The sequence below is a fragment of the Somniosus microcephalus genome, chromosome 3 (assembly GCF_052327205.1).
Source record: "Somniosus microcephalus isolate GS21.2 chromosome 3, FLI_Smic_1.0, whole genome shotgun sequence".
Taxonomy (NCBI): domain Eukaryota; kingdom Metazoa; phylum Chordata; class Chondrichthyes; order Squaliformes; family Somniosidae; genus Somniosus; species Somniosus microcephalus.
The window spans coordinates 326,829,630-327,406,345 of NC_140989.1; the positions used below are offsets into that span (position 1 = coordinate 326,829,630).

General features: G+C 46.3%; 2 protein-coding genes and 2 long non-coding RNA genes across 7 annotated transcripts; 2 read left to right on the plus strand and 2 right to left on the minus strand.

Moving 5' to 3' along the window:
- The first annotated feature begins 69,771 nt into the window (after nt 1-69,771).
- Nucleotides 69,772-358,749, plus strand: zswim5 (zinc finger, SWIM-type containing 5). The gene is made up of 14 exons (XM_085983115.1): nt 69,772-70,295; nt 247,715-248,071; nt 275,871-276,019; nt 278,581-278,731; nt 289,508-289,687; nt 315,187-315,363; nt 315,470-315,616; nt 322,883-323,020; nt 334,961-335,221; nt 337,403-337,538; nt 339,780-339,937; nt 352,353-352,516; nt 354,898-354,979; nt 356,090-358,749. Exons 1-14 carry the CDS (start codon nt 69,890-69,892, stop codon nt 356,950-356,952), a joined length of 3,369 nt encoding a protein of 1,122 aa, XP_085839241.1. The 5' UTR covers nt 69,772-69,889; the 3' UTR covers nt 356,953-358,749.
- LOC147122208 (uncharacterized) lies at nt 239,056-261,132 on the minus strand. The gene is made up of 3 exons (XR_015077705.1): nt 260,871-261,132; nt 244,444-244,573; nt 239,056-240,122 (listed from the first exon to the last, which is right to left on the minus strand). It is a non-coding gene; the product is annotated as an uncharacterized LOC147122208 (long non-coding RNA).
- On the minus strand, nt 354,523-382,215 carry LOC147122209 (uncharacterized). Its single transcript, XR_015077706.1, has 2 exons — nt 381,566-382,215; nt 354,523-355,970 (listed from the first exon to the last, which is right to left on the minus strand). It is a non-coding gene; the product is annotated as an uncharacterized LOC147122209 (long non-coding RNA).
- A 12,434-nt stretch (nt 382,216-394,649) lies between these two features.
- Nucleotides 394,650-407,981, plus strand: LOC147122210 (phosphoserine aminotransferase-like). 4 transcript variants are annotated; one of them, XM_085983116.1, is made up of 10 exons: nt 394,650-394,824; nt 398,142-398,214; nt 398,287-398,356; nt 399,909-400,114; nt 400,206-400,378; nt 401,641-401,787; nt 403,642-403,811; nt 406,129-406,257; nt 406,975-407,112; nt 407,362-407,981. In XM_085983116.1, the coding sequence occupies exons 1-10, from the start codon at nt 394,762-394,764 to the stop codon at nt 407,465-407,467; spliced, it is 1,275 nt and encodes a 424-aa protein (XP_085839242.1). In that variant the 5' UTR covers nt 394,650-394,761; the 3' UTR covers nt 407,468-407,981. The 4 variants fall into 4 exon arrangements, with proteins under 4 accessions (XP_085839242.1, XP_085839243.1, XP_085839244.1 ...); XM_085983117.1 differs by having other exon boundaries at nt 394,651-394,824; nt 398,142-398,202; XM_085983118.1 differs by lacking the exon at nt 401,641-401,787 and having other exon boundaries at nt 394,653-394,824.
- The last annotated feature ends 168,735 nt before the right edge of the window (nt 407,982-576,716 follow it).

Below are 576,716 nucleotides of genomic sequence, written 5' to 3' on the forward strand. Positions count from 1 at the left end.
GAGCGGCTGCATTCAGGTGCGTTCATTGCCACAAGCCATTCCCTGACAGGGGGCCTAGAAGTGTCGTTCAATAAGCCACCGACGGACGGCCCTTGGACCTTGTGGCTCCCTCCTGGGCTGGTACTCCTCCTCCTCCTCCTCCTCCTCCTCATGGTCCTCCTGCTCATCCTCCTGAGGTGGTGGTCCAACGTGAGGTGGCAGTGCCTGAGTCCTGCGGATAGCCAGGTTGTGCAGCATGCAGCAAACGACGATGAACTGGGAGACTCTATCCGGCGAATACTGTAGAGATCCGCCGGAACGATCCAGGCAGCGGAACCGTTGCTTGAGGATGCCAATCGTTTGCTCTATGATGTTCCTTGTGGCTTGATGGCTTTCGTTGTATGCCTCCTCAGCAGGGGTCCTGGGCGCGCGGAGCGGGGTCATGAGCCATGTACACAAAGGATAGCCTTTGTCCCCGATAAGCCATCCTCTTGGGGGAGGCTGTGCCTGGAACATGTCAGCCACAGTAGTCTGGCGCAGGATAAATGCATCGTGGCTGCTTCCTGGAAAGCGGGCATTGACAGCTAGGATGCACTGCCTGTGGTCACACACCAGCTGTACATTGAGGGAATGGTAGCCCTTCCGGTTGCGGTAATCCTCGGCATTGTCGATAGGTGCCCGCATAGCCACATGCGTGCAGTCAATGGCGCCCTGCACCATGGGGAAGTCGGCGATCCTCGCAAATCCGACTGCACGCTGCTCCTGCCTCTCTAGGGTCATGGGGAAGGAGATGAATTGGTGTCTCCTTGCGAAAAGGGCATCAGTGACCTGCCGGATGCAGCGATGCACGGCGAACTGGGAGATGTTCGCTATGTCCCCAGCAGCGGCTTGGAAGGAGCCGCTTGCATAAAAGTTCAGAGCCACCGTGACCTTCACTTCCACCGACAGAGACGTCCTGCACATCAGCTGTGGATGCAGATCTCTGTGAAGCAGCTGGCAGATCTCTGCAACCACCTCCCTTCTGAAGCGCAGCCTCTTAACACAATGCGCGGCAGTCATGGTGAGATAGGACACCTGCTGCTGGTATTCCCTGAGTGGGTAAGGCCTACGTTGCCGACGCCTGATGGCCCCTCTGCGTCTAGGCATGGCTGCCCCTCTCACACAGCGTCTGCGAGCCCTTCGCACATAATGCTGGAACTGAGGGTTGGAACCCCATGCAGCCCCCATAATATACTTGCAAACAGTAAAATCACAATGAGACAAATTTGCAAGCTCTGGCCAGAAGCCAAAAATACCTCTCCTATGTTGGCCCAATTCAGTAAGGTCTCTTCCTTGGTCTCTGTCCAGAAATCCGTAGCACTAAAGTCATTGCAGCAAAATGGCTGCCCTTTATAGTTCAGTCTAAGTGCCCTTTAATTAGCGCTCCCCGAGGCCCGCAGGGCCTCTGCTGCGTTCCACTTCACAGTTCTTAACAGCGCCACGCCCACATTGGGCGGGCGCCACTGAAGTTCCGGTTTGGGGCGCACAAACGCCGGCGCTAAATGTCAACTGAAGTTGGGCGTAGGCGCAGATCGGTCTGCGCCCGGGCGCTAAGTGCTTAGCGCTCGAAATCTACCCCTCTTATGGCGCTAGCGGCTGGCGAACGCAACTGAATTTCCAGGCCTTTTACTTTTAACTAACAACATGTTTTCTTTGTATTAATCTGCATTTTAACTGTAACACTTAATGAACTTATATTATCATTATCATGATCAAGGTTTTTTAACCTTGCTTTGTGTGTTCACATGAAATATGTCAATACACTAGAACTTGAAGAAAGAATAAGATAACATTACTTCCTTCTATAACAATAGTCCTTAAATTTGCTCAATGAGTCTCTCAGGAGGCTTCACGTGTCTTGAGGATTTTCTGATTGATTGTCCTTGAATCTGAGTTGTTGCCTCAGATGATTGGTTCTCAGCTGTGTGATCAGGTTGTTCAACAGTATCAGTCTCTTGACCTGTTGTGGCTGGTCCCATGAGAAGATCTCGACGATTTCTTCTCAGAACAGCACCCTCATCTGTCTGAATGGTGTATGATCTTGGTTGAACTTCACTCAGGACAGTTCCCTTCTGAGTCCATGTGTTTGTTTTGTCTTTGAACCTTATTTGGTCACCAGTGTGGAGTTCAGGTAGGTTTTGTGTTCCTCTGGGTAGGTTTGACCTTAGCCGACGTCCCATCAGGAGTTGGGCTGGTGACATACCACACTCGAGCGGCGTTGTGCGGTATACAAGCATGCTTTGGTAGAAGTCAGTTCCACTGTCTTTTGCCTTGTACATCAGTCTTTTCATTGTGTTTGCGGGCTCTCCTGGGTCAACAGCTCTGGACAACGTGTCTGCTGTATACATCAGCTTACCCGGTGTGTACGCAACATTCAGTTCATCATAGACTGTCTCTCCTTCGCTTTCCACAACGAGGACTCTCTTTACCAGGTTCAGTCTCTCACAGGCTTTTAAACCTAGTATGGCTTGCACATCCTTTGGCACCACAATTAATGCTAGCGTGTGCTCTCTGTCCTTGTGTGTTACTTTGACAATGCATCTTCCTTTCACTGGTATATCAGTACCTGGGTATCCTGTCACTTTCACTTTGATTCCATGTATCTTTGGTCTGGGTCTAATTTTCTTAAAATCAGTCTCTGATATCACATTAACTTGTGCTCCAGTATCCAATTTAAATGGAATGTGTATGTCATTCACTTTTAGTGTCAACATCCAGTCTCTTTCTTCTTTTTTTGTTTTCAGACACAACATCTACATAGAACTCCTCTATCTCGCTTTCATCTACTGTATGGACCTTGCTTTGTTGCGCTTGGTTCTTACAGCAACGGGCATAATGGTTGTTTTTGTTGCAACTATTGCATTTTTTACCATATGCTGGACACTTTTTTGGTGTATGCTGTGTACCGCATCGACTACATGTCTTTCGATTGTCCCTTTCATTTTCGTTCGCTGGCCACGCCTCTTTTTTCACATTGACGCTCTTTTTGTTAAACGGTTTGTGTCCGTTCTTACTCACTGCATCCACGTTGCAGCTACTATCACTGAACAGCTCCTTTGCCTGCAACTTCACAGTCTCTGTAGCCCTACACAGTGCTATGGCTTTTCCCAGGTCTAGATCTTGCTCTCTTAGCAGTCTTTCCCTTAGACCATTATTCGGAATACCACACACCAGTCTGTCTTTTATCAGCGAGTCTGTCAGTCCCCCAAATTCACACGATTTGCTTCTGTTTCTCAGTTCAGTCACATACTGATCAATAGTCTCACCCGTTTTCTGTACACATGTGAAAAATCTGTGCCTCTCAAATGTCACGTTACATTTAGGTATGCAGTAGGCCTCAAACTGTTCCATTATTTTATCTAGCTTCATTTTGTCTCCATTAGCAGCAAATGTGAAGTTATTATACACCTCCAGCACTTCATCACCCACGACATGTAAGAACAGTGACGATTTCCTTTTATTACTTTTCTCGTCAGCTCCGATTGCTGATAAATACAACCCCACACGTTGTTTGAATCTCCTCCAATTTTCAGCCACATTACCTGTCAACTGAAGCGTCGCCGGTGGGTGTAAACCTTCCATTTTTTCACTTCGTTAGCTATTCTCCAATGGTAAGCAATGATGTTCTCTTTTGGCTTGCTAATTTGTGGAGAGCTGATTTAACTTCAGATTTTTTCTCTTCATCTCTTTCAATCACTTCTGACACCATGTATTGATTTCTTTGTGGGTTCAATGATGAGACATTTATGAAAAAGACTGAGTTTTAATCTAAAGTCTGTTCAACTCTTTATAACAGCTTTACAGGAGACACCATGCTAGTAATCCATCTAGAACGAAACTGAAACCAAACTAAACCGCCTTGCTTGTCTCGGTCACATGCCCTCTGCTGGTCAGGCACAAGCAATCAATACATGCAAACATGCTGTTAAGGCATCATAATCGAACAGGCAAATACCATCTCTATTTGCTGATATCATTACAACTGTGACCCCTCATTCTAGACCCCCAAGCCAGGGGAAACATCCTCCCTGCAACCAGTCTGTCTAGCCCTGTCAGAATTTTATACGTTTCAATGAGATCCCCTCTCATTCTTCTAAACTCTAGTGAATACAAGCCTAGTTGACCTAATCTCTCCTCATACGACAGCCCTGCCATCCCAGGAATCAGTCTGGTGAACCTTCGCTGCACTCCCTCTATGGCAAGTATATCCTTTCTTAGGACTTATCCAGATAGTTTAAAACAATGGCCCTGATTATCATTATATAAACCAAAAGCAAATCCACCCATGTGATGACCTCCATGGGAGCATTTTCAAATGAGTGAGAGGTTTGACCTGGCAAATCACAAGATAAAAAATTTAAGAATGAATGATGAAGGCTGTTCATTCTATTTTAACTCATCCACCATAAAAAAAAGTTCCAAGTTGTGACTACTCTTTACCTGAAAAAGTTTTCTAACATCAATCCTAAATTACCTTTTACTCAGTTGAGCATGTGCCTCAATGTTCTACAGCTGCAGTTTAACTTGAAATAGTTTTCTTCATTTAGTGTTTCTTCACCTCAATTCTGGCCTCTTGTGCATCCCTGATTTTAATCGCTCTACCCTTGGTAGCCGTGCCTTCAGCCTTCAGCTGCCTGGTCCCAGGCTCTGAAATTCCCTCCTTAAGTTTCTCCACCTCTCTCCTCCTTTAAAACCTACCTCTTTGACCAAGCTTTTGGTCATCTGTCCTAATATCTCCTTATGTGGTTCGGTGTCAAATTTTGTTTGATAACACTGTGAAATGCCTTGGGACGTTTAACTACGTTAAAGGCACTATATAAATGCAAGTTGTTGTTGTTGTTGTTTTTCTTGAAAGAGAAAATAAATATCAATTGAATGAATGAATATTTTGTACTGTGTATTTCAGACAGTAGCATAGTTTTACATTCTTATTCATAGCTTGCCTAAATATAAAGTACCTTGCCTACAGAAATAATTCTTAAAAGCTAACTGAGTGCAGTGTAATTGTGAGCTATTTGTGTGAATAATTATAGTAAGTCTTCAATTTGTTTTCAACTGCAACCTGTCACGTTAATTCTCCAGCATGTTCATTGCTTTCTGTTGTGTTGCATTTGCAGCAGGTTACTATAACAATTTGGATTAAATATACAAAGATATTCACGAACACTTGTCATCAGTAGCTATCTACATATATGGCAACCTCTACATATAGCAGACTCCATATAAAGAAGACTCAGTTTATTCATTCTGATTCTCATTTGTCACTTTGACATGCTTCCATTGATACCTTCTTCCTCACATTTGCCTACTGTGTGATAATCTCCCATACCGACTTCATTCTCTGGGCAGTGCTACCTTGCCCCTCCTCTCTGTAGAGAGCACTTCATTGTGCCGTCATGCTGTCCACTTTAATCTTAAGATCTTGCTTTGTAAATGTTGTTATACGTTTCTGCGATCTCCAATTCCTGAGAAAAATTGTGTACTGCACTGATGGAATAACTAGTAACCTTGTGAGTTTACCAAGAATGACCCAGGCTTGATTACCTTTTCATGTCCTTTTTACATCAGACATTCTGGAATTTCTAATTCACTTTTGACTGGTGTGTGAATTTCAGTGCCACTGAGTTGACTCCTGTGCCAAAATCCTCTCTGTGATTAAATGTTGCTAAGGTCTGCCACCTATTGATGGGCCACAGAGACAGTGCAGTGTTGCAATATACTAGGGTAGGTTCTGTCCTTTTTCCTCTATCAGCAGTAACAATGACGGGTTGGTTCTTTTATCATCCAGGTACCTCTGCCGGAGTCTCAGAAACCTTTTTTTTCCCATTGTTTGGAGTCCACAGATGTTGTGTGAAAGCGTGACAGGTGAAATGCTGCCTTTACTGTTCAGTTCTGGATTGCCTGTAGTCTTATAATCTGTGGCAGACTCAATGTGCACCAGGCTGGATGGCCATATTCCAGGACTGGGCGGATGTAAGCTTTGTACAACCCGAGGAAAGTTCTGCAGCTGATGCTATGCTTCTTTCTGCAATTGGCTCAGCCTGGTGATGATGTGTTGTGTCCAGGACATATTCTCTTGAAAAGTTATGCGCAGAAACTTCTACTGGCTGCTGGTCTTGCTTGGGTTGTTTGCAAGCAGCTCAATCCTCATATCCTGTTTCTCGTACTAGCTTCATTTCAAGAATAGCGCACATTCTGATTTTCTGGGGTTCAGCAGAATTCACTATTGGCATGTTCATTCCTCCAGGTCATCCAGGCATCTCTGGAGTTTTTCTGAGGCTATTTCCAAGCTCATGGATGATACCCAAATGGTGATGCCATCAGCAAACTGCAAGCAAGTTCCATTCCTCTGTTTATTAGAATGTCATTGACATAAATAAAGAAAAAGAGTGGACTGAATACTGAGCCTTGGGAAACTCATGCCATTGGGAAAAACTTGGTGGACATTGCTGTGCCCACTCTAACACAAATAGTGTGCTCTGCCACAAAATTTGATATTCATCAAATTAGCTCCCTGGGGATGTTGACCTGGGAGATAGCACATCACAGTCCATTGTGCTAAGCCTTGTCAAAAGCCTTTTCCACATCCAGGAACACGGTCAATGCGCACTTTCTTGTTAAAAGCTTGAAAGATGTGCTCTGGCTGTTGTAGTAAGTTGTCACTGGTGCTTCTTCTTCTTCTCCTCCTGAACCCTGCTTGACCTGAGCAAAGAAGTCAATGCTCTCAAGGTGATATCGGAGCCAATATGTGATGACTATCTCCAGCAGCTTTCCCAGGTAATTAGTGCAATCACTGAAGTCCTGCAAGTAACAGAGAAGATACTGCACTGCCTTGGCCCAGCCAATTACTGTTGCTGAAATCTGGTTGAGGTTAAGGAGCAGCCAAGAGAAATGAGGTCACAGGCTCAGTAAGGCCCTTGACAAAATGATGGCAGTTATAGCCAAGGTCCTCACCAGGTCGTTAATGCTGGATTACTTCCTGAGGTGTTAGAAACCAGCTGTGCTCCCAATGGCCCACACACCAGACCCACACAGCAGCTTAGCGGGTGGTCGAGGGGGGTCATTCGGCCTGATTGCCTGCTTCTCTTCCGCGGCTATGTTCCCGCCCGGGTGGCCCTGGAGATGGAGCACGCGGTGTCCGCCGGCACACTTGAGACCTTCCGAGACTGGTGGGCGCCGCAGGGACTGGAGTGCATCATCACCCCGGCCAATGTAATTTTAATTTCATTTGATAAGTTTTATTTAAAGTTCTATTAAAAAAACTAGTAAACACCCCTCCCCATTGCTTGACCTGTGACAGCTGGAGCGGCCCAGGCGAAGTCCCATTAATCAATTTTCCAATTCAACATCGTTAAAGACCTGGTGGTGGACTGAGCCTGGGCATCTCCAGCTTTTTTTTTCCCCAGGTGAAGACATCTTCTCCCCCCACCAGAAGAGGAGACCCACACAGCTGGAATGGCCCACAATGCAACATTTATACCTGTTAAGTGATTGTTTAGCTTCTGATTGGCTAATCAGTTGTGTGTTATTTATGCATTTTTTTTAATGTAGCATTGTAGATTGAACTTCTGGAAAGGACATAGAGTAAATTTGGATGCTTGTGTGAGTGCATTAAAAGAAATGGGAACTTTTTCTAACTCCTATCTAACACTGACTGTGCACTGATAATAATTTCAACCCAAGAAGCTAGGTAAGCAACTGGTCTCATTCTTTTACCAATAGTTATGTGAGAGCAGCATGGATTGACTCATTCTGTAAAACTGGTTTTATATTGGTGCTCATATAGTTCAGTCTCCAGGAGGCCATTGTCTCTGAGCCAGCTCCCTGCATCAACACTACTAAATCTTTATTCCAGCAACACAACTGTAGGGCCCTGAGGCAGACAGCAAACCAGGGCCTCATCTGCATAGACCCGTCAGTCTTTCATGACCCATTCAAACCTGGCGGGAAGCGCCAGCAGGCCAGCGGGCAGGAGTGGGATTTCGGGTGGCAGGACATTGCAGCCAGGGACGCAAAGGAATGGTTCCGATGCTTAGGTAACTGGTTTGAAGGGGCCCGGAGAAGCACTCCTGGCCCACAAGGAAAAGAAAATTAACTTCTCCTTCTGGTCATCTTCTGGCCCTAGCTCCTCTTGCTACCAGGTTGGTCTGGCAGGACAGCCACGATGGCTTCCCTCGGCAGGCCTTGGGTTAAAATTGCAGTCTCGGTCCCGATGGCATCATCTGAGTCCAAACTGCATGTTTAAAGAAGCACGCTGCTGCCTTCCGGCATGTGTCCCTCTCACCTTCTCAATAGAGCAGATTAAGATTGCAACCTGTGGAAGGCAACGGGATTGGTGGGGTGGATGTTGATGCAGCCATTTTGACTGGCCACCTGTTTGGTTTCCACCAGGTGGCCAGGGTTAAAATCAGCCCTACCAAATTTTGCAAAATCGGAACTAAACTAGTGCTTCTATGAAAGTAGCTCCCCTTTCTTTTCCTCCCTTGGAGAAGTGCCTCAGCTCTGCTCAATATCTTCCCCTACAATACTGATGAAATCGGGAAGTCACTTTGTGGGTTAATATTGGGGAAGGAAGGCAATACTGGTCAAAAATGTTAAAGTTAATCATAACTTGGTAAACACAACTTCTATTAAACTTGCTGGAATTAATTTTTAATTTGGAGCTTTAATCAGGGAAAATTAATTTTGGAAAAGAATAAAGAATCCATGAGGAATTAGTAGAAATACAGCCAGATCCAACAGGGAAGAAGAGAAGAAAGTAATCACAGATTGCAGATGAAAGAATAAATCCATGCTACTCACAAGCTCATGAATCCTGTATCAAACATTTGTTGTATTTATCACTTTTTCAATCACACCTCTCTGTTACCCAATGCACAAACGATATTTTTTTGCCAATTAGATGAAAAAAGCATGCAAAACTAATTGTATTTGCATTGTTAAAAGAAAGGAAGTTGTTGCCAGAAAAGCAGAAATACATCAGACAGAGTGATGTGAAATGGGATTCAATGAAAAGCTGCATATGAAAGCTTTCTGAAAGCTCTTCTTAGGAAATAATAAATACTTGGAACAAAAGGGGACAATTAAAGCAGCTGCAAACAGTTCATGACAATTATGTTTATAAAATGTTCGACATTTAACATTAGTGATTCTTTCTCACAGTCAACTAAGGATTAAATTAGCTGTGTCAGCCATGGCTCAGTTGGTAGCACACTTGCCTCTGAGTGAGAAGGTTGTGGGTTCATAGGCCTAGAAATTCACTTGGGCGCGGGCAGCTCGCTCGCGCCCAAAAGTTAGCGCTGGGCGGGGAGGCATTAGCGCACGCCGTATATTCGTCTTCTGCGCCCCAATTCGGAAGCGGGCGCTATACCAGGGTGTGCCCGCCTCCGTTTGGGGCGCTGCAACTGAATATCGGCGCGCTAGTTGCCACAGCGCCACCCGATGCGGTGCGGCAGGCTGCGGGACTGCAGGTCTCCTCCTTCTCTTAAGGGGGAGGTGCCTGCAACGGCCGGAGCCCCGATCGCGAGTGCCGGCAAAAGAGCCCGGCACAACGGAGAAGTGCCGGGCTCCACGGAAACCAGCCAGCAATGCTGCGGGGGGGGGTGGAGGAGGCCGGGGAAGGAGGTGCGGGCAGGCGGCCGCCGAAAAAGCGGCCGGCCGCACCTTCCGCTTTAAAGCGCCCCACTATGGCAGCAGGACGGCCCCATTTTCTGGTCGCTGTTTGCGCCCGCTTCGGAGGAGGCGGCCGCAAATAAATATGGGGATCGGCGCGGTTTCGGGGCGTTACGGGCCACCGCGCACACCGATGACGTCATCGGTCCCGGCGCAGCGCTAACGGCTACCGCCGCCAATACCGCTGCACTCAATTTCCACGCTACCACCCCGCCGGTGCAAAAGACCTCTTTAGGCGCTAAGTGGGCGCAAGGCCCACTGAATTTCTAGGCCATAGTCCCACTCCAGGAACCTGAGCACAAAAATCTGGGCTGACGCTCCTGTGCAGTACTGAGGGAGTGCTACGCTGTCGGAAGTGCTGTCTTTCAGGTGAGATGTTAAACCGAGGCCCCGTCTGTCCTCTCAGCTGGACGTAAAAGATCCTCTGGCACTATTTTGATGAAGAACAGGGGAGTTATCCCCGGTGTCCTGGCCAATATTCATCCCTCAATCAACATTACCAAAAACAGATTATCTGGTCATTATCACGTTGCTGTTTGTGGGAGTTTGTTGTGTGCAAATTGGCTGCTGTATTTCCTACATTACAACAGTGACTGTACTTCATTGGCTGTAAGGTGCTTTGCGACATCCGGTGGCTGTAAAAGGCACTATATAAATGCAAGTCTTTCTTTCTTAAATGTTTTATTTTCTTTTGTTTAACCAGAACAGCATCTCTCTGCTGTTGAGCGTATAAAGTCAATGATGTCCAAGAGGGGACCAAATGTGGCCCACGAGTTTCTTTGAACCAGCCCACTAATCTCTTGTCGGTTCCCTTCTTCTTGTGCACAAAGATGACTGAACACGTTCAAGCTGCGTAAAGTTCCTGGGCCCAGAGGACTGGACAGGGCTTCTCCTTAATTGGTGGATTTCAACCAATCAGGAAGTAGCATTTACAAGTGCTTCCGGCCTGGTCATTTTAAAGAGCTGAATCGTTCCTTTCCACACCCTGTGTGTTTTTAGTGGTCCCAGCCAGATCTGTCCTGCTGCTCATGTTCCAGGGAACATCTATTGAAGTAGGGATTAGAAAGGAATATACTGGGGACCTAAAATAAAAGGGAGAGAATCAGAAGAGAGAGGAGAGAGAGCAAACAGAGAAGAGAATAATGCAGTATGAGGGGCAGAGAGAGAAGACAGGGGAGAGAAAGAGAGAAGAGGGATAGGAAAAAGAGTAGAGTGATAGGAAGACAGAGAAAAAATGAGAAGAGAGCAAAAGAACCAGGTTTTGAGGGAGGGAGGGGACGGGGCAGAGTAGGGGGCGGATGAGTATGTGAAAGGGGGATATGGGGCCTTGCATGGTCCTGCCATTTCGACTATGGGACAAGTCTTGCTTTTTTTGTAAGTGGGACTTGCAATATTGTGGAATTAAACGTGGCCCATTCACTGGTTTAGACACGTGCATCCAGCCCCCAACTCCATAAAGTTGAACATCCCTGTTCTGAGTGAAATAAGACTGAAATAAGCAGTTTGGATCCAGTTTCAGATTGGTATGCAACAACAGGACATAGTGTTTTCATTGTGGGCAGTAAATTCCACTTATTTGGTATGGTCACTCAGAGAAATTACATAGTGAAAGAGCCAAATTCCCAAATTTCAAACCTCCATTTCAGGGACACTTTATCAGGGTTATTGTTCCTTGTGTTATGCTATCCAAAATGTTCTACCCAAGCACATGAACGTATTCACATTGTATGGGCACACATGCAGGCTACTTGCCATTAAGGTTGGCCTCAATAAGGACCAAAACTTGGCTTTTGGAGCATTTATGAAACATTTTATTATAGTCAGCATCAACCTGGAATAAACCTCAACTGGTTTAGAATGCTATGAGAAAATTCAAAGATGATCCTGAAAATTAGGAGGCAGTTGAGCCTCAGAGAGAGCTTGAGAAATGTTCACGTTGTAGTATGTAGTAATCTCCTGAAACTGTGAGCTGCCAGCACAATGTAGGGGGAGCACTTGGCTCACATGATCCTCGATCTGGACTTATTTAATTAGTTTTCACTCAGGGCAGGCAGAGGGAATCATTCATACTCCAATACTGTCATCACTAACCTCACTGACTACTAATCTACATGAAAGATGTAGATTAAATGTAAATGGAAAGAATACTTCTCCTCAGTTGCTTTAATAGTAGCTAACTATTTAAACAAAAAATATTTAAAAATCCAACAGAACTAGACAAAGAAAAAGAATGATTTTAAATTTAATCATAATCCTCTGATTTGATTTTTAAAAGGGGGAATGATGGTGAAACTCTCTCTGCATGACCAGTGAACCTACTGTCTGCGTTCTTCTGCTTCTGATCTCAGCCGTGCTGTCGGGGAGAAGTGCAGATGCAGACTGAAGGCCAGGTGCTTCACCACGTGGAAGGAAAGGAAATCACCCCCAGGGGAAAATCCCTCTCCGCACCTTTTTGCAGCCTGTTCAAGAACAACATTGCCAGAGGCATAAGGCTGGATCACCTGCTTACTCTTTCAACCAAGGAAAGGTATTGGGAGCAGCTGGGAGGGGAAGGGACCTAAGGTAGGAATTTCTTTTTTAAATTCTGAAACAAATAGAGTAATTAGAAAATAATGAAGCAACTGAAAAGGTGATGAGAGTTGTGCTGTCTGAATAAGTGTGAGCACACAGCATTCAATTCACGTCACAGTTATGACAGCCCACAAATGACATTAAATCAAATTGAGTTGTTTTGGTATTTGATAATCCTTCCAGTGTATTTCTTTATAGACTAACTGGCTAAATACACAAGCCAATATTTCCATGTAATTTACAGTGCAGTGAATTTTGCTGTTTAAGTGAACAATATTTGGTACCAAGCAACTTACTTATTCAATACTAACTATATCTCACAGTATTGCTACATTTTAGAATAAGTAAGATCTTACGTGGTAAAACCTGCTTGAAGCTGTGTTTATAATCCCATGGAGACCTCAGTGAGCTCTAAAGGGTTGAAAATGATTTGGGGGAGGAAGGAATGCATTGACACAAATACATCAGTGCTCTGCTACATGTCACCCTGAGGTGATGGTTCACAGACTCACATCCATGATTTACCACATAGCAAGTTCCTAGTTTTGGCCATGACACCAGGGGAAAGCATCAAGTAGAGGGCCAGTCATTTCTCCATAGGAAGGATGTTAAAAGTGGTGATGAATTACCCTAGTTGCCCTCGCTATATCAATGAGCCACCAGTTTTGAAAGATGAATTGAAAAAATGTATTTTTGCAGATTATCTGCCTATTGTTCTCAGTTGGGGAATGGTATGTAATGCTCAGAGTGGATAGGGAGCCAAACATATCAAAGAAAATACTTAATATTTATAAAATGTATTTCTTTTCTTTATTGTTGAGGCTTGGAATCCATGGCAGTGAATATTATTTGACTATGGCAGCCCCACAGAAAGACAAAATGTATTTGTAACAAATGATACATAAATTCACCATCAATATTTTAAAATTCCAAAACAAGAAAGAAATATTTTTGAAAATCAAGTCAAGATCAACCCTCTCTCAGTGTGTAAGGGTAACAAATTACTATTTTTTTTCTAACCCTCCATTGAATGTTTCCTCATCTCAAACACCTTCCCTGCCTGAAAGAACAAGCTGGAGATCTGTTCCCAGGCTTCCAACAGTATTGCTCTATAACTGGCTGTCCAATGTTTTCTTCCTTCCTCTTTGGAAATGCTTAGTCTTCATTTGACATCTCCTGATAGTCATGTTGCATTTAGGAAATGCAACACATGGACAATTTGGGCATAAAGTCTACTATGCTGTGGTCCATCATATTGAAGGCTCAGTTTGCTGTACACTATGCCATCCATGACATAAATTTTATTTAAAATGCAACCAGTACATACCTGAAATCCTCATTATGATATTGTTTTGGAATGTTTAACACACCCTGACATTTATTCCAACAAACTGTTCCATGAGACCGCAGCAATAGTTAATGGGTATTGTCATTATACAAACTAGATTTCACAGTGTGCTAAGATATGAGTTTGCACCCACAGTTTCCGACACAGTGAGTTGCCACTCTCAGCAATGGACGGAGGGGTGCATCGTGAAGATCAAATGCTCACCTAACAGGGAGCAAGGGAAAGTGAGAGGATAAGAGTGTCCGGACTGTTTTATGCATATCCTAGTAGTTGGGTACAAAGTGACACTGGAAGAGAACAGGTAGAAGACCGATTCCTTCCTATAGCCAGGTTGTTGTAATGATATTGGTATAATTGATACTGATAAACAGGTACTTGGGGATTATTATTCAAAAGTACTTCATTGACTGTAAAGCGCTTTGGGACGTCCGGTGGTCGTGAAAGGCGCCATATAAATGCAAGCCATGTCAAGTCAAGTTGTAGCTGCTGGGTTTAAAGTAGATTACAACATATAATTAAGGACGCAAACTGGTTTGAACCTATCCTGAATTATAGATGTTTTGTGAAGGTTTGAGCAGAAATGAAGAGACCCTGAGCAGTACAGCACCTATTGACTGAGCTGTAAATTAAAAAAAAAATACAGACCATAAGTAAATAAATAAGATTAACAGGTCTCGGTCCAGCTAACAGTAGGCACGTCCCAACATGAAAGAAAAACTCTCGCAGTCTAGAATGTAGGATCAATGATTAATGAATGTAAAAGGGAGCTGTAAAAGGGAGCAGGATAAAATCGTCTATGAAATAGAGGAGGGGATAAGGGAAGAGGAGAAGCTTGTATATTTTCAGAATGCAGTAGAAAATGAAAATGATTAATGAAGTGATGCAGTAGCACCATCTGACCTAAGGGGGTGCTAAAATCACTCTTCCAGTGAAGTTTATTTGCTAGTGAGCAGAAAATTGCCATTGCAAGTTATTTTTAATGTACAAATATCCTTGTGTAGTTTCACTATTTAAATGCATGCCTGATCACAAAATAAGATCTTAAATTATGCAGCAGCTTGAAAACTAAATCCAAATTGTATTTATGCTCACTGAAAGAACATTGGATTCCTCCACAAAGGTCAACCAACCCAACCAACATGGCCACTATGATGGAGCAGCCGTCGTGGCCTGATTCCCCCCTGTCCCCAGCCTTTTTAACTCACAGAAACCAAGACCAAACAAGCTGCCTCAGTCCCCCCTGACCTGCATTGATCCCAGCACAAACATGGTCTTGCCAAGAAACCAAGCGATAATGTTGTATTTTTCTTGCAAACACTGTGCAATTAAAATGTACTATGCTTTAATAAAATTTATATGTAAATGTACACTTTCATAAATTTTATGTGAATGTACACTTAAATGCACAATAGCCTCATTATACATATATGATTGTACAATATATATGTAAATGTCTTTTCTTGATAATTGAATAAAAAGTTAAATATAAAAAAGCACATTGGAAAACCTCACCAATAATGGTGCGTACAGTCACATTGAACAGTCTTGTGCTTCTATGCCATTATTTCACAAAGAATGTGCACTTCCAACTGGCACCTTCAATTACTCCCAACTTCTTAGTGTATGTGCCCTGCCTTCAAAGCACTTCTGCAGTACTGCATCTCTCACCCTGCAGAATCAGAATAGATTTGCAACATGGATGCCAAGATATGCTGGAATTCTTTTCTCATTGAAATGAATTGGAAAGATTAGGTTTGTCTGTGTATTCGTTCACTGGATGCATAATCAAATAAAGCATATGATGAGGCAAATGGACGATGCAATTAAATGCCATTGAATGTGCACTATAAATATGTGCAAAAATGAATTTTCAAAGTTCAAATGTCAAGTAAATTAAACTATTTTCTACAAACTGGAACTTTGTTCTCTAAAGTCAAACAGTCGTCTGAGTTTGGTATTTTTTTGGAAGGTCTTCATTTTGAATTCAGAAGTAATTGGACGACAGCAGATGATTCTTGGTTCATCAAAGATCACCAATATTACCACAGCTTTACATTTCATTATTGTTGCTCCAAATCCCCTCAAGAATTGATATAAATCATTGGGGTAGAAACTGGATGGGCATAAAACAAGCCCAACAAGGGCCAATATTGAGGACCAACGTCCTGCATTCAAAGGACGCTTGAAAGCCCTGGTGGACTCCTAAAACAGACGTTAAGCCCCTTATGTATTCCAATGAGGGGCTTAGGCCGGATTTAGGCCCCCTCTACCACATTGGACATGGCAGATTGGGATTCTTCAGTGGCCGCTGTGGCCTCAACAGTGACCACCACCAAAAGATATGGGCCTAGAAATTGGATATGGCCCGAAAACGGACATTGTCATGGCCCAGCCTTGACAAAGAGTTTGACTCGAAACGTTGACTCTATTTCTCTCTCCACGGATGTTGCCTGGCCTGCTGAGTTTTTCCAGCATTTTCTGTTGTTATTTTGGATTTCCAGCATCCGCAGTATTTTGCTAGCGTACCAGTGCTATATGGCTGCACCCATTCAAAGTGGTGCAGGCAGCACGGAAAATTCGAGCTGCCTGCTCATTTACCTGATTGGAGTGCTGATCTCAGCGCTAAACGCGCTGCTGATTGGCTTACCGCTCAACAGCTGGGCCAATATCGGGTGCAGTCTAATGGCCAGTAAAGTTTGGCCTAGTTTCAGTCCACTAGATAAAGGGGAGATGCTTTGGTGCAGCAGCACCTCATTGTAATTGGAGTTGGAAGATATGGCTCAGCAGCAACATAGGGAACAAGCCAGAAGGTTCTCCAATGCAGCTCTCGAGGCATTGGTAGTGGCAGTGGAGAGAAGGTGGGGTGTCCTGTTCCCACAGGGTGGCAGGAAGCCATCAAAGCACACTTCTAGAAGGCTCTGGCAAGAGATAGCTGCATACGTCACAGCCAACAGTGTTATACCGCGGACATGGATCCAGTGCCAAAAGAAGTTTAATGACTTCACACAGCAGGTCAAGGTGAGTGAAGGCTTCAGCAAATGCCATATCCCACCATCTGCACCACAAGCCTCGCACACCGCTCAATGCATCAACCCCCCACCATTCACCAACCAACAATCTCTACCTATCACCACTCATACCTCAGAATCATAGCTTCACTTCACCCTCACAACCTTACCACTGCTGCAGCATTCACACTCACATCTCACACCTTGTACATACTGACAGCTATTCAACTATGGCAGGCACATCACCCAAACACAATGCACCACACTCACTGACACACGTTCCTTTCTCTTGCAGGCCAAGGTGGCTCACAACCGTCGTGAACAGCGACAGACGGGAAGCGGTTAAGCCGCTTTATAGGCCTTGAGCCAACTGGAGGAGAGCCTGCTCGACATCATTGGAGGGGAAGTCACTGAGGCCTTGGCAATGGGCGAAGTTGAACCTCTCTCGGATAATAATGGTATGCTCATTCCTAATCCTTCTTCTCACATTCCACTTCCCCCCCCACCCCCCATCCCACAATCTCTTCTCACTTACAAGCTGCTGGGGGAGTATGCATGGATATCTTGGTTTTCCCCCTCCCTTCAACATAACCTGACTCTTGTGCCTTTCTGCTTTCAGATGACGAAGAACTGCCACCAGCCCAGCCTGTGCAAGAAGTCATGGAGGAGACTGGTGATGAAGAAAAAGGCATACTGTCACTGCATCGGACACTCGCTCAGAAACTGGCACTGCGTGTAATTTAGAGGGTAGTATAGATGTGGGATATGCACATGGTGAGGCACCAGGCACAAGTGGGCTGCAGCAAGGCTAGGCGGAAAGGTTAGCTCGGAGGCCAGCTCCCCAGAGGGCGAGTTCATGCACATGTTCTGCTGCACACGACTCAGATGATGACGTCAATGGGGAAGCCTTCAGAAGAAGGGTGATGGGCATGTACACCGAAATCCTAGGTGTAATGGCAAGCCTGCTAGAGAGCCTTTTGTCAGTGTTAAGGAGCCTGGAGGGTCCGGCTCCAACATCGGGCAGTGCTTTGCAAAGAGCTTGGAGCCCATAATTTCCAGGCTGGAAATGATGGACAACTCCAGGCCATGATGCTGCGTGTGATGGGTGATGTTGCGGCTTCTATTGCAGCATAGGCGGAAGTGACCCAACGTCTCAGTGCTGCCGCCCAAGCTCAGACTGCTGCCATCGTGACAGGGTTTACGAGTGTCGAAAGGAGCTTGCAGGGAGTCGCAGCAGGCCAGCAATCCATCCTCCAACAGATTGCTCGGAATGCTGAGGTGCTGCCCCGGGGAGTGGCAGTGGGTCTGTGGAGCAGGAACCTGCTGTCCTCGCTCATGAGGACAGCATTCCTACTCCCACCACTGCCAGCCCGCCATTGCCCATGCTGCTGCCTGTCATTCAGCCAGCCCAGACTGCTGTCACCCATGCCTAGGTGGTGCAGTCTACAGCCGGGCCTTCTAGGTCCAGAGCTGGTCGAGATTGTCCTGCAAGGCCATCTATCGTCTCCCCCATGGAAACTCAGCAGTCTTCCATGCTGCAGCCACTGGGGGAGCACTTTGTAGGAGCACTAGCAGAGGAAAGGGCACATGAATGATGGGCACTAAGGGATTACACAAGGGTGATTAGTTGGTATTGTACTATTAATTGAATACTTATAAATTTATTCATTTTGTTTGGAATGTTTGTTTTGTGGTGGCTCTCATTTCAGCTTTGTGCCCAGGAGGACATTGTGATGTTCCATGACAAAGTGATGGTATGATGGGGATGTGGTTTTTGGGGGATGTGGTGAGCAATGGGGATCTGGGGTTTCATGCATTGGAATGAGAGGCTGATGAGGCGTTCACGAACAGCCCGTCTAGAATGGGGATTTGCTGCCTGCCTCTTCCCTTCCTCCTCATCCTCCTCCTCTTCCTCTTGCTCCTCTTCCTCCTCCTCCTCTCCCTTGTCCTCTTCCTGAGGTGGTCCCGCAATCCCAGCTGGCAAGGACTGTGCCCTCTTGATGGCCAAGTTGTGAAGCATGCAGCAGACCACCACAAAATGGGACATCCACCCCGGCGAGTACTGGTGGACTCCTCCCGTGTGATCAAGGCAGCAGAACCGATGCTTCAGCAGCCTGATGGTCTACTCAATGATGTTCCTGGTGGCAGCATGGCTCTCATTATGAGTGCTGGCCACAAGTGGTGAGGTTGCGGAGGGGAGTCAACAGCCAGGTGTAGAGCAGATAGCCCTTGTCTCCGAGCAACCACCCTCGAGTTTGACGTGATGGCTGGAAAATTGCTGGCACACTGGACTGATGCAGGATGAAGGCATCATATCTGCTGCCAGGTTAGTGGGCATTGACCATCAGGATGCGCTGGGCGTGGTCACAGAGCAACTGCACGTTAAGTGAGTGGTAGCTTTTGCGCTTACGGAAGATTTCAGGATTGGCATATGGCGCCCGCAAAGCCACGTGGGTGCAGTCGATGGGGCCTTGCGCCATGGGGAAGCCCGCTATCCTGGCAAAGCCACATGTGCGCATCTCCTTCTCTCTGTTCAGCGAGAAGGCAATCCTGGTGTAGAGAGCCTCTGTGACCTCCCGGATGCAGCGATGGACGGCAAACTGGGAGATGTTAGCTATGTCTCCTGCTGCAAACTGGAAGGATCCGCTGGTGAAAAATTGAGGGCCACGGTGAACTTGAGGGCCACTAGGAGAGTCGTGGTCGCCCTGCTCCGAGGCTGCAGGTCTGGTTGCAGGAGGTGGCAGAGTTCTGTGACCACCTCCTTGGTGAAGCGGAGCCTCCTAATACACTGCTCCTCGCTTAAGTGAATATAAGTGACTAGGTGCACAAGGCCTCCCGTTGAGAGCCGCCTCCTCCTCCCTCAGCGCGCATTTTCTCCTCTTTGCTGCCTCTGCTTCCTCTCCTGAAGATACTCGAGTGCGAGGGGGACTGCCAGTAGAGCCCCCATGACTGTGAGCAAGTGCTGTGAGCAGAAGTCTTTAAATAAAAATGAAGGCATTCTTCACTTGCACCAACACTCCCTGTCACCTTAGGACCTTGAAAGAAGTTTAGAAAGCTGCAAGAGTTGCAGAAAGCTACACAGAGCCAGTCAAACTGAAAAACAGCTGCAAGTTGTTGCTGATAATCCCTTTAAATAATGCTGTTGGAGGCTCCTTCCTGCTTGTAAATGCTTGGTCAGCTGGTCGTAATTAACACAAGCCGGTAAGTGGAGCGGCGAACTTGAAAATGGCAGATTGGGCGTCAGGTGAGCATTGAACACTCACTGACGTCACGATCTGCATAATCTACATCTCCCCAGTGAGCGCAGACATTGTCAGTGCTGCAGTCTAGCTGAAAATGGCGGCCGCCACAGGACCTGCTGACAGCAGGCGGGAGTGAGGCGGCCGCCATTTTTTTTCCAAAACTGGCCTTAACGTTCAGCGCTAACACATCTAATTTCGAGGCCATTTTAAAATTTTATTTACCAAAACATTCCTGAAGGGCCAGGAGGAGCATGAGTGCTCCCACAACTCCACAGTACTTCTGATCACTCGCCCCATTGCCAGTCAATCCTTGCCTCCCATTTCAGGTCTGAAAATGAACCTAAAGGAAATTCCAGTCCATTTTCTCCTGGAGTCTTGCTTGATTGCCGGAGAACAGTTGGAGAGGAATTTCCCAAAGGTTTCCAAAATTGGCCACAGGTTGTTTTCTCTGTTTATTTTTGCCTCTCCAAGCAGATTGTGTTGTAAAGGGGTGAGTTTACATATCTGACTGGGACAGGCTTGATGGGTCTGATGGTCTTTTCCTCTTATTTTCTCCTGTTTCTATGTAGATGTTATTGGAACAAGAAACTTCCCTGTTATTCCCCACCCCCTCCACTCCTGTAGTCTAACATGAAAGAAAAGTATTATTTTAGTGTAACATGGATGAGAATAGCCAAATTTGGTTACAATACAATTTCTTGATTGATTTTTTTTGCTTCTTCTGAAATAATTGTGCTGATCTGTATCATTTTTATGAATAAAAGCTAGCCATAACCCATGTTTGGATAGACACATTATTTGCTCATTTGACGGTGCTTTAGGTCTACAAAGTTTGGAGAGCAACTACTGCAATTTGAAGCACATCTGTCAATCTGAGTGGTTCAATTTGGAGTCCAATTGGTTTGTTCTACCAACATCAAGGATCATTCATAACTGCACACATAACTTTTTATTTAATTCATTGTGCTCATGGAAATTTGCATAAATTTTCCTTGAGTCTTGGTAACCGATTAGATTTTGCTTTTTTCTGAATGTACCAGGTTCAATCTCTGGTCTGTGCTACGTTAGTTGATATCAGCTTGGGCAACAGGTGGAACAATGCACCTCAGTGTTCCTGGGTTAGTAGGGGAAAATAATCAGTAGTGATCCCAGCCTGATCACTATGTAGTGAGTACTACCGGAAAGTGTAAATGTGTGAATGCCAGCTGCTTTATCAATGACCTTCCCTCCAACATATGGTCAGAAATGGGGATGTTCACTGATGACTGCACAGTGTTCAGCACCATTCACAACTCCTCAGATAATGAAGCAGTCCATGCCCACATGCAACAAGACCTGGACGACGTTCGGCTTGGGCTGATAAGTGGCAGGTAACATTCGCGCCACAGAAGTGCTGGGCAATGACTATCTCCAACAAGCGAGAGTCTAACCACCTCCCCTTGACATTCAACAGCATTACCATTGCCAAATCCCCCACCATCAACATCCTGGGGGCCACCATTGACCAGAAACTTAACTGGACCAGCCACATAAATACCGTGGCAAATAGAGCAGGTCAGAGGCTAGGTATTCTGCGGCGAGTGACTCACCTCCTGACTCCCCAAAGCCTTTCCACCATCTACAAGGCACAAGTAAGGAGTGTGATGGAATACTCTCCACTTGCCTGGATGAGTGCAGCTCCAACAACACTCAAGAATCTTGACACCATCCAGGACAAAGCAGCCCACTTGATTGGCACCCCATCCACCACCTTAAACATTCACTCCCTCACCACCGGTGTACCGTGGCTGCAGTGTGTACCATCTACAAGATGCACTGCAGCAACTCGCCAAGGCTTCTACGGCAGCACCTCCCAAACCCACAACCTCTTCCACCTAGCAGGATAAGGGCAGCAGGCGCATGGGAACACCACCACCTCCAAGTCACACACCATCCTGACTTAGAAGTATATCGCCTATCCTTCATCGTTGCTGGGTCAAAATCCTGGAACTCCTTACCTAACAGCACTGTGGGAGTACCTTCACCACACGGACTGCAGTGGTTCAAGTAGGTGGCTCACCACCACCTTCTCGAGGGCAATTAGGGATGGGCAATAAATGCTGGCCTTGCCAGCGACACCCAAATCCCATAAATTATTTTTTTTTTTTAAAGGATAAGATGGAGCTTGACTGTTATGTCTCTATCTTGATGGTCAAATGGTCTGCCAAAACTACAAGTCTCTGCTTACACATAAAGAATTGTCACTCAGGAGGTACCAATGGATGCCAATGCCTAGGGAACTGTACCCCAGCAGAAGTCAACACCTTCAAAGAGGAATGGAGACATTTGAGGGACAAAAAGGACTTTGCCTTCTGTATGGTAATTCCAGATTATTCAGAGGTAGATATTATCACCACAACTGCCTCACCATACTGTTTTATTGTTGCATTAGGCAATGCAGTTCCATGATGCAACCAAAAGGGCAGATGTCTCATTTGACTCTTGTGGTAGCTGAGAGAACCCGCCCCCCCCCCCCCAGATAATTGATGCTGTGGTTCAAAGGGCAAGCCCAGAGCCCTATCTACAGTCGAATGTATGCTCAAATGGCCTAGATTCAGTAGGTTATGTTTAACTGAGACACAGAGTTCCAGGTCATGATGCATAAAGGCTAATTCCATGATCCCAAGCTCTCATCAGGAAAGTGGCCCTCAAAGGGAGCTCAGGTCAGAGATAGTGCTACAACATTGTAGCCTCGATTCTCCAGCCCACTTTCTTTGTGAACATCACTCGCTGCTGGGAATGCAGGATTACGGGATTCATTCTACAAGGACATCTTATGGAAGACTGACATCTCTGTAATGTTTACTCAGAATGGATGAAGTGGACCTAATATTGGACTGTACGGAGTTCAGGGTCTAGGAATGCATTTTCTGTACAATTTACAATATACTGTACTGTACCATCTCTAGGTTGATATTGATTTGTTTAACCCTGATGTTGCTGACTGGGACATGCAAGGCAGAGTTTATTTGAATTTTCTACTTTTGGTTCGAGCTTTCTACTCTATGGACAGCTTTTCAGCCATGTTTGGCAAATGTTTGTCCCAATGTGGTTTAGATATATTTACGAAGCCAGGAATACGATTGTCAAGATGAGAAGCTACAGTCGATGGGACTCCTCAAATTGAAGGGAACTTGGTCGCCTAATAAAGGGATCGGTGCTATACTACGGTTATATTTGGGAAGCAACAAAACAATTTCTGTCCAATAGAGCTAATAAAGCATAATGGTGATGATATATTTCCAAGCCGTACTACCAGAGTTTGTTTGAAAGACAATGTCAGCTCTCTTCATCCCTGAATCACCAGCTATTTATTTTCTTGTTGAACTGATCTTAGCTAAGGGACTGTCCACTTTACATACTTTCACCACATGTACCCATCTCCTCTACATGCTTTGGCATAAGTATGGCAGTGGTGACATGAAAGTGTGCTAGAAGTGGACTGGGGGAACAAACTGATGACCGGGGGTCCAAATTCAGATCACCAATAATGCTCTTTTAAACCACAAAAATGTTTCAATAAGTTCTGTTAAACGACGAGCCTTTGAGGGATGTAATTTGAAACTTTCCATTTACTTTTACACTGTGTTTACTTCATACAGGAATTGTTCCTAAAACTGTACTCTACTACATATTATGTCATGTTCTGAGGAGTTGGAAGTCAACATAACATTAGGCACATTTACATTACATCTGAATTTTGAAAATGCAAAACCAAACCAACCTCTCTGTACCAGTTTCCTGTATTTATATAATAAAATATAAACAGAAAATTGTGGAAACACTCAGCAGGTCAGGCAGCATCTGTGGAGAGAGAAACGGAGTTAGTGGGCCGGATATTCCGATGGCTACACTCGTAGGTGTAATGTATATACCTTTAAGGGGGGAACTACTTTTTACAGCTCATGTATACTGTAGTACCGGCAGTGACCACACCTGTATATAGCACTGAATAGTAATCTGTACAGGCAGTTCCAGTGTGAGCCACATTGAGTAAACACCTGTTGTACCGTTTCTCCTGCAGTCTGTGTCTTATTATACACGGGCACAACATTGGCGACAAGGCAAGTTCGAACCGACCTGCAACTCTGCATCACCTCCCGGGGATTCGTTCCTGGAGATCAGTGGATTGGAGGTCAAGGCCAGAGACTCGGGCGTCGACCACGGGCAACCGCCCAGTCATCCAGCAGAGACTCGAGAATTGCGGGGGAGGCTGTCGAGAGCCAGGCTTGGCTTTCCAGTCGAGGTGGTCCAGCGAAACGGGCTGGCAACAGGTAGTGCGCAGACCCTTCCCGGACAGCGGCTGGCTAGAGCCCGACTGAGCGGCACAGCAAAGGGCCGAGCAGCGTCGACGGGGGAGAGAGAGAGAGAGGGCAGAGCGCACAGGGTGCAGCCGGTGTTCAGGGGCCGAGCAGCGTCGAAGAGAGGGAGAGAGAGACGCACAGAAACGCGCGAGGCGCCGCCATTGCCACGAGGACCGCCGAGAGCGGCGTTGGCAGCAGCGCAGGAGAAGCACGCAAAACCTACAGGGCGCCGCCATTGCCACGAGAACCGCCGGGAGCGGCGTTGGCAGCAGCGGGGGAGGAAGGAAAGCGCGGGAGACGCCATTTTAAGCCATTGGGAGACGCCATTTTAAACCACACCCAAAATGCCGAAGAGTGGCAGTATCACCGCATTTGACAATGAAGTCGAAGGTTGGACTACATATGTCGAACGAATAGAGGTGTACTGCAAGGCAAATGAGGTGTCAGATGACAAGAAAGCGTCAGTATTGTTAAATTTAATGGGTGCAAAGACATATGGTTTATTACGAAATCTAGTAACCCCAACGAAGCCAATGGAAAAGAGTTTTGAAGACATAGTAACGATACTACAGGGACATTTAAACCCCACACCGCTGCTGATAGCAGAAAGATTCCAGTTTCACAAACGGAACCAGCATAAGGATGAAAGCAATGCTGATTATTTAACAGAACTGTGCAAACTATCGAAACACTGCCAGTTTGGAGCGGGACTGGCAGATACCTTAAGGGACAAGTTTGTGTGTGGGCTTCAAAGTGAAGGAACCCAGAAACAGCTTTTATCTGAAAAGGACCTTACGCTGGAAAAGGCTTTCAGCATTGCGGTATCATATGAAGCAGCAGCACGGGGCGCTGCAGAGATACAACAGAGACCGCAAGAATATGCACAAACGAAATGTCATATGGAACAGAGAAGTGCTATCGCTGCGACAGAACAACACACGACCAGAATGATTGCTGGTTCAAAGACAAAGTGTGCAGACAGTGTGGAAAAGTAGGACACATAGCACGAGTCTGCAGGTCGGGAAAGAAAACCAGCAATAAGAAACCTACCAAAGGAAAGTACAAGAAGGTACATAAGATGACGGAGAGTAGTTCAGACGAACAAAAGAGTGATAACGACTCCGAAAGCAGGGAACTGAGTTGTCTGAAACTACATAATGTGATCACAACAGAGGATCACCGAACCATTTGGGTCACTCTCAAGATAGCAGGACTCCAGGTAAAGATGGAATTGGACACAGGATCATAAACCGACAGGACTACGAGCAGCTATTCTCACACATACCCTTGAGAGACACAAAAATTATTTTGAAGACGTACACGGGGCAAAAAGTCTACCCCAAAGGAAAAATAAGGGTGATCGTTATATATAACGGTAAGGAAACACCAAAACTAGACCTGTATGTATTGCAAGATGGAGGACCACCATTACTGGGACGTGAATGGATCCGGAAAATACAACTGGATTGGCATTCCATACAGGCACTGACTGTGGCTGACAAAAAGGATGACGACGTCACACCTGGGCGACTGTCAAAGATCGTAACTGACGCGAAAGAAGTGTTCCAGCAAGGACTCGGAACACTAAAAGGCATGACAGCGACGATTAAAATTGAAGAAAATGCAAGCCCAAAATTTTTTAAGGCCAGACCGGTACCTTATGCGATCCGCCCAGCCGTCGAAGCAGAGCTGCAGAGTCTGGAACGTTCAGGTGTACTGTCCAAGGTAGACTGGAGTGAGTGGGCTACACCCATCGTCCCTGTGATGAAAAAGTCGTTGAGCAGCACGCCTGGGGAACCAAGGAAGGTTCGCATCTGTGGGGACTTTAAGGTAACAGTGAACCCTGTTAAGTCTGTGTGTTCTAGTTGTAATTACTAACACAGACTACAAGATTAAAGTTCAACAGGTCTTTACTGGTTGGAGGTCAGGACTATACTAAAATACAATATTACTACACAGTGCTTATATACCGGTGGTCACCACCGGTATTACGTATACAGCAGCCGGAGAAAGTAGTACATCTCTTAAGGTGGAACAGGCTTAAGTTCTCTTAAGGTGGAACAGGTTACATACACCACAATCCTCCCTTTTTAGCTTAACAGTCATATCCTCATTTAACATAACATAATAACATATATAACTTCAGGTATAAACAGTTCAAAGGTTCAGTCTCTCAGGAGGCCTTCTGATTCGGTTTGGATAACGCCTTTCAGTGGTCTCTGATTCCTGTTGCTGAGGTGACTCCTCTAGTTGGTCTCCCATGCATTGGGTGTTATCATCCTCAGGTACATTCCCTGCCGAGGTAGATGCTTCAGGTTCATTAACGTCTTCCACAGTTGTCTCTGTCGCAACCATGGGTTCGACCCTTGCTCTCGATTCTACCAGTTGATCCGCATGACGCCTTATCACATTGTTACCAATATCTACTGTGTACATCAGAGGTCCTTGTCTGGCCCGAATTGTTCCGGACTGCCATTTTTCGTTTCCATAGCCCCTTGCCAACACTGGTTGTCCTACGTCGAAACTTCGAGTGGTCTTGTTATTAATATGCCGGAACTGTTTGTTTTCCACTTCCCTCCGCACATTTGGTTTTAACAAGTCCAACCTGGACCGCAACCTCCTGTTATAAAACATCATGGCAGGACTTTGGTTAGTCACTGCATGAGCGGCGTTTCGATATGCCATTAGGAAATTGTCCACCTTGTGCTGTAGCGGAATCTGATCATCGTTCATGGCCTTTATTGCCTTCTTGAATGTTTGGACAAATCTCTCAGCCAACCCGTTTGTTGCCGGATGATATGGGGCAGAGGTATAATGTTTCACCCCATTCTTCTTTAAGAATTTTTGGAATTCTTCCGACACGAACTGTGGTCCGTTGTCCGAACAGATCTGTTCTGGCAATCCGTTCCTTGCGAATATTGTTCTTAACACCGCAATTGTCTTTTCTGAAGTAGTGGTATTCATCTTGATCACTTCTGGCCATTTGGAATGTGCGTCCACCGCAATTAGGAACATGGAGTCCATGAATGGACCAGCAAAGTCAATATGTACGCGTTGCCATGGGGCTGAAGGCCATTCCCATGGGTGTAGTGGTGCGATCGGAGGTGCATTTTGCACTTTTTGGCACCCAGCGCAGCTTTTCGTCAACTCCTCTATCTGTTGGTCAATACCCGGCCACCATACATAAGCCCTAGCAAGACTTTTCATCTTAACTCCCCCCAGATGACCTTCATGCAGTTCTTTTAGAACTCTTTCCCTTAACTTGGGAGGAATAATCACTCTTGTCCCGTACATCAAAGTACCATGGCAGACGGACAGCTGGTCTCGCCTTGCCGAGAATGCCGGTAACAGAGGATCACCACGTGTTGGCCATCCTTTCACTGTCACCTCGTAGACTCTGGACAGTGTCGGGTCGTTCCTGGTTTCTCTTTCAATACTTGCATTGGTGACTGGTAAACACTCGATGATGGTCGAATGAAATAACTCAACAGGGTCAACTTTCGTCGTTTCTTCTTCTTCAGGTAGTGGCAGGCGCGACAGCCCATCAGCATTGCCATGCTGCTTCGTACCTTTGAATTCTATTTGATATTGATGTGCCCCTAGGAAAAGGGACCATCTCTGGAGACGCTGTGCTGTCATCACTGAAACACCCTTCTTAGGGTTAAAAATGGATACCAACGGCTGATGGTCTGTCAGAAGTGTGAATTTTTGGCCCTGCAGGTAATGATTAAACTTCTTCACTCCCCATACAAGGCTGAGAGCCTCCCTATCGATCTGCGCATAGTTGCGCTCAGCGGAGGTCAATGATCTGGATGCAAACGCGACTGGCCTTTCCGTGCCATTTGGCAACTTGTGTGAGAGTACTGCCCCAATACCATATGGAGAAGCATCACAAGCCAACCGAATAGGCAGTGTCGGGTTGAAGTGAGCCAACACTTCCTCTGAGGTGATCAATTCTTTGCTTTTGCGAAATGCCTTCTTACAGTTTTCGCTCCATTCCCATGGCACCCCCTTCTGTAAAAGAGCGTTTAGCGGGTGCAGTACCGTGGATAGATTTGGTAGAAATTTATGGTAATAGTTAATCAATCCTAGAAACGACCTCAACTGAGAGACATTATCCGGAGCGGGAGCCTTTACAACTGCCTCTATCTTGTCAGGAGACTTATGAAGCCCCTCCCGGTCAATGACATGACCACAGTACGAGATCCGCTTCTGGAAGAACTCATATTTCTGCCGATTAACTCTAAGTCCATACTCTTTCAGTCTGTTGAGCACCAGTTCCAAGTTTGCGAGGTGTTCTTCATCACCATCACCTGTAATCAGAATATCATCCAGGTAACATTGTGTGCCTGGAATTCCCTGTAATACCTGCTCCATGGCCCTCTGCCAAATTGCTGGAGCCGATGCCACTCCAAAAACCAGCCTATTGTACCGGTACAAACCTCGATGCGTGTTGATCGTGAGGTATTGGCGTGACTCTTCTTCAACCTCCATCTGCAAGTACGCCTGCGCCAGGTCTATCTTGGTGAAGTGTTTCCCGCCAGACAACGAAGCAAAAATATCCTCAATCCGCGGAAGCGGATACTGCACCGTGTGAAGCACCGGATTAACGGTGATTTTGAAATCTCCACAGATGCGAACCTTCCCTGGTTCTCCTGGCTTGTTGCTCGAAGGACGTTTCATAACGGGAACAATGGGCATAGCCCACTCACTCCAATCTACCTTAGACAGTACACCTGAACGTTCTAGCGCTTCCAGTTCCGCTTCTACAGTAGGTCGTATTGCATAGGGTACCGGTCTGGCTTTAAAAAATTTTGGGTGTGCATGTTCATCAATCTTGATGTTTGCCGTAATTCCTCTCAGTGTTCCCAGTCCCTGCTGGAACACCTCTTTAGCATCATCCAATATTTTGGACAATCGTTTAGGTTTGACATCTGTTTCCCCAGAATCTACCGTTACTGCCTTCAAGGAGTGCCAGTCCATATTCATTTTCCTAATCCACTCCCATCCCAGTAGTGGTGGACCTCCTTCAGGTAGCACATATAAGTCCATTACTTGGCTTTCTTCGCCCTTGTGGACCACTTTTACCTCTATCTTTCCGATGGGGTACACTCTTTGCCCCGTGTATGTTTTCAATATAATCTCCGTATCCCGTAAGGGAATATGTTGGAATAACCTTTTGTAATCTTTCTTATTCATGACCGTCAATGCCGATCCAGTGTCCAATTCCATCTTTACTTGGACTCCTGCTATCTGAAGGGTGACCCAAATTGTCTGGAGATCTGCATCCTTACCAACGTTGTGCACTCTTAAGCTACCCAGTTCATTACTGCTAGCGTCTGAATCGGACTTCTGTTCGGTCGAACTGTTCTTTGTCACCTTGTGTACCTTTATGTATTTTCCTTGCGGTGACTTTTTGTTGCTGGTCTTCTTTCCTGACCGGCATACTTTAGCTATGTGGCCAAGCCTGCCACACGTTCTGCATTCTTGGTTTTTAAACCAACACTGGTTCTGATCGTGCGTTGTCTTTCCACAACGATAACATTTTACAGTACTCAAACCCAATTTATTTGTACTGAGTTCCGGTGACCGTAGCTGCATTACTGCCGTGCCTCTCGCTGCGGCTTCGTGTGCTGCTGCCATAGTGACCGCTTTCTCAAGCGTCAGCTCATTCTCCTCGAGCAGTCGCTTTTGTGTATCTTCTTTTAATAAACCACACACAAATTTATCTCGTAGCGCCTCTGTCAGTCTCGTTCCAAACTGACAGTATTTTGCTAGCTTACGCAATTCCATTAAATATTCAGCATTGCTTTCATCCTTCAGCTGCCTTCTGCTGTAAAATTTAAATCGTTCCGCTAGCATCAGCGGCGTGGGGTTTAGATGATTTTTCAGGACAGTAACAATCTCCTCGAACGTCTTATCCGCCGGTTCATCTGGTGATAAAAGGTGTTTCAATTGCCCGTATGTCTTCGCACCCATTAAGTTTAATAATGTTAGTGCTTTCTCTTCATCTGGAATTTTATTTGCTTTACAATAATTTTGTATGCGTTCTACATACATGGCCCAATCTTCGATGTCGCTATCAAAGGTATTAATGTTCCCATGTTTAGGCATCGTTGCAATTTAATTTATTTTAATCTTTATCCAAGATGGCGGCTTCCCGCTCTTGTCTTCGTCCTCCGCCTACAAAATGGCGGTTTTCCCGCGCTTGGCGGTCTTCACCCGTCCCCCGACGCTGTCTCCGCTTCACCGCGGCTCTCGCGCCTTCAGTTGCCCCAGACGCTGCGCCTTTTTAGCCCGAATGCGGCCCGGCCCTTATCACCAGCCGCGATCGATGCCCCCGCGCTGCGCCTTTCGGCCCGAATGCGGCCCGGCCCTTATCTCCAGTCGCGATCGATCTCACCGCCCTTATTCCTCCGTCTTCCCTCCCCGTCTGTACAGCCAACGCGGCCTACTTTCTGGTCGCGTCGCTGCCCGGCTTACCCACCACCGAGGAAGAAAGAAGATAGCTGACAGCCGCTGATGGAGGCTTCGAGTTCAGGATGTCTTCTGCACTCTGGTTTCTCGATGTCTGCCGCGCGCCGTGTCTTCCAGCAGGGTGATGAGGGTGGAAGCCTCTCTTCGACGTCCGTTCTGTGGACGAAGCCGCCGTGGATATAAACTGCTGCAGGGTAAGAATCGGACTCGTCGCCACTGTTAAGTCTGTGTGTTCTAGTTGTAATTACTAACACAGACTACAAGATTAAAGTTCAACAGGTCTTTACTGGTTGGAGGTCAGGACTATACTAAAATACAATATTACTACACAGTGCTTATATACCGGTGGTCACCACCGGTATTACGTATACAGCAGCCAGAGAAAGTAGTACATCTCTTAAGGTGGAACAGGCTTAAGTTCTCTTAAGGTGGAACAGGTTACATACACCACAAACCCGGTCCTTCACACCGTACAATATCCACTTCCGCGGATTGAAGATATTTTCACCTCGCTATCTGGAGGGAAACGCTTCACTAAGATTGATCTGGCCCAGGCGTATCTGCAAATGGAGGTACAAGAAGCATCAAAAAAATACCTCACAATCAACACCCATAAAGGTCTCTACCAATACAACCGGCTGGTATTCGGGGTAGCATCAGCTCCGGCTATTTGGCAGAGGGCAATGGAACAAGTCCTGCAAGGGATCCCAGGGACCCAGTGTTATTTGGACGACATCCTGGTCACGGGCGAAAATGACAGTGATCACCTTGCCAACCTGGAGCAGGTGCTCACTAGATTGCAGGAATATAGGCTCCGAGCTAACCGCCCCAAATGCGAGTTTTTTAGAAAACAGATCTCGTATTGTGGCCACGTTATCGATAAAGAGGGGTTACATAAGTCCCCAGAGCAGATTGAGGCAGTAGTCAAGGCTCCAGCACCGGAAAATGTGTCACAACTGAGGTCGTTCCTCGGGCTGGTAAACTACTACCATAAGTTCTTGCCAAATTTGTCTACAATACTACACCCACTGAACAACCTACTGCAACCTGGGGTGCCATAGAAGTGGAGTGACGAATGTAGACGAGCTTTCCAGAAGAGCAAAACACTAATCACATCGAAAGAGGTATTGGCCCATTACAACCCAGCATTACCAATTCGGTTGTCATGTGATGCGTCACCCTACGGCATTGGAGCAATGCTGTCGCACAAATTCTCAGACGGCTCAGAGAGGCCAATAGCCTTTGCGTCACGATCACTAACCTCAGCCGAGCGTAACTACGCCCAGATTGACAGGGAGGCCCTCAGCCTAGTGTGGGGAGTGAAAAAGTTCAATCACTATCTGCACGGGCAGAAATTCACCTTGCTGACTGATCACCAGCCTCTTGTCTCCATTTTTAATCCAAAGAAGGGCGTTCCGGTGATGACTGCGCAACGACTACAAAGATGGTCACTTTTTCTAGGGGCGCACCACTATGAGATTGAATATAAGGGCACGAAACAGCATGGAAATGCTGATGGGCTATCACGCCTGCCACTGCCTGCTGCGGAGGAAGCACCAGCAGTAGATCCTGTCAAAATATTCCATTTGACTATAGTTGAATACCTCCCGGTAACTAACGCTTGTATCGAAAAGGAAACCCGAAATGACCCAACACTGTCTCGGGTATATGATTTGACGGTGAAGGGATGGCCAGCACATGGCGACTCACTGCTGCCAGCATTCTCGACAAGGAGAGAACAGCTGTCAGTGTGCCGGGGGACCTTGATGTGTGGATCCCGAGTGGTAATTCCACCCAAGTTAAGGGATAAAGTGCTCAATGAGCTTCATGAGGGTCATCTGGGAGGGGTAAAAATGAAAAGCCTAGCCAGGGCTTATGTGTGGTGGCCGGGAATCGATAAACAAATCGAGGACCCACGGTGGCATAGTGGTTAGCACTGTTGCCTCACAGCGCCGGAGACCCGGGTTCGAATCCGGCCTCGGGTGACTGTCTGTGTGGAGTTTGCACATTCTCCCCGTGTTTGCGTGGGTTTCCTCCGGGTGCTCCGGTTTCCTCCCACAGTCGAAAGATGTGCGGGCTAGGTTGATTGGCTATGATAAATTGACCCTTAGTGTTAGGGGGATTAAATACACGGGGATAGGGTGGGATATGTGTTGATGTAGGGGTTACGGGGATCGGGTGGGATATGTGTCGGTGCAGGCTCGATGGGCTGAAATGGCCTCTATCTGCACTGTGGGGTTTCTGTGATTCTGTGACCTGACCAAGAGCTGCTCAGGATGCCAGAAAGTCCAAAATGCACCTGTAGTGTCCAAGTATAAATAATACATGGACTGCAGGAGAACAATAATAACAGGTATTTACTGAACAGAGGGTAACAAGACTGAAATACAGAAGCCTGCTATGGCTTTATATACAGGGGTGGTCACTGCCGGTACTGCAGTATAGAATCAGTTCTTCTCTTAAAGGTACATACACAACAATTCCTCCCCTTTTAGATAAACAGTACATAACATTCATTTAACAACTAAATAATAAATAATAAATAATTGGGCAGCACGGTGGCATAGTGGTTAGCATTGTTGCCTCACAGCGCCAGGGACCCGGGTTCGAATCCGGCCTCGGGTGACTGTCTGTGTGGAGTTTGCACATTCTCCCCGTGTTTGCGTGGGTTTTCTCCGGGTGCTCCGGTTTCCTCCCACAGTCCAAAGATGTGCGGGTTAGGTTCATTGGCTATGATAAATTGACCCTTAGTGTTAGGGGGATTACATACGTGGGGTTACGGGGATCGGGGGGGATATGTGTCGGTGCAGGCTCGATGGGCTGAAATGGCCTCTATCTGCACTGTGGGGTTTCTGTGATTTCTGTGAATAACTAATTACAATTACAATTTTCTCTGTGCTATATACATCAACTGAAATAATCATTTATAAGTTCAGTCTTTGAGGAGGCTTCCTGATCCTGACTGGATAGCGCCTTTCTCGAGTATCCTGTTCTTGCGGCGGAGTTGATTCTGGCTCATTGTCATTGGTTGGTTCGTCAGCTTCCAATACCACTGCTTCTGAGGTAGACGCAATCTGTACTTCGGGTTGATTACCAGGTGCACCTGCTCGTGGTATGGGTTTGGCTTGTTCCTGTGACTCTAGAATCTGGTCAGCATGGCGTCTCACGATGCTCTCTCCAATGTCCACTGTGTACATTAGTGGTCCCTGCTGTGTGCATATCATTCCTGGCTGCCATTTTTCTGTTCGGTAGTCGCGGGCCAAGACTGGTTGCCCTATCTTGAAGCTCCTGGTTGGCTTCTCATTTATGTGCTGGAATTGCTTATCCTCAACATCTCGTCTTATGTTTAGTTTGAGCAAATCCAGGTGACATCTTAGCCTTCAGTTGAAGAACATTATGGCTGGAACTTGGTTGGTGACTGCATGTGTCGCATTCCGGTAAGCAAACAAGAAATTATCCACCTTGTGTTGTAGTGGTATGTCGTCATTATGCATTGCCTTTATGGCCTTTTTAAAGGTCTGAACAAAACTCTCAGCCAATCCATTTGTGGCTGGATGATATGGGGCAGATGTGTAATGCTTCACCCCATTATTCCTCAGAAACCTCCGGAGATCCTCTGACACAAACTGTGGCCCATTGTCAGAGCAAATCTGTTCTGGCAAGCCATTCCTGGCGAAGATGATCCGTAGGACTGCAATAGTTTTCTCCGTGGTGGTGGAGGACATTTTGATGACCTCTGGCCATTTCGAATGGGCGTCCACAGCGATTAGGAACATTGAGTCCATAAATGGACCAGCAAAATCAATGTGTACCCGTTGCCATGGAGATGAGGGCCACTCCCATGGATGTAGTGGGGCCTGTGGTGGAGCATTTTGGACCTTCTGGCATCCTGTGCATCTCTTGGTCATATCCTCGATTTCTTTATCGATTCCCGGCCACCACACAAACGCCCTGGCTAGGCTCTTCATTTTTACCCCTCCCAGATGACCCTCATGAAGCTCATTGAGCACTGTTTCTCTCAACTTGGGTGGAATTACCACTCGGGATCAACACATCAAGGTCCCCCGGCACACTGACAGCTGTTCTCTCCTTGGCGAGAATGCTGGCAACAGTGAGTCGCCATGTGCTGGCCATCCCTTCACCGTCAAATCATAGACCCGAGAGAGTGTCGGGTCATTTCGGGTTTCCTTCTCTATACTTGAGTTTGTAACAGGTAGACATTTGACTATGGTCGCATGGAATATCTCAACAGGGTCCACTGCAGGTGCTTCCTCTACCGTAGGCAACGGTAGGCGTGACAGCCCATCAGCGTTTCCATGCTGTTTCGTACCCTTGTACTCTATGTCGTACTGATGTGCCCCTAGAAAAAGTGACCATCTTTGCAGCCGTTGCGCCGTCATCACCGGAACGCCCTTCTTTGGGTTAAAAATGGAGACCAGGGGCTGATGATCAGTCAGTAGGGTGAATTTCTACCCGTGCAGATAGTGATTGAACTTTTTCACCCCCCACACCAGGCTGAGGGCCTCCCTGTCAATCTGGGCGTAGTTACGCTCGGCTGAGGTTAACGAGCGCGACGCAAAGGCTCTTGGCCTCTCTGAACCGTCAGGAAATTTGTGTGACAGTACCGCTCCGATGCCGTAGGGAGACGCATCACATGCTAACCGAATCGGTAGTGTTGGATTGTAGTGGGCCAATACTTCTTTTGAAGTGATTAGGCATTTACATTTCTGAAAGGCACGCTTACACTCATCACTCCATTTCCATGTTACTCCAGTTTGCAGTAGGGCGTTCAGTGGGTGCAGAATTGTAGATAAATTCGGCAAGAACTTATGGTAGTAGTTCACCAACCTGAGGAACGACCTCAGTTGCAACACATTTTCCGGTGCTGGAGCCTTGACTACAGCCTCAATCTTGTACGGCGACTTATGCAACCCTTCCTCATCAATCATGTGGCCACAATACGAGATTTGTCTCCTGAAGAACTCGCATTTGGGGCGGTTGGCTCTTAGCCCATATTCCTGTAATCTCATGAGCACCTGCTCCAGGTTGGCAAGGTGTTCACTGTCATTTTCGCCCGTAACCAGGATGTCGTCCAAATAACACTGGGTCCCCGGGATCCCTTGCAGGACTTGTTCCATCGCCCTCTGCCAAATAGTTGGGGCTGATGCTACCCCGAATACCAGTCGATTGTACTGGTAAAGGCCTTTGTGAGTGTTTATCCTGAGGTATTTCCTAGACGCTTCTTCCACCTCCATTTGTAGATACGCTTGGGCCAGATCAATCTTTGTAAAGTGTTTCCCTCCAGATAGTGAGGCGAAAATATCTTCTATCCATGGAAGTGGATATTGTACTGTGTGCAGGACTGGGTTCACAGTTACCTTGAAGTCCCCACAGATGCGAACCTTCTTTGGTTCCCCAGGCGTGCTGCTCAATGATTTCTTCATTACAGGAACGATGGGTGTGGCCCACTCGCACCAGTCCACCTTGGACAGCACACCCGAACGCTCCAGACTCTCCAGCTCTGCTTCAACGGCTGGGTGGATCGCATAAGGTACCGGTCTGGCCTTAAAAATTTTGGGGTTTGCGTTATCTTCGATTTTTATCGTTGCCGTTACTCCTTTTAGAGTCCCAAGTCCTTGTTGGAACACCTCTTTCGCGTCAGTTAGAATTTTTGACAGTCGTCCAGGTGTGACGTCATCATCCTTTTTATCAGTCACAGTTAGCGCCTGAATGGAATGCCAATCCAATTGTATTTTTTGGATCCATTCACGTCCCAATAATGGTGGTCCTCCATCTGGTAGTATATATAGGTACAGTTTCTGTGTTTCCTTGCCGTTGTATTCAACTGGCACCCTTATTTTTCCTCTGGTGTAGACTTTTTGCCCCGTGTATGTCTTCAATACAATGGACATGTCCTTCAAGGGTATGTGTGAGAATAGCCGCTCATAGTCTCGTCGATTCATGACAGTTAGGGCTGATCCTGTGTCCAATTCCATCTTTACTGGGGACCCTGCTATCATGAGGGTGACCCAAATGGTTCAGTGATCCTCCTTTGCGATCACGTTGTGTAACTTTAGACAGCTTAGTCTCCTGCTCCCGGAGTCCTTATCACTCTCCTGATCTTCCGAACTACTGTCTGTCAATTTCTTTACTTTCTTGTACTTTTCCTTAGTAGTTCTTGTAGTGTTGGTTTTCTTTCCCGACCTGCAGACTCTTGCTATATGTCCCATTTTCCCACATTGCCTGCATACTTTGTCCTTAAACCAGCAGTCCTTCTGGTCATGGGTTGTTCTGCCGCAGCGATAGCACTTTTCTGCTCCATACGCCATTTCGTTAGCGCTGTATTCTTGTGGTTTCTGTTGTATTTCCGCAGCTCCCCGTGCTGCTGCTTCGTAGGATACTGCCATGCTGAAAGCCTGTTCTAGCGTCAGGTCCTTTTCCGAAAGTAGTCGTTTCTGGGTTCCTTCACTCTGGAGCCCGCAGGCAAACTTATCTCGTAAGGTGTCTGCCAGTCCTGCTCCGAACTGGCAGTGCTTCGATAACTTGCATAGTTCCGTAAGATAGTCAGCATTGCTCTCATCTTTGTGCTGGTTTCTTTTATGGAACTTGAATCTTTCTGCTATCAGCAGCGGTGTAGGGTTTAGGTGTTCCTGTAAGATATTAACAATCTCTTCAAAACTTTTCTCCATTGGTTTAGCTGGGGTAATTAAATTCCGCAATAGGCCGTACGTTCTCGCGCCCATCAAATTTAATAATACCGTCGCCTTCTTTCCATCGGCCACCTCATTTGCCTTGCAGTACACTTCAATTCTTTCCACATACGTGGTCCAGTCTTCTACCTCGTTGTCAAAAGCAGTGATACTGCCACTTTTCGGCATCTTGGGTGATTTAAAATGGCGCCTCCCGCGCTTTTTCTTCTACACCAATGGATTAAAATGGCGCCTCCCACGCTTTTCCTTCTTCCCCAATGGAATAAAATGGCGCCTCCCGCGCTTTTCCTTCATCCCCTTGCTGCCACGCTGCTCCTAGCGTTCTGCAGAGTAATGGCGGTGACCCACGGCTTCGGCGTGTCTCACTTTTCCTTCCCCTTGTTTTATTTTCGCTACGCTGCCCGGTTCTTGAGCACCGACCACGCCCTGTGCACTCCACCCTCTCTCTCTCTCTCTTTTCCTCCCGACGACGCTGCACGGCCCCTTTGCAGAGCCGCTCGATCGAGCTCGAGCCCGCCGCAGTCCGGAAGGGTCAGCGCACTACCTGCTACCAGCACGATTTGCTGGAACACCTTGACTGGGGAGCCAAGCCCAGCTCTCCACAGCCTCTCCTGCAACTCTCCGAACTCAGATGGATCCTTGGGCGGTTGCCCGCGGTCGACGCCCGTTGTTCTGACTTCGACCTCCAAGAAGCTTGGTGGCATAGTGGTTAGCACTGTTGCCTCACAGCGCCAGAGACCCGGGTTCGAATCCAGCCTCGGGCGACTGTCTGTGTGGAGTTTGCACATTCTCCCCGTGTTTGCATGGGTTTACTCCGGGTGCTCCGGTTTCCTCCCACAGTCCAAAGATGTGCGGGTTAGGTTGATTGGCTATGATAAATTGACCCTTAGTGTTAGGGGGATTAAATACGTGGGGTTACAGGGATAGGGTGGGACATGTGTTGGTGTAGGGGTTACGGGGATTGGGTGGGATATGTGTCGGTGCAGGCTCAATGGGCCGAAATGGCCTCTATCTGCACTGTGGGGTTTCTGTGATTCTGTGATTCTGTGAAGCTTCTTCGCAAGGAAAGATCCCCGTGAGGTGATGCAGTACTGCAGGTGAGTTCGAACCTGTTCGTCGCCAATGTAGTGTCCGAGTATAAATAATACACGGACTGCAGGAGAACAATAATAACAGGTATTTACTGAACAGAGGGTACTCTTTTTGTTTGGACCCAAAAAAAAAACCCAATTGGACTGTAAATAAACAAAAGTTCAACTAAAACTTAACAAATCAAATTAAAATTTGGTTTTCCGGGTTGATAATGCACTCAAGTCCCCGCGGCGCCCACCGGTCGCGGAAATACTCAAGCGCACCGGCGGACACCACGTGCTCCATCTCCAGGGCCACCCGGGCGCGAACATGGCTGCGGAAGAGAGGCAGGCAATCCGGCTGGACGACCCCCTCGACTGCCCGCTGCCTGGACCAATTAATGGCTCTTTTAGCCAGGCCCAGGAGCAGGCCCACAAGGAGGTCCTCCAACCTGTCCGCTCCCCTCCGCACCGGGTGACCGTAGATCAAGAGCGTGGGACTGAAGTGCAACCAAAAATCGAGGAGCAGCCCCTTCAAGTAGTGAAAGAGGGGCTGCAACCTCGCACACTCCTTATAAACGTGAAACACGGACTCCTCCAGGCCGCAAAAAATGCAGGCGGCCTGGGAGTCCGTGAACCTACTTAAAACCTTATTGCACGGGACCGCTCCATGCAACACCCTCCAGGCCAAGTCCCCGATGGAACAAGGGAGGACTCCCGCGTAGAGAGCCCTCCATTGGGGACCTCCGCCACCGCCAGTCGGCAAGACGCCACGCCAAGGCGTGTCCGGACGGTAGACGAAGATGGCAAAGTGGAGAGTGTGCAGGAGCAGCCCGTACAGGAAACCCCTCCGCGCGGAATGAAAAGGCACGGAGGGTATTTCCTCGAGACGGCTCAAGTTGTGAGGCACCAGTTCCCGAGGGGAGTTTCGGGGCCGGGCACCGATGAGGAATTCCGTCCGAACGGGGGTAAGCTCGGACGGATTCGCCCCACGTGCTTGAGCCGCCTCGATACACCTAGTGGAGTCGGGGCCCAGTGCCGCTTTCACCGATTCGATGGCTTCGACCGCGAGCCGGACGTTGGCCCAGGACAGGCGCCGCGTCAGCTCCTCCGGCGCCATCCAGCCCGCTCCTCCGCCATCGAGCTGGTCCCCGACTCTGGTCACCTTGCCAAGCACAGCCCTGCCCTCCACCAGCCGCCCGAACCCACGTGCGTGGAGGTGCGGATTCCTGAGCAGCGGCTCCCGAAGGAGAGCTGCCGCTCCTGACGGGGGAGAGCTCCGCCTGGAAGCGACGTAGTTCCAAACCCATAGTAGTTCCTGGTAGAAGACAGGCAGCTCCCGCAGGCCGGCACACCTGCCGCCCACTTTCGCAAACAGGAGCTGCGTGTCGTAATTGAGGCCGTGCAGCTGGCGGAAGAAAAACGTCGCCAGCGCACACCATCTCGGAGGATTCTCGACGTACAGGTATCTCTGCAGCATCTGAAGACGGAAAGTCGCAGCCTGGGTGCGAAGGCACACCAGCGCCTGACCGCCCTCCCTAAGCGGGAGACACAGAACCGTGGCAGAGACCCAGTGCTTCCTTTTGTCCCAGAAGAAGTCGATGAGCTTCTTCTGCATCTTGGCGACAAACGCAGGGGGAGGGATCAAAGTGACCAACCGGTACCACAACATGGCGGCCACCAGCTGGTTTATGACCAGCGTTCGACCCCTGTAGGACAACACTCGGAGCAGTCCTGTCCAGCGTCCTAGGCGAGCGGTGACTTTGGCCTCCAGCTCTTGCCAGTTCGCCGGCCAGGCGTCCTCGGCAGGGCTAAGGTAGACTCCCAAATAGAGGAGGTGCGTGGTGCTCCAGGCGAAAGGCCTGAACTCCTCCGGCAGGGAGTCCACCCGCCACTGACCCACCAGGAGTCCGGAACATTTCTCCCAGTTGATCTTGGTGGAGGATGCGTCCGAGTAAATCTGCTGGCATTCCCGCATCCTCCGCAAGTCAGCGGGATCCGTGACCGTGAGGAGCACATCATCGGCGTAAGCCGAGAGGACCACCTCCACGCCCGGCCCTTGCAGAGCCAGTCCCGTCAACCTCTTCCGCAAGAGGTGCAGGAATGGCTCCAGCAAACGGCGTATAACTGACCGGACATGGGGCATCCCTGACACACCCCACTCCCGAAGCGAAGGGGCACCGTCAAGGCCCCGTTAACTTTAATCAGACACTCCGCGGCAGCGTACAGAAGTCGGAGCCGGGCGACGAAATGCGTCCCGAACCCGAATGCGCGCAGAGTCCCGAAGAGATACTTGTGATCCACCCTGTCGAACGCCTTCTCCTGATCCAGGGAAAGGAAGGCGATCGACAGACCAGCCCTCTGGGAGTGGTGGACCAGGTCCCGGACCAGATGGATGTTATCGTGGATGGTCCGGCCCGGGACCGTGTAGGACTGGTCAGGGTGGATCATGTGGGCCAGCACGGTGCCAAGGCGAGCAGACATGGCCCTGGCAAAGATTTTATCGTCCATGCTGAGGAGGGAGACCGGGCGCCAGTTCTTAAGGAGGCGGAGATCGCCCTTCTTAGGCAGCAGGACAATGACCACCCTGCGCCAAGAGAGGGGCATCTCCCCGGTCGCCAAACATTCCCCCAGGACCCGCGCGTAGCCGCCCCCCAAGATGTCCCAGAACGTCCTGTGGAACTCCACGGTCAGCCTGTCCAGCCCCGGGGACTTTCCCCTAGAGAGCTGGCGGAGGGCGCCAGTCAGCTCCGCCAGGCTTAGCGGAGCGTCCAATTTTTCAGTGCCCTCCGGGCTGACCTTCTGCAGGTCCTCCCACAAAACTCTGCGTGCATCCTCGCTGGACGGATCCGGAGAGAAAAGAGCCCCGTAGTAGGCGCGGGTCTCCGTGCTAATTCCCTCCGGATCCGAGACCAGAGATCTGTCGTCGGCCAGCAGCCCCAAGAGCTGCTTACGGACCCCCCGTCTTTTTTCCAGCGAGTAGAAGAAGGGGGAGCCGCGGTCCAGGTCCTGCAGGAGCTGGATCCGTGACCTCACGTATGCGCCTCGGGACCCGACGAGCTGCAGGTCCTTCAGCATGCCCTTCTTCTCTTCGTACACCTTCCGCAGGGCCGGGTCCTCGACGACCTGACCGAGACGGGACTCCAGGTCAAGCACCTCCTTCTCCAACCACCCGACCCGGGCCTCCCGCCTCTTGGTCGACCCCTTCGCGTACTCCTGACAGAAGAGACGGATGTGAGCCTTGCCCACATCCCACCATAGCCTCAAGGAGGGGAAGCCCCCCCGCTTCCTTCTCCAGTCGGCCCAGGACCGACAAAATGAATCCCGGAACCGCGCGTCCTCCAGCAGCAGGTTGTTAAAATGCCAGTACGCGGACCGCCGCTGTGCGCGCAGCGGAGCGAGCTCCGCCCACACGAGGTGGTGGTCCGTGGACGGCACCGGCCGCATGGAAGCCGCTGGAACGCAGGAGACGTACGCCCGGGAAATGTAAAGGCAGTCGATTCTGGACCTTCCTCCCCCAGACCTCATGCTAGTGAAGGCGCTGGAGTCGGGGTGGAGATTTCGCCAGACATCCACCAAGTCGAAGGACCCGACCAGGTCCCTCAACTTCTCCATCGCCGCCGGGCTTCGCGGGGGACCCGAACGGTCCCTCGCCTCGAGGGTGCAGTTAAAATCCCCCCCGAGGATGACGCACTCGCCGACGTCGACGGAGCCCAAAAGAGCGGACACTTCTTCGAAAAAGCGCACTTGCTGTGCACCGGTCTGAGGGGCGTACACGTTCACTAGATGGAGCGGCACGCCCCCCAGGCGAACAGTGACCTGGAGCAAGCGGCCCGGCACATGCTCCTTGACCCCCAAGATCTCCGGCTGAAAATGCGGGGCCAGCAAGATAGCCACCCCGCTGGAATTGTTGGAGAGGTGACTCATGCTGACCCCTCCTTGCCACTCCAGGAGCCACGTGGCTTCGTCTCCCGGAACGGTGTGGGTTTCTTGCAGGAAGCACACCGCATACTTCCCGTCCCGAAGGACCGAGAAGTTATTGAATCTGCGGCGCGCCTCCCTGCTGCCGTTGATGTTGAGGCTGGCTATGGTTATCTTCATGTCAGAAGCATAGTGCAACCTCTACCTACACCTAGCGGGGGGAGGAAGTGCAGCCGCTGATCAGCCGTCACTTCCTCAGCAGCCCAGTGAGAAACGTTCTTAGCCGACGCAGCTCGAGCGGATTCACACCCTCGTCCGCGCCCATGATCTTAACGGTGGCGCGGACGGATACGATGAGCAGCGCCAGCTGCGACCACCTGTCGAGGGCCAGCCGGACCTTATTGCGTCGACCCAGGCACGTGGCCATAAAATCCCGAAGTTCCCTTACGGGAATGAGGGGAGACTCGGCAAGGGGCACGAGGTCATCCATTGCCTCGTCGGCGCTGGAGTCCGAATCTTCCTCCGTGCCCATCACCGAGTCCCCATCCTCCTCCAGGGGGTCGTCACCAGCGGCCGACCCATCCGCCGTGCAGTGTGCAGCGAACAGCTCGGCCGCACCAGCCAGCCCCGCCTCCGCCCGGATCCCACCCCCAGGATCGGCGGCAGAGGATTCCTCCCTGGGCTCCTCTAGGGGTGCTGGGCCAGAAGACGGCGGCGGTTCAGAGCTCCCCTCTGCCCCAGATGCCGGAACGACCGGAGAAACCGGGGAGAGAACAATTCCCAGCTTCTCCAGTACGTCCGGCACCAGAGACGCAGCCAGGGGACCATCCTCCTCCCCGCCACCAACCTCCGACCCAGCGGATGGGGTGTTTTGAATTAAAACCTCTACCAGGACGAGCAGCCCCTGGGAGATGTCCAGGTCGCATTGGGTGAGCTCATTATCCTCAAGCTCGCCCGACCCAGACCCCAGGCCGCCCGACCCGGCGAGGGGTAACGGCACCGATAGAATGTCAATTTCCACCGCGGGTTGTTCCGCGAACCCCCCACGGGCAGGGTCTCGTCCCCATCCCCGGGAGGCACGCACCGGACAGACACATCTGCCTCAGTCTCCTGAGGGACAGGCGACCCCTGCCGATCGCTGGTGATGATGACAGCGGGGGGGGGGGCGCAGTACCCGTGGCGGGCAACGACTCCCCCTGCTCGGAGGGACCTTCCTCCTCCCGGTCCTCCTCCTCTTCCAGGGGGTCGCGCCTTCTTTTTAGCACGGAGGGAGCGAGGGAGACCTCCATGTCTGCAGAGGCCTCCTCCTCAGCTCCCTCCGGTGGAGCAGGTTTGTTGGGCTCCTCGGGCCCGAGCCCGGCCGCAGGTAATGGCATTTCCGCTATGGCGGTTGCGGCCACAGGCTCGGGCACGAGGCCCCTCCCACTCACGTCTGCCCCGACCAACTCCGCGAGGAGCGCGGGTGTCAGGGGCTCTAAGTTTAGGGGCTGGCCATCCACGGGGGGACCCGCCCTGAGGTGTTTCGATTTTCGCCGCGCCATCCTTCCGCCCGGACGCGCTCCCTCCCCCCCGCCGGAGGCCCTGATGGCATCGGCCTCCAACCCCGCATCAGTGGCTCCCGACGCGCGGACAGAACCGGGGGGAGGAGCGGTGGCGGCGCCAGCCTCGGCCACGCCAGATGATCTGGCAGCCTTGGAGGCGGGGCAGTTTTTTCTGATGTGCCCCACCTCCTTGCAGGCGTGGCACCGCACACCTCCGACGTCCAGAAGACGCGATAGGCGGTCCCCTCGTGGAGGATGACGAAAGCCCCGTTGGTGTCCTCCTCCCGCGCCAGCTGGATAAACAGCTGGCGCCGGAAGGAGAAGATGTGGCGAAGGCTGGCTTCCCGGAAGCCGAGCGGGATGGGTGTAATCCCCGACCTCACCTCCCCGAGTTGGCGTAAGTGGGGGAGGAGGAGCTCACCAGGAACAAAGGGCGGGATGTTCGAAATAACCACCCTCTGCGCGGTGGCCTCGAGGGGGTAAACCGGCAGGAAGGTCCCGCCCACGGTGAGCCCCTTGGTGACGGCCAGGGACACCACCCGCTCCGACCCCAGGGAGAACACAGCCTTCCCATACATTTTTGAGGCCGCTACGATGGCTGAGGGGCCGACAACCCCAGCCATGGCTTTAACGCAGGCCTCAATGGTCATAGTGGGGCGAGTGTAGCTCTTCACCCCAAGCTTTTTGGTTATTAGTCTAAAAGGTGACGAGGCAGCAGAAGCAGCGGGAGCAGCTGTGGCTGTGGCTGCCACTCCCGCATAAGTCCTGGCTGGCCCCGCCACCGGCGATGAAGCAGACGCCATAATGGGGTGTTTTTTTTTTTTAAAGAGCCACACCCACCCCAAGTCACAGGCCTGAAGGTATTAATGGCCTCGGGTTAAAAATCCTCCCTTGAGCAGAAGTTGCTGTTAAATTGAAGGCACACCTCTCCCCCTATTGATTGGAATTGGGAGAGGGGCCTTCTCCCCTCTGCTCAAGTGGCAATTAATAAAAAGATTAGTAGAGGTGCATCTTGAGAGAGAGAGCAGAGAGAGACAAAGAGAGAGAGAGGGGGGGTGGGAAGGAGGGAGGCCACAAAGGCAGGGTCGCCACTCAGGATGGCGGGTGGGTGGGTGTTGGCAGGAGTGCACTCTCCTGATGGAAATTCAAAGTCTCTGATAGTGGTGGTCTTCTGGCAGGGGGAGAAGATGTCTTCACCTGGGAAAGCTGGAGATGCCCAGGCTCAGTCCTGCACCAGGTCTTAACGATGTAATTAATGGAATTAACCACTTCACCTAGGCAGCTCCAGCTGTCCCAGGTCAGGCAATAGAAGGGATGCTTATTAGTGGTGTGTGTGGCCTAGTTTTTTGGCAAGAGCCACACACACACACAGCCACCCCTTGATGTTCCGGCCTTGTTTCTTCTTTTCTCCCCCCACCTAAAATACAAAGTCTTTGGGAGAGTGCCCCAAATAACACCCACCTGTAGATATTTTGAAAGATGATATTCCTCCCTCCTTCCGAACAGTTGGTGTTGGTTGATGGTGGTTTCTCTCCCCTCTCTCCCTCTCCTGAAGTGGAGGCCAATTTGGGGAGGCAGGAATGGGAAAGGCCTCTCCCCTGGTTGGTGTTGTTGCTGGCCTCCCTTCTCCTTCTCCTCCCCTGTCCTATCTCTCCAGGCACCTCAGTTGATGTTATGATGATGGTGGAGTTGGTGGTGTTGGTGGTCCAGCGTTCTCCTCCTCTTCCTGGTCAGGGGACCACCACTTTAGTCCACTCTCCTAGTCTGGCTGCTCCTTCTCCTTCTGCTTGCTGCTGCACAGCCAGCAATGCTGTGAATGAGGTACTGAACAGAGGGTAACTTAAGACTGAAATACAGAAGCCTGCTATGGCTTTATATACAGGGGTGGTCACTGCCGGTACTGCAGTATAGAATCAGTTCTTTTCTTAAAAGTACATACACAACAGCACCACCACAGGCCCCTCTACACCCATGGGAGTGGCCCACATCTCCATGGCAACGGGTGCATATTGATTTTGCTGGTCCATTCATGGACTCAATGTTTTTAATAGCCGTGGATGCGCACTCGAAATGGCCTGTGTTAGATCCGTGATTCTGAGAGTATGCTGTTTTTCAATAACCACACGGATGCTGTAACTTAACGATAAACAGGTATTTACTGGAGGAGGGTAGTCTCAAGACTGGGGGTACAGAGGCATGCGCAAGCCTTATACACAGGTGCGGTCACTGCCGGTACTACAGTATACAGGAGCTGTAAAAGTAGTTCTGTCTTAAAGGCACATACACTACAATTCCTCCCCTTTTAGATTAGTAGTACCCCTAATATTCAAATAACAATTAACACTTTAACATGTACATTAAACAACAATAGTACATTTATAGATTCAGTCTTTGGGGCGGCTTCCTGACCCTTTCGGGATAGCGCCTTTCCTGAGGTTCTTGTTCTTGGTGCAGAGGCGATTCTGACCCCTTTTCATCGGGTAGTTCATCGGGTTCCACTGCTACTGGTTCTGAGGTAGATGCTACCGGTATGTCGGGTTCATCCCCAGCTACTCGAGACATGGGGTTGACGCGTTCCTGTGACGCTAAGATCTGATCGACGTGGTGTCTCACAATGTTCTCCCCGACATCCACTGTGTACATTAATGGCCCCTGCCGTGTGCATATCGTTCCGGGTTGCCATTTCTCTGTTCGATAGTCACGGGCCAAGACTGGTTGTCCGACATTGAAGCTCCTTGTTGGCTTCTCATTGATGTGCTGGAATTGTTTGTTCTCAACATTTCTTCGCACATTTGGTCTGAGCAAGTCCAGACGAGATCTCAACCTTCGGCTAAAGAACATCATGGCCGGGGTCTGGTTGGTAACTGCATGTGTCGCATTTCGGTAGGCTAATAAGAAATTGTCCATCTTATGCTGCAGTGGAATTTCATCGTCGCACATGGCCTTTATCGCCTTCTTAAAGGTTTGTACGAACCTCTCAGCCAATCCATTTGTGGCTGGATGATATGGGGCGGATGTGTAATGCCTTACCCCATTCCTTCTCATAAATTTTTGAAACTCTTCGGACACAAACTGTGGTCCATTATCAGAGCAAATCTGCTCTGGCAAACTGTTTCTGGCAAATATGGTCCATAGGACTGCAATCGTTTTCTCTGTAGTAGTTGAGGACATTTTTTCACCTCAGGCCACTTCGAATGAGCATCCACTGCTATTAAGAACATTGAGTCCATGAATGGACCAGCGAAATCAATATGCACCCGTTGCCATGGAGAGGAGGGCCACTCCCATGGGTGTAGAGGGGCATGTGGTGGTGCATTTTGGACCTTCTGGCATCCTAAGCAGCTCTTAGTTAGGTCTTCGATTTTTTGATCGATTCCTGGCCACCACACATAAGCCCTAGCAAGTCTTTTCATTTTCGCTCCCCCCAGATGACCCTCATGTAGCTCATTTAGCACTCTCTCCCTTAACTTGGGTGGAATCACCACTCTGGATCCACACATCACTGTCCCCTGGCATACTGACAGCTGTTCTCTTCTGGATGAGAATGCTGGCAACAGTGAGTCGCCATGTGTTGGCCATCCCCTCACCATCAAATCATATACCTGAGACAGCGTCGGATCATTGCGGATCTCCTTCTCTATATCCGCGTTCGTTACTGGCAATCGTTCAATTATTGACGAATAAAATATCTCGATAGGGTCCACTGCTGGTGCTTCCTCCACAGTAGGCAGTGGCAGGCGCGATAGCCCATCAGCGTTCCCATGCTGTTTCGTGCCTTTATATTCTATTTCATATTGATTCGCCCCTAGAAACAGGGACCATCTTTGTAACCGTTGTGCAGTCATCACTGGAACGCCCTTCTTAGGATTAAAGATGGAGACAAGTGGTTGGTGGTCAGTCAGCAAGGTGAACTTCTGCCCATGCAGATAGTGGTTGAATTATTTTACTCCCCATACTAGGCTGAGGGCCTCCCTGTCAATCTGGGCGTAGTTGCGCTCAGCTGAGGTTAGTGACCGAGACGCAAAGGCTACTGGCCTCTCCAACCCGTCTGCGAATTTGTGCGACAGCACCGCTCCAATACCATAGAGTGATGCATCACATACCAAACGAATTGGTAGCGCTGGGTTGAAATGGGCCAACACCTCTTTTGATGTGATCAATTCTTTACACTTCTGGAAAGCTCGTCTACGTTCGTCACCCCACTTCCATGGTACCCCTGTTTGCAGTAGGTTGTTCAGTGGGTGTAATACCGTGGACAAATTTGATAAGAACTTGTGGTAGTAGTTTACCAGCCCGAGGAACGACCTCAGTTGTGACACATTTTCCGGTGCTGGAGCCTTGACTACTGCCTCAATCTTTTCAGGGGACTTATGTAACCCCTCTTCATCGATGACGTGGCCACAATACGAGATCTGTTTCTGGAAAAACTCACACTTGTGGCGATTAGCTCGTAGCCCATACTCCTTTAATCTGGTGAGCACCTTCTCCAAGTTGGCGAGGTGATCACTGTCATTTTCGCCCGTGACCAAGATGTTGTCCAAATAACACTGGGTCCCTGGAATCCCTTGCAGGACTTGATCCATTGCCCTTTGCCAGATAGCCGGAGCCGAGGCTACCCCGAACACCAGCCGGTTGTATTGATAGAGACCTTTATGAGTGTTAATCGTAAGGTATTGTTTCGAGGCTTCTTCTACCTCCATTTGCAAGTACGCCTGGGCTAGATCAATTTTGGTGAAGCGTTTACCTCCAGATAGCGAGGCGAAAATATCCTCAATTCGCGGAAGCGGATATTGTACCGTGTGAAGGACTGGGTTCACTGTCACCTTAAAATCCCCACAGATGCGGACCTTCTTTGGTTCCCCAGGCGTATTACTCAATGACCTCTTCATTACAGGAACGATGGGTGTAGCCCACTCGCTCCAGTCCACTTTGGACAGTACTCCTGAACGTTCCAACCCTTCCAGCTCTGCTTCGACAGCTGGTCTGATCGCATAAGGCACTGGTCTGGCCTTAAGAAACTTTGGGCTTGCATTTTCCTCTATTTTAATCATTGCTGTTATGCCTTTTAGTGTTCCTAGTCCCTCCTGGAACACTTCTTTTGTGTCAGTTAGCATTTTTGACAGTCGCCCAGGTGTGACGTCGTCATCCTTTTTGGCCTCAACCTTCAGTGCCTGTATGGAATGCCAATCTAATTGTATCTTCCGGATCCATTCATGTCCTAGCAATGGTGGTCCTCCATCTGGCAATACATATATATCCATTTTAGGTATTTCCTGGCCTTTATATATCACTTTCACCCTTATTTTTCCTGTGGGGTAGACTTTTTGCCCCGTATACGTCTTCAAGACAATCTCTGTAGCTTTCAAGGGTATATGTGAAAATAGCCGCTTGTAGTCCCTTTGGTTTATGACTGTTAGGGCTGATCCTGTGTCCAATTCCATTTTCACTTGGACTCCGTCTATCTTGAGTGTAACCCAGATAGTCTGGTGATCCTCCATTTTGGTTACCTTATGTAGTTTCAGACAACCCAGCTCCCTGCTTCCGGAGTCTGTGTCACTTTTCTGTTCGTCTGAACCACTGTCCATCACCTGGTGTACCTTTTTGAACTTCTCCCAGTTAAAGGAGAGTTGACCCTCCTTTGAGGAATCCCAATGACTGCAGGAGAATAGTGCATCATTGGCAGTTGACAGCACTCAAATAAGGTAAAAGCTCCTATTGTTGTTCTGCTGAAGGATGGAGGACTTAGATGGAAGCTTAATTGGCCTCTACCTTTATTTAAAGTACCTCACCAAAATATAATAGTGCATTAGGAAGTGCAGTGTGTTAGATTACTGATGGATTACCTCTAGGGCCTATGCATGAATCCAGCCCAGACTGAATATTTGCTTTCTGTGATGGTTCTTAAGTGAAATTAGTTTGGACATAATAAAAACATAATCATTCACAGGCCAGCTGGTAAGAACTGACTGTTTTTTAAAAACAGGTTTCTCCTTGGATTATCATTGAACTTTCCTAATTGTCTTGTATGCTGAATTGGTCCAGTTTTGTCCCTGATTAAAAATGGCCAGGGCACAAAATGCATTACGCGCATGCAAATATGAAATTTTCTTTCTGATTCGGACCAACCTCGGTGGAAAATGCTTCATGCACACCAACAAACAACATACAGTGAAAATGATCTTTCATGGCGAGTTTGTGAAAGCAGCAGGAGAAATGACGGATCCACAGCATGTCCCCGATTATAAAAGATGTAATAGCAGAGCACTTGGAAAACAGTGACAGGATCGGACAAAGTCAACATGGATTTACAAAAGGTAAATCGTGCTTGACTAATCTACTGGAATTTTTTGAGGATGTAACTGATAGAATAGATAAGGGAGAACCAGTGGATGTGGTGCATTTGGACTTTCAGAAGGCTTTCGATAAGGTCCTGCATAAGAGATTAGTGTGGGATTGGGGGTAAGGTACTGACTTGGATAGAGAACTGGCTGGCAGACAGGAAGCAAAGAGTTGGAATAAACGGGTCTTTTTCCGAGTGGCAGGCAGTGACTAGTAGGGTACCGCAGGGATCGATCCTTGGACCCCAGCTATTCACAATATATATTAATGATCTAGACGAGGGAACTAGATGTAATATCTCCAAGTTTGCAGATGACACAAAGCTGGGTGGGCGTGTGTGCTGTGAGGAGGATGCCGAGAAACTCCAGTATGATTTGGACAGGTTGGGTGATTGGGCAGATGCATGGCAGATGCAGTATAATGTGGATAAATGCGAGGTTATCCACTTTGGTGGCAAAAACAAGAAGGCAGATTATTAGCTGAATGGCAATAGATTGGGAGAAGGGGAAGTGAAACGAGACCTGGGTGTCCTTGTGCACCAGTCGCTGAAGGTAAGCATGCAGGTGCAGCAGGCGGTTAAGAAGGCAAATGGTATGTTGGCCTTCATAGCGAGAGGATTCGAGTACAGGAGCAAGGATGTCTTGCTGCAGTTGTACAGGGCCTTGGTGGGACCACACCTTGAGTATTGTGTGCAGTTTTAGTCGCCTTATCTGAGGAAGGATGTTCTTGCCATGGAGAGAGTGCAGCGAAGATTCACCAGACTGATACCTGGGATGGCAGGAATGACGTATGAGGAGAGATTGGGTCGATTGGGCTTATATTCGCTGGAGTTTAGAAGAATGAGAGGGGATCTCATTGAAACTTATAAAATTCTAACAGGACTAGACAGACTAGATGCAGGAAGGATGTTCCCGATGGTGGGGGAGTCCAGAACCAGGGGTCACAGTCTAATGATAAGGGGTAAGCCATTTTGGACAGAGATGAGGAGGAATTTCTTCACCCAGAGAGTGGTGAACCTGTGGAATTCTCTACCACAGAAGGCAGTTGAGGCCAATTCATTAAATTATATTCAAGAAGGAGTTAGATATATTTCTTAAGGCGAAAGGGATCAAGAGATATGGGGAGAAAGCAGGGACAGGGTACTGAATTTGGATGATCAGCCATGATCTCATTAAATGGCGGAGCAGGCTCAAGGGGCCGAATGGCCTACTCCTGCTCCTATCTTCTATGTTTCTATGAAATGGGATTTCGAGAATTTGGTTGTTTAAAGTAACAATCGTCCAGGTTTCACTATTACAGACACAATGATACATAGATAGGCTGGGGCGGCTTATTATTGAATTCTTTCAAACCACTGTATAACAGCCACACTGATATACAGACAAGAACAGCTGAGCGGTGAGGCCTTCCAAGCCATATAAAAAAAATTCAGGAGAAGATGAGGATAAAACCCCTCACATAGAATATATAAAACCTAGAGTTGCCTTGGTGTGGGAGCTCCAGGAACCTGCCTGTAACTATGAAGTGCACGATGAAAAATCAATTGCTATTTTCTGACAGATACTGTGTATTCGGCCAAACTGTAAAAGCAATGAAAATTCATTTGCTTATCCGCACATGCTGCTATAGTGTTTCTTGGATCTGTATTCAGGTGGGTAGGTATAAAATCCTACGTAAAATATGGGTTGGAATCATTAAACCAAAAAATGGTATATTTTCAAGGTGCTGTATTTGATATACAGGAGAAAAGAATAAAGAGGTGGGACACACAGTGATGCCAAACCCTGATTTTCTTTTAAGTATTTTAAATTTCCTCCCTTTATCCTTCCTGGAGTCTCCATGCAACAGCCCTTCCCACATTCCTAGTCGAGAGAGAATGGGTGGATGACTGCTCCGAGGGCTCCACGAATGCTCTTTGTAACCATGGTGCAGGACATTGGCTCCTCTTCTGGTTTAATCTCTCTGTGTGCAACTACCTGGCCTGCACTCAGTAAGACCCCATCATGATATAGCTACAGTGCCTGAATGTTTGAGCATTGAGCATGAAATTGCATGGGGGTATAATTAGCTGTCCAAATAACGGCGAGGCTAATGGCGCTCGCTGTTATTTAGGCACAAATGCTACAGCAACTTCAGGCGAGGGCAAATCCAAAAGTTGCTGACAAAGTTGCGCCACTCCGCCGTTAGTTTTGTGAAAAAGGCATCTCGCTGTCTGCCTCACCTTTGAAATGCATTGACCGGCGTGAAGTTGTTGTACTTGCACGGTAGATAAGAACTAAACTCACCACAGGAAGTTAAGTCTTGTCCAATTCAGTCTAAGTACTCTTTTAATGACGTGATGTGTTAATTATGGCTAAACAACCACTCTGGCACTGAAAATTAACTATTACAAGTGTGGAGTCTCATTCCTTCTCTCTCTCTTAATCCAATCTTTCTTTCCCTCTCTTTACTTCTCTTTCTGTACCTGATTTGGTATTGAATTCACCCACTCTGATTTACACTTCCTACTCAGTCCTCAATTTCAAGATTCTCATCCTTGTTTTCAAATCCCTCCATGGCCTCGCCCCTCCCTATCTCTGTAACGTGGCTGCAGGGTGGGCAAGGCTGGGAACTTAACATCCAGGGATATACAATATTTAAGAAGGATCGGCAAAAAGGTAGGGGAGGTGGGGTAGCATTGCTGGTAAAGGAGGGGATTAATGCAATGGAAAGGAAGGATATTAACTCGGATGAAACGGAATCTGTATGGGTAGAAATGAGAAATAGCAAGGGGAGGAAAACGTTAGTGGGTGTGATATATAGGCCTCCAAATAGTAATATGGAGGTGAGGGAAGGCATAAAAAGGGAAATTAGAGAAGCGTGCGATAAGAGCACAGCTGTCATCATGGGTGACTTTAATTTACATATTGATTGGACTACCCAAATTAGTAAAAATTCTGAGGAGGAGGAATTCCTGGAATGTTTTCGGGATGGTTATCTGGACCAATATGTCGAGGAGCCGACTCGAGATCAGGCCATTTTAGACTGGGTATTGTGCAATGAGAAGGGACTTATCAGCAATCTTCTTGTACGAGGCCCCTTGGGTCAGAGCGATCATAATATGATCGAGCTCTCAGTCGAGATGGAGAGTGAGGAAATTGAATCAGAGACTAAGGTCCAGAACTTAAATAAAGGGAATTACGAGGGTCTGAGACGGGAATTGGGTAAGATTGACTGGGTGGTGTTTCTGGGGGGATTGACAGTAGAGAGACAATGGCAAGCATTCAAAGATAGAATGGAAGAATTCCAGAACATGTTTATACCGGTTTGGCATAAAAATAAACCTAAAAAGGTGACTCAACCGTGGATAAAATCAAAAAAAAGGGCATATCAACTGGCAAAAAAAAGCACCAGACCGGAAGATTGGGGGCAGTACAGGATACAGCAAAAGAGGACAAAGGGATTAATCAGGAAGGGGAAAATAGAATACGAAAGTAAACTTGCAGCAAACATAAAGACAGACTGCAAAAGCTTTTATCGGTATATCAGGAGGAAAAGACTGGTAAAATCCCAAGTCGGTCCCTTGCAGTCCGATTCGGGAGAATATATAATGGAGAATAAGGAAATGGCAGACCAATTAAACTCATACTTTGGTTCTGTATTCACAAAGGAGGACACAAATAACCTCCCAGGAATATCGGCAAACATAGGGACTAATGAGAGGGAGGAGCTGACAGAAATTAGTATCTCTAGGGATATGGTGTTGGGTAAGTTGAGGGGACTGAAGGCCGACAAATCCCCGGGGCCTGATAAACTACATCCTAGGGTACTTAAGGAGGTGGCCCTGGAGATAGCAGATGCTCTAAGGATCATCTTCCGGAACTCCATTGACTCGGGAACAGTACCCGTGGATTGGAGGGTAGCTAATGTTACCCCAATATTTAAAAAGGGGGGTAGAGAGAAAGCAGGGAATTATTGACCAGTAAGCCTTACATCGGTTGTGGGCAAAATGCTAGAGTTCATTATTAAGGATAAAATAGCGGAGCACTTGACAAATGGGGAAAGGATCGGACAGAGTCAACATGGATTTACAAAGGGTAAATCGTGTTTGACTAATCTGCTGGAATTTTTTGAGGAAGTAACTGGTAAAATAGATGGGGGAGAGCCAGTGGATGTGGTGTACCTTGACTTCCAGAAAGCCTTCGATAAGGTTCCACACAAAAGATTATCATGCAAAATTAAGGCTCATGGAATTGGGGGCAAAGTATTAACGTGGGTAGAGAACTGGCTGGCGGATAGAAAACAGAGAGTTGGAATAAACGGCTCGTTTTCGGAGTGGCAGGCAGTGACCAGCGGGGTGCCGCAAGGATCTGTCCTGGGACCCCAGCTGTTCACAATATATATAAATGATCTGGATCAGGGAATTGGATGCAATATTTCCAAATTCGCTGACGACACTAAACTAGGAGGAGGGGTGGGCTCTGATGAGGATGTCAGGAGGCTACAGTGCGATTTGGACAGGTTGGGGGAATGGGCGGATACGTGGCAGATGCACTATAATGTGGATAAATGCGAGGTTATCCACTTTGGGGGTAAAAACAGGAGGGTAGATTATTATCTAAATGGCAATAGATTGGGAGATGGGGAAGTGCAGAGGGACCTGGGTGTTCTTGTGCACCAGTCACTGAAGGAGAGCATGCAGGTGCAACAGGCGATTAAGAAGGCAAATGGTATGTTGGCCTTCATATCAAGGGGGTTCGAGTATAGGAATAGGGATACCTTACTACAGCTGTACAAGGTGCTGGTGAGACCGCATCTGGAGTATTGTGTACAGTTTTGGTCGCCCCATCTGCGGAAGGATGTTCTTGCCATGGAAAGAGTGCAACGGCGATTCACCAGGCTGATACCTGGAATGGCGGGAATGACCTACGAAGAGAGATTAAATAGTTTGGGCTTGTACTCACTGGAGTTTAGAAGATTGAGAGGGGATCTCATCGAAACATATAAAATTATGGCAGGCCTGGACAGGCTGAATTCAGAGAGAATGTTTCCAATGGCCGGGGAGCACAGAACCAGGGGCCACAGTCTAAAAATAGCGGGCAAATCATTTAAAACAGAGATGAGGAAGAATTTCTTCACTCAAAGAGTGGTGAGCCTGTGGAATTCCCTGCCACAGAGGGCTGTGAAGGCTAATTCAATAAATATTTTCAAGAGAGAATTGGATATATTTCTGAAGGCTAAGGGGATTAAGGGTTACGGAGAAAAGGCGGGGACGGGGTACTGAACTGGTAAGATCAGCCATGATCTCATTGAATGGCGGAGCAGGCTCGAAGGGCCGAATGGCCTACTCCTGTTCCTATCTCTATGTATCTATGTAATCTCCTTCAGCCCCATAACCCCCCCGCGACCTGAGATATCTGCGCTCCTCTAATTCTGGCCTCTTGAGCATCCCTGATTATAATCGCTCAACCATTGGTGGCTGTGCCTTCTGTTGCCGAGGCCCTAAGCTCTGGAACTCCCTGCCTAAACCTTTCCGCCTCTCTACCTCTTTGTCCTCCTTTAAGACGCTCCTTAAGACCTACCTCTTTGACCAAGCTTTTGGTCACCTGCCCTAATTTCTCCTTATATGGTTCGGTGTCAAATTTTTTGTCTTTTAATGTTCCTGTGAAGCGCCTTGGGACGTTTTACTACGTTAAAGATGCTATATAAATACTTCTTGTTGTTGCTGTTGTTACGCTGTTAATTTCACAATCCTTCAATCAGATTGGTTAAGGAGATACACAGTTGCTTGCCCTGTTCATTCAGATGCCCGGTTTCCCTCGCGATGTTATCAGCTCGCACTTTCAGTAACTTGCGGTGCAAAATATCATTGGGATTAAACGGACAAGGGCTAGTCTAACTAACGGCGGACATTGTTCGTTGCCCTGCTACAGCAAATTATGGCCATGAATTTATGGCTTAACATTCTGTGGTACATTAGCATTTGTACACGCCCTCTGTCCCTATTTCAACCAGATCTTCACCCTTTTGAGCTGAAGTGCTATCTTTGTTGTGTCTGAGCTGCATGGGATAGGGGAAAGTGCTTTTATACTTGCCCTGGATTCAAATACAGGCGGTTGAAACAGGAAAGATAATTGCTTCTCCCCCCAAACCCCCCCTGCCCATTTTCCTTAACCTTCCTCTCTTGAAGGGTGGCAATTATTGCCAGACTTTAATTCCTTGAGAAGGCAACAGCCACCAAGTGCCCTTTTCAATTAGCCATTGGGGCTCTTTTCTCTAGATAAGAAGACTGAGGGGTGACCTGATAAAGGTCTTTGATATTATGAAGGGATTCGATAGGGTAGACGTAGAGAAAATGTTTCCGCTTGTGGGGGAGTCCAAAACTAGGGGCCATAAATATAAGATAGTCACCAATAAATCCCATAGGGAATTTAGGAGGAACTTCTTTACCCAAAGAGTGGCTAGAATGTGGAACTCGCTACCACAAGGAGTAATTGAGGCGAATAGCATTTAAGAGGAAGCTGCAGAAACACACGAAGGAGGGAGGACTAGAAGGTTATACTGATAGGGTTAGATGAAGAGGGGTGGGAGGAGGCTTGTGTGGAGCACAAACACTGGCATAGACCTGTTGGGCCAAATGGCTTGTTTCTGTGCTGTAAATTCTATGTAATTCTTCATGTATTTCTCTGGGCAGTGAGTTTTGGTGGTAGATGGAGTTAAGATACAGATCAGCCGTGAGCTAATTGAATGGCGGAACAGGCTCGAGGGACTGAATGGCCTACTTCTGTTTCTATGGTGGGCTATTCAACTATTGGGACATTTCAGCTGAGCCTGACTTTGCCCTCACCAAGCATCCATATACACATGCTTTCAACAGAGATTGCTAGGTAGTAATCAGGTGCAGAACTCAGTCATTTTTCCCTCCCTGGACCTGTGCTTTCTTGGCATACACCAATAACATGATTTTTCTGGTTTTTGTAGCTCTGTGATATACTACTCAGTATATTCCCCCACTAAGGTATTGGGGAGCTCACTACTGTGGCTTTGACATATTGCAACATGTGTCAGTATCATGAAATATCGTAGATTGGCCAAATTTCAAAACCCCAGTTGGAATTTTAATCTGGAGGTGGGTTGGGAGTGGGTGGGGCTAGAAAGCGGTCAGGAAACCCGGGAGAACAGGAGAGAATATCGGGGCTGTCCAGAGGAGGATCGGGAGGCGGGAGGAGGGAGGATTGGGGCTGTCTGGAGGAGGATCGTAGGGGCGGGGGAGAAAGGATCGGGGCTGACTGGAGGGAGAAGAAAGGATTAGGGCTGACCGGAAGAGGTTCGGCTGTGGGAGGAAGCATCAGGGCCGGCCGGAGGAGCATCGGCGGGTGTTGAGGGGAAGGATCGGGTGGAGAATTGAGGGGGGGAAAGGATCGGGCTGGAGGATCGGCGGGGGGGAGGAGAGGATCGGGGTTGTAGGGGGAAGTCCGGGAAGGCAATCGGAGGCCTGGTGGGGTGGGGGGTGGGGGATTTTGGGGGATTGGGGGGGTCTCTGATGGAGGGAGGTGGGTGAGGCAGGGACGCTGGATCCAGGAGGTAGGTGTAAAGGCACTTACCTCCTGGATCCAGCGGTCCTCACCTTACTTTAGCTGGCGGGTTCTCCGAGGCCTGAAAAACTGACCAGCCAGAGTTAAATTTGTAATGGTGCTTAAATCTGAGGCACGCCAGCCTAATTATAATATTTAAATGGGCGACCCGCCTCCTAAGAGCAGGTTGGCTGCCTGACCCCCCGTCCCGCCTCCGTTCAAACCAGAAATGGGCGGGTTGGAGCCAGGTTGGGGGGGTCAGGATTCCATTTTTTAACACTTTAACCTCCCACCCGACCCCAATCCGTCCGTATTTTGGGGTTAAAATCCCCCCCGCCACCATCTCAAGGACACACTGCCAGAACTATCATTGCTTCACTTCTGCTATGTAAAACATTCCATGCAGGAATGTGCTCAAGGCATCTTTGTTCATAAGCATTGAGCATTTTGCTGTGAAGTCATTGCCTGAATCAAGCAAAGCAAAACTTTGTGTTCACGTATAAATCAGTGCCTTTTGTACCATATAGCTTCAATCAGGGACAAAACTGAACTGAATTAGGATGTTGGACAATTAGGGAAATTCACAATGGTTTTAGTCCTCTTTTTATTATGACATTCCTGGCCCTGAATTTAAATCCTATTATTGTTATCATGTCTCGTCCTTCAGGCCTGCGGAGGCATCGTTTTGCTGTGTAAGAATTTTAACCTTTGCAATGGTGCTTGGCATTAGATTAGATGTCTGTGTTGTTGGCAGGAACAAAAGCAGCATTTACCACTGACCTGTCTAACCTGAAGAGTATGATTTGTTTTGTTAAAGAGGCCTCAGATAACATCCCTCAGATATGTTGGAGTTATTCAATGGGGAATAAAATGGCCTGTGGTGTGTGCAGCAGCCCACATAATGACTGAATGTTTGTAAGGGGGGGGGTTACAAGTTTCGGGGGGGGATATGCACTTTTGATGAGGGATCATTAACTCTGCTTTTGTCTGTGAAGAAAATGTGGTTTGGAAAGGGAGTACACTTCCTGTCTGTATTCTACCACTGGAGCAAAACAGCAACAGCAGCCCTGCTTGCACAGAGCATTTTATACCTTCTATCAGTGACATACCTGCCAACCTCTCTGCGCTTCTAGCAATTAGATGTTATGAGAACAGACTTCATCGACAGCACCTCCCAAATCTGTGACCTCTTCCACCTAGAAGGACAAGGGCAGCAGGCGCATGGGAACACCATCATCTGCAATTTCCCCTCCAAGTCGCACACCATCCTGAGTTGGACATATATCATTTTTCCTTCATCGTCAATGGATAAAAATCCTGGAACTCCCTACCTAACAGCACCTTCACAACATGGACTGTAGCGGTTCAAGTAGGCAGCTCACCACCACCATCTCAAGGGCAACTAGGGATGGGCAATATATGCTGGCCTTGTGAGCGACAGCCATATCCCAAGAATGAATAAAAAATATAAACATCTTACATTTTATAGTGTTGCTCATGTAAAGAAAATGTCTCAGAGCAGAAAAGGTGGAAGGATGGTGGACACTGAGTAGGAGTCCCTGGGACCCGTGCCTAGGGGCCCCATGCAAATATGGGGTCCGGTAAAATGAAGAAGTTTCATTTAAGTGTAGTATATTGTGATATGATTTACTTTATTATTAATGCAGTGTGTAAGCATTGTACAGGCCTATTTACTTTTCTAACACACAGGGAGTCAGTGGAGCTTGACAAGAATAAGATGGTGTACAAGACTTTGGGAGAGGTCATACGCTGCCGATTTCTGTATACATTGGAATTTGTGGAAGCTGGAGGTGGGAATACCAGTGAGGACAGCATTAGAATAGTCAAGCCTTGAGGTGATGAAGGTATGGATTGGAGGTTTTGGCAGCAGTAAGGGAGAGGTAGGAGTGCAGGCAGACACCTCCGGTAGACAATATACCGGAGGTGAAAGAAAGCAGTCTGTGCAAAAGGCTGGGGGAAGGTGGGGGTGGGGGTGGGGGGGCGGAGGATGTTGAACAGAATATCAAGGTTCTGCATGTCCTGAATTAGCCTAAAGTCCAAGCTGGGGAGGTTGATGGGGACAAGATCAGAGGCATATAAATGCTGGGGGAAACCCAAGAGGATGGATTTTGGTTTTACCAGTGCACGTCTGTAAACAATTTTGACTCATCTAAAGGGAGTTACAAAGAGTAGGGCTGAGACAGCGAAAGAGTCTGCCGCTGAAAGTGGAATTGAGGGAGGGTGGGGGGATAGACAGGATGCCGGAGTCAGAAGACTCGGAGTCAGAGGACACAAGAGGGGACAATAGGCTGGAGAAGGTTGGAAAGGTACAGTGAGGTAAGGCTGTGGAGTGATTTGTAGATGAGGGTGAAGAATTTAAATTTCTTTTCTTTTTTTTTTACCCAACTCCATTCGTTCTCCATTAGCCATGCCCCACTCAGTGCCTGGGTAGGCAGGCAACCAGAAGACCTGACCCCCAGGTATATACCAATGGTGCTCTTCAATCAGCCACTAAGAAGTGTATAAGAGTCACCCAGAGTGACTTGCACCTAAGTTTTCCTTCCCCCCCACAAACGGAAAATAACTGACATAGTTAGATCCTACATAACAACAGAAAATGCTGGAAAAACTCAGCAGGCCAGGCAACATCCGTGGAGAGAAATTAGAGTCGACGTTTCGGGTGAACCCTTTTTCAAAACTGGGATTATACTTTAGATCCTCCTGTATGTACACTTGCTGCCAGCCAATCACGGAGCATCATTAACATTGGTCGATATGCAGTCGGTCCAGGCAGTCATACCATCCTGTATGCAGTGGGTGTGTCCTACAGGGGACGACAAAGGGGTAATATTAGGGGCAAAACCTTATCTATTCATTCAGCCCTGCATTCCAGAAGGGGCAGTCATGGAATTTTATTTTTAATTTGTCCTATTCTGTCACATTTATTCTCTTGCTTATTTGTTAGATTCAATTTTGAGCATTAAAAAGTGGAGGGGTGTGGGAATGCAACAAGCTGTCACAATCTTGTGTAATGTCAAAGCATGTAAATGTGGTAGCAAAGTGCTGTTCTCACTTTCCAGGTCCTTCAGACATTGATTAAGGAATGTGATTTTTCACATGGCACTGCAATCTAATTAACACCTATTAAAGCTTTAAACATCTCTTTACTTGGGTCTCACTCTTTGTCCATTGAAGTAACTGAGATGGATCAATGATAGTGGGAGGAGTCTCAATTTGAAAGCATCAGTGATCAGAATCCTACTGCAGCATGACAGTTGCAAAGGAAGGGAGGAGACACTGCATGGCTAGTCATCATGATCAAAAGCACTCCAGAAGTCTGGGAAGGGCATCAGTGACTGAATTAACATAATTCTGGGGGAAAGGGATCTCCCACTCCAAGTGAAACTGTCTCTGTCATGGTTATTCTTAAAGAGGGACTGTCACAACTAGCACTTAATTTTTTTGCAGCGTTTTAAGCTTTAAAATTAACAATTATGTAGCACCCTTTTCTATCCTGGTTTTGTAAATGTAAAAATATTTTTTTTCTTAAAGCAATGAGTGCATATGGAGACATTGGTGAAGTTATTGAGCCCAAAGTAAGAGAGCCTGAATAAACGTCAATGGAAATACAGTCATTAAACCAGAGTGCTTCAGTGATTTACCATTCTCTTTCCTCCTGTAAGATGCTCTTTAAAACCTACATCTTTGACGAAGCTTATGGTCATCTGGCCTAACATCTCCTTATATGACTCTGTGTCAATCTTTTTTATGATAATGCTCCTTTGAAGCGCCTTGGGATGTTTTATTACGTTAAAGGCGCTATATAAATATAAGTTGTTGTTGTAACCGTGTGTCAATTCTCTTCCAGACCGTTGAGACTAGTAACAGCTCCAAGTTATTTCCACCATTATTTTGCCAATATTGTTGCCTAACAGAGCTGGGATAGAGTTGTATGGCATTGACTACTGTCCAATACCTTGCCCAAGTAGCTATTTTTCATGTGCGAACCTAAACAGTGAATATTGGCAGGCTATTTTATCATTTGTGCTCCCCAACTGTGGTGAAGGCAGACGAACTACGACTTCAGAAATCAACGGCTGTGGGCGGAAGAATTTCTGGGCCCCTTCCCCTCAAAAACACTCATTTACATCTCCCCATCCTAAGGAGACACAGTGTACATAGGGGCATTTAACAAACATGAACCATATTACAAACGGCACCAGGGTTAAAGTTGTCAATGGTCAGCCAATGACGAATGTTATCCAAAGTTCCTCTGTGTACGGTATCACTTTGATAAGGTTAAGACCCACAACGCCCAGGACTGACCTGAGAAGAGTTACCAGAGGCAGCACGGTGGCATAGTGGTTAGCACTGTTGCCTCACAGCGCCAGGGACCCGGGTTCGAATCCGGCCTCGGGTGACTGTCTGTGTGGAGTTTGCACATTCTCCCCGTGTTTGCGTGGGTTTCCTCCGGGTGCTCCGGTTTCCTCCCACAGTCCAAAGATGTGCGGGTTAGGTTGATTGGCTATGATAAATTGACCCTTAGTGTTAGGGGGATTAAATACGTGGGGTTACGGGGATAGGGTGGGATATGTGTTGGTGTAGGGGTTACGGGGATCGGGTGGGATATGTGTCGGTGCAGGCTCGATGGGCCGAAATGGCCTCTATCTGCACTGTGGGGTTTCTGTGATTCTGTGATTTAACACCTGGAATGTTCTGACTGGTAACGGGGTTGGGTACCTGGTATCGTAAGTCCATGAATTAGAGAGATACAACATTGCAGTTGCTGGAAAAACTGAGGTGAGAATAAAAACAAAAGACACATTTATATATCGTCTTTCATGACCTCAGGACATCCCAAAGCACTTTACATCCAATGAAATACTTTTGAAATGTAGTCACTGTTATAATGTAGGAATAATGGTCATCATCTCATGGAGGACATGGGTCTGCTGTATTCCAGAGGGACCACGCATACGGAGTAGCGCTCATTCTTTGGCCACCCTTTAATAAATCACTTACAATGTGGCATCATAGCCAAACCTGATCGTGTTTCACCCAATGCCCACACAGATGTACTTTTCTGCAGGGTCACTGGAGAGCGAACAGGAGCAGGAAGCAGGCTAATTCCTCCAAAGTCCTGGAGTACTGAGGTCAATTGTATCAGCCCTGTGTTATCCCACCTAAGTTAATTCAGCACAGCCTGAGAAACAAACTTAACTGCAGAGCAAATGCTATGGACCCCGACAACATCCTGGCTGTCATGCTGAAGACTTGTGCTCCAGAACTAGCTGTGCCTCTAGTCAAGCTGGTCCAGTACAGCTACAACACTGGCATCTACCCGACAATGTGGAAAACTGCCCAGGTATGTCCTGTCCACAACCACAAAAAGCAGGACAAATCCAATCTGGCCAATTACCACCCCATCAGTCTACTCTTAATCATCAATCAGCAAAGTGATGGAAGGTGTCGTCGACAGTGCTATTAAATGACACTTACTCACCAATAACCTGCTCACCAATGCTCATTTTGGGTTCTGCCAAGATCACTCGGCTCCAGACCTCATTACAGCCTTGGTCCAAACATGGACAAAAGAGCTGAATTCCAGAGGTGAGCTGAGAGTGACTGCCCTTGACATCAAGGCAGCATTTGAGTGAGTGTGGCATCAAGGAGCCCTAGCAAAATTGAAGTCAATGGAAATCAGGGGGAAAACTCTCCACTGGCAGGAGTCATACCTAGCACAAAGGAAGATGGTTGTGGTTGTTGGAGGTCAATCATCTCAGCCCCAGGACATCGCTGCAGGAGTTCCTCAGGCCAGTGATCCAGGCCCAACCATCTTCAGCTGCTTCATCAATGAGCTTCCCTCCATCATAAGGTCAGAAGTGGGGATGTTCGCTGATGATTGTACAGTGTTCAGTTCCATTCACAACTCCTCAGATAATGAAGTAGCCCATGCCCGCATGCAGCAAGACCTGGACAACATTCAGGCTTGGGCTGATAAGTGGCAAGTAACATTCGTGGCACACAAGTGCCAGGCAATGATTATCTCCAACAAGAAAGAGTTTAACCACCGCCCCATGACATTCAATGGCATTACCATCGCCGAATCCCTCACCATCAACATCCTGGGGGTCACCACTGACCAGAAACTTAACTGGACCAGCAACATAAATACTGTGGCCACAAGAGCAGGTCAGAGGCTGGGTATTCTGCGGCGAGTGTCTCACGTCCTGACTCCTCAAAGCCGTTTCACCATCTACAAGGCACAAGTCAGGAGTGTGATGGAATAGTCTCCACTTGCCTGGATGAGTGCAGCTCCAACAACACTCAAGAAGCTCGACACCATCCAGGACAAAGCAGTCTGCCTGATCGGCACCCCGTCCACCACCTTAAAAATTCACCCCCTCCACCACTGGCGCACCGTGGCTGCAATGTGTACCATCCACAAGATGCACTGCAGCAACTTGCCAAGGCTTCTTCGACAGCACCTCCCAAACCCGCAACCTCTACCACCTAGAAGGACAAGGGCAGCAGGCGCATGGTAACACCTGCACCTGCAGGTTCCCCTCCAAGTTACACACACCTCGTATTTATATAGCGCCTTTAGCGTAGTAAAACGTCCCAAGGCGCTTCACAGGAATGTTATAAGACAAAAAATTGACACTGAGCCACATAACAAATTAGGGCAGATGACCAAAAGCTTGGTTAAAAAGGTAGGTTTTAAGGAGCGTCTTAAAGGAGGAAAGAGAGGTAGAGAGGTGGAGGGGTTTAGGGAGGGAGTTCCAGAGCTTAGGGCCTCGGCAGTTGAAGGCACGGCCACCAATGGTTGAACGATTATAATCAGGGATGCTCAAGAAGGCAGAATTTGAGGAGCATAGATATCTCGGGGGGGGTGGGGGTTGGTGGTGTGGGGTTGTGGGGCTGAAGGAGATTACAGAGATAGGGAGGGGTGAGGCCTTGGCAGGATTTGAAAACAAGGATGAGAATTTTAAAATCAAGGCGTTGCTTAACTGGGAGCCAATATAGGTCAGCAAGCACAGGGGTAATGGGTGAATGGGAGCCGGCGCGAGCCAGGACTCGGGCAGCCGAGTTTTGGATGACCTCAAGTTTACGTAGGGGTAGAATGTGGGAGGCCAGCCAGGAGTGCATTGGAATAGTCAAGTCTAGAAGTATCAAAGGCAGCAGATCAGCTGAGGCACGGGCGGAGACGGGCAATGTTACGGAGGTGGAAATAGATGTTCTTAGTTATACTGCGGATATGTGGATGGAAGCTCATTTCAAGGTCAAAGATGACGCCAGGGTTGCGAACAGTCTGGTTCAGCCTCAGACAGATGCTAGGGAGAGGGATGGAGTCAGTGGCTAGGGAACGGAGTTAGTGGCAGGGACCGAAGACAATGGCTTCGGTCTTCCCAATAATTAATTGGAGAAAATTTCTGCTCATCCAGAACTGGATGTCGGACAAGCAGTGTGTCAATTTAGAGACCGTGGCAGGGTCGAGAGAAGTGGTGCTGAGGTAGAGCTGGGTGTTGTCAGGGTACATATGGAAACTGACACCGTGTTTTCAGATGATGTCGCCAAGGGGCAGCATATAGATGAGAAATAGGAGGGGGCCAAGGATATATCCTTGGGGGACCCCAGAGGTAACGATGTGGGAGTGGGAAGAGAAGCAATTGAAGGTGATTTTTCTGGCTATGATTAGATAGATAAGAATGGAACCAGGTAAGTACACACCATCCTTATTTGGAAATATATCGCCGTTCCTGCATCCTCGCTGGGTCAAAATCCTGGCACTCCCTCCCTAACAGCACCATGGGAGTACCTTCATCACACGGACTGCAGCGGTTCAAGAAGGTGGCTCACCACCACCTTCTCAAGGGCAATTAGGGAGGGCAATAAATGCTGGCCTTGCCAGCGATGCCCACATCCCATGAACCAATATGAAAAAAATTACAACAGTGACTACAATTCAAAAAAGTACTTATTTGGAACATTGTGAAAGGTGCTATATAAATGCAAGTTATTTCTTTCTTATCCCCCTTCCTTTGTTGCATCATGGACGCAGAGCCTTCGGCTGCCTTGGGCCCACTATGTCCCTCCAACTTTCCAAGCCTTATCAAAACCCATCTTTTCGACCTGGTTTTCATTCTGCCTCCTTAATTTCTCCTTTTATTGCTCACCATTCATTTCACTGTCCATTTCTATTAGTGAAGTGCTTTGGGATATTTCTTACATTAAAACTAATAGAAAAATACAAATTGTTGTTGTAAATTAGATATATAGCCAGAATAGTAGAGTACAGGATCCTTCAGGCTTTAAAATGCAATAGTCAGACTAAACTTTATTAAGTTTGGTCGCCATGCCACACAAAAAAATATGTGCATTGGAGAGGATCCAGAGAAGGACAATAACATTAATCTCAAATGAAAAGGAATGAGCTATGAAGAAAGATTCCAGAAGCTCAAACTGTACAGTCTACAGAAAAGGTGACCAAAATTCCTTAAGTCAAGCTCTGTTACAGGAAGTGCCGTGGGCATAGCTGCCAGCCATCGGTGTGGCCCAGCGTTTACCCTGTCCTAAATCCTGGGACAGGGTCATTAATATAAAGTGCGATGAACATCTGCACCATTCATGCCACTCCCTGGGCATGTACCCCATGGGAATCTTAGAAAAATGGGGTGAGGGGCTGACTAAAAAAATGCCAGCAATGAAGGAACGGCGATATACTTCCAAGTCAGGATGGTGTGTGACTTGGAGGGGAACTTGGAGGCGGTGGTGTTCCCATGCACCTGCTGCCCTTGTCCTTCTAGGTGGAAGAGGTCACGGGTTTGGGAGGTGCTGCTGAAGAAGCCTTGGCGAGTTGCTGCAGTGCATCTTGTAGATGGTACACACTGCAGCCATGGTACGCCGGTGGTGGAGGGAGTGAATGTTTAAGGTGGTCGATGGGGTGCCAATCAAGCGGGCTGCTTTGTCCTGGGTGGTGTTGAGCTTCTTGAGTGTTGTTGGAGCTGCACTCATCCAGGCAAGTGGAGAGTATTCCATCACACTCCTTACTTGTGCCTTGTAGATGGTGAAAAGGCTTTGGGGTGTCAGGAAGTGAGACACTCGCCGCAGAATACTTAGCCTCTGACCTGCTCTTGTTGCCACAGTATTTATGTGGCTGGTCCAGTTAAGTTTCTGGTCAATGGTGACCCCTAGGATGTTGATGGTGGGGGATTCGGCGATGGTAATGCCGTTGAATGTCAAGGGACGGTGGTTAGACTCTCGCTTGTTGGACTCTCGCTTGTTGGAAATAGTCATTGCCTGGCACAAATGTTAGCTGTCACTTATCAGCCCAAGCCCAAGCCTGAACATTGTCCAGGTCTTGTTGCATGCGGGCATGGACTGCTTCATTTCACCACAGGGGAACGGCAGCTAGTAATCCAGAGGCCTGGACTAATGATCCAGAGACGTGAGTTCAAATCCCACCACGGCAGCTGGGGAATTTAAATTCAGTTAATTAAATAAATCTGGAATATAATCAGTAACCATGAAACTATCGGATTGTCGTAAAAACCCATCTGGTTCACCAATGTTCTTTAGGGAAGGAAATCTGCCGTCCTTTCCTGGTCTGGCCTATATGACCCACAGCAATGTTGTTGACTCTGAACTGCCCTCTGAAATTGCCTCGCAAGCCACTTATTTGTAACAAACCGCTACGAAACACAATAATAAGAATAAAACCGGACGGACCACCCGGCATCAATGTTGGCACTGACTACGGACATGACAATGGCACACCCAGCCCAGTTGACTTTGCAAAGTCCTCCTCAGCAACATCTGGGGACTTAGCATAAATTGGGAGAGCTGTCCCACAGACTAGTCAAGCCTGACATAGTCATACTCACAGAATCATACCTTTCAGCCAATGTCCCAAACTCCTCCATTACCATCCCTGGGTATGTCCTGTCCCACCAGCAGCACAGATCCAACAGGGGCGGCGGCACAGTGGTATACAGTCGGGAAGGAGTGGGTCCCTGGGAGTCCTCAACATTGACTCCGGACCCCATGAAGTCTCATGGCTTCAGGTCAAGCATGAGCAAGGAAACCTCCTGCTGATTACCACCTACCGCCCTCCCTCAGCTGATGAATCAGTACTCCTCCATGTTGAACACCACTTGGAAGAAGCACTGAGAGTAGCAAGGGCACAAAATGTACTCTGGGTGGGGGACTTCAATGTCCATCACCATGGCTCGGTAGCACCACTACTGACCGAGCTGGGCGAGTCCTGAAGGACATAGCTGCCAGGTAGGTGGTGAGAGAACCAACACGAGGGAAAAACCTACTTGACCTCGTTCTCACCAATCTACCTTTTGCAAATGCATCTGTCCATGACAGCATTGGTAGCAGTGACCACCGCACAGTCATTGTGGAGACGAAGTCCCGTCTTCACACTGAGGACACCCTCCATCGTGTTGTGTGGCACTACCACAGTGCTAAATGGGATAGATTCAGAACAGATCTAGCAGCTCAAAACTGGGCACCCATGAGGTGCTGTGTGCCATCAGCAGCAGCAGAACTGTATTCCACCACAATCTGTAACCTCCCTCACTCTACCATTACCATCAAGCCAGGGGACCAACCCTGGTTCAATAAGGAGTGTAGAAGAGCATGCCAGGAGCAGCACCAGGCGTACCTAAAAATGAGGTGCCATCCTGGGGAAGCTGCAACACAGGACTACATGCTAAAAAGTGGAAGCAGCGTGCTATAGACAAGGCTAAGCGATCCCGGAATCAACAGATCAGATCAAAGCTCTGAAATCTTGCCACATCCAGTTGTGAATGGTGATGGTAATGCAGCAGCCAAGCAAATAACCTGTTTTAATGGAGTAGGTTTAGGGATAAATATTAACCAGGACAGCAGGAGAACTTCCCTGCTCTACTTTGAATAGTGCTGAGAGATTTTTTATGTCCACCTGAGGGGGAAGACGGGCGTCAATTTAACATCTGGTTGTAAAGACAGCCCCTCTGATCAGTGCAACACTGAGGGAGAACTGCACTAAGTGTCAGCCTAGATTAGGTGCTCAGTCTCTGAAGTCCCACAACTTTCTGTTTTAGAGGTGAGAGTGCTACCATTGAGCCAAGGCTGACACCCAATAGATGTCATTGTGTGGAGGGAATTTCTCAGGGCAACTAGAAACTGTGGTAAGTTTTCTAAACATTAGCACTTCTGGGGGCATAAAAGGGGCTGACTGGATTGAAACTTAGGCCCCCAAAATGAAAAGTCTGCACTTTTTCCAGTTAAAGTTGATGTTAAATAATCTCTGCCATAATATGAAACATAATATTTGGAATACACTGAAAAACAGAGAAATACATATTGTAATAACACTGAAAGGTGATATGGTCGAAAATTAAACTGCTTTAGGTTACAACTTTACAAAATGTTAGCTCAGTGTGGAAATTTTAAATGCTATTAAAAAAGAAAGCTGGAGAATTACTTAACTGTCAATAATTAGCACGGTTATTTTTCAACCTCCAAAAGTCATACAGCAAGAGGCAGGAACCCTACAAAAGCCAGGATTTCCCTAGCCCCACCCCCCACAAACCCATGCCCCCCGGGTCCGGTCACGAATCCCAGACTGGGCTGGGCTGCAACCAAAAGGCTGCGGCGTGACCTCGCCCCGCGTGACAGTCTGCTTCCCTATTCAGCCAGGCGCTCCTTATATGGCCGCGACTGCCTGTACCAAAAATTCCACGATTGTGACGGGGTCCCGTGATTGACACGGCGTCCGACCAATCGCCTATCCCCAAACGCCGCTCCCGGGTGGGGCCAGACCAGGCAGGCGTGCGCTGCTACTGGCCCGTCATTCGCTTTTGATTGACGTCGGCTTGCGCCAATGGAGGCGGCGACGCGGTCGGTGGGGGGGAGAGTCAGCTGTGACCAATTGGGAGGAGGGTGGGGGGCGGGCGCTAGGCAGGTCTGGTTGCGCTGCGCTGAGTGTGTGTGTGTGTGGTGGTTTCGAATGCTGTGAGGCAAAAAAAAAGGCAACATTGTAGCGGCGCGGTGGATACTTTTCCTCTTCACAGTGTGGAGCAGCATGGCGGAGGAGAGAGCTCAGCCGGCCGCCAAGCGTCTCTGTCCCAGGCCCTTCCCTCTTCCCAGATCGTCCCAGAAACCTGCCCCGACCGGGAGAGCCCACGCTCCGGAGTCCCTCCTGGATGCCAGCGCTAAGATGGTGGCGGAGAAGTGGCCCTTTCAGCAAGTGGAAGAGCGTTTTTCCCGCATCCCCGAGCCCGTCCAAAGGCGGATCGTTTACTGGTCTTTCCCGAGGAACGAGAGGGAGATCTGCATGTACTCGTCCTTTAACTACTACTCTCCCGAGGAGACGGCAGCCGCCGCGGCAGGAGGTGCCACCGTGCCCGGCGACGATGATAATAGGCTCCCGTTCAGGAGAGGCATTAAACTGCTGGAGAGCGGCTGTGTGGAAAATGTTCTTCAAGTAGGTGAGTGAGATAAAAAAGAGAGAGGGGGGGGGGAATAATTACACAATCACCACAAAAATGGATTCGGTCCAGTGACACTTCCGTTTGAATTGCCTTCTTTCCCACTCCGGAGAAATGTTTTTCAACTATCTGTAAAAGAAATACTACTTTACCTCCCAGCATTTGAATAGTTTTGCTGTACGGAATATCTTTTCAGCTTTGTTGAAGAGGAAAATTAGGCAAAATAGCCCGACGTTTGACACCACAAAAGGATGTATTTATAGCCTTTGTTGATGTCGATTTGTTTTTTTTTTGCAATCCTGGGCAGAGTGATTTGGAGGGTTGGGGGTGGGTGTTGATTTAGGGTTCGGAGAGGGCGGGGAAATGAATAAAAGCGACGCTGTGGTCCCAGGGAAAGGTGTGCGTTACAATTTAGATAAGGTAATTGGCATTTACTTTGCCTGTTTGGGTTACAGCTTTGATGAGGGAGCAAAAAATTGCAGCTCGCTGTTTTCTTTCGCGAAAAAACAAAAAAAAAACCATAATCTGCAGTGGTTTTAATTGTATTGAGCTGTCAGAAAGGATAACGCTGCGAGTTGCCTGTCAGGAATGTTCTTGACTGGAGGGGGAAATACCAGTCTAGGATTTAAACCCCAAACAGGAACAAGTTCAATCGGTGACAGTTATTAGATTTTGGATGGGGAGGGAGGGGGGACGCTGGTAAGTCACGACTTGAAAGCATTATTGATGTTTGGAGAGAGGTAACGTTTCGACTTTTTTTTCCTTCTGGAAATGACCAGTAACGAGCAAAGCGAAACCAGGGATAAAAGGAAATGGAAGAGAGACAGAGAAAGGGAGCCAGGCAATTTCCATAATAAGGATCGTCTTCTCTATGTAGTGATGCCAAGGGAAAGAGGTGGGGTGAAGGGAAAGAGTGGTAAAGTAAAAGGGGCTGCCCATCGTTTCTCATTTGTTTCATAGATAACTTGATTTGTTTTTATTTTTATATAATTACGAACCGATCGGCTTGTCGCATTTTGAATGTTTGATACGTTTCCCAGTTAAAAAATATTTGCATTTTAAAAACGCGATGTGCCCATCGTTCGTTCCTGATTCCCACAGACAGTAGGGAACCGAGCCAAATGGGTAAATCCTGAGCTGACACATTGCCCCAGGCTCAGTGACTTTCTTTTTTTGTTATAATGGCCGGATTTGACTTAATAGTTTCCCCTTATTCCTGCGCTTGATCAGAAATGTAATTATTTAAAACTACAGTCCGGCCTCGTTAAGCTGGACGGCGAGAACTTTGCCATTAAGCTTCTTTGCATCTTAAAACAAAATAGGTTCTGTAAGACGTGTCTTAATTCCGTGCTTTTGTGTTTAAACTGTTTTGGAAAAGGTCCGATTGATGTTTGAATCTTAAGGTGAACCAACGTGATCGGAACTACACAATTCCTGCAAGTTTGTACTTGTACACGGTCCCGACTTACTAAATCAGGGGGCAGGAACTGGACGAAAGAGGGCGAGAAAGGGCAATCGCTTATGTCTGTTTTTCTTTTTGCCATGAATCGCCACTTCTGTTTGAGATTCAGTCCCGAGTCGCGGAGTCTGCCCTGGAAGCTCCGCCAGTGGACTCTTGCTATCTTGACGGTATTGAATCGGCTTCCGTGTGAGGTAGGCGACTTCGCAACTTGGATATTTGCCGCCTGAGGTTCCGGGCTGGCCAGCTTGTGAAAAGTAGATTGATAAAAGTGTTGGTGTAGCTGGGGTATCGGGCAGGTCATTATCAATGCTGCGCTTACCGCTTTGCAAAGGACTCGGAGGCAACATTTAAAGCTTGGGGTTTTTGTGTGCGTGTGCTGTGTTTGAATTTGTGACCAGAGTTTCTGGTGAGGTATTTAATCGAATGGCCATTTGTGTGTGTGTGTGATATATTTTCAAATACAAGCAAGCAGAGGAACGAGGTTTGAGGGTGGCATAAAATTATTCTATTAATACACGAAGTAGACAATTATTTTTCCGGCAAGCAGTTCATAGTTCAATTTTTTAAAAATATTTTGGTTTATCAGCTACATATGGAATTATTACAATCAATCCTGCACTTGAACACTTTTTTACTAAGGCTTTATTTAATTGGAAGTATGATTATAAAGTAACTTATTGTTGATTCTGAAACTATTAATCAATTTTACTGCAAATTCCCAAATTTGTAATAACAAGATGCAGCAGTTTAGTCCCTTCTCGATGATACAGTTTTATGGTCTTCATTTTCCTATTAGATTGTAGTTTACAAGTAATCCTCACATTTAGGAAAGCTCTTTCTCTCCAAAACATGTGCAGAACAGCAAAGGACTTCATTTGCAATGTTTAATAGCATTGCTTGCTTTTTACTGAAGAAGTGACACTTGCTTTGTTTATTTCTCCGAAGGGTGCTGTAAATAGTGAAAGGAGAAAAAATATTTTCTCCCTAAATTTGCAAGAAACTTCCTTGTTTGTATATGCACCAGATCTCATGGGTTGTTTTGGTTATATCAATTTTTAAATAGGAATTGATGCATAGTTCACTAACCTATTACCTAATGAAATATTAAAAGCTAATGATTTAGCAGATGCCTTTAGACTTTTCTTTTTTATGTATTTCTGACAGATGGGTATAAAATGACTTTGTAGCCTATTAAAATGGAGTGAATTGATTTGGATTTTTCTTTGCTTTCTAGTCTGTTAGATCTACATGTCAAAAATTAGTTCCAAGAATAACTTTTTTTCACACCTATTTTCTTCTTCTCTCCTTTCTTGAGAACATTTACTTCTTGCAGTTGTATGGTTGCTCAGAAGCTGCTTGCTCTCCAGTATCCCACCCGAGTGGCCATGTATTAGTCTTGACAATGGGAATTGGCAAACTATTTGACTGTAGTGGGCTGGGGTGGGGGAGAAGAGGTCACAGCCAGGCCTCAATGTCTACACATATCCAGTAGGGATTACTGAACAGCAATCAGGAGTGGGGACCCTGGCTGATCTTCCCCTTCCCTAACCCACAGGTACAGGTACAGGAGCTGATTGTAGTGCTTCTGTTGGTGCCCTGGCTAAGTGCAGCTAACTCTGTGCAAATTTGAGATTGAACCTGGGAGCTTTCTGATCTGCATGACAGTTACTTACTGAGTGAACCTGTTGAGCCATCAACGGAACCCGCTTTGTGTAAACAAAATTTCAATTTGTAAATACTTCAATGCTAATCATTTGGATGCAAATGATGTTTTAGATAGTATTTTATGTTTTTTTTAAAACATAAATTGTACTGTGGATAATATGTTTATATTTCCACTGTTGGGGAGGTTTTTCTCAGGGCTAGTGGTTCGACCTGTGTCGTGTTCTAGCCCAGGGTGCCTGCTCTGAATAAGAATGTTACAGCAACCTTTCCTGTACAAAATGTGTTTCTGAGACAGAGTAATATCCTCCAGAGATGACCTTTTTACCCTGCAGGTCTAGTGAAAATAGTTTTATGAGACATCTCCTTAGTTAGAGAAAGTAGTATCTTGCGGTTTACATTTCTGCAACCTGGCTCATTTTTAATTTTACAACAATGAAATGCAATCATTGTAATAACTATTCAGTAAGTTCTGAACATGCAGAAGTGTGTGGTTAATTTTGAATTATGAATAATTTAAAAGCATCAAACAGTTGGAAATATAAAATACTCCAATTTTGAGGCATTGCACTTCTGCATCAGAATGAAAGCTCAGTTTGATTCATTTGAAGAACATATATACTCGTACACTATTCTGTGAACTAACCAATGTTCTTTGGTTCTTTAAGTTTAAAACATAAATTAATCACAGGCTTGTAAATTTAAGCAAGATCATTTTGGAGATCTTTATATGGAAGTGAAAAGATTTTGAAAGCTGAAAAGATTTTCTGATACTAAAGGATTTTAATGCTACAAGCGTCACCTTGAGTGTTAATAGGGGATGTATGCAACCCATAATGACAGTAATGATTTTAGTATCAGCAGGGTGTGAGAAGTGAGAAATATTAACTTTAAAAAATATATAAAAGATAATCCTTAAAGCACAATAAATTTGAAAGAGGGGAGATGAAAGCCACCAAAAACAAAGTACATTTACGTTCAGTATTTTGATAACGTTGACTCATAACTTTCTAATATTATCTGGAGTACATCTGCAAATATACAAAATAAGATCCTTTTGTACACTGCATTTTATTACAGTGAAGATGTGTGTAATACTGAATATGTAGCAGTTTAAATAAAATATTTTAATATTGCAGGTAGTGTTGGTATACCTTATTAATGTTGAATAAAATAATTACTGTAAATTTAATAAAATTGCAATCAAATACTAATGACCAGTGAAAGATTTTACAGTTGATTACAACTCAAAAAAAAATTCACTTACAATTTTTGATAGTTGGTTTATATTTGATATAACGCAAATGTTTTAAAGTGCCTCCTGGGTTTGCCGTGGCTCAGTGGGTAGCACACTCGTCTGTGAGTCAGAAGGTTGTGGGTTCAAGTCCAGGGACTTGAGAACATAAATCTAGGCTGACACTCCAGTGCAGCACTGAGGGAGTGCTGCACTGTCGGAGGTGCCGTCTTTCGGATGAGAAGTTAAACCGAGGCCTGGTCTGCTCTCTCAGGTGGACGTAAAAGATCCCATGGCACTATTTCGAAGAAGAGCAGGGGAGTTATCCCCGGTGTCCTGGCCAATATTAATCCCTCAACCAACATCACTAAAAACAGATTATCTGGTCATTATCACATTACTGTTTGTGGGACCTTGGCTGCTGCGTTTCCTACATTACAACAGTGACTCCACTTCAAAAAAAAATACTCCATTAGCTATAAAGCGCTTTGAGACGTCCGGTGGTTGTGAAAGGCGCTATAGAAATGCAAGTCTTTTTTCTTTTGCTGTAATTTATTTTGTATTGATGTGCTGGAAGGGTCCTAACAGTACTTTTTAAACTTCTGTAGACGACCTCGACAATTTTATCATCTTATGGTAAACATCCGGTATGCCTGTCCCTGTCTTGTGTCTGGAAAGTATAATAATGACACAAATTACCAGAATATGCGCAAGACACATGTTGGATACAGTGGCCTGGAGTTTCTGCTGGGTTGCGCTGAGGTTTTTTTTCAGCGCAATTTGTCCAAAATCGGCCAAACCGGTGCAAAAGATCGAGGAATTTCAAGCACAAATTACGTCCAGCGCAAATCAAGTTTCCACGATCGTTTGCGTTAGTTTGAAAAACATCATGCTGGAAGCGGCCCTGCCCACAAAATTGGCCACGCCCTCAGATCAAGTTAATCACCATGGTGAGTTTCTGCTAATTGCGCTCGTTTACGGGCCTTCGAGGAGGCTCTTAAAATTAAGCTTTTCTTTTAGGTGCGAGGACACTAATGGGCACCTTTTAAATATTAAAACATATTTAATTTACTTAGAAACTGACTAGTGTACACCAAATAAACTAGTAAATGGTTCTATATAGTTTTTAAAGGCATTTTCAATTATTTAAAATCGGGTTACTCACAGGTGGTGGACTAGATAAAAAATAAAAATGCTTATTTTTTGTGATAAGCCCATTTTCAACTGTATTAACAAAACTACACTTGGTTACCACTCTTAAATATATCAAGGAATATTCTTTAATGCAAATTTAAAAAAAAATTATTCTAAAATGCTGCCCAATTGCACTGGTTCATGGAAGATTTTGCGTTCAGCGATATGTAAATGAGTTTGTGCAGAAACCTGAACAAAAAATTCATTTCGTAAAACTAGCACAATTTTGAGCGCAATTTCTGCACGGCTTGCCGATTGCACCCAGAGCAGAAACTCTATCCCAATACGTTAAGGGCTTAGTTGAATGAATCGAATTGTTCGATATAAAAACATAAAAGCTTGGAAATAGATAGTGACATTTGAAAGTAGAAACTAAGTTAATATTCTCAGTGGAACCCTTCATCAGAGTGTATGTTTAATCATCCCATTGAATGAATATATACCAGCTAGGTTTTCTTTATATTGTGGTTAAAATGAGTAAACAGTGTTCAATCTCTTAATACAATGCAGCTATCCAAGTGAAAATGATGGACACCAGCAGATTAACTTGATGTGGTGTAAAACGATGCAACATCTTTGAGGAAAAACTGTGCTGGATAAATTGTCTTGATCACGATTCACTGTAGTGAACAGTGTAGCTCTTGATCTAAAGATCCATTTGCTGTGCCTGTGCTTTCATGTTCAGATACGGATGATTTCTGAGCATGACCGGTCTCTCAGCAAATGAGGGGAGGCATTATTTGTGCAAAGGGGGCCGGAGGGAGGCGACGACTTGGTTTTTTGGGGGGGAAGAATTATGCAGTAAACACAAAGCAGCAGTACATACATTGCTTTAAAAAAAAGCTGCATTTGTTTTTGGAATGAGGGCTGTAGAAGAACAGAAACGGTCATTTAAACTCAGTAAAGTCTGTGCGATGCATCATTACACTGTAATTGCGTAAAAATGCAAAGTGTGGGGGAAGGAGAAGAAATAAAAACTGGGAAATCAAATCAAACTTGCAGCTGGAGGTAGGATTGAACAGACAATGGGGATGGGATCAAGTGGCATCATTCAAACTGGATCCCATTTAGGTAAGTGAACTAGGCAAAAAGATTCAGCTTGGCTAGAACAAAATTGTTCTCTTTCGGGCTAGTGCTGCTTCGCGTCAGTAGTGTCCACATAAAGAAGCTATCAATAGGTTTTAACTGGGCAAATGTTTTGCACATGTAAATAAGTATCTTTTGTCCTAATGTCCCTAGGATGTAATAAAAGTGCTTTGTCTTTTTTTTTTTTTAAAACACATTTTGCATGCAATGTAGCATAAGCCATGATATTTAAAAGTCTAATATTGGAAGTAAAATGCTTTGTAATATAATAAAATAATTTTAAAAATAAAATTAATTGAAGCAGCAACCGGAGAAGATTTTTTTTTTAAAAACAACATTTTGTGGTGATTGTCATTGTTCATGTGAGCCTCGTGAATATCAGCAGGTTATTTGGTTGTGTTGGTGTTGGGGAATTGCAGTGCAGTCCAAGTCAGTCCACACATGCATTCCCAGCAGGGGTCACTGGTTAGCCACGAGGAGTGGGAACCCTGGCTGCTATTTCCAAACCCCTATTTCCTCCAAGCCCAGGGACACTGAAGACAGTTGTTGCACCCAATCACAGCCCAGGTAAAAGGCAATTCACCACACACCACGGGTCAAACTTGGCATTTTCCTTATCTGTACGACTCCGTGCCACATCAGGCAGTGCATCTTGCCAATGAACTACCGGGGAGTACCAAATTAGTATTTTTAATTTTCACGAAACTGTGTAATGCCACTAATGCAGTAGGTCTTCCTCTTCAAAATATTAACCGAGCTGTTATAATAGCTGATCATTTTCTCTGTTACACAGACTAGCTGATGCAGTGTTTATTCATGTATTTTGGTATCCACCTTATACAAATTTATAAGTGCAGTTTGAAAGTGGAGCTCATTTCGGTTTCACATGAACAAGTTACTCTGTACCAATGTCCCATAAACGCAAACTTTATCTTGAGAAGAGTGGATATCTGGAGGTGGTTACCGGGTCTTATATGTTTAAGTTATGAGGACAGGTTGCATAAACTTCGCTTGTATTCCCTTGAGTATGGGAGATTGAGGGGTGATCTGACCGAGATGTTTAAAATGTTGAAAGGATTTGATAGGGTAGATTCGGAGAAACTATTTCCTCTGGTGGAGGAATCAAGAACAAGGGGACATAATCTTAAAATTCGAGCTGGGCCATTCAGCAGCAAAATCGGGAAGCACTTTTTAGCACAAAGGGTATTAGAAATTTGGAACTCTCTCCCTAAAAGGCTGTGGATTGCAACTTTCAAGACTGAGATAAATAGATTTTTGTTCGGTAAGGGTATCCAGGGTTATGGAGCAAAGGCGGAGAAATGGAGCTGAGGTGCAGATCACCCATGATCTAATTGAATGGTGGAGCAGGCCCGAGGGGCTGAACGGCCGACTCCTGTTCCTATGTTAAAAACGTAGTAACCAATCACGAGGTTCTGATGATGCAATTCATCAGGGTTCGTCACCGTCATTTGAACTCCTTGATTAGGTTACTGTCTCGAAAGGAAGGCAATCTATCTATTTAATAAAATCAGCTTTGGGATATCCGATATAAAAGTAGACTTCAACATCTGGTCAACCTGTTGTTGATGCACGATAATGTTTGTACTGCAGGATTAATAACGTGTGTTGTTGCAGGTATGTAGAGAAATAATTTGTCATTGGGAAATGGAATATTGGCCAGCATACTGTGTGTTTTTAGCCTTAGTAATGGAAACAAAGTACTATGTTCATACTAGTGCCAACTTTTTGCTTAGACAAAAGGGTTTAGCCCTGCTCACACTAATTTACTTATTAAATTAATCGAATTTCCACACAGAAAAGTGACATCTCTGCCCTCTTGTCTTTCACTCAGAATGAGATTTATGCTGAGGCCCTCTGCCATGATTGAGTCTTGACACTTGACAACAATGAACAATTTCATGTGTGCGTAGATATTTGTTTTTAAATGGTGAAGCAGTATCCAAGGGAAGAGCATTGGGGCTTCAGGCTAGTAGTGCTGGGCATCCTCGTTATCTCCAAGGTGATCATGTTGGTGCTCATTCAAAGCGGAGAACTTGCATAAGATTTTAGAATAGGCATTATACAACTTTAAAAATATCCTAGATGTTAGATTGTTGAAAGAGGACAATAATAACTAGTTTAAAAATAAGGAAGGAAAACAGCCTTCCTTTACCTCATCCACAATTGATTGCAATCAATCTATTGAGGGTAATAATTAATCCTCGCCCCTCGGATTAATTTTAAAATTAGGGTTAAACCTGATGAATCCTGGAAACATTATCATCAGCATGCTGTAGTTACGGTGTGATGCATGCAGCTGCTTCCCCAGATACACACAGGAAACACTTTGGCCTAGAAATTCAGTGGGCTGCGCTACCCGTTAGCGCCCAAAGAGGGCACTTAGTGGGTTTTGCGTCACTGGCCACGCCTCCCGCTAAATTTAGCAGGGCGCTAATGGCGGCGCCAGCCGTTAGCGCTGCGCTGCCACCGATGATGTCATCGGTGTGCGCAGCACCCCGCTACCGCCCCGATCGCCAAATTTGGTAGCGCCCCCTGCTTTAACGCCGGTCGCAATTTGCTACCGGTTCAGGGGGGCCTACCTGCAGCGGTAGAGGCGCTGAGGTGCGCGGCGGCCATTTTTTTTGCTGGCCGCCTGCCAGCACCTCTTCGCGACGCCATCCCCGGCCTCCTGAGCCCCCCCCCCCGCGTTGTGCCGGCTGTGTCCCAAGAGCCCGGCACTTCTCCTCGGTGCCGGGCTCTTTTGCCGGCACTCGCGATCATCGATCGCGCTGCAGCAGGCCTCTCCCCTTTAAGAAGGGGAGGAAAGCCTGCAGTACTGCAGCGCGCATGCTGCGGCACGTTTCGCTGCGATTTTCAGTTGCAGCGCCCCAAGAGGGATGCGGGGCGCCTCGAGTAGCGCCGCGCTTCCGTTTGGGGCGCTGAAACTGAATTTCCGGCAGGCGCTCGCGACTCCTTCCGGGGTGGTACTTCCGGCACCCTGGCGAGACTGGTGCCCCAAACGGGGCGCCACTGAATTTCTAGGCCTTTAACTTTTGTCTGTATTGATGTGCAGCATTAATGTAAAGTACTTTTACAGTTGCCTGTGCCATGCGTAGACAACATTCTGTGAGGGAGGAGGATATCGCTAACAGTGCCCTTTCAGTGCTATACTGTTGATGATAGTTGGAACTGTTTTATTAGTTCATTAAAGTATCTTGTCCCCTCAAATTAACCCATGTTTTCTGATTTTCTGATTACAAATCTAGTTTTATTTTGACCCGAAACATATTTGCTGGGTGCTGATTTCACCCTTTTTTGAATTTGGGAGGGAGTGGCGGGAGGGAATATTGAAACTAAAAACATCAGGCTTAATTATAATAATAGTTTGTATTAGGTAGGATTCGATGTGCACCACTCGGGTTGTTATGGAAACTGCTGCACTTTCTAGGAATTTTAAATATACAGGCCCTGAATTCTGTTAAATGGCGTAACTGGAGATTACGCAAAATTTTATATCTAGATTTGCGGCAACATTTCCTGAGCATCTCATTAGCATACACCAGAACATAAAGACCGATGGAAATCAGGGTCCAAGGATAGCCTTATTCCTTCTAGACCCTCTTTATGCATGTAAATTTAAGTTATGAAGCAATCAAAACGATAATTTATGTAAATTAGGCACAGAATGCTTAAGAAAATGTATTTGTGGAAGTTTTTCAATTTTTAATGAAAATCATTCTGATGCTGTAAACATGCAGCCAAAGATACAGAAAATACATATTGGGTTTCACTAAGATGAAAAAAAAAAATCGCTGTAATACACCAGAAATATGACTTTAGGTTCTGCAGTGCCTAAAATTTTAGATGTAAATTTATAGCTCATTCAGAACTGGCATAAATTCAGGAAATTTGCATGTGGTGGAGCTATGTTGATGAGCAGCAGAGGTTTTTGGTGGCACTTTCACCGAATCGGCATAAAAGATTGAGAAAACTTGGAGGTAGCATAAAAATGGGTCCAAGTCACTTATACCTGAATTGCCACAATCTTTTATGGCAAAAATCAGCATTACGCCGTTCTTATGCTGTCGCTTATGGTGCAAGTTTTCAGAAATTCTTGGCCACAGTAGCGCCTTTGCACTGGCGGTGTCCAGTGCTTTGTGTACAGCTCTAGGTATGTGTGCATGCCTGGGGAAAGGGATTGGAGTGAGTGCAGAGAAGAAATGTTGACTTGCCTGACTTTCATCTTGACCAGTGGATTCCTTGCACAGGACTTGCTAAGAGTCCTATTTTGGGCGTCAAGTTTCAAAGGACCGGTACAGATTGGCAAAATACAGAATCGATTATATTATGTGCATTGTGATAAATGCATGTTTTAAAAACAAGTAAAGCATATGCAGAGTTCAGTTGTATGTTCCTCTGACTTTGGTAGGTAGCGGAATGTTGTGCAGTCGAAGTTTTAAAAAAAAATATTAAACAAGCTTTCTTTTATTAGAGACAGTCGTTAATACTGCTTTGCATCTGGGCTTTGTTTTACATTGTGTTTGCCTTTTTTTTTCATGTGGCAATAAACCTGCAAAGTAAATGCTAAAAATGGACTGATCCTCCTTCCCCATAGCCCTGTTTAATGCTGCTGTGTTCGTAGATATTAATATTTTATGTATATATTTTAATTTGGGTTGGCTTTCTAAAACAGATTCTTGTTCTCATGCATGACAGCTGTACCCCGTGCTGCGTATGGCCATTAAATTATGTGAATAATCCACAGCGGATCAGCTGTCGCATACAGGATGCATTTGATCCCCGGTCTGTAGCTGTCCATTAATGAGTCCTGACAACGGCCAATGAGTAGGTTCAGCGTGGCATTCAGTGGGATTTTGTTCGGCGCTGACCCAAATCCTGTGGAGGGTAAAGTATTGTTTCTAGTCAAGTGACCTAGAGATGGATGATTTGGCCATGGACGAATTAAAGAAGCAGCATGCATATTGTACAGGAGGTCATCGTTATTGTTAGCTATATATTTATTAACTGGAGAATAGGATTCATCTGTATTGTGCCTGGTTTACATTTCTACAATTACAGTAGATTACATTTTCATGCGGCTCTGATACACTGACATGTTAAATGTGATATGTGTTGAGCTCCCTCACTTAATAAATAACACTTCGAAGGATCTCTGAAAATACCTTTCCTATAGTTGCAAAACATAACTATTTGTGGGAGGAACAAGTAACAGTGGCTGTGAGCCCATGCATCAGCCAATCCACAGGGTCCTTCATGGGGCTTTATTTCAAGTTTTTTTTTTTTTAAAAAGGTGCAGCCACAATCCCTGAATGCAGTTTCTTCTATGTAATCTTATGCCTCCTCTCCTGAAGGCACTGGCTTCTGCTGGGGCGCTATTTCATGGATTTGTGTACCTTTCCAAAATATTCTTCCTTTTGTGTAACGAGAGTGAGAAATATCAGGTTTTTTGACACTGGCAGGAATCGCAGGCCATCCTGATTTTGTTCCTGACCAATATCCAAGTACTCGTGTAACCTCCAGCAGTATGCGCTGGATAGTGATCAGGAATGGGAACTCTAGCTATCATTTTAAGCGCCTGCCCCCAAAGCTTGAAGATGCTGGGTCATGCTCGGACTGTTGGCTTGTCTGAGCTCAACTAACTCGGTGCATACCGGGGTCAGTCCTGAGACGAACTTGGTAAACATGGCTTACCAGACATTTAGACCCTGAGCCATTTTGGGAGTCAATTATATTTTGTCATCGACGACCCTATCCTACTTTAAAATGACTCTAAAACCACAGACATTTTCTTTAAATGGCCCTGTGCAGAAGTGATAATAAAACGTTATTAAAAAAATGCATCCTTTTGCTGCAGTATTATTCAAGACTTCCAAATCTTTTTAATTGGATAAAATGCTTGTTCAGGCCAGGCCCTTTGAGATGTCCCAGTCTTTGTTTTGATGCAGTTTAGCTTGTGACCCAGGTAAGAATCTTAGTTTAGATATAGACTGTATATTTCTATGGGAGAGAGGAGAAAGAGAATGCATGATACTAATTAGTCACAGGCAGATTTTAAGTTGTGGCATGGTGTTGCCATGCTATCTGAATTTCCCCCCCAAACTCTGCTGTATAATTTTGGAAATTATATTGTTGAATTTACTCAGTATTTAAGTATAAATGTAGCCATTCTATTAAAACTACTTTTTTGACAAACTAGAATTAGTTTGGGTGCGGTAAGCCCAATCACCATACTGCCCAATTGCCTTCAACAAAGAATGCTGTCAATTATTTGTTGGCAGCAGCCTGCGCTTTGACTTTGCCATCAGCATTCCATTTGTGTACAATTTTGCAATTTTTCAAAAACAGGTCATCAGAAACTGAGATAAAGGTATTAGCCATTTTGGGAGTCAATTATATTTTGCCATCGATGACCCTATCCTACTTTAAAATGACTCTAAAACCACAGACGTTTTCTTTAAATGGCCCTGTGCAGAAGTGACAATAAAACGTTAGAAACAATGCATCCTTTTGCTGTAGTATTATTTGACATTTTTCTTTTTGTTATAAAGATTTAACCATTTTGACTTTTTCTTTTCCAGTACTCCGGAGGTGAGTAGCTGAGGTAAAGAAACCAGGAAGGACCATGTTCCATTCCGGTTCCGTGCTGAGTTAGCTGATTTCCGCTTGAACTGGGGTAGTAATGTCACAATTACTGCAATTCCTCCGGGTTAGGATGGGGAAATTAGCCACCCCTGCACAATGGGAGGTCTGGCAAGGAGAGGATGGGGCTTGGTTGTGAAGGACCTGGGGTCAAATAGCCTGCCGGCACTTCATGTTGAGGCTTGTGCATGAATATATGCCACTTGGGGTAAGTAGCAGTGGGTCGCGGTGCTCGTGGAATCGTTTCCCAGCCAGGAGCCAGTGCCTTCAGGAAAGCAGAAAATGAGCAAGTTGGGGGACTTTTTTTTTAGTGCTGTAGTTCAAGGGGTAGATTTTGCCGAACCTGTCGGGAAGAAGGCGCGACTTCCCCTTTCGGGTTTTTGACCCGCCTACTTCGACGTCCGGCCAATCCGCGCGATTTTCCCTTGATTGACCTTGTTGAGCCCGCCCAGTGGACTCAGCAGGCCAATTAAGGGCCACCCGGCAACAGGTGACATCACAGACTGCAATTTCATCTGTCAAGAGTTCTTTGACAGATGAAATATCAGTGTCTTACAGCTGTTTGAAGCTGTGAAACACTGACACTCTGAGTTCTAAGCTGAGTCATTCTGCACAGACTCAGTTAGAACTCTTACCGGCACTCAAAGCTGAAGGCTGTCACTTTTGACAGATCGCAGCTGTTCAGCTTTCAGTTCCGGCTGAGTGATGTGCTCCCGACGGCTACAGGAAGAAAGGCTGTTAAGGTAAGTAGAGGTAAGTAAAAGTTCTTTACACACTTTAGGCAGACCAAACACACTTACCTTTGCACTCATGCACCCATCACTCACCTGAGCGACGACATCGCGACCCCTCCAACTCCTTCAACCCGACGGCCCGCCTGCTCTACCTGGCGTGGTTTGGAGCCGTCGAGAAACCCACACGAAACCCCTCAAAATAGGGATTAGGCTAAAAACTGCCTGTTAACTACCTGTTAACAGGCAGTTAATTGGCACTAATCCCTTCCCGCCTGGTTTCGGCGGGTCCCAGTGTGGGGCGGGTACCCGCCGCCCCTGAAACTTACGTGGGGCGGGGTTTTGGGCGGGATGGTGCCAGGACCCCCAAATTCGGGATTTTCCCCCCCCCCAGACACGCCTGAAACCCCGCCTGACGGCTCCCCGAAAATCTAGCCCCAAAATTCTGTGCTACTAATGAATATGAATGTCGATTGGAACCAGATGGTCAATCGATCAATTCATCTATCTTTCATGCTGGTGACTTAATTCAGGGAAAATTTCAAATAGGTGCCACTGAACCCGATCACAGGGAGGAGCAGATTTAACGTGAGCAGAGATGGTCATTAACTCATTACTATTTTCCTGAGTCAGTCAGAGTTTGAGTTTTCCACTTACACTGATGTGACACTGAAACAAACACGAATGTGACAGTTGTAAAGCTACTTCGATGCCAGAACTAACTTTATTTTTTAAAATAATCGTGTACTCCTCAAAGATGTTCAGAAATAAAAATAAAAATATTTCTACTCCGTTTGACTCTTCCCATTCTCCTTTCTCCTCTTTCCCACACTCGTAATATGTCATCTTTAATTTGACTTGTTTCTTAACTAATTACCATATCTGCTGAAACTTTCCTCCCTATTTTCTTTTTAAAGTATCAAGCTCTTTACAAAAGCAAAATACCACAGATCTGGAAATCTGAAATAAAGACGGAAAAGGCTGGAAATACTCAGCAGGTCAGGCAGCATCTCTGGAGAGAGGAAGAGAGTTAATGTTCCAGGTCAATGGCTTTTCATCAGAACTCTTTACAAAGCTCTTTACTTTGTTTTTTTTCTGGTTTTGCTCCTTTGCCACTGATTCCACCCCGCCTCATGGCTATTTAGTTAGGCTGAACCAACCCATGCAAAACCTTTGCATCCTGTTTGACCCTGAGTTGATCTGAGCTTCAAATCCTATTTCCTCGCTTTTGTCACCTCTACACTCTTCCTCTAATATCATCCTCACTGATCTCCCACTCTTCACCCTCAAAAAAAACCTCCAACTGGTCCAAAATGCAGGCGCCACCAGGACCCTGTTCTGCACAGAGCCTCACTTGGCCTCCCTCCTTATCCTCGCTGATCTCCATTGACTCCCAGAACATTAAAATCCCTCCATGGACTTGCCCCAATAGCCTGCAACCTCCAACAACCTTGTATCCCCTCCTGTCTCTGACTCTGGCTGTGCATGCCCCCCCTCCCCCATTAACCCACCCCTCTTCACTTCACCATTGGTAGCAGGTTCTTCACCTGCCGTAGGCCTACTGTTTAGAATTCCATTTCTAAGTCCCTTGTCCCTTTTTTTAAACCTTTAAAAACCTCAAACCCATCTTTTCGACCAGGTTGTCCTATATTAAATGGCCAACATAAATGCAAGTCTTTCTTTCTTTCTGTCTGCTCTTTTCTTTCTTTCTCTTGCAATACATTTTGGAGGTGAGAGCAATTTAAAAAAAAATAGCACCTCAGCAAATGGAATAGCAAAGCACTGAAGTTGTTGACCAATAAAAATACAACAGGAAGGGTTTGCTGATAGACAAGTATAACCACATAGCCTGATCATGCCAAGTGTAATAAGTTTTGCATGACACAGTAAAGGTTCATTTTGTGCATGTTTCCTCCGCTGCCTTTCACTGACATAAAATGATACAGCACAGAAGGAGGCTATTTGGCCCATCGTGTCTGTGCCGGTTCTTTGAAAGAATTATTCAATTAATCCCTTTCCCCCTAGCCCTGCAAATTTCCCCCTTCAGGTATAGGAACATAAGAACAGGAGTAGGCTATTCAGCCCCTCGAGCCTGTTCTACCATTCAGTGAGATCATGGCTGATCTGTATCCTAATGCCATCCACCCGCCTTGGCTCCATATCCTTAATACCCTTGGCTAGCAAAAATCTATCGCTCTCCGATTTAAAATGATTAATTGATCTAGCGTCTACTGCTTTTTATGGGAGAGAGTTTCACACTTCTACCACCCTTTGCATGAAGAAGTGTTTCCTAACTTCTCTCCTGAATGGCCTGGCTCTGATCTTAAGGTTATGTTCCCTTGTCCTAGACTCCCCCACAAGTGGAAAGATGTTTTTTCTCTACCCTATCAATTCCTTTCAAAATCCTAAAAACTTCAAACAAATCACTCCTTAAACTTCTATATTCCAGGGAATACAAGCCTAGTTTATGTAATCTCTCCTCAGAACTCAATCCTTGGAGCCGTGGTAACATTCTGGTGAACCTGCGCTGCACTCCTTACAAGGCCAATCATTACAAGACCCAGAACTGTACACCGTATTCCAGTCTAACCAGGGCTTTGTACAGCTGTAGCAAAACTTCCTCTGCTTTATATTCTGGCCCTCTAGTTATAAAGGCTAAAGTTCAATTAGCCTTTTTGATTATTTTTTTGTACCTGACTACTACATTTTAGTGACCTGTGTACATGGACCCCTAAATCTCTTTGGACCTCCACTTTTCCTAGCCTTTCACCATTTAAAAAAATACTTGGGTCTGTTCTTTTTTGGTCCAAAATGGATGTCTGTCCAGCTCAGTAACTTCCTCAAGCTAGTTCCCTAAGATAAACATTAAAGCCTAGAAATTCAGTGGGCTGCGCCACCCGTTAGTGCCCAAAGAGGGCACTTAGTGGGTTTTGCGCCACTGGCCACGCCTCCTGCTAAATTTAGCGGGACGCTATTGGTGGCGCTAGCCGTTAGCGCTGTGCCGCCACCGATGACGTCATCGGTGTGCGCAGCGCCCCGCTACCGCCCCGATCGCGAAATTTGGTAGCGCCCCCTGCTTTAACGCCAGTCGCAATTTGCGACCGGTTCAGGGGGGCCTACCTGCGGCGGTAGAGTCGCGGAGGTGCGGGGTGGCCATTTTTTTTGCTGGCCGCCTGCCAGCACCTCTTCGCGCCGCCGTCCCCGGCCTCCTGAGCCCCCCCACCCCCCCCCCCGCGTTGTGCCAGCTGTGTCCCAAGAGCCCGGCACTTCTCCTTGGTGCCGGGCTCTTTTGCCGGCACTCGTGATCGCCGATCGCGCTGCAGCAGGCCCCTCCCCTTTAAGAAGGGGAGGAAGGCCTGCAGTACCGCAGTGCGCCGTGCCGCAGCGTGTGGCGCTGCGGCGCGTTGCACTGCGATTTTCAGTTGTAGCGCCCCAAGAGGGATGCGGGGCGCCTCGAATAGCGCTGCACTTCCGTCTGGGGCGCTGAAACTGAATTTCCAGCGGGCGTTCGCGACTCCTTCCGGGGTGGTACTTCCGGCGCCCTGGTGAGACTGGCGCAGGGCGCCAGTGAATTTCTAGGTCTAATTATTTGTACATTTTTGAATACTTTTGTTTGGAAAGATGAAGAAAAGGATTTTTGAGTTATTTGCGTTGTAACTGATTTTATTTTTATATGAACATGATGCTAGCTCCCTAAAACTGCAATGAGGCACGAAGTTGGATGGTCAGAATTTACGTGTTGTGTCATTCAATACTTGTGCAGTTGTGTTGCCACTCTTTCCGTATCTGTACAAATATTCCACATTGTACTGCTGCTGCAGTTACAGAAGACATAGATAGTTGATGCAGCCAGATTGCACAATTGCACTATCATTGCGTGATAGTAGAACGATTGCTGTATTTCCTTTAAAATTAGCCTTTGTATTGAAGAAAACTTTTTTTTTAAAGCTTGATTTTCAGTTATGTTTATGCTTTTTCTTTGTATTTTTCCCTCTTTACTCTGACTCTTGCCCCTTTTGTTCATGCTGAAGGCAATGAATCATGAAGACATACTGTTCCACAGATGTAGGCTGGTAGGCATTTTCATGTATAGAATTGGAGAGTGAGTGTGTTATTTGACTGTGGGTGGCATCACAACTGAGTTCAATCCTACCCTCTGCTGCCATCTACTCATGCTTTTTCCAGCAGAGTTCACTGGATAATGAAGAGGGACAGAAGCCTTGGTCATTGTGTGTGCTCCCTCCGCCCCGCACCCCCCCCTCCACTCACCACCCCCCCCCCTTCTCCCCTCTAGCTGAGGGACATTGAGGCCAATATGGATTTACCAGATGGGACCCTCCTGGCCTGTAGGGCTCAGTCCACATGGTTCATTCATGCACCAAGCCATTGGGGGAAGAGCTTCTGTCCTGGCATATTGGCTTTCAGTTACCATTGCGACAATCAGTCATGTGACATGGCTCAGATAACAGGCTTCAGTCATGATCATCCTGCCGATATGATTGAACAATGCTTTGGTGTAAGTGACTGAAACACAAGTTACAGTAGCTGAATAAAGGAGATTAATAAAAATAGCTTTCTTTCAATCTGTGCTAGGTTGGTGGATATCCACTCTTGTCACAGGTGTGAAAAAAAATGTATCTAACCTACTGCGCTTCCCTTGTCCTCTTCATACTATTTCACAGATGCAAATCCATATCTTAAGGATTGCACAGCTATTCTCTCTTTTAAGCTGTCATTAGTGTTTGCTTTACTGTATAATAATGCTTAGAGGCAATGAGACAAAATGAATATATTTATGGGCTCAAAATGCTGCTTGTTTAACCTTAATTAGCAGTACATACTACTCTACATGCACTTCGCAAACTGATTAGTGGTTGGGTTTTTGATTAAGCCATTTTTCTTTCCTCTCCTCCCCCCCCCATTGCATTAACCAGTTTCAGGCAGATTTATGCAGATTAGGTAGCACGTCTGTCAGCAATTCAGGTTTTCAAACTGCATTGCCTATGACCATTTTCTAAGGACCAAATCTGTTTACACGAGTTATTCTGAACCTTGAGTTCTAATAAATTGTTTATTATATGTGAACTATTATGAATTTCTATTTTAACTTCTACATCAGCCAATATTTTAGCAAAATAAGTGGTTTCGCCTCACTTTTAAACAGCCTTTGTAATGGTGCAGTTGATGGATACACGATACAAGTACAGAATTCCAACATACAATTCATTTCTGTTGCATTGAATTGGACCATACAATGCCTTGTCTGTCAGATTTGTGTACCAAGAATACTGTTAATATTGAACATAGCCTATCTGTGACTGTCACCTCATCACAGTACCAACTTTCAGAAAGCTTGGGGTAGAAATCCGTCATGGCCGGTGGCGCTAAATGAACAGTATTGCATTTGCGCCTGTTATGTGCCCTGCTTAACATTCAGTTCTGTTGAAGTCAAATGGAGCTGAATATCGGCCGTGGAGTTTAACGGGCGGCCGATTCATTCTCGCCCGTTTCGCGCTGCCGTTCAGGACGAATTTATACCCCTAATCTTTTTTTAAAAATTTCGTTTGTACTTCAGCCACTTGAATCATTGAACAGTTCAAGTATTTGCAACTTTTTCCAAGTGTAACATATCTTGCTAAACCGGTTTGAGTCTTCTCATGTGGTGTAGGCGAGTACAGTATGTGTATTTGCGAGGCACTGACATCAAATAGGTTTAATTCAGTTGCTCTGATGTTTTATGATTCAGGTTTCAGTCCTTAACTTGAAATGAAGTGGCAGAATGTCGTCACTTGAATGGAGGCGTTCTCTTAGAGAGAGCTGTGTGGGTTCAGTGTTACGAAGGCATTCTTATTGTGTGGACAAATTTTAGACAAAATAAATTAGTAGATGGCAAGTGTTTTTCAAAGAAGCTGTGATGAAAGCGCTTCAGTGAAGACGGTAGGCAGATATCCATGCAGAGTGTGTATGTGGATGGCATTGTTACCAACAACAGCTTTTTGATAAATAAAAGCTATTAGTTACCAGGAATTTAAAAAATAAATCCCCCCCCCCACCGTGTATTCCACCCACAGCCCCAACCATCAAAATGGTGGGAAGCTGTGTCCAAATTTGGCTTTCTTTTTTTTGCCCTATTGCTTGCTCTTCATCTCTTTTGTTTCTCCTTCTTTCTAACTCTCTCTCGTTTTTCTTTCTCTATTTCCCACACATTCATTCACACACTCACATTCTCGCAGACTTTGTGACCTTCAGGCTGCCCTTCACTCTGTTTCTTTGCTTTCTCTCTTGCTGTGTGCTACCTCTTTCTCGTGTGTGCACTCTGTTTCTTTTGCGGTACTTCCCTTCCTTCATGTGCAGACTCTTCTCTCTGTCTTTCTCTCCTTTGTGTTTCTTTCTCTTTGGTGCATGCACTCCCTTCTCTCTGGCATACTGGCTTGCTCTCCAGCACATGTACCCGCATACTTTCTGTCCCTCTGTCTGTGATACACTCTCTTGGGCGCGTGCTCTCTCTCTCTTACTGTCTGTGATGCCCGTGCGTTCTCTATGGCGTGCTCTTTATTTCTCTTTACACACATTCTTCGACATGCAAGCTCTCCGGTCTCTATCTTGCTTCCTTTCTCTTTTTTTCCTCTTTGTCTCTCTGTGCCTCCCTGTTTTGCGTGCTTGCACGCACTCTGTCTCTAGCTGCCTTTGATAATCTTTCAGTCCTCCTTCGATATAAAAACTGCTTTTTTGGGACTGGAGAGTAGTCAATGTTATACTACTGTTCAAGAAGGGAGAGAAGAATAAACCAGATACTGTAGACCAGTTGGTCTAAAGTAATTTGCGAGCAAACTCTTAGAATTAATAAGTCAAGAACAAATTAGTTAGGATTTGGAAATGCATAGAATAATCAAGGACAGCCAGCATGGATTTATTAAAGGCAAGTTGTGTCTAGTGCTTCTTGCCACAGTGCTTCACATTGGTGCCACTTTGTGACCTCTTAAGCTTAGTTTTCTGCACTTCTTAAATGCTATCTGAGCTGCTATCTGAGCAGCTAGAGTGCATGAAGTGGCTTGCTGCTGTGTTTCTCACTTATGACTGATGTGGTCATTGTCTCATAGCAGTTAAGTCCTGAGATATACTGGCTGCACGGCTTGTGCTGTTCCATAGATAGCCTGCCTCTGCCTCCATTCTGCTGCATGTGCAGGCATCAGAGGGGACTGGCAGGATGGCAGGCATGCTTCTATCCTGAGATCGCAGCACAGGTGAGCACATTCCTGCTGTGCCACTAGTACTGGACACTGGCTTTGCATGGCTACTGATGAGTTCCCATCAATGAGGCCCTCCTTTGTTTGTCAGTTTGTCAAGCTGGAAGAGACAATCCTCTCCACTTTGGTGCCCAAGGCCTCTATGACTTTAGTTTGAATATCCATGGTAGAAGCTACAATGTCTTTAGGGCCATTGTCATGGAGGCCTCTGCTGTAGATCAGCCTGAAGCTGCCACACATTACAAGACAGACTGCAGGTTAAAGAGATAGATATAGACTGAGATGGTCAAATACTCAGGATAGGATGGTTCCTGAGTGGAAGGAACTGTGGCAGAATTTTTTGATGAAGTACAGGGAGGATCGATGAAGGGAATGCAATGGATGTTGTCTACATGGATTTTCGGAAGGTGTTTGACAAAGTACCACATAGAAGGCTGGTTAACAAAATTGAGGCTCATGGAATAGGTGGATCAGTGGCAGCTTGGCTAAGGAATTGGCTTAAGGACAGAAAACAGCGAGTTGTGGTAAATGGCTGTTTTTCAGACTGGAGGATGGTAGACCGTGGTGTTCTACAAGGGTCAGTGCTAGGGCCACTGCTTTTTTTGATATATATAAATGACCTGGATATTGGAATAGAGTAGAATTTCTCTAAATTTGCGATTGACACCAAACTTGGGGGTGTGGCAAACAGTGATGATGATACCAATCGACTGCAACAGGACATAGAAAGGCTAGCAGAATGGGCAGACAAGTGGCAGATGGAATTTAATACAGAGAAGTGTGAGGGGATGCATTTTGGCAGAAGGAACAGGGAGAGGCAATATACACTTAATGGCACAGTTTTAAAAGAGTGTGCAGGGACAGAGGGACATGGGAGTTAATGTCCCTGAAGCTGGCAGGACATCTTCTTCTTAGGCAGTCCCTCGGAACCGAGGATGACTTGCTTCCACATTAAAAATGAGTTCTCAGGTGACTGATATGAGTCCAATGTGGGACCTACAGTCCCTGTCACAGGTGGGGCAGACGGTGGTTGAAGGGGCGGGTGGGTGGGGTGCTTGGGTTGACGTGCGCTGCTTGCCCTTGCTCCCGGCGAAGAGACTCGAGGTGTTCGGTGCCTTCCTGGATGCTTCTCCTCCACTTTGTGCGGTCTTGGGCCAGGGATTCCCAGGTGTCAGTGGGGATGTTTCACTTTTTCAAGGAGGCTTTGGGGGTGTCCTTGAAGCGTTTCCTCTGCCCACCTGGGGCTCTCTTGCCGTGTCGGAGCTCCGAGTAGAGCGCTTGTTTTGGGAGTCTTGTATTGGGCATGTGGACGATGTTACCTGTCCATCGGAGCTGATCGAGCGTGGTCAAATGCTGGGGATGTTGGCCTGAGTGAGAACACTGACATTGGTACACCTATCCTGCCAATGGATTTGCAGGATCTTGCGGAGGCAGCATTGGCGGTACACCTCCAGTGCTTTGAGGTGCCTGCTGTACATGGTCCATGTCTCTGAGGCATACAGGAGGGCGGGTATCACTACTGCTCTGTAGACCATGAGCTTGGTGCCGGGTTTGAGGTCCTGGTCTTCAAACACTTTCTTCCTCAGGCAACCGAAGGCTGCACTGGCACACTGAAGGCGATGTTGGACTTCGTCTTCGACGTCTATCCTTGTTGACAGTAGGCTCCCGAGGTGTGGAAAGTGGTCCACGTTGTCCAAGGGCTTGTCGTGAAGGTGGCAGGATATATTGAGAGAGTGGTTAACAAAGCATATGGGATCTTTGGCTTCATAAATAGAGGTATTGTGTACAAAAGTAGGGAAGTTATGCTGAACCTTTATAAAGCGCTGGTTAGGCCACAACTGGAGTATTGCGTCCAGTTCTGGTCACCACACTTTAGGAAGGATGTGAAGACCCTTGAGAGGGTGCAGAGGAGATTTACCAGAATGGTTTCGGGGATGGGGGATCTTAGCTACAAGGACAGGTTGGAGAAGCTGGATTTGTTTTCATTAGAGCAAAGGTGGTTGAGGGGTGATTTGATAGAGGTGTACAAGATTATGACGGGTTTGGATAGGCTAGACGGGGAAAGGCTGTTCCCACTAGTTGATGGTACAAGGAATAGGGGACACAGATTTAAGGTTTTGGGCAAGAGATACAGGGGGGACGTGAGGAAAAACTTTTTTACGCAGCGAGTGGTGAGGACCTGGAATTCGCTGCCAATGGAAGTGGTGGAAGCGGAGACACTCAATGGGCAGGATTTTCATTGGGCCGTGGAGGCGGGATTGGAGGCATGTGGGGGGTTAAAATCACGAAATCGGGGGGCACGAACCCATCCTGCCCCCAACCCGACTCCATGCCAGTTTCAAAGGAGGCAGATACCCGACCTGTGCTGGGAGCCGCCTCCCCGAGGCGGGTAGGGGATTAGTGCCAGGTAGTTAACAGGCAGTTTTTAGCCTAATCCCTATTTTTATTCCTGAAGTGTGGGATTCCCGACAGCTCCAAACCATGCCAAGTTAGCGAGGCGGACCGTCGGGCTGAAGGGCTTGGAGGGTTCGAGATGTCCGGTGTTCAGGTGAGTGATGGGTGCATGTGCAGAGGTAAGTGTGTTTGGTGTGTGTAAAGTGTTTAAAGAAGTTTTACTTACCTTTACAGCCTTCCTTCCTTCAGGCCTCGGGAGTCCCTCATCTCACCGGCACAGAAAGCAGAATGGCCGCGAGCTGTCAAAAGTTGCAGCATTCAGCTTTTTGTTCTGGAGAGATCTCTAAATCAGCCTGAGAGGAAGGAATTAACTTAGTGCACAGATTGTCAGTGTTTGACAGCTTTAAAGAGCCTCCAGTATCAAAATCCAGCCCAATGTTTTCAAGGGGAGACTGGATAGGCACTTGAGGGAAATAAACTTGCAGGGCTACGGGGATAGAGCGGGGGAATGGATTGCTCCACAGAGAGCTGGCACGGACTCGATGGGCCAAATGGCCTCCTTCTTTGCCGTTATGACTATGTCTCTATGTTCTGACTCTATATCAGGCAAGGATTGAATGGTGGGGTTGTTGGGACAGAAGAATATTATGCAGTTTTGCTTTATAGTTTTGGGGAGCAGGGAATATTTACACAGAGCTTTCCTTCAGGGAATGAAATGTGTCAGATAAAATCCGTAATGGAGTATATTGTACAGGGTCTGTGCAAGGAGCAGGCTTGATGGGTGAAATGCATGTTTCTTGTTTCATGCTTTCTTGTGTCTGTAGAGTACTTGTTATTTTGCCTTTCTACTTAAAGTGTGGTGCAGAAGAATCATTCTTAAACCAACTTTTCACCTCTTTGGGCATGCAGGAAAAGAATAAAAATCATGAAATGATATTCTGTTGAATGGTAAGTAATAGTTGGGTGTAGTTCATGTGTCTTTGTTTCCACAGAATTGCCCACGCTGCCTCTGCCAACTCCTTTAGCCTTATGTTTCAGCTGTAGTTTCTGCTTCTCTGAATCTGGCCTATAATGATCTCCCTCTTTTTTTCCTCCACCATTGGTGGCAGAGCCTTCAGCTGTCTTGACCCTGAGCTCTGAAACTGTGTGTTGCTACTGCTTGCTATCCCTTTCAAAAACCACCCAACGCCTATCTCTACAACCAAGCCTTTGTTCCCTTCCCCTGATTAATCTACTACTACTTGGTGTCTGATCCTCAGACACCTTTTAACTTCTCAGTGAAGCATCTTGGAATGCTAGCTATGTTGAAGGCAGTATATAAATGTTGCTGATGTTGACCACTAACCAATCTGCTACTTCCCATTTGGCCATTGAAAATTGGCCAATTTGTGATGGCTGGTGGATACATCATCGGGGAAGGTCGACTTTTTCTGCCTCTCTTTTGTTTCACACATCTAGGGCTGGATTTTCATTGAGGAGGCGGATAGGAGGTGCGACTACAACTTTCGGGGTTGTAGTCCCGCCTCCATCGAGTTGTAGCCAACCCACGCAATTTTGACTTGATTGACCTTGTTGAGCCCGCCCAGCGGGCTCAGCAGGCCAATTAATGGCCACCCGACAACAGGTGACATCACAGATTGATATTTCATCTGTCAAGACCTTTTGACAGATGAAATATCAGCATTTCACAGTTGTTTGAAGCTGTCAAACACTGACAATCTGTACTCCAAGTTAATTCCTTCCTCTCAGGATGATTTAGAGATCTCTCCGGAACAGAAAGCTGAATGCTGCAATTTTTGACAGATCGCAGCCATTCTGCTTTCTGTGCCGGTGAGATGAGGGACTCCCGAGACCTGAAGGAAGGAAGGCTGTAAAAGTAAGTAAAACTTCTTTAAACACACCAAACACACTTACCTCTACACTCATGCACCCATCACTCACCTGAACACCGGACATCTCGACTCCTCCAAGCCCTTCAGCCCGACGGTCCGCCTCGCTAACTTGGCGTGGTTTGGAGCCGTCGGGAATCCCACACTTCAAGAATGAAAATAGGGATTAGGCTAAAAACTGCCTGTTAACTACCTGTTAACAGGCAGTTAATTGGCACTAATCCCCTTCCCACCTCGGGGAGGCAAGTCCCAGTGCGGGTCGGGTAACGCCTCCTTTGAAACTGGCATGGAGGTGGGATGGGTTCGTGCCCCCCGATCTCAGGATTTTAACCCCCCACACGCCTCCAATCCCGCCTCCACGGCCCAATGAAAATCCTGCCCCTAATGTCAGTATCCATGTCTTTCATATATATTGTAAGCTTAGGAACATTTTTCTTCCTGAACATGTATGTATGTAGGTAACTTTCGCTTAAAGTAGAGACATTCCAGCCATGAAGGAACATTGAAAAGGGTAAGATATTTGTCATTGAAATGGGCCGGCGGCAGGAGAGAAACTAAAACACAACTCTGTTTCTGTCACAACATACTTGTACCCGCGAGTGCTGTGACATGCAATGTGAGCTTTATGGCTACTGCTGACAATCATTAATTGGTTGTAATAAGCACTGAGCTTTGTGGAGAAGGTTGTGATAAGTGAACTGTAATTAACTAGAGAAGCTTTCTTTGGATAAAACGGTACAAATAAAGGGACAGCATCTGAAATATTTTATCCTCCTGTGTTTGTAGCTGTTTTGTTTTTCAGCATTATCCCCTCCTGTACTGAAGGCACTGGCTTGCTGGGTACAGTTTCACAGGCACCAGTACCTGGCTCAAGTGGCCATTATTCCTGTGTAAATTTAGACAGTGAATATGGGCACGCTGCTTGGTATTTGAGGACATTGTAGCCAAGCCCGATCCCATTCCTCTTTCTTTTGCTTGCCCTTCTCCAGTTTTTCTGGCACTCTTGTGCTCACTGGATAGCAATTGGAGCAGGAAACATAGTTTATTGTTTTTTTCTTCTCCCTAGCCCAGGACACTGAGGCCATTTAAAATGTTGCAAGGAAAATATGATTATAAAATGATTCCAGAAATTATAATTGTATTGATAACCATAGACAATTATTTTTCCACAACTATTTCTTTTCATGATTCTGAAAGCTGAGAAGAAAGATTTGTATTGTCTGTGGGAATACTTGTCAAAGAAACTTGTACCAGGCCGTATGCCTTTTCTGGCATCTAGTTGCAATATAGCTGCTTTGTAGCTAGGGGTACCCTTAAATCATCAGCAGGGAGACAAATTGGCTGCCTCCTCCAGTTCAGAGCTTTTAATGAGCTTGTTTTATTTTGAAGTGCTGACCTTTTTGAAATTTGTTTTTCTCCCCGAGTCTTTGCCCTGGTCTCTGAAAGGTATTGAATCCTTGCTCGGGTATGATTGCAAAGGTACCAGGGCTCTCCATTACCTCACCCAAGTGGCCATGTGTGAGCCTTGATATTGAGTATTGGTAGATTACTCGATCATGGCAGTGATTACAGCTGAGTCTGAATCTGCCTGATGCCCACATATGCTGTTGTCCGCCAGGGGTTTCTGGGCAACAGTTAATAGTGGGAATTCCAGGTGACTTGTTTTTCCCTGTCCAACTCTATATGCTGAGGTCAACTGTAGCTCCATACATGCTACCTGGCTATTATCAGCTAACTCTCCCCAAACTATGCCTCAAACAACAACAACTTGTATTTATATAGCACCTTTAACACAGTAAAACATCCCAAGGTGCTGCACAGGAGTATATTGAGACAAAAGATTTGACACCGATCCACATAAGGATAAATTAGGGCAGGTGACCAAAAGCTTGGTCAAAGAGGTGGGTTTTAAGGAGCATCTTAAAGGAGGAAAGAGAGGTAGAGAGGCGGAGAGGTTTAGGGAGGGAATTCCAGAGCTTGGGGCCTAGGCAACAGAAGGCACGGCCACCAAAGGGTGAGTGATTATAATCAGGGACGCTCAAGAGGGCAGAATTAGAGGAGCGCAGATATCTCGGGGGTGGGGGGGTTGTGGGGCTGAAGGAGATTAGAGATAGGGAGGGGTGAGGCCATGGAGGGATTTGAAAACAAGGATGAGAATTTTGAAATCGAGGTGCTGCTTAACCGGCAGCCAATGTAGGTCAGCGAACACAGGGGTGATGGGTGAACGGGACTTGGTGCAAGTTAGGACACGGGCAGCCGAGTTTTGGATGACCTCAAGTTTACGTAGGGTGGAATGTGGGAGGCCAGCCAGGAGTGCGTTGGAATAGTCAAGCCTATTGATAAAGTCTATAGTCAAAATTGGGATCTTCCTGGTCTCCAAGGTTAAGCTACTTGCTGTATAAATTTGCTGAACCTTCTGGGGAAATGCAAGATGTTCTATGCAGATGTGAACTTAAGTGATGTAAAATTTTGGAGTAATTTTTTTATGCTGATCAAGACAAAGATGTTGGTGCAAAGGGAACTTAATACTTTTGCAATCCAGCATCCATAGCAAGCTCATCCAGATCAGAAATAATGGGTTAGCTGCAGAGTGAAGCTCCCTCGACTCGAGCCTAACAATGTCCCCTGGCTTCACAGCAGGTACTACACCAGTATGATCTTTCCATTTCTTGTGTCAGTCATCATTGTGGGGTATGATTGACTGCCTGAGTTGGTTTTAAATTATGAACCATGTTGTGCTATGGCTTATATCTGGGATGAGCTTCACTAAACATATTTAAGTTAGGATTCTTGTGTTTTTTGGAGATGAGGCTTTTGTGTTTTGGAGTAATATCAGTTAGCAAGTGGGTTTGAAATCTGGAGATATTAATAGCAATGCTTGATATTTTTTTTTCAGCGCATTAGGGAAATAACTTGGAGGGTCAACAAATGGTGTGGTTGAGAAGTCCATGATCGAGTACTCATACATGGGCTCTGAAAGAAGTAGGTTTATGGGCTAGAGGTAATTTTTCACTCAAGACATTTATATTCTTGTATCTCATACTGCACTGTTCAGTCCTTTGTCAAATTAGCAACCTTGTCTAGGAGGGACTAGAGAATGTTTTGAACAATGCGGATTATAAGTTTTGTAAAAATGGGTAAATCTGGACTATTACTTAAAATTAAATTGCAAGAATAGGGCTAGGGAATGTAGGTTCAAAAAGATAAATTTAAGACTGATATCAAGAAGTTCTTTTTCATACATAGAATGATCAACACATGGAATGGAATCTGGATAGAGTAGGAGAGGAGAAAATCAGGGGGAATGTAAGATCTTGCTGGATGGATGAACTAAGATTGGTGAATGGCCTCCCTCATTTGTAATTATCTTATGCTTTCCATCCCCCCCCCGCCCCGCTATTCTTCCACTTGATCTTCCTGTGCTCCAAATACCAACTTGTCACCTCTAGCACCGAGTGATGGAGCAAGAGTGGCTTCTGGTGTCTCTAGCTTTCCCCTCACTTGAGAGCCTGTGGCCTCTGCTGGACAGGTGTCTAACATTGTAGCGTTGGTGACTGGACTCTGGTAAGCATAAACCCACATCTATATATCTGCACCCTATAGTGCAGCACATTTTAGCTGCATCTTGCTGAGCTGCTGCTGCCCTTAATTTATACTCTAGAATCATAGAATTGTACAACACGGAAGGATGCCAGTTGGCCCATTTTGTCTGCTGGCTCTGAAAGAGCTGTCCACTTAGTCCCTTTCCTCATACCCTTCCATTTTTTTCCTTTTCAAATATTTACCTATATCCTTTTTAAAAACGATTACAGATTCTGCTTCCACCACTGTTTCTGGTAGGGCATTCTTTGTCCTGACAAAGAACACAATTTTCCTAACCACTACTTTTGTTCCTTCGGTGATGACTGTAGATTTTTAAATTCCATCTTCTACTTCCATAAACTGTCCAAATCTCTGCTGCCCATGTCCTATCCAGCACCAAGTCCTGCTCACCGATCATCTCCGTCCTCATTGATTTATGTTGGCTCCTGGTTCTCCAATGCCTAAAATTTAAAATTTGCATCCTTGTGTTTAAATCCTTCCATTGTCTTTTCCTTTCCTATCTCTGTAACCTACTCCAGTCTAAACCCCATCCCCCAATCCCACCATTCTCCGTTCATCTAACTCCAGTTTCTTGTGCATTCCCCTTCCCTTTGCCCATTGTTGGCGGCTGTGCCATCAGCCAGCTGTGCACCATGTTCTGGACTTTCCTTCTTAAACCCCCCCTTTCTCCACCTTCTTCACCTCCTTTAAGACCCTCCCTAAAATGTATCTCTTTGACCAAACATTTGGCCATCCCTTCTAACCTCTCCTTTGGCTTGACATCCCTTTTTCCCTTATACCTCTGCAAAGTGCCTTGGAACCTTTTTCTATGTTAAAGGCCCTGTATAGATGCAAGTAGTATTTGTATGTTTGTTTGAATTATCGGGAGTAGACTATTCCCTCTCATTCTTTATCTCAAAATGTATCGCCTCACATTTCTCCACATTAAATTTTATCTGACTTCTGTCTGCCCTATCTGTCTAAGTCTGTTTGAAGCCAATTGCAGTTGTTTTCACCGTTAACTACTCTCCTTTTTTGTGTTGTCTGCAAATGTTGATATTTTGCCAGCTATACTTCAAACTAATATTTTAAAATATAAACTTAAAACGAGTAAGAAAAATGGTCCCATTATTGAGGAGGAAAAATATATTGCCAAGTTTTTTGTATGTAACCAATTTGGAAAGTGATACTTGAAGCAGTACGGAGAATTGGTACAGGTTTATCCACAAGTTGATTGTATATTGTTGATGTACATTTTCACTGGGGTTATGTCCTTTCTCTTTGACCAGAGCAGATCTATTGGTCTAATATTTGAAAGATCCATCTATATTTCTTAGCATTGTTTTTTTTTCTCTTTATTAGTTATCCTTTCCTTCAGTACTTGATGGTAAGAATAACTATCTCTGAATTATGTCTGCAGAAATATGCTTCAGTGCTGTGCGTCCATTTTAAAATGTGTACTCTTTTCTTTCACACAAAGTCAAATTGAAACTCCGATCTCTATTGTTCAGTAGTAGTGGAAACGGCCTCATCTCAGAAGGAGAACTGTAACCGCCAGTGCACAATTCTTTATTTTTGGTGGCTGCTTTAATAGCTTTTAAACCATATTTTATTTTGTTGCTTTCCCATATTTTAATTCCTAGGCACACAATCAATCTGTTCATTGCTGCTGGAAAGTTGGGCTCCTCACATGATTTACAGTCAGTTGTTTGCTCTGGCAACTCGAGGCAAAACGGTGCCTTGGTAGACTGAGAGATAAAACAATCATTATCTCGATTTAAATTTATGACTCATGGTATTGGGGGTAATATATTAGCATGGATTGAGGATTGGTTAATGGACAGAAAACAGAGGGTAGGAATAAATGGGACTTTTTCAGGTTGGCAGGCTGTAACTAGTGGGGTACCACAAGGATCAGTGCTGGGGCCTCAGCTATTTACAATCTATATTAATGACTTGGATGAAGGGACTAAGTGTAACGTATCCAAATTTGCTGATGATACAAGGTTAGGTGGGAAAGTAAGCTGCGAGGAAGATGCAAAGAGGCTGCAGAGAGATATAGACAGGTCCGAGCGGGCAAGAACATGGCAAATGGAATACAATGTAGGGAAGTGTGAAGTTATCCACTTTAGGAAAAACAAAAAAGCAGAATATTTTTTGAATGGTGAGAGATTGGGAAATATTTGCACTCAGAGGGACCTGGGTGCCCTTGCACATGAATCACAGAAAGTTAATATGCAGGTACAGCAAGCAATTAGGAAAGCAAATTGTATGTTCACTTTTGTTACAAAGGGATTCGAGTATAAGAGTAAAGAAATCTTAGTACAATTATACAGGGCATTGGTGAGGACACACCTGGAGCACTGTGTACAGTTCTGGTCTCCTTACCTAAGGAACGACATACTTGCCTTAGAGGGAGTGCAGCAAAGGTTCACCAGACTGGTTCCTGGGATGAATGGATTGCCCTAAGATGAGAGATTAAGGGCGAAAAATTGAGTCGCGCTCCCTTTGGGCCGCTACTTTTAGTGCCCCGGAAAAATTAGCTCCCCAAGAGGGATGCGGGGTGCTACTGGAAGCGTCCCGCCTCCCTCTTGGGGCGCTGCGAGGGAATATCGCAGTGCTACGTGCCACAGCGCCACATACTGCAGCACATCGCGCCACGGTATTTCAAGCCTTCCTCCCCTTCTTAAAGGGGATGGGCCTTGCGCAGCTGGGCCCCCAGGGATCGGGAGTGCTGGCAAAAGAGCCCGGCACTCGAGAAGTGCCGGGCTCGTGGAGCGCAGCCAGCATTCCGTGGGGGTGGGGGAGGGGCAGGTCAGGAGGCCGGGGACAGGAGCGGAGGCAGGCGCTGGCAGGCTGCCAGCAACAAAAATGGCCGCCCAACACCTCGCCTTTAAATAGCGCCTCCCCTGCCGCAGGTAGGCCCCCCTGACCCCGTTGGACATAGTGTCCGGTGGTAAGTTGGGGGGGGGGGGATGCGCTACTGAAGATCGCAGCTGGGGTCCGAGTGGGGCGCAGCGCATGGCGATGACGTCATCGGCGGTGGCGCAGCGCCATGGGGCGCTAACGGTTACTGCCGCCGCTAACCTCCCGCTGAATTTCACGGGAGGTGTTGGCAGCGCCGCGCCCGGCACTAGTTGCTTTGCGCCCAGTTAGTGCCCTCTTGGGGAGCTAACTGGAGGTGCAAAGCAATCGAATTTTTCCTCCCAAGTAGACTAGGCCTATGTTCCTTAGAGTTTAGAAGAATGAGAGGTGATCTAATTGAAAGATATAAAATTTTTAAGGGGCTTGACAGGGTTAATGCTGGGAAAATGTTTCCCCTGGCTGGGAAATCTAGAGCACGGGGTGTCACAGTCACAGAATAAGGAGTCGGCCATTTAGGACTGAGATGAGGAGAAATTTCTTCACTCAAAGGGTTGTGAATCTTTGGAATTCTCTACCCCAGAGAACTGTGGATGCTCAGTCATTGAGTATATTCAAGACAGAGGTCAGTAGATTTTGGGGAATTAAGGGATATGGGGATAGGTGGAGTTGAGGTGGAAGATCAGCCATGATCTTGTTGAATGGCGGAGCAGGCTCGAAGGGCCAAATGGCCGACTCCTGCTCCTATTTCTTATGTTTGTATGTCCTTAAATGAAATTCCAAGAAAAGCCCAGGATTGAATGAATACTGTCAATTGAGTGCTACCGTAAGACCAGCTGAGCTGTAAGATTGGGGAGCCATGGCGCGAACCTACATCTACTGCTTTGTGGAATAGTATTGAGGGAGTGCTGCGTTACTGGAGGTGCTGTCTTTCAGATAGGACGCTAAACTGAGGCCCCATCTGCCTGTTCCAGTGGATATAAAAGATCCCATTGCATTATTTCAAAGAAGAGCAGAGGAGAGCTCCTGGTGTCCTGGCCAACATTTATCCCTCAACCAACACCACCAAAAACGATTAACTGGTCGTCATCTTATTGCTGTTCGTGAGACCTTGCTATGTGCAACGAGTTGCGGTGGGCGCCGATTCGCTGAATTCTTGAATTCGGAAGAGCTGGACCTGTTTCTGGTTGGGGCGGACATCATCTTTTACAAAATGTAAGTACTTCAAGGAATTCGGGGCCAGAGTGATCTTCTGGACTAGTTTTGATCGCCTAGATGGGTCAGAGAGGAATTGCCCAGATTTTTTCTTCTCCCTGTTGCTGCTCAACATACCTCAGATATAGTTTGACATTGCTCTGTTTATTTGTGATTTTGACTTTGAGTTAAAAAAGCTGCAGCTTTATCTTTATTTTTAACACCGCAGCCAGAAGCTGTCGACATTGAAGATGAAATTATGTTGGAGGTAAATATTTTGTAAAAAAAAAAATCTTTAAGATCGAGTTCTACCATTAGCACCTTTTGATAAATCCTCTTACAAGAGTTATGATTACACCTTAGAAATGTTTCGCATCAATAGTGACGGGGGAACAAGCCACAAGGGAAACAGCTCGACATTGCAATAAGTGCTGAATTAACAAATGCACAATTGCAGAGGTACGTGAGTTGCTCACTGTACCTCATAGAGTCATAGAGTTATACAGCACAGAAAGAGGCCCTTCGGCCCATCGTGTCCGCGCCGGCCATCAAGCCCTGTCTATTCTAATCCCATTTTCCAGCACTTGGTCCGTAGCCTTGTATGCTATGGCGTTTCAAGTGCTCATCTAAATGCTTCTTGAATGTTGTGAGGGTTCCTGCCTCTACCACCCTTTCGGGCAGTGAGTTCCAGATTCCAACCACCCTCTGGGTGAAAAAGTTTTTCCTCAAATCCCCTCTAAACCTCCTGCTCCTTACCTTGAAACTATGCCCCCTGGTTATTGACCCCTCTACTAAGGGGAAAAGTTCCTTTCTATCTACCCTATCTATGCCTCTCATAATTTTGTACACCTCAATCAGGTCCCCCCTCAGCCTTCTCTGCTCTAAGGAAAACAACCCCAGCCTGTCCAGTCTCTCTTCATAGCTGAAGTGCTCCAGCCCAGGTAACATCCTGGTGAATCTCCTCTGCACCCTCTCCAATGCAATCACATCCTTCCTATAGTGTGGCGACCAGAACTGCACACAGTATTCCAGCTGTGGCCTAACTAGCGTTTTGTACAGCTCCATCATAACCTCCCTGCTCTTATATTCTATGCCTCGGCTAATGAAGGCAAGTATCCCATATGCCTTTTTAACCACCTTATCTACCTGTGATCTATGTACATGCACACCAAGGTCCCTCTGATCCTCTGTCCTTCCTATGGTCCTACCATTCATTGTGTATTCCCTTGCCTTGTTAGTCCTCCCAAAATGCATCACCTCACAGTTTTCAGGGTTAAATTCCATTTGCCACTGTTCTGCCCATCTGACCAATCCGTCTATATCGTCCTGTAGCCTGAGGCTTCCCTCCTCGCTATTTACCACTCCACCAATTTTCATGTCATCTGCGAACTTACTGATTATACCTCCTACATTCATATCTAAATCATTAATGTACACTACAAACAGCAAAGGACCCAGCACCTATCCCTGCGGTACACCACTGGACACAGGCTTCCAGTCACAAAAACAACCTTTGACCATCACTCCCTGCCTCCTGCAACTAAGCCAATTTTGGATCCAGTGTGCCAAATTGCCCTGGATCCCATGGGCTCTTACTTTCTTAACCAGTCTCCAATGCGGGACTTTGTCAAAAGCCTTACTGAAGTCCATGTAGACTACATGAGCTGCACTACAGGTCCCACCTTCCCCAGAAGCAGACCCAGTGATCCAGGAAACTAAAGCCCTCCCTCCTGCACCAACTCTTTAGCCACGCATTCATCTGCTCTATCCTCCTATTCCTATACTCATTAGCACATGGCACCGGGAGTAATCCAGAGATTACAACCTTTGAGGCCCTGCTTTTTAATCCGCTACCTAGCTCCCTAAGTTCTTGTTGCAGGACCTCATCCCTCTTTCTACCCATGTCGTTTGTACCAATGTGAACCATGACCTCTGACTGTTCGCCCTCCCCCTTCAGAATGCCCTGCAGCCGTTCAGTGACATCCTTGACCCTGGCACCAGGGAGGCAACATACCATCCTGGAGTCACGTCTGCGGCCACAGAAACGCCTATCTGTTCCCCTTACGATAGAATCCCCTATCACTATTGCTCTCCCACTCTTTCTCCTCCCCTTCTGTGCAGCTGAGCCACTCTTAGTGCCACAGACTTGGCTCTTGCTGCATTCCCCTGAGAAACCACCTCCCCCATCAGTATCCAAAACAGAAAATCTGTTGGAGAGGGAGATGGACCCAGGGGACTCCTGCACTACCTTCCTAGTTCTTTTACTTTGTCTGGTGGTCACTCATTTCCTGTCTGCCTGTGCACTCTTTACCTGCGGTGTGACCACCTCGTTAAACGTGCTATCCATGAAGATCTCAGCGTCGCGGATGCTGCACAGTGACTCCAGCTGCAGCTCCAGCTCCGAAACGCAGATTTCGAGTAGCTGCAGCTGGAGACACTTCCTGCACATGTGTTCGACCTGGACACTGAAAGTGTCCCTGACTTCCCACATAGCACAGGAGGAGCACCCCAGGCTGCCGAGCTGCCCTGCAATGTCCTACCCTTAATTTACTCCCTTTACTTCCTTTAAATTAAAGAATATTAAATACACTAGGGGCCTTACTTCCCTTTAAATACTACTTACTCTAAACTAGAGACCTTACCTTTACTTTAACAGCTGCACTGTAGAAATACTCACCAGGTCCCACTTACCAATCAGCTCCTTGTGATGTCACTTTAGCGGTTTCGCAGTTGTTGTTGTTTGACTGCTCCCGCTCTTGGACTCTTTCCTTGGTGTAAAGTAAGAACCAATTCCTACAGGGTGATAAGTTTAAGAAAAGCAAAGGCAAAGCAAGGGAGCTCCTCTTTCCACTCCTCACCTAACTCCCTGACTCACCCAACTCGCAACACTCTGTTTAAACCGCACTCAGTGCAAAATCGCAATGCAAAGCCTGTTTTTATAGGCCCTGAAACAAAGGAGCTTGCTGAGCCCTGCCCTGCTTCAGGAGAACCAGTTTAATCTAGTTCCCCTAATTAACTGCCTTCTACTGATATTTAGCTTCCTCCGAATCTAACTCCTTCTAGCCAGTTTGTTTTTTGGACAATTTTTTTAAACAGGAGGTTTGCTGATAGTGAAGGTCTTTTTAAGGTGACCTATGTATGTAATACAGCTGTGGGATGAAAATTAGTTGAACCCTAAGACTGATGAACCAGCTGTCATGGGAAAATGACTTTCTTTCACACGCACTTGTGTTCACTTCTTGTGTTCACATCAGCAGGTAATAGAAAAAAAGTCTACTGCTTGATAACTCTAAACCGAGGTCGTAGTCTTCACCAAAATACTCAGAAAAATCCTTTCTCCTCACTCCCAGCTGGCCGTGGACTGAAATTGGTGAACTCAAGCCCTTTGTCTCCGTGTCCTTAAGCAAGTGATGCATACTCTTATCAACCTCAAGTTGCATTATTATACAGGTTAATATGTCATCATGCATTACTCTGAATGTTAGGTAATTGGCCTGGTTCTGATCTGACTGTTCATGCTATCCTTGATGGTTGAGACTCCCTCAAATTTCTTCTTCAGTCATGAATTATCACATTGACCAGCTGTTAAGGGCTTTTATGCCATTATTCTGTTAAAGGTAGAGCTATGAGTCTCTCTATGTATCTGAGTGTTACAACCATATTTTACTAAAGAGATGAATCTATTGGCAATCATTGCAACAAGTTGGGAGGGTTTGTGATGGTCATCTTCCAAAATTCTATAGACTCTGGCACAGTTCCCATGGATTAGAGGGTAGCTAATGTAACCCCACTATTTTAAAAAGGTGGTAGAGAGAAAACGGGGAATTATAGACCGGTAAGCCCGACATCGGTAGTGGGGAAAATGCTAGAGTCCATTATAAAAGATGTAACAGCAGATCACTTGGAAAACAGTGACAGGATTGGACAAAGTCAACATGGATTTACAAAAGGTAAATCGTGCTTGACTAATCTACTGGAATTTTTTGAGGATGTAACTGGTAGAATAGATAAGGGAGAACCAGTAGATGTGGTGTATTTGGACTTTCAGAAGGCTTTCGATAAGGTCCCGCATAACAGATTAGCCTGTAAAGTTAAAGCACATGGGATTGGGGGTAAGGTACTGACTTGGATAGAGAACTGGTTGGCAGACAGGAAGCAAAGAGTTGGAATAAACGGGTCTTTTTCCGAGTGGCAGGCAGTGACTAGTGGGGTACCGCAGGGATCGGTGCTAGGACCCCAGCTATTCACAATATATATTAATGATCTAGACAAGGGAACTAGATGTAATATCGCCAAATTTGCAGACAACACAAAGCTGGGTGGGCGTGTGTGCTGTGAGGAAGATGCCGAGAAACTCCAGTATGATTTGGACAGGTTGGGTGATTGGGCAGATACATGGCAGATGCAGTATAATGTGGATAAATGCGAGATTATCCACTTTGGTGACAAAAACAGGAAGGCAGATTATTACCTGAATGGCAATAGATTGGGAGAAGGGGAAGTGCAGCGAGACCTGGGTGTCCTTGTGCACCAGTCGCTGAAGGTAAGCATGCAGGTGCAGCAGCTGGTTAGGAAGGCAAATGGTATGTTGGCCTTCGTAGCGAGAGGATTCGAGTACAGGAGCAAGGATGTCTTGCTGCAGTTGTACAGGGCCTTGGTGAGACCTCACCTTGAGTATTGTGTGCAGTTTTGGTCACCTTATCATGGAGGGAGTGCAACGAAGATTCACCAGACTGATACCTGGGATGGCAGGAATGATGTATGAGGAGAGATTGGGTCGATTGGGCTTATATTCGCTGGAGTTTATAAGAATGAGAGGGGATTTCATTGAAACTTATAAAATTCTAACAGGACTAGACAGACTAGATGCAGGAAGGATGTTCCTGATGGTGGGGGAGTCCAGAACCAGGGGTCACAGTCTAAGGATAAGGGGTAAGCCATTTAGGACAGAGATGAAGAGGAATTTCTTCACCCTGTGGAATTCTCTACCACAAAAGGCAGTTGAGGCCAATTCATTAAATATATTCAAGAAGGAGTTAGATATATTTCTTAAGGCTAAGGGGATCCAGGGATATGGGGAGAAAGCAGGGACAGGGTACTGAATTTGGATGATCAGCCATAATCTCATTAAATGGCGGAGCAAGCTCGAGGGGCCGAATGGCCTACTCCTGCTCCTATCTTCTATGTTTCTATGTCTTTTATTTTTCTAATTTCTCTCATCATGCCTCCTGTTGCTTCACGCTATTATCACTTGTTAGTTAACCTTCTCCTGTTCTCCACCAAACAACTTTCCAGCTCATCTTTTTCTTTTCTTGTGTGTATCCTTTTTCTCCCTACCCTTTCTCTCACTCTGTTATCTGTAATATTTTCTAGTTTTGAGGAAGGGCAATGTCTGAATTGTTGCTTCTCTCGACCGATGCCCTGCCTGACTTGCTGAGTGTTTCCAGAGTTTTCTGTCTTTGTTTCAGATTTCCAGCGCCTACGCTATCTGTTATGTTTAAGTGATGCTCCTGTACAGTTTATGCAACAATTAAAAAACTGGATCTGTATATCATTCTCAGGTTGAAGTACAGGTGGGATGACGGCATGTCAGTAAAGTCTATAATTGGTAATAAATATGTGACACCAAGTTTATTTCTTGAACAGGGGAGTTAAATCTCTTTTCCTGTCCATTCAGATGGTTTTGCTCGTGCATTGTTTTCTACTTTAGCAGTGTTCACGTCACCTACTTTAGCACTGTTCACGTCACCGCTGTAAGTTACTGCGTGGTGGATTCTGCAAACTGCAGTTTTTTTGACTAGCAGTTCCTTTGTGGCCAAAGCAATGACTGATTATTGTAAATGTTTGCTTAATCTGTCTTATGTTACATATACACCCACTAAAATGTGCAACAGCACGACATCAATCCTGCAATGACTAAAGCGATTGACAATATCGGGCTGTGAAGTTGTATAAACAAATGGCAATCGATATAAAGCGGAGGAAGGAACTTTTTTTCGCTGTAATTTCAAACAAAATGGAACGGGTTCCCTTGCACTAGTGTAGAGCTTACAGGTTTAAAATCACAATACTCCAAACAGCATCTGTGTTGCGGGTTCTCTACACTTGAACATTTCAGCTTTTAGAAAGAGAACGCCCTGCAGCCCCCCACACGCACGCTTATTTACGCTTCAATTTACCCTACAAGGGTAATAACTGTGTGAGGTGGTTTTGCTCCACATCAGTGATAAATTTGTAGTGCAACCTAACTCCAAGGCACAGTGCAGTGAGAATGATGCTCTTTTGAGGAGGGAGTGCCGCTCTGAAGTCCAATCAGGATATAACTCCTGGCTTTACTCTGTAGCTACTTCGCACCAATGCTACAGCTGCAGTGGAAATGCACTGCAGTTCTTCCCATCACGCATTGTTCCCAGATAAAAAAAAGTCTATTTGTTTCTGCTTAAGCTCCTTGTTGGCTATCTGCTAGGGAGTGCAGAAGAATGGCAGGAAAGGGAGGGAGCAAGGAAAGGAGGTAAAGGCCCTCTTGCTTTTCAGGAATATATATGACCTTTGCGGACTATTTTCTCTGACTCTGTGACAAATAGGGAGTTGTGGACCTAAACCCACGTCCTCATGGTCCTTTCTGTGAAACATGAAGCACAATAAGGCTCCTACTATTGACGAGGCAACGTAGTGAGATTTTTTTTTGAAAAATGGAGAAAAGCTACATTTGACGATAATGAAGTGAACTTTGGTTGATGAGGCTGAAAACTTGAGTACTGTTTAACTATCAGTTTTCCTGCACCATGGCAGCTTGTTCAGACTGCACCTTCAAAACTAAGTTCAGAGATAATATCACATCATCCAGAACTTTGTACCACAGTTAGAGCTGTTAGTAAATGCAACATAGGGGTAAAGTACAGATGTTTCTGAGGACAGAATCGAAAGCAACCCTATAGTATGTAAACTTTGTCCAGATACCTGTAGCCTGCAGATCTCTTGAGCTCCGGCTATGAACCCCAGCTGTAGAGTTCACCAGTAACTTGGCTGTGGTTTTAACACAGTTAAAAGCCAGTTGCTATTGGCTCCCTCAGCTACTTGCCTAACTTGAATGGAAAGTTTGAGTCAGAGTTTCATTCTTGTATTCAACAATAGCTGGTTGTGGTTTGCTAATAACTGCCAGCTCTTGGTCTTTGCATTCCATAGTCTGACCTCCTCGTCAAATCGGTTCACTCAAGGCTTAAGATGAACTTTGACTAAACTGGTAGAATTGGCTAGTGAATCATTTGTAAATTAGCAAATCTTTGCCTAGAAATACAATGTTGGGGCTCAGAGGATTGAGCTGGAGCCATAGTTCTCCAGCTGAGTTCTGGTATACTGCTTTCTCCCAAGCTACTGTCACGGGAACGCTAACCAGGCTGCCAAAAGGGGTGCACAGTGGCCCGAGGGTTATTTACTTACCATCCCTTTTATTAAATTCCTGGAATTGTTGGTCCCAGCCTCTCGTCTTGCACAGTGGTATTCAGCATTGTTGTACCAACCCTCAAGTATGCAACATAGCCTCTTGTTCCCACTCTTTCCCACCCCAACAAAAAGAAAAACTAGTAAGTAAAAATGAGATGATGACCCAATAACTGGTCTGTTGGTCATGAATATGTATAGTGAGCATCTTCACAATACAAGTGGGAATTTTATGAGTCCCTTGCTTACACCACAAGTTTAATTCAGTAACCAAATACTGGTTGACTCCTTTTTGCTGTGTAGCTTCACTGGGGCGAGTTACCTTCTGGTACCACACCCAAGTGGCCATTCTGTGTACATCAGTAGACTATTTTGTCAAGGGAGGTACACAGCTAAGTCCAATCCTTGCAGAGTAGTCATGGAATAGCAATTAGGTAGGAGAACCCCTCCTTCCCCAAACCAGAACACCATATAGCACCTCGATCACTGCCTGGCAGAGAATGGATAACTCCGCAGAGGCTGAGGGTCGAGCCATAAAAGTGCATTGGATTCCGTGCTATTCCTGCAGTAGCATATCGGTGCTAGTAAATAAGCTGAAAGACAACACTGCCATACAGATTGCTGCATCATAGATGATTAATCACTGCCAAATAATTTAAGATTAGTGTATTACATTGACTGTTCTTCACTCTCCTTTCCCAAATGCATCATTTCTTGGATGCTAAGGTGGATTTCAGCTTGCTAACCTAACTGATTTTCCCACATCTTGCAGTTAGCTAAAAGTGCTAATGTTTGGTCTGGGATTAGCTGCTGTTGAATCCTCACAAGGCTAATATTGTAATTTTTACATTATCCCTTTCTCTTCTGTCTTTACCTCTTCTCCCTCACATTGTTCCCAGCTTTCTACACCTGTACTCTCACCGTGCACAAAAGAGTGGGTGGATGGCTTGCTTTGAGGTTTTCATTTGCTGGTGCTGCTCTGTAAGGAACAGCTGGGAAGTGTGAAAATTGCATGGGTGATATCTTTCAGATTTAAACTTTCATCACGGTATGGTACGGCGGCTGTAGCTCCCATAACCGGAAAGCCCTGCAGCGGGTAGTCAAAACTGCCCAACGCATTACCGGCACCCGGCTACCGACCATAGAACATATATATCAGAAACGCTGCCTACGGAGGGCACGGACCATCATCAAAGACCCTACCCACCCCAGCCACAGTCTGTTCGCCCTCCTACCATCTGGAAGACGCTACAGATGCATTCGCACCCGTACGACCAGATTTAGGAACAGCTTCTTTCCCAGGGCTGTCATCCTACTGAACTCCACAAATAAACACTAAAGCCTGCACATCTACCGATGCACTTTATTCACTTTATTATGGTCATATTTATGCTAATATATATGTACAAATGTATGTTGAAATGTTTAAGTGTCCTAATCCAAATTGTACACTCTCGGGAGCCGCAAGCCTACATTTCGTTGTACTGCACTTGTGCACTAACAATGACAATAAAAGTTGATTTGATTTGATTTGATTACAATTTAAGGAAGGAAGAGGGGTCATCTCCCATAATAGCCTGGCTAAGGTGGGTAACTCCTTGCTGTTCATCTAATGCCCTATTAGGCTAGTGTAGCACACTCACTGTGCCATCCAATCTCTTATTCTTACTTTTTTTTAATAACTATCAGATCTCCTGTGGCATTACTCATGGGCAGTTGGAGGATTTATAAGCACAAATAGATACAGTTGCCTACTGTTGTGTATGTACCTTTAAGGGAATAACTGGTCTCAGACTGCAGTACCGGCAGTGACCACCCCTGTATAAAAGGCCCTAGCAGGCTTCTGTAGTTTCAGTTTCCAGGTTGTCTCCATTCAGTAAAGACGTGTTATAATCAACTCCTGCAGTCCGTGACTCAATTATACACGGACATAATACCTACTGGTTATGGTACTGGACTAGCAACCAGAAGGTCATGACTTCAAATCTGGACAATATTCAGACCTGGGCTGATAAGTGGCAAGTAACATTCGCGCCACACAAGTGCCAGGCAATGACCATCTCCAACAAGAGAGAGTCTAGCCACCTCCCATTGACACTCAATGGCATTACCATCGCCAACTCCCCCACCATCAACATCCTGGGGTGGGTCAACCGGACTTAACTGGACCACCCACATAAATACTGTGGCTACAAGATAAGGTCAGAGGCTGGGTATTCTGCGGTGAGTGAATCACCACCTGATGCCCCAAAGCCTTTCCACCATCTACAAGGCACAAGTCAGGAGTGTGATGGAATACTCTCCACTTGTCTGGATGACTGCAGCTCCAACAACACTCAAGAAGCTCAACATCATCCAGGACAAAGCAGTCTGCATGATTGGCACCCCATCCACCACCTTAAACATTCACTCCTTCCACCACTGGCGCACCGTGGCTGTAGTGTGTACCAGCAACTAGTCAAGGCTTCTTCGACAGTACCTCCCAAACCTGCACCCTCTACCACCTAGAAGGACAAGGGCAGCAGGCGTATGGGAACACCACCACCTCCAAGTTCCCTTCCAAGTCACACACCATCCTGACTTGTAAATATATCGCCATTCCTTCATTATTGCTGGGTCAAAATCCTGGAACCCCCTCCCTAACAGCACTGTGGGAGTACCATCACTGCACTGACTGCAGCGGTTCAAGAAGGCGGCTCACCACCACCTTCTCAAAGGCAGTTAGGGATGGGCATTAAATGCTGGCCTTGCCAGCGACATCCACATCCCATGAATGAATTTTTAAAAATCCCACCAGGAAAAGTTTTGAATTTGTGGGCAAGCACCAGAAAAATAACTATGATTGTCATAAAAACCCAACTGGTTCACTAATGTCCTTCTGAGAAGGGAGACTGTCACCCCTACTACCCAGTCTGGCTTCCACGTGACTCCAATAGCACACTCTGTGGTTGAGTGTCTTAATAACCTCTGAAGTGGCCTGATAATCCTCCCCATTGTAAACAATCACTACAAAGTTCAATAAGCAGGTTGGATAGACCTATTGGTAATAATCCAGGTATAATATTGGGATAAGACCAAGGCAATCTCCGCTCAGTCAACCCTACAAAGTCCTTCTCACCAACATCAGTTGGGAGAGCTGCCCCTGACAGTCATACAGTAGAAGGGAAAATGCTAGAATCTATTATGAAGGATGTGTTAACAGGGCACTTAGAAAGTAATAATAGGATTGGGAAGAGTCAACACGGATTTATGAAAGGGAAATCGTGTTTGACAAACCTGTTTGTTTTTTGAGGTTGTAACTAGCAGGATAGATAAGGTGGAACCAGTGGATTTAAAGTATTTGGATTTTCAGAAGGCATTCGATAAAGTGTCGCACAAGAGGTTAATAAACAAAATTAGGGCTCTTGGGATTGGAGGTAATATACTAGCATGGATTGAAGATTGGTTAACAGACAGAAAACAGAGAGTAGGAATAAATAGGTCATTTTCGGGTTGGCAGGCTGTAACTAGTGGGGTACCACAAGGATCAGTGCTTGGGCCTCAGCTATTCACAATCTACATCAATGATTTGGATCAGGGGACCAAATGTAATATATCCAAGTTTGCTGATGATACAAAGCTAGGTGGGAATGTAAGTTGTGAGGAGGATGCAAAGAGGCTGCAAGGGGATATAGACAAGTTAAGCGAGTGGGGAAGAACATGGCAAATGGAATATAATGTGGAGAAATGTGAAGTTATCCACTTTGGTAGGAAAAATAGAAAAGCAGAGTATTTTTTAAATGGTGAGAGATTGGGAAATGTTGGTGTTCAGAGGGACCTGGGTGTCCTTGTACACGAATCACTGAAAGTTAACATGCAAGTACAGCAAGCAATTAGGAAAGAAAATGGTATGTTGGCCTTTATTACAAGAGGATTTGAGTATAGGAGTAAAGACATCTTACTGCAATTATATAGGGCCTTGGTGAGACCACACTTGGAGTATTGAGTACAGTTTTGGTCTCCTTACCTAAGGAAGGATATACTTGCCATAGAGGGAGTGCAACGAAGGTTTGCCAGACTGATTCCTGGGATGGGGGATTGTCCTATGAGGAGAGATTGAGCAGACTCGGCCTATGTTCTCTGGAGTTTAGAAGAATGAGAGGTGATCTCATTGAAACATACAAAATTCTTACAGGGCTTGACAGGGTAGATGCAGGGAGGATGTTTCCCCTGGCTGGGGAGTCTAGAACCAGGGGTCACAGTCTCAGAATAAGCGGTCGGCCATTTAGGACTGAGATGAGGAGAAATTTCTTCACTCAGAGGGTGATGAATCTTTGGAATTCTCTACCCCAGAGGGCTGTGGAGGCTCAGTCATTGAGTAAATTCAAGGCAGAAATCAATAGATTTTTGTATATTAAGGGAATCAAGGGATATGGGGATAGTGCAGGAAAGTGGAGTTGTGGTAGAAGATCTTATTGAATGGCAGAGCAGGCTTGAAGGGCTGCTACTCCTGCTCCTATTTCTTATGTTCTTATACTGACAGAATCATAACTCTCAGCCAATATCATCACCATTCCTAGGTATATCCTGTCCCACTGGCAAGATGGAGCTACCAAAAATGGTGACATAGGCATGTGAGTGTGGCCCTGGGGGTCAGCAACATTGACTGAAATGAAGTCAGATCAGGTGAACAAAGGCCAAGAAAGCCTACTACTGATCAGCATCTATTGCCCCGCCTCAGCTGATCAATCAGTTGAATATCACCTGGAGGAAGCTCTGTGGGAAGCAAGGGCACAGAATGTACTCTGGATGGGACTTCACTGTCCACCACCAAGAGTGGCTCAGCAATACCACCACTGACCAAGCTGCTGCCAGCCTGGGCTTGTCAGGTGGTGAGGGAACTCATCCTCACCAACCTACCTGTCGTAGACATGTTTGTCCACAATAGTATTAGTAGAAATGGCCACTGTACGGTTCTTGAGAAGACAATTGTTTAATACCTTATTTTGGAAAATATTAATGTTGGTTACTGAGAAAAATATGGTAAGCAAAAATGTTTTCAAAGCTTTTTGATCCAATTTGTTCTTTAGAGCAGAGAAAGAAAGAAAGACTTGCATTTATATTGCACCTTTCACGACTACCGGACTTCTCAAAGCACTTTGCAGCCAAGGAAGTCATTTTGGAGTGTCGTCACTGTTGTAATGTGGGAAAGGTGAGAAGGTTAAGGGAAGATTTGATAGAGGTGTTCAAAATAATGAAGGGTTTTGACAGAGTGCATATAGAGAAACTGCTTCCAGTGGCAGAAGGGTCGGTAACCAGAGGACACAGCTTTAAGGTGATTGGCAAAAGAACCAGAGGCGACATGAGTAAAGAAAAATTTACACAGCAAGTTGTTATGATCTGGAATGCACTGCCTGAAAGGGTGGTGGAAGCTGATTCAATAGTAACTTTCAAAAGAGAATTGGAAAAATACTTGAAAAGGAAAAAAATTGCTGGGCTATGGGGAAAGAGCAAGGGAGTGGGACTGATTGGATAGCTCTTGCAAAGAGCTGGCACAGGCATGATGGGCCAAATGGCCTCCTTCTGTGCTGTATCATTCTATGAATCTCTCTCTCTCTATCTCTACTGAATCCACTGATCAGATTACTGCCTTGTATGCGGATCAGTATTTAAATTGCAGGAATTTTGTAGCAGTATGCCAAAGTCATTCAATGGCGTTGACGTTGTATATGAGCTGCAGAAAACTTACTGGCACCTACTGGCAGGGAGAAAAATTACACTTTCAACCAACCCCCCCACCACCACCACCATCCTCACCCCCAAAACCCACAGGCATGTCGAATAATAGAACTGTTTTATATATACTGTACATTTATAAAGGCGCAAGTTTTTTTTAAAAACCTTATGTATGGGTTCAAGTTACAGTAAATTGATCGTGCTATGTTTTACAACATTGTATGAGCCCCAATGAGATTATTTTTTTGTAATCACACCACCCATAAATGTTTCCAGGTTTCTATTATGTACATATATAAAAATGATCTGAACCCCTTTGACTAGATTATTACCTTGTAATCATTCCCAGATATCCATTCTCAATTTAAATGAGGTGCTAGAAATTGATCTTCAATTCAGTGAGAGTGATTTTTTATTTTGGTTATGCGGGTCAGGAAGTTGAGTAGCAGTCACTTTTATGGGGGCATTCCAGCCCTGTGCGTCAGAATCCTATAACAGTAGATCCTTTATAAGCCGATCTTTGGGATTTGCTGTATTGATGTCTTAACAGGAAATTCGAATGGCTTGAGGGTCAAAAAGAAAATGTGTTAAGGTTGTGGATAGACCAGACACCTGCCTCCATTCATTCTAACCCTTACCCTTTGACCCTCTGAGATCATTAGAATTTTCTGTTATTAAGTTGCAAATTGAGGGACATGTTTTACACAGTGTTTGTGATTTATGTACTATAAAGAAATCCCATAAATGCTGTTGTATATTAGAGGATTGTAGAGGACGTTCTTTGTGTGGGACACATCCATCATTTAAAATACTCAGCGATTGAATCACAGAAATTACAGCACATGAGGAGACCATTAGGCCCATCAGGGCTGAAGCAAGCTTGGTGCTAGCTCTTCTGTTGGAACTATCTAATATCTTAGTCCATTATCCAGCATTTTTCCTTGTATTCTTTCATATTCTTCCTTTTCAAATAGCAATCTAATTTTATTTTAAATGATGTTACAGTCTTTGCCTCAATAGCCACTTATGGTAAAGCATTCCATGATCTAATAACTCTATGTGAAAGCACTTCTTCTAACTTCTCTCTCGTTCCTCTAATGGATAAACCTCATATTGTGCCCCTTTATTACTGATTTTTCACCCCTCAAATTCATTCATAATTTTGAAAACCTGTTATTTTCCTCTCTCTGTTCCAATGAGAAAAGTGGCAATTTTTTTTAACCTTTTCTTCATGACTATAATCTCTCAATCCCTGGATCATTCTAGTGATTCTTTGCTGTACCCTTTCCATGGATCTAATATTCTTCCTACATGAGGTTAGCTGAACTGCATACAGTACTCCAAATGAGGCCAAACCAATGTCTTGCACAAATTCAACATCACTTTCTTTCTTTTATGCCCCTATGTATAAAACTCAGAATTTTACTTTTTTATGTTCTATTTACACTCCCACCGTTTAACCATCTTTGTACTTGCATCACCAGATATCTCGGTCCCTCCACTCTGTTAAAATTGTTTTAATTTAATGTATACTTTATTTCTCTGTTCTTTTCTCAAAACATGCTACACATTTCTCTCCATCGAATTGTATTTGCCTACTCTGCTAACCTTTAAGTTCTTCTTCATTCTTCCTCACAGATGCCATGCCATCTAAATTCAGTATCATTACTCTTGTGCCTATGTCCAAATTTTAAGAGCTCTAGAACACTGCTACCCACATTCTACCAATCCAAAAAACAGCCATTTACCTCTACTGTTTACATTCTGTTCCCTAGCCACCTCTCTGTTCACACAGCTACATTCCCTTTAATACCAGGTACCATGGCTTTAATAATCAGCCTCTTATGTGGCATCTTGTCAAATGCTCTCTGAAAATCCATATACAAACATCCATTATATTCTCCTTATAAACTGTCATTTCCCTTAAAAAAAAATCAATTAACTTAGTCAAGCACGACCAGCTTTTTACAAATTCACGCTGTTTCTGATTAGCCTATGGCTTTCTAAATGTTCAATAATTTCTTTTCATGTAGAAGTTTACCCACACTCATGGTAAGTCCAACTGCCTTATCATTTTCAGGTAATCTCTTTCCCTTTTGAATAAGGGTGTATCATTTGCCAACCTACCTTGACACTATTCCGATTTCCAAAGATTTTTGTAAAACTGGACATAGTCCTCCATTATCTTATCTCCAACTGTCTTTAGCATTCTGGGATGTGAATCCCATCTGGATCTGATATACTTTCTAATTTTAGTCCCACAAACGTTTTAAATGTCCTTTTGAATAATTATCTCCATTTCGGCTCTTCCATGTTCTCAACTGGTACTCCTATAGCCTTACTTTCACTTTTCTCTGAACATAGAAACAAAATATTTATTAAACTTCTTCACCATTCCTTACTCTCGAGTACAAGATGGCTTCCTTCATCTCAAAGTGGTTGTATCACATCTTTGACTATCTCTTGCGTATGTGCTTATTAAAAAATCCTTGTTATTTCCATTTATGTTGACTGCCCCTCTTTAATACTCCCTCTTATCTATCCTAATCTCCCTTCTTGCTTCTTTTCTATATTTTGTATGCTTCTCATAGTGTTCTTTATGATTTCTCCCTTGCATATTTTTTGTGCATAGTTTTTTTTGTTGAAACATTTAGAGTGAAGGGGATTTTTTAAATCTATTGAAATGACACATATGATGAGGCTCATGAACCAAAGTAATCATTTGATTGCCCCATAGTGACAAATTAACAAATAACTGAGAGGACTGTTTAATTTCAAATGGGGGGAAGGAGAGTAAACCGGATAAAGCGGTGTTAATGCATAGTGTGAAGTTTATCTGTACTGGATGAGTTTTGCATGGAATTATTAATACAGCATTAAATCCTTCCTCCCTTGCTTTTTGTTTTGAATGTTTATTTTTGTATTTTGGTCAGGCCCAGATGCCCCAAAGGTTGGAACAGTGCATGTGACTCAATCCCTTATCACTGCCAGTACAGAATCAAATGGCTTTGTTACTCTGCGGACACATCTGCTTATATTGAATTTAGAAAGCAATGGGAGGCATCTCTGTGACCTGACTAAATGTTAGTTTAATGGATAAATAAAGTTTCTTGATGAAGCTGGGGAAGTTGATGGTGGGGAGGAGGGAGATTTTGGAGGAAGGGTAGGCTGTACACATCTATGGTTTGTATTCTACACAGTACAAAGACTCGCAGACAATGCAAAGTATTAACTCCAAACACACACATCTAGGCTGACACTCCAGTGCAGTGCTGAGGGAGTGCTGCACTGTCGGAGGTGCCATCTTTCAGATGAGATGTTAAACCGGGGCCCCGTCTAAGGTGGACGTAAAAAATCCCAAGGCACTATTTCAAAGAGAGCTGGGGAGTTATCCCCGGTGTCCTGGCCAATGTTTATCCCTCAAATCAACATCACTAAAACAGATTATCTGGTCATTATCACATTGCTGATTGTGGGGTCTTGCTGTGCGCAAATTGGCTGCCGCGTTTCCCACATTACAACAGTGACTCCACTTCAAAAGTACTTCATTGACTGTAAAGTGCGTTGAGACGTCCAGTGGTCGTGAAAGGCGCTATATAAATGCAAGTCTTTATTTCTATTGGGATTGTACATAGGGACTGAAAATTGATCCATTAAATGTTTAGGAAGAGCTCATGATGAAGAAGTAGATGAAGAAGTATTGAAGCTTATTGTATCATATTTTTAAGTCAAGGGTAGATGACACTGGTGGTTACTGCAGTTTTTCAAGGCTTTTTCTAACATGATTTTCAATTTGTGTATTCTTCAGTATTTTGTCTTATAATGGCTTGAATGGATTAAAGATTTTTGCCAATATTGCATGCTGTGTTTTAATGATATATAACTTGAGATGTAGGTGAACATATCAAAATGATTTCTCCATATAAACTATTTTAGTATGTGAATTCAAACTACGTCCCACTATCATGAGACTTCACAGTGTTCAGCAATTGTGATAACTTACTCCATTATGCTAATTGGATCCAGTTTGTGCATTTCAATTATGTTAATTATAGTCAATAGAAACCTTTGAATCCTCTATCGCAAGGCATGGGTAAGTACAAGTTAGGCCACAATATGTCTAACATTAGGGAATAGTGTTTAGTGCTCTTAATTCAAAGCCATTTTTTGCTTTTGAATTATGTGAAAAATGTCAATTATCCAACAGTGCGAATTTATTGAAACAGCACATCCAAGCACTACAGGAACACTAAAACCAGGCCATAATATATTAAAGCAACTGATGAAAGGCATGTGCTCAAAGTTTGAGCACAGTACAAGTTGTGCAATACAAAGTCCAATCATTTCGCGAAATTGTGGTTTGCTTCCCGCCAATTGCATGTTTGGCCAGATTAATGTTAGTTCTATTCAGCACAGAGAAAAATTCCATTGGGACATCTGGCTTAGTTGTTGACCACTTCCTTAGCAATCGCATATAATTGTATGCCCTTTTGTTTGCTGGATCAGTTCACTTCACTTGGACCTCTTCCTCACTATCACTCTCACTAGCAATAGCATCTTCCCACACACCAGCAACAGTTTCCAAGTTGGTCAGTAATTAAGACGTCAGCACTTCCTTCAACGGATTTGCTAGTACACTGGTCTGCTGGTGGTCACAGCAGAGAACTTGTACACTTAAATGGGTTTATTGCTTCAGAGTTGGCTGTGGTGCCTCTGTATGATCCTCGATTGTGTCAGGTGTAGCTTCTTCCTTTGCTAGCGTGGCCAATTTACAGTGCCCAAAGCAATTGGCAATTGTTACAGGCAAAGTAACATTGCATTCTTTTTGGAATTTTCAATCACCATTGATTTTGCTCCCCTCCCAGTTATGCAAGTACAGACCATAACCGTAATTTGCTGCTTAGACTTATATCGCACCTGAGCATTTTTCATTGAATTCCACCTGTGCATTTTTCATTGATGAAAGCTAACCACTCGGCTCCAATCATCGAATCCCCTACCATCAACATCCTGGGGATCACCATTGACTAGAAACTTAACTGGAACAGCTAGATAAATACTGTGGACCAGCCAGATAAACACTGTGGACACAAGAGCAGATCAGAGGCTGGGTATTCTGTGGCGAGTGTTTCACCTGCTCACTCCCCAAAGCTGTTCCACCATCTACAAGGCACAAGAAGTCAGGAGTGTGATGGAATACTCTCCACTGGCCTGGATGAGCGCAGCCCCAAAACACTCAAGAAGCTTGATACCGTCCAGGACAAAGCAGCCTGCTTGATTGGCATTCCATCCACCACTTTAAAAATTCACTCCCTCCACCACCGGCGCACTGTGTCTGCAGTGCACACCATCTACACGATGCACTGCAGCAACTTGCCAAAACTTCTTCGACAGCACCTCCCAACCCCACGACCGCTACCACCTAGAAGGACAAGGGCCGCAGGCACATGGGAACACCACCACCTGCAAGTTTCCCTCCACGTCTCACACCATCCTGACTTGGAAATATATCGCCATTCCTTCATAGTCGCTGGGTCAAAATCCTGGAACTCCCCCCCCCCCCCCCCCCCCTCCCCAACAGCACTGTGGGAAGACATTCACCACACAGACTGCAACGGTTCAAGAAGGCGGTTCACCACCACCTTCTCAAGGGCAATAAATGCTGGCCTTGCCAGCGACACCCACATCGCGTGAATGAATAAAAGAAAATTTTCTGCTTGGGTATAGCTTGTCAAAATGGTCAGTCTCTTCATCATTAAAGATGTCATCGGGCTTACTAAAAGAAAATTTCAGAAATGTTATCACTCGCCCAGTTGTTGTCACTCGTCTCCCCTTGTGTGTTTCTCGATTTGATTTTGTGCCAGTTTTGGAAACCGCTGATCCACAATGCAGAATCAGGATCAATTCCAAATTCTTCAGTGAATTCATTCACCTTTTCCAGGGAGGTGAGGCCAGGTAGCCCAGGAAGATTACCTGTTCTGGCCTGCTTGAGCTACCTCGGCAAAGCTAATTCGGGACAAGCTGAGTTGTGTCTCCTTTTCCCTTGGCTGCAAAACCTCTGCTGGTAATTAGTGGTCATTCTCTTCTTGCTTTTCAGGCAGATGGATAGGATACAGGGAGATATGTTACATTTTTCTGCCACAGCTTTCTTCATTTCTACTTTCAGTAGATCCAGTACGGGCTTGTACCTCCTGGATAGCCATATTGTGAAACTGACTTCTAGCTTCACTTGATAATGCACTGCACTCAGGAAGGGGACAGTTGCCACACCTAAGCATCCAAAACATAAGAACATAAGAAATAGGAGCAGGAGTAGGCCATACGGCCCCTCGGGCCTGCTCCGCCATTCAGTAGGATCATGGCTGATCTGAATCTAGACTCACGTCCACTTCCCTGCCCTCTCCCCGTAACCCCTAATTCCCTTATCTGCTAGGAAAATGTCTATCTCCATTTTAAATTTATTTAATGTTGCAGCTTCCACAGCTCTCTGGGGTAGCAAATTCCATAGATTTACTACCCTCTGAGTGAAGAAGTTTCTCCTCATCTCAGTTTTGAAAGGGCAGCCCCTTATTCTAAGATTATGCCCCCTAGTTCTAGTCTCACCCATCAGTGGAAACATCCTCACCGCATCCACCCGATCAAGCCCCCTCACAATCTTATATGTTTCGATAAGATCGCCTCTCATTCTTCTGAACTCCAATGAGTAGAGTCTCAACCTTTCCTCATACGTCAACCGTCATGGGGTTGAATTTAAATAAAGCAGCAGATTTTACTGGCCAGGACCCACTTGTGGTAGAAATTCAAGTACGAATTAACCAATAATTCAAATTGAGAGGTATGAATTGAACACTGTTTCACTGGGAGACATTTTTGTATGATTTCAATTCGAATTAACAGACAATTCAAATAGAGTGGCTTTGTGTTAAGAGGAGTTGACTGTAGGCTTTAGTAGGTCTCAAAAATAAGCTTTTACACTTAATAAATTCTGGCTTATATTAAATATACATGATAACTGCCACTCTGGCAAAATAATTTCTGCTTTAAATGCAAAGAAATTCCTATCTCCTTGAGTTAAATGGTTCACATGCTATGATGCTGGAAATTATATCAATATTACAGCAGTAAAGCTATTTAAACACCAGGAATAGCTTTATAATAACTTCAATTAAATAAACACTAAAAACAAGTTTAACCAAAGGTAATATTTAAATACTAATTCTACTCAACTTGTTTGTTATCTGCCTTCTGTGATCTCCATCCTGTAATTTTACCAACTTGCTAATTATTCCTCTTATCTTAATCTTTTATTTTCTACTTTTTAAAGTTTCCAATCATTTGACTTTGTTTTTTCTTCTGCCTCTATACTGTTGATCTCCCATTTATGGGGTAACTTTGAAAATATTGCCATTTGATTGGCTGAAAACTGGCTCCACCGGTGTTTTTCTTCAGGTAAATTGATTTGAAGGATCACCTGGCCGATGTAGAACCTGCACGATTTTCATTGAAATCAATGGGTTAAAAATCAGGAGGGTTGTACAGTGGATGGGTGATCCGCTCACAAGTGGTGAAGGTGAAAATAATGCACCCCCCTCCCTCTATGACATGTCGGATTAAGTTATGTGACAATGGTATGTTTTCCATTGTCTAGCCAGGCAGGCCTGCTGACATGAGTATATCCACCACTGGCCCCCAGGGGAACACATCCATGGCGCACTAATGGGTAAAACACCTGTTTACGCTGACCAAGTGCCGCCGTGGTGTTACTATGTTGAGTATTAGAGGGCAAGGACAAGTGGTGTAGTAAAGCAAAATGGTCTTTTTTTTTCTTTTTGCTGTTTGTTGTGGAAAATGTTTTTTTTTAAACTGCAAACATTGAGCATCCTTTTTGTTGGGCACTTTACCTTTTGAAAAATTAAAGCTGGACATCCTTTCCATACTGTCCTTTCTCCTGTACAGCAATGCCTGGGACTACGTATGTCATGCACGAGTCTTGCAGTAGACCCAGCACAATGCTCAAGTGATTTGTAATCAACCAAGCCCACTTGCATATTACAGCCTCGAACATACTACAGGAAACTTTGGTTTATCCAGAGGTTGTATGTCCGGAATACTCGATCTAACGGCAAAAATCAGGAGCCGTTTTCTGTAAGTTTTTTTAGATCTCGTTCTTTTTTTTTTCCCAGTCAGCCGCTGCAAGGTCTGTAGCTATAGCAACAGCTTCAGCTAGAGACGCTTGCAGCTGCAGCCGACGCTTTAGAAGCTGTTGCTAAGCAACAGTGTTTGTTGTCAGATATGGAGATGAAAACTTCCGTATGCTTTAACATTAACTTTGTATGTCCGGCAGTTTTGATAGATCGGCAACACGCCGGTCCCGTCGGTGCCGGATATCACAAAGTTTCCTGTACCAAGTTGTACTTTTAAAATTTTATATATGTATTTGTGTGTGTGTGTGTGTGTGCATTATATGTGACACACGCACACTGTTCGTATCTCCCTGAACAATGCTTATAATGACTGTTTGTTTGTTTTTCTCTGCAGTTTTTTGCGCTATTCCAAAGTATTGAAAATTCTTTTACTTTTCTTGATTTTATTTTATACTTTAGTAGTAGTGCTAAGGTCAATTATTGGTCAACCTACAGTCTTTGTTACTTCTCTGCCAGTTCCCATTTAGAACATGGATGTCCGAAAGAAGAATACTTGCACACTAATCCACAATGTCAAAAATAGACAACACAAAAAGGATGATTCATTACTCTCGCTGAAATAAAAATCTTTCTCCTGTTTCCCATACTCCTCATCTGGGCTCAGCAATGTTCCCTTTTGTTTACAATCTGCAGAAAGTACTTTGTAAATTGGTTCTAAAATAGTAATAGATAGCAATTAGCAATGCATGCGCTTCTGGCTTGCTTTTATTTCTTGTTCTTCTACTACATTTGTAAATACTGACCCAAACTGGAGCTTTACACTGAAATGACTTTTAAATTGTAGTTCTAAATTGCTCTCTCTGCGTTTAAATAACTTAGGCTACAGTTACACTAAAATTGTAGCATTTTGCTTTGCATCAGTGCTGAAGTTTAGTAATGAAAATCTAGAATTCGAGCCCAATTTGACTCCAGAGTGAAGTGGAGCGAGAGTCCCTCCTCCAGGGAGTCTCGTGCTGCTTGGCTTCAGAGTTTTTTTTTAGGCTATGACTCTAAATTTACATTGCAGCTTTGTCCATTGTGTAAATTTTTGTTTTGTGGCACTTGTCTATTTTTTAAGGGATGGTCAAACAGGAGATGGGTAATTGAACGGTTGTAAATAGTTCCTTCATTATATATTTCTACATTCTGTGCCACAGCTGGGAACAAAGAGTGAAGCAGATGTTCTGTAGGTAGAATGGATAGCACTTATGTGGTCCAGTAGTACTGCTTCATGTAATCCCAGGGTCAATGCACTGTCTATGTTGGTGTTCAGAGATTTTGGGTGTCCTCATGCAAGAAACACAGAAAGTTAGCATGCAGGTACAGCAAGCAATAAGGAAGGCAAATGGCATGTTGGCCTTTATTGTAAGGGGGTTGGAGTATAAGAGTAAGGAAGTCTTGCTACAATTGTACAGGGCCTTGGTGAGACCACACCTGGAGTACTGTGCACAGTTTTGGTCTCCTTATCTGAGGAAGGATATATTTGCCTTAGAGGCGGTGCAACGAAGGTTCACTCGATTGATTCCTGGGATGAGAGGGCTGTCCTATGTTGAGAGATTGTGTAGAATGGGCCTATACTCTCTGGAGTTTAGAAGAATGAGAGGTGATCTCATTGAAACATACAAGATTCTGAGGGGGATTGACAGGGTAGATGCTGAGAGGTTGTTTCCCCTGGCTGGAGTGTCTAGAACTAGGGGGCATAGTCTCAGGATAAGGGCTAGGCCATTTAAGACCGAGATGAGGAGGAATTTCTTCACTGAGGGTTGTGAATCTTTGGAATTATCTGCCCCAGAGGGCTGTGGATGCTCAGTCTTTGCGGATATTCGTGGCTGAGATAGATAGGGGGACAAATTGGGCCACGCCCTGAAAAAGTTAGCGCCCTCATGCCGGAAATTGAATGGTAGCGCCCCGAGCAGGAGGCGGGGTGCTAATGGAAGCCCTCCTCCTCCCCCTCCCTCTTGGGGCGCTCCCATTCAATATCACGGCACTACATGCAACAGTGCCATGCGCGTTGGCACATAGATCTGTGGTACTACAGGCCTCCCTCCCCTGATTAAAAGGGAGGTGCCTTGCACAGTGCATACCGGGGCCCTGCTGGACCACCGGGGAGCCAGGTGCTGGCAAAACAACCTGGCACTCGAGGAGTGCCGGACTGACTGATCGCGGCCGGCACCCCGCAGGAGGAGGCGAAACGGGACCGGTGCTAGCAGGCGACCCCAAAAAAAAAGAATCTGCCCTTTAATTTGTGCTGCCGCAGCCGCAAACATGGCACCCTGACCCTGTCGGACACATCGTCTGGCGGCAGGTCAGGGGGCGAGACCGAAGTTTGCGGGGCACTGTGCACGGCGATGACGTCATCACCAAAAGCGCAGCACTATGGGGCGCAGCCGGCTAACGCCCGAGCGCTAGGTACTTTGCGCCCCATTAGCGCCCCCCTCGGGCGAACGGGAGGCACAAAGCAATCCAATTTCTCCCGCATAGATTTTTGGTCTCTCGGGGAATCAAGGGATATGGAGATCGGGCGGGAACGTGGAGTTCAGGTTGATGATCAGCCATGATCTTATTGAATGGCGGAGCAGGCTCGAGGGGCCGTATGGCCTACTCCTGCTCCTATTTCTTATGTTCTATGCTGTGTGAGATTAGGCTAGTCAAATGGTTTTCAGAGCAAGCATACTGGATCTCGGGTGTTCTTATACTGTGGAGGAACGGAACGCAGAAAAAAACTCTTTAGCAACAAGGTAAATAATATGGCTGTTCTGTTCTTTATTCCCTCTTCCAGACCATCTGCCTCATTCATTTTTACGAAATGTAAACCATTTCCTCTGCTGCTATTTCTTATAGGTTAGAATTAGAATTAAATACTTGTAGGTTGCAAATTGTGGCTGAAAAGACCGTCTAAAATAATGTGGTTCACTTTTAAAGTATGGTATGTAATTTTCTTTCAAAGGAGTGGTACTGCTTAACTAGCACTGTTACTGGTAGAATCATTCAGATCATCAATGTAAATACACTTGGGAAAATGCTTAGGCAAGATTCAAAAGAAACAAAATCTTGCAGCCTCTTAACCTAGGTGTAAAGATTCCTTCCAGATCAGCTTGAGTGACAGACACAAAAGTGAGCTCCACCTGTCTCTGTAACATGGCTTTGTTTTAGATGGGGGGGGGGGTGGTGGTGGTGGGTGTGTGTGTATGTGTATAGAATAAACCTGAGAGTGTCTACAGTAAAGGGGAGGTATACGTAGCTGCCAGTTGTTCAACTCACTAAGATTCAAGAGTAGTTTTATTTAATAAGAGCTTTTTGGGGAATTTTGTGCTTATCCAGGCAAGGGGTATTAGCCCTAGTAAATGGTGGAATGCAGAATCTTATCAGACCTCCTAGGGAAAAGAGCAGCTTTGCGCACTATGTGTAGGGCAATCATAAATCCCTTTATAAAGAACAGATTTACCATTTTGTTATACGCATACCATGCAAAGGAAATCTCGTCCCACCGACTTGTCAACATTGAGGATTCTCATTTCAGTTATAATATTACGTGCAGAGTAAAGCTGCTTCTTTCTGCCACGATGAAGTGTCCTACCCTGCAGGATCTTCAAAGAACATGTTCGTTCAACAGTATCACATTTTTCATTTTCTACACTAGCCATTCTTTGGCCATCGAGTGCGATTTCTAATTAGTGTCAAATTAGAGATTTTTTTGCTGCGAGTTCATGTGCACTGGAAACTGGGATAAGACTGTCTCAACTCATTTTACTAGGGGCCGTTACAGCCAATAAACAGAATTTGGACCAGATTTGATCTCTGGTCGCAGAGATGAGAGGTACCACCCCTCCCCCCACCACCAATCTAGCCACCTTCTCCTGCATTACATTTTTATTCTCTGTTAATACATGCATAAGTTGCCAATCTAAACCGTGCTGGTACAGCAGAGTGTCCAATGGATGAAGAAGGATGCATCCCAATATAAAGGTCTCCCACCTGTGCTATCCGCAAGGGAAATGTGGGAAACATAGAAGATAGGAGTGGGAGTAGGCCATTCGGCCCCTCGAACCTGTTCCACCATTTAATGAGATCGTGGCTGATCATCCAAACTCCACACTCTGTCCCTGCTTTCTCCCCATATCCCTTGATCCCTTTAGCCTTAAGAAATATATCTAACTCCTTCTTGAATATATTTAATAAGTTGGCCTCAACTGCCTTCTGTGGTAGAGAATTCCACAGGTTCACCACTCTCTGGGTGAAGAAATTCCTCCTCATATCTGTCCTAAATGGCTTACCCCCTATCCTTAGACTGTGACCCCTGGTTCTGGACTCCCCGGCCATCGGGAACATCCTTCCAGCATCTAGTCTGTCTAGTCCTGTCAGAATTTTATAAGTTTCAATGAGATCCCCTCTCATTCTTCTAAACTCTAGCAAATACAAGCCTAATCGACCCAGTCTCTCTTCATATGTCATACAAAGAAACTACATTAAAAAAAAAACATGTAAACATTAAATTCTAGGGTAACCTTTTTACAATTTTCTCCCCCCCCCCGCCTCTCCTATTCTTTGGAATATGCTGACTTAAACCAGGTTCAAAGGATGGTCATGGAATGGATACCATAGCTTAGTGGTTATGGTACTGGCCAAGCCACCCAGAGATTCAGAGTTAAAATCCCACCATGGCAAGTTGTGACATTAAATTCAATAAATCTGGTAATTCACGGTTGACTCATACCCTCACAAACTAGGGATGGGCACAAAATGATGTCTTGCCAGCATCATCACATCCCAAGAGCAATTAAAAAAAAAATATTTTAAGGAGTTCTGGGAATAGATTTGTTGGTCCTTATGGTTGGAGAATGGTACATGGTGAGGGAATTTTGAAAATATGTCAAAAATATTCAAAAATATGTGTGCTTATTCCCTTCTCCCCTTTCCCCCCCCCCCCCCCCCACCGCCCCCCCAACCAATAAATACTACGAGTACACCAGCTGTGTTAAAGTTTAGGAGTTTGGTTCAAGTTGCCATGTTGAAAACACTTGTTCATTTTGCTTGCAAGGGTTGAAATTTTGACTTGTATACCAGGTTTTATAAAAAATTGAAATGAGTGTTTTTTCAGCTGTCTCGGTGGCTTCGTGGGTAAACCCATTGCCATGTGTGATATTGAACTGCACAGTCCATGTGGTTCCCAGGTTTGGCCTTTGGTGTGTACCAAGTTATCTTGTCTCCACTATGAGTAGAAGTGCTAAGCACTGCTGCTCCAGCGATGGCCAGCTCTCCATCACTGGATACTGACCCTGTTGGATAATGTGTGTGGATGTTAAGTGGGGACAGCATCTGGCTTGGCACAGTGCACCCCAGCGTGAAATAGCCTACTAATAACTGGGCTCACAAATAAATTGTCACTTGGGTGAGGTGCCATTGGATTGGCAATGCTTGTGGAACCCTGCCCCAGCATGAGTCACTGCCTTCAGGATAAAAGGAGGGAAACTTTGGGGAAGGGAGGAGAAAGCGATTGGTGCAGTGTATGCTGATTTTGGATTAGCTGTCTGCATTTATCTGGCAAGTGCTGTATTTGCAAATTTCTGTTCCCTATTAAAATTCAGCAACCCGTTTTGAGTTGAAGTGCTGACCTACATAATGTACAAGCAGTAGACCGTGAATAAAATAGCTAATTTTACACACTATATTTGTACAAAAAGAGACTCCCTCTGTAAGTACGTGGTCTAAAGGAGGATTAGAAATAGCAGGGTTTGAGCTGTGGTCAGCTTAGACTTTAAGCAATTTGGCAAAGTCAAACAGAAGAGAATTGGCAAACCACAGTTCTTGGATCAGTTGCCACTAACAGCAACATACTGTGTGTGTTGATTCCTGGGCCAATTGAGTTAGTGGTTTGGCTGAAAAGGGAATTTTCTAGCGAAATGAAACTGTCTTGCATTCCAAACAAGCAAATGCTGTGCCTCTGTCTGTAGAGTTGGAGATTTAAATGGTGAGTAAAATAGGACTGGTGTCGTTGCCTTTTTTTTCCCTTTTGATTTAACCCTTCTGAGTCTTGATATTTGATACTCTTAAAAAAAAATATTCAACACTGTCAAAAGAAAGTTCCTTGCTGTGGGAATGCAACTGTTTGAGGCAGGACTACAATAAACTGAACACAATTTTGTTTCATTCTTATTACAGTGCAGGGTTGATTATTTAAAAACTGGATTTAATTGGGTTAGAAAAATGTTACGATATTCCTTTACGTCCATATAGAACAGGTTACTGCACTAGTGTGACGCTGGCTTGACGCATGATTCACACAAAGTTGGCGTAATTCCAAGATAGCTTCATCTTTCCTGCGTTTAATCCGAATCTATACACAGTAGCACTTGTCTCGCTTCACGAAATGAAAGTAATAAAACATTTCCATACTTGTAGGGTAGTTGGGAAGTTGACTTCACAAAAATGCTTAAAATATGAAGGAATGGGAATAGTGAGGAAAACCTGCCTCGGCCCCAGCTAAACGGTAACGCTGTGTCAGAACTCGCTGTCTACCATGAACCGTCCTTGAAGAATCCTGGCGGGCTGACTAGTTTGACACTTGAGCTTATCTCTAATTTTCAAGTTGTCAGTATTTGTGCATTGATTAGTGATTTCATTTTGTATGTTATCTTTGCCAGTAAGGTTCTTATACATACATGCTAGTTGGCCTCTGGCTAAGCCCTTTGCTTTGGAGCAATTTAAATGTAGAGTCATAGAGTCATAGAGTTTTACAGCACAGAAAGAGGCCCTTCGGCCCATCGTGTCCGCGCCGCCCATCCATCCCTGTCCTGTCTAATCCCATTTTCCAGCATTTGGTCCATAGCCTTGTATGCAATGGCATTTCAAGTGCTCATCCAAATGCTTCTTGAATGTTGTGAGGGTTCCTGCCTCTACCACCCTTTCAGGCAGTGAGTTCCAGATTCCAACCACCCTCTGGGTGAAAAAGTTCCTCCTCAAATCCCCTCTAAATCTCCTGCCCCTTACCCTGAATCTATGCCCCCTTGTTATTGACCCCCCTACTAAGGGGAAAAGTTCCTCTTTATCTACCCTATCTATGCCCCTCATCATTTTGTACACCTCAATCAGGTCCCCCCTCAGCCTTCTTTGCTCCAAGGAAAACAACCTCAGCCTGTTTAGTCTTTCTTCATAGCTGAGGCGCTCCATCCCAGGTAACATCCTGGTGAATCTTCTCTGCACCCTCTCCAAAGCAATCACATCCTTCCTATAGTGAGGCGACCAGAACTGCACACAGTACTCCAGCTGTGGCCTCACCAGCGTTTTGTACAGCTCCATCATAACCTCCCTGCTCTTATATTCTATGCCTCGGCTAATGAAGGCAAGTATCCCATATGCCTTTTTAACCACCTGTTCCGCTGCCTTCAGAGATCTATGTACATGTACACCAAGGTCCCTCTGACCCTCTGTACTTCCTAGGGTCCTACCACTCATTGTGTATTCCCTTGCCTTATTTGTCCGTCCAAAATGCATCACCTCGCACTTTTCAGGGTTAAATTCCATTTGCCACTTTTCCGCCCATCTGACCAACCCGTTTATATCGTCCTGTAGCCTGAGGCTTTCCTCCTCGCAATTTACCACCCCACCAATTTTCGTGTCATCTGCGAACTTACTGATCATACCTTTTACATTCTCATCCAAATCATTTATGTAGATCACAAACAACAAGGGACCCAGCACCGATCCCTGAGGTACCCCACTGGACACAGGCTTCCAGTCACAAAAGCATCCTTCGACCATCACCCTCTGCCTCCTGCCACTCAGCCAGTTTAGGATCCAACGCGCCAAGGCACCCTGGATCCCATGGGCTCTTACCTTCTTGACCAGTCTCCTATGCGGGACTTTGTCAAAAGCTTTACTGAAGTCCATGTAAACCACATCCACAGCATTTCCCTCATCCACCCCCCTAGTCACCCCCTCGAAAAATTCAATCAGATTTGTCAGACATGATTTACCCTTGACAAAGCCATGCTGACTATCCCCGATTAATCCTTGCCTCTCCAAGTGGAGACTAATTTTGTCCCTCAGAATTTTTTCCAATAATTTCCCTACCACAGATGTTAGGCTCACTGGCCTGTAATTCCCTGGTTTATCCCTGCTACCCTTCTTGAATAATGGTACTACATTAGCTGTTCTCCAGTCCTCTGGTACATCCCCTGTGGCCAGAGAGGTTCTGAAAATTTGTGTCAGAGCCCCTGCAATCTCCTCCTTTGCCTCCCACAGCAGCCTGGGATACATCTCGTCCGGGCCTGGGGATTTATCCACTTTTTGGCCTGCTAAAACCGCTAGCACCTCCTCCCTCTCGATGCTAATATGTTCAAGTATGTCACAGTCCCCTTGCCCGATTTCTATGTCTGCATCGTCTCTCTCCATAGTGAACACAGATGCAAAAAATTCATTTAAAACCCCGCCTACATCCTCTGGCTCTACACACAGATTGCCACTTTGGTCCCTAATGGGCCCTACCCTTTCCCTGGTTATCCTCTTGCCCTTAATATACTTATAAAACATCTTAGGATTTTCCTTTATTTTGCTCGCCAGTGTTATTTCATGGCCCCTCCTCGCCCTCCTAATTTCTTTTTTAAGTATGCCCCTGCACTTTTTATACTCCTCTAGGGCTTCTTCCGTCTTTAGTCTTTTGTAACTGCCAAAAGCCCCCCTTTTATTTCTAATGCATTTTTGTATATCCCTTGTCATCCAAGGTTCCCTTTGCTTGTTGGTCCCACCCTTGACCTTTACAGGAACATGTTGGCATTGTACTCTCTCTATTTCCCTTCTGAAAGTCTCCCACTGTCTTGATGTGGATTTTCCTATAAGTAGCTGCTCCCAGTCCACTTTGGCCAGATCCTGCCTTATCATATTAAAATCGGCCTTCCCCCAATTTAGAACCCTTATTTCCGGGCCGTCTTTGTCTTTTTCCATGACCACCTTAAATCTCACCGAATTATGGTCACTATCGCCAAAATGCTCTCCTACTGACACTTCCACCACTTGCCCGGCTACATTCCCCAGAATTAGGTCCAGTATCGCCCCCTCTCTTGTAGAACTTTCTACATGTTGGCTCAAAAAGCTCTCCTGGATGCACTTTAAGAATTCTGCACCCTCTAAGCCTTTCACACTCTGACTATCCCAATTTATATTGGGGAAGTTGAAATCCCCCACTATTATTACCCTATTATTTTCGCACTTTTCTGAGATTTGCCTACATATCTGTTCCTCTATCTCCCCCTGACTGTTTGGGGGCCTATAGTACACTCCCAGCAAAGTGCTTGCCCCCTTTTTGTTTTTAAGTTCTACCCATATGGCCTCATTAGAGGAACCCGCTAATATATCATCCCTCCTTACAGCAGTAATTGACTCCTTAATTAATATTGCAACACCCCCTCCCCTTTTACACCCCCCTCTGTCTCGCCTGAAGATTCTATACCCCGGAATATTGAGCTGGCATCTAGTTCATATTGCAATTGTGCTGAATCAAGAACTGTAAAATGGATTAAAGTTCACAGGGCATCAATGTTTTTCTCCCTTTTCCTCACCCCACCCAAATGGCTACCATTGGCCATCAGGAGAAGGAGCCTCACGTTCTACTGACATTGCCAAGGCCACTGATTTGCAATTTACACAAAAGAATGGACAGACGGCACCTGGTAATGTGACCTCCAAAACACTAGTTAACATCCCTGAAAGGCTCATGAACCATGTAAGAAAAACAGAATTTGACCACTGTATACTAGTGGGCCTAATGATAAATAGAAGGAGTCATGGAATGTGACCCCCCAAACAAACAAGAATTCCATGTAATAAAAATGGAACTTGACTTATTTGTTCACTATAAAACAGTGACTCTGGCCATCACCTCTGTTGCCTCTTGTAGGATTAGGCCATTCAGCCCCTCGAGTCGTTTCCACCATTCAGTTTAGATCATGACTGATCTTCAACTCCATTTACCCGCCTTTGTTCTGTATCCCTTTGATACCCTTACCGAACAAAAACCTAGCTATCTTAGTCTTGAAAATTTAAATTGACCCAGCAACCATAGCCTTTTGGGGAGCGAGTTCCAGATTTCCACTACCCGTTGTGTGGGGAAAAAGTGCTTCCTGATTTCACTCCTAACTTTGAGCATGTGCTCCTTGTTCTGGATTCCCCCACCAGAGGCAATAGTTTCTCTGTATCTATTGAATCCCTTAATCATTTCAAATGCCTCAATTAGATCACCCCTCAACCATCTAAACTTAAGTGAATACAAGCCAAGTTTATGCAACTTGGCCACATAATTTAACCCTTGAAGCACTTGTATCATTCTGGTGATACACATTGAGGCATAGATTTGCTCATTCACTCAGACTGTCTATGCCACTTTGTAACTTCCCAATCCCATCCACACAACTTACTGTGTTTCCTAATTTAGTGTCATCTCCAAACTTGGATTTGCAACTCTCTATTCCTTCATCCAAGTTATTAATATATGTGGTGAAAAGCTGAGATCCCAGTACAGATCCCTGGGGAACCCCACTTATCATATTCTGCCAATCAGAGAACATTTCCTTTATCCCTACTCTCTGTCTCCTACCTTCCAACCAATGACCAACCCATATCGCAAGGTTACTTCCAATTCTGCTCTCATTTCTGCTAATAAACTCTTGTGTGGAACCTTATCAAATGCCTTCTGGAAGGACAGAAAACATCAATGCAAGTGACCTCCTCACTGACCTGCTTTTCATAAATCCATGCTGAGCCTCTTTGATCAGCTGATACTTGCCCAAGTAATCTTGGTTCACTCATTAGGAGGCAACTTTGAAGAGTATGGGCTGGATTTTACCAGCCCTTTGGAGGCGAGACTGCTGGGAAAATCAAAAAGAATGGGAGTGGGTCCCGAACCCGCTCCCAACCCACCTCCAACCAATCTTCCCAGGAGTCGGGTCCCCGATTTGCGCAGGGACCCGACTCCTGGCGGCGGGAAGAGGATTATAGCCACTTAACTGCCTATTAACCAGTAGTTAACAGGCAGTTAAGAGGCTTTTTCCCATTTTGAGACTTCTGCGGGCTTCCCGACATCGGGGAACCCCGCCAGGGTAAGCAAAGAGTTGGAATAAACGGGTCTTTTTCCGAGTGGCAGGCAGTGACTAGTGGGGTACCGCAGGGATTGGTCCTTGGACCCCAGCTATTCACAATATATATTAATGATCTAGACAAGGGAACTAGATGTAATACCTCCAAGTTTGCAGACGACACAAAGCTGGGTGGGCGTGTGTGCTGTGAGGAGTATGCCGAGAAACTCCAGTATGATTTGGACAGGTTGGGTGATTGGGCAGAAGCATGGCAGATGCAATATAACGTGGATAAATGCGAGGTTATCCACTTTGGTGGCAAAAACAGGAAGGCAGATTATTATCTGAATGGCAGTAGATTGGGAGAAGGGGAAGTGTAACGAGACCTGGGTGTTCTTGTGCACCAGTCGCTGAAGGTAAGCATGCAGGTGCAGCAGGCGGTTAAGAAGGCAAATGGTATGTTGGCCTTCGTAGCGAGAGGGTTTGAGTACAGGAACATGGATGTCTTGCTGCAGTTATACAGGGCCTTGGTGAGACCACATCTTGAGTATTGTGTGCAGTTTTGGTCACCTTATCTGAGGAAGGATGTTCTTGCCATGGAGGGAGTGCAGCGAAGATTCACCAGGCTGATACCTGGGATGGCAGGAATGACGTATGAGGAGAGATTGGGTCGATTGGGCTTATACTTGCTGGAGTTTAGAAGAATGAGAGGGGATCTCATTGAAACTTATAAAATTCTAACAGGACTAGACAGACTAGATGCAGGAAGGATGTTCCTGATGGTCGGGGAGTCCAGAACCAGGGGTCACAGTCTAAGGATAAGGGGTAAGCCATTTAGGACAGAGATGAGGAGGAATTTCTTCACCCAGAGAGTGGTGAACCTGTGGAATTCTCTACCACAGAAGGCAGTAGAGGCCAATTCATTAAATATATTCAAGAAGGAGTTGGATATATTTCTTAAGGCTAAAGGGATCAAGGGATATGGAGAGAAGGCAGGAACGGGTACTGAATTTGGATGATCAGCCATGATCTGATTGAATGGCGGAGCAGGCTCGAGGGGCTGAATGGCCTACTCCTGCTCCTATCTTCTATGTCTAAGTGAGGCGTGCTGTGGGTCTGTTGTTATGTTTGTATATAGATGACAGCTGCAGAAGTGGTGTGAAGGATTCAATGGGACACTAGTGAATATCAGAGGTAAGGAAATGTTGGGAAAGTCATTTTTAATGTGTTTACATTTTTCTGTAGGTGACGAGCTTTGAAGTGTTTGTGCAGCCTCATCTCATTGGGAGAAGTGACAGATCACTTCTGTACCCTCACCTGCAGCTGCCATCTGTTTTATCCTAAGGAGAGAGTCATTGAAGAGCCTGAGTACAAGGGCTCACCTTTGTACAGTGATTGTCAGTGTTTGACAGCTCCTCAATGCTCTCAAATACTGTCAAATCATCTGTCAGAAATAAATGTTTCATGTCTCTTTAAGAAAACCAGCAGATGAAGCGTCATCAACTGACTTCATCTGACACCGGCTTTCCCTTAATTGGCCAGCAAGCTCGCAGGGTGGGCTTAACAAGGCCAATCAGGGGAAAATAGCGTCTGTTCGTCATACGTCGCTGGGGGCGGGACTGGAACCCGGAAGGCAGCAGTCCCGCCCCCAGCTCTTCTCGGCAGGTAAAATCCAGCCCCTCGTGTTTAACCTGTTAAACTTGAGTTATTTTCAACCTCCCTTAAATGTTCAAATTGTTTTATGAACCCAGTTTGAAATTAGCCTTTTCAATTAGATTCTGAAGTACATCTACTGTAACATCTTTCTGTTGCGTGTCAGCCTTTGCTCAGTGGTGACACTTTCACTGCTTTGTAAAAGAAAAGAAAGGCATGCATTTATATAGCGCCTTACAGGGCCTTAGGATGTCCCAAACCGCTTTAAAGCCAATTAAGTACTTTTTGAAGTGTTGTAATGTAGGAAATGTGGCAGCCAATTTGCATACAGCAAGGTCCCACCGACAGCAATGTGAAAACCAGCAGATAAACTTCTTAGTGATGTTGGTTGAGTCAGAAGATTGTGGGTTCAAGCTCCACCACAGAGACTTGGGTACATAATTTAGGCTGATACTTCGATGCAGTACTGAGGGAATGCTGAGGTGCCATCTTACAGACACTATGTTAAACCCTTGAACCCGTAAACTCTACCCTTGAAGATGGACATAAGAAATAGGAGCAGGAGTAGGCCATTCGGCCCCTCGAGCCTGCTCTGCCATTCAATAAGATCATGGCTGATCTTCTACCTCAACTCCACCTTCCCGCACTATCCCCATATTCCTTGATTCCCTTAATATCCAAAAATGTATCGACCTCTGTCTTGAATATACGCAATGACTGAACCTCTACAGTCCTCTGGGGTAGAGAATTCCAAAGATTCACCACCCTCTGAGTGAAGAAATTTCTCCTCATCTCAGTCCTAAATGGCCAACCCCTTATTCTGAGACTGTGACCCTGGTTCTAGACTCCCCAGTCAGGGGAAACATCCTCTCTGCATCTACCCTGTCAAACCCTGTAAGAATTTTGTATGTTTCAATGAGATCACCTCTCATATTTCTAAACTCCAGGGAATATAGGCCTAGTCTACTCAGTTGCTCCTCAGAAGACAATCCCCCCATCCCAGGAACCAGTCTGGTGAACCTTCGTTCACAGAGTTTGCTCCAGGTGTGGCCTCACCAGGGCCCTATATAATTGCAGTAAGACATCTTTACTCTTATACTCAAATCCTCTTGTAATAAAGGCCAACATACCATTTGCTTTCCTAATTGCTTGCTGTACCTGCATGTTAACTTTCAGTGATTCGTGTACAAGGACACCCAGGTCCCTCTGAACATCAGCCTTTCCCAATCTCTCACCATTTAAAAAAATACTCTGATTTTCTATTTTTTCTACCAAAGTGAATAACTTCACATTTCTCCACATTATGTTCCATTTTCCATGTTCTTGACCACTCACTTAGCCTGTCTATATCCCCTTGAAGCCTCTTTGTATCCTCCTCACAACTTACATTCCCACCTAGCTTTGTCTCATCAGCAGATTTGGATATATTACATTTGGTCCCCTCATCCAAATCATTGATATAGATTGTGAATAGCTGAGGCCCAAGCACTGATCCTTGCGGTACCCCACTAGTCACAGCCTGCCATCCTGAAAATTACCCGTTTGAAAGGGAAGAGAGAGCTTGCTGCTCAAAATATTGAGACATTTTCTGTGATAGTGTACTAATAACAGAGGAAAGGAAGTTTCTCTCTGACCATTTTCTAGGCAATATGAATGTATTCTGTAAGAACAAATATTTTTTTGTAACAAGCTGTTGTTGCAGTGTGGGTGTGAGCCAGCATTCAATACTATTCAGCGCCTGTTTAGGCTACACCATTTTTACAACGATCTACAAGCAGCAAACCTTTCAGTTTAGTATTTCCCTGGCATAGTGGAGCCCCTTTTTATAGTGAAGTCTTGTTTGCCATGATAAAATTTCACTAGATTGAGAATTTTGTTCCTTTGGAAACTTGGCTAATTAAGTGCTACTGACTTATTTCTATGTTGAGAAGACTGCAGGTTCAACCTGCAACTGCTGTGTTCTCACTATTGAATCAAAGGGCTGGATTTTGTCACTGGGGTGGGCTGGGGTCGTGTAATCCGCTTTTCGTGTTAGCCACCCGATTCTAAATCGATGTGGGAGAATGATGCGATTTTAACTTAAGTGGGCAGTTGAGTTCCAGCGTGTGGGAACCCATGGCCCAATGAGTTTTTCCAGTCTGAAACTCGCCTCCGATGACATCATCATTGCTGCTGCATTTAAGGTCTGCAACAAGCCTTGCTTCTTCTGCAGACTGCCAACCTTTTGGCCTTTCCTGTTAGAGGGACCTGGAGGCAGAATGACCAGCGAAAGACCTAGGTCTGCTCCCAGGTTTGATGACGTTGCCCTGCAAGCTTTAGTGGAGGGAGCAAGAGCTCATAAAGAGGTGCTCTTCCCTTCTTCAGGGAGGAAGAAGCCTCCCCAGCAGACCAAGGCTGTGTGGATCCAGGTGGCCCAGGAGGTCAACTCTTTGTCGATAACCCGCAGAACCTGGCTTCAGTGCAGGAAGAGATTTCATGACCTTCTGCGCACTGGAAAAGTGAGTATGACTTTCCCATCACCCTCAATCTGACCCCCATTGCCTCTCCTCACCAGCACTCAGCTTTAGCAATCTCTTCCTTCACATCCCACTTGACACTGACATCCATGCACCCTTACCCATTCCCCCTCTCTCTACGGTCACATTCACCTAACTATTCGACTAAGCAACCCTCACACTCCCTATCACTGTGATGCTATGAAAGCAACTGACAACACACAGGGAGGGCCCTTGGCTTTGCCGCCTCACTCCATCTTTGTCTCCTTCTAAGCCTCTATGCTATGGATTCTCTACACTCACTCCTTCATTCTCACTCAAACTCCAATTGTCTCCCTCATTGCAGGAAAAGAGAGCTCACAATAAGAGGGAAAGAGCGAGGACAGGAGGAGGGCCACCCTCAGTAGCCCAGCTCACCCCCTGGGAGGATGCGGTCCTGGAGATCGTGGGAGTGGAGGACGATGCGCAAGTGGGGGACGGACAGGCGGGTGCATCACAGCAAGCTGGTGACAGAATAGTTTTCCATCTCTCTCATTGACATAGCATTAGTCGCTGATAATGATTCTGAAGCTCTAACAGATGGACCTATGATCATCTGCAATATGCAATGTGCTTGTAACCTTGGCATCACATCTCTGACTCTTTCCTTTACTCCCCCACAGGACCATCGCAAGCACCCGTCCCCACTAGCCAGGAGGAAGAGCCTGAGCATCCAGACTCCTCAGAGGAAGCTGCAACATCTGAGGGTGCAGCGTCAGCAGAATTCAGCGCACCCAGCACCAGCGCAGACACTCACACCTCGGTGGGACCTTCGCGAGATAGAGTAGTGTTGTCACCTGGCGTATCACAACTCACAAGTGAGCATCAGCAGATTGTGGAGACAGGGACAGCAGTGGAGAGTCCTCGTCGGAGGGTGCAGGACTCTGCCAGCTCGGCTAAGCTGCATGTCGACCCTCTGCCTCTGGGTCCATCCACAAGATCAGCGGTGCTGGAACTCCAGGAACAGATGCAGGAGTCTCTGGCAGGTTTTGTCTCCAGGGTCGCTGCGAGTGTGGAGTGAATGGAGGAGTCCATTGCGAACATGAGCAGAGCCTTTGTGGAGTCATTGGCGCATGAACGCATCACCATGGAAAGGATGGCAACCTCCATGGAGGTGATAAGTCGCCAGAGTGCAGAAATCATGGTGCGTATTCTGAATAGAATGACATATCTGGAGGAGTGATGGTCATCTATTGAGAAACCAGACCTTCATGGAAGTCCTTCTGAGTAGGACTGCCAGTGCAGATACGGGTTCCATGGCCCCTCTGTGCAGCAAGGTGCTCTCAAGCCACTTGCAAGCGCTGAGGGGGACCTGACCCATGAGAGGGAAGTTGGTGGCAGACATCAAGGAAGTGGGGGCTCCTCTCCAAGCGCTCACACTTCCATGCCACTGCAGAGTCCTCGGTCAGAGTCCACACCCAGCTGAGATCGGCGTCTCAACCCCTGCACAGCCGCAGGAGCAGCAGACTGTTGGCGAGCTCTCACAGGTTCGCAGCCCCAGAGGACGCCCGCCAAAGGAGATCCCGGCACTCCTGTTGTTGCTGCTGATGTTGGTGCTGCTGTTGTTCATGGTTCTGCTGGTGCCGCAGCTGGTCTTCGTCCTCATCTGATGTCCAGGAGGGAAGGAAATAAATGGCTCCCATGCTTCTGGTATATGCCTCAGTTGAGGAAGCGCTCAGTGAAGGTGGCGAGAGGAGTTTCCCAGGAGGTCACACTAGATGGGTGTCAGGCTCCAAACTTCCACAGCTGTGGTTATGCCTTCTAAAAGTTCCCCCAGACCTGAGACAACAAAGTCCTGCCACCTGGAAATGATGGCTGATCAAATATCCTATTTAATGGTGGAGCTGCAGCTAATAGTCAGCAATCCAATTGTGCTCCCGCCAGGTTTCACCGTCGTGTTTCAGAGCAGGTGTGCTTCACGTCGGAAAACGGTTAAAATCACAAAGGCCCTTCAAAATGGGATAGTAGAGGCAATTTAGTGCTTGTTAAGGGCCTATCCCGCCTCTTGGAGGCGGGACGGAGACGGGACCATTAGACACGAATGAATTAAAATTGCTCGGAGGTGGGATGGAGGCAGGGATGGTCCCGCCCACCAGTTTTTGCAATTTTAACACCCCACACGCCTCCATTCCCACCTCCACGGCCCTGGGAAATTCGAGCCCAAAGACTCTGCTTCAATGGTAGTGTTAGCGCAAATTGATTTGAAAGTGGTTCGGGATAATCCAAGGAGGAGACTGAGAAGGATCATCCATTCAGCACTTTTGGCTCCATGAACATCCCCATCTTCAATGATGGCAGAGCCCAGCAGACTGCAAAAGACAAGACTGAAGCATTTGCAACCATCTTGTGGATCATTCTCTGCCTCCTCCTGAGGTCTCCACCATCACAGATGTCAGTCTTCAGCCAGTTCAATTCACTGCACTTGACATCAAGAAACTGCTGAGTGCATTGGACATAGGAAAGGCTATGGGCCCCAACAATACCTTGGCTGTAGTGTTGAAGACCTGTGCTCCAGAATTATTCCATTACAGCTACAATACTGGCATCTGTCCAACAATGTGGAAAATTGCCCAAATATGTCCAGTCCACAAAAAGCAGGACAAATCAGCCTACTCTCAATCATCGGCAAAGTAATGGAAGGAGTCATCAACCATACCATCAAGCAGCACTTACTCACCAGTAACCTGCTTACTGATGCTCAGTTTGAGTTCCACCAGGACCAATCTTCTCCAGATCTCATTACAGCCTTGGTCCAAACATGGAAACAAGAGCTGAATTTCAGAGGTGCGGTGAGAGTGACTGCCCTTGATATCAAGGCAGCATTCGACTGAGTGTGGCACCAAGAGGCCCTAGTCAAACTGAAGTCAATGGGGATCAGGAAGAAAACTCTCCAGTGGATGGAGTCATACCTAACACAAAGGAAGATGGTTGTGATTGTTAGAGGACAATCATCTCAGCCCACATGCAGCAAGACCTGGACAACATCTAGGCTGGGGCTGATAAGTAGCAAGTAATATTTGCACCACACAAGTTGCAGGCAATGACCAACTCCAACAGAGAGAGGGCCTAACTATCTTTCCTTGACGTTCAGCATCCATTGACCAGAAACTCAACTGGACTAGCCACATAACTGCCTTGGGTACTGGAGCAAGTCAGAGGCTGGGTATTCTGCGGCGACTGGCTCAGCTACTGACTTCCCAGAGCCTTTCCACCACCTACAAGGTACAAGTCAGGATTGTGATGGAATAATCTCCACTTGCCTGGATTGGTGTAGCTGCAACACTTCAAGAAGCTAAACAAGACAAAGCACTCTGCTTGATTGGCACTTTACCCACTAGCATAAACATCCAACCCCTCCACCATTGGCATACCGTGACTGCATTGTGTACTATATACAGGATGCACCACAACAACTCGCCAAGGCTTCTTCAGCAGCACCTCCCAAATTTTTGACCACTATGCAGGGACAAGGGCAGCAGGGAATACCATCACCGCCAGGTTCCCCTCCAAGTCACATAACATCCTGATTTGGACATATATCGCTGTTTCTTCATTGTTGCTGGTTCAAAATCCTGGAACTCTTTAGAAGGCCCACCACCACTTCTCGAGGGCAGCTAGGGCTGGGCAATAAATGCTGGCCTTGCCAGCGACGCCTGCATCCTAATATTGAATTTGAAAATAGAATGACCCACCAGACTAATTAGAAGCTATGTATTTTGAAAATTCTAATGCCTCTGTGCATGTCTCCATTAAACGCATTTTATCTGCACTGCTTTGCAAAACAATCCAGTGATGCTGAGGCCAGCAAGGTTGAATTGCCAGGAGCCCTATGATTAAACTGCTGCCTCTGATTGGAACTGCTTAACTCCGAGCTACTGAGTCATGTGAAGTTTTTCAAGCTCCCCCATACTTTTAGGTTTGGTGGGAGGGAAGGATGGCTCTTGTTTCCATTGGGAAGAATGCCAAGAAGAGTTTGGATTTTTTTTTATTCGTTTATGGGCTGTGAGCGTCGCTGGCAAGGCCAGCATTTATTGCCCATCCCTAATTGCCCTTGAGAAGAAGGTGGTGAGCCGCCTTCTTGAACTGCTGCAGTCTGTGTGGTGAAGGTGCTCCCACAGTGCTGTCAGGAAGGGAGTTCCAGGATTTTGACCCAGCGATGATGAAGGAATGGCGATATACTTTCAAGTCAGGATGGTGTGTGACTTGGAGGGGAACTTGGAGCTGGTGGTGTTCCCATGTCCTTCTAGGTGGTAGAGGTCGCGGGTTTGGGAGGTGCTGTTGAAGAAGCCTTGGCGAGTTGCTGCAGCGCATCTTGTAGATCGGGGTGGGCAATTATTTAGGCTGGAGGGCCATGTAACAAGTTTTGGTGAGCTATTGAGGGCTGCCCACCAATTTTCCCCCTTAGGTGCACAGCCGCACACCAATCAAATTTAAAGGGACCGCGCAAAAAAAAAAGTTAGAGGGAACATTGCCGCACACACACAATGAATTGTGTTAACAACAGCTACCATTAAAATTTGTTCTGGCATTTGTTGAATAAAGAACCCTTCATGTCGTTTCCACACTTAATAAAAATAATAACACTTATTAACATGCTAACGAATATGATACAGGTTTACGAGTCACATTGAAAAGTGCACGGTCTGTTTATTCCAAGTGATCTAAATTCATTCTTAAAGTGGAAAATGAAAGATCGATTCTACTTCCACTGGTAATTAAATACATAGAAACATAGAAGATAGGAGCAGGAGTAGGCCATTCGGCCCTTCAAGCCTGCTCCGCCATTCAATGAGATCATGGCTGATCATCCAAATTCAGTACCCGGTCCCTGCCTTCTCCCCATATCCCTTGATCCCTTTAGCCTTAAGAAATATATCCAACTCTTTCTTGAATATACTTAATGAACTGGCCTCCACCGCCCTCTGTGGCAGAGAATTCCGCAGGTTCACCACTCTCTGGGTGAAGAAATTCCTCCTCATTTCAGTCATAAATGGCTTACCCCTTATCCTTAGACTATGACCCCTGGTTCTGGACTCCCCGGCCATCAGAAACATCCTTCCTGCATCTAGTCTGTCCAGGCCTGACAGAATGTTATAGGTTTCGATGAGATCCCCTCTCAATCTTCTAAACTCCAGTGAGTATAAGCCCAATCGACACAATCTCTCCTCATACGTCATTCCTGCCATCCCAGGTATCAGCCTGGTGAATCTTCGCTGCACTCCTTCCATGGCAAGAACGTCCTTCCTCAGGTAAGGCGACCAAAACTGCACACAATACTCAAGGTGTGGTCTCACCAAGGCCCTGTACAACTGCAGCAAGACATCCTTGTTCTTGTACTCGAACCCTCTTGCTACGAAGGCCAACATACCATTTGCCTTCTTAACCGCCTGCTGCACCTGCATGCTTACCTTCAGCGACTGGTGTACAAGAACACCCAGGTCTCTTTGCACTTCCCCTTCTCCCAATCTATTACCATTCAAATAATAATCTGCCTTCCTGTTTTTGCCTCCAAAGTGGATAACCTCACATTTATCCACATTATAGTGTATTTGCCATGCTTCTGCCCAATCACCCAACCTGTCCAAATCGTGCTGGAGTTTCACGACATCCTCCTCACAGCATACCCTCCCACCCAGCATTGTGTCCTCTGCAAATTTGGAGATATTACATCCAATTCCCTCGTCCAGATCATTAATATATATTGTGAACAGCTGGGGTCCTAAGAGCGATCCTTGCGGTACCCCACTAGTCACTGCCTGCCACTCGGAAAACGACCCGTTTATTCCAACTCTTTGCTTTCTGTCCGCCAACCAGTTCTCTATCCAAGTCAATACCTTGCCCCCAATCCCATGTGCCTTAATTTTGCACGCTAATCTCTTATGCGGGACCTTATCGAAAGCCTTCTGAAAGTCCAAATACACCACATCCACTGGTTCTCCCTTATCTATTTTACCAGTTACATCCTCAAAAAATTCCAGTAGATTAGTCAAGCATGATTTACCTTTTGTAAATCCAGGTTGACTTTGTCCGATCCAGTCACTGCTCTCCAAGTGCTCTGCTATTACATCTTTTATAATGGACTCTAGCATTTTCCCCACTACCGATGTCAAGCTTACCGGTCTATAATTCCCCACCTTTTCTCTACCACCTTTTTTGAATAGTGGGGTAACATTAGCTACCCGCCAATCCATGGGTACTGTTCCAGAATCTATCGAGTTCTGGAAGATGACCAGCAATGCATCTACTATTTCTAGGGCCACTTCCTTAAGTACCCTGGGATGTAGATTATCAGGCCCTGGGGATTTATCGGCCTTCAGTCCCATCAATTTTCCTAACACCATTTCCCTACAAATACTGATTTCTTTCAGTTCCACCCTTTCATCAGACCCTATGTTCCCCGGCATCTCTGGGAGGTTATTTGTGTCCTCCTTTGTGAAGACAGAACCAAAATATGTATTTAGTTGGGCTGCCATTTCTTTGTTCCCCATTATAAATTCCCCCGATTCTGACTGCAAGGGACCTACGCTTGACTTCACCAATCTTTTTCTCTTCACATATCTATAAAAGCTTTTACAGTCAGTTTTTATGTTCTCTGCAAGCTTACTCTCATATTCTATTTTCCCTTTCTTAATTAATCCCTTTGTCCTCCTTTGTTGAATCCTAAACTGCTCCCAATCCTCAGGATTATTGCTTTTTCTGGCCAATTTATATGCCCTCTCCTTGGACCTTATGCTATCCCTAATTTCCCTTGTTAGCCACGGTTGGGTCACCTTTTTTGCTTTATTTTTATGCCAGGTATAAGGCACAATCCAGGATAAAATCATTTATACAACATTTAAAAATTGCATATAAAGTGCTATTTTGATGCTTTTGCAACCTCGCTAAGAAATAATTAGGTGACTCGAAAAATGATTTATACCACAAATTGCGCCTCAGATCAGCCATCAAATTGGGCTTGTTTATTGTCAAAGTATTATCACTCCTGAGAGAAGCCAAGATGCCTATAGAGTTTGCGGATTTTCACTTGAGAATGGGCACAAGTAATGCACCATTCTAATGCACATTTTATCCCTGTGCTATTTATTACTGGGACTGGCCAACGACATAAATCGCTACAACCCTCTTCCAGTCATGACAAATTTAAATTGTTCATGGTATGGGGAAAAAGGGCTTAAATTAAAAACGGTGAATGTAATGTCCAATATACCCGGGACTATTTAATTACGCCTCCACTATGCTAATTAAGTGGGATAATATTAAAATGAGTGAATAATTGTGAAAGAATTAATAATGCCACTAAGTCATTGGTGAGAGCAAAGTGTTAAATTGGTAAATTTGAAACAGTGCTAGAAGTAGGATCATCACCCTCGCTTCTAGCCTCACAATAATTTATGAATATAAATTCAGATAGTAAACAGAAGGGGGCGCTACCTTCGCCGGTGCGCTAATTTTAGCACCCCGAAAAAGTTAGCGCCCCGTGGCCGATTTTCTGAGGTAGTGCCTCGAGAGGGAGGAGGGGCGCTACTGGAAGCGCCCCCCCCGTACCTCTTGGGGTGCTGCGAGCCAATATGGGGTGCTGCGAGCCAATACCGCGGGGCTACGTGCCGTGGTACTGCAGGCCTTCCTCCCCTTATTAAAGGGGAGGGGCCTGGTGCAGCGCGTCCTGGCGCCCAGCTGGGCCACCAGGGATCGGGAGTGTCGGGCTCACAGAGAGCAGCCGGCACCCTGCGGGGGGGTGGGGAGGGGGCTTCATGGGGGCTGGGGATGGCAATGGGGGCAGGTGCTGGCAGGCGGCCAGCAACAAAAATGGCCGCCCACCACCTCCCCTTTAACTAGCGCTGCCCCGGCCACCTGTAGGCCCCCTGACCCCGGCGGACATAGCGTTTGGCGGCAAGTCGGGGGGCGCCACCCAATATTACAGCCGGGGCGCGAGCGGGGCGCTGCGCACACGATGACGTCATCGGCGCCGGCGCAGCACCACGCGGCGCTAACGGTTAGTGGCGCCGCTAACATCCCGCTGAATTTCGCAGGGGGGCGTTAGCGGCGCCGCGCCCAGGCGCTAGCTGATTTGCGCCCCACGCTACTGGGAGGTGGAAATCAACCGAATTTAGCCCCCATTCTACCTTAAATATACAAAATGTAGTGTAAAATAGTAAAATCTTCTGTTACTAAATGAATGAAATGATGATCAATCATATGTTGTACTGAAAGTCTATGTGGCTCGAGTCTGCGGAGTCTGACTCGAGAGGTCTTCTCTTTTTAGTGTGCGGAGTACAGGAGCCCGAGTCTTCGCAAGGCCTGAACTGCAATCGTGTGCCGTTACCTGGAGTCCTTGTGCTCCGGAATCCACTCCCGTGTCTAAGACGGCGATGAGAACTGCCCTGCCATCATACTCTGGGTTACAGGAGAGGAAAGGCGCCTTGCCAATCTCTATCTTCGGTAAAAGAGTCATCGAGATGAGCAGCCATGACTCGACTCAGATTAATGTGCAGCTCGAGCTCCAGCTCACATTCTGTTTCCGTCCCATCCAGTGGGCCGGATATGGCCTGCAGGCCATATTTTGCCCACAACTGTTGTGGATGGTACACACTGCAGCCACGGTACGCCGGTGGTGGAGGGAGTGAATGTTTAAAGTGGTGGATGGGGTGCCAATCAAGCTGGTTGCTTTGTCCTGGCTGGTGTCGAGCTTCTTCAGTGTTGTTGGAGCCATACTCATCCAGGCAAGTGGAGAGTATTCCATCACACTCCTTACTTGTGCCTTGTAGATGGTGGAAAGGCTTTGGGGAGTCACGAGGTGAGACACTCGCCGCAGAATACCTAGCCTCTGACCTGCTCTTATTACCACAGTATGTATGTGGCTGGTGACATGAATCTTGTCATTCATGTGGAAATGACTTATGAAGTAATACTGGACGGCCTGCTGGTGGCGCTGTCCAGGGAGAGTATAAATACTCGGGCATGGGCCCAGCTTGCTCAGGACATTCTTTAACAGGAACTAGTGAAGGACACAACTAGATCTCCATGTTGAAATACAGTTGATTAAAGTCTTGTTTAATACTCAGACCAAGTGCCTAGTAGTTTTCTTACATCAGCTGGTCCAGTTAAGATTCTGGTCAATGGTGACCCCCAGGATTTTGATGGTTGGGGATTCGGCGATAGTAATGCCATTGAATGTCAAGGGTCAGTGGTTAGACTCTCGCTTGTTGGAGATAGTCATTGCCTGGCACTTGTGTGGCGCGAATGTTACTTGCCACTTATCAGCCCAAGTCTGAACGTTGTCCAGGTCTTGCTGTATGCGGGCATGGATTGCTTCACTAACTGAGGAGTTGTAAATGGAACTGAACACTACAATCATCAGCGAACATCTCCACTTCTGACCTTATGATGAAGGGAAGGTAATTGATGAAGCAGCTGAAGATGGTTGGGCCTATGGCACTGCCCTGAGGAACTCCTGTAGCAATGTCCTGGGGCTGAGATAATTGGCTTCCAACAACCACAACCATCTTCCTTTGTGCTAGGTAGGACTCCAGCCAGTGAGGAGATTCCAATTGACTTCAATTTTACTAGAACTCCTTGATACCACACTCGGTCAAATGCTTGATGTCAAGGGCAGTCACTCTCACCTCACCTCTGGAATTCAGCTCTTTTGTTCATGTTTGGACCTAGGCTGTAATGAGGATGCTGGAGCTGAGTGGTCCTAGCGGAACCCAAACTGAGCATCGGTGAGCAGGTTATTGGTGAGTAAGTGCTGCTTGATAGCTCTGTGGATGATCACCTTCCATCACTTTGCTGATGATTGAGAGTAGGCTGATGGGGCGGTAATTGGCCGGATTGGATTTGTCCTGCTTTTTGTGGACAGGACATACCTAGGCAATTTTCCACATTGTCGGGTAGATGCCAGTGTTGGAGCTGTAATTCAGCAGCTTGACTAGAGGCGCGGCTAGTTCTGGAGCACAAGTCTTCAGCACAACAGCTGGGATCTTGTTGAATCCCATAGCCTTGGTTGTATCCAGGGCGCTCAGCCATTTCTTGATATCACGTGGAGTGAATCAAATTAGCTTTTGTCATAACATAAGAAATAGGAGCAGGAGTAGGCCATTCGGCCCTTCGAGCCTGCTCTGCCATTCAATGAGATCATGGCTGATCTTCTGCCTCAACTCCATTCATCGGCCCTATCGCCATATCTCTTGATGCCCTTACTAGTCAGAAATCTATCGACTTCTGTTTTGAATATACCCAATGACTGAGCCTCCACAGCCCTCTGGGGTAGAGAATTCCAAAGATTCGCCACCCTCCGTGTGAAGAAATTTCTTCTCATCTCAGTCCTGAATGGCCTACCCTTTATCCTGAGGCTGTGGCCCCTGGTTCTAGACTCCCCAGCCAAGGGAAACATTCTCCCAGCATCCACCCTATCAAGCCCTGTAATAATTTTGTATGCTTCAATGAGATCCCCCCTCATTCATCTGAATTCAAGAGAATACAGGCCTAGTTTACTCAATCTCTTCTCATACGACAGTCCCGCCATCCCAGGAATCAATCTTGTGAACCTTCATTGCGCTCCCTCTATGGCAAGTATATCCTTCCTTGGGTAAGGAGACCAAAATTGTACACAGTACTCCAGGTGTGGTCTCACCAAGGCCCTATATAATTGGAGTAAGACTTCTTTACTCGTGTACTTAAATCCTCTTGTAATGAAGCCCAGCATACCATTTGGCTTCCTAATGGCTTACTGCACCTGCACATTCACTTTCAGTGACTCATGCACAAGGACACCCAGGTCCCTTTGAGCATCTGCATACCCCAATCTTTCACCATTTAGGAAATACTCTGCCTTTCTGTTTTTTCTACCAAAGTGGAAAACTTCACATTTCTCCACATTATATTCCATCTGCCATGTTCTCGCCCACTCACTGAGCCTGTCGAGATCCCCTTGAAGCCTCTTCACATCCTCTTCGCAACTGACACTACCACCTTGCTTTGTATCATCAGCAAATTTGGAAATGTTACATTTAGTCCCCTCATCCAAATCATTGATATAGATTGTGAATAGCTGGGGCCCAAGCACCGATCCTTGCGGTACCCCACTAGTCACAGCCTGCCATCCTGAAAAAGACCCATTTATCCCTACTCTTTGTTTTCTGTCTGTTAACCAATTCTCAATCCATGCTAGTATATTACCCCCAATTCCATGTGCCCTAATTTTGTTCACCAACCTCTTGTGTGGGACCTTATCAAAGGCCTTCTGAAAATCCAAATACACCACATCTACCGGTTCCCCTTTGTCTACTCCACTAGTTACATCCTTAAAGAACTCCAATAGGTTTGTCAAACAGGATTTCCCTTTCATAAATCCATGATGACTCTGCCCAATCTTACTATTAGTTTCTAAGTGCCCAGTTATTGCATCCTTTATAATAGATTCCAGCATTTTCCCAACTACTGATCTGAGGCTAACAGGTCTGTCGTTCCCCGTTTTCTCTCTCCCTCCTTTCTTAAATAGCGGGGTTACATTTGTTACCCTCCAATCTGCAGGAACCGTTCCAGAATCTATAGAATTTTGGAAGATGACAACCAATGCGTCCACTATCCCAATGGCCACCTCTTTCAAAACCCTAGGATGTAGGTCATCCGGTCCTTGGGATTTATCGACTTTTAGTCCCATTAATTTTGCTAGTACTGTTTTTTTTACTACTAATAATTTCTTTAAGTTCCTCATTCTCGCCACACCTTTGGTTTTCTTGTTTTTCTGGGAGGTTTTTTGTGTCTCCTCCGTGAAGACAGAAACAAAGTATTTATTTAATTTCTCTGCCATTTCCTCATTCCCCATTATAAATTCTCCCGTCTCTGACTGTAAAGGACCTACATTTACCTTCGCCAGTCTTTTCCTTTTCACATATCTATAGAAGCTTTTACAATCCGTTTTTATATTGTTCGCAAGTTTGTGCTCATATTCCATTTTCCCTTTCTTTATCAATTTCTTGGTCCCCTTTTGCTGATTTCTAAAAAGATCCCAATCCTCAGGGTGACTGCTTTTTCTGACAACTTTATAAGCTTCCCCCTTTGATTTTAATACTAGCTTTAATTTATATTGTTAGCCATGGTTGGATCACTTTTCCTTTTGGGTTTTTATGCCCGAGAGGAATATATGTTTGCAGCAAATGATGCATTAATCCCTGGCCCAAGACCGCACAAAGTGGAGGAGAAGCATCGGGAAGGCGCCGAACACCTCGAGTCTCTTCGCCAGGAGCAAGCGGAAGCCAAGCGCAAGGAGCACACGTCAACCCAAGCACCCCACCCACCCGCCCCTTCAACCACCGTCTGCCCCACCTGTGACAGAGACTGTAGGTCCCGCATTGGACTAATCAGCCACCTGCGAACTCATTTTTAATGTGGAAGCAAGTCATCCTTAGTTCCGAGGGACTGCCTAAGGAGAAGAAGAAGAAGATTTCCTTGAATGTTAGCCATTGTATGTCCACCTTCATACCTTTAAGTCTAGTCTCCCAATCTACTGGCCAGCTTGTCCCTCATACCCTTGTAGTTTCCTCTGTTTAGATTGAAGACCTTAGTTTCAGATTGGACTACATCACTCTCAAACTTAATGTAAAATTCAATCATATTATGGTCACTTGTCCCTTAAGGCCCCTTTACCACAAGATTATTGATTAGCCCTTTCTCATTGCACGGTACCAGATCCAGAATAGCCTGTTCCCTGGTTGGTTCCTCCACATACTGATCCAGGAAACCATCTCGCATGCATTCCAAGAATTCGTCCTCCACACCATTAGTGGTACAGGAAACTTTCTGATATCCAGCACTGATGGGACCGAGCTGGTGCCGTACCATCAAAAGTGCCGGACATACCAGCGTTAATGTTGAAACATATGGAACTGAAAAGCTCCGTGTGAATCAACAAACCCTGTTGCTTAGCAACAGCTTCAAAACAGTCGGCTGCAGCTGCAAGCGTCTCTAGCTGAAGCTGTTGCTATAGCTACAGACCTTGCAGTGCCTGACTGGGGAAAAAAAAAAGCAACGAGAACTAAAAAAAACTTATAGAAAACGGCTCCTGATTTTTGCCGTTAGATCGAGTATTCCGGACATATAACCTCCGGATAAACCAAAGTTTCCTGTAATTTGATTTGCCCAGTCAATATGTAGATTAAAGTCCCTCATGATTACTGTATTGCCCTTGTTACATGCACTTCTAATTTCTTGATTGATACTGTGCACTACATTACCACTACTGTTTGGTGGCCTATACACAACTCCCACTGATGTTTTCCGTCCTTTGCTGTTTTTTAGCTCCACCCTAACTGATTCCAGTTCTACATCACGATCTGTCGAGCCAAGATCTTTTATCTCTACCATACCGATCTCATCCCTTATTAACAGCACTACGCCACCTCCTTTTCCTTTTTGTCTGTCGTTCCTGAAGGAGGAGGTCGAGATGGATGGATCATCTACTCGGCACTTCTAGCTGAAGATTGTTGTGAATGCCTTGTCTTTTGCAGTCACGTGATGGGCTCTGCCATCATTGAGGATATTCATGGAGCCGCCTCCTCCCGTTAGATATTTAATTGTCCACCACCATTCACGACTGGCTGTGGCAAGCCTGCAGAGCTTTGATCTAATCTGTTGGTTGTGGGTTCACTTGTCTATAGCATGCTGCTTCTGCTGTTTAGCATGAATGTAGTCCTGTGTTGTAGCTTTAGCAGGTTGGCACCTCATTTTTAGATACATCTGGTGCTGCTCTGGGCACTCCTTATTGAACCAGGGTTGGTCCCCTGGCTTGATGGTAATAGTATAATGAGGGATATGCCGGACCGTGAGGTACACAATTCTACTGCTGCTGATGGCCACAACGCCTCATGGATGCCCAGTTTTGAGTTTTGTTCTGAATCTATCTCATTTAGCATGGTGCCATACAACATGATGGAGGGTGTCCTCAATGTGAAGGCAGAGGGCAGTTAAGAGTCAACCGCACTGCTGTGGGTCTGGAGTCGCATATAGACCAGACCAGGTAAGAACTTAGTAAAGGACATTAGTGAACAAGATGGGTTTTTACGACAATCCCATTTCATGGTAACCATTACTGATGCTAGCTTTTTATTCCAGATTTATTTAATTAACTGAATTTAAATTCCCCAGCTACCGCTGGGATTTGAATTCCTGTCTCTGGATCATTAGTCCAGGCCTTTGAATTACTAGTCGAGTAACATAACCACTATGCTACCTTATCCCATTAAATTGTATACTAATATTGTGAGTCAACTCTTTTGAGCATGTAGAAAGGTCAATTGGATTGCAAGGAAACTTACTGCACTTTTTCTGTAATTTATAAAGCTCTGTCTTCGGTACGTACATCGAGCACATTCTGGACATAAATTTAATTAACCTAAATCTTTTTAATTTGAATTATCAGTGAAGAAACGATTTTAAGATTTAAAAAGCTTTTTGTCAACACAGTAAAGCAGTTTGCTTTTTAATTAAACCTCTTCATTCCTTAATGTAGCTTTTACTCTCAAATCACTTTGTATTGACTTCTTCCTTCCCTTCCCCCACATTAGAGCTATTTTGATTCAAGGTCCTTATGATTTAAGTAGAGTTTGTCAAACTGATATGTGATTGGATCTGGAGAACTAAAGCAATTAGTAACCATTTTGAAAATTTTAAGGATTGGATTTTCTTTGCTGAGCTGTGTTGTTAAATGACATTACTGCCACAGACTGTGCCCCTAACAAATCAAGAGACTTAATATAATCTGCCCAATTGTCAGAAGCACCGTATTTCTTCCCTCCAGTTTGGGGAGACGGGAGGAAGCAGGAATAGGCGTATGTTACTCATTAATGATTTGACTTATGACAGTGCCTATTTTAAATCATTTTTAAAATGCAAGTGCTTCACTCAAGGCTCGTGCCAGTTCATGGCAATTTGAAGTACAGCAGTAATGCTGGCCATTTTAATGACTTGAAGGTTTTATTTTACCCCTTTTTTGGAGTGGCAGTAAGAACCTTTGAATTGAAGGGAAAGAAAAAGGAGGGGTGTGTACCCTTAGGGGGCTAAATTCAGCTGATTTACGTCTCCCGTTAGTGCCCTAAGAGGGTGCCAACGGGGCGCAAATCAACTAGTGCCTGGGCACGGCGCCGCTAACACCTCCCGCGAAATTCAGTGGGAGGTTAGTGGCGGCGCTAACCGTTAGTGCTGCGGCAATGACATCATCGCCATGCGCAATGCCCCGCTCGCGCCCCGGCTGTAATATTGGGTGGTGCCCCCCGACTTACCACCGGACGCTATGACCGACGGGGTCAGTTGGGCCTACCTGCAGCCGGGGCGGTGCTAGTTAAAGGGGAGGTGGCGGACGGCCATTTTTGTTGCTGGCCGCCTGCCAGCACCTGCCCCCGTCGCTGTCCCCGGCCCCCGTGAAGCCCCCCCAGCGGGGTGCCGGCTGCTCTCCGTGAGCCCGGCACCCCTCTTGAGTGCCGGGCTCGTTTGCTGGCACTCCCGATCCCTGGTGACCCAGCTGGGCGCTAGGACGCGCTGCGCCAGGCCCCTCCCCTTTAAGAGCGTGGCGCTGCAGCACGTAGCACTGCGATATTGGCTCGCAGCGCTCCAAGAGGGATGCGGGGCGCTTCCAGTAGTGCCCCTCCTCCCTCTTGGTGCACTACCTGGGAAAATCAGCCGTGGGGGCGCTAAAATTAACGCCCCAGTGAAGGTAGCGAGGGTGCTACCCAACTTTTACCCCTTAAACTCTTAGTGTTGTACCTGGCTGTTGCTTCTCACTGCTCAGCTACGATACAGCAGTGGAATAGAAACGTTCTAAGCTTATTTTATGAGACTGCGTAAATGGATTTATTTTTGTGTGTTACAGTTGTAGTCAAGGTTACAATGGTCTTTTGCCATACGATTTTATGTTTCAGTTGAAGGAGAAGTGCGGTGAAATGCCAAGGGCCATAGTAAGACACCACCAAAGTTTCAAAGTGAAAAAGGCCAAGTAAATCACAGAGTAGGGAATATTTGATGACGAGCTTGAATTTTAAAAGCCTGAAAATTGCAGGAGGAGGAAAAGACTAAGGGAGATTAGGAGTTGCCCAGTTTTAAGTCTTAGGGGTGGGGTGAGGGGAGCGGTGTGGGGGGTGGGGTGGGAGGAGCGAGAGTTAGAGTAGGAGACCTGCTTTCAACAAAGTGAAGATGTAGGCAGCAGGAAGAAGATGTAGGATGGTGTATTAGCAGCAATAAGAGAGGACGTTCAGAGGGATGTTAATCATGTGTTAAAGTACCATCAACAACATAATAAGATACAGCAAGGTTGGCTGGAGAGAGAATGGAGGCTAAAAATACATCAGATGACAAACTTTTCTTGAGCTGCTGTGGAAGATGTAAGTGTTTGAGGGACCTCTCTTGTTATTGGAGATTGAAGTCCTGGATGGATTTGGGTTTTATAAACAATTGAACATTTTTGATGGGGGGCAGGGGTCATAGGAACATAGGAACAAGAATAGGCCATTCAGCCCCTCGAGCCTGTTCCGCCATTCAATGAGATCATGGCTGATCTGCGATCTAACTTCATATACCTGCTTTGGCCCATATTCTTTAATACCTTTGGTTAACAAAAATCTATCAATCTCCGATTTAAAATTAACAATTGATCTAGCATCAATTGCCGTTTGTGGAAGAGAGTTCCGAACTTCTACCACCCTTTGTGTGTAGAAGTGTTTCCTAATTTCACTCCTGAAAGGACTGGCTCTAATTTTTAGACTATGCCCCCATAGTCCTAGACTCCCCAACCAGCGAAATAGTTTCTCTCTATCTACCTTATCTGTTCCCCTTAATATCTTGAAAACTTTGATCAGATCACCCCTTAACCTTCATACAACCCTAATTTGTGTAATCTCTCCTCGTAACGTAACCCTTGAAATCTGGGTATCATTCTGGTAAACCTACGCTGCACTCTCTCCAAGGCCAATATATCCTTCCTAAGGTGTGGTGCCCAGAACTGCTCACAGTACTCCAGGTGTGGTCTAACCAGGGTTTTGTATAGCTGCAGCATAACTTCTACCCCCTTGTATTCTAGTCCTCTAGATATAAAGGCCAGCATTCCATTAGCCTTTTTGATTATTTTCTGTACCTGTTCATGACATTTTAATGATCTATGTACCTGGACTTCCCAAGTCTCTTTGGGCCTCCACTATTTTAAGCTTTTCACCATTTAGAAAGTACCCTGTTCTTACCTTTTTAGGTCCAAAGTGGATGACCTCACATTTGCTTACATTAAATCCATTTGCCACAGTTTTGCTCAGTCACTTAATCTATCAATATCCCTTTGTAATTTTATGCTTTCATCTACACTGCCTACAATGCCACCTTTGTGTCATTGGCAAATTTGGATATGTGACTTTCTATGCCATCATCTAAGTCGTTAATAAATACTGTGAATAGTTGAGGCCCCAGCATAGATCCTGCGGGACACCACCAGTCACATCCTGCCAATTTGAGCACCTATCCATTATCCCTACTCTCTCTCTCCTGCCACTCAGCCAATTTCCTGACCAGGTCAATAATTTACCCTCAATTCCGTGGGCTTGCACCTTAGATAACAGTCTCTTATGTGGGACTTTATCAAATGCCTTCTGGAAGTCCATATAAATAACATCCATAGACATCCCCCTGTCCACTACTTTAGTCACCTCCTCAAAAAATTCAATCACGTTTGTCAGGCATGACCTACCTTTCACAAATCCATGCTGGCTCTCTCTGATCAACTGAAAATTTTCAAGGTGTTCAATCATCCTATCACTAATTATAGACGCTAGCAATTTCCCGACAACAGATGCTAGGCTAACTGGTCTATAGTTCCCTGGTTTCCCTCTCTCGCCATTCTTAAATAGTGGAATGACATGCGCAATTTTCCAATCTGGTGACGTCATTCATGATGCGTTTTAAGCCTTAAAGGGACCCTAGCCACATTAAATTTTAAGTTCAATCGAACATAGTGGGTGTTGAATCTTTACTGTACAATCATATAATAAAATATATATGAGTGATAAAGAAATATTTAAATAAAATTATCATTAAGTAATACGACTCCATCTACAAATACGATCAAGAACATAATTTTAAAAGTACATTAATTGGAAAGTTATTGGTGCTTTAGTCACAAACCTGTAGACTTTTGTATCAGTAACTGGTGCAAATAAAAGATATGTGTGTGTATAGGTAATATATAAAATTAAGCAGATTTTAAATGTAATTGTAAAGGGGTGGATTTACAATCTTTGCAAGTTCAGCGGAATCCCTGACAAAGTGTAAGTGGTGCTTACAATGTGTTTCTGGGATTTCTGCAGCTCTTCCGTTGAAGCTAACAATGGACAAGTGAGAGAACCTCCGCAGAAATTCACCCTAAAGTCTCAGAATGAAAAATTTAATTAGTCATATTCAGAGACTGAAAGCAAATTGAACCAGTGGAATGAGTGATGTGAATGAAATTGTTACGGTTGATAACTTGATTTAATGTGTAGCTGGACAATCACAGTATACTGTGAGGAAAAATCTGACCAGAAACCACACAAAAATGTATTTAAATGGTATATGTCATTTTTTTATAGTACAGATCAATTCACTGCAATTACTGTTGAGTTGGAAGGCAACAGCCGAGAATGGCCAGTGGAAGAATTAACATTTACCAGTAGCTTTTCAAGTAGAACAGAATCTCCATCAATCTGTTAGCTGATGTAATCAACATGTTTTAATTTTGGTTTGTTTTTCATGCTGTCAGGTAATCAGCTGGAGCAATGGCCACGGAACTCCCGCCTCACGCTGACAGACGTGGTTCCCGAGCTGTGTGAATCCTGTGGCCATACAGGGAAATTTAAAAAGATGGGAGGGGAAAAGGCTCTTAAATGCCTGTAAAGTATCTCATAATGAGTTCCCGACCCGCTGTCAAAAAAAACAACTTTCCCACCCGACCCATCACCGATCGCACACGCTACCACCACGGAAAATTCAGCCCGTAATGCGTGTGTGCATAAAGATGCTATGCTGTTGGGTGGTTGGAAACGGAAGGTCATGTGACGGAACCTCCAGGAATACGTCCAACCAGAGTTGGCAACAGCGAGTTCCACTGTTCTATTCTCATCTTTTTCAATAGGGGGTTGTGCAGAAGAGATCTGGGCAGTTATTTCAACACGGTTAACTGGTAAATTAGACCTTAAATGATTTACAGTTAAATTAATTTATTACCCTGTATGGGTAGAACTGAGAAATACCAAGGGGCGGAAAACGTTAGTGGGAGTGGTATACAGACCTCCAAACAGTAATGCGGAGGTTGGGGATGGCATTAAACAGGAAATTAGAGACGCGTGCAATAAGGGCACAGCAGTTATCATGGGTGACTTTAATCTACATATAGATTGGGCTAACCAAATTAGTAACAATACTGTGGAGGAAGAATTCCTGTAGTGTATACGGGATGGTTTCCTGGACCAATATGTCGAGGAACCAACTAGAGATGAGGCCATCTTAGACTGGGTATTATGTAATGAGAAAGGATTAATTAGCAATCTTGTTGTGCGAGGCCCCTTAGGTCGGAGCGATCATAATATGATAGAATTCTTCATTAAGATGGAGGGTGAAGTAGTTGACTCAGAGACTAGGGCCCTAAATTTAAATAAAGGAAACTACGATGGTATTAGGATTGATTGGGGAATGTTACTCAAAGGGTTGATGGTGGATAGGCAATGACAAACATTCAAAGATCGCATGGATGAACTACAGAATTTGTTCATCCCTGTTTGGCATAAAAATAAAACAAAAAAGGTGACTCAACCGTGGATAACAAGGGAAATTAGGGATAGCATAAGATCCAAGGAGAAGACATATAAATTGGCCAGAAAAAGCAGTAAACCGGAGGATTGGGAGCAGTTTAGGATTCAGCAAAGGAGGACAAAGGGATTAATTAAGAGGGGGAAAATAGAGTATGAGAGTAAGCTTTCAGGGAACATAAAAACTGACTATAAAAGCTTTTATAGATACGTGAAGAGAAAAAGATTGATGAAGTCAAGCATAGGACCCTTGCAGTCAGAATCAGGGGAATTTATAATGGGGAACAAAGAAATGGCAGACCAATTAAATACATACTTTGGTTCTGTCTTCACAAAGGAGGACACAAATAACCTCCCAGAGATGTCGGGGAACATAGGGTCTAATGAGAGGGAGGAACTGAAAGAAATCAGTATTTGTAGGGAAATGGTGTTAGGGAAATTGACAGGATTGAAGGCCGATAAATCCCCAGGGCCTGATAATCTACATCCTAGAGTACTTAAGGAAGTGGCCCTAGAAATAGTAGATGCATTGCTGGTCATCTTCCAAAATTTGATAGACTCTGGAACAGTTCCCATGGATTGGAGGGTAGCTAATGTTACCCCACTATTCAGAAAAGGTGGTAGAGAGAAAACGGGGAATTATAGACCAGTAAGCCTGACATCGGTAGTGGGGAAAATGCTAGAGTCCATTATAAAAGATGTAATAGCAGAGCACTTGGAAAACAGTGACAGGATCGGACAAAGTCAACATGGATTCACAAAAGGTTAATCGTGCTTGACTAATCTACTGGAATTTTTTGAGGATGTAACTGGTAGAATAGATAAGGGAGAACCAGTGGATGTGGTGTATTTGGACTTTCAGAAGGCTTTCGATAAGGTCCCGCATAAGAGATTAGCGTGTAAAGTTAAGGCACATGGGGGCAAGGTACTGACTTGGATAAAGAACTGGTTGGCAGACAGGAAGCAAAGAGTTGGAATAAATGGCTCTTTTTCCGAGTGGCAGGCAGTGACTAGTGGGGTACCGCAGGGATCGGTCCTAGGGCCCCAGCTATTCACAATATATATAAATGATCTAGACGAGGGAACTAGATGTAGTATCTCCAAGTTTGCAGACGACACAAAGCTGGGTGGGCGTGTGTGCTGTGAGGAGGATGCCGAGAAACTCCAGTACGATTTGGACAGGTTGGGTGATTGGGCAGAAGCATGGCAAATGCACTATAATGTGGATAAATGCAAGGTTATCCACTTTGATGGCAAAAACAGGAAGGCAGATTATTATCTGAACGGCAGTAGATTGGGAGAAGGGGAAGTGCAACGAGACCTGGGTGTCCTTGTGCACCAGTCGCTGAAGGTAAGCATGCAGGTGCAGCAGGCGGTTAAGAAGGCAAATGGTATGTTGGCCTTTGTAGCGAGAGGGTTCGAGTACAAGAACAAGGATGTCTTGCTGCAGTCGTACAGGGCCTTGGTGAGACCACAACTTGAGTATTGTGTGCAGTTTTGGTCGCCTTATCTGAGGAAGGATGTTCTTGGCATGGAGGGAGTGCAGCGAAGATTCACCAGACTGATACCTGGGATGGCAGGAATGACGTATGAGGAGAGATTGGGTCGATTGGGCTTATACTCGCTGGAGTTTAGAAGAATGAGAGGGGATCTCATTGAAACTTATAAAATTCTAACAGGACTAGACAGACTGGATGCAGGAAGGATGTTCCCGATGGCCGGGGAGTCCAGAACCAGGGGTCACAGTCGAAGGATAAGGGGTAAGCCATTTAGGACAGAGATGAGGAGGAATTTCTTCACCCAGAGAGTGGTGAACCTGTGAAATTCTCTACCACAGAAGGCAGTTGAGGCCAATTCATTAAATATATTCAAAGAGTTGGATATATTTCTTAAGGCTACAGGGGTCAAGGGATATGGGGAGAAGGCAGGGACAGGGTACTGAATTTGGATGATCAGCCATGATCTCATTGAATGGCGGCGTAGGCTCGAGGGACCGAATGGCCTACTCCTGCTCCTATCTTCTATGTTTCTATGTTTAACTACAGTATCAAAAAATGTAAGGTAGAATGTAACTCTGTGTCACTGTAGTGCATAATATTAAATTGAATTGGTTTTGAGAATTATATAGTTGGATCTCTGATACAAGGTGATCTTACAGTAAATTGTGATTCGATGTGATAGCACTAGATACTGCAAGAGCAGTTTTGAGGCTTATGGGGCATATTTCCTATTAATAGCTGAAAATTTTAGCTAAGATATAAGTTAGTCTTTACTTCAGAATTCCCTTTGCTGAGGACTGGCTAATATGACGTCAAAGCACCATTCTTCCACCTCCCTAGGTTGATTGATTGTGATAAAAGTCTGCTGTTTGCTAGTTAGAAAGGTCATAAGTCAAATGAGGGCAGATAATTTAATGAGCACAATTTGTGGTATTGTGCGCTGGTGTGCAAAATGAAAATGTCGCCCGAGTGCAGTAATGGGGCTCTTTTGAGGTTGGCAATGAAGCATTTTGGGGTAGTAACACTCCTGCATGTAATCCATATTGTACCTGTACCTGATTTAAGAGTGTTTGGTGCTAGCGCTAGCTGGAAAAAGTGGTCCATTCCCCATTGTTGTTATCTGTTGCCTTGAGCACCAGAAGAACAGTTCTAGATATAAACTTTTAAGTCTAGAAATTACACGTGCAGTATTAGCATTCGAACACTTTTAAATGGATTAAAATCTCTGAAAAGAGTGAAGAATGCATTTTCATGCCAATGTGCCAAGCATTCATATGCTAATAACACACAGCATAATTTAGTCCCTGCAAAAAAATTGTTTTTATCATTCATCTTTTTAAAGACATAATTCCATCTTCAAAATTTAAATGGAATTTGTAGCGCTTTATTCTAATTATAAGCCTACATGGCTGAAAGAAGTGCTCCTGGTTGACTTCCTTTTGTGAAACTAGCTGGGTTTTTCTTCAAGACACTTTCTGCAGATCCTGAGCTGGTTGTCGAAAATCCTTATAATGGGTTATTCCACTGAAGTGATAATGCCTTGATTTTAGGCCAAGGTTCCATCTTTATGACCAAATTGAATTCCTTATTCTGAAGCAGGCAGAGGTTTATGTATTGTATACAGCCCAGGGTAGAACTGAACTTTTGCCAGTTATTGTCTTCTTTCATTTCCTTCCTTTCAAAAAAAATAAGAGCACTTTTCGATTCCAAATCTTTTTTAATAGTGAGTCGATACGGATTTTGAATGACAGGTAAAAAAAAAAGCAACATAAATACAGGCTGCCGAGTGAATGCTAGGGTTTCTCTATTCTGAGTGCATAATAGGATATAATGTCTCTCCTTATCGTGGATGAAGAGGCTATTATTGTGTGGCGATGAATGTTACAGAAAGCCACAGGCGTAGATCGGAGTACACCCAATGAAAGGCCTTTGTCTGCTGCTTCCACTGGGTTTTAACTGTGTAACAACACAGACAAAAGTATTAAAAACCTGGCCCAAAAGTCATAATCTGCATTGTTGTACCTTGCAAAACAGAAGGATGGATGTACACAATGCTGAACAAACAGTATTCAGGATCGGTGAGCTACGATATAAACAGATTTATTGATATTCAACCCTTATTGATAAAATGTACTGTACAGTGAAAACACATTCACCCATTCACCACTGCACACGCCTATTGGATTTAACAACGAAACCCCGGTTAACTGGATCAAACCTATTCTACTGTAGAATTATCTGGTAATAAAATCTTGTCTTTCATATATGCTGAGTCTTTCATGGCCATCGTGTCTATCAGTTTCAATTTTCTCCATCTTCATTTGTGAAGTATCTTATATTTTCCCCCTTGAGTTAAGTTGTCTGAATTTTTCAGCTTTGTAAATGGTGATTTTCTCCTTTTTGTTATTCATCAATTGTGTTGTGCACAGTCTTTCTCCCCAATTTTGATATTTTCCTCAATTACATTCCAACAAAAAGAAATTCTGAGATACAGCTGCCATGGCATAGTCTTAACCCACTCTTCTATATACCCCCCTCAAAATACAATTAATCCTATTCTAGGCACACACATCAAAAATGCCCTTAAATGTAATTTGAGTAATTCGACCAAACACGGGTTGTGGGTGGGGCCGGGATCTGAGCTAGACTTCAGGCAGATTTTGGACCAGGTGTGGGCATGAGAAGGATCTAACCAGGACAGGGAACATCTCCTTCCCTACCCCTTCTGAGCACCCAGTTCCTGGCTCTACCTCCCCCGCCTTGGCCCTTGCTTCCCTGCTCCCCTCCGCAAATGTACATCTGCAACTAGCAACTTAATAGAATTGCAAATGTCCCCTGTACAAACTCTAAATGTATGAGATGCTGTTGAATATAAGGGAGGGGAGAAAGATCTTGTTGGGGATAGTTGGCGATAGTTGGCAAAAGAACCATGAAGGAGTTGAGACATTTTTTTACGCAGCAAGTTGTTAAGATATGGAATGCACCACCTGAAAGGGTGTTGGAAGCAAATTCAATAGTAACTTTCAAAAGGGAATTGGATATATATTTGAAAAGGAAAAATTTGCAGGGCTATGGGGAAAGAGCAAGAGAATGGGACTAATTGGACAGCCCTTTCCATGAACCGGCGCAGGTACGTTGGGATGAATGGCCTCCTTCTGTGCTGTTAAATTTGATGATTTTGAGAGGGAGGGAAAACCTCTGTTCTGGGGTGGAGGCTATCTGTAGCTCCTCTGTGAACAGGAATAATTGTTCCTATTGTGGTTTAGCAGGCGCTTACTGTAAACAGCATTTGTCCGACTGTAAACAAAGCAACTAAAGATCCACTAATTTTATTCTAACTTGGTTATGTCGATGTATAAAAAGATTTTCCTCAATAGAACCAAATGCACTAGCCATGGTGGAGGTGCTGCATCTGTGTGATATTACTAACAGTGAGTTGGAGGATGAAGTGCTTTATAATAGGTGATGTATAATATATTATATGGGGAATTTATGGTGATTTGAATAAGGGAAATCACATTTTTGTTAAATGTTTTATGAGTGTGTTAGCGGTATTTGCAGTTTCAAGTGAAGTGCTAATATTAATATTTTCATGGAAATGGGTAATCAGAGACCTTGATGAGCATTCTATGTTTAGCTATGGACTCTATTTTATGTCTTACTCTTTTAAAGTCTAGGATCCACAGAAACAGTAGCAAAGGTGCTCCAATTTGCAGGTAGGTATATGTAGTTTAATAACGTGGGGAGAATAAGTCCCGAGGTCTGGGTGTACTGCGATGGGAGTCTGGGAGGAGCAGAACGCTGCTGGGAGAGCCATCTTGGCAATCACACCCAATGAGGAAATTATAAAAGTTGCATCCCTGACTGACCGTGAGCAGCTTAAAGTTATTTAAGTGCTTACTATACTTTTACTATCGGAGTAAGAGCATGATATGGACTAAAACAACTTAAAGCCAATTCACGGTCTTGGCCAGGAACTTAGCTTTTAGGATTTCTTTAATGGGGATTGGTGAGAAATGGATGGATGGTTACGGGGCAGAAGGGAAAGGGGGACTGGCAGCATAAGCAGGTTGGGGAAGAGGTGACAAGCAGGAGTGTTAGGTGGATCTCCCTCAACATTCATGGTAAGTCAAAGTATGCAGTCTGTCTTGCCTTTCTCTGTCATCCTTATGTTGCTGCTTTCTTTTTTTCTTTCTCACTTGATCTCTCTCTCTCTTTCTCCCTCCATGTCTCTTATTTGTGCATCTCACTCTGCTCTTCTGCTTCTCTCTTATTTCCTTTTGTGTGTTGTAATGCGGTGAAGAAGGGAGCTACCAAGAGCCACAGGCCACATTTTCCAGTGGCAGATGTATTTTGGGCAGGGAACTGAGCCGCAGACAGCTCCAGGTTGCTTTCAAGCAATGGGTGCAGGTTGCTGTTCTTTAGGAATCTGGGTAAGGCTGCAGGTGAAAGGTCTCGCGTGGGTAGAGGGATCCAGCCAGATGGGTTGTAGGGAGTAATTTGACCAAATGTGCGGACAGAATATTGGATTGTGGGTGGGGGAGGGATCTGAGCAAGACTTCAGGCAGATTTTGGACTAGGTGTGCACGTGAGAGGGATCTGGCCAGGACATGGGACGTCTCCTTCCCTACCCCTTCCGTACACCCAGTCCCTGGCTCCACCTCCCGTGCCCTGGCCCTCGCTTCCCCACTCCCCTCCACAAATGCACATCTGCAAATATCAATCTAGTAGAATTGCAGATGGCCTCTGTATATGAGACTAGATACAATCTTATGACCCAAAAACTCTCAGAAAAAGAAGCTAGGGTCAGTAAGAGAAGAATCGACAGCTTGAAAGTCCTAAAAGATATTTTAAAAACATGGTGTGTATTTAAAAGTCATGTATAAGGGATTAGTTAAGTTCTTAAGAGTTGGAGGCCTAGAAATTGAGTTTGCGCTGCGCCAGGGCTTTAGCGCCGGAAGTTAGCGCCGGCGCTAAGTCCCTTTGCGCGCGCCAAAAATTCAGTAGCGCCGCGCCCAAACGGCTGCCGGCGCTACTGAAGGGTTTTAGCGCCTGAAAACTGGCGCAACGCGCCGCATTGCGGCGCTATTCCGGCGCTGCGGCGCCCGCTGCGGTGCGGCAGGCTCGGGAAGTGCAGGCCTCCTCCTTCCGTTAAGGAGGAGCTGCCTGCACCCGGCCGCGGCCCGCGCAAATCTCTTCAAAAATGAGCCCGGCACCTCGGACAAGTGCCGGGCTTGCATCTGTTCCGTGGGGGGGGGGGGGGGGGGGGGAGAAGTCCGGGGAGGGAGCTGCGGGCAGGCGGCCGGCGGGAAAGCGGCCGGCCGCCGCGGGGCCTTTAATGCGCCGGCGCAAACACATGTTGGACTCTGTTGCCAGAGTCTTAGTTGCGGCTGCCACGGGCGAGGCGGCCGCAACTGAATTTCGGCGCTGGGGCCCGTCGGCATGGCAACCGGGACGCTGCGCACACCGATGACGTCATCGGTGCCGGCGCAGCGCTACCGGTGCAACGCCGCTTTAGGGCCCCAGGGAATTTTTGACCTGGCCATAACTCTGGCGCTAGCGCCTCAAAAGCGGCGCTAAGGCTAGTGAATTTCTAGGCCGTAATCTTTAATTATTTTGTCTGTTCAAGAACTTAGATAAAAGATGTTCTGTATATATAGCACTACATTATATCACCATTAGATTATTTGCTTGTTTATTATTTGCTTGATAAATTCATTTCATATTTTAAACTTAACATAAGTTGTCTAAGTGCTCCATCATTGTTTAAATCCCTCAAGTCCTAAAAATATCCATTAACCACTCTCTGTTTTGTGCCCTTTAGCCAACTTAATATCCTTGCTGCTGCACTCCATTTACAGCTTGTACATGTGCAGTAGGCTTTAATGATGTTGCATCTAAGTCGACATTTTGGTACCACTTCCTCGTTTAGCCAATTTTAAATCCTGTTTTCAATCACATCACATTTGTGGACATGTACACCTCCACACCCGTGAGTCACACTGGTGACAGCAAATGGTGCTCCTCTTAAAACAGGACAATTGAAAAAGTAAATCGGGATTGCATAGTGCCTGGATGCACTCTACTTGATTAGCATTGTGTACTTCCTGTTATTCTCCAGCTAGATTTATGGCTTTAAACTTGTATATTCATCTTGTGCTTCATTCTAATTCATCCTTTCTTTCTGCCGCTGCAAATACAAAACCAGGTTATTAGTTTTGCTTTCATTAGAATGAGTTTATTTTGTCTGGAAGAAAATTGCATTTACATATTTAAAACTGCTTAAAGGGTTGTGTGTTTTGCTGTCCTGTTGAGTGATTTAGATCTTGTATGGGCAATTGCCTGAGTGCATTTGTTCACACTGGGACTTAAAACTGCAATGTTTCCTGAATGGTTTATTTGGAGAGGAGCATTTGGATGGGCTCTAAGCATCGAAAGTTTTTATGTTTATTATCCATCATCAGGGCAAAATTTGAAAAGAAAAATAATAAATTTAAAGATAAATTTTCTCTGTGCTTTGTTTTTTTCCATCTTAGTAGGCAGAATCTGCATCTCTGAATACTGATGCTGCCTGTCATAGGGTGCTTACTGTCTGTCACCACCAGTATCCTGTTTTGAAACCAGTTGTAAAAAATTATTCTTTTAATTGCTCTGTGTTTACTTTTTTTTGTCTTTTTAGTTTGAGGTGGTGGGACACTGCTTGGGAAGAGTCCTTTCACCTGACTGCAAGGGAGACAAAGTAATATCGATGGAAAACCATAAACTGGGAGTACTTTTGCTCGAGTTGTTGGTGTTAATCCAACTCCCTTCCACCATCCGACTCAGCAACTCGTCCAGTCCCGATTTCCTGACACTATTGATGGTAGCTTGTAGCTGGGGAAAGGTTAATTGCAGTTGGACTGAAACACACGACCTGGAAACAGCTTTGGCATTGGCGGTTCTTTGGAAGTTCTTGGCACAACTAATGCCACGAATAGCTTGCTCTTCTATTCTCTGTTAGGTTCAGGATAGAAATAATTCAAACAAGAAAGGTGTAATGAGTTAAATGCAGAACGAGGAATTTATATTTGGTGAAAATCTGGAGTTAACATCTTCGCTAAGTAGGGAGGACTTTGATGCTTCACATTTATATATCTTATTGGTGTTCTTAGTTACTGTACTTGATCCAAACAAAATCGACCCGTTATTCTGTTGTGCACTGTGATATAGAAGCTGGTCCTGTATAGAACTGCCTGGAAATTGAGGACGGTTTGTTGTTGCGGGGAGGGGGTGCAATATGTTGGGTGAAGTGTGCGCGTTGCAGCTAGAAACCTGTGATTCTCTCCTCTAGTAACACAGGATAGTTATTTTTTCAGAGAATTTTATTTCGAAAACCATGTGCCTGTTCAGCTTCTTTCATACTAGCCCAGGTTATTGCTACACCGACACCGTCTTACACACCCGCGTATCACAATGCAGTATCTGTCTCATTGTTGCCGTGGCCTGTTCAGTTTAATATTAATTTACAAAAATAGTCTGGCCTTCAGATTAATTTCCACTCTTTATTTGCATATCACAACCAAATTCAGTCCCCGGATCCCACAAATCAAAATCTTGTAATCTGACCAAAATGGCACAATGTTATCTGTCAGGTAAAACACATGGTGGTATTAGTGCATTGAAAAAGTGCAAACGAGCAAAAATAATTTTTTTTAGAAAAGAGCCACTTATAACAGACTGATCCAAGCTGGCCTAATTTGGCTGGCTAACTCGATATCCATTGTAACCAGACAAATCAGACTGGCTGTGGAACCAAATAATAAGGTGTGATTTAATGCTCTTGTACTTCTGACTATTTCCTCGTTTCACGTTCCCTTTAGGAGAACAGGGATTCTATCAAATCTGTTTGTAGCCGTGGCCTTGAGAGAGGGTGTGGTGATGTTTCACTAGGAGGTTACTAGTGATGAGAGGTTACAGTTACGAAAGGAATAACTCGACAGGTTAAAACTTTTCTCACGGTAGGTTAAAGGTGACCTGATGGAGATCTTCAAGATTATTGGCCCGGAATTTGCAGTGAAACTTTTGAAACTGACCACAACGTCAGGATTTAGCCCACGTGCATCCTAATGCAGAAACCCTGACGTTGCGGTCAGTCATTCACTGCCCGACACTGGCTGCGCTGTGGTTCCCCCCCCCCTCACACAGCCAATAATCAGTGAAACTCACGGAGACTTTGGCTTCTCCGGGTAATAACGCTGTTAAATACCCCGTCAATAGGTAGACCTATTTGGATTAGGTGTAACTGGGGTTTTAACAGCGTATTGACTGCTAAACAAAGATTATAGCCCCAAAAAACTGATTTTCATTTTGTGGAGTGTCAAATTTCTCAATTTATAATAACATTGCAATTTTTAAGAAACGTAAAAAAAAATTATATTTTTTAAAACTTTGTTCATCTTTATTTCAAGTTTACCTCTTCTCCGTGTGAGAGCCCCAATCTTTGTTTTGCTCGCTATAACATTTTTTTAAAAGTCAGAATGAAAGGAGCTTGTTCACTTCCCGGTTCGCTGTTGGTGAGAATTCTGCATTGTGGTTGGCTGCTTAGACAGCTTGTCGACGTCGCAGCAGCTCGCGCTATGGAATACCCGTTAGACTGCACTGATCTCAACTGCACGCCAGAAAAGCTGAACTTCTCGCCACAGAGATCGCGAGATCTTTGTGGGAAGCTTTCTTTGGGGCCAACGGTGAACACCTTTGCTTCGCCGCTGACAGCAAATTATGGGCCTATGTAGGTTTATGATTCAGGCAAGTAGCACTAGATTGTTTCCACTGGTAGTAACAAAAGGGCACACATTTAAGATAATCAGAAAATTAAAAGGGAGGTTAGAAAAAAAGTTATTTTAGAGGATGGTTAGAATTTGGAATTCTCTGCCACTAACCTCCCCTGAAGCAGAGTCCTGAAGCACCTTTAAAGAGAATCAGATAGTTGCTTGAAAAGAAGGAATATTAAAGGGTGCAGAGATCTAACGGAAGAGTAGGATTAGATTAGGTGGCTCATGGGGGGGTGGGGGGAAATGGCCCAAATGACCTGTTTCTGTATTGTTTCATTTTATGGGCTGGATTTTGTCAATGGGGAGCTTTTGGAGGCGGGACTCTCACTTGTTGGGTTTTAGTCCCGCCTCCATCGACTTGTGGCCAACCCACGCTATTTTCCCTGGATTGACCTTGTTAAGCCCGCCCAGTGGGTTTAGCAGGCCAATTAAGGGAAAGCCAGTTACAGGTGACGTCAGCGAGTGCCGTTTCATCTGTCAAGAGATTTTGACAGATGAAATGTCATCATTTGACAGCTCTGTGAAGCTGTCAAATACTGACAATCTGTCTTCTAAGTTGTGTCTTTACTCAAGACTCAATTAGAAAGCCTTCCTGACCAGAAAGCAGAAGGCTGCAGCTTTTGACAGTTCAGCGGCCATTCTGCTTTCTGTGCCGGTGAGCTGAGGGACTCCCGAGAACTGAAGGAAGGAAGCCTGCAGGAAGAAGTAAAGGTAACTAAAACTTATTAAAACACTTTACACACACCTCATACACTTACCTCTGCACACATGCACCCATTACTCACCTGCACACCGGACATCTTGGCTCCTCCGACCCCCGCAGACTGACAGCCCGCCTCGCTGACCCAGGCGAGGTTCGGAGCCGTCGGGAAGCCCACACTTCAGGGCTCAAAATAGGGATTAGCCAAAAACTGCCTGTTAACTACCTGTTAACAGGCAGTTAATTGGCATTAATCCCCTTCCCGCCTTGAGGAGGTGGGACCCAGCGCGGGTTGGCTACCCGCCTCCTGGCAAGGTGGCATGGGGGCGAGTTGGGCACCCGCCCCCAAATTCTGCCATTTTCCCGGCAGTCCTGCCTCCAAACCCGCCTCCCCAGGGCTGGCAAAATCCAGCCCTATGATTCTACAGTAAAATTCTGTCTCCCAACACTATCCTAAGGCACTGAGACCGATTGTTCTTTCGGCACCAATGTTAAGTTTTGTGAAGTTAGTATAGGGATCAGATCAGGAACCCTCTTTAGTGCCAGGATATGTTGTGTATTTCGCCATTGAACTGTGGAAGTGTATGACATGCCGTTGAAATTCAAATTCTGATCAAGCTATAACTACAGTAGTTTGTAAGAAATATTGAGGGGCGGGGCGGGGGCAGGAATTTTAACCCTCCATGATGGGCATGAGCGGGTTGGGGGGGTAGGGTGTTAAAAAATTTTAAATCTGAAACCCGACACCGACCCGTTTTGAACACGCCCGCTTCCGTTTCACGGAGGCAGGTCACGGGTGGGCGACTAATCTGCTTTCGAGAGGCAGGTCAGTAATTTAAATATGTTAATGAGGCTGCGTGCCTCAAATTTTAACGGACTTTAAGATTTAACTGCTGCTGGCCGTGTTTCCCAGGCAGCTGAAGGGAGGGGAGAAGGGCCGGATCCAACAGGTAACTGCTCTTTCAGCAGTGCTTGTGGGCCCGAAAGAACAGGAGAGTTTCCCCTTGGCCCTCGAGCACGCCTGCTTCCCTCTCCTCAATCAGTCTCACCCACCTTCCCCCCCCCCACCCACCCGCGGCCTTCCTGCCCGACAGCCAACCTGGCCGGCTACCGGGCGGGAAACGGGGAAAAAACATTCAAACGGGGTCCACGTTACACGCATTTCCGTGTTTCTTGGCCGCTAAAACCACCCCCCCTCCCCTCCCCTACCCCGCTTCCAAGTAAATGTCGGGGCCACAATGTTCGGATGAAATCATTGTTTGGGATATGCAAGGATTTGCCCGATTTTTTTTTTTCTCTTTTGCAAAAGGTTCTGAACTAACGGTCCTGTGTGTAAGACTAGAAATTAGGTAATTTCTAAAGATGAAATTTGATATGGGAGGGAAAAATATCCAAGATAATACAATGTAGCCCAATGGGAAAAGACCAGAGCACGCCATGTACCTATATCAGAGCTTCATTTATGACTTAAACCTCTACGGTATGGTTAATAAGATGGGCATTACTGTGAGTCGTCGGGTTGAATGATGGGAAGTGTATCCGGGTACAGGAAACTCTCTTTTAACTGGCACCTAAATATCCGGAAATCTCTCTTAACCGGCAAAATTCAGGAGTAGGTTCAGGTAAGTTTTACTATATATTAGTGGCCGTGTAAGCGGGGTTCCTGGATCTGTGGCCGTGTAACCGGGACTCCTGCACCTGTGGCTGTGTAACCGGGGTTCCTGCATCTGTGGCCGTGTAACCGGGACTCCTGCATCTGTGGCCGTGTAACCGGGACTCCTGCACCTGTGGCCGTGTACGGGGCTCTCGTACCTTGGTAAGTATACCTCTCTGTAATCCGGACTTTTTGATCAACCGGCATCACGCCGGTCCCGTCGGTGCAGGATAAAGAAGAGTTTCCTGTAATTGGTAAAGGGTAAAACTGTATCTCTTGACTCGGATGTTTAAAGCATGTTCTGCTCTTGCTGACTTTCTTGTCCACAACAATTCTGAAATTGGTAACTTGTGCAAAAAAAGTAATCAACTCAAAATGTATCTTTGACTTGCAAAAATGGTATCCTAGCCGTTAAACCTTCGTAAAACATATAACAGTGAACCAATTGGGATTCAGATAAATTACAATCTGCTGAAGTTTTGCTCATGGTTTGACATCATCCAAACCCCACGATTAGATTATTGCCTTGTAATCACTCCGAAGTATCTAATTTTCTTTATTTTAAACCATGTGACGAGCCCATTATTGGAAATATTGGCTACTTGCAGTGTGTACCTGCAGCAACAACAACTTGTATTTATATAGCGCCTTTAACATAGTAAAACGTCCCAAGGTGCTGCACAGGAGTATTATAAGACAACAAAATTTGACACGAGCCCCTAGAAGACCATTTTCCTCCTCTCAGCTGATGGGCACAGTGAAAAAACATCAGCAGCTAATCAATTTTTCTCACTATAGCCAGTGCTTGTGGTCAGTAGTCAAAGATTGTGCACACCAGGCAAAGTCCTGGACCCAGACTGAGCTCTCTGGTGAGGATTCTGTTGCAGGTATCTGGCTGGAGCTTTTCCTTCTTTAATAGATTTTTTTTGAGTGGCAGGAATCCATCAAACTAATACTGCTTTTTATTAAAGCATGTTCTTGAAATTAAGGTTAACGAGGCTGTGCATTAGTATATAATATTTCTTTGTGTGGCTCCTTTAGCAGAGCTGTTAACCAGTGTAAAAAATAATGCCTCAGTTAAAATAGGGTGAGATATTTGCATAGTTTTCTGTAATGCTACCATATACATGTGCTGCAATTGAAATATGATGAATTTCTAACACAAGATGTTAGATGGAACAGAGAAAACAAATCCTGTTGCTATATTAGTGAGGTTAATGGGTATCTGTTTACTACATATACAGCATTGGATAGGTCTCCAGCACATTCATGGAAACTTTTCAAACTGGAAAGGAGTTATAAGTGCAGCACTCCAGGACTTTGTGTTGGGAGTCCTGTTACTTATAAATATGTGGCCGATGGTACTGAATGCAGGATCTCCAGATTGAAGGTGGAGTAAGTAACCATGCCATGAAACTGAGAGGGGTTTGACCTTTTTAGGAAACTGGGTCCATAGATTCAAATGCAGTTCAGTGTAAAATTATGAAAATGGAAATACGGAACTACTATAAAATAGTTGAAAGGAACAGTCATGAAGCGTACTAATCAAGAAAAGGGTTTGGAGGTTATTGTGAGAAAAATCATTGAAAGCGTCAGAATAGCGTACAGCTAGGACAAGCAGGCTGAGACCAAATCTGAGTTGCAGGGAATGTTTCAGGATGTTGGTTTTGCTATAATTAGAAGAATGGAGACTTTGAGGTGATCCAGTTGAAAACTTCAAAATTATGAATGATGATAAAGTTAATCCAGACAAATTGTTCACAGTGACAAAGGTCAAAAAACTAGACCGCATCATTTCACATTTAAGAAATTTATGAGTAAATTGTGAATTTAGACAGGATAATTTCGCACAAATTGTACCAGCCATGTAGAATAAATGATTAGGGAAGACAATTGAAGCAAACTTCCTATGCAGCACATGCGCTGATTGAGCGGTCTGTAAATTTTAAACAGCATGTGTATTGATGTTAGTAGATACTTCTGAAATGTTTCATGAGTGTGTTAAGTAGCAGAAGGTTCTCTGTAGCCTTGTCTATGCTAAAATCGCTGCCATTGTTGCTGTTATTATACAGTAGATGTTTCAGTTTATTAAAAAAACTATTTATAAAATTGTTGCTCTGTATTTCTGTGATGTAAAAGAAAGTGATGTGCACACTCCGTTCACTGGCTCTTTGTTGGTTAAGTTTTGGTAATTCTTAGACTGGCTTCTAGAATAGAAAGCTTTGCAGCCCTAACTTCCTGGCATCCAGAGTATTGTACAGTAGAGTGCCGTCTACTAGCACATTTTCTTTTACAGTACTGATATACCTATCAATTCAGTTCATGAAAAGCGACGAGTTAAGTTAGTAACTATAGGTTTTTATTGGCTAAATAACAGAGCCCACCCTCGTGGGTGATCGGATTCAACAAGGAGGAATACCAGCCAGTCGACCACCTTTATACCTGGGCAAGCAGGCGGAGCCATGGGCGGAGTCAGCTGTGGTCAGCCCAGGTATAACAGCGTGGCAAGAGGTAACCTTGTGTAGTGATACAACAGTGTAAACAGTGATAACCATAGTGTAACGATATAAACAGTGATAACCATAGTGTAACGATAGTGAACGATAAAAGTGGTTTACCACATTCACCCCTTGTTTAAATTTGAGTCCGGCGGGGTGAAGTGTACTACCAGTTCAGGTATGTCAGTCTATCCGGAGGCCTCGTAAGCCTTTCTGATCGGCGCAGCGGCGGCGGAGGTGTAGTATTCGAAGTTAAGGCTGGTGTCTGCGTGGTCGGCGAAGGCTCATGGGGTTCCGGCATGCCGTCTACCAGGGCTGGATTTGGGGGAGTGGTGGGGGGTAACAGTGGTGTCTCAGGGGTGCCCGAGGGTGCGAGGTCTCGTAAGGAGACTGTGTCCTCCCGCCTGTCTGGGTATGCCACATAGGCGTACTGGGGGTTGGCGTGCAGGAGGTCCACCCTCTCGACCAGGGGGTCCGTTTTATGGGCCCTCACGTGCTTCCGCAGCAAGACTGGCCCCGGAGAAGTCAGCCATGTTGGTAGCGAGGTTCCCGTAGTCGACTTCCTGGGGAAAACAAACATTCGTTCATGGGGGGTGGCATTAATGGCAGTGCAAAGCAGTGACCGGATAGAATGCAGCGCTGCCGGGAGGACTTCCTGCCAGCGAGAGGTTGAGAGGCCCTTAGACTTTAAGGCTAAGAGAACGGCCTTCCAGACTGTCGCGTTCTCTCTTTCCACCTGGCCGTTCCCTCGGGGGTTGTAGCTGGTGGTCCTGCTTGCACCAATACCTCTCGCTAGTAGGAACTGGCGAAGTTCCTCGCTCATGAAGGATGAGCCCCGGTCGCTATGTATATAGCTCGGGAACCCGAACAAGGCGAAGAGGTCGTTCAGGCATTTGATGACCGTGGTACTGGTCATGCCTGGGCAGGGGAAGGCAAAGGGGAAACGGGAGTACTCGTCAATAATGTTGAGGAAGTACACATTACGGTCAGAGGACGGGAGGGGCCCCTTAAAATCGATGCTCAGGCGCTCGAAGGGGCGGGTGGCCTTGATCAGGCTTGCTCTGTCTGGCCTATAGAAATGCGGTTTGCATTCGGCACAGGTTTGGCAGTTCCTGGTCATGGTCCTGACCTCCTCGATGGAGTAGGGCAGGTTGCAGGCCTTAATGAAGTGGTAAAGTCTGGTGACCCCGGGGTGGCAGAGGTCGTTGTGGAGGGTCTGCAGTCTATCAATTTGCGCGTTTGCGCATGTACTTCGTGATAGAGCATCTGGGGGTTCGTTCAGTTTACCAGGCCGGTACAAGATATCGTAATCGTAGGTGGAGAGCTCAATTCTCCACCTCAAGATCTTGTCGTTCTTGATTTTGCCCCTCAGCTTGTTATTAAACATAAAAGCGACCGAACGCTGGTCGGTGAGGAGGGTAAATCGTTTGCCTGCCAGGTAATGCCTCCAGCGTCGTACTGCCTCCACGATCGCCTGGGCCTCCTTCTCGACAGAAGAGTGTCGGATCTCAGGGCCCTGGAGGGTCCTTGAGAAGAAGGCCACAGGTCTCCCCGCCTGGTTAAGGGTTGCAGCTAGGGCGAAGTCGGATGCATCGCTCTCCACTTGGAAAGGGATAGACTCATCCACCGCGTGCATTGTGGCCTTAGCAATGTCTCCCTTTATGAGGGAGAAGGCTGCGCATGCTTCTGCTGTCAGGGGGAAGGAGGTGGACTTCATGAGGGGTCTGGCTTTGTCCGCATAATTGGGCACCCATTGGGCATAGTAAGCAAAGAGCCCCAGGGTTCTCTTCAGCGCCTTTGGACAGTGGGGGAGGGGAAGCTCCATGAGGGGGCGCATTCTTTCGGGGTCGGGGCCGATGACTCCGTTCTCTACTACGCAGCCGAGGATGGCAAGGCGCGAGGTGTTAAACACACATTTCTCCTTATTGTAGGTGAGGTTCAGCCGTTGGGCCGTACGGAGGAATTTCTCCAGATTAACATCATGGTCCTGCCGGTCGCGGCCGCAGATGGTGACGTTATCTAGATAAGGGAACGTGGCATGCAGCACGTTCTGGTCAACCATCCGGTCCATCTCCCTTTGGAAGACCGAAACCCCGTTGGTGACGCCGAAGGGAACCCTAAGGAAGTGGTAGAGGCGGCCATTCGCCTCGAAGGCGGTATACTGGCGGTCCTCGGGGCGGATAGGGAGTTGGTGATAGGCCGACTTAAGGTCGATGGTAGAGAATACCCGGTACTGTGCAATCTGATTGACCATATCAGATATGCGGGGAAGGGGGTATGCGTCCAGCTGGGTGTACCGGTTTATGGTTTGGCTGTAGTCGATGACCAGGCGGTGTTTATCGCCGGTCTTAACGACTACGACCTGGGCACGCCAGGGGCTGTTGCTTCCCTCGATGATGCCCTCCTTCAGGAGTCGCTGCACCTCGGAGCTAATAAAAGCTCTGTCCCCGGCGCTGTACCGCCTGCTCTTGGTAGCGACGGGTTTACAGTCGCGGGTGAGGTTAGCGAACAGGGAGGGGGGCGGGACTTTGAGGGTGGAGAGGCCACAGGTGGTACGCGGTGGGCGGTTTAGGAATTGCTGGTTGTAGACTGTGAGGGGGGGGAGGGGTCCACCGTATGCCAAGGTGACACTTTGGAGGTGGCATTGGAAATCCAGCCCTAGTAGGACGGCAGCGCATAGCTGGGGCAGGACGAGAAGTTTAACATTTTTATACTCCGTGCCCCTAACCGACAGGGTCACAACACAGTAGCCGCTGATGTCTGTTGAATGGGACCTCGACGCCATCGAGATCCGGTTGCGCGTTGGCCGGACAGTGAGGGAGTAGCGGCTCACCGTGTCTGGATGGATGAAACTCTCCGTGCTTCCGCTGTCGAACAGGCAGGTCGTGGCGTGGCCGTTTACTTTGATGTCCATCATGGACTTGGACAGGTGATGCAGGCGAGCTTGGTCAAGTGTGACGGAGGCTAGTGTATGGCTGAGCGAGCTGCTGTAGTCTGCGGGTGAGGCGGTGGTCGGGTCTGGAGACAAGGTGGCGGTCGAGTGTGGTGAACAAAATGGCGGCGCCCACGACGTTGAACAAAATGGCGGAGAAGATGGCCGCCCCCACAACTCACATGAGGCACTGCCGGCGTCGGTAGCCTTGATCAAAGATGGCCGCCCCCACGACTCACACGAGGTGATGCTGGCATCTGTGGCCTTGATGAAAGATGGCCGCCCCCACAACTCGCATGAGGCACTGCTGGCGTCTGTGGCTTTCCCCCTGCAGGCCTTCGCGAAGTGGCCTTTCTTGTGGCAGTCGGAGCAGGTCGCGTTTCTTGCAGGGCAGCGCGCCCTCGGGTGTTTCGCCTGGCCACAGAAGAAGCAGCCGGCGGCCCGATCGCGGGGCTCCGATGTCGCAGCCGGTACCGGGGGTGGCGGTCCCGATCAGTTCCGGGACACCGACGCTGTGGTAGGCCCCAGGGGCGGCGGTGCGAGGGGTATTGCGGCCGGAGTCGGGCCCGAGTCCCAGGGTCGCGCAGCACAGTACCTGGAGTACGCCTCGAGGTCCTGATGGGCCACTTCCAAGGAGCGAGCGAGGATAGCAGCTGTTTTCAGGTCGAGGTCCTTTGATTCCAGCAGTCTTTGCCGTGAGTAGTCTGACCGAAGGCCTTTCATGAAGGCATCGCGGATATTTCCATCGGTATGTTCTGCAGCTGTTACGGCTTTAAAGTCACAGTCCCTGCCGAGTATTTGCAGCGCCCGTAAGAAATCATCAACCGACTCTCCTGGCTGTTGCGAGCGGGATCTTAGGAGATGCCTGGCGTACATTGAGTTTACAGGGCTCCGGTACTGCTCTTTTAGCAGGTTGAGGGCGTCCTCGTATGTAGCAATGTCCCGGATGAGTGCAAATACTTTAGGGCTCACCTGGGTGGTCAGAACTCTTAGTTTGGATACCAGAGGCACGCCGGATTCTCCCAGGTAGGCTTCGAAGCAGCTCAGCCAGTGTTCGAAGTCGAGGGCTGAATTCGCAGCCTGTGGGTTTAGATCCAGGTACGGCGGTCGGAGGGCTCGCAGCCAGGCCGGCTGCTGGGGCTGTTGTGCGCACAGCAAGCTCCCACAAACGGCAATGTGATAATGACCAGATAATCTGTTTTTGTTATGTTGATTGAGGGATAAATATTGGCCAGGACACTGGAGATAACTCCCCTGCTCTTCTTCAAAATAGTGCCATGGGATCTTTTACGTCCACCTGAGAGAGCAGATGGGGCCTCGGTTTAACGTCTCATCCGAAAGACGGCACCTCTGACCGTGCAGCACTCCCTCAGCACTGCACTGCAGTTCTTCCTCCCCTTATTAAAGGGGAGGGGCCTAGCGCAGCATGACCCGGGGTCCAGCTGGGCCACCAGGGCTCGGAGTGCCGGCAAAAGAGCCCGGCACTCGAGAAGTTACCGAAGATCACAAGCGGGGCACTGTGCATGCTAACGGTTACCGCCGCCACTAACCTCCTGCCCAGGCACTAGTTAGGGCGCTAACGGGAGGCGCAAATCAACCAAATTTTTCCCCCTTAGTCTTTTGAAAATTCTCTTCGACAAGCCTCCTCTTTTTCCTGCTTTGCTGTTTTCTTTATTTGGGTGGGACGGGGAAAGAATTCAGTAAGCGACTCTACAGTGGCTTTCATTTGCCCAGTGATAAGTGCCTGGTACCTGAAACTTGTTTGTCACAGCCTGGCCTATTGTAACATATGATTTCATGTAATATATATATATTTTTAAAGAGCTTCCATTTCTCGTTGTGGATGGTTGGATGAGCATTGTCTTTATTTATTTTGTGATCTTGTTTAACATTCCATCCAGTGTAATTGCTTTGTGCCTCGATAGTTGACCAACCTGTATTGTTTAGCACGTGGGGCAATGCCAAGGACACATTCCATTTTTTTTGTCTAGAATTATACAGCTTAATTTATCTCTGGGACATTCCGATGCTTGTGTTTACGGGGCTGCCTACTTCCCCTTTGTAGAGAAAACAATTCATAGTTTAATGCTTTGGTCTTCTATTTAAACAGAACCAAGGACACAGAGCCACAAAAGGAGATATTAGGACGTGACCAGAAGCTTGGCCAAAGAGAGAGGTTTTAAGGAGCGTCTTAAAGGAAGGGAGAGAGGTGGAGAGGATTAGGGAGGGATTGCCAGAGCTTAGAGCGTAGGCAGCTGAAGGCACACTGTCAACGGTGGTGCGATGAAAATCGGGGATGCGCAAAAGGCCAGAATTGGAGCAGCGCCGAGATTTCGGAGGGTTGTAGGAAGCTGGCGGAGGTTACAGAGATTGGGAAGAGCGAGGCCATGGGAGGGATTTGAAAACAAGGATGAGAATTTTAAAGTCGAGGCATTGCTGGACCGGGAGCCATTGTAGGTCAGCGAGCACAGTTGTGGTAGGTGAACAGGGCTTGGTGCGAGTTAGGATACGGGCAGCCGAGCTTTGGATGAGCTCAAGTTTACGGTAAAAAGGTGGCTGGCTGGAGCAACGTGTGTGGTTTTATGAAGCACTCTTGTGACTGCTAAAAACAGCAAGTACTTGTGTTTCAAGCTGGCTTTAAGATGAAGTCACAGTTGCCAACCATCTGCTGTAATTTTAATATAAATTAATTTGCTTACAGAAAATTAATAAATGAAAAAAGAATCTTGGAATACTTGGGTATTGTATTCCTTTCTTTAAACGCTTCACCCTGCACAAACAAAGCTTCCTAACTTCCGCAGTCTTTTACTTGAGCTCATGTATTATTTTATTTTTTTGAAAAACATTAAAATGGATTACAAATTAACAACCTTAATGGACGATTACAATGGTTAAATCATTGTAGATTGTGTTCACCTGGGATTTTCAGCAGCATATGCTGATGTGTTTGGTTTTTAAAATGATAAAGGGATTTGATTGGGTAGATACAGAGAAACTGTTTCCTTTGGTGGGGGCATCAGAACAAGGGGGCATAATCTTCAAATTAGAGCTTAGACCATTTAGGAGTGAAATCGGGAAACACTTTTACACATAAAAGGCAGAGGAAATCTGGAACACTCTTCCCCCTAAACACTGTGGATGCTGGTGCAATTGAAATGTTCAAGACCCAAGATAGATACATTTTTGTTAAGTAAGGGTATCGAGGCATAAGGAGCAAAGGCGGGTAAATGGAGTTGGGGTACAGATCAGTCATGATCTAAACTGAATGGTGGCAATGATTCAAGGGGCTCATGTGCCTATGTTCCTATTGGACAGATTTGCATTTTTAAGCTGTCAGGATTTATGGGGTGGGTGGGCGACTAATGAGTTACTCTACAGGCTGACTATGTTAGGGCCACCATGATGCGTTTCTGGATTATTGCTGCTTTTTTGAGAGCTTACGAAGGATAGGTGATGCAGGTGGAGTGGCATGGACTTTTTTTTTTGTGTGTGTAGTTGATACTTCCAAGAAAGAACTTGAGTACAATTCCAGAACTCTGATTGTCTTTGCGGTGTTGCATCGGATAGATTGTGGCTAGCATGGTTGTGTGGGAATGAAAAGTTTTAATGGTCAGCTTCCCACGATTCCACTGTTTTGACGGGAGCATGTTCATTTGAGGAGTCATTAACCAACTTTAGTCGTGTAACATTGCCCACGTCACACATCATTAGGCCTTTCTAGACAAGACTGTCAATTTATTGCTTAATCTAGTATGGCCAACTTGGGTCCACCATAAGCTAAGTTGTGACTTCCCAACACCACTTTCAAGCTGGCAGGGAAGGGAGATATTTATTCCATTAGTCTGGGCTCAATTTGAACCCAGGTCCAAGATCAAAAGGTTGCATCGAGGTCTACGTGTGGGGTGGTAATTGTGGGTTTATTGGATAACATTGCTACAAATGTACTGCTTTAATAGGTCATATGGGCCCAGTTACTGTGTTGTGATGTTGGGGCCTTGGTCTCATTCTTGACATTTAATTAAGTGGATTTTGCAGACTTTCTTGGAAATGAGGATTGAATTGTATTCACTAATGCTGTTTAAATGTCAAAATAACTAGAGAGAAGACCTACGCTAGGGAACAAAGAGATTGGAAAAATGGTTTCACAGTATTTATAAAGCACCTGTCGTGCTTTTTTTTTACAACAGGAAACACTAGTAGATAGTTCTGAACTTGTTGAGGGAAACTGAGTGTAGTTGCATTTGTGGTAAGCGCTCCATTCCGGAGATATTCTTCAACTTTGTTAGTGTGTTTCTCCTCTTGTATTTTTTTTTTAAAAAGCAACATGTAGAACACTCACGGTCACAAACGTTTGATGCAAGTCAGAAAGAATGAGGTCAATGGAGAGAGACTAGAAACCACAGAGCGGCTTTACTGGGACAAAGATGAGATACTTGTATTTGGAGACTGACTGTGTTTTTGTAGTCCTTAGATACATTATTAATGAAGCATTTAACAATTACGCTAAATTAATCTGCTCTTGAGGGTGTTTGTTCAGGTAAGATGCCTTATTAGCATATCTGATGGATCTGCTGTCAGGTACTGATTAAACCACCCGCCCTTGGAGACTCTCTTGGGAAAACAATGAATAAAATGTGATACAATAGTGCATTTTTAATTTTGGGGGTATTATTGAGAAGGCACTGTCTGACCTATGAAGGTTTTGGCATTAATCAACTTCATCCTGTGTAAAATTGCAAAAAAATCTCTCCTTTTTCTCAACCCCCCCCCATTTTAAAACTGATCTTTTATATACCTGCTGTATATTGAATTGTGCTTCGATTTTTTTTAATCATCTCTTGACATTGTTATTTAAATGATATAGTAGAGAGGCAGCTTCGCCAGAATCACCACAGTTCTGGAGAAGATTTTTTTTTTTGTTCGAATGTTACTTTGATACTAACATTCTTCCTTAAAACAAAAGTTAGTTCTTACTGTAGATTGGTTCAACATTAAAACCAAATGTTAAAAAAAAAATCCTGATTCTGGTATTTTAATATATTCCACTTTTCTATCAACTATTCTGTTGGGTGGGATTTCTTGAACAGATAATGCACAGAATGTGGGGAGGAAGAGTTCTAACATATGTCAGTAAAACGTCCACTTAAACAGACGGAAGCAACACAAATTTGTAAAAAAAAATTGAAAGCGTATTTAGTGACAGTTTTTAAAAAAATATGTAATCTTTTTAAAAAAGCTTTATATCGTATCAAAATTTATGGGTTAATTTTAATTGGTCCCATGGAAATCCTCTACTTTTAGACCCCGATCAGCAGAACATTGTCCAGACCAGTGGATGCATAGACCAAAGAGGAAATAGCTACACCATTGGCTCAAAATGGGTTCCAGTTTTGATTCATTTATGACAGAAATGCCCAAGCTTATCGTCTCTGGCCACTCGGTTACTTACCCTGGAGCCTCGTGGGCCACATAGAAAGTTTAAATACATGTTTCCTTTAATTTTTATGCATCTCAAGTTATTTGTTCTCCCAGAATTTGAAGTTCTGATTTAAGATAGAAAGGATTTGCATTTACATAGTGCCTTATCCTCATGGCAGCTCAAAGTCACTGTTGCTATGTGGGCAAATGGGGTAGCCAACCCGCACACAGCAAGGCCCCACAAACAGCATTTGAATGTATGACAAGATGATCTGTTTTTGGTGGCGTTGTTTGAGGGAAGAAGGTTGGGCCAGGACACCTGGAGCACTCGCTGTTTGTCTTTGAACGGTGCATTGGATCCTTTACATCCACCTGAGCTAACATCCAAAAGACAGTACTCCCAACAATGCAGCACTCTCTCCGTACCGCACTGAAGTGGCAGCCTTGGTCAAATGATCGAGTCCATAGTGGGGCTTAAACCCAGGTGCAAAAATGCTACCTGCTGAGCCAAGCTAACTGTTATCCACTAATGAGGAAACAACACTAAGAAAAGCTTCAAACCTTAAGTCTCATGAAATTCAGACAGGACAAACCAACAAGTAAGATATGGTTGAATTGCCACATGCTGCGTGAGCCGTAGCTTGGACTAGGGTTGCAAAATTCTGGGAATTTTTAAAAGAGGAAACTTTCCATGGGAATGTTCGGGAATTTATGGGAATTTTGAGTTTTTTTGCACACTGATGGTTTTTGTCTCTGACCCTTATATTATCTTTGTCATCAAAATAGACATACTGTTCCATACAAATAAAAACAGGCTTTCAAAACTTTATTTAGGTTATAATTTTGAACTTTATTGAACCCCCACAAAAAAGACCCATCTAAAATAAAATAAAAAGAGCGTCAGCTTATTTAGCCTGTAATTTGTCCTTATTTTGTCCCTTTTGAGTCTTCTATTCATGGGTCTTCTGAGTCTTCTACCCCTCATTGCTCCTCCTGATTCTCTGACTCTGGCTCTGACGTGTCCATTTCCTCCTCTGTGTCACTGTCTAGCTGTGTGGTGGACACTTCTGTATCTGGCTCAATAAGTTGTAGGTTCGCCCAGTTTCCCCACTCTCTTGTTAGTCAGCCTGCTGGACACCCCTAATTTATAACCTAGATTAATCCACATTGATGACTTATTCAAAAAGGTAGGCAGGGATAGGTTCCTCTGATGACTGCGTGGGTAAATGCACTGTGAGTGAGATACTGAAATATACATTTTGTGCAGCAGCACAGTTATTACATTTGGCTTTCGTACCCCTCAGCTAGGGAGCAGATAAATCCATGAGGGTTCCCATCCGCATTTCTGTCTAACAATCCTGTTGGAAAGTGCACGTGTGTAAGTTGAGATGCAGGATTGGGCTTGGCTGTGATCTTGCTTTTACCCATCCCCCAAGTCCCAGGCAAATACTCACTGTCTAAATTCGCACATTGAAGAATGACATTTGGGAGAAATAATAGAAAGCTGTTGGCACTCGTGAAACTATACCCAGCAATGAAAGCGATAAAGAGAGAAAATTGGAGGGGGAAGGGAACGGTAAAGAGCTGTTCTAAATGAACGAAATAATAAAATTATGAACACAATAAAGGGGGGGGGGCAATTAGCAATTAGTAATGCAATTTGGACTGTAATCCTGCAGTCACAAGAAAGACCTGCTGCAATTGCAATGGTGAAACCACTAGTTCTATTTGTGTACTGGTTCTGGGCCATTAAATAGAAGAACTATTTGACTCATGAATTGAAGTATGCTGTGAGTCATTTTGGTTTGAGATCAACTCTATACAAAATACAAGCGAATGTGCAGTGGAATAATTGGCCCTTGAAGAAAGGTTCCCATTAAAAGTACCCATTGACAGACTTGTACACTGGACGGTTGAATCCTGATAAACATTTCGCTAGTTTATGCTTGGATCCCAGTGTAACCAATTGGCAAATCTTTATGCTGCAGATCATTTATCATAAATTCAATCTAATTTGTTTCCACGTTATATGAGAGAGATTTCTAAAAGTTGCCACTACCTCTGAAATTTGAAAGTGGAGGAACTATACTTAGTGCGCTGAGTAAGAATTGAAGAATCCTGACTTCTCGCACTTGGACCAGTAATACTATACAACAGAGGTTTGGCCCACTGCGTTTCTTTACAGTGCGAGTGATTGGGAAGTGGTTTGGCCTGCTGGGATTCTGGAGCATGAATGACTGGGATGTGGTTCGGCCCAGAGGGGCTATATCCTTGGATCTGAATTTAGTTTTCATCGGGAGTCAACTGCAAATCGTGTTATAGACTATGCTTATGAATACATTTAGTACACCAAAATGATGTTCCTTTGAAATTGGGAAATTGGAGCAAACTCTTCTAGCTGACCTTCTAAACTACGCGGGGTACGAGTCTCTGAGATGGTGCTTGCTAGGTTGAGGTTGGGGGATGCTTTATCTTCTGGAGGGCTGTCCTCCTCTTCCTCTGCTCCCACTGGGCCCTTTACATGTGCCGGACCTGAAAGGGAAGAGAGGAACAAGGGCAGGGTTTAGTGGCAAGGGGAAGAAGAAACGGATGAGTGGCTGCTGAAAGCAGCAGCACTTTGTCATTCATAGTGTATGAGGGTAAGATTTCAATGAGAAGAAAAAGGGTAAGATGACCAGAAGCCCTGAGAGATGTATTCTCCAGCCTTGCCAGTTGCAACGCTCCTGAAGTGTCCCCTGCACACAATGGGCTGGATTTTCATTGAGGAGGTGGGACTACAACTTTCGGGGTTGTAGTCCCGCCTCCATCGAGTTCTAGCCAACCCACGCGATTTTGACTTGATTGACCTTGTTGAGCCCGCCCAGTGGGCTCAGCAGGACAATTAAGGGCCACCCGGCAACAGGTGACGTCACAGCTGTTTGAAGCTGTCAAACACTGACAATCTGTACTCCAGGTTAATTCCTTCCTCTCAGGATGATTTAGAGATCTCTCCGGAACAGAAAGCTGAATGCTGCAATTTTTGACAGATCGCGGCCATTCTGCTTTCTGTGCCGGTGAGATGAGGGACTCCCGAGACCTGAAGGAAGGAAGGCTGTAAAAGTAAGTAAAACTTCTTTAAACACACCAAACACACTTATCTCTGCACCCATCACTGACCTCTGTCCGCTTGGTTTGTCATTTTCCCCCTCTCCCATGGAAAATGACTTTAGTTCAGATGAGCATAAAGGAGTTAAATAGTTAAAAACTGAACATCAATTCCTGGTTATAGACTTTGAGGTGGGGTTGGGAAGGAGGATGACAAAGGAGAGTTCATCTTCGAGGTTTAAATTCCTCAGTGTACAGCATAGGTCACCTGTGGTCAGTGGTAAGCCCTCCAGTGGTCAGTGCCATACCTGATGCACAGGACAATGCTTGTGGTTGTCTGAAGCCATTCACAACTGCCCCAGGACATCATTGGAGGAGTTCATCAGGAAAGCATCCTTGGCCCAACCTTGAAACGGATGAGTGGCTGCTGAAAGCAGCAGCACTTTGTCATTCATAGTGTATGAGGGTAAGATTTCAATGAGAAGAAAAAGGGTAAGATGACCAGAAGCCCTGAGAGATGTATTCTCCAGCCTTGCCAGTTGCAACGCTCCTGAAGTGTCCCCTGCACACAATGGGCTGGATTTTCATTGAGGAGGTGGGACTACAACTTTCGGGGTTGTAGTCCCGCCTCCATCGAGTTCTAGCCAACCCACGCGATTTTGACTTGATTGACCTTGTTGAGCCCGCCCAGTGGGCTCAGCAGGACAATTAAGGGCCACCCGGCAACAGGTGACGTCACAGCTGTTTGAAGCTGTCAAACACTGACAATCTGTACTCCAGGTTAATTCCTTCCTCTCAGGATGATTTAGAGATCTCTCCGGAACAGAAAGCTGAATGCTGCAATTTTTGACAGATCGCGGCCATTCTGCTTTCTGTGCCGGTGAGATGAGGGACTCCCGAGACCTGAAGGAAGGAAGGCTGTAAAAGTAAGTAAAACTTCTTTAAACACACCAAACACACTTATCTCTGCACCCATCACTGACCTCTGTCCGCTTGGTTTGTCATTTTCCCCCTCTCCCATGGAAAATGACTTTAGTTCAGATGAGCATAAAGGAGTTAAATAGTTAAAAACTGAACATCAATTCCTGGTTATAGACTTTGAGGTGGGGTTGGGAAGGAGGATGACAAAGGAGAGTTCATCTTCGAGGTTTAAATTCCTCAGTGTACAGCATAGGTCACCTGTGGTCAGTGGTAAGCCCTCCAGTGGTCAGTGCCATACCTGATGCACAGGACAATGCTTGTGGTTGTCTGAAGCCATTCACAACTGCCCCAGGACATCATTGGAGGAGTTCATCAGGAAAGCATCCTTGGCCCAACCTTGCTTTATCAATGACCTTCCCGCTGTAATAATGTCAGATGTCAGGAATGTCATTGACAATTCCACAATGTTTGGCTCCATTCACAAATCTTCCAATTGTGGGTGAGAAGTAGCAGATAACATTCACACCACATAAGGGTAGGTAATATACATTCCTTTAAGGCACACAAACCCCACAGGAAAAGTGGTCCAACCGTGGCTAACAAGAGAATTTAAAGATAGCATTAGATCAAAGGAAGAGGCTTTATAATGTTGCCAAAAAGAGTAGTAAGCCTGAGGATTGGGAGGATTTTAGAATTCAGCAAAAGAGGACCAAGAAATTCATGAAGAAAGGGAAAATAGAATATGAGAGTAAACTAGCGAGAGACATAAAAACTGACTGTAAAAGCTTCTATGGGTATGTAAAAAGGAAAAGATTAGCGAAAGTAAATGTGGGTCCCTTACAGGCTGAGACAGGAGAAATTATAATGGGGAATAAGGAAATGGCAGAGAAATTAAACAAATACTTAGGCCCCGATTTTATGCCCGCCGTCGGGCGGGTTTTCAGGCGGGCAGGGGCCGAAAATCGCAGAAATAGGGGGTCGCGGCCCCCCCACCCCCGCCTGATTCCCCGCCCCGTCCGACTTTCGGACCGCCGTTTCTCTGCGACCCGAATCAGTCCCGCCCGCCGCTGGCGGGACTGGCCGTCGGGACCCTAATCACAAATTATTGGCATGTTTAATACCATTTTAAGGGGCCCTTGCGATTTTCAAGGGTTCCCCACGCTAAACACGCCTGCGGGGAACCCCGCTGATGAAACCTGGCGTGAAGCTTGCCGGCTTGCTTGCTCTCAGCTGCAGGTCATTCGGGAAAGCTGCGATTTAATCGGAGAGCATTTGTATGTTGAAGGACCATGTTGTTGCAGGCTTGGGGCTACTTCTTCAAGGCTTAGACACAGCTGTGGAAGGTTGGAGCCTCACACACTTCTCCAATGTGATCTCCTGGGAAGCCCCTCTCGCCACCCTCACTCAGCACTTCCTCAGCGGAGGCATCTACCAGAAGCATGGGACGCCTTTTTTTCCTTCCCTTCTTGCCATTAGAGGATCTCCAGCAGCAGAGGCGGCAGCAGCAGAACCAGGAACAGCAGGATGAGCACCAGGAACACCAGGCTGCTGCTCACTCACCTGAAGCTGCACAGGCCAGAAGGGGCCAGCGCTTGGAAGTGGCTTGAGAGCATCTTGCTGCGCTTTAGGGGGGATATGGGGACCCGTATCTGCACTGGCAGTCCTACTCAGAAGGACTTCCATGAAGGTCTGGTTTCTCTGTTCAATAGATGGCCAACGCTCCTCAAGAGATGTCATTCTCTTATGAGCACTCACCATGTTTTTCATACCCTGGCGAGTTATCTCCTCCATGGAGGTTGCCAACCTTTCCATGGTGATGCGTTCATGCGCCAATGACTCCACAAAGGCTCTGCTCATGGTTGCTATGGACTCCTCCATTCGCTCCACACTCGCAGCGACCCTGGAGACAAAACCTGCCAGAGACTCCTGCATCTGTGCATGGAGATCCATCACCTCTTCTCTTGCGGATGGACCCTGTGGTAAACCACTGTTATACCTGTCTGTATGTGTATGTGTATTCCACTAGGTACAGGTCTGGACATGCCTCGGCTGACTCCTCCCACTATTCCAGGTATATAAGTGACTACCTCCCAGTCCCTTAGTATTCTGGACGGGTCGACCACTCAAGACTAGACCTTCATTCTTTAGTTAATAAAAGCCTGGTTGTTACTCGCTTAACCTCAGTCTTTTGAGTAATTGATGGCGCATCAGACCCAGAGGCAGAGGGTCGACATGCAGCGCAGCTGAGCTGAGCTGGCAGAGTCCTGTGCCCTCCGACGAGGACTCTCCATTGCTGTCCCTGTCTCCAGAATCTGCTGAGGCTCACTTGTGAGCTGTGAAACACCAGGTGACAGCACTACTCTATGTCCCGAAGGTCCCCCGAGGTGTGAGTGTCTGCGCTGGTGCTGGGTGCGCTTACTTCTGCTGACGCTGCGCCCTCAGAGGTTGGAGCTTCCTCTGAGGAGTCTGGCTGCACAGCCTCTTCCTCCTCCACAGTGGGGACGGGGGCTCTGGATGGTCCTGTGGGGGAGTAGAGGAAGGAGTTAGAGATGTGATGCCAAGGTTACATGCACATTCGAGTTGACATCTGCTGACACCTGCATCCATGCAGCCTTGGTCTCAGTGGGAGGCCTCTTCCTGCCTGACCTAGGGAAGAGGACCTCCCTGTGGGCCCTAACCCCATCCAGTAATGCCTGCAGTGAAGCTTCGTCGAATTTGGAGGCAGCTCGGGGTCTGGCACTGGCCACAGCTGCTGTAGGCTCCTCTGCCATCCTGTATGGTTCGTTTGGAAGCCAACAGAGGAAGCAATGCTTGCTGTGGACCTTGAAAGCACCACGAATGATTACATCATACTGTGGGGCTTTGTGACTAGAAATGAACAATTAGCAAGGCTGTCCACATGCTGGAAATTAATTGGCCACTTGAGGGAAAATTGCGTGCAGCTGGCTGACCCATTTTTTTCGGGTCACAACCCCACATTCGGGGAATCCGACCATTTCCCACACAATCCACAAAATCGGGCCCTTAGTATCTGTCTTCACAGAAGAAGACGCAAAAAACTTCCCAGAAATAGTGGAGAACCAAGGGTCTAGTGAGAATGAGGAACTGAAAGAAATTAGTATTAGTAAAAAAATAGTACTGGAGAAATTAATGGGACTGAAAGCCGATAAATCCCCTGGGCCTGATGACCTACGTCCTAGGGTTTTGAAAGAGGTGGCTATAGAGATAGTGGATGCATTGGTTGTCATTTTCCAAAATTCCATAGATTCTGGAATGGTTCCCACAGATTGGAGGGTAGCAGATGTAGCCCCGCTGTTTAAGAAAGGAGGGAGAGAGAAAGCAGGGAACTACAGACCAGTTAGACTGACATCAGCAGTAGGGAAAATGCTAGAATCTATTATTAAGGATGTAATAACAGGGTACTTAGAAAATAATAATAGGATTGTGCAGAGACAACACGGATCTATGAAAGGGAAAACGTGTTTGGCAAATCTGTTCGAGTTTTTTGAGGTTGTAACTAGCTGAATAGTTAAGGGGGAACCAGTGGATGTGGTGTATTTGGATTTTCAGAAGGCATTCGATAAGGTGCCACACAAGAGGTTATTAAACAAAATTAGGGTTCATGGGATTGGGGGTATATACTAGCATGGATTGAGGATTGGTTAACGGACAGAAAACAGAGAGTAGGAATAAACGGGTCATTTTCGGGCTGGCAGGCTGTAACTAGTGGGGTACCACAAGGATCAGTGCTTGGGCCTCAGCTATTCACAATCTATATCAATGATTTGAATGAGGGGAACAAATGTAATATATTCAAGTTTGCTGATGATACAAAGCTGGGTGGGAATGTAAGTTGTGAGGAGGATGCAAATAGGCTTCAAGGGGATATAGACAAGCTAAGTGAGTGGGCAAGAATATGGCAAATGGAATAAAAAAGTGAAGAAATTTGACGTTATCCACTTTGGTATGAAAAATAGAAAAGCAGAGTATTTTTTAAATGGTGAGAGATTGGGAAATGTTAGTGTTCAGAGGAGCCTGGGTGTCCTTGTACACGAATCACTGAAAATTAACATGCAGGTACAGCAAGCAATTAGGAAAGCAAATGGTATGTTGGCCTTTATTACAAGAGGATTTGAGTATAAGAGTATAGACGTCTTACTGCAATTATATAGGGCCCTGGTGAGACCACACCTGGAGTATTGTGTACAGTTTTGGTCTCCTTACCTAAGGAAGGATATACTAGTCATAGAGGGAGTGCAATGAAGGTTCACCAGACTGATTCCTGGGATGGGGGGATTGTCCTATGAGGAGAGATTGAGTAGACTAGGCCTATATTTTCTGGAGTTTAGAAGAATGAGAGGTGATCTCATTGAAACATACAACATTCTTACAGGGCTTGACAGGGTAGATGCAGGGAGGATGTTTCCCCTGGCTGGGGAGTCTAGAACCAGGGGTCACAGTCTCAGAATAAGGGGTCAGCCATTTAGGACTGAGATGAGGAGAAATTTCTTCACTCAGAGGGTGGTGAATCTTTGGAATTGTCTACCCCGGAGGGCTGTGGAGGCTCAGTCATTGAGTATATTCAAGACAGAGAGCGATAGATTTTTGGATATTAAGGGAATCAAAGGAAATGGGGATAGTGCAGGAAAGTGGAGATGAGGTAGAAGATCAGTCATGATCTTATTGGATGGTAGAGCAGGCTCGAGGGGCCAAATGGCCTTCTCCTGCTCCTATTTCTTATGTTCTTATGTAATGAGCACCTTGAACAAGAGAAGCCAAGCCATCTCCTCCTGACATCCAATGGCACCACTGCCACTGAGTCCAGCGTTCCCCTTAAGGTGCGTGGACGCATGGCCGCGCATTGATCGGGAGGTCCCGCGCAGGATGCTCACCAACTGTCGCTGCCGGAAAAGATACCGTGCATGCGCAGCAAATTTAAAGGGACTATGTGGCAAAAAAGAACTAGTCAATGTTGACCCCCACTCTTAACAGCTTGGGGTCAACATTGACTAGAAAATTATTTGGACCAGCCATATCAACACTGTAGCTACAAGTGTAAGGCAGAGGCTTGATACTGTGCATTGAGTTGCTCATCTCCTGACTTCTCAAAGGCTCTGCAGCATCTACAAGGCTCAAGTCAGGAATACTCTTCTCCTGCCTGAATGGGTGCAGCCACAACTCGGGAAACTCCGCACCATCCGAGGCACAACAGTTTGCTTGATCAGTGTCTACCACTGGACTCACTATCCACCCCATCCATTACTGGCATACTGTGGCTGCAGTATGTATAATCTACAGGATGCACTGCAACAAGTGACTAGATTACGTTAGTAGCAGCTCCTTCCTCTGAAACCGCTACCATCATGACGGACATGAGCAGCAATGTTGTGGGAGCACCATCACCTCCAAGTTCCTTTCCATATCACTCATCATCCTGACTTGGACAAATATCACTTCCTTCATTGTCGCTGAGTCAATATCCTGAAATTCCTGGCCCAATACCATTGTGGGAGCACCCGCACGACAAGGACTGTAGTGGTTCACGGAGAAGGTCCAACACTGACTTCTCAGGGCAATTCAGGATGGCAATAAATACAACCTTGCCAGAGTTGCCCATATCCCAAGAACAAATAAAAAGTTTTCAAACTGGAACCCGTGCATCCTAGGTGGTCCCCAAGGTTATGAGATTTCTGGGGTGTATTTGTTGACTTGCTAGCACTTTACTTCTGATGCTACATATTAATGACAACAGTTTCTGCAATCATAACACTTTAAGTAACTGACACTGTCTTTGGAAGTGTGTCAATATTTGTAGAGGGCTTCTGAACGCAGAGAAGTTTGAAAACTGCTAGTATACAAAGTAGTTGAGACTGGTGGGGGTTTAAGGAATTTAATTTTTTTGATAACCTTTAGACTATATTTTACCATGTGCTCTGTGTGTGCGCGCACATGTGTACACTTTGCATTTGTGTATTCTCTTCTCTTCTCTGTGCAACCTCCCGTAGATCACTTCCTACTGCCATGGCAGGGCTGGTGAGAGCAAATGGAATGTGACTGCATTTTTGTGAGTTGACATCTGACTGGGACTACGCTGTGGGTTCTTTGTGTTTGGCACGTGGCTAAAGTGACTGGATTCCAGCTGACTAACCAGGATTAAGTGCCATGGCATTGTTTGATTTATTTTCATACCTCAATCCTGTTTGTTTGTGGTGAGATTTTTAAAAAAAAATTATAGCCACAAAGCGCATTTGAGACTGTTACACTGACCCTGTTGGTGGACTCTTGCTATCTGATTTATTTTCCTTTTATCAATAATAAGATATTCCTCTCTTTTTTTAATATAATATGTCATAAATCGCAACTTCTACAAGAAGTAACTCAGGAAGTACTACTGAGCGGCCAGCTGAGGGCACCGTCCGAGGAGTATAAATACTCGGGCATGGGCCCACCTTGACCAGAGACAATCTGGAAACAGGAAGCTAGTGACTACTAACTAGACCTCTGTTTTGTTACAAGTCGATTAAAGCCTTGCTTTATGTACAACCAAGTGCGTAGTGAGTCTTTATTACGTCAATATATATATGTATGGTGTTAATCTCATTGAGGGAACTAATGGAAAGGATTTGCTGAGCCTAACAGTGTGAGTGAGCTGAATCAGAACGTTGATGAATTCAGTTTGCATCCTGAGGGTGCTTCAGTGATCGTGTCATTCCAACTGTGTTTTAATTTATCTCCTTCACACTCTGAGGTTCGAGGAACACCTCCAAGCTAATTTGCTGCCCCACCCCCCCAGTCCCCATCTGCACTCACTGTTGGCAGTGATGGTAAAACTTCCTCTCTCTCAGCTTTTTCATCTAGAAGTACAACTGTACAAGTAAGAGAGGATTATTTTGCTGACTTATCACAAGCATATTACACGCCTGTGCCTTGAACAATGTGACAATGAATGCAATGCTATTGAGGGGAGGGGGATGGTAGAGAACGACAAACGGTTTTGTGGACTGAATCATTCCGTACGGTGAGGCCACAATGCTCCACTACAGGAAATGTCCGAGCAAGTGTTTTTATCGTGTTTTTTGGAAGATTTTAGTTCTGTTTGTGCTTAAGGGCAAGCTTCTCCAAATCAAATGTTTTGCAAATAGAGACTACCGATGGAGGTTAAAATGAAAGTCTAAACAACAAAATTTTGTGTGTGTCAACTACGTTATGACCAGTGAGTTTGTCAGTTTTTCTTCTTCCTCACTAGTTAAGGTCTCTCTTTTTTCGAGGCTCGTCTGGAATAATGCACCCCAGACAATGCAGCACTCTCTTGATATGGCATTAAAGGGTTCGTCTAGGTTATATGCTCAAGTCCTGAAGGGGAGCTTGAACTTATGGCCTTCTGACTCAGAGGCCACAATGCTACCATGAGCTAAGTTGACAACATGAGTCAGATAAGAGAGATGCCGGCTCCTCCACAAGCCTCAGACTTCACTCGAGGAGTCCATGCTCTGCTCTGCTCCTGCACTTGCCCCAGCAGAAAAAATTGAAGAAAATAGCAGTGAAAAAGCAATGGGGGTTAAGTGATGAGTTGGGTAGCGAGTATACTGCAAACCATACAATTGAACAGTAACTGACTGAAGGGAGGCTGCCATTATTGCAACCAAGCATTACGGTCTTGGGAACGCTGCAGAATAATACCCTTGCAAAGAAACCTGAAAGGATGACTGATGTCATACAAAAACCACTGGTCTTGCTGACTGGAAGTAGCATTTTTAATTTGTTTTTTATTGACTGCATTCCAGAATTGCGTAACGTTTGGCCAGATGGATGAAACCATAAGGATACATTTTAGTTTTCCTTTTGGAATTGAAAAGAAAAAACCCATGTGGTTTTTGGTCTCTCAGTCTCCAATACAAATTAAAAAAAAGAGACTTACATTTCTACAGCGCATTTCACGACCTCAGGACGTCCCAAAGCACTTCATAGACAATGAAGTACCTTTGAAGCACAGTCACTGTTGTAATGTAGGGAACCTGGCAGCCAAATTGTGCACAGTAAGGTCCCATAAACAGCAATGTAATGATCTGTTTTAGTGATGTTGGTTGAGGGATAAATATTGACCAGGACATAGGGTGGTGAACTCTCCTGCTCTTCTTCAAAATAGTGCCACGGGATTTTTTTCGTCCACCTGAGGGGGCAGATCGGGCCTCGGTTAATATCTCGACTTTAAGATGGCTCTTCCAATAGTGCAGCACTCCCTCAGTACTCCGTGTCACCCTAGACTTTGTGCTCAAGTCTTTGGAGTGGGACATGAACCCAGAACTTTCTGACTCAGAGGTAAGCGTGATACCACTGAACCACAGCTGACATCTAATTATTCCAAAAAGACTAAAGAGTGTTAATGAGATTTCAGATATGACATAAGGACCAGCCTGGAAAACAGACGTAGCTTCCTGATTACTTTAGTGAAGATTCTTTGCCCTTTACTTCCAAGGATGAGCCACTAAGAAGAGTTAGAAACAGTTAATAATGATACAAGACTATGTTGAAACTTGCTTAGATATAAATTCCTAGGCCAGCAATACAGGCAAATGCCATTGTAAGAGACAGCAAGCCGTGGTGTAAATGGTGGTTCTTGTTTGGAAATGTAGCCGATGACTTTTCTTTGATGAAAAATGATAATGATGCTATAATGAGGGGACTCTTCGATTCCTTTTGGAGGGACGAGCTGGCACGAACTGAATGGCTTCCCTCATCCACATGGATCTTGCAACATAAAGGGAAAACAGCAACTGGACCTCCATTTACAAATTATTTTTTCCCAAATCCCTCCATAGCCTCACCCCTCCTTATCTCTGTAACCTCCTACAGCCCACTGACATCCCTGCGCTCCTCCAATTCTGGCCTCTTGCGCATTGCTGATTTTCTTCGCTCCACCATTGGCGGCCGTGCCTTCAGCTGCCTAGGCCCTAAGCTCTGGAATTCCCTCCCTAAACCTCTCTGCATCCCTACTTGTCTCTCCTCCTTTAATACCCTCCTTAGAACCTACCTCGTCCTGCCCTGATAGCTCCTTATGTGGCTCGGGTTCAAATTTTGTCTGATTATGCCCCTGTGAAGCGCCTTGGAACATTTTACAGGTAGACTATCTTTTATCCGCACTTCCGAAAACCTCTAAAAACTGAAAGTTTTTTCGTGGAGCGTAAGTCGTGCACACGACATGACCTAAGTGGCGGCAAACATGACAGGAGTGGTCCGGGAGCTCTGCCTTTCCCTGTGAGCAGGGCAGAGGGTCACAGAGTTCCCTCCTGGGTAGGAGATTGCAGGCCGAGCCGGGCAGTGTGAAGGAGGTACCGGGAGAGTAAACCCAACAATACAGCGGCCCGTCCGATAGCTGCAGCGGCCCGTCCGACAGTCTTTTCTTTCCCCCCCCCCCCCCCCCCGACCTGATTTGCGGGCCAACTTAGTGCAGGAGTCAGCCGATATCCGGCTTTCCCACAACTGGCTGCGGCAGTCGAGCCCCAGAGCCCCGCTAAGTCAAGGAATTCAGATACGGAGCAGGAGGAGCCGGAAACCTCAGTCTAACGGCAGAAATCAGCAGCCGTTTTGTTAGTTTTTTTTTCTTCCCCTAGCAATTTTTTTTCTTCCCCTAGCATTTTTTTTAAACAGTCAGGCTGTGGAAAGAGTCTCTGTAGCTTAGCAACAGCTTCAGAGATGCTTCCAAGGCAGGGCCCGAGTGTTTACAAGCTGTTGCTAAGCAACAGTGTTTGTTGTCAGATACGGAGATGAAAACCTTCTAAAATTCCGAAAACCGAAACACAGCTGGTCCCAAGGTTTTCGGATAAAGGATAGTCTACCTGTACTATGTTCAAGGCGGTATATAAATATATAAGTTGTTGTTGAACCCTTTTTGTCAAAATATTTAGGTGGTGATATACTGTAGATGTCTCAACATGGGAAAGCCATGTGAAACGACTATTAGTTGCATTTTTTTATGGGTTTCTGGATGTGGGCGAATCTGGCTAGGTCGTATTTATTGTGGTCTTCTACGCTGATTGTACTGAGGAGGAGGAGACCTTATTTTATTCATTTCTGAATTGCAACCTTCGCAGTTTTTTTTGGTTAAGCTAGATAGGAACAGGATCTTGAAACTGAGGGTAACTACCAATGATCCCTCTAATTTCTTTTTGTACTGAGCAGACCATGAACTCCTTTGAGCGCAACCTATTCGTCCGTGAGCAGATTTTAAAATAACAACAACAACAATGACAGCAACAGCAACCACTTAAAAGCATATATACAGTAATGCCATATTGCCACCCCACTGTCTCAAATCATGCGACAATCAGACAAGGTTCTATACAAGTTTAACATAACCTCTGCTTTTGAATTCCATTCCTCTAGAAATGAACCCCAGTGCTTTATTTGCACTTTTATGGCTTTTTTAACCTGCGTTGCCACTTTTAATACAAAAGTAAAATACTGCGGATGCTGGAAATCTGAAATAAAAACAGAAAATGCTGGAAACACTCAGCAGGTCAGGCAGCATCTGTGGAGAGAGAAACAGAGTTAACATTTCAGGTCGATGACCCTTCGTCAGAACTTAAAAGCATATATACACTAATGCCATATTGCCACCCCACAGTTCTGACGAAGGGCCATCGACCTGAAACGTTAACTCTGTTTCTCTCTCCACAGATGCTGCCTGACCTGCTGAGTGTTTCCAGCATTTTCTGTTTTTATTTGCTACTTTTAATGATTGGTGAATCTATACCCCTAGATCCCATTGCACCTCTACCCCATTTAGATCTTATTTTAGGTCGCCTCCTTATTCCTCCTACCAAAATGCACCACCTCACACTTATCTATATTGAAATTCATTTATCATTTACATGCCCATTCTACAATTTTGTTTACAGTAGAATTAATTAAAAGCTTTTAGTTCGTCATCTACAAACTCTATTTAATAAAACAATTACTTGTCAGACATGACTGGGATATAAAAGAACTGCATAATAATGCATTGAAACTTCAGAAATGTCACTCACTTACACAGTTATGCATCAACAAACAATCCAAATGCCCAAGGTGAGCTGAAAGAAGCATATCTATTCATGCAATTTGTATTAATTTTAAAGTTTTCAATATATTAGCCCATCCCTCATGTCACTATAGCAGTGGCTGCATGAGCAGCGGCTTTCCTATGCCGCTGACGTGCTGTGCGTCCACATAAGTAATTAGAATATTAATCACAATGCAACCAGACATCCAACAAATATAAAGTGCTGTAGTTCTTTAGTTCACAGTAGTAAAAAGGATTGAACAAAAACGGGTATCCGTATTTCCAACTTCAATCACTTCCATTAATAACCGTGGTCTTCCTGAACCAGCACACCCCCCATGTAACATGTCAGAAATGCAGCACTTATTCACAAGTGCAGTAAAACAAATACAGGAAACTTCGCGATATCCGGCACCGACGGGACCGGTGTGATGCCGATCTATGAAAACTTCCGGACAGGCCAGCGCTAATGTTGAAGGATACGGAGGTTTTCATCTCTGTATCTGACAACAAACACTGTTGCTTAGCAACGGCTTGTAAACAGTCGACCCGTACCTTGGAAGTGTCTCTGTAGCTTAGCAACAGCTTCAGAGAGGCTTTCCAGAGACTGACTGTTTAAAAAAAATGCTAGGAGAAGAAAAAAAAAGAAAAAAAACCTAACAAAACGGCTGCTGATTTCTGCCGTTAGATCGAGGTTTCCGGACATACAACCTCCGGATAAACCAAAGTTTCCTGTACACAATTTGCATCACCGAATTAAAAACTATGAAAAGCAGGAAAAGCTATGAATTAACAGAAATAAACATTCATCTTTCTTCCAGGACAGGAGAACCAATCAGACTGACTTGGAAATGTTTACTAATATGTTTATGTAAAGATGTTAATTTACAAATTTTGCTTCTAATGTTTTTCTCTCAAACATTCTCCACAATATTAATCCCTGCTCTTATCACAAGGTTGAATTATTTTAGGTACTTCCCAATTAAATAGTGGCAAATAAACTTCATTGTACTCTCAATTTTTAATCTCCTATTTTAAACATTTATTCCAAATTAAAATTGTACATTATCAGTTTAATCAAGTATTTTCTGTGTCTTTCTCAATAAACAAATAGTAGTATCTTCTAAAGTAGCTTCCTGCAATTTTTATACATCATTACATAGCTCGTGTTTCTATTCACACTCCACTAAACATTTAAGAGGAAATCTATATTTACATTATTCCTGGGACTTGTTAGGACTATAGAATGACAGACAAAATAAAATGGTTTGTGTTTTTCCCCTTTTTTGGTTCTCTTCCTAAACATCTAATTTTTTTTAAAGTCAATAAAAAGTAATATGTATCTCCTACAAATCCCCCCTACCCTCCCCCTCCTCAACAGCATGCTTGCATGTTTGTGTAAAGCGACTCACTTCAGTCGATCATTCAAATCAAATATTAAGAAATTTCAATTTTAAAATGTTTTAAGCATTTCAGAAACTCTTTAAAAGCATTTGGACTTCAAGACCCGGTTGAAACTTACTTAGATGAGGGGAAAATTGATTTTGTTTCTGTTTCTTCCAAAATCATATTTGAAACTTAGGGGAAAAAGTATTTTTAACACTCATTTTTTCTGAAAAGTTCATTAAAAATCTTTAAATTCTTTCAAGTCTCGTTGCAGCTTTGACAGAAGAAGTTGCTCCAAGTTTCTTTCCCTCTTCAACACTGTCGTTAAACATACAACAAAAAATAATAAAATAAACTCTAATTCCAACTGGAGCTCAAATAAGAAAGTGAATAAAGTGGTTAAATTTCCTAAGAAGGCGGTGAGGTTATCTATCCCCAGCCTTGGCGATGAGTTGGGATCAGTGTCGGAGAAGTTGTTTCCTCTTTTTCTGCTGCCGTTCCCTCCGTCTCTCACAGACTCTGAGGTACAAACGGGCATAAACTCATTCCCCTCTCTCATAACATGATTTAAATAACCCTGATAGATTCTTTCAAAAAGGGGACAACACCTGGTAAAATTTAACTGGCACATACTGCGGGACATTCAATATCACTTTCCTGTATTTTTTCCGGGTTTAAACAATTTCCTGAATTTAAAAAAAAATTCTAATTTTTGTTTCACCGGGAGACCTAAAACATGTTTGCTTTAGCCTCCTTCCAGTGACCATTGTACATGTGCTGCACCTCCACCTGTGTTGTTCCAAAGTGCGGCCGCCACTCAGTCCCCGGGAATGGACGACACACATCTGGACCCTCACCCCTCTCTGTCCCTCTTTCTCTTTCTTTCTCTCTCTCTTTCTCTCCCCCCCCCCACCCTCCAACTCCATCACGCTCTCTCTCTCTCTTTCCCTCTGTCCCCTCTCTCCCTCTGTCCCCCCCTCTCCCCATCTCCCTCTCTCTCTCCCCATCTCCCTCTCTCTCCCCCTCTGACCCCTCTCCGTCCCCCCTCCCCCCTCTCCGCCCCCTCTCTCTCTCCCCGTCCCCCCCTCTCTCTTCTCTCTCTCCGTCCCCCTCTCTATCACTCTTTCTTCCCAGTCTCTCTCTCTCTTTTCTCCAGTCTCTCTCCCCCCCCCCACCCTCCCCAGTCTCTCTCTCTCTCTCTCTCCAGTCTCCCTCTCTCTCTCCCCTTTCGATCCTCGATCTTCCCTTCACTGGCTATCCCCTGACCTCTGCACGGAGCTGACGAAAGTGTGGTCCAACTGGATGCTGCGCACATGCTGCTCTGGTACCCCGCGAGCCGGCGCTGAAGGCTGAAAGGCGAGGAATCAGAGCGCGAGGGATTCTCCTGCTGAAAGGTCAGAGTTCAAGGGAGAAAACCAAACCGCTCCCAGCAACCCATCGACCATCGGAACACATCCTTCAAGAGCCGCAATTGGGATCAGCTCTGAGGTCGTAAGAATCACAAATGAGTCTGTCTGGAATCCAGGAGCCATTGTGTGTTGGGCCCCTTCCCCCCATTGTGTGTTGGGCCCCTTCCCCCCATTGTGTGTTGGGCCCCTCCCCCCATTGTGTGTTGGGCCCCTCCCCCCCATTGTGTGTTGTGCCCCTCCCCCCATTGTGTGTTGGGCCCCTTCCCCCATTGTGTGTTGGGCCCCTTCCCCACCTGAGCTACTGTCCAGCTCTCTGCGCGGCTTTTCAATTGAAGTGCGCGGGAGCTCTGGAACATGTGCGTGGCCGCGCAGGCACGCACCTTAGAGGGAACAGTGGTAACTACAGTGTTCTGTTTTTGCATAGTTTGCAGTAGTCTAGGGTGGGAATTCCTTTGTGTTCCGTGCCAGGAATACAGTGTTTTGCCTCAATCATGCTTGATTTCTGAGCCATGTAAACCTAATCAAATCAAGTTGATAAAAGAATGCCGATAGTTGTTTGTTTTTCCTTTCCTTTGCCACCTGAAGTATCTACAAAGACGAGCTCACTTGAGGTGATGTTTTGTTTTAATATTTGAAGGAGCTTCTGTTTAACTGAGACAGCTTGCAAATTTCCTGCATCTGCGGCTGAAGTGTACTTTGCCGTTGCAGAGCTAGTTTGGTGGCTGGATCCCTGGAAGAGAATAACTGTTTTATTGTATGACCGGGGATTAGCATTACAGGAAAGCTGGTATTTGAATGAATGAGCTGTTCACTTAAAAAGCTGTGAGTGTGTGTGTGTGTGTGTGTGTGTGCGCAATGTTTAAATTCTCATAGAAGCTTACAGTTAAAACAGAACAGAGGAGAGGGTTCATGTGACTCCACCTTGTTTTTGCAATTTATTTTACAATTTGATTTCAGCAACATAACGCAGACTGGAAGTACTGTGCCACAAAAGCTCATGAGAGCATCGTCAAGGATATTCAGAGTGGCAGCCTTCCACTGTGTCAAATTTGACTCTGAACATGATTTCCCTCCAAATCATGTAGTGCATGTGATAGCCCTCACCCTATGCAAATAAATAATGCAAATGGAAAATTCACACTGACCTATTTGATGGTACACTGGCACTTACAGAATGGTAGAAATTGCATTGCTACCTATTTTGTTTTACAATTTTCAGCAGGAGTTTGATGAGGTACATCACGAGGCTTGCTTAAAAAAAATTCCAGGCATATGGTTTAAGAAGAAATGGAGCAACGCGGATGGAAAGTTTGTTGGTGCACAGAAAACAAACAGGGTTAACTGGTGTTACTCGAATTGGAGAAGAATTGGTCATGGTGCACCCAAGGGATCAGTGCTGGTACCGACACAATGGCCGAGATTTTGCTGACCTCGGCGGGTCTGGTGCGGCCGGTATTGGTGGCGGGTCGCGACCCCGCTGCTGGCTCTATCTCGCTGCCTAAAATGAATTTACCTCAGTGGGGCTTGTTAAGCCCGCCCAGCGCGTTTCCCGGCCCAATGAGATGGAGCGGGTCTGGTGATGTCATTCATGACGCGTCTGGAGCCGGTTTCCTTAAAGAGGGACCATGGCCACCTTACTTTTGATGTTTTTGCTGTCAGTGTTCTACAGCATTGAGGCGTTGCAAACACTGACAATCACTGCACAGAGGTGCACGGCTGCACCCAGGTTCTCCCATGACTCCCTCCATATGCTTATGGAGGGAGTCACAGCACGCAGGGAGGTTCTCTTCCCTTCCGATGGGCGGAAGAGACCTCCCCAGGAGACCAACACAGCCTGGTAATACATTGCAGAGGAGGTCACAAGCAGGGATGTCGTCAGGAGGACCTGGGTGCAGTGGTGCAAACCTTTCAATGATCTCATTAGATCACAAAACGTTAATACAAAGCCACACTCAACCTCATCCTGCTGCACCTCTCATCACATCCCCATCACTCTGCCTTCCCTACCCTACTCCTGCACACCCTTACAGCAACTTACCTTGCACCTCCACCCATCCCTCTCTCTATCTACATTATCACACACCATCTCACTAGCCATCCCTCACACTCACCCACATCCTAGTGCAATCATACCAGCCACTTGGGTGTTTTATGCAATGTTCATGTAAAGTTTCTGTTACTGTGCTGTCAAACATTGAAACTTTTATTTTCAACACTTTGCGTTCTTGGACAGATTTGTGTGCACCTTTGGAAGTGGCTTAGTGAGTTGCAGTGAATGGTGAGACATAACGGTACCCCCCGCAATGGTGATGAGTGTCAAAGGAATGGCTTGGACATTGTAGGGATGCTTTATGGTTTTGGTGTGGAGTGGTGCCAACCTGGCACATCATGTGGCAGCCATGGTGTGCACCATCAAGTGAAGTAAATCTGGACATGGTGAGGCCATCCCTGGTGTCCCGGGCAGCAATGTGGTCGGATGCTGATGCTCTCTGTCCTTTTCAGCATCAGGTGATTGCGGAGAAGGTTTGTGTTGTTGGTGCTGCTGGGGTGCCTGGTGCTGCTGGTGTTGGAGCTGATCGTGGTCAGATTCTGAGGACCAAGGTGAAACAGTATAAACGGTACCCATGCTGATGGAATAGATGGCAGGTGAAGTTGAGATGACCGAAGCAATCTGTCAGTGGTGATAGAGGTTGTTCCAATGAGGTGACACTGGATACAGAGTTTGCTCCAAACACTTGCAGCCTGCATAAAGCTCAATCTGCCTTCCAAATGGAGTAAGCAACAGCTTCTGCGCTTGGAAAGTGAACAGCTGTGAGGTGGGAGCTTTTATAATACATTTCAAGCTGTCAACTAATCAGCTGATTCAATGGCTATTCAACTCCTGCCTCAGGTTGACAGACATGGTCCATGAGCAGCATGGACCCTGTGGGCGAGCAGTTAAAGCTAAAAGGTAAGGTTTAAACCATTACTAAGGGTCTGTCAACAAGCCAATAACTGCTTTAATTGGATTGCCCACTTCTGCGGGTCGGGTCCAGTCTGAGAGCACAGACGCGCCATTGGGAAAGGCACGTTGCGGCGGGATGACAGCGGGTTCCTGACCCGCTGTCAAAACGCTCAAATTTCCCACCCGACCCGCCACTGATCCCACCTGCTGACCCCCCCGGAAAATTCCGGCCAATGGGTTGAATACGGGTTTCCCCAAGTAACTGTTCAGCTACCACTTTAAGAAATGCCCCCTATTTCCACCTCCCACCAGAATAAATGAACTACAGTAGTTAACTTAATAGTAATCAAATCAATTAATTTGCAGTTTCCATGCAGATGTGCAAATTGCCATAAATTAGTAGCCCTGATGCACGTTATATATCCTAAAACAGTTGTGAGCAATGCCACAAGAGATTCACCGGTAATGGTAATAGATTGTGCATTACATGGTATCGTACTTCTGCCATTAAACAGGGCAGCTTATAACTCATCATGAGTAACACCACAGGAGATTTAGTAGTATTTATTTACTTTCTAAAATAAAGTTCTGCAAAATTTAAGGCATGAGGCTGTTTTAGATGCCCCGACCGCTTGCACCATGATGTGCTCTCCTTACATTGCAGAACCACTTGTAGATAGGAGCTGAGGCTACTGGTGCTGTGGAATCGGCCTTGTTTTTATATTACTGGCTGTATTCCCCAGCACTGTAGCAGCAGACTATTGTGTATAGTTATTCAAAAGTTTGGATTTTCATATTCGGGCTTCTGGACCAGGCAGGGGAAGGTGGAAAATGCACTGTTGTCCTGTACATGACCTGCTGGTGTTTAGAATAGATGGCCTCTCCCTCTGGCGGCAGTTTGTACATTTGTCACTGGGTTCTGCCGCCTCAGTTTACCTTACAGTGCTGCCGTCGGAGCCAGGCTTGCCAACATCGGCAATGCTGCAAGGTAAAAGTGTCATGAGTCATTCCAGTGAATTACTGCTCGACATTGCTGTTCACCTGGGAGGCAAGCATCATCTGATGTGCCCTCTATAATTGCAGTTGGTACAGGAAGTTATCTATAAGCAATAGTCTTTGTATACCAGCTGTACTTGTGCCTACACACTTAGGGGCCTTGGTGAGCAGCTGGAGGTGAATTACAGATTTGCATGCAAGCCTAGGGTCTGTTGTTTTATTGACGGAGTTGGGGGGAAAATGGAGCATTGGAGCATTAGTGCACAGAAGCACAGAGCATAATTTCTTCCTTCACACCACTTGATTGATAAACTGGAAGAAGAAAAAACAGCACAAAATATTATTGTGGGTAAAAGTCATCACTTAAAGAAAATTATATAAATTGCATCCCATCCCAATGTTGACAAGTCCTTAAAACTCCATGTGAAATTTATGGCACATGCACCTGATATAATGGTAAATGAGAGCGGGGATGGGGAACAGAACCAAAGCCCATTTTATTATGGTTGAAAATTACTTTAGTAGATGGAATTGAGAACTCTCTTTTTTGTGAAGCATTTTTAAGCCCATAAGTTTTCAAACTGAACACGCTGTACTCTAAAGGGATCCCAGCACCATTACCTAATTTCTGTTTAGTCTTATCATTTATTTTCCTGTGGGTAGCTGATGTTGTCTTTCAGAAGTTAGAACAGAGGGTCTCTCGGAGTAGGTTGGTATTTGCAGTAGGTTTTAGGACAGGCTTCATGGACCAGCTGGTCTTTTTCTGTCCGTCTTTTTGTGTGTTTGTATGTTTTCCCCTCAGAAGAGTTTGCAGCCTATAGGGAGGTTGTTTTTGCAGTCAGCCAAGGTACCCTGAGTCCTGATTGTTTTACAGAGACACTATGGTGTAACTATGTTAGTGGGTGGAGGCTGGAAGTTTTGGAAGCAGATGATTTCCGTGGAACAGCTTCACACTGAAACACTTTAACATTTCATTGCATGTGAACATCTGCACAGGAAAACTTTACAGCTTTTTTTTCTAAAAATATGACCATGGGAAGCGGCTGCAACAAGCAGAGCACAGCACAGGGAGGAGGTGCAGTAGGTGTGAATTTTGGCATTTGGTGCCAGGTTACATGGGCATGTGTTGGTGCTGGCATTAACCAGTTCTAGATGAGTCTGATCAACATCGTCGCTGACTGGTAAAAACCTACTGTGTTTGGGTTTCAGCCGATTCAGGGTCTGATCCAACCGTAATAATCACAGCCATTGTATTAAGTAGCTGTGCAATTTTCCAGCTGCTTTCAAGTGCAAAGCTTTCATAAATCCCACTGTCGATTCAGTAGGATTAAAAAGTGTCTAGATTTAAATCCACTTATATCTCTCCCCTCTTCTCAGTTAGAATTCTGAGTCTTTTGCACTGATGTGAGTAGGCGCTAAAAATGATAAATCAGTGTGAAACCCAGTGTCAGCATTTGCCTGTCACTCTTCTTTAAAGCTGCCCTTGAAGGCCTCTAGACAGTAGGAAGTGCTGCTGCATATCTCTCCCGTCTCCCACATCCTTCACCTGCTACAGAGCTCATCAGTGTAAATCCACCGTATAAACCACTTCTTAAATATCTTTTTAGATTCAGTTACCCATTCTTGGGTTGCTCTTTAAATGTTAAACTTGCTCCTCTCTGGCCCTGCTCCCCTGTAAAGAGTTGTTTTGGCCTGTAAGCCACTTCGATTTTGTTCCCTATCCCACTTCTCGCGTGCCACCTCTACCTCTGAAAAGCAACCCTGTAAAAATGTTTATCTTCCTCCTCTGCCTGTCTGGTTTGCACCATTCTCCTGCCTCTGCCTCTAGTTACTCGAAGTGCTCTCCCAGCTCTGCCCCTGCGCCCTTTTAAAGAGCTTTTGGCCTGTTGGCCACTTCGACCCTGCTCCCACCATATCTGATCCCCTCTAGCCCAGCTCCTCTGTCTGCTGAACTCCCCATTGCCCCCTCTGAAAAGCACTCATAAAAAGGCCGCTCTGCTCCTCTCCTGCCTCTACCTCTGCCTCTGAGTAGCGCCCTGCTCCCCTCAGATTTTAGCCTCTGGATCTGCTTCCTTATAAGGAAATTTTAAGTGCTTTACAGAGGAGCAGGGTGTATTTTTTTTTTTTTTAACAGCTTCGGCCTCTGGCTGTGCTCGCCTATAAGACACTTACTATTTTCACTCTCCTCCCTGCTCCACTCTTGCTAATTAAAAAAAAAATTAGCCTGGCTCCACTGTAAGGTACTTCAAGAAGAAAGAGATAGAAAAAAAGAGAAAGAAAGAGAGAAGCAGGCGAGGACAGAGAGAAGCAGAAAAGAGCGAGAAGTAGCAACACTAAGATAGACACTGTATGCTCAAGCTTCCCATGAGCAATGCTGTGAGTAACCCACTATAATATCTTAAAAATCTTACATTAATCTTACTTCCTGAGTCACAGTATTTGCGTTGCATTCTGTTCATCATTTGTGATGGAAAAACCCTAGATAAACATTTTGTAATAAAATATTATATGAACATTTGGCTCAAAATTAAACAGTAGAAAATCGAAACTGAAGAAGTAGAGAACATACGATGGACTAATTTACAGTTTTCACAGAATAATGGTGTTAAGTCTGTGTGTCCCAGTTATGCTTATTATAAATCACTGGACACAGACCACAAGAATAACTTTAACAGGTCTTTACTATTCGGAGGTCAGGGCTGAACTGCCCAGCAAATCCCTACACAACACTTATATACCGGTGTGGTCACCACCGGTATTACAGTATACAGCAGCCAAGAGAAAGCAGTACATCTCTTAAGGTAGTTCTCTTAAGGTGGAACAGGTTACATACACCACAATCCTCCCTTTTTAGCTTAACAGTTATATCCCCATTTAACATAACATAATAACATATATATATACAACTTCATGCAAAACAGTTCAAAGATTCAGTCTCTGAGGAGGCCTCCTGATTCAAGTTGGATAACGCCTTTCAGGGGTCTCTGATTCTCGTTGCTGGGGTGACTCATCTAGTTGGTCTCTTATGGATTGGACATCATCATCAGGTACATTCACTTCTGAGGTAGATGCTTCAGGTTCATTAACTTCTTCCACGGTTGTCTCTGCCGTAACCATGGGTTCGACCCTTGTTCTCGATTCTACCAGTTGGTCAGCATGACGCCGTATTACATTTTCACCAATATCTACCGTATACATCAGGGGTCCTTGTCTGGCCCGAATTGTTCCAGATTGCCATTTCTCGTTTTTATAGTCCCGGGCTAACACTGGTTGTCCTATTTCGAAACTCCGAGTGGTCTTGTTATTTATATGCTGGAACTGTTTGTTTTCAACTTCCCTCCGCACATTTGGTTTTAACAAGTCCAACCTGGACCGCAACCTCCTGTTATAGAACATATGGCAGGACTTTGGTTTGTCACTGCATGAGTGGCGTTTCGATATGCCAGTAGGAATTTGTCCACCTTGTGTTGTAGTGGAATCTGATCTTCGCTCATGGCCTTTATTACTTTTTTGAACGTTTGTACAAATCTCTCGGCCAACCCGTTTGTAGCCGGATGATATGGGGCAGAGGTATAATGTTTCACCCCGTTCTTCTTCATGAATTTCTGGAATTCTTCTGACACGAACTGCGGTCCGTTGTCTGAACATATTTGTTCTGGCAATCCATTTCTTGCAAATATCGTTCTTAGCATCGCGATCGTCTTTTCCGAGGTAGTGGTAGTCATCTTAATCACTTCTGGCCATTTAGAATGTGCGTCCACTGCAATTAAAAACATGGAGTCCACGAATGGACCAGCAAAGTCAATATGTACACGTTGCCATGGGGTTGAAGGCCATTCCCATGGATGCAGTGGTGCAATCGGAGGTGCATTTTGCACTTTTTGGCACCCTGAGCAGCTTTTCGTCAGCTCCTCTATCTGTTGGTCGATACCCGGCCACCACACATAAGCCCTAGCAAGGCTTTTCATCTTGACTCCCCCCAGATGACCTTCATGCAGTTCCTTTAGAACTCTCTCTCTTAACTTAGGAGGAATAATCACCCTTGTTCCATACATCAATGTTCCTTGACAGACGGACAGCTGCTCTCGTCTGGCTGAGAATGCCGGTAACAGTGGTTCGCCATGTGTTGGCCATCCCTTCACTGTCAAATCGTAGACCCGAGACAGTGTCGGGTCGTTTCTGGTCTCTCTCTCAATACTCGCATTGATGACTGGTAAACATTCGATGATGGTCGAGTGAAATAACTCAACAGGGTCAACCGTCGGTGCCTCCTCCTCTGTAGATAGTGGCAGGCGCGACAGCCCATCAGCATTACCATGCTGCTTTGTACCTTTGAATTCGATCTGATATTGATGTGCCCCTAGGAAAAGGGACCATCTCTGGAGTCTCTGTGCTGTCATCACCGAAACACCCTTCTTAGGGTTAAAAATGGATACCAACGGCTGGTGGTCTGTCAGAAGCGTAAACTTTTGGCCCTGCAGGTAATGATTAAACTTCTTTACTCCCCACACAAGGCTGAGAGCCTCCCTATCTATCTGAGCATAGTTGCGCTCAGCGGAGGTCAATGATCTGGATGCGAACGCAACTGGCCTCTCCAGGCCACTTGGCAACTTGTGTGAGAGTACTGCCCCAATACCATATGGAGAAGCATCACAAGCCAAACGAATAGGCAGCGTTGGGTTGAAGTGAGCCAACACTTCCTCTGAGGTGATCAATGCCTTGCTTTTGCGAAAGGCCCTCTTACAGTCCTCGCTCCACTTCCATGGTACTCCCTTCTGCAAAAGAGCGTTCAGCGGGTGCAGCACCGTGGATAAATTTGGCAGAAACTTATGGTAATAGTTAATCAACCCTAGGAACGACCTCAACTGGGATACATTATCCGGAGCGGGAGCCTTCAAAACAGCTTCGATCTTGTCAGGAGACTTGTGAAGCCCCTCCTGTTCAATGACATGACCACAGTACGAGATCCGCTTCTGAAAGAACTCACATTTCTGGCGATTAACTCGAAGTCCATATTCTTTCAATCTGGTGAGCACCAGTTCCAAATTTGCAAGGTGTTCCTCGTCATCATCTCCTGTAATCAGAATATCGTCCCGGTAACATTGTGTGCCTGGAATTCCCTGTAATACCTGCTCCATGGCCCTCTGCCAAATTGCTGGAGCCGATGCCACTCCAAAAACCAGTCTATTATACCGGTACAAGCCTCTGCGTGTTGATCGTGAGATACTGGCGTGACTCTTCCTCAACTTCCATCTGTAAGTACGCCTGCGCCAGGTCTATCTTGGTGAAGTGTTTCCCGCCAGACAACGAAGCGAAGATATCCTCAATCCACGGAAGCGGATACTGCACCGTGTGAAGCACCGGATTAACAGTGATCTTGAAATCTCCACAGATGCGAACCTTCCCCGGGTCCCCCGGCTTGTTGCTCGATGAACGCTTCATGACGGGGACAATGGGCGTGGCCCACTCACTCCAGTCTACCTTAGACAGTACTCCTGAACGTTCTAGCCCTTCCAGCTCAGCTTCCACAGCAGGTCGTATCGTATAAGGTACCGGTCTGGCTTTGAAAAATTTCGGGTTTGCATGTTCTTCAACCTTGATGTTTGCCGTAATTCCTCTCCGTGTTCCCAGTCCCTGTTGGAACACCTCTTTAGCATCGTCCAATATTCTGGACAATCGTTTAGGTTTGACATCTTTTTTACCGGAATCTACCGTTAGTGCTTTTAAGGAATGCCAGTCCATATTTATTTTCCTAATCCACTCCCGTCCCAGTAGTGGTGGACCTCCCTCAGGTAGCACATATAAGTCCATTCCTCGGCTTTCTTTGCCCTTGTGGGCCACCTTTACCTCTATCTTCCCGATGGGGTATACTCTTTGCCCCGTGTATGTTTTCAATACAATCTCCGTATCCCGTAGGGGAATATGTGGGAATAACCTTTTGTAATCTTGCTTATTCATGACCGTCAATGCCGATCCAGTGTCCAATTCCATCTTCACTTGGACTCCTGCTATCTGAAGTGTGACCCAGATTGTTTGGAGGTCTGCTTCCTTACCAACATTGTGTACTCTTAGACTACCCAGTTCATTACTGCTGGAGTCTGAATCTGACTTCTGTTCGTTCGAACTGTTCTCTGTCACCTTGTGTACCTTTCTGTACTTTTCCTGCGGTGACTTTTTGTTGCTGGTCTTCTTTCCTGACCGGCATACTTTAGCTATGTGACCAAGCCTGCCACATTTTCTGCATTCCTGATTTTTGAACCAGCACTGGTTCTGATCGTGCGTTGTCTTTCCACAACGATAACATTTTACTGTACCCAAGACCATTTGATTGGTGCTGAGTTCCGGTGACCGTAGCTGCATTTCCGCAGTGCCTCTCGCTGCGGCTTCATGCGATGCTGCAATAGTGACAGCTTTATCAAGCGTAAGATCGTTCTCCTCAAGCAGTCGCTTTTGTGTTCCTTTTAACAATCCACACACAAATTTATCTCTCAGTGCATCTGCTAGTCCTGTTCCAAACTGACAGTACTTTGATAGCTTACGCAGTTCAATTAAAAATTCAGCGTTGCTTTCGTCTTTCAGCTGCGTTCTTCTGTAAAATTTAAATCGTTCCGCTATCATCAGCGGCGTGGGGTTTAAATGATTTTTCAGGACAGTAACAATATTCGCGAAAGTCTGATCTGCCGGTTTATCTGGTGACAGAAGGTGCTTCAATAGCCCGTATGTCTTCGCACCCATTGAGCTTAATAAGGTTAGTGCTTTCTCATCATCTGGTACCTTATTTGCTTTACAATAAACTTCCATGCGTTCTACATACGTGGTCCAATCTTCGATATCGCTATCAAAGGTATTAATGTTCCCATGTTTAGGCATCCTTGCAAGTTTTTAAATTTTTCTTTTTCTCAAAATGGCGGCTTCCCGCGCTTGTCTTCTTCCCCCGCCTATTAAAATGGCGGATTCCTGCGTTTGCCTTCTTCCCCCGCTGGCTGCAATGGCGATTGCCGTGCTGCTGCCGTTCTCGCCTCCCCAGCGGTTCTCAATTCCCCGACGCTGCTTTACTCCCCCGCGGTTCCCATGGGCATTCACGCTTCCCCTGCTGTTGCGCCTCTCAGCCCCGCATGCAGCCCGGTCCTTTACACTGGCTGCGTTTGAGTTCTCCGCGGCTCTCGTGCCTTAAGCTGCCCCAGTCGCTGCGCCTCTCGGCCTCGATTGCAGCCCGGCCCTTTTCACCGGCCATGGTCGAGTTCTCCGCCCTTTTTCCTCCGTTTTCCCTCCCCCACTCCACAGTCAACGCGGCCGACTTTCTGCTCGTGTCGCTGATCGGCTTACCCACCACCATGGTAGAAGGGATGATCACTGCCTGTCGCTGATGGAGGGCTTCGTGGTCAGAATTTTTCTTTTTAACCCGGGTTCTCGATGCCTCCCGTGCGATGGTGCTCAGCAGGATGATGAGGGCAGATGCCTCTTCTCGACGCCTGTTCTGAGGACGAAGCTGCCTTGGATGTAAAACTGCCGCAGGGTAAGATCAGACTCGTCGCCACTGTTATGTCTGTGTGTCCCAGTTATGCTTATTATAAATCACTGGACACAGACCACAAGAATAACTTTAACAGGTCTTTACTATTCGGAGGTCAGGGCTGAACTGCCCAGCAGATCCCTACACAACACTTATATACCGGTGTGGTCACCACCGGTATTACAGTATACAGCAGCCAAGAGAAAGTAGTACATCTCTTAAGGTGGAACAGGTTACATACACCACAAATAGAGTTATAGAATTCAGTCTCCTAAGCATCAGTTAGAATTCCAAATGGAATTCAGTCACCCTAAATCAGTAGTCCCGTGGTTATGCCCTACGTGGTCTAAAAGCCCCTATTATAAAGCAGCGAATCCTGTGACCCAGCAGGAGAATTTCACAAGATCTACGTGCGTATTTGTACATATATGTATACAAATACGCACATATATATATGTATATATGTATGTATGTAGTATGTTAAAAATGGTGACTTGTCTCCGGATTCCAAAGGTGCTTTGAGCATAGGTATTACCTGGCACACTGGGATTAATACCTAACAACATATAACCGCCAATCAGCTGATGTTGAGTCGTTTATCTGAACTCTTAGCGTAGTACCTTAACATTACAACTGGATGGCGCTGCATCAATGTATTTACTGGAGCACGACAAACATCCCGGGAAAGGCAACTAAAGGATAAGTCATTTCTACTACTTCCCGAGCCAGATATCCCTTCTGGCAGGAAAGAAATCCAAGAAGCCCACGTTACCAGTTAAAGAACAGCAGTAGTCTTCACACCAACCCTCCGTGACTGCCTCATAATCAACCCATTGGATCAACCTCTGTTGCTCAAGCAGAAGCTCAACCTTATGGCCCCCGGAAACAGCACGCGTAAGAGCATCGTAAACGGAAACTGGGGAAAAAATCCTCATTGGTGCTGCACCTGATCCGCAGCGTATTGATGAAAAAGAGGCACCATCTCCCTCTTCTTTGCACCCTCTTCCTCCTTTTATCGCTCCCCATTCTCCTCCCCCTCTCCACACTCTATCCTCTCTCTCCTCCCTCCCTCTCTTCTCACCAGCTCCTGGTGTGCATTTTCTTCTCTCTCTCCCTCCTGTCTCCTTTTATCCCCTCCTCTTCTCAGTCTCCCTCACCTCTCTCACTCCCCTCCATTTCACTCCCCTCCATTTCTCCATCCTCTCCCCTCCACTCTTTGTCTCCCTATCCTCCTTTCTCCATCGTCCACCACCACCGCCTCTCCCTCTTCTATCCATCCACAGAGGAACAGGAGTCGGCTATTCAGCCCCACGAGCATGTTCCGCCATTCAGTTAGATTACGGCTGATCTGTACCTCAATTCATTTACCCCCCATTTCTCCATGCCCCTTGATACCATTACCTAATAATAACTTACAATCTCAGTTTTTAAAATTTGAATTGACCCAGCGTGCACAGTGGAGAGAGTTACTGATTTCCACTACCCTTTGTGTAAAAAAATGCTTCCTGATTTCACTCCTGAACGGCCTGCCTCTAATTTTAAGTTTGTGCCCCCTTGTTCTAGATTCCCCCACTTGAAGAAATAGTTTCTCTGTATCTACCCTATTGAATCCCTGTATCATTTTAAAGATCTTGATTAAATCAACCCTCAATCGTCCAAACTCAAGGGAGTACAAACCGTTTATGCGGTATATTTTAACCCTTTAAGCCCTTACATCCTCTTCCTCCATCACCTTCTCGTCCTTTTCTCCCATCCCCTTTCTTTCTGTCCCCTCCATCACCCTCTCCCCAATCCATCTTTCTCCACCTCCATCTCCTTTCTCTCCTTCTCCTGCTCCCCTCATCCCGCGTCCCTCTCCCCTCATTCCGCGTCCCTCTCCCCTCATTCCGCGTCCCTCTCCCCTCATCCCGCGTCCCTCTCCCCTCATTCCGCGTCCCTCTCCCCTCATCCCGCGTCCCTCTCCCCTCATCCCGCGTCCCTCTCCCCTCATCCCGCGTCCCTCTCCCCTCATCCCGCGTCCCTCTCCCTCTCCCCTCATCCCGCGTCCCTCTCCCTCATCCCGCGTCCCTCTCCCCTCATCCCGCGTCCCTCTCCCTTCGTCTCGCTCCCCTCGTCCCGCGTCCCTCTCCCCTCATCCCTCTCCCCGCGTCCCTCTCCCCTCATCCCTCTCCCCGCGTCCCTCTCCCCGCGTCCCTCTCCCCTCGTCCCGCGCCCCTCGTCCCGCGCCCCTCTCCCCTCGTCCCCCTCCCCTCGTCCCGCGTCCCTCTCCCCTCGTCCCGCGTCCCTCTCCCCTCGTCCCTCTCTCCTCATCCCGCGTCCCTCATCTCGCGTCCCTCTCCCCTCATCCCCCTCCCCTCCCCTCATCCCGCGTCCCCCTCCCCTCATCCCGCGTCCCCCTCCCCTCATCCCGCGCCCCTCTCCTTCATCCCACGTCCCCCTCCCCTCATCCCGCGTCCCCCTCCCCTCATCCCGCGCCCCTCTCCCCTCATCTCGCATCCTTTTCCCTCTCCCTCACCTATCTTTTCCACCTTGATCGCCTGCCCTCTAATCCTGCATGAACTGAATACCGCACCTGGTCTTGATACCTTGGTACCTGCAACGCCACAGAAGACCGAGCAGGGTATCTAGCTGTTTAGCGCTGAGTAGATAATGAAAAGTCTTTGTTATATTCGGCCCTCCTCCCTTGGGAAGGGAGAAAGAGGTAATCCTTTTTGGTTTCTCCAGACCAAAATGGAATTAATAAAATAGCTTTTGAGATTCCTACTAAACTTGAAGGATTGATTCCCTGGAGATTGTGTATTTCCTTTCTAAGATGGGCTTGGTCTTACAGAAACTGTGGAATTATCATTTCATGCAATTGCACTTCAGCCTGGCAGTGAAAGCCTCTTTTGTGGACGGTGAGAGGTACTGGATATTTTCTGTCCTTCAACCCCTCCCATCCCAAACTCTACTCCAGTCTAAAGGAGACTGGCCAGCATCTTGCCAATAACATGTTGAAATACATAAGGAGGTGCATAAGAGTAGCCAAGGATGACTCTACTAATTCCTTTTGTTGCAGTCTATGGAATAGCCCACAATTAAGTGATTTAATAACGTGAGCCCCCAGGTATTCCAGAACAACTACTTGTTGCAGTGCTTCTGTAAATGAATGCATTAAATTGGCATTGGCAGAGACCTCAGAACAACCCTCACACTTGAGCTGTTGGCCAAGGAATAGTGTATAATGTGGCTTCAATGAGTAAAACAGCTTACAATGCCCGCTCCCGCCCTCACTATTACCTCAAAGTAATTTTTGTTCAATCTGTTTAATGCTGATAACTTCCTCTGGGGAGCTGTCCGGTAGGTGGTGTTGAGCCCAAACTATGCTTTTACTTTGTATGAGACCCGTGCTCGTGCTGCAGGCTTCCTGAAGCACAGTTGTTGTGCTGCATGCCAAATGTAAAACTGCCATGAATAGCTGAGACTGGTGGCACAAAAGACCTACAGTTTTTGCTATTGAAGTGCCACTGCTTCTGTTAATGTAGCTTCCCCCTACTGTTGGACTCTAGCTCCAAGACCATCTCTTCTGCTATTCTTCTCCTGCACCGTCTTTCCTGCAAAAATAAATTGCGCTGTTATCATCGGCACATGTTACATACATTTTTAAAAATGCAGAATGACTTTTTAAATGTAGTCTTGAGTGCTTGCCTGAGGAAAATGGTAGCTTTCTTTTTGAAAATTGAGAAACATAGGTGAAGAATCATTGCTCTAAGAGTAGGAGAGAAGACTACACGTCAAGCAGTGGTGGTGCTAATATTTGCTTTTAGATGCCTGTAGATTAAAAAGAAAAAAAGAAAGACTTGCATTTATGTAGCGCTTTTCACAACCTCAGGATGTCCCAATGTGCTTTGCAACCAATGAAGTACTTTTGAAGTGTAGTCACTGTTGTAATGTAGGAAACGCGGCAACCAATTTGCGCACAGCAAGCTCCCACAAACAGCAATGTGATAATGACCAGATAATCTGTTTTTAGTGATGTCGGTTGAGCGTTATATATTGGCCAGGACACCGGGGATAACTCCCCTGCTCGTCTTCGAAATAGTGCCATGGGATCTTTTACGTCCACCTGAGAGAGCAGACGGGGCCTCCGTTTAACATCTCATCTGAAAGACGGCACCTCCGACAGTGCAGCACTCCCTCAGTACTGCACTGGAGTGTCAGCCTGGATTTTTGTGCTCAAGTCCCTGGAGTGGGACTGGAAGAAGGGAAGACTGAGGGAGATAAGGAATTCAACAGTTAGAGTAGAATGAGTTAGACTAGAAGACAGTGAGATGAGTCTTAAATTCAACACGAGAACATGCGGGGAGGTAAGTGGTGTTTCACTGTTGAGATGAATGCCAAAGTTCAAGTGGCCCAGTGTGACAAACTGCAGGGTTATCTTTCATGGCGTGGAGAAAGTCATTGATCTCTCACTCCTTTAGACTTGATTTGAATTCTGGTGATAAATGATATACTACGACAGCTCGAGAGAAAATAATAAAACTATATGCCAGAAATGGGCTACTTTCTTCATCCAAACACCAGTGAACACCTGTTTTTCATAGTAATAATCCTGTATAATGTTATTCATTGTAGTTTTGCTTACTTGAATATGCTTATTGGTGTTTGCTTAGCACATTTATAGTTATATCTTTGTAAATGTATTGTGTTTTTATCTCATCATTGTTCAAATAGTAAACTTTTTTCAAAACTGGGGAGGGGGACTGGAAGAAAGAAGACTAAGATCTAACACAGTACCTTCACAGAGCAAAATGATGATATCTTTTACAAGTCTGTGTTGATTAGTTTTCACATTTCTGCAGTTATGTTAAAAGACCATCTGGCTTAACAGGCCAATTTGCCTTCTCCTCACCAAATTGATCTTTGCTTTAATTGTGCTGGAATTCAATAGGTCAAAACAGACAATCCATTGACTAGAAGCAGACTAGTTTAATGGGAATAGCTACCAGCAGTTTGTACTGACGTAATAATACCAGTACAGGTGTTGTATTGCAGCACTAACGTTCAGTGCCAGAGTGGGAGAATGCAAGCTCGACTCCCCTACTTTACTTAATTCCTGATCTGACCTGTTCCAACATGAGATACTTCAAGCCAAGATTAGAGAGTGTGGGAAAGGGGAAAGAATCAAAGTAGGTTTCTGGACAGTACTGCATGCCTTCTTAGAGCATTAGTAGTGATTTTGGAGAAGGCTGCTCACCTGCCTTCTGAGCAGCAAAGGCCTTGAGTTTGAGTTGATTGAAGAACAGGGACAATTTATGCACCTTGGAAAATACTTTGTTAAAAATAAAATACCAATGCACCATAATGTAAACACTGAACCATTTGTAATGTTTGCACTACACAGGCATAAATCTTACCTGTCAAGATCTATTTCAAAACTATGAATCTATCCACTATTCGTGTGGCCACAAAGTGGTCTCAAGTCTCCGTTTGTCCTTTCAGTGAGTGCCAAGTTGCATATTGTTGAAGCAATCATGCAAATACAAATTGATTTTAAAAAGACACACTAAGTGCATGCAGTTGTACATGTGCACTACTTCAAGCGGCAAGTCTGATCATTACAAAGATTATGGCCCGGAATTTGTGGTGGGTAATAACAGTGAACGAACAATGTTCGCTGTTATTACCCCTTTGAAACTAACCGTAACTTCAGGATGTAGCGCGTGCGCATCCTACTGCGGAAATCCCGAAGTTGCGGTCAGTCATTCACTGTTTGGACATTGGCTGTGCTGAAGGGCTCCCCACAGCCGGCAATCAGTGTAATCTGTCAAATCAGGGAAACTGACGTAAACTTCGGCTCTTCTGTGGTAATACCGCTGTTAAATACCCCCTTTAAAAGTGAGACCCTTTTGTATTACGTGTAACTGGGGTTTTAACAGCGTATTGACTGCTAAACAAACGTTATGGCCCTGAAAAACTAATTTAAATTTTGTGAAGTCTCAAATTTATCTTTTTTTTAAAAAAGTTATTTAAAAAAAAAAGTTTGTTCCTCTTTTTTTCAGGTTTGCCTTTTCCCCATGTGAGAGTCCCAATTTTTGTTTTGCTCTCTCTAACATTTTAAAAAAGTTAGACTCAAAGGAGCTTACTCACTTCCTGGTTCGCTGTCTCTGAGAATTCTGCATTGTGATTGGCTGCTTACACAGCTTGTTAACGGTGGGATTCCCACTAAACTACGATGATTTCAACTGCACGTCGGAAAAGCTGAACTTCTCGCTACGGCGATGGCGGGATCTTTGTGGGAAGCTTACTTCGGGGCCAGCAGCGAGTGCCTTTGCTTCGCTGCTGACTGCAAATTACAGGTCTGTATAGAAGCTTCAGTGACTACCAGTCCTCAGAATCTGGTTCTGGGGCAGTCAACAAACCACTTTGTAAGGCTTACTTATTCTTGTTCTGTACCAGGTAAGTTATCAATGTGGTGTGTGATAATGATTGTAACCAAAGAACGATTGCAATAATTTTTGAAGAGCTGGAGATTATCCAGAGCTTAGTGGCGATAGTTGTCCCAGTGGGGAAGGCAAACTTAACCCTTAACATCTGGAGAGCAGCAAAAAAAAACTGGGAGCAGGTACTTTTCTCACCACCTTGACTAGGGAATGCAAGCTCAAGGAAGAAAATAAAAACAAATTATAGGGGGGGAAAATTCCGCTGTTTGTGCCTCCCGTTAGCGCCTTAAGAGGGCGCTAATTGGGGCGCAAAGCAACTAGAGGCCGGGCGCGGCGATGTTTGCACTGCTCGCGAAATTAACTAGACATTTTGCGGCGGCGCTAAACACTACCGCCACGATCTCCTGCGCCGGCAGTTTGTGACGTCAGTCGAGTGCGCAACGCCCCGTTAGCGCCCTGGACCGGATATTGAGTGGCGCCCCCTGCCTTACCGTCTGCTGCTAGCAATGACATGTTGAGGGGAGCGTTATGCTGTCAGAAAGGGACTAGGGGAGTGCTATTTAAAGGCGCCCGCTTCCTGCCTTTTTTTGTCGGTGACATTTTTGCACCACGCATTCTGAGAGAGAGAGAGAGAGAGAGACTTCTGTCGAGATTCAACGCTGTGTGAAGGAGTTTTGAGTACAGAGCAGCACTTTGCAGGTTTATTTTGATTTGCCCTTCCTTGCTTCGCCAGCGCTCTGAGGTAGTGCCTCACTCCTCGGCCTTTGCGCCTTAAGACAGGATTTAGCGCTCCAATCACCTCCAGGGGCGATTAAAGCCAAGTTTGCTGTCGGAGGCGATAATTAGCACCAGGCGCTAAACATTGCGCCCCAAATGGGGTGACACCGAATTTTTCCCCCTAGGTATCTTAAATCAAAGGTTTTATCTTGGCTGTAATGTTGATCAGGACAGGAAAATAATTCTCAACCTAAAAATTTTGTTTGTTTATGTATATGATATTTAAACAATACACATTTTGTCCATTACACCTGTGTCACAATTTAGTAAAAAAAGAAAAAGAAAGCCAGTCACTTACACATATGTGGCAACAGAAAATACGTTATTGACAGAAGAATTAAAATGGCTGTACGTTCACAATTTTAACTAAAAAAAAAGTGAATGAAAGACCGTTACTTACCGCTGGACACTTCTGACTTCCAACCAGAAATTTGCAATCAGTTTAAATTTGCAAAGTCCCTGAAAAAATAATCATTAAACTTGGATTAACCTGAACCGGTGGTTATTTAGCATCAGTTAGATTTGTGAACTTTAAAGTGACACAGTTCCACCTTAGCAGCAGAATAATACATGCTGCATCGCACGGTAAAATACCCCATCTTTTATAAAGTAACGTATGAGACTCATCGTGAGCAGTGCCAGGGGAGATGCTCTAATATACAAATATAATCAGTTTCAGTATAATAAGATGTTATATAAATCCAAGTCTTTGCTTTGTTTCTGTATCTGTTTCTCTGCTTTTCTGCTCCAAATCTTTGTCCCTTCCCACTCTCTTGTATGATAGTCTGGTTCTCTTTCTCTGTTTCTGCCTGTAACATACTTTTTATTGTATTTCTGTTTGTGTCTGATACTAACTTTTTCTACTATCACACATCTAAATCTCTCCTCCCTTCTGATTCCCTTCTTTTCTGTACGTCTCTCATATATATTACTTTACTTTATTGATGGACTCAGTTGCAATGCAGCAGCTTTGCTAAAACTCGGTACGCAACAAAATGGCAGCCAACTTTTAACAGGTTGGAAGCAGGTAGTGGGATTGGTTGGAGGACTAGCTGTGTGAGAATTGGTGCAACACGAGAGCAAAACTGGGTGTGGTGGCACAGGGTTGGTGCCTGGAGGGAGAATTGTAAGAAGTCACACAACACCAGGTTATAGTCCAACAGCTTTATTTGAAATCACAAGCTTTCGGAGCGCTGCTCCTCCTTCAGGTCCAACTCCGGCATCTCCACACCTGGAGGGAGTGGCAGAGGAGTTTTGGCAGCCTGGTCGGTGCATGGGATAGAGTCAGTGCCTCGAGAAGGGGGCTGAGAGCGAAGGGGTGGCCTGAGCTTGGACCAGGGTTTGAAAGTGGGAATAAGCCGACGATTCTATTACCCCTTCTATAATGTGGGAGCTATGTGGGAGCGCTGCTGAAATAAATAAAAATCCCAGATCGTTCATATGCATCAGAAATAAATAAATAGACGGCACAAGCTCTCAATTTCCTTTATTGCAGCAGCAGATAATTATATTTAGCCAGGCAGAAAAGTGGCAGCTTTCCAAGTGTCACAGGCTGGAAAATGCACAACAGCCTTGGAAATATCAGAAGAAAAGCCCAGATAAGCATAGATACCTAGTAGAACTCCCGTCTCAGGTGGTAGAGAAAATGGCAAGTCTGTACAAAGCAAAGTTGTCAGTGATTTTTTTTAAGTTGAAAAGGTTTATGGATAATGCTGAGTGATTTATCTTTGAGTATTTATTATGTTGTAAATGCTATTCTGTGGAAAAAATGTTGAGACAAAAGTTTTTGAGCAATTTGGCAGTTTTTTGGTACTTGTTGGTTGACGGGGTAAAAGAGCAATTCAGTTGGTTTTGTGTAGGTGACTGGTTGGTAGATTTCCAATTTGTCTAGTGAATGGTTCGCACTTTCGGTTGTTTTTTTTTGAGCCGATTAACTTTACAGATGGTAGTTATTTAAGCCAGTCAGCTCTCCTTCCTTTATGGATAAATGCTGCCTTTCAATTGGACGTGATGGAAGCATGATGGACACAAGCCTTTTTATTGTACAGGTAGAGTTGAGCCATCTTCTGGGAGGACACAGGCACTAGAAAAGCTTAAATTGAAGTATTGAAAATGTATGTCTTAAAGAAAATTTGTGGGAGGGGGAGAGAAAGTGATTCCACACAATTCCCTTTTTAACCACTGAGATCATAGAAACATAGAAGATAGGAGCAGGAGTAGGCCATTCGGCCCCTCGAGCCTGCTCGGCCATTTAGTGAGATCATGGCTGATCATCCAAATTCAGTACCCTGTCCCTGCCTTCTCTCCATACCCCTTGATCCCTTTAGCCTTAAGAAATATATCTAACTCCTTCTTGAATATATTTAATGAATTGGCCTCAACTGCCTTCTGTGGTAGAGAATTCCACAGGTTCACCACTCTCTGGGTGAAGAAATTCCTCCTCATCTCAGTCCTAAATGGCTTACCCCTTATCCTTAGACTATGACCCCTGCTTCTGGACTCCCCCGCCACCGGGAACATCCTTCCTGCATCTAGTCTGTCTAGTCCTGTTAGAATTTTATAAGTTTCAATGAGATCCCCTCTCATTCTTCTAAACTCTAGCGAATCTAAGCCTAATCGACCCAATCTCCCCATATACGTCATTTCTGCCATCCCAGGTACCAGTCTGGTGAATCTTCACTGCACTCTCTCCATGGCAAGAACATCCTTCCTCAGATAAGGCGACCAAAACTGCACACAATACTCAAGGTGTGGTCTCACCAAGGCCCTGTACAACTGCAGCAAGACATCCTTGCTCCTGTACTCGAATCCTCTCGCTATTTGCCCTATACCATTTGCCTTCTTAACCGCCTGCTGCATCTGCATGCTTACCTTCAGCGACTGGTGCACAAGGACACCCAGGTCTCGTTCCCCTTTTCCCAATCTATTGCCGTTCAGATAATAATCTGCCTTCCTGTTTTTGCCACCAAAGTGGATAACCTCGCATTTATCCACATTATACTGCATCTGCCATGCATCTGCCCAATCACCCAACCTGTCCAAATCATACTGGAGTTTCGCTGCATCCTCCTCACAGCACCCACGCCCACCCAGCTTTGTGTCATCTGCAAACTTGGAGATATTACATCAAGTTCCCTCGTCTAGATCATTAATATATATTGTGAATAGCTGGGGTCCTAGTACCGATCCCTGCGGTACCCCACTAGTCACTGCCTGCCACTCGGAAAAAGACCCGTTTATTCCAACTCTTTGCTTCCTGTCTGCCAACCAGTTCTCTATCCAAGTCAGTAGCTTACCCCAATCCCATGTGCTTTAACTTTGCACGCTAATCTCTTATGTGGGACCTTATCGAAAGCCTTCTGAAAGTCCAAATACACCACATCCACTAGTGTACAGAAAATGAACAAACACTGCTGGTATGATCAAGGTGTAAAGATAGTCCGGCTTTCTTTGACATCAAAAGGCAGGCAGTTTTATATTAATGTAGTGACGTCAATGGCAGACACTTGGGGGGGGGGGGGGGGGGGGGAAATTTGTTTGGTTGTGCCACCCATTAGCGCCTAAAGAGGTCGAGAAGTGGGGCGCTAACCAACTAGCGCCTGGGCGCAGCAAACCCTGCGCCTCTTCCCAAATTGAGCGGACATTTAGCGCCGGCGCTAAACCGTTGCGCCCGCTCACCGGCGCACGCAGATCATGACGTCATTTCAGTGTGCAACGCCCTTGGGGCGCCCCGGACCGGAAATTCAGTGGCGCCCCCCTCCGTTCCGCATGGCGCTAACAAGGACAGGTTACCTGGAGCGTTTCCCAGTCGCTGTCGGGCTGGGGGGGTGCTATTTAAAGGGGACTCTTCCTGGATTATTAGTGGTAGCCATTTTTGGACCACGCCTGTGTGTGTGTGAGAGAGAGAGTTGCTCAGAGACAAACAGAGAGCCATTTCTGCAGTGAGCCAGCGCTGGCTGAGGAACTTTAGCCTTCTGAACATAACTTTGCAGTTGGTAAGCTTCTCAACCGGCATAACTTTCAGTGCGCACTTACTATGGGGGCTGCATTGGATGGGAACGTCGTCCTTCTCAATCATATTGACAGGGCACAGAGACGCAGGGATAGAGTGGCAGGCATGGCCAGACGGAGGAGGGCCTACAGATGTCGGCACACAAGACCTTACGCTGCCAGGGTTTTCGTGTATCAACATGTCGGAGGAGCAGTGTTTCCGAAGGCTGCACTTCAGTAAGGAGGTGGTCACTGAGCTCTGCCTCCTGCTTCAGCCAGATCTGCAGCCTCAACTAAGGAGCAGGACATCTCTGTCAGTGGCTGTGAAGATCACTGTGGCTCTAAACTTCTATGCCAGCGGCTCCTTTCAGGCCGCTACTGGGGACATTGCCAACATCTCACAGTTTGCGGTGCATTGCTGCATCCGTCAAGTGACTAATGCCCTCTTTAAAAGGAGACGGCATTACATCTCCTTCCCAATGACCCTAGACAAGCAGCGAGAGTGCGCAGAGGGCTTCGCAAGGATAGCGGGCTTCCCCATGGTGCAGGGCACCATTGACTGCACGCATGTGGCTTTGCGGGCGCCTCTAGAGAATGCGGAGGATTTCCGCAACCGAAAGGGGTTCCATTCTTTGAATGTGCAGCTGGTCTGTGACCACCGACAGCTGATACTCGCTGTCAATGCCCACTTTCTAGGCAGCAGCTACGATGCCTTCATCCTGCGCCAGACTTCTGTGGCAGACCTTTTCGAGGCCCCGGCTCACCCAGGAGGCTGGCTTCTCGGGGACAAGGGCTATCCTCTTTTCCCCCTGGCTGATGACCCCCCTCCTTTTGCCCAGCACCCCTGCTGAAGAATGTTACAAAGAGAGCCATCAAGCGACCAGGAACATCATTGAGCACACAATCGGCGTGCTGAAGCAACGGTTCCGCTGTCTGGACCATTCCGGAGGAGCCCTTCATTACTCACCTGAGCGAGTCTCCCACTTCGTGGCTGTGTGTTGCATGCTGCATAACCTGGCGATCCTCAGGACCCAGCCAATGCCACCAGACATTGAAGCACCAGCAGAGGAAGAGGAGGAGGAGGAGGAGGAGCACCAAGACGGGAGGGAGGCACAAACTGCAAGGGCCGTCCGTCAGAGGCTTATAGCAAGTCGCTTCTAGGCCCCTCTGAGGGAATGCTTTCTGCCATTCCAAGAACATGAATGGAACTGTCCTGCTACCCCTAAGCCGGTCAAGGCAAAAATTAGTGCAAAGAACAGACATGGACATTGTGAATAAATAAACTTCTTTATTTAACAAAATGTGTATCCTTCCCGCATGACAAAGCAATGGAAACAAACAGCAAAACAAACAGACTGCCACATAACTGTCTCTCACACCCTGGAGACAATGTGCAAAACATAACCAACATTCAAGACCAGCATCCTCGGCCTTGAATGAAAGAAATAACATAATTTAGCAGCACCTTCTACTTTTTGCCCCTCGATGGTGATCTGCTTCCCTTGCAGAATTGCCCCCTTCCCGCCCTGCAGCTCCTCCGTAATAGGACCCCAGTGGCTGCAGCAAGGCTGGGGGAGGCCTGCTGACTGTCCAAAACTGAGACCGCAGATGCCCTTGAGGGACGGCCTGGACCAGCTCTGGGCCTGGAAGGCCCGGCTGCTGACTGCTCCAACTCTGCATGGGCGGAAGCAGTCTGTCCGACAGGTGGTGGCAGCTGCAGTGGAGAAGTGCCAGTGGTGGCATCAGGAATGCTGTCATCCTGAGAGCGGACAGCAGCTCCCTGGTCGGCCGACACACTGACACTCTGACTGGGCAGCACCGCAGCATGCGCAGCAATCGGCTGGTGCACAGATTGCTGGCCTGCTGTTGCGCGGCGAGGGCCCCGGGGAATCCTGCCCGATCCAGCGAGGGTGGCAGCATAAGAACATAAGAACATAAGAAATAGGAGCAGGAGTAGGCCAATCGGCCCCTCGAGCCTGCTCCACCATTCAATAAGATCATGGCTGATCTGATCCTAACCTCAAATCTTCTATCACTCTGCATCCACCCGAACCCATGTGATCTCCCGGGAGAGGCGAAAAACCAGATAAAGACCCAATGGCCAATTTGGGAGAAAAAAATCTGGGAAATTCCTCTCCGACCCATCTAGGCGATCGAAATTCTTCCAGGAGATCACTCTGTCCCTATATTTTCTACAGTACTTACCTTCTGTAAAGGCGATCTCCACCCCAGCCAGGAACAGGAATAAAACCATCTCCTGAAATCTAACACAGAATTAGAACACAGTAGGAGCAGAACAAGGCTACACGGCCCCTGGGCCCACTCCACGACCCACAGGGCCATGACCATTCCGAACCTAGACTCATGTCCAATTTCCTGCCCGCTCCCCGTAACCCTTAATTCCCTTTACTTCTAGGAAACTATCTATTTCTGTTTTAAATTTATTTAATGATGTAGCTTCCACAGCTTTCTGGGGCAGCAAATTCCACAAACCTACCACCCTCTGAGTGAAGAAGTTTCTCCTCATCTCAGTTTTGAATGAGCAGCCCCTTATTTTAAGATTATGCCCCCTAGTTCTAGTTTCACCCATCATTGGGAACATCCTCACCGCATCCACCCGATCAAGCCCCTTCACAATCTTATATGTTTCAGTCAGTGCTCGCGTGGCCTCAATCTGCATCTGCATGAGATCAGCCACTGACTGCGTGGCAGCACTCAGCACTTGCGTGGCAGGTGCCAGTGCCTCGCCGAAGTTCTGGAGAATCCTTGCCAGTGCTGCGCCGAAGTCCTGGACACTCCTTGCCAGTGTCTCAATGGAGTCGGGCATCCTTGCCACTGCAGCCATGAGCTCAGTGTGCCTCAGCCCAGCCTGGGCACTTATTTCTGCGAGGGCACGCACCTCTTCTGCGCTCTGTGCAGCAGCACTCGCGGCCCGACTCGCCCTCCGGGGAGACGGCCCCCAAGCTTCCCTACCCCCCTCGCGTTGCTGCAGGCCGCTGGGTCCTGGAGCTGCATCCTCCTCAGACCATTCCTCCCTGCTCCCCTCCAGGGAAGGCGTCTCCCCAGTCTGGACATGGGCTGGCTCGCCTGAGGGTGGTACGGATGGTCCGGCTTCCTCCTCCTCGTCGCCTCCAGAGGTGGTGATGCAGCATCTGAAAGCAGGGAGGTTCAAGAGTGGCTTTAGCGAAAGGACAGGGCAGCAGCAAGGGATGCATGAGTGCTGCAATGCTCTGAGTTGGCTCGAGAGTGAAACAGCATGCTGGTGTGGGGAACAAGTGGAAGGAGAGAGGTCAAAAAGGTGATGACCTTAGCATTGCTGTCCACAATGGGGTCGGCATCTCCAGAGGCGACGGGGCCAATCATCCGGCTTGCCACAATCCGGTGGACTCGCTCCTCCAGGTCTGTAAAGGTCTGCAGGTGAGGCCGGCCTCCTCCGGTCTGATGCTGCTGCCTTCTATTATTCGCCAGCTTGGCCTGCAAGAGAAAGGACGGGGTGTGATGAAACCTGCAGCCCTGATCTGGCATGACATGCCTCCCATGGTCGATTAGCCCTTACATTATGTTACCCTGATCTGGCATGACTTGTCCCCCATGGTCGATTAGCCCTTTCATTATGCACAGAGCTGAATGTGCGTGTGTGTTTCCAGAAAGGGCCATGGGTGCTGGATGACAGCTGGCCATTGGGGCTTTGCACACCCTCTGGCCATAAAGTGAGGTCCAGATGGAGGGATGAAGATGATTCTGAAAAAGGCACTCACCCTGACGACCCGAGTGAGGTCGTTGAACTTCTTCCTGCATTGCACAGGAGTTCTGGGAACCATGCTGCTGGCGGTGACTCTGTGCGAAACCTCCCTCCAAGCTCTGCAATGGTCGCTGTGTTGAGGCCTCCTGCCATTCTCTGGGTAGAGCACAGATCGCCTGCGCTCCACCGCGCCAACCAGAGCATCCAATGCCCCCTCGCTGAAGCGCTGCGCTCTCTCCCTGGCCCTCTCCATATTGATGCAGTTGTCGACGCCACAGGTAGGTTACCGCTGAGTTTGAGGCCTACGAGGCGCCGGCTGGAGATGATAATCAATCCGCCCCTTTAAGAGCTGGCCGGCGCCAGTGTGTCTGGCTGAAATCGATAATTGACAGCACCTGCGCGCGCCCGCCCGCGGAGAAATTGCGTCGTGCCGCCGGGTTAGTGCCTTAAGACTATTGTTCAGCGCCTGATTTAGCGCCGCAATCACCTTCAGGGGCGCAGCTACCCAATATCACTCAAGGTGGCAGTAAATTGCGCCTGGCGCTAAACTTTGCGCACCGCTAATACTAGCGCCCCAAACGGGGCGATACCAAATTTCTCCCCCTTGTACTCCTGCCATTGATGGACTTCTTCAGTATAAATTAACCATTTTTCATAAAATGACATTGGAGATCCACATTTTCACCAGTCTCATTAGCCACCATATAGTGTATAGTTAACACTAAAAGTGTAGAACTAGATTTCTTCCCTTTTAGTATCGGGGATTGTTGATCTCCAGCCTGGATTTGCAGTGGCAGCTGGAAGACAAGAAAATGGGGGAAAGCAGTTCACAAAGGTTGCAAGACTTCATTTTAAGCACTGCTCTTCCAGGGCTAATTGTACAATTTATAACGTGAAGAGCTACTAAACTGAGGTCAAGCGTTGAGCAGTTTGCTTTACTGTATGCTCCCCCTGAGAGTGGATTACACTTGGATGGAAGTACATTAATGAATATATGTGATTTAGTTTGGCTCTATTTCCGTGGGCGTTCTTGTTCAGAGATTCACCCTTGAGTTTTTGTTCAGATTCACCATTGTTATGTTGGCAAACTCTTGCATATTGTTTGTCTGAACTCTCTCTACCAGTAGTCCACTTTTCATATCGGCGAATTCAAAATAAATCAACTTAAGTTTCTCGGGAGGAAGAAAGAAAGAGAGGGACAAAAGTTAGTTTATTGATGCCATTTAATAAAATAGATCCCGATTCCTGATTGCAAACATACATTTTTCCAAGACTTTGCAATATTGGCATTGCCACTGATGCTGAGATAATTGTATTTTTAAACTTTCGTCTAAAACTGCCTGTCTGCACTTGCTTTACCGCAGTGGTTTGTTACTGGCAGTAATTACAGATTTAGGAGAAAAATACATCTGAATTTTTTTGTACTTGTACACAGGGGCAGTGTTGGAAGTAATTATGTGATCAGCACAAATCCAAATGTTACATGTGTGTGTAATACAGGAGATACTATTCCAGCGCAGCAGACAGGCTGAGGTGTTCAACTGCACTTTAGTAATGTAGATGCTGCAATACAAGACACACAGACACTACTATAACAAAATAGATCCCTTTTATTGCAAATGCTACCTTTTTAACCAGATTCAGTGTGCAAGAATTCAGAATATTTTTAACTTGCCAGCAGATCTTTCATGGCCATTGCCATTGTAAGTCAGGGTAAACTCTGTTTTATAACAATAGGGTTATTATACCATGTAATGCGCAATGTGTTATCAGAGCACTGATTTACAGTGATTGAAGAAGTCAGATTCTGGTATGTTTACTGGTATTTTTCTGTGAAAACTGTTGATCAGTAGACTTGTTATTATTGCATTCATAAATGAGTGGCCCTTATTTGTACATCTCTAATATATTACATTGCTGTACACATCACGTACTCATTATTTGCGCATCATCATTTCGGTCATGCCTATAAATTGGGACCCAAATTGGATTTCCCAGTATTAAGTCAGCAACTAGTAGTTGTCACGCAGTCAGGCCAGCAGCAGCACACTTCTACTAGAGGGAGCTTCAGAGGCGATATGATATTTCACAAAACTTTTCTAGGCAACTTCTCCAGCTGTGGCTCGGTGGGTAGCACTCTCGCCTCTGAGACCGAAGTTTGTGTGCTCAAGTCCCAGTCCAGGGACTTCAGCACAAAACCTAAGCGGGGTGGATAGGCCAATACAGCAGTACCGAGGGAGCGCTGCACTGTCACAGGTGCCATCTTTCGGATGAGACGTGAAACATAAAGGGGGAAAAATTCAGTATCGCCCCGTTTGGGGCGCCATTATCGGCCGTGCGCAAAGTTTAGCGCCTGGCGCTAATTATCGCCTCCGACGGCAAACTTGGCTTTTATCGCCCCTGGAGGTGATTGGAGCGCTAAATCAGGCGCTACACACCTGTCTTAAGGCGCAAAGGCCGAGGAACGAGGCACTACCTCAGAGCGCTGGCGAAGCAAGGAAGGGCAAATCAAAATAAACTTGCAAAGTGCTGCTCAGTACTCAAAACTCCTTCACACAGAGTTGAATCTCTCCAGAAGTCTCTCTCTCTCTCTCTCAGACTGCGTGGTGCAAAAATGTCACCGACAAAAAAAGGCAGGAAGCGGTCGCCTTTAAATAGCACTCCCCTAGTCCCTTTCTGACAGCAAAACACTCCCCTCAACCTGTCGTTGCTGGCAGTAAGGCAGGGGGGGCGCCACTCAATATCCGGTCCGGGGCGTTGCGCACTCGACTGACGTCGCGATCTGCCGGCGCAGGAGACCATGGCGGTAGTGTTTAGCGCCGCCGCAAAATGTCTAGTTAATTTCGCGAGCGGCGCAAACATCACCGCGCCCGGCCTCTAGTTGCTTTGCGCCCCAATTGGCGCCCGCTTAAGGTGCTAACGGGAGGCGCAAACAACTGAATTTTTCCCCCAAAAGATCCCATGACACTATTCGAAGAAGAGCAGGGGAGTTATCCTTGGTGACCTGGCCAATATTTACCCCTCAAACAACACATAAAAACAGATTATCTGGTCATTATCACATTGCTGTTTGTAGGACCTTGCTGTGCGCAAATTGGTGTTTCCTACATTACAACAGTGACTACACTTCAGAAGTATTTTATTGGCTTTTTAGGCAGTTCACCAGGTTTCTCCGAGGCCTAGATCAGGGCTCCCGACTGTTTTGAAAATTCCCCACCCCCTACCTGAATTAGTCCCACCATTGGCCTCTCCAGCCTCTGATTTCCTGGAAAAACTGTTCCCATCTGAATGTTTTCCTGAAGGGCATTGGATGTTTTTCTGCTGTTCTGTTTCTCTATAAATACAAGTTATTGTTGAATGGAATCACACCAATATATAATTGACTATTTCAGCATTTATAATGGTAATTTTAAAGTAAACATTCCTTTGTAAACAGTGGCTGCCTGTCACAATGTAGTTGCAGGTTCTGGCTACTAGACAGAATTCTTATTTAAATCTCTCTCCCAACACAATTTTTTGTGTTTCTGCATATTTAAAACCAGATTTGGGGTTTTTCGCTCTATCACTGGGGCACCCAGGACTCCCGTACCCATTTGCAGGCTGCCATTGTGTTTCTGGGCACTTGATTTTTGGGTGCGCGCCTGCCAAATCCTCTTTGTTTTGGTGGTATAATGGTGGTGTTTGCTTGTCCTGGGGTTATGGTGTCTGGTTGGGGCTTATCACTTCAGGCCCCGTGCCCTCCCACATCGAGACTTGTGACCTCTGACTCTGTGACCCTGACCCCTGTGACCTCCACCCTTCCACCGCTCCTTGTTTAAAAAAAAAACTCTGGCGCCCCCCCCCCCCCCCCGCCCCACCACCACTTTATCTGCATGCTTTTGCCTGGGAGCTTTTCTCCTAGTGACCTTCATGGTGTCTAAGCCACCAATGAATTCACACACGTTACATGCATCTTTTAGAAGTACTTAATCTATTTTATACTATATGCAAATGTATTGTATTCGCTGTTCTAAGTGCTTTAGCACAAATTCTTTCCATTTGTTGGTGTGCCCCTTACTGATTTGCTCGTGTCCCTGCTTCTCGTTATTCACTGTTGCATGCCACAAATGTATTCATTTGTTGCTGTGCTCACTGCTCCATTCACTTATTGATTTGCTGTACCTGTTAGTCTATGAATTTATTAATTCACCACCACTTGCTTTTCAATTTAATTGACTAGTTTATTAATTAGTGCCTGTTTTGCTGTGCTGCAGTGTTGTTGGGTGCTGATGCCTGCTGCAGTATGAATTCATTGGTTTAATGGTGTCTACTGTTCCATTAATTTATTAATTAACTGGCATTTGCTGAGCTGTGCTGCACAGAAGTATCAGCCTGTGGCGACACGCCACTACTAGACATAATCCGCTCACGGCGGCACGGACAGTTTAAGCAGACGCCCCCAGCTGGGGGCCCTTTCCTCCAGCAACTTGTTTCCCGCAGGGACAGGCTGCCGGGAGCACTTCCTGTCTGGGGAGTATTTAAGTGGTTGCGCGGGCTTTTCCAGTTCCTCTTTGCCATGAGGTTGATTAAAGCAGTTGTGTTTTACTAAATCTGGTCTCGACTCCCACGTTTGCCGCGGTATCTCAACACTGGTGACCCCGACACTCAGGACGAATCCTAAGCTAGCATGGCGGATACAAACGCAGTCACGGTTAAACTACCGGACTTTTGGGAGAACCTGGCCAAAGCCTGGTTTGTTCAAGCTGAGTCCAGATTCCGGCTGAAACACATTACAGTCGACGCCACGAAGTACGACTACCTCGTCGCCTCTCTCACCTACGCCACAGTCCCCAAGGTTTGGGCAGCGCTGCAGGAGCCACCAGCGGAAGGCAAGTACGAACATCTGAAGGCTGCGCTCCTTAAAAAATTTCAAACGTCCTCTTACCAGCGCAACTGCCAACTCCTCGACCTCCCCGGCCTTGGTGACGCTTCACCGTCGGATCTGCTTTCCCACATGCTGTCCCTCTCGGACGACAAAAACACCGGCGCCCTCTTTCGCACGCTTTTCATTCGGCAGCTACCCGCCAGCATCCGCCCGCTCATTGTGGAATCTGGCTCTACGGACCTGAATGAGATAGCCGAAAAGGCCGACCAGCTGCTCTCTGCGCAGTCCGCCCGCGACGTCGCGCCCGACCTCACGGCAACGACCACGTGGTCTTCCCGGCCCACTAGGCCCGACCGCCCTACCACTCCGGGTCACTGCTACTACCACACCCGTTTTGGCACTAGGGCCCAACGCTGCACGCCACCGTGCACTTTCAAACCCCCCCCCCGCACCGGCCCCCACGATGGCCGCGGGGCAAAAGGGGCCTCTACTGTACGTCACCGACGACAGCACCAACCGCCGATTTCTGTGCGACACAGGGGCCCAGCACAGCATCATCCCCGCCTCCGCCCTCGAAATCCAACGCGGCGCACGGGGTATCACGCTGGCCGCAGCCAATGGCTCTGACATCCGTACATATGGCACCCGCATGGTCACGCTCGACCTCGCAGGCCGCTGCTACCGCTGGGAGTTCCTCACAGCCAGGGTCCTCTGCCCACTCATCGGCGCCGACTTCCTACGCGCCCACGGCCTCCTTGTCGACATTCCGAGGCACCGCCTCGTCGACATCAACACTATGGCCCCCATCCCTGGCGCATTTACCCCGGCCCGTTCGGCCGGCCTGACGACCTACTGCCTTGCCAGAGCCACGGACGACTACTCGGCACTTCTAGCCGAGTTTCCCGCCCTCACTAACCCGACCTTTTCGGCCAAAGCCGCCAAACACGGTGTGGAGCACTATATCCCCACCACCAGCCCCCCGGTTTCTGCCCACGCCCGGAGACTCAACCCGGCCAAGCTGGAAATCGCGCGGGCCGAGTTCACCACCATGGAACAACTCGGCATCATGCGCCGCTCCAGCAGCCCTTGGGCCTCGCCCCTCCACATCGCCCCTAAGCCCGGCGGAGGCTGGCGCCCTTGCGGGGACTACCGCCGCCTCAACGACGCCACCACCCCCGACCGATACCCGGTGCCGCACATCCAGGACTTCTCTGCCCGACTGGCCGGACGAACCGTCTTTTCCAAGGTCGACCTGGTGTGCGGTAACCACGAAGTCCCCGTACACCCCGCGGACATCCCCAAAACGGCCGTCATCACCCCATTCGGCCTGTTCGAGTTCCTGAGGATGCCCTTCGGCCTCAAGAATGCAGCCCAGGCTTTCCAGCGCCTTATGGACTCAGTCCTCCGGGACCTGAACTTCCTATTCGTCTATCTAGACGACATTCTCGTGGCTAGCTCCTCCCAACAGGAACACCTCGAACACATTCGCATCCTGTTCGGGCGCCTAGCCCAACACGGGCTCATCCTCAGCCCGGCGAAGTGCCAATTCGGCCTAACCGAGATCGATTTTCTCGGTCACCACATCACCCCTGCTGGGGCCGTTCCACTGCCCAACAAGGTGCAGGCCGTCCAGCAATTCCCCCGCCCCAAAACCATCAAGGGCCTCCAGGAGTTCCTCGGGATGGTGAACTTCTACAACAGGTTCATCCCCAGCGCTGCAGCCCTCATGAAGCCCCTATACGACTCCCGCCGAGGTAAATCTGGCAAGATGGCCGTAGCCTGGACCACTGACACGTCAGCCGCCTTCGACGCCACCAAAAACGCGCTCGCCGACACCACCCTGCTCGCGCACCCGAGGGCCGATGCCCGGGTCGCGCTCACCACCGACGCCTCCGACCACACGGTCGGAGCCGTGTTTGAGCAGTGGGTCAATGGCGCGTGGCAGCCACTTGCCTTCTACAGCCGCCAACTGCGCCCCCCGGAGGTCAAATACTCTACTTTCGACCGCGAGCTTCTCGCGCTCCACCTGTCGGTCCGCCATTTCAGGTTCCTCCTGGAGGGCTGCTCCTTCACCGCGTATGTGGACCACAAGCCGCTCACATATGCGATGGCCAAGCACACCGAACCCTGGTCCGCTAGGCAGCAACGCCAGCTCGCGGCCGTGTCCAAGTTTACTACGGACATCCAGCACGTCTCCGGTAGAGACAACGTTGTCGCCGACTGCCTTTCCCGTCCCGCCATCTGCGTGAATCACCTCGCGGTCGACTAAGCGCAACTAGCAGCGGCCCAGCTCACGGACCCAGACCTCCTCTCGGCGGCTACCAGCCTGTCAGGGCTACGCCTAGCCAAGGTCGCGCACATGCCCGAAGCCACGGCAGTCACTTGCGACGTCTCACTCGGCCAACCCAGGCCGGTCGTCCCTGCAACCTGGCGCCGCCACATCTTCGACGTGCTACACGCGCTCTCCCATCTGGGTGCCCGCGCATCCGTCAAACTCCTCTCCCAGCGTTTCGTCTGGCGTGGCCTCAGCAAAGATGTTCGGACTTGGGCCACCTCCTGCCTCGCCTGCCAACGGGCTAAGGTACAGCTACACACAAAAGCACCCCTGGAAGACTTCGAGGTACCCAGCCGCCGCTTCGACCACGTACACGTCGACATCATCGGTCCTCTGCCGCCATCGCAAGGCCAAACTTATCTCCTCACGATGGTCGACCGCTACACACGCTGGCCTGAGGCAGTGCCGCTGCCCTCCACCACCACAGCCGACATCGCCAGGGCGTTCGTTAACACCTGGGTCGCAAGGTTCGGCGTACCAGCCGACATAACCTACGACAGAGGCGCCCAGTTCACCTCCGAACTCTGGACGGCCACAGCACGCAACCTCGGGGTGACGCTCCACCGAACCACGTTGTACCACCCGCAGGCCAATGGGCTGTGTGAACGCTTCCACAGGTCACTCAAGGCCTCACTCCGCGCCGGCCTGCAGGACAGTACCTGGACTGACCGCCTACCGTGGGTGCTACTAGGCCTACGCACCGCGGTCAAGGAAGACCTCCAGTCCTCGGCAGCGGAGTTAGTCTACGGACAACCGCTGCGCGTCCCAGGCGAATTCCTTCCGGAGGCTACCACGCCTTGGTCGGCCGAACAGCAGCGGCTCAACTCTTTCTCTTCTGCTCAACAGTTCGCCCAACTTCCGGTCAACCGACACGGCGAACTCGCACCTCACGTCCCGCCAAACTTACAGCAGGCACGCTTCGTCTTCGTGCAACACGACGCGCACCGCGGACCCCTGCGACCCCCGTACGACGGACCGTACGAGGTACTACAAACCGGGGACAAGGTCTTCAAGCTGCAACTCGACGACAGGGTCGACACAGTCTCCATCGACCGGCTCAAACCAGCACACACAGAACCAGGGGAACAGGTCCCCGTGGCCCGACCTCCAACTAGAGGCCGTCCCGCCAGCAAGCCAGCACAGCCGGCGGCGAACCGCCCGGCCCCACCAACTAGACCGGCGACCACTCAGAGCCGCTCCGGCAGAACCATTAGACCACCGTCACGACTCGTCCACTCCTCCTAAGCGGATTCTGGGGGGAGCTCTGTGGTGACACGCCACTACTGGACATAATCCGCTCACGGCGGCACGGACAGTTTAAGCAGACGCCCCCAGCTGGGGGCCCTTTCCTCCAGCAACTTGTTTTCCGCAGGGACAGGCTGCCAGGAGCACTTCCTGTCTGGGGAGTATTTAAGTGGTTGCGTGGGCTTTTCCAGTTCCTCTTTGCCATGAGGTTGATTAAAGCAGTTGTGTTTTACTAACTCTGGTCTCGACTCCCACGTTTGCCGCGGTATCTCAACAAGCCTAGATTTTGTGCTCAAGTCTCTAGAGTGGGACGTGAACCCACAACCTTCTGACTCGGAGACGAACGTGCTACCACTTGGGGGAAGCATGGCTTGGCGAGCAAGGGGAAAGGAAGCTTGAGGCAGAGACAGCTGAATGAATGGTCTTCATCTTAGTGACAAAGAATTCCATGAGCTCTTCAAACTTGTTGGAGGTGAGGATGGAGGAGGCAGGGGAGAGTTGTTTAAAGAGACAGTTGGTAGTGCAGAAAAGAAGTCGAGAGTTATCTTTGCATTCCAGGATGATAGGAATTGTTGGACGAAAAATGACCAAGGTCCATCTAGTTTCCCTTCTACCATCCTGGCAGTTGCACGATACAATGAATAGAGTTGTTGTCTAATCATGGCAATCAATCTCTATCAGTTAGTCTACAACAGACATGATGCAAGGAACGAACCAGTGGTGGAGAGCTTTGGGAACCATAGGTCCTCCCAAGCATGCTACACTTACTATATGTCATATCTCAAATTACTTGTATATACTGTATCCAAAAACGTTACTTTCTGAATTTTTAGGGGGGGAAATTGAGTCGCGCCCCCTTCGGGGAGCTAACTTTGCTACTTTTAGCGCCCCAGAAAAATTAGCACCCCCATGGCCAAAATTGAGTGGTAGCGCTCCAAGAGGGAAGCGGGGCACTACTGGAAGCACCCCGCCTCCCTCTTGGGGAGTTGCGAGGGTATGTCGCGCCACAGTATTGCAGGCCTTCCTCCCCTTCTTAAAGGGGAAGAGCCTTGCACAGCGCGACCCAGCTGGACCACCGGGGATCATAGTGCTGGCAAAAGGGCCCGGCCCTCAAAAGAAGTGCTGGGCTCATGGAGCGCAGCCGGCACTCCACGGGGTGCAGGTCAGGAGGCCAGGGACGGCAGCGGAGGCAGGTGCTGGCAGGCAGCCAGCAACAAAAATGGCCGCCCGGCACCTTGCCTTTAAATAGCACTGCCCAAGCCACAGGTAGGCCCCTCTAACACCGTCGGACATAGTGTCCGGCAGTAAGTCGGGGGCGCTACCGAAGATCGCGGCCGGGGCGCTGCACACGGTGATGATGTCATCGCTGGCAGCGCAGTGCCACGGGGTGCTAACGGTTACCGGCGCCGCTAACCTCCTGCTGAATTTCGCAGCAGGCGTTGGCGGCAATGCGCCCGGGCGCTAGTTGCTTTGTGCCCGGGCGCTAGTTGCTTTGCGCCCCATTAGCTAACGGGACGCGCAAAGCAACTGAATTTTTCCCCCTTCAAATCTAATTTGCATTTGAATAAAACCGCTTCCTCCGTCTCCCTGGGAAGCCCGTTCCGCAGATTTACCACTCGCTCACTGAAATTTTGTTTCCGCAGGTTAGTTTTGAATGTAACCCCCTTCAAGCGCAGGCCGTTGTACTGTTCTGGATGAGGTGAAATAACTTGTCATGCCTACATTATCCAGTCCCTTTGAGATTCCTAAAAAAGCAGCAACCATATCACCTCTCTGTTAATTATTCTCCTCTTCTTCTTCTTAGGCAGTTCCTCGGAACCGAGGATGACTTGCTTCCACATTAAAAATGAGTTCTCAGGTGACTGATGAGGCCAATGCGGGACCTACAGTCTCTGTCACAGGTGGGGCAGACGGTGGTTGAAGGGGCGGGTGGGTGGGGTGCTTGGGTTGACGTGCGCTGCCTGCGCTTGGCTTCCACTTGCTCCCGGCGAAGAGACTCGAGGTGTTCGGCGCCTTCCCGGATGCTTCTCCTCCACTTTGTGAGGCCTTGGGCCAGGGATTCCCAGGTGTCGGTGGGGATGTTACACTTTTTCAAGGAGGCTTTGAGGGTGTCCTTGAAGCGTTTCCTCTGCCCACCTGGGGCTCTCTTGCCGTGCCGGAGCTCCGAGTTGAGCGCTTGTTTTGGGAGTCTCGTATCGGGCATGCGGACGATGTGACCCATCCATCGGAGCTGATCGAGCGTGGTCAAAGCCTCGATGCTGGGGATGTTGGCCTGAGCAAGAACACTGACGTTGGTGCGCCTATCCTGCCAATGGATTTGCAGGATCTTGTGGAGGTAGCGTTGGTGGTACCTCTCCAGTGCTTTGAGGTGCCTGCTGTACATGGCATACAGCAGGGCGGGTATCACTGCTGCTCTGTAGACCATGAGCTTAGTGCCAGGTTTGAGGTCCTGGTCTTCAAACACTCTCTTCCTCAGGCGACCAAAGGCTGCACTGGCACACTGAAGGCGGTGTTGGACTTCGTCGTCGACGTCTGCCCTTGTTGACAGTAGACTCCCAAGGTATATAAAGTGGTCCACGTTGTCCAAGGCCTTGTCGTGGATTTTGATCATCGGGGGGCAGTACTGTGTGGCGGGGGCAGGTTGGTAGAGGACCTTTGTCTTACGGATGTTTAGTGTAAGGCCCATGCTCTCGTACGCTTCGGTGAAGGTGTTGACGATGGTTTGGAGTTCAACCTCCGAGTGAGCGCAGATGCAAGCATCGTCTGCATACTTTAATTCAACGACAGAGGATGGGGTGACCTTGGATCTGGACTGGAGGCCTGTTAATTATATTCACGTGGTGTATAGCAATTGGGTGTTAATTGTATTCTGGTGGTGGGTAGTAATTGGGGACTCTCTTGTGCACATATATATATATTGTAGCGATTCGTGTGCATCGCCACTAAATAATCAAGTTCGACTTCGAACTTAAATAAATTGTTTATTTACAGGAACAGGTTAAATACAACAGGTAAGGTAGCAGGTAAGATGGCTGACTGTAGGAGCACCGTGGTGTAGGTCTTTCCCCAGCGGGGATGCCACGAGGACCAACTGGAAGTTTCCGAGCTCAACTGCCAGCAGTTTCCGAGCTCAACTGCCAGCAGGTTCCGAGCTCAACTGCCAGAAGGTTCCGAGCTATGACATTATGATGTCATCACGCAGAGTATAGGAGAGAAGCCTGAGTATAGTAACAGATACATTTAAAGGTACATTGTCAGGCTGTATAACAAAGCTGTAAAAAGTAATTATATACAGTAAGGTAAGTTAAAGGGAATTATGTATCTCAATGTAAGGGACAACTGGTGGTACCGCCACAATATTTTTCATATATATATGGGAGTAGGCTGGGGAAGGGTTGCAGGCTTATCTTGGGGTTGTACAGTATGTTATGTGTGTCTCTGTAAATAAAGGCTTGTAAGCAACTAAAGACTAGACTCTAGTCTTCTATCACCAACTGGCTATTCAACTTTTACATCTCAGCCTTCGCTTTACCAGTGAAAACATGTCCAATTTACATAATCGCTCCTCATAATCTAATCCCTCCATCCCTCAATCATTTTGGTTGCTCTCTTCTGTATCCTTTCAATAGCTGCGATATCCTATTGGTACTGTGGCAATCAGAACTGTGCACAGTGTTCTAAATGTGGTTGCACCAATGATTTGTAAAGTGGCAGGATTACCTCACTATTTCGACTCAATATTGACCTTTTAATGCATTTCAACATCTGATTTGCTTTACTTATTGCCATCCAGCATTATTGCGATAGAATCAGCCTAATGTCAGTCAGGACACCCAGATCGCTTTCATTTTCCATGCACTTTGTTTACTTTCCATTTAAGTAATATTCCCTTCCTAGATTTGTTGTCCCCATGTGAAGCACTGTGGCGATCCTGAAGCACTGAGCAGTTTTGGCAGAGGAGAGCAGGGCCCAATAGTGCTTGATGTGGTCCAGCCAGATCTGGCGATGACTATCTAAACCAGTTGTGCTCCATATATGTTCAAGTCTGCATAAATGAATAAAATATGTAAAAGTTTGAGGGAACTGTTTTGTTTAAAAAAAAAAATTCAGTTGTTAATGTTAGAATTTGTGCCAAACTTTACTTACTATCTCAGCATTGTACAAAATACTGGCCAATATATCTCCCAGCGTTTCAAGATGTTTTGATGGAATACAGGTTAATATACATTTATGGTTGCTGGTGTCTTTGTAAAGTAAAACAGCATATTTTCCTCCACTCCACTAATAAAAAATGTTTTCTGATGTATCTACAACATGAATTGTATGTACAGAGTGCTGTTATTGGACACCTGTAGTGCACATGTATATATTTTTTTAAAGCAGCACGCAGTAGTTACTTGCCTGCAGATTTCATATACGTTGTGTTTGTGGAAACATAGTGAGGTTAAGCATCCTACAAATAGCATAGCCAAGGGCGAGGTGTGAAGTGCTCTCCATTGCTATCACTAGCATATGCCCCACTTCATTTTTATTTTCTGTGTAGGTAGAACATAGAATAAATGGACTAAGGGTCAAACCATGGGGTCACAAACAGAAAACATGTCTACTCCAGGATGCTTTAAACTTGAAAATTACCTTCAATTGCTGGGAATTGGTTAATAATCTTGCCTAATATTGTCATAAAATGTGATGTGGGTGGGAGTGAAAAATATTAAAGAAGGGAACTAGACAGTTACTTATGCTTTTCTTATCGGTGATACCCTGTCCATTGTGACTCTATTTATAAACATTTCAGTCAGACAGTATTTGCAAGTTATGGTCCCAACCCTCGTTTACTTGCGCTCACTGCAAAAGGCCGTTTATATAGGAAGGCCAACACTTCCTGGGAATCGCCACTTAACAGTATGCATGTAGGGCAGCACGGTGGCATAGTGGTTAGCACTGTTGCCTCACAGCGCCAGGGACCCGGGTTCGAATCCGGCCTCGGGCGACTGTCTGTGTGGAGTTTGCACATTCTCCCCGTGTTTGCGTGGGTTTCCTCCGGGTGCTCCGGTTTCCTCCCACAGTCCAAAGATGTGCGGGTTAGGTTGATTGGCTATGATAAATTGACCCTTAGTGTTAGGGGGATTAAATACGTGGGGTTACGGGGATAGGGTGGGATATGTGTCGGTGCAGGCTCGATGGGCTGAAATGGCCTCTATCTGCACTGTGGGGTTTCTGTGATTCTGTGATAGTCCATAGAATGTAGTGTGGGGGTAGCAATTTACCAATTTGCCATTGTTATACCAGGAATAGTACCAGAATCCCAACATATTGACCTTTCTGATAGGTGAATAAACATGCTGCTGATAGGCCATACATACTGATGCAAATACTACTAATCTGGTTTATTATAAGGTTTAATTATACAGATGCTTTGGTGGTGGTGGGGTAGGGCATGTTGAGTGATAGGGAAGAATGAGTGAAGCACTCATTCAAAGATGGAATCCATCGAGTTTTGACAGGCAGTTCTTGTCCTCTTGTGTAGCCCATTCAAAGTGTTCTTGTTTTAAAATTTGTATTTTGCTTCCTCACTGCCCACACACCAAATCCCAATCACCATATATGTATCAAATAAGCAATTTGCTTGTAATCCTGAACTAGTGATCTGAACTGGCTGCTAGCAGGTATGTGAGTGGCATCAATTGCCATGTTGCAAAAAACAAAGCTGAAGCGTTTGCAAGCATCTTCAGCCAGAAGTGCCAAGTGGATGATTTGTATCAGCCTCCTCCTGACATCCCCACCATCACAGAAGCCAGTCTTCAGCCAATTCGATTCACTCCACGTGATATCAAGAAACGGCTGAGTGCACTGGATACAGCAAAGGCTGTGGGCCCCGACAACACCCCGGCTGTCATGTGCTCTTGTGCTCCAGAACTAGCCGCACCGCTAGCCAAGCTGTTCCAGTACAGCTATAACACTGGCATCTATCCGACAATGCGGAAAACTGCCCAGGTATGTCCTGTCCACAAAAAGCAGGACAAATCCAATCTGTCCAATTACTCTCAGTCAATTCTCAATCATCAGCAAAGTGATGGAAGGTGTCATCGACAGTGCTATCAAGCAGCACTTACTCACCAATAACCTGCTCACTGATGCCCAGTTTGGGTTCCGCCAGAACCACTCGGCTCCAGACCTCATTACAGCCTCAGTCCAAACATGGACAAAAGAGCTGAATTCCAGAGGTGAGGTGAGAGTGACTGCCCTTGACATCAAGGCAGCATTTGACTGAGTGTGGCATCAAGGAGTCCTAGTAAAACTGGTAAGTGGGAATCGGCGGTGGGGGGAGGGGAGGGGGAGCTGACTCGAATCCTATCTAGCACAAAGGAAGATGGTTGTGGTGGTTGAAGGTCAATCATCACAGCCCCAGGACATCTTTGCAGGAGTTCCTTAGGGCAGTGTCCTAGGCCCAACTATCTTCAGCTGCTTCATCAATGACCTTCCCTCCATCATAAGGTCAGAGTGGGGATGTTCGCTGATGACTGCAGTGTTTAGTGCCATTCGCAACTCCTCAGATGAAGCAGTCCATGCCCGCATGCAGCAAGACCTGGACGACGTTCAGGCTTGGGCTGATAAGTGGCAGGTAACATTCACGCCACACAAGTGCCAGGCAATGACTATCTTCAACAAGCAAGCGTCTAACCACCGCCCCTTGACATTCAACGGCGTTACCATCGCCGAATCGCCCACCATCAATATCCTGGTGGTCACCATTGACCAGAAACTTAACTGGAGCAGCCACATAAATACTGCGGCAACAAGAGCAGGTCAGAGGCTAGGTATTCTGCGGCGAGTGTCTCACCTCCTGACTTCCCAAAACCTTTCCACCATCTACAACGCACAAGTCAGGAGTGTGATGGAATACTCTCCACTTGCCTGGATGAGTGCAGCTCCAACAACACTCAAGAAGCTCGCCACCATCCAAGACAAAGCAGCCCGCTTGATTGGCACCCCATCCACCACCTTAAACATTCACTCCCTCCACCACCGGCGTACTGTGGCGGCAGTGTGTACCATCTACAAGATGCACTGCAGCAACTCACCAAGGCTTCTTTGGCAGCACCTCCCAAACCTGCGAGCTCTACCACCTAGAAGGACAAGGGCAGCAGGTGCATGGGAACACCACCACCTCCAAGTTCCCCTCCAAGTCACACACTATCCTGACTTGGAAATATATCGCCGTTCCTTCATCGTTGCTGGGTCAAAATCCTGGAACACCCTCCCTAACAGCACTGTGGGAGTACCTTCACCACACAGACTGCAGCGGTTCAAGAAGGCAGCTCACCACCACCTTCTTGAGGGCAACTATGGATGGGCAATAAATGCTGGCCTTGCCAGCGACACCCACATCCCAGGAACAAATAATAATAAAAAATGTTGCCATCTTTGAGGAGAGTGGAGAGAGACATTTGGATCTCTCCACTCTCCTCAAAGAGTAATGGTGGGAATTTTCATTTGTAAGAAATGAAAAGTAGTTACTTTTGTTTAAATCAGTTAATGATTTGACAATTATAGTGTTTCTTAAAGTTCCAGTTTTTGAGCAATTATTGGGATAAGGAATGAGGCAACCCCATACTTCAATAAGAAAGTACTGTTTTCAGAGTTTGCTATGGGCTAAGTTCCACATGTTCTCAATGATGTATCGATGTATGTCCATGGCAATGTTATTATATCAGGTTAGTTGACGTGGATGTTCATACTAGTTGCATGCTTCAAGAACAAGGTACTGTAGTGTGAGGGAGTTGTGCTGGAAGCTTTCCTACAATGTTTGAGGTTGAGTTGGGGGATTATTCTGTGTGGCCCCTTCATGGGGTGTGTTGGGATGTTCTTAACAGGTGCATTGTGTGGTTGTATAGACCCTCTTCACCCTGATGATCACACTGCCTGGTATTTCTTAGGCTTTGGTTATATTGAACTAAAGATCATTTGTTCCACTTGGCATATCCCATTGGTGCTTTCCTCATCTGCTTGTCGTGAGGAAGGGGTAGACAGATTGCTGCAGCAGGGAGGAATGCATCTTCTTGCTATTGGTGAGAGTCGGGCAGCCTGCACACTTCACAAACCCTTCTTCTACCAAGGCAATCCCAACAACCATTGTTGGACTCAACACTGAGTTCAACAATTTCAGATCATAACATGGTCTGCCATATTTATCTGGCAACCCTGGCTGTTGTATAAAATAAAATGATGCAGAAACATGGCTAAAGATTGCAATACTGCTACCATCTGGCACTCGTCAGTCACAGGGATGTATCTTGTGTGAAGCTGTCGTAAAAACCCAACAGGTTCAATGATGCCTTTTAGGGAAGGAAATCTGCCATCCTTACCTGGTCCAATCTGTATGTCACTGTCGTGCCACACCAATGTGGTTGATCTTAACTGCCCTCTGAAGTGGCCTAGCAAGACACTCAAATAAAAACAGAAAATGCTGGAAATACTCAGCCGGTCAGGCAGCATCTGTGGAGAGAGAAACAAAGTTAACGTTTCAGGTCAATGACCCTTCGTCAGAGTTCTGATATTATCTCGTAATACTGTATACCAAAATTTTTTTTTTTAAATGTCTTCAGAACTGGAAAATGTTAGAGATATAGCCGGTTTTAAGCAAGTGCAGAGGCAGGGAGAGGGGGGAGGGGAGGAAAGAACCAAAGGGAAGGTCTGTGACAGGGTGGAGGGTAGGAGAGATTAATGACAAAAGGGGTGATGGTGCATGGCAAAAAGAGATGGCAATGGGACAAGTAAAGAAACAAAAGATGGGTCTAGAAGAGGTGTAAATGGAAATACAGGTAGACTATCCTTTATCCGAACTTCTGAAAACCGAAAACCTCTAAAAGCCGAAAGTTTTTTTGTTCAGCATAAGTCGTGCGCACAACATGACCAGAGTGGCGCACGACTTACGCTGAGCAGGGCAGAGGGTCACAGAGTTCCCTCCTGGGTAGGAGATTGCAGGCCGAGCCGGGCAGTGTGAAGGAGGTACCAGGAGAGTGAACCCAACAATACAGCGGCCCGTCCGATAGCTGCAGCGGCCCGTCCGATATTCTTTTCTCCCCCCGAACCGAACCACTGCCCATCCGATATTCTTTTCTCCCCACCCCCCCCCCCCCGACCCGACCCGACCGATATTCTTTTCTCCCGACCCGACCCGAACCGCGGCCCGTCCGATATTCTTTTCTCCCCCCCGACCCCGACCCCCACCCCCCCCGACCTGAACTGCGGCCCGTCCGATATTCTTTTCTCCCCCACCCGACCCCCGACCTGATTTGCGGGCCAGCTTAGTAGGAGTCAGCCGATAGCCGGCTTTCCAGAGAAGCAGGAAGGCGAATGAGACACGGAACAGTCGCAAGAGGTAGCCTGAACTTTTACAATTTATATTAAATACAAATTTCCCAGTCTTATAATAATACCTTCTGAAATCCGAAAAATTCCGAAAACCGAAACTCAGCTGGTCCCAAGGCTTTCGGATAAGGGATAGTGTACCTGTAGTAGAATCATCAACAGCTGTCGTCTGGAAAAAATGGGGGCAGAGGTTATGCTGAAATTGTTGAACTCCGTGTTGAGTCCAGAAGGCTGTAAAGTGCCTAATCGAAAGATGAGGTGCTGTTTCTCGACCTTGCGTTGAGCTTCGTTGGTACAGTGTAGGAGGCCGAAGACGGAGCGGTCAGAGTGGGAGAGGAGCGGAGAATTAAAGTGACAAGCAACCAGAAGCTTGGGGTCACGCTTGCAGACTGAACGGAGGTGTTCCGCAAAGCAAGGCACTCGGTTGTATCAAACCACTATCACCACCTCTGGGAAAACTAGGAATGGTCAATAAATCATCCCAAGAAATAATTTTTAAAAACATCCGCTTTGACTGAAATCAGGAGCTTGCTGGAAGCAACGTGCTGCTTAATCCAGTGGCACAATTTACAATTTTATCTTAATGCTTATAATAAAAAGAAATGTGGGTGTGCGTTTGAAATTGTTTTCTTGTTAATTGACCCAAGTCGGTGATGCAGCTTCTGAAGTAGCACTTGTTGCAGCGGTTACTCAAAGTAACAATGTGGTTACAGTACATCAGAACAATTTTTAAATCTTTCTAAAGCTTTCAGAAGTGATTGTGATGATGTACATTTTTTAAAATTGTAATAACCTTGTCACATTCCTTCAGCAACTTCGAATCTTTTCAGTTATAGGACTGTGTAGCACAATTTTTCACCACTCCAGAATTTATTTGCACTGTGTTTAAATCAACTACGACACAAAAGGCTCACTTTATCAACTGTGGCAAGAAAAGTTGCTCCAGTTTCTTTGGGTGAGGGGATTAAGATTTGGGAGGACAACAAGATGAGGGGGTAAAAAGTGGACCTTGTGCCAGTATCACCGGCGCAACAAGGCCCAATTTTGGGGACTGACCATGCGTCCCAAGGACGTCTGAAAGCTGTCCGACCCGAAATTGGGTCAAGCCATTTTTCAGGGTTACGTGACAACCGACTAAAGCAGATGTTAGGACGTGCATATGTAAAGTAGGGGCCTAACGGCTGTTTCAAGCCCTGTTGCCAAAATTGACCTGTGTTGAACACATTTTTTAAAAAAAACCTTCTTGTGAAGCCAGGAGAAACAGGAGTACTCCATCCTGCTCCACAGCCCTCCTGAGCGCCATTGCTGGCCCGCATTCTGCCCCCCTCCTGTTCTCCTTCTCTCCCGCGCCCCCCCCCCCTCACCCTTCAGTACTTACCTGAGGGATGAGGCCCAATTTGAGGACGGCCCTGGGCTTCCTGGTTCAGTGGGCGTTGCCGCTGTATCACGGCCTTCGCACCTGAAACTGGGTGCCGGCGATATTCCACACCGAGGGGTCAGAGTTTATCTTCCTGCGGTGCCTTGGGGCATTGACCGTATAAATTTTGAGCTCCGGTGTTTTATAGTTCTAGAGGGAGCAATTTTGAATTGCAGATTGCAGGGGCAATAGCTAATGGCAGTTGACATTTGAAAAGGGGAAGGAAGGGTTTTGGGTGTGGAGTCCAGACAAAAATGCTACTGTATATCAGTTAAGAGAGAACAAAAGAAGTATGATCATTTGAAATCCTCTGGCAAGATGGCTTATGTGGGCACAGTGGCAGAATAGCGATGAAGCAGCAGTTTATGTGAATGACATGTAAAGATAGCTGGTGATTACAAGTAAATTAAACTTCCTGGGCAATAATGCTCCTGCTGCAGAGCCCATCAGATACCGCAAGCCTGTTTTGAAGATAGGGACTGGGGAAGATGGAGGAGGGAGACTGTCGAATGTCTTGTCAGTTGATCCTTAAAAGACAGCATAATTAAACCTTGGGGACTGGAGTCCAACTCTTCAGTTAGGGCAGCTAAAGTAAAGAGCCGGACATTAAGCTAAATAGAGACCCAATAATGTCTGCTTTCAACACATTCATTAAAACTGATTCGTAAAAGATGATTCCCGAGTGAATAACAAAACAAAGTGATGACTCCCCAGGCACAGTTGAGTGATGGTGGATAAGCTATGGCACTGCACAGCATTGTCGTTGGTAGGTTAGTTGAAGAGAGACTCATTTGAATATTGCCTCTGGTGTTAATCCACATCCTGTTTTTTTTTTCCTTCCCTGGCAGGGTTTCATCTGAGTGGAACTGTGACCGAACCAGGCACCCAGTCGGAACCCGAAATGATCTACAGAGTAGCCATCAGTTTTGACCGCTGCAAGATCACCTCCGTAACGTGTGGCTGTGGCAACAAGGACATTTTTTACTGTGCCCATGTAGTGGCACTTTCCTTGTACAGAATAAGAAAGGCTGACCAGGTCAAACTGCGTCTTCCCATCTCCGAGACACTTTTCCAAATGAACAGAGACCAGCTTCAGAAATTTATTCAGTATTTAATCACAGCCCACCACACAGAAGTACTTCCCACAGCACAGAAATTGGCTGATGAAATCCTATCGTCCAATTCGGAGATCAACCAAGTACATGGTAACTATTACGATAGCAAAATACTGCGGATGCTGGAAATCCGAAACAACAACAGAAAAACGCTGGAAAAACTCAGCAGGCCAGGGCAGCATCCGTGGAGAGAGAAACAGAGTTAACGTTTCCGGTCCGAAGGGTCTTCGACCTGAAAGGTTGACTCTGTTTCTCTCTCCACGGATGTTGCCTGGCCTGCTGAGTTTTTCCAGCGTTTTTCTGTTGTTACATGGTCCCTTCCCCTCCCCCATTAATGGATGTCATTGTATTGTGATGTGTTGATGTGTCCAGTTAGTACCATGGGCAGGGTATATCCTGGACCAGAACTGTCTTCTGGATACTTCGTATGACCCCTTGTAAGTACAATTATTGACGCAAACAAAATATGTGTGAGGTATAATAAAGATCAAAAACTTGATCTGAATTTCTATAGAAAAACATGTTTTTGATGAACAAAACATTTCCTTTAAATTCACACTTAAATGTACATTCCAATCTATTTTCAGAAAGTATACAATCCTAAAGAAATGAGTAGATTTATTATTTCATTGCTCCCATCTAGAGCATATGAAAATGTTTTGAGTTGTTGAGATCTAATTCACTCTTGTGACCAGTGAATGACACCTTTTTGCTTTTTGTCAATTATCACCCCTCCCCAAGACATTGATTCCTTGCTGAGGTACAGTTCCACAAATATTTGTCATCTTCTGGTACCTTGGGCAGGGGTTCTTTATTTATGTGGGATCCATGGCATCGTGTGCTGGTTGGTATTTGACTGACCAGCACCATCGCCGACCCAAGCCAGCTTGGGCTGCAATTATACAAAGACTGTGGCTAGCCGTAGCATGCAAAGTGCAACAAGCAGGATAGCTCTACTGTGGCAATGCGTGGCTGCAACTCAGATGCTGACCACCAGAAGTCCGTGTTTAACCAGAACAGTTTTGGATGGACAAAAAAGTGGCAGTTTAATTGTAGCCTGAGATGGGAGTCCATTATAAGCTGCTTCATTCAAATCCTTTTGAGATGAGGTGCAATAGTTCCAAAAGGATTTAAAAATCAAAGTTTAGGCTCGAATTAATTGTGTTTAAAACGCCCGTGGAATTTTGCCTGTATTTATATGGCAATGTGTTATGAAATTCTGTAAGTTTCAACCTCATACATCTGATGCTTACAGCCTCACTAAAGATGGGGGAAAGGGCAATGCTGTGGCAACAATAATTTCTTGCATTGTGTGTTCTTGCAGTTGGGTAATCAGGGAGGTGCAGGTCTGAGGAGAAATAATTGCTTTGCAAGGAGTAAAAGTATGAAGAAATTAACTTGGCCAGGCTTGCATACTTCTTAGAGACTGCCCTGAAAGTCATGAGCTGTTCTGTGCTGTGGATTTGTGGTTCAGAATGCTTCAAAGTCATTTCACTCCAGACCTTTACAGTCACTGTGGAGATCCTAAAAGTGAAAGGGCAGTTTACTAACCTACTGTCATGTGCATCCCTCCTGCCTACAGATTTAACTTGGAAGGTTAGACAGATATTCAAGCTTTTTGAACACGTGACCAAAGCATATACACTCAAAAAAGGTTGGCGTTGTTGCGGGAGAACCAATTTTGGGAAACCAGTGGACATGAAACATAGAAAAATGAAGGTGGAGTTGAATGTAATCCTTTGGTCAAGTTATTACACAACAGTATAGTCTTAGTAAAAGTTTACTGAGGATGCTGCACTATATACTGCCTGAACCTGCCCATTCGATTGCTGCCTTATGACACTCCCTTATTCCAAAAAAAACCCCGCTTCATCTCCCAGGAGGTAAAGCTTCTGGTTTGCTGACAGCAGCTTTGTAACTTACAAGAAAAAGCTCCCAAATTCTGGTTTGCAAAATAAACTAATCAGGCGTCCAAACTGATATTGAATGAGTGGCTTGTTTTCTTGGCTCCGCACCATCACGGTGAAAGTTGCATTGCTTTCATTTTGCCTGCAGTAGGCTTTAAATTTCCACCTTGTCCCTACAAAGTTTAATAAGATCGGCACACTTGTTTCAGGTTCATTTCTTAGCTGATATTAAACAGGTTTTGTATTGACACCCCGTTCTGTGGTGAGCCACTGAGCTGTTCAGTGAAGGTACCAGCTGATTTCACAGCACAACTGTCTGCTTCTGTTGCTTTTACTGTTCTTGATGCACATATACTGAGGATGAATGGATTTGGTGGGGGGGGGGGTGGTGGTTGACACTGTGTTGTTAATAAAGAGGTGATCATGTTAGATTGTGCTGTGTAGGTTAATATATTTGTCATTATAGGTGTCAAAAATCATTAGCATATCTGTAGGAGTAGCTGATGATTTTTGACATCTTGCATACCAGTCCCGGATATTGTGTAGGCGAAGGGAACCAGAGAAAGGTGCTAAAGTCTGTTGTGATGAGAATCAGCTGTCTCATAAGTGTTTTATTTTTGCTGAGTGATTTTATATTTGTGAAGGTGAGGATATCCAAGTAAGGAAGTGAAATGTGTTTTCAATTTTGCACCTAGTGTCAGGATTGAACGCAACTGTTTCAGGTATGAGTGCAGCTTTTTCCATTATCCCAACAAACATGTCTGTATGCTTGACTTCAGAGATTCATCCTTTCTGCACCAGGTGACATTTTCCTTCTGATAACAGCCTTCCTTATTGCCCTTTTGAATGTGACAAGCCAATCTGGCAACTTTGTGCACTAGACCTGTTACCACAAGGAAACTGCATTAAAACTGTTTAAACTCATTTCTTGCGTCAAAGGTAGTAAACTATAATCCCAGGTTGATTTGAGCCCAGGTCCCAGTGAGAAAGGCTCGTCTTCTTACTCATTGTTGCACTTAGTTTACTGGTTTTCTAATCGTTAGAAACAAATGTCATTGGACAGTTTTCACTGCAATCTGATCAGTATCACAATACAATGGTCCTCACTATCGCATCAAGCACATTGTACTGTCTTCCTTGCAATCATATCACCTGGCCATCTCTTATCCCTAATTATACAGTCTCTTTCACCCTCATTGTAAAATTATCTGGCTGACTCTCACTCTCATTGTATGATCTTCACTGCTATCATCATGATTAACATACTATCTTCTTGCTATCTTGTCCTCACTATGCTCCTTAACTATATTGTCCTACTCTTTACATTATTCTAGCAATTCAGTTATCCTCATTATGGCTATAACTCCATTACCCTATTGCCTGCACTTCCTCACTGCCCCATCACCCCACATTAGATGATGCTTACCCTAATAAACAAAAAGATTATTAGAGTCAGTTTATCTTCTATTTGTGATAAATGTTGATTACAGTGAAATTGAAGTTCTCAAAAAGTACAAATCATGGAATAATTGGGTGAATACAGACCAGTCGTGTGAGTTGTTTGGTCCCACTGGATTAGTGCTCAGGTGATTTCCAGCCAGTTAAATTTGTGCTGCTATCATCAGGAACATACTCACACTGTATAGGGGTTATGTTTTGCTCTGAGAAATTGCAGGCATGAACCTGCATCCTAACTCTGAAAAAGTTTGCATCTGCATTACCTTACTTTACCAAGGACATCTGGATTGGCTACTGAACCCATGCTACATGGCTTTGAAGCCTAAAAACGACAAGGGCGGGGGGGGGGAAGAGAACTGGTGCAAGTTACACCAGACTGCAGTATCTTTCAATATTTACAGTTTTATCCATATTTGATCAGTAAATGACAAAATAAAGCAAAAAATACTGATGTTTGAATTCTGAAAAATCCAACATTCCAAAAGTTGCCAAATTTACAGAAGGTATTTTGTCAACTAAAAAAATTGCTATCTATATCCTTCACTTGGGCCTGCACCACAGAGAAGGTGACTACACTGACCACAAGTTATGGGCCTTCATCAGGTCCACCAAGTCTCCTGCACTTGCTGGCACCCTAATGTGTGATTACAGTCTCATCCCCCTTCACCCCTGCTCCCCATTGCAAGTATGGAGGGTCCATCTCCCACAGTTTTGACTGACACAGAAAACATCCTTTCTGTAACGTAGGCTACTTGTCACTATGTGAAAGCTATCTGGAAACAATTTGTAAAAGAATCGCTGGTGCGGTGCAGCACTCACTATTTGCAGTCAGGAAAGTAAAGAAGCTGTTGATCACCATTGGAGCGGAGAGATTGAGGAGCAATTGATCACAAATGTATGGAAAGGAAGTTAGTTATTGGATGTTATCTGGCAGTGTGTAAAAAAAAAAAAAAAAAATTAAAGTGAATCGTGCCACACGTAGAAACGTGGCACAGGAGGACTGATTTATTTCCAACTCCCTCAAAAAAAAACTTATTTGTTGTTACCTAATTTCTAATGAGATGCAGTGATGACATAAGCACTTCAACTGTAACTGTGGTTACAGTCAGCACTTAGTACTAATAATAGTCAGAAAAATATGTGCTATACTAACAGGCAAATACATATTTTAGCTGAAAAGGCTTCATGTAGTGCATAATGCATTATCATTTCTAAAGTCTATTTGAATGTATTTTTTACCATGCTTGTTTTTGGCATGAGGCGATGCCTCCGTTACATGGTTCACAATTGAAAATTTCAGACCTCGAATTTTTCCAATGTTGACAGCTCTGCATTCATGCTAGAGATGAGCCTAACCCTGCCACTTGGTGTGATGTTTGATAGTTCTCATGTACTGTGCTTTGAACATCGAAAGGTGACTGATGCAGTGGAATGCAGGTAAACACCTGAAGGAAAAGTTCTGAAGTTGGGATCGGAGCACATATATTTCAATTTCAATTTTATTTGTCACGTAACCAAATACAACAAGTGAAATCCAGTCAGTGAAATGCTTTTTTCTTAACGAGCCGAGCGCACCAAGCAGAAAAGGACACTTAGCTGCCTGGTATGCACGGAGCCCGCAAGGACGGCAGCCATCTTCATCGGCGCCATCACAATAGGGTGCTTGAGTTTACTATTATAAACCTGCATGTTAGGATGAGGCAAGGCCTGTATTTCTGTGGTTGCAAGGGCTAATCGTAATTAGCAGGCAGCAACATTTGGTTAAACAAAGTTTTTTTTTCTCCCACTTCAATCAGACAAAATAAAATTACTAGCATTAAAAAAGGAAAATCGGCTTTGTTTACATAAATTCTAAAACCCAAGCACTTCTCAAAAACGGCTTCTTAAAATTAAGTAGAATTACTGGGATACGACAATTTACACACACTATTTTTTTCTAAATCTCCCTGTTGCGTATGATGCACAGCTTGTTCACAAATTTTAACATGATACCAGATTAAGAAAAAATACAAAAAATTGGATTTTTGTTTCCATCTCTATCCCCATATTTATCCTACAGATAATGGAGAATGCTGGTGGTAAGTAACATGGCCATTTGTGTGTCACTGTGCCAGTGACATATTTTAGTAATTGAGAATTTACCACTTAACACGTATGATGTGCACTCAGCTGCAAAACAAATCTGTCTGTGGGCTTGGGGACTGCCCATTAGTGTTTCTGAAGTAAAATTGAGGGCAAGTAATTATTTACAAAAACGAGAAACTGCTGGGGACATTAAATTATTAATCCTCTGCCTGCATTCGCTCCAGGAAATTTCCAAGCCCATGACAGCAGCTGAGAATGCAGCAGCATTAGAATTAAACTCGAGGGCCGATTTTAACCCCGAGTCAGTGGTGGGGAGTGGGTTAATCGGAGGGTCTCGTGGCAGGAAAAGGGAGGCCACGACTATCCTCGCCCTGCAAAAGAAAGATTTAGACTTGTCTGGCAGAGCTGCTTCTGTCTAGCCGGAAAGCTGCATAGTTTCCCCGCTCAGGCCTTGGCTGTAACTGCACTGGGGTCTTCCTGACATAATAAGACCCCGATTTGCATCAGTATACAAGGGGCGACTCATCCGTCTGCAAATCCCTGCTGGTTAAAATTGGAAATGGTCGGGATTTGAGCAAGTAACCTGCTCGTTTTTAACTGCCAACCCACCCGATTTCCGCCAGTGAGGTAGGGTTAAAATTGATTGCTCTGTGTTGCTAAACTGGACTCGGCATTTTAAAAACACAGCAGGACAGTTACAATAGAACTTTTTACCCTTTTTATATTACCTATGATATCACAGTAAAATGCAGATATCGCCACATGATTAAACTATACAGTACCCACCTGAACCTATTTTGAATTCATAAAATCCCCAAAATTGCAACACACAAGCCTCCTCTTCTCACTATGCCTGTGATAGCTCTTTCACTGGAGCTATCTACTTTAATGCCATTTGCTGCTCTTGCCCCGTATCTTTTTCACACACTTCCTTTTTGAATACTTATCCAATTCCTTTTTAAATGATGTTATGATGTCTGTCTCGAAAGCCACTTGTGGTAAAGCATTTCATGCTCTCGTAGTCACCTTTTGTGAGAGAATTTCTTCTAACGTTCCCCCTTCACCCTGCTAGCGATAATGCTCAGCCTCGGCTCCTTGTTACTGATTTGCCAACCAGTGCAAACAGTTTTTCATTGCTTACCTTCTCAAAGCATTTCATCAGCTTGAAAACCTAATTCTGAGATAACATTATTCTGAGTTGTAAACAGAATTCTTTTGTAGTGGTCTGTGTGAATATGATCTCCGTTTTCACCTGGGAAGTTGGCCGTAACTGGCCCTGTCACTTTATTGCTGTTAAATTATATGCCTTTGTTGTACAAATAAAAATCCTGTTGTAAAAATCTTTCTATCCAGTCATTCTGAATCTGTTCTCTTTGAGACTGTTGAACATGACAATGATCTTGAAATGTATTTTATTTTACTACTCCTACTGTTGAGGTCAGAATCTGAGCTGCCCTATTTACTCAATAGTTGAAGTAGAGCAGCTTGGATAGGAAGATTGTATCAGAGCCCAGATGGCAGATAGTTGTATCCTTCAGGACAAAATCTGCATTGACGTGAATGGTCGATTTTGTAGGTGACTTTAGCTGTGTTTGAACTAGAAAAATAGAACAAATGATTTGATTTGCATCAAGTTCATGTACCACCTGACTGTTACCTGCTTACCTTGGCGCCAAGCAAGTTGATATGCACCTTACTGGTTCATGACTGACTAAAAAGAAAGGAAAGTATTTGCATTTATATACAGTAGTGCCTTTCACTACCTCGGGACATCCCAACACATTTACAGCTGATTACTTTTTTTTGGGTAGAGTCATCACTGTTGTAATGTAGGGAACATGTCAGCCAATTGTGCACAGCAAGGTCCCACAAACAGCAATGAGATACATGATCAGATAATCTGTTTCTGGTGATGTTGGGTGAGGGATAAATATTGACCAGCTTCCTTCTTTTAATTTTCTTTGTTTGATATTCTGTTGAAACCACCTCAGCCTGACTGATGTGATCAATTGGCTATCTGCCAACAGGCCTAATGGGTTGCTTTTTAATTAACTGCTGGTGGATCTCCTGTGCAGTTGTTCACAAGACGTCCTCGGCCCTGATTTGTGTGTCTCTTATTCTATCTCTGCGTTTCTTTTCCTCCTCTGATATCTGTCACTGTCCTGATCTCTCTGCACTGCACTATCTTTCTCGCGCTCTCTCCCTCCCTCTATGATCTTTCTGCTTCTTCAGTGTCTATCTCTCTGGCTCGCTCTCTCTCTCTCTCTCTCTCTCTCTCTCCCTCCCTTTTGCTCTTTCTCTCATCTACGTCTTTGTCCCCATCTCTCTGTGCAATCTCCCCCTCCCCTTTACAGAACTCTCTTCTCCCCCAGGATGGGTAGCCCAGAGCGGTTAAAGCGGTTCACAGTAAAAAAATAAAAAATGGCCAAAGAAGGAAGACCCAAGAGCAGCCACAGAGCAAGGATGCTGGCAGCAATGGGACATTGGCCCAAACAGCTAAAGCTGGAAGTAGCAAAAATGTTTAAATGACTGGTGCAGGCAGAGTAAGGCTAGAATCGGGATTAGGGTACAGCAGCAGGAAAGACAGATGGAAGTGGGGCCTGAACGGCCCAGTAACTAAGTTGTAAAAACTTTGCAGCACGGGAAAGCAGTAACAAAAGCAGTGTGGCAGCAGGAGAGAGTCAGGAGAGGCAGGGCAGCCTGAAAGGGTGCCAGAATAATCACAAGGAGGGTGGCAAAGCAGAGTCAGGAGAAGCAGGAAAAGGCACAGGAGCGAAGCTAGAGGCCATAATAAAATGAAAAGAAAAATATCACAAGAAAACTTGCCATGAAAAGGAGGAGTGCGACATTGGTTTAGTGGTAGGATAGCATTCATGCCCCACTTTAGACAGCCCCAGTGAGCGGAGTACCGATTCTGAATACTGGGTTGATGTTCAGTGGGGGTACTTGCGACCGATGGGTGCGGGTGGGCCCCTCATTGTAAAACGGTAGGCAGGGCAGGGCTCTTTAGTCTTGAATGGCAAACATTCAAAGACCGAATGGATGAACCACAGAATTTGTTCATCCCAGTTTGGCATAAAAATAAAACAAAAAAGGTGACTCAACTGTGGCTAACTAGGGAAATTAGGGATAGCATAAGATCCAAGGAGAGGACATATAAATTGGCCAGAAAAAGCAATAATCCTGAGGATTGGGAGCAGTTTAGGATTCAACAAAGGAGGACAAAGGGATTAATTAAGAAGGGGAAAATAGAATATGAGAGTAAGCTTGCAGGGAACATAAAAACTGACTAAAAGCTTTTATAGATATGTGAAGAGAAAAAGATTGGTGAAGTCAAGCGTAGGTCCCTTGCAGTCAGAATCATGGGAATTTATAATGGGGAACAAAGAAATGGCAGACCAACTAAATACATATTTTGTTTCTGTCTTCACAAGGGAGGACACAAATAACCTCCCAGAGATGCCGGGGAACATAGGGTCTGATGAAAGGGTGGAACTGAAAGAAATCAGTATTTGTAGGGAAATGGTGTTAGGAAAATTGATAGGACTGAAGGCCGATAAATCCCCAGGGCCTGATAATCTACATCCTAGGGTACTTAAGGAAGTGGCCCTAGAAATAGTAGATGCCTTGCTGGTCATCTTCCAGAACTCGATAGACTCTGGAACAGTACCCATGGATTGGAGGGTAGCTAATGTTACCCCACTATTCAAAAAAGGTGGTAGAGAAAAAGCGGGGAATTATAGACCGGTAAGCCTGACACCAGTAGTGGGGAAAATGCTAGAGTCCATTCTAAAAGATGTAATAGCAGAGCACTTGGAAAGCAGCGACAGGATCGGACAAAGTCAACATGGATTTACAAAAGGTAAATCATGCTTGACTAATCCACTGGAATTTTTTGAGGATGTAACTGGTAAAATAGATAAGGGAGAACCAGTGGATGTGGTGTATTTGGACTTTCAGAAGGCTTTCGATAAGGTCCCACATAAGAGATTAGCATGCAAAATTAAGGCACATGGGATTGGGGGCAAGGTGTTGACTTGGATAGAGAACAGGTTGGCGGATAGAAAGCAGAAAGTTGGAATAAACGGGTCGTTTTCCGAGTGGCAGGCAGTGACTAGTGGGGTACCGCAAGGATCGGTCCTAGGACCCCAGCTGTTCACAATATACATTAATGATCTGGACGAGGGAATTGGATCTAATATTTCCAAATTTGCAGACGACACAAAGCTGGGTGGGAGGGTATGCTGTGAGGAGGATGTCGTGAAACTCCAGTACGATTTGGACAGGTTGGGTGATTGGGCAGAAACATGGCAAATGTGCTATAATGTGGATAAATGTGAGGTTATCCACTTTGGTGGCAAAAACAGGAAGGCAGATTATTATTTGAATGGCAGTAGATTGGGAGAAAGGGAAGTGCAAAGAGACCTGGGTGTTCTTGTGCACCAGTCGCTGAAGGTAAGCATGCAGGTGCAGCAGGCGGTTAAGAAGGCAAATGGTATGTTGGCCTTCGTAGCAAGAGGGTTCGAGTACAGGAACAAGGATGTCTTGCTGCAGTTGTACAGGGCCTTGGTGAGACCTCACCTTGAGTATTTTGTGCAGTTTTGGTTGCCTTATCTGAGGAGGGATGTTCTTGCCATGGAAGGAGTGCAGCGGAGATTCACCAGGCTGATACCTGGGATGGCAGAAATGATGTATGAGGAGAGATTGTGTCGATTGGGCTTATACTCACTGGAGTTTAGAAGATTGAGAGGGGATCTCATCGAAACTTATAAAATTCTGTCAGGCCTGGACAGACTAGATGCAGAAAGGATGTTTCCGATGGCCGGGGAGTCCAGAACCAGGGGTCATAGTATAAGGATAAGGGGTAAGCCATTTAGGACTGAAATGAGGAGGAATTTCTTCACCCAGAGAGTGGTGAACCTGTGGAATTCTCTGCCACAGAGGGCGGTGGAGGCCAGTTCATTAAATATATTCAAGAAGGAGTTGGATATATTTCTTAAGGCTAAAGGGATCAAGGGATATGGGGAGAAGGCAGGGACAGGGTACTGAATTTGAATGATCAGCCACGATCTCATTAAATGGCGGAGCAGGCTCGAAGGGCCGAATGGCCTACTCCTGCTCCTATCTTCTATGTTTCTATGTTTGATTGCAGCCCATCTAGGAGAGGGTCATTTGAAGATAAAAATCGTGAGTAAGACGACCTCAGCTACTCTTCCTTAGTAAGTGGTTGAAGAATCTTGTGTGAGACTTGAGTTCGGCAGAACATAACGACCAGACATGCACAGAAGGGGAAAATCATGTGAAAAAACAGAATGGTGGGCAGCTTGCACCACAAAATAACTAGTGTTGGGAGGACCTGAAAGGTAAGTTTATAATATAAGCAGGTGTTACAGCATTACTCATTAAAAGTGATATAAGCAGTCATTATTTAAGCTTAACTAAGTGTCTCAAGGTGTGGCACAGAAAGTAAGATATGTGATATAAGGAATTGTTCGCAGCCACAAGAATATTATTATAGTTTTTTTATTATTCGTTCTCGGGATATGAGCCTCGCTGGTAAGGCCAGCATTTATTGCCCATCCCTAGTCGCCCTTCAGAAGATGGTGGTGGTGAGCCACCTTCTTGAATGGCTGCAGCCTGTGTGGTGAAGGTACTGCCACAGTGCTGTTAGGGAGGGAGTTCCAGAATTTTGACCCAGCGACGATGAAGGAACGGCGATATACGCCCAAATCAGGATGGTGTGTGACTTGGAGGGGAACTCGGAGGCGATGATATTCCCATGCACCTGCTGCCCTTGTCATGCTAGGTGTTAACAGTCAGGGGTTTGGGAGGTGCTGCTGAGCAGCTGTGGCAACTTGCTGCAGTGCATCCTGTAGCTGGTGCACCCTGCAGCCACAGTACACTGGTGGCGGAGGGAGTGAATGTTTAAACTGGTGGACGGGGTACCAATCAAGTGGACTGCTTTGTCCCGCACCCACCTAGGCAAGTGGAGAGTATTCCCTCACATTCCTGACTTGTGCCTTGTAGATGGTGGGGTGGTTTTAGGTGCTGGGAGGTGAGCCACACGCTGCAGAATACCCAGCCTTTGACCTGCTCTAGTAGCCACAATGGCTGATTTAGTTGAGTTCCTGGTCAATGTTGACCTCCAGGATGTTGATAGTGGAGGGATTCAGTGATGTTAATGCCACTGAATGTCAAGGTGAGGTGTTTAGATTCTCTCTTGTTGGAGATGGTCATTGCCTGACACCGGTGTGGTGCGAATGTTACTTCTTATCCCAAGCCTGGGTGTTGTCCAGGTCTACTGCATATGGGCATGGTCTTCTTCATTATCTGAGCAATTGCGAATGGAGCTGAACACTGTGCAATCGTCAAACAGCCCCACTTTTGACCTAATGGTGGAGGGTGGTCATTAATGAAGCAGTTTGAAGATAGTTGGCCCTAGGCCACTCCTCTGAGGAACTCCTGTAGCAATGTCCTGGGGCTGTGATGATTAGCCTCCAACAGCCATCTTCCTTTGTGCCAGATATGATTCCAGCTATTGGAGAATTTTCTCCCTGATCCCCATGAACTTCAGTTTTACTAGGACTCCTTGGTGCCACACTCGGTCGAATGCTGCCTTGATGTCAACACCGCCACACCTCCGGAATTCAGCTCTTCTGTCCATAGTTGGACCAAGGCTGTAATGAGGTCTGGCGCTGAGTGGATCTGTCAGAACCCAGATTGGGCATCGGTGAACAGGTTATTGGGTGAGTTAGTGCCGTGTGATGGCACCGTTGATGACTCACTACTGATGATTGAGAGTAGGTTGATCTGGTGGTAATTGACCGGGTTGGATTCGTCCTGCTTTTTGTGGTCATGACATACCTGAGTAATTTTCCACATTGCCTGGTAGATGCCAGTGTTGTAGCTGTACTGGAACAGCTCGGCTCGAGACGTGGCTAATTCTGGAGCATGGGTCTTGGCTTAGATTAGATTGGAGTGATATATTGGGTATTCTGCTGGAAGTGGATTTACTGTGTGCAGTGAATGTGCCGCGGTGTCATGCTATTGTTGCACTGTTAAATAATGTGCTACACTACCAGGTTGCATTTATTCCCTTTGCGCACCAGTATGTTATGTCATCATGCTGCCCTTGCCATGTTCTGTTTGTACTTCAGTATGTTTTGCATTCTTTTTATTGTGATGAGTTTTGGCATTGTTTATACCAGATACTACATCTGGACTGGGTTTACTGTGGAATTAAATCTTACCGTATTATGTAAATGAGGGAGATTTGCACATGACCTAGATCAGTGGTTCTCAAATGTTTTTGGTTGAAGGACCCCTTTTCAAATGAATTAGTAATCGCGGATCTCCATCTAAATTATAATACTATACAATATGAAAGTGCTGTATGTAAAGAGTGTTTTAAAGATGCTTTTAAGAAAACAGGTACTTACTATTGATATCATTGAAACGGGTGTGCCCGCTTCTCACTGCGGGTCTAGCTGGTGGTCTTCGTGCCGCTCTCAGTGCTTCCCTCCTACGTGAGTCAGCCGACCCACTCTGCGCTGCGCATGTGGTGGCCACACTCCGCTCCCGCTTCCCGGCTCACACCCAGCCCACCTTCTTTCGACCACCGCCTCCTCGGCCTGGCAGCACATGCGTAGTGGTAAACGCAACAGTAGCAACGCCGCTGATGTTTGTCCGAGTGTAAGTGAATGAACGGCGGCCGGAGGCGGGCTTGGTGCGAGCCGGGAGGCAGGAGTGGAGTGCGGCCACCACGTGTCCCGCAAGGCCGGCCCTGCTCGGTACTCACGTTATCTCGCGGACCCCCTGGAAAGTCTCCATGGGCACCCAAGGGTCCGCGGATCCCAGTTTGAGAACCACTTACCTAGATATTGTATGTATTTTTTTAAGGGAAACTATTAACATCGGAACAGGTCAGGGGCTTGTCTGTAATGTTTCCTGATCGGTGGGGATTCAACATTTTGTGTGTTGGTATTTGCTGTTCTGATAAACAAAGCTCAGGTCCAAGTATTCAGTTGATTCTTTAGCCAGAACATTTTCATAGTTGTCATATTTCTACCATTAATTGATGTGTGACATTTTTTAAAAAGCCAAAAATCACACCGCAGTAAGGGTTTAATCAAAGTTGGTTGGAGCATCGCAGTTTCTCTGCAGAACGGACTGAGGAGCTGGGAGGCACAAGAATGGAATACAACACCACCACTGGCAGGAGGTTGTAATTACACCGTGACAAGTTTTGAAATTTTCAACATATTATAGATTAGAGGTTGTCCCGTGGTGATACTCTTGTTGAGTTGGAGGATATGTGTTTTTTCTCATGTAATGAGTAATATGAGTTTACTGATTTACCATGATTGAATTAGTCCAGTTGTTTCTTTTTTAAACAGAATATTGTTTTTTCTTATTTGTTCTCAGATGTAGGTGGCTCTGGTAAGGTCACATTTATTTCCTACCCCTAGTTGCTCTGAGAGGGTGATGGTGGGACTTCTACTTGAACCACTGAAGTCCTTGTGGTGATGGTGTTCGGTAGGGGATTCCAGCATTCTGACCCAGCAATGATGAAGGAATGGCAATATATGCTCTAGTCAGGATGATTTGTGCCTTGGAGGGGTACTTGGAAGTGGTTGCGTTCCCATGACACTGCTGCTCTTTTCCTTCTTGGTGGGGTCACCGGACCTGGAGGTGCTGTTGAAGTAAGCTTGTCAATTTGCTGCCAGTGTGCCGGTGGTGGAGGGGGTGCTTATTGAGTCCAGTGGCAGGGGTGTTGATCAAGCGGACTGCTCTGTCTTGGATGATGGCGAGTTTCTTGAGTGTTGTTGCAGCTGCATCCATCCAGGTGACTGGTGAGTATTCCACCCTACTCCTGACTTGAGTCTTGTAGATGGTGGAGAGATTTTCAGGAGTTAGGAGGTGAGCCACTCGCTGCAAAGTACTCAGCCTCTGCCCTACTCAGGTAGCCATGGTGTTGATATGACTGGTACATTTAAGCATCTACTCCATGGTGGCCCAAGGATGCTGATAGTGGAGGGCTTGGCATTGGTGGTGCCATTGAAGTTTAAGGCTACTGATTAACAGTTTTTGAGGTGTTTGGGCCTTTTCTTGTTGGAGATGGTTGGTAGGGATGCTGCTGCAGGAAAATATGTGTCACAGCACTTGGGGAGTGAGGTGGCTGTATGGGTTGGTAGTGTTGGGAAGGTGTTCCTGGGGTCTGGAGGGGAGTCATAGGATGTGGGAACATAAGGGAGGTGGGGGGGGCGGCAGTCCTGGAGAATTGGATGGGAGGATGTGGGAGCTCTGGATATGGTGTTTGTGATGTTTGGTACCATTGAAAAAGAGATATCAGGGTCTAGCAGGAGTTGAAGGCATGTGTTGGGGCATGCTGCTTTGGGGGGGGGGGTGAAGTTGAGGTATGTGGGAGAGGGGGCCCAGTGTGTGGGGGCAGCAGATCAGGCCTAGCATTGGGAGAGAGTGGACTTGGGGAGTGGCAGCACTGAGATAGTGGTGGTGAGGTGTGGGAGTATAGAAGGGGCGCTCCTGGGGTGTTGGGAATCGGTGAGAGAGGCTTTGTTCTTGTGCTAAATGGTAGTGAAAATTGGAGGCAATTTTATTATGATTTTGCTGTTTGGGACCTGCTCACTGGAGACAGTGATTTAAGCTGGGTTATGGTTCTGTGTGGTCGGTCCTTTTGGATCCTTGGCCAAGTTGCCATTCTTCATGTGTAAGGCGGGACAATAAGCGTGAGCAGGCTTTTTGACTGCGGCTAACATGATTGAACTGTACCCAGAATCCCTGTATGGGATAGCAGTCAAGAGGTTTGGCCTATGATTGAGTTGAACTTTTCCACCCCCGCCATCATCTAGGCTGGGAACATTGAAGCCATTTACAATGCCCCGGTGCCATCCTTGTTGGGATTGGCCATTTCAGCACAGACATTTCTGGTCTGTAAAGACACATTGTGATCTAATTAAGAGAAGGTGGGGCAGGGGGGGGTGGAGAGAGGCTGGAATCAATGTTTGATGCCAGAAAAAAAATTAAAGCAGCAGCAAATAAAAAACTCCAGAGTTTGAGAATTTTATTGTTAGTTACTGATCGGACAATCCGGAATTACTTTTGACTGGCCGGGACAGTGGGAGCTCACCAGCTGTCTGTTCCAATGCGCTGGTGGCAATGTAATCAGTTTAGGTTCCATTGTGTCAGTTCCACTGAAGTGGAAGTGTGCCCAAGTTCATCATCTCTGGTGGTTACAGAAATCATTTTGGACAATACCTTCTGATCAGTTCAGATTTTTATTGTGCGATGTGCACTCAAGCCCCTGAAATTCATACCGTGTGCATGCTGTAGGTGAACAGAACCTGAGCAAGAATGTCCATTTGTCATCAGGAGCTCTATTTACCGTCATTGTGTGGTTCCCGACAATTTAAAGACATGCTGTTTTTTCCCTCTGGCATATTTAGATAAATGGGAGGGAGGAATCCACCAGCATTATATCTTGGCTTTTCCAACTCACGTGTCCATTTCATTAGGCTGTTTGTTTCAGTCGTTACTTGAATGACCAGGAGTATTAAAAGCTTCTATAGGTATGTGAAAAGGAAAAAACTGGCGAAGGTAAATGTAGGTTCTTTACAGTCAGCGACGGGAAAATTTATAATGGGGAATGAGGAAATGGCAGAGAAATTAAATAAATACTTTGTTTCTGTCTTCACGGAGGAAGACACAACAAACCTCCCAGAAATATGAGAAAACCAAGGGTGTGGCGAGAATGAGGAACTTAAAAGAAATTATTAGTAGTAAAAAAAACAGTACTAGCAAAATTAACGGGACTAAAAGTCGATAAATCCCAAGGACCAGATGACCTACATCCTAGGGTTTTGAAAGAGGTGGCCATTGGGATAGTGGACGCATTGGTTGTCATCTTCCAAAATCCTATAGACTGGAACTGTTCCTGCAGATTGGAGGATAGCAAATGTAACCCCGCTATTTAAGAAAGGAGGGCGAGAGAAAACGGGGAACTACAGACCTGTTAGCCTCACATCAGTAGTTGGGAAAATGCTTGAATCTATTATAAAGGATACAATAACTGGGCACTTAGAAACTAATAGTAAGATTGGGCAGAGTCAACATGGATTTATGAAAGGGAAATCCTGTTTGACAAACCTATTGGAGTTCTTTAAGGATGTAACTAGTGGAGTAGACAAAGGGGAACCGGTAGATGTGGTGTATTTGGATTTTCAGAAGGCCTTCGATAAGGTCCCACACAAGAGGTTGGTGAACAAAATTAGGGCACATGGAATTGGGGGTAATATACTAGCATGGATTGAGAATTGGTTAACAGACAGAAAACAAAGAGTAGGGATAAATGGGTCTTTTTCAGGATGGCAGGCTGTGACTAGTTGGGTACCACAAGGATCGGTGCTTGGGCCCCAGCTATTCACAATCTATATCAATGATTTGGATGAGGGGACTAAATGTAACATTTCCAAATTTGCTGATGATACAAAGCTAGGTGGCAGTGTCAGTTGCGAAGAGGATGTGAAGAGGCTTCAGGGGGATCTCGACAGTGAGTGGGTGAGAACATGGCAGATGGAATTTCATGTGGATAAATGTGAAGTTATCCACTTTGGTTGAAAAAACAGAGAGGCAGAGTGTCATGAATCTTATCATTCATGAAGAAATGACTCATGAAATAACACTGGGCGGTCAGCTGGTGGCGCCGTCCAAGGAGTATAAATACTCGGGCGTGGGCCTAACTTGCCCAGGACGTTTTTGTAACCAGGAACTAGTGATGTAACTAGAATCTCATGGTTGTGAAACAGTTGATTGAAGCCTTGTTTTATACTCAACCAAGTGCTTAGTGAGTTTTCTTACGTCACAGAGTATTTCCTAAATGGTGAAAGATCGGGGAAAGCAGATGCTCAAAGGGACCTGGGTGTCCTTGTACATGAGTCACTGAAAGTGAATGTGCAGGTGCAGCAAGCCAGTAGGAAGGCAAATGATATGCTGGCCTTCATTACAAGAGGATTTGAGTACAGGAGTAAAGAAATCTTACTCCAATTATATAGGGCCTTGGTGAGACCACACCTGGAGTACTGTGTACAATTTTGGTCTCCTTACCTAAGGAAGGATATACTTGCCATAGAGGGAGTGCAACAAAGGTTCACGAGATTGATTCCTGGGATGGCGGGACTGTCGTATGAGAAGAGATTGAGTAAACTAGGCCTGTATTCTCTTGAATTCAGAAGAATGAGAGGGGATCTCATTGAAGCATACAAAATTATTACAGGGCTTGATAGGGTGGATGCTGGGAGAATGTTTCCCTTGGCTGTGGAGTCTAGAACCAGGGGCCACAGCCTCAGGATAAAGGGTAGGCCATTCAGGACTGAGATGAGAAGAAATTTCTTCACACGGAGGGTGGTGAATCTTTGGAATTCTCTACCGCAGAGGGCTGTGGAGGCTCAGTCATTGAGTATATTCAAAACAGAAGTCAATAGATTTCTGACTAGTAAAGGCATCAAGGGATATGGCGATAGGGCTGGTGAATGGAGTTGCGGCAGAAGATCTCCTTGAATGGCGGAGCAGGCTCGAAGGGCCGAATGGTGTACTCCTGCTCCTATTTCTTATGTTCTTAGTTCATTTGACTATAGACACTTCCAATGAAATATATATATATATGATTCCAGGAGAGCAGTGCTAAAAGCAAGGACCCATGACCTCTGTGCATCACCTTCTCAGTTGGTGCCTATGCTTCTGTAAAAAGTCTTGCCACAAGAGGTTAATGGAGACCCACAGCAACTTGGGACACCCGCAGAACTACGAGCCTCCAATGCCATTTGATCTCCAGAGTTTGTTGGTTCTAGACTTGAGAGTGCCATTGGCGGCTGCAGAACTTTATATTGATGGCACACTTGATGTCGAAACATCATCTGTTTCACATGGATGGAGAAAGTAGGAGGAGAAAGAAACATAAGGGAGAAGAGAGGCATGAACAGACAATTCACTGCTTTTATGGAAATGTGCTGTTTTTATTATATTATGGGGTAGTATACCTAACCTCAAATTCCCTGAAGGTTGTACTGAATTTTCCTAACTAGTAGTGGGAAGAGGAGACTTTAAATGGTAAGTGGTTTTGTTGTATGTGAAATATGAGATTGTCAACTTTAGAAAAGTTACCTAGAAAACCTCTAATTCATTTAAGGATTTTCAGATTATGTCAAGAGGGGGTTGATTATTGTTGGAAATGTTCTGTCACTGACTTGAAATATTCATAAATATATTGGGTCTTATATTCAAAAACAATAAATTCTTGTCATTTTAAGAGTACCTTAGTGTGTAAAGTTAAATTGAAGTCAGTTTGGCTCAGTGGTAGCACTGTCGCCAGAGTCAGAATATTGAGGGTTCAAACCCCAGTCTAGCGCTTGAGCGCATAAACTAGGCTGCCCCTTTCGTGCAGTGCTGAGGGAGTGCTGCATTGTAAGAAATCCTATCTTTGAGATGAGATATTAAATCAAGTTTTTTAAAAATTCATTGATGGGATGTGGGCGTCGCTGGCTAGGCCTGCATTTAGTGCCCATCCCTAATTGCCCTTGAGAAGATGGTGGTGAGCTGCCTTCTTGAACCGCTGCAGTCCATATGGTGTAGGTACACCCACAATGCTGTTAGGAAGGGAGTTCCAGGATTTTGGCCCAGCGACAGTGAAGGAACGGCGATACAGGTCCAAGTCAGGATGGTGTGTGGCTTGGAGGGGAACTTGTAGGTGGTGATGTTCCCATGCGTCTGCTGCCCTTGTCCTTCTAAGTGGTAGAGGTCGCGGGTTTGGAAGGTGCTGTTGAAGGAGCTTTGGTGAGTTGCTGCAGTGCATCTTGTAGATGGTACACACTGCAGCCACAGTGCACCGGTGGTGGAGGGAGTGAATGTTGAAGGTGGTGGATGGAGTGCCAATCAAGCGGGCTGCTTTATCCTGAATGGTGTCGAGCTTCTTGAGTGTTGTTGGAGCTGCACTCATCCAGGCAAGTGGAGAGTATTCCATCACACTCCTGACTTGTGCCTTGTAGATGGTGGAAAGGCTTTGGGGAGTCAGGAGGTGAGACACTCGCCGCAGAATTCCCAGCCTCTGGCCTGCTCTTGTAGCCACAGTATTTATATGGCTGGTCCAGTTCAGTTTCTGATCAATGGTACCCCCCAGGATGTTGATAGTAGGGGATTCAGCGATGGTAATGCCATTGAATGTCATGGGGAGATGGTTAGAGTCTCGCTTGTTGGAGATGGTCATTGCCTGGCACTGTGTGGTGCGAATGTTACTTGCCACCTGTCAGCCCAAGTCTGAATGTTGTCCAGGTCTTGCTGCATATGGACACGGACTGCGTCAGTATCTGACGAGTCTCGAATGGTGCTGAACAGTGTGCAATCATCAGTGAACATCCCCACTTCTGACCTTATGATGGAGGGAAGGTCATTGATGAAACAGCTGAAGATGGTTGGGCCTAGGACACTGCCCTGAGGAACTCCTGCAGTGATGTCATGTCATGTGATTGAGATGAATGACCTCCAACAACCACAGCCAACTTCCTTTGTGCTTGTTTAGATGCATGTAAATTAACCCATGATACTTTTTAAAGAAGAACAGGGAGTTCTCCTGGTGTCCTGAGCAACATTCATCCCTCAACCAACACCACCAAAACAGATAAACTGGTCATTCATCTGACAGCCAGCACAGATTTGTTAAAGGCAAATCGTGTCTGACAAAATTGATTGAGTGTTTTGATGAAGTAGTGTGGTTGATGTGTATATGGAATTTCAAAAGGCTTTTGATAAAGTATCACATAATAGACTTGTTAGCAAAATTGAAGCCCATGGGATTCATGGGGCAGTGGTAGTGTGGATGCAAAATTGGCTAAGAAACAGAAAGCAGAGAGTAGTGACGAACGGTTGATTTTCAGACTGGAGGAAGGTGTACAGAGGTGTCCCCCAGGGGTCGGTATTAGGACTACTGCTCTTTTGATAGATATTAATGACCAGGACACCATTTTAAAGTTTGCAAATGACACAAAACTCGGAAATGTAGTAAACCGTGGGGAGGATAGTAACTGACTTCAGAAGGACATGGATAGACTGGTGAAATGGGCAGACACATGACAGATGAAATTTAACATTGAAGTGATGCATTTTGGAAGGAAGAATGAGGAGAGGCAATATAAACTACAAGGTGCAATTTTGAAGGGGTTGCAGGAACAGCGAGACCTGGGGGTGTGCATACACAAGTCTTTGAAGGTGGCAGGGCAAGTTGATAAAGCTGTTAAAAAAGAATACGGGATCCTGGGCTTTATAAATAGAGACGCTGTGTATAAAAGCAAGGAAGATGTGCCTAATCTTTATAAATCACTGTTTAGGCCTCAGCTGGAATATTGTGTCCAATTCTGGGCACCACAACTTAGGAAGGATGCCAAGACGTTGGAGAGGGTGAAGAGATTTAATAGAATGATACCAGGAATGAGGGACTTCAGTTATGTGGAGAGACTACAAAAGCTGGGATTGTTCTCCTTAGAGCAGAGAATGTTAAGGGGAGATTTAATAGAGGTGTTCAAAATTATGAAGGTTTTAGATCGAGTAAGTAAGGAGAAACTATTTTCACTGACAGAAGGATCTATAACCAGAGGACACAGGTTTAAGGTAACTGGCAAAAGAACCAGAGGGAAGATGAGTGAATTTTTTTACGCAGCGAGTTGTTCTGATCTGGAATGCGCTGCCTGAAAGGATGGTGGATGCAGATTCAATAGTAACTTTCAAAAGGGAATTGGATACATACTTGAACAGGAAAAATGTGAAAGGCTATGGAGAAGGAGCAAGGCGGGTAGGATGAGTTAGATAGCTCTTTCAATAGAGCCAGCGCAGATATGATGGGCCGAATGGCCTCCTTCTGTACTGTTTGATTCCACAATCTCATTACAGTTTGTGGAACCTTGTTGGGTGGAAATTGACTACCACGTTTGCCTACAAAACAACAGTAACTACATTCAAAAGTAATTCATTGGCTGTGAAGCGCTTTGGAATGTCCTGAGTTCATGAAAAATGTAAATGAAATGCAAGTTTCCTTTGGATCATACATGTCAATCTAGGGAACTAACAGAAGTTGGCCAACTGCTTCAAAAAAGCTGACACATCCTTGGAAAAAAATGAGAACTCAAGATCGGCCCTGATGATGTGTAGTTACATAGGGGGAGAAATTCAGTAGCGCCCTGGAAAAATTAGCGCCCCCGCGCCAGAACTTAGTCAGTTGCACCCCAAAGGGAAGCGGGGCGCTACTGGAGGCACCCCGCCTCCTCCTTGGGGCGCTGCAAGTGAATATCGCGGCACGTCGCGCTGCGGTATTGCAGGCCTTCCTCCCCTTAAAGGGGAGGGGCCTTGTGCAGCGTGATCTGGGGCCCAGCTGGGCCCCCAGGGATTGGGAGTGCAGGCAAAAGAGCCCGGCACCCAAGAGAAGTGCCGGGTTCTTGGAGCGCAGCCGGCACTCCGTGGGGGAGGGAGCGTTCCGGAGGCCGGGGACGGGAGCGCAGGCAGGTGCTGGCAGGCGGCCAGCAGCAAGAATGGCCGCCCCGCACCTCGCCTTTAATTTGCGCCTCCCCGGCCGCAGGTACGCCACCCTGACCCTGTCGGACATAGCGTCCGGCGGTAAATCAGGGGGCGCTCCCGAAGATCGCGGCCGGGGCGTGAGCGGGGCGCTGCGCATACCGATGATGTCATCGCCAGCGGCGCAGCGCTAACGGTTAGCGCCACTGCTAACCTCCCGCTGAATTTGGCAGGAGACGTGGGCAGTGCCGCGCCCGGCCGCCAGTTGGTTTGCGCCCCACTTAGCGCCCTCTTAAGGCGCTAACTGATGGCGCAACCAACTGATAATTTTTCCCCCATAGACTTTATAACTCAAGCTGTAGGTATACTCGACATTCTGTGGGAAGGCATACAGTCCATAAGGGGAAAAACATAAGCAAATGAAAGGATGAAGGAGGCAAATTGAAATAAGGCACAAAATTGGTGTGCATTTCCAGGGGTTCCGTGAGCAAACTTTCCTGGAAGAACATTTTTACTTTTATTTTTATATTAGAATAGTGCATCCTGCTGAATTGTAAGCCATTTTATTCTTCAGAATTAATAGATTTTTAATTTTTAAAGAAGGTAAACAAAAATGACATTTGAACTTTCAACAGAACGACCAGACTATCACTTGCCAAAAGTTACCTCAGCAATCATTCTCCCAGTTCAGAGAGGTAGGATTTCTGTGAAGCACAATGGTGGGTGTGTGAAACTTTTGTATTTTGATTGCTTGAAATATGCACCAAGATTTTGATCTTTGAAGCTTGTGTTGTGTGTGAGAGTATTTTGAGCTGTATAACATGAATGTAAAGTGCGAGTGGTTACAGTTCTGTTCCGCCACTGGTTGTGGTGGGAGTAATTTAAGGTGCGGAATTAATAATACTACGTATGTAGTGTATTAACTTGAGCACAATTTCTTTCATTGCATATTGGTACTAATATGCTAAATAAGCCAAGTGACAATAGTGATGCTTGTGCATGCACACCTAAGAACAGCTGGTTCAAGAGCTGCATTCATTGAGGCTTGTGAGCAGGTCCCCCGCCCATCATCTGCAAAGGAGGACGGGGAAAGAGGGTGTCTTTCTCTGGGGAAATGAGAAGAAGGAACACACACATTATTTTCCGAAACAAGGAAGTATTGGGTGCTTGTTGGCGGACGGCAGCAGAATAACAAACTGCGCAGCGTTTTAGTGTCCTATGCTTTGTGTGGTGTGAAAACAGTAGATTCTTCACAATGCACAGTAATTGGAATTCATGTTTTGTTCCAGAAGGGAAACATCAAAACAAAACTGTGAAATGCAGTCTGAATTCTACAGTCTCAGCAGATTCATAGTAACCAATGAAGCCTTCTTTGTGGAATATAAACAGGGTAATTTAGCATGATTGTGCATGGTGAAATGCTGTCAGTTTGATTTGAGCATTCCCTTGCATTGGACTGGAGCAGCTGCATTTCAAAAACACACATTATGTTTGTACAGTAATCCCATTAAAGCTGCAATGACCTACAATAATTTAAAAGATATATAGCTGTAGAGGTTCAGATAAGAGGGCAAAATGGTGCAAAAAAAAAAGTCAATCTGCAGCCTCTGGTTAAGTTCAAAGGTTGTATGGTTAAAAACAGCAAGTCATGCAAGTTATTTTTTTAATTATTTGGCTGAGAGGGTGACAGACGGGTGACCTGTTTCCAGGCCTACATTACTCATCAAAGCTTTTTCTTCCTGATCCCCAAGTAGACTGAGAATGGAAACTGAAGTGCAGGGCAATGTGATGCATCCTATCAGTCCATGGTGGCAGGCCACCTCGGTACATCACAATATTCTCTTAAATCAAGTGAAAAATCTCAGTGGTGCAGCGTGGAACACTCTCATTCTCTGGACTCAAACTCATCACGGGAACTGAAAGGTCTGTATTACAACAGACTTTAGGGGAAATTATACCAGGTACTGATTTCATGGAATCTTCCATGCTCAGGTGATTTAATATGTTCAGATTTATGCAGGTGAGCTCCTGGTCCATTTTCATCCTGGCATGAGAAGCTCGCCAAGGATGGGGAAGAATGAGAAATTGCTCGTCGGGATGCTCTTCAAGGGTTGCTGACAACATTGCATTATGGGAAAATTGAAAGAATGCAGCCACGTAAATGGGAACAGAAATTTGTACAGCCTCTGTGAAGACTGTGCTGATGAAAAGCTTTTATAATCGCTGTATGAAATGTCTAAAAAAAATTTTTTTAAGGTTTCATAAAGGCAGTATGTAACAAAAACATTGGGGGGAATTTTAACCCAAACAAAACCGATGGGTTGGGGTCGGTTGGGAAGTTAAAGTGTTAAAAGTCTGAATCCCGACTCCAACCCGCCCACTTCCGGTTTTAACGGAGCCGGGACGTGGGCCGAGCAGCCAACCCGCTCCCAGGAGGTGGGTCGCTCATTTAAATATTATAATGAGGCTGGCGTGCCTCAGATTTAACCACCATTAGTTTAACTGTAGCTGGTCAGGTTTTTCAGGCCTCGTGAAACCCGCCAGCTAAAGTAAGGCGAGGACTGCTGGATTGAGGAGGCAAGTGCCATTACACTTATCTCCTGGATCCAGTGTCCCTGCCTAACCCACCCCCTGTGATCGGAGACCCCCTTTCTCCCCCCCCACCCCCCACAAGGCCTATGATTTCCCCCCACCCCATCATACTGCTCCAGCCCCCTGATGATCACCAGGCCCACAGATCTGCCGCTCACTCCTCCCCACCACCCCCCCCCCCCCCAATGATCACTCAGACCCCCAATCAACTCCTCCCAAGCTCACCAGCCTCTCAATCTGGCTGCGGGTGGGACACACAGGCGTCCAATGCAAATCAGACCCTGCCATTAAACGTGGCAGGGCCTGAGGGAAACCCGCTGTCCCAGACTTCCCCCCCCGCTCCCAACCCGCCTCCTGATTAAAATTCAGGCCATTAGGTGGCAAAACCATGTGTGTGCGGGCGGGAAATGGAGTCTGTGGTCAAAAGGTGGAGCAGTGCAACACCTAAATTCCCTTTTTTGATGGTTGGTAAGGTGGATGTGAGTTACAGTTGCCTGTTTACAGCATTCCAGTGTAGCTGGTAGCAGGTGGCAAGGCTGATCGTTGTCTGCATTACCTACAGGACCTGAAAACTGATGCGGAAGAAGATGACGAGCCTTAAGAAAGCTCCCAAGATAAGACCACCCAGTGGCACCATTTTACAGATAGATGTATATGTGCCGTTGCTGGGCAACCTGTTGCACGTTAACTTCTGCACCCCCCCCCCCCGCCAGCACTTTGAGAAATGCAGCAGCAGGGCGACATTAGGCAGCTGTGTTATGCTTCTGATGCCAATTAGTGGCAAAGGAGGTAAAATAGGCGGTTGTGCTATTTTGTTCATATATCTGTGGGCAGTCCGTTGGCTAATAGTGTAGATGACCCTATATTAGACTGAAGGAGGCAAAGGCAAAAAAGTTGAATATGCCTGTAATCTTCATCACCACTGATCGTGCTATCCCTATGGTGCAGGCTGGCTGCAGATGTCCTTGCAGCTGATAGAACAGATCTTCAGTTTGCTTCATGCTGATCTGGACCCTGTAGAGCCAGTTCTCCATGGAAATTGCCATGAAGGTTTCTGCTTGGGCACACAGATATGGTTGGTGCTTATTGTGGTGAATACAGGCAGTCTAGTTCTGCTGCCTACTGATATGTCTGGTATGCCTTCTTTCATCTAGTACCACTTAAGGCAAGAACTACTGTGATGGGGTTGCTTTGATAGCACTCCACTGCATTAAGGTAACATTGACTTGCCAATGGGCAGTGCACTTAGTGTAGCTTCCAGTTAAACGCTGTGACACACTGAGGTGGAGTGAACATTGGTATTGTGGGAGACACTTTGCAGATCCCATCTACTTTAAGGATCTTCCTGTTCTGCAGAGCTCTTGGAAAGGCTTTCTGTACACCCAGTTCCTCATTGATATTGGTAAGTGATTCTGCTGCTTCTCATTTCACAAGCATGCAATCCATGGTCTCGTTTGAAAAACCCAAGAAAATACATTAAACATTAGCTGGGGAAAAATACATTAGTACTCTAAATATTAGCTCAAACTTAAATTATTAAAATTAATGTACAAATGAATGTGCAAAATTCAAAAATATATACATTGCTATGCCAAACATTAGCCCAAATGTCAGAAATGTGAAATGAGGCCCGCTAAAGTCCCTCATTAATATGCTGGATGCATAGTTAGGCTGCTGCTCATTCTGAGAAGAAGTGAAAATTGCAGACATACAGCCCATAATGAAATTACGGAAGGGCGCCGTGGAAACCCTGCCGATGTGCTTGCCGAATTTCCCAGTTCCTGCTCACCTGAATCGTGCCAGCAGTTCCAGTAATGCCGGGAGGAGCCTCATTGCTTATGTCATGTGCCTTCCTAACACCTCTGATACAAAACATGATAGTTAATCTTAAATTGGTGGGGTGTGGAAGGCAACTGTAGTTCATTGATCATGAGCAGAACGTTTTTAGATTCCACTGTCCCTCTGACGGGCGACCAGCCTTGCCTTATTTTAAGGAAGCCTGTGCTGTTTTGTCTCCGTGTTTGCCAGCTGCACCTTCTGACACTTGCATGTTTTCCTTTCCTGTTAAGCCAGCGGTGTATATTGAAGATTGATCACAGAGTGACTCAGAGGAAGAGGTAGTGTCAGTAAACAGAGAGAATAAAAGTGACAAGAGATATACCCAGGATCTGTGCAAAGAGGAAAGGTGACCCTGGAGACACCGTGGCACCAGGTCACCTGTTGTTGACTCGTCCTCCACACAGGTGACCAGCAGTTTGGGCTGCATTTCCTGTACTACAGATTCTGTAAATCTACAACTCACATGGTTAAGAATGGTGATATCCCCCATGCCACTTTTACCAGTAATACCAACACTCAATATTTGGTTGCTTATATTCTGTGTACATCAGTTTCTCTCTTGGTCAGTTATCAGTCAGGGAATGTTGAGTAGAAAATAAAACAACTCTGCTTGTCCAGTTTTGACTATTTTCAAACCTGATTTCTGGGGTTTCCCGTAGGAGCCTTGCTTTCCTCAGCAACCCTGGAAACTCCCCCAAATAATTAAAATTGGTGGTTTCTTGTAAAAGATATCTTTATAATAAAATTCCAGCTTTATCGGAGGGTTTAATAAAAGAATGTTCTTCGTTATTGGATTTCAACCACTTTTGTCCCTGTTTACCTCAAAGGCGCTGATTCATAGGGTCCAATTCCACCTGTGTCAGCAACACTCCTGTACCTCACTCGGGTGACTATTCATGTGTCACCCTTGACAGTGAGTGCCAGCCCTGGCCATCGCAGCTGACTTTGGTCCTGCTCTTTCTTGATATCCATAAGAGTGCACTTTCCACCGAGGGTCACTGCACAGCATTCAGGAGCAGGAACTCTGGCCGAAGTTTTTTCTCCTCCTTAACTCACAGGCACTGAGACCAATTGTGATGTTATTCCCTCCCAAACCTCTCCGCCTCTCTACCTCTCTCTCCTCCTTTAAGACGCGCCTAAAAACCTACGTCACCTGTCCTAATTTCTCCATATGTGGCTCGGTGTCTCATTTTATCTGGTTACGCTCCTGTCAAGCACCTTGGGACGTTTTACTATGTTAAAGGTACTATATAAATGCAAGTTGTTGTTGTTCTTACTACAGCCTCAGCATTGATCAGCCAACTTTTACCCTCTAAGCATCAAGGGAGCTTTATGACCACTTTTAGATATTTGGCAACATATAAAATACAGTGAGTATCCATTTTGAAGTGCTAAACGTGGTAGTTCTTTGCTGTTTACCTGCTTTCTGTTTTGCTCAGGCGCCCCTGACCCAACAGCAGGTGCCAGCATTGATGATGAGAACTGCTGGCATCTGGATGAGGAGCAAGTTCGAGAGCAAGTCAAGCAGTTCCTATCACAGGGAGGATACTACGGGTCTGGCAAGCAACTAAATTCTATGTTTGCTAAGGTGAGATCTTTTCAATACACAGGTTATTTTCCAAAAGCCAGGCCCTCTGAGTAAAGCCACCAGTAACTGAAGAGCAGAAAGTCATGTATGAGCTCCCCTGTCAGCAAGGTCTCTCAACTCTGTAATTCTTCGAAAGTTATAACTCCACCCTGCTTTTGCTCAGTATTATGCCCAGTACAGTTGGACCAGTTTCTTAAATATAATAATGAATTAGCTTGTTTTTACAGATGGGTCAAATAGTTATCCTCATTTCTGTTGTCCATTTCAAATATAGGATTGCAGCAGTGGCAGACTGTGTTTAGATCACGAAACCAACTTCCAACAACCGCAGTGAAGTAGCATTTTTAATGATTGATTGGTTTACTTATGGGGCTTTTTTTATTTCTGAAAAATTGGTTCTCAAGTACCTGACTTTCCCTCATCTCGGATCACAACACCTTTTTCTGTTGACTACATCGAACCGCATGAGAAAACCCAAACAGCTATAATGGTGACAGTAACAAAAGATATGAGTTCAGTAAAACTGCAGTATCTACATTCCAAAAAGATAAACGGGTAAGATAATCTGGAAGTTTGTTCCAGGCAGTAACCCCTTGAGACTTGAATCACATTCACAAGAGCCGTGTTCAAGCAGTTGAACGTCATCCGATCTCCAAGGATGTTACTGTGTTCTAACACCTTCCCAACATCATCTTCTGAAAAATCCATTGCAGAGTGGAAATCTTTGATAATATTCGCATACATTCACTAAAGGTACAGGCCGTATACGAAATGGTAGAACTAAAATCTTTACTAGGATGTAGTATTGTGTATGTGCCCTTACAAAGTGTTTGGCTAGGAAATGAATGAGAAAAATGCAACATGCTTCAGAAACTTTCAATTATACTTTAAATCAGCCTAAAATACACAAATCATCCCAACAGGACAGCGAACCTTATTGATCACATTATTTAAAATTCTCACTGTGCCTTCAGTGGCACTGGTAGACTTTCTTCTCCACCCACTCACCAAAATTATATAAACTCTGAAATCTATTTCTCTGCTGTTCTTTTCTACGAATATTGATGAGGGACATTAACTTGCCAATAGTCTTTTTTTTTAAATGGTGACAAATGTGTTTATACTTAATGGATAAACGTAGTTTAGAATATCTGAACCCCACACTCAGATTGTAAGAGTCATCTAAAGATTAGATTAAACCTCAAGCTCCCTCTCCATTTTTAAAAGAGGAAAGGGGACAGTGGTAATAGATTGGGACCATAAGAAAATACAGAATGGGAAAAGACCGTGCAGTCCATCTGGCTGGTCGCAAAAAGTAATATCCCTTGATCACCCACTCCATCAAATATCTATCCAAGCCTCCCTTAAATTTTCCCACACTTTCTGCCTGCCTGAGTAGTCTGTTCCACACATTCATTGCCCTATGCATTAAGCAGTTATAACTAAATGGCTTTTTCTCTATTCTACGCTTGAGTTTGTGTCCCCTCCTTCTAGCATTTATGGCAATCTTGAACATATTATTGGGATTCAATTTATGTATTATGTTTGAATATCTCCAATCAGATTTTTGCCCTTTCCTCAGTACTAGAACAACTGCAGCCAAAGTCATGAGGAGCATTCTCTGTCCATGATGCATTATCTCTCCTGGACTTCCTCGACCTCTCTGTAGCCTTTGACCTGGTTGAACTTACCATCCTCCTCCAATGCCTCGCCACCATTTTCCAGCTCATAGACTGCCCTCTTGTTGTTCCAGTCTTACTGGTGCAATGAAAGCCGGGGCATTTCTGAAAGGCTTCTCTTCCCACCTCCTGTACTTGTCACATCAAGAGTCCCCCATGGTTACATCCTTAGTCCACTCATCTTTCTCATCTTCCCATGGCATCATCACCCCCTGGAAACTAAGTCTGCTTCCACATCTATACCAATGACACCTGGCTCTCTATCCACCACCACTCTCAATACTTCTACTGGCTCCTGTACTGTCTTAACTGCTTGTCCAACATCCAGTCTTGGATGAGCCATAACTCCCTTCAGCTAAACTTTGGGAAGACCAAAGCCATCAAGATTCAACCTGCCTCTGATCTCCTCCATGAACACAGAAAGGAATAATTAATTTAGTATATTTGCAGTCTTTATACATTGGAAGCAATCTCTTCTTTTATCCTGAAGTCCCTTTTTACTTTTTTGTGATTTCACTGGTTGCCTATGCATTCCATGTTAGGGTGTTGACCTCTAAAAGTGGCTACCTAGGATGTTAACGTGAATATTAACTGATCATATTGCATAATAATTTACCAGTGTATCATGTACCGTGTTGAATGTGTTAACTTCTATTTCATTTATTCACACTAATTGTGCTGTTTCAAAATTTTCTCTTATAAGAGAATTTTCAGATTCTTTGCTTTTTCATTTTTCTAAAAAGGAGTGAACTTGATACAGATAAAAAATGAATATTTTGGCTTTAAAGGGGACAGGGACAAACCTTGGAGCAGCACGAGTTCTCTGGCAAAGCAGAAAATTTGCATTCTGATTGCTGATTTTAAATTTTGTTTCGACCACAGGTACGAGAAATGCTGAAGATGAGGGATTCGAATGGTGCCAGGATGTTGACGTTAATAACAGAACAGTTCATGGCTGACCCACGACTCTCTCTCTGGAGGCAACAAGGCACGGGCATGACAGACAAATGCCGACAGCTTTGGGACGAGTTGGGTAAGTGTCGGGGAGAAGGCTGCAGCTGAGCAATGCAGTATTTTAACCTCTGCTCTCAACAGATTCCTTTGGACAGCATTTTCTACATTAAAGCTGTTCTATAAATGCAAGCTGTTCTTGCTAACAATAAAGAAAACCTTCCTTTTGTGTAAGATACAAGTTAAATTCTGGAGATGGAAGTGAAGCTTTTAGAAGTTCCCCAGTTAATGCTTGAAACACTTTTCTAGCGAAGCGGATGGGGTGAGGAACTTGTGTAATAAAGGTATCTGTCAATTTTCAGAAGTTCTCTGCAGGATTCAGACCTGCGCTCGTGTGTTGGTTCAAAATGCTGCCAACTGTTAAGTTGCATTCTTATTACTGTGATTATTTTGTCATTTGAGAATTCACATTTGTGGCATTTTAATGATTTTTTTTATATAGTATGTTCTAAAATTCAATATTCGGTTGAAAAGCTTTACATTATACAGTGGATGTGGGCTCAGGAACTATGTATCGTTGCCCTTTCACCAGACTACTTTCAGCAGGCACAAGGTTGATCATGTGACCTGATAGCTGTTGTAAGGTAAAATTTAAAAAAAGACATGAAACATTGAAATAAATTTAAAAGGGGAATATGCAAATTTTGGAAATACATCTTTAAACCTAAAAAAGACGAGTTATGATGTTTTAGGTTTGTACCCTTCAGTTCTGAAGAACTGAAGACAGGCATTTTAGTAAGGTTGGGGAAAAATTAGCGGAAGGGAAGGGAGTGAATCAACGGACGCATCAATCACAGCGTGGAGTAACTGCTTCATATAAATTGTTAGATGACATAAAAGATCATCGGTGAGTTGCGGCAAAGATATGAAAAGGACAAAAGAATGTACAGGAAACTTTCGTTTAACCGAAGGTTAAATGTCCGGAAAGCTCTATCTACTGGCAAAATTCAGGAGCCGTTTCCTATAAGTTTTTTTACTTCTCGTTGCTTTTTTTTTCCAGTCAGGCTCTGCAAGGTCTAGCTGAAGCTGTTGCTTAGCTACAGAGATGCTTTTAAGCTGCGGCCGACTGTTTTGAAGCTGTTGCTAAGCAACAGGGTTTGTTGATTCACACGGAGCTCAAAAGCTCCGTATGTTTTAACATTAGCGCTGGTTTCTACGGCAGTTTTGATGGTACGGCACCAGCTCGGTCCCGTCAGTGCCGGATACCAGAAAGTTTCCTGTACAAAAGGTGAGGATAAAAAGACATGGGAGAGGTCCATGCAAATAAATACATATGGATACAAGGAAAAATAAACAAGTAGAAAAAAAACAAGCTCCATATGTAGCCGATATGAAATTAAAACAGGAAATGCAAGTGGAAACCGAGTGGATTCGCCAGTTGAGAGAAGAGGAAAAGCAGATCCGTACCACGAGCTCAGCCAGTGCTGAACTCTGACAACGGTTCTCCACCACAAATATCAACTCCTCCTCCCGCACACTGACAGACCCTTGCCCATCAGAGGTTCCCCAGGCTATGAAAGGCAGAGCTAAGATTTGAAGATGCTAAAGTGAAGGCTCAGACCAGATGACTGGAGGATGCCCACCAGAAAGATGAGAGATTTTCCCTGAAGTTTGCATTGTACTTCTTTGGAATGACATAAATGTGAATTTTGTAAAACCCTTTTTAAAAAAAAAAAAATGAATCAATCAAAATAATTTACAAAAGTTGGGAGCGAGAAAGCTGATGCATAATACTAAAAGTTGAGAGTACATTACGCAAATCACAAGGCTTTTAAATGTCATACGCATCTTTGCTGATGTGATATGCTCTTTTTATTTCTCATTTGTGCACTAGAGAATGTGCATGGCCAGTAATGTCAATAGAGCCAATCCACAACCAAATAGAGTGTACGATTCATTCTATAAAGGTAAAAAAGTGGACATTTAGCTGGCCGAATTCCGAATTAGTGGCCTGGACCCTGAAGATTAATAAGACAAATTAAATTTCAGTATTGCCCCCCCTCTCACAAAGGGGGGCCTAGGGGTTACAAAATGGAGTCGCCGGGGGAGCCTGTGCAAATTGCTAAAACGGGGAAATGACACGAGGGGGAAAATATTTACAGATACAGGAGGTCTGAAATTGAAACAAAACAAGTTGAAAACACGCAGGATTGATCTGAACAGAAAAGAAAACAACATACCCGGCAGAAACCCCTGCTCCCCCACATCCACCAGAACTGTGTTCTGATGTAAGTGCTACACCCAAAACGTCAACCCACCTTCTCTTTCCACCCCACACTTATGCTGACAGACTCAGCTCACAGCCCCTGCATCCCCCTTTCCCCTCAATTCTCTCCATTTAGTTGCTCTTTTCCTTCTGTGTAAACCTGGCTTTTTGCCATCTTGGCTATTTTGCACATTCCTTTTTAAAAGAAAAGAACTGCAAATGCTGAAAATCTGAGATACACAACAGCTCAGTCAGTATCTGTAAAGAGACGTGACAGATTGATGTTTTGGGTGTATACTCTTCTTCAGAATTGAAAACTGAAAGATAAGCAAGCTCCTTTGTACGATAAAAGAGAGAGAGGAAAAGAGACAACAGATACCCCCAGTCACCAAGAGGAAATTAATTGGTGCATGCCTTACAGACTGTTTAATAGAGAAGCAAGAACCTGTTAAATTATATTTTAAAAATCCTCTCTGAGGCAAGGAGAAGAAGAGAGAAAAATAAAAATGTGCAAATAGCTAACATGGTGAGACACACAGGATAGGCATGAGGTATGATATGAAAACTTAAAAGTCTGGAAATGCACAGTGAGGTCTACCTACACCCCAGAGGCAGAACACCCACCCTGCCAGAGCTGTGTCCTGATAAAAGATCTACACCCAACGCATCCATCTGTTTCGCCTCCCTCTAACACTAAGAGACCATCTCCATATCCCCAGTTGAAAAGAAAATGGGGGCTATATCTAAGGTCTGTGGCTCACCACTACCTCCCTACCCCCACAATTCCACTCCAACCTCTCCATCTTTGGCCTGCTGCTCCAACCAAGCTCAGTGCTCAACGCAGGAGCAATAAGGTTGATTTTCTCAATTCACATTCCTGGTGGAGATCCTCACTCACTGGCCACATGTCAGGAAATCGTAGGTCTGCTGCCCTTCATTACAAGTCCATAATGTTGAATCCGTTTCGTACTGACGCCGAACTTGTCATGTAAATGCACCAGAAAAGCACTGACCTGATGTATTACAGCCTGACAGATAATGGATTTTAAGCTAGAACTCCCTTTACATTGAGGGTAAAATCTGAGGAAAAGAAAGACATTTATACAACACCTCTCACGACCTCAGGACATCTCCAAGTGCTTTACAGCCAATGAAGTACTTCTGAAGTGTGGTCGCTGTGTTGTAATGTAGGAAATGCAGCAGCCAATTTGCGCATAGCAAGCTCCCACAAGCAGCACTGATAATGACCAGATAATCTGTTTTTTTTTGTGATGTTGATTGAGGGGTAAATATTGGCCAGGACACCGGGGAAAACTCCCCTGCTGTTCTTCGACATAGTGCCATGGGATCTTTTACAACCACCTGAGAGAGAGCAGACGTGGCCTCGTTTTAACGTCTCATCCGAAAGGCGAATCCATGAGAAAAAAACTTGTTACCACACTTGAAAAGGCAGAGGCTTAGGGAAACGGCTACCTGTTTTTTCAGCTAGCATATGGTACATAACTCCGAATTACTTGGGATGGTGGAAAATCGCAGTGGAGTAGTCTTTAACTTAAAAACAATCTGAGAGAAACATGTATTTGAAGCGGCCATTTAAAACCAGAAAAACATTAACCTATAAAGGACCCCAGAAAAGGTGGTGCATCTTTACTATACACAACAGTTATCTTGCTGGATATCTCTGTATGGGTTATAAAATAAATAAAACTCCACTCATCTTGTGCAGCTGGGGAAATATATCTCGATCCTCATAAATTACTGTACAGCCGAAAATTGAATTTACTTGTACCTTCATCATAAAATAATACTTCATGCAAACAAGATCTGTGGAAGAGGATTAAATGCCTTTCATTCTGTCCTGATTTTTCTTGGTGAAGATTAGAAACCAATAGCTCCTATTTCTGTCTACACAGTATTGTGGCTCAAGATTAAAACCTAATTACATGTAACAGGAGAAAAACGGCATCTATATTCAATATGAACCCAAAGGCTGACCTTAATCTTCCTCTGTGGTAGCGCATTCAATTCAGAATGTCTTTTGAATAAGCTGTCAGTAAGCAAAGGAGAAGGGGGAGGGAAAAAATTAATACCATAACCCAGTTGGACAAGATGATGATTATTCAGCTACAGTAGTTTCTGTTTCAGTCTACGCAGCGTTACTGTGGCATAAATATGATGAAGCCATTGGCCAACGGTGAAAGATTTACAATTCCAACAGGACAGAATTAAATTGCATTTGTAGTCTGTGGGCGGATGATAATTTAGCCCTTTTTTTTCATTTGCTTAATGGAATGCTTTGTGTTCCATTATTTATGGAAGAATTCCAGCGTGTTTAACAACTTGGATCTGCTCGCCTTCACTTTGAAATCTCCCATTACCCACCTTTACCCCACCCCCACCACCTAAATGGGAATTGGTGGTCTGCTCTCCACCATTCGTTTCACTGATGGAACCAAGATTACCTCAATGTAGCCCCACAAACGTTGGAGAAAATACTACCAATGATGGCGATGAGCAGCTTCGTGCCTAAGGTCTGGTTTGGCATAATTTTTAGAAATTAAGTAGGTTAGAAGTTTTCTTGAATTTAAAAGGCCCATTTTAGTGGGATGCTTTGGCAGAATTTTCTTTTAAAATTATTTTCTCATCCCTTTCTCTCCCCCCTCCCCGACCCCTCCATGGCGGTAACTTATAAAGGAAAAAGAAATAAAGACTTGCATTTATTTAGCACCTTTCAAGATCTCGGGACGTCCCAAAGCGTTTTACAACCAATGAAGTACTTTTGAAGTGTAGTCACTGATGTAACGTAGGAAACTCGGCATTCGAGCAAACTCCCAGAAACAACAATGAAATAAATGACCAGATCATCTTTTTAGGTGTTTGTTGAAGGATAAATGTTGGCCAAAACAACATGGAGAACTCCCCTGCTCTTCTTCGAGTTGTGCCGCAGGATCTTTTACGTCCATCTGAGAGGTCAGACTGGGCCTCGGTTTAATGCCACATCCGAAGGATGGCACCTGACAATGCAGCACTCCCTCGGTACTGCACTGGAGTGTCAGCCTTCAGATTATGTGCTCAAGGTTCTGGAGTGGGACTTGAACCCACAACCTTCTGACTCAGAGGTGAGGGTGCTACCCACTGAGTGACACTTCCGGGACTCAGTTCCAGAGGTGCCAGAAGCCATGTGGCACTGCACCCAAGTGGTCATTCTTCAAATATTGCCTACACTTGTGCATTTTATCAGGGCTCATCAAACATTGATTAGGGCTGGGAACTCTGGCTGATTTTTTAAAAAATGTTCTCTTCCTAGTCCAGGGAGGCTAATTGTACCATCCCAACAGCTGCACAGGCTGAGATCAGTTAACCTGTCACAGACCAGAGGTCCTTATGGTTTGTACAGCACAAGACTATGCATTTTTTTTCTCCAATCATTTTTAAGCTGAACCATATTATTTTAAAAACTTAGCATGCCTCTCACTTGAGGTTCCTGTCACTATCTTGCCTTTCTGAAGATATGGGTTCTGAAACATGAATGTTGGCACCCTGTGCAACCCACTGCTTCAATAAGTATCGAGTCTTGAGAGCTGAGGCTCAGAACAGAAATATTCTGTCACAACACTGAGCTCAAAAAAGTGGATCCAATTAGAAGTGAGCCACTGTGCAGCAATATTTTTTTTAAGGGAGTTTTTTTTCCACAATTACACCCAATATTGTAGACTCAGTCTGGAGCTATGCAGTTGAGAGACTTGTCTGCAACATTTGGGGCGCGATCTTGCCATCCTTGGGGAGGCGGGTATGGAGGCAGGACTGCCGGGAAAATGGCAGAATCTGGGGCCGGTGCCCATCCCGCCCTCAACCCGCCTCCATGCCATCTTGCCAGGAGGCGGGTAGCCGACCCACGCCTGGTCCCCGTCTCCTGGAAGCAGGAAGGGGATTACAGCCACTTAATTGCCTGTTAACAGGTAGTCAACAGGCAGTTAAGAGGATTATCCCATTTTTCCAACAGAGACGCGGGTTTCCCGACGCCACCCTGACTGCCAGGGTCACCAAGGCGAGCAGTGGGTCTGCGGGGTGCAAAAGTGCGCTGTGAAGGTAAGTAATGGGTGCAAGTGTGGAGAGGTAAGTATGTGAGGTGAGTAGAAAGTGATAGAAAATGCTTACTTACCTTTGTTTCTTCCTGCAGGCTTCAACAGTTGGGAATGTGGAGAGTCTCGCATTTCACCGGCAGAGATGACAGATGGCTGCTGCATTCTCCGATGCAACAACCATCTCATTTCTGCTAAAGAAAGAGGTTTGATGAGTCTTGAATACAAGGACTCATCAAACAACATAGAATGTCAGTGACGATGACAATTCATGTGTCAAAATTTTTGACAGATGAAACATCATACGCTGACATTCTCTGTAACCGGCTTCCCCTTAATTAGCCTGCTAAGCCCGCTGCGTGGGCTTAACAAGGTCAATCAAGGGAAAATAGCGTGGGTTGGCCACAAGTCGATGGAGGCGGGACAACGACCCGACGAGCAACAGTCCCGCCTCCAACGTGCCCCCATTGGAGTTGGGAGCTAGCACAGATGGGCCACAATCCTCTTGGACGATTTGTAACGCATGGTGTTGTAACAGTGAATCTACACAATTTAAAGTAGTAGCTGTTTTTTTTTTGCACTGTCCTCCATTCCCCTTTTGAACTTTTCCTGAACTTCTCTGAGAGAATAGCAAGCTGGTTAGAAGGGAGAAAACAGTAAGGAGGGGTTAAGGGCAGTTATTCCAGAGTGGTTGGAAGTAGGTAGTGGTGTCCCACAGGGTTCAGTTATGGGGCCACTTCTGTTCACTGTGTATATCAATTTGGATATAGGCCTAGACGGAGTGGTGTCGATATTTGCAGATGGTGCCAAAATAGAAGGTATAGTTAATTATTTGGAAGACCAAAGGAAGCTGCAAAGGGATGTTGATAAGTTGGGAAATGGGCTAACAAGTGCCAACTGGAATTCAGTATCAGTAAGTGTGAGGTGATAAATGTTGGTTTAAAAAAAAACAGCTGTCATTTTATTCTGATTAGAAGTGAGCTTAGTGCTGTGGAAGAACAGAGGGATTTGGGGGTGTAGGTTCACAGGACATTAAAGACAGCACGTCAAGTCGATAAGGCCATTTAAAAGAAGTTATGGAATTCTAGCTTTCATCACAAGATGTAAAAGCCAGGAAGTAATGATGAGCCTATGTAAAAAAAAAAATATATAAGACCTTAGTTAGAGTACTGTGTACAGTTTTGGGCTCCACGTTATAGGATGGATATTGAGAATTTTAGAGAATGTACAAATCAGATTCACTAGGAGGCTGCCTGGTATGAGGAAATACAAATACAAAAAGATTTGAGAATTTGAATCTTTTTTTATTAGAACAATGCCGATTACAGGGCGATGCTGTGTTTAAAATTATGAATAGATGGGACAGTGTAGATAGAAGCATACTGTTTCTAGTAGTTGAGGAATCTAGAACAAGGGGCCATCGGTACAACATTAAATGTAAGAGAAACTTCTTTACACAGAGTTGTGAGGCTGTGGAATTTCAGGGTTAATGGTCGAGGCAAAAACTATGTCAATATTCAAGATTAGATTGGATAGGTGGATGAAAGAGAAGTGGATGACGGGATATGGGAACAGGATGAGTAAATGTAATTAGGACTATTTTTGCATGTAGAGGGCAAAAATTAACAGGGACTGGTTGGGCCAAACAGCCTGTTTCTGTGTTGTAACTTCTATGTACAGTATTTCTATTTTTCCTAGTTAGCGTGACTCCCAATTATTGTAGTGAATAATTATGTGGCTCACAGAAACTGATAAATTCCAGCCATAAAACTCAATAATTAGAAAGGATATAGTTGATCCTATACAGGTCAGACTCTATTATTGGTAATCTTCCAGTGCTCAATGCATTTGGAGATGAAAAAGTTGGGAAATTTGATGAAAGGATTAATTTTCTGAGATGGCGATTTCAACTTTAAAATATTTAGGTAGTTTAAAAAAAACAAGTGTTCCATTATAGTTGCTGCATAGACATTTAAAGAAAACAATCACATTTCTGGCATGGCAGCTTAATAGCTTTTATTGTGCTGCAAACTACTCGATCACGCCTGTGGTTTTCCCCATCCAATCAGCTCCTGATCCCAGTCATTGTCACCAAAGAAGGCATTGAGAAGTAGTATACTGCTCCCCAAAGGAAGGGTGCTTCTTCACATAGCTGTGTGTTCATGCACTGCAATGCAGCTTATCTGTGACCATCAGCGCAGAATCATGCAGGTGAATGCCTATTTTCCAGTGATCATGCCTTTATTTTAAGGCAGTCCACAGTTCCCCTGTTACTTGACCCATAAAGAAAAGTACATGGTTGGCTCGTAAGAGATCAAGGCTACCTTCTGGAGCCCTGGCTCATGGCAGTTCTAAGACAGCCACATACACCTGCTGAGCACAGGTACAACGTGGTGCATGTATCTACTTGAATCTTCATAGAGCACACTTTTGGCATGTTAAAGCAGTGCTTCTGGTGCCTAGACAAATTAACACTACCCAACCAAAATCTCCAAGATTGACAATTTCATCAGTATGGAGCACCTGGTGAAGGAAGGCACCAACGACCGCAAGGAGACAACCAGACGAATAGGAGGAACCTGAAGGCCCTTTGCCAGCTGCTGGAGCTATATGTCAGGCTCTTATTGACATGCCTTTGACCTAAGTATCCTATTCATCCATTGCATCAACATCTTCACCATCCTGTGAACAAATATGCCTTCACCTACATTGCCTTTACCTCCTTATTAACTGTCAAAAGTCCCATTCCTGTCACCTACCGATACTTTGTCCAACACCATAACAAGAATGCTCTCTGGATACAGTATAACTTAAGTGCAGCCAAATGAAATGCCTTGTACGCTTTATGTTTAGTACCTGGTGCTTCTCTTTGGTAACAATGCATGACTGGTATTCTATAAAACCAAACCCAGTGCTACTTCTAAGCGCTTCCCCAGTAGCAGGAGTGCATGCGATGGCTGACTGCCCTATGCCCGTGAGCCTAAGCTGGCCTTCCATTTCATTGAGCTATGGTCCGAGATGTCCTAGGAATCAGCTCCCCACTTCAGCTATGAGGGTGGTGTGGCTCTACCCACTTTCTGCTGTATGTACAGTCATCAGAGGAGGTTGGTGAAAGAATATAGATGTTTTGAGAGATAACACCATCATCCATTTCCATTACAGCCACCACCCCGCACCCCACCCCGGGTGGACATGCCTCACTAATTTAATTGGGAAATCCCAAATCAGTGGCACTCTCAATCCAATCCTCAAATCAAAGCATCCCTGATTATAATCGCTCAACCATCGGTGGCTGTGCCTTCACCTGCCAAGGTCCTAAGCTCTGGAATTCCCTGCCTAAACCTGTCCGCCTCGCTACCTCTCTTTCCTCCTTTAAAACGCTCCTTAAAACTTACCTCTTTGACCAAGCTTTTGGTCATCTGCCCTAATTTATCCTTATGTGGATCAGTGTCAATTTTTTTGTCTTAAAATACTCCTGTGCAGCACCTTGGGACGTTTTACTACGTTAAAGGTGCTATATCAATACAAGTTGTTGTTGTTGAAAGAGCTATTTTCCATGATGAAGCACTGGTTTGCTATGGTAGCAGTCTAAGCATTCACAAGAGATGCGCTAACTGGCCCTTAAGGGGCTCTGCCATTTGGAGGCTCCATTCCAAATGTCTCTAGAGTTGCCACTTGTTTCAGGGCTGCAGTGCTGCAAATCCATCCATCAATACAGTGTTAGAAGCAGGTGGTAAATTCATCCATTCTAGGAGTCAGGTTGCTTGACACAATCTCCCAACAACTGTAGCAATCTTCGATCCTTTTAAATTAAAAGAAAGATCCTTTTAAAACCCATTGACTGAGGTACAGATTCCTGGCCTTGACAGTTGTTGCTTTTCTGATAGCAGGTTGCTGCCCCTCTTCTGCCACCACTACCTTTTCCTGCTGACTTGTGCTTTATGCATCACCCTGTACCTCAGTATAAAAATCCACCAGGAGGGATGTACCTGAGCTCCTGCTTTTTGAGGGGAGAGCGAGAGGGTTAGAGTAAGTGGCGCTGCATTCTGTGCGGTAATGGCTTGCTTAGGGTCATTGGTTTCTTTCTCTGCTTTTGTGGTATGCCAAGGGTAAGAGGAGAGGAACATGGGTTACAATAGAGTCCTTACAAGAACCTTTAGATATCGCTTATAGCAGAATGAAGCCTGTGGTATTATGCTTCAGTGTATGTTTTAGTTTCAGTCAGTTAGTGTATGAATATGGTCAGAAGCAAGAGCTAGCCCTGACCCTGAGCTTCAGATGGACTTTCAGCTTCCCCAACTCATGACAATGCTGCAAGAATGAATGCTCAATGGGCAGTTTTTTAGTGCATGTTTTAATTATAATGCTCGATAGTATTTTCTTCCTCCTATTCTCTGTGCTGATGGGACACATTCCACAGTGTATCCAATTCCTAGGTTACGGTGCACATTACTTGACACTGCAATGATTGAAATGCCTCATCGCTGAGAGTTGTCTCCTTCCTTTTCAGGTGCACTGTGGGTGTGCATTGTATTGAATCCTCACTGCAAACCAGACGAGAAAGTCTCCTGGCTCCGACAGCTGAAGAAGTGGAATGACATGGATGTCTGTCCTCTGGAAGATGGAAACTACGGCAACGAGTTACCTAACATCACCAATGCTCTTCCTCAGAGCTCCAATCAGAATCAAGGTAAGTGCTGCACCACACCATGTAGGGAGTCTTCTGTTTTCACTTTGTGGCTGTTGAAAAAAACAAAAGATTTAAACCTTTTGGAATGATCATTTTATTTCTCTGAGGAATGTCAATTCACATAAATAATAATGCAGAACAGTAGATGCCTGGAAGCAAATTATAAGGCTATTACTCATAGAGGGCTTAGATAACCTGGTGATGGTAAACTGCAAAAGTCCTCCTAACTCTGGAGTTAAATTCAAGTACAACGTACTGAACATCACTGATGAGAGTTCTTCCCTGACCTACAATCATATTTTTGTTACTATTAGTTTTAAGCCATGTTCACTTAATGGCCTCATTAATTTCAGGAATCCTTGTGGAGCAGACTGAGGTCATGTTAAGGATATTGTTTGACACTCAGAATGGGAATTTCCTTTTGTTGAATTAGGTGTTAGGGGGAGTTTAATGCAGAAATGAGGTAAGTATCAATCCATGCAGTGCTAGTAGTGACCCCAGGAGTTACTTTTACCCCTAACAGCCTAGTAACTTGATCACAAATGTTTTGTCTTAGTATCAGAAAAATGTAACTCATAATTATTTCAGAAAATTGGTTACTTCAATTATAACCAGAGGAAATGAGATGTAAACCCCCCCCCCCAATACATCATTGGTCCATGTTGCATGTCCTTTAAAATATCTCAACACTGAAATAATGGCTAATAGGAAATAGTAATTCATGGCAAGTACACAGAGAAATTAATTTACCATTAAAATAGAATTGCATATTGTCAGTCATGTTTTTATAAAATGCTTTAGGTGAAAAATTTGAACATGGTTTTCACTAACCAGTATAACCAATAAAGCTTAAGGGGGAAGTGTCAGTAACCTTTACAAATTTGTAACAGTTAAAATGGATTTTGATTAACATCCTTTTTCTTTTAACCCATTATTTTTGTTTTCTCCCATTCTGCATCTGTTTTTATTTAGACAGTTGTTGCTAATAACCAGAATCGGAAGAAATATTGAGATCAAGGGTGAAGAATCCCAATTTCTATCTATAGAAATACAGAGGGAATCATCCTCTGCATGTATGTTAAGGTCTTTTTGGTGGTTAAATATGTACAAATTGCACACTTTTAAAGTTGAGCCATGCAAACTGTCTATTCCCTATTCTGTCATGGTAATTTATTGCCAGCGGAAACTTAAGTGACAGGTTAGCCTAAATTGTGTAACCTGAACATCTTAACAACAGAAAATGAGCCATTTGACCTTTAAAGAGCCTAACATAATTTCTGCTGCTGATGAATTGTGCAATATGAGGCATAATCCTAAAGAATTCCAACAATGACAACATTATTGGATTACATAGAATTTTACAGTGTAGAAACAGACCATTCGGCCCAATAGGCCTATGCTGGTGTTTATGCGCCAAACACTTCCTTAACAAAATACCCATAATCGTCCGAATGTTAATATGACCGGGCTCAAGGTAACTGGAAAAGTTGTTAGTAGAGCCATTGATGCTGATGCCTAAAAATAAATGGTATTCAATGGCCTGAAAGCGGTGGGATGACTGCAAGTATCACAAAGTCAAGGTCACAAGAATGAAGCCTCAAATGGAGTTGTGTAACCAGAGAAAACACTGACTGCAACGGAAAGGAGAGTGGTCTTCATCTTTAATAATCTAAAAGATCAGGAGACTACATTGACTGATTATTTGGGTAAGTTAATTTTCAAAATTTGCGTGTATGTATATTATTCTTTGTAATTGATTATACTCCATATAGAGCATGGCAATGTGGGCTAACTTGATATGGATGCCAATGGATGTCAGTTTCAATTAAAATAGTTTATTATACTAATAAATACTGTATAATGTCCATTTTACTCTTGCATCTGCATTCCAGAAAGTTGGAGCTCAAAGTCTTATGAGGCACCTTTTTAAAATAAATTCTCTGCAGATGAAGCATGGTACAAAGTCATTCATAATTTCCACATTTTGATCACAACAGATTCATTGGCATCTAAACCCATGATTGGTGGAAGAACCAATATGCTTGAAAAGGAAGATATTTCAGACATTTCAGAAGAGATGGGGACGAAATCTACCAGCACTAGCAAGACACAGGGAGGATATCATTGGCATTGGAGGATTCTATACAAGGCCATCTAACAAAAGGCTGAGGTCATCCCAAGAGCCGCTTGAAACTCATTGATATCTCTGATAAGATATCAACCATGAGAGTGAGGAAATCTTCACTTAACCAATCCAGATCTAGCAGGAAATGGACTGGGTCGGGGGAAATTGTTCCAAGGAGTTGAAGCATAATGTTGTGCAGTTTGCTTTACACAAGCTACGTGATGTAGTGCCATATTTTATATTAGTAAACTTAGCATAGTTACACATGGAGGTTAACATCATCACTAGTCTGCAACAAGTCACCCTCTCCACACATCAGGGAAGTCATTAGTAAAATACTTTTATACTATAGCTACAGGTTTGTAGCTCTGTATAGGTTCCAGCAGGCAACACCTTGTTTATCCTGCCTGGCTTTAATCCTAATTCTCCCAGCCAAGAGAAAGCTCTGCACCTGTGTGCCTATACATAGGTGCACAGCTCTGTTACGGGCTCCAGTAATGTCCATTGTCATTTTGGGAATTCTTGTTCAGCTTATATAATTTCATCTAAACTGTTACTGGAAAACTTAAGCTTCACCAGGGATCCTCTGAGTATTGTTTGACAACTGCTGGAGTATGTGCAGTATCTTGAAAGTTCCCAGAAAGTTCCTCTGATGGCCAGCTGGACAAGAATGTTAGAACAGCGCCAAGGGCAATTATGGTTGATGTGTCACTTCAGTCAGAGGCTTAATTCAGTGGACTTAATTCGCCAAAGTATACATTCAGCACTGTTTAGGGTATGATTCACATCTGCAACTTACTAGTCAAGTTAGCTAGTAATTAATTTATTTTAAACAAAATGTAAAATATTTGGTACAATTTACTTAACTTTCACTGGAAGAATTGTGATTTGTTCTTGGGTAGGGGCAGCATTGGTGAGATATATTTATTACCCCCCCTGGTTTCCTGAGAATGTGGTAGTGGATTGCCTTCTGTCAGCGATTGTTTCTACAACAGAATGGCCACTTCAGAGGGCATCAAGAGTCACTCACATATTGGGGACTAGCGCCACGTATAGGCCAGACCTGGTAGGGATGGCAGATTCCCTTCCTTGAAGGACATTAGTGAGCTGGTTAGGTTTTTATGACAATGTGACAGCTTCCATGGTTATTTTTTCTGATGCTAGCCCACATATTACCAGATCTATTGAATTAATAATTCACAACTTACCACGGTGGGATTCAAACTCTCAACCTTTGGGTCGCTACTCCAGCACCGTAATCACGACAATTGGTGATGTAAACAGCTAATTCAGGGTGTCTGTGTTCAGTGGACATGTTGAAGAGATTGCCCATTAATTTTTGTTTTTTGAAAATGCTGATGTGTGCAGCAGTTTAAGTTTCTGGAGTATGCAGGCAACTGGTACTATCCGATCCTTTGGATTTAATTTCCATGTACATAAAGCTTGCATTGCACCAACTTGTGAAAAATGCAGTGTTTAATTCAAAATATTAAATTTGAATGTTCTTTTGAATTAATTGCACAAAAAAATGTAATTATAGTGACAGTTTAATAAACATTATTTATACTACCTAGACTGCATGAGGTATTTCATCGTAGTGAAGGGTAGTTGTATGACTCACCACTGATTTCTGTTATGGGTTAACAAATCACACTGTGAAAGTGAGAGTTCTAACACATTGGGATTTACTGAGCAGCACATGTGACTTGCAGAACAGTGGTTTTCAAAGATATTCTGTGTGGAAAACCCCAAGCAAATATTAAAACACTCCTGGGAACTCCTTTTCCTAAAGATAGTGTCAGCTACCACTTGCTATTAATATATAGCAGAAGAAATAATATGCTAGCAAATCAGAAAATTGAGAAATCTGATGAACTTGTGAGACCTCCTGGGATCCTTTCATTAAAAAGGTGTTGCAGAGAATATGCAGGAAATGCAGAAAAAATCTGACTTCTGTTAGATTAATCCATCCGTTGTAATTAACTTAATTCATTGCTTCAGTCAGTACATACTAATCTGTTAAAACTGGGGTTAAATTGTATGCAGGGAATACAGATTTGTAATTACTTCAACTATTACCAATGCTGCAAGGTAATTATTTGGTAGTATTGCAGTGCATAGGATGATTTCAGCAGGAGTGCTTAAGTGATCTCATCATGTTAATCCTGTTTATTCATCTCCTTTAGACTATCCATCTCAATAACTCCTCCTAACCAGTTTTAATCTCAATAATATCAACAGCACTCACCATTGCAAATGCAAATATTAAAATAACTTGGGGGAAAAACAGCTTGAGAGAATTGCAGTTAATCATTTTTTAACAGCTGTTTTAATATAAGTGGCACAATTCACTGTTTTAAAAGCCAATGCATATTCATTGAAATATAAATGTACAAAAATGACGTATAAAAATGCCTCTGTTTGTGATTGCTTGACTTCTACAAGTAACTTGAAGGAGATAACTCAATACAAATATTATCAGTGATGTAACTTGCGCATAGATTTCCTCTTGGGTAATTAAAAGTTCCACTCCCTGGCAATCATTTTCCTTGATGATCACAAAATTCACCCCAAAAATTACATAACTTCACTTAGTCATAGAGGCCCTTTGGCCCATCGTGTCCGCGCCGGCCATCAAACCCTGTCTATTCGAATCCCATTTTCCAGCACTTGGTCCGTAGCCTTGTATGCTATGGCATTTCAAGTGCTCATCTAAATGCTTCTTGAATGATGTGAGGGTTCCTGCCTCTACCACCTTTTCAGGTAGTGAGTTCCAGATGCCAACCAACCTCTGGGTGAAAAAGTTTTACCTCAAATCCCCTCTAAACGTCCTGCCCCTTACCTTGAAACTATGCCCCCTGGCTATTGACCCCTCTACTAAGGGGAAAAGTTCCTTCCTATCTACCCTATCTATGCCCCTCATAATTTTGTACACCTCAATCAGGTCCCCCTCGGCCTTCTCTGCTCTAAGGAAAACAACCCCAGCCTGTCCAGTCTCTCTTCATAGCTGAAGCGCTCCAGCCCAGGTAACATCCTGGTGAATCTCCTCTGCACCCTCTCCAATGTAATCACATCCTTCCTATAGTGTGGCGACCAGAATTGCACACAGTATTCCAGCTGTGGCCTAACTAGTGTTTTGTACAGCTCCATCATAACCTCCCTGCTCTTATATTCTATGCCTTGGCTAATGAAGGCAAGTATCCCATATGCCTTTTTAACCACCTTATCTACCTGTCTTGCTGCCTTCAGGGATCTATGTACATGCACACCAAAGTCCCTCTGATCCTCTGTCCTTCCTAGGGTCCTACCATTCATTGTGTATTCCCTTGCCTTGTTAGTCCTCCCAAAATGCATCACCTCACACTTTTCAGGGTTAAATTCCATTTGCCACTGTTCTGCCCATCTGACCAATCCGTCTATATCATCCTGTAGCCTGAGGCTTCCCTCCTCGCTATTTACCACTCCGCCAATTTGAACTTACTGATCATACCTCCTACATTCATATCTAAATCATTAATGTACACTACAAACAGCAAGGGACCCAGCACCGATCCCTGCGGTACACCACTGGACACAGGCTTCCAGTCACAAAAACAACCTTCGACCATCACCCTCTGCCTCCTGCCACTAAGCCAATTTTGGATCCAATGTGCCAAATTGCCCTGGATCCCATGGGCTCTTACCTTCTTGACCAGTCTCCCATGTGGGACTTTGTCAAAAGCCTTACTGAAGTCCATGTAGACTACATCAACTGCACTACCCTCATCCACACACCTAGTCACCCCCTCGAAAAATTCAGTCAAATTCGTTAGACATGATCTCCCCCTGACAAAGCCATACTGACTTTCCTTGATTAATCCTTGCCTCTCCAAGTGGAGACTAATTCTGTCCCTCAGAATTTTTTCCAATAATTTCCCTAACCACTGATGTTAGGCTCACTGGCCTGTAATTCCCTGGTTTATCCCTACTACCCTTCTTGAATAATGATACTACGTTAGCTGTCCTCCAGTCCTCTGGCACGTCCCCTGTGGCCAGAGAGGTTCTGAAAATTTGTGTCAGAGCCCCTGCAATCTCCTCCCTTGCCTCACACAGCAGCCTGGGATACATCTCGTCTGGGCCTGGGGATATATCCACTTTTAAGCCCGCTAAAACCGCTAGTTCCTCCTCCCTCTCAATACTAATTTGTTCAATTATATCTCAATCCCCCTGCCTGATTTCTATGCCTACATCGTCCTTCTCCATAGTGAACACAGATGCAAAATATTCATTTAAAACCTCACCTACATCTTCCGGCTCTACACACAGATTGCCACTTTGGTCCCTAATGGGCCCTACTCTTTCCCTGATTATCCTCTTGCCCTTAATGTACTTATAAAACACCTTGGGATTTTCCCTTATTTTGCCTGCCAGTGTTTTTTCATGCCCCCTCTCTGCCAAAAGCCTCCCTTTTTTTCCAAATCCATTCTTGTATATCCCTTGACATCTAGAGTTCCCTGGGCTTGTTGGTCCCACCCTTGATCTTTACGGGAACATGTTGGTGTTGTACTCTCTTTCCTTTCTGAAAGACTCCCACTGTTCTGATGTGGATTTTCTACAAGTAGCTGATCCCAGTCCACTTTGGCCAGATCCTGCCTTATCATATTAAAATCGGCCTTCCCCCAATTTAGAACCTTTATTTCCAGTCCATCTTTGTCCTTTTCCATGACTACCTTAAATCTCACCGAATTATGGTCACTGTCACCAAAATGCTCTCCGACAGACACTTCTGCCACTTGCTCGCTACATTCCCTAGAATTAGGTCCAGTATCGCACCTGGCTCGAAAAGCTCTCCTGGATGCACTTTAAAGCTCCCTCATGGAGTTCAGTAAACATCTGATTTTGGATGTTCTTTTTTTTTATTCATTGGGCGTGGGCGTCGCTTTATTTATTGACCATTCCTAATTGCCCTTGAGAAGGTGAGCCACCTTCTTAAACCACTGCAGTCCGTATGGTGAAGGTCATTTTCGTAGCAGTTTGGTACAACTGAGTGGCTTGCTAGGCCAGTTCAGAGGGCAGTTAAGAGTCAACCACATTGCTGTGGGTTTGGAGTCACATATAGGCCAGACCAGGTAAGGACATTAGTGAACTAGATGGGTTTTTATGACAATTCATCGTCACCATGCTAGCTTTTTATTCCAGATTTATTTAATTAACTGAATTTAAATTCCTTAGCTGCAGTGGTAGGATTTGAACTCCTGGGCTAGATTTTACCTTAGATCCGGAGGTCGAGGCAGGACTGCTGGTTTTCGGGTTTTAGTCCCACCCCCAGCGACGTCTGACGAACAGACACTATTTTCCCTTGATTGGCCTTGTTAAGCCCGCCCTGCGGGCTTGCCGGCCATTTAAGGGTAAGCCGGTGTCAGATGACGTCAGTGCATGATGCTTCAGCTGCTAGTTTTGTTAAAGTGACGGGCACCATCATTTTTTGACAGATGAATTGTCAGTGTTTGACAGCATTGAGGTGCTGTCAAATACTGACATTCACTGTCCAAAGGTTGAGTCCTTGCACCCAGGCTCTCCAATGACTCTCTCCTTAGGATGAAACAAATGGCAGCTGCATGTGAGATTGCAGAAGCCATCTATCACTTCTCCAGATGAGGTGAGGCTGCACAAACCCATCACAGCTTGTCAACTGCAGAAGCATCAAACCACAGTAAAAAAAAATTCCCTACCATTCTCACCTGTCATACTTACCAGTGTCCCATTGCAGCCTTCACACTACCTCTGCAGCTACAGTTACAGTACAACAAATCCACAGCTCGCCTCACTTACCCTGGCGGGGTTTCTCAATGTTGGGAAGCCCACAGCAGTAGACGCAAAATGGGAAAAAGCTTCTTAACTGCGTGTTAACTACCTGTTAACAGGCAGTTAATTAGCTCTAATCCCCTTCCCGCCGCTAGGAGACAGGTCCCTGCGTGAATTGGAAACCCGCTTCCCGGGAAGATCGTTTGGAGGAGGGTTGGGAGGGGGTTCGGGACCCGCTCCCATTTTTTACCATTTTGCCACCGGTCCCGCCTCCAAACCCACCCACTGAGCGCAGGCAAAATCCCGCCCCCCCATGTCTCCGGATCATTCGTCCAGGCTTCTGGATTACTCGTTCAGTAACATAACCACTACACTACACCACCATACCCTTACAGCTCATAGAGTTCAGTAAACAGCCGATTTTGGATGTCATCAGAATTTTTTTTTTGCTGCTTTTATTTTTAAAATCTCCAATCAGTCTGGAACTAATGGTTATAATGTGTGCAGGGGGGAAATGAAAATCTGAGATCACGTTCCATTCCATGGAAAGGACGAGCTAGAGATGATGTTACTTTAACATGTCCACTTAACATTGACACCCTGAATTAGCTGTTTACAGTTAAATAGTTTATTTTGCATGGAGTTTGTGCTCATCAAGGAGAAGGGTGACTATCATTACAAGGGACTCGAAACTTCCTTCTGCTTTTATCACCTAGTGTCAGCATTAAAGTCAGGTAAAGCACAGACAACTACAGAGTAAAGCTACCTTTTGTACAGTCCCAATAATAGAAGATCACCACATACTGCACTAACATGGTTTTTTCCACTTCCCATACCAGAAATCCTTATTCCGTTTAAGGAACATTCCTTAATGCCTCTCAGATTATCAAATAAGGGGCAGTTTTGTACTGTGGGTCCATACCAATCAAAACTGGATTGAGTTTGGCTAAACTAAATTCACATGGACAAAAGATGGGAACATTGCATCCCATCAGTCAGAGATAGTATAAACCCAAGTCTCAACAATAGAAAGTGTCATTTATAACCCATTTAGTTCTCCCAGGTTATAGAAAAATTAAATAGCTATTACAGGCCATGGAATAACTCAGGCTAAGTACCTACCAACTAAGATGCTGACCTGTAGAGTTACATTATTATTTAAAATTTATAAGACAATTATTTGAATATAAAATTCAGTCTCTCTGGAAAAAAGCCACCGTATTGTCTCCACAGATTTAATTTATATTGTGTGCATCTTGTTCCATAATGTCTTACGACTGCATTTCCGTGCTTTCATTTTATAATACACGTCACTTCACATCGCTCATTTGGCTCACACAGACATGCACACATGTTGACATGATTGTTGCTTGCATTGTGATATGCATTCCTGTCCTGCTTTGCATTGAGTTGAAACGTTGCTGTCTTCTAAATATGGTAAATGTTATTTGTCTATTGTACCAAACTTTCCTCACGCATGCCATTAAAGTGTGGTGTGAGCTGCTATTGTTAAGGATTTAGGCTTGTGTATCCAGATGTTGAATTGCTAATCGCTCTAATGCTCTTGGAATGAGGCACTGAGTAGAGGGTAGATGCTTTTTATTTTTTTCTCCATCTACTCCACAGCGAAGGTAGGAAAATTGTAAGCGAGTGACCACAGACCACAATCCGCACCTACTAGCGATTATGGAACAGAATTTGTAGAGGTTTGTGACAGAATACCTTCCTGCCCTTCTGGTTGGGGAATTTGGAGGATGACCAAAAATTACAACATATTTGCAGAATTTTCAATCCGGGATATTATCAATCCAATAAAAAAAAAGACTGTAAAGACTTGCATTTATAAAGCGCCTATCACGATTTCAGGATGTCCTAAAACGCTTAACAGCCAATTAAGTACTTTTGAAATGTAGTCATTGTTGTAATATAGGAAACATGGTAGCGTTTAATATTTTTATATTCAACAATGCACATACAAATAGACAGGGCAACTCAGGGAGTCCATCAGACACAGCTAACATAAGAGGCAGGGTTAGAGGGTTCTGATTGTAACGAGATTGTCATCCTGTTCCCAATGGAGATTTATCTATCACATAATACTTGCCCCATTTTTTGTCACTAATTAATGCAAGCAGGATAAAGAAAATAGTACATAATGTTGAGTGCTAAATGGGATCTGCATCCTCTGCTGGAGTCAAGTCGGTCAGTAGATATTTTTTTATATAAAATTTAAAAATCAGTATGAATTTCAAAAAGTTGTTGGGAAAACTCATATGTTTCTCCTTATTTGTGGGTTCCAATATAATACTTACTCAGTGATTAACACCAGAGCCATCATGTTCCCCCTTTAGTTTGACAATGCACTTGCTCTTCATCGTTTATGCATATCTTCTCTAGGAGTAGTCTCTAATTGAAACTCAGTACTTTAAGCTTATCTTCCATCTGTAACTGATCTGCAGTGTATTTTAGGCAACTTGGGTAGAAGGAATTGTTAAAGCACATACTACGGCCATTTTTTAAAGTGTGCTGCTACTCTCTTTTGGATGCAATTAACGATCCGTTAGGTTGCTCCATAGTTAGTTGCTATAGATGTTCCATCATTAGAAGATTCCATTCCATCATCCCTGGAGAAAGTCTGCTCCCTGTGCCAGATATTCCAGGTATACTTTGAAATATCTCATTCAAATGCACTTTCTGCTTTGCTGTGGGGGTTATTTTTTTCCCTTTTCCTCTCTTGTTTGATCTTTCTTTGATAGGAGCTGTCCCCCAGTTTAAGGAGGCAGCCTCTATTTGTCCATAGCTTGTCCACTGATGTCCATGATGGTAGCATGGGGTGACTCCGAAATTCATTAGCACGGTGGTATAGTGGTTAGCACTGTTGCCTCACAGCGCCAGGGACCCGGGTTCGAATCTGGCCTCGGGTGACTGTGTGGAGTTTGCACATTCTCCCCGTGTTTGCGTGGGTTTCCTCCGGGTGCTCCGGTTTCCTCCCACAGTCCAAAGATGTGCGGTTAAGGTTGATTGACTATGATAAATTGACCCTTAGTGTTAGGGGGATTAAATACGTGGGGTTACGGGGATCGGATGGGATATGTGTCGGTGCAGGCTCGATGGGCCGAAATGGCCTCTATCTGCACTGTGGGATTTCTGTGATTATCCAGTACTTGGCTTCTGCACAGCGCTCCCCATGTCTTTGGTGTATTTCATCACCAATTTTATTAATTCTCTGATGAAATGCTTAAAATAAAAGCAACTGCTTCTGCTTAAAAGGTCATCACAGATATAAATGGAGACGTTTGAGGGGCTACGTGCCCTACTCTTTCCTGTTCCTGTGTTGCTCAGTTGGACTTGGTACGAGAAAGCTAAGTTAACATCAGTAGAGTTATAATCATCAACCCAGCACTGTTTCAGCTTCATCTGTGTATTTAAATTCACGTTCCTCACACTGATGGGCTCCGTCACTCTTCCAAGCCACAAAATTCTCGGGTTTTATGTGATCACCATGTACTGTTTAAACAATCCACCGAGATAAGAGTATAAATAGATTCATTTAACAAAATAATTGATACTGAGTGTCACACTCTCTCTCCAATCTAAACCATTTCTTGTGGATTTAGTTGATGTTACGATCTATCTTAACACCTACTCAGAAGAGCGAGTGTTCTGTTGAGATTTTTTTCATTTCCTACATCGGCTTTCCTATGGCCTGTCTGAATAAAATTGCCAAATTAAGGATATTATTATGCACCTGTGTTCACTAGGAACTAGGTTGAGAATAGCTAATCTTATTTCACATTGGACCCTACAGCCAGAGGAAAAAAAAGACTTGTCAGCCCATCAGTCTAGCACAGGTTCCAAAGATGAAAGAACGCTGTGCTAAACAATGTTTTTTTTAATTTATTCGTTCCTGGGATGTGGCCGTCGCTGGCAAAACCAGTATTTATTACCCATCCCTAACTGCCCTTGAGAAGGTGGTGGTGAGCCGCCTTCTTGAACCGCTGCAGTCTGTGTGGGGAAGGTACTCCCATAGTGCTGTTGGGTAGGGAGTTCCAGGATTTTGACCCAGCGACGATGAAAGAACGGCGATATATTTCTAAGTCAGGATAGTGTGTGACTTGGAGGGAACCTACAAGTGATGGTGTTCCCATGCGCCTGCTGCCCTTGTCCTTCTAGGTGGCAGAGGTCGTGGGTTTGGGAGGTGCTGTCAAAGAAGCCTTGGTGAGTTGCTGCAGTGCATCTTGTAGATGGTACACACTGCAGCCACGGTGTGGATGGGGTGCCGATCAAGCAGGCTGCTTTGTCCTGGATGGTGTCGAGCTTCTTGAGTGTTGTTGGAGCTGCACTCATCCAGGCAAGTGGAGAGTATTCCATCACACTCCTGACTTGTGCCTTGTAGATGGTGGAAAGTCTTTGGGGAGTCAGGAGGTGAGTCACTTGCCGCAGAATACCCAGCCTCTGACCTGCTCTTGTAGCCACAGTATTTATGTGGCTGGTCCAGTTGAGTTTCTGGTCAGTGGTGACCCCCCCCCCCCAGGATGTTGATGGTGGGGGATTCGGCGATGGTAATGCTGTTGAATGTCAAGGGGCGGTGGTTAGACTCTTGTTGGAGATAGCCATTGCCTGGCACATGTGTGGCGCGAATGTTACTTGCCACTTATCAGCCCAAGCCTGAATGTTGTCCAAGTCATGCTGCATGCGGGCATGGACTGCTTCATTATCTGAGGAGTTGCGAATGGAACTGAACACTGTGCAAACATCAGTGAACATCCCCACTTCTGACCTTATGATGGTGGGGAAAGTCATTGATGAAGCAACTGAAGATGGTTGGGCCTAGGACACTGCTTTGAGGAACTCCTGCAGCAATGTCCTGGGACAGAGATGATTGACCTCCAACAACCACAACCATCTTCCTTTGTGCTAGGTAGGACACCAGCCAGTGGAGAGTTTTCCCCCGATTCCCATTGACTTCAATTTTACTAGGGCTCCTTGATGCCACACTTGGTCAAATGCTGCCTTGATGTCAAGGGCAGTCACTCTCACCTCACTTCTGGAATTCAGCTCTTTCCTCCATGTTTGGACCAAGGCAGAACCCAAACTGAGCATCGGTGAGCAGGTTATTAGTGAGTAAGTGCCGCTTGAAAGCACTGTCGATGACACCTTTCATCACTTTGCTGATGATTGAGAGTAGACTGATGGGGCGGTAATTGGCCAGATTGGATTTGTCCTGCTTTTTGTGGACAGGACACACCTGGGCAGTTTTCCACATTGTCGGTGTTCCAGATGCCAGTGTTCTGGCTGTACTGGAACAGCTTAGCTAGAGGCGTGGCTAGTTCTGGAGGACAAGTCTTCAGCACGACAGCCAGGATGTTGTCAAGGTCCATAGCCTTTGCTGTATCCAGTGTGCTCAGCCGTTTCTTGATATCATGTGGAGTGAATCGAATTTGCTGAAGACTGGCTTCTGTGACAGTGGGGACATCAGAGGAGGGCGATACGGATCATCCACTCAGCACTTCTGGCTGAAGATAGTTGCAAACGCTTCAGCCTTGTCTTTTGCACTCGGGAGCTGGGCTCCGTCATCATTGAGGATGGGAATATTCATGGAGCCTCCTCCTCCCATTAGTTGTTTAATTGTCACATTCACGACTGGATGTGGCAGGACTGCAGAGCTTTGATCTAATCCGTTGGTTGTGGGATCGCTTAGTTCTGTTTATAGCCTGCTGCTTTCGCTGTTTAGCATACATGTAGTCCTGTGTTGCAGCTTCCCCAGTTGGCACCTCATTTTTAGGTACACCTGGTGCTGCTCCTGGCATGCTCTTCTGCACTCCTCATTGAACCAGGATTGGTCTCTTGGCTTGATGATAATGGTATATGCCGGACCATGAGGTACATAATTCCACTGCTGCTGATGGCCACCACGCCTCATGGATGCCCATGGACAGATGCGTCTGTGACAGGTAGTTTGGTGAGGACGACGTCAAGTAGGTTTTTCCCTCATGTTGGTTCTCTCACCACCTGCCGCAAGCCCAGTCTGGCAGTGTAGTGTATGTACCTTTAAGGGGAGAACTACTTTTTACAGCTCCTGTATACTGTAGTACCGGCAGTGACCACACCTGTATATAAACCCTGAGTAGGGATCTGTACTGTTTTAGAGTAACCCTCATTCAGTAAACACCTGTTGATTGTTCCCCTGCAGTCTCTGTCTAGTTATTGAAGGACACACAACATCAAGATACACGGATCTAACATTGGCGACGAGTCGATTCGAACCTACCTGCAACTCTGCATCACCTCCCAGGGATTCGCTCCTGGAGAACAGTGCAAGAAGAAGGCCGAGTCCAGAAGTACGGGCGTCGACCATCCAGCGGAGACTTGAGCATCGCAGAGGAGGCTGTTGAGAGCTGGGCTTGGTTCTCCAGTCACAGTGGTCCAGCGAAACGGGCTGGCAACAGGTACGGCGCAGACCCTCCCCGGACAGCAGCGGCTAGAACCGACCGACGGCACAGAAAAAGGCCGAGCAGCGTCGACGGGATAAGAGAGAGGGTAGAGCGCACAGGGCGCAGCCAGTGTTCAGGACCGAGCGGCGTCAACGAGAGAAGCGCGCAGGAAAACGCGCAGAGCGCAGCCGGTGTTCAAGGGCTGAGCAGCGTCCGCGGGGAAGAAAGGAAGCGCGGGAGACGCCATTTGAGCCGCAGCAGAGAAGAAGGGAGAGCGCGGGAGACGCCATTTTTTTTTGAGCCGCAGCGGAGAAGAAGGGAGAGCGCGGGAGACGCCATTTTGAGCCACAGCGGAGAAGAAGGGAGAGTGTGGGAAGAAAGGAAAGTGCGGGAGACGCCATTTTGAGCCGCAGCGGAGAAGAAGGGAGAGCGCGGGAGACGCCATTTTAAGCCAGTCTAACCACACCCAGGGATGCCGAAGAGTGGCAGTGTCACAACGTTCGACAATGAAGTCGAAGATTGGGCGACACATGTCGAACGCATAGAAGTGTACTGCAAGGCGAATGAAGTGCCAGATGACAGGAAAGCACTGGTATTGTTGAATTCCATGGGTGCAAAAACGTATGGCTTACTGCAAAACCTAGTAACCCCAGAGAAGCCAGTGGAAAAGGATTTTGAAAGCATAGTGTCAATCCTACAGGACCACTTAAACCCCACACCGCTGCTGATAGCAGAAAGATTTAAGTTTCACAAAAGGAACCAGCATAAAGATGAAAGTAATGCTGAGTATTTAACGGAACTGCGCAAGCAATCGAAACACTGCCAGTTTGGAACGGGACTAGCAGATACTTTAAGGGACAAGTTTGTGTGTGGGCTTCAAAGTGAAGGAACCCAGAAACGGCTTCTATCAGAAAAGGATCTTACGCTGGACAAGGCTTTCAGCATGGCAGTATCACACGAAACAGCCGCACGGGGCGCTGCAGAGATACAACGGAGACCGCAAGAATATGGCACAAATGAAATGTCATACGGAGCAGTGAAGTGCTATCGCTGCGGCAGAACAACACACGACCATAAGGATTGTTGGTTCAAGGACCAAGTGTGCAGACAGTGTGGAAAAGTAGGACACATAGCAAGAGTCTGCAGGTCGGGAAAGAAAACCAGCAGCAAGAAATCTCCACAGGAGAAGTACAAGAAGGTACATAAGGTGACGGAGAGTAGTTCAGACGAACAGAAAAGTGATACAGACTCCGGAAGCAAGGAGCTGGGTTGTCTGAAACTACATAATGTAATCAAAATGGAGGATCACCAAACTATCTGGGTCACACGCAAGATAGACGGAGTCCAAGTGAAAATGGAATTGGACACAGGATCAGCCCTAACAGTCATAAACCGAAGGGATTACAAGCGGCTATTCTCACATATACCCTTGAGAGATACAGAGATTGTCTTGAAGACGTACACGGGGCAAAAAGTCTACCCCAAAGGAAAAATAAGGGTGAACGTTATATATAACGGCAAGGAAACACCAAAAATGGTCCTATATGTATTGCCAGATGGAGGACCACCACTACTAGGACGTGAATGGATCCGGAAGATACAGTTAGATTGGCATTCCATACAAGCACTGACGGTAGATGCCAAAAAGGAGGACGACTGTCAAAAATGCTAACTGACGCACAAGAAGTGTTCCAGGAAGGACTCGGAACACTAAAAAGCATAACAGCGACGATCAAAATAGAGGAAAATGCAAGCCCAAAGTTTTTTAAGGCCAGACCGGTGCCTTATGCGATCCGCCCAGCCGTCGAAGCAGAGCTGGAAGGTTTGGAACGTTCTGGAGTACTGTCCAAAGTGGACTGGAGCGAGTGGGCTACACCCATCGTTCCTGTAATGAAGAGGTCGTTGAGTAATACGCCTGGGGAACCAAAGAAGGTTCGCATCTGTGGGGACTTTAAGGTGACAGTGAACCCAGTCCTTCACACGGTACAATATCCGCTTCCGCGGATTGAAGATATTTTCGCCTCGCTATCTGGAGGAAAACGCTTCACTAAGATTGATCTGGCCCAGGCGTACCTGCAAATGGAGGTAGAAGAAGCCTCGAAACAGTACCTCACGATCAACACTCATAAAGGTCTCTACCAATACAACCGGCTGGTGTTCGGGGTAGCATCAGCTCCGGCTATTTGGCAAAGGGCAATGGATCAAGCCCTGCAAGGGATTCCAGGGACCCAGTGTTATTTGGACGACATCCTGGTCACGGGCGAAAATGACAGTGATCACCTCGCCAACCTGGAGCAGGTGCTCACTAGATTGAAGGAATATGGGCTCCGAGCTAATCGCCACAAGTGCGAGTTTTTCCAGAAGCAGATCTCGTATTGTGGCCACGTTATTGATGAAGAAATCAAAAACAGGTCTTTACTGGTTGGAGGTAGGGACTATTCAATCCCTCTACCGGAGCAGCTGTTTCAGCGGTCTGTTGTTCTACGTTGACGTGAGTCAGCGTACTTTTGGCATCCAAGGGCTGCTCTGTTGCAGTCATCTCAGTCTGTGTTGCCACCTCAGCTCTTCCAATAACCTTTGAGAGCTCCGAACCCCTTTCGTTTGAATATTGAAGTTCGTGTTCAAGTTTTTCCCATTTCAGAGTCCTGTCCTTCAGCATATGCAGGAGTTGGCTGACCGTTAACTCCTCTGACATCAGACGTTTTGTGTGCTCCTGCTCCATTTTCTCCATCAGCTGCTTCTGTTCTCTTTCCAGATTCTCCAACTCTATATCAAAGAACTCTTTCGTTGCATTCAACTCTTGCTCAAAACGGCGAAGCATTTGTTCTAATTGCTGTTGTAGTTTGAAATGGAGTTGAGTTCGAGCCCGGTGTCCCTCAGAAATGGGCACATCAGTAGACTTGCCAGACTCAGAATCCACAGTTAAACTATGTTGTTGTTGCTCAGTGGAATTCTGTGCTGAAACTTTGTCTTTTGCACCTGAGTTGGGCTTACCATCATCCGTTCCAGAGTCTGGGCCGACTATCTTCACCGAGTTCTCACTCGTTATTGTTTGTAGGAAATGCCAGTCCATATTCATTTTCCTAATCCACTCCCGTCCTAGTAGTGGAGGACCTCCTTCAGATATCACATATAAGTCCATTATTTGACTGTCTTCGCCCTTGTGGACCACTGCAACCTTTATTGTCCCGATGGGGCACACTCTCTGCCCCGTGTAGGTTGTCAATATAATCCCCGTATCCTGTAGGGGAATATGTTGGAATAACTTTCCGTAATCTTTCTTATTTATGACCGTCAATGCCGATCCAGTGTCCAATTCCAGTTTTACTTGGACTCCTTCTATCTGAACAGTGACCCAAATTGTCTGGAGGTCTGCACCCTTACCAGCGTTGAGTACTCTTAAGCTAGCCAGTTCATTACAGCTTAAGCTAGCCAGTTCATTACTGCTAGCGTCTGAATCGGACTCCTGTTCGGTCACCTTGTGTACCTTTGCGTATTTTCCTTGCGGTGACTTCTTGTTGCTGGTCTTCTTCCCTGACCTGCATACTCTAGCTATATGTCCAAGCCTACCACAAGTTCTACATTCTTGGTTTTTAAACCAACACTGGTTCTGATCATGCGTTGTCTTTCCACAACGATAACATTTGCCAGAACTCACACCCAATTTGTGTGCACTGAGCTCCGGTGACCGTAGCTGCATTACTGCCGTGCCTCTCGCTGCGGCTTCGTGTGCTGCTGCCATAGTGACCGCCTTCTCAAGCGTCAGCTCATTCTCCTCGAGCAGTCGCTTTTGTGTATCCTGTTTAAATAACCCACACACAAATTTGTCTCGTAGTGCATCTGTCAGTCCCGTTCCAAACTGGCAATATTTCGCTAATTTACGCAATTCCAGCAAATATTCAGCATTGCTTTCATGCTGTAGCTGCCTTCTGTCGTAAAATTTAAATCGTTCCGCTAGCATCAGCGGCGTGCGGTTTAGATGATCTTTCAGGACAGTAACAATCTCATCGAACGTCTTATCCGCCGGTTCATCTGGTGATAACAGGTGTTTCAATTGCCCGTATGTCTTCGCACCCATTAAATTTAATAATGTTAGTGCTTTATCAGCCTCATGAATTTTATTGGCCTTACAATAATTTTTAACTCGTTCAACATATATGGCCCAATCTTCGATGTCACTATCAAAGTTGCTAATATTCCCGTGTTTAGGCATTGTAGTACTTTATCAGATTTGCAATTTCTCAGATTTTTTTTTTTTACTGCTATCCAAGATGGCGGCTTCCCGCTCTTGCCGTCGTCCTCCGCCCACAAAATGGCGGTTTTCCCGCGCTTGGCGGTCTTCACCCGTCCCCCGACGCCGTCTCCCTTCAGCCCCCGAGTGCGGCCCTTATCAGCGGATGCGATCGCTGGATCGCGAAGTGGCTCCCGACCGAAGCGGCTCTCGGCCCTTATCTGGAGATGCGATCGCTCTCGCGGCTCTCGGCCCTTATCAGGAGATGCGATCGCTCTGTTGAAACGCCTCCCGCTCGAAGCGGCTCTCGCGCCCTATTCCTCCGGCTCCCCCAGCCCCGTTCGTGCGGCCAACGCGGTCGACTGCCTGTCGCGTCGCTGCCCGGCTCAGACAACGGCTTACCCACCACCAAGCTGGAGAAGAAGCTGACGGTCGCCGATGGAGGCTCCGAGGTCAGGATGTCTTCCAGTGGGGTGGAGAGGGTGGAAACCTCTCTGCAACGTCCTGGCTGTGGACGAAGCTGCCGTGGAGTGACTGCCGCAGGGTCCGAATCAGACTCATCGCCAGTGTTAAATCTGTGAGTTATCTAGTTAATTAAGACACAGACTAATTAATAACAATCAAAAACAGGTCTTTACTGGTACATAAGTCCCCTGAAAAGATTGAGGCAGTAGTCAAGGCTCCAGCACTGGAAAATGTGTCACAACTGAGGTCGTTCCTCGGGCTGGTGAACTACTACCATAAGTTCTTGCCGAATTTGTCTACAGTACTACACCCACTGAACACCCTACTGCAAACGGGGGTACCATTGAAGTGGAATGACGAATGTAAACGAGCTTTCCAGAAGTGCAAAGAATTGATCACATCAAAAGAGGTGTTGGCTCATTGCAACCCAGCACTACCAATTCGGTTGGCGTGTGATGCATCACCCTATGGTATTGGAGCGGTGCTGTCGCACAAATTCCCGGAAGGCTCGGAGAGGCCAGTAGCCTTTGCGTCTCGGTCACTAACCTCAGCCGAGCGTAACTATGCCCAGATTGACAGGGAGGCCCTCAGCCTAGTGTGGGGAGTGAAAAAGTTCAACCACTATCTGCACGGGCAGAAGTTCACCTTGCTGACTGACCACCAACCACTTGTCTCCATCTTTAATCCAAAGAAGGGCGTTCCGGTGATGACTGCGCAACGGCTACAAAGATGGTCCCTTTTTCTAGGGGCGAACCAATATGAAATAGAGTATAAGGGCACGAAACAGCATGGAAACGCTGATGGGCTATCACACCTGCCACTGCCTACTGCGGAGGAAGCACCAGCAGTGGACCCTGTCGGAAATATTTTATTCAACTATAATTGAACGCTTGCCAGTAACTAATGCGGATATAGAGAAGGAGACCCGAAATGACCCGACACTGTCTCGGGTATATGACTTGATGGTGAAGGGATGGCCAACACATGGCGACTCACTGTTGCCAGCATTCTCATCCAGAAGAGAACAGCTGTCAGTATCCCAGGGGACCTTGATGTGTGGATCCCGAGTGGTAATTCCACCCAAGTTAAGGGAGAGAGTGCTCAATGAGCTTCACGAAGGCCATCTGGGAGGGGTGAAAATGAAAAGCCTTGCTAGGGCTTATGTGTGGTGGCCGGGGATCGATCAGCAAATCGAGGACCTGAGAAAGAGCTGCTCAGGCTGCCAGAAGGTCCAAAATGCACCACCACATGCCCCTCTACACCCATGGGAGTGGCCCTCCTCTCCATGGCAACGGGTGCATATTGATTTTGCTGGTCCAGTCATGGACTCAATGTTTTTAATAGCCGTGGATGCGCACTCGAAATGGCCTGAGGTGATCAAAATGTCCTCCACCACCACGGAGAAAACTATTGCAGTACTATGGACCATATTTGCCAGGAATGGCTTGCCAGAGCAGATTTGCTCTGATAACGGACCACAGTTTGTGTCCGAAGAGTATCGGAAATTTATGAAAAGGAATGGGGTAAGGCATTACACATCCGCCCCGTATCATCCAGCCACAAATGGATTAGCTGAGAGGTTCGTACAAACCTTTAAAAAGGCAGTAAGGGCCATGTGCGATGACGACATTCCACTGCAGCATAAGGTGGACAATTTCCTGTTAGCCTACAGAAATGCGACACATGCAGTCACCAACCAGACCCCGGCCATGATGTTCTTTAACCGAAGGTTGAGATCTCGTCTGGATTTGCTCAGACCAAATGTACAAAGAGATGTTGAGAATAAACAATTCCAGCACATCAGCCATGATCTCATTGAATGGCGGAGCAGGCTCGAAGGGCCGAATGGCCTACTCCTGCTCCTGTCTTCTATGTATCAATGAGAAGCCGACAAGGAGCTTCAATGTAGGGCAACCAGTTTTGGCCCGCGACTACCGAACAGAGAAATGGCAACCAGGAACGATATGCACACGGCAGGGGCCACTAATGTTCACAGTGGATGTTGGGGAGAACATTGTGAGACGCCATGTCGACCAGATCCTAGAGTCACAGGAACGAGTCAACCCCATGTCTCGCGTACCTGGTAATGAACCCGACATACAGGTAGCATCTACCCCAGAAACAGTAGCATCGGAAGCTGATGAACCAACCGACGACAGGGGGCCAGAATTGCCTCCGCACCAAGAGCAAGACACTCAGGAAAGGCGCTGTCCAGAAAGGATCAGGAAGCCGCCCCAAAGACTGAGTTTATAAATGGACTATTTTCAGTTAATGTTGCATGTTAAAAATGTTAATTGTTAAATGAATGTTATGGTACTGTTAATCTAAAAGGGGAGGAATTGTAGTGTATGTACCTTTAAGGGGAGAACTACTTTTTACAGCTCCTGTATGCTGTAGTACCGGCAGTGACCACACATGTATATAAAACCTGAGTAGGGTTTCAGAGTAACCTTCATTCAGTAAACACCTGTTGATTGTTCCCCTGCAGTCTCTGTCTAGTTATTGAAGGACACACAACATCAAGATACACGGATCTAACAGGCAGCTATGTCCTTCAGGACTCAGCCAGCTCGGTCAGAAGTGGTGCTACCGAGCCACTCTTGGTGATGGACATTGAAGTCACCCGCCTAGATTACATTCTGTGTCCTTGCTGCCCTCAGTGCCTCTTCCAAGTGGTGTTGAACATGGAGGAGTTGACATCCAGTCCCCTTAGTTCTACGACTATTTTGTTTTCAGTTTTCTCCTAAAAGCATTAAATCTTGCAGGGTATAGTTGGATGACTGTGTGCGAGTTTAAATAGTGAGTGTTGGCAGATTACTTAACTATGAAGGAATCACAGAGGAGCCCAATACTGTACTTGCCGAACATCTTAGCAGTAGCGGTCATTGGATAGTAATCGGGAGTAACAACAGTAGCTGCTTCTCCCACTCTCTTTCCCCCCCCCCCCCCCCCCCGGCCACCATTCTCTAGCCCAGAAATACTGAAGTCAGTTGTATTGCCACTACCACTCTGCCCAAGGTCAGTTGACTCAGCTGAGGTCAGGACCCCGATAATTACAAGGATGGAGCGGGGAGGAGGTGTAGCGGCAGGACCTGATTAAAATTTTTTGGGCTAGAAATTCATTATAGCACAGGAATGGGCGGTATAATTAGAAAAGTTGGAGCATTAGTGCCAGGCGCTAATGCTTTAGACTGCACACAAAATTGGTGCTCACTGCTCAAAGAAATGATTGGAGCGCTAATTCAAGTCTTAAAGCCCAAGCTCATTGGTGTTGCATTCAAAGGGTGGACCAATATCAGGTGCAGTCTAATCGCAAGCTATAACTGCCGCAAGCTTTTTTCAGTTCTTAAAGGGGAGGTTCATTGATGCTGCAGAACCTCACTCTCAGCATTGCTGGCTGTGCAACTGCCTCAGCAAGGAAAAGGAGGTCAAGGAGAAGGAGCCAGAGGACTGAAGCAGCTGTACACATGGCAGATTCACACCCCAGGGAGAGAGACTACAGATTCTGTGATCAAGTATTGGAGGCGTTGGTGTTCGCTGTGGAGAGATGGAGGGCGGTGCTCTACCCGGCAAGTGGCAGGAGGCCCTTGCCTCAAGTCTTCCGCACCATGTGGAGGGAGGTAGCGCAGCTCGTCTCGGGCAGCACTGTGGTCCCCAGAGCCCACACACGGTACAGGAAGAAATTTAACGACCTCATTCGGGTGGTCAGGGTGAGTCAGTGCTTCAACAAATGCTACATATCACCATCTGAACCACTGCCCAAAGCACCACACCCCCAGCACTCACCAACAATCTCTACCTACCAACACTCATACCCACATCTCGCACCTTGCACACAATGACAGCTATTCAACTATGGCAGGCACATCACCCAAACACATTGCTCCACGCTCACTCATACACTTTCCTTTCTCTTGCAGGCCAAGGTGGCTCACAACAGGAGGGAGCAGGAGTGCACAGGTGGGGGACAAGCTGACATCCAACCACAGTCTGTGCTGGAAAATAGAGTGCTGCAGATTATTGGGCGCCAGGAGGTGGGTGCAGTGGCCACCGGTGATGTTGACCCCCTTCGGGTCAACAATGATATTGTTCATCCCTACTCCTTCTTCTCGCATCCCACTTCCCCCTCACCCCACAAGCGTTTCACACTTTCCAGCTAATCATGCTGTATGCATGCATTTCTGCCTTCCTGCCCCACTCCCCTCACCTTAACCCGACTCTTCTGCCTTTGTGCTTTCAGATAATCAGCAAGCAGCTGAGCAGCCTGTCCGTGAGGGCACGGTAGAGAGCGAGGCGGGAGAAGAGGAGGAGGAAGAACACACCGCGTCACTGCATGTCTCACCCGCAGGCACCAGTTCAGATACTGGCACTACGCATTCTTTAGAGGATAGTATAGTAGCAGGATCTGCACAGGGTGATGCACTGGGAACGAGCGGGCTGCAGCAAGGCCAGGGGGAAAGGGTAGCTCGGGGGCCAGCTTCCCGGAGGGCGAGTTTGCGCGCTAGTTCTGCTGCACAGGATTCAGATGAGGACCTGGATGGGGAGGTGTTTAGAAGAAGGGTGATGGGCATGCACACGGCGATGATAGGTGCAATGGCAAGGGTGCCCGAGAGCGCCTCGGCAATGGTAAGGAGCGAGGAGGAGTCCGCCTCCAACATTGCACAGAGCTCTGTGCACACCATGGAGCCCATCATTTCCAGTCTGCAAAGGATGGTAGACACCCAGAGTGACCGTGGCATCCCAGACCTGATGCCGTGTGTGATGGGCGATCTGGCAGCTTCCATTGCAGCACAGGCAGAAGAGACGCAATGTCTTAGTGCTGTAATGGAGTCTATACGTGGTGGCATCCAATCTCAGACTGCTCTCCTGCAGTCTCAACTTGATGCCCTCTGCACAGATCCTGCCCCCCACCGATCAATGCGGCCCGCGATCTATCTACAGCCCCCACCGTTCTCTCCTAGGCAGCATCCCACCACCCCCCCCACCCAATATGTGTAGGGCCTATGATCTCTCCACGCCAGAGGTAGGAGGAGGGTCATCAGGGCTCTCCACAGGAGGCGTTACCCTCCGAGGGTTTTCTGAGAGCACTTCTCCTACCTCCAATTAAGCGAGGAGCAGTGTATTAGAAGGCTCCCCTTCACCAAGGAGGTGGTCACAGAACTCTGCCACCTCCTGCAACCAGACCTCCAGCCTCAGATCAGGCCGACCACTGCTCTCTCAGTGGCAGTCAAGGTCACCGTCACCCTCAATTTATTCACCAGCGGATCTATCTAGTCTGCAATAGGAGATATAGCTAACATCTCGCAGTTTGCCGTCCATTGTTGCATCCGGGAGGTCACAGAGGCTGTCTACAGAAGGAGAAGGGACAACATTTCCTTCTCCATCACCAGAGAAAAGCAGGACAAGCGTGCATGTGGCTTTGCCAGGTTAGCGGGATTCTCCATGGTGCAGGGCGGCAGCAGTCTGGGCTGGCTGGATGACAGGCAGCGACAAGGGCCATGGCAGCAGTTAGAGCTTGCGTCGCACGGGGATCCGATCGTGGCTTTGTTGGGGGGGGGAGGGGTGCCATTGTGGGGAGGGGGCTCCGATCACATGGAGTAGAAAACAGATTTGCTTGGTGGGACGGGGGAACCACTCCTGTTCCTCCTGGCCACAAGCAGTGCTGGAAAGGCACTTGCATGTTTGATCCAGCCGTTCTTGCCTCCCTTTCAGCGGCCGGGTTTCCAGAGCCCCAGGAAACCCGGCCCGCAGCACTTAAATTGAAAGCATAGCTAAAATTTTAGGCACGGAGCCTCCTTAAAATATTTAAATTAGGGACCCGCCTCTGGAGAGCTGGTTAGTTAACCCTCCCCCGCCCAACCCACCTTCGTTAGAACAGAAAGTGGGCGCGTTGTGGTCGGGTTTACCGTTTTTTCATTTTTAACTGCCCATCCCCCAGGATCTTAAGAAACTTGTTTCCAGTTTTTTAAGTGCTTTTTAAGCTTTTCACTTCAGTAAGTGAATGTTGGTGTATGTTGGTTAATGAATGATAAATAATCAGGGAAATGGTGAATTTATCCATGTCTTGTGTCTGGAAATGCCTGGTCCAAAGTTGACTAAGTATGTAACATAGGGGCTACTTAAAGATTTACTTGTATGTGAGATACTATCTTCAGGCTAAATTTGCCCAGCACTGTATAAAACGAACTTTTTAATCTTCCTCTGTGAAGCTGGGCGAGCCAATGGCATCATTAGTCGGCCATCGCTGTTATGGTGTGCTAACATTTTAACATATTTGAGGATACATGTCGTTCGAAACTGGATGTGTGAAATGAAGGATATTGAACAGGTTTTCACACAAATTATGGCATTCTGCTGACCAGCAATGTGCAAGTAGTTCTCCAGTTGTTTTAGGCAGTACTCCTCGTAAACTGCATTGCGTAACTTTTTCCTGCAATATTTTTTGTCTTTCTCCTAACAGAGTCTTTAGCTAGGCCGAGGCGGACAGTTTTCACACGTGCAATGGAGGCTTGTGATCTACACTGGCAGGATAGTCATCTTCAGCGTATTATTAGCAGCGACTTTTATGCATCACCCTCTTACCAGCGAGAGGGCGAGAGCCTCCTTTTCAACTCTCATGGGCAGCCTCTTTGGTTAGGTAAAGTGTAAAATTTACTTTACTTTTAAAGTCTTTTCCTTTCTCCACCACCCACAAAAAAATAGCTTAATACTAATCCCTCTCTGAACTGTTTTAATACTTGTAGAACATGTTCCCACTGCCTGTGCCAGGGTGGACGCTCTACGTTCCCATGGTTATCCTAAAGAAGCTCTCCGATTAGCTGTTGCAATCATCAACACACTCCGTCTACAGCAGCAACGGCAGCTGGAAATCTATAAACATCAGAAGAAAGGTGGGTCCTGTGAAAGACGTAATGAAGCAACTGCTTAAAAGGACAGATTTCAAGTGTAAACAACTTGCTATATATGGGACAAAAAGCAAAAGAACCATGGATACTGTTTAAACTCAATTCCAAAAGTGAATTTATAAACCCCCAAATCATTCTGATCTAACTCAAGTGTCGATTACTTTCATGTTCTCATAGGGGGAAACATTGAGTCGCGCCCCCTTTGGGGCGCTAACTTCGCCGTGGCGCTACATTTAGTGCCCCGAAAAGATTAGCACCCCCACAGCTGAAATTCATCGGTAGTGCCCCAAGAGGGAAGTGGAGTGCTAATGGAAGCGCCCGCCTCCCTCCTGGGGCGCTGCGAGGGAATATCGCGGCGCTACGTGCCGCAGCACCACGTAGCGCCGCGGTACTGCAGGCCTTCCTCCCCTTCTTAAAGGGGAGGGATCTTGCGCAGCGCGACCCAGGGCCCAGCTGGGCCACCAGGAATCGGAGTGCCGGCAAAAGAGCCCGGCATTCAAGAGAAGTGCCGGGCTCACGGAGCGCAGCTGGCACTCCGCGGGGGAGTTGGTCAGGAGGACGGGGACGGCAGAGGGGCAGGTGCTGGCAGGCGGCCAGCAACAAAAATGGCCGCCCGGCACCTCGCCTTTAATTAGCGCCGCCCCGGCCGCAGGTGGGCCCCCCTGACCCCGTCGGACATAGCGTCCGGTGGCAAGTCAGGGGGCGATACCGAAGATCACGGCCAGGGCGCTAGTGGGGCGCTGCACACGGCGATGACATCGTCGCCGGCAGCGCAGCGCCACGGGGCGCCAACGGTTACCACCGCTGCTAACCTCCTGCTGAATTTCGCGGGAGGCGTTGGCGGCGCCATGCCCGGGCGCTAGTTGCTTTGTGCCCCGTTAATGCCCTCTTAGGGATCTAATGGGAGGCGCAAAGCAACCGAATTTTTAGGTCATAGTGTTCAAATAAACCCTTTTTTTTGCCTTTTTATTATTAGAAATGCAGAGGATTTTTTTTTTGTTTAAACTGATATAGTAACTGAGTTATCCTGTGGAACAGTGATGTGTACATGAGGAAGGTCTAGGTTTTTCTCTCACCTGTACTCGGAGCGCAAAGTCACCACTGGGGTCTCAAACTAAAACAGAAAATGCTGGAAACTCTCAGCAAGTCAGCCAGCGTCTGTGGAGAGAACAGATGAATTGAAATTTTGGGTGTGGAGTCACTTCTCCACAGATGCTGGCTGACCTGCTGAGAGTTTTTTTTATTCATTCACAGGATGTGGGCATCGCTGGCAAGGCCAGTATTTATTGCCATCCCTAGTTGATCTTGAGAAGGTGGTAGTGAGCCGCCTTCTTGAATCACTGCAGTCCGTGTGGTGAAGGTACTCCCATAATGCTGTTTGGTGGGGAGTTCCAGGATTGGAACTCCCCACCAAACAGCATTATGGGAGTACCTTCACCACACGGACTGCAGTGATTCAGTCCCAATGACAATGAAGGAATGGCGATATATTTCCAAGTCAGGATGGTGTGTGACTTGGAGGGAACTTGCAGGTGATGGTGTTCCCATGCACCTGCTGCCCATGTCCTTCTAAGTGGTAGATGTCGGGGGTTTGGGGGGTGATGTCAAAGAAGCCTTGGCGAGTTGCTGCAGTGCATCTTGTAGATGGTACACACTTCAAACACGGTGCAAAGGTGGTGGCAGGAATGAATGTTTAAGGTGGTGGATGGGGTGCCAATCAGCTGGGCTGCTGGATGATGTCGAGCTTCTTGAGTGTTGTTGGAGCTGCACTCATCCAGGCAAGTGGAGAGTATTCCATCACACTCCTGACTTGTGCCTTGTAGATAGTGGAAAGGCTTTGGAGAGTCAGGAGGTGAGACACTCACCACAGAATACCCAGCCTCTGACCTGCTATTGCAGGCACAGTATTTATGTGGCTGGTCCAGTTAAGTTTCGAATCAATGGTGACCCCAGGATGTTGATGGTGAGTGACTTGACGATAGTACTGCCGTTGAATGTCAAGGGGTGATGGTAGGACTCTCATTTGTTGGAGATAGTCATTGCCTGGCACTTGTGTGGCACGAATGTTACTTGCCACTTCTCAGCCCAAGCCTTAATGTCGTCCAGGTCTTGCTGCGTGCGGGCATGGACTGCATTATTATCTGAGGAGTTGCGAATGGAACTGAACACTGTGCAATCATCAGCAAACATCCCCATATCTGACCTTATGATGAAGGGAAGGTCATTGATGAAGCAACTGAAGATGGTTGGACCTAGGACACTGCCCCGAGGAACTCCTGTAGCGATGTCCTGGGGCTATGATGATTGACCTCCAACAACCACAACCATCTTCCTTTGTGCTAGGTAGGACTCCAGCCAGTGGAGAGTTTTCCCCCTGATTCCCATGGACTTCAATTTTACTAGAGCTCTTTGATGGCACACTCAGTCAAATTCTGCCTTGATGTCAAGGGCAGTCACTCTCACCTCTAGAATTCAGCTCTTTTGACCATGTTTGGACCAAGGCTGTAATGTGGTCTGGAGCCGAGTGGCCCTGGCGGACCCTAAACTGAGCATCGGTGAGCAGGTTATTGGTGGGTAAGTGCCACTTGATAGTACTGTCGCGACACATACCATCACTTTGCTGATGATTGAGAGTAGACTGATGGGGCAGTAATTGGCCGGATTGGATTTGTCCTGCTTTTTGTGGACAGAAAGAAAGTCTTGTATTTATATAGCGCCTTTCACAGCCACCGGACATCCCAAAGTGCTTTACAGCCAATGAAGTACTTTTTGAAGTGTAGCCACTGTTGTACTGTAGGAAATGCGGCAGCCAATTTGCGCACAGTAAGCTCCCACAACTTGATGACCAGATAATCTGTTTTTTAGTGATGTTGGTTGAGGGATAAATATTACCTAGGACACCGGGGATAACTCCCCTGCTCTTCTTCGAAATAGTGCCATAGGATCTTTTACATCAACTTGAAAGGGAATATGGAGCCTTGGTTTAACGTCTCATCCAAAAGACGGCACCTCCGACAGTGCAGCACTCCCTCAGCACTGCACTGGAGTATCAGCCTAGATTTTGTGCTCACGTCTCACGTGGGACTTGAACCCACAACCTTCCGACTCAGAGGTGAGGGTGCTACCAACAGAGCCACGGCTGACATGACATACCTGGGCAATTTTCCACTTTGTCAGGTAGATGTCAGTGTTGTAGCTGTACTGGAACAGCTTGGCTAGAGGCGCGGCTAGTTCTGGAGCACAAGTCTTCAGCACGACACCCGGGATGTTGTCAGGTCCCATAGCCTTCACTGTATCCAGTGCGCTCAGCCGTTTCTTCATATCACGTGGAGTGAATCGAATTGGCTGAAGACTGGCTTCTGTGATGGTGGGGACCTCAGGAGGATGCCGATATGGATCATCCACTTGGCACTTCCGACCGAAGATGGTTGCAAACTCTTCAGCTTTGTCTTTTGCACTCACGTGCTGGGCTGCGTCATCATTGAGGATGCTGTTATTCATGGAACCTCATCCTCCCATTAGTTGTTTAATTGCCCACCACCATTCACGACTGGATGTGGCAGGACTCCAGAGCTTTGATTTGATCCATTGGTTGTGGGATCGCTTAGCTCTGTCTATAGCATGCTGCTTCCATTGTTTAGCATGCATGTAGTCCTGTGTTGTAGCTTCCCCATGTTGGCACCTTATTTTTAGGTACACCTGGTGCTGCTTCTGGCTCGCTCTTCTACACTCCTCATTGAACCAGGGTTGCTCCCCTGGCTTGGTGGTAATGGTAGAGTGAGGGATATGCCGGGCCATGATGTTACAGATTGTGGTGGAATCTAATTCACAGCATTTTCTGTTTTTGTTTCTGTTATATATGGTAATTGGGAGTTGAGTGGGGAAAAAAATGTCTATTAATAGAATCCACCAGCCTGGAGATGTAAGTTAACTTAGAATCATAGACATTTACAGCACCGAAGGAGGCCATTTCAGCCCATTGTGTCCGCGCCTGCCGACAAAGAGCTATCCAGCCTAATCCCACTTTCCAGCTCTTGGTCCATAGCCTTGTAGGTTACGGCACTTCAGGTGCACATCCAAGCACTTTTTAAATGTGGTGAGGGTTTCTGCCTCTACCACCCTTTCAGGCAGTGAGTTCCAGACCCCCACCACCCTCTGGGTGAAGAAATTTCCCCTCAAATCCCCTCTAAACCTCCTACCAATTACTTTAAATCTATGCCCCTGGTTGTTGACCCCTCTGCTAAGGGAAATAGGTCCTTCCTATCCACTCTCTCTAGGCCCCTCATAATTTTATACACCTCAATAAGGTCTCCCCTCAGCCGCCTCTGTTCCAAAGAAAACAACCCCAGCCTATCCAATCTTTCCTCGTAGCTAAAATTCTTCAGTCCAGGCAACATCCTGGTAAATCTCCTCTGTAACCTCTCTAGTGCAATCACATCATTCCTGTAATGTGGTGACCAGAACTGCACACAGTATTCTAGCTGTGGCCTAACTGGTGTTTTATACAGTTCAAGCATAACCTCCCTGCTCTTACATTCTATGCCTCGGCTAATAATGGCATGTATTCCGTATGCCTTCTTAACCACCTTATCTACTTAGCCTGATACCTTCAGGGATCTGTGGACCTGCACTCCAAGGTCCCTTTGTTCCTCTACACTTCTCAGTATCCTACCATTTATTGAGTATTCCCTTGCCTTGTTCGCCCTTCCCAAATGCATTACCTCACACTTCTCCGGATTGAATTCCATTTGCCACTGTTCTGCCCACCTGACCAGTCCATTGATATCTTCCTGCAGTCTGCAGCTTTCTTCTTCATTATCAACCACACAACCAATTTTAGTATCATCTGCAAACTTCTTAATCATACTTCCTACATTCAAGTCTAAATCATTGATATATACCACAAAAAGCAAGGGACCCAGTACTGTGACCTGCGGAACCCCACTGGAAAACAGCCTTCGCGTGATGGCAGTGAGCCCAGAAAGTCCCCTTCGGGTGTAGCTGATTGGCCTGTTTTTCGGGAGGGCGTTGTTGAGGAATATTTCATTTTCACATTCAAAAACAAACAATCCAACATTGAGTACAGTATTCACTAATATTTCGGAATTTTCACTTTTTTTTATGTGTACTTTGCATTGTGTTAAATGAAAATTAATCTTTAACAAAATAGTAACTTGCTGTAGACAAATCTTCTTAGACGTTCAGTGGTGAGGGACGAAGTATGGGCAGTACTCTCCTCTCCCATCCCCGGCCCCACTTGGTTGGATGGAGATCAAACTACTCACTGATCGTCTTTGACCTCTTTGCTGCCTTTGATACTGTTAATCAGTCTGTTCTCCTGCACAGTCAAACTTCACAGTACTGTGCGCTCATGCTTCCAGTCACTGTATCTCTTCAAACACTTCTCTCATGGCTGCAAAATCACTTCAAACGCACCCTATTACATAATATTACATTTTCTATGTGTGTTGCACACTCCTGATTTGGGCACCACCATGTCGGATACATATTCATGCCTGCAGCTGCACAATCCTACCATTAGATGAAGCTTCATAAACTGCAGATCCCCATAGTTACACCTACATCACCAATGAATTCAGTGGGAAATTCTCTTTGTATTTACTTTGCATGAGGAAAGCCATAGGAGGTACACTAGTATGCTATACTTTCAGTCAGACTTTTTAAAGGTTGGATGGTTTGCAGCTTTTAAAATGTTGACTTTTTATAACGTATGCTGGCTAAAAACAGATTTTTAAATCACAGTATCCCTTGAATATATTTAAAGAATCTTTATCGCGGAAAGACCACACACCTTCCAACAGGTACTGTTTTAATGCATTCAAATGGGTCTGACACTGCTCTAACCCAGTTGGTTTCTTTTCCTGATCAGCTGGCGTGACAAATGTAATAGTTAAGCCTGTGTTATTTGGTTATTGTATCATGCCAAGGGAACAGACTCAGGAAGAAATGCACAGTTAGCTCAGATTCCAAGTTTTTTTTTTACTAACTTTAAAAAAAAATTACTTTTAAGCAAGAAAAGCATAAGAACAGAAATTATAACAGAATTGGGTCATATCAGAAAAATGTTAGCAAAACAGTAGCAGAGCAGTCAATGAATATGACAGCAATGCGAGAGAAAACAATTATATAGCGTGTACGGTACAATGGGAGTCAACTTATTACAAAAGCAAATTCCCAGCAATGGCTTCCCCCTTTATAAAATACTGATAGGAGAATCATCAGAAGGGTTCAACAACTTCTCATAGTCAAGCATGTCCAGGTACTTCCTGTGAACATATACTAAATGTGGACCACATCAAGAGGAACTTGGCATGTTGTAACCAGAGTATATCGATAATCTTCGCATGTTGGGCATTTTTCCACTCATTTTGTACCTAGTGGACGGCAAAGGCACTTCCAACAGCACAACATGAGTGAATACATATGTGCAACAAACAGTAAAAGGTCATTAGGTATTTTTTGTGCCTGGGAACACTTAACCCCCTGCTGAAGCGTTCACAAGTTGGAGCCACGGGAAGTTTAAGTATCTGATCATTTTGAAGTGCCCTCTAGATGAGAAAAGCTTTGAAAATAAGCCATTCAATCTTGTGTGGGGAGAGGAATTGGCCTTGTCCCAAGTGAATTGTTCCTCATGATCACAGAAAGGAACTGATTGCGGTAGAAGACTGTCATTCCTCTGCTGAAGGAAGATGCTAGTGAAGAATAAACTTCAAGCACGGTGGCATAGTGGTTAGCACTGTTGCCTCACAGCGCCAGGGACCCGGGTTTGAATCCGGCCTCGGGTGACTGTCTGTGTGGAGTTTGCACATTCTCCCCGTGTTCGCGTGGGTTTCCTCCGGGTGCTCCGGTTTCCTCCCACAGTCCAAAGATGTGCGGGTTAGGTTGATTGGCTATGATAAATTGACCCTTAGTGTTAGGGGGATTAAATACATGGGGATAGGGTGGGATATGTGTTGGTGTAGGGGTTACGGAGATCGGATGGGATATGTGTCAGTGCAGGCTCGATGGGCCGAAATGGCCTCTATCTGCACTGTGGGCTGTGATTCTGTGAAGGAGAGAAATTTAAAGGGGATGAAGTCTGTTGGAAAAAAACATGTTTTGTTATATACCGGACTTGACTTCAGTTAGAAAATATTTCTGATTTTATTCAAGAGAGTGTAAAGAATTTGTTTATAAGCCAGCAGAAGCATACTATACATTATTGATTCTTGTTGCATTATTTCTTTTCAGAATTATTACACAGAGGAGTAACTACAATTACAAATTTGGAAGGGTGGGTGGGTCATCCTCTGGACCCAATTGGGTGTCTCTTCATCACACTGACTGAAGCTTGCCGATTAGAGGATGAGAGTTGTATGGACACAGCAGGTAAGAGAAGGTCCTCTGCTCATTACTTGTACCAGTTCACTCCAGTAGTGCTGTCTTCTTCAAGTTCTGGGTATAACCACTAGATGGAGTACCTATTTGCAAGCTGTTATTCCTTTGCTTTGGTAGGCAGGGATGGGTGACTGAGACCAGTTCTATGACTCTGATCTTGGATGCCTTGTTTCCTTGAATCCTGTGTGCTATTGTCAGATTAGAGTCAACATTTTAAAGTGGTCCCAATTATATCTATGGTCACTGTACATTCCTCCCCATTGAAACTAAATATATAGTGGTGAGGCGTGTGGGAAAGAGAGGGAGCAGGAGGGACAGACAAGTTTAGAAAGGGGACGTCTTTTATTGCTGAATTAACCCCATTACAATGTGTTTTTGGTTCTTGGTGCACTACTAGGGTAGCAGGTCGTCGAGGGGGAGCTTGATGCGTGTGGTCCCAAACTACCGGGTTCCCTGTAATCATCCCTGGACCATCTTTTTTTTTAATGTAATGTAAAGGAGAAATGCTTTTGTTAAATTAATGTGGAACTGGGCATTGGAATATCTGGTTGAGGACACTGTTGGTAATGGAGACTAAGGGGTGTACTCCCCAGCCAGGGTGTAGCTGTGTGTGACAGTGGAGCTGTAAATTTATATGAAAAATCTGCACATTTTGATGTACAAACGAGCAGTTTACAGCAATGTTGTTTGTTTCAAAATACTTTACCCCACTGTGTCCAATTTAATTTGTAATTGCAGAAGTTAATGGAAATTTAGTTCCATTCATTAAAATAAAACTCTGTTTAATCCTGGATTCTGATGTAAGGAAGTCTTCCACAGGGTATTGAATTGTGGTGGACACTGCCCCATTAATATCTTGTTAAACCACAAGAAAGGACTCCAAAGTCCTTGAATGTGTTGTTGTCTCCCAAATCCGGGCCCATCTTTCCCGGAACTCCATGTTTGAATCCCTCCAATCAGGTTTCCGCCCCTGCCACAGTACCAAAATGGCACTGATCAAAGTCACAAATGACATCCTATGTGACTGTGACAAAAGTGAACTATCCCTCCTCGTTCTTCTCGACCTGTCTGCAGCCTTTGACGTGGTTGACCACTCCATCCTCCTCCAACGCCTCTCCACTGTTGTCCAGCTGGGTGGGACAGCACTGGCCTGATTCCATTCTTATCTGTCTAATGGTAGGCAGAGAATCACCTGCAATGGCTTCTCTTCCCGCTCCCGCACCGTTACATCTGGTGTCTCCCCAAGAATCTATCCTTGGCCCCCTCCTATTTCTCATCTACATGTGATATCACGAAACAGTTAAGCGCACTGGATACAGCAAAGGCTATGGGCCCTGACAACATCCTAGCTGTCGTGCTGAAGACTTGTGCTCCAGAACTAACTGCGCCTCTAACCAAGCTGGTCCAGAACAGCTACAACACTGGCATCTATCCGACAATGTGGAAAACTGCCCAGGTATGTCCTGTCCACAAAAAGCAGGACAAATCCAATCCGGCCAATTACCGCCCCATCAGTCTACTCTCAATCATCAGCAAAGCGATGGAAGGTGTCGTCGACAGTGCTATCAAGCAGCACTTACTCACCAATAACCTGCTCAAGGATGCTCAGTTTGGGTTCTGCCAGGACCAGTCAGCTCCAGACCTCATTACAGCCTTGGTCCAAACATGGACAAAAGAGCTGAATTTTAGAGGTGAGGTGAGAGTGACTGTCCTTGACATCAAGGCAGAACTTGACCAAGTCTGGCATCAAGGAGTCCTAGTAAAATTGAAGTCAATGGGAATCAGGGGGAAAACTCTCCACTGGCTGGAGTCATACCTAGCACAAAGGAAGATGGTTGTGGTTGTTGGAGGTCAATCATCACAGCCCCAGGACATTGCTGCAGGAGTTCCTCAGGGCAGTGTCCTAGGCCCAACCATCTTCAGCTGCTTCATCAATGACCTTTCCTGGATCATAAGGTCAGAAGTGGATATGTTCGCTGATAATTGCACAGTGTTCAGTTCCATTCGCAACTCCTCAGATAATGAAGCAATCCATGCCCGTATGCAGCAAGACCTGGACGACTTTCAGGCTTGGGCTGATAAGTGGCAAGTAACATTTGTGCCACACAAGTGCCAGGCAATGACTATCTCCAACAAACGAGAGTCTATCCACTGCCCCTTGACATTCAATGGCAATACCATCGGTGATTCTCCCACCATCAACATCCTGGGGGGACACCATTCACCAGAAACTTAGCTGGACCAGCTACATAAATACTGTGGCAACAAGAGCAGGTCACAGGCTGGGTATTCTGGGAATACTCTCCACTTGCCTGGATCAGTGCAGCTCCAACAACACTCAAGAAGCTCGACAACATCCAGGACAAAGCAGCCCGCTTGATTGGCACTCCACTTTAATCATTCACTTCCTCCACCACCGGCGTACCATGGCTGCAGTGTGTACCATCTACAAGATGCACTGCAGCAACTCGCCAAGGCTTCTGTGACAGCACCTCCCAAATCCGCGGACTCTACCACCTAGAAGGACAAGGGCAGCAGGCGCATGGGAACACCAGCACCTGCAGGTTCCCCTCCAAGTCACACACCATCCTGACTTGGAAATATATTGCCATTCCTTCATCGTTGGGTCAAAATCCTGGAACTCCCTCCTTAACAGCACTGTGGGAGTACCTTCATCACACGGGCTGCAGCGGTTCAAGAAGGTGGCTCACCACCACCTTCTCAAAGGCAATTAGGGATGGGCAATAAATGCTGGCCTTGCCAGCGACGCCCACATCCCAGGAACGAATAAAAAAAATTGCCCCTCGGCGACATCATCCGAAAACACAGCTTCAGTTTCCACATGTACCCTGACAACACCCAGCTCTACCTCATCACCACTTCTCCCGACCCCTCCACTGTCTCTAAATTGTCAGATTGCTTGTCCGACATCCAGTACTGGATGAGCAGAAATTTCCTCCCACTAAATATTGGGAAGACCAAAGTCGTTGTCTCCTGTTCCCGCCCAAACTCCGTTCCCTAGCCACCAACTCCATCCCTCTCCCTAGCATCTGTCTGAGGCTGAACCAGACTGTTCGCAACCTTGGCGTCATATTTGACCCCGAAATGAGCTTCCGACCACATATCCGCGCCATCATCAAGATTACCTATTTCCACCTCTGGAACATCGCACTCCTGGCTGGCCTCCCACATTCTACCCTCTGTAAGCCTGAGGTCATCCAAAACTCTGCTGTCCATGTCCTAACTCGCACCAAGTCCCATTCACCCATCATCCCTGTGCTCGCTGACCTACATTGGCTCCCGGTTAAGCAACACCTCGATTTTAAAATTCGTATCCTTGTTTACAACTCCCTCCATGGCCTCGCCCCTCCCTATCTCTGTAATCTCCTCCAGCCCCACTACCCTCCGAGATAGCTGCACTCCTCTAATTCTGGCTTCTTGAGCATCCCTGATTTTAATTGCTCAACCATTGGTGGCCATGCCTTCAGCTGCCAAGGCCCTAAGCTCTGGAATTCCCTCCTAAACAGCCCGGAATTGAGCGGGAGAGGCGGCAGTGGCGGCTTAAAGAGAGCTGAGCGGAGACTTAAGAAAACAAGGAGTGACGTCACAGGACAGCAGGTAGGTGATTGGTTGGTGAGTATTACAGCTCTTTTGCTCTCTAGGTTAGGTAAGTAGATTAAATTCAGAACTGGGAGTGTATTAACTACTTTAACTCTATTGAATTAATAACTTTAACTAAATTAACTGATTAAAACTAAAAATTAACAGTAAAAATAATTGTTTGAATAAATATTGTAACTAATTATATAAATAAAATAAGGTTAAATAGAGATGGCAGTGCAGGTGGTGTGCCGGATCTGCAGCATGTGGGAGTTTGTGGAGATCAACGAGATCCCGAGCAACCACATCTGCGGTAAGTGTCTGCAGCTCGAGGAACTTCGGCTCAGAGTTGTTGAGATGGAGTCTGAGCTGCAGACATTGCGATGCATCAGGGAAGGGGAGAGTAACCTGGACACTTTGTTCCAGGAGGCAGCCACACCCCTTAGGTTAAGCAGTACTTCAGAAATAGTCAGTGGTCTGGGACAGGAGGGTGTGACTGCGAGTCAGGAAGGTATGGGGACCCAGGATATAGTGATGGAGGAGACTCAGCCCTTGACTGTGTCCAAAAGGTACGAGGTACTTGCTGCCTGTATGGATGAGAACAAGGACTGCAGGGAGGATGGGCAAACTGACCATGGCACCGTGGTACAGGAGACCATTCAAGTGGGGGGAGTAAAAAGGAATGTGGTAGAGGTAGGCGACAGTATAGTCATGGGGATAGATACTGTTCTCTGCAGCCACGACCGGGAGTTCCGAAGGTTGTGTTGCCTGCCCGGTGCCAGGGTTAAGGATATCTATTCATGGCTGGAGAAGGACTTGGAGTGGGAGGGGGAGGATCCAGTTGTCGTGGTCCACGTAGGAACCAACGACAATGGCTAACATTTAAGGAACAAATGCATGAATTGCAACAGTTATACGTACCTTTCTGCCACAAAAACACAAAAGGAAAAGTGGCCCAACCATGGCTAACAAAAGAAATTAAGGATAGTATTAGATCCAAAGAGAAGTCATATAAAGTTGTCAGAAAAGTAGCAAGCCTGAAGATTGGGAGCAATTTAGAGTTCAGCAAAAAAGGACCAAGAGATTGATTAAGAGGGGAAAAATATAGAGTATGAGAGTAAACTTGCAAGGAACATAAAATCAGATTGTAAAAACTTCTACAAGTATGTAAAAAGAAAAAGATTAGTGAAGACAAATGTAGGTCCCTTACAGTCAGAAATGGGAGAATTTATAATGGGGAACAAGGAAATGACTGAGCAATTACACAAATACTGTACTTTGGTTCTGTCTTCACAGAAGCGGACACAAATAACTTCCCAGAAATGCTAGGGAACCAAGGGTCTAGTGAGAAGGATAATTAAAGGAAATTAGTATTAGTAAAAAAAATAGTGCTGGAGAAATTAATGGGACTGAAAGCTGATAAATCCCCAGGGCCTGATAATCTGCATCCCAGAGTACTAAAAGAGGTAGCCATGGAAATAGTGGATGCATTGGTTGTCATCTTCCAAAATTCTATAGATTATGGAACAGTTCCTGCAGATTGGAGGGTGGCAAATGTAACTCCACTATTTAAAAAAACAGGGAGAGAGAAAACTGGGAACTACAGACTGGTTAGCCTAACATCAGTAGTAGGGAACATGCTAGAGTCTGTTATAAAGGATGTGATAACAGGACACTCAGAAAATATCAACGGGATTAGACAAAGTCAACGTGGATTTATGAAAGGGAAATCGTGTTTGACAAACCTACTGAAGTTTTTTGAGGATGTAACTGGTAGAATACATAAGGGAGAACCAGTGGATGTGGTGTTTTTGGATTTTCAGAAGGCCTTTGATATAGTCCCACATAAGAGGTTAGTGTGCAAAATTAAAGCACATGGAATTGGGGGTAATATACTGGCATGGATTGAAATTAGTTAACAGACAGGAAACAGAGTAGGAATAAATGGATCTTTTTCGGGGTGGCAGGCGGTGACTAGTGGGGTACCGCAGGGATCAGTGCTTGGGCCCCAGCTATTCACAATATATATCAATGATTTGGATGAGGGAACCAAATGTAATATTTCCAAGTTTGCTGACAACATAAAACTAGGTGGGATTGTGAGGAGGATGCAAAGAGGCTTCAAGGCGATTTAGACAAGTTGAGTGAGTGGGCAAATACATGGCAGATGCAGTATAACGTGGATAAATCTGAAGTTATCCACTTCGGTAGGAAAAACAGAAAGGTAGAGTATTATTTAAATGGTGATAGATTGGGAAATGCTGATGTACAAAGGGATCTGGGTGTCCTTGTACACCAGTCACTGAAAGCAAACATGCAGGTGCAGCAAGCAGTTAGGAAGGCAAATGGTATGTTGGCCTTCATTGCAAGAGGATTTGAGTACAGGAACAAGGATGTCTTACTACAGTTGTACAGGGCCTTGGTGAGACCACACCTGGGGTACTGTGTGCAGTTTTGGTCTCCTTACCTAAGAAAGGATATACTTGCCATAGAGGGAGTGCAACAAAGGTTCACCAGACTGATTCCTGGGATGGCAGGATTGTCGTATGAGGAGAGATTGGGTCGACTAGGCCTGTATTCACTAGAGTTTAGAAGAATGAGAGGGGATCTCATTGAAACATATAAAATTCTGACAGGGCTAGACAGACTGGATGCAGGGAGGATGTTTCCCCTGGCTGGGGGGTCTAGAACGAGGGGCCACAGTCTCAGGATATGGGGTAGGACATTTAGGACTGAGATGAGGAGAAATTTCTTCACTCAGAGGGTGGTGAACCTGTGGAATTCTCCACAGAAGGCTGTGGAGGCCAAGTCACTGAATATATTTAAGAAGGAGATAGATAGATTTCTAGACACAAAAGGCATCAAGGGGTATGGGGAGAGAGCGGGAATATGGTATTGAGATAAAGGATCAGCCATGATCATATTGAATGGTGGAGCAGGCTTGAAGGGCCGAATGGCCTAATCCTGCTCCTATTTTTCTATGTTCTTTTCTATGTTCTATAGGTAGAACTAGGAATGAGGTTCTGCTGAGGGAGTTTGAGAAGCTAGGATCTAAATTAAAAAGCAGAACCTCAAATCTCTAGATTGTTACCTGAGCCACACCCAAATTGGCATAGGGACAAACAGATTAGAGGTTTAAATACGTGGCTCAAAGAGTGGTGTGGGAGGAAGGGGTTTCAGTTCATGGGGCACTGGCACCTGTACTGGGGAAAGAGGAAGCTGTTCCGTTGGGATAGGCTCCACTTAAACCAGGCTGGGACCAGTGACCTGGCGAACTGAATAACTAGGATGGTAGTCAGGGCTTTAAACTAATGAAGCGGGGGAGGGAGGATTCAGGAAAGAGTAAATTTAAAAACAGAAAGAGAAATGTCAAGGCTCTAGAGCAGAGTAGGGTTTTGGGTAAAAATAAGCAGAGTGGGTCAGGAAGGGGCAGAGAGCGTAACAAAGGTAATAAGGCATCAGTGACTAAGGTGACATCAGGGAAAAATAATAAGTCAAAGCTAAAGGCACTATATCTGAATGCACGAAGCATTCGCAACAAAACAGATTAATTCATAGCACAGATAGAAATTAATAGGTGTGATCTAATAGCCATTATGGAGACGTGGTTGCAAAGTGGCCAAGGTTGGGAACTAAATATTCCAGGATACTTAACTTTTAGAAGAGATAGGCAAAATGGAAAAGGAGGAGGGGTAGCCCTGATAATAAACGATGGAATAAAGACAGTAGAGGGAAAGGATCTTAGCGCCGAAAATCAAGAAGTCGAATCAGTTTGGGTGGAGCTAAGAAACAGCAAGGGGCAGGAAACATTGGTGGGAGTTGTTTATAGGCCCCCAAACAGTAGTTGTAATGTAGGGCAGAGTATAAATCAGGAAATTAGAGGCACAAGTAACAAGGGTAATAGAGTAATCATAGGGGACTTTAATCAACATATAGACTGGGCAAACCAAATTTGCAGTAATAGTGTGGAGGACGAATTCATGGAATGTATCCAAGATAGTTTTGTACATCAGTATGTTGAGGAACCAACTAGGGAACAGGCTATTTTAGATCTAGTATTGTGCAATGAGAAAGGGTTAATTAATAACCTTGTGGTAAAGGGGCCTTCAGGGAAGAGTGACCATAATATGATAGAATTTTATATTGAGTTTGAAAGTGATTTAGTTAAATCCAAAACTAGGGTCTTAAATATAAACAAAGCAAACTACATAGGTATGAGGGGCTACATTAAAAGGTATGACAGTAGACAAGCAATGGCTAGCATTTAAAGAATTAATACATAATTTACAACAAATATACATTCCTTTAAGGCACAAAAATCCCACAGGAAAAGTGGTCCAAGTGGCTAACAAGAGAAGTTAAAGATAGTATTAGATCAAAGAAAGAGCTTAAAATGGTGCCAAAAGGAGTAGTAAGCCTGAGGAGTGGGAGGATTTTAGAATTCAGCAAAGGAGGACCAAGAAATTGATAAAGAAAGGGAAAATAGAATATAAGAGTAAACTAGCGAGAGACATAAAAACAGACTGTAAAAGGTTGTATAGATATGTAAAAAGGAAAAGATTAGCGAAAGTAAATGTGGGTCCCTTACAGGCTGAGACAGGAGAAATTATAATGGGGAATAAAGAAATGGCAGCGAAATTAAACAAATACTTTGGCCTAGAAATTCGGTGGGCTGCGCCACCAGTTAGCGCCTAAAGAGGGCACTCAGTGGCTTTAGCGCCACTGGCCACGCCTCCTGCGATATTTAGCTGGGGCGCTAATGGCGGTGTTAGCCTGTTGTGCTGCGCCGCCACCGATGACGTCTTCGGTGTGCGCAGCGCCCCGCTACCGCCCCGATCGCGATATTTGGTATCGCCCGCCTCTGTAGCGCCGTTTGCAAATCGCGCCCAGTTCACGGGTCCTACCTGTGGTGGGAGTGGCGCAAATTAAGGTGGAGGTGCGGGGCGGACGTTTTTTTCGGCGGCCGCCTGCCAACACCTCCGTCCCCGGCCTCCTGATCTCCCCCCGCGGCAGTGCCGGTTGTTTTTCGAGAGCCCGGCACTTCTACTCGGTGCCGGGCTCTTTTGCCGGCACTCGCGATCTCTGATCGCGCTGGTGCAGGCCCCTCCCCCTTAAGAATGGGAGGAAGGCCTGCAGTACCGCAGCGCAGCGTGTGGCGCTGCGGCACGTTGCGCTGCAATATTCAGCTTCAGCGCCCTAAGAGGGACGCGGAGCGCCTTGAGCAGCGCCCCGTGTCCCTCTTGGGGCGCACAAGCTGAATTTCCGGCGGTCGCAACTGCTCCGATCGCAGCGGTAATTCCAGCGGCCAGGCGAGCTGGGCACCCCGTTTGCGGCTCCACCGAATTTCTCCCCCTTTGTGTCTGTCTTCACGGAAGAAGACGCAATAACCCTCCTGGAAATAGTGGAGAACCAAGGGTCGAGCGAGAATGAGAAAGTGAAAGAAATTAGTATTAGTAAAAAAATAGTACTGGAGAAATTAATGGGACTGAAAGCCAATAAATCCCCTGGACCTGATGGACTACATCCTAGGGTTTTGAAAGAGGTGGCTATAGAGGTAGTTGGATGCATTGGTTGTCATCTTCCAAAATTCCATAGATTCTAGAACGGTTCCCACGGATTGGAAGGTAGCAAATGCAACCCCACTATTTAAGAAAGGAGGGAGAAAGAAAACGGGGAACTACTGACCAGTTAGCCTGTAGTAGTGGGGAAAATGCTAGAATCTATTATTAAGGATGTGGTAACAAGGAGCTTAGAAAATAATAGTAGGATTGGGCAGAGTCAACATGGATTTATGAAAGGGAAATCATGTTTGACAAATCTCTTAGAGCTTTTTGAGGTTCTAACTAGCAGAATAGATATGGGGAACCAGTGGATGTGGTGTATTTGGATTTTCAGAAGGCATTCGATAAGGTGCCACACAAGAGGTATATCAATGATTTGGATGAGGGGATCAAATGTAATATATCCAAGTTTGCTAATGATACAAAGCTAGGTGGGAATGTAAGTTGTGAGGAGGATGCAAAGAGGCTTCAAGGGGATATAGACCGGCTAAGTGAGTGGGCAAGAACATGGCAAATGGAATATAATGTGGAGAAATGTGAAGTTATCCACTTTGGTAGGAAAAATAGAAAAGCAGAGTATTTTTTAAATGGTGAGAGATTGGGAAATGTTGGTGTCCAGTGGGTCCTTATATACGAATCACTGAAAGTTAACATGCAGGTGCAGCAAGCAAATGGTATATTGGCCTTTATTGCAAGAGGATTTGAGTATAAGAGTAAAGACGTCTTACTGCAATTATATAGGGCCCTGGTGAGACCACACCTGGAGTATTATGTACAGTTTTGGTCTCCTTACCTAAGGAAGGATATACTTGCCATAGAGAGAGTGCAACGAAGGTTCACCAGACTGATTCCTAGGATGGAGGGATTGTCTTATGAGGACAGATTGAGTAGACTAGGCCTATATTCTCTAGAAATAACAACAGAAAATGCTGGAAAAACTCAGCAGGCCAGGCAACATCCATGGAGAGAAAATAGAGTCAACGTTTCGGGTGAAAACCCTTTGTCAAGACAAAAGGGGTTGATTTTCAGTGTGCCGTGAGGCGGGCTTTTAGGCGTGCGGGGGGCTAAAATCCCGAATTCGGGGGTCCCGACACCATCCCGCCCAAAACCCGCCTCCATGTAAGTTTCAAAGGAGGCGGGTAACCACCCCGCACTGGGACCCACCGACCCGAGGCGGGAAGGGATTAGTGCCAATTAACTGCCTGTTAACAGGTAGTTTTTAGCCTAATCCCTATTTTGAAGGTTGTCGTGTGGGATTCCCGACGGCTCCAAACCACGCCAGGTTAGAGGAGTTGGGCCGTCGGGTTGAAGGACTTGGAGGGGTCGAGATGTCGGTGTTCAGGTGAGTGATGGGTGCATGAGTGCAAAGGTAAGTGTGTTTGGTGTGCGTAAAGAAGTTTAAATTACCTGTACTTACCTTTTCAGCCTTCCTTCCTCTAGGCTTCGGGAGTCCATCATTCAGCCGGCACAGAAAGCAGAATGGCCGCCAGCTGTCAAAAGTGACAGCCTGCAGCTTTCAGTGCCGGCGAGATTTCTAACTGAGCCTGCGTAGAAGGACTCAGGTTAGAAGTAAGACTGTCAGTGTTTGACAGCTTCAAACAGCTGTGAAACACTGATATTTCATCTGTCAACACGTCTTGACAGATGAAATTTCAGTCTGTGACATCACCTGTTGCCGGGTGGCCCTTAATTGGCCTGCTGAGCCCGCTGGGCGGGCTCAACAAGGTCAATCAAGTGAAAATCGTGTGGATTGGCCGCATCTCGATGGAGGCGGGACTTCAACCCGAAAGTTGTAGTCCCGCCTCCTTCCCGACTTCTGAATGAAAATCCAGCCCAAAGGGTTTTCACCCGAAACGTTGACTCTATTTTCTCTCCACGGATGTTGCCTGGCCTGCTGAGTTTTTCCAGCATTTTCTGTTGTTATTTCGGATTTCCAGCATCTGCAGTATTTTGCTATCGTACTATATTCTCTAGAGTTTAGAAGGATGAGAGGTAATCTCATTGAAACATACACAATTCTTAACAGGGCTTGACAGGGTAGATGCAGGGAGAATGTTTCCCCTAGCTGGGGGGGGGTCTAGAACTAGGGGTCACAGTTTCAGAATAAGGGATCGGTCATTTAGGACTGAAATGAGGAGACATTTCTTCACTCAGAGGGTGGTGAATCTTTGGAATTCTCTACCCCAGAGGGCTGTGGAGGCTCAGTCGTTGAGTATATTCAAGACAGAGATCGATAGATTTTTGAATATTAAGGGAATCAAGGGATATGGGGATAGTGCAGGCAAGTGGAGTTGAGGTAGAAGATCAGCCATGATCTTATTGAAGGCTCGATGGGCCAAATGGCCTACTCCTGCTCCTATTTCTTTCTTCTGTTCTTAAACCTCTCCACCTCTCTACCTCTCTTTTCTCCTTTAAGACGCTCCTTAAAACCTACCTCTTTGATCAAGCTTTTGGTCATCTGCCCTAATATCTCCTTATGTGGTTCGGTGTCAAGTTTTGTTTTATAACGCTCCTGTGAAGCGTCTTGGGACGTTTTACTGTGTTAAAGGCGCTATATTAATACAAATAATATTGTTGCTGTTGAATGTTGGAAACTGCAAGTTTATAAGAATAATGGTTCATAACATTCAAGTCTTTTTTTTACAGACCATAAAAAACCTGCGACATATTTACGCCAGGGATTTTAAATGTTTCAGAACTCATTTGTGGAACAAATGTTGACATTTTGTCCAGGATTTCTTTAGACTAATGTCCATTTTACTCCCATTAGATTCTAGCAGTGATCTGAAGCCTGCTATCTATCAACATGTGGCTGTGTCTGGGTGCCAAGATAGCAACGAATCCTACCTTACCCTGGCTATGGAGGTAGCGCTGATGGGCATGGGTCAACAAAGAGTAATGCCTGAGGGCCTCTACGCACAAGACAAGGTCTGCCGCAATGAGGAACAAATAATCTTCAAACTACAGGAGCTTGAATTGGATGAAATGCTTGTACAAGTCCTACGTAAACAGTCTATTATCTTATTAGAAGGTAAACTAATTCTTCTGTAGCAAACCTTTTTAAAGAAAGCAAAGGAGCTCCCACAGTTTCTCCAGGGAGACGAGGTAGAATGGATGGTGCAGTGCATTAGAATACTGCCCTTCAGCTCTGGAAGATGTAATGTCGGCAGCAAGGCTGGATTCAGACACTGTAGTTTGTCTTTGTTACTTTCAAAGGTCAGGGAGAAATGGCACAAAGCTTTGCTTTCTTTGGGGTCTGTAGTTAATTACTTGCTTCAGGAGCTTGATAAACGCATGATCTACAGACAGGCTGGCTGAGTTAACTTTTCTTGTCCCATATTTACACTGTTATTTAATTGATGACATCGGACCTGACCTGGACCTGATGGTATCACTGGGAAGATATTCCATTCTGTTATATTCGGAAAACCATATTTGCATAAACCTTCTGCTATATTAAATTGGTGCCGGATATGCTATCAGCTGCAGCAATTGCACATATTTCTGTTATGAAATTAATTTAAGGAACAGATAAAGGCAACTCACGGATCAGTGGAAATGAATGTCTCCAATACGAAAACACTCCGTTAATTTCTGCAGGGGTTCCTCCAGTTGATAGCGGTAACGTCGGCGGTAGATGTAATTTATCTGGACTTTCAAAAGGCCTTCGATAAGGTGCCCCATAATAGACTGATGAACAAGGTCAGAGAATGCGGAGTCAGGGGACAAGTAGCAGAGTGGATTGCTGGCTGGCTTCAAGACAGAGAGAGAGTAGGAGTAAAGGGTAGCTATTCACAGTGGCAGAAGGTGGGTAGTGGTGTTCCACAAGGACCAGTGCTGGGACCACTGCTGTTCACAATTGATATTAATGATTTAAACTTGGGAATCAAAAACACAATTTCTAAATTTGCGGATGACACCAAATTGCGGGGGGGGGGGGAGGGGCGGTGGTGGGGATAGTCAACACTGAGGAGGACTGCAACAAGTAACAGGAGGACATTAATAAACTTGCAGAATGGGCATATAATTGGCAAATGAAGTTCAACACAGATAAATGTGCGGTATTCATTTTGGTACGAAGAATAAGGAAGTCACTTATCACTTGGAGGGTGCGAGTCTAGGTGGGGTAGAGGAACAAAGGGATCTAGAAGTACAAATACACAAATCACTAAAAGTTGTGACACAGGTTAGCAAGGCCATAAAAAAAGCAAACCAAGCACTAGGATTTATTTCTAGAGGGATAGAATTGAAAAGTAGAGAAGTTATGCTAAACCTGTATCGAACCTTGGTTAGACCACACTTAAAGTACTGCATACAGTTCTGGTCGCCATATTATAAAAAGGATATAGAGGCACTGGAGAGGGTGCAGAGAAGATTTACAAGGATGATAATATCAGGAAAGGATGAACAGGCTGGGTCTCTTTTCTCTTGAAAAAAGAAGGCTGAGGGGTGACCTAATAGAGGTCTTTAAAATGATGAAAAATGTTGATAGAGTAGATAGAGAGAAAGTGTTTCCACTTGTGGGGAAGAGCATAACTAGAGGCCATCAATATAAGATAGTCACCAAGAAATCCAATAGGGAATTCAGAAGAAACTTCTTTACCCAACGAGTGGTGAGAATGTGGAACTCGCTACCACAGGGAGTGGTTGAAACGAATAGTATAGATGCATTTAAGGAGAGGCTAGACAAGCATATGAGGGAGAAGGGAATAGAGGGTTACACTGATCGATTTAGATGAGGAAAGACGGGAGGCGGCTCGAGAGGAGCGTAAACGCATGGACTGATTAGGCCGAATGGCCTGTTTCTATGTCGTATATCCTATTTATGGAAGATCTGTGGAATCCCTGGAGAAATGGCATCAAAGTTATAGTGGACTATTGGGAGAATCCCATGGAAATTCAATCCCTCAATCTCAGTTTGCAATCAGACTGATTTACAAAAACTTTAGAAGTAGAGGAGTGGGAAGCTGAAGTGTTTCTCTTTTTTTTAAATTGATGTTCATTGATAAGTTTCACAAAGACAGCGCTTCAATTTCAGGATAAACTATATTAAATTGAAAAAATAATGGGCGTAACATCTGTAGGGAACGAAAATACAAAAACCGAAGCCTTATACATAAAGATGTCACCTTGTATGTAAAATTATTTATGTAAAAATTCATCAGGACATTCCTCCTTCAACCGAGCTGACGACAATTCTGATCATTAACAGGAGGTCCTTTCAGTGGCCTGGGCGAAGTGATTCACCGGGAAAGCGTGCCGATGCACACTTTTGCAAAGTATCTTTTTTCAGCTTTACTGTCGCACGATGCTGACCTTGCATACAAACTGGCTTTAAGAGCAATGAGGTTTGTAATTTCATTAATATATTAAATTCTGGTACTAGATGCATACAATTTGTGATCCCACTGGATTATTGTGTGTTTTGATACTGCTTCAAAACATGTCAGCAGCTCCAGCTAATCAATGTATATGTATCTTATGACTAAATGCAAAAGTACTGGATCTGTGCAGATCTCCATGTTTTTTGAAGGTAATTAAAAGCAGACAGGGATGGGTGAAAGGTGATTGGAGTAGTTATGGTGGCCACCACTGGCTTGACAATCAAACAATGTAGGGCTCCTGATCTAAAAGTAATAAGAGCTTAATAGCGTCTTAATACTGTAAAATCCTGCAAGAATTTGAGTGTGCCATTGAGAGCAGTGGAATGGCGGTAGGACATAAATTTGTACTCTTTGGGCTGGATTTTCATTGGGCCGTGGAGTCGGGATTGGAGGCGTGTGGGGGTTTAAAATCCCGAAATCGGGGGTCCCGACCCCACCCCGCACCCAACCCGCCTCCATGCCAGTTTCAAAGGAGGTGGGTATCCGCCCCGCACTGGGACCCGCCTCCCCGAGGCGGGAAGGGGATTAGTGCCAATTAACTGCCTGTTAACAGGTAGTTAACAGGCAGTTTTTAGCCTAATCCCTATTTTCATTGTTGAAATGTGGGATTCCCGACGGCTCCAAACCACGCCAAGTTAGCGAGGCGGGCCGTCGGGATGAAGGGCTTGGAGGGTTTGAGATGTCCGGTGTTCAGGTGAGTGATGGGTGCATGAGTGCAGAGGTAAGTGTGTTTGGTCTGTGTAAAGTGTTTAAAGAAGTTCTACTAACCTTTACTTACCTTTACAGCCTTCCTTCCTTCAGGTCTCGGGAGTCCCTCATCTCACCGGCACAGAAAGCAGAATGGCCGCAATCTGTCAAAATCTGCAGCCTCTGCTTTCTGTTCCGGGGAGATCTCTAAATCATCCTGAGAGGAAGGAATTAACCTGGAGTACAGATTGTCAGCTGTGAAACGCTGATATTTCATCTGTCAAAAGGTCTTGACAGATGAAATTTCAATCTGTGACATCACCTGTTGCCGGGTGGCCCTTAATTGGCCTGCTGAGCCCATTGGGCGGGCTCAACAAGGTCAATCAAGTCAAAATCGCATGGGTTGGCTAGAACTCGATGGAGGCGGGACTACTTTGTAGTCCCGCCTCCTACCTGCCTCCTCAATGAAAATCCAGCCCTTTGTCTCCCATACAGCGAGACTCTAAACATTAGTTGTGGGTGGGTGCGGGGTGGGGCCATTGGGAAAGGTTGCAAGCAGAGGCCAAGTTTTTTGCTCACAGGAAGAGCGGCTAAAATTAGAACATGCGATTACCTTCTGCCACCAGAATAGCTCCTGCTCGTTGCTGGCTACATCCTCTTAAAAATGGAAGAGATAAATGGGTTCAGATATTACTCTCTCTAGCGCCTAGGGAACATTCAGTTCCCAAACACTGGGTCTGTAACCTCTTTATTTCTCTTGGGGCTTCCCTAAAGCAGTGAACCTGGGCTTGCCTACAAAAGGTGCAGGACAAGGGCAAGCAGCAGAAATCCTGGTCCTCCCATCTCAGTTTCCTTCTGTGATTGAAGGGCACCTATCTTGTGGGGCAGGCAGAGAAGCTAGTGTTAGGCTTTGTACCTGGATCCTCTTAGCCATTCTTTGTCACTACTATTAGGAATTGTGTGAGAGACTGGCAATAATTTTCATAAAAATAAAGCCAGTGCACCATATACACAAGATGCCTTTTTTATCCTAAAATATCTTTAATGGGAAAAAGGATGACTTCACTTGGATCTGCAGCCAAATGACATTGGGCCATTGACGTAGAGCAGTCTTGGTTAAAGTTTGACAGGGTAACAGATCCACACCTAATTTTCCTCTCCAGCAAGCTGCTGTTACGTTGGGGAACCAGCATAAGTGCAGGGAAAATGTGCCCTGTATTTCCCACCCCTCTCAGTCTCTGTAGAACAGTCACATTGATTTATGTCTTGTGGTATTATATTTTTGTTTATGTGTCCTTATACTTATACAAATGTAATTGGAAAAAAAATTGAATTTGCAAAACGTTAAATCATGGATATACAGCAGTTTAAACAGAACCATTCACTGTCAGACTACAAACTAATCAGTGCAACAAGATATAATTTGTACATTTGGGCTATCCAGTAGGGCTGTACACCACTAATATCTATTCTCTACCTAACACCTCCGATATGTCACAGCTGTCCTTATTTTTGCAGATTACCTGTTTTGGAGTCGACAGCACACGCAGGCGATGTCTCACACCCTCACCACATTGTTTCAGTTGTACCCAGTCGATATCCCCGGTGGTTTACTCTAGGGCACCTTGAGTCTCAACAATGCGAGCTGGCCTCCACAATGTTAACAGCAGCCAAAGGTTAGTCTTGGCGCAAGCAAAAAGGAACTTTGAATGTCCACGTTACTTACAGAATGTGCTGTGCTATAAAGTACTGTAATAAGATAAAAGCATACATCCATGATTCCCCACATAGTAAATTTCTGGTCTCAACCATGCCACTGTGGAGAAGGCACCAAGAGGAAGCAAGGGGTTATCCCACAAGGAAGAGGATGAAAGTTGCACTGATTTGCTCTCCCACACCTCCAAGAGATCGATTGTAGAGTGCAGTCACCTGCATACATTCCTGGTAAAATGCTGTATGGTGCTGGGGAAGAAAAAGAAATAATATACCTTTTTGGCAGTGTGGAGTCACTCATTGAAACAATAGCTAATGTCATGGGATTGGGGGTGTATGGTTCCACAAAAAAGTGTGAGAACCAAATGTTGCTCATTTTTGGGTTGATAGTACCAAAAATGACCACTGTATTCTAAGTTGGGAGATCAGTAAGTTACATAATCTCATGGTAGTAGCCATGAAATATATTTAGTTGTACAGCAAGAGTGCTGAGAAATATCAGCATTTCCATATGGTAAAACCAGTTAATATATTTAGGAAAATTATTTTTTTCCATTGTGTAAGTACTCATTTTATAGCAGCGTGATACACCCAATATGAGCTATGTGGCTTTTTTATGGTATATTGCCAAAATTCTTTCTGGTCTAGTGAGATAAACTGAATGACACTTACGAACTTGGGAACAGGAGTAGGCCATTTAGCCCCTCAAGTCTGTTCTACCATCCAATGAGATCATGGCTGATCTGTGACCTAACTCCACATACCCAACTTTGCCCCGTATCCCTTAATAGCTTTGGTTAACAAAAATCTATCATTCTCAGATTTTAAAATTAACAATTGACCTAGCATCAATTGCCATTTGTGGAAGAGAGTTTGAAACTTCTACCACCCTTTGGCCTAGAAATTCGGTTGGTAGCGCCAGCGATTAGCGCCTAAAGAGCCCGAGAATTGGGGCGTTACCCAATGTTTGGGCGGGCGCAGTGAATATAGCGCCACCTCCCATATTGAGTATCCTTTTAGCGCCGGCGCTAACTCTTTGCGCGCGCCCGCAGGCGCAGGCAGATCATGACGTCATTTCAGTGTGCAACGCCTTTTTGGCGCCCCGGACCGGATATTCGGTGGCGCCCGGAACCTTTGCGCCTAGCGCTGTTAGTGACAGTTCGATGGAACGTTACCAGGCCCTTCTCGTAGTCGGGGGGTGCTATTTAAAGGGGACAGCTCTAGTATAAAAGCTGCAGCCACTTGGCCTGTTCATTGTGATCGTTGCTGGAGAGAGTTGGTGAGCTACTGTGGAGCAGATTTTTTGGAATTTAGCCTTAGAATACTTGGGACCTTCAAACCTGTCCGGAGCAGTTGGAGCGCTACACCTAACAGCGTTTTGACCGACTGGCATCGGAATGGGAGCTGCTTTGAATGGCAACGTCCTCATGGCCGGACACTGTGAAGGGGCAGAGAGACGGCCAGAAGGAGGAGGGGCAATGGAGGTTGGCCAATCCGAGGGTACGCTGCGAGGGTATTCAGGCAGCAGGTCTCATACCTTGCAATGTCGGAGGAGCAGTGTGTGCGAAGGCTCCGATTTGGGAAGGAGGTTGTAACTGCCACCTGCTTGCTCAGGATCTGCAGCCGCGTCTACGGTGCAGGACCTCTCTGTCGGTGTCCGTTAAAGTGACTGTTGCCCTCAATTTCTATGCCACCGGATCCTTTCAGTCAGCCACTGGGGACATTGCGAATATCTCTCAGTTTGCAGTCCATTGTTGCATCCGGCAAGTTACAGCTGCCCTTTATAGACGAAGGCGTCAATTCATCACCTTCCCTCTGAGCCTGGAGAAGCAGGCGGAGCGCGCGCAGGGCTTCACTGCTATTGCGGACTTCCCCATGGTGCAGGGGGCGATTGATTGCACACACGTGGCTTTGCGGGCGCCATTACTCAATCCTGAGGACTTCCGCAACCGCAAGGGGTTCCACTCCCTCAATGTGCAGCTGGTCTGTGACCACCGCCAAATGATCATGGCAGTCAACGCCCAATTCCCAGGGAGCAGCCACAATGCCTTCATCCTGCGGCAGACCTCAGTTTGTGACCTTTTTGAGGGGCTGGCTCGCCCACGAGGCTGGCTTCTTGGGGACAAGGGCTATCCTCTCTGCCCATGGTTCATGACACCACTCCGTTTGGCCGCCACCCCAGCAGAAGAGCTGTACAACAGCAGCCATCAGGCGACCAGGAACATTGTAGAGCACACTATTGGTGTGCTCAAACAGCGTTTCCGCTGTCTGGACCATTCGGGCGGAGCCCTGCAGTACTCGCCGGAGCAAGTGGGTCACATCGTCGTCGTCTGCTGCATGCTCCACAACTTGGCGATTCAACGCACCCAGACAATGCCAGCTGTCCCTCAAGGTCCAGCAGAGCAGGCGGACGAGGAGGAGGAGGAGGAGGAGGACGAGGAGGAGGAGCATGCGGACGAGGAGGAGGAGGAGGAAGATGGGAGGGCTCCTGAAAGTGGAAGGGCCATCCGTCAGAGGCTCATCAGGACTCGGTTCCAGGTCCCTCTGGCGGAATGATGGGTGTCATTCGTCCTGCGCACTTCGGATCTTTGAAAGGCTCTGAAGGCCAGTATGACTGTAAATAGTTACGTGTACCATTGCAAATTAAAACTTTTCTTTATTGTCACAAAAGTCCTTCCTTCCAGCATAACAACGTCATGTCAACAGAAACCATAACTAACAAAATAACAGTTAACTCTTCGGCAAAGCCGCAAAACTAAACAAACCATTCCCAACAATCACAACAGGTGAGGGAGTCCTTGAATTTGGCCAAAGAAACGTCTCTGCACCTCCCTCTACTGCTGGCCCCTTGATGGAGAACGACTTCTCTTTCGCGGTCGGCCCCTTCCCTCCCTGCTACTCCTACGTAATTGAACCCCAGTGGCGGGGTCAAGGCTGGGGGACGCCTGCTGACTGTGTGGAAGCGCAGAAGCCCTTGAGGGATGGCCTGGCCGACCTCTGGTCTTGGAGGGTGCGGACACAGGCTGCTTGATCTGAGCATGGCTGGAAGCAGTGTGCCCTGCAGGTGGTGGCAGCTGCACTGCAGACGTACCAGCGGTGGCATGAGCAATGGTCACCTGCCGAGAGAGGACACCTGCACCATGGTCGGACGACACACTGGCTCTCTGAGGGGACCGGTTCGGCTCAACCGCCACAATCGCCTGCTCCACTGATTCCTGGCCTTGTATGGTACTGGAAGGGCCCGGGGCGATCCTAGCTGATGCAGATAGGGTGGCTGCAGTGAGAGTTTGCGTTGCCTCAATCTGGGTGTGGACGAGGCCAACAAGTGACTGCATGGCAGCAGTGAGGACCTGTGTGGCAGGTGCCAGTGCTTCGGAGAAGCCCTGGACAGTTCTTTCCATTGCTTCGGACAAGGCCGGAGCAGTCCGTTCCACTGCCTCGGACAAGCCCTGGACAGACCTTTCCAGGGATTGTCCGAAGCTCTGAACTGTCCTTTCCATAGCAGCCTCGAAGCCCTGGACAGTCCTCTCCATTGCTGCCCCGAAGCCCTGGACAGTCCTCTCCATTGCTGCTCCAAAGTCCAACACACTCTTTGCCAGTGTTTCTATCGACTGAGGCATCCTCCCCACTGCAGCCATCAGCTCAGTGTGCCTGAGCCGGGCCTGGGTGCTCATTTCAGCCAGGCTACGCACCTCCTCTGCACTCTGTGCAGCAGTCATCACTCCCTGCCTTGCCCTCCGGGGAGCCGGTGGCCGAACTTGCCTACCCCCCTCGCGTTGCTGCATGCCGCTTGTTCCGGCAACTGGCTCATCAGCAGAGCACCCCCCCCTCCCCTCCAGGGAACTACTATCCCCAGTCTGCAGATGTGTACGCTCCCCTGAAGTTGGAACGGATGCTCCGGCTTCCTCCTGATCCTCGCCTCCGGAGGCACTGGCACTGGCAGCTTCAGGGCGCAGATCCCGAGTTGGTGATGCAGCATCTGAAAGCAGGGAGGTGGAAGAGTGGCTTTAGCAAAAGGTCAGGTTGGCGGCAAGGCATGCCAGATTGCGGCAAGGCTCTGACATGGCTGCACACTGAGAAAGCATGCTGGCGGGGGGACCAAGTGGAATGAGACAGCTGAAAAAGGTGAGAGCCTTACCCTCGCTGTCGAGAAGGGGGTCGGCAGCTGCAGTGGTAACAGGACCACGCAGACGTCCTCCAAGAATCTGGTGCACTCTCTCCTCGAGATCCGTGAGAGTGACCACTTGTGGAAGTCCGCCACCGGTTATGACAGTGGTAAACCACTGTCATACCTGTCTGTGTCTGTATGTGTATTCCACTAGGTACAGGTCTGGACATGCCTCGGCTGACTCCTCCCACTATTCCAGGTATATAAGTGACTACCTCCCAGTCCCTTAGTATTCTGGACGGGTCGACCACTCGAGACAAGACCTTCATTCTTTAGTTAATAAAAGCCTGATTGTTACTCGCTCAACCTCAGTCTTTTGAGTAATTGATGGCGCATCAATTTTATTAACTAAATTTTTTATAATGGAGAAGATCCTCACACCAGCATGCCTGGACCTGGACAGTCGGGAAGCGGACGCTTCCACCAAGTTTGCTCACTGGCTCACGTGCTTCGAGACATTCCTGACTGCCTCCACTGCGGTCGAAACGGATGCGGACAAACTGTCTGTCCTGTTCTCCAAGGTGAACCACCGAGTGTACTCAGTCATCCGGGACGCGACCTCGTACACAGCCGCCCTCCAGCTCCTCAAGACCCAGTACACGCGCCCTGTGAACGAAGTTTACGCCAGGCACCTCCTGGGGAGTCGCAAGCAACAACCTGGGGAATCGACTGAGGAATACCTCCAAGCACTGTCCGTGCTTGGCCGGGCCTGTGGGTGTAAGGCGGTAACGCCCACTAAGTACACGGAGGAACTGATCCGGGATGCCTTCGTAGCGGGCCACAGGTCCAACTACACCCGACAGCGACTGCTGGAGCAGAGTGACCTCACCCTCGACAAAGCCTCCGACATCGCACTAACGCTGGACGCAGCCTTCCGGGGCATGGATGCCTACTCCTCTGCACCGTGGATGCCGCGGGGAACGACAACCTGGGACACGGTAGGACAGCCCCATAGCACCGTGCCACCCCAGCCACAGCCCAACAACGGCCCAACTACCGCAGCAGTGTCCCAAAGCCAGACAGCAGTATCCCAAGGCCAGAAATGCTACTTCTGTGGCCAGGCCAAACACCCCAGAGCGCGCTGCCCGGCGAAGAATGCGACCTGCTCGGGCTGCGGGAAAAAGGGACACTACGCCAGCGTCTGCAAGGCCAAAGCCACCCCGAACGCCAGCAGCGCCGCGTGTGGGCCGTGCGAGCCGCCATCTTGGGCCTCCCCAGCCATGTGCGAACCACCGCAGCAGCAGCCATCTTGGACGACTCCAGCCACATGGGAATCATGGACGCCGCCATCTTGGACACCAGCCGGGACGCAGCAGACCGCCAACCCCCCCCCATCTGATACTCGCAGCGACACACCGACCCCTACGCTGGCCTCTGTGACGCTGGACCAAACGAGACCGCACCAGCTAGCTCGGTCCAAAATGGACGTTAAGGTAAACGGCCATGCAATAAACTGCCTTTTTGACTCCGGGAGCACAGAGAGCTTCATCCACCCCGACACGGTGCGGCGTTGCTCTCTCCCAGTCCTGCCTGCGCACCAGCGGATTTCTATGGCCTCCGAGTCCCAGTCAGCGGACATTGGCGGCTACTGCGTGGTGACACTAGTAGTAGACGGGACTGTGTTCAATAATTTTAAACTCCTGGTCCTGCCCGACCTCTGCGCTGCCGTTCTACTGGGGTTGGATTTCCAGTGCCACCTCAAAAGCGTTACGATGGCATACGGTGGCCCCCCTCCCCCCACTCACAGTCCGCAGCCAGCAGCCTCCAAATTGCCCGCCGCGCACCAGATGCAACCTCTCCACACTCAGAGTCCCACCCCCCCCACTGTTTGCTAACCTCACCCCCGACTGTAAGCCCATCGCCACAAAGAGCAGGCGATACAGTGCCGGGGACAGGGTTTTCATCAAAACCGAAGTGGAACGGCTCCTGAAGGAGGGGATTATTGAGGGCAGCTCCAGCCCCTGGCGAGCCCAGGTTGTGGTCGTTAAGACCGGCGAGAAACAACGCCTGGTCATCGACTACAGCCAAACAATAAACCGCTACACCCTGCTGGACGCCTACCCACTCCCCCGCATAGCTGACATGGTCAACCAGATCGCGCAGTACCGCGTCTTTTCGACCATTGACCTGAAATCAGCATACCACCAGCTCCCCATCAGCCCTGAAGACCGCCAGTATACTGCTTTTGAGGCAAACGGCCGCCTCTATCACTTCCTTAGGGTTCCCTTTGGCGTTACCAACGGGGTCTCCGTCTTCCAAAGGGAGATGGACCGGATGGTCGATCAAAACGAGCTGCAGGCCACTTTCCCTTACCTAGATAATGTGACCATCTGCGGCCATGACTTGCAGGACCATGACGCAAACCTCGAGAAATTCCTCCGCACCGCCCAACTCCTGAACCTGACATATAACAAGGAGAAGTGCATATTCCGCACAGACCGCCTCGCCATCCTTGGCTGTGTTGTAGAACACGGGATCATCGGTCCCGACCCGGACCGGATGCGTCCCCTTATGGAACTCCCACTGCCCCACTGCCTAAAAGCTCTGAAGAGGTGCCTAGGGTTTTTTTCCTACTACGCTCAGTGGGTCCCCTACTATGCAGACAAAGCCCGTCCGCTGATCAAGTCCACCTCTTTTCCCGTGACGGCAGAGGCCCGCTTAGCCTTCCACCGTATCAAGGAAGACATTGCCAAAGCCACCATGCACGCAGTGGACGAATCCATTCCCTTCCAGGTGGAAAGCGATGCGTCTGACTTCGCTCTGGCCGCCACCCTTAATCAGGCGGGGAGACCTGTGGCATTCTTCTCACGAACCCTCCAGGGCCCGGAGACCAGACACTCCGCGGTCGAGAAGGAGGCCCAGGCTATCGTGGAGGCTGTGCGTCATTGGAGGCACTACCTGGCCGGAAAACGATTTACCCTGCTCACTGACCAGCGTTCAGTTGCTTTTATGTTCAACAACAAGCAGAGGGGCAAAATCAAAAATGACAAGATCTTGAGGTGGAGAATCGAACTTTCCACCTACAATTACGAGATCTTGTACCGGCCTGGGAAGCTCAATGAACCCCCAGATGCCCTATCGCGTGGCACCTGCGCCAGCGCGCAGATCGATAGGCTGAGGGCCCTCCACAATGACCTCTGCCACCCGGGGGTCACCAGGTTCTTCCACTTCATCAAGGCCCGCAACCTGCCTTACTCCATCGAGGAGGTCAGGACCATGACCAAGAACTGCCAAGTCTGCGCTGAGTGCAAACCGCACTTTTATAGACCAGACAGAGCCCACCTGATAAAAGCCACTCGCCCTTTCGAACGCCTGAGCGTCGATTTCAAAGGGCCTCTCCCCTCCTCCGACCGCAATGTGTACTTCCTCAACATCATTGACGAGTACTCCCGGTTCCCGTTTGCTATCCCCTGCCCGGACATGACCAGTGCCACGGTCATTAAATCTCTGAACAGCCTCTTCACCCTGTTCGGTTTCCCCAGCTATATCCATAGCGACCGGGGCTCATCGTTTATGAGCGACGAACTCCGCCAGTACCTGCTCGCTAGGGGTATAGCCACAAGCAGGACCACCAGTTACAACCCCCGGGGGAACGGACAGGTGGAAAGAGAGAATGCAACTGTTTGGAAGGCCGCCCTACTAGCCTTAAAGTCTAGGGGCCTTCCGACCTCCCGCTGGCAGGAGGTGCTCCCCGATGCGCTCCACTCGATTCGGTCACTTCTCTGCACTGCCACCAATGCCACCCCTCACGAGAAAATGTTTGTCTTCCCAAGGAAGTCCACATCGGGGACATCGTTACCGCCATGGCTGACGTCCCCAGGGCCGGTACTACTGAGAAGACACGTGAGGGCCAATAAAATGGACCCCCTGGTCGAGAGGGTCGACCTCCTCCACGCCAACCCCCAGTACGCTTACATTGCGTACCCGGACGGGCGGGAGGACACAGTCTCCATACGAGACCTCGCACCCTCGGGGACCGCTGTAACCCACTACCCATTACCACCCCCCCCCACGACCCGATATCCAACCCCAGCAGCCGGCTCGCCTTGGACCATCACCCACGAGGACTACACTCCAGGGCCCCAGCCTACACGGGACGCGACGCCGGAAGCTCCACCACCCCTGCCGTCGCCACGTCGATCACAGCGGCAGACAAGACCTCCGGAGAGACTCCAATACACGAACTTTTAAATACACTTCACCCCGCCGGACTCATTTTTAAACAAGGGGTGAATGTGGTAAACCACTGTCATACCTGTCTGTGTCTGTATGTGTATTCCACTAGGTACAGGTCTGGACATGCCTCGGCTGACTCCTCCCACTATTCCAGGTATATAAGTGACTACCTCCCAGTCCCTTAGTATTCTGGACGGGTCGACCACTCGAGACAAGACCTTCATTCTTTAGTTAATAAAAGCCTGATTGTTACTCGCTCAACCTCAGTCTTTTGAGTAATTGATGGCGCATCACTTACCCTCGCTGTCGAGAAGGGGGTCGGCAGCTGCAGTGGTAACAGGACCACGCAGACGTCCTCCAAGAATCTGGTGCACTCTCTCCTCGAGATCCGTGAGAGTGACCACTTGTGGAAGTCCGCCACCGGTTCGACGCTGGTCCTTGCGGATTGTCACCAGCTTGGACTGCAGGGGAAAGAAGGGGAAGTTCTGTTACATGATGCCTTGAGAGATCATCTCATGCCCCCCATGGTGCAAGAGCCCTTACATGATGCCTTGAGAGATCATCTCATGCCCCCCATGGTGCAAGAGCCCTTACATGATGCCTTGAGAGATCATCTCATGCCCCCCATGGTGCAAGAGCCCTTACATGATGCCTTGAGAGATCATCTCATGCCCCCCATGGTGCAAGAGCCCTTACATGATGCCTTGAGTCAAATGTCCATGTGTGTGCCCAGAAAGGGCCATGGGTGCTTGCTGACAGATGGCCATTGGGGCATCATGGCAACAGGGTGCGCGAAGTCAGGTGCAGATGGAGGGAATCAGAAGTTTGCATAAACAACACTCACCCTAACGACCCGAGTGAGGTCGTTGAATTTCTTCCGGCACTGAACAGGGCTCCTGGTCGCCATGTTGCTGGAGTTGACCCTCTGAGAAACATTCCTCCAAGCTCGGCAGTAATCCTTTTGATTCGGCCTCCTGCCATTGTCAGGATACAGAACATCTCGACGGTGCTCCACTGCGGACACCAACTCCTCCAGAGCCTCACTGCTGAAGCTCTCTGCTCTCTGTCTCACCTTCTCCATCCTGACCAAGTTTTTTGCGCCAGAGAAGGAAGAGCGCCGATTCTGAGGCCTACAGGGCGTTGAGTGTGGAAGCTGAGGCTGACTGACCCACCCCTTTAAGAGCCGGCCGGCGCCTGGAAGTCTCGTGGTTATCGGTAATTGAGATCACCTGCGCTGCGCCCGTCCGTGCCGATATTGGGTAGTGCCGGAAGTTTTGCGCCTTAGGAGGCCCGTGCAACGTCTGAATTCGCGCCTCAATCCCCTTTGGGGGCGATGCAACCCAATATCGCGCCAGGCGGCGATAACTTTCGTCTGGCTATAAACTTTGCACAGCGCCATTTCTAACGCCTCAAGCGGGGCGATACCCAATTTCTAGGCCTTTGTGTGTAGAAGTGTTTCCTGATTTCACTCCTGAAAGGCCTGGCTCTAATTTTTAGACTATACCCCCTAGTCCTAAACTTCCCAACCAACTGAAATAGTTTCTATCTATTCTATCAGTTCCCCTTAATATCTTGAAAACTTCAATCAAATCACCCCTTAACCTTCTAAATTCCAGGGAATACAACCTTAGTTTGTTTAATCTCTCTTAATTTAACCCTCGGAGTCCAGTTATCATTCTGGTAAATCTATGCTGCACTCCCAGAACTGCTCACTGTACTCCAGGTGTAGTCTAACCAGGGCTTTGTATAGCTGTAGCACAGCTTCTACCCCCTTGTATTCTAGTCCTCTAGATATAAAGGCCAGCATTCCAAAAGCCTTTTGATTATTTTCTGCACCTGTCCATGACATTTTAATGATCTGTGTAGCTGGACCCCCACGTATCTTTGGACCGCCACTTTTTCTAGCTTTTGATCATTTAGAAAGTACTCTGTTCTATCCTTTTTAGGTCCAAAGTAGATGGCCTACATTATGACAGTTGATATTACACCACGCCTTCTGGATCAAAGAGGAATTTCCCAGAACTTCTTTTCCCCTGAATTGGCATAGGGTTTATTTTATCTTTTTTTGCCTCTCACAGGCAATTGCATAGCTGCTGGTGGGAGGGGAGCGCTGAGGGTCATGATACTTAGGCCGCGATTTCGCCGACCAAGGCAGGTTCAGGGCAGCCAGGTATGGTGTTGGTGTGGGATGGTGCCAACCTAGCGCATCATGTGGCATCCAGGGTGTACGGCATTAAGTGAAGTAAATCTGGCCATGGTGAGGCCATCCCTGGTGTCCCGGGCAGCAATGTGATCGGGTGCTGATGCTCTGTGTCCTGTGCAGCATCAGTTGATTGCGCAGAAGGCTGGTGTTGTTGTTGCTGCTGGTGTGCCTGGTGGTGCTGGTGTTGGGGCTGATCTTGGTGGGATTCTCAGGACCAAGGTGAGATAGTTTCAAGGGCAACGATGCTGATGGAATAGATGGCAGGTGAGGTTGAGATGACAGAAGCGATCTGTCAATGGTGAGAAAGGTTGTTCCAATGAGGTGGCACTGGATAGAGAGTTGGCTCCAAACACTTGCAAGCTGCAGAAAGCTTAATATGTCTTCCAAATGCAGTAACCAACAGTTTCTGAGCTTTGAAAGTGAACAGTTGTAACATGGGATCTTTTATACAACTTTGGCAGCTGTCAGGTCATGAGATAATTCAATGCTGAATCCACTCACAACATGCTGAGCTGATGTGTTCCCTGAGCAGCGGGTAACCCGTGGGGGAGCATGTAAAATTGAAATGTAGGCATAAAATAACACTTCATTAAATGGATTGTTAACATCCAATTATGTCAAATGCCTCCCCCGCCGCTTGGTGTCAGGTCTGCTCAGCGCTGACAGACCCGACATGTGGGAGATTCGCGTGGAGGCGGGTTGACAGCGGGTTCCCTAGCCGTCGTCAGTCTTTTCTATTTTGACAGCGGATCCGCCTCCGAACCCACCCTCTGAGCGCCGGCAAAATTCAGCCCTTAGTAGTAGCATGACTGAGTGGGACAGGCTTGATGGAACAGCTGGCCTTTTTCTGTCCGTCCTTTTCATATGTTCGTACGTGTACAGATGATTGTATGTGTGCAAGTCCAGTCTCTTATATTACAGGGTAGAATTTCAGTGGTATGAACAATTTTGAATTCTTAAAACAAAAGCAAACTTCTCTCAGTCAATATGTAAAGAGACCAGTTAGGCTGTCATCAATGTTAAATGCAGTTTGCACTCCATGGGCTTCCCTTGGTTGATGTCACCAGACTATAGCCACTTGGCTCTCCCAGTTTAAGGCTGTATTGCGTTATTAAAATACATGTTCAGCAGTGATGGTGTGTGAATTCAGCTGGCTTACACCGTTGAAAACAGTAAATCCTGCAAGCCAGTTTATCTCAACATGTCATTAATACTCATTGTGCAAACTCAATTATTTAAAAATAAATTGATGTGAACATTATACATTCTTTGTAACTGAAAGTATTGATGATTAAAATTCCCCCTCAACATTCAAAGGATTTAATTTATATTTTCCCCCTCCCCACTTTCTTTAGAATTTCCTGCCTACATAGATAACCTGTAAGCATCTGCCATGATCTTATTGAATGGCGGAGCAGGCTCGAGGGGCCGATTGGCCTACTCCTGCTCCTATTTCTTATGTTCTTATGTCAATTCAGTTCTGTAACCAAGTCCGAGGAAATGTCCTTGGAGAGGTGGAATTGGCTTGCTCTCAGATTTAACTTTTTCCTTCCCCGCTGGTGGTGAAGTACCCGGTATCCACCTCGCTCTGCTGTCTGAAAACATGGCAAGGTTGGGAGGTCACCACATGGGGAAATATAGCGTGATATAATACAAACATGTACCCTAAAGCTTCTTGGCACAGTACTATTATCATCATGCTCTTTGTTCCCTTTTCTTTAAAGTTGCTCAGTGACTAAGAGTAATGGTACTGACCTGTTACTCATAGACTGATGTGGGAGCTCCTAGTGGAGTCAACAGGGTCCAAATAACATACTCTGACTATTTGCAGGAGATATGCTGAGGTTGCGGACTGTCCTGGAAGCTATTCGGAAGAACATTCACTCCTCCTCCCTCATATTCAAACTGGCCCAGGATGCATTTAAAATAGCTACACCAGCTGACAGTCCACCAGATATTACACTTCTCAACGTGGCTCTGGAGCTTGGGTTGCAGGTAAGAGCAATAAATTCACTACTCCAGACTAAACAAACCCAATCTAGGCCATGCTTTTGTGGGTAAGCACAGTCAGAGCAGGCCTCTGTCCACAGGGAAGCAAGGAGGGAAAATTTGCCAGTCAGTTACAGTGAGGCATTGGTAGAGGCCTGGAAACAGATTGCTTGTCTTGAACCAGCCTTCTGGAAGAGTTAATAGAAAACCCGAAACAAGGAAAGTGAGAGTGGGATCTTAGAGAGGTCACTTTAAGTTGAGCACCAGTATCTTTGCATTAAGAGTCCACACTGAATGGTCCACATGGATCAGCAATAATAAGAGAGACTTGGTTTGCTACACTGGAAGTCTGTCTTTGAGTCTGCTTTGTATTTATCTGGCTTGTGGAATAGTAGGGTAATAAGGTTGCAACTTAGTCTGCAGAAGAATCTAATGAAACCAATTTTTTTTGCCAGCAGACGAGGCATCAGCTGGTAAGCAATTCAGCAATTGTGTGTGAGCTATGTGAGAGAACGGAGGGAAAGTTGAAACGGAGGGTGGGGAAGTCATCAGCCCAGAAACGGAATTTTTGAGCTGGAACAGCAACCGTATAAATGTCTCAGTTTTATTCTGTAGGAGCATGAGGTACGTTCAGGATGGCTCCAAGAGAAGGCAACCCAAAAGTATATAACAGATACAGTCCCAATAAAGGAAAAATCAATAGGGCAACACAGTGAATAGTGGCCCAGCGGGCTGTGCCTTGAAGCAGCACGATGTGGTATGGTGCCCATGATTCTCTAAATGGCAATTTTGCTTTTTCTGATGTTGGCCATGTTCTTGTGGTAGAAGAAATGTGGTGAGGGTACAGCAAATACTTTCCACAGGGAACTTTTGATGTAAGTCATCCCAATGCCACTCTATAATGAATTTCCTAGTCCACTGTCAAAATAACATTTGGTAGATGACCGGCAACAGTTTGTTTGGAATATCTCAGGTAATGGTGATGAGGTAAATTTATGATGTTAGTCTTGGCTTAGTGATAGCGCTCTCGTCTTTGAGTCAGAAGGTTGTGGCTTCAAGCCTCACTCCAGGACTTGAGCACATAATCTAGACTGATACTTCAATGCAGTACTGAGGGAGGTTCAGTCTTTCGGATGAGACGTTAAACTGAGACCCCTATTTACTCTTTCAGGTAGATGTAAAAGATTGGAGTCTGTCTCCCTCCTTTAACCTGCTGCCAGTTTCTCATTCTTAAGCATTTATGCACCTGGATGTCACTGGATTTATTTTGAAGTTCATGGGAGCCCTCCCAAAAAATGTTTTGCCAGAACTAGGCCTAAGCTAAATAAAACAAGGAAACTGTATATAGAATATCTGTCCTCCACTGCAGGGTATAAAACCCCATACTTTTCCCTTTTGTAGGTTCTTGTAGGGTCATGCACTTCTTTCTCACAGTTGAGAAGAAGGTTCCCAAACCACTGCCAATACTGCTTTATCCCAATACCAGGAGGGGCAGTGATCCGATGAAAGGAACCCATCCGTTCCCTTTTCTCCCCCCCTTCCCTTCCCTCCCCCACAATGAGTTTGGGAACTAAATGGAGTCGGGGACCAAATCGTCAGCCACCCTTTCGGTGGCTCTGCAGATTGATCCTTTAATATGCAGCCCACCCACAGCACTAAAAAAAGGATTATCTTGATGTGTCTATTGAGAAATTTGAACATATCCGAAAATAGGAATTAGACTAATATTTTTCCCTTCAAAGAATAAAAGCATGGATTGGGTTCAGCTGTGATGTTCTACCCAGTTGACACAACCTTCCAACACTCACTCGCTAGGTTCACATATAGACTGGCCCCTTGGGTGAGGCACCAAAGGGCCACAATCACCCGAAGAACTGTGTCCTAGCATGAGTTACTACCATCAGAAGAGGAAGGGGGGAATTGAAGGAGAGGGAAGAAATGACAAAAACCTGAAAATGTAAGCACTTTTGTAATACAAAAATTATCATGTTCTGAAAAAGTAGACCTCAGTATATCTTTGTATAATTTTATTTGTATGATCAAGATGTTATATAATCCCAAAATTCAAAGTCCACTTGCGTCAGATGTCCCAATGACATAGCACATTAGTGTCCTTCCCATCACGGAGAAGGTGGATACAGAAACACTCTGCCGTTCTCCACATAATTGGAACAGGTTGTGAGCAATGAGTTGTGTTTTTTCCACCGCATTTCTCCAGTGACAGAAGAGCGGAGGGAGGATACTTTCTAGTACCATACTAAAGTGTTGCAGGTGTGATGCATGTTGTTGCCTATAAGCTTGTGCTGAGAACGATGCTTGGGATTGGGGGCGGTGGAGAGAGACCTAAAGGAAGGTGAAATGATCTAATTCATCTGCTTTTGGTGCAGGTGATGCGGATGACCTTGTCGACCCTGAATTGGAGGCGCAGGGAAATGGTGCGCTGGTTGGTGACCTGTGCTACCGAAGTTGGTATGCAACTATAATCGTTACTAAAACCTTTCAGAACTTGCATTAAAATACATTGTCAAATCAAAATTCACTATTTAATTTTATCTCGAGTGATACAGATTTCTAAAGAAATGCAAGAAATTGCAACACATTTATCTAATACTACTTGGTTTTTAATTGTTTAAATTTGCAAATAACTTCATGCTAATTATTTTACACATTACTGTCTGTCCACAAGAGAAACATTCCCAGCTGAAATGACTTGACTGCCAAAGGTATCCCATGTATCGCTATTGTTAATTCAGTGTCCTTACTCCAGCTTAGGTTCAGAAGCTCCACCAAGCCAAAGTTCCCCCCTTCATGCACTATTAACCAATGTTGCCAGCATTCACTGTTTATGCAGTAATAATATTTATAAAGGATATGAAAAATAATAGAAAGTTCAAAAGGATATTATTAATGTAAATTCTTAGTACTTTAAAAAAGGGGCCAGTGTGATTTATTTTGTGCTGCTAGACCATTAATTGTTCTATAACACCAAAATGTTGTATGATGTCTGTTCTAATGTACTGTTCTAATTGTTACAAAGAAAGAAATTGGTACACTTCGAGGTCTCGGTTACCCTATGTGTTTTATTATGTAAAACAGATTGCTAACAGCAAACTGAGTAGAACTCCCTCCCCTTTCCTTCATCTGTTCGCTGCAGCATAAAGCTCTGGTGCTGCAGCATTATAGATCCCGAATGCTGTTTTGTGGTCTACTTATAGGAAAGAGAGTGCCACGAAAAGAAGTACACCCCAGACAATCTCTAGCAGTTTTAAAGCAAAAGAGAATAAGGGACAACTTAGAAAGCCTAATATAGGTTCAATAAATATTTTTTTAAATTATTAAACAATTTTGCTGTAACCAGCCAATGTCTTTGCATCATTCAACGATAGTCACTCCGTCTTCTTTTCATGTGTTTCTCTTGTTGGTCTATTAAGGCAGGAACTTGTTGTGTAACCAGATGAATCTAGTTAGAAAAAGGAAAAAAATTTAGTCTTGCCCATACATTCTGAAAAAGCCGCTAACTAAATGTGGAACAGCTCACTTATACATTGTTCTTTGTCCTTTCCATCCCTTTGCTTGTAGGTGTGCGAGCTTTAGTCAGCATTCTGCAGAGCTGGTACACCCTCTTCACTCCAACTGAAGCAACTAGCATTGTGGCAGCCACAGTCACATCACACAACACTATTCTTCGGCTGAACCTGGACTATACGCAACGGGAGGAATTGGCGAGCTGTGCCCGGACCCTTGCTCTTCAATGTGCCATGAAGGACCCCCAGAACTGTGCACTGTCTGCGTTAACTCTGTGTGAGAAAGACCATATTGCCTTTGAGACGGCCTACCAAATTGTTATTGATGCAGCTTCTACGGGTATGACCTATTCCCAGTTGTTTACCATAGCTCGGTATATGGAGCATAGAGGGTACCCATTGCGGGCCTTCAAACTTGCAAGCCTCGCCATGACCCACCTCAATTTAGCCTACAACCAGGACACCCATCCTGCTATCAATGACGTTCTTTGGGCATGTGCATTGAGCCACTCTTTGGGAAAAAATGAACTGGCTGCCATTATCCCTCTGGTTGTTAAGAGCGTACAGTGTGCCACGGTGTTATCAGACATTCTGCGCAGGTGCACAATGACAGCCCCTGGACTGGCAGGTATTCCTGGTCGGCGAAATTCTGGGAAACTGATGTCAACTGACAAAGCCCCGCTCCGCCAGCTGCTAGATGCCACAATTGGTGCTTACATCAACACCACCCACTCCCGTTTAACACACATCAGCCCGCGCCATTACGGAGAGTTCATTGAATTTCTTAGCAAAGCCAGAGAGACGTTTCTGATGGCACAGGATGGACATATACAATTTGCTCAGTTCATAGATAACCTAAAACAGATTTATAAGGGAAAGAAAAAACTAATGATGCTTGTCCGAGAGCGCTTTGGCTGATGCACTATTTATAAACTCTTATTGTTTCCTATTTTTTGTTCAACTGTGATCTTGTCTCATAGGAGTGGTACTCAGTGTCTTGGCACAACCAGTGGAGCCAGTCAGCATTTATTTGAGCATTAACCAATATATACATCGTTCAATAACTTCAGTAGCCACAAAAATAATTGTTCTGGCACATTAAAACTCAAGGATTATGGAAGATAAAGTTATACAAAGTCTCTTACACTTTTCAAGTGTACTCATTATACCAAATCCTATCACACAAGGCAAATACCTCTACCGAGCTCTCTATCTCTCACTTGTTCTCTCTCTCTCTCACTTGTTCTCTCTCGCTCGCTCGCTCACTCTCTCTTTCTATCTCTCTGTCTTGCTGTCTCCCATAGTCAGCTTTAATCTCCATGAGTTGCCAGGTTTTAAAGCAAAAGAAAGAGTACACATTAAACAAAAATGTACAAGCAAAGCAACACTAAACCTCGCGCACCACCAAAACAGTTTAGTGAGATGGCTTACTCACACGTGACCATATGCCGTGTGTTTTTTGTGTGTGTGAAGGTACTTAAAGAAGAGACCATTCTCAGGGATGCTAAAACAAAAGTAGCAAAAGCATTTATGAAAACTGTAAATATTATATTATATGTGTCAATTATTGAAAGAATTGTAAAGTATATTAATTTATAATTAATATTCTATGTCATTAATGGGATACTTGAAATTCACTGTGGGCTGGAAATGTTTTAACAGGAGGGAGACTGCAGAGCACATTTCTCAGGTTACACCCCCCCCCCCCATGCATTGTGTGTATGTAAGCGAAAGAGTGAAGGAGATGGCATCTCTATGCAGAGCTACTTGTGTACTGTCCCCTGGGTCTGAAGTGGTTCCCAAGGGTGAATTGGGGGTAATTTTTTTTTAATAAGTTTTATTTTTTAATAGTTGAAGGTTGGGTGTGGATGGGAGGAAGAATTTGGTCTTGGTACTTTATGAAAGTACACAAAGGTATTACTTAACCTGCCTCTTGTACCTCTGTCGGGACAGTATTCTGTGGTTCAAACAAAACATTATTTAAAAATAAAAAGTCGTGGGTGTCTGTGAAGTGAATGAGCTGGTAGCACTCAGCTTCCTTCGTTAGATCTTGCGTGTGCAACCTCTTGTCATTAAATAAATCATATTTCTTAACAACACCTCCTCCATGTGTTCTAATACCACAGATATATAATAATTAAAAAGAAAAGTTATTAAAAAAAGTGTTTCAACTTAAAAAGCTGTTGCCTTTCCAATGTCATTCATTCAAGAAAGAAAGTGTTTTAATTTTTTTCTTCTCTGTTATGTTCCTGCGTCCAATGGTTTTCTTTTTACAGATAGCTGCTTCCTGTGAACGGTTTTGAAAAAAAATGTAAATCTTGTTGGTCCGGTTGCATTGCAAAAAAAAAACTTTTTTCGAATGTCTTTGTGTTAACTGTACCAGTGTCAGTTTGTCATAGTTTTAGGGGAAAAATGCGCTGATAGAGAACGTTGACTAGATGTACCTACTGTTGAGATATGAAAAAAAGTGTTTAGTAAATGTCGCCTCTCTCTGCGCTACTGAAAGCTTAATTCAGTATTTGTTGCCACAAAAGTATCTTTCATCAACGATTCATTTTTTGTGTAACCTCTTGATCTGATGTTTAAAAAGACAAAAAAATACAAAATTTAATACTATTTATGTAATGCTACTACCATTTTATATAACTGTGTCAAAAATTTCAGTGCTTTTTTTAATGAATAAAGTGTGGAACACAACTACAGTTCTAACCTTTCTCAGTGTGTTTGTCTGGGGCTTATTTAACTACACAGTAACTGTTTTGATATTTTCTTTCCCCTACCCCCTGAGCCCAGCTGTTTTGTATGTAAAAGAAGTGACTCAGAGGTGAGAAGACTCAACTGACCTAACATCAAAATGAAATGTTCTGGCCAGCACTCTCACAGCCAAGAAACAACATAGTTATGGCCTCTGTCACCTGTGTTGACTGAAGGTGCAGGTTCCTCACCTGTTCCTTATGCATGTGAAAGAGCTCATTTAGAACTGGTGTGGGGCAATGTCCCCTGTAAGCTGCACTGCCTCCTGCGCGGCCTGCCTCCCCCAATGCACGGCCCATTCAAATTTTTGCACGTGCGCGGGATCTACAATGTAAAAGCCGGTGAGCGGCCTGCGCGGGACCTTACAGATGACTGCGCCGCCGCACAGCTTAGCGGGAACATTGGTGTGGGGGATATATTAATGCACAAGCTATACACCCAAACTTTTAATAATTATGTCATCTGAATCTGCAGTAGGAATGACTCTCCCCCCACCCCCCGCCAACTCATCATCTATAATTATGGAATTCACACGCACGGGTAATTGGAACAGGTAGCATTCCCAAGTAAAGGTCAGACTGGGATTGTCTTTTTATATAAAATTCTGGGGAAAAGGCAAAGAACCCAGTTACAATATTGCTACAAATACCATTTTCCCTCTGATGTTTTATTTGCACCCTAGCACATCCCACCTCCAGAAAAACAAAATGGCCTTTCTATTTGTGCTATGCATAAGCTAAATCCTAAAACCAGGATTAGACAACTTTTTTTTTAACTAATTATCAAAATATGGAAAACTGAAAGTATGTTTGAAGTATGCTCCCAGCATTGATCAATAGATTTCTCCAAGTTGATGCAGAAAGGCGTAGCCCCTCATCTTTTGCGCTTCTTTGCTCTGCCCGTAAAAAAAACTTTGAAACAAACTGGTGATTGAATGCGTTCAGCTTTTCAGGCAAGTTTACATTTAAAATATTAACAACTGCATCTCCTTTTCTACTATGATCAGACAGACAAAAACCTGTGATTAATAGCACATGTTATTTCTTTTGTTGACCTCTAGGAAGAAAAACAAAGATTGTTCATCCAGAATGGATTTCTTTATCTCAGTAAAAATGTTGAAGACGTTTGTGCAGGCGATATAAAACTAGCTGGAAGATGAATTTGAATTACTGGGTTCTACTTGATTGGACGCTGTCATTGACAACCACGGCAAGCCCCTTCCCTCTTCATTTCTTCTCCAAATTCAGTTTTTTTTTAAACTGAAGAAGAAGGCTAAACATTTTTGGGGATTAATGGTATTTTTCATATAAATACTTGGAGACTACATAAACAATTAACTTTTGAGCATGTTATGAGATCACTTTTGTTATATGGAAAATTAGGTTCATCAAAGTCTGTATAAGACTATAAACCTACTAATAGTGCACTTAGTATTTTAAGGCAGGGACCTAAAGGCAGAAGCAGACAATGGGGGAAATGGTAGGGGTGTTACCTTGTAGCTCAAAAGGAGGCTACAGATGGGTTGGGGGAGGAGCCTAAGAAGCAGGAACACAATGGCAGCACCTGATGGTCCAAAGGAGCCAAGCGAACTTTGGGTCCCATTCTCCTGAATACCAGACCATGCCCTCCAGTTCTGCCAGACTTTGGCCCTGTAATGTTGCCATAGCCACCTCCCAGATCCTGTAGGACATTCTTCCCTAGGAGTTTCCCCCATTCCCAGATCCCAGGATTCCTCCCAATGTTCATAAACTCTCTAGACTTTGCTCCCCTGCAGTGCTTGTAGACCTTGGGGGCTCCTACACAGACCCGGGGATCTTCCTCAAAGTACTGGGAGACCCTGACACCTCATCCCAGTCCTTCCAGATATCAAGCCCCTTCCAGAGCCCCCAGATCTCAGGGCCACCCCAAACCTGATGAATCAGAGTCCCTAATTATACGGTCGCCTGTCATTTCAATTCACCGCTCCATTCCCACTCAGACCTCGCCGTCCCGCGGCCTCTTGCATTGTTCCATGGAAGCTCAGCGTAAGCTCGAGGAACAGCACCTCATCTTCCGATTAGGCACTTTACAGCCTTCCGGACTCAATATCGAGTTCAACAATTTCAGATCATAACCTTGGCCCCTATTATATTTTTATATATTTTTTATCCACACCTTTGGTTTGTGCCTTTTCCTTTTTTTCTCTCCCACATGGCAGCTGTCTCTCATTCTGCCAGCGCATTTCGCACTTCATCTACAGCCATCTTTTGTCTCTTTACCTGTCCTATTACCATCTCGTCTCGTCTTGAATATCTCTTAATGTCTCTTCACCTCCCAGACCTTCCCTTTTGTTCTTTCATCCCCTCCCCCATTTCCCAGCCCCCAAACAGGCCTTTTAATCTGTTTCATTTCCTGCCTTTTTTTTCTCAGTTCTGAAGAAGGGTTTCGACCTGAAACGCTGACTCTGTTTCTCTCCCCACGGATGTTGCCTGGCCTACTGAGTTTTTCCAGCGTTTTTTGTTGTTCTCCCTAATTATACTATCTGGCATAGCACCCCTGTTCTTGTAATATCTCTGACTCATCATAAGCAACACCATAGCATTTTTTAATATAATATAAAATGTAGGCCTGCCCATCATTTTTAATAATGCCTCATCTGAAAACCATTTGTAGTGATCTTTGGAAGAAGATCTTGACCTGGAGTTTCTGCTCGATCGCGCTGTTTTTTTCAGCACAATTTGGATGAAATCGGCTTAACCGTGCAAAAGATCGCAGAATTTTAAGCGCAAATTGCATTCAGCGCAACTCGAGTTTCCGCGATCTTTTGGCGCTAGTTTTAAAAACATTGTGCCAGAAGACGGCCCTGCCCACAAAACTGGCCATGCCTCCAGGGTGCATTAATCACCACTGGGAGTTTCCGCTAATTGCGCTCATTTGCGGGCCTTCAGGGAGGCTCCAAAAATTAATCTGGATCTTTTGGGAGGAAGGACACTAATAGGCATGTTTTGAAAGGTTTTGAATTTTTTTAAAATAATTTACTAAGGAACTGACTACCAATCTAACTAGAAAATAGTTTTGCATATTTTTTTTAAAGTAATTTTCAGTCATTTAAAATCAAGTTACTCACAGGTGGTGGATTGACACTGATTTTATATGCTTATTTTTTATGATCAACCCATTTTTAGCAGTATTAATCAAAATTTACCAAGTTACCACTCTTAAATGTATCAAGCAATATTTTTTAAACCACATTAAAAAAAAAAATTACCTTTTAAAACGCTGCCCGATTGCGCTGGTTCATGGCAGATTTTGCGTTTGATGATTTGCAAATGAGTTTGAGCAGAAATGCCGGGGGAAAAAAACACTTTTCAAAACTGGTGCAATTTGCACCGGAATCGCCAATGGTGTCCAAAGCGAAAACTCTACCCCTTTAGCTATTGAAATCCTGAAAGGTATATATTAACTAAGTCAGTGTTAATTTAGCCCAAATAACAACAGTCTGCTTCAGAAAGTTTGACCAGCATTGGGCGAGTTGATAAATGCAGCTAAAAGTAAACGGATGAACACTTGCGTGTCTGTATATGGACTCATTGAAACTTATAAAATTCTGACAGGACTGGACAGACTAGATGCAGGAAGGATGTTCCCGATGGTCGGGGAGTCCAGAACCAGGGGTCACAGTCTAAGGGTAAGGGGTAAGCCATTTAGGACAGAAATGAGGAGGAATTTCTTTACCCAGAGTGTGGTGAACCTGTGGAATTCTCTACCACAGAAGGCAGTAGAGGCCAATTCATTAAATATATTCAAGAAGAAGTTGGATATATTTCTTAAGGCTAAAGGGATCAAGGGGTATGGGGAGAAAGCAGGGACAGGGTACTGAATTTGGATGATCAGCCATGATCGCATTGAATGGCGGAGCAGGCTCGAGGGGCCGAATGGCCTACTCCTGCTCCTATCTTCTATGTTTCTATATTACAGTATCTCAAAACTAATTGTGACCAAACAAGGTTTTTTGCTGGAGAGAATGTAGAATTATTGCTGCTGTTCTTTTAAAATATCTGGGCCTAGAAATTCGGTATAGCCGCGTTTGTGGCGCTAGTCCTGGCGATGCGCAAAGTTTAGTGCCAGGCGCAATTTAGCACCACCTAGCGCGATATTGGGTTGCAGCGCCCCTAAAGGTGATTGCGGCGCTAAATCAGGCGCTGCACGCTACTCTTAAGGCGCTAACCCGGCGGCGCAACCCAATTTCGCGGCGGCGGGGCTGTCAATAATCACTTTCCCTGAGACACACTGGCGCCGGCCAGCTCTTAAAGGGGCAGGTCAATTGGCATCACCAGACACACTCACTGCCTTGTAGGCCTTCAAAGCGGTGGGAGCCTACCTGTGGCGCACCAGCCTAGCAAGACATGGAAAGGGTGAGGCAGAGGGCGGAACACCTCACTGATGGGGCATTGGATGCTTTGGTTGGCGCAGTGGAATCAAGGCCAAGGAAGATGGTCGGAATGTGATTTATGTTTTGGACAGTCTCCCGGGTGTGAGAGGCAGTTATGTGTCAGTGTATTAGTTTTGCTTTCTGTTGCCATAGCTTTCTCACGTTTGAAGGAACCACATTTTGTGTAATGAAACACTTGCTTCGTTTACAATGGCCATGCCTTCTATTTACATGCATCTTGCCCTTCACAGGCTTGGGGGTATCAGACCGGTTCCATTCCTGTTCTTGGAATGGCAGCAAGCATTCCATGAGAGGGGCCTGGAAGCTACTTCTGATCAGCCTCTGACGCGCAGCCTGAGAAGAGCCGCTCGCGTAGAAGTTCAGGCCAGCAGCCATCTTCTCAGCCACCGACAGAGATGTCCTGCACCTTATCTCTGGCTGAAGCAGCTGGCACAGCTCAGTCACCACCTCCTTTCTAAATCGCAGCCTTCTGACACACTGCTCCTCCGGCATGTTCATGTAGGAAAACTGCTGTTGGAAAACCCTTGCAGCGTAAGGTCTGCTGTGGCGCCGTCTGTTGGCCCTCCTCCGTCTGGCCATGCCCGCCCCCCTCTCCCAGCGTCTCAGTGCCCTTTCCAGATGATTCAGCAGCAGGATGTTCCCCTCCAATGCAGCCCCCATAATAAGTGCCCACAGGAAGGTTCCCCGTTGTCAAGGCTCACCAACAGCAAGGTGATGGTCAGAAGGCTGAAGATCGTCTGCCTGCGCTGGCTCAGTGGTCAAATGGCTCTCAGTGTGCAGCTCAGCAACTCGTTGTAGCTCTCGAGGAAGTTGTGCGCCAAAAATGGCTGCCGCTTTTAAACCACGCCAGTCCCCTTTAAATAACGCTCCTCCAGCCCGAGAGCGAGTTGGTAAGGTCCAGGTAAGCTGTCACTATTAGCGCCAGGCGCTACGGAGGGGGGCGCCACTGAATTTCCGGTCCGGGGCACCCAAAAGGTGTTGCACACTCAAATGACATCATAATCAGCCTGCGCCCATGAGCGGGCGCTAAGATTTAGCGCCGGCGCTAAATGCATGCTCAATATGGGGCGAGGCGCTAGGCGCATTGCGCCCGCCCGGCAATTGGCAAGCTCCCCACTTCTCGGCCTCTTTAGGCGTTAATCGGTGGTGCTAACAACCGAATTTCTCCCCCCTGGTCTTAATTTCCTAAAACGTGATTTGATCTCCTGATATAGCAGTAGTTCATTCACTGTATACAGACACGCAAGTGTTTATCCGTTTACTTAGCTGCATTTATCAACTCGCCAATGCTGGTCAAACTTTCTGAAGCAGACTGTTGTTATTTGGGCTAAATTAACACTGACTTAGTTAAGCCTCTTAGTACTTTGGTATATGGTAGATATTGAATCCAGATTAATTGGATTGCCTGCTGATCTAGCTTCTTAACAGATGACTGAATGCCTGTCAGGTAAGAAGGCAGGCCTATCTATGCCACTAGCACCAAAGGCTTGATTTGTGCGATGGGCTGACTGATTGGAACCATTAATTATAACATCTGAATTAGACAGCTCGATGTGGAAAGTACGTGATGTGCTTCTAAAAGTAAATGCGGGGAATGTAATTGAGAAGGCTGACACACACTGACCGACTGCCAGGAAAAGCTGAATTCCCATTTCTGGGCACAATTTAAATACGGAATAAATCTCCAATTGAAACACCAAAGTTGGCAGCCTAGCACTACAGTGGAAGGGATGTTGAACTCTGACCTCTTAACATACTCAAATGCCAGAATTTACTGACACGAGTAGCTGAGTTTCCCTCATAGGACGTCCTTCAACAGGTTCTGTCACTGAGGGGAGGTGTTGTAGTGCTGCCACTGAGCCGAGGCTGACAGGTACAGCACCTGGCATGTATTCCAAGGAGCACTACTGATTGTAGCAGATAGGAGGATTGAAAATAGGAGCAAAAAGAGAAGCAACAACAAAAAAAATCAAGTAAAGCTTTATAGGCCCAGTGGTGAAGTATTGGATGTTTGTCTCCCAGTAAAGGATGATTAGAATATCTGCTGTACAATTACAGTCACCAACAGGATGTTTGAGGAAGCATTTCTAAAGTGGAGCCACTACGCTGGCTGGTGAGCAGGACATCATTAAGCATAAGAATAAGCAGTGTTTTATAGCCACAAATATGTCTTGTCAACTTTCTAGCCATGTGGAGCTTGACGTGCCTCCCCATTAACGTAACTCAAGGGGGGTGCGACTTTATAGAAATCACGATAAAATCTTTATAGTTGGCCTCATCTGCAAACAACTTGTATTTATATAGCGCCTTTAGCGTAGTAAAACGTCCCAAGGCGCATCACAGGAGCGTTATCAAACAAAATTCGACACCGAGCCACATAAGGAGAAATATGGGCAGATGGCCAAAAGCTTGGCCAAAGAGATAAGTTTTAAGGAGCGTCTTAAAGGAGGAAAGAAAGGTAGAGAGGCGGAGAGTTTTAGGGAGGGAATTCCAGAGCTTAGGGCCTAGGCAGCTGAAGGCACGGCTACCAATGGTCGAACGATTTTGATCAGGGATGCTCAGGAGGCCATAATTAGAGGAGCGCAGATATCTCGGGGTGGGTGGGTGGGTGGCGGTTGTGGGGCTTGAGATTACAGAGATAGGGAGGGGCGAGGCCATGGAGGGATTTGAAAACAAGGATGAGAATTTTAAAATCGAGGCGTTGCTTAACTGGGAGCCATTGTAGATCAGCAAGCACAGGGGTGACGGGTGAACGAGGCTTGGTGCGAGTTAGGTCACGGGTAGCTGAGTTTTGGATGACATCAAGTTTACATAGGGTAGAAGGTGGGAGGCCAGCCAGGAGTGCGTTGGTATAGTCAAGTCTAGAGGTCACAAGGGCATGGATGAGGGTTCCAGCAACGGGTGAGCTGAGGCAGGGACAGAGACGGGTGATGTTACGGAGGTGGAAATAAACTCTCTTAGTTATGCTGCGGCTATGTGATAGGAAGCTCATTACAGGGTCAAATATGACACCAAGGTTGCGAACAGTCTGGTTCAGCCTCAGACAGATGCTACAGAGAGGGATGGAGTCGGTGGCTAGGGAACGGAGTTTATGGCAGGGACCGAAGACAATGGGCTGGATTTTGTCATTGGGGGCGGGCTGGGGGCGTGTCAGGTGGTCGGCGTGTCAGGACCCCGCCTCCGATGTGAGGTGGGACAAAAGTGCGATTTTGCCCTAATTGGGTACTTGATTTCCAGTGTGTGAAACTCGCCTCCGATGACATCATCTATGCAGCTGGATTTAAGGCCTGCAAGCAGCCTTGGTTCTTTTTCAGCCTTACAACTTTATCACCATTCTTCTGAGTGATTCCTACTGCAAATATGTCCAGCACCAGACCAAAGTGTGCACCCAGATTCGATGAGGCCTCCCTCCAAGCACTGGTGGAGGGAGCAAGAGCAAATAAGGAAGTGCACTTTCCTTCTCAGGGAGGGAAAAGCCTCCAAAACAGACCAAAGCTGTGTGGCTGCAAGTGGCACAGGAGGTGAATGTGATTTCAATGTGCAGCAGAACCTGGCTGCAGTGCAGAATGAGGTTTCGTGACCTTCTCCACACAGGAAAAGTGAGTATTCCATCCCCATGACCCTCAATCTGATCCCCATCACCTCTCATCACTAGCACTCTTGCTTTGTCAACCTCCTCCTCCACATCCCACTTCACCTTTACATCCCTGTACCCTTACCCATTTCCTCTCTCTGTATGTTCACATTCACTTAACTATTCGACTATGCAGTCCTCACTCCCTATCACTGTTATGCTATGACAACAACTTACAACACACAGGGAGGGCCCTTGGTCTTGCCACCTCACTCCATCTTTGTCTCCTTCTAAGCATCTATGCTATGGATTCTCTACACTCCTTCATTCTCATTCAAATTCCACTTGTGTCCCTCATTGCAGGAAAAGAGAGCCCACAATAAGAGGGAGAGGGCGAGGACAGGAGGAGGGCCACACTCAGTAGCCCAGCTCACCACCTCGGAGGCAGCGGTGGCCCTGGAAATTGCCGGTGTCGAGGACGATTCCCAAGTGGGGGACGGATAGATGGGCGCATCACAGCAAGCTGGTGACAACAGTTTGGCATCTCTCTCATTGACATTGCATGAGTGACTGATAATGGTTCTGATGCTCTAACAGATTGACTTATGATCATCTGCACAATTCAATGTGCATGCAACCGTTACCTCACATCTCTAACTCTTTCCTTTACTCCCCCACAGGACCATCGACAGCCCCCGCCCCCACTGTCCAAGAGGGACAGCCTGAGCCTCAAGACTCCTCAGAGGAAGCTGCAACCTCTGAGGGCGCAGCGTCAGCAGAATTCAGCGCACCCAGCACCAGCGCAGACCCTCACACCTCGAAGGGACCTTCGCGAGATAGAGTAGTGTTGTCACCTGGTGTATCACAGCTCACAAGTGAGCATCAGCAGATGGTGGAGACAGGGACAGCATTGGAGAGTCCTCGTCAGAGGGCGCAGGACTTTGCCAGCTCGGCTCAGCTGCATGTCGACCCTGTGCCTCCGGGTCCATCCAGAAGGAGAGCGGTACTGGAACTCCAGAAACAGGTGCAGGAGTCTCTGGCAGATTTTGTCTTGAGGATCGCTGCGAGTGTGGAGCGAATGGAGGAGTCCATCGCGAACATGAGCAGAGCCTTTGTGGAGGCATTGGCGCATGAACGTATCACCACGGAAAGGATTACAACCTCCGTGGAAAGGATGGCTACAGTAGACGAGAGGATGGCTACGGCCATGGAGGAGCTAAGTTGCCAGAATGTTGAAAACATGGTCATTGTTGAGAATAGACTGATATCTCTTGAGGAGCGATGGTCAGCTATTGAGCAGAGAAACCAAACCTTCATGGAAGTCCTCTGGAGTAGGACTTCCAGTGCAGAAATGGGTCCTCATGGCCCCACTGAAGTGCAGCAAGGTGCTGTCAAGCCACTTGCTAGCTCTGAAGTCGGGCTGACCCATGAGAGGGATGTTGGTGACAGACAAGAAGTGGGGGCTCCTCTCCAAGCACTCTCACGACCATGCCACTGCAAAGTCCTCGGTCAGAGCCCCACCAGAGTCCTCACCCAACTGAGATGGGCGTCTCAGCCCCTGCACAGCCGCAGGAGCAGCAGACTGTTGCTGAGCCCTCACAGGCTCGCAACCCCAGAGGACACCCACCAAAGGTGTCGAGACAGGAGCAGCAAGAAAGTGAGCAAGGGGCCTCCACATCTGCTGAAGCCACAAGGGAAGCACCACAAAGGAGCACGCGTAAGAGGAAGATAAAGCACAAATAGTCTCAAGGATAGTCACTTGGGTGTTCTGTTGTGTTTATTTTTGAAAAGCCATCCGTGAATTGTGATAAAATAATTTGATGTCTTTTCGCAAATGGGACTTCCACATTGAGGGCTTAGGGCGACTTGCAATTGTCAGTGTGGTGGTCAGAGTGATAGGAATCTGCAGGTTCTTGTCCATTGTCGATGCTCTGGTAAGAAGGTGTGAGGCAAAAGTGTTTGATTGGGCAGGCTAAGCAAATCTGGCCAAGATGAGTGCGTCCCTTGTATCCCGGGCAGCAATGTGCTCGCGTGCTGCTGCCGCTGGTTAATGCATCTCCGCAACCTGTTCGTTGTCTCTCTCCTCCTCCTCCTCCTCATCTGAGGAGGCTATGTGATGAGCCATTTGTACCTCAGCCACGATGCTGCGCCATGTTGTGAAGTGCACAGCAGACCACAACGATTCTGGAGATTCTGGCTGCTGCGTACTGCAGGGCTCCACCTGATCTAACAAGGCATCTGAATCGCATCTTCAGCAAGTCAATGGTTTGCTCGATTATGGATCTGGTGGAAATGTGGCTGGAGTTGTAGCGCTCCTCAGCTTCGGTGGATGGGCACCTCAACGGTGTCATTAGCCACGTCTTCAGGGGATAGCTCTTGTCTCCAAGTAGCCATCTGAAAAGTTGGTCTGGCGGACTGAAGAGCGGAGGCACACTAGACTGGCGCAGGATGAAGGAGTCATGGCAACTGCCAGGGTACTTGGCGCAAACATGCAAAATTTCCTTCTTGTGGTCACACACCAGCTGCATGTTGAGGGGGTGGATGCCCTTGCGGTTGACAAAAATACCTGGATTGTGATGGGGTGCCTTGTGTACAGTCAACGACGCCCTGCACCCTTGGAAAGCCTGACAGATTCGCAAACTCAACCGCACACGCGGTTACACTTGCTTGATCCTTGGAGAAGTTGATGTAATTGTGCGCAATGGCAAAGAGGGCATCGGTTACTTGCGTGATGCAAGTGTGTGCGGCCGCCTGGGAGACGCCACTGATGTCTGCTGCTGATCCCTGGAATAAGCCTGAAGCAAAAAGGTTGAGCGGTGGTGATTTTGACGGCCACTGGTAAGGGGTGTCCACCTGCTACTCTGGGCTCCAGGTCTTGCTGCAGCATTGCGCAGATGTCACCCACTACCTCTCGCGAAAGACTGAGCCTCCTTTGGCACTGCTGCTCAGTCATGTTGAGGTAGCTCATCCTCTGTAAACCCTGTTTTGGGGGTATCTCCTGCGACGATGTACTTCCATGCGCTGGTGCCTTCTGGCCTGTGCAGCTTCAGGTGAGTGAGCAGCAGCTTGGCGCTCCTGTTGTTCAGGGTTCTGCTGCTGCCGCGGCTGGTCTTCGTCTGAATATGATGTCCAGGAGGAAAGGAAATAAATGGTTCCCATGCTTCTGGTATATACCTCAGTTGAGGAAGCGCTCAGTCAAGTTGGGGAGAGGGGTTTCCCAGGGGGTCACACTGGAGATGGGTGTCAGGCTCCAAACTTCCACAACAATGAGTAGGCCTGCTAAAAGGTCCCCCAGACCTGAGACAACAAAGTTCTGCCATCTGCAAATGATCATTGGTGAAAACTTTTTAATGGTGGAGCTGCAGCTGTTAGTAAGCAATCCACTTGAAGCCGCCAGGATTAACTGGCATGTTCCAGAGGAGACGTGCAGGACAGGGGAAATGTGTTAAATTCAGAAAGGCCTCTCAAAATGGGATTATAGAGGCACTTAACTGGTTGTTAAGGGCTTTAAGGGCCTATCCCGCCTCTTGGAGGCGGGATGGAAACGGGGTCTGAAACCCCAATTTTGGGAAAATTGCTCAGAGGCGGGCTGGAGGCGGGATCGGATCTGCCCGCCATTTTTTGCGATTTTAACAACTCACTCCTCCAAACCCGTCTCCTCGGGCCTGGCAAAATCGAGCCCAATGGCTTTGGTCTTCCCAATATATAGTGCAGAGGCACCTGCCTGGTTTTGTCTAGGCTATTCACAGAAGATCTAATCTCTGATCTGCGCTGAGTTGGCCAATCTCAGCCAAGGCATCAATTAGGGTGCTACAAGCAGCATCAGCAATCCTGGGCTTGGGAAGGGAAAATCGCTCAAAATAAATGAAACTATTATAGATCATCTTCAAGCGATATCTCAGGAGAGGACATTCAACAACATTCTGCTGGAATACAACCAGCAGTTCCTTCCCTCGAGTGAATCAGCAGCCATTCCAGCTGCAGTACTGACAAATTGTGCTCACATATGACGTAACTGATAATACTCTATTGTGTATATTTTGCCATTACCACCATCTGCAACATGTCATAGAATCATAGAAATTTACGGCACAGAAGGAGGCCATTTGGCCCATCGTGTCTGTGTCAATACACTTACGTTTAATAGAAAGCACACATCTTGAGTAAAGCTGTATTAAAAAGGCATCCTTTGTAATATTGCACGGTCTGCTTTAGGGTTAGAATTGTCTTCACGTTGCACCTTTGGAGTCCCCCAAAATCCCCTCAGTCCCCTCCTCCTCCTCCTAATTTACATGCTGGCCCTTGGTGACATCACCCAAAGCCATGGGATCATCTTCTACATATATACTGATGGCTCCCAGCTCCACCTCTCCACCACCTCTCTGTAACCCCACCACTGCCTCTGTGCTGTTAGACTGCTTGACAGGTACCCAGTCTTGGATAAGCCATAGCCTCCTCCAACTAAGCCCCCTTGCCACTGACATCATCCTTCTCTATTGTCACCGCTTCAGGCTTAATCAGGCTGTTCACATTCGCGCTCGGGGCTGTGTCCATTTACCTTCAGCCTCCATGAATCACTTTGAGATGTTTTTCTATGTTAAAGATGCTATTCAAATGCAAGTTATCTTATAGTTCTACAAGGTCACCCCCTTTCAAGGTTGAAAGGCCTAAGCTGCTCCAGTGTTTCCTCACACTTCAGCTCTTCAGACACTAGGGATCAACTTTGTGACTCTTCTCTGAACTATCTCGAGTGCTTGAGTGCCTTGGTGACCAGAACTAGACACAGTTCTCGAGGTGTGGTCTGACCAAAGCACTATACAGTTTGGACATGACGTTCTCTTTCTTTATTTATATAATTATTGGATATTTTGGCTCAGAAAAATAAATTATGTTAAGATCTCTCTTCTCCCTCAGCTCCAAAAATTCAATATTTTGAGGGGTAGAGAGGAAGTGAGGGTGTGACAGATGTGAGAAGCAGTGTGCTCTAGCTTGTGCTAATACCAGGGAATCGGGATGTGTTCAGCCAATCAGTTTATTATGATGGAGAGTAGAGTTATATGCATGCTAGTATGAGTGTTAGTAGGGAAAGTGATTTGTTATTGCTCACATCTGCTCAAAATCAGCATTTCTCTGCTTCCAAGACTTTTTATGCAAAATTGTGGTACTTGGCAGCAAATAGCCCTCCAGGTGATCAATGTAGAAATTCATGGAATAACATACTGCACCAAATCACTTGTCCCTAGTGCTCTAATGACTGACTAGTAAATGATTTTCTACACCCCATATAGTGGGTTCCTGATCTAAGACAGGCTATTGTGGGAGGTGTCAGTGGAACTGACACTTTCCCCACAGGGAAAATCCAAGGGCACAACAAAATGCTGCTCCCACCTGCCATCCAGTCACCAGTTACAGAGCAACAGTGAACAGGCCTTGAAGCAGGTTAACTGTTTGCCTACCAGGTCTGGAAATGGTCTGTTGTATTTGGGGAATTCAATTGTGAGAAATTATTTGAGCAGGAAGGAAATACTTATACTCTTCATCTCTGAAAACTAGCTTTGGAATCAAACTGGAAAGCTTTTCAACCATCTTATCTCTCCAATGTAAGGTGATTCAATGAATAGATGTGATCTTATTAGACAGGCCCATTTTGTGGCACCACCATTGGTAGCCCTCAGAGCTACGCACTAAATTCAATTCAAAATGCTAACTTTTTTTCAGTTCGTTCTGTTAATCCAAAGTATATCGCCTGATAATAATTTATTGGTTATTCATCGATTATTGCAGGTTGCTGCCTCTGACCAGAGAAGGCAGGGAGTCCACGTTCATTCTTGTTTAGTCAAGTGGCTTCGGTGATCTCTGTAACCACAATGGTTCTGAATGGATGGGGTAGATTTTCATAAAGCTGTCGGGAAGGAGGCGGGACTACAACTTTCGGGTTTTAGTCCCGCCTTCATCGACGTTCGGCCAATCCACGCGATCTTCCCTTGATTGACCTTGTTAAGCCCGCCCAGCAGACTCAGCAGGCCAATTAAGGGCCACCCGACAACAGGTGACGTCACAGACTGAAATTTCATCTGTCAAGAGGTCTTGACAGATGAAATATCAGTGTTTCACAGCTGTTTGAAGCTGTCAAACACTGACAGTCTGACTTCTAACCTGAGTCCTTCTACACAGACTCAGTTAGAAGTCTCACCGGCAATGAAAGCTAAAGGCTGTCACTTTTGACAGCTCGCAGCCATTTTGCTTTCAGTGCCAGCTGAGTGATGGACTCCCGAAACCTAGAGGAAGGAAGGCTGTTAAGGTAAGTACAGGTAATTTAAACTTCTTTACACTTTAGACACACCAAACACACTTACCTTTGCACTCATGCACCCATCACTCACCTGAACACCGACATCGCGACCCCTCCAAGTCCTCCAACCCGACGGCCCGACCTGCTCTAACCTGGCGTGGTTTGGAGACTGTAAAGTCTGTGGGTTGTTTAGTTAATTAATACACAGACTCCAAGAGTAACTTAAAACAGGACTTTACTATTCGAAGGTCAGGGCGAATCTGCCCAATAATTCCTGACACAGCACTTATATACCGGTGTGGTCACCGTCGGTATTACAGTATACAGAAGCCAACAAAGTAGTGCAACACCTAAAGTAGTTCTCTTAAAGGTGGACGGTTACATACAATAGTTCTCTTAAAGGTAGACGGGTACATACACTACAATCCTCCCTTTTTAGCTTACAACATACTTAGTCCCCCATTAAACATAACATATATTCAACTTCATGTAAAACAATTCACAGGTATAATCTATGCGGGAAACAGTTTACAGATTCAGTCTCTGCGGGAACAGTTCACAGATTCAGTCTCTGGTCTTGACTCGGTCCGAACAACATCTCTGTGGTGTAGCCGGTTCACATTTCTAGCGTGACTCATCCAATAGTCTTTCCCTTGACTTAACAGCTTGAACTTCCGTCCTGCTGAACCAGCAGTGCTGACTTTTACAAACAGCTGGACTGCCTTGGTAATTTTTCCTACTTGCCAACTGATTTGGCTCCCTTCGTAGGACCCACGTACATGATCTGGTAGAAGTGATAATGATTTAGATGGTTATCACTTTCTGCTTCGTCTTTTTCTTTTCTGCTTCTTGGAGACTCTCGGGGCTCCCTTATCAGCTGCCAGCTGTAGCGCCACCATCTCCCTATGTTCCTTAGACTTTAAGTGCTTCATCCTGATTTCTGCACTTTGGGAGTTTTCATCACAAGCTGGGCAGACCAAGTCCTCGTAATATTCCGTGTCACTCAACAGGTCATGGTAATATTCGGTGTCGTCCTGAACTAGTCTAGCGAGAGGGCCTGCTACTTCTTCCTTACCCAACTGGACATTAGCCAACTGTTGTTCCCTCCCTAGACATCTTTCCTGAAGAGACTTCTTCATGCGTTCATATTCATCCCGCTCTTCCTGGGTTTCCTGCCAATCCTTCACTAATGACCTCATTTGTGATTCCAATACTTCCCCTTCCATCGGGGATTGATTGATCGGGCTATTCAATCCTTCTACTGGAGCAGCTGTTTCAACATTCTGTAGTTCACATTGACGTGATTCAGCGTACTTTCGGCATCCCAGTAAAATCTGTGTTGCAACCTCAGCTATTTCCATAACTTTTGAGAGCTCCGAACTCCTTCCCTTTGAAGGTTGAAGTTCGTGTTCAAATGGTTCCCATTGCAGAGTCTTGTCTCTCAGCATATGAAGGAGTTGGCTGACCGTTAACTCTTCCACGGCGACCCTGTGGATCAGAGTCTTCTCCATTTCATCCACCTTTTCCTCCAATGCTTTCACCTTTTTTTCCTCTTGTACTTTGGCTTTAAGCGCTCGGAGAAGTTGCGCCTTGATGCTCTCTAGCTCATGTTCAGGGGCCATTCTTACAGTTGCCTTTTCTTTCACTGAAAGAATTCCCAGTTGAATCTGTTCTTCAAGTTGTTGAACCTCGGTCATTGCCGCCTCATATTTGTCTTGGGTTTCCTTCAATATTTTTATGAGTTCTTGGACATCTTGACTTTCATGTTCTGCCATGTCTTCCACCTCTAATTTCTCATCTATGGATGGAACTTCTACCGATGAGTCTGTCTTGGCCTTGAGCTCATTAAGAATTTCCTGCAGCCTTTGGACTTCTTGTTCATGTTCAACCTTTAGTTGCTCATATGCTTCCACTGAAACTAGCTTTTCGGAGGTTGCCGAGTTAACCCCCTCCAGGATTGTAGCCTGGGCCTGTTCATACTGTTCCTTCAACTTCTCACTCTCTGCTTGTAAGGAGTCGTAGAGAGGAACTGGAATAAAATCCTGGCTTCCTGAAGATTCCTCTTCATTTGCTTCGTTCTGCAAATATTCTAACTCCTGAACATCATAAGGGAGATGTGATCGGTGATTGGTCACGATGGCTCTATGGTCGCTCTCTGCTTGAGCTAGCTGCTTCTGTTGTCTTTCCAGATTCTCCCATTCGGTGTCATAGAACTTTTTCATTGTTTTCATCTCTTGTACGAGACGGTAACTCAATTGTTCTAATTGTTGTCGTAATTTGAAATAAAGTTGAGTCTGAGCTCGGTGTTCTTCCATCATGGATATGTCCTTAAACTGAACAGACTCAGAATTCTCTGTCAAACTATGTTGTCGTTGTTCGGTGGAGATCTGTTCTGAAACTTTGTTCTTCTCTGGAGCATAAGCCTTTCTGCATGCCTTCGTTTTTCCAACCTTAGTCGGCAAGTCCATTTTAGCCTTGTCTTTCACATTTGGGTTGGTCTTATCGTCATCCAATTCAGAATCTGAGCTGATTGTCTGCACCGAGTCCTCACTCGTTATGGCTTTTAGATAGTGCCATTCCATGTCTATTTTCTTGATCCACTCCCGTCCTAGAAGTGGTGGTCCTCCCTCATGTAGAACGTATAAGTTCATTCGTGGGTGTTCTTTACCCCTATCTCTCACCTTGACTCTTATCTTTCCCATGGGGTATACTTTATGCCCCGTGTATGTCTGCAATACGAACTTGGTATCCCTTAAGGGTATATGTGAGAATAGCTGGTGGTAATCCCTTTGATTTATGACTGATAGAGCTGATCCAGTGTCCAACTCCATTTTCACTTGGACTCCAGCTATTTTTAGCATGACCCAGATAGTTTGTAGGTCAGCTTCCTTACTCACATTGTGAATTCTCAGACTACCCAGCTCCTGGCCGTTTGGGTCTGAGTCCGAATTCTGTTCATCTGAACTCTTCTCAGCCACCTTGTGTACCTTGTTGTACTTTTCCTGTGATGGCTTCCTTTGGCTGTTGGTCCTTTGGTTGTTGGTCTTCTTCCCTGACCGGCATACCTTAGCTATGTGACCCAGTTTGCCACATTTCCTACATTCCTGGTTCTTAAACCAGCATTGGTTCTGGTCGTGTGTTGTCTTCCCACAACGATAGCATTTTGTTGTTGTCGAGGTAATTTGATCCACACTGAGTGCCGCTGTCTTTAGCTGCATTTCCGCAGTTCCCTTCGCTGCGGCTTCGTGCGATGCTGCAATAAGGACAGCCCTGTCAAGTGTAAGGTCGTTCTCTTCGAGTAGTCGCTTTTGCGTTCCTTCCTTTGCCAATCCGCACACGAACTTGTCTCGCAGTGCCTCTGTCAGATTCCCTCCAAACTGGCAGTATTTCGCTAGTCTACGCAGTTCGACCAAGTATTCTGCGTTGCTTTCGTCTTTCCGTTGTGTTCTCGCATAGAATTTGAATCGTTCCGCCAACATCAACGGTGTGGGGTTCAAGTGGTCCTTCAGGACAGCCACAATATCATCGAAAGTCTGATCCGCCGGTTTAGCCGGTGCTAGTAGATGCTTCAAGAGCCCGTATGTCTTCGCGCCCATCGAGTTTAGCAAGGTTATAGCTTTGTCATCTTCTTCTATTTTATTGGCCTCACAATAGATCTCAATGCGTTCCACATACGTGGCCCAGTCTTCTACCTCAGAATTAAAATCGTTGATGTTACCACGCTTAGGCATCTTCCTCTCTTCCTGATAAACACCACGAATTATTTCTTTAAAATTTTTTTTTTTTCAAGATGGCGGTTCCCGCGAAAATGGCGGTTTCTCGCGCTTATCTTCTCTCCCCGCCCACTTCAATGGCGGTTCCCCGCTTCTGTCTTCTTCTCCGCCTAATGGCGGCTTCCCGCGTTTCTTCCCCTGGCGGGAGGGGTACACTTTCCCCACGGGCGACGGCCGCTGGCTTTCAGGTTCACAGCCTGCACGTCGGCTTCAGTGCTTTCCCTTTTCTCGGCAGGGCAACCGGCGCTGGGTACACCCCGTTGATGGCGAACAGTTTCAGCCGCTGGGCTGGCTCTCGCTCAGTTCCCCTTGCTCGGGCTCTGTCTCTCTCCCGCTCGCTCGGCTCTACCGGCGCTGGGTACACCCCGTTGACGGAGAACAGTTTCAGCCGCTGGACTGGCTCTCGCTCAGTCTCCCTTGCTCGGGCTCTGTCTCTCTCCCGCTCGCTCGGCTCTACCGGCGCTGGGTACACCCCATTGACGGAGAACAGTTTCAGCCGCTGGACTGGCTCTCGCTCAGTCTCCCTTGGCCGGCTCTGCCTCTCCCGCTCGCTCGGCTCCCAATCGCGCCTCCCAGCCCTCTCGCAGTCCGGTGCTTCCCTCCCCGGCTGCGGCTGAGTTTATCTCTTCCCGCGCCTACGTTCCCGGTCGCAGCGCTTCGTGGCTTCGGTCGCTGCCCGGCCTTTTTCGCCGGTCGCGGTCTAGCTGTCTCACGACGCCGTTGCGTCCCCAGCCTGTCTGTACCGCGGCTTCCTTGCTCCACGCTGCCCCAGTCTCAGCGCCTCTGGGCCCGACTTCTGTCCGGCTCCTTTCCCCCTCGACCGTGGTCGAGTGCACCGCCCTTATCCTCCGGTTATTCTTTTTACTTTCCCTTACTCACAGTCACCGTGGCCGCCTTGCTTCTCGTGCTGATCGGCTCACTCCTCACCGTGGCAGAAGGGACAGTCAGTGCCTGTTGCTGATGGAAGTCTTTGTCTCTAAATTCTTCCTCCTTTCTAGTTCTGCAGCCTCGAGTTTTCTCCCAGCAGAACGATGAGGGCGGTTGCCTCTTCTCGACGCTCGTTAACTGCTTCGGAAGTATTGTTGCCGCAGGGTACGATCGGACTCGTCGCCACTGTAAAGTCTGTGGGTTGTTTAGTTAATTAATACACAGACTCCAAGAGTAACTTAAAACAGGACTTTACTATTCGAAGGTCAGGGTGAATCTGCCCAATAATTCCTGACACAGCACTTATATACCGGTGTGGTCACCGTCGGTATTACAGTATACAGAAGCCAACAAAGTAGTGCAACACCTAAAGTAGTTCTCTTAAAGGTGGACGGTTACATACAATAGTTCTCTTAAAGGTAGACGGGTACATACACTACAGAGACGTCGGGAATCCCACACGACACCCCTCAAAATAGGGATTAGGCTAAAAACTGCCTGTTAACTACCTGTTAACAGGCAGTTAATTGGCACTAATCCCTTCCCGCCTCGGGTCGGCGGGTCCCAGTGCGGGGCGGGTACCCTTCTCCCCTGAAACTTACGTGGAGGCGGGTTTTGGGCGGGATGGTGTCGGGACCCCCGAAATCGGGATTTCCCCCCCCCCCCACACGCCTGAAACCCCGCCTGACGGCTCCAGGAAAATCGACCCCAATGTGTCAATATCTTTAGCCATTCGATATAGGTTAGAATTGACCATTCATTTTCTAAAATGGCATCTGATCTTGTCTTTGCCGGGTCTATTTCTTACCCAATGTGTATAGGCCAATCTACCAAAAGGGATAATCTACTTTTCATAGACTTTTATTCCTGTTCACAATATCACAGGAGCAGAGCTTCATGATATTCCCTCAGGGGACTGAGATCTAAAATGTGTGGCACCATATACTTCACAACCAACAGAGTGTCAACAGCCAAAGGTGTTGTTGCAGCAAAGTAGACTAGCATCAACTGACAAAGGGACAATGATGAACATGTGATGTATGTGACTGAAATGCGCTTCATGCATTGGTCTACGGAGCCACTCCCAAAGGGCTGACTAGGCTCGTTCCTGTGTTTGTGTGTTGTGGTTATCTTCATTTCAAGACGTGTATTGTTACGGGGGCAACATTGTGCAATACTGTAAAATAGATTTTAAGTTTTGTTCATTTGGGAATGTACTGGAATTTTATTTTAGCCTTTTTGAAAATTCAGTTTTAAAATGAAGTTTACAGAAGGCAAATTAAAGGGTAATACGATAGCACAGCAGGGCAGAGTACCAGCTAGCTGTGTTACAGTGATAGAACAGTGGCTCACTGCTGTGATGCCTTACATAGAGAGTTCACAATCTCAGCAACACCAACAGGAAGAGCTGCCAACTGAACATTGACCACCTCAGAGTCATACCTAGGGACATTGTTATTTTATTGATCTCCTCACCCAACAGAATGTGGGGACCCAAGGAAAAAGGATGGAAGGAAAATTACAAAATAGCTTCCAAGGAATAGAAGATTAACTTAAAATTCTATTTATTTCCCTGAGGACATCATTGATATACAAACAATTTTGTAAAAGATGTACATTGGCCAATAATAACTTCCCTCAGAAAACGGCAGCAGCATTTCTGAAACGAGAGTAATAGAGAGCTCCTATATACAATCTGAAATGCAGCCAATAACCAGAACCCTTTGCACACCGTCAAGTATGTAGGTTAACCTCATAGAGGAATGGAATGGCATAGGCAAATATATCCATAAGGAGGTTGTGGTGCAACTAGTTCTCATCCAGATACTTCTCTTTCAATATTTGGAAGAGTGTAAAGCATCTGAGGTATTGCAAAAAGCAGAGAAAACTGAAGGTCACCATTAAAATGTTGTAAAAAACCCCAGAACTTTTAGTTCTATAGTTCTCCAACACATTGTGCTGTGGAGTGGCAAGATGTAGCATTTCTCGAGTAATTTGTCACACAGATGCTCAACTCAGCTCTATTAACAGGAGAGTGAGGAATGGGGGCCGGGGGGGGAAGTACTTCCCCGATTGAAGGGGAAGTCAGAGAGTAAATCAGAAGGAGTTCCTTTTGTGCACCTATTAGTGGCTGCTTCAAACTACCTGGCCAGCAGGGTGGCGAGCGCCTGGGGGCATAGTGTGTTCCATGGGCATCGAAAACGAGACAGGAATACAGAAATGTGGTGGGGCAAAAGTTTGTTCGTTCCATGTCATGCAATCAATGCTGATTGAATTCCCCAATGGCTCAGCGGGGGGCATATAAAACAAGATGGTTCCATGTTTGGCCCTGGATCTCAGTCAGGATGGTGGTAGGGGTGCTACAATTTGCCTCAGCGCCCAAGGTTAGGGAGATATCAGGAGTTCACCTTTCACAATTATATCAGTAAGCCTACATTTTTTTTTAAAGTCTAGTTTTAAAGAAAGGCAGACTTTGGGGGGAATAAAGCAGAGGTGTAGCTGCTGTCAGGTTGCTAAGGTGTCCACAGCAGTGTTGTTTTGTCAGGAGGCTGTTCTGTGAGCTTGACCTATATTAATGCATTTTTAATTGATCATATTAACAAAATTCATGCAAATATTTGGGGTAGAGGAGGGCTGAAACTTGATGACATCACATTAGGAATGAGAATCTTGAACTGGTGCAATAGTTATCAGAGAAAGAGAGAAAAAAAGGGAAAGAAAAGATAAACAGAAAGCAAGATGTAACTTGCGTTTATATAGTGCCTTTCACATCCTCAGAATGGCACTTCACAGCCAATTAATTACTTTTGAAGAATAGTCATTGTTTTTTAGGCAAAATAAACCAACGCCAGCACAAAATCCCTGAATGGAAACCCTTGTTAGGATAATGAAGGTGAATAATAAAGTTTACACATCATGGGCAGGATTTTCATTGGGCCATGGAGGCAGGATTGGAGGCGTGCGGGGGGGTTAAAATCCTGAAATCGGGGGTCCCGACCCCATCCCGCACCCAACCCGCCTCCATGCCAGTTTCAAAGGAGGCGGGTACCCGCCCCACACTGGGACCCGCCTCCCCGAGGCGGGAAGGGGATTAGTGCCAAATAACTGCCTGTTAACAGGTAGTTAACAGGCAGTTTTTAGCCTAATCCCTATTTTTAATGTTGAAGTGTGGGATTCCTGATGGCTCCAAACCATGCCAAGCTAGTGAGGCGGGCCGTCGGGATGAAGGGCTTGGGGGGGTTCGAGATGTCCGGTGTTCAGGTGAGTGATGGGTGCATGAGTGCAAAGGTAAGTGTGTTTGGTGTGTGTAAAGTGTTTAAATAAGTTTTACTTACATGTACTTACCTTTACAGCCTTCCTTCCTTCGGGTCTCGGGAGTCCCTCATCTCACCGGCACAGAAAGCAGAATGGCTGCGAGCTGTGAAAAATTGCAGCATTCAGTTTTCTGTTCCGGGGAGATCTCTAATTCATCCTGAGAGGAAGGAATTAACTTGTAGTACAGATTGTCAGTGTTTGACAGCTTCAAACAGCTGTGAAACGCTGATATTTCATCTGTCAAAAGGTCTTGACAGATGAAATTTCAATCTGTGACGTCACCTGTTGCCGGGTGGCCCTTAATTGGCCTGCTGAACAAGGTCAATCAAGTCAAAATCGCGTGGGTTGGCTATAACTCGATGAAGGCGGGACTACCACCCTGAAAATTGTAGTCCCACCTCCTACCCGCCTCCTCAATGAAAATCCAGCCCCATGTGTCTGACCACTCCAACATAGTCACTTACCTTTTATCTCTGATTCAGCTAATTAGAATAATTTCTGTGCAACAGAAACGTGCCATGTTCTATTCGTATCCTGGGGAGAGGAGAGGAAATAAAATCAACGCAATCGCAGGGCAACTTTGACATTTCCTTTAGAGAGAAAAGATAAGTTAATGTTTTGGACAGAACCCTTCACTGGAACTGAGAACTGAAAGATAAACTAGCATGTTAGTAGAATCAGAAAATAGAGAGAAGGGGAACATTGGATACTCCAGTCACAGAGTGGAAATTAATGGGTTGAATGGCCTGTAAACCACTTAAAAGAAAAGCAAGAGCCTGTTAGATGATGTAAAAGATGACCTCGGTCAGACAGTGAAAAAGTATTAATAAAAACAAAAGAACTTGGCAATTGCTAAGAAGTTGAGAGGCCGAACGGAGGGAAAGAGTGAGAAAATAGAGACACACAAAGCCTGCAGGTGAAGGTTAGAAATGAAAACTGAAATGTTTTGGAACCACATGGGAAGATTTCCTCTTTAACTGAAGGGACAGAAAATCGGATGAGCTCTGGTATGGGCGTGCAATCTTCCTCACCAGTTTTTTTATGCACTCTGTCCAGGTGATGCTTTATGAGCAAAGCTAAAGGGCGAAATCTTCCCCACAGTAACCATAAACTTGCAAAGGTTGAAGATAGGGGCATATTGTAATAAGTTAAAGTAACAGCTTCCCTATCCTGAACATATAGGTATTAAAATGGCATCAGCGAAGTGTCTTGCAAGACAGCATGTAGCAGGCTTGAAGGGCCGAATGGCCTACTCCTGCTCCTATTTCTTATGTAGAATTAAAAGATAACTCCACACAAGATCAGTGATGTGATGAAGGCAATTTATTGTTTAACAAATTTCCCCATTTTTAATTTTAGTTTTAATTTAAACAATTAAAGTGCAGTGCAATTATAATAGGCACTTTGTAGGCTGTGTTTATTTACAACACCAGTGGGTTGGACCAGATTTCTGATTGGTTCCCTTGGAGGACAAGATGCATCCAAGTTCGTCTGGAATGTGTAATTTGATCCTGCCTGCTGTTGACAACCCTGCAATGTGTAATTTGATCCTGTCTTGTCAGGCAGCCTACAGAAAGTGGAACTGCAGTTAGCTTTGTGAAGTTCCTCTGTTATCTAGTGTTCTACAATTGTAATTATAGTTGTCCTTGGCTAGTAAAATAAAAGACTTTATACTCTAACTAGTGGGTTAGTTACTTCTTTGGAGTTTTATGTTTTTTTTCCTTCTGGAAGTAATGGAAATTCTTTAATTCAGAATGAAGGGACTAAGGTCAAGGCGACAACTTTAAGAAACACTCATTAAAATATGAAATGGAAAACAAGAAATATAGAAACAGATTTTAAGAGCTTCTACAAGTAGTTAAAAAGGAAGAGAGTAGCAAAAGTAAGCATTGGTCCTTTAGAGGCTGAGACAGGTGAAATTATAATGGGGAATAAGAAAATGGCAGAGACTTTAAACAAATATTTTGTATCTGTCTTCACAGTACAAGACACAAAAAGCATATCAAAAATAGTGGCGAACCAAGGGGCTAATAAGAGTGAGGAACTTAAAGTAATTAATATCAGTAGAGAAAAAGTACTAGAGAAACTAATAGGAATAAAAGCTGACAAATCCCCTGGACCCGATGGTCTACATCCTAGGGTTCTAAAAGAGGTGGCTGCAGAGATAATGGATGCATTGGTTGTGATCTTCCAAAATTCCCTAGATTCTAGAACGGTCCCAGCAGATTCTCACTCTCATCGCCGCCCCCACCCCTCCCCCGCATTTCGACCCGGATCACATTCTTCCCCCATCCCCACTGTTCTCTCCATGCTCTAACCCGCACCCGCCCCCCCGCGTTCCTGACCTTCTCCGCTCCCCCCAGAGTTCCTGTCCTTCTCTCCCAGAGTTCCTGTCCTTCTCCACCACTCCACCGAGTTACTAACCACCTCCCCGCCAGAGGTCCTGACACCCCCCCACCGAGTTCCTGATCTCCTCCTTCCCCCACCCCCCCAGAGTTTCAGTCCTTCTCCTCCTTCCCCCCCAGAGTTCCTGTCCTTCTCCTCCTTCCCTCCCAGAGTTCCTGTCCTTCTCCACCACTCCACCGAGTTACTAACCACCTCCCCGCCAGAGTTCCTGACACCCTCCCACCACCGGGTTCCTGACCTTCTCTGCTCCCCCCCCGAGTTCCTGTCCTTCTCCTCCTCAACCCAGCCCCCGAGTTCCTGACCTTCTACACACCCCGCCCCCCCCAAGTTACTGACCACCTCCCCCCCACCCCCCTCCGAGTTCCTGACCTTCTCTCCCCCCCCCACAGAGCTCCTGACCTTCTTCCCCCCCCCCTCCGAGCTCCTCTCCTTCCCCCCCTCCGAGCTCCTCTCCTTCCCCCCCTCCGAGCTCCTCTCCTTCCCCCCCTCCGAGCTCCTCTCCTTCCCCCCCTCCGAGCTCCTCTCCTTCCCCCCCTCCGAGCTCCTCTCCTCCCCCCCTCCGAGCTCCTCTCCTCCCCCCTCCGTGCTCCTCTCCTCTCCCCCCTCTCTGAGCTCCTCTCTCCGAGCTCCTCTCCTCCCCCCCCGAGCTCCTCTCCTCTCCCCCCTCTCTGAGCTCCTCTCTCCGAGCTCCTCTCCTCCCCCCTCCGTGCTCCTCTCCTCTCCCCCCTCTCTGAGCTCCTCTCTCCGAGCTCCTCTCCTCCCCCCCCGAGCTCCTCTCCTCTCCCCCCTCTCTGAGCTCCTCTCTCCGAGCTCCTCTCCTCCCCCCTCCGTGCTCCTCTCCTCTCCCCCCTCTCTGAGCTCCTCTCTCCGAGCTCCTCTCCTCCCCCCCCGAGCTCCTCTCCTCCCCCCCCGAGCTCCTCTCCTCCCCCCCCGAGCTCCTCTCCTCCCCCCCCCGAGCTCCTCTCCTCCCCCCCCGAGCTCCTCTCCTCCCCGATCCCCTCTCCCCCTCTCCCCTCTCTCCCCCGATCCCCTCCCCCCCGATCCCCTCTCCCCCCCGATCCCCTCTCCCCCCCGATCCGATCCCCTCTCCCCCCCCGATCCCCTCTCTCCCCCAGATCCCCTCTCCCCCCCCGATCCCCTCTCCCCCCCAGATCCCCTCTCCCCCCCGATCCGATCCCCTCTCCCCCCCGATCCCATCTCCCCCCCCGATCCCCTCGCCCCCACCGATCCCCTCGCCCCCCCGATCCCCTCTCTCCCCGATCCCCTCTCCCCCCCGATCCCCCTCCCCCCCCGATCCCCTCTCCCCCCCGATCCCCTCTCCCCCGATCCCCTCTCTCCCCCCGATCCCCTCTCCCCCAAGCTCCTCTCCCCCTGAGCTCCCCTCCACCCCCCGAGCTCCCCATCCCCCCCGAGCTCCTCTCCTCCCCCCGAGTTCCTCTCCGAGCTCCTCTCCCCCAGAGCTCCCCATCCCCCCCGAGCTCCTCCCCCACCGAGCTCCTCTCCCCTCCCTCTCCCACCCCGCCGAGCTTCGCTCCCCACCCCGAGCTCCTCCACCCCGAGCTCCTCCCCCCCCGAGCTCCTCCCCCCGAGCTCCTCCCCCCCCCCAAGCTCCTCTCCCCCCACCCCGAGCTCCGCTCCCCCCACACCGAGCTCCTCTCCCCCCACCCCGAGCTCCGCTCCCCCCACCCCGAGCTCCGCTCCCCCCACCCCGAGCTCCGCTCCCCCCACCCCGAGCTCCGCTACCCCCACCCCGAGCTCCTCTCGCCCCCCCGAGCTCCTCTCGCCCCCCCGAGCTCCTCTCGCCCCCCCCACGAGCTCCTCTCCCCCCCCCGAGCTCCTCTCCCCCCCGCCGAGCTCCTCTCCCCCCCACCGAGCTCCCCCCGCCGAGCTCCTCTCCCCCCCGCCGAGCTCGTCTCCCCACTCGCCGAGCTCCTCTCCCCACTCGCCGAGCTCCTCTCCCCACTCGCCGAGCTCCTCTCCCCACTCACCGAGCTCCTCTCGCCCCCCCAAGCTCCTCTCCCTCCCCCGAGCTCCCCCCCCCCGATATCCCCTCTCCCCCCGATATCCCCTCTCCCCCCGAGCTCCTCCCCCCCGAGCTCCTCGCCCCCCCGAGATCCCCTCCCCCCCCGAGATCCCCACCCCCCCCGAGATCCCCTCCCCCCCCCGAGATCCCCTCCCCCCCCGAGATCCCCTCCCCCCCGAGCTACTCTCCCCCCCCCCCGAGATCCCCTCCCCCCCCCGAGCTCCTCTCCTCTCCCCCCCGAGCTCCTCTCCTCTCCCCTCCCCCGAGCTCCTCTCCTCTCCCCCGAGCTCCTCTCCTCTCCCCTCCCCCGAGCTCCTCTCCTCTCCCCCGAGCTCCTCTCCTCTCCTCTCCCCCGAGCTCCTCTCCCCTCCCCCGAGCTCCTCTCCTCTCCCCCCGAGCTCCTCTCCCCTCCCCCCGAGCTCCTCTCCCCCCGAGCTCCTCTCCCCCGAGCTCCTCTCCCCCCCGAGCTCCTCCTCCCCCCCGGAGCTCCTCCCCCCCCCGGAGCTCCTCCCCCACCCCCCGGAGCTCCTCCCCCACCCCCCGGAGCTCCTCCCCCCCCGGAGCTCCTCCCCCCACCCCCCCCCGAGCTCCTCCCCCCCCGAGCTCCTCCCCCCGAGCTTCTCTCCTCCCCCGAGCTCCTCTCCCCCCCCGAGCTCCTCTCCCCCCCCCGAGCTCCTCTCCCCCCCCGAGCTCCCCCCAACCCGAGCTCCCCCCCCCCCAAGCTCCCCTCCCCCCCCGAGCTCCCCCCCCGAGCTCCTCTCCCCCCCCCGAGCTCCTCTCCCTCCCCCCGAGCTCCTCTCCCCCCACCCGAGCTCCTCTCCCCCCCGATCTCCTCTCCCCCCCGATCCCCTCTCCCCCCCGATCCCGATCCCCTCTCTCCCCCCGATCCCCTCTCTCCCCCCGATCCCCTCTCCCCCCCGATCCACTCTCTCCCCCCGATCCCCTCTCCCCCCGATCCCCTCTGCCCCCCGATCCCCTCTGCCCCCCGATCCCCTCTGCCCCCCGATCCCCTCTCCCCCCCGATCCCCTCTCCCCCCCGATCCGATCCCCTCTCCCCCCCGATCCCCTCTCCCCCCGATCCCCTCTCTCCCCCCGATCCCCTCTCCCCCCCGATCCTCTCTCCCCCCCCGATCCCCTCTCTCCCCCCGATCCCCTCTCTCCCCCCGATCCCCTCTCTCCCCCCGAGCTCCCCTCCACCCCCCGAGCTCCCCATCCCCCCCGAGCTCCTCTCCTCCCCCCGAGTTCCTCTCCGAGCTCCTCTCCCCCCGAGCTCCCCATCCCCCCCGAGCTCCTCCCCCACCGAGCTCCTCTCCCCTCCCTCTCCCCCCCGAGCTCCTCTCCCCCCCCGAGCTCCTCCCCCCCCGAGCTCCTCCCCCCCCGAGCTCCTCTCCCCCCCACCCCGAGCTCCTCTCCCCCCACCCCGAGCTCCTCTCGCCCCCCCGAGCTCCTCTCCCCCCCGATCTCCTCTCCCCCCCCGATCCCCTCTCCCCCCCGATCCCCTCTCCCCCCCCGATCCCTCTCCCCCCCGATCCCGATCCCCTCTCTCCCCCCGATCCCCTCTCCCCCCCCGATCCCCTCTCCCCCCCCGATCCCCTCTCCCCCCCCCGATCCCCTCTCCCCCCTCTCCCCTCTCCCCCCCCGATCCCCTCTCCCCCCCGATCCGATCCCCGATCCCCTCTCCCCCCGATCCCCTCTCCCCCCCGATCCCCTCTCCCCCCCCGATCCGATCCCCTCTCCCCCCGATCCGATCCCCTCTCCCCCCCGATCCCCTCTCCCCCCCCCCGAGTTCCTCTCCGAGCTCCTCTCCCCCCGAGCTCCCCATCCCCCCCGAGCTCCTCCCCCACCGAGCTCCTCTCCCCTCCCTCTCCCCCCCCGAGCTCCTCTCCCCTCCCTCTCCCCCCCCGAGCTCCTCTCCCCTCCCTCTCCCCCCCCGAGCTCCTCTCCCCCCCCCGAGCTCCTCTCCCCCCCCCGAGCTCCTCCCCCCCCGAGCTCCTCTCCCCCACCCCGAGCTCCTCTCCCCCCACCCCGAGCTCCTCTCCCCCCACCCCGAGCTCCTCTCGCCCCCCCCGAGCTCCTCTCGCCCCCCCGAGCTCCTCTCGCCCCCCAGAGCTCCTCTCGCCCCCCCCGAGCTCCTCTCCCCCCCCGAGCTCCTCTCCCCCCCGCCGAGCTCCTCTCCCCCCCGAGCTCCTCTCCCCCCCGCCGAGCTCCTCTCCCCCCCGCGCTCCCCCCCGCCGAGCTCCTCTCCCCCCCCAAGCTCCTCCCCCCGCCGAGCTCCTCTCCCCCCCGCCGAGCTCCTCTCCCCCACGCCGAGCTCCTCTCCCCACTCGCCGAGCTCCTCTCCCCCCCCGCCGAGCTCCTCTCCCCACTCGCCGAGCTCCTCTCCCCACTCGCCGAGCTCCTCTCCCCACTCGCCGAGCTCCTCTCGCCCCCCCAAGCTCCTCTCCCCACTCGCCGAGCTCCTCTCGCCCCCCCAAGCTCCTCTCAATTTTTTTTTTTTTTTACAATTTAAATCGCTTTATTGGCATGATAAGTTACATCTTATGTTGCCAAAGCATCAAAATACATTTATGGTTTAGCACATAAACGCAGTTCTATTCATACAGTGTATAAACAGTTATATCCCTGAGTGTATAAATATACATTCGCATTGTTTATATATATTTTTTTCTTAGTTTACTGGTTGTCCCTCTGTTCATGGCAAGCTGTAACATAGTGCGCCGCCAGTGTTATACAGCTTCTCTCCTCTCCCAGAATGGGAGTTTTTGGTTGTCATTCAGATTTCTGAAATCAGGGCATATTTGTGAGAATTTTTGGTAGAAATTCTCCCTGATGCCCTGATATTTTCCACAAGCTGTGAGGAAGTGCATCTCTGTCTCCACCACTCCCTGACTGCAGTGAGAGCATATCCTGTCCTCTCTTGGCAGCCTGGTCTGCCTGTGTCTGCCTTTTTCGATCGCTAGGCTATGTTCGCTAAGTCTGTACCTTGTCAAGGTTCTTCTCAGTTTGTTATCCTTTACCATGGTCAGGTAATCAGCTATGTTGTATTGTCTGTTTAGGGCCAAGTAGCAATTGAGTTTGCTTTGGGTTTTTGTTGTTTCTGCCCAATATGTCAGATATTTTTCCTTTTGCTTAGCGACGATTGTGTTGGGTCGAATTCTTTGTGTTACCCTGTCACTGTCCTGGGGCTGGTTATTGTTAGTATTGTTAGTAGTTACTTCACTGAGTCCCAGGACTAATTGACTGAGGGTATTCTTCTTTATGGTCAGCTCTTGGCATTTCAGGGCGTCGTAGTGATAGCATTGGGGATTGCTCATTTGTAGGTGATTCCAAAATTTGGTGGCTCTTTTTTGGATAGTGATTATTAATGGATATTGGCCTAGTTCCGCCCTGCATGCATTGTTTACTGTTTTCCTTTGAGTCCGGAGGATACTTTTACAGAATTCTGCATGTAGGATCTCAATTGGGTGTTTGTCCCATTTTGCAAATTCTTGTTGAGTTAGCGGTCCCCATACCTCACTGCCATAGAGTGCAATTGGTTCAATTACTGATTTGAAAATTTTGAGCCAAATGCTAATTGGGATTTCTATTTGGATTGATTTTTTGATGGCATAGAAAGCCCTTCTTGCTTTCTCTTTCAGTTCATTCACAGCCAGTTTGAAGTTTCCCGTAGAACTGATTTTTAAGCCCAAGTATGTGTAGTTAGTGGTTTGTTCAATTTTGGTTGTTCCTACTGTGAAATTTATTTTGGGTCCCTGATGTTTGGATCTTTGCTGGAACACAAGGACTTTGGTTTTTTGGGGATTTATTGTCAGGGCCCAAGTCTGGCAGTACGACTCCAGCAGGTCCAGGTTTTGCTGTAGCCCCTCTTTAGTAGGTGACAGCAGAACCAGGTCGTCTGCATAGAGGAGGAATTTAACCTTGGATTCATATAGGGTGAGGCCGGGTGCTGTAGATTGTTCAAGTAGTTTTGCCAATCCATTTATGTAAATATTAAAGAGTGTCGGTGAGATTGGCGAGCCCTGCGTCACCCCCCGCCCCTGTGGGAAGTATTTTGTTTGTTTGTCTCCAATTTTAACTGCACATTTGTTGTTTGTATACATTGATTTAATTACATCATATGTTTTCCCTCCTACCCCACTTTCGATAAGTTTCAGGAATAAACCGTCATGCCAGATGGAGTCGAAAGCCTTCTGGAAATCTACAAAGCATGCGTAGATTTTGCTTTTGTTATTGTGAACGTGTTTGTCAATTAGGGTCTGTAGGGTGAAGATATGATCGGATGTTCTATAGTTTGGCAGGAATCCAATTTGGCTTTTACTCAAGACATTGTGCTCCTCAAGGAAGTTTATAAGTCTTTTGTTTATGATGCTACAGAATACCTTCCCCAGGTTACTGTTTACACAGATGCCTCGATAGTTGTTTGGGTCGATTTTGTCCCCACTTTTGTATATGGGCGTTATGAGTCCTTTGTTCCAGATATCAGGGAAATAACCGACACTCAGAACCAAGTTGAAGAGTTTTAGGATAGCCAGTTTCATTTTGTTGTCTGTGTGTTTAATCATCTCGTTTAGTATGCCATCTGTCCCGCAGGCTTTTCCTGGTCGCAGGTCCTTGAGTTTTTCAAGAAGTTCTTTTTCTGTTATTATGGCGTCCAGCGGGTTTTGGTTATCTTTTATGGCCATTTCTAGCTTTTCCAGTTTTTTGCATATTTGGTGTTGCTCTGGTCTTAGTGTTTTTTTCTGGTATAATTTTTCAAAGTGGTTTACCCATGTGTCCCCATTTTGAATGGCCAAATCGTCGTGTTGTTTTTTGTGTAGTGTTTTCAAGTTTTCCCAGAAACAATTGGAATCAATGGATTCCTCCATGGAGCTGAGTGTATTCTTAATATATTGCTCTTTTTTGGTTCTGAGTGTGTTTCTGTATTGTGTTAGTGTCTGACAATAAGTAAGGCGTAGTTCCTCGTTTTCTGGATGTCTGTGTTTTTGGTTTGATATTTTTCTAAGTTTTTTCCTCATGTTATGGCAATCTCGGTCAAACCATTTTTCATAGTTTTTTGTTTTGGGTTTGTTCTTGCGAGCTTTCAAGTTTGCATTTGTTGCCAAATTATCAAAAATATTGTTTAGTTTACTAACTGCCCGGTTTACGCCTTCTTTATTGTGAGTGTATATGTTATCCAGAAAGGTGTCTAAGAGAGCTTGAGTTGATGCATTGCTAATTGTTTTCTGGTATTTTTCCGTGTCGTTTTTGGCCCATCTGTACGATTTTTTGGTGTTGTACAGTTTACTGGGTTGTGTTTCTATGTTGTTTGTTTCTGTCTTTTTGAGGAACATAGTAATTTGACTGTGATCTGACAGTGTTGTTTGTGGTTTGACTGTGAATGCTCTGAAAGAGGATGGGTCTAAGTCTGTAATCATATAGTCTACTGTGCTGCAGCCAAGAGGTGAGCAATAGGTCGATCTTCCTAGGAGGTCTCCTATGAACCTACCATTGACAATGTACAGACCCAGGTTTCGACAGAGCTGTAGTAGCTGTTTTCCGTTGGTATTTGACTGCTTGTCGCAGTTATGCCTGTATGGAAGGGAAGGGATGTCAAAGTGGTTATTCCCGAAAACATAATTGTTTCCCTGATTATTGGTGAAGTCTGGTTCTTCGCCCGTTCTTGAATTGAGGTCCCCACAGATCAACACGTTCCCCTGGGCCTGGTATTGGATAATTTCCCCCTCCATGTTGGAGAAGGTGTCCTCTTTAAAGTACGGGGAATCGATTGGAGGGATATAAAGTGCGCAAATGTAAACATCTTGGGTGTTTGAGATAATCTCCCTCTCAAGTTTGAGCCACATATGGTTTTCGCCCTTTTTTATAAATTTGATGTAATTCTTAAGTTCTGTTTTAAACCAGATCAGTATGCCTCCGGAGTCTCTGCCTTGGGTTACACTTGGTAATTTATTGGAGGGCACCACCAGCTCAGTGTACCCTTGGGGACAGCCAGTGTGTCCTTTTCCTTTATACCAAGTTTCCTGTAAAATGATAATATCTAGGTCTTTAGTTTCATCTATGAACTCTGGGGTCCTACTTTTCACTTCTCGCAGTGAAGAGCGTAGACCTTGGATATTCCAGGTCGAAATATATAAGGATTTCATGTTAAGTTTGATCTTTTACTATGATAGGTTAAAGAGTGGTACGTGTTTGTCGTGTCTAAGTGTGGGAAAAAAAAGATCACATCAGTTGTCTACAAAAGTTAATACAATTTGGTTACAGTTCTTTCTATTAATTAGTCCTTGATCCATAAGGCGGAAGTAGATGCTGCTGCACATCTGCTTATTGTCTCTTAATGGATTGTTTCTGTCTGAGGTATTGCGTACGTCCTGTGCATCTCTCCCTCTGTCTGGCTGGGAGCAGTCCTATTCCCCTGTGGGACAGGAGTGGTGCAGGTCTGACATTGTTGTTTTGCATGGGGATCCTCTCTGGTCTCGGTTGGTGTGTTGGTGGTCCTTGTAGTGTTCCTGATATGTACCCCGCTGATCTCTGGTGGTCGGGGGGGGGTCCTCTTGGAGTCTGGGTATGGACCCGGTTAAAAGCGACGTCCTTCAGGGCTTTAGCAAGGATCGATATTCTTTGCCTTTGGATGTGGACGTGGTCGTAAAGACATTCCTCATCGAGGGTGGGGTGTTGGGCCAGGTGTACGTTGTGGTTTGATTCGCAGTCTCTTGCTATGCTGGCATTTATCTCATGAATTGTGTTGTTGTTGAAGTCTGTTCTCGGCAATATTGTGGAAACAGTGATTCTAGTGTTTGGAAATGTACTGCTTGCTTTCCTAATCATTGCTCTGAGCGATGTTGCTACTTCTTTCTGTTGGGTCTTTAGGTCATTTGTGCCCGTGTGTATTATTATGTGTTGGGGGGAGCCTAATCTGGCTTTGGTCAGCCATCCCATGGCTCTGTTTGTTGTTGGGCACCAGATCTTTTCTACTTTACTTCTAGGGAATAGCTTTTTCTCCCATAGAAATTTCCCATTTGAGTCTATGAGTATTACGACGTCAGCCTTGTTTGTGTTTACTGTCTGGTGGCTTTCGCTTGGACTCATAGTGTGTGTGCTGGGCTGGGGTGTCTGGTGTGTGCGTACCTCTTGTGAGCGGCCCGCTTGTGGTTCCACGGTGGTGGGGGAAGATTGAGAATCAGTATGCTGGTCGGTCTGTGTGGCACCCCTTGTATTGTGTGTCTGTTGCTTTTGTTCCGTGTGGGAGTGCAGCCGTTCCGTCCGGCTCTGTCTTGTCTTATCTCTAGCCTCTGGTTGCTGGTCTAATGGTGTTTTCTCTCCTCTATGGCTCTCTTCTTTTTCCTGCAGCTCTTTCACCTGATTCCTAAGTAGATTCACCTGGTTCTCAAGTAGCTTCAGCTCTCTCTTGTGTCTCTCCCTCTCCTGATTTTGATTGTCATTCATTTTGAGGAAGTCCTCTCTAAGTTTAACCACCTCTATCTCTAATTGATTAAATTTATCTTTTGGTTGTATCTGGCTGTGTGATCCCGGGGTATGTGTCTGGTCGGCCCTGGTAGGCTCACTCACTTCCTGGCTAGGCTGGTCGGCCCTGGAGGGCTCACTCACTTCCTGGCTATGCTGCTCTTCTCTTGGTGAGCTGGGAATGGTAGGGGGACTATGTGTGGCTTCCTCCCTGGTAGTTATGCTGGGGTTTGTCAGTTGTATCGTGTGGCTGTGGTTCCCCGGGGTTAGTGTCTGGTTTGAACTGTGTGGCTCGTTTACCTCCTGACCAGGCAGATTTTCTCCTGGTAAGTTGTCAATGTTGGGGGGAGTGCGGGCCACTCTGGGGCTGTTCCTTCCCCCCTTAGTTAATTTTCTCAGTGTCCTGAAGGCCGTTGCAAATTTGTCGAGGTTGCCTTGCACTAATATTGTCCCGGTATTGTACGCGTTGACCGTCGTAGTTGAACTGTCTCCTGGTGTGTTAATTTTCATTATGGACCCATTTGCGGTATTTTCTAGCTTAACATTGGTATAGTGTGATTTTATTGCTGTGATCCAAGCCACTGGCTGATCTGAGTAGAAAATGAGGTTACTTTTTGTCCCATTGTTGTAACAGTTAGCAAAAAGTGTTTCTGGTTTTTCTCTCATCTGCTCATGCTTGATCGCTTTTATAGCTTTTTTTGCAGTGTTGGGGGGAATCTGGAAGCGGGGCTGTTGTGGATCTTCTGATTCGCTCATTTTTGGTAAAGTATTCTCTCTCTCTCCTTCTCCTCTTCCCTCTCTCCCCTTCTCCTCTTCCCTCTCTGTCTCTCTCTACTTCCCCCACTCAGATGTCGCGGACGGAGCGCGGGCGCGGGCGCGCCGCCCGAAGTTTCCCGCTCGCTAACGGCCTTGCCGGCTCCCGCGGGCCGCTCGCACTGACCGCGCATGCGCCGCCCGCACTCACCGCGCATGCGCCGCCCGCACTCACTGCGCATGCGCCGCACGCAGTGGCCGTCCATCAGCCGCGCGATACGCGTGGGACCTCAGCAACGGCACCGGACCTCAGGCGCTAGGCAGGGGGAGGAGCCGGAGAGAGGGACAGAGGGGAGGGGAGTGGGGGAGGGGTGGGGAGGGAGAGAGGGGAGGGAGGGAGGGGAGGGAGAGAGGGGAGGGAGGGATAGGACACGGAGAGGACATGACAGGGAGAGGGGGGACACACAGGGGCAGGGAGACCAAACGCCCCAAAATTGCCCTCGCGCCCCAAAATTGCCCTCGCAACGCAGGGCTCCCCAGCTAGTATATATATATTTAAAACAGAAGTACAGGGTATGAAAACATTATGTAAATCAAAACTAGTTTCTTTCTTAGACGTTAGGTTTCCAGTAGGGAATTTCTTTGTGAAGTTAATCAAAACATATTTTTATTAATCTCTACTAAAGTATAATCTAAGTGCGTTTGTTAAATACTTGAGGTATTCAGTCGGAATTAATGGGAGTTGTTAGTTTGCCTTATGGCTGAATTCTGGTGCAATCGGTGCCATTCTTGCACTAAGCTGCTGCGATCACGCAGCCACCTCGTGCACCAGGAGCGGATAACCAATTGGATACCACGTCAGCCTCCGAAGAACCAATTAGAAGGCTGAATACAATCGCCATGTGAAAACAGCCAATAAGAAGCGCAAGCTGTGTTGTAGAATTCGGTGCCGTCGGGGGAGAATTCCAGTTAAAGTGAAGCGAGAAAAAGAGATTGTGCAAAATACACACCCATCCCGAAATGGAAAACGGTAGGAAGCAAGTGATTAACTTTGGCGCTGGTCCTTCCAAGCTGCCACTGCCGGTGAGTTACTTTGTGTTCCCTTTCTGTTAACCAAGCGCGTTGAGAATGAACTACTTTTGCCTGAAGCGGACTTAATGTTTGGCGTGTCGGAGCATTCAACTGAAAACCGATTGGGCTTGAAATGTCTGTGTATATCACAACAAATGAATAGAATGGATGTCTCTGCTGGAAGAACGCGTTTGCACTTCCTTTGAGTCGTGGTATCGAATTCAAAGATACAGCTTTTTGATGAGTATCAACTTACTACTGATGGGGGTTGGAGAGAAAACCTTTTTTTAAAATTGCAAACTTTAATGAGGACTATCTTTACACATGCTGCTCTTTCGGAGCTAGATATTAAGAGACCCATTAAAACATGATGTCTGTCGTCTTCTGTGCCTTTTTTGACGTGCCTCCACTCTGGTTTCTTCCCCCAGTGGTAGAGGTGAGAGAATACTTGCAGCTGTTGTGATTTTTCTTCTAAATGATTATTACTTGATATCCCTTTAGGAAATGTTGGGCTGCTTATTAACATTTAAATTGCATATTTGATATGTATGCCTGCTGTTGAGTGCATTGGCAATAAGCTCCAATAGAAATTTTATATTTCCCATTGTGCCTAGCTTTGTGGTTTCTTGTTGAGATTGCTAATTTAAAGTTAACCAGTGCTGAATTATTGGTAATTTTGTGATGTAGATTATTCCCACAAGGTTGAGACTGGCTGGTTGGGATCATTCCTGCAGTTTGAGAAGCTTTCATTTAGTCAGTCAAAGGTGATGTGAACAACTTTCTAACTCCATGGTGCCCAATCATTGCAGTCAGATATTAAATCTAGTCAGAGACAGTATGCGGTAGCTACAGTTGTTACAGCGGAGAATACTACACAGTAGTTTACCTTAACCAGTGGTTATAAACAAATCTAGGAAGTATATAGGTATTTTAAATTGGTAGGTATCACTGGTTTACTAAGCTATGTTACAGCCACCAGCTGAAACAATATTTGTTTCCTCCTGGTACTCTGCAGTTGGTTCAACATCTGGCAACTTTATGCTTCCTAAACTGACACACTCACCAATATGTAATAAAAACAGAAAATGCTGAAAATACTCAGCAGCATCTGTGGAGAAAGACAAACTAAGTTAATGTTTCAGGTTGATCTCCTTTCCTATGTATTCATTTCCTTTTGCATTAGTTCAGTACCACTTTTAGTCCTTTTGTTTATTTAAGTGACTACAATAGCTGTTTTATTGCTGCATTTTGGGTCTTGGGGGAGTGACCTGACTGTGCCAGTCTCCTACATTTACCAGTTGAGTGCCAGTCTCTTGCTGCTATTTGTACTTGTTGCATTGCAGATATGCAAACTGGATGTGATGCTATGTATAAGTGAAGTTCTGACATTCCTACCAGTAAAGACACTGCTACTGTTTAGAATATAATGACTGGTAGCAGTCAAGAAGATTTTTTTTTTTTTTTTTTTAAGGGTTTCCCAAGCTGCTTTTTTAAAGTTTATCCTCATTGTCACTGGTTGTGCAGATGTCCCAACATTGCCTGAACAATATAATTGTCCAGAAACTTGAGGCGATTCACGGAGTAGCTCTTAATCGCCACAAGTTGCTGGACAATTTGCACATTAGTAACGGCATCTGTCGTTCACATGCCATTATTTTTTTTCAGCAATTCCAGCCCAATGTCTTATTTGTGTCTGACCATAACTGGATGCTGTACTCTCTGGTATGATCCAGACAGCTGTACAATTTTATCATGACTTCCTCTGATTTGTACTTTTTTGACTTTGTAGCTCAATATTCCGCTGGCTTTGACTGCTCCACATTGGACATGAGTATCAAGTCTATGAAGACTCCTAGGTCTTTCAGCTTCAATATTTTCAATAATGCATAACTGGGCCATTCTCATTTTGTCCTGGATAAATGTAAAGGAAGTCTGACATAGCACCTTCCCCTGCCCCCATCTATTTGTCTTGGTTGTTCACTCATGTCAGTCTTAAAAAGAACTAAATTCATATACTAGCTCTTGTGGGTATTTCTGACTCCTAGATAATGTTAAACATGATCATTCTCTGGTTGGTGTCACCCAGAGCTCCTATGATTTAGACTTTCTCTACATTATCTGGGTCATTTTATAAATACTAGATTAAAATGAGTACTGCTCTTTGATTTTTAAGGCACCTGCATTTATCCCTATATCATTTACCCTCGTGAACTATTATCACTGGGTCCCTTCCTGTCCCCTTCAGTATCATTTCCAATCTTTCCTCAAATGAATGGCTCTTGCAAACATTCAAGTGGGTTGAAGTCTGACAGAAATGCAACATCCATCATTCTTAATGCAGTCTTCTGGCAGGGGTCTTTTCTACTCTAATGAAGAGGTGTATTTTTCACACTGCAATTCAAAAGAACTTGGTACTGTACTATGGCTGAAGCATCGTACATTATGGTATAGCAGGACCCTGTATTGTGCATTTAACTCCACCAGCCGATTTCAAAGATGGTATTGATGGTTCCGGGCTCTAGCTCAAATAAATTGACCATTGTGATGACCACAGCCATCACTGGCTACAGGTTGACCATTCTGTGCTGTTTGTCAATAAGCTTTGGCAGGCAGTGATTGAGTTGGGTCAGTATTCCTGCAATATAACATGGTGGCGATCTATTCAATTCTGGCAAAACATTCTAGGGTAATGGTAGCACAGAAAGCGAAAGACAGCACATATCCCATTGATAGCGCAAGTAGGGAGAAACTGTTTCCTCTGGCAAGTGGGTCGATAGTGGTCATAGATTTAAAATAATTGGCAAAAGAACTAGAGGGGGCATGAGGAGAAATTATTTATTTCAGAGGGTTGTTATGATTTGAAATACACTACCTGAAAGGGTGGTGGAATCAGATCTCGCAGGCACTTTCAAAAGGCAATTGGACATGTATCCTGTTCAACATTTCATGTAACAATGTTGAACTTAACTGTGATAATGTGACTATTACAAATATCTTTATCAAAAGATTTTTTTTAAATCTGAGTTTTATAATAATGTAATGTCACCAGTGAACCTTTAAACATCAGACTTGGTTCTGAATATATGGGCTTGTTGTGTCCCCTGGTATATTAAAATCCAAGTAATATCTTGTTTTGTATCTGAATAGTATGTTAATGAATACATATTCCCTATAAAGGCAATGGAGGGAAAAATTAATGGAAATTGAAATGGCAAAATGTTAGAAACATTTGAAGGTCAGTCAGCATTTGACAAAAGGTCAGTGCTGTGTTGTGATAAATGATCGACTGGTGTGCCCTTGGCTTAATGGATGGTGTTTCATATCTCCAGGTCTTGCTTCAAGCACAGAAAGAGCTGCTGGATTACAAAGGACTTGGAATTAGTGTTCTAGGTGAGCTCCCAAGTAAGTAGATTATCTTGATGTCAACTGGTCGTCATGTTTTCTTCTTCTTACTCCATTCTTTTCTTCTAACAGAAATGAGTCACAGATCTTCAGACTTCATCAAAATTATCAACACAACAGAAGATGACCTGCGAGAGTTGCTGTAAGGAGCAAGAGCACTTAAATCCAGTTGCTACAGTTGAAATTTCACAGGATATACTCAACATTATAAATACCTAAGTGAGGGTGTGATTGAACACTATTGGATGAGATCAGCTGGAATAAATAGTTGCAGGTTTTAAAGTGTAAAAAAAAACTCACTCACTTGTGTATGTATGTCTATATAGATAGCAGTGGGCAGTTTGATGGTATTAAAATGCCTCTTGAGTGATATACCAATATAATCAAGTGTAACCTGTTCACTGACTCTTGGGAATAGAAATTTACAGCACAGACGGAGGCCATTTGGCCCATCGTGTCTGTGCCGGCCACAAAACAGCTAACCAACCTAATCCCACTTTCCAGCTCTTGGTCTGTAGCCTTGTAGGTTATGGCACTTCAAGTGCATATCCAAGTACTTTTCAAATGCGATGAGGGTTTCTGCCTCTACCACCCTTTCAGGCAGCGAGTTCCAGACCCCTGCCACCCTCCTGGTTAAAAACAATTCTCCTCAACTTCCCTCTAATCCTTCTACTAATTAGTTCAAATCTATGCCCCCTGGTTGTTTGCTAAGGGAACTAGGTCCTTCATAGCCACTCTATCTAGGCCCCTCATAATTTTATATACCTCAATTAAATCTCCCCTCCTCTGTTCTAAAGAAAACAACCCTAGCCTATCCAATCCCTGCCTCTTTTTACTCCACCCCCCACATAGCCAAAACTTTCCAGTCCCGGCAACATTCTTGCAAATCTCCTCTGGACCCCCTCCAGTGCAATTGCATCCTTCCTGTAACATGGCTTGTGTGTTCTGCTGATGTATGTAATTGGTTAGCCAGAGAATCTGTTCGCTTGAATGACCGTGTTAACATCTGCAAATTATGCATGAATTTTTATGTTTAAAAATGAGTGATCTTTCTGATGAATTTTTAAATTGTATTGGTTAGATTTGTTTAAATAGTGCAGTGTAGCGATGGTGGTTAAGCAGATGGGTGACTTATTACATATGTTAAGTAACTAGGAATTAATGATTGCATTATATAGTTTTAAAGTATTTTGGATGAGACTTTAAATCGAGGCTCTGCCTGCCTCATTGGCTGGACGTAAAAGATCCCAAGGCACTATGCAGAGAGTAAGGTAGTTGTTCTGGTCAACATTTTCCCCTCCATTAGTACAGCTAAAACAGATTATCAGGCCACTTATTTCATTGCTGTTTGTGGGATCTGTGTGCAAATTGGCTGCCACCTTTCCCTACATTACAACAGCAGCTACACCTCCAAAAGTACTTCATTGACTGTGAAGTACTTTTGGGATGTCCTGAGATCATGTAAGTGCTGTACATGTTATATAATGATGCAATGCTGCAGTTGGGAGAACAGCTATTATAACTTTGAAATGATTTTCTGCAAACTTACAATGAGGAAGGCTAAACTATTTTTGAAATGAAATTAGAACATAATCTCTTTGATGCAAAAGGCCACAACAGTAATCTGTGTCTTCTCCTGGAGGAGGAGGAGATTCACCTGCAATCTTATGACTCCTGTGTGTATCTTCATGCAGAAATATCCCTGAAAACTACAAAGTGATTTTTCTCCAGGGAGGTGGAACTGGTCAGTTCAGTGCTGTCCCTTTAAATCTTATTGGATTGAAAGAAGAGAGGTGTGCAGATTATGTGGTTACTGGATCCTGGTCTGCTAATGCAGCCAAAGAGGCAGCGAAATATGGAAAAGTGAACATTGTCCACCCCAAGCTTGATGCATACATAAGTAAGAACCTATATGTTGGCTGTAGAAGTTTAACTGATCCATTACTGCAGACTTGAGATATTAGATGCTTAAGTTTTCTCTTTTATTCCAGGCATCCCTAATCCAAGTAGCTGGAATTTGAACCCAAATGCCTCTTATGTCTACTATTGTGCCAATGAGACTGTACATGGTGTGGAATTTCCCTTTGTCCCAGACACAAAAGGAGCTGTTCTGGTCTGTGACATGTCATCAAGTTTTCTTTCAAAGCCGGTGGATGTCTCCAAGGTATGTCCTAAACTTCAACTTTCAAGGCAACCTTTGCCTCTACATTGCAGTGGGTATCTAGTCCACTGGAAAAATTGTTCCGTGCAAGTGAGATTTCAGTTACATGGAGCGATTTAGAGAAACTTGGGTTGCTCTCCTTGGAGCAGAGAGCTTCAGGAGAGATTTGATAGAGGTGTTCAAAATCATGACTGGTTTTGATAGAGTAAATAAGGAGAATCTGTTTCCAGTGACAGAAGGGTCAGTAACCAGAGGACACAGCTATAAGGTCATTGTCAAAAGAACCAGAGGCGACGTGAAGGAGAAAAAGTTATACAGCAAGTTGTTGTGATCGGAAAGGATGGTGGAAGGAGATTCAATAAGTTTTAAAAGGGAATTGAATAAATACTTGAAGTGGAAACATTTGCAGGGGCAAAAGGGAAAGAGCAGGGGAGTGGGACTAATTGGATAGCCCTTTCAAAGAGCCAGGACACATGCATGATGGGCTGCATGGCTTCTGTGCTATATCATTCTATGAACTGTTTGAGAATCTCAATCTGGTGTTCAGGTGACCCAAAGGGCACCACAAAACCTAAAGTGGTTTATTTTGACAGCAGCTTGGATTCTTCATACAGTTGCTACAGGACACTACTTGGGTGAGAGTTTGGGTGTATTGATGGATAGCCTGCTGAAACTGTGCAGCAACCAGTAAGGAAAGCTAACTTGGATCTGGATAGAGCACAAGTGTTAACTACGCTCTGTATAAGGCACTTTAAACAGGGCAACAAACATGTGGAATAAACTGCCCAGAGAGGTAGGTATTAGAAACATTTTGAAGGAAAATCTGGTAATCTAAGGCACAGACAATTTAAGATAATTAACTTTTAAGGAGCAGTCAGATGGCCTACCCGGTTGTTTGATTCTTCCCTTTTTTTTTAAACCAAAAGTTAAATTGAAATAACTCTTAACGCTTGGGCCAGGCCTGTTCTCACTAAACTTATGACCACAACTTCTCTTCCTCACCCCCTCCCCCATGCTAAGCTTAGAATCCCTCGAATGAGTTTTCTGCCCTTCCCACAACACCAAAATGGGTCACCGGAATGTTCCCTGATTTTTGGGTTGGGGATTTTTTTTCTCTACAAGTGGGAGGGCACTTTAGGAGTTATGATACTTAGTTGCATCGTGACTGTTTTGGGTAAGCCTGATTGACATGCTGGTCTTTTCCTGTCTTATCTTTTAGTATGTTTTATACCCAATTGACTATTATTACTCCTCACTTTCTGCAGCCTTTGATACGGCTGACCATGCAGTTCTCCTCCAACACCTCTCCTATTGTCCAGCTTTACGGAAGTACACTTGCTTGTTCCACTTTTAACTATTCGATTCTTGCTAGAGCATCTCTAGCAATGGTTTCTCTTTCTGCCCTCTTCACGGTAAGCTCAAATCCACCAAGGATCTGACCTTGGCCACACTCGTCTTCTCATTTATATGCTGCCCCACAGTCTTCTCATTTTATATGCTGCCCCACAGTGACATCTGAAGTCATGACCTTAGTTTCCACATGTGCACTGACTCCCACCTCTACCTCCTCCACCTCTTGCCGCCTCCCCCCCCCAGTGCCACTGCTGTAAGATTGAATTCCAATCCTGATTGAGCCATAACTTTTCTTCGACAGCACCTCTCAAACCAGCGACCTCTACCACCTAGAAGGGCAGCAGGCACATGGGAACACTACCACCTGCAAGTTCTCCTCCAAGTCACACCCCATCCTGACTTGGAAATATATTGCCATTCCTTCACCGTTGCTGGGTCAAAATCCTGGAACTCCCTCCCTAACAGCACTGTGGGAGTACCTTCACCACACGAACTGCAGTGGTTCAAGAAGGCAATCCCCATCACCTTCTCAAGGGCACTTGGGGATGGGCAATAAATGCTGGCCTTGCCAGTGACTCCCACATCCCATTAATAAATTAAAAAAAAAAAAAAAAATAAAAATAAAACTTCCTCTAGCTAAACATTGGGGAAACCAATTCCCCTGCCACAAACTCCATGTCACCATCTGACTCCCTTTTCCCCTCCACGCCACCACTATCTTGGGCTGAAGCAAACAGTTCCCAAGTTATGTTTCAGATCCCAAATTCGCTCCACAAGGACCACTTAATTTCCCTTCCATAACCTCATTTGCCTTTGACTATCTGCCACTGAAAACCTTATCTATGTCTTTGTCACCTCCAAATATTTACTATCAATGAAGGCTTGGAGCATCTAGTGAGAAATAATGAAAAATAGCTTAACGATACAGAAGTCAGTATTACTATCTTTGTATTTTGAGAATGTATTCTGTGTGCTAAAACACATGGTTCAGATTAGGTTGTTGGGATTCTGCAGACCAAAGCTAAGCAAGCAGGATGTGTTGACAATTTAAGAAGCAAAGGACTTGTTTAAAGAATTATAGCATGTCTGGTTTAAGTTCTGCAAAGAGTGTGATGTTTATAACCGTGCAAAATTTCTTGTATTATGAAATGCCATCTACATTCCAGTGAGAATGAAGTATGTGGTGCAACATTAGCACCTACTGATTTCAGCATATACCTCCCCATCGCATATACCTCCCCCCTCTCCTCTTTTAACACACTCCTTAAAACCCAACTCTTTATGACCAAGCTTTTGGTCACCCCTCCTAATGTTTCAGATTTGAACATATAATCTAGGCTGACCCTTCGGGGGGCGGGGGGGATTTTAACGTGGGTGGGGAGCTAAATGGCCAAAAAATGGAGGCTTGTCTGGAAGCTAGCTCCAACCCGCCAACCTCCAGGTTTTACTGCAGCAGGACAAGGGGTGGGCAGCCAGCCCCGTCCCAGGAGGCGGATTGGCATTTTAAATGTTAGAGGCTGGAAACCTTGGATTTAACCTGCTTTGCAGGTTTAACTGTGGCCAGCCGGGTTTTCTTGGGCTCCTGGGAACCTGGCAGCTGCAGCGCAGTGAGGCGAGACCAGCATCGGGATGCGCTCCATGTGGGTCAGGAGGAGCAAGAGTGTCCTGGCCAACATTTATCACTCAACAGATGGATTTTTCTACCTACAGGATCCCTGGATTTTCTGGACTTCAATGTAACGGCAAACTCAGTCAGAATACCTGGTAGCTAACTCCTACTTACTGCAATTTTTAGCTTAAATCTGGTCAGGAATAGGACTACTGTGGGAGATCAAGTGATTAGTTTGTTTGCTATTGGGAATTTGATGGGAGCTTACAAAGTAACAAGACTGCGAATTTATTCCCTTCTACAGTTTGGTATGATTTTTGCTGGTGCCCAGAAGAACGTTGGTTGTGCTGGGGTGACTGTGGTAATAGTCAGAGAGGATCTTGTGGGATTTGCACTGAAGGAGTGTCCAATAGTTTTTGACTATAAAGTGCAAGGGAGTAGCAATTCTCTCTACAACACGCCACCAAGCTACAGGTAAAATGAAAATCCAAGCCATTTAACTTGTATGACTAAATTCTTGGTGCAGTTATTGGTTTAGTTGTGTTCTTTATTCTGTTCCATGTGGCAGCTTCCTTTTAAGAGAAGGCAACAATTTCTATGTACTTTGTCAATAGAGAACTAAATTTGCTGTCAAAATAATGTTGAGGCTAATGGCACATGCTGTTATTTGCGTAAATGGTACAACAACTTCAGGCGTGGAGCAGATGCTCGGTTAAATGCCAGTACCCAAAAGTTGCAGTCCGAGTTGCTCCACTCCACCGTTCGCTTTGCAAAATGGCTTTTTGCTGTCTGCCTCACCATTGAACTGTATTGAATGACATGAAGTTGCTGTAATTGCATGCTAAATCTGAACTAAACTCAACACAAAGTTAAATCTTGTCATTTCCAGTCTAAGTATACTTTTAACTATGTTAAATGTTAATTACTGCCAATCATTTTCTGGCATTGAAGAATAATTTCTCTTTTTTGTCGCTCGCTCGCTTTTTTTGTCTTGCTCGTTTGCTCTCTCGCTCTCGCTCTTTCTCGCTCTCACCTAGACGTGCCCTTCTTCTTGGGCAGTCCCTCGGAACCGAGGCTGACTTGCTTCCACATTAAAAATGAGTTCTCGGGTGACCGAGTCCAATGCGGGACCTACAGTCTCTGTCACAGGTGGGGCAGACGGTGGTTGAAGGGGCGGATGGGTGGGGTGCTTGGGTTGATGCGCGCTCCTTGCGCTGGCTGCGCTTGACTTCTGCTTGCTCCCGGCGAAGAGACTCTGTGTTCGGCGCCGTCCTGGATGCTTCTCCACTTTGTGCAGTCTTGGGTCAGGGATTCCCAGGTGTCGGTGGGGATGTTACGCTTTTTCAAGGAGGCTTTGAGGATGTCCTTGAAGCGTTTCCTCTGCCCACCTGGGGCGCTCTGGCCGTGCCGGAGCTCCAAGTAGAGCGCTTGTTTTGGGAGCTTGTATCGGGCATTTCATCAGAGCTGATTGAGCGTGGTCAGAGCTTCGATGCTAGGGATGTTGGCCTGAGCAAGAACACTGACATTGGTGCGCCTATCCTGCCAATGGATTTGCAGGATCTTGCGGAGGCAGCATTGGTGGTACCTCTCCAGTACTTTGAAGTGCCTGCTGTACATGGTCCATGTCTCTGAGGCATACAGCAGGGCGGGTATCACTGCTGCCCTGTAGACCATGAGCTTAGTGCCGGGTTTGAGGTCCTGGTCTTCAAACACTCTCTTCCTCAGGCGACCGAAGGCTGCACTGGCACACTGAAGGCGGTGTTGGACTTCGTCGTCGACGTCTGCCCTTGTTGACAGGCTCCCGAGGTATGGAAAGTGATCCATGTTGTCCAAGGCCTTGTCGTGGATTTTGATAATCGGGGGGCAGCACTGTGGCGGGGGCAGGTTGGGAGAGGACCTTTGCTTACGGATGTTTAGCGTAAGGCTCGTACGCTTTGGTGAAGGTGTTGACGACAGTTTGGAATGAGCGCAGACACCAGCATCGTCTGCATACCGTAATTCGACGACAAAGGATGGGACAACCTTGGATCTGGACTGGAGGCGACAGAGGTTGAACAGTTTCCCGTTTGTTCTGTAAATTAGCTCCACTCCAGTGGGGAACATACTGAGGGTGAGATGGAGCCCTTGCATGCTTAATGGCAGACACCATTGGATGCCCTGCTACAGTAAAATGGTCCATTGTGTTCAATAAGTGTAGTCGTGCCAATGAAATACCCATAACGCCGCTGGAAATAAGTTGTCTTGCCTGCAGTGTAAAATCCGAGTTGACATGATGCCCTGAAAGTTAATTTTGCAATATGATGTGTGTCAATACTATAATCTTTTATACTTGCCTTCCTGCCCAAGTTTAACATGGTTTTGATACACAAAGTTGTTGGGGCTCATATACTAATTAATCTAACTTCCTTTTGAATTCAAGCATATTCATGCACTGATCACCTATAATGGTACTGACATCAGGTAGGGTAGGAGCTCAATGCCTTAAGTGTGCAGACTGTGTAACACATGAGCACAGTATTAAGTGCACAGAGATTGTTGCCTAATGATCCTATCGCAAGGATGGTGGCATCTGCATTGTTGGAATAGTTCAGTGGCACACCAGAATGCATTCCTTAACCTATCGTATCTGTACTGTGCACTTGTATAGAAATAACTTTTTTTGTGTAAATTAATTTGCTAGTATAGACCTGTTGAAGATGTTTTCAGTCACTTTTTGTTCTTCCCTTCCATCTTGCCCTGTGTCTGTGAAATGTTCACAGCGTAATAACGACATAGTATTTTGTTCTTTCAGCATTTACATTATGGGCTTGGTCTTGCAATGGATTAAGAACTGTGGGGGTGCTCAAGCGATGGGACAAAACAGTGCTGCTAAATCAAAGCTGATTTACGATGTAATTGATGGATCCAATGGATTCTATGTGTAAGTTGGTGTACTTTGTTGATTTAGTGCTTGTATTTATACAGTGCTTTGAAACATTTTATGTTCGAATTAATGTCTGAACATTAAATAGTCCCTCCACTTCTGTGCCAGCAAATGGCAACTAAATTGGGCATGGTAGCTAGTGGCCCAGAGACCCTGAGTTAAATCCCACCATGCCAATTTGTGAAATTGAATTTAGTAACTCTGCTAATTTGTGGGCTAGCACAAGATGACTGAAAGCTGCTGAATTGTTATTTAAAAATCCCAACTGTTCATAATTTTCTGGGAATGGATTCTGCCACCCCTACCTGGTCTGGTCCACATGTGACTCCAGTCCCACACTGGTTGGGGTAATTTTAAGTTGGTGATTGTGTAGTATGGGTGATAGCGGATTGGCTGCCTGTTATACATCCGCATTGAAGTTAATGGGAAGGTAAAATGGGTGGCGTGTATAATGGTGGGCGATCCGATATTGCCTGTATAACATCATCGCCAAAAATTTGAAATTACCCAGTTTACTTTAAATTTCCCTCTGGGTAAATGGGGACAAGCAATAAATATTGCAGTACCACTTGCATCCCGGGAACAAAATACAGGTTTTTTTTTTTTGAGGCATTAAGGAATGGTTACAGACTCTAGGCTTAATGGTTACAGACTCTAGTCTTATTGGAAGGTCTTGATTGGAAAATACAATAAAAATCTTGTTCTTAATTTTAGGTGTCTACCTGCTTCAACCTGCAGAAGCAGAATGAATATTCCATTCCACATTGGAAATGCTAATGGGGACAGTGTTCTTGAAATGGAGTTTCTTGACAAAGCTGCTAAACATAACATGATGTCATTAAAAGGCCACAGGTAAATCTATCAATCGGTTTTAAAAAAAAAAAAAAAAAAAAAGAAGCCACATAATTTGTATAGTGGGAGTTGTGACTCTGGGTTGCTAAATTATAAAGTCAATCCTCAGGAATGCCATTTAATAGCTGCATTATTTGAATATGTAATTGCAAATGCGTCCCTTCCAAAGGCTGGAGTATGAGGTTTATTACAAACTAGCCTTTATCTAAATAGTAGCACTAATTCCATGTGCTCTGCTGTTTGTGCTAGGTCTGTTGGTGGAATTCGTGTCTCCCTCTATAATGCTGTGACCGTGGAAGAAGCTCAAAAACTGGCGGAGTTTATGATCAACTTTATGAAGGAACATCTCGTGTAAACTTTTTTTCCCCCTCTGTACCAGGCTCCAGTTTTGGTTTTACCACTGCATAATCCTATTTCTACAGTGTAGACCTCCAGCATTTTGTGTTCTGTTGGTAAGATACTTGGATGGTTCCTTTAATGTAGTTCTGTTACTACCAGAAATTGCAAATCACTCAACCAGGTACTATATTCAGTTTACCTACCTCCCAGGTGTAAACTGTGGCTTAATGCATTACCCAAGAATCATAATCTTAATCTAAAGATAGTCTCTGCTTTTTTTCCCTCAATTCAAGCTTTCCCTTTTTAAAGCTAGCCTTCTAACTGGGTGAATTGTGGTTATGGAGCTCTTTGTGGAAAAATGCAATGTAATGTTGCGAAGTACTTGCACAACTTGTAACTAAAATAAAACCTGGATATGGACCATTGTCACTTTTTTTTAATGGTGGGACTGATCAGATAATCTGGCACTTGGTGTGGCCCACATTCAACAACTATTATTAAAATAGAAATAAAAATAAACCATATTGACATTTGTTTGCATTAGATTTTTATTTACTGCTGCTCCCTGATAACCTGGCACTTCTTGGTTTGCACCATTGCATCAACATTTGGAAGAAATGATTGGGCTGAGGCTATCTTGAGTATCAAGTTCAAGTTTGGCATAAAATTGAGAACGTGGTTTACACATGTTGCTATTTTTGACCAATATGGTCCCAAACATGGTAAGAATTCTTCATGCAGAGGACTTTAGTTTAGAATAATTTGCTGCCAGGTATTGATGATAAATTGATTACACCAATATCGGAAAATTTGTGCTTCAAGAAAACTGAAGTTTAAAGGCTTCCATTTGGAGTTCCTCTAGTACGTTATGCCCACGGACAGGTTATTGCTATATTGAAAATTGCAAACTCTTTCATGGTTCAAGTCAGATAATTGTTGAAATTCCATTCTCATAAGTGACTACACTTCAAATAGTAATTAATTGCCTATTGAACTCTTTGGAATGTCCTGGGGTAATGAAAGGTGTAATTTCTTTCAGTTTAGCAGTTTTTTCCCCATGTACTGGTTTGTAGTGCCATCACAGTGTCATAGTGATTTAAAGGCAGAAATAGTTTTTTAATTTGTTTATGGGATCAGGGCGTCACTGGCAAGGCCAGCATTTATTGCCCATCCCTAGTTGCCCTTGAAGGTGGTGGTGGTGAGCCGCCTTCTTGAACAGCTGCAGTCCGTGTGGTGATGGTACTCCCACAGTGCTGTTAGGTAGGGAGTTCCAAGATTTTGACCCAGCGACGATGAAGGATCGGCGATACACTTCTAAGTCAGGATGGTGTGTGTGACTTGGAGGGGAACTTGGAGGTGGTGGTGTTCCCATGCGCCTGCTGCCCTTGTCTTGCGAGGTGGAAGAGGTCGTGGGTTTGGGAGGTGCTGCTGAAGAAGCCTTGGCGAGTTGCTGCAGTGCATCTTGTGGATGGTACGCACTGCAGCCACAGTACGCCAGTGGTGGAGGGAGTGAATATTGAAGGTGGTGGATGGGGTGCCAATCAAGCAGGTTGCTTTGTCCTGGATGGTGTCGAGCTTCTTGAGTGTTGTTGGCGCTGCACTCATCCAGGCAAGTGGAGAGTATTCCATCACGCTCCTTACTTGTGCCTTGTAGATGGTGGAAAGGATTTGGGGTGCCAGGAGGTGAGACACTAGCTGCAGAGTACCTAGCATCTGACCTGCTCTTGTTGCAACAGTATTTATGTGGCTGGTCCAGTTAAATTTCTGGTTAATGGTGACCCCCAGGATGTTGATAGTGGGGGATTCGGTGATGGTAATGCCATTGAATGTCAAGGGGAGGTGTTTAGACTCTCGCTTTCTGGAGATAGTCATTGCCTGGCACTTGTATGGCGTGAATGTTACCTGCCACTTATCAGCCCAAGCCTGAACCTCGTCCAGGCCTTATTACATGCGGGCATGGACTGATTCATTATCTGTGGAGTTGCGAATGGTGCTGAACGCTGTACTCATCAGCGAACATACCCATTTCTGACCTTATGTTGGAGGGAAGGTCATTGATGAAGCAGTTGAAGATGGTTGGGCCTAGGACACTGCCCTGAGGAACTCCTGCAGCGATGTCCTGGGGCAGTGATGATTGACCTTCAACCATCTTCCTTGTGATAGGTATGACTCCAGCCAGTGGAGCGTTTTTCTCCTGATTCCCATTGACTTCAGTTTTACTAGGGCTCCTTGATGGCAAGCTCGGTCAAATGCTGCCTTAATGTCAAGGGCAGTCACTCTCACCTCTGGAATTCAGCTCCTTTTGTCCATGTTTGGACCAAGGTTGTAATGAGGTCGGGAGCCGAGTGGTCTTGGCGGAACCCAAACTGGGCATCAGTGAGCAGGTAATTGGTGAGTAAGTGCTGCTTGATAGTACTGTCAATGACACCTTCCATCACTTTGCTGATGCTCGAGAGTAGACTGATGGGGCGGTAATTGCCTGGGTTGGATTTGTCCTGCTTTTTGTGGACAGGACATACCTGGGCAGTTTTCCACATTGTCAGATAGATGCCAGTGTTGTAGCTGTACTGGAACAGCTTGGCTAGAGGCGCGGCTAGTTCTGGAGCACAAGTCTTCAGCATAACAGCCGAAATGTTGTCGGGGCCCATGGCCTTTGCTGTATCATGGCCTTTGCTGTATCCAATGTGCTCAGCTGTTTCTTGATACCACGTGGAGTGAATCGAATTGGCTGAAGAATGGCTTCTGTGATGGTGGGGACCGCGGGAGTAGGCCGTTATGGATCATCCACTTGGCACTTCTGGCTCTAGTTGGTTGCAAATGCTTCAGCCTTGTCTTTTGCACTCACGCGCTGGGCTCCACCATTATTTAGGATGGGGATATTCTTGGAGCCTCCTCCTTCCGTTAGTTGTTTAATGGTCCGCCACCATTCACGACTGGATGTAGCAGGACTGCAGAGCTTTGATCTGATCCGTTGATTGTGGGATTGCTTAGCCCAGGCTATAGCATACTGCTTTTGCTTTTTAGCATGCATGTAACCCTGTGTTGCAGCTTCCCCAGGTTGGCACCTCATTTTTAGGTACGCCTGGTGCTGCTCCTGGCATGCTCTTCTACACTCGTCGTTGAACCAGGGTTGGTCCCGTGGCTTGGTGGTAATGGTAGCGTGAGGGATATGCCAGGCCATGAGGTTACAGATGGTGGTGGAATACAATTCTGCTGCTGATGGCCCACAGTGCCTCATGGATGCCCAGTTTTGAGCTGCTAGATTTGTTCTGAATCAATTCCATTTAGCACGGTGGTAGTGCCACACATGATGGAGGCTGTCCTCGGTGTGAAGAATGGACTTGGTCTCCACAAGTACTGTGCGGTGATCACTGCTGCCAATGCTGTCATGGACAGATGCATCTGCAACAGGTAGATTGGTGAGGACGAGGTGAAGTAGGTTTTTCCCTCTTGTAACTACTTGGTTGTGCTAGTGAGTTCAGGTGCTCCAAAACAGCCGCCATGAATTCAAGGTCTTGAAGCGATTCATTTGTTCTGTAATTCAGAAACCTCTTTTTTCTCTTTCTGATCCATAAACAGTTGCATCTCGCCACGCAATTCAAAAAAAGCATTTCAACACACTTTCTGTCACTAAACTGCAGTGTGAAAGGCTTTCTCCCAGAGTTTACTGCTCAAATTCTCAGCTTAAAGTATTCAGCAATTTTTGTTTGAGACAATCAGATTTGTCAATGTTTTCGGCTTATCTGGACACACATTTTAGTATGTGGTTCTTAATAAATTTTCGCACAGAAAATGGATTTGCTGGTGCAGCTCTTTTATCGTCGAGCCCATAACTTGTATTAGCAACATCACATCATTATAACGACTGTGCTAATTCCAAATGCTTATCTTCACAATTTTCCTGTGTACTTTTATTTCTTGCCATGGTTTGCTTATTGTTGTCTTTGAATGTTGTACCCTTTCACCACAGATACCTGTTGCTTGCAGATCAAGCACGTGAGCTTTCTACTCATGTCCACAAAAAATACAAATTTCTCCATTTTTCTCAATGCACAGCACTCTTGATCTAGCCTTCTCTTCTGCTATTACTTCACTGCCGCCATCATCTTCTCGTCATGTTGGGAAGAACTGCGTCAAACAGTGGCAGATACTATTGCCATCATTTGACAGTAATGGCTATTGGATGCGGTGGATCATGTAACTCATTTCAACTTGTTATGAAACTCATCTGACAGCCTTGGCTTGGGGGGGGGCCACCCTAATATTCTGGATAAAGACAAGATGATTCATGGGAAGTCTGGGCTGGATGAAACTTCTGCAGGCGAATAACAGCCTGCAGGTTTGAAACCCCTGGTTTAGACTTTGCTACTCTGCCGTAACAGGCCCTCGGCCATGTTTTCAGCTGGCTTGACAAATATCATCTCTAGTTTGCTGCAGTGTCCTCGTGATATGTAAAAAAAAAAATTCTGACTGAAATAAAATGTTTCAGATCACAAATGTTCATCAAACTTGCTCAAGTGCACTTTTGTACCTGCCAAGTAAGGTGTAACTTTGCAGCTGAAGGGTAATGTATTTCTAAATGTTAGGGCCTAGAAATTCAGTATCGCCATGTTTGGGGCGCTACAGCCCGGTGTTTGCTAAATTTAGCGCCCGGCGCCACCTTCGCCGAAATTGAGTTGCATTGCCCCAAGAGGTTGCTGCTGCGCTAAAGCAGGCGGTGCACGACTATCATAAGGCGCTAAGCCGGCGAGCCGGGGTGCTACTGTTGAAACGGATTCTTTTGCCCTCAATCTGGTTCAGTACAAACACTGAGTCGAATACTGGTTGAGTTCAACAGTTGTTTTATTCTGTTGTCCCGGGAGACTTACTCTGATACAGCACAGTTCTGACTCCAGCAGAGTCTCGACAGGTTCCACCAGAGCAAGTAATCTTTCATACAGAGTACCACATTATTATACTTGCTTTTGAGAAGACATTAACACATCTGCTCCGACGATGCCACCTTCCACACCAGTGCTTCAGACATGTCTTCCTTTTTCCGCAACCGAGGATTCCCCTCTACCGTAGTTGACACCGCCCTCGACCGTGTCAGTTCTATCTCCCGCACCTCTGCCCTCACCCCTGCCCCTCCCTCCCGGAACCACGATAGGGTTCCCCTTGTCCTCACCTTTCACCCCACCAGCCTCCACATTCAACGGATCATCCTCCGGCATTTCCGCTACCTCCAAAGTGATCCCACCACCAAACGTATCTTCCCCTCCCCTCCCCTTTCAGCATTCCGCAGGGACCGCTCTCTCCGAGACACCCTAGTCCACTCCTCTATCACCCCAAACAGCCCTTCCCCTTCGCCTGGCACCTTCCCGTGCAAGCGGAGGAGATGTAACACCTGCCCCTATACCTCCCCACTGTCCAGGGCCCCAAACACCCCTTCCAGGTGAAACAGCGATTTACTTGTACTTCTCGCAATCTAGTATACTGTATTCGCTGCTCACGATGCGGTCTCCTCTACATTGGGGAGACCAAACGCAGATTGGGTGACCGCTTTGCGGAACACCTTCGTTCAGTCCGTAAGGGTGACCCCGAGCTTCCGGTCGCCTGTCATTTCAATTCACCGCTCCATTCCCACTCGGACCTCACCGTCCTTGGCCTCTTGTACTGTTCCACGGAAGCTCAACGTAAACTCGAGGAACAGCACCTCATCTTCCGATTAGGCACTCTGCAGCCTTCCGGTCTCAATATTGAGTTCAACAATTTCAGATCATAACCTCGGCCCCTATTTCATTTTCACTTATATTTTTCCACTCCTTTCCTTCCCCCCCCCCCCCCCTTTCCTTTTGTTTCTCTCTCACACCTGGCAGCTATCTTTTACCCTGCCAGTACACTTTACACCTAATCACAGCCTATTACCATCTCGTCTAGCTTCTAATCTCTTTTACTTCTTTTGGTTCTTTTATTCTTTTGTCCGATCGCAGCCCTGCCTTCGATCTAGTTCCTTTCTCTCCAGTTTTGAAGAAGGGTCAAACCCGAAACGTCAACTCAAATTTCTCTCCACGGATGTTGCCTGACTTGCTGAGTTTTTCCAGCATTTTCTGTTGTTATTTCGGATTTCCAACATCTGCAGTATTTTGCTATCGTAACACATCTTACAGTCTGCACCAATCCTGAGCTGGGCACGTACACATTTTAAAGTGATTTCCTGGCCTGGCAGTTTGAAATAAAGAAGTCACAGTTCACTGAATGGTTTATAATATAGAAAATATGCAGGTAATGGTTTCACGATCACCTAATCATTATGGTAATGCATGGTAATGTGTCTTCGGATCGCCTATTGTCAGTATACCCTTTGCACTCCACCCTACATTGTTCCACCAGCAAGGTGTGACATCGTGGGTGCCAGCCATATTAGCATTTTACTTCCTGCTGCCTTCAGTTTCTTGAATTAACATGATCATCTCTCACAATATGCAAGTGACTCAGCGATGTCGACATTGCACCACCATTTTAGGCTAACAGGGTCCTCCATTTTAGATTGGCAGGGTCCTTGGCCATGCGGAGCGAGTTGTTACCATTTTTTTGCATTCTATATCCTCACTACCACGAGGGCGGGTGCAGCGAGTTGCCGATTGAAGGCAGACACGCTGGCGCCGGTCAGCTCTTAAGGGGGGTGGGTGGATTTGTTTGGCTGCCACGCCCTGCACACTGCAGCCCTGAATCAAGGCCTGAACATAGCTGCTTCAACAGTTCAACGCCCACGGCTATGGAGAAGGCTAGGGAGCGAGTGCAGCACTTCAGCGAGGGTGCCCTGGAGGTACTGGTTGGCGCAGTGGAGCGCAGGCAACTTGTCCTCTGCCCTGATAGTGGCAGGAGGCTGCTGCCCAGCGAGTATAGAAAAGCCTGGAGGGAGGTGGCAAACAGGGTGACCTCCAACAGCATGGTTGGCAGGACTCCTGTGCAATGCAGAAAAAAGTTCAACGACCTCACTCAGATTGTCAGGCTGAGTACCCTTTCCAGTATCCTCCTCATCCCTGCATGTGCACCTCACTTTATGGCCAAAGGGACCTGAAAGCCCCAATGCCCAGCCCTCATCCAGCAGCTATGGGACTGTCATGAAAATCACTTGCACATTCAGCACTTTACACACTGTCAGGGCTATTCCACCATGGGAGGCAGTGCAGGCAAGATGCGGGCGTGACACTGTCAGGGCTATTCCACCATGGGAGGCAGTGCAGGCAAGATGAGGGCTTGACACTGTCAGGGCTATTCCACCATGGGAGGCAGTGCAGGCAAGATGAGGGCGTGACACTGTCAGGGCTATTCCACCATGGGAGGCAGTGCAGGCAAGATGAGGGCTTGACACTGTCAGGGCTATTCCACCATGGGAGGCAGTGCAGGGAAGATCAGGGCTTGACACTGTACTTAGAGGCCGTCCTTTCTCGTGCAGGGCCAGCTGGCCCACAACCGCAGGCAGCAGCGACAGACCGGGGGAGGCCGTCCTGACCTCAAACAGCTCGGCGACCTGGAACAGCGTGTGGAGCGCATTATGGCAGGCCGGCTGATTGCCCCTGTCGCCAGTGGAGATGCCGACCCTGTTCTGGGCAGCAAGGGTAAGGTCATCACCTTTTTGACCTCTCTCTTTCCACTTGCACCTCACACCAGCATCCTTTGCCACTATCGAACCAATGCAGTGCATAGCAGCACTCATGCCTCCCTCGCTGCTGCCCTGTCCTCACTCTAAAGCAATTCTTGTGCCCTGCTTTCAGATGCTGAATCGCCAGGTGAGGAGGCGGGCCCTCAAGCTAGCACTGTGTCTGATTCTGAAATCGAGGAGGAGGAAGAGGAAGCCGGCCCATCAGTGATACCCTCGGCCGAGGCAGCCCATGGCCATGATGGGGACACGTCATCCCTGGAGAGGAGCAGGGGGGAAGGGTCTGAGGAAAGTGAAGCTCCGGGGCCCAGCGGGCTGCAGCAATGCGGGAGGGGTGGGGAAGCTCGGCGGCCTTCTCCCCGGAGGGAGAGTCTGGCCTCGAGTCCTGCTACGGTGAGCGCAAAGGAGGTGCGGCTCCTTGCTGAAATGGGCGCCCAGGCTGAGCGCAGGCACACTGAGCTCATGGCTGCAGTGGCAAGAATGCCTGACTCCATAGAGTCACTGGCAAGGAGTGTACAGGAATTTGGGGCAGCACAGGCCAGGAGTCTGCAGGACTTCGTGGCAGCACAGGCTAGGAGTCAGCAGGACTTCGCTGCATCACAGACGGCTTCCAGCCAAGTGCTCAGTCGTGCCGTGCATTCACTGGCTGGTGTGATGCAGACACAGACCAAGGCCACACGGGCACTAACTGCTGCCACCCTCGCTGGATCGGCCAGGCATCGACGGGGTCCTCACCGCGCCGCAGCAGCCCAGCAGTCTGTGCTTCAGCAGATTGCTGCGCATGCTGCAGTGCTGGCCCGTGCGAGTGCCAGTGTATCAGCCGACCAGGGAGTGCCTATGCTCTGTCAGGTTGGCAGCATTCCTGCAGCCAACACTGTCACTCCTCCACTGCAGCTGCCACCACCCGTAGGACAGACTGCTGCTGCCCAAGCAGAGTTGGAGCAGTCAGCAGCCGGCCCCTCCAGGCCCAGAGCTGGTCCAGGCTGTCCCCCAAGGGCATCTGCCATCTCACCATCTGATCCTCAGCAGCCTTCTCCCCAGCCTTGCTGCAGCCACTGGGGTCCCATTGAGGAGGAGCAGCAGGGCGGGAAGGGGCCACTCACGGAAGCGAGGTGGATCACCCTCGCAGGGGAAAAAGTAGAAGGTGTGGCCAAATGGTTTTTTTTATATATGAGGCCGAGAAGGTTTTTTTATATATGAAGGCCCAGACTGTTGTGTTTGTCTTTTATAAAGGCCGGGGATCATGGTCATTTTTGTTTATCTGCTTTTTTCATTTTCTGAAGGTTGAGAGCCAGTTATGTCTCTGACTGTTTTTTGGGGGGTTTCTCTGAATTAGTTTGTCATGCAGGAAGGGCACAGAGTTTGCACAGTAAAAAAATTTCTTTAATCGCATTGTCCATGTTTGCTTTTTGAACTATTTGTTGCCTTGACCGGCTGAGGGCTTGCGGAGCGGCTCCATTCATCTTCTTTCATTGGCACGAGCCATTCCCTGAGAGGGGGCCTAGAACCGAGTTGCAATAAGCCGCCGACGGACGGCCCTTGCACTTTGTACCTCTTTGCCGGTCTTGATGCTCCTCCTCCTCTGGTGGTCCTCCAGTGTATGCTGGCAGTGGCTGAGTCCTGAAGATAGCCAGGTTGTGCAGCATGCAGCACACTACAACGAAATGGGAGACTCACTCAGGCGAGTACTGTAGGGCTCCCCTGGAACGATCCAGACAGCGGAACCGTTGCTTGAGCACGCCGATTGTGTGCTCAATGATGTTCCTGATTGCTTGATGGCTGTCATTGTATTGCTCTTCAGCAGGGGTGCTGGGCGCACGGAGCGGGGTCATCAGCCAGGTGCACAAAGGATAGCCTTTGTCCCCGAGAAGCCATCCTCGTGGGTGAGCCTGGGCTTCGAAAATGTCTGCCACAGAAGTCTGGCGCAGGATGAAGGCATCGTGGCTGCTGCCTGGAAAGCGGACATTGACAGCTAGTATGAGCTGCCTGTGGTCACACACCAACTGCACGTTGAGCGAATGGTAGCCCTTCCAGTTGCGGTAATCCTCGGCATTCTGTAGAGGTGCCCGCAAAGCCACATGGGTGCAGTCAATGGCGCCCTGGACCATGGGAAAGCCCGCTAATACTGCAAATCCCATTGCACGCTCTTGCTGCTTGTCCAGGGTCATGGGGAAGGAGATGAACTGACGTCTCCTTCTGAAAAGGGCATTGGTCACCTGGTGGATGCAGCAATGTACCGCGAACTGGGAGATGTTGGCAATGTCCCCAGTAGCGGATTGGAAGGAGCCGGTGGCATAGAAGTTGAGAGCCACGTCACCTTCACTGCCATCGACAGAGACGTCCTGCTCCTCAGCTGTGGCTGCAGTTCTCTGCGAAGCAGGTGGCAGATCTCAGTGACCACCTCCCTTCTGAATTGCAGCCTCCGAGCACACTGCTCCTCAGACATGTTCAGATATGAGAACTGCTGGCAGTATACCCTTGGTGGGTAAGGCCTCCTGTGCCGACGCCTGTTGGCCCTTCTCCATCTGGCCATGACTGGCACTCTCACGGCGTCTCTGAGCCCTTTGAATGCAATGCAGTAAGCCAATGTTTCCACCCATGGCAGCCCCCATTATATGTGGCGACTCAAGGCTATAGCACTGAAAGTTAAATCCAAGTGCAAAGCTCTGGCCTGAAGCCAGAAGTACCTGTGCGAGCGCTGAGTCAAACCAGAAAGCTCTCTCCCTTTGTCTCTCTCCAAATATCCGTCTCTCACACAGAAGGAGTGGAACAAAATGGCTGCCACTTATAATGCAGGAGGAGTCCCCTTTAATTAGCGCGCCCCGCAGCGACTGGGAACCGTTACCCTCTACCAGTCGCTGGGGGCGCCAGGCGCACAGAAGGGCGGCGCCACTGAAGTTCCGGTTCGGGGTGCACCAAGGGCGTTGCACCATGAAATGATGTCAGGATCTGTGCGCGCAGCTGAGCAGGCGCTGCGGTTTTGCGCCACCGCTAAATCTTGAGTGAAGTTCGCGAGAGGCGCAGATCGCGCCACGCCCGGGCGCTAGCCGCTTAGTGCCCCACTTCTCTTCCTTAGGCGCTAGCAGCTGGCGCTAACAACTGAATTTATAGGCCTAGATGTTTGAAAATGTTTACTTATTGAACCTATTAAGACCTAATATTGGAACTATTGCAGCATTAGCAAATACAGTTCAGTGATATATACAGTATGTGTATGATCTGATGAATTGTAAGGGAAGAAGTAAAGGAACCCAGAATGAATTATGTGAGCCAAGGGCATGCGGGACACCAAGTCAGGTTGTGTTGGACATTTAATTCCTTGTGTTTATGGGGTCAGATGTAAGCTATATTAATTTAATTTTCATGTTTTCAAGGAGCTCTCCGGCTTCAGTCCTACAACTATACTCTATTTGGCCCGCTTTCTTCATTTTTTACACTGGCTCAGCACTAGCTCTGCTTATTCAATAATTTTGTCTTAATTGTATTGCCTGAACTATTTTTTTTTTAAAGTTGGTATTTCCATAATGCTAAATGCAGCATTTTGACTTGACATTAAGTCCGCAGCGATTTAAATCATGCTGGTTGGCATGCTAATTTGAACTGTTAATTAGCTCCCCAGAGTCACAGCTGAGGCGTGCTGGCATTGAAACTGCTTATTTATGTACATCTCTCCACTTTGAAATAGTGGAAAGACTCCAGGATGTTAGTCTGTTGAAATAGCCTAAATTGCTTGTTATTTGGCTATCAGCAATGAGTATTTTCGTTCAATGTTGATGGCTAACTATTCTGGGTTAAACAAACAGACGGTGGCACAATGGGCCGAATGACCTCCTTCGGTGCTGTGTGATTCTATTTATGGAACAGATGTGTGCCGACAGTTCTAAGGGTGGGCCCCATCTGGAGCTGTCTGACAGCTTGGTGGGCCAGGCCTCCGACCATACAGACTTAAGGCAGGTGACAGAAATGTTGATTGTGCTATCCGTTGTGAGGTTGATCAGCATGCAGCAGCAGAAAGTTGCTTGTGTTTTTAAATTCTGAACCAGTTAACTTTGCTTGATAACGGGCCAATTCCTTGGGGGACATTTTTTAAAAAGAAAATAGAGCATAGGAAATGATCTTCTGAAAGCTGCATTCTGTTCTTTTATTTTATGTAAAATAAAAGTTTGTTGGTTTGAAATAGTGCTTTGTCTTGATGGTGCTTTTCAGTCCACTTCCTGTAAAGAGGAGAAAGCACATTGCATGCCTGATATTTTAGTAGCTGGTATACAGAGTTTAGGTTCTATGTTATGATTACCAGGTTACTATCCTTTTTAACTAGATACTGGGCAGTAAAAGGGTGCACTCCAAATTGTAGAGGACATGAGGTCTGATTATAGGAATGGCCAAAGATGCTGAACTGGAGAGAATGTCTATTGCATAACTTGAAAATAGTGACATGCATACATATACAACCTAAAACTAGTCCTAAATCACCCTTTATAGAAATATATATGTATGTCAGATTCTTCAGCTTCAAGGGAAATTATGTTTTGGTTTCACCAAATTGATTTGGGGAAATGTACAACCATCACAGTATATTCCTAAATGTTCACATTAGTTTATGAATTCAGTCTTGGAAGGGATAGTTTACAGATTTGTCCTAGTGACTCATTTCTCAATCACAAAGTAGTCTTGATCTGGATAACTGAAGCATAGACAACAAAACTACTAGAGTGGTAAGTTACAGCACTGATTTTTCTTTTTTGGCTCATTGGTCTGGGAACATGAACAAAATACTTCTGACAGAATCACTTGGTATTTATAACACATGAGGCTTCTTGTTGAAATATTACTCTTTCACCTAGACTTGGTCATTTCCAATCAGATTTGTTAAATCACTCATTAGTTTTCTACTGGACTTTTCCTCCTTTTCCAGAAGCTTACTAGATATTCCTGCCTAGGTGTTAATTTTGCTGTCGATACTAGCAGTTTTTGGACTGTCTCCATGAATAATTTCACTGGGTGGTTGTTTGCCAGTCGTGCAGCATAGTACGCTAGTACCAAGTTTGGGTCTGATCATTCAGAAAAAAAATTCTCCCCTTCTCGCTCTCCTTTACCTCTCGTGCTCGCCTCGTTTTTTCTTCCCACCTCCCAGGGCTTTTCACAAATAAAATTGTGGCTCATTGTAACTATTTCTAATATTCCATGATGGGCAAACATGGATTTCATATGAATCACCGTTTGTGATGGAGCTTTAGTTGTGAATGTTCGGATAGAAGATGGAATTGGCCAAATTTGTTCTTGCCTCTGCATATTTGGGACAGTTCTTGATGGCTTTGTTGAAGCCTTACCATACATCACTTGCTTAGCTCATTCTCTGCATTTTTTAGATCCTTTAGTGTCCTGTATGCTGTCTAATATCTTGGTGCATTGATGCAGGAATCCCTTTAACTAAAGTCCATCCTGAACTGTCAATTTTCTCTGACCTACTACGGTAACTGCTGTCCAGCTTTTGCCTGTACACTTTCATGATGAGCTTGCGGATGTCCCCTTGAAGTATGTGTTCAGCTACAGCAAATTAGCTGAGAGCGTGTGCTTGGAGATTCCATTGCACACATTTGCCTCTGCCTGGCAGTCTGCATCATCTTGTCACTGAAAGCAAACATGCAGGTGCAGCAAGCAGTTAGGAAGGCAAATAGTATGTTGGTCATTTGAGTACAGAAGCAAGGATGTCTTACTACAGGTATACAGGGCCTTGGTGAGACCACACCTGGAGTACTGTGTGCAGTTTTGGTCTCCTTACCTAAGAAAGGATATACTTGCCATAGAGGGAGTGCATCGAAGGTTCACCAGACTGATTCCTGGGATGGCAGGACTGTCGTATGAGGAGAGATTGGGTTGACTAGGCCTGTATTCACTAGAGTTTAGAAGAATGAGAGGGGACCTCATTGAAACATAAAATTCTGACAGGGTTAGACAGACTGGATGCAGGGAGGCTGTTTCCCCTGGCTGGGGGTTCTAGAATGAGGGATCACAGTCTCCGGATAGGACATTTAGAACTGAGATGAGGAGAAATTTCTTCACTCAGAGGGTGGTGAACCTGTGGAATTCTCTACCACAAAAGGCTGCGGAGGCCAAGTCACTGAATATATTTAAGAAGGAGATAGATAGATTTCTAGACACAAAAGGCATCAAGGGGTATGGGGAGAGAGCGGGAATATGGTATTGAGATAGAGGATCAGCCATGATCATATTGAATAGCGGAGCAGGCTCGAATGGCCTACTCCTGCTCCTATTTTTCTATGTTGTATGATCAGTCCAAGGGCTTGTATAGTAGGACCACCTAATGCCTGTTTAGGCTCTTGTACATCACCTTTCTTGTACTTTCTTTTAACTGAGTGTAGGAACCATCATTGTACATCTAGAGCACCATGCCCTAGATTGTAGAATTTTGACCTTTACAATGGTGCCATCTCCTTTTCTTTGTGCTAAGAATTGGATATTATTGAGCAATTTGGCTATGTATTGATTTTTAAATTCTATTGAGATTTTTCCAGGGAATAGCTTTACTATTCATGGGGTTTCTCCCTGTCTGGTTCAGAAAAGCATGTTCATATTTTTGTAGCTCTGCTTTGAAATACCAACTCTTTTTGACATGCCTTCTGTAAGTGTTCCCATCTGTAAGAGTGGATTGCAGAGTGGTTTTAAACTGAGTGTTTCTCAACACAGTGTTAAAGTTTGTAGTTGCCGCACAAGTATACAGTTTTGTCTGCTTTGGGCACTACCACAATCCGGGTAGTCCATTCACTTTTGTCAGTTTTTACTAGCACTCCATTTTCTGAACTGTTAAGGCTTCTACAACGGTACTGACCACACTTGGACTACTATGTACAGTTCTGGTCACCAATTATAATAAGGATATAAAGGCACTGGAGAGGGTAAATTTTTTTTTACAAGGATGATACCAGAACTGCGAGGATATACCCATCAGGAAAGGATGAACAGGCTGGATCTCTTTTTTGCTCAAAGAGAAGGCTGAGGGGTGACCTAATAGAAGTCTTTAAAATTATGAAAGATTTTGATAGAGTAGTTACAGAGTGAGTGTTTCCACTTGTGGGGAAGAGCAAAACTAGAGACATCAATATAAGATAGTCACCAGGAAATCAAATAGAGAATTTAGAAGGAACTTTTTTTTATCTAGAGTGGTGATACTGTGAAACTCGCTACTATAGAGAGTAGTTGAAGCGAATAGTGTAGATGCATTTAAGGGGAAGCTAGATAAGCATATGAGGGAGAAGGGAATAGAATCATAGAAATTTACGGCACAGAAGGAGGCCATTCAGCCCATCGTGTCTGTGCTGGCTGCAAAAGAGCTATCCAGCCTAATCCCACTTCCCAGCTCTTGGTCCGTAGCCCTGTAGGTTACGGCACTTCAAGTGCATATCCAAGTACCTTTTTAAATGCGATGAGGGTTTCTGCCTCTACCACCCTTTCAGGCAGTGAGTTCCCGACCCCCCACCACCCTCTGGGTGAAAAAAGTTCTCCTTCAATCCCCTCTAATCCTTCTACCAATTGCTTTAAATCTATGCCTCCTGGTTATTGACACCTCTGCTAAGGGACATAGGTTCTTCCTATCCAATCTATCTAGGCCCTTCATAATTTTATACACCTCAATTAAGTCTCCCCTCAGCCTCCTCTGTTCCAAAGAAAACAAGCCCAGCCTATCCAATCTTTCCTCATAGCTAAAATTCTCCAGTCCTGGCAACATCCCCGTAAATCTCCTCTGTACCTTCTCGAGTACAATCACATCTTTCTGTAATGTGGTGACCAGAACTGTACACAGTACTCTAGCTGTGGCCTAACTAGTGTTTTATACAGTTCAAGCATAACCTCCCGGCTCTTGTATTCTATGCCTCGGCTAATAAAGGAAAGTATCCCATATGCCGCCTTAACTACATTATCTACCTGTCCTGCTACCTTCAGGGAGTCTGAGTGAGCGGACCTACGGGAGGAATGGAGTCTGAGACCGGGGATAAAGGCAGCACGAAGCAGAGACCTGGGCATCTGAGCGAGCGGACTACCTGCGAGGGAGACAGTCAGTAAACAACACAACGAAGGAGTGACGTCAGAATTCAAAGGTGTCGCTGGCACAAAGGAGCCGAGAGGTGAGTATAGGGTGAGCATTTCTGGTAATTTTTTTGTTGTGTTTTCAGTATATTTCTATTAAGTAGTTCATAGCCTATCTAACAGAGGGAGGTGCTGATTGGTGGGTAGCTGTTGAGTGTTTCTTAAGTTTATTTCTGCTGAATTACCTCCATAGTCTGGTAAATAGAGGCCTGGTAGGGCAGCTCAGTCCTGTGATTTGCACATCCTGTGCCATGTGGGATATCCTGGGCGCTGCTTGCGGCCTGGACGACCACGTGTGCAGGAATGTCGCCAACTGCAGCAACTCGAGCTCCGGGCTTCGGAGCTTGAGCGGCAGCTGGAGTCACTACAGTGCATCCGTGAGGCTGAGAAATACTTGGAAAGCACGTTTCTAGAAGAGTTTACCCCACAGCCTCAATGTGCAGGCAGAGAGGCAATGGGTGACCACCAGACAGAGAAGGAGGACCAGGCAGGTCGGGCAGGAATCCCCAGAGTGCATCTTACTCGCTAACCAGTTCACAGTTCTGGAAACTGGTGGGGGTGATGGCTTCTCTGGGGAGAGCAGCCAGAGCCAAGGCTATAACACCACGGGTGGCTCAGCTGCACACGGGGTGGGAGGAAGAAGAGTGGAAGAGCAATAGTGATAGTGGATTCATTGGTTAGGGGAACAGTCCCTGAGCGGCTGCAGGACACTGAGGGGGGGAGGGTGAACAGCCAGAGGTTGTCCATATCAGCACCAACGACATGGGCAGAAAGAGGGATGAGGTCCTGCAGGCAGACTATAGGGAGCTAGGAAAGAGATTACAAAGCAGAACCTCCAAAGGTAGTAATCTCCGGATTACTCCCGGTGCCACGTGCTAGTGAGTACAGGAATAGGAGGAGAGAACAGATGAATGCGTGGCTGGAGCGATGGTGCAGGAGGGAGGGCTTCAGATTCCTGAGGCACTGGGACCATTTCTGGGGAAAGTGGTACCTGTACAAGCCAGACGGGTTACACCTCAACAGAGCTGGGACCAATATTCTCGCGGGGAGATTTGCTAGTGCTGTTGGGGAGGGTTTAAACTAGCTTGGCAGGGGGGTGGGCACCAGCATGCAGGAGTGGAGGGGAGGAATGGGGTGCATGGAAGAGTGTGTTGGATGGTACTGGAGGGCAAGGTAGTACTAGAGGCGGAAGTAGTACCATATTAGATAGGAGCAGACTAAGAAAGACTACGAAAAATTCAAAAATGTGTTTAGAATGCATGTATGTAAACGCACAAAGTGTGGTGAATAAGGTTGGTGAGCTACAAGCACAATTAGCCGTGTGGCAGTAATTGAAACGTGGCTTAAAAACGGTGGGGACTAGGTACTTAATATTCAAGGGTACAAGGTGTTCAGAAAAGATAGGGAAGTAAAAAAGGGAGGTGAGGTGGGGTGGCAGTGCTGATTAAGGAAGAATTTTAGTGTTGGAAAGGGAGGATGTTCTTGAAGGGACAAGGACAGAATCCATTTGGTTAGAGCTGAGGAGCAAAAAGGGTTTGATCACACTATTGGGGGTATTCTACAGGCCTCCAAATAGTGAGCGGGAGATAGAGGAGCAAACCTGTAAGGAAATTGCAGAGATATGCACGAGCTATAGAGTGGTGATATTGGGGGACTTTAATTGCCCAAATATTGATTGGGATAATGTTAGGGTAAAGGGAAAGGAGGGGGAGGAATTTCTGAAATGTGTTCAGGAGAATTTCCTTGACCAGTATGTTCTTGGCCCAACTAGGAAGGATGCATTGCTGGATCTGGTGCTGGGGAATGAGGTGGGCCAGGTCTACCAAGTGTCTGTGGGAGAACACTTTGGTACGAGTGATCATCGTATCATAAGATTTAGATTAGCAATGGAGAAGAGCAAGGAACAATCTAGAGTGGAACTTCTAAACTAGAATAGGGCTAACTTCGATGGGATGCGAAAGGATCTAGCCAGGATGAAATGGAACCAAAGACTGACAGGAAAAACTGTAACGGAACCATGGATGATCTTTAAGGAGGAGATGTTCTATGTACAGGCTTAGGTACATTCCAACAAGAGGGAAGGGTAAGGGCTCCTTGCATGACGACGGAGATAGAGAAGATGATGATATAAAAAAAAGAGGTTGTATAATGAATGTCAGGTGAATTCTTCAAGGGAGAATCAGACCAAATACAATAAGTTGAGAGGGGAAGTGAAGAAGAAAATAAGATTGGCAAAGAGAGAATATGAGAGTAGAATGGCAGTTAACATAAAAGGGAACCCCAAAATCTTCTACCAGCATGTAAACAGTAAGCGGGTAGTAAGATGCGGGGTGGGGCCTATTAGGGACAAAGAAGGTGATATGCTTGGAGGCGCAGGGCAAGGCTAGAATACTCGGAGTACTTTGTATTGGTGTTTACTAAGGAGGTGGATGCTGATAAAATATCGGTAGAAGTGGAAAAAGTAGAAGCAATGGAAGGGGTGAAAATTGATCGACAGGATGTACTAGAAAGGCTGGGTGTGCTTAGAGTGGACAAGTCGCCTGGTCCAGATGGCTTGCATCCCAGGTTGCTAAGGGAATTGGGGGAGTAGATAGCGGAAGGGCTTGCCATAATTTTCCAATCTTCCCTAGATGCGGGGGAGGTGCCTGAGGATTGGAAAGTGGCAAATGTGACACCAATGTTCAAGAAAGGGTGTAAGGACAATCCTTGTAACCACAGGCTGGTCAGTTTAACATCAGTGGTGGGTAAAGTTTTAGAAACAATAATCAAGGAAAAAATGAACGGGCACTTGGAGAGGTTTAAGCTAATTAAGGAGAGCCAACACGGATTTGTAAAAGACCGATTGTGTTTGACTAATCTAATTGAATTTTTTGATGAAGGGAATGCAATGGATGTTGTCTGCATGGATTTTCGGAAGGCGTTTGACATAGTACCACATAGAAGGCTGGTTAACAAAATTGAGGCTCATGGAATAGGTAGGTCAGTGGCAGCTTGGATAAGGAATTGGCTTAAGGACAGAAAACAGCGAGTTGTGGTAAATGGCTGTTTTTCAGACTGGAGGATGGCAGACAGTGATGTTCCCCAAGGGTCAGTGCTGGGTCCACTGCTTTTTTTGATATATATAAATGACCTGGATATTGAATACAGAGTAGAATTTCTAAATTTACCAATGACACCAAACGGGGGTGTGGCAAACAGTGAGGATGATACCAATCGACTGCAACAGGACATAGAAAGGCTAGCAGAATGGGCAGATGGAATTTAATAGAGAAGTGTGAGGTGATGCATTTTGTCAGAAGGAACAGGGAGAGACAATATACACTTAATGGCACAGTTTTAAACAGTGTGCAGGGACAGAGGAACCTGGGAGTTAATGTGCATAAGTCCCTGAGGTGGCGGGACATATTGAGCGGTTAGCAAAGCATATGGGATCTTGGGCTTTACAAATAGAGGTATTGAGTACAAAAGTAGAGAAGTTATTCTGAACCTTTATAAAGCGCTGGTTAGGCCACAACTGGAGTATTGCGTCCAGTTCTGGTCACCACACTTTAGGAAGGATGTGAAGGTCCTGGAGAGGGTGCCGAGGAGATTTACCAGAATGGTTCCAGGGATGGGGGATCTTAGCTATAAGTTTAGGTTGGAGAAGCTGGATTTGTTTTTATTAGAGCAAATGAGTTTGAGGGGTGATTTGATAGAGATGTACAAGATTATGATGGGTTTGGATAGGCTAGACGGGGAAAGGCTGTTCCCACTAGTTGATGGTACAAGGACTAGGTGACACAGATTTAAGGTTTTGGGCAAGAGATACAGGGGGGATGTGAGGAAAAACTTTTTTACACAGCGAGTGGTGATGACCTGTAATTCGCTGCTGACGGAAGTGGTGAAGCGGGGCGACTCAATGTTTTCAAGGGGAGATTGGATAGGCACTTGAGGGAAATAAACTTGCAGGGCTACGGGGATAGAGCGGGGGAATGGGACTGACTGGATTCCTCTACAGAGAGCCAGCATGGACTCGATAGGCTGAATGGCCTCCTTCTGTGCTGTTATGACTCTGACTCTAAGACCTGCGCTCCAAGGTGTTTCTGTTCCTCTACACTTATCAGTATCTTACCATTTATCATGTATTCCCTTGTATTGTTAACCCTCCCCAAATGCATTATCTCACACTTCTCCAGGTTGAATTCCATTTGCCACTTTTCGGACCACCTGATATCTTCCTGCAGTCTACAGCTTTCTTCCTCCCCATCAACAACACTGCCAATTTTTGTATCCTCTGCAAACTTCTTAATCATGCCCCCTACATTGAAGTCTAAATCATTGATATATTTCACAAAAAGCAAGGGACCTAGTACTGAGCCCTGCGGAACCCTACTGAAACCAGCCTTCCAGTCACAAAAACACCCGTCGACCATTACCCTTTGCTTTCTGCCACTGAGCCAATTTAGGATCCAACGCCACTTTCCCTTGGATCCCATGGGCTTTTATTTTTCTGACCAGTCTGCCATGTGGGGCCTTGCTAAAATCTATGTAGACTACATCAAACGTGCTACCCTCATCGACCCTCATTGTTACCTCCTCAAAAAATTCAATCAAGTTAGTCAGACAAGACCTTCCCTTAACAAATCCATGCTGACTGTCCTTGATTAATCCATGCCTTTCTAAATGACGATTAATGCTATCCCTCAGAATTAAAAAAATTAATTAAAATACAATATAATTAAACATTTAAAACATTTAATTTTTTGAAAAATAAATGTAAATATTTTAAAGGGGCTAAAATAACCTTACCTTATTTTACAGGTATTTTAATGTTTAAATGGTGGAGAAAAAATTATTTTTATATTTATTTAAACTCTTACACTGGTAAAACAGGCCTCAGCCTGCTTTTACCAGGCGTAAGAATTTCACTGGCATTCTCTGGGCAGAAGTTGGGCAAATAATCCAACTCTTCGCCCACGGATGCCCTTTTCCCGAGGATGGCTACGATCTGCCAAGAAGTTTCTTGACCAATCGCAAGTTCCGGGTTTTCGCGCATGCTCTTCGCGCGTGTAAACCCGGAACTTGCGCGGTCCTTACAGGCGCGTATGCACCCGTAGGGGCCGCAAAATATGGGCCAAATATGTTTCAAGTAGACTAAATCAGACAGGGTACTTATGAAAATAATTCTGATTGGCGCTGCTGGTTTATGTTTTGTTAGAGAAAATTACAAAGCAGTCCTGATTTTTAAAAAAAAAGTCTGCAACAGATTAAAGAATAATTCAAGGGCAGTCTCTCACCCCTAGTTTTGTTGCAGATCCTGCTGTTGAGCACAGTGCGGAACAGCATCTTTGGATGAACAGTCCCTGGAATTATTGTAGAAACTACTTATGGCGCCAGCGTGCTCCACTGCACGAGCAGTCTTCGGCTAAATTGACATCACATGCACTGGTCCATGGCCGGTGTGTGCTGTATGTTTTTTGACTGCTTGCTCGTGGGTTGTTATGCCATCACTTCCACTCAAGGAGCATTAGTGGGAGACGGCAGCTGAGTGGATGAGCGAGTGACTTCACGCAAGCTCAGATTTGAGTTGGCCTGGGTGCTAATTGGGTGGGTCGTGCCTAACCCTGGCTAAGCCCCTGATCTAACCCAACAGTTCCCATGTATAGAGCTTGATCAAACAGTAAGATAACTAATATTAACATGACACTCTCTGCAGTCTAATATGGGAGAGACCCTCCTCTAAAGGCTCAGTACTAGTCCTTTTCTGCTGTGATGCATCTTGGGATGTTTTTCTATGGTGAAGGCACTATATAAATGCAAGTTATTGTTGAAATGTTTAAAGGAGTTATTGGATGGGACAAGTTGGATCAAGCTTGTGAGAAGAGGAATAACTTTTTAATGCAATGAGTAATTAGGATTTGGAATGCCCTGCCTGATAGGGTGGTGGATAATAGGCTTGAAGGAGAAAGAATTGCAGGGATATAGGGGACTAACTGGATTGCTTTTGTGCTGTACTATTCTATGATTCTATGATAGCCCCAATTTTAACCTGGGGTGAGAGGTGAGCGACAAGCTCACCCATGTTTGCCAGCATGATGGCAAGGCCTTTTTAAGCCCCTCAGGCCTCATTACAATATCCACAAACTGCCTCACATAAGAACATAAGACGTAGGAGCAGGAGTAGGTCATTTGGCCCCTCGAGCCTGCTCCGCCATTCAATAAGATCATGGCTGATCTGATCTTGGCCTCAATTCCACTTCCCTGCCCGCTCCCCATAATCCTTGACTCCCTTACCTTTCAAAAATCTGTCTATCTCCAAGTTAAATATATTCAATGACCCAGCCTCCACAGCTCTCTGGGGAAGAGAATTCCAAAGATTAACGACCCTCGGAGAAGAAATTCCTCCTCATTTCCGATTTAAAAGGGTGCCCCCTTATTCTGAAATTATGTCCCCTAGTTCTAGATTCCCCCACGAGGTGAAACCTCTCCAGAACCCAGTGGAAATTAAGCGCTGGCCAGTGAGTGGGTACCAGAAGAACTGATGGTTTTGGATACATCAAATGAGTTAATGTCACTTAGTTGCTGCATCAACCCTCAAGAAAATTCTCTTTTATAAATGGACTAGCAAAATCAATATTGATCCATTACTATAATCTTGAAGGCTACAGCCAGAGATTAACTGGGTTTGTAAAGGGTTTAGTTTGATTGCCTCGACAAGATGGAGCTTTCTAACATCTGGTCAATGATCAGAATGAAAATTTGGCCATGAAACATACAGTCTGGTTGACCTTTCATACACACAGTATCAAGATAATTTTCATGAAAACATGCAAACCTAGGCTTGATACTGAACTGGGATGTTAACTCAAATACCCCATAGCAGATAGCTCTGTTGTACGTTAGTCTGTCCCTTTTTCCTGTTTGAGGATTTCATCACCACTGTCATTACTAACTGGCCACCCTAACAGTGTAAAATGCAAAATTCATGACGAGAGTTTATCTCTTGGTGTAGCTTGACTAATTTTACTTGGTGTCACCTGGTAATGTTCAGAACTGTGGGTCATGTGTCAAAAAACCAAAAGCCTTTCTTAGAATTACCAGCAGTCAATTTTTGTAACCTTTTGGGGTAACTAAGAGAATCAATAAGTAGCAATCTTGCTTACTAGATCTACATCTAATATTGTAATGAAAGACAATACCCATCTTTGCAGTCTAGAAGCTGTTCGAATTAGAAATCCTTTTTTTTTGATCAATGTAAATTCTTAAGATTAGTCATCAAAATCAACTTCAAAGGTATTAGTTTTTGATCGACTAAGGGGGAAAAATTTGGTTCCTTAGCGCCTCCCGTTAGCGCCAGCAGAAGGTGCTAACAGGGTGCTAGAGCATTATCGCCGCCGCTGAGAATTATCGCCGGGAGCCTCAGCGCCAGGTGGATCGTGATGTCAGTGAGTGTGCAATGCTCACTGAGCGCTCGATCTGCAAAATTGATTGTCGCCACCTACCTTAGCGCCTGGAGGAAACAGCGACAGGGAGAGCTGGCGTGAAGCAACAGGAATCTGGCTCCAGGGATGTTATTTAAAGGGATCATCAGTATTGAGTCAAAGCTGTAGGTTAGTGGAGTTTCTGTGCTTTCTTGTCAGTTTCACATAGTGCAGCAGTCTCATTCTGTGATTTCAATGTTATTTAGTATCAGGATTGTTGTGGCAACTAAAAAGTAGCTACATTTATTCTTAAAAGAATCAAACTGCTACACTTAGTTACATTATTGGGTGCTGTATGGCCAGTCGACCTCGCCCTCCAGGATCTACGGTGAAGGCAACGAGAAAGACTGGAACATGTGGTCAGAGGGAGGAGGAGGGCCATCAGGGATCTCAACAGGAGGCCTTACCCTCCGAGGGTATTCCCAGAACACTTCTCCAACCTCCAATTAAGCGAGGAGCAGTGTATTAGAAGACTCCGCTTCACCAAGGAGGTGGTCACAGAACTCTGCCACCTCCTGCAAGCAGACCTCCAGCCTCAGATCAGGGCGACCATGGCTCTCTCCTTGGCAGTCAAGGTCACCGACATCCTCAATTTCTTTGGCAGCGGATCCTTCCAGTCTGCAGCAGGAGACATAGCGAACATCTCGAAGTTCGCCATCCATCGCTGCATCCAGGAGGTCACAGAGACTCTCTATAGTAGGAGAAGGGACTACATTTCCTTACCCATCACCAGAGAGAAGCAGGATGAGCATTAAGTGGCATTGGCAGGACAGCGGCATTCCCCATGGTGCAGGGTGCCATTGACTGCACCCATGTGGCTTTGTGGGCACCTCATGACAATCCTGAGATCTTCTATAATCGCAAAGGTTACCACTCACTTAATGTGCAGTTGGTGTGCGACCACAGACAGTGAATCCTCAATGTCAATGCCTGCTATCCTGGCAGCAGCCACAATGCCTTCATCCTGCGCCAGACCGGTATGCCAGCACTCTTCCAGCCACTACACCAAGCTCGCGGCTGGCTGGCTGGCTGGAGATGAGGGCTATCCGCTCTCCATGTGGCTCATGACTCCTCCACAACCCCAGCATTCTTGCTCAGCACTCATATAGTGAGAGCCATGCTGCCACCAGGAACATCATTGAGCAGACCATCGGGGTGCTCAAGCAAGTGTTCTGCTGCCTTGACTGCTCGGGAGGAGCCCTCCAATACTCGGCTGAGCGGGTGTCCCATTTCATCGTGGTCTCTGCATGCTACAAAACTTGGCCATCATGAGGGCCCAGCCCTTGCCACCAGGGAGTGCGCGACTACCTCAGCAGGAGGACAAGGAGGAACAGGAGCGAGGGAGGAGGCAGCCACTCAATCGGCCTTCCGCCTTATCAGACTGCAGTGCCAATGAATTAAACTCCAGATCCCCGTTACCACATCCCCATCATTCCATCTCTGTCGCAGGCCATATCTCAGCGCAAAGCTGAAATGAGAGACTCCACAAAAGAATCCAAATTGAATTAATAAATTTATCAAAAATCAGTGAGCACATGCTTACAACAAAAATATTAACTATTCACCCTTGTGCAATCCCTTGGTGCCTCTCGTTACTGTGCCGTTGCCTACTTTAGTGCTCCTACGAAGTGTTGGCCCAGTGGCTGCAGCAGGGCTGGTGGAAATCTGCTGAGTGTCGGGGCGGGAGACTTCAGATGGCCTTGCAGGATGCACTCGACCAGCTCTGGGACTGGAAGGCTTGGCTATAGACTGCACCACCTCAGCATAGGCGGCAGCAGTCTGGACTGGCTGATGACAGACAGCGACAAGGGCAATGGTGGAGTGGCAGTGGTGGGAGCAGGAATGCTGCCATCGTAAGTGAGGACAGCAGGTTCCTTCCCCACTGCCACCTCCCTGGGGCAGCACCTTAGCATCCCTAGCAATCTGTTGGAGCATAGATTGCTGGCCTGCTGCGACACTGTTAAAGCCCCGGCCAACGGTGGTAGAGCCAGTCACGATGGCAGCAGTCAGAGCTTGCGTGGCATCAAGCTGAGACTGCATGAGAACAGCTTGAGATTGGATGCCACCAAGCATAGACTGCATTACAGCACTAAGACGTTGTGTTGCTTCTGCCTGTGTTGCAATGGAAGTGGCCAGATTGCCCATCACACGTGGCACCAGGTCTGGATCGCCACAGTCTCTCTGGGAGTCTACCATCCTTTGCAGACTGGAAATAATGGGCTCCATGGTGTGCACAGAGCCTTGTGCAATGTTGGAGGCAGACTCCTCCACGCTCCTTATCATTGCCGAGAGGCTCTCGGGCACCCTTGCCATTGCACCTATCATCTCCGTGTGCATGCCCATTACCCTTCTTCTAAACTCCTCCCCATCGAGGTCCTCATCTGAGTCCTGTGCAGAAGAACATGCTCTCTGGGGAGCTGACTCCCGAGCTACCCTTTCCCCCTGACCTTGCTGCAGCCCACTTGTCCCCGGTGCCTCACCCTGTGCAGATCCCGCTACTATACTAGCCTCTAAAGAACGCGTAGTGTCAGTATTTGAGCTGGTGTCTGCAATGACACGGTGTGTGCTTCCTCCTCCTCTTCTCCTGCCTTGCTCTCTACGGTGCCCTCAGAGACAGGCTGTTCAGGTGCTTGGTCATTACCTGAAAGCATAAAGGCACAAGAGTCGGGTTAAGGTGAGGGGAGTGGGGCAGGAAGGGAGAAATGCATGGAGACAGCATGACTAGCTGGAAAGTGCAAAATGATTGTGGGGTGAGGAGGAAGGGGTAGGGATGAACATACCGTTGTTGTCCCCAAGGTGGTCAACGTCGCCAGTGGCCACAGCGTCCACCACCTGGCGCCCAATAATTTGCAGCAATTTATTCTCCAGCGCAGACAGTGGTTGGGTGCCGGCTTGTCCCCCACCTGTGCGCTCCTGCTCCCTGCTGTTGTGAGCCACCTTGGCCTGCAAGAGAAAGGAAAGTGTGTGAGTGAGTGTGGAGCAATGTGTTTGGGTGACGTGCCTGCCATAGTTGAATAGCTGCCATTGTGTGCAAGGTGTGAGATTGTTGGTGAGTGAGTGCTGGGGGTGTGGTGCTTTGGGCAGTGTGTGAAGAGTGGTTCAGACGGTAGTATGTATCATTTGTTGAAGCATTCACTCACCCTGACCACTGGAGTGAGGTCGTTAAATTTCTTCCTGCACTGTGTGTGGGTCCTGGGGACAACAGTGCTGCCTCCCTCCACATGATGCGGAAGACTTGTGGCAAGGGCCTCCTGCCAGTTGCGGGGTGGAGCACCACCCGCCGTCTCTCCACGGCGAACACCAATGCCTGCAATGCTTGATTGCAGAATCTGCGGGCTTTCTCCCTGGGGCGTGGATCTGCCCTGAGTACAGCTGCTTCAGTCCTTCGGCTCCTTCTCCTTGACCTGCTGCTGCTTGCTGAGGCAGCTGCACAGCCATCAATACTGAGAATGAGGTTCTGCAGCATCAATGAACCTCCCTTTAAGAACTGGAAAAAGCCTGTGGCAATCGTGACTTGTGATTAGACTGTACCTGATATTGGTCCACTCTTTGAGTGTAACACCAATGAGTTTGGGCTTAAAGACTTGAATTAGCATTCCAATCATGTCTTTGAGCAGTGAGCATGAATTTTGCGTGCAGTCTAAAGCATTAGCGCCTGGCGCTGATTCTCCAACTTTTCTAATTTTACCGCCCATTCCTGGGCTATAATGAATTTCGCCCCTAAAATGGGCTAGCTAGTGCAGCAGTGTCTTTGTCCGCCTCTTAGAATTGTTCCAATCACCTTAGTGAACAATATAGGTCTAGAAAATGGATTGCACTGAATCGGGGCACGACCCAGGCACATGCCCAATGAGGTAGGTGGCAGGACCACAGCAAACTGGTTCGCTGGCCTCATTGGGATAGTGCCGGAGAGCTGTGGACGCCATTGATGGCACCAGAGATAGCTTACTAGTTGCTGGGGCAGCAAGATCAGCCCGCTCGGTGGGGCAGGGGGAGCCAGTCGGGAGAATGACAAGCAGTGACCCGTGGCTTTAATGTGGAGCCAGGAGGAATACTCCTGCTCTTCCTGGCTCCACAGTAAGGCAAGTAAAGAATGCAAATCTGTTCAGTGGCAGAAATCAGCAGACTGTTTAACAACCACTGGTTTGGCTGCTGAGTGCCTGAAGAAACTTGCCGCAGCTTGCGCAGACCAATTTGGCAAAAGGGCCCGAAACAGGTGTTCGGCCCCCAATTTGCATAGGTAATGGGTCTAATGGCAGTTTCAAACGCACACCCTGGATGCATTCCAAGCAGCCCTAACCAATATGGTGGGTGCGCGGGAATAAAAAGGACTTTATCAACAAATAACCCCGCTGAGAAGATAATGACCCCTGCTTTATTAATGTAAATTTAGTTTATCTCTGTGTTTAGAGACTTCTTATTTATAGCTTAGCAGCATATTACAGAATTGAGCTGTTAAGGCTGGAACAGGGTGTTTCCTTTTAGGTGTTTTGAAACAATGGCCCAGAAATTCGGGTCTCCACGGGTGAGTACGCACGGGGTACTCACCCGTAGGCTGAATGGAAGTGCCGGTTTTCTGCATGCACTGCGCATGCGCGGGAAACCGGCAGTTCCGATCCCCTGAACAAAGAGGTTCAGAGGTCGAACGCGCGCGCAGGGGAGGCAGCGCGTGCGCTTTGAACTTCGTTTTTTTTTACAGGTTTTCACGCGAGGGTAAGCCTGCAGGATTTACACATTTAAAAAGTAGGCGTAAGGCCTGCTTTTTGCAAGGTAAGTGGTCAATTAATTAAAATTAAAACATTTTTTCCACAGGTTTATTATTTTTAAATACTTTAAAGCAAGGTAAGTTTATTTTTAGCCCCGTTAGAATATAAAATTATTTTTCAAAAATTTAAATTATTTAAAATAGTTATTTAATGTAATTTATAGTTTATTTAAAAAGTGTGATTTAAAAAAAATTATTTGAAGGTTTATTGCTATTTTGGGGCCCGTAGTATTTATAAGTTTTGACAGGTCTTCCTGTCAATCTTATGAATGGGCTTTTCCCTCCTCCGATTGGCTGCCCATGGCTCACGTGATCCCAGGGGACGCATCGCACTAACTACACCCCTGGGACACGCAAGCACAGCGCGCCGGCAGCTGGGCCAGGCCCCGGAGCGGAATTCCACGGGGCCCTACAGCTCAACTGCCGGCGCGCAAGGTAAGTGCAGGTTGGGGGCTTACACCCGCGGGAAGCCCCCGACCTGAATTTCTGGGCCATTAATGTTCCATTCTGTTGACAGCAGACTAACTGCTTCCCTTCCCTCATGAAGGGAGGAATTACTCGGCATCTAGCTACGTCCAGCTCCAGGATTCAGGACAGTGGATTTGTTCCATTGGCTCAGACTGGTAGTGAAAGGGGTGAGGGTGGATATTCTGATCCTTTTTTTGGCATTGGGGCGACTCCTTGCAAGGGTGGAGGAGGGGGTATAAATCCCCATCTCTAAGTTTTATGGTAGTAAAAATTGTCTTTTCCACAGAAGTTGCTCTGTGGGTCTAGGATCTACTAAAAGAAACCTTTTCCTCAAGTTTGTTATAAGCCTGTGCAATTATACTTGTCTTTACACTGTAGGTCAGGGAAGAAAATACCTATGTAGTTAATATAAATAAACCTTGTTCAGTTAGTCAAAGGAAATCCTCATCTGACTGTTAGTTGCTTTGCATCATCTAAATTCAGAACCTTGGGGAAGCTGACCCTAACTTTAAGTAGACCTCCTCTTACACCTGCACCAGATTGCTTGGGGTTGTGGGCCACATATGATATATTGGTCATAGTTGGAATCCCTTTGAGTTATTGCTTCCTTTTATAGTCTGAATAATTCCCTTCTGTAGCGATCAGTAACTAAGAGGCATCTGCTTCTGGTCTTTCTCCAGCCCTGTTGAAAGTATGTGAACTTATCCTCACCAGTCCATAATGTAAGGAACCTTGTGACGGACTGAAAAGTCATAATAAAACAATTCCTGTTTTAACAGAAGAAAAGTGGATACATTCACTCGTCCCTAGTCCAATTCCATGGCATATCTTAACTGAAGCAAACTGTCTAAAGAACTGGCTATAGTTGGAAAAATTGGAATTAACTTCCTATAGTAATTAACTAACCCAAGAAAAGACTTTTTAATTGGATGTATCTGGATGCTTTGGTTGTGACAGACTGCTGATTCAAATCAACTGGTTTAAGTCAACTGCTGTTCTAGTCTTTTTATCTTAGCAGAAATGCTTCTTTTTAAAGAACTTTGGGGTGGCATCCCACTTTGCTCTTAATTTAGCTTCTTTGCTAAGCCCAGCCTTCAGTGTATCATCAAATACTGTGTACTTATGCAGTAACTCTTTCATCACAGTGTCACTTTTCAGACCTTTAATTTTCTGCCAATTTAACTGTGTTGAAGGCAACCAGTTTCCTCTACATAAAGCAGGGCCTTTTTCTCGAACAACAGAGAATGTTAAGACTATAGTCTGATCTGTGTATATCACAGATAAATCAATTTTTCGAATGACAGGCATCATCTGTCCTGTATGTAACTTTAAAATAACAGTTGTCACCTGGAGTAGTGCATTTTCAACGTTTTGTAAAGTTGGAGCGGAGAGCGCACCATGGAATGCGTTGCTAACAAAGCGATGGGGTACAAAGTGAGAACAGTACTGTACTTCGAAAATGAGAATTTGGCTAGAGTGGAAATTATGAGCAGAGGGGGAAAGAGGAGCAGAGTAGTTTAATTGAAATTATAAGTAGATAAAGAATATACACTTAATTATACTTTAACAGAAAGGAACAGGGATATACTTTGTGTAGCAGATGCTAACAACATCAAATTGCATTTATATAGTTTCTATAACATAGTAAAACGTCACAAGGCATTTCATACAAAATTTGACACCGAGCCATTTAAGGAGCTATTAGGACAGGTGACCAAAAGCTTGATCAAAGAGGTAGGTTTTAAGGAACATCTTAAGGAGGAGAGAGAGTTGGAGAGGTTTAGGGAGGGAAGGCCAGGCAGCTGAAGACACGGCTGCCGATGGTGGAGCAATTAAAATTAGGAATGCACAAGAGACCAGAATTGGAGTGCAGAGATCTTGGAGTGTTGTAGGGCTGGAGGAGGGTACAGAGTTAGGGAGGGGCAAGGCCATGGAGAGATTTGAAAACAAGGATAAGAAATTTAAAATTGAGGCATTGCTGGACTAGAAGCCCATGTAGGTCAGCGAGCACAAGGGTGATGGGTGAACGGAACTTGGTGCGAGTTAAGATATGGGCAGCAGAGTTTTGGATGAGTTCAAGTTTATGGAGGGTGGAAGATGGGAGGCTGGCCAGGAGAGGGGAGAGCATTGGATTAGTTGAGTCTAAAGGTAACAAAGACATGGTTGAGGGTTTCAGCAGCAGATGAGCTGAGGCAGGGACATAGACGGGCAATGTTATGGAGGTGGATGTAGGCGATCTTGGTGATCGAGCGGATGTGTGGTCGGAAGCTTATCTCCGGTCAAATAGGACGCCAAGGTTGCGAACGGTATGATTCAGCCTCAGACAGTCATCAGTGAGGGGGATGGAGTCATTGGCTAGGGAATGGAGTTTGTGGCGGGTACTGAAGACAATGGAGAATGCTGGAAAAACTCAGCAGGTCAGGCAACATCCGTGGAGAGAAATTTGAGTTGACGTTTCGGGTTGAAACCCTTCTTCAAAACTGGAAAGAAAATAAAAAGATCGAAGGCAAAGCTGCGATCGAACAAAAGAAGAAAAGGAGACAATAAAAGGTATGTGAAGCCAGATGAGATGGTAATGGGCCCGTGGAGACAAAAGGCAGCTGAGATTAGGTGTGAAGTGTACTGGCAGGATAAGGACAGCTGCCAGGTGAGAGAGAGAAACAAAAGGAAAGGAGGGGGGGTGGAAAGGAGGACCCAAAACAAAGAGGTGGAAAAAATTAAAAGGAAAAAAGTAATAGAGGCCGAGGTTATGATCTGAAATTATTGAACTCGATATTGAGTCCGGAAGGCTGCAAAGTGCCTAATCGGAAGATGATTTGCTGTCCCTCGAGTTTACGTTGAGCTTCCGTGGAACAATACAAGAGGCCAAGGACGGTGAGGTCCGAGTGGGAATGGAGCGGTGAATTAAAATGATAGGCGACCGGAAGCTCGGGGTCACCCTTACGGACTGAACGGAGGTGTTCCGCAAAGCGGTCACCCAATCTGCGTTTGGTCTCCCCAATGTAGAGGAGACCGCATCGTGAGCAGCGAATACAGTATACTAGATTGCAAGAAGTACAAGTGAATCGCTGTTTCACCTGGAAGGGGTGTTTAGGGCCCTGGACATTCAACGGATCATCCTCCGCCATTTCCGCTACCTCCAAAGTGATCCCACCACCAAACACATCTTCCCCTCCCCTCCCCTTTCAGCATTCCGTAGGGACCGCTCCCTCTGAGACACCCTAGTCCACTCCTCTATCACCCCTAACAGCCCTTCCCCTTCGCCTGGCACCTTCCCGTGCAAGCGCAGGAGATGTAACACCTGCCCCTATACCGCCCCCCTTCCCACTGTCCAGGGCCCCAAACACCCCTTCCAGGTGAAACAGCGATTCACTTGTACTTCTTGCAATCTAGTATACTGTATTCGCTGCTCACGATGCGGTCTCCTCTACATTGGGGAGACCAAATGCAGATTGGGTGACCGCTTTGCGGAACACCTCCATTCAGTCCGTAAGGGCGACCCCGAGCTTCCGGTCGCCTGTCATTTTAATTCACCGCTCCATTCCCACTCGGACCTCACCGTCCTTGGCCTCTTGTATTGTTCCACGGAAGCTCAACGTAAACTCGAAGAACAGCACCTCATCTTCCGATTAGGCACTTTGCAGCCTTCCGGACTCAATATCGAGTTCAACAATTTCAGATCATAACCTCGGCCTCTATTACTTTTTTCCTTTTAATTTTTTCCACCCCTTTGTTTTGGGTCCTCCTATCCCTCCCCCCCCCCCCCACCCCCTCCTTTCCTTTTGTTTCTCTCCCTCACCTGGCAGCTGTCCTTATCCTGCCAGTACACTTCACACCTAATCTCAGCTGCCTTTTGTCTCCACGGGCCCATTACCATCTCATCTGGCTTCTAATACCTTTTATTGTCTCCTTTTCTTCTTTTGTTCGATCGCAGCTTTGCCTTCGATCTTTTTATTTTCTTTCCAGTTTTGAAGAAGGGTTTCAACCCGAAACGTCAACTCAAATTTCTCTCCACGGATGTTGCCTGACCTGCTGAGTTTTTCCAGCATTCTCTGTTGTTATTTTGGATTTCCAGCATCTGCAGTATTTTGCTATCATACTGAAGACAATGGCTTTGGTCTTCCCAATATTTTAGTAGGAGGAAATTTATGTTCCTCCAGCACTGGATGTCAGACAAGCAGCGTGACAAATCAGAGACAGTGGAGTGTGTAGTGTCCGTGTGTTGATAAAGACACTGAAGACAGGAGTTGGTTCATAGGTGTTTACTAAGCAAAGTCTGGGGGGGGGGTTCTAACGGATATACACAATATACAGGCTTATATAGCCCGAGTGGCAATTACCGGCATTACAGCACACCTGGGGCTCTTAAAGGCACATACACTACAATTCCCCCCCTTTTAGCTAACCAGTACATCATATTTTAAGTAACTATTAATTACATGTTATAAGAAAAATAATATACACATTGCTGTAGTTAATTAATTATAAGTCAGTCTCTCAGGAGGCTTCCTGACTCGGTCCGGATATCGCCTCGGGGGTGTAGTAGTTTCTGGTGGTGTAGTAGGTTCTTTTGGCAAGGCTGATTCGGCTTGAATGCCAGTGTCGGGTTCATCGGGTTCCAGTATCACCGGATCGGAGGTAGATATGGGTATCTCTACTTCATCGTTAGACGTATAGAGCTGTGGTGTAGGTTGTCCCTTTTCGGATGACTTTATGATTTGCTCAGCATGGCGCCTTATTATGCTTTCTCCGATGTCCATGGTATACATCAGTGGTCCTAGTCGTGTGCAGATAGTTCCAGGCTGCCATTTCTCGGTACGGTAGTCCCGGGCCAAAACTTGTTGACCTATCTGGAAGGTTCTAGTTGGCCTTTCATTCATGCCTTGAAACTGCCGGTTCTCCACGTCCCTTCTGATGTTGGGCTTGACCAAATCCAGCCGGCATCTTAGGTTTCTATTGAAGAACATCATGGCGGGAGTTTGGTTGGTAACCATATGTGTTGCATTCCTGTATGCGAATAAGAAGTTATCCACCTTGTGCTGAAGTTTTATGTCTTCATTACCCATGGCCTTTATGGCCTTCTTGAAGGTCTGGACAAACCTTTCAGCCAATCCATTGGTGGCGGGATGGTATGGGGCGGACGTGTAGTGCTTAACCCCATTGTTTTTTAAGAACTTTCTGAATTCTTCGGACACAAATTGCGGTCCATTATCAGAACATATCTGTTCCGGCAGCCCATTCCTGGCAAATATGGTCCTTAATACTGTGATGGTTTTTTCCGTGGTGGTGGAGGACATCTTTATTACCTCCGGCCACTTGGAGTGTGCATCAACCGCGATTAAGAACATTGAGTCCATAAATGGACCAGCAAAGTCGATGTGCACCCTTTGCCAGGGAGATGAGGGCCACTCCCATGGATGTAGAGGGGCTTGTGGTGGAGCGTTTTGGACCTTCTGGCATCCTAGGCAGCTCTTGGTCATTTCTTCGATGTCTCCATCGATACCTGGCCACCATACAAACGCCCTAGCTAGGTTCTTCATTTTCACTCCACCCAGATGCCCCTCGTGAAGCTCCTTTAGCACTTTATCCTGGAGTTTGGGTGGAATCACCACTCTGGATCCACACATCAAGGTTCCTCGGCACACTGACAGCTGTTCTCTTCTTTGCGAGAATGCTGGCAACAGTGGTTCGCCATATGCTGGCCATCCCTTCACTGTTAAATCGTAGACCCTTGAGAGAGTCGGGTCATTTCTCGTTTCCCTTTCAATGGCAGAATTTGTTACTGGTAGACATTCCACTATGGTAGAGTGGAACATGTCTACTGGGTCTACTGTAGGTGCCTCTTCTACCGTTGGCAACGGTAGGCGCGATAAACCGTCAGCATTCCCATGCTGTTTTGATCCTTTGTATTCTATGTTGTATTGGTGCGCTGTCATAATGGGAACACTCTTTTTAGGGTTGAATATGGAGATGAGGGGTTGATGGTCAGTCAACAAGGTAAATTTTTGTCCGTGTAGGTAATGGTTGAATTTCTTCACTCCCCATACCAGGCTGAGTGCTTCCCTGTCGATTTGGGCATAGTTACGCTCAGCTGAGTTTAATGAGCGTGACGCAAAAGCTATCGGCCGTTCTGAGCCATCAAGGAATTTATAGGATAATACTGCTCCTATGCCGTAAGGGGATGCATCGCACGCCAGTCTGATTGGCAGTGATGGGTTGTAATGAGCCAAAACTTCTTCGGATGTGATTAAGTCTTTGCATTTATGGAAGGCACGTTTACAGTCTTCGTTCCATTTCCAAATTACTCCTGTTTGTAGCAGTTCATTAAGAGGGTGTAGAAGAGTTGATAAGTTCGGTAAAAATTTATGATAGTAATTTATTAATCCCAGGAACGACCTTAATTGTGAAACATTTTCAGGTGCTGGGGCTTTTATGACCGCTTCAATTTTTTCAGGTGACTTATGCAACCCTTCATTATTAATTATGTGGCCACAATATGATATCTGATTTTGGAAAAATTCGCACTTGGGGCGATTTGCTCGTAGGCCCCGTTCTTTCAGCCCAGTGAGCACCTGCTCCAAATTGGCAAGGTGCTCGTTGTCGTTTTCTCCTGTTACAAGGATGTCGCCTAGGTAGCATTGAGTCCCCGGAATCCCTTGCAGGACTTGCTCCATAGCTCTTTGCCAGATAGCTGGAGCTGATGCTACTCCAAAAACCAGTCATAGAGTCATAGAGTCATAGAGTAATACAGCACGGATAGAGGCCCTTCGACCCATCGTGTCCGCACCGGCCATCAAGCCCTGTCTAATCTACTCCCACATTCCAGCATTTGGCCCGTAGCCTTGTATGCTATGGCATTTCAAGTGCACATCCAAATGCTTCTTAAATGTTGTGAGGGTTTCTGCCTCCACAACCCTTCTGGGCAGTGTGTTCCAGACTCCAACCACTCTCTGGGTGAAAAAGTTCTTTCTCAAATCCCCTCTAAACCTCCCGCCCTTTACCTTGAATCTATGCCCCCTAGTTATTGACCCCTCTACTAAGGGAAAAAGCTCCTCAGCATCCATCCTATCTATGCCCCTCATAATTTTGTACACCTCAATCATGTCCCCCCTCAGCCTCCTCTGCTCCAAGGAAAACAAACCCAATCTGCCCAGTCTCTCTTCATAGCTGAAGCGCTCCAGCCCTGGTAACATCCTGGTGAACCTCCTCTGCACCCTCTCTAACGCGATCACATCCTTCCTGTAGTGTGGCGACCAGAACTGCACACAGTATTCCAGCTGTGGCCTAACCAGTGTTTTATACAGCTCCATCATAACCTCCTTGCTCTTATATTCAATGCCTCAGCTAATGAAGGCAAGTATCCCATATGCCTTTTTTACCACCTTATCCACCTGTTCCGCCGCCTTCAGGGATCTGTGTACTTGCACACCCAGATCCCTCTGCACCTCCATCTTGCCTAGGGTCTTTCCATTCATTGTGTATTCCTTTGCCTTGTTAGTCCCCCCAAAGTGCATCACCTCACACTTTTCCGGGTTAAATTCCATTTGCCACTGTTCCGCCCATCTGACCAACCCATCTATATCGTCCTGCAGACTGAGGCTACCCTCCTCGCTATTTACCACCCTACCAATTTTTGTATCATCCGCGAACTTACTGATCATACCCTTTACATTCATATCCAAGTCATTAATGTAGACCACAAACAGCAAGGGACCCAGCACCGATCCCTGTGGTACCCCACTGGCCACAGGCTTCCAGTCACAAAAACAACCTTCGACCATCACCCTCTGCCTTCTGCCACTAAGCCAGTTTTGTATCCAATGTGCCAAGGCACCCTGGATTCCATGGGCTCTTACCTTCTTGACCAGTCTCCTGTGCGGGACTTTATCGAAGGCCTTACTGAAATCCATGTATACCACGTCCACTGCGTTACCCTCATCCACACACCTAGTCACCCCCTCAAAAAATTCAATCAAATTAGTCAGACATGATCTTCCCTTGACAAAGCCATGTTGACTATCCCTGATTAATCCTTGCCTCTCCAAGTGGAGACAAATTTTGTCCCTCAGGATTTTTTCCAATAATTTTCCTACCACTGATGTTAGGCTCACTGGCCTGTAGTTCCCCGGTTTTTCCCTACTACCCTTCTTGAATAATGGTACTACATTAGCGGTTCTCCAGTCCTCTGGCACATCCCCTGTGGCCAGAGAGGTCCTGAATATATGTGTTAGAGCCCCCGCAATCTCCTCCTTTGCCTCACACAGCAGCCTGGGATACATTTCATCCGGGCCTGGGGATTTATCCATTTTTAGGCCAGCTAAAACCGCCAATACCTCCTCCCTCTCGATGTTAATATGTTCGAGCATATCACAGTCCCCCTGCCCTATTTCTATGTCTACATCGTCCTTCTCCATAGTGAAAACAGATGCAAAAATTTCATTTAGAACCCCTCCTACATCTTCCGCTCCACACACAGATTGCCACTTTTGTCCCTAATGGGCCCTATTTTTTCCCTAGTTATCCTCTTACCCTTAATATACTTATAAAACATCTTCGGATTTTCCTTTATTTTGCTCACCAGTGTTATTTCATGGCCCCTCCTTGATCTCCTAATTTCTTTTTTAAGTATCCCCCTGCACTTTTTGTACTCCTCTAGGGCTTCCTCCGTCTTTAGCCTTTTGTATCTTCCAAAAGCCCTCCTTTTTTCCCTAATCCATTCTCGTATATCCCCTGACATCCACGGTTCCCTGTGGTTTTTGGAACCACTCTTGACCTTTACGGGAACATGTTGCCATTGTATGATCTCAATCTCCCTTCTGAAAGCCTCCCATTGCTCCGATGCGGATTTTCCTACAAGTAGCTGATCCCAGTCCATTTTGGCCAGATCCTGCCTTATCCTATTAAAATCGGCCTTCCCCCAATTTAGAACCTTTATTTCCGGCCCATCCCTGTCCTTTTCCATGACCACCTTAAATCTTACCATATTATGGTCACTATCACCAAAGTGCTCACCTACTAGCACTTTTTCCACTTGGCCGGCCACATTCCCTAGAATTAGGTCCAGTACCGCCCCCTCTCTTGTAGGACTTTCTACATGCTGGCTCAAAAAGCTCTCCTGGATGCACTTTAAGAATTCTACACCCTCTGAGCCTTTCACACTCTGACTATCCCAGTTAATATTGGGGAAGTTGAAATCCCCCATTATTATTACCCTATTATTTGCACATTTCTCTGAGATTTGCCTACATATCTGTTCCTCTATCTCCCCCTGACTGTTTGGAGGCCTATAGTACACTCCCAGCAAAGTGCTTGCCCCCTTTTTGTTTTTAAGCTCCACCCATATGGGCTCATTAGAGGACCCTGCTAATATATCATCCCTCCTTACTGCAGTAATTGACTCCTTAATTAATATTGCGACACCCCCTCCTCTTATACCTCCCCCTCTGTCTCGCTTGAAGATTCTGTACCCCGGAATATTGAGCTGCCAGTCTTGCCCCTCCCTCAACCATGTCTCCGTGATAGCAACAATATCATACTCCCATGTGTTTATCAACACCTTCAGTTCATCCACCTTATTTGCAAGACTCCTTGCATTAAAATAGATGCCATCCAGCCTTGCCCTTATATATTTGCCCTGTCTACCAAGCTGACTTGTTTTTTTCTCTATAATTGGCAGCACATCCCCCCCTATTTCAGCTCCCCTCTGTATCCCATCCCCCTGCCAAGTTAGTTTAAACCCCCCCCAACAGTGCTAGCAAACCTCCCCGCAAGGATATTTGTCCCGCTCTGGTTCAGGTGCAACCCGTCTGACTTGTACAAGTCCCACCTTTCCCAGAAGCAGGCCCAGTGATCCAGGAAAGTAAAACCCTCCCCCCTACACCAACTCTTTAGCCACGCATTCATCTGCTCTATCCTCCCATTCCTATACTTACTAGCACGTGGCACTGGGAGTAATCCAGAGATTACAACCTTTGAGGTCCTGCTCTTTAATCTGTTACCTAGCTCCCTAAATTCTTGATGCAGGACCTCATCCCTCTTTTTACCTATGTCGTTGGTACCAATGTGGACCACGACCACTGGCTGTTCACCCTCCCCCTCCAGAATGCCCTGCAGCCGCTCAGTGACATCCTTGACCCTGGCACCAGGGAGGCAACAAACCATCCTGGATTCACGTCTACGGCCACAGAAACGCCTATCTGTTCCCCTTACTATAGAATCCCCTACCACTATTGCTCTCCCACTCTTTTTCCCCCCTTCCTGGGCAGCAGGAGCACCCCCAGTGCCAGGAAGTTGGCTGCTGCTGCCTTCCCCTGGTGAGTCATCCCCCTCAACAGTATCCAAAGCGGTATACTTGTTTGAAAGGGGGATGTCCGCAGGGGTTCCCTGCACTACCTGCCTGCCTTTGTTGCTCCGCCTGATGGTCACCCCCTGTGCTGCCCTACCCTGAGGCATGAACAACTCGCTAAATGTGCTATCCACGAGCCTCTCAGCATCGCGCATGCTCCAAAATTCATCCACCCGCAGCTCGAGCGCCGCAATGCGGTCTACAAATAGCTGCAGCTGGATGCATTTCCCGCACACATGGTCGTCAGGGACACTGGCAGCGTCCCTGATTTCCCACATGGAGCAAGAGGAGCAGAACACGGGTCTGAGCTCTCCTGCCATGACTTAGTCCTTTAATTAATTTAAAAATTTATTCAATACCCCAGTTACAGGTATACTCTAGGGCGCTTTATTTACCAACTGTCCCCACTACACCAGAGACCCTAGAAATTTAACACCACAGAAGTCAAGCTTGTATTGAAAAGAGAGAAATACTCACCAACCAATCACTTACCTGCTCCCTGGTGACGTCACACACTGATTACTTTTTACCTCTCTCCTCTGCTGTTGATTTGGTCGGGCCTCTGCCTTCGTGCCGGTTTTTAAGCCGGGCTCCTCCTCCGCTGCTGCTCTCCCCCGAACTGGTCGGGCCTCTGCCTTCGCGCCGGTTTTTAAGCCGGGCTCCTCCTCCGCTGCTGCTCTCCCCCGAACTGGTCGGGCCTCTGCCTTTGCGCCGGTTTTTAAGCCGGGCTCCTCCTCCACTGCTGCTCTCCCCCGAACTGGTCGGGCCTCTGCCTTCGCGCCGGTTTTTAAGCCGGGCTCCTCCGCTGCTGCTCTCCCCCGAACTGGTCGGGCCTCTGCCTTCGCGCCGGTTTTTAAGCCGGGCTCCTCCTCCACTGCTGCTCTCCCCCGAACTGGTCGGGCCTCTGCCTTCGCGCCGGTTTTTAACCCGGGCTCCTCCTCCGCTGCTGCTCTCCCCCGAACTGGTCGGGCCTCTGCCTTCGCGCCGGTTTTTAAGCCGGGCTCCTCCTCCGCTGCTGCTCTCCCCCGAACTGTACTGGTACAGGCCTTTGTGTGTGTTTATCGTGAGATACTTTTTAGAGGCCTCCTCAACCTCCATCTGCAGATATGCCTGTGCCAAGTCAATTCTGGTGAAACATTTCCCTCTGGATAGTGAGGCGAAAATATCTTCTATTCACGGAAGAGGATACTGTACTGTGTGAAGGACCGGGTTTACAGTCACCTTGAAGTCTCCACGGATGCGAATTTTTCTCTGTTCTTCAGATTTATCATTATTCAATGCTTTTTTCATGACTGGAACGATGGGTGTTGCCCACTCGCTCCAATCTATTTTGGATAATACGCTTGCCTTTTCCAAATTCTCCAGCTCTGCCTCGACTGCTGGACGAATTGCGTATGGTACCGGTCTTGCCTTAAAAAATTTTGGAATTGCTGCATCTTCCACTTTTATTGAGGCGGTGATGCCTTTCAAGGTTCCTAGTTTCTCTTGAAACACTTCTTTGGCGTTGGCCAAGATGTCTTTTAATCGTTCAGGTATGATGTCATCATTGTTTTTTTTCTTACTGGTCACCGTCAGTGCCTGAATGGAGTGCCAGTCTAAACGTATCTTTCTGATCCATTCACGTCCCAACAACGGTGGACCACCATCTTGTAGAATGTATAAATACAACTTTTGTATTTCTTTGCCGTTGTATACAACAGGCACCCTTATTTTTCCTTTGGGGTATACTTTCTGCCCCGTATATGGTTTTAAGATAATGGATGTGTCTTTTAGAGGTATATGCGAAAATAGCCTCTCGTAATCCCGTCGATTTATTACGGTTAGAGCTGATCCTGTATCTAGCTCCATTTTAACTGGGGACCCTGCTATCGTGAGGGTAACCCAAATGGTTTGGTAATCATCTTTGGCAAGTACATTATGTAATTTGAGACAGCTTAGTCTCTTGTTTTCGGAGTCGCTATTGCTCTTCTGGTCTTTGGAGCTACTGTCCGTCATCATTTGTACCTTCCTGTACTTTCCTTTATTGATTTTTTTTTTTTCTGTCTGTGGATTTATTTTGTCCAGATTGGCATACCCGTGCAATGTGTCCAATCTTTCCGCATTGCCTGCATGCTTTGTCCTTGAACCAGCAGTCCCTCTGGTTATGGGTGGATCTGCCGCAGCGATAACATCTTTCGAAACCCTGTGTCATTTCATGTGTGCCGAAGTCCTGTGTCTTTTGTTGTATCTCTGCAGCTCCTCTTGCTGCTGCTTCGTATGATACAGCCATACTGAAAGCTTTGTCCAATGTTAAATCTTTTTCAGAAAGCAGCCTTTTTTGTGTTCCTTCACTTAAGAGACCGCAAACGAATTTGTCTCGAAGATAATCTGATAGTCCTGCCCCAAATTGGCAGTACTTTGATAGCTTTCTTAATTCGGTTAGGTAATCAGCGTTACTTTCATTCTTGTGTTGATTTCTCTTGAAGAATTTGAATCGTTCCGCTATCAGCAGCGGTGTTGGGTTTAAGTGCTCCTGCAGGGTATCAACAATTTCTTTAAAAGTCTTGTCCTTTGGTTTGGCTGGAGTGATTAAATTTCGTAACAGCCCGTATGCCTTTGCGCCCATTAGGTTCAGCAGTACTGAAGCTTTTTTTTCATCTTCTATTTCATTTGCAGTGCAATACACCTCTACTCTTTCCACGTATGTGGTCCAATCCTCTATTTCGCTATCAAAAGCATCAATATTGCCAGACTTAGGCATTTCAGAAAAGATATGGCGCTTCCCGCGTTTTCCCGCCGCTGCTGCCGATGACAACGCTGTTTCCCGCGGTTTCCGTTCTTTTAAAAATTTTTTTTATTTACAGTTGGAGACTCGTTCCCGCCGGACTTTCTCTCCAGGTCTGAACGCTGACCTGCTTGCCGCGCCGGCCGTCTCCCGAGTGCTCCCTCCCAGTCCGTTATTGCTTGCCTCTGATTTCGCTGCCTGTCTCAGCTATAGAGCCAGCCGCTGGAGCCCCAGCCTGATGCCCAGGAAGGATTAGCGCAGTACCTGCCACCAGCTTGGCCAGCTGGTGAAACCACAGCTTCTCTCACTTTCTTGAGTCTTCTGGACGCCCGAGGAATCGATGTCCTTGAGGTGCTGCCGAATTGCAGGTAAGTCCGTTTCCACTTCGTCGCCACTGTAGTGTCCGTGTGTTGATAAAGACACTGAAGACAGGAGTTGGTTCATAGGTGTTTACTAAGCAAAGTCTGGGGGGGGGGTTCTAATAGATATACACAATATACAGGCTTATATAGCCCGAGTGGCAATTACCGGCATTACAGCACACCTGGGGCTCTTAAAGGCACATACACTACAGAGTGGTTGAGCATGGTGGTGGTGGGGTGGAGCTGGGTGTCGTCAGCGTACATGTGGAACCTGATGTGTTTTTGGAGGATGTTGCCAAGGGACAGCATGTGGATGAGAAATAGGAGAGGGACAAGGATAGATCCCTGGGGGATTCCAGAGGTAACGGTGCGGGAACAGGAAGAGAAGCCATTGCAGGTGATTCTCTGGTCATGGCTGAATATAAAAGAATGGAATCAGGCAAGAGGAGTCCCACTCAGCTGGATGACAGAGGAGAGGCGTTGGAGGAGGATGGTGTGTTAAAGGCTATAAACAGATCGAGAAGGATGAGGAGGGATAGCTTACCATGGTCACAGTCACAGTCACAGAGGATGTTATTTTTGACTTTGATAAGAGCCGCTTCAGTACTGTGGCAGAACGGAAACCTGATTGGAGGGGTTCAAACATGGAGTTGCGGGAAAGATGGGTATGGATTTGAGAGGCAACAATATGATTGGAGAGGAAAAGAAGGTTGGAGATGGGGCAGTAGTTTGCAAGGACAGAAGGGTCAAGGGTGGGTTTTATGAGGAGACAAGTGATGATGACAGATTTAAAGGGGAGGGGACAGTACCTGATGAGAATGAACCATTAACAATATTAGCTAATGAGGGGGCCAGGAAGGGAAGTTAGGTGGTCAGGAGTTTGGTGGGAATATGTTCGAGGGAGCAGGAGGTGGGTCTCATGGACAAGATGAGCTCGGAGAGGGCATGAGGGGAAATAGGAAAGAATCTAGAGAAAGATGCGAGTTCAGGGCTTGGGCAAATGCATCTGTGGGAAGTGTCTCCAACTGAGATTGCTTGAACTTAAGATCTCAGAACTTGGAGTGGAGTTGGAGACAATCAAACACATCAGAGAGGGAGAGATATTTTTGTATCAAGATTTTGAGAGTGGCCGCACTGCTGAGAGATGGGGAGCTGGTAGTGGTAGAGGAAGGAGTAGTGACTACCCACAGGTCAGAGAAAGTGAGGAGGGACAGGCTCAAGCAGGAATGTCCAGAAAAAATGACGTTCTTTAACAAGTTTGATGCATTGGTTTCCTGTGGGAAGGATGATGATGAATGCCTCGATTTAAAAATTCTCATCCTTGTTTTCAAATCCCTCCATAGCCTCGCCGCACCCTATCTCTGTAAATCCCCTCCAGCCCTACAACCATCTGAGATATCAGCGCTTTTCCAATTCTGGCCTCTTGTGCACCCCTGATTTTAATCGCTACACCATTGGTGGTCGTGCCTTTAGCTACCAAGGCGCCCTACACTCTTGAATTCCCTCCCTAAATCTCTCTGACTCTTTACCTCTCTTTCCTCCTTTAAGACGCTTGTTAAAACTTATCACTTTGACCAAGCTTTTGGTAATCTGTCCTAATATCTCCTTATGTGGCTCGGTGTCAAATTTTGTTTGATAATGCTCCTGTGAAGGGCCTTGGGATATTTTACTACATTAAAGGTGCTATATAAATGCAAGTTGTTATTGATGGATTACAATGGCTCCAAAAAAACATGAGATGGCTCAAGGAGGGGAAATTAACAATTCAGTAAGGAATGCAATGGTAATAAATAGTTTAGAGGGAAGATAGTGCCCACCCCTGTAACCTATTACTACAGCAAGGGGAAGACTGAGATAACAGGATGAGCTGTTAGCTTAAGACAAAAAAAATCAAGAGAAAAGATGTAGGGGGTGAAATTGGATATAGCCCCGCTTGGGGCGCTAGAATTGGCGTTGCGCAAATTCTATCGCCAGGTGCAACTTATCGCCACCTCGAGCGATATTGGGTTGCATCGCCCCTAAAGGTGATTGCGGCGTAAAATCAGGCACTGCACGGGACTCCTAAGGCGCTAACCTAGCGGCGCTACTCAATATCTGGGCGGCCGGGCGCAGCGCAGGTGCTGTCAATAATCGATGACCACGAGACATGCTGGTGCCGGCCAGCTCTTAAAGGGGCGGGTCATTTAGGATCAGCAGCCACACTCATCGCCCTGTAGGCCTCAAAATCGGCGCTGTGCATTCTGTGGCGTTACAAACTTTGACCAGATGGAGAGGGTGAGGCAGAGAGCGGGGCGCTTTACCAATGGGGCATTGGATGCTTTGGTTGGCGCAGTGGAGCGCCGGCGAGCAGTGCTGTACCCTGACAATGGCAGGAGGCCTCATCAGAACGAGTACCGCAGAGCTTGGAGGGAAGTTTCGCAAATAGTCAAATCCAGCAGCGTGACGCCCAGGACTCCTGTGCAATGCAGGAAGAAGTTCAACGATCTCACTCGGGTCGTTCGGATGAGTGGCTTTTTGGCAATCTTCTTCATCCCTCCATCTGCACCTGACTTTATGGCCAGAGGATGTGCGATGCCCCAATGGCCATCTGTCAGTCAGCACCCATGGCCCTTTCTGGGAACGCACACGCACATTCAACTCGGGGCATACTGTAAGGGCTGTTCCACCATGGGGGGCATGAGATAACAACTCAGGGCATACTGTAAGGGCTGTTCCACCATGGGGGGCATGAGATGACAACTCAGGGCAGCATGTTTCATCACTTCCTGTCCTTTCTCCTGCAGGCCAAGCTGGCCAGGAACCGGAGGGAACAGATTCGTACCGGAGGAGGCCCTCCTCAGCTGCAGACACTGACGGACCTGGAGGAAAGAGTCCACCAGATTGTTGGAGGCCGGATGAGTGGTCCTGTCACCACTGGAGCTGCCGACCCCATTGTGCACACCTTTTTGAACTGCCTCCTTCCACTTGTTCCCCCCACCAGCATGCTTTTTCACTCTGGACCCATGTCAGAGCATTGCAGCACTCTTGCATCCCTTGCTGCCACCCTGTCCTTTCGCTAAAGCCACTCTTCAACCTCCCTGCTTTGAGATGCTGCATCACCAGCTCGGGAGCCGGGCCATCAAGCTGCCAGGGACACTGACTCCGGAGGCGACGAGCAGGAGGAAGCCGGACCATCCGTACCACCCTCAGGCAAGCCAGCCCATCTGCAGACTGGGGATAGTGCTTCCCTGGAGGGGAGTGGGGGGGATGGCTCTGAGGAGGAACCAGTTGCAGGAACAAGCAGGCTCCAGCAACGCAAGGGGTGTAGGGAAGCTCTGGAGCCGTCTCCCCGGAGGGCGAGTCAGGCCACGATGACTGCTGCACACAGCGCAGAAGAGGTGCGTTCCCTCGCAGAAATGAGCGCCCAGGCTCGGCTCAGGCACACTGAGCTGATGGCTGCAGTGGCAAGGATGCCTGAATCCATTGAGACACTGGCAAGGAGTGTGTAAGACTTCGGGGCAGCACAGGCGAGGACTGTACAAGACTTCGGGGCAGCACAGGAAAGGAGTGCCCAGGGCTTCGGGGCAGCACAGGAAAGGAGTGCCCAGGGCTTCGGTACATCACTGGAAAGGACTGTCCAGGGCTTCGGTACATCACTGGAAAGGACTGTCCAGGGCTTCACCGAAGCACTGGCACCTGCCACGCAAGTGCTGAGTGCTGCCACGCAATCACTCGCTGGCCTCATGCAGAGGCAGATTGAGGCTACGCAAGCACTGACTGCTGCCACCCTCGATGGATCAGGCAGGATTACCCGGGGCCCTTGCAGCACCACAGCAGGCCAGCAATCTGTGGACCAGCCGATTGGTTCGCATACTGCGGTGCTGCCCCGTCAGAGTACCAGTGTGTCGGCCGACCACGGAGCAGGTGTCCGCTCTCAGGATGTCAGCATTCCTGATGCCACCGCTGGCACGTCTCCACTGCAGCTGCCATCACCTGCAGGACAGATTGTTTCCACCCATGCCCAGTTGGAGCAGTCAGCATCCAGGCCCTCCAAGCCCAGAGTCCGTCCAGGCCGTCCCTCGGGCATCTGCGCTTTCGGACAGTCAGCAGGCGTCCCCCAGCCTTCATGCAGCCACTGGGGTCCCATTACAGAGGAGCTGCAGGGAGGGAAGGGGCCATTCTCGCAAGAGAAGTAGATCACCATCAAAGGGGAAAGAGTAGAAGGTGCTGCTGAGACGTCTTATTTCTAGATATCAAGGCCGTGGATGCTGGTCTGAATGTTAGTAATGTTTTGGACAGTCTCCCAGGTGTGCGTGGCACTTATGTGTTAGTTTGTTAGTTAAGCTTTCTGGTGCCATTGCTTTGTCATGTTGGAAGGAAGCACATTTTTCAAAATAAACAAATTATTTTATTGATATTGGCCATGTCTGCTATTTACATTCATACTGGCTGTGGTATCTTGAGCTGGCCATAGATGGAGACAGACACAGGTTAACTCCGTAACATGGTTTAATCAACCCTTGCACATAAAAGCTTCTGCCATGAGGCAGCATAAACAAAGAGTACAACAGTACAGATCAGACTTAACTCAGGAGAGCAATTGCCACAGCACCACCTGGTGGATCAGGTTACTCATAACCTCCCAGGTTACTACACTCCTCCCCACTTAAGATTGCCGTATGCAATTCTTAAACAATAACCCTTACTAGGTACTACGTTTTAATTAACCAGTATGCTCTAACCATGGTTAACCCCTGACTAATTTAACAGGTTTGTATAAGTCTTTCTGGTTGCTTGCGAATCCTTTGTGAACGTCTTAATTCCACTTGTGGTGGATTCTCAGATTCATTCGCACTTGAGATTGGAGTAGTCTCTGATGTTGGTTTTACTCTGTCCCGCTGTGGCCTGGCAGTACCAGTGTCCACTGGCACCTTATAAGCCGTGCTGGGTCCTGGAACAGCCTCCTCTACTGCGCTTTGTTTCATCTGAGGCAGTTCCCCCTGCTGCCGGCTGAAAAGCTGATCCACATGCCGACAAACCCCTCGACCATCCCCTAGTAACACGGAGTACGACACAGGTCCTGTAATGTCCTGGATTAGTCCTGGTATCCATTTAGCTCCATAACCGAAGTTCCGGGTGTACACAGAGTCCCCTATGGCGAAATGGTGAGCTTTAGTATGTTTGTCATGCTACGCTTTTTGGTTTGTTTGTTTTGTCTCAACTTTGATTTTGAGATCTGGGTGTATCAGGTCTAACGTGCACCGCAACTTTCTCCCCATCATCAACTCAGCCGGAGAAAGCCCCGTGGTAGCTTGGGGTGTTATACGATAACTAAACCAGGCTCTATTGAGCTTGGTCTCCAGGGTGTCACCTGAGCTCTTCCTCATGAGCTCCTTAAAAGTCTGCACGGCTCGCTCGGCTAACCCATTTGAGGCTGGGTGATATTGAGCCGAGGTGACATGTGTGATTCCATTCCTTACCATGAATTCTTTGCTCCCTTCACTAACAAAACACTGTGCATTGTCGGATACAATCATTTCTGGAATACCATGCGTGCTGAAGCTGTTCCTGAGACAATTCAGTGTGGCATCAGTCGTTGCAGAGCTCACTGGATAAACGTCGATCCACTTTGAGTGAGCATCAACCAGCACCAAAAACATTTTGCCCATAAAAGGTCCCGCATAGTCTATGTGAATTCTCCTCCAGGGTTTGCTGGGCCACTCCCAGGGATGGAGTGGTGCCCCGGCAGGTGCTTTCCTCTGTTCCTGACATATAGTGCATGACTTTACCTTTGACTCAATTTCAGCATCCAAATTAGGCCACCACAGGTAGCTCCTAGCCAGTCCTTTCATTCTACTCATTCCTGGGTGCGATTGATGCAACTGTTCCATCAAAGTAGAGCGTCCCCACTCTGGGACTATGATGCGTGCTCCCCATAGCACACATCCATCTTGGACACTGAGCTCGTGCTGTCTCTGTCTGTACGGCGCGGACTCCGGTCCCTCACGGTGATCTGGCCAGCCTTTCAACACATACTCACGGACCCTTGACAGAACGGGGTCCTTGGCTGTCCAGCCCTGGATTTGTGCTGAAGTCATCAGGGGACTGATCTCCTGATCCAGCATCAGGACGTGCTCCTCAGGGGAAGTACTGCGAGGAGATTTTGAGAGGGGCAGGCGGCTGAGAGCATCCGTGTTCCCGTTTTCTTTGCCGGCTCTGTACATGATCACATATTCATAGGCTCTTAGTATTACTGCCCATCTCATTATTCTCTGTGATGCCATTTGAGGCACCGCTTTCATCTCATTCAGTAAGCTAATAAGAGGCTTGTGGTCAGTACTGATTACAAACTTCCTCCCATATATGTACTTATGGAATTTCTTTACTCCAAATATAATGGCCAACCCCTCTATCAAGCTGTGAATAGTTCTTTTCCGCAGCTGTGAGCGTGCGTGAAACAAACCCGATGGGCCTTTCTGCTCCATCTGGCATGCGGTGGGCCAACACTGCCCCCACTCCATAGGGTGATGCATCGCAGGACATTATCAGCTCTTTCTTCTCGTCGTAATGCACCAACACCCTGCTGGACTGAAGTAGCTCCTTTGACTGCTGAAACGCTTTCGCTTGCTCTGGCCCCCAACACCATGGCTCCTCCTTTCTCAGCAGTTTGTGCAGGGGTGCCAGCAGCATCGATAAGTTTGGAAGAAACCAGTTATAATAATTCAGGAGCCCTAGATAGGCTTTCAGTTCAGTCAGTGAGGTGGGTGCAGGTGCATCCTGCACTGCCCGCACTTTCCCTGGTAATGGATGGAGGCCTGTGGCATCCACCCGATGTCCCAGGAATGTAACTTCCTTCTCCATGAAACTACACTTACTCCGTTTTAGGCGTAGCCCCGCCTCTTCCAGCCGCTGTAGCACTTTGTCCAGTGTTTTTAAGTGATCCTGATCGTCACTTCCTGTTAGCAGAATATCATCTAAGTACACGGCCACCTTTGGAATGCCCTGCAGAATGCCCTCCATAGTCCGTTGGAATATTGCTGGGCTAGAACTGACACCAAATGGTAACCTGGCATACGTGAACAGCCCCTTGTGCGTGTTCACTGTGACAAACTTTTTTGATTCTTCATCTAGCAACATCTGCTGATACGCATGACTCATGTCCAGTTTGCTGAATCTTTCTTCCCCCAGCGAGCGATGTTAACATGTCCTCCATTCTCGGAATGGGGCACTGTTCCAGTGATGATACTCTGTTCACTGTTAACTTATAGTCACCACACACCCTTACGTTACCGTCGGGCTTCAATACCGGGACTATTGGTGCCGCCCAGTCTGAAAATTTCACTGGTTCTATTACTTTGTCCCTTAGCAGGCGATCTAGTTCCGCCTCAACCTTGGTTTTCATTGCAAAAGGTACCGACCTTGGTTTAAAGAAATGAGGCGTGGCATCACTGGCTACATGAATCTTGGCTGTGGCTCCCCTTAAGGTGCCCAGTTCGTCCTTGAACACTAACTCATGCTTCATCAGCACTTCTTGCAGTGCCTCTGTACTGTCCTCCATTTTATTCATTGCCTGCCAGTACACACTCAACTCACTGATCCACCCTCGCCCTAACAGGTTTGGCCCTGACCCTGCTACCACAACCACCGTAAGCTCTTTGGTGACTCCTTTGTGTTCCACTTGTACTTCGGCCGCCCCCAAAATGTCCACCTTCTGTCCTGTGTAGGTTTTGAGACTAATGGGGCATGTACCTAGCTCTGGTACTTTTGCTTCCCCCCATAGCTTGGCGTACTCAGTCTGTGACATTATGGTTACACTACATCCGGTGTCAATCTCAAACTTTACTTGACCTCCGTTCACTATCAAATACTGTGTGAGAGGGGGTACGTTGGGCCTTGAAGTGTCTATACTGTATACAGTGAAAACCTCCTCACTAGACTCACTAGACTCTTCCTCCTCTTGTATGTAATTTGCCCGCTTTGTGTACTTCTCCCTCCCCCCTTTTGCATGCTTTGCCCCTTTAGCACTGCTTCTCTCACTCACTGCCCTTTTACAGACTTTCTTTAAGTGCCCTATTTTTCCACAATTGTGGCACTTTGCCTTTGTAAACCTGCAGTCCTTTGCATAATGGCTCGTCCCGCCACATCGGTAGCAATCCCCAACCCCGACTGGTGGACTTTTCACGCCAGCTTCCATCTTGAAAACAGCTCCTCCCCCTGGTTTACTCCATTCCTCCTTGCTCATACTGTTTAAGTCCTTAATGTCCTTGTTAGCCGTCTCCATGGCTTGTGCTTTTTAAGTGCCGTCTCAAACGTTAATCCTTCTTCTGACAGCAACCTTTGCTGTATACTGTCGTCATTAACTCCGCATACTAGTCTGTCCCTTAACATGACTGTGAGCGCATTTCCAAAATTACAGTCCTGTGCGAGCTTCCGAAGCTCCTCCACATATTCGGTAACGCTTTCTTCCGGCCTCCTAATCCTCGAATTGAATTTCCATCTCTGTACTATTTCACTAGGTTTCGGATTGAAATGATTCTTTAGTAGACTCACCAACTCGTCAAAAGATTTTTCTCCTAGCCGCTCCGGGCTCAGCAGATTCCTCATCCGTGTATAGGTTTGCGCTCCCACACAACTCAGTAAAATGGCCCTTTTCTTTTCAGCACTGTCCACCTCGTTTGCCATAAAGAAATGGCTCAGTATTTCAATATACTCCTCCCAAGACTGCGACTTGCTGTCAAAAGGTACCACGGAGCCTACCGTTCCTGCCATCCTTGGAGTCCGGTCACTTCAACCAAAAAATCAAACTCCGTTTCGACTCCCGCGGCCTAGCCTCGTGCTTTTCCGACTAGTTTGCTAACCAACCCAAGCACCTCTTCCGAATACTCCAAAACTCTTCCATCCTTTATTCTCGTCGCCATATGTGGTATCTTGAGCTGGCCATAGATGGAGACAGACACAGGTTAACTCCGTAACATGGTTTAATCAACCCTTGCACATAAAAGCTTCTGCCATGAGGCAGCATAAACAAAGAGTACAACAGTACAGATCAGACTTAACTCAGGAGAGCAATTGCCACAGCACCACCTGGTGGATCAGGTTACTCATAACCTCCCAGGTTACTACACTGGCCTTCATAGGCTTTGGGTTATCCGAATGGTTCCATTCCTGGTCTTCGATTGGCACCAAGCATTCCATGAGAGGGGCCTAGAACCGACTCCTTATCAGCCTCTGACGGGCGGCCCTTCCAGTTTCTGGGACCCTCCCGTCTTGGTCCTCCTCCTCCTCCTGCTCCTCCTCCTCCTCCTCTGCTGGTCCTTCAATGTCTGCTGGCATTGGCTGGGTGCGCAGGGTGGCAAGGTTATGGAGCATGCAGCAGACAACGACGAAGTGGGAGACTCGCTTTGGTGAGTACTGCAAGGCGCCTCCCGAATGGTCCAAACAGTGGAACCGCTGCTTCAGCACGCCGATTGTGTGCTCCACAATGTTCCTCGTCGCCTGATGGCTGACGTTGTAGTGCTCTTCTGCAGGGGTGCTGGGCGATCGGAGCGGGGTCATCAGCCATGGGCACAGAGGATAGCCCTTGTCACCGAGAAGCCAGCCTTCTGGGTGAGTCGGGGCCTCGAAGGTCTGCTACTGAAGTCTGGCACAGGATGAATGCGTCGTGGCTGCTGCCTGGGAACTGAGCATTGACCGTGAGGATCAGCTGCCGGTGGTCACAGACCAGCTGCACATTCAAGGAGTGGAACCCCTTGCGGTTGCGGAAGCCCTCGGGATTCAAAACAGGCGCCCGCAAAGCCACGTGCGTGCAGTCAATGGCGCCCTGCACCATGGGGAAGTCCGCTATTGCCGCGAAGCCCTCTGCACGCTCCCGCTGCTTCTCCGGTGTCGCAGTGAAGGAGATGTACTGCCGCCGCCTTTTAAACAGGGCATCTGTTACTTGCTGGATGCAGCTATGCACCGCAAAGTGGGAGATGTTGGCAATGTCCCCAGTTGCTGCCTGAAAGGAGCCGGTCGCATAGAAATTCAGTGCTACTTTAATCTTGACAGCCATCGACAGAGAGGTCCTGCACCTTATCTGCGGCTGAAGATCTGCCTGAAGCAGGTGGCACAGCTCAGTCACCACCTCCTTTCTGAATCGCAGCCTCCTAAGACACTGCTCCTCCGACATGTTGAGGCAAGAGAACTGCTGCCTGAATACCCTGGCAGCATAAGGTCTGGTGTGGCGACGTCTGTTGGCCCTCCTCCGTCTGGCCATTCCTGGCCCTCTCTCCCTCCGTCTCTGTGCCCTTTCCAGATGGTCGAGCAGCAGGACGTTCCCCTCCAAAGTAGCCCCCATAATAATAGATAACAAGAAATTATACAGGGTGTAAATGCTCACCAGCAGCAGGGTGATGGTCTGAAGGCTGAAGGTCCTCTGGCAGCGCTGGGTCACTAGTGATATGGCTCTCAGAGTGCACCTCTGTGAAAATCTCAAAGAAGTTGTGCTCCCAAAATGGCTGCCGCTTTTTATACCAGTGCAGTCCCCTTTAAAGAGCGCCCCCTAAGCCCGAGAGTGACTGGGGAATGTTCCAGTAAGCTGTCCTTATTAGCGCCAGGCGGAACGAAGGGGCGCACCACTGAATTTCCGGTCCGGGGCGCCAAAAAGGCGTTGCACACTGAAATGACGTCATGATCTGCCTGCGCCCGTGAGCGGGTGCTAAGATTTAGCGCTGGCGCTAAAACCCACTCAATATGGCAGGAGGTGCTGAGTTCGGTGCGCCAGGCCAAAAATTGGCTAATGCCCCACTTCTCGGCCTCTTTAGGCGCTAATCGCTGGCGCTACCAACTGAATTTCTCCCCCGTAGTGTTAAACATGAATTTAAAAAAAGATAAAGTACACGTAGTGCAATTCTCAGTGTGGGAAATAAACTGGGGGACTTGAAAGTAATTATGTCATGGGAAGATTGAAAAGCAGAGAAGTTGTGTTAAACTTTTATAGAACCTTGGGTAGACCACACTTGGAGTACTGTGCACAGTTCTGGTCTTCATATTACAAATAGGATATGGAGGCAATAGAGAAGGTGCAAGAAAGATCTACAATTATAATACCAGAATGGAGAGGTTATAACTCTCAGAAAAGACTGAACAGACAGGATCTCTTTTCTCTAGAGGGGCTGAGGGGTGACCTAATAGAGGTCTTTAAAATTATGAAGGGGTTTGATAGAGTAAACGTAAAGAAGATGTTTCCACTTATTGGGGAGTCCAAAACTAGCAGTCATAAATATGTTAGTCACTAATATAAATCCAATAATTTACCCAGTAGTTGAGGCGAGTAGCATTGATGCATTTAAGGTAAAGCTAGATAAGTACATGAGGGAGAAACAAATATGTTGATAGTGTGAGATGAAGTAAGGTGGGAGGAGGCCTGTGTGGAGCATAAACACCAGCATAGACCAGTTGGGCCGAAAGGTCTGTTTCTGTGCAGTACATTCAATATAATATAAGCTTAATGACACCAACAGAAACTTGGCTGCAAATTGTGCAGGAGTGGGATGGAAACTTTTTGGAATATACTTTTCGGATGGCCAGAATAGGTAAGAATGGAGGAGGAGTGGAAATATAAATGAAGGAGGGAATACATGCTGTAGAGAGGATTCACATACACAAAAAAAAGGTTCAGACAGAGTTAATATAGTTAGGGATCAAAGTTATAAAAGAGACTTACATTAGTGGAGTTGTACTACAGACCTAATTGCGGGAGGGGAATGTGGGAAGAATTTTGTAGACGGAGCGGGAGATGATTAGGAATAACAAAATTATTGTTCCTGTAGATTTGAATTATCCATTTATTGATTGGGACAGGGATGGAGTAAACAGAGAAAAAAGGATGGAATTCCTAAAATAATTGCAGGACCCCACCCTCACGCAGATGCATTTCAAGAGGAGAGGCGTTGCTAGATCTAGTTATGAGTAATGAAATCGATCAGTTAAATGAGGATGAACACCTTGGGTGTAGTAACCATACTAGTTCTGAATAGAAAAGGAATAAGTTAGTACAAAAACAAGAGCACAGATTGAATTACAGCAGAATTTAGAAAGGTGTGGAGTGAACCAGCTATGGTGAGATGGAAAGAGAAATTGGCACACAAGACTGTAGATCAACAATGAGAGAGTTTTAAAAAAGGAGATTGCAAAGGCACAGAATAAGTATATACCATTTGAAAAAGGGAGGCTACTTCAAGTTTCAGGATGCTGTAGATAAATAAAGAGGTTAGAAACAAACTAAAAGGGAAGAGCTTATATGGGGCCTATAACTAAGAGAAAATACAGAAAGTGGTTAAGAGAGGGATAAGGACATCAAAGAGCGAGTATGAGGATAGAACATAAAAAGAAGAGTGCAACACACCATTACCATTCTGCCAACCGAGTCAAGTTTCATTGTAGAACTCCCCTGTTGCATTCTCATCTGTCTTTCGGATGAGAAGTTAAACCGAGGCCCTATCTACTCTCTCAGGTGGACGTAAAAGATCCCATGGCACTATTTAGAAGAAGAGCAGGGGAGTTAGCCCCAGTGTCCTGGCCAATATTTATCTGTCAGTCAACAGAACAAAAACAGATTAATGGCCCAGAAATTCGGGTCCCTACGGGTGAGTACGCGCTGTGTACTCACGCGTAGGGCCAACGGAAGTGCCGGTTTCATGCATGCACTGTGCATGCGCTGGAAACCGGAACTTCCGTTCCCTTGAAGGAAGGGGTTCACAGGTCAAACGTGTGCGCCGGAGAGGCAGCGCGTACGCCTGGAACATCTGGTTTATTTACAGGTTTCTCCGGGAGGGTAAGTCTCTAGCAGCTGCGCGTTTAAAAAGCAGTCGCAAGGCCTGCCTTTAACAAGGTAAGTGGTGAATTAAGTAAAATTAAAACATTTTTTCCACAGGTTTATTACTTCTAAATATTTTAAAGAAAGGTAAGTCTAATTTTAGCCCCATTAAAAACTGTAATTAATTTTTTCAAAAATCTAAATTATTTAAAATAGTTATTTTATGTAATGTATAGTTATTTTATGAATAGAGATTCCCTGCTACGATTGGCTCTCCATGGCTCACGTGATCCCAGGGAACGCTTCGAACTAACTGTGCCCCTGGGATATGCGAGCACTGTGCGCCGGCAGCTGGAGGAGGCCCAGGATCGGAATCCCACAGGGGCCCACAACACAACGGCAGGTGCGCGCTATGTAAGTGCAGATCGGGGGCTTGCACCTGCGGGAAGCCTCCGATCCGAATTTCTGGGCCAATATCTGGTCATTATCACATTGCTGTTTGTGAGAGCTGGCTGTGCGCAAATTGTCTGCCGCGTTTCCCACATTACAACAGTGACTACATTTCAAAAAGTACTTCGTTGGCTGTAAAGCGCTTTGAGACGTCCGGTGGTCATGAAAGATGCTATATAAATGCAAGTCTTTCTTTTTAAAACTTTGGAACCATTATTTGAACGCTCAATGAGAATTCTGCATCTAGGATGTAATTCATTGTAGGCTCCTTGTTGGGTGGTAACCCAAATACCTAAAGAATCAACCATTCAAGATGGGGAACCCATGGGAATTTGGGGAAACACATAATTTCCTTATGAACAACAAAAACTTCAACTTACTGTTAAATAGTGGCAAGAAATGTCCTAAAGTGATTAAAAGTGAGGAACTTTCGCGGGATGGCCAGGAGAGGTGACCAAAAATTTGGTCAAAGGAGATGGGTATTGAGTAGACTTTCAAAGGTAGGAAGGGCGATGAAAGGGTTTAAGGAGAGAGTTCCAGAGTGTCAAACGCAGCTGAAGGTTCTGTCAGCGAAGCGCAGATATACGCAGTGGTCATTGTCTAGAAAATGAGCATTCACCTGTACAATTGTTTGGCAGTCCACTGATATAATTTGGATGCTGATATAGTGATGTCATTTTCTTATGGTAAGCACCCATGAAATGTTGCAAGGGTGCTTGAATGGTCAAATAGATGTAGTCAACTTCACTTTATACTCTAGGAATGCCCCATCTTTTGAAAAAATCCTGCAAGCCTCTCCTGCTACTGCATCTCAAAATTTAATGTAGTTGCCAGCATATTAAAACAGGGCATCTATGAGCTGGGCAATGCAGTAATGAGTCACCAGCTGGATCGTCCTTGCTAAGTCTCCTGTAGTTGCTTGGAAGGAACCTGTAGCAAAAAAAAGTTATCACTTTTACTGCTACTGGTAATGCAAGGCTGATATTACTCTATGGTTGCAAGTCTGATCCAGAGGATGACACAATTGCCACTCATATATTGCTGCTTTTTCTCTCTGGTAAATATGCTACCTTGGGCCTTAGTGGATTCAACCATCTTCAGTTACTTCATCAATGACCTTCCCTCCAACATAAGGTCAGAAATGGGGATGTTCGCTGATGACTGCAGTGTTCAGCACCATTCACAACTCCTCAGATAATGAAGCAGTCCATGCCCACATGCAACAAGACCTGGACGATGTTCAGGCTTGATAAGTGGCAGGTAACATTCGCGCCACAGAAGTGCCAGGCAATGACTATCTCCAACAAGCAAGTGTCTAACCACCTCCGCTTGACATTCAATGGTATTACCATTGCTGAATCCCCCACCATCAACATCCTGGGGGTCACCATAGGCCAGAAACTTAACTGGACCAACCACATAAATACTGTGGCAACAAGAGCAGGTTAGAGGCTAGGTATTCTGCGGTGAGTGTCTCATCTCCTGACTCCCCAGAGCCTTTCCACTGCAACGCTCGCAAAATTCTACAGATTCCCCCAAACCAAGAAGAGAAGAGATTTTGGACTGTTTAAAAGAATATTGGGCCAAAAAGGGCTTAAAATCAAAACCCCAGGATTTTGGCTATTTTAAAAAGGCATGTCCAGGGCTGTGGAAGGCTGTGATAAAAGAGTTGGGATGGGCACTCTAATACAAACAGTTTGAGTATTTGGCATAGGCCAGATTGTCTGGGAATGTTCTGGACCGTCTCAGTCATTCCACATAAATGACAATAGGCCTACGGAAGGACAGTTACAGAGCCATCAAGAATATGAATAATACAGTACATGTCTCAAATCAACAAAAGAGACCCTGACCCCAGCAGGAGAAGACAATCGAACAACAGTTTAAACCACTCAGAGAAACATCCAAAACCACTTCTCACACTTAAACCGATTTCGAAGCAATCCCGAAACTAGTTTAAAATCAATTAAAGATAGATGGGGCCAGCCCAGAACTCGTTAAAGAATTTTAAAACCAATCAATGTTAACGAGCCCGCCCAAAATTTAACAATGGGCCAGAGAAGATTTGGCGGGCACATAAGCAAGGCCTCAAAACAGTATAATTGAGGCCTGCTTTTACATAGAAGCAGTCAGAGAATTGAAGTCGGCAGTACAGTTCGGACACACAGAAAGAGGCACAACTCATTCGGAAAACACATCAGCCTCGGGACATTCAATCGACAGAAGGAGAACGGAAAGGAATCGCGGCAACCAAGGGCCCCAAGAAACCAACAACTAACAATATTACCAACAACTAGGTAATATTGGGCCACCGCGACCAACAAGAAACCAACCTGGAAGAAACCGAAGATTCGCAAATTTGTTTCCACTCTACAAGCTAGCCTGACTTACCCCTGGGTAAGATTTGATGAAAAAGACTCTAAACCCTATGCCTAACCAAAGGAAATTGGGTACTTACCAGATAAATCTAAATACGCACCCGACTGCATCAGCGAAGACTGAAAACCCAACGCAGGTAAAGTCTTCCACCACATCCGGGGTACGGCAGGCCCCAATCGCCACACCTAAAGAGAACCCCAAAATCGCAAACCTCTACAACTGTCAAGAAAGTCGTTTGGTGAGCATTTCCCTGGTCCTCTGGAATCCAATCTAGTTAGTGTAGTGGGATTGGGAGGGGTGAAGTATTTTGTCTATTGTCATTCTCCCTCGCATATTCCGAAGTGTTCCCCCTTTTAGAGTGATAAGATTATTGTGTTGTGTATATTTTCTTGTCTCAAATAAAAACCAAAGTTCTTGTATTAAATTTAGTTGTTTGCTGCAATTTCATTACAACCCCCAAATAAGTCCAGGTCTAGAACCAAGGGAGTGGGAGCAATTCGAACCGCTCAGGAGTCAGAGGCAAAACTGACCACACACACCACCCCTTACACCACCATCTACAAGGCACAAGTAAGGAGTGTGCTGGAATACTCTCCACTTGCCTGGATGAGTGCAGCTCCAACAACACTCAAGAAGCTCAAGAAAGGGGCATAATCTTAGAATAAGGGGCTGCCCTTTCAAAACTGAGATGAGGAGAAACTTCTTCACTCAGAGGGTAGTAAATCTATGGAATTTGCTACCCCAGAGAGCTGTGGAAGCTGCAACATTAAATAAATTTAAAATGGAGAGAGACAGTTTCCTAGCAGATAAGGGAATTAGGGGTTACGGGGAGAGGGCAGGGAAGTGGACGTGAGTCTAGATTCGGATCAGCCATGATCCTATTGAATGGCGGAGCAGGCCCGAGGGGCCGTATGGCCTACTCCTGCTCCTACTTCTTATGTTCTTATGACACCATCCAGGACAAAGCAGCCCGCTTGATTGGCACCCCATCCACCACCTTAAACATTCACTCCCTCCACCACCGGTGTACCGTGGCTGCAGTGTGTACCATCTACAAGATGCACTGCAGCAACTCGCCAAGGCTTCTTTGGCAGCGCCTCCCAAACCTGCGGCCTCGACCACCTAGAAGGACAAGGGCAGCAGGCACGTGGGAACACCACCACCTCCAAGTTCTCCTCCAAGTCACACACCATCCTGACTTAGAAGTATATCGCTGTTCCTTCATCATCGCTGGGTCAAAATTCTGGAACTCCCTCCCTAACAGCGGTGTGGCAGTACCTTCTCCATACGGACTGCAGCGGTTCAAGAAGGCGGCTCACCACCACCTTGTCGAGGGCAACTAGGGATGGGCAATAAATGCTGGCCTTGCCAGCGACACCCACATTCCATAAACAAATAAAAAAATTCTGGTGGTCCTCCTACTATGGCCTCAGACCTCCATGGCTCTCTTGTGTTCCTCCTCCTCCGTGTCCTACATCTCCAGTGTAGTCCTATTATGCTCAGTAATGGACATCTGTCGATTCAATGTTACCTTAAATCCACCATTTATAGTAGGTGGTATTACTATGACGTGAACTGGAGAGCAAGCATGAGCAAATTTAAACTGGTGCTTAACAAGCTCTTAAACTAAAAAAATTAATACCTGGATTCTTGTGTTAATGTGTTAAAATGGCTCTCTCCAGGAAGAATTTTTAAAATGTGGGCAAAAATTAGTGAAAGCTCCCTTAATGAATATAATTACAACATGTGAATGCACACAAAGCAGATGTAGTACTTTTAAAGCACAGAGGGATTTTACTCTCCTTTTGAGATGTGATATCCTTTGACTTTACAGCTTCCTGTTCAATATCTATTCTATATTTATTTAAAATGTATTCTGGATATTCTTGTCTGTGTTTTTGTATAATGATTTATTTTTCTTTAATCAGGTATTTACTACGATGCACTAATTTTGCACACACATATCTTGTAGTTATTTAAGTTGACACTGGAGGGAGACAGAGACTTAGCACATCCATGCTAATATTCATGTTTTTAATCAATGCAAAACGAATGTCGTTTCTGGATTTTCTTTGTAAAGGAGGCCATTTTGTGTGCTACTGAAAGTTGGTGTTTCTTTTACTGCATCGTAATCTTTTTAGTACTTTGGGGGTTGAGTCAGGACTTTTGCTGCTGCTTGTATTTAGCTCTGCTCAAAGTACTGCTTTGGTCTCTAGATATGGATTCCTCAATGGTATCCTTTATTTTGATATGAAAAGGAGGTGGAATGAATACGCTGTGTTGGAGGCTCAGAGTCCGGCATCACCGAAGGTATAGAATCATAGAAATTTACGGCACATAAGGAGGCCATTCGGCCCACCGTGTCTGTGCCGGCCGCAAAAGAGCTATCCAGCCTATTCCCACTTTCCAGCTCTTGGTCTGTAGCCCTGTAGGTTACAGCACTTCAAGTGACTATCCAAGTACTTTTTAAATGTGATACGGGGTTCTGCCTCTACCATCCTTACAGGCAGTAAGTTCCAGACCCCCACCACACTCTGGGTGAAAAAAATTCTCCTCAACTCCCCTCTAATCCTTCTATTAATTACTTTAAATCTATGCCCCTTGGTTATTGACCTCTCTGCTAAGGGAATTAGGTCTTTCCTATCCACTCTCTCTAGGCCCCTCATAATTTTATACACCTCAATTAAGTCTCCCCTCAGCCTCCTCTGTTCCAAAGAAAACAACCCCAGCCTATCCAATCTTTCCTCATAGCTAAAATTCTCCAGTCCTGGCAACATCCTCGTAAATCTCCTCTGTACCCTCTCTAGCGCAATCACATCTTTCCTGTAATGTGGTGACCAGAACTGTACGCAATACTCTAGCTGTGGCCTAACTAGTGTTATATATAGTTCTAGCATAACCTCCCTGCTCTTATATTCTATGCCTCGGCTAATAAAGGAAAGTCTCCCATATGCCTTACTAACCATCTTTTCTACCTGTCCTGCTACCTTCAGGGATCTGTGGACATGCACTCCAAGGTCCCTCTGTTCCTCTGCACTTCTCAGTATCCTACTATTTATTGTGTATTCCCTTGCCTTGTTAGCCCTCCCCAAATGCATTACCTCACACTTCTCCAGATTGAATTCCATTTGCCACTTTTCGGACCACCTGATATCTTCCTGCAGTCTACAGCTTTCTTCCTCACTATCAACCACACGGCCAATTTTTGTATCATCTGCAAACTTCTTAATCATGCCCCCTACATTGAAGTCTAAATCATTGATATATTTCACAAAAAGCAAGGGACCTACTACTGAGCCCTGCGGAACCCTACTGAAACCAGCCTTCCAGTCACAAAAACGCCCGTCGACCATTACCCTTTGCTTTCTGCCACTGAGCCAATTTAGGATCCAACGCCATTTTCCCTTGGATCCCATGGACTTTTATTTTTCTGACCAGTCTGCCATGTGGGACCTTATCCAAAGCCTTGCTAAAGTCCATGTAGACTACATCAAATGTGCTACCCTCATCGACCCTCATTGTTACCGCCTGAAAAAATTCAATCAAGTTAGTCAGACAAGACCTTCCCTTAACAAATCCACGCTGACTGTCCTTGATTAATCCATGCCTTTCTAAATGACGATTAATACTATCCCTCAGAATTTTTTCCAATAATTTGCCCACCACCGAGGTTAGGCTGACTGGCCTGTAATTATTCAGTCTAACCCTTTCTCCCTTTTTAAACAATGGTACAATGTTAGCAGTCCTCCAGTCCTCCGGCACTACACCTGTAGCCATAGAGGATTGGAAAATGATGGTCAGAGCCTCTACTATTTCCTCCCTTCTCTTAACAGGCTGGGATGCATTTCATCAGGGCCTGGTGATTTATCTGCTTTCTATGGAAACCTCTCCAAATACTTAAACACCTTCTTACTCAAAATCACTCTCTCAACTCATTTTAATTGCCAAAAGGGCTTCGGATAGTCTTAAAGGATACTTCTTTTAAAGGGACAAGGCACTGAAACCACTCATCATCATGGTGCGCATGTACTCCTATGGAGGAAGTCTCTATGACAGGCCTATAACATTGTGTTCCCTCCTTCCAAAGGAGGAAAAGGCATACAACTAGCACGACAAAAGGACAGATAGGGGAGAACAACCAGCACTGAAAAGAGTCCATAGGAAGAAGAGATGTTAGATTTAATAGACAGATGGGCCTGTAAGAGAGGGTTAGCTTGGGGGCATGCTGCCAAGAGAAGGTTGGTATAACACAAAAAGAAAATACTGCAGATGCTGGAAATCTGAAATAGCAAAACTCCCACAGCTACCTGGACTACACTTCCTCCCACCTGGCTTCCTGTAAGGACTCTATTCCATTCTCCCAGTTTCTCCATCTCTGCCGCACTGTTCTGACGATGCCATCTTCCATATCAGTGCTTCCGACATGTCTTCCTTTTTCCTCAACCGAAGATTCCCCTCTACTGTGGTTTACACGGCCCTTGACCATGTCCATTCCATTTCCCGCACTTCTGCTCTTACCCCTTCCCCTCCCTCCCAGAACCACAATAGGGTTCCCCTTATCCTCACCTTTCACCCCACCAGCCTCCACATTCAATGGATCATCCTCTGCCATTTCCGCCACCTCCAACGTGATCCCACCACCAATTGCATCGTCCCCGCACCTCCCCTTTCAGCATTCCGAAGGGACCGCTCCCTCGCGACACCCTGGTCCACTCCTCAATCACCCCTAACAGCCCTTCCCCGTCGCCCGGCACCTTCCCGTGCAAGCGCAGGAGATGCAACATCTGCCCTTTTACCTCCTCCCTTCCCACTGTCCAGGACTCTAAACACCCCTTCCAGGTGAAACAGCAATTTACTTGTATTTCTTGCAATTTAGTATTGTAGGAACGGAAGTTCCTATCCAAATAACAAAGTCCAACGCAGTGAAACGAAATAATCAAGCTTTAATAAACAAATTACTTTAACTAATAAACTACAAGAGCAGATGTCAGCAGGTCTGTGTCGGTCTACAGCCTCTCCAAGACTGCCACTAAATACTGGAAACCGACGTCATGACGTCATCACGCTTTCCGCGCCAACTGGGGGTCACGTGATCGGCGTCATGACGTCATCACGCAGAAATACAAGAAACTACATACAGCTTAAAGGTGCAGTCCACAACTGCACTACAGAGTGGTTAAAGGAATGATTACTGATTGTTCAGTGTCTCTTGGTGGCTCCGCCACAGTATACTGTATTCGCTGCTCACGATGCGGTCTCCTCTACATTGGGGAGACCAAACGCAGATTGGGTGACCGCTTTGCGGAACACCCCTGTTCAGTCCATAAGGGTGACCCTGAGCTTCCGGTCGCCTGTCACTTTAATTCTCCGCTTCACTCCCACTCTGATCTCCCTGTCCTCGGCCTCTTGCATTGTTCCAATGAAGCTGAGCGTAAGCTCGAAGAACAGCACCTCATCTTTTGATTAGGCACTTTATAACCTTCTGGACTCAACATTGGGTTCAACAACTTCAGACTATAACCCCTGCCCCCATTCTTCAGGCTGTATGATTTTGCCATCCCCATTTGCAACATTTTATCTTTCCTGCCTCCTACACTAGCACAGAATGTTCCATCAATTCCTTCCTCCCCTCCCCCTCTTCCTGCCTCTGCACCTGCTTAAAATCTGTTACATCTCCAGCTTTTTCCAGTCCTGTGGAAGGGTCCCACACCTGAAACGTTAACTGTTTCTCTCTCCACAGATGCTGCCTGGCCTGCTGAGTATTTCCAGAATTTTCAATTGTTTATCAACTTAATTTTTAGATTCTGGGTGCAGCAATATTTTAGGGAATCATTTGTGAAAATAGCAGGATGAGTAAACTGTTTGGCTTTTGTCTTTCCCTTTGCACTGAAGCAGTACTGTCTTCCAAGGGTTTTTTTTCCTTTTGGTAAAATAGATAAAAATTGAATTGTTGTTCTGAAAATAGTGCTACTTCCAATTTAAAAAAAACACCAAGTCAAATGCTAGCAGTTCATTCATCTATACTTCTAACTGACTGCAACACAAAACCGGAGTGTTAATCATATCCTTTAGCAACCATGGATTACTGATTCACAGTCTGCAATGCTGAGCATGGATTCATTGGTCAAGGAGATTTTTTGTCACTTGCTTTTAAAGTCTGATGACCCGTGATATTGGAAAGTGGTCGGCTGTGATAAAACCAGAGTTCTATAATAATAAGTGCTCAAAAATAAATAAACGCAGCCAATCACAACTAACAACTGTTGTCGAATTCTATGAATCAGAAGCAAATTGGCTGTTAGTTTCACTATTGGCCCCAAATTACCATAGGGTTAGTGGTGTATTTCTGGCGTAAATTGGGTGGGGGTGTTGCATAGCCTCATGGAAATTGGGCAGGATTTGGATAGGCCAGTCCCAGACCGGGCTGTCAGTTTCCGTCAGAGTCTGTGGGGGTGGAACTCCACCTACTCCAAATATGGTCTATGACATTGGAGGGGACAGGGCTGAGAGAGGAAATTCCCGTGCAGGGAATTGTTTTAGTCCCTGTCACCCTATCGTAGAGTGATCTGGATTCTGGTGGAGTATTTTCAGTCCGGTGTGTTTCTTAAGATGTAAAGAATAACCTAAATACAAGCCAAATTATTCAGTGGCTGGTGTTTTCAAAATCATTACTGTTGATAAAACTAAGATAGATTAAATATAATGCGCTAGATTTTCCTCTGCAATCCTACCTGAAGTCGGATAGTGGTGGAAAATGAGGCAAAATCAGGCAGCAAAGCCTACCACCCCCTCTCTGTGCTGAGCTTAATATCCCACCCCTCAGGCCTGCTGCTGGCTGCTGTTATCCCACCCGTCACATGAAAATGTTGGGAGGAGAAGCAGGGCCTGGAGATTTACCTCCATCCACCCCTGTTACCACCCTTTCCTGGAACCACTACGAAAGCCTGGCTGTAGTCTCTGGAGGAGCGATGGGAAGGCCCCGAAGTATCAGAATGGATGGAGAAGAGCTGGTATAAAAACTTCAGCTGAATTTTTCTATAGGACTCTTATACTTGTAAAGTCTGTGGGTTGTTTAGTTAATTAATACACAGACTCCAAGAGTAACTTAAAACAGGACTTTACTATTCGAAGGTCAGGGCGAATCTGCCCAATAACTCCTGGCACAACACTTATATACTGGTGTGGTCACCGTCGGTATTACCGTATACAGAAGCCAAACAAAGTAGTGCCACACCTAAAATAGTTCTCTTAAAGGTGAACGGTTACATACAATAGTTCTCTTAAAGGTAGACGGGTACATACACTACAATCCTCCCTTTTTAGCTTACAACATACTTATTCCCCATTAAACATAACATATAATCAACTTCATGTAAAACAATTCACAGATATAGTCTCTGCGGGAAACAGTTCACAGATTCAGTCTCTGCGGGAACAGTTCACAGATTCAGTCTCTGGTCTTGACTCGGTCCGAACAACATCTCTGTGGTGTAGCCGGTTCACATTTCTAGCGTGACTCATCCAATAGTCTTTCCCTTGGCTTAACAGCTTGAACTTCCGTCCTGCTGAACCAGCAGTGCTGACTTTTACAAACAGCTGGACTGCCTTGGTAATTTTTCCTACTTTCCAACTGATTTGGCCCCCTTCGTGGGGCCCACGTCCATGATCTGATAGAAGTGATAATGATTTAGATGGTTATCGTCTTCTGCTTCGTCTTTTTCTTTTCTGCTTCTTGGAGACTCTCGGGGCTCCCTTATCCGCTGCCAGCTGTAGCGCCACCATCTCCCTATGTTCCTTAGACTTTAAGTGCTTCATCCTGATTTCTGCACTTTGGGAGTTTTCATCACAAGCTGGGCAGACCAAGTCATCGTAATATTCCGTGTCACTCAACAGGTCATGGTAATATTCGGTGTCGTCCTGAGCTAGTCTACCGAGAGGGCCTGCTACTTCTTCCGTACCCAACTGGACGTTAGCCGACTGTTGTTCCCTCCCTAGACATCTTTCCTGAAGAGACTTCTTCATGCGTTCATATTCATCCCGCTCTTCCTGAGTTTCCTGCAAATCCTTCACTAATGACTTCGTTTGTGATTTCAATACTTCCCCTTCCCTCGGGGATTGATTGATCAGGCTATTCAATCCTTCTACTGGAGCAGCTGTTTCAACATTCTGCTGTTCACATTGACGTGATTCAGCGTACTTTTGGCATCCCTGTAAAATCTGTGTTGCAACCTCAGCTATTTCCATAACTTTTGAGAGCTCCGAACTCCTTCCCTTTGAAGATTGAAGCTCGTGTTCAGCTTGTTCCCATTGTAGAGTCTTGTCCTTCAGCATATGAAGGAGTTGGCTGACCGTTAACTCTTCCACGGGAACACTGTGGGTCAGAGTCTTCTCCATTTCATCCACCTTTTCCTCCAATGCTTTCACCTTCTTTTGCTCTTGTACTTTGGCTTCCAGTGCTCGGAGAAGTTGCGCCTTGATGCTCTCTAGCTCATGTTCAGAGGCCATTCTTACAGCCTCTGTGTTTCTTACAGTTCCCTTTTCTTCCACTGAACGGATTCCCAGTTGAATCTGTTCTTCAAGTTGTTGAATCTCGGTCATTGCCGCCCCATATTTGTCTTGGGTTTCTTTTAATATTTTTATGAGTTCTTGTACATCTTGTCTTTCATGTTCTGCCATGTCTTTCACCTCTAATTTCTCATCTATGGATGGAACTTCTACCGATGAGTCTGTCTTGGCCTTGAGCTCATCAAGAATTTCCTGCAGCCTTTGAACTTCTTGCTCATGTTCAACCTTCAGTTGCTCATATGCTTCCACTGAAACTAGCTTTTCGGAGGTTGCCGAGTTAACCCCTTCCAGAATTGTAGCCTGGGCCTGTTCATACTGTTCTTTCAACTTCTCACACTCTGCTTGTAAGGAGTCGTAGAGAAGAACTGGAATAAAATCCTGGCTTCCTGAAGATTCCTCTTCATTTGCTTCTTCCTGCAAATATTCTAACTCCTGAACAGCATAAGGGAGATGTGATCGGTAATTGGTCACGATGGCTCTATGGTCGCTCTCTGCTTGAGCTAGCTGCTTCTGTTGTCTTTCCAGATTCTCCCATTCGGTGTCATAGAACTTTTTCATTGTTTTCATCTCTTGTACGAGACGGTAACTCAATTGTTCTAATTGTTGTCGTAATGTGAAATAAGTTTGAGTCCGAGCTCGGTGTTCTTCCGTCATGGATATGTCTGGAACTTGAACAGGCTCAGAATTTTCTGTCAAACTAGGTTGTCGTTGTTCAGTGGAGTTCTGTTCTGAAACTTTGTTCTTCTCTGGAGCATAAGCCTTTATACATGCCTTCATTTTTCCAACCTTCGTCGGCAAGTCCATTTCAGCCTTGTCTTTCATATTTGGGTTGGTCTTATTGTCATCCGTTTCAGAATCTGAGCTGATTGTCTGCACCGAGTCCTCACTCGTTATGGCTTTTAGATAGTGCCATTCCATGTCTATTTTCTTGATCCACTCCCGTCCTAGAAGTGGTGGTCCTCCCTCATGTAGTACGTATAAGTTCATTCTTGGGTGTTCTTTACCCCTATCTCTCACTTTGACTCTTATCTTTCCCATGGGGTATACTTTATGCCCCGTGTATGTCTGCAATACGAACTTGGTATCTCTTAAGGGTATATGTGAGAATAGCCGGTGGTAATCCCTTCGATTTATGACTGATAGAGCTGATCCAGTGTCCAACTCCATTTTCACTTGGATTCCAGCTATTTTTAGCATGACCCAGATAGTTTGTAGGTCAGCTTCCTTACTCACATTGTGAATTCTCAGACTACCCAGCTCCTGGCCGTTTGGGTCTGAGTCTGAATTCTGTTCGTCTGAACTCTTCTCAGCCACCTTGTGTACCTTGTTGTACTTTTCCTGTGATGGCTTCCATTGGTTGTTGGTCCTTTGGTTGTTGGTCTTCTTCCCTGACCGGCATACCTTAGCTATGTGACCCAGTTTGCCACATTTCCTACATTCCTGGTTCTTAAACCAGCATTGGTTCTGGTCGTGTGTTGTCTTCCCACAACGATAGCATTTTGTTGTTGTCGAGGTAATTTGATCCACACTTAGTGCTGCTGTCTTTAGCTGCATTTCCGCAGTTCCCTTCGCTGCGGCTTCGTGCGATGCTGCAATAAGGACAGCCCTGTCAAGTGTAAGGTCGTTCTCTTCGAGTAGTCGCTTTTGCGTTCCTTCCTTTGCCAACCCGCACACGAACTTGTCTCGCAATGCCTCTGTCAGGTTCCCTCCAAACTGGCAGTATTTCGCTAGTCTACGCAGTTCGACCAAGTATTCTGCGTTGCTTTCGTCTTTCCGTTGCGTTCTCGCATAGAATTTGAATTGTTCCGCCAACATCAACGGTGTGGGGTTCAAGTGATCCTTCAGAACAGCCACAATATCATCGAAAGTCTGATCCGCCGGTTTAGCTGGTGATAGTAGATGCTTCAAGAGCCCGTATGTCTTCGCGCCCATCGAGTTCAGCAAGGTTATAGCTTTGTCATCTTCTTCTATTTTATTGGCCTCACAATAGATCTCAATGCGTTCCACGTACGTGGCCCAGTCTTCTACCTCGGAATTAAAATCGTTGATGTTACCACGCTTAGGCATCTTCCTCTCTTTGGGAACAACACAAGTATTTCTTTAAATTATTATTTCTTTTTTTTTTCTAAGATGGCGGTTTTCCCGCGAAAATGGCGGTTTCCCGCTCTTATCTTCTCTCCCCGCCCACTTCAATGGCGGTTTCCCGCTTCTGTCTTCTTCCCCGCCTAATGGCGGCTTCCCGCGTTTCTTCCCTGGCGGGAGGGGTACACTTTCCCCACGGGCGATGGCCGCTGGCTTTCAGGTTCACAGCCTGCGCGTCGGCTTCAAGGCTTTCCCTTTTTTTTTATTTTATGGCAGGGCGACCGGCTCTGGGTACCCCGTTGACGGCGAACAGGTTCAGCCGCTGGGCTGGCTCTTGCACAGTTCCCCTTGCTCGGGCTCGGTCTCTCTCCCGCTCTCTCGGCTCTACCGGCGCTGGGTACACCCCGTTGACGGAGAACAGTTTCAGCCGCTGGACTGGCTCTCGCGCAGTCTCCCTTGGTCGGCTCTGCCTCTCCCGCTCGCTCGGCTCTACCGGCGCTGGGTACACCCCGTTGACGGAGAACAGTTTCAGCCGCTGGACTGGCTCTCGCGCAGTCTCCCTTGGTCGGCTCTGCCTCTCCCGCTCGCTCGGCTCCCAAACGCCTCTCCCAGCCGTCTCGCAGTCCGGTGCTTCCCTCCCCGGCTGCGGCTGAGTTTTTATATCTTCCCGCGCCTATGCTCCCGGTCGCAGCGCTTCGTGGCTTCGGTCGCTGCCCGGCCTTTTTCGCCGGTCGCGGTCTAGCTGTCTCACGACGCCGTTGCGTCCCCAGCCTGTCTGTACCGCGGCTTCCTTGCTCCACGCTGCCCCAGTCTCAGCGCCTCTGGGCCCGACTTCTGTCCGGCTCCTTTCCCCCTCGACCGTGGTCGGGTGCACCGCCCTTATCCTCTGGTTATTCTTTTTACTTTTCCCTTACTCACAGTCACCGTGCCCGCCTTGCTTCTCGTGCTGATCGGCTCACTCCTCACCGTGGCAGAAGGGACAGTCAGTGGCTGTTGCTGATGGAAGTCTTTGTCCCTGAATTCTTCCTCCTTTCCAGCTCTGCAGACTCGAGTTTTCTCCCAGCAGAATGACGAGGGCGGTTGCCTCTTCTCGACGCTCGTTAACTGCTTCGGAATTATTGTTGCCGCAGGGTACGATCGGACTCGTCGCCACTGTAAAGTCTGTGGGTTGTTTAGTTAATTAATACACAGACTCCAAGAGTAACTTAAAACAGGACTTTACTATTCGAAGGTCAGGGCGAATCTGCCCAATAACTCCTGGCACAACACTTATATACTGGTGTGGTCACCGTCGGTATTACCGTATACAGAAGCCAAACAAAGTAGTGCCACACCTAAAATAGTTCTCTTAAAGGTGAACGGTTACATACAATAGTTCTCTTAAAGGTAGACGGGTACATACACTACAATACTCCTTTAAATCTTCTGTCTTTTCTGGTGCTGCAGAGGTAGTCCCACTGCAGCACTGCCAGGATTTTCCACTTCGGCAGTGATGGGCTCCCTATTATCATATAATCTTACAGCACAGAAGGAGGTCATTCTGCCTATTGTGCCTGTGCCGGCTCCTGAAAGAGCTATCCAATTAGTCCTATTTTCCCTTAGCTGTACAAGGCTTTCCTTTTCAAGTATATATCCAATTCCTTTTTGAAATGGAATATAACCATTTACTGGATAGGTGCAAAATTCTCATTGGAGAAATTATTGTTATTATTATTACACAAAAAGGTTAGGTTATTTTAATTGGTTTAATGGTGATTGTTTCATGCTACATTTATCATTTCACATGCAAATAGTATATGCGAGGCTGTTGGTGGTGGGAATCCTGCCGGGAGCCCTCCTTGCATGCTAAATGACCCTAACCCAGGAAAATGTTTTGGGAACACGGTGGGGTCGGAGGGATGGCCAGATGTCCTGCCTTGCCACTACCCTGGCAGGAGGAGGATAATCCAGCCGTATGATCTCAGAAATAATATGACTTTTCTCTTCCTAAGATTAGATCAGTCTGGGACTGCACTGTTCATCCTCTAGAACACTCACTGCTGCTGCTGCAATTTGTTGAACTCTTTAAGACTTCTATTTCTGCAAAAGAAGCTTTGACACCACCAGCATAAGTTTTCAATTTACTAAGAAATTGGAAGGTTTGATTTTTATAGCTAGTTGATGTGTCTGCACTTGTTGGTGGGGAAACACTTTGCTTTAAATTAATACTGTTAAAGCTTGCTGCAGTTTTTCTTTTTCTGATGATTGCTTGTCAATTTTGGTTCAGTTTCATAAATTGAAACTCAACCAATTTTTGATTGTGATTTGGTCTAGGTACCTGATGGTAAATTGATGGAACTATAATAAAAATGTACATCTTTTAGATTGTAATTTTTTTCCTTCTCTGCCAATTTTCACCCTCCTGTCCCCAAAGTGTTGTCTCTTGCTGGGTCTTGCTGCCATAGGCACTATCTGATACTTTGCTAAAGTGGCCATTATTCATTTGTGAGGCACAGTTGAGCATGACCCTATCCTCACTTGATGTCCACACAAGCATTCCCAGCGGTGGTTGTTGGTTAGCGATAAGGAACAGGAACTCTGGTCAATTTTCACCTCCTTAACCAAGGGGTACTGAGTGGGATCCTATTGCCTCTGCTGGGACCCAATTTGAGATCACTTAACTCAGTACAGACCAGAGATCAAACCTGGAACTTTAGATAATGAACCACCTGGAGAGCTGATATAGTTTATGTTTCCATTAGTCTCCATTATTCCCTCTTCTCTTCAGCTGGGAAGGCGATGACAGTCTGGACCAAGGACTTTTCAAGGCTGCAATCAGTTGTAAGGGGTTTTCGATCGCAGAGGTTTCTCTCTCTAGAGGCCTCTCTCTCTTGCACAGTAAAACCTTGAGTGGTTCGACCCACTCGCCCTTTAGGTTCTAGACACTGGACTTTGATGCAGGAACTACAATGTAGAGAAAACTCTATAGACCAGGTTTAATGGAAACAAAATGAAATTTTATTGCATAGAGAAACACAAATCAAATGCAAGTCAATAAAAAGGTACATGGGAGGGAAAAACAAATTCATAATACATTACTAACTGAGATAGATACAGGCATATTATACTTTACAAAAGTCATCATGAAATGGGGAAACACATGGAACATCGAGGGACAACAACTCATTGTTAAAATTACCCCTTAAATGCCCACCCCCTAAACCTATCTAGATCAGATTGTGAGAGGCCAGAAACATGCTCACCAATCCAGTTCGGAACTGCAAGAGTTTTGAAACAGGTCTGCGTTTTGATCCTTTCAGGCGTCCTGTCTCCACGTGGTCATTGCGGGCTGTGACACTCTCTCTTCTTCCTCGATGCGAAGGTCACGGACAGGCTGGACACTGGCAAGCCTGGACATCGGCGGGGATGGCGACCACCTGTTTGACCATAGTAAAAGAGGTCTTTTCGCAGAGTCTAGCTGATTACCATTTTCAGCTAGATTCCTTCTGTAGGGCTGCTGTCCTTTGTTTCGTCAACGGCCCGGGGTTTGTCGATGATCTCCCGATGGTTACCCCGGGGCGGGACGCAGACTCGAATCACCTTCTTGGTCTCTGCATTGACGTTCCTCCACGGCTCTTAAAAGAACACGCTGGCTACCAAAAGCTGTAAAAACTCCAAGCTCCAAAAAGCTGCACAAAGCAAAAGCAAACGCTGCAAAAGCCCCCGATGGCTACCCCGGGACTTCAGTTATACTTCTCAAAGAAGCCTTTATCTCCTGCCAAATCAAGGTTAGTCTTTGTTTAACTTTTGGCGGGCTTGTATCATAACGGGGTAGTTATTATATTTAAACTGCTTTCGGGATGGCCGGTGATGGCCATCTCTGGTCTGGAATGACCTGGTATTGTTTTGAATGTCTTCTTGATGTCTTTAATGGGTCTTTGATGCTCCCCTTATGAATATAAAACTGTTTCCCTTTGTCTGGGTAAACATTTAGATGGCCTTTATCTACAGGCCGATCTGACTGGATCTGCATCCAATCCATATGTATGTGTTAATGTCTGGTTTTGTTTTCTCAGAAACGGCTTCCAGAACTTACTGTGGGTTGAATCCACAAAGGCTGTCTGTGGACTGCAGGAACCATTTTAAAATGTCCCAAAAGCTAGTCACGGGGTCTGGCAGCCATTTTGTATGCCCCTTTTCCTGGGCTTCTTTTAAAACAGTCTTTTAAAAGTAAAGGCCTCTTCTGCCAAAGGACCCTTATCTGACAATATTAATTTTGCGGATCTTACAGTCCCCCCTGATGATACTATAACTTGCTTGAAGTATCATAAATCTGGGTGAGCAAAATTTTCTGACTCTCCATAATCAAACCATCCCCTGTAATTACCTATCTATGATCCCACGACACATGTATTTCCCATTTCAGAAAACCTACAGTGTACATTAAGCATCTATAGATGGCAATACATTGGATTTAAAATCTGACACACTCATTTCCAGGCATGGAGGGGGGCCTAATACCCCTACACCACCTGGTTCATACATATTCTTTTTATTAATAGCTATACATATTAATAAAACTTCAAGAATAAAAATAAAGTACACACAAAATTACACATGAACAAACATCAAACATAGAGGAGGGAGGGAAACTTTAACATTATACATAGCAGCAAAAATCTAAATGGGTGTCTCTTCTTCTACCCGCACATAGTGCTCTCTCCATTCTCCTCTGTTCTCATACTTCTGCGAATGTCTGACCTTTTTACAGTGTACAAAGAGTAAATAAATCACAATAAAAACCTGACACATTACAAGGATGTGAGAGGCTATCCTAATCCAAGAAGGGACTTCTATACTAGTGAACAGATCCCACCACGGTGGGGTTACTATATCTAATATGTTTGCCCCTATTTCTAATGTCTTCTGCTCCAGTGTGTAAAAATGTTTCTGTGAAACGACAATGGCTTTTAATATCTTGGTGAGGCGTTCAGGGAGAGGGGGAATGATATATCCAAAATGTGCAACGAATCGTTACAGATCGGTGAAATTTTCCTTCACAGTGAGGTGAACAGTGGAAGGTTCAGGAATAGGGACAATTCACTCTTGAGCCACTTGAACTTCTGCCTTGGGCTTGAAGCAGAAACTGCTGTCACTCACCGGACACCAGCCGTGGTGTCCATGTTGGTAGTGGGGCGCTGCAGTGGTGACACAGTATGTCCCACCTCCTATATATGCCACCTGTGGGGGCACATGGCCTTGTGCCATTGCCTCCATGGTGCAATTTATAGGCTTCGCGCCAGCAGTTCTGAACCCGCACTGTGGTTTCGAATAGGCATTCAAGTGTTGGGGACACAGGATGATGTGTGCTCCCCGGCTCCGGCACCCCGAGAGGTCGGTACCCGTCATTGCATGCTCCCATCGAATGACATAAGGTGGGACTGCTGTGTAGCGAATGTGTGCACCCCCCTGAATGACTCCAATGTTCTCCACCCTGTATACCGGGGCGGGTCTAGCTGTCTTTCCCATCACTGGCATTCTTACCACTATACCCATAATGGTGTGATTAGACCGTCCACAGTCCACTGGGACTGGGTAGGCCTCTGAAGCTAGTCTGAGCTGGCACGGACTCAATGCATTCTCAAAAGGGTGGAGGGCTGCGAGGTGCTTGTTGCTGATCCAGGAGGGGACTAAACCTTGTTTTAAATCCTCCAGATTACTGCGGCCCTCGCCCAGTAACCACACCCCGTACAGCACGCAAGCTTCGTTCTGCGCAGCCTGATCGGACGCATTCCGATCCTCCCTGATGAGAGCATTTACCGTTTTCGCGTGTTTCTCCAGCTCAGCAATAATTTCTTTTAAGTGTAGTGTCATGGCCTGGTCCTCATGTAACTCAGAACCCACTACCTTATTCTCATCCATCAGTATCTTTCTTAACCACCCTTTTAAATCATTGATCTGAGTCTGCAGCTCCACGTCATCCAGAGTGTTGATGACGGAAGTCCTTGTGTTAAAAGCTGTAAAAATATAATTTACTGTACCCCTTCTTTGTCTCCCTACCCTGTCCAAAACCTCATGTGGTGTGGTGTGGTGTATAATCCGGCTCTGTCTACATCAGCAAAGTCGAATTCATAAAACTGTCTGAACATGTTTGTTAGCAGGACCTGGTACAATTGCTCCGTTTCTTTGGGGCACCACTCTGGCAATCGCACCTCGGTGAGGTTTAAAATCACCGAGGCCACTGTGCAGTGCACCCCTTGGTACAGTACCTGACCTGTGGGCACGAATACCAATCCGTTCCCGGGTCCTTTGGTAGTGGTGGGGCACCCTTCCTTGCGGGCTTTGGCTACCGGAATCGTGGGCAGGGGCTTGCGGGGTCGGGTGATGAGCTCAGTGGCATTCACCGGGATCTGAGAGTATGGGACTCCGCACGCCCGTGTGCTGACGTCCCACCTCATCCCTTTTCCAGCATCCTGCCACTGTCTTTGGAAAAAGATGGAGACGCCTGTGGGGCAGACGCGTTCTGAACCCCACATACAGATGTAAATCCCCTCATCTGGTTCCCACCATTTGTCCCAACAGACACTCAACCCCCCATGAGTCCCCGTAATAGTCCGATGGGTATTGTTACCCAGTCTCTCCCACTCAACTGTGGAGTTCTTCATGGTCTTACTCAGCTTCCTGAGCCACCGCCATCGGTCCAAAGGAACATGTCCCGTACAGTTCAAGCAAATCCTTTTCCCGACGGTAACGCTGACTCTGGGCGTGATGATCCTCACCCTGGGACACATTAGAGAAGTCTCTCTGTACTTAAAACCCGACTGGCTGGAGTATTCTGTAGAGTTTGACCCCAGCCATCCTGGCCACCTCCCTTCGTGGAAATAGGTGGCTGTCTCCTCAACGTCACGTGCGTCTGACCCATCCGTCGCGATGGGGGCTGTGTCCCCAGAACATCCATAAACTATGGAGTCCTTGGTGTGGCCCCGATAGGCCCAGCTACACCCGATCAACTTAAACGCGACTAGAATCTTTTCCATTATCCTTTTGGTTCCTGTAACAAATTAAACGATACAGCCAGGCTCCCGAGAGATTCTGGCCTAGGTGAAGGCATGATCGGGTCTTTCGACCTCGATCCAAACAACACACATGCTGGGCAGGTTCCAAAACTATTACTTATACACATTATCGTCTTAAAAATTACACACCTTAACTTAAACTAAACTTAACTTAACTAAACTTATGTACAGCACCGCCTGTCCCCGGGCGGCTTGCCTAATCCCTGTTTGGACTGCAGCTCACCGCTCCCTGTGGCGGGGCTGCACTGACCTGTGGCTTGGGTCCCCTGCAGCCTTTTGCTGCCAATTAGGAACTGCGTTTTTCTAGGGATCTCCCAAGTCGGTGTCAGCTGGGGTAGGGGGAATCTGGCCAGAGTTTCCTTGGCTGAGGCGTTCGAGCCGATCTGCGAGGGGGTACCTTTGGTGAGGCTCCCTTGGCGAATGGACCTTTGGGTGGGACTTTAGCCCTCACAGCCCGTGGCTCCTCCACGACTGCTGGCTTCGGCTCCCTTTCCTCAGGCTCTGCCCCTTTGGGATTTGAGTCTGTGGCAGACGACTTCTCCCTACCTGCCCCTACAGGTGGAGAATCTCCGCCCCCAAATTCTACCTTCCCCAAATTTGAGTCAAGGGCGGGATCTCCGTCCTCCGACTCCACCTCCTCCAGAATCGTGTCAGGGGCGGGGCCTAGCTGTTCGGGCTCCGCCCCGATGGCGTTTGGATCAGGAGGAGGGCCTTGGTCTTCGGGCTCCTCCTCGTCCGAGTCCCAGGCCAATGGGGGAACCTCCCAGGTGGGCGGGATAGCTTCTCCCTTCAAGCAGGCTGCGGTTCCAGCCTGTGTGGTCTGTGACTTATTGCACGCCTCAGGCTGAGGATCTTTACCCTCAGACCTGGCCTCGGTTGTTGGCTCTTTTGCACCCGGCTTAAACAGTTTGCACTGATTGATGTGAAACCATTTAGTGCGTCGGGGCAACTTCACTGCATATACCATGGGGCTGGCTTTATCCACGATACTATAGGGCCCCATGTACAGTGGTTCTAAACTCCCCACTCGGGCATAGTTTCTCACCATGACCTGATCTCCAATTTCCCACTCCTGTGTCTTACGGGGTTCGAGCAGCAGTCGGTTGCCCTGATGCTGTTTTCCCATGTTCCCAGCCGCTTGCCCATAAACCTGTTTCAGGCGCTCCAAAAGGGTCCGGGCAAACCTCTCCCGATTTACCTCTCGGAGCTGACCCTCAGTGAGCACCGGGGCTAGTACATGGGTGGGGGTTCACATGACTCTCCCAGTCATTAATTTGTGCGGGGAGTACCCCGTACTTTTAGACTGGCTAGCCCGGATCCCCATGAGGACTAGAGGCAAGGCTTCTGCCCATTTCTGGGGCGAGCCCATCGTCTCTTTCCTCAACTTTTCTTTGAGAGTGCGATTCATGCGCTCCACAATCCCGGATGACTGAGGATTGTGGGCCACATGCCACTTCCCTTCGATGCCTAAGAGCATGAGGGTGTTCTGCATCACTTGGCCGGTGAAATGACTCCCTCGGTCAGACTCCATGAATCGTGGTAGTCCCCACCGCGAGAACACTTCCCGGACCAAGAGCCTGGCAGTACTAAGCGCCGTGGCTGTTCGGCATGGGAAGGCTTCTACCCATTTGGTGAACACATCCACCAGGACGAAGCAATACTTATAGCCTCCCTGAGCGGTGGGCAGGGGCCCGATGTAGTCGACCTGTATCGACTGCCATGGTCCCTCTACTCTCCTGATGTGTCCCATGGGCACCTTCCTTTTCTGGGGGTCTGGGTTGTTTGCAGCGCACACAAGACAATTAGCGCAGAACTTGCGGACATCGTCCCGAAATCCCGGCCACCATCCTGCCTGTTCTACCCGTTGCCAGGTGACCTCAGGCCTGGGGTGTCCCACTCCTGGACCCTCATGGGCCAGTTGAAGGAATTCCCTCCGGTGCTGCTGCGGCACAACCCACTGTTCCCCTTGGAACAGCATGCCTTCCTTGATGGAGAGGGCTGCTGTACCGTACGGACCCTCTACTTCCTTGCCCTCAGTGATTGCATTGAGGACTGTTTTTAGGGTGGGATCTAGGGTTTGGACGGTCTTGAGGTCTGGGGGCAGTGTTTTCCCTGAGTCCCATCCCTGCTTTGGATTACTGCCACGGGTTTGGACCCATAGGGATCCCAGAAAGTGCCGATGCGGGCACCTTCCCTGGCTAGCATATCCGCTTGTTGGTTACCCTGGTTGCGGGGTTCTGTAGTGTCCGTGTGTAGATAAAGACACTGAAGACAGGAGTTGGTTCATAGGTATTTACTAAGCAAGTCTGGGGGGGGGTTTCTAAAGGATATGCACAATACACAGGCTTATATAGCCCAAGTGGCAATTACCGGCATTACGCACACCTGGGGCTCTTAAAGGCACATACACCATAATTGCTCTTAAAGGCACATACACCACAATTCCTCCCCTTCTAGCTAACTAGTACATCATATTTTAAGTAATTATTAATTACATGTTATATGCAAAATAATATACATTGCTGTATTAATTAATTATAAGTTAGTCTCTCAGGAGGCTTCCTGACTCGGTCCGGATAACGCCTCGGGGGTGTAGTAGTTTCTGGTGGTGTAGTAGGTTCTTCTGGCAAGGCTGATTCGGCTTGAAGGCCAGTGTCGGGTTCATCGGGCTCCAGTATCACCGGATCGGAGGTAGATATGGGTATCTCTACTTCATCGTTAGATGTATAGAGTGGTGGTGTAGGTTGTCCCTTTTCGGATGACTTGATGATTTGGTCAGCATGGCGCCTTATTATGCTGTCTCCGATGTCCACGGTATACATCAGTGGTCCTAATCGTGTGCAGATAGTTCCAGGCTGCCATTTCTCGGTACGGTAGTCCCGGGCCAAAACCGGTTGGCCTATCTGGAAGGCCCTAGTTGGCCTTTCATTCATGCCCTGAAACTGCCGGTTCTCCACGTCCCTTCGGATGTTGGGCTTGACCAAATCCAGCCGGCATCTTAGGTTTCTATTGTAGAACATCATGGCGGGAGTTTGGTTAGTAACCATATGCGTTGCATTCGTATATGCAAATAAGAAGTTATCCACCTTGTGCCTAAGTTTTATGTCTTCATTACCCATGGCCTTGATGGTCTTCTTGAAGGTCTGGACAAACCTTTCAGCCAATCCATTGGTGGCGGGATGGTATGGGGCGGACGTGTAGTGCTTTACCCCATTGTTCTTTAAGAACTTTCTGAATTCTTCGGACACAAATTGCGGTCCATTATCAGAACATATCTGCTCCGGCAGCCCATTCCTGGCAAATATGGTCCTTAATACTGTGATGGTTTTTTCCGTGGTGGTGGAGGACATCTTTATTACCTCCGGCCACTTGGAGTGTGCATCAACCGCGATTAAGAACATTGAGTCCATAAATGGACCAGCAAAGTCGATGTGCACCCTTTGCCAGGGAGATGAGGGCCACTCCCATGGATGTAGAGGGGCCTGTGGCGGAGCATTTTGGACCTTCTGGCATCCTAGGCAGCTCTTGGTCATGTCTTCGATGTCTCCATCGATACCTGGCCACCATACAAGCGCCCTAGCTAGGTTCTTCATTTTCACTCCACCCAGATGCCCCTCGTGAAGCTCCTTTAGTACTTTATCCTGGAGTTTGGGTGGAATCACCACTCTGGATCCACACATCAAGGTTCCTCGGCACACTGACAGCTGTTCTCTTCTTTGCGAGAATGCTGGCAACAGTGGTTCGCCATGTGCTGGCCATCCCTTCACTGTTAAATCGTAGACCCGTGAGAGAGTAGGGTCATTTCTTGTCTCCCTTTCAATGGCAGAATTTGTCACCAGTAGACATTCCACTATGGTAGAGTGGAATATCTCTACTGGGTCTACTGTAGGTGCCTCTTCTATCGTTGGCAACGGTAGGCGTGATAAACCGTCAGCATTCCCATGCTGTTTTGACCCTTTGTATTCAATGTTGTATTGGTGTGCCCCTAGAAAAAGGGACCACCTCTGTAGTCTTTGTGCCGTCATAATGGGGACACCTTTTTTAGGGTTGAATATGGAGATGAGGGGTTGATGGTCAGTCAGCAAGGTAAATTTTTGTCCGTGTAGGTAATGGTTGAATTTCTTCACTCCCCATACCAGGCTGAGTGCTTCCCTGTCTATCTGGGCATAGTTACGCTCAGCTGAGTTCAATGAGCGTGACGCAAAAGCTATCGGCCGTTCCGAGCCATCAGGGAATCTATGGGACAATACCGCTCCTATGCCGTAAGGGGATGCATCGCACGCCAGTCTGATTGGTAGTGATGGGTTGTAATGAGCCAAAATTTTCTCGGATGTGATTAAGTCTTTACATTTATGGAAGGCACGTTTACAGTCTTCGTTCCATTTCCAAATCACTCCTGTCTGTAGAAGATCATTAAGAGGGTGTAGAATAGTTGATAAGTTCGGTAAAAATTTATGATAGTAATTTATTAATCCCAGGAATGACCTTAATTGTGAAACATTTTCAGGTGCTGGGGCTTTTATAACTGCTTCAATTTTTTCAGGTGACTTATGCAACCCTTCCTTATTAATTATGTGGCCACAATATGATATCTGATTTTGGAAAAATTCGCACTTGGGGCGATTTGCTCGTAGGCCCCGTTCTTTCAGCCTAGTGAGCACCTGCTCCAAATTGGCAAGGTGCTCGTTGTCGTTTTCTCCTGTTATAAGGATGTCGTCCAGGTAGCATTGAGTCCCCGGAATCCCTTGCAGGACTTGCTCCATAGCTCTTTGCCAGATAGCTGGAGCTGATGCTATTCCAAAAACCAGTCGATTGTACTGGTACAGGCCTTTGTGTGTGTTTATTGTGAGATACTTTTTAGCGATCTCCTCAACCTCCATCTGTAGATATGCTTGTGCCAAGTCAATTTTTGTGAAACGTTTCCCTCCGGATAGTGAGGCGAAAATATCTTCTATCCTCGGAAGAGGATACTGTACCGTGTGAAGGATCGGGTTTACAGTCACCTTAAAGTCCCCACAGATGCGAATTTTTTTCTGTTCCTCAGAGTTATTTTTCAATATTTTTTTCATGACTGGAACGATGGGTGTTGCCCATTCGCTCCAATCTATTTTGGATAATACGCCTGCCTTTTCCAAATTCTTCAGCTCTGCCTCGACTGCCGGACGTATTGCGTATGGCACCGGTCTTGCCTTAAAAAATTTTGGAATTGCTGTATCTTCCACTTTTATTGAGGCGGTGATGCCTTTCAAGGTTCCTAGTTTCTCTTGAAACACTTCTTTGGCGTTGGCCAAGATGTCTTTTAATCGTTCAGGTATGATGTCATCATTGTTTTTTTTCTTACTGGTCACCGTCAGTGCCTGAATGGAGTGCCAGTCTAAACGTATCTTCCTTATCCATTCACGTCCCAACAACGGTGGACCACCATCTTGTAGAATGTATAAATACAACTTTTGTATTTCTTTGCCGTTGTATACCACAGGCACCCTTATTTTTCCTTTGGGGTAGACTTTCTGCCCCGTATATGTTTTTAAGATAATGGATGTGTCTTTTAGAGTTAGGAGCCAAGCTAAAAAGTAGGACCTCGAAGGTAGTAATCTCTGGATTACTACCAGTGCCACGTGCTAGTAAGAGTACAGAGAACAGGATAGTTAGGCTAAATACGTGGCTTGAGCAGTGGTGTAAGAGGGAGGGTTTTAAATTTTTGAGGCATTGGAACCAGTTTTGTGGTAGGTGTGACCTATACAAAAGGGACGGTCTACACCTGTGCAGAGATGGAACTGATGTTCTCGGGGTAATTTTTGATAAAGCAGTTCGGGAGCATTTAAACTAGTATGGCAGGGGGCTAGAAACCTATGTAGTGAAATAGAGGAAAGTGAAAGGCAGACAGAAATAAATGGTAAAAGGGTGAGGAACAAAAAACAAAGGGCCAAACTAATTCATAAAAAATGTGAGCATAAAAAAAGCCTGAGGGTTTTATACCTTAATGCGAGAAGCATCAGGAACAAGGTAGATGAATTAGCTGTGGAAATAGAGGTTAATAATTATGATCTAATTGGGATTACGGAAACATGGTTGCAGGGTGAGCAGGGCTGGGAGCTTAACATACAGGGGTATTCAGTATTTAGGAAGGATCGACAAAAAAGAAAGGGAGGAGGGGTAGCATTGCTAGTAAAAGAGGGGATAAATGCAATTGAAAGGAAGGATATTAACTCAGTTAATACAGAATCTATATGGGTGGAGCTAAGAAATAGCGAGGGGCGAAAAACATTAATAGGAGTGGTATATAGGCCTCCAAATAGTAAAATAGAGGTTAGGGAGGGCATCACGAGGGAAATTAGAGAAGCGTGCAATAAGAGCACAGCTGTCATCATAGGTGACTTTAACTTACATATAGATTGGACTAGCCTAATCAGTAAAAATAATGAGGAGGAGGAATTCCTTGAGTGTTTAAGGGATGGTTATCTGGATCAATATGTCGAGGAACCAACTCGGGAACAGGCTATATTGGACTGGGTACTGTGCAATGAGAAGGGACTAATCAGTAATCTTGTTGTACGGGGACCCTTGGGTCAGAGCGATCATAACATGATCGATTTCTCACTCGAAATGGAGAGCGAAGAAATTGACTCAGAGACTAAGGTCCTGAATTTAAACAAGGGGAATTATGATGCCATGAGACGGGAACTGAGTAGGTCTGATTGGACAACGTTCCTGAGAGGACTGGAGGTAGATAAACAATGGCAAACATTTAAAGATAGAATGACAAAATTGCAAAAATTGTTTATACCAATCTGGCATAAAAGGAAATCTAAAAAGGTGACTCAACCGTGGATAACAGGGGAAATTAGAGACAGCATAAAATCCAAAGATAGGGCGTATAAAATAGCCAAAAAAAGCGCCAGAGCGGAAGATTGGGAACAGTTTAAGATAGAGCAAAGGAGGGCAAAGGGCATGATCAAGAGGGGCAAAATAGCTTACGAAAACAAGCTGGCGGAAAATATAAAAACTAACTCCAAAAGCTTTTATAAATATATCAAAAGGAAAAGACTGGTGAAAACCAAAGTTGGTCCATTGCAGTCAGATACGGGGGAATATATAATGGGAAATAAGGAAATGGCAGATCAACTAAATGCATACTTTGGGTCAGTCTTTACGAAGGAAGACACAAAAAACCTCCCTGGGATATCGGGAAAAATAGGGACATTGGCAAAGGAGGAACTGACGCAAATCAATATCTCTAAGGATATGGTGTTAAGGAAGCTAAAGGGATTGAAGGTGGACAAATCCCCAGGGCCTGATAACATGCATCCTAGGGTACTGAAGGAGGTGGCCCTAGAGATAGCGGATGCACTAAGGATGATTTTTCAGAATTCATTAGACTCGGGAACAGTGCCGATGGATTGGAGGGTAGCTAACGTTACCCCACTATTCAAAAAGGGGGGTAGGGAAAAAGCAGGTAATTACAGACCTGTAAGCCTTACATCAGTTGTGGGCAAAATGCTGGAGTCCATCATTAAGGATGAAATAGCGGAGCACTTAGCAAATGGGGACAGGATAGGACAGAGTCAACATGGATTTACAAAGGGTAAATCGTGCTTGACTAATCTATTGGAATTTTTTGAGGGAGTAACTGGTAGAATAGATGGGGGAGAGCCAGTAGATGTGGTGTACCTGGACTTCCAAAAGGCCTTCGATAAGGTCCCACATAAAAGATTAGCATGGAAAATTGAGGCTCATGGGATAAAGGGGAAAGTTTTGGCGTGGATAGGGAACTGGCTGTCAGATAGAAAACAGAGAGTTGGAATAAACGGCTCATTTTCTGAATGGCAGGCAGTAACAAGTGGGGTACCACAGGGATCTGTCCTGGGCCCCCAGCTGTTCACAATTTACATTAATGACCTGGATCAGGGAGTCGGATGCAGCATTTCCAAATTTGCAGACGACACTAAACTAGGAGGTGGGGTGGGCTCAGAGGAAGAGACCAGGAAGCTCCAGAGCGATTTGGACAGACTGGGCGATTGGGCGGATAAATGGCAGATGCACTATAATGTGGACAAGTGCGAAGTTATCCACCTTGGGTGCAGGAACGGGAGGGCAAATTATTATTTAAATGGCAATAGATTGGGAGAGGGGGAAGTACAGAGAGACCTGGGTGTTCTTGTACACCAGTCACTGAAGGCGAGCATGCAGGTGCAACAGGCGGTCAAGAAGGCAAACGGTATGCTGGCCTTCATAGCAAAAGGGTTAGAATACAGGAACAGGGATACCTTGCTGCAGCTGTACAGGGCACTGGTGAGACCACACCTCGAGTACTGTGTACAGTTTTGGTCGCCTCATCTGAGGAAGGATGTTCTTGCCATGGAGGGGGTGCAGCGGCGATTCACCAGGCTGATACCAGGAATGGCGGGAATGACCTATGAGGAGAGACTATGTAGTTTAGGGATGTACACACTGGAGTTTAGAAGATTGAGAGGGGACCTCATAGAAGTGTATAAAATTCTGACAGGTCTAGACAGACTGGATGCAGAAGGAATGTTTCCCTTGGCGGGTGAGAACAGAACTAGAGGACATAATTTAAGGATAAGGGCTAAACCATTTAGGACAGAGATGAGGGGGAATTTCTTCACTCAGAGAGTGGTGAACCTGTGGAACTCATTGCCACAGAGGGCAGTGTACGCCAGCTAATTAAATATATTTAAGAGGGAATTAGATATATTTCTACGGGCAAAAGGGGTTAAGGGTTACGGAGAGAAGGCGGGGACGGGATACTGAATTAAAGGATCAGCCATGATCTCATTAAATGGCGGAGCAGGCACGAAGGGCCGAATGGCCTACTCCTGCTCCTATCTTCTATGTATCTATCTATGTATCTATGTATCTATGTATATGCGAAAATAGCCTCTCGTAATCGCGTCGATTTATTACGGTTAGAGCTGATCCTGTATCTAGCTCCATTTTAACTGGGGACCCTGCTATTGTGAGGGTAACCCAAATGGTTTGGTAATCCTCTTTGGCAAGTACATTATGTAATTTGAGACAGCTTAGTCTCTTGTTTCCGGAGTCGCTATCGATATTCTGGTCTTCGGAGCTATTGTCCGTCATCATTTGTACCTTCCTGTACTTTTCTTTATTGATTTTTTGTTTTCTGTCAGTGGATTTATTTTGTCCAGATTGGCATACCCGTGCAATGTGTCCAATCTTACCACATTGCCTGCATGCTTTGCCCTTGAACCAGCAGTCCCCCTGGTTATGGGTGGATCTGCCGCAGCGATAACATCTTCCGAACTCCTGTGTCATTTTATGGGTGCCGAAGTCCTGTGTCTCTTGTATCTCTGCAGCTCCTTTTGCTGCTGCTTCATATGATACAGCCATACTGAAAGCTTTGTCCAATGTTAAATCTTTTTCAGAAAGCAGTCTTTTTTGTGTTCCTTCACTTACGAGACCGCAAACAAATTTGTCTCGAAGATAATCCGATAGTCCTGCTCCGAATTGGCAGTACTTTGATAGCTTTCTTAATTCAGTTAGGTAATCAGCGTTACTTTCATTCTTGTGTTGATTTCTCTTGAAGAACTTGAATCGTTCCGCTATCAGCAGTGGTGTTGGGTTTAAATGCTCCTGCAGGGTATCAACAATTTCTTTAAAAGTCTTGTCCTTTGGTTTGGCTGGAGTGATTAAATTTCATAACAGCCCGTATGTCTTCGCGCCCATTAAGTTCAGAAGTACTGAAGCTTTTTTTTCATCTGTTATTCCATTTGCAGTGCAATAAACCTCTACTCTTTCCACGTATGTGGTCCAATCTTCTATTTCGCCATCAAAAGCCTCAATATTACCAGATTTAGGCATTTCAGAAAAGATATGGTGCTTCCCGCGCTTTTTTTTTCTCTCTGTAGCAACGATATGGCGCTTCCCCGCCGCTGCTACCGATAACAACGCTGTTTTACTGTGGTTTCCGTTTATTCACTATTGGAGACTCGTTCCCGACGGAGGTCTAAACGCTGACCTGCTTGCCGCGCCAGCCGTCTCTCGAGTGCACCCTCCCAGTCCGTTATTGCTTGCCTCCGATTTCGCTGCCTGTCTCAGCTGTAGAGCCCGCCGCTGGAGCTCCAGCCTGACGCCCAGGAAGGATTAGCGCAGTACCTGTCACCAGCTTGGCCAGCTGGTGAAACCACAGTTTCTCTTACTTCCTTGCGTCTTCTGGACGCTGGAGGAATCGATGTCCTTGAGGTGCTGCCGAATTGCAGGTAAGTCCGTTTCCACTTCGTCGCCACTGTAGTGTCCGTGTGTCGATAAAGACACTGAAGACAGGAGTTGGTTCATAGGTATTTACTAAGCAAGTCTGGGGGGGGGTTTCTAAAGGATATACACAATACACAGGCTTATATAGCCCAAGTGGCAATTACCGGCATTACGCACACCTGGGGCTCTTAAAGGCACATACACCATAATTGCTCTTAAAGGCACATACACCACAGGTTCCGTGGAGGAATGGGCCTTCACCTTGTGGATAAAGACTTCCCCTTCCTCCCCCACTGCGGCCAGGATCTTTTCTAACAGGGGCTTTACGGTCAAGGGTCGCCTGTCCGCAGAAGTATATCCACGGCGGGACCAGATGGCCAGGTATTCCGTACATGAATTGCGTGTGAACATGCTGTCCGAGCAAATCGTGTATGGGGTGGGGAAGATCTCGGGGTGTGTAACGATGTACACTACCGCGGACAGTTCAGCCTGCTGGGCGCTCATAGTGCTGGGGAGCTTAATCGCCAGGGCAATGTCTGCCGCGGGGTCATAAACTCCACACTCCGTGAGTTGCTCGCCAGCGGATACCGTGCTGGAACCGTCTACGTAGATCTCGCGGCCCGTGGGGTGTATCCCAGCCCGTAATCCTACGTTCACTTCCCATACCCCCTCTACAGAACACCGATGGGCTGTTCCGGGATATACCATGTTGGCCGCGAGCTTGGGCTCGCAGAGACCCTTTACCTTCAGCTCCATCTGTGAAAGGAGGAGGGTCCAGCGCGCAATGCGGGCACTGCTTACTGTCCCATCCTTAATCCTTCCATCCAGAAGCATCCGAGTGGGTGTGTGATGGGTGAGGAGAGTGATGGGAGAGGTGTCTTTGAAGATCAAAGACCTTTTCACAGCCCAATGCGTGGCCAAATGATGCTGCTTGCAATTGGAAAAACTCCTTTCCACATCTGTGAGTACTCTGGAGGAGTAAACCACCGGCCTTAGCTTGCCGTGTCGCTCTTGAAGCAGTACAGCGCTCAAGCTATCCCTGCTAGCCGCTACCTCCAGGAAGAACTCCTCCCCCCCATCTATGGCCCCCAGAGCTGGCGCGGTCTGCAAGTCCCTTTTGAGTTTTTCAAATGCTGCCTGGCAACCCTCAACCCAGGACCACTCCACTCCCTTGTGCAGGAGTCGGAGCAGCGGGGCTGCTGTGGCTGCATAGTCCTCAATGAAGTCTCTGCAGTACCCGGTCAGTCCCAGAAAGGACCTCACACCCGTTACGGTGGTGGGGATCGGCAGATCTTGCACCAATTCCCATCTAGCCTTGTCTATGGCTCTCTCTCCAGCGCGGATGGTCAGACCCAGGAATTTTACCTCCTGCTGGCCGATCCGTGCCTTCTTTGGGTTTACCTTAAAACCCTTTCTGCCTAACAGCTCCAACAGCTCGGACAATAGTGGGCCGTGCTCCTCTCTGGAATCTGTGAACAGGAGCAGGTCGTCCACATACTGCACTAGCTGATTGGGCTGGCTGAACTCCTTTAAGCTCCCTGCCATACATTGATGGAAAAAGCAGTTCCAGGTGTACTGTTGCCCTTTAAAAATAAAGGCAAACTTGTACTGATCCTCCCTCCTTAAAGGGATGGAACAAAACCCATTTGAAATATCCAGCACCGTGAACGTGGTCGCGGATGCTGGGATACTCCCTATCAGGTCGGCAACTGCTGCTACCGTCGGCGTGCAGGCTGGGATGTTGCTATTGAGGACTCTGTAGTCCACCGTGGCTCTCCAAGAATTGTCCGACTTCTTCACCGGCCACAAAGGAGAATTTACATGGGTGACTATCGGTCGCAACACGCCCTGCTGCACCAGTGAAGACATTGCTGTCTCCATGTCGGGCTCCGCTTCCCTGGGGAAGTTGTACTGTTTTTGGGGTCGGGCCACGGGGTCCCCGTCTACTCTGACCTCAAACCCGGTGACCCTCCCGCAATTGTGTTTGTGAGTGGCAAACATAGTCAGGTGGTCTGACACGAATGCCTGCAGACCATGAGCTTGAGGTTGGCAACTCTGTTGGATGGAGTATCAATCAGGAAATAGTTGAGGCTTGTAATAAGGGAACATCTATAATTATGGGGGATTTTAACTATCATATTAATTGGACAAATCAAATTGGGCAGGGCTGCCTTGAGGATGAGTTCATTGAGTGTATTAGGGATGGGTTTCTTGAGCAGTATGTAACTGAACCGACCAGGGGGCAAGCAACCTTAGATCTGGTCCTGTGTAACGAGACAGGATTAATTAAAAATGTCCTAATAAAGGATCCCCTTGGAATGAGTGACCATAACATGGTTGAATTCCATATTCAATTAGAGGGTGAGAAGGTTGGATTTCAAACAAGCGTGCTAAGCTTGAATAAAGGAGACTATGAAGGTATGAGAGCGGAATTGAGTAGAGTGGATTGGGAAAATAGATTAAAGGGTAAGACGATACATGATCAGTGGTGTACATTTAAGGAATTATTTTACAACTTCCAAAAAAAATATATTCCACTGAGAAGAAAAGGGTGTAAAAGAAAAGACAGCCATCCGTGGCTAAGTAAAGAAATTAAGGATAGTATTCGACTAAAAACAAGGGCATATAAGGTAGCCAAATCTAGTGGGAGGATAGAGGATTGGGAAAACTTTAAAAGACAGCAAAAAATAACAAAAAGATTGATTAAGAAAGGGAAGATAGATTATGAAAGTAAATTAGCAAAAAATATAAAAACAGATAGTAAGAGTTTTTATAGTTATATAAAAAGAAAAAGGGTGGCTAAAGTAAATGTTGGTCCCTTAGAGGATGAGACCGGGAAATTAATGGTGGGAAATATGGAGATCGCAAAAACACTGAATGAATATTTTACATCAGTCTTTACAGTAGAAGACACTAAGAATATCCCAACACTGGACAAACAGGGGGCTAAAGGGTGGGAGGAGCTAAACACGATCAAAATCACTAAGGAAGTGGTACTCGGTAAAATAATGGGACTCAAGGCGGATAAATCACCTGGACCTGATGGCTTACATCCTAGGGTCTTCAGGGAAGTGGCGGTAGGGATTGTGGATGCATTGGTAATAATTTTCCAAAACTCCCTGGACTCGGCAAAGGTCCCGGCAGACTGGAAAACTGCTAATGTAACACCCTTATTTAAAAAGGGCAGTAGACAGAAGGCTGGAAACTATAGACCGGTTAGCCTAACATCTGTGGTAGGTAAAATTTTGGAGTCCATTATTAAGGAGACAGTAACAGGACATTTGGATAATCATAATTTAATAGGACAAAGTCAGCATGGTTTTATGAAGGGGAAGTCATGTTTGACAAATTTGCTGGAGTTCTTTGAGGAAGTAACGTATAGGGTGGATAAAGGGCAACCAGTGGACGTAGTGTATTTAGACTTCCAAAAGGCATTTGACAAGGTGCCACACAAAAGATTATTGCTTAAGATAAAAAATCACGGGATTGGGGGTAATATTCTGGCATGGATAGAGGATTGGCTATCTAACAGAAGGCAGAGAGTTGGGATAAATGGTTCATTCTCAGACTGGCAATCAGTAACTAGTGGTGTTCCGCAGGGGTCAGTGCTGGGTCCCCAACTCTTTACAATCTATATTAACGATTTGGAGGAGGGGACCGAGTGTAACATATCAAAGTTTGCAGATGATACTAAGATGGGAGGGAAAGTAGTGAGTGAGGAGGACATAAAAAACCTGCAAGGGGACATCGACAGGCTAAGTAAGTGGGCAGAGATTTGCCAGATGGAATACAATACTGGAAAGTGTGAGGTTATGCACTTTGGCAGGAAAAATCGTAGAGCAAGCTATTATCTTAATGGCAAGAAACTTGAAAGTACTGAAGTACAAAGAGATCTGGGGGTCCTGGTGCATGAAACTCAAAAGGTTAGTATGCAGGTGGAGCAAGTGATTAAGAAGGCCAATGGAATGTTGGCTTTCATTGCTAGGGGGATAGAATATAAAAATAGGGAGGTATTGCTTCAATTGTACAAGGTATTGGTGAGACCGCACCTGGAATACTGCATACAGTTTTGGTGTCCATACTTAAGAAAGGACATACTTGCTCTCGAGTCAGTACAAAGAAGGTTCACTCGGTTAATCCTGGGGATGAGGGGATGGACATATGAGGAGAGGTTGAGTAGATTGAGACTCTACTCATTGGAGTTCAGAAGAATGAGAGGCGATCTTATTGAAACATATAAGATTGTGAAGGGGTTGGATTGGGTGGATGCGGGGAAGATGTTCCCGATGATGGGTGAAACTAGAACTAGGGGGCATAGTCTTAGAATAAGGGGCTGCTCTTTCAAAACTGAGATGAGGAGGAACTACTTCACTCAGAGGATGGTAGGTCCATGGAATATGCTGCCCCAAAAAGCTGTAGAAGCTACATCATTACATAAATTTAAAACCGAAATAGACAGTTTCCTAGAAGTAAAGGGAATTAAGGGTTACGGGGAGCAGGCAGGAATTTGGACATGAGTCTAGGTTCGGATCGGTCATGGCCCCGTGGGTAGTGGAGCGGGCCCAGGGGCCGTGTAGCCTGATCCTGCTCCTATTTCGTGTGTCTAATTCTGTTAGATTCAGGAGATGGTTCTGTGATAGTGGATTGGCGGTTAGGATCAGATCAGCCATGATCTTATTGAATGGCGGAGCAGGCTCGAGGGGCCGATTGGCCTACTCCTGCTCCTATTTCTTATGTTCTTATGAGGTCGTAGCCCTCTTTTGGCTTCACGGTGCACAGGGTCCCCTTTTCTCCCTTCCCTGGGATGATGACTACCTCGCCCTTCTTACCCCTACCTGCTCCCCAAAGACAATGATTTCTTAGCTCCACGAGGATCCCGTGTTCTACCAAGAAATCGGACCCAAGGATCCCCTTTCCACCCCCCACCTCCCACTTCATCAGTATGCACTTCCACTTGGTGCGGAGTGGTCCTAAATGAATGGAGAGGGGAATGGAAAATGCGCCAGCCTGTTCTTTGCCTGTGAAGCCCGACAGAATATAGGGAACCCCGGTGGACAGGGGTGAGGTGGTAGGGTTATCTGTGTGGATCATGGTGCACGATGCCCCCGTATCCAACAGATATGCTCCCTTCTCCCGCTCTACCTCCATCTCCACGAGGGGTCGCCTCCATACATCATATCGCAGCACACACAAGTAAACGGGCTGCGCCGGCTCTAGTCATTTGGGTGCAGCAGTCGGGGCTGCAGGAACAACGGGACCGGTGGTGGCTGCTATCTTCCCCTGCGAGATCATAAGAGACTGCATTGTCTCTAGAATTGATTCTATCGCAGCGGGATCCATAGCTGCACCGGCTCCCTTTGCTGGGACAGGAGCTGCGGCTTGTGCTTGGGCTGGTGCTGGGGCGGTGGTCTGGGCTTGGGCTTGGGCTGCGGGAGACTTTCCCTTATTATCCTTCCACGGATTTTTACAGTCCTTGCGCCAATGTCCATCCTTCCCACACCCGTAGCAATTGAGCTTGGCTTGGGCAGGGCGATTTCCCTCCTGACGCCACTCCTTCTTACTTGGGGCTGGGGGTTTTGCCTCATGCACCTTTCCCTTAGAGGGAGGTACCTCCTGACTTCTACAATTCTTGTATGCAATGGTGAGCTGGCGGAGCACCGTTTCCTCCGTGACACCGGGACCTTGGGGGTCAAACCAAGACCTGGCTAGGGCCTGTATCTGTGGCAAGCTGTTGGCAACCAAGCAACGGAGCCAATGAACCCGCTGTTCAGCGCTCATTGCAACCCGTTCAGGCATGCCCGGACAACTACGTCGATACACTGGCCACAACCTTTCTGCGAAAACCCGTGGGGGTTCTCCAGTTAGATGCACAGTCCCTTCCACGTGGAGGAACGGATTACCGTCGTCCACTCCCAGAACCTCCAAGACCTCGTCCCTGAGTTCCACATACCCTGTCCGTCCCCTCTTACTCCCGTCTGAGAGGCACTGAAGGATTGTGCTATCCAGGGAGAAGAGCAGCATCTTTGCCTGTTCAAGATCATCACAATCATTGATGGCGGCTGTCTCCTCTACCTCCCTGAAATGAACTGAGGGAGCTCCTTTCTCGGGGAGTTTTGGGAGGTGGCTTATCATTGCTCTGAGTTGTTGGGCACCATGGGCCACCACGAGCTGGTTCATGTGGGGTCCGTCCGCGCCATTTGCGGCAGTCGGGCCGAACCTCTGGTGCCGAGTAGGACACATTGCTGCCGGCTCCGGCTTTACTACCAGGGGTTGTTCCTCCCCCTGCTTCACCTCGGCTACCCTTTCTTTCACCACCTCCCCTTCTGGCCAAGCCTCACTGTAGCTCGGTGGTGCTGAGGGCTCAGTGGCTGGTGCCACAACTACTTCACAAGGAATCGGATGTTTGGATTCCTGCAAAAAGTCTATGTGACTTGCTTTTGGGCTTACGAGGCATACCATGCCTTTTGCCTTCACCAAGGCCGTTCTCGGGTCCTCTATGGTCTTTTGGCAGGAGCCATGGTCTGCGCTCTCAAACCCATGCTCAAGGGCCAGCTTGTAAGCTGCCTTAACCTCTACTACTCTCTCCTCCTGCGCTCTTAGCTGTTGTGCGAGGCGGGTGTTTTTCTCCCGTATTCTCGCTTCATGGACCTTTGCCTCAGTAACCTGGCATTCCAGATACTCTATTCTAGCCTGATGTTGGCTGGCTACAACTTGGCATTCCTGATTCAGCGTGTGAAGCGCTGTGATGAGTTTTTCCCCACCCATGGCCTTTTCCTCTATCTCTGCTGCCTGGGTTGTGATCTTGGCTGCCTGTGCTGCAATGACTTTGTCCAAAATCTGAACTTGTTTCTTGTAGCACATCAGCCACACTGCCTTTTCCACTGACTTCTTATAGCACATCAGCCACACTGCCTTTTCCACTGACTTCTTATGCTCTTTGCTCTCTGTCCACCTGATGGCTGCGTCTACCGAACGCCCATCCAGTAAGAGATCGGAAATCCACTGCTTGGTGAGATTTACCTTGCCAAAGACATAATCCGCTATCCTCTCATCCATAACATTTCGGCCATTTAAACCTGGGTCTAATACATTGCAATCCTGCTGCCAGTGTCCTGCCGTGGTCGCCATTTTCTGTAAGGGGTTTTCGATCGCAGAGATTTCTCTCTCTAGAGGCCTCTCTCTCTTGCACAGTAATACCTTGAGTGGTTCGACCCACTTGCCCCTTAGGTTCTAGACACTGGACTTTGATGCAGGAACTACAATGTAGAGAAAACTCTATAGACCAGGTTTAATGGAAACAAAATGAAATTTTATTGCATAAACACAAATCAAATGCAAGTCAATAAAAAGGTACATGGGAGGGAAAAACAAATTCATAATACATTACTAACTGAGATAGATACAGGCATATTATACTTTACAAAAGTCATCATGAAATGGGGAAACACACGGAACATCGAGGGACAACAACTCATTGTTAAAATTACCCCTTAAATGCCCACCCCCTAAGCCTATCTAGATCAGATTGTGAGGGGCCAGAAACATGCTCACCAATCCAGTTCGGAACTGCAAGAGTTTTGAAACAGGTCTGCGTTTTGATCCTTTCAGGCGTCTTGTCTCCACGTGGTCGTTGCGGGCTGCGACACTCTCTCTTCTTCCTCGATGCGAAGGTCACGGACAGGCTGGACACTGGCAAGCCTGGACATCGGCGGGGACGGTGACCACCTGTTTGACCATAGTAAAAGAGGTCTCTTCGCAGAGTCTAGCTGATTACCATTTTCAGCTAGATTCCTTCTGTAGGGCTGCTGTCCTTTGTCTCGTCAACGGCCCGGGGTTTGCCGATGATCTCCCGATGGTTACCCCGGGGCGGGACGCAGACTCGAATCACCTTCTTGGTCTCTGCATCGACGTTCCTCCACGGCTCTTAAAAGAACACGCTGGCTACCAAAAGCTGTAAAAGCTCCAAGCTCCAAGCTCCAAAAAGCTGCACAAAGCAAAAGCAAACGCTGCAAAAGCCCCCGATGGCTACCCCGGGACTCCAGTTATACTTCTCAAAGAAGCCTTTATCTCCCGCCAAATCAAGGTTAGTCTTTGTTTAACTTATGGCAGGCTTGTATCACAACGGGGTAGTTATTATATTTAAACTGCTTTCGGGATGGCCGGTGATAGCCATCTCTGGTCTGGAATGACCTGGTATTGTTTTGAATGTCTTCTTGATGTCTTTAATGGGTCTTTGATGCTCCCCTTATGAATATAAAACTGTTTCCCTTTGTCTGGGTAAACATTTAGATGGCCTTTATCTACAGGCCGATCTGACTGGGTCTGCATCCAATCCATATGTATGTGTTAATGTCTGGTTTTGTTTTCTCAGAAACGGCTTCCAGAACTTACTGTGGGTTGAATCCACAAAGGCTGTCTGTGGACTGCAGGAACCATTTTAAAATGTCCCAAAAGCTAGTCACGGGGTCTGGCAGCCATTTTGTATGCCCCTTTTCCTGGGCTTCTTTTAAAACAGTCTTTTAAAAGTAAAGGCCTCTTCTGCCAAAGGACCCTTATCTGACAATATTAATTTTGCGGATCTTACACAGTGCCACACTAATAGTGTGGTGAGTTGGGCGGCATTAGTTTCATCCCATCACTTGCATATTGCACAGCCTTTAACAGCCTGATTGAGGCAGGAGAATTCAAGTGAGACTGTAACTTAGGACTCCAACTTGACATCTTCTGTTTTTGGGCAAGCACTTCATGTATTGGCTAGGGTCAGAAAATGGATAACAGAACAAGTAGTCTTTCCCCATCTTTACTGCCTTTCCATTTCTACAACATGAACTAGCTGAGGGGTGAAATGGTCTGTTATGTTTCCTGGGTTGGTCACATCAACTGAAAGTGGTGCCTTCAGGTCACCATAGGCTGCCTCATTGGCTTTCTCGCCTCCAGATGGTACTGTCTGTAACCACCTGGTGCTCCATTAAGCAACTTGGAAAAGAGAAAACAAAACTTCCCCATTAGGAATAACAGTTTGAATATCTGACAAAGGTGGGGAAGAGATTCCTTCTCCTGGTAGTCCAGAGATCTATTGCTCTAGCTACTACCCTTCTAGTTAAAAGCACTTTGAACAGAATAGTACATAAATATTTTCTTTTAAATGAATAGGTAACAAAAAATGTCAACAGAAAGTGCTCCACAAAAATGAAACCACTCTTGGAATTGGTAGTAAAGAGGTTAGTAAGAAACTGTATGCAACAGCCTTTGTGAATTTTATATTGTGATATTTCAGAACGCACTGCAAAATAAATGGGTCATTAACACTTACTAGGTGGTAGTTGAGCCTTGAGGTGCACTGATGATGAGAACAGAGTGAAGGAGGTTTAGAAGAATGCAACATTTGGATAATTTATGATAAAACTTCTTTGTAAACAGTGGGTGTGGTGGACGACAAAGATTGTTTGCAAGCAGTAATTATAGTCTGATTCAATTAAATTTAAAAAGGGAAAATGTTAAAAAAGAACAAGCCAAGCCAATGGAAATAAAAACGGAAGCTACCTGGTGTACCGTGCATTGTTGGGTTCTGTAACCTAACATGGCTGAGGAGTTCTCTCTATAGTTGCTTATCATTACATTAACTGAAATCTAATTGTGTCTGTTCTTTATGTTGGCAGATGTGACTTCTACAGAACAACAGCCCAGAGACAGAGTTCCTTGATTAATGCCTCCAGCTGTCATATGTCCCATTATCTGCACATTTGCATAACTTAATGGTTTAGGACACGGCAGAGTGGATGCTTAATTTAATGTTTAGCAGACTCTTGATAGCCGAATAATTCAAAACTGTCGTGGGAGGTCAGTAATACAATAATATGGCAAGGCAGTTATGATTTCTGCATATTATTAAAGTTCTAACACAGAATAAATAAAGAAAAGGCAAAGAGCAGTTAGGTCCTTCAACTTTAATGCTCTATAAATATAGGGTTGATGAGAATTATTTTATGCTCAAATTAGTAGGTTCTATTAACCCCCCCAAAAGATGCTGCAATGCACTTAGGTCAGTCAGCATCTGAAAGAGGAGGATAGCTTATCCTTTTAGGTGGGAACCTTCATCAGATCCCTGATGGACTACAGCTTCATCACATTCACAACAGTTTCTGCTTGTTTTTATTTCAGGTTTTCACAATTTGTGGTTCTTTTCTCCTGAGAATGTATCTCCTCCCTCTCCTTTCCTGAAGACAATGACTCCTTGCTGGGGTACAGTGATACAAGCACTGGGCTTCCTACAGTAGCTCATTCGAGTGGCCATTAGTCATGTGTGAACCTTGACAGTGAATGTTAGTAGGCTATTTAGCTGCTGGAGTCATCGTAGTTGAGGACAATCCTGCTCTTACTCAACATCCACACATGCATACTTCCAGTGGGGTGGGGGGGGGGGGTCACTGGATAGTGATAAGGAATAGAACACCAGCTGATTTTCCCTTCTGAAGTTAGTTGTAGAACCCATAGCTGAGCTGAACTTAATCATAACAGACCAAGGATTGAATATGTGACTTTCCTAGTTTATGTAGCTCAGCTACTCACTCATTGGGCTCACTAAGCCAATGAGGTTATTTTTAAAAATCTCTATTCAACCTGTAGTTGCCCTTAATACAACATTTCTATATCTCATGTAAATTCTTTAATGGATCTCATCCTCTTTCCCCACTCTTTTTTCATTCATCATTACAATATTATTTCTGTTTATTTAAAATTGTTGCTTATGCTGCAGCTCTGTGTACTTTATACACGATGAACTCTGTAACTATAACTATGATGATATCCATGATGGCCTATAAGAGGCCTCTAATCATTGAAGTGGAATAAAGAACTATTTCAAGGTAGTGCATTTACTAATATTGGGGCAATTTCTGTCTGCCCACTGCACTGTTCAAATGTTTTTTAAAACCCTACCACCCACGACCATTTCTCTGGAGAGTGTGCAAAAGAACACTTTGAAAGTGCAGCAATCCCAGTTTCCATTGTGGTAGTGAAAGTTCTGTAATAAAACTACAGGGGACAGAATTTCTGCAAGGGTTCTCCCAATCTCCTGACGTAACTTCGGGGGAAACCTAAAGAAATGGTTGAAAATGGCTATTTATGCCATTTCTCTGGGGTTTCCACATGTTGTTTTTAATAGAGAGTTTTCACTGATGCTATGTGAGTAGGAAAAGGCACACTTCTGTAGTGTTTACTATAGAGGTTGCTTTACTCTTGATGGCAATTGAAGACAATAGTTGCTTCAGGGTGTTGAAGGGCTGCAATTTATTCAAACTGCTAGGCAAAACAATAGTAAAACTGGTGTCTGAGTGTTCTTGTGAAAAGCATGCCCTAGATTCTGGGTTTCATCACTTCCCTCCCCTTCTCTCCACCATGATACAAAACTGTCAACACTTTTTATAGGAGAAAAATGGCCACAGATGGCTGGAAAAGGTGAAAAATTAGTTGTGACTTAGTAAACTACATGTGGACCTTCCATAAAATGAAGTTGTCTGCCCTTGCTTGCAACCTACTCTACAACAGCATGTATATTATTGTTGTTCTTGTGCCTTAAAGGTCCTTTTTCTCCATCCCATATGATAAATTAAGAGGTAGTGATCAGGTGACACCAAGCTTGTATTTCGAAGCCTGTAGCTTGTAGGAGGAAGGCAAGACTGAACCTTTAAAAGTGGTGCAACAATTTTGAATGACTGGGAAATAATTAACTATAATAGGAGGCAACTATAGAGGCTGTCCTCAAACTAGCCAGATGGTTACATTCATTTTAAAACATCTCTATTCAACCCATAGCTGTCCTTAATATAACATTTCTATATCTCATGTAAACTCTATAATGGATCTCATCCACTTTCCCTCCTCTTTTTTACATTCATCACTACAGCATTATTTCTGTTTTGTAATTTGTTAAAATTGTTGCTTATGTTCCACCTCTGTGTACTTTATACACAATGAACTCTACATGTATGATTTCATAAGGGGCCTCTAGTCATTGAAGTGGAATAAAGAAATACAACTGTATATTTATAACATCTTTAGGTGGCCTTAGTCAAGCTCATCTCCCCTTCAAATGAACTTGACGTACTCCCAACAATGTATGTGACATCAGTATTCAAAAGAGGTATGATTAAATTCCTGTTTTAAACTGCTATAATAGGTAGCCTGTGGCAGTTGAAGATGGTTCATTGACTGGTCATCTTGAAGATATAGCAGTACTATCTTGTTAAATGCTTTTCAAAATCATTGCTCCATGTATTTGATGGTTGTCGACACAACTAATGAGACTTACACCTTAAAATGTACACTGACACAAAATCTTTCTGGCAAGACAGTGTCTCATAAGAGCATAAACTACTCAAATAAAAGTTCACAAGAAGGATAGCCTGTTTCATTTTTATTTATTCAGTACTCTGCTAATTTTCTGCATTTTTATCTTTTGGAAACGGAGTTAGGATGATAAAATATCAAATGTGCATTTTGCAAAAGCAATAAAAACCCTTTTTGTTGCTATTTTAAGGTGTATTTGCACTGAGTTTAGTGTTGATGGAAAGCAGTTTTGACTTTACACTGGTGCTGAACTTGTTTTGTGTAAATTGGGTGTTATGGCCCAAAATGATACTGGAACACAGTGAAGTGAGGCTCTCTTATCCAGTGAGGCTAGTTTCTTTTTGTTCCAGGCTCCACAAACAACAAATACCAATGATTCTGATTTTTGTTGAATAAAAAATGTTGGTAAAGACACCTGGTTACTCTTTTTCAAATAGTGCCATGGACTTTTTAACAGCCACCTGAACAAGCAGTGGTACTCTTGGTTTAATGTTTCATGTGAAGTACTGTGATAGTAAAGGACAGGTGATACATAGATAGATGTTGCACTCTCTTAGAGTGTCAACTTAGACTATGAAGTCACTGGAAAGGAAAAATAGGTGGGGTGTAAAACGGGTGGCTGATCCATTACTGCTCATTTTGAGCCCTCACTGAAGTTGAATTTTAACCCCCTTATATGTGTAGATTTTGGAGTAGGATTTGAACCAACAATTTTCTGATGCATAGGTAAGTGTGCAAACAAGCTGATATATGAATACTCATTAATCTTTCCATATATAGTAGTAACCAAGATATATCACAATAATTCAATAATGAAAGATTGAGTTATTGTGACATAACTTAGTTAATACTGTGCATGGAATGATTAATTACACCAAATAACAATATAAAATTATCCACTATAACATAAACGTAACTCAACTAACTTAACTTTTCACTCACCAGAAATTTATTTAAACTTCAACCAATAAAATACACTTTTTGTGAAAGGGGAAATGCTTCCCATTCTTTTCTCACTCCAATCATCCTGCGAATGCACGAACTGTGGCCAAGAGAGTTGATGGATGACCCTACTGCACCACTGACACTTTAGATGAATTGCTAGGACTAATGAACATGGGTCGATGTAGGTATGACCTTCCACCAATTATTCTTTCTTCCTGGTAACTAGCACTTTCCAAAGTGATGTGGTTGAAATTAGGAACTCAGCAGAGTGGGAAATTGAAACTGTGTTAGCTCATTCCATGACACATCCCTGACATTAGAGAATAAGGTGTGTATTTGGCTTAAGGCAACTGCCAACAACAAAAAATACATAAACCAAGAAAGCAGAGAAAGCATCAGTTAAAGACAGTTGACAGACAGTTAAATAATGTAAGTTTAGAAAGGGACAATTTGCCTTTTTCATGCTAATCAATCTTACACCTGTAACTCTTGTTCACTCATTTGCAACAGACAATGATGATCCAGGAGACTTTTGCTGGGATGTATTGCTGTATGCCCCTGACCTGTCAAGACATCTGAAGCACTACTTGAAGATGCCTATGGTGTGTTCTATTATAATTCTTATGGCTGCATGCAGCTCTGGTGGTGTTCACAGCAGTCTGAGAAGTGTCATGAGCCTTGGCCAGCAAGCGGCTACTCGTGCATTCTTCTGTCTGTCTGACTCAAATAGTGGGCATCATGGAGTGCCTTAAAATGAAAGCATCATAGGAAATTGGGAATAACAACAGAAAATGCTGGAAAAACTCAGCAGGTCAGGCAACATCCGTGGAGAGAAATTTGAGTTGACGTTTCGGGTCGAAACCCTTTTTCAAAACTGGAAAGGAAATAAAATAGATCGAAGGCAGGGCTGCGATCGAATGGCGGAGCAGGCTTGAGGGGCCGATTGGCCTACTCCTGCTCCTATTTCTTATGTTCTTATGTTCTAAAAGAAGTAAAAGAGACATTAAAAGGTATTCAAAACCAGACGAGATGGTAATAGGCCAGTGGAGACAAAAGACAGCTGAGATTAGGTGTGAAGTGTACTGGCAGGATAAGAGACAGCTGCCAGGTGGGAGAGAGAAAAAAAGGAAACGGGGGGGGGGGGGGGGCGGGGGGAAAGGAGGACCCAAAACAAAGGGGTGGAAAAAAATATAAGTAAAAAAGTAATAGGGGCCGAGGTTATGATCTGAAATTGTTGAACTCGATATTGAGTCCGGAAGGCTGCAAAGTGCTTAATCGAGGAACAGCACCTCATCTTCCGATTACTATTACTTTTTTACTTATATTTTTTCCACCCCTTTGTTTTAGATCCTTTTTTTTCTCTCTCCCACCTGGCAGCTGTCTCTTATCCTGCCAGTACACTTCACAACTAATCTCAGCTGTCTTTTGTCTCCACTGGCCTATTACCATCTCGTCTGGTTTTGAATACCTTTTAATGTCTCTTTTACTTCTTTTGTTTGGTCGCAGCCCTGCCTTCGATCTATTTTATTTCCTTTCCAGTTTTGAAAAAGGGTTTCGACCCAAAACATCAACTCAAATTTCTTTCCACAGATGTTGCCTGACCTGCTGAGTTTTTCCAGCATTTTCTGTTGTTATTTCGGATTTCCAGCATCTGCAGTATTTTGCTATCATAATAGGAAATTGGGAACTGACTTGTATAACCCTGTGTTGAAGATCACAGATGAGCTGCACACTGATAGAGTGATAGTCCTTGTGTTTAATGAATGCACAACTATTGTGTGCAGGAACCTGTAAGACCATTTGGGTGCCATCCATGATGACATAGATGTGGGGAATCCTGTCATTTTGCAAATGTTCACTGCCTTCTCATGCTGTTGCCAATTGTCTATGGGGAATGTGATGAAGTTGCTTGCACTGGCTAATAACATTAATCAACTGCTTGATACAGGCACGGTGGGCTGAATGACCTCCTTCTGTGCTGCATCATTCTATGATCTGCATACTCCAGATTTTGCTGATGTTCCATGTGGTACCATGGAATAAGCCTGAAGCATAAAAGTTCAGAGCTGAAGTAACCTTGAGAGCCACTGGCAGTGCTGTACCTGTGGTGGAATTTGGCTAGAGGCACAACTCTGTCACAGAGTCTCTGGTGAATTGTAGTCTATGAAAACATAGGCCTAGAAATTCAACCATAAAGTGCCCATTTTTCGGGCGCTAAACAGCCTATAAGCTCCCTATATGGCGGGCAGGTAGCATATGCACATTTCTGACCTGAAGTATGCCGCCCACCATATTGGATAATGTAAATGCGCAGATGGCAGGAGTGCCGTCAGCAACATTTAAAGTGCAAAGTAATTTATTTAAATTAGGGTCCTATGTGTCTTGCAGGATTTTGATTTTCGCTCACCCTTGTGCTTCACTCGTTACATGCTGACCTCACACCGCACAATGTGTTGCTAACCGATAGGGAGGCCCCTATACTTACCTGAATGTTGGGCCAGGAGGAGCAGGTGTGCTTCTCCTGACTCCACATTCAAAGAACGTAGCATGCTCCATCCACCACTCCCACCATCCACTGCTACCTCCCCACCCAGCCATCACTACCATGACTCCAGCAGTGACCCGATCTTCAATTACGATTCGCTCACCGGCTCCATGGAAATGAGGTCTGAGGCACAATATCGGGGGTGCCTTGGGCATCACCATTCAGACGCAGGGATTATACCCTGCACCCCATCCCCACCCCCCCAGTGAATGGACGTGCCCAAATTTCTAGGCCATAGAGGTTCTCCGACAAATACAGGCACTTCTATCTCTGTTTGCATATGCAGGTTGGACTGTACAGCACGTGGTGGCAGTATGCATCTGCAGCAATCTAACAACCTGCCATTGCTCCATTGCTCTTCCTCTTGTTTATAGTCCAAATTTTTATGACACAAGATAAAATTGACTATGCCTAAATCTTTGGTACAAACACTTCGAACTAAGGAGAGCCCAAAAAATTGCTAACAAAGCAAATCTCCTATGCTGTAGCCTACAAAAGAATTAGTCCTACATTTTTTTATTCGTTCCTGGGATATGGGCGTCGCTGGCAAGGCAAGCATTTATTGCCCATCCCTAATTGCACTTGAGAAGGTGGTGGTGAGCCACTTTCTTGAACCGCTGCTGTCCGTGTGGTGAAGGTCCTCCACAGTGCTGTTAGGGAGGGAGTTCCAGGATTTTGACCCAGTGACGATGAAGGAACATCAATATATTTCCAAGTCAGGATGGTGTGTGACTTGGAGGGGAACTTGGAGGTGATGGTGTTCACATGCGCCTGCTGCCCTTGTCCTTCTAGGTGGCAGAGGTCGCAGGTTTGGGAGGTGCTGTCGAAGAAGCCTTTGTGAGTTGCTGCAGTGCATCTTGTAGATGGTACACACTGCAGCCACAGTGCGCTGGTGGTGGAGGAAGTGAATGTTTAAGGTGGTGGATGGGGTGCCAATCAATTGGGTTGCTTTGTCCTGGATGGTGTCGAGCTTCTTGAGTGTTGTTGCAGCTGCACTCATCCAGGCAGGTGGAGAATATTCCATCACACTCCTTACTTGTGCCTTGCAGATACTTATTCTGCTTCTTTTTAAATTATGACATGACAGAATCTAGCAATCCTGCACACAAGGGAGCCTCTTGCACCTGGCTGGAAATGCATAAACAACAACTTGCATTTATATAGCGCATTTACCTTAGTAAAATGTCCCAAGACGCTTCAGAGAAGCGTTATCAAACAAAATTTGACACCGAGCCACATAAGGAAATAGTAGGATAGCTGACCAAAAGCTTGGTTAAAGAGGTAGGTTTTAAGGAATGGATTAAAAGAGGAGAGAGAAGTGGAGAAGCAGAGAGGTTTAGGGAAGGAATTCCAGAGTTTAGTGCCCAGGCAGCTGAAGGCACGGCCGCCAATAGTGGAGCGATTAAAATCAGGGATGCGCAAGAGGCCAGTATTGGAGGAACGCAGAGATCTCAGATGGTTGTAGGGCTGGAGGAGATTACAGAGATAGGGAGGAGCAAGGTAATGGAGAGATTTGAAAACAAGGTTAAGGCATTTAAAATTGAGGCTTTGCCGGACTGGGCGCCAATATAGGTGTAATGAAATCTGTTTGTCTTGATCCTGTTTTCGTTTTGTACTCATGTATATTACCCTCCCCCGCTGTGTATAGTTTCACTTCCTCTTTCCCGACTAACCTGGGAGGTTCCAGGTCTTGGCTCTTGGCTCCGCCCCTGACTTCTCTTACATAAAGATCCCAGGATCTGTATGACTCATTCCTGTGAACCAGTCGGCGGCGAGGAATCAATGGACGATTTCTTACAGGGCCTAAAGGACCTGGTCCGGGACTGTAACTGCAAGGCCGTGACGGCCAACGCGTACTCTGACGAATTGGTCCGCGATTCCTTCATCACGGGCCTCAAATCGAATTATATCCGGCAGAGACTGCTGGAGAAGGAGGTCCTGGACTTAAAAAAGGTAGTGGCCACTGCGCGATCGCTGGACGTGGCCCAGAGAAACTCTGACTCTTATTCTTCCGGCCATGCGGCCCTCACCGCCTCATGCGCGCTGAGGGGGCCGCCATCTTGGAATCAGCCATCTTCCCCATCCAGGTCTCGGACCAGCTCTACGCCGCCGGAGTCCCCACACAGAAGTTCACCCAGGAGTCCTACTACAGCAGCAATGTCTCGAGGCCCGAAATGCTACTTCTGCGGCCAGGCCAAGCACCCCAGACAACGATGCCCAGCGAAGGACGCTACATGTTTCAAATGTAAGAAAAATGGGCATTTTAGCAAAGTCTGCAGGGGGAATCCGATTTACAACTCCGTCACTGCCTCGTGTGTGCTGTGCGGGCCGCCATCTTGGGACCCGCCATCTTTTCCCGACTCAACAGCCGCCCAGGGCCCAACAGTGGCTTCGATCACGGTGGATCAATCCAGGCCACACCCGTTGACAAAATCCATGATGGACATACAGGTAAACGGGAATTTAACGAAATGTTTAATTGACTGTGGGAGTACCGAGAGTTTTATCCACCCTAGCCTGGTACGGCGGCACTCATTAACGGTAACGCCTACACGGAGCAGAATTGCTATGGCTGCTAAGCCCCACACTTCGGACATTTTGGGCTACTGTGTGGTAACACTGACCGTAAAAGGCACGAACTACAAGGATTTTAAACTCCCCGTGATGCCAGAACTCTGTGTTAATGTAATCTTGGGCCTGGACTTCCAGTGCCACCACGAAAGTGTCACGCTAGCATATGGCGGGTCCCAGCCGCCACTCACAGTCTGTGGCCTATCAACCTTAAAAATCAGCCCGCCCTCTTTATTCGCTAATCTCGCTCCGAACTGTAGGCCCATAGCGACAATTATTTTGTATCAGTCTTTACAGTAGAGGACACTAAGAATATCCCAACACTGGACAAACAGGGGGCTCTAGGGGGGGAGGAACTAAATACAATTAAAATCACTAAGGAAGTGGTACTTGGTAAAATAATGGGACTCAAGGCGGATAAATCCCCTGGACCTGATGGCTTGCATCCCAGGGTCTTGAGGGAAGTAGCGGTAGGGATTGTGGATGCATTGGTAATAATTTTCCAAAACTCACTGGACTCAGCAAAGGTCCCGGCAGATTGGAAAACTGCTAATGTAACACCCTTATTTAAAAAGGGTAGTAGGCAGAAGGCTGGAAACTATAGACCTGTTAGCCTAACATCTGTGGTTGGTAAAATGTTAGAGTCCATTATTAAGGAGACAGTAACGGGACATTTGGATAAACATAATTTAATAGGGCAAACTCAGCATGGTTTCATGAAGGGGAAGTCATGTTTAACAAATTTGCTTGAGTTTTTTGAGGAAGTAACATACAGGGTGGATAAAGGGGAACCAGTGGACGTAGTGTATTTAGACTTCCAAAAGGCATTTGACAAGGTGCCACACAAAAGATTATTGCTCAAGATAAAAAATCACGGGATTGGGGGTAATATTCTGGCGTGGGTGGAGGATTGGCTCTCTAACAGAAAGCAGAGAGTTGGGATAAATGGTTCGTTCTCAGATTGGCAACCAGTAACTAGTGGTGTTCCGCAGGGGTCAGTGCTGGGTCCCCAACTCTTTACAATCTATATTAACGATTTGGAGGAGGGGACCGAGTGTAACATATCAAAGTTTGCAGATGATACAAAGATGGGACGGAAAGTACTGAGTGAGGAGGACATAAAAAACCTGCAAAGGGACATAGACAGGCTAAGTAAGTGGGCAGAGATTTGGCAGATGGAATACAATACTGGAAAGTGTGAGGTTATGCACTTTGGCAGGAAAAATCATAGAGCAAGTTATTATCTTAATGGCAAGAAACTGGAAAGTACTGTAGTACAAAGGGATCTGGGGGTCCTGGTGCACGAAACTCAAAAAGTTAGTATGCAGGTGCAGCAAGTGATTAAGAAGGCCAATGGAATGTTGGCTTTTATTGCTAGGGGGTTGGAATATAAAAACAGGGAGGTATTGCTGCAGTTGTACAAGGTATTGGTGAGGCCGCACCTGGAATACTGCATACAGTTTTGGTGTCCATACTTAAGAAAAGACATACTTGCTCTCGAGTCAGTACAAAGAAGGTTCACTCGGTTAATCCCGGGGATGAGGGGGTGGTCATATGAGGAGAGGTTGAGTAGATTGGGACTCTACTCATTGGAGTTCAGAAGAATGAGAGGCGATCTTATTGAAACATATAAGATTGTGAAGGGGCTTGATCAGGTGGATGCGGTGAGGATGTTCCCAATGATGGGTGAAACTAGAACTAGGGGGCATAATCTTAAAATAAGGGGCTGCTCATTCAAAACTGAGATGAGGAGAAACTTCTTCACTCAGAGGGTGGTAGGTTTGTGGAATTTGCTGCCCCAGAAAGCTGTGGAAGCTACATCATTAAATAAATTTAAAACAGAAATAGATAGTTTCCTAGAAGTAAAGGGAATTAAGGGTTACGGGGAGCGGGCAGGAAATTGGACATGAGTCTGGGTTCGGAATGGTCATGGCCCTGTGGGTAGTGGAGCGGGCCCAGGGGCCATGTAGCCTTGTTCTGCTGCTACTGTGTTCTAATTCTGTTAGATTTCAGGAGATGGTTTTATTCCTGTTCCTGGCTGGGGTGGAGATCGCCTTTACAGAAGGTAAGTACTGTAGAAAATATAGGGACAGAGTGATCTCCTGGAAGAATTTCGATCGCCTAGATGGGTCGGAGAGGAATTTCCCAGATTTTTTTCTCCCAAATTGGCCATTGGGTCTTTATCTGGTTTTTCGCCTCTCCCGGGAGATCACATGGGTTCGGGTGGATGCAGAGTGATAGAAGATTTGAGGTTAGGATCAGATCAGCCATGATCTTATTGAATGGTGGAGCAGGCTCGAGGGGCCGATTGGCCTACTCCTGCTCCTATTTCTTATGTTCTTATGTTCTAAAAGTAGACGGTAGAGTCTGGAAGACAGACACTTTATCAAGGCGGAAGTGGACAGACTCCTGCGGGAAGGCATTATTGAATGCAGTACCAGCCCGTGGCGTGCCCAAGTAGTCATAGTTAAAAATAGCGAAAAGAAACGGATGGTAATTGACTACAGCCAGACTGTTAATATTTATACCCAGCTGGACGCCTACCCTTTACCCCGCATATCAGAAATGGTCAACCAGATTGTGCAATACCGAGTCTTCTTGACTATCGACCTCAAATCCGCGTATCACCAGCTCCCCATTAGAACAGAGGACCGCCCATACACCATCTTCGAGGCGAACGGGCGCCTCTACCATTTTCTCAGAGTGCCCTTCGGGGTAACAAATGGGGTCTCGGTCTTCCAACGTGAGATGGACCGCATGGTTGACGAGAATAAACTACAAGCTACCTACCCCTATCTGGACAATGTCACTATCTGTGGGCACAACCAGCAAGACCACGATCTAAATCTTGCGAGATTTAAAAAAACTGCCCTAAAGCTGAATCTAACCTACAACGAAGACAAATGTGTCTTCAACACAACCCGTCTCTGTATCCTCGGCTGTGTGGTGGAAGATGGGAATGACCGATTACGCCCCCTAAAGGAACTGCCCCTGCCACACAATCCCAAAGCTTTAAAAAGGTGCCTGGGATTTTTTTCGTATTATGCCCAATGGGTGCCCAATTACTCTGATAAGGCCCGACCCCTCATTAAATCAACGTCCTTCCCACTATCAGCTGAAGCTCGGGAGGCTTTCACCAGTATTAAACAGGACATTGAAAGGGCTGCAGTGTGTGCAGTGGACGAATGCATTCCCTTTCAAGTCGAAAGCGATGCGTCAGACTTTGCCTTAGCTGCGACCCTCAATCAGGCTGGGAGACCTGTGGCCTTCTTCTCCCGAACCCTTCAGGGACCTGAAATCAGGCACTCTTCTGTCGAGAAGGAGGCACAGGCTATAGTGGAGGCAGTGCGGCACTGGAGACACTACCTAGCCGGCAAACGTTTCACCCTGCTCACTGACCAGCGGTCGGTGGCTTTCATGTTTAATAACAAACAAAGGGGGAAAATCAAGAATGACAAAATACTCAGGTGGAGGATCGAACTATCCACGTTCGACTATGATATTATGTACAGGCCGGGAGCCCTTAATGAACCCCCAGATGCCCTATCACGGGGAATGTGTGCCAGCATTCATACGGACAAATTACAGGGTCTCCACAACGACCTCTGTCACCCAGGGGTCACCCGACTATACCATTTTATAAAGTCCCGCAATCTGCCCCACTCCATCGAGGAGGTCAGGGCAATGACCAGAGCCTGCCGCATCTGTGCGGAATGCAAGCCTCGTTTCTACAGGCCTGACCGTGCACACCTTATCAAAGCCACACGGCCATTCGAGCGCCTAATTCTGGACTTCAAGGGACCCCTTCCCTCTGCCGACCGTAACGTATACTTCCTCAATATCATTGATGAATATTCCCGCTTCCCCTTCGCCATTCCCTGCCCAGACATGACCAGTGCCACGGTCATCAAGTGTCTCTGTAATCTATTCTGCATGTTTGGCATGCCGAACTACATACACAGCGATAGGGGGACGTCATTCATGAGTGTCGAGCTGCGCCAGTTCTTGCTCTCGAAGGGGATAGCCACTAGCAGAACCACTAGCTACAACCCCCGGGGTAATGGGCAAGTGGAAAGGGAGAATGCTACTGTTTGGAAGGCTGTCACGTTAGCCTTAAAGTGAAAAGGCCTTCCGACCTCCCGCTGGCAGGAAGTCCTCCCAGACGTGCTCCACTCCATAAGGTCTCTGTTATGTACTGCCACTAACGCTACCCCTCATGAAAAGATGTTCGTTTTCCCCCGGAAATCCACCTCGGGCATATCTCTACCCGCGTGGCTGACATCTCCGGGGACAGTACTATTGTGGAAGCACGTGAGAGGCCATAAAACGGACCCCCTTGTGGAAAAGGTACAGCTCCTCCATGCAAACCCTCAGTATGCCTATATCGAATACTCTGACGGGCGAGAGGACACTGTTTCCATAAAAGACCTCGCTCCCTCGGGGAGCGGAGAGAACGATGGGAGACTACCCGATGAAGACCTACACTACAAAGAGACAGGGCGCTCAGAGGTATCAATACCCAACTTTAACCTGGAGGACACTGCAGATAACCTGGAAGACACTGCGGAGGCCCGGACAGCGGAGGAACCAGAATCCACTCCCCTAGAGGCACCCCAACCGGCTTTGCGCCGATCACTGAGAACTGCAAAACCTCCTGACAGACTCACTTATACCAACTTTTAAGAAACATCACCCCGATGGACTAAATCTATAGAAGGGGTGAATGTAATGAAATCTGTTTGTCTTGATCCTGTATTCGTTTTGCACTCATGTATATTACCCTCCCCCACTGTGTATAGTTTCACTTCCTCTTTCCCGACTAACCTGGGAGGTTCCAGGTCTTGGTTCTTGGCTCCGCCCCTGACTTCTCTTACATAAAGATCCCAGGATCTGTATGACTCATTCCTGTGAACCAGTCGGCGTGTTGAGATGTTAGCTCTGATCTTAGTGATTAAAAGCCAACTTGTTTAAGTCTATAACTTCTAGTTTTGTGGTTATTGAAGGCCCATCAATAGGTCAGCCAGCAAAGAGGTGATGGGTGAACGGGATTTGTTGCGAGTTAGGATATGAGCAGCAGAGTTTTGGGTGAGCTCAAGTTTACGGAGGGTGCAAGGTGGGAGACTGGCCAGGAGAGCATTAGTACAGTCGAGTCTAGAGGTAACAAATGACATGCATTATGCAAAGATTTGGGGAGTATGATCTTAGTCCCTGATTCCAGTCGACACTGTTCAGTTTACTATCTCAGAAATTTGGAAAATGCAGGAGGAAAATAAAAAGTGTGTAATATCTTTGGGAGTTATTGGCAGCTGCAGTGTATAAAATAATAGTGGTTTGTAGACTTCCCCACTTGATTTCCCTGGTTAAATGTAAGAGATAGATTGGCAAAGGTCACTGGATAATGCCCCCTTCCACTTCCCACACCAGACACCCTTATGGCCTCTCTGATTGAGATTGCCAATTTAGTGTTTGGTTTGGTATCTTCTAAACAACTGAGGATCTTCAGGATAAATATTTCACTTGTGAGAAAATTCAATGAAAAATCAATTGCAATAAATACTATCCAATGTAATGGCTTAGTTTAGGCGGAAAGTTAATAATACAGAAGAAACAAATACAGCATTCTGATTAAGAGAGAAGTTTATAAAGTACCAAACAGGCAATAAAACTATTCTAAGTTAAAATTGGTCTGGCCATCCATCAAATTACATTCTAACTTTTTTGATGCAAATGTTTAACTTACAATGCTCAATTGCGCCACTAATAGTATAAGAGGGCGGACTCGCCATCACCAAGATGGCTGACCTTGAGCTGGGGTCATATATTCAGACACTAGTCTTTTTGTTATCTTTATGGCTCCGTGGCCCACCTGTAAAATGATAGCTCTGACAGGCTAGCTGGAGCACTACTCCAGTTCCAATTAGTGTGAACTTTGCGTTTAAATTAAATATATATATCTTTGATTGCCATGAACTAATGAGTATAGAAATAGGAAGATAGAGCAGATGAATGTGTGGCTGGGGAGATGGTGCAGGAGGGAGGGCTTTAGATTCTTGGGACATTGGGACCGGTTCTGGGGGAGGTGGGACCTGTACAGGTCAGACGGGTTGCACCTCAACAGTGCCGGGACCAATATCCTCACGAGGGGGTTTGCTAGTGCTGTTGGGGAGGGTTTAAACTTATTTGGCAGGGGGATGGGTACCAGGATGTAGCATTAGAAAGGAGAAACAAGGTGCACCAAGGATTGGGAGAGACAGATAGCATTAGAGTAAGAAATAGTACGGTATTAGATGGGGTCAAACTAAGAGAGAATACAAGAAGGTCTAAGTTAGGTTCACAGTGCATGTGTGTAAATGCACAAAGCGTGGTAAATAGGGTCGGTGAGCTGTAGGCGCAAATAGCCACATGAGAATATGATGTTGTAGCGATAATGGAGACCTGGCTTAGAAAAGGTAAGGAGTGGGTATTAAATATTCCTGGATATAAAGGGGGGAAATTTTGGTGTCACCCCTTCTGTGGCACTAACATAGCGGGGCACTAATTTTAGCGCTCCGAAAAAATTAGCGCCCTTCCGCCTGAAATTCAGCTGTAGCGCCCCAAGCAGCAGGTGCAGTGCTACTGGAAGTGCTCCACCTCCTTCTTGGCTCGGTACAACTGAATATAGCGGCACTACGTGCAACAGCGCCATGCGCCGTGTCATTGCTGACCTCCCTCCCCTGATTAAAGGGGAGTGGCCTAGCGCTGCGCGCACCGGGGCCCTGCTAGACTACCGGAGAGCGGGGTGCCATGAAAACAGCCCGGCACTCAAGAGGAGTTTCGGGCTGAGCGATCGCGGCTGACACCCCGAGGGAAAAAGGGGAAGGGGGGCAGGTGCTGGCAGTTGGCCCAAACAAAAATGGCCACCCTTTTTACTACCGCTGCTGTGGCTGCAAAAACACCCCCCTGACCCTGTCTGACATATTGTTCAGCGATAGGTCAGGGGGCGCAACCGAAGTTTGCGGCCAGGCTACGAGTGGGGCGCTGCGCATGGCAATGACGTCATCGCTGGCGGTGCAGCAACGTGGGGCGCTACCGCCGCCAGTAACCTCCTGCTGAATTTCGCGGGAGGCATTAGCGGCGCCACACCCGGGCGCTAGGGGATTTGCGGGGGACGCTAATGAGAGGTGCAAATCGATGCAATTTTCCCCCCCTAAGGTGTTGGTGTTCAGGAAAGATAGAGAAGGAACAAAAGGAGGTGGGGTGGCAGTTATTGATTAAGGAGAATATTACAGTGCTGGAGAAAGAGGATGTCTTGGAGGGGTCAAGGACATAATCTATTTGGTTAGGGTTAAGAAACAATAGAGGTGCCATTACACTACTAGGTGTATTCTATAGGCCACCAACTAGTGGGAAGGATATAGAGAAGCAAAGTTGCAGGGAAATTACAGAGAGATGCAAAAACTATAGAGTAATAAAAATGGGAGACTTCAACTATCCTAATATAGACTGAGATTGTAATAGTGTAAAGGGCAGAGAGGGGGAAGAATTTCTGAAGTGTGTTCAGGAGAACTTTCAATATGTTTCTGTAGTGTATGTACCTTTAAGAGCCCCTGTGTACTGTAATACCGGTAGTGACCACTCGGGTATATAAGCCTGTATAGCGTCTTGTATCTTTTAGTTCACCCCCAGACTTTGTTCAGTAAACACCTGTTAAACCAACTCCTGCATTCCATGTCTCCATTAACACATGGATACAACAGTGGCGACGAATTGGAAACGGACTTACCTGCAATTGGTGATTGGCAGAAGAACCAAAGGTGACATGATGAAAAACTTTTTTACACAGCAAGTGGTTATGATCTGGAATGCACTGCCTGAAAGGGTGGTGGAGGCAGATTCAATCATGGCTTTCAAAAGGGAGTTGGATAAGTACCTGAAGGAAAAAAAATTGCAGGGCTATGGGGAAAGGGCGGGGGAGTGGGACTAGCTGAAGTGCTGTTGCAGAGAGCCGGCATGGGCTCGACGGGCCGAATGACCTCTTCTGTGCTGTAACCATTCTATGATTCTATGACTGTTAGTGATACAATTGCAATATTTGCAATTAATCAGGTGTGCTAATTGCAGGTGTATCATTCCTTTAAATAGGCCAGTAATCCAACTCACACTTTGTGCTGATAAAATCTCACTTCTAGTAATCTGCCACAATCAAGAATTATAACATAGATAATTGGCATGGCTGTAAAATAGGAGTTTTAGCAAGACCAGTACTCAATCAGATAAGAACATATATTTAAAATTTAAAACAAAAGAACTTGGCAGAGTAGGGGTAAATAGAGGTTACTAATCATGTAATTATCTCACAGAATGTGAAACCCCTTTCTGATTTAATTATGATAAAGAATGTGTTCCTTTTCTTTCACAAATATAAAGCAAATCCAATATTGAAGCTGTATCATGTGTTGGGTGAACAATGATCTGAATCAGCATTCAGGACTGATAAACATAGAAAAAAAATTGGATGAACTTTTTTTAAGACCAAAAAAGAGGTTATGAGAGTGAAATTGAGCTCGGTAGCGTCTGTTTTTGGGGTGCTACAATGCCCCTTAGGGTTCCAAAATGGCATCCGTGGAGTGTGCACTTCTGACGCAAAGCGTGCCGGATGCCATATTGGTGAGGGGGTTAGTACCGCGCATTAACGTCTATCAGAAGTATGCAGAGCAGGCAACTCATTATGTCAATCAGCATGCCATTTTTGGAGCTAGGATATGGCATTTGAAGATGCATTTACTGATGTTGACCACTCATGTGAGGCCATTGAACTTCAGCCTTATGCTTGTTTCAGGTGGGCGGACTGATTGCCCATTTATAGGTATTAGGTGGACCTTGGACATCAATAAGGTGGCCCAGGTGTCCTCCCCAACCCCGATTTTCAACTGCTGGCTGCCCATTTTTCAGGTGCAAAATGGGTACCCATGCTTTGAATTTCTTCCTCTGTGTGTGTAGAAGGCAGGAAAACAACTTGATTTATCACATATGTATCAGTGAGGGGAAATGAGCTCTCAGATGATGCATGTGCAGAGGCTAGCCCCAGCTGAAGGATTGAAAAGCTAGCATTAGAGCAGAGGGATTTTATGGGCTGGATTTTGCTGTGTTCCACCCGCACGATGCGGGGGACCTGGGAGATCGTGGGAAACCCGGGATTTTAAACGCCACAGCATGCATGCGAGCAACGTCAGGGGTGGGTTCCCCGCCCGGAAGTCAGTCTGATTGACAGGCTGGCTTCCAGTCATACGGGGAACATGGAGAAGGAGGCCGCAGCAACAGGTAAGTGCTGGGCCCAGGATGGTGGGTGGGTCAAGCCCGGGGCGGTGTGGGGAGGGCTCCGATCGCCAATCCACTGGAGGGGGTGGGGGGGGGGGCGGTGGGATATGATCCCGGGGTGGGGCTCCGATCCACCGGGAGGGGTGGGATATGATCCCGGGGACTCCGATCCACTATGGGGGGTGGGGTATGATCCCCCGGGGGGCGGGGGTCCAACCCCGGGGGTGGGGTCTCGCGAATGGAGTTGCGATCCCCGGGCGGGGCTGGTCCAATCCCTGACCCTGGGGTCGAATCGCAAATCCTGAGCCCTGGGATCCCTGGCCGCCTGCAGTAAGACCTGCAAAGCAGATTAAAGTTGAGGCTTCAGGCCTCATTATAATATGTAAATTACCAACCCGCCTCTTGGCAGCAGGTTGGCAGCCCACCCCCCAGTCCCGGCTGAGTGAAAGGTGAAAGTGGGTGGGTTGGGGTCGGGGTTCACATTTTTGCAACTTTCACTTTACCCCACGCCTCCAACCCACCCGCTCTTACCTCCAGAAAATTCCTGCCTATGGGTTTATTAATGTGACATCTCTAAGAGAAATGTTTGTAAGAGAAATCTGGAGGCTGTGTTGAACCCTATCTGAGCTTTTCTCAATAAAGTCTAGGGAAGAATGGAACTATGCCAGACCTTTTTGACTCCTTCAATGAGGTTCAAAATCGGACAATTTTAACCGTACCTGCCTGGCAGAAACCAGGGCAGATGGGCAGTTAAAATTGCCAGGTCACTTACCCACCCATAGCTGGGAACTAAGTGCTCTGCAATTTTGACCTGCTCTCCTGAGGAGGCGGGAAAGGGACCTGCACAGCAGATTCCCCTTTAACATATAAATACTGACATCATTGGGACTCAACTGCAATTTTTACTGGGCAGTCTGAGCATGAGGCGGCAGTTAGTTTCCCACCAGGCGATTCCAGCAATAAGGTGGATTGGGCCAGTAGAGGACTGAAAAGGTAAGTTTTAATTTTTTTTTACTTTCCTTTTGGGGGCCAGGAGGAGCAGTAGTGTGCCTCTGAGCCCCATAAAGGAAGCTGAAGCCTTCACTGCCATGTTCTTGCTCCTCTCCCCTCCACTCCCGATCGCAAGGACCACTCTGGAACAACCAGGCAGCCGAACTTGCCACTTACTTGACCCTGGGCCGCTTGAATTTCTGCTGCTTCCTGCCTGGAATGGGTGGGAAGTTGGCTTGCGACCTTTAAATTAGGCCCGGGAGCTAAAATACCCAAGGCCTCTTTTTTGAACTGATGCCAAAACTCACCCGTTGAAAATCCTTTCAAAACTTTTGGGCTGGATTTTCCGATTGGTGGCAGGTTGGTGTCGGGAATTTTAGTCGGCGGGTTCCGGTCCTGCTCCCAGCTCCAGCCGGTCTGCTGACACAATTTTCTGTTGATTGGGCTTGTTAAGCCCGCCATGCATGTTACCCGGCCTCATCACAAGGTGCGGGTCTGCTGAGCTGCTCTGATGACGAGTTTGCAGCCGGTGTATTTAAGGGGGCCTTGTCCCCATTGGCTCTCACTTCGTTATTGATGCTCCTGAGTGCTGATGCTGTCAACGATATCTGCAGAGACCAAAGGCAGCTCCCCGCTTCAACGATGACTCCCTCCATGTTCTTGTGGCGGGAGTCCGAGGATGTCGGGAGATCTTATTCCCGGGGGATGGAAGAAGGAAACCTCCTCAGCAGACAAAGGCAGCCTGGCTGCAAATAGCTGTGGAAGTAACTGCAAGGTGTCTGGTCAGTCACACCTGGGTCCAATGCAGGAAGAGGTTCAATGATCTCCTGCGTTCTGGAAAAGTGAGTATAACAGCACACTTACCTTAATTCTGCTGTGCCTGTCATCGCATCCCCATCACTCTGCATTGCCAACCCTACTCCTGTACATCTTAACTCACCTCAACATCCCTTGAACCATCACCCATCCCTCTCTCCCTATGTACAGAATCACATCCCCATCTTACTATGCATCCCTCACACTCACCCTCAATGTTATGCAATGACAACAACAAACAAATCCAAAGGAGGAAACTTGGTAATGGGAACCCATGCCATCATAGTCTCCCTCTAAACATCTATCCTATACATTTTTTACACTCATTCCATCACTCTCACTGAAACTCCACTTCTTTCCCTCATCAGAGGAAAAGAGAGCCCACAATAAGAGGGAGAGGGAGAGAACAGGAGGAGGACCACCATCGTTGTCACAGCTCCCCCATGCTGAGGAGGCCGCTCTCGACATTGTGGGAACAGTCGAACAGCTCAAAGTGGGGGATGGAGAGAGGGGCTCAGTAGAACAACCTGGTGACATAATAATTCTCCATCCATCTTATTTGGCATTCATGAGTGACTCATATGGGATCTGATGTCAATAGAAATTGAAAGCTCATCATGTGCACAATGGGATGTGTCTGCAATCTATATATCACATGTTTAACTCATGTCTTTACTCTCACACAGGACCACCAAGAGCCCCCCTCCCTACTGCCCAGGAGGAAGAGCAGGAGAACTCCTCAGAGGATGCTGCATCCTCTGAGGGAGTAGCATCAGCAGAAATGAGCGCACCCAGCACCAGCGCAGAGACGCACACCTTGGTGGGTCATTTGCGATATAGAGTAGTGTTATCACCTGGTGTATCACAGCTCACGAGTGAGCAAGAGTAGATGGTGGAGAAAGAGACACGCAGTAGAGAGTCCTCGTCGGAGGCCGCAGGACACTCCTTGCTCTGCTCAGCTGCATGTAGACGCTGAGCCTCAGGGGCATCAGGAACAAGTGCAGGAGGATCTGACTGGGTTTGCAACCACGGTGACAGCAAGTGTGCAGAGAATGGAGGAGTCCATCTCAAACATGAGCAACGCCATGGTGCACGCCATGGCAAATGTAGGTGCCGCCATGGAAAGGATGGCAGCCTCCATGGAGGACATAAATCACCAGACTCAGAACATGGTAACACTTCTAAATAGATGGCCAGCTATGGAGGATAGATGGGCATCTATTGCAGAGAGGAACTGGAGGTTTGTGGGCATCCCTGTTATGAGGGATGTCAGTACAGACACAGGTCCTCATGGCCCCACTGATGTGCAGCAAGGTGCCCTCCAGCTACTTGCTAGCAGAGAAGTGCAGGTGGCCCATGAGAGGGATGATGGTGGGAGGGGACATGCAAGTGGGGGCTCCTCTCCAAGCGCTCAAACTGCCATCCCCTTGCCAACCCCTTGGTCAGAGCCCCAGATGCCTCCTCCAACAGTGATGGCTGAGTCTGCCTCTGCACAGCCGCAGGAGGAGCAGATTTTGGTGGGGCCCTCAAAGACTCCAAAACCCAGAGGATGACCGCCAAAGGCATCTATGCTGGTGCAGCAGGGAAGTGAGCAGGCTGCCTCTACATCTGCTGAAGCCACAGAGGTACCACCACGTAGAAGCACATGTAAGAGAAAGCTGCCACATAGTCACAAGGACTTGGGTGTTCTGCTAGAAATCAATGTTGAGTTTATGATCTTCTGTTCTGCTATAATAAATTAATGTTCTGTGAATGTTTGACATCATTGCCATATGCGTGCTCACAATTTGAAGTGGCACAGTAAAGGCTGAGGGCACCTTTTATGTCCAGCATATGGAGGTTACAGTGGATATAGAGTTAAGACCACACACTTACAGCCTCAAGACAGAATGGGTTGGATTTTGTGAATGGAGACGAGTTGGAGGCGGGACTGCTGCTTGTCGGGTCTCAGTCCTGCCTCCATGATCTTCTGGTCAACCAGTGGGATTCTCCCCTGATTGACCTTATTAAGCCCGCCCTACTGGTTCAGCAGGCCAATTAGGGGGAAGACACTGACAGAGCATGTCAACGTCTGATGTGCCATCTGTCAAGATTTCTTGAAAGAAGAAATATCAGCATTTGACAGCTCTGTGAAGCTGTCAAACATTGACATTCTGTGTAGTTTGATGAGCACTTGTGTTCAGGACTCATCAAACCTTTCTACTTTATAGATTTCAGATGACTGTTGGTTCGGAGGATCCAACAGCCAATCTGTGAAATCTACAAGGAAGATGTCGGGACTCCCAATCCAGAGCAGATGAAGGCTGTAGGCAGAAACAAAGGTAAGTGAACATTTTTTAACACTTTACACTCACCTTATATACTTACCACTCCACACTTGCAACCATCACTCACCTCTACATCTCACTTTCAGACCCCTCCGACCCCCACAGACCTCCTATTCGACTCCTCCAACCCGACAGGGTTCTCCGAGGTCGGGAAGCCTGCAGTTGAAAAGGTAAAATGGGACTAATCCTTTTTTCTGCCTGTTAACTACCTGTTAACAGGCAGTTAAAAGGATTTAATCCCTTTCCCACCTCGAGGAGACGGGACCCGGGTCAGGAGGACTTCCCGCCTCTTGGCAAAAGGGCACGGAGGCAGGATGGGGGCGAGTTTGCCAGCCACCCCCACTTTTTGCAACTTTACTGGCAGTCCCGCCTCCATACCCGCCTCCTTGGGGCTGGCAAAATCCAGCCCAATATGTCTCCTGAATCGTGAAGTCAGCAACCACTGACATTTGAAAGTGAACAGGTGTGAGAGTGCAGTTGCAGCTGTGAACTATCCAGCTCGTTGGTCCTCCCGACACACTTACCTGGCGTGATCTCCGAACGTCGTGAAATCCGTTGAAAATGTGGGAAAATAGGAAAAGGCTGTCAAAATAGCAGTTAACAAACACTTAACAACGAGTTAAGTGTCTTAAATCCCTCAATTGCCGCTTGGTGTCGGGTCTGTTGTGAAATCGCAGACCCGACACTTTAGAAACTCACACAGAGGCAGGATCGCGGTGGGTTGGAAACCCGCCGTCAATCATTTTGAATTTAACAGCTGACCCACCTCCGAACCCGCCTTCTGAGCACTGGCAAAATTGTGGCCTTTGTTTCTATTTTCCATGTAGAATTAGAAAATTGCGCTGGGTCAAAGATGCAGATCACGATTGTATTCAGTACCAGTGGCACTACACACTGTCCAAAATGATACTAAGATTTTCAAAAACATCAGTTCTCAGTTGGTATCTTGCTTAGATTATTTTTCTCTAAATTGTCACGTAAAGCACCATTGTTTGATGCCTTTTGTAAAATCAAGACACACCATTGTATTCTGAGTAACAGAGAATGCTACATGATTAGCCCAATTTTCTTATAGATAAATTGCAAACAGGGCCCATCGCCCTAAAGATTATAAATTGGGAACCTAATCATTCTGTACAAGATCAGGCATTTGACTTTAGCTTATGAACTTAGGTTTTTAATTATTTTGTAATTCTTAGTTTGGTGTATTACATAATGTCTGTTGTGAATTTTGGCTTTAGCGAGATAATCCTTTATATATTAAAAATATATTTGAAAGAAGGCCAAATAGAATCTCATTCTACTTGTTTACTGGAAAATCAGTAAACATGCCAATCTGGTGCTTTCTAGTAAGATTTGTTAAGAGTGAAGGGAAGGATATCTTGAAACTAAAATAACAAGTAATAAAACAATGAAATCACCTTTTGAAATTTATAATGTAATAACATATATTTAACACTTATTATGACCCTTTAGTTGGGAAAGAACAAGAATGTTTGTCTTCCATTCCACACTTTGAATACACAGAATAATTAGCAGAAGCAAAATGCATATTAGCGCCTGCTGAGCTGACTGTTCAGCATGTTACCCTGCAGTGGCCCAAACCTGCTAAACTAATTATTTTTGAAGTTTATGGCTTTAAATAATCCCACAGTATAAAACTCTTCCCTCTTCAGCAGAGGCCTGGCTGCTCTAAATCCCTTTTTTTTTCAATACTTTGTAGCTTTTTTAAGCAAGGTCTTCTTTAAGCAGCCATAATCCCTCCAGTGTTGAAAACTTGAAAGACCTTGAACAAATCAAGGTTTCTCCATGGAGAATTTTGCTAATCCTGTGCTTAGCTTTGAACAAGGAAATCCACTTCTTCACCAAGCACCCATTACTATAACTAATTCCTGACTTGAATTACAAGCAAATTACTCCTCATTAATTGCAACACACTCTATCTCAAGCAAAGCTGCTGTAGAAAATGACAGATTTCTTCCATATGGAAACACCACACTTCTTATGCAGAAAAGCACTTGAGGTCAAAGGGTCAACTTCATTATGTACCAACTATATGTAGTGGTGCTAGCAAAAAGTGGTTATTGTGGGTGCCATTTACAACAGAGTGCACTTGTTCATTAGGAATTCTAAATAGTGCATTGTTCCCAGAGTAACAGTGCTGTAACCTACAAGGCTACAGACCAAGAGCTGGAAAGTGGGATTAGGCTGGAGAGCTCTTTTTCAACCGGCACAGATGCGATGGGCCTAATGGCCTCCTTTTGTGCCATAAACCTCTATGATTCTTCTATGAACAAAGGGATGTTAGTCTGGCGACAATAACTCCGCTTATGATTCACGCACAAGTTTTAAAAAATAATAACAAGTTTTATTACACTGACTGGTAACGGTCTTCCATTTATATTAAATAACAAGATGACATGCAAATACTACAACCTGGTTCTCAGGCTCCCACTACTTCAAGATCGTGCTCCGACCCAAGAAAACAAAACAATTCATTCCCAAGTCCTGGAGTGACCAGCTCCAGTCCTCCAGGCCCTCCATGTGGCTGCGTGGCCCCTGACCTTGAGAACACTCTGCTTTGAAGGGGAAACAGGTTCTATTCTTGTACTATAATACAAACTTGGCCTGTGCTTACGTAATACGTAGTTTGCACATTTAGCTGAAGCCGCATTTTTAGGTGTTTACCCAGCTTCTAATCTTTTCACCCTTTGCCTTTGTGCTACAAGCTGTGTCTATAATACAGTAAGTGCATAGGCCAAATGTTTATTTTCTACTGTGATATGTGGTGTCTTGGCAACTAGTATCGCATTGTGGTGGAGCCACCAAAGGACTCAGAGCAGTTGTACATAATTCCTTTAACAGCAATGTAGTTGCAGCCTGTGTCTGTACCTTTAATTACACTGCTTAACTGTACTATGTCTAATTACCTATACAGCGCGGTTTCAACATGATGACGTCATGCCGTTCGTCACGTGATCCCCAATGGCGGGAAGAACGTGATGACGTCATGACGTCAGCCTTCGGACCAGAGAGTCAGTCCGCGTGGAGCCTTCAAAGAGAGCAGACCTGAATTCGATGTATTCCAGCAGTTTCTAGTTAAAACCTGTTTTGTTCCATTAAAGTTCATTGTTTTAATTGCCTGAGTCGAACTTAGTCTTTTCGTTAGGAACCTCCGTTCCTACATTGGTGACCCCGACTTCTGCGAACAGTATTCGTGGAAGATATTCATCATGGACACGAACGCCGTGACCCTGAAACTGCCACAATTCTGGGAGCAACAACCTGCTGCGTGGTTTATCCAGGCTGAAGCTCAATTTGCCATCTGGAACATCGTCGCGGATTCGACCCATTACTACTACGTGGTCTCCGCCCTCGACAGCGCCACAGCCTCGCGGATCGTCAGCCTCCTCGGTAGCCCACCGGATGGAATCTGGAACTGTACCCATGGATTGGAGGGTAGCTAATGTTACCCCACTATTCAAAAAGGGTGGTAGAGAGAAAGCGGGGAATTACAGACCGGTAAGCCTGACATTGGTAGTGGGGAAAATGCTAAAGTCCATTATAAAGGATGTAATAGCTGAGCACTTGGAAAACAGTGACAGGATCGGACAAAGTCAACATGGATTTACAAACGGTAAATCGTGCTTGACTAATCTACTGGAATTTTTTGAGGATGTAACTGGGAAAATAGATAAGGGAGAACCAGTAGATGTGGTGTATTTGGACTTTCAAAAGGCTTTCGATAAGGTCCCGCATAAGAGATTAGCGTGTAAAGTTAAGGCACATGGGATTGGGAGCAAGGTATTGACTTGGATAAAGAACTGGTTGGCGGACAGAAAGCAGAGAATAAGAATTAACGGGTCTTTTTCCGAGTGGCAGGCAGTGACTAGTGGGGTACCGCAGGGATCGGTCCTTGGACCCCAGCTATTCACAATATACATTAATGATCTAGATAAGGGAACTAGATGTAATATCTCCAAGTTTGCAGACAACACAAAGCTGGGTGGGCGTGTGTGCTGCGAGGAGGATACCGAGAAACTCCAGGATGATTTGGACAGGTTGGGAGATTGGGCAGAAGCGTGGCAGATGCAATATAACGTGGATAAATGCGAGGTTATCCACTTTGGTGTCAAAAACAGAAAGGCAGATTATTATCTGAATGGCAATAGATTGGGAGAAGGGGAAGTGCAACGAGACCCGGGTGTCCTTGTGCACCAGTTGCTGAAGGTAAGCATACAGGTGCAGCAGGCGGAGAAGAAGGCAAATGGTATGTTGGCCTTCATAGCGAAAGGGTTTAATACAGGAGCAAGGATGTCCTGCTGCAGTTGTACAGGGCCTTGGTGAGACCACACCTTGAGTACTGTGTACAGTTTTGGTCGCCTTATCTGAGGAAGGATGTTCTTGCCATGGAAGGAGTTCAGTGAAGATTCACAAGGCTGATCCCTGGGATGGCAGGAATGGCGTATGAGGAGAGACTGGGTCGATTGGGCTTATACGCGCTGGAGTTTAGAAGAATGAGAGGGGATCTCATCGAAACTTATAAAATTCTGACAGGTCTGGACAAACTAGATGCAGGTAGAATGTTCCCGATGGTCGGAGAGTCCAGAACCAGGGGTCATAGTCTAAGGATAAGGGGTAAGCCATTTAGGACAGAGATGAGGAGGAATTTCTTCACCCAGAGAGTGGTGAACCTGTGGAATTCTCTACCACAGAAGGCGGTTGAGGCCAAGTCTTTAAATATATTCAAGAAGGAGTTAGATATATTTCTTAGAGCTAAAGGTACCAAGGGATATGGGGAGAAGGCAGGTATGGGGTACTGAGTTTGGATGATCAGCCATGATCTCATCGAATGGCGTAGCAGGCTCGAGGGGCCGAATGGCCTACTCCTGCTCCTATCTTCTATGTTTCTATGTTTCTATGACGGCAAGTACGATACTTTAAAGGCGCGGTTGCTGCAGGTCTTCGGCCTCTCGAAGTCGGAGCGCGCTCGCAGACTTCTCGCTATGCCCAGCCTCAGGGACTCCAGAGCGTCCGAGCTCATGAGCCAAATGCTCATGCTCTTAGGTGCCAAACCGGAATGCTTCCTTTTTAGGGAGTTGTTCCTCTGCCAGCTTCCAGAACCAGTGCAAGCTGCCTTAGCCAGTTCTGCGATCACAGACTGTGCTGAACTCGCGGCAGAAGCCGATAAGATCCTCACCGTAACCCAGCAGTGCTGCGCGGTCACGAGGCGCCCAGCCCCCACAGACGCGACTCCAGCTCCGCAGGCGGCGGGCTGGTGCTCCTATCACGCCCGTTTTGGCGCGAAAGCCAGACGCTGCCGTCCTCCCTGCAGTTTTTTGCCCAAAAAAACCCAACAATGCTCCCGCAGCGTTTTTCGCGAAGGAGGACCGGGTCTAAAGGGCGCACCGTGACTGCGATGTCCATCGGATCTTCAGGGAAGCTTCTTTACATCACAGACTCCCTATTGGGTCGCCGTTTCCTTTGCGACACCGATTCACATTGTAGTATTTTACCTGCGTCGAGGCTTGATCTCCAAGCTGGGGGCCACGGCCTTTCTCTTGAAGCAGCTAATGGCGCGGCTATTCGTACCTTCGGGAAGCGGCAGATCCAACTGTGCTTCGGCGGTCAGCGCTTCTGCTGGGAGTGCGTCACGGCCAAGGTCTCGCAGGCCATCCTAGGGGCGGATTTTCTGTGTGCAAACGGGTTCCTCGTCGATGTCCGGCACTGCCGCTTGATCAACGCGGCCACTTTCCACTCGACCCCCTGCCACTGCAGCACCGCCGTGTCGTGGTCTGTTGCCTGCACATACCCATCTCTGGATGAATTCACTCGTCTACTCGGGGAGTTCCCGGAGCTGACCCGGCCCACTTTTTCTTCCTCGGTCACTAAGTATGGTGTGGATCACCATATCACCACGACGAGCTCCCCGGTTTATGCACGGGCTCGAAGGCTGGAGCCCGGAAAGCTCACGGCTGCGAAGGCAGAGTTTGATACAATGGAGCGGCTGGGAATTATTGGACGATCAAATAGTCCCTGGTCTTCGCCTCTCCACATCGTGCCAAAACCTGGTGGCGGCTGGCGGCCATGCGGCGACTACCGACGCCTGAACGATGCCACTACACCCGATCGGTACCCGATCCCACATATACAAGATTTTTCGGCCCATTTGGCGGGAAATTCCATCTTCTCTAAAGTTGACCTCGTCCGTGGGTATCACCAGGTGCCCGTTCATCCGCAGGACGTTCCAAAAACCGCTGTTATCACACCGTTCAGGCTTTTCGAGTTCCTACGAATGCCGTTCGGTCTAAAGAACGCAGCACAAGCTTTCCAGCGACTAATGGACTCTGTGCTCTGAGACCTGCCTTTCATTTTTGTTTATCTCGATGACATCCTCTTCACCAGTGCTAGCAAGGAAGAGCACCTCGGTCACTTGCGTACTCTTTTCACACGCCTTAGCCAGCATGGGTTAATCATCAACCCGGCCAAGTGCCAGTTTGGCCTGCAAAGCATCGATTTTTTGGGACACCGCATCACCTCGGACGGCGCCGTCCCCCTGGCGACGAAGGTGGAACCTGTTACTTCTTTCCCGCGCCCACAGACCGTCAGGGCCCTCCAAGAGTTCTTTGGGATGGTGAATTTCTACCACCAATTTGACCCCAAGGTGGCTCTGCTTGTGCAGCCTTTGTACGGGGCCCTCAAGGGCAAGTCCGGCAAAGACCCAATTGGCTGGACGGCTGAGATGGACCAGGCATTCGGGAACACCAAGAGCACCTTGGCTGCTGCAACCATGTTGGCACACCCTCTTCCAGGCACCACTATCGCCCTTACTACAGGCGCGTCTGACTACGCCATAGGTGCAGTACAGGAGCAATGGGTCAATGGCACGTGGCAACCGCTGGCATTTTTCAGCCGGCAGCTGAGAAAAAATGAAAAAAAATACAGCACCTTCGATCGGGAGTTGCTGGCCCTTTTTCTGGCCATCCGCCATTTCAGGTTTTTGTTAGAAGGGCGTCCCTTCACGGCTTTTGTCGACCACAAGCCGCTGACCTTCGCCATGTCAAAGACTACCGAACCGTGGTCCTCTCGTCAGCAACGCCACCTGATGTTCATTTCGGAATTTACTATGGACATTCAACATGTGTCTGGTAAAGACAACCTGGTGGCAGATTGCATCTCCCGCGCGACGGTCCATGCGGTCCATCTTGGAATTGACTACGCTCGCATGGCTGAGGATCAGATTTTGGACCCAGAGATTCAATCCTACAGAACCGTCCCGTCGAGTTTCCAACCAGCCGACGTCAGCTTCCAGGCCGCGGGCACCACGCTCCTTTGCGTTCCCCAACCTATTGTGCCAGCTGCGTGGTGCCGGAAGGTTTTCGACGCAATACACGGATTGTCGCACCCTGGTATGCGGGCGTCACAACGTCTAATGTCGACGAAATTCGTCTGGAAATGTATGCACCTGGATGTCCAGGACTGGGCCAACACCTGCGTGGTCTGCCAGAAGGCCAAGGTCCAGCGGCATGTCAAAGCACCAGTAGCTCTGTTCGTTGTTCCGGAGCATCGTTTCGACCACGTACATGTGGACCTTGTGGGACCACTACCGCCTTCCTGTGGTTTAACTCACCTCCTCACCGTGGTGGACCGCACCACCAGGTGGCCAGAGGCAATTCCTTTGGTTTCCACCACTTCGGCGGACGTCGCTAGAGCCTTCATCTTCTGTTGGGTGGCTCGTTTCGGGGTGCCGGCAGACATCTTCTCCGATCAGGGGCCACAATTTACCTCGGAGCTTTGGAATGCTGTAGCTCAGGGGCTCAACGTCAAACTTTATCGCACCACTGCCTATCATCCACAGGCGAACGGCCTGTGCGAACGATTCCACAGGTCGCTTAAAGCCTCCTTACGGGCCAGTCTTCAAGGTGCGGGATGGGTGGACAGGCTCCTTTGGGTCCTGTTGGGCCTTCGCACGGCGCCCAAGGACGACCTGCAATCTTCTTCAGCAGAGCTTGTTTATGGCCAGCCACTCCGAGTTCCTGGTGATTTCCTCCCTTCGCCCACGGAGCCATGGTCCGCCTCCCAGCAGCTCGCCAGCCACCAGGAAGTGGCCAAGTGTTTCGCCCCGGTGCCTACATCCAACCACAGCCTACAGAGCTCCCACGTGCCGGTTGAGCTGAAGAGCGCCGAGTACGTCTTCATCCGTCATGACGCTCACCGGGACCCGCTCAAGCCTCCTTACACTGGTCCCTTCCGTGTCATCGAACCAGGAGACAAGTCCTTTGCGGTTGACGTCGGAGGGAAGCCGGATCACATTTTGGTGGACCGCTTGAAGCCGGCTCATCTGGACTTGGATAGCCCAGTCGTCATCGCTCAGCCACCGAAATGTGGCTCTCCGCCCGCAGCCGCCGTGCCAGTTCAACCACAGCCGCCCACCAGTTCGACTACACCCGCTGCACCAACTCAACCACAGTCACATGCCAGCTCGACCACCGGTCATCAACTTCCTCTGCCAGGTTATCGAAGTCGATGGACAGACTTGTCAGACCTCCTCCTCGTCTCACTTTTTCTGTTAAAGACAATTCTGGGGGGGACATAATTCCTTTAACAGCAATGTAGTTGCAGCCTGTGTCTGTACCTTTAATTACACTGTTTAACTGTACTATGTCTAGTTACCTTTACAGCGCGGTTTCAACGTGATGACATCATGCCGTTCGTCACGTGATCCCCCAATGGCGGGAAGAACGTGATGACGTCATGACATCAGCCTTCGGACCAGAGAGTCAGTCCTCATGGAGCCTTCAAAGAGAGCAGACCTGTATTCGATGTATTCCAGCAGTTTCTAGTTAAAACCTGTTTTGTTCCATTAAAGTTCGTTGTTTTAATTGCCTGAGTTGAACTCAGTCTTTTCGTTAGGAACCTCCGTTCCTACAGTATCAGGGTTTGAGTCTTTTTCTGGGCCTGGGTGTTTCCATTCTCTGCCCTTGTATTTCCAAACTGTCTGTTTTTCATATATAGAGACAAGATTAAGATTTCCCTTTCTCCCACATTTGGTCCAACACTAAAAATGCTAAAAAATGAATGATGGGATAGCTTGACCATTTAAATAATTTCTTAAATATTTTAACAGCGTCTTTAGTGGGGAATTAGTGAGCAAGTACCCCAAGTTCATGCCATTCCATGCCTTTCAATGCCGAGTCTATCGGTGAGGATTGTTACAGCACACCCTGTAGAGGAGAAGGGTATCTCTGACAGCAACTTCCGTATTTCTGCATTTAAATGCGCATGTGTGGACGCCAGAAGTTGCAGTCCAATTTACTCCATAATAACGGTGACCACTGTTGGCCTCACCATTATTATTAATGCAAAATCCGGGCCAAAGTAAAAAATAAAATTGAGGTGGACATTGAAATATCTATGAAATATATTTTCATGGGACATTAGAAAGGGCAATCAATCAACAGATTAGCAATATGATTGAAAGCCTGCAAAGAGATATTGACAGGTGATTCCTAGTCATGCTCACCTTTTTTTCTGACTTCTGGAATGAATTATGTGTTGAGCATGATCCTGATGGAACTACCCCAGGACTATTTTGGTAGACTTCTGAGTTCATTTAATGTGTTTATCTGATGTAGGAAAAAGCTCAGGATCAGCAAACTAACTCTGATAAATGAAGGCAAAAGCTCGGGTCTCCCTAACCCAGAGGACTATCTGCTTTTTAGGCAGCTGATCCCATAGGCCCTGTTCTCCCTTAAAGGCAATAACGGTTAGTCCAGCAGTTCATTCCCACGCAGTCGTTGATTCAAGAGATTGCAGATAATCCAATCTTGGCCTGTATGTAGTGAGTGTTTCGGAGTAAGGAAAAGACAAATCCCTGTCACCTCACAGTACAGATAGAGGCCATTTCGGCCCATCGAGCCTGCACCGACACATATCCCTCCCAATCCCCGTAACCCCTACACCAACACATATCCCACCCTATCCCCGTAACCCCACGTATTTAATCCCCCTAACACTAAGGGTCAATTTTTATCATAGCCAATCAACCTAACCTGCACATCTTTGGACTGTGGGAGGAAGCCGGAGCACCCGGAGAAAACCCACGCAAACACAGGGAGAATGTGCAAACTCCACACAGACAGTCACCCGAGGCTGGATTCGAACCCGGGTCCCTGGCGCTGTGAGGCAACAGTGCTAACCACTATGCCACCGTGCTGCCAGTGTCCTGTGCCAGTCATTAAATGCCTCACTGCAGAATAATCTGGCTCATAGGATTGGAGGGATACCGTAATGTTTTAAGGAAAGGGGAGAGAAAGGCATGTTTTTTTAAAAATCTTGTGAGAATGCACTTCGATTTAAAAACCCAACATTTAAGTGTAACTATTTTCCAAATCCTTTCTGTGGAAAAAGGATAAGAAATCCTGAAAAGTGGCAATTTCCTTTTCTCCTGGTGCTTGCTGTTTGTTTCTTCTTACCTGCAGGAATATGCTTTTACCTTATTTTGCAATCTTATTGTTGTGACAAGAAATAATTAGAAATTAAATAAATTGTATGCACTTTGAATCCCCTAACATTAATGTGGATCACATTTGGTGAATTAACAAAACCTGGCGAATTTGGGTTTGGAATTGGGTTTGGCTTGTTACAGTACCTCCTTATGGCTAGTCACAAAGTCGTCTGGATTGTTGTCTGCAGTTGAGAAAGTCCCATCCTATCAGCTGAAGAACTGTAGTTTTTTATTCGTTCCTTGAGTATATTCAAGACAGAGATCGATAGATTTTTGAATATTAAGGGGATCAAGGGAAATGGGGATAGTTCAGGAAAGTGGAGATGAGGTAGAAGATCAGCCATGATCTTACTGAATGGCAGAGCAGGCTTGAAGGGCCAAATGGCCTACTCCTGCTCCTATTTCTTATGTTCTTGTGTTCCTGGGATGTGGGCGTCGCTGGCAAGGCCAGCATTTATTGCACATCCCTAATTGCCATTGAGAAGGTGGTGGTGGGCCACCTTCTTGAACCGCTGCAGTCCGTGTGGTGAAGGTACTCTCACAGTGCTGTTAGGGAGGGATTGCCAGGATTTTGCCCCAGCGATGCTGCAGGAATGGCGATATATTTTCAAGTCAGGATGGAGTGTAACTTGGAGGGGAACTTGGAGGTGATGGTGTTCCCATGCGTACTCATAAGAAGCAATGTGGATGTTGTGAAAGAGGAAAATTGGAGTGGAGAGGGAATAGCTAAATGCATTAATAACAGCATTTTTGATCAAATATGCATCTAGCAGTGGAAAAAATGTCTGATAAATTGAATCTGCTACATTTTCAGAATTGGTAGCCTCAGCATTATCTTTTACAATATCCATTATCTTATTTACTTACAGAATTATGTTAGCAGTTAGATAGGCACAAAAGAACAGTCATTACATTATTGTGTATATCAGTGTTATGGTTCATAGAGCTGGGGAAACACAAAACATTTTCATTTTAACAGTGTTAGTCCAGCTATGACATGTATTACCTACACTATGAGGTAGGGTCAGCTACCGTTCAAAGCAGATCTCAGAAAGTTAACCCAGTCTTCCAGATCTCCAGTCCTTACAATGTCTCTTCTTTATTGCGCCAGTTTCAACGTAGTTCTGTGGATGAAAGTTCGTGAAATGGCTGAGGAGGCCCTACTCAAACTCTCTAAAGTCCACTTAGTACCAGAATCATAATTGTCACCAGTGAAAGGAAACCTTATCATGTCTTACCAGGGCAGGGATCAAACCAAGTCTGTAGAGGTGAAAACAAGAAGGCACTGTTTAAGGTCAGTAATGTCTCTCTACTTACAGTATGTACTCAGATTAAATACAACTGCATGAAAGACATGTTCCCAGTGGAGTAAAAAAGACTGTGATGGACAACAAAATACCAACACATAAAGTTGCTTATTGTAACCATTGAGAAAAAAAACGGACTATGGAGAACATAATACAATCCCGGATGCTCCAGAGACACTGGCACCAGTTTGCACTATAATGTGAAGTCAGCTCATTATAATATTAAAATGTTGCTCCCAGCGCATGGTATGTGATGCGCTGAACATGTGCCGAGATTACCGGAGTTTTAGACACCAACAGCATGTAAGCAGCGTCTGGTGCCTAAAGAAAGAAAGAAAAAAGTACTTGTGTTTATATAGTGCCTTTCACGATCTCAGGAAGTCCCAAAGCATTTTGCAGTTAATGACGTACTTTTTTGTAGTGCAGTCACTGGAAATGGGGCAGCCAATTTGTGCACAGCAAGCTCCCACAAAGAGCAACGAGATAATGATGGGATAATCTGTTTCAGCGATGTAGGTTGAGGGATAAATATTGGCCAGGCACTGGGGAGAACTCCCCTGCTCTTCTTCGAATAGTGCTGCGGGATCTTTTCCATCCACCTGTGAGGATTATGCCGGAGAATAATCAGCTATTTGAAGTCCAATGATAAGAGAGTGGGTAGGCTAGGTTCATGGACGTTTAGTGACTGAAACATTGCTGCACATGCATTATGGGTCTCGGGCCTCATTTAAATACATTCCAGATCCTTAATGAGCCCTTGTGCAGTTTGTGTTGAGGCACTGAGTGTGGGAAATGCTTCGGGCCCACACTGGGGGTCTTATGTTCATTAATAAATAGACATTCTTATTATGAACACAGCTAGCTTTTGCTAGACACTTTATTGAGCACATGTGGACTAGGTACAGTATCTGTAGAGGCATCCATCTTGACTGCTGCCTTGTGGGTAGCCAATGCCTCCTGGGTAATGTAGTCTTAATATACATACAGCTGGGTAGTGTAGTCTTATATACATACAGCTATATACAGCTCTACGGCTCCACCTAGTGTCCACTATAGAATGACATGTTATTGATCATTACAGGGGACGCAGAACATATCAGGAATATTGTAGGGTCCAATTCTCCACACTCAACAAATGGGGGATTTGACACCTGAGGAACTTCAATACAATGGGCATTGGCCATCTCATTAATAGCTTCTGAATACTCCAATGTTATGATGTCCTTTGAAAATTTGCTTTTCTGTCCACCTCCTTGCATTTTAGAATAATTTCAGACATTTTGAGGTATTTCATAATATAGTAACATGAGAAAATAATAAAAAGCAAGACTTGCATTTATACAGCACATTTCACGACCTCAAGACATCCCAAAGCTTTTTATAGGCAATGAAGAAATTGTGAAACTAACAATATTTGCACAGTACAAATAGTTGGCTGTTTCACAGAAGTCAGACCATTGGAATAATTCCAATAGTTAATGAAGAAATAATGGAATTTGACAGTGTGTAAATGATTGCCTAGTACTGCATCCCATGATTAGTTTTAGTGAAAGACTAAATCAGCTGCCAACAGCCTTTAAATGTCTTAATTCAATATGGTTAAAAAAAATGTCCACAGCCCCCAACTTTCCTCAGGGTTTTCACTGGACTCCCACTGTAACTCTGGCAGGAGACTGGTGGAAACAACTGGAAAACAACAAAGATCCAGGACTTTCTGGTGAGCCTTGTAAGTGGTGGAACCTCTGTCCATCCTTTACAAAGCCAATGACATCCATGTCTGGGAAGTGGCTGGGACCATTGAAGTTGTTTAAAAAAAAATCAAGCCAAAGAAAGAGAGATTGGAGGGGTGACTAAAAGCTCAGTAGGTTTTAAGGATTGTCTGAAAGGAGAGAGGCAGAGAGGTTTAGGGAGAGAATTCCACAGCTTACGGCTTGAACAGCTGAAGGCATGGCTGCCTATGGTAGGGTGGAGGGAGTGGGGGATGCACAAGTGGCCCAACAACAAAAACAACTTGCATTTATATAGTGCCTTTAACACAGTAAAATGTCCCAAGGCGCTTCACAGGAGTATTATAAGACCAAAAATTTGACACCAAGTCACATAAGGAGATATTAGGGCAGATGGCCAAAAGCTTGGTCAAAGAGGTAGGTTTTAAGGAGCATCTTAAAGGAGGAAAAAGAAGTAGAGAGGCAGAGAGGTTTAGGGAGGGAATTTCAGAGCTTAGGGCCTAGGCAACTGAAGGCACAGCCACCAAATGTTGAATGATTATAATCAAGGATGCTCAAGAGGGCAGAATTAGAGGAGCACAGATATCTTGGGGGGTTATGGAGGAGATTACAGAGATAGGGAAGGGCAAGGCCATGGAGGGATTTGAAAACAAGGATGAGAATTTTGAAATAGAGGCATTGCTTAACTGGGAGCCAATGTAGGGGTGTGAGTTAGGACACAAGCAGCCGAGTTTTGGATGACCTCAAGTTTACGTAGGGTAGAACGTGGGAGGCCAGCCAGGAGTACGTTGGAATAGTCAAGTCTAGAGGTAACAAAGGCATGGTTGAGAGTTTCAGTAGCGGATGAGCTGAGGCAAGGGCAGAGACGGGCGATGTTACAGAGGTGGAAATAGCTGGTCTTAGTTATGCCGCGGATATGTGGTTGGGTGCTCATTTCAATGTCAAATATGACACCAAGGTTGCGAACAGTGTGGTTCAGCCTCAGACAGATGTTACGGCGAGGGATGGAGTCAATGGCTAGGGAATGGAGTTTGTGGCAGGGACCGAAAACAATGGCTTCGGTCTTCCCAATATTTAATTGGAGAAAATTTTTGCTCAGCCAGCACTGGATGTCGGACAAGCAGTCTGACAAATTAGAGACCGTGGAGGGGTCGAGAGAAAAGGTAGTGAGGTAAAGCTGGGTGTCGTCAGCGCACATGTGGAATGTGGCGCTGTTTTCGGATGATGTCGCCAAGAGGCAGCATGTAGAAGAGAAATAGGAGAGGGCCAAGGATAGATTCTTGGGGGACACCAGAGGTAACGATGTGGGAGCAGGAAGAGAAGCCATTGCAGGTGATTCTCTGGCTATGATTAGATAGATAAGAATGGAACCAGGCGAGTACAATCCCACCCAGCTGGACGATGGTGTAGAGGCGTTGGAGAAGGATGGAGTGGTCAACCATGTCAAAGGCTGCAGACAAGTCAAGAAGGATGAGAAGGTTTAGTTTACCTTTGTCACAGTCACAAAGGATGTAATTTGCAGGAAAGATGGACGGGGGGTCAAGGGTTGGTTTTTTGAGGAGGGGGCTGATGACGGTAGATTTGAGGGAGAGGGGGACAGTACCTGAGGAGAGAGAACTGTTAACAATGTAAGCTAACATGGGAGCCAGAAAAGGAAGTTGGGTGGTCAGCAGTTTGGTGGGAATACGGTCGAGGGAGCAGGAAGTGGGTCTCATGGAGCGCAGAGAGGTCATGAGGGGAGAGCGGAGGGAACATGGAGTAAGGTGTGAGTTCAGGGCTAGGGCAGGGGGGTACCTTAGAGAAAGTTTGACCCGGTGGGCATGGGGAAGGAAGAGAAGTGGCAGAGGCAGCTGAATGGATGGTCTCAATCTTAGAGACAAAGAAGTCCATTAGCTCCCCACACTTGTCAGAGGTGAGGGTGGAGGAGACAGGGGAGAGGGGTTTAAGAAGACAGTTAGTGGTGGAGAATAGAAGCCGGGGTTTATCTTTGAATTCCAGAATGATTCTGGAATAGTGAGCAATTTTGGCAGACGAGAGCAGGGCCCGATAGTGCTTTATGTGGTCCAGCCAGATCTGGCGGTGAATGGCTAAACCAGTTGTCCGCCATATCCGTTCAAGTCTGCGTCCGTTTGTCCTTTGGACAAAGTTGGAGGAATGCAGATTTCTCGGCAATGTTCCCCCTAAGTCTGGTTCAATCTGAGGCAGATGTCAAGGAGGGGTTAAAATCGGTAGCGAGGGAACAGAGTTTATATTGATGGCCGAGGATGATGGCTATGGTCTTCTCAATGTTTAATTAGAGAAAATTGCATCTCATCCAGGACTGAATGCCGGACAAGCAACCTTTTTTTAAATTCATTCACAGGATGTGGGTGTCGCTGACAATGCCAGCATTTATTGCCCATCCCTAATTGCCCTTGAGAAGGTGGTGGTGAGCCACCTTCTTGAACTGCTGCAGTCCGTGTGGTGAAGGTACTCCCACAGTGCTGTTAGGTAGGGAGTTCCAGGGTTTTGACCCAGCGATAATGAAGGAGTCTGACAATACAGAAACAGTGGAGGGATCAAGAGAGGTGGTGGTGAGGTAGAGCTGAGTGTCATCAGCATACATGTGGAACCTGATGTCATGCCTTTGGAAGATGTTGCTGAGGGGCAGCATGTAGATGAGAAATAGGAATAGAAGGATAGATCCTTGGGAAAGTCCAGAGGTAATAGTACGTGGGCAGGAAGAGAAGCCATTGTAGGAGAGAAAAGTAAGGATATAACATGACACTGGTATGCTGCAGTGCATGTGAACTATGGACTATAGGGTACACCTTTCAGAGGGAAAGCAGTCGACAGCAGATAGCTGTTTAGTGTTCTCTGTAACAATGATAAAGTCAGAATGGCAGGATAAAGTGTAGTTTTTAAATAATGCACCAGATGGCGCCAATGATCTTTCAAAACACTTTTTAATTTCTGTTCTTAGGTTGCACATTTACAAGTCAGTATAAGTGTCCCATTATTGTGTTCCAGTTGAGCTGTCAGTTGTCATTTGATTAAACCAAATAATTCCCATGCAATTTTTATATGTTACACAATGCCAGTTAAAAAAAAAAATCTCCTTTTCCTATTTTTCTAACAACACCCCCCCCTTCCCCTCTCCAAAGCAGACCAGCTTTATAAGTTTATAATGCAGAAATGAGCAGGTCAGAAACCCTTCTCCAAGCACTGCCATTTCTAGTTTGTGATTGTCTGCAGGAGTATGCTAAATAAATACTACCTCGCAAAGATGATTGATTGTACCTGAGGTATGCTGTTCCTGTAAGAGCAGAAGTGGTCTTGATTTTTCTGGGCTGGGCCATTTACATGGCCTGGGCACATTGCCAGTGCAGGCCTGTGCCCTGTCAAGGCTTACGCTTGGGAAGCAGGACCATAGCTAAAGGCCCAAGAAGCCTGCAGCTATGTTTTTAGCTGCTAGCACTAGGGCCTACTGGCTGTGCTGAAACAGGTCACAGTGCAAGTCCCACTATCAGGTTTCATCAGGCATCCCCTTTACTGGAGCGCACCACAGGCCTACAAAGAGGAAGCTGAAACAGAGGGCCAGGAATGACCCCACTTGAATTCTTGTACTGGGCCTTTGGTTGGGCATTGTGATGGTGTCTGAGACAACATTCCATTGATTTCTTCCCCATTTAACTGTTTCCCAGGTGCAATGAAGAGGACAATCTCCTACTCCCAAAGGAAGCTGGAACAGCTGACCCAATGGCACCACTAAACTATATGAATGCCCAATCACATATGTTGTGCTTTCAGTCTCATTGCATAGAAGAAGTCATGGCAGGTTAACCAACAGCCAGTGTACGTGGTTGCACTCCAAACTCATCTGCAGAGACCTTGCATACCCTCCTGTTTTCACAGGGCCATGGTCATCAAAGAGCCAGATGGATCTGCTGTAAGAACGCCTGCAACATAGGCCTGGCCTATCCAGTGACAGTGATGGTGAGCAGTGGGCTGAAAGCTGCTTCAGCCGTCTTGCAGGCATGATTCAATGCTGATCAATGGGGATGATGGAATGGCGAAGAGGACCAGGAGGGCTCCCCTCCTTGCAACCACCTCATGCAGAAGCAGCGTCACTTCAACAGCTATCAAAAGGGAGTTGAATGCTGGGCTGCGATGTCACTTGCCTGCAGGCTCAGGCCTGTACCTTGGATTTCCTTTCACTTCATTTATGCCTTTTATTTCTTTCTCCTCTCTTCTTTCAGCCTTGACAGAGGATTGCTTCTGAGCCTTTCCTAAAGCTGCAAGGATTATTTGTCACCTATTCTGACACTTTGCTTTAATTGCTTGCATCTCCTAAACTTCACTTGCATGTAATTTGTCTCTCCTTGAACATTTCCAGATTTCTAGTACGTATGCATAATTATGATGATGTACTGACTATGTAAAATTTGGTGAAAAAAGCACACACCACCTTGGGTCAACATAACACCCATTTCAACCATATTGACAAATTTAATCTCACATGTCCTTAAGCTTCTTTCATATTTTCTCACTACTAACTTGAGCATTTCAAAGTAGCCAAGAACAATCTGAAGCATAAGCTTTGCAATAAAATACTGATTGGCTTGTTCACCAAAGTATAAATGCCAGGGAAGGAGGAGCAAAAGATGCCATAATGCAGGGTACATAAATAGAGCTTATTTTATTTCTATTGAAGTCAATGGTCGAGAAATTCGATAAGGCAGAAAATGGGCGAGGGCACCACGAGACGAGATTTGCACGCACCCGTTTAGAAAGCGCAGGCAGCACGTCAATTTGGGGCTGCCTGCTAATTTAAATGATTTTAGTACACAGCCCAGCGACCATCGTGCTGCTGACAGACTGTGCGCTCAGCAGGAGGCCCAAGGTTGTGTCACTGGAGCGACGCTGCATTTCCTTAAGCAAGGCTATTAGTTTTCAAGGCAGTCTCTAGCCCTTAAAGGTGAACTGCCTTCTGCAAAAAAAAATCATTCTAAACTGGGCAGTCTGCAGCTCTTAAAGCAGAGCTGCACATAAAAAATGATAAAAGTGCTTCAGCACTTACACAAATGGCTCAACGGGACAGCAAAAGGGCACACAGGGTCTCAGATGAAGCACTCGAGCTTTGTGCAGGGGGTCAACACTTGAAGAGAGGTCCTCTACCCACAGGAGGCCCTCCAGAAAGAACTGGGACAAGATCACTGAGACCATCACTGCCAGCAGTGTCGCCCCCAAGGATCGTGCCCCAGTGCTCAAAGAAGTTTCATAACCTCAAATGAGTGGTCACGGTCAGTGAATGCATCTTCAAAAGCCGTCTCCTACCAACTGCACCACTGGCCTCACAAACTGCTCAATGCACGACCCTCTCCCCCATCACTCACTTACCAACAATCTCTACCAAACATGAGTCACACTTCCCAATCCTAGCTTCAACTCATCCCTTAACATAGAATCATAGAATAATTACAGCACAGAAGGAGGCCATTCGGCCTGTCGAGCCTGTGCTGGATCTCTGCAACAGCACTTCAGCTAGTTCCACTCCCCCGCCCTTTCCCCATAGCCCTGCAAATTTTTTTCCTTCAGGTACTTATCAGTTCCCTTTTGAAAGCCATGATTGAATCTGCCTCCACCACCCTTTCAGGCAGTGCATTCCAGATCATAACCACTCGCTGCGTAAAAAAGTTTTTCCTCATGTCATCTTTGGTTCTTCTGCAAATCACCTTAAATCTGTGTTCTCTGGTTCTCGACCCTTCCACCAATGGGAAGAGTTTCTCTCTATCTACTCTCTCTAGGCCCCTCATGATTTTGAACACCTCATTTAAATCTCCTGTCAACCTTCTCTGCTCTAAGGAGAACAACCCCAGATTCTCCAGTCTATCCATGTAACTGAAGATCCTCATTCCTGGAACCATTCTTGTAAATCTTTTCTGCACCCCCTCTAAGTCACTTGGACAAGTATGGATTAATTAAGGAAAGCCAGCATAGATTTGTTAATTCCCAAGGATTCTCCTTGGAGGAGACAGTGCTGGCCATTCTTGGCAGGGGCATGGCTGAACCCTTGATCAACAGCGAGGCTGAAAGAATACAAAATGCTGGTATCCTCATATGTTATCCTCCTTCTCACATCCACTTCCCCCTCATCCAACAATCTCATCTGATTTACAAGCTGCACATGGTGTAAGCAAGCACCTTTTCCTTCCCCGCCCTCCTCTCACCACAACTCCACCCTTGTGCCTTCCTCATTTCAGACACCCTAGCAATCCAGCCTGGCCAGTCAGTGATTGACCAAGAAGAAGGAGAGGAGTGAAGAAGAAAAAACATTGTCACTCGATTTCACCCTCCCAGCCACCAGCTCCTTGAGATCATCCTGCAAGGCCATCTGCAGTGTCCCCCGCTGAAAGTCAGCAACCTTCTACCAGCTATGCTGCAGCCACTGGGGTAGCACTGCGTAATATCACTAGGATAGGCAAAGGCACATGCAAGACACTCACTAAGGGAAAGCACAAGGGTGATTAGTTGACTTTTTGATGTAATATTGGATGCATATATAAGGATAAAGTTGGATTGGAAAGTTTGCTTTGTAGTGGCTTTTATTTCAGCACTGTGGCCAAGAGAATGCTGTCATGGTCAGTAACAGAGGAAAGGTAAGGTGTGGGACAAATGTTGAAAGGGGAATTGGGGTTGTGTTCAGTGGTACCTCAGGCGGATGATTCGATCCCGGATATCCTGGCCAGAAAGGGGCTGTCTGGGTTGCTTCCTTCCTTCCGCTTCCTCCTCTTCTGCTTCCTCCTCTCGGGTTCTTCCTCTTCAACTTTGCTGCCTCTGCTCCAGCTCCATGTGATGTTGCAGCCCAAGGGGAACTGCAACTAGAGCCCCCAGGACTGGGAGCAAGTGGTCTTCTCAGAGGTCCTCCTTTAACATCCAAAGCCTTGCAAGTGTCCAGCAGCACTCCCTGCACACTTTAACAACTTTTTAAATGTATTACACCAAGCCACTACTCCAATAAAATGTAAAAAAAAGGTCCAAAATCTGAAATCGAAACTTACCTGAAAGATGTGTGTGTCCCCTTAAGTGCTGGCAGCATCTGTGTAGTACTGCTGCCTGCAAATTCTTCCGTGTGTGGTTTGGAGAGGGCGGTATGCAGGGCGGCGCCATCCAAAATTGCAGTCGTGTGTCAATTCAGGCGTTGCACACCGATTGACGTCACGATCTGCATATTTACATGTGAGAGGCGAGCGCAGACAACGGCAGCGCTAACGACGTTCCCAAAATGGTGGCCGCCGTGTCCCATGCTGGAAGCTGGCGTAAGTGAGGCAGCCGCCATTTTGTCAACAAAACCGGCCTTAATGGCCAGCACTATATCGCCGAATTTCACTGCCAATCAGGAGAGATATAAAACGAGCTGCCGACTCGCTATCGCCTGTTTTACACGATTGCACAAAGTCAAAATCTACTCCCCATAGTCAACAATGGAACCAAAAAGCCAATTAAAAATCTTTGGGTGAATTTTCGCAGAGGGTTTTCCTGCTCATCTGCCGTAATTTCATTGGAAGAAGCATGGAATCTCTGAAAAAATGGCATAAACACCTTTTGCACCATTTTTCTGGGGTTATGGAAATTCAACACTGGTCGATGGCCAAGTAGTATTTGGAATTGACAGGGCTATGGGGATAGGATACCAATTATGGGCTATACTGATAGAGTTTGATTGACAGTTGATCGGACTGACATCAGCCTACTTTCATGTGTATTGTTACCTGATGGAAAAATATATGGCTCCAAAATTCCTAGGGGCTGGAAAGTGCATAAATAGCAATTAAGTGCATGTGAAATTCAGCTAACGAGCCATTTCCTGCCTCTGCCAGATTTCCATCGCATTTCGACTGGAGTTCCAGTTCCAGGGGAAGTTCCAGTTGTGGGAGCCATGGCAAATCTTCTGTGCACTCCCCCCACATCAAGGGGTTATGTCGGGGGTGTTTCCAAGCATCCCCAGGAAATTTCTGTCTTTATGCCCTTGAAAGTCTCAGTGGAACATATACCACGTAGAAACCTGGGATAAATCCCTTTGAGACTTTATAAATGACCCAACATTTACTAAAGTAAAGTAATTCATCCCAGAGGGGATTGATTACCTTCTCTCATCAGAGTGGCTCCAGTGGGAGTTGAGAAAAAAAATCTTGGGCCTTTGGATGACTTTGTTTCCCCTTAAAAAGGCAGATCAGCTCAGGTTGTGGTGACCACCACTCATGTGCCCTTGCAGGTACCAGCAGCCTGCCCCAGCTATGCAAATGATCTTGTCCCTGGAATTTGGGTGGGATCTCCAGCCTTGTGTGAGGGCGGGAAGAGCGCCAAGAAATTCCAGGCCAATCACTCTAAGAAGAAATTTGACTAAGATGTTACTGTATACAAATAGTGCCACTAAAACCGTCATTCATGTCTTTGTCACCTCCAGACTTTATTACTCCAATACTGTCCTGGCCGGCTTCCCATTGTTCACCCTCCATAAACTTCAGCTCATCCAAACCATTGTTGACTATATCCTAATCTTCCAAGTCCCACTCGCCAATTACCCTTGTCCTACCTTGGCTCCTGGTTTATCAAATTTAAAATGATCATTCTTGTGTTTACATTCCTACATGGCCTCACTCTTCCCTTCCTATCTTCATACCCTCTTTCAGCCATACAAAATCCCTCTGAACTCTCTGCTCCTCCTACTTCAGTCTCTTGCGCATTCTCCTCACCATTGGCAGCCATGCCTTCAGTTACCAAGGTCCCACACTCTGGATTTCCCTTGCAAAATGCCTCCGCCTCTCTCCTCCTTTAAGAACCTCCTTTAAACCCACCTCTTTTACGCAGGTTTTGGCATTGACACTTTGCAGTCAACCATGAGCATGTGGTCAACTCAATGGACGCTGGAGCTTGTCTCTCCTTACAGGAGTCTGTGGCAACTGTAGTAGCAGCTCTCAGGGATACTCATACTGATGCCATGTAGGTCCTGAGTTTCACTATCTCCTTCACCTTGGACAGGCTGGGAGAGAGAATGGATAAAGACTTTAGTTTGCTCACAGATCTCCTACAGTTTGCTCTCCTGCAGATCAGAGGGAGTGCTGCACTGCAGCCTCATAGCAGTATCAGTAAAAGGAAGGGAAGGGAACATGTTGCCTTCTTACAGGATGACAGTACCTCTGCAACCTCGCCACTCACTCAACTAATATCCATGTTAGTGCCAGAAAGCCTATTGGGCCAGACTGCCCTGGTAGCCATCAAGTGGCTGCAGTCTGCAGCCGGGCCTTCTCATGTTTGAACTCCTAGAGGTTTCTAACTATGAGCATTTCAAGGGCCACAGCAGGCTTACACCTCCCATGCTGAAACCTTGTCAGAGCACTAGAGTAGGTGAGAATGTACCTCAGATAGGCACTAGGGGCTCACACCTGGCTGATAATTAGAGGGTAGGCATTTGTGTAAGCTAGTTAAATGATAAGCCTTTTTGAAATCTTTGTGTGCAGTGTTCCTGTAGTAGCTGTTCACCCTGCAATGTCAGGTGACATGAATATTAATGTCGGTCTTTGGGAAGATGCAATTTATTTAAGAGTGGAAGGAGTGGGAGAGATGTTGGACATGACTATTAATGAAGGAAGCAGAAATTGTTCAGCTGAAGCGCTCTTCAAAGAGCTGCTGCCAAAGAGCTTTGTCTGCAGACAAGTGTTGGACTCCTCCTGCTTCTTCTTCATCTTCTATGTCATCTGTGTCATCCCTATCACATGCTGCAGATGCAAATTTATGCAGCATACAGCAATTCACTATCTAGACTTTATTGCAGGAAGCCACCAGACCAGATTCAGTATGGAAGGTAGAAGAGCGTGCCAGGAGCAGCACCAGGCATACCATAGAATGAGGTATGAAACTACTACACAGGGCTCCTTGTATGCTAAATGCCAAAAATAGCTAGAGCTGAGTGATCCCACAATCAACAGATTACAGCAAAGCTCTGTAGTACTATCACATCCAGTCGAGAATGATGATGGACAACTGTGCAACTCATAGGAGGAGGAGGATCCAAGAATATCCCCATCCTCAACCATGGTGGTGCCAGCATGTGAGTGCAAGAAACAAGGCTGAAGTGTTTGCCAATGTCTTCAGTCAAAAGTGTTAAATGGATGATCCTGCTCAAGTGTCCTCCCCAAGTCCCCAACATCATAAATGCCAGTGTCGAGCCAATTCGGTTCACTGCACGTGACATTAAGAAGTGGCTCAATACACTAAGCACAGCAAAGGCTATGGGCTATGACATCATCTCGGCAGTAGTGCTGAAGACATGTACTCCTCTAGCCCAATTGTTCCAGTAAAGCTATGGCACTGGCATACGCCTGACAATGTGGAAGATTGCCCACATATGTCCTATTCACACACCACAGGCCTGCATTGCCCACATACGTCCTATTCACACACCACAGGCCCGCATTGCCCACTTACGTCCTATTCACACACAACAGGCCCGCATTGTCCACATACGTCCTATTCACACACCACAGGCCTGCATTGCCCACATACGTCCTATTCACACACAACAGGCCTGCATTGCCCACATACGTCCTATTCACACACAACAGGCCTGCATTGCCCACATACATCCTATTCACACACCACAGGCCCGCATTGCCCACATACATCCTATTCACACACAACAGGCCCGCATTGCCCACATACGTCCTATTCACACACAACAGGCCCGCATTGCCCACATCTAAAGAACACATAAGAAAAAACATGTGCAAGTGGTGAAATCATTGCTTAATGACATCAATCGTTTGCTCGATGAGGGCTATAGTTGCGTCATGGATCTGACTGTAGCGCAGTTTGATTGCCTGAGTGGAGTCACAAGCTAAGTGTGTGTGGGGATAACCCATGTCATCAAGCAGCCAACCTCTTACTTGCTGTACTGGGGTAAAGAGTGAAGGGTGGGTTGAGGAACTGGTGGTAGTAAAGCAGGCAGAGGCGGAATTGATGTTGCGTTATTTGACCTGCAAGTACATACATTCAAACTGTCTGTTTCTGGGGGAGTGCTGGCTGCCTAAAATGAGATCTAACCATAAAATTGGAACAAGCGGACCTCCAGTGGTAAGTTGGCATGACTCTAGTTTTCAATTTTCATCCAGCTATCGCTATAGGTGTTAATGAGGCAATAGTGAAACAAAAATTGGCCCCATAAAGTAGGAGATTTACTTTTAATCGATAATTGCATGTTTTTAAGCAATTCTTTTTCTCTCACAAGTTCTAATACTCTGGTTTTGCAGATCTTATGCTAAATGATTTGTAAGATATGTTGCTTTCGCCTACCTGATTTCACCCAAGGCTTATGTTACCCTTTCCTACTTCTCCCTCGTGTTTAGAGTTAACAGAGAGGAAGGGTACCCACAGCTAGGTTCAACTTTTCTGAAGTACAGTGAATTTCCTGCACTGTTCAAAGCCTGTTAGCTTCTCTTTCATCAATATCATTGAAATACTTGATGGGGTCTGTTTCATACCTTTCGACTCGATGGATAGCATTGATTTTAGTCACTATCTTGATCCACCCTCCCCCTCATTTTGGCATTGCTTCCTAATTTTTGCCTTTGTTTAAATTGGAAATTTCTTCAACAAAATGGATCTACCTCATTATCACTGAAATGCTACTTATTTGATCTGCCTGTCTGTATGGGTTTTCTCGGTAGCAATATTGCTATTTTCCCTCCTGCATGGGCATTGTGGCAAACTGTTATAATATCAGCATGGCAATTTCCATCTAATTAATGTGCATCTGTCACTCATTTACATATATATGATTGGCTTATGGAAAATATGTCTGAAAATGTAATGGCAATACTCGTGAATCTGTTCCAGGGTTAATGCTAATGCCAGGCAAAGAGGAAATCCTGCCCAGCATCACTGTAATACTAAAGCAAAATACCGTGAATGCTAGAAATCTGAAATAAAAACAGAAAATGTTGGGAACACTCAGCAGGCCAGGCAGCATCTGTGGAGAGAGAAAGAAAATTAACGTTTCAGGTCGATGAAGCATTAACTCTGCTTCTCTCTCCACAGATGTTTGTAATACTCTTATTCCAGAAGCCACCTTGTGAAAAGTGCCTAAATAAATTAAATTATAGCAACTCCACCCCTAACTGAAAAAAGCCTTACTTTAGGTACTGCAGGCCTAAAATGTCCCTTAGGTTTTGTTCTATTGCATACAAGTCTCAAGCCTTCAAATTTATCTAATCTTGACTCCAGGTAGATCTTTTTGAACAATGTACCTATGTTAAATCAAACAAAGTAGAACAAAGTTGAAAAACTTAAGTAAGCCAGACACTGCTGCTTTTTGATTTTTGAATTATAGTGAGTAAAATAGTTCAAGAACATCTGCCTGCGTTGCAGTTTGTGGATTCTTTGGTTTGTCCCTGTCAAACAGTTAATATTGTTCTAATACACGAAGAAGGCGGCATAAGGCAGTAATAATGAAAAATGTTGGAAAAGACAATATCAATTGTTATTCAACAGCCCCATCAAAGATTACTTTTTTGTCAGCTGCTTTCAGGAAATGTATTTTCCATCAGATATGATTGCATTCCTCTTTGAAGTGCTCCATTCTCCTGGTAGATTTAATGTGACATTCAGGCACTTTTCAGTCCCTTGGCCTCAGAGGCAGTTCAGAGAGGCACAACAAGGCTTCAGAGATTTATCCTCAAAGGCCGACATTGTCTGCCTGATTTATTGTAACTTTAAGAGACAGCTCCAGCAAAGCATGTGATTTTTACCCTTCATTCTCACCAGACTTATCAATTCATCAGTATGCAACTAGCACAACCTTCAGTCGGAGGCTTTATACCCACTCACAGAAAATGCACTAATTTTTGCCTATATGCAACATTTCAATTGAAGAAACATATTTAACGATTGCATTTTAAGAATTTGCATGGGGCAGGGTTTTCTGCTTGTGCGCTCACAGCCTGTGATTTTCCTGCCAATTGAAATAAATGGGGAGGGGGGGGCTCGGGGGGGGGGGGTGGTGGGTGGTTGCGGGTAGAAGTTGAGAGCAGGTCAATTCACAAGTGAAAGACTCTGGCCAATGTATTTATCTTAAGGCAGTTGCCAAAACTCTTGCACGGCAAATTGTTAGGGTTTAATACAATAATGTCAAGGTAACTCTGGTTTCATTCTTAAACAATAATGTTGATCATTACTTATTTGCTAGTGCTTCAAAACATGCAATTACAATACTTCAGTTGATGAGCCTTGCCAGTAGGTCTGAGAGGCTCCTGACTCCAGGTGCCACTGGTCGGTGACTAAGAGTAGTGTTTGTGGATAGGATAGGCTGTCTGATGTTTTTCAGTGGAATTTACAAGTCACATTTTATATTCAAAAATCTTTTGTCAAAAAATATTTCAGGTGTAGCACTTTCTTTCCGCTTAAGTTATTGGCACAGATTAACTTTGATTTTCTCCATATTTGTATCAAATACCAAAATTTTAGGCCGTCACGATTGAAAATTCAGTGTCATAGAGTCATAGAGTCATAGAGTAATACAGCACGGATAGAGGCCCTTCGGCCCATCGTGTCCGCGCCGGCCATCAAGCCCTGTCTAATCTAATCCCATATTCCAGCATTAGGCCCGTAGCCTTGTATGCTATGGCATTTCAAGTGTTCATCCAAATGCTTCTTAAATGTTGTGAGGGTTTCTGCCTCCACAACCCTTTCAGGCAGTGAGTTCCAGACTCCAACCACCCTCTGGGTGAAAAAGTTCTTTCTCAAGTCCCCTCTAAACCTCCCGCCCTTTACCTTGAATCTATGCCCCCTAGTTATTGACCCCTCTACTAAGGGAAAAAGCTCCTCAGCATCCATCCTATCTATGCCCCTCATAATTTTGTACACCTCAATCATGTCCCCCCTCAGCCTCCTCTGCTCCAAGGAAAACAAACCCAATCTGCCCAGTCTCTCTTCATAGCTGAAGCGCTCCAGCCCTGGTAACATCCTGGTGAACCTCCTCTGCACCCTCTCTAACGCGATCACATCCTTCCTGTAGTGTGGCGACCAGAACTGCACACAGTATTCCAGCTGTGGCCTAACCAGTGTTTTATACAGCTCCATCATAACCTCCTTGATCTTATATTCAATGCCTCGGCTAATAAAGGCAAGTATCCCATATGCCTTTTTTACCACCTTATCCACCTGTTCCGCTGCCTTCAGGGATCTGTGTACTTGCACACCCAGATCCCTCTGACCCACCATCTTGCCTAGGGTCTTTCCATTCATTGTGTATTCCCTTGCCTTGTTAGTCCCCCCAAAGTGCATCACCTCGCACTTTTCCGGGTTAAATTCCATTTGCCACTGGTCCGCCCATCTGACCAACCCATCTATATCGTCCTGCAGACTGAGGCTACCCTCCTCGCTATTTACCACCCTACCAATTTTTGTATCATCTGCGAACTTACTGATCATACCTTTTACATTCATATCCAAGTCATTAATGTAGACCACAAACAGCAAGGGACCCAGCACCGATCCCTGTGGTACCCCACTGGCCACAGGCTTCCAGTCACAAAAACAACCTTCGACTATCACCCTCTGCCTTCTGCCACTAAGCCAGTTTTGTATCCAATGTGCCAAGGCACCCTGGATTCCATGGGCTCTTACCTTCTTGACCAGTCTCCTGTGCGGGACTTTATCGAAGGCCTTACTGAAATCCATGTATACCACATCCACTGCGTTACCCTCATCCACACACCTAGTCACCCCCTCAAAAAATTCAATCAAATTAGTCAGACATGATCTTCCCTTGACAAAGCCATGTTGACTATCCCTGATTAATCCTTGCCTCTCCAAGTGGAGACAAATTTTGTCCCTCAGAATTTTTTCCAATAATTTTCCTACCACTGATGTTAGGCTCACTGGCCTGTAGTTCCCCGGTTTTTCCCTACTACCCTTCTTGAATAATGGTACTACATTAGCGGTTCTCCAGTCCTCTGGCACATCCCCTGTGGCCAGAGAGGTCCTGAATATATGTGTTAGAGCCCCCGCAATCTCTTCCTTTGCCTCACACAGCAGCCTGGGATACATTTCATCCGGGCCTGGGGATTTATCCATTTTTAGGCCTGCTAAAACCGCCAATACCTCCTCCCTCTCGATGTTAATATGTTCGAGCATATCACAGTCACCCCGCCCTATTTCTATGTCTACATCGTCCTTCTCCATAGTGAAAACAGATGCAAAAAATTCATTTAGAACCCCTCCTACATCTTCCGGCTCCACACACAGATTGCCACTTTTGTCCCTAATGGGCCCTATTTTTTCCCTAGTTATCCTCTTATCCTTAATATACTTATAAAACATCTTCGGAGTTTCCTTTATTTTGCTCGCCAGTGTTATTTCATGGCCCCTCCTTGATCTCCTAATTTCTTTTTTAAGTATCCCCCTGCACTTTTTGTACTCCTCTAGGGCTTCCTCCGTCTTTAGCCTTTTGTATCTACCAAAAGCCCTCCTTTTTTTCCTAATCCATTCTCGTATATCCCCTGACATCCAAGGTTCCCTGTGGTTTTTGGAACCACTCTTGACCTTTACGGGAACATGTTGCCATTGTATGATCTCAATTTCCCTTCTGAAAGCCTCCCATTGCTCCGATGCGGATTTTCCTACAAGTAGCTGATCCCAGTCCATTTTGGCCAGATCCTGCCTTATCCTATTAAAATCGGCCTTCCCCCAATTTAGAACCTTTATTTCCGGCCCATCCCTGTCCTTTTCCATGACCACCTTAAATCTTACCATATTATGGTCACTGTCACCAAAGTGCTCACCTACTAGCACTTTTTCCACTTGGCCGGCCACATTCCCTAGAATTAGGTCCAGTACCGCCCCCTCTCTTGTAGGACTTTCTACATGCTGGCTCAAAAAGCTCTCCTGTCTGTCTATTGGCCTGTCTGAATCACAGCTCCTGGAGATTGTCAAAGAGCAGCAGTATAGTGATTTTGGCGAAAAAAATGCAGCTCAGAGCATCCTGATCTCTCAGCTGGATATAATGCATGGTGGCAATCAGCTTGCAAAGGGGATAGAAACAACTTTTATGAGGTCTTCACTTGTCAGATAAATGTAGGATAATAGATAGCTGGCTGTTAATTATAAAGCAACAATTCAATCAAGAGGTTCTGAATAAGTGATTGCACATGAGAGCAAAGGTGTTTGTGAATGTCAGCAGATCCCAACTAGTGAATGATCGCATTAGACATCTGTTATTTTTTATGATATAAAATATATTTTATTGTATTATAATGTGACTGTTGCACTGAGTATGGTAGAGACAGAATCACAAAGGTGCAAGAATAATAAAGATAATGGCCCGGAATTTGCGTTCAGGATGATGGTGAACTGGCAACGTTCGTTGTCGTACCGCCTTTGAAACTGACCGCAACTTTGGGATTTGGTGCATGCGCATATCCCGAAGTTGCAGTCTGGCAATGACAGCTCCGAAACTGGCTGCACTGTGCACCCACCTCACCATCCTCCCACCCCGCCCCCCACCCCCACCACAGAGCCTATGAAATCTCATAAATCATTGAAACTGATGAAAACTTTGGCTCTTCCGCAGTAAGCACGCTGTTAAATTCCCCACGAAAAGTTAGACCCAAAGGGATTAGGCCTAACTGGGGTTTTAACAGTGTATTTACTGCTGAACAAATGTAAAGGGCCTGGAAAACTAATTTTAATTTTATGCAATGTGAAATTTGTCCATTTTAATAAAAATTAAAATTTTTAAGAAACTTTTCAAATACATTTTTTTTTTAAGTTCATGCATCTTTATTTTAGGTTTACCTTTTCTCCATGTGAGAACCCCAATCTTTCTTTTTCTCTAACTATTTTAAAAATTTAGAATTTTAAGGGCTTACCCATTTCCTTTTCAGCTGTCTGTGAGAATTCTGCCTCTTGATTGGCTGCTTAGATAGCTTGATGTCATCATAGTATTTCGCTCAAGGGGATCCCCACTACAGTCCATTGAATTGATTTCAAGGTCGGAAACCCCAAAATTCTTGACACAGGGACTGTGATATCCCTCTGCGGAGCGTACTTCGGGGCCAGCAGTTAACGCCTTTGTTTCACTGCTGACCACACATTCCGGGCCAATATTGATAAGGGCATTAAAGGTAATGCCATCGTGTGACTACTGACTGGTATTATAGTAATAATAGAATTAACAAAACATCATGGCAGCTGGGAATCTGAAATATAAATAGAAGAAGAAATGTGCAGTAGGTCAATCAGTGTCTAGAATGTTAACATATATTTCTCTTTCAGATATAGGTTGATCTAGTATGCATTTGTAGCATTTTCCGTATTCATTACAGTATTAGTTTTTTGTACCAAGTATTATATACAATAAAGCAGGGATACTCATTATACTCATTATACAGCCTGGAAGCCAATAGCGATCCTTGTAAACCTCTGTTTTGGCATTCTAGCTAGATTCAATCCAGGTCAGTGTTTTTGCTCTACCAGAGGTTAAAGTGAAGCACCCTCTTTTCCAATACATTGCTCCAGATTCTCTTCATTGAGCCTCTGATGCACTGTTCCAGCTTCTCCTAGCTGAGCTTTTGATGTGTTGCTCTAGCTTTGCTGAGTCACCAGTGCAGTGATTCAGCCTCTTGTTGCCATGTCAGTTATGCACTGCGGAGGGGTCAGAGCTGTTTCAGCATCTCTTTGCCAAGTCCCTGATGACTGATTGCATTTGGAGTCCCTCAACCTCCTAATTGCTGCTGCCTTCAGCCATAGCCTCTATGTTTTTACTGCCTATAGCATCAATCCCCCAATTGCTGCTGTATCCCCATCATCCAATTGTTTCTACCTTCTCCCTCCCACTGATCTTTCAATAACTGTTGCGTCCCTGCAAGTCCAGGGTTTCCTCGAAGTAAAGTAGCACATTAAGGATATACCTATAATATATTAAATTCAGTACGTGGGATGCATGCTACAATGAAAACTCTGATGCAAACCAGCTTTTATGAAAATTCCATTAAAGAAGTGTCCACATGTTTGCAGTTACCTGCAATTATAGATGGCACTGTAACAGAACTTTTAAAGTTATGCGGTGTCATAAATCGCAACTTCTACAAGAAGTAGCTCAGGAAGTACTACTGAATGGCCAGCTGAGGGCGCCGCCCGAGGAGTATAAATACTCGGGCATGGGCTCAACTTGGCCAGAGACAGTCTGGAAACAGGAAGCTAGTGACTACTAACTAAACCTCCATGTTTTGTTACAAGTCGATTAAAGCCTTGCTTTATGTACAACCAAGTGCGTAGTGAGTCTTTATTACGTCATGCGGTGTGACACTTTTCTTATCACGTAATATCACCTTTAATATACCATCCTCTGTTTCAGTGAGTGCCCTACTAAGTATTCATATCTATCTCTTCCTCACAAATCACTCAAAATGCTTGCCCAAGATAAATCTTCATTTTTTTCCTCAGTAACTGAAATTTCTAATGTTTGAAATGAGAGTTTAAACAAAATTAAAAAATATATATTTCACAATGACGTGATTATAATTATTCATTAAATTGTTTTTGTGACTTTTAAAGTTTTTACTTCAAAGCATCAGCTTTCCTTAAAAACTTGGGCTTGGACTTGACATTTTTTGCCCAGAGCCGTCATGCTATTAGCTGTATTTGGATTGTGAAGTGTTATGATGTGCATTGTATGTAATTTCTGAGAATATATTAGTACCGTTCAGTCAGTTGCAATGATGGAATTTTTTCCCTAACTTCTGTCATTTTGTGCTCAGTTGCTTTACAAAATTATTTGAGGAAAAACTAAACGAAAAATTTCAAAAAGCTTATTCAAGTGAAGTGTTTTTAAGCAGAGCTGCTGTGCATGTGTTTGAGAGAGAGATTACAGTGTACTGATTATATACTTGCCGCTTTTGTTTTGTGTTCTATAAACTTCGGAAAGCATATATAAACTATATGGTACAATTTTAAAAAGGGTGCAAGAACAGAAAGACCTGAGGGTTCACATACACAAATTTTTGTAGGTGGCAGAACAAGCTGATAAGGCTGTTAAAAAGCATATGGGATCCTTGGCTTTATAAATAGAGGCAAAGGGCTTGATTTTGTCAATGGGGAGCTTTTGGAGGCGGGACTCCCACTTTTTGGGTTGTAGTCCCGCCTCCATCGACTTGTGGCCAACCCATGCTATTTTCCCTTGATTGATCTTGTTAAGCCCGCCCAGCGGGCTCAGCAGGCCAATTAAGGGACACCTGGTTACTGGTGACGTCAGCGATTGACATTTCATCTGTCAAGAGCTTTTGACAAATGAAAAATCAGTGTTTGACAGCTCTGTGAAGCAGTCAAACACTGACAATCTGTCTTCTAACTTGAGTCCTTCTACTCAGACTCAGTTAGAGAGCTCTCCAGACCAGAAAGCAGAGGCTGCAGCTTTTGACAGTTCAGCGGCCATTCTGCTTTCTGTGCCGGTGAGCTGGGGGACTCCCGAGAACTGAAGGAAGGAAGCCTGCAGGAGAAAGTAAAGGTAAGTAAAACTTATTAAAACACTTTACACTTACCTCACACACTTATCTCTGCACACATGCACCCATCACTCACCTGCACAACGGACATCTCGACCCCTCCAACCCCTGCAGACCGACGGTCTGCTCGCTAACTTGGTGTGGTTCAGAGCCATCGGGAAGCCCACACTTCAGGGCTAAAAATAGGGATTAGGCAAAAAACTGCATGTTAACTACCTGTTAACAGGCAGTTAATTGGCACTAATCCCCTTCCTGCCGCGGGGAGGCGGCTCCCAGCACAGGTCGGCTACCCGCCTCCTGGGACATTGGCACGGAGGCGGGTTGTGGGTGGGATGGGTTCCTGCCCCACGATTCTGCAATTTTCCCACCACTCCGCCTCCAAACCCGCCTCCTCGGGGCTTGGAAAATCGAGCCCAAAATGTACAAAAGCAAATAAGTTATGGTAAATATTTATAAATGACTGGTTAGGCCTCAGTTAGAGTAATGTGTCCAATTTTGGGCACCACACATTAGGAAGGATGTCAAGGCATTAGAGAGGGTGCCAAGGAGATATACCAGAATGGTACCAGGGAAGAGGGACTTCAGTTATGTGGAGAGACTAGGGAAGCTGGGATTGTTCTCCTTAGAGCAAAGAAGGTTAAGGGGAGATTTAGTAGAGGTGTTCAAAATTTTGAGAGGTTTTACCAGAGTAGTTGAAGAGAAACTGTTTCCACTAGCTGCAGGGTCAGTAACCAGAGGATAAAGATTTTAGATAAATGGTAAAAGAACCAGGGGGGAGATGAGAAGATTTTTTTCACTCAGCGAGTTGTTGTGATCTGGAATACATTACCTGCAAGGGTGGTGGAAGCAGATTTAATAGTAACTTTCAAAAGGTAATTGGATAAATACTTGAAAAAGAGAAATTTGCATGGCTATGGAGAAAGAGCAACGGAGTAGGACTTTCAAGGAGCCGACGCAGACATGATCCACCATACTTACTAGCTTCCTAACAACTGCATACTTGGATATACTCCTTTCCATTCTCAGTCAGTTCGTTTATACAGAGGGTGAAAAGCTGGGTCTCCAGAATTTATTCCTGGAGGAAACACGGCCAGGATCCTCTTCCCAGTGGTGGTATTCCACCAGGGTGGGACTTCTGCCTGTCTCTCTGACATCACCTTGAAGCTAGGTCAGGGGTCATCTTGTATGCAGGGCTAGCTCTTGACAGGATCATCGCCATCAAGAGAAACGATTCTGCCAGTGCTGCAGCAGAACCGCTACTGCAACAACAGAAGAGCCAAGAGTGGTGTTAAAGGGGCAGAGGTGCCCCAAAGATTGGAACAGATGTCCCACTCAAGGCTTCAAATGAGATCAGGAGGTTCAGCTGGCAAGTGCTGTGGGTGGAATGGAGGGAGAGGAGATCATGATAAGGCCCTATTCCTCAATGGGGGAATCCCAGGGCTGTTACTGTCACTTCCTGGGGCTGACCACAACTTTCCCCTTGGTGGCACCAGGAAGTTGTGGTAACACAAGTGGTGGGGAGGACACTGTGCCCCGCCCCCTGCACCATTTAGATGCATTGGGAGTAACAGGGGTGGCCAGCAGTGGTCCCGGTGGGGAGTGTAGGGAAATCCCGATCGGGTGATGAGGTAGCACTTGGTCTCACTGCTCGAATGTTCGCTCATTCTCTGCCTCTATCCTGGATGATTTTCCATGGGACCACAGAAGACAATCCAGCTCCAACAATCTTCAATTCTTTATCCAAGCTCACTGCATCTTACCTCCATTAATTTTAAAATGAAACTATTTGTGTTCATAGTTGGATTTTTGCTAGTATTTCTTCTCTCTTAGGCAGTCCCTCGGAACCGAGGATGAATTGCTTCCACAGTTTAAATGAGTTCTCAGGTGACTGATGAGTCCAATGCGGGACCTACAGTCTCTGTCACAGGTGGGGCAGATGGCGGTTGAAGGGGCAGGTGGGCGGGGTGCTTGGGTTGACGTGTGCTCCTTCTGCTGTTTGCGCTTGGCTTCTGCTTGCTCCCGACGAAGAGACTCGAGGTGTTTGGCACCTTTCCGGATGCTTCTACTCCACTTTGAGCGGTCTTGGGCCAGGGATTCCCAGGTGTTGGAGGGATTGTTGCACTTTTTCAAGGAGGCTTTGACGGTGTCCTTGAAGCATTTCCTCTGCCCACCTGGGGCTCCCTTGCCGTGTTGGAGCTCCAATAGAGCGCTTGTTTTGGGAGTCTCGTATCGGGCATGTGGATGATGTGGCCTATCCATCGAGCATGGTCAAAACTTCGATGCTGTGGATGTTGGCCTGAGCGAGAACACTGACCTTGGTGCGCCTATCCTGCCAATGGATTTGCAGGATCTTGCGGAGGCAGCATTGGTGTTACCTCTCCAGTGCTTTGAGGTGCCTGCTGTACATGGCCCACGACTCTGAAGCATACAGGAGGGCGGGAATCACTACTCCTCTGTAGATCATGAGCTTGGTGCCGGGTTTGAGGTCCTGGTCTTCAAACACTCTCTTCCTCAGGCGACCGAAGGCTTCACTGGCTCACTGAAGGCAGTGTTGGACTTCGTCATCGATGTCTGCCCTTGTTGACAGTAAGCTCCCGAAGTATGGAAAGTGGTCCACGTTTTCCAAGGCCTTGTCATGGATTTTGATAATCGGGGAGCAGTACTGTGTGGCGGGGGCAGGTTGGTAGAGGACCTTTGTCTTATGGATGTTTAGTGTAAGGCCCATGCTCACATACACTTCGGTGAAGGTGTTGACGATGGTTTGGAGTTCGACCTCTGAGTGTGCGCAGACGCAAGCATCGTCTGCATACTGTAATTCGATGACAGAGCATTGACCACGCTTGATCAGCTCTGATGGACGGGCGACATCATCCACATGCTTGAAACAAGATTCCCAAAACAAGCGCTCTACTCGGAGCTCCAACACGGCAAGGGAGCCCCAGATGGGCAGAGGAAATGCTTCAGAGACACCCTCAAAGCTCCCTCGAAAAAGTGCAACACTCCCACTGACACCTGGGAATCCCTGGCCCAAGACCGCACAAAGTGGAGGAGAGGCATCCAGGATGGCGCCGAACACCTCGAGTCTCTTCGCCGGGAGCAAGCGGAAGCCAAGCACAAACAGCAGAAGGAGCGCACGTCAGACCAAGCACCCCACCCACCTGCCCTTTCAACCACCGTCTGCCCTACCTGTGACAGAGAATGTAGGTCCCGCATTGGACTCATCAGTCACCTGAGAACTCATTTTTAACATTCTGGAGGGGGAGGGTGAACAGCCAGTTGTCGTGGTGCATATAGGTACCTACGATATAGATAAAAATTGGACAAAGTCAACATGGATTTACAAAAGGTAAATCATGCTTGGCTAATCTACTGGAATTTTTTGAGGATGTAACTGGCAAAATAGATAAGGGAGAACCAGTGGATGTGGTGTATTTGGACTTTCAGAAGGCTTTCGATAAGGTCCCGCATAAGAGATTAGCGTGCAAAATTAAGGCACATGGGATTGGGGGCAAGGTATTGACTTGGATAGAGAACTGGTTGGCGGACAGAAAGCAAAGAGTTGGAATAAACGGCTCATTTTCCGAGTGGCAGGCAGTGACTAGTGGGGTACCGCAAGGATCGGTCCTAGGACCCCAGCTGTTCACAATATATATTAATGATCTGGACGAGGGAATTGGATGTAATATCTCCAAATTTGCAGATGACACAAAGCTGGTTGGGAGGGTATGCTGTGAGGAGGATGTCGTGAAACTCCAGTACAATTTGGACAGGTTGGGTGACTGGGCAGAAACATGGCAAATGCACTATAATGTGGATAAATGTGAGGTTATCCACTTTGGTGGCAAAAACAGGAAGGCAGATTATTATTTGAATGGCAATAGATTGGGAGAAGGGGAAGTGCAAAGAGACCTGGGTGTTCTTGTGCACCAGTCGCTGAAGGTAAGCATGCAGGTGCAGCAGGCGGTTAAGAAGGCAAATGGTATGTTGGCCTTCGTAGCAAGAGGGTTTGAGTACAGGAACAAGGATGTCTTGCTACAGTTGTACAGGGCCTTGGTGAGACCGCACCTTGAGTATTGTGTGCAGTTTTGGTCGCCTTACCTGAGGAAGGATGTTCTTGCCATGGAAGGAGTGCAGCGAAGATTCACCAGGCTGATACCTGGGATGGCAGGAATGACGTATGAGGAGCGATTGTGTCGATTGGGCTTATACTCACTGGAGTTTAGAAGATTGAGAGGGGATCTCATCGAAACCTATAAAATTCTGTCAGGCCTGGACAGACTAGATGCAGGAAGGATGTTTCTGATGGCCGGGGAGTCCAGAACCAGGGGTCATAGTCTAAGGATAAGGGGTAAGCCATTTAGGACTGAAATGAGGAGGAATTTCTTCACCCAGAGAGTGGTGAACCTGTGGAATTCTCTGCCACAGAGGGCGGTGGAGGTCAGTTCATTAAATATATTCAAGAAAGAGTTGGATATATTTCTTAAGGCTAAAGGGATCAAGGGATATGGGGAGAAGGCAGGGACAGGGTACTGAATTTGGATGATCAGCCGTGATCGCATTGAATGGCGGAGCAGGCTTGAAGGGCCGAATGGCCTACTCCTGCTCCTATCTTCTATGTTTCTATGTTTCTAAAACGGGATGAGGTCATAAAAGCTGAATATAGGGAGTTAGGAGGTAAATTAAAAAATAAGACCTCAAAGGTAGTAATCTCAGGATTGCTACCAGTGCCACGTGCTAGTCAGAGTAGAAATAGAAGGATATTTCAGATGAATACGTGGCTAGAGGAATGGTGCAAGGGGGAGGGATTCAAATTCCTGGGACATTGGAACTGGTTCTGGGGGAGGTGGGACCACTACAAACTGGACGGTTTGCACCTGGGTGGGACCGGAACTGATGTCCTAGAGGGAGTGTTTGCTAGTGCTGTTGGGGAGGGTTAAAACTAAAATGGCAGGGGGTTGGGAACCTGTGCAGGGAGACAGAGGAAAGGGAAGCAAGGATAGAAACAAAAGACAGGAAGGAGAAAAGCAAAAGTGGAAGGCAGAGAAATCAAGGGTGTAAATCAAACAGGGCCACAGTAAATAATAATTCTAAAAGGACTAAGAGTTTAAAAAAATCAAGCCTGAAGGCTTTGTGTCTTAATGCAAGGAGCATTCATGATAAGGTGGATGAATTAGCTGTATGGCTGCTGTTTTACGAGCTCCTCCCCAACTGGTATTTTAATGTTGTATTTAACGTATTTAATGTATTTAATGTTGTATTTTAATATATCGTACTCTTAGTTTTTTTAGTATTCTACTGTTTAGTATTTAGCATTCTAGTTTTAGTATTAGTAGTTTAGTTGTTTTTTAAAAATATTCTACTGTTTAACCGACCTGTATGGCTCATGAGGGTAGCCGCTGTTTTACGAGCTCGTCCACAACTTTCCACTTTATTTATTATTTTATTGTTATTATTAAACAATTTTGTAAGTATTGTTTCTTCGCTTATCCGCTATGACCGTCAATCACTTCTGGACATAAGATCATCCGGAGAAATAGGACATACCCCCGATTTTTCGAACTGGGATTCTGCTGCTACTACCATCTACCCTCCCACCTGCTTACCTGACTTCATTCCTGTGATCAGGAAGCGACGACGGCGCAAGCGGGGCAGATGAGCAGGTGCATTAGTGAAGCTGAGGCGACGTGAACATCACCCCCCCCCTTCCAAGTATTCTCCTGGCGAATGTGCAGTCACTGGACAATAAGCTGGACGAACTCAGGGGGAGGCTCACCTTCCAGCGAGACATTAAGAACTGCAACATCTTGATTTTCACTGAGACTTGGCTTGATCCATCGATACCGGCTTCGGCCATTCAACCAGAAGGATTCAACATTCACCTGCTAGACCGAACAAAGGACTCGGGGAAGAATAGAGGGGGTGGAGTATGCTTTATGATCAACAATTCTTGGTGTTCCGACGTGGAACTACTTACATCTTCTTGTTCACCCGATCTTGAACACCTGATGATCAAATGCCGACCCTTCTACCTCCCGAGAGAGTTCTCATCCGTGATCATTACAGCGGTGTATATTCCACCACAGGCCGACGCAAATAGGGCACTAAACGAGCTGTATGGGAGCATTAGCAGGCTTGAAACTTCCCATCCAGAGGCTGCATTCATCGTGGCTGGCGATTTCAACAAAGCCAATCTGAAGAAAGCACTGCCTAAATACCATCAGCATATCACCTGCCCAATGCGAGCCAAGAACACACCAGATCTCGTTTACACTCCGTTCTGGGATGGATACAAGGCCCTCCCCTGCCCTCCCTTTGGCAAATCAGATCACGACTCCACCCTACTGCTACCCACCTATAGGCAGAAACTGAAACAGGAAAAGCCTGTGATGAGATCTCTACAACGGTGGTCGGATCAATCAGGAGCTATGTTACAAGACTGTTTTGATTCCACTGACTGGGATATGTTCCGGAATGCCTCGGACAATGACATCAACACATATACAGATTCAGTCATTAGTTTCATAAACAAGTGCATAGATGACGTTGTTCCGAGGATTGTTGTACGAACGTTTCCCAACCAGAAACCATGGGTAAATGGCGATATCCGTGCTATGCTAAAAGCACGGTCCATCGCATTCAACTCTGGGGACATAGATGAGTACAAGAAATCAAAGTACGAGCTAAGAAAAACCATCAAAAATGCAAAAAAAAATACACGGATAAAGTGGAGTCACACTATCATAGCTCAGGTTCGCGAAGGATGTGGAGTGGACTACAATCTATTACGGACTACAAAGGGAAACCCAGCTGTGTCATGCCCAGCAATGCCTCTCTCCCGGACGAGCTTAACACTTTTTATGCCTGGTTTGAGGCCAACAACAACTGGCCTGTTACAAGGGCGCCCGCGGCTCAGGACGACCGGGTCTTCTCAATCTCCGTGGCTGATGTGAGCAAGACTTTTAAGAGAGTGAACACCCACAAAGCACCCGGTCCAGATGGAATCCCTGGGCGTGCCCTTAGATCATGCGCTGACCAGCTGGCAGCCGTGTTTACGGATATATTCAACCGTTCACTGTACCAGTCTGTAGTTCTCACCTACTTCAAGATGACATCGGTTATTCCAGTCCCCAAAAAAACAAAAGTAACCTGTTTAAACGACTACCACCCCATAGCACTCACTTCTGTCATCATGAAGTGCTTTGAGAGGCTGGTCAAAACCCACATCAACTCCTTACTAACTGACACACTGGACCCACTCCAATTTGCTTACCGCCCAAAAAGATCTAGGGACGATGCCATAGCCACTGTACTGCACACTGCCTTATCACACCTGGATAAGAGGAACACCTATGTGAGAATGTTGTTCATTGATTATAGTTCAGCATTCAATACCATTATCCCCTCCAAGCTTGTCAACAAGCTCAGTGAGCTAGGACTTAACACCTCCCTATGCAACTGGATCCTGGACTTCCTGACGGGCAGACCCCAGGTGGTGAAAATAGGCAGTAACACCTCCTCAACACTGATCCTGAACACGGGAGCTCCCCAGGGTTGTGTGCTCAGCCCCCTTCTGTACTCCCTGTTTACTCACGATTGCATGGCCACGCACAACTCCAACTCCATCATCAAGTTTGCTGATGACACTACCGTTGTAGGCCTGATCACAGATGGCGACAAGACAGGCTACAGGGAGGAGGCAAGAGCTCTAGCAGAATGGTGCAAGTACAACAGCCTCTCACTCAACATCAGCAAAACAAAGGAGATGATCGTGGACTACAGGAAGCGGCAGGGGGAGGGACACACCCCAATCTACATCGAAGGGGCTGAGGTGGAGAAGGTCAGCAGCTTCAAATTCCTTGGTGTATTCATTACGGAGGACTTAACGTGGTCACATCACATCGACGTCATAACGAAGAAGGCATGACAATGCCTGTTCTTCCTCAGGAGAATGAAGAAATTTGGAATGGCCCCCCAGATTCTCACCAACTTCTACCGGTACACCATCGAGAGTATCCTGTCCGGCTGCATCACTGCCTGGTATGGCAACTGCACTGCCACAGACCGCAAGGCTCTACAGATGGTGGTGAAAGCTGCACAACATACTATAGGAATTAAACTACCTGCTGTCCAGGATATCTACCCCGAGGGGTGCCGGGGGAAGGCCCTGAGAATCATTAAAGGCGTGAGCCACCCCAGCCACAACCTCTTCGCCCTGCTCCCGTCCGGTAAGAGATACCGAAGCATACGGTCTCGTACCAGCAGGTTTCGAAACAGCTTCCCCCAGGACATAAGACTCATGAATGTATAATTTATTATTATTTATTACTGTTGTTTTATTTATTATTACTGTATTCTGTTAGTATTTTATCATTGTTATGCCATATTTATTCCAATGTTGGGAGGACTCGTAAAAATCAACATTTCATTGTGCAGTACACACGTCTGCTGCATATATGACAAATAAAAATTGAATTGAATTGAATTGAAATAGCTGCGAAAAATAGATGTAAATGGATATGATATAATTGGGATTACAGAGAAACATAGAAACATAGAAGATAGGAGCAGGAGTAGGCCATTCGGCCCTTCGAGCCTGCTCCGCCATTCAATGAGACCATGGCTGATCATCCAAATTCAGTACCCTGTCCCTGCCTTCTCCCCATATCCCTTGATCCCTTTAGCCTTAAGAAATATATCCAACTCTTTCTTGAATATATTTAATGAACTGGCCTCCACCGCCCTCTGTGGCAGAGAATTCCACAGGTTCACCACTCTCTGGGTGAAGAAATTCCTCCTCATTTCAGTCCTAAATGGCTTACCCCTTATCCTTAGACTATGACCCCTGGTTCTGGACTCCCCGGCCATCAGAAACATCCTTCCTGCATCTAGTCTGTCCAGGCCTGACAGAATTTTATAGGTTTCGATGAGATCCCCTCTCAATCTTCTAAACTCCAGTGAGTATAAGCCCAATCGACACAATCGCTCCTCATACGTCATTCCTGCCATCCCAGGTATCAGCCTGGTGAATCTTCGCTGCACTCCTTCCATGGCAAGAACGTCCTTCCTCAGGTAAGGCGACCAAAACTGCACACAATACTCAAGGTGCGGTCTCACCAAGGCCCTGTACAACTGTAGCAAGACATCCTTGTTCCTGTACTCGAACCCTCTTGCTACGAAGGCCAACATACCATTTGCCTTCTTAACCGCCTGCTGCACCTGCATACTTACCTTCAGCGACTGGTGCACAAGAACACCCAGGTCTCTTTGCACTTCCCCTTCTCCCAATCTATTGCCATTCAAATAATAATCTGCCTTCCTGTTTTTGCCACCAAAGTGGATAACCTCACATTTATCCACATTATAGTGCATTTGCCATGTTTCTGCCCAATCACCCAACCTGTCCAAATCGTACTGGAGTTTCACGACATCCTCCTCACAGCTTACCCTCCCACCAAGCTTTGTGTCATCTACAAATTTGGAGATATTACATCCAATTCCCTCGTCCAGATCATTAATATATATTGTGAACAGCTGGGGTCCTAGGACCGATCCTTGCGGTACCCCACTAGTCACTGCCTGCCACTCGGAAAATGACCCGTTTATTCCAACTCTTTGCTTTCTGTCCGCCAACCAGTTCTCTATCCAAGTCAATACCTTGCCCCCAATCCCATGTGCCTTAATTTTGCACGCTAATCTCTTATGTGGGACCTTATCGAAAGCCTTCTGAAAGTCCAAATACACCACATCCACTGGTTCTCCCTTATCTATTTTACCAGTTACATCCTCAAAAAATTCCAGTAGATTAGTCAAGCATGATTTACCTTTTGTAAATCCATGTTAGCATGGCTCCAGGATGACCAAGTCTGGGAATTCAACATCCAGGGGTATTCAATATTCAGGAAGGACAGGAAAAAAGGAAAAGGAGGTGGGGTAGCATTGCTGGTTAAACAGGAGATTAACACAATAGTAAGGAAGCATATTAGCTCTGATGATGTGGAATCTGAACGGGCAGAGCTGAGAAATACCAAGGGGCAGAAAACATTAGTGGGAGTTGTACACAGACCCCCAATCAGTAATGCTGAGGTTGGGGATGGCATTAAATGGGAAATTAGTGACGTGTTCAATAAGGGCACAGCAGTTATCATGGGTGACTTTAATCTACATATAGATTTGGCTAACCAAATTAGTAACAATACTGTGGAGAAGGAATTCCTAGAGTGGATACGGGATGGTTTCCTGGACCAATATGTCGAGGAACCAACTGGAGATCAGGCCATCTTAGACTGGGTATTATGTAATGAGAAAGGATTAATTAGCAATCTTGTTGTGCAAGGCCCCTTGGGGCGGAGCGATCATAATATGATCGAATTCTTCATTAAAATGGAGAGTCAAGTAGGTGACTCAGAGACTAGGGTCCTAAATTTAAATAAAGGAAACTACGATGGTATGAGGCATGAGTTGGCTAGGATGGATTGGGAACGTTACTTAAAGGGTTGACGGTGGATAGGCAATGGCAAACATTTAAAAATCGCATGGATGAACTACAGAATTTGTTCATCCCTGTTTGGCATAAAAATAAAACAAAAAAGGTGATTCAACCATGGCTAACAAGGGAAATTAGGGATAGCATAAGATCCAAGGAGAGGACAAATAATTTGGCCAGAAAAAGTTGCAAACCTGAGGATTGGGAGCAGTTTAGGATTTAGCAAAGGAGGACAAAGGGATTAATTAAGAGGGGGAAAATAGATTATGAGGGAACATAAAAACTGACTGTAAAAGCTTCTATAGATACATGAAGAGAAAAAGGTTGGTGAAGTCAAGCATAGGTCCCAGTCAGAATCAGGGGAATTTATAATGGGGAACAAAGAAATGGCAGACCAATTAAATACATACTTTGGTTCTGTCTTCACAGAGGAGAACACAAATAACCTCCCAAAGATGTTGGGGAACATAGGGCCTAATGAGAGGGAAGAATTTAATGAAATCAGTATTTGTAGGGAAATGGTGTTAGGGAAATTGACGGGATTGAAGGCCGATAAATCCCCAGGGCCTGATAATCTACATCCTAAGGTACTTAAGGAAGTGGCCCTAGAAATATTAGATGCATTGCTGGTCATCTTCCAAAATTCTACAGACTCTGGAACAGTTCCCATGGATTGGAGGATAGCTAATATAAACCCACTATTTAAAAAAGGTGGTAGAGAGAAATGGGGAACGATAGACCGGTAAGTCTGACATTGGTAGTGGTGAAAATGCTAGAGTCCATTATAAAAGATGTAATAGCAGAGCACTTGGAAAACAGTGACAGGTTCGGACAAAGTCAACATGGATTTACAAAAGGTAAATCATGCTTGAAAAATCTACTGGAATTTTTTGAGGATGTAACTGGTAGAATAGATAAGGGAGAACCAGTGGATGTGGTGTATTTGGACTTTCAGAAGGCTTTCGATAAGGTCCCGCATAAGAGATTAGCGTGCAAATTTAAAGCGCACAGGATTGGGGGTAAGGTACTGTCTTGGATAGAGAACTGGTTGGCAGACAGGAAGCAAAGAGTTGGAATAAACAGGTCTTTTTCCGAGTGGCAGGCAGTGACTAGTGGGGTATCACAGGGATTGGTCCTTGGACCCCAGCTATTCACAATATATATTAATGATCTAGACGAGGGAACTAGATATAATATCTCCAAGTTTGCAGACAACACAAAGCTGGGTGGGCGTGTGTGCTGTGAGGAGGTTGCAGAGAAACTCCAGTATGATTTGGACAGGTTGGGTGATTGGGCAGATGCATGGCAAATGCAGTATAATGTGGATAAATGCGAGGTTATCCACTTCGGTGGCAAAAACAGGAAGACAGATTATTATCTGAACGGCAATAGATTCGGAAAAGGGGATGTGCAACGAGACCTGGGTGTCCTTGTGCACCAGTCACTGAAGGTAAGCATGCAGGTGCAGCAGGCGGTTAAGAAGGCAAATGTTATGTTGGCCTTCATAGCGAGAGGGTTCGAGTACAAGAGCAAGGGTGTCTTGCTGCAGTTGTACAGGGCCATTGGTGAGACCACACCTTGAGTATTGTGTGCAGTTTTGGTCATCTTATCTGCGGAAGGATGTTCTTGCCATGGAGAGAGTGCAGTGAAGATTCACCAGACTGATACCTGGGATGGCAGGAATGATGTATGAGGAGAGATTGGGTCGATTAGGCTTATATTCACTAGTGTTTAGAAGAATGAGAGGGGATCTCATTGAAACTTATAAAATTCTAACAGGACTAGACAGACTAGATGCAGGAAGGATGTTCCCAGTGGCGGGGGGGTCCAGAACCAGGGGTCACAGTCTAAGGATAAGGGGTAAGCCATTTAGGACTGAGATGAGGAGGAATTTCTTCACCCAGAGAGTGGTGAACCTGTGGAATTCTCTACTACACAAGGCAGTTGAGGCCAATTCATTAAATATATTCAAGAAGGGGCTAGATATTTTTCTTATGGCTAAAGGGATCAAGGGATATGGGGAGAAAGCAGTGACAGGATACTGAATTTGGATGATCAGCCATGATCTCATTAAATGGCGGAACAGGCTCGAAGGGCCAAATGGCCTACTCCTGCTCCTATCTTCTATGTTTCTATGTTTCTATGTTGCTAGTGTTCCGAGGGATTGTCTAAGAAGAGAAGGATCCGTTGGTCAGGATCACAGCTTGCATGTCGTAGTGAAGCAGGCGGAGGATGGTGACAAACTTTTGAGGGCAGCCGAATTTGAGGAGGACACTCCATAGTCCCTCATGGTTGACCACGTCGAAGGCATTTGTGAGGTCAAAGAAGGCCATGTACAGCGGTTGGTGCTGTTCCCTGCATTTCTCTTTTATTTGACGCACGGTGAAGACCATGTCCATTGTGCCCCTTAGTGGGCGGAATCTGCATTGCGACTCTGGGAGGAACTCTTCAGCTACTGGGTGAAGGCGATTGAGGAGGACTCTTGCGATGACTTTCCCTGTGGCAGACAGCAGGGAAACTCTCTGTAGTTACCGCAATCGGACTTGTCACCTTTCTTGAAGATGGTCCCGATTGGGAATGGCAGTATCATCGACAGCTGCCATGTGAAAAAAAAATATGGGTAGAAGTTATAGTCTGAAATTGTTGAACTCGATGTTGAGTCCAGAAGGCTGTAAATTGCCTAATCGAAAGATGAGGTGCTGTTCCTCGAGCTTACTTTGAGCTTCATTGGAACAGTGTAAGATGCCGAGAACGGAGAGGTCAGAGTGGGAGTGGAGCGGAGGATTAAAGTGACAGGTGACCGGAAGCTCGGGGTCACGCTTACAGTCTGAATGGAGGTGTTCCTCAAAGTGGTCACCCAATCTACATTTAGTCTCCCCAATGTAGAGGAGACCGTATTATGAGCAGCGAATGCAGCATACTAAATTGTAAGAAGTACAAGTAAATCACTGTTTTACCTGGAAGGAGTGTTTGTGGCCCTGGACAGTGGGAAGGGAGGAGGTAAAGGGGCAGGTGTTGCATCCCCAGCACTTGCACGGGAAGGTGCCATGAGAAGGGGAATTGGGGGTGATTGAGGAATGCACCAGGGTGTCGCGGAGGGTTTGGTCCCTTCGGAATGCTGAAAGGGGAGGGGAGGGGAAGATGTGCTTGGTGATGGGATCATGCTGGAGGTGGTGGAAATGGTAGAGAATGATCCGTTGAACGTGAAGTCAGGTGGGGTGAAAGGTGAGGACAAGAGGAACCCTATCGTGGTTCTGGGAGAGAGGGGAAGGGGTGAGAGCAGAAGTGCGGGAAATGGAATGGACACGGTTGAGGGCCATGCCAACTACGGTAGAGGGAAATCCTCGGTTGAGGAAAAAGGAAGACATATCGAAAGCACTTGTATGGAAGGTGGCATCATCAGAGCAGATACGATGGAGATGGAGAAACTGGGGAAATGGAATAGGAAGAAGTGTAGTCCAGGTAGCTGTGGGAGTCAGTGGGCTTATAGTGAATGTTTGTCAATAGCCTATTCCCAGAAATGGAGACAGAGAAGTCGAGGAATGGAAGGGAAGAGTCAGTGATGGACCATATGAAGTTGAGGGAAGGGTGGAAATTGGAAGCAAAGTGAATTAAGTTTTCTAGTTCAGGGTGAGAGCAGGAAACGGCAGCAATACAGTCATCAATGCACTGGAAAAAGAGGTGAGGGAGGGGACCTGAGTAGGACTGGAACAAAAAATGTTCCATATATCCCACAAAAAGTCAGGGCATAGCTAGGGCCCATGCAGTTTTCCATAGCAACACTTTTTATTTGGAGGAAGTGAGTGAAATCAAAGGAGAAGTTGTTCAATGTGAGAACTGTTAAGTCTGTGTGTTATAGTGATAATTACTACACAGACTAAGAGAGTAAATTCAACAGGTCTTTACTGGTTGGAGTTCGGGACTATATTGAATACAATATTACTACACAGTGCTTATATACCGGTGTGGTCACCACCGGTATTACGTATACAGCAGCCAGAGAAAGTAGTACATCTCTTAAGGTGGAACAGGCTTAAGTTCTCTTAAGGTGGAACAGGTTACATACACCACAATCCTCCCTTTTTAGCTTAACAGTCATATCCCCATTTAACATAACATAATAACATATATACATATATAACTTCAGGTATAACAGTTCAAAGGTTCAGTCTCTCAGGAGGCTTTCTGATGCGGCTTGGATAACGCCTCTCAGTAGTCTCTGATTCTTGTTGTTGAGGTGCCTCCTCTATTTGGTTTCCAATGTATTGGGTGTCATCATCATCAAGTACATTCCCTGCCGAGGTAGATGTTTCAGGTTCATTAACGTCTTCCACAGTTGTCTCTGTCACAACCATGGGTTCGACCCCTGCTCTCGACTCTACCAGTTGATCCGCATGACGCCTTATCACATTATGACCAATATCTACTGTGTACATCAGAGGTCCTTGTCTGGCCCGAATTGTTCCGGACTGCCATTTTTCGTTTCCATAGCCCCTTGCCAACACTGGTTGTCCTACGTCGAAAGTTCGAGTGGTCTCGTTGTTAATATGCCGAAACTGTTTGTTTTCCACTTCCCTCCGCACATTTGGTTTTAACAAGTCCAACTTGGACCGCAACCTCCTGTTATAAAACATCATGGCAGGACTTTGGTTAGTCACTGCATGATCGGCGTTTCGATACGACATCAGGAACTTGTCGACCTTGTGTTGCAGCGGAATCTGATCATCGTTCATGGCCTTAATTGCCTTTTTGAATGTCTGGACAAATCTTTCAGCCAACCCGTTTGTCGCCGGATGATATGGGGCAGAGGTATAATGTTTTACTCCATTCTTCTTTAAGAATTGTCGGAATTCTTCTGATACAAACTGTGGTCCGTTGTCCGAACAGATCTGTTCTGGCAATCCATTCCTTGCGAATATTGTTCTTAACACCGCAATTGTCTTTTCTGAAGTAGTGGTATTCATCTTGATGACTTCTGGCCATTTGGAATGTGCGTCCACCGCGATTAGGAACATGGAGTCCATGAATGGACCAGCAAAGTCAATGTGTACGCGTTGCCATGGGGCTGAAGACCATTCCCATGGGTGTAGCGGTGCTATCAGAGGTGCATTTTGCACTTTTTGGCACCCAGCGCAGCTTTTCGTTAACTCCTCAATCTGTTGGTCAATACCCGGCCACCATACATAAGCCCTAGCAAGACTTTTCATTTTAACTCCCCCCAGATGACCTTCATGCAGTTCGTTTAAAACTCTTTCCCTTAACTTGGGAGGAATAATAATTCTTGTCCCATACATCAAGGTACCATGGCAGACGGACAGCTGGTCTCGCCTTGCCGAAAATGCCGGTAACAGAGGATCACCCCGTGTTGGCCATCCTTTCACTGTCACCTCGTAGACTCTGGACAGTGTCGGGTCGTTCCTGGTTTCTCTTTCAATACTTGCATTGGTGACTGGTAAACACTCGATGATGGTCGAATGAAATAACTCAACAGGGTCAACTTTCGTCGTGTCTTCTTCTTCAGGTAGTGGCAGGCGCGACAGCCCATCAGCATTGCCATGCTGTTTCGTACCTTTGAATTCTATTTGATATTGATGTGCCCCTAGGAAAAGAGACCATCTCTGGAGACGCTGCGCTGTCATCACCGAAACACCCTTCTTAGGGTTAAAAATGGATACCAACGGTTGATGGTCTGTCAGAAGTGTGAATTTTTGGCCCTGCAGGTAATGATTAAACTTCTTCACTCCCCATACAAGGCTAAGAGCCTCCCTATCGATCTGCGCATAGTTGCGCTCAGCGGAGGTCAATGATCTGGATGCAAACGCGACTGGCCTTTCCGTGCCATTTGGCAACTTGTATGAGAGTACTGCCCCAATACCATATGGCGAAGCATCACAAGCCAACCGAATAGACAGTGTCGGGTTGAAGTGAACCAACACTTCCTCTGAGGTGATCAATTCTTTGCTTTTGCGAAATGCCTTCTTACAGTTTTCGCCCCATTCCCATGGTACCCCTTTCTGTAAAAGAGCATTTAATGGGTGCAGTACCGTGGATAGATTTGGCAGAAATTTATGGTAATAGTTAATTAATCCTAGAAACGACCTCAACTGAGAGACATTCTCCGGAGCGGGAGCCTTTACAACTGCCTCAATCTTGTCAGGAGACTTATGAAGCCCCTCCCGGTCAATGACATGGCCACAGTACGAGATCCGCTTCTGGAAGAACTCACATTTCTGCCGATTTACTCTAAGTCCATACTCTTTCAGTCTGTTGAGCACCAGTTCCAAGTTTGCGAGATGTTGTTCATCACCATCACCTGTGATCAGAATATCGTCCAGGTAATATTGTGTGTCTGGAATTCCCTGTAATACCTGCTCCATGGCCCTCTGCCAAATTGCTGGAGCCGATGCCACTCCAAAAACCAGCCTATTGTACTGGTACAACCCTCGATGCGTGTTGATCGTGAGATATTGGCGTGACTCTTCCTCAACCTCCATCTGCAAGTACGCCTGTGTCAGGTCTATCTTGGTGAAGTGTTTCCCGCCAGACAATGAAGCGAAAATATCCTCAATCCGTGGAAGCGGATACTGCACCGTGTGAAGCACCGGATTAACGGTGATTTTGAAATCTCCACAGATGCGAACCTTCCCTGGATCTCCTGGCTTGTTGCTCGCAGGACGTTTCATAACGGGAACAATGGGCGTAGCCCACTCACTCCAATCTACCTTAGACAGTACACCTGAACGTTCTAGTGCTTCCAGTTCCGCTTCAACAGTAGGTCGTATTGCATAGGGTACCGGTCTGGCTTTAAAAAATTTTGGTTGTGCATGTTCATCAATCTTGATGTTTGCCGTAATTCCTCTCAGTGTTCCCAGTCCCTGCTGGAACACCTCTTTAGCATCATCCAATATTCTGGACAATCGTTTAGGTTTGACATCTGTTTCCCCGGAATCTACCGTTAGTGCCTTCAAGGAGTGCCAGTCCATATTCATTTTCCTAATCCACTCCCGTCCTAGTAGTGGTGGACCTCCTTCAGGTAGCACATATAAGTCCATTACTTGGCTTTCTTCGCCCTTGTGGACCACTTCTACCTCTATTTTTCTGATGGGGTACACTCTTTGCCCCGTGTATGTTTTCAATATAATCTCCGTATCCTGTAGGGGAATATGTTGGAATAACCTTCTGTAATCTTTCTTATTCATGACCGTCAATGCCGATCCAGTGTCCAATTCCATTTTTACTTGGACTCCTGCTATCTGAAGAGTGACCCAAATTGTCTGGAGATCTGCATCCTTACCAACGTTGTGTACTCTTAAGCTATCCAGTTCATTACTGCTAGCGTCTGAATCTGACTTCTGTTCGGTCAAACTGTTCTTTGTCACCTTGTGTACCTTTGCGTATTTTCCTTGCGGTGACTTTTTGTTGCTGGTCTTCTTTCCTGACCGGCATACTTTAGCTATGTGGCCAAGCCTGCCACACGTTCTGCATTCTTGGTTTTTAAACCAACACTGGTTCTGATCGTGCGTTGTCTTTCCACAACGATAACATTTGACAGAACTCAAACCCAATTTGTTTGTACCGAGTTCCAGTGACCGTAGCTGCATTACTGCCGTGCCTCTCGCTGCGGCTTCGTGTGCTGCTGCCATAGTGACCGCCTTCTCAAGCGTCAGCTCATTCTCCTCGAGCAGTCGCTTTTGTGTATCCTGTTTAAATAAACCACACACAAATTTATCTCGTAGTGCCTCTGTCAGTCCCGTTCCAAACTGACAATATTTTGCTAGCTTACGTAATTCCATCAAATACTCAGCATTGCTTTCATTCTGCAGCTGCCTTCTGTCGTAAAATTTAAATCGTTCCACTAACATCAGCGGCGTGGGGTTTAGATGATTTTTCAGGACAGTAACAATCTCATCGAACATCTTATCCGTCGGTTCATCTGGTGATAACAGGTGTTTCAATTGCCCGTATGTCTTCGCACCGATTAAATTTAATAATGTTAGTGCTTTATCTGCATTAGGAATTTTATTTGCCTTACAATAATTTTGTATGCGTTCTACATACATGGCCCAATCTTCGATGTCACTATCAAAGGTATTAATGTTCCCATGTTTAGGCATCGTTGCAATTTATTGTATTTTTATGTTATCCAAGATGGCGGCTTCCCGCTCTTTGTCCTCGTCCTCCGCCCACAAAATGGCGGTTTTCCCGCGCTTGGCAGTCTTCAACCATCCCCCGACGCTGTCTCCACTTCACCGCGGCTCTCGCGCCTTCAGTTTCCCCAGACGCTGCGCCTTTTAGCCCGAATGCGGCCCTTATCTCCGGTCGCGATCGATGTCCCCGCGCTGCGCCTCTCGCTCGAAAGCGGCCCGGCCCTTATCTCCGGTCGCGATCGATCTCACCGCCCTTATTC

Coding starts and splice junctions, on each gene's coding strand:
- zswim5 (XM_085983115.1), top strand. CDS start 69,890: ATGGCGGAGGAGAGAGCTCAGCCGGCCGCCAAGCGTCTCTGTCCCAGG. Junction 276,020..278,580: donor TAAATTCTATGTTTGCTAAG/GTGAGATCTTTT, acceptor TTTCGACCACAG/GTACGAGAAATGCTGAAGAT. Junction 315,364..315,469: donor TGGGCAGCCTCTTTGGTTAG/GTAAAGTGTAAA, acceptor TAATACTTGTAG/AACATGTTCCCACTGCCTGT.
- LOC147122210 (XM_085983116.1), top strand. CDS start 394,762: ATGGAAAACGGTAGGAAGCAAGTGATTAACTTTGGCGCTGGTCCTTCC. Junction 401,788..403,641: donor CTCTTTCTGCCCTCTTCACG/GTAAGCTCAAAT, acceptor TCCCTTCTACAG/TTTGGTATGATTTTTGCTGG. Junction 403,812..406,128: donor AACACGCCACCAAGCTACAG/GTAAAATGAAAA, acceptor TTGTTCTTTCAG/CATTTACATTATGGGCTTGG.